Source organism: Rhinatrema bivittatum, chromosome 4, assembly GCF_901001135.1.
Source record: "Rhinatrema bivittatum chromosome 4, aRhiBiv1.1, whole genome shotgun sequence".
NCBI lineage: Eukaryota > Metazoa > Chordata > Amphibia > Gymnophiona > Rhinatrematidae > Rhinatrema > Rhinatrema bivittatum.
In genome coordinates, this window is record NC_042618.1 from 232,942,339 (window position 1) to 233,519,054 (window position 576,716).

General features: G+C 44.0%; 4 protein-coding genes across 16 annotated transcripts in view; 1 reads left to right on the forward strand and 3 right to left on the reverse strand.

The window, feature by feature from the left end:
• Positions 1-6,297: 6,297 nt before the first annotated feature.
• Positions 6,298-153,812, reverse strand: ADIPOR2 (adiponectin receptor 2). 3 transcript variants are annotated; one of them, XM_029599900.1, is made up of 9 exons: positions 153,467-153,799; positions 149,365-149,446; positions 108,502-108,740; positions 66,826-66,936; positions 52,624-52,795; positions 39,937-40,123; positions 37,152-37,339; positions 23,973-24,166; positions 6,298-6,627 (listed from the first exon to the last, which is right to left on the reverse strand). In XM_029599900.1, exons 3-9 carry the CDS (start codon positions 108,679-108,681, stop codon positions 6,499-6,501), a joined length of 1,161 nt encoding a protein of 386 aa, XP_029455760.1. In that variant the 5' UTR covers positions 108,682-108,740; positions 149,365-149,446; positions 153,467-153,799; the 3' UTR covers positions 6,298-6,498. The 3 variants fall into 3 exon arrangements, with proteins under 3 accessions (XP_029455760.1, XP_029455759.1, XP_029455761.1); XM_029599899.1 differs by lacking the exon at positions 149,365-149,446 and having other exon boundaries at positions 153,467-153,798; XM_029599901.1 differs by lacking the exons at positions 6,298-6,627; positions 23,973-24,166; positions 149,365-149,446 and adding an exon at positions 36,581-36,726 and having other exon boundaries at positions 153,467-153,812.
• Positions 153,813-205,016: 51,204 nt separating this feature from the next.
• WNT5B (Wnt family member 5B) lies at positions 205,017-483,894 on the reverse strand. Its single transcript, XM_029599903.1, has 5 exons — positions 483,622-483,894; positions 283,588-283,724; positions 282,449-282,696; positions 276,342-276,634; positions 205,017-206,423 (listed from the first exon to the last, which is right to left on the reverse strand). The coding sequence occupies exons 1-5, from the start codon at positions 483,625-483,627 to the stop codon at positions 205,965-205,967; spliced, it is 1,143 nt and encodes a 380-aa protein (XP_029455763.1). The 5' UTR covers positions 483,628-483,894; the 3' UTR covers positions 205,017-205,964.
• Positions 376,843-380,802, forward strand: FBXL14 (F-box and leucine rich repeat protein 14). The gene has a single exon (XM_029599902.1). The coding sequence runs from the start codon at positions 378,400-378,402 to the stop codon at positions 379,600-379,602; it is 1,203 nt and encodes a 400-aa protein (XP_029455762.1). The 5' UTR covers positions 376,843-378,399; the 3' UTR covers positions 379,603-380,802.
• A 61,054-nt stretch (positions 483,895-544,948) lies between the features above and the next one.
• ERC1 (ELKS/RAB6-interacting/CAST family member 1) overlaps positions 544,949-576,716 on the reverse strand; it is a 1,001,239-nt gene continuing 969,471 nt past the window's right edge. For all 11 annotated transcript variants that reach the window (XM_029599916.1, XM_029599915.1, XM_029599914.1 and 8 more), the window contains one exon: positions 544,949-545,222. In XM_029599916.1, coding sequence (XP_029455776.1) covers positions 545,085-545,222 — 138 coding nt within the window. In that variant the 3' untranslated portion in view covers positions 544,949-545,084. The remainder of the gene's footprint in view (positions 545,223-576,716) is intronic.

The following is a 576,716-nucleotide window of genomic DNA, read 5'->3' on the forward strand; positions in this document are numbered from 1 at the left end:
ACCTTTCAGTTTTTTTGCAACTATTTTCCTCATTTTATCAAAGTCTCTCATCTGAAAGTTTAGTGCTAGAGCTGTAGATTTACTTCAAGTCCCCCTTCCAGTCATTAGGTCAATTTGATGATATGATCGCTGTTGTTTTCAAGTGGCTCCACCACCATTACCTCTCACAACAGATCCTGCATTCCTCTACGAATTACATTGAAAATGGCTTCCCTTCTTGTCGGTTCCTGAACCAATTGCTCCATGAAGTAGTCATTTATTCCATCCAGGAACGTTACCTCCCTAGCATGTCCTGATGTTACATTTACTGAGCACATCCACCTCCCCTTGATAACATCAGCATTCATTAAAGTGTTTAAAGGCCCATTTTATGGAGTCTCATCAGGGTATAGTACCAGTGATGCATCTTGTATACATTTTCTTTAATTGTACAAATTGAATTATCACAACTTATTTTATATATTAATCCTTCCCACCATCTCTTTTCCAGTCCTTTTCACACTGAGTAGGTCCTCTATTTCCTCCATTAAAAGGTGACAAATCTTAGATATTAGGCCCTTATTCTGAAACATAGTTAGACTCCTTTCATACTTTACTTTATGGGGCATCCTGTTCAGGAAAACCTTCAACTGTAGATATTTGAAAATTGGATTATTATCCGTGCTATTTTTTTCAGGCCATTGCTGTAGGTTGAGAAACTTTTTTTCTTTAAACAAATGCCCATGCATTGTGCTTGTGCCACTGGAGAAAGCTTACTTGGGAAAATGCTTGGCAAGCTGAGGGCTATCCCAGAGGGGTAAATGGAGATGGGCAAGATGAGAGCTAGCCCCTAGCTAGGGGTGCCCCTCCCAAGTTTGGAGAATAGCCGGTATAAAAAGAAGGATTGCCTTTACACTTAGCAAATTCTTGCTAATCAAAGGGTGACCATGACTTTTTTGGCTATTTTTTTCCCCCCTTTTCCATGCAGATCCATGCAGAGTGAGCCTTATACCATACATATATATATTATTTTTTACAGGTATTGCATTATGGTACATTGTCAAGCATGGCAAGCCCAGACCTCCAGCCCCCTCCCCCTCTTTTAGACCTGGAATTAGGGTTGGAGAGAGTCTAGGTTTTTTGCCCCTCCAAACAAATTTGGAAACCTGACAGAGATCAGAGAAGAAAGATGTTGGCAGATCAGTAGGAAGTATTTAAAAGAAATGTTCATTCTTATTGTAGGTATTCTTCCCAGCGAAAACAGTTGTAAGGAGACCAACCTGGTTAGGTCATTTTCTCTTTTTCAGTTTTCTGGGGGATTAATAATTTATATAAAAGTTTATATGATTTGTGGCCATACTGTTAATATTTTTTAGACCCTTTTCATATTACATTTATTGGTTTTCTGTTGTCACCAGTTTCTCCCACTGTGGTTGGCTTTTTGTACCTCCTTCATGCGGAAGTGTCGATTTAAAGAAAGGCAAATAAATTCATAGCCATCTGACTTCTAAGACCTTCTGCTTGCTAAACTGACTTTGCTACTGCGAAATGTGTTACTGTACGTTTGCTTTGCTGCAAAACTATCCTCAAATACTTTAGTTTTACCTTTCAAATAATTCTGTCCAAAGATCACATTTTACTTGTACACTTTGCAGTTTAAAAATGTCTTTAATTCATATCGATCCCCGGCACTGTTGCCCTGGGAGAACCCAAACTTGACAGATCTCGGAAATTAGAGTCAGGCCTGGCTACTAGCTGGATAAGTGGTGTGGGACTGCAGAAAGCAAAAAGGTAAGAATGTCAGCGGTACTGTGGCAGGACAGTGATCGCATAAACCTGTAACAGACTTACCACCACCATTTGTATCAACCTATAATAAACTGCATCAAATATTAATAGAGGCCACTAGATGGTGTCCATACTACATAAGGCACAGACTGAAGCCACTGTAGCATGGAAAATGAAGAGACACGCAGTACCGTAAAAATATCTAGATGTGTTTAAAATCCTAACATTCCACAAATGTTAGACCTTTTCTGACTGATGACTTTCACTCGAGAAACCATGTTTAGCGTGGTTGCTGTATGGCACCAGTTGTCTTAGTTGCTAGGTGGCTAAAAATGAATTCTCCAACGATTTTCCCAAGTAATACTCATTGATCTCCCACCTCACCCCACTCCCTCCAAAAAAAACCCAACACCCTTCTTCAGGATGCAGGAAGCATGGTAGAATAGCCTTCCAGAGGAGGAGACGGCTGAGGGGGGATATGATAGAGGTGTTTAAAATCATAAGAGGTCTAGAACAGTTAAATGTGAATCAGTTACTCTTTCAGATAATATAAAGACTAGGGAGATCTCCATGAAGTTTGCATGTGGCACATGTAAAACTAATCTGAGAAAGTTTTTTCACTCAATGCACAATTAAACTCTGGAATTTGTTGCCAGAGGATGAGGTTAGTGCAGTTAGTATAGCTGTGTTTAAAAAAAGGATTGGATAAGTTCTTGGAGGAAAAGTCCATTACCCGCTATTAAGTTGACTTAGAAAATAGCCACTATTACTAGCAACAGTAAAAATGGGATAGACTTAGTGTTTGGGTACTTGCCAGATTCTTATGGCCTGGATTGGCCACTGTTGGAAACAGGATGCTGGGCTCGATGGACCCTTGGTCTGATCCAGTATGGCATGTTCTTAATAGTGGAAGCAAAATCAGTCAGTTCAAGAATGCACGTGATAGGCACAGTAGTAGCAAAAGTAAAGGGAAAAAAACCAGAGATCTACTACAGTCCATGGCACTGCAAAAGAAAACAAAGTGTGCCGATCAAAGATGTGCCTTATCTATCAGATTCTATGTTCCTTAAGTCTTATTATAACAGTGGTATCTGTGAGCATGTAGCAGAGAAAGAATGTCTATGCAAAGAGAGAAACAACTGAAAGCCACTCCAAAAATCAGAATAAATGTTTTGGTAGTCTTAAAACCTATTTGTTCTGATGCTATAACTTCCATGGCAGCATTTATGATTGAACCAGGCTGTGACGCTGCATTATTTTTGACACAAGGCAGGCACATGATAGGGGAGAGACTATTGGCTTCAGAATAGTTTAACAATGCGTCCAAACAAAAAAGATACACAGGGCCGCATTTCATTTGGTTCTTTTATTAGCAGATGTTAAGAATAATACAGCAAGTAAAGAGATCCCCCGTATGGAACCCTTCACCCCCAATCCCTTTCTACTCCATTCCTCACTGCTTACCCCACCCGTCCAAGATCCCCAAATGTGCTTTGCTGCTTCCAATGGTAAGCAATTAAAAATACTGAACAAGGCCACAATTTGCTGTGGAAGAAGCAATGGATTGTAACCTATTCTATGGCATTAGATGTACACAAAAGAGCAAGCAAGCAAGCCTCTGACTGCTGAGAGTAAGGCATTCAGGCAACCGCCTGGGAAGGGTTCTCAACAAAAGCTAGAGAGTAAAGTGCACAGCTAGGCTGCTTATTGTAATACTCACATACACACTCTAAATTAGATATAATCATTTTACAACAGGCTTTATAAATTCTCTGAGTACAATTTTTTTTTTGTTTGCTTATGAAACAGTTGTGTGCTGTAGTGGACCAGGGTATGACACTTTGCAAGAAGTGAGTGCATTATAATAATAGGAGACAATACACAGATCTCTCGATTCATGATATATTATCTTATGCTTCCAGATACTTTATCGCAAAAGTGCTTTTTACACAGGTGTAAGTCAGACGATGATATGTACCGGCACTTCCTCCAGCAACATTTGTTTCTACACTGTACAAAAAGGACACCTGCAAAGCTACCAAAACCCAATGCATTATTGTACCATAAAAATGTAATACTGATCTTTATTCGTTAGAACCTCTATTCTGCAAAATTCCTGAGTCACAAACATCTTATCACCTGGAGAGATTTGGCTCACATTTTTCTCACAGGCTGCAAAAAAAAAAGATATTTGAGCAGACTTGGGGATCTTCAGCTCCATGCCAAGAGGATTTACTCCTAGGCAGTGTTTTGCACACATGTGAACTGGGCAGAATAGATGCCCATGTACACTTTCCTAAGAGTTTTCATTCTCTTTTTGTAGGGGCGGGAAGGCATGTAATCATTATAGGGCTTACTGGAAATAAAAGCAAAATCAACCATACTCGTCAAAATCCCAATGCGAAAAGTAGTACAGCCCCTACCCTTTGAACATTTGCTTTTACAGTACTTTCTGCATCTGCAAAGAGATTTTAAAAAGTATGACCTCCTCTTCACAGCGAGAGGGATATAAAGATAATTTTGCATTCACAGCTCCGATGAAACTGAACAAAGTGAGCAAAATGTCTCCCAGTTCGTGCATATAACACCTATGTGATAACAAATATTCCTTAGATCCCAAGAAAGCTTACTAGAACGAGGGCACTAATACCATAATCTTGCCCTCTAAATCTGGAAGTTAAAATACTACCTGGAAATATTGATCCGATAATTTTAATTTTTCACCATTACCACCATATTTGCACAGAATCTAAATTTTCTATAGGTCATTTGTGCTGTTTCACAGAAGAGAAATAGCATATATTTGAATTCTACATAGCAATATTTGTGACAAATACCAAGAGGCCTAAAATCCTCATCTTCTATACAGTAGGCAAATATGAAGTTTCTTGTATTATATTTTCTGTGAACTCCACTTTTTTTGAGGTGTCAGTGGTGGCATTAACACGTAGGTATAAAGATCTGTAGTGCCATGGCATTCGCCAAACCCTGGGTAATAATAAGCAGCTTCAATGTGAAGATCCACCAGCCCATTAGACACAGTGAATTGGACTACAGCAGCATCTTGAAGAGACTCACCCTGCTTGGCTAGTTATTCACAATTTACAAATGCACCAGAGTGTGAATTGGATCAGATTTGAGGAGATTCTAACCTGTTTCATTTTTAATAGAAGGAAACTTGCTGAACAGCTTCTGCAGAGTAAAAACCAAGAGGAAAAGCTATTTAGACCATCCAATCAATTAAAAACAAAATGAAACAATGGATCCACAAAGCAAAACTAGGATGTCGTGACAGAGAATGCCACAAGCTTAGGCTCCATAGGAGACACTGAGAGCCATGGGCTCCATGAGCATTCATTTTCAGGGCTCGTGTAGAGTGGCATTAAATGTTTAGCAAACACTATTTCCTCACCTTTCCATGCAAACCTCAGTTTAAAAAAAAAAAAAATCAAGATCACAAAGAAGCTCAAAATGGAGAAACTAGATGGCTGGATTAAAAAATGGAGAAACAATGGAACACCAGTTAAATAAATCCAAAAGTTTGAAGCAAGGCTGCATATGCCGACTGATCTCACCAAGGATTATTTAATCCCGATGCTACCATAATACAATCTAGACTTGCTGATCTAGAGTACAGTCACTCCCACCTTCCCTCAGTCAGCAGCTTCCTCGGTTATTAACTCACTAACGGTACTACTGGCACCATCCTCTGATCTTGATTTGTTTCCTCCACACGCTCCTAGTCCCATGGCTAACTTTCTCTGCTATTTTACATAACCTAGCTCTGCACCTGCTGAGACCAGACAATGACCACTTACAAACTACCAAACCGGATAAAAGGAAGAGATAGCATTATATGTGCACAGACCCACACATGCATATTTGCTGTTACTCTAGGTCTGTGTGCAAACTAAGCATGTACCACAGTCCTCACTTGCAATCTGAAATCCTCGAGGGGCTCAGAGAATCTGCAGCTCAGTCTGGATTTTCTCTAGTTCCTGTGGGTTTTGTTTTTGCCCCTTACAAGAGCCACAACTTCCAATTTAACAGCCATTCCAGCTCCGACCAGGAGTAAAAACGACCCAGTGGCACACGAAAGAGAGGCAAGGTACATCTGTGTAATGCACATTTCACATCACTGGGATTTTCCCTAACCCTCCTGCAATCACATACTTTGTGCAAATTTGAAAGAACAGTGTGTGGTACTCAGATGGATACTTTCAGTATAAAATTTTCTCCCTATCACTTTTTTTTTTTTTTAACTTTTTTTTTTTTATATAACAGAAATGTAAAAATCTTATTTACATTAGCCTTTTTTCCTCCCCAAATCAACATCTTAATCGCACTCTTACAGGATATAAATCTAAACCTATTTAAGAAAATGAAAAATAGCCCAAGACATCTCTCTCCCCCCATCCCTTCCCTCTGCCCCCCCATCCCCCACCCCACAAAAAAAGTCTTTGATAAATAAATATGGCATTTAAAAGAAAATCCGTGTAAGGATCCTTTGCTCCTTTGCTTTCTTAGGAATAAATTAGATTTTACACTTTATTCAAGCATTTGAGGTAAGATTTTTGTTTCTCTTCTTTTGTGGAAGTCCTCTTGAAGGCTTTAGTTTCCAGTTAGACGTGGCGTGGGCTTCGCCCCACTGTCTCCTTTGCTAGCCGATACAATAGATCCAATCACCGTCTATTGGATTTTCATTTTGCTCTGAGCTACTTGAGCCGGGAGTTAGAGCACATCCTGAGGGCTGCACCCTCCGCCGACCGTGAAACGGAACTCCTGAAGGTTTGAGACACCATGAAAATGGACAAAGGCTCCAGCCACCACAAAAATGTGGAAAAGTTGATGGGAGTGGAACTGTGGAGGGAGGGAGGAAAAAAAGCATTAATAATCACTAAAGAGTCTTAGCCATACGTTCTCCAGAAGTGACAGTGCACACTTAAGCTGGGTTACAGTTTGTACTAGTTTTGGCAACAGCACAGATTTAAACATTGAGGATACAATTTTTGGTACTGTATTTTATTTTTATTAATATTTATATTCAAATTTCTTATGAATTTTATACTTATGCATTACAGGGGTTCTCAACCCAATCCTCCGGATACACCTAGCCAGACAGGATTTCTAGAGATCCACAATGAATATGCATGAGAGAGATGTGCATGCAAATTTAACTCATGCATATTCACTATGGATACCCTGAAAACCTGACTGGATAGGTATATCCCGAGCACTGGGTGAAGACCACTGAAGTACTGTATTTCTAATTTGTTGTAAGTCACTTTGGGGAACGCTCAAGGATTGAAAAGGCAGGGTAAAAATAGAAGTACGAATAGATTATATGTACTCTGGTTTCTGGAAAATTCCTGTACAAGTGAAATAATCCCCAGTAATGATAGGGACCTTTCTGTAACTACTATGGTGACAAAAAAAAAACAAAAAAAAAAAAAAAAAACTTGAAGGCAATTTTTTTTCTTTTTTAACAGAAGCTATTTTTGCTTTCTAGGGGTATACAAAAATTGCACTATACCCTACTGGGGCAGCATTTCCGTTTTATAGTTGGTTGCACTGACTGCTACTTTTCAATGTGTTCTCATGCAGTTTGGTTGAGAGGATCAAAAAGAAAGCTAAATTACCCCATTAGCCCAAAAGGAAAAATATAACCACCCTACTAGGAAATATTTTGCTCAGCACAAAAAAGTGTAGCATTGGGGTTGCTTTACATCTAAAACAAATACTTCCATCTACTATCTTTCATCCTTTTAGCACCCTTATGGCATTTATGGGCTTATGTGCTAGTTTATTGTAGAAAATAGAGTGGCTTGCAAAAGTATCTGACCCCCTAAAAAGTCAGATTGTTCCAGACACTATGTTGTTAAGTGCAAACTAGTATGCTCTTAAAAGTACATTTTCAAAGTCACAATTCATTATTTCTCTGCAATTTTTGTAAAATAAAATAAACTGAAAAATGCGGCTTGCCTATTTAATCCCTGAGCCGTGGAAGCTCCAAGTTTACACAGATGAAAGATATTGCCCTAACAACTGGCTTACAATTGGTCTGTACCTATGAATCATTCTGAATAAGATCCCCTAATTCCAGTACGACTGGTCAGGCTTTGACTCAAAGAAAGCTGTGAAAATGAAGACAAAAGAGCATTCCAAGGAAAGTTATTGTCTCTACAAGTTTTCTTTAAACATAAGAAATGCTGTATTGGGTCAGATCAAGGGTCCATCGAGCCCAGAGCCCTGCCTCTGATCAATCCGGATCTCTAGGAATTAATGGCAGATGCTAAAGAATACATCTTAAATTTTAGTTATTTAAAATATGTATTTCACGCCCATCTGCCATCCTGGGCAAGTTACAACAAAAACATTCATAAAATTTACATAATAAAAACAAAACCAAAAACCAGCAGCTGGTTAACAGCCAATCAACCTCAACTGCTGAAAGGCTCCAAACTGAAAAACAGTTACTCTCATACTGCATAGATAGAAACAAATTCAGTCTCTAAGAACCTAACCCATACTATCTTCCAATATTTCCCAAAACTTGATTTTAAACACAGCTCTGTCCTCAAATTTAAACGGAAGGGTGTTCCACAACGATGGACTCGCCACCATTAACCCTCTCTCTCTAGTTTCACAAAGAGGAAATATACGAAAGCGAGGGACTTCTAACGAGTTCTTCCCAGCTGATCTCAAAGCACGGGAGAGGGAACCAAAATCCAACAATTCCTGATTTCCCACTCCCAAGAGTAAGCGGTGGCTCTTCCCCAAGTCTGACAAATAATTGTTTATGGGCTTTTCTTCCAGGAACTCGTCCAAACTCTTTTTTTTTAAACTCAGTTATGCTAGATGCCTTGACCACATCCTCCGACAAGAAATTCCATAGCTTAATTGTGTGTTGAGTGAAAAAAAATACTCCCTCCAATTTTTTTTTTTAAACCTGCTACCTGTAAAGTTTCATAGAGAGTTCCCTAGCTATTGTACTAGCTGAAAGGATAAATAACGCAAGCTTATTTATCTGTTCCACCCCACTTATGATTTTATAAGCCTCTATCATATTTCTTCTGTCTCTGCTCCAAGTTGAACAGTCCTAATAACCTGGTTAGTCTATCATCACTGAGTTGCTGTTCTATCTCCTTTATCATTTTTGCCTGTCCCAATGGGTTTTTTTTCCCATCAGAATTCTGAGATGTCTATTATGTCAATATTCTTACCTGGTGCCATACACTAATTATCCCATCTTATTCTTTACAATTCTTTTAACGCAACTACAACACTGCTCTCCACTTCGCCAGCGGGAGGAAGGGAAAAAGGGGAATTTGATTCAGACAATAGCCAATGCTGGGCCCCAACTTTTACAGTCCAGGGAACTGATACACAGACATTAGGGAAAAAAAACCCCCACAGGACTGCTTCTACAGCCAAGTCCAAAAGCAAAGCATTGTCCGAATTATCAAGAAGGCGCTTACCCCATAAAAATGTTGGTAGCAGTTATTTTGTTATGGGTTTGACAACTGTTTGGTTTCGATTGTAAATATTACTGCTCTTAATAGAAGGCTTGGGGGTAACATGCCCAGAATGGCAGTTATTACCATAAACTTGCTGGGCAGGCTGGATGGACCATTTGATTTTTTTTTTTTTTTGCCTTCATTACTGTTATTTTAGACTTCTGGGATTTGACTTAAAACACCTAAATGTATTTTTTCATAACTTACTAGCAGTTGATTAAGGTAATTTGGAATCAACATCTACATTCTATCAGGACACACTGAATTCCCCTTTCTAATGGAATCCTTTGTGGATACCCTATTCTGAACCAAGTGTTTCTGAGCAGCTGTTGGCCTTCCCCAGGATCTAGTTTAAAAGCTGCTCTATCTCCTTTTTTAAAATTGTTTGTACCAGCGGCAGCCAGGTTCTTTTTTTTGGTTACGGTGGAGGCCACCCCACCAAAATAGGCTCCCCCCTCCCAAAACATTCCCCGTGCCTAATGAATCTGAAGTCTTTCTCCATGCACCACTGTCTTACCCATTCACTGAGACTCCCGAGGTCATTCAGCACCAACTCACCCCCCTTTTGCAAACCACCATAAGCAATAGCACCATACACTGAAAGGCAGAGCTCTCTGTTAACAAATACAGATATATAAAACTACTTTACATCTGAACAGTACCTCCATCTGGTACAAACAAGTCCACAAGTCCTGACACAGAGAAACTATTCCCTTCTAAAGCGATGCATAGTTTACAAAACAAGCAATAGTTAATGTAATGACAAGCTTCCTTTACCAGCATTATTTTCATATGGCATTACAACATCTACACTGCCATGTAATAAAAAAAACAAACAAACAAAAAACTAGACCCTTCGGAGAGGAACAGTGATCTACATGTGACCATATTAAAATTCTGTCAAGTCATCATTCCTCCTGCCTGGAAAGTTACTGAATTCATTAGCAGGCCATATCTGAAATTCCATAAGTGAAAAACTTGGGTAGTAGGCCCTCCACTCAAGCCCATGGACACAACTACAAATTTCTCCACATACTGCACAAGAACATATTACACCTACATTGTAAGAGAGAGACCACCACCTTCTATGTTTTACTATCACAGCCCCCAAAATGATCTACTAACCAATCTGTTTTTTGACCTACTAGAGCAACTGATAAGGGATAGCTGTTCCCTTGATTGTCTTTCACATTTTATTGATAAAATGGCATAAGCAAAAGACAAATATAAAAAAAAAATGCAAAATAAATAAATAGGCAAATATAAGCAATAAGAAACTTTGCAAAACACGGAGCAGCTCCATTGGTTTACGAGTGAAGACTTTGTGAATGTACCTTACACAAGCAAGTTTTGCAAAGCAGTTTTATGGTTAACTTCGGACTCATCATTCAACTTCTGCCAGAAATGGGGTAGCCCCCAAAGCTGCCACCTTATGAATTACAAAACCATTTCAGGCTTGCCAGATTTCTAATGCTGTTAAAAATGCATTTGTTGTGCTTGCTATTTAAACAGACTAATTCCTCATGTACTCGACACATGAATAAAGACAATATTTAAAATATTAAAATATTTTCTAGTGCCTATTAATGATTAACTTCGCAAAGCAGAGAGACTAGTGACTTATTCAAATGCTCAATGTTCTTTGTTCTAAGAATACAAGCCTGATTTACCGAGTTTCCTTCCATGTGGTGCCTACTGGTGAAACCTTTGATAAATCAGGCCCTATTGCTTCTGTCTATACTAATTTGCAATTCTGATCTACTATGACTGCAACACACATGTAGCTCTTAATTCACTTTTGTGTTTATGGGCATGCAAAGCCATTCATGAATTGTGCAGACAATGCAAAATAAAATATATTCAACTATGGGTAAGTTAACTGACCACTGGGAAAATTTTTTTAAAATATGGCTCTTAACTCCAAACTCCATACATCTTGGTGGATTCTTTGGACGGAACATAAGTCTCCTACAAAGCCAAAGATATTATATAATGCACTTCATCAATGAAGAATGAAGTAGAAAAATATTTTTTCCTTTCCAATAGTTTTAGGAGAAATTAAACTAAGAAATTTAATTGCATTTATACAGCATTCTTTGAGGCCAAGTACTCAAAGTAGTGTACAGCAAAGTAACAAAAATTCATTACTACGCTTAAGTGAAGCAGTCAAACAAGTTCTTAAGCAAAACAATGTACAAACAAACAATCCCATGCTCTGGAACTGAGCTTTGATGACACCCTGAAACAAGCTCAAGTGTTTATTTCCATAATAAATCAACTGAGGGTCAACTGATAGATCCCCATGCTAACCTTGGGGATCTATTTTACAAAATGAAAATTTCTAATTCTGTTAGCTAAAGTTCTTATATACTTCTTCCATTGGAGAAAACCAGCTAGTGATGTTCCATTCTTTAATCTGTATTTCCATTTTTATTATTTACTATGTATTACGTTTCTAATTTTGTTCACTATATTGTTCACTGATACCACTATATAGTGCCCTCCCCTCTTTATAAAATGAAGAAATTACTTACCTGATACTTTTGCTTTCCTTAGTGTAGACAGATGGACTCAGGACCAGTGGGTTTATGCTCCCCTGCCAGCAGATGGAGATGGAGCAAGCTGATGTCACCCGGATCTTTGTATAAATGTATTATAATCCCTGTATAAATTTATTATAAACCATGTTTTCATTGTTTTGATATAACAGTTTGATATATCAGTTGTATTATATTTTTTATACCGGTGCCTGTCAGCACTATAATTGTCCTCTCTTGTTCCTTATGTTCCTTGTTATTTTTAAAGCCTGGTCTCTGCACTGCGTTCACATGTTAACTGAAGAGAAATTCTCATGCATTTCACGTTCCTTGTTATATGTAAAGACTGTTTGCTGCATTTCGTTCTTATGTAAACCGATGAGATGTTCCCAACGATTTTCGGTATATAAAATTCTTAAATAAATAAATAAATAAATATATACTCCTGCAGTGACCCCAGCCTGCGAGTATTCTCTTCAAAAGCAACTGTGTCAGATAAGCAAAAAAACTTGATAAAAAACAAAACAAAACACCATTATTAAAGACAGGTAACCAGAACTGTACTCAACCAACTAAAAACACTGAACTCATGTAAGATTCTAGGTACCCCAAGCTAGGGACTGGATGAACACTTCCAGTAATCCCTTGGGACCCAGAGCCCAACAGGAAGGCTACTGACACACTCATGGGGCAGCTGAGGGCGGGAAGCTGAGTCCATCTGTCCACATTAAGGAAAATGAAATTATCAGGTAAGTAATTTCTCCATTTCCTAGCGTGTAGGCAGATGGACTCAGGACCAAGGCTACTCGCCCATCAGGGTGGGAGGTACCCACGGTCCAGTCAACTCCGCACATGCAAAGGCTGCATCCTCCTGGGCCTGCACATTCAGACAATAAAACCTGGAAAAGGTGTACAAGGAGGACCACATCGCAGCTCGGCAGATATCCACGGGAGACAACAGACTAACCTCCACCCATGATGCTGCCTGAACCCTAGTGGAATGGGCCCTCAACTGAGTAGGCAATGGCTTTCCAGCATCCACATATGCAGCCATGACTACCTCCTTAATCCAACGAGCTATGGTAGCCTGCGAAGCCAGAGTGCCTGACTTACTCCCACCATGGGAAACAGGCAATCTGTCTTTCAAAAAGACCTCAGAGACCTCCAGATACCGCACGACAAGACACAACATCCAAGGAGGGCAAAAGGCGAAACTCCTCCACATCCCTGATCTTATCCAGAGATGGTAAGGAGATGGACCGATTCAAATGAAAGTCCGCGACTCCCTTGGGCAAGAAGGATGGAACAGTACACAGCTGTAATGCCCCTGGAGTCACCTGAAGGAATGGCTCCGAGCAAGACAAGGCCTGCAGCTCAGAAATCTGACGCACAGAACATTTAGTCACCAGGAACACAGTCTTCAAGGTCAACAACTGTAAGGAAGGGCTAGCAGTGGTTGGAATGAAGGGCCCACCAAAAAGTCCAGCACCAAATTAAAACTCCACAATGGAACCAGTAACCTCAAGGGATGCCTAAGATGCTTTCAAAAAAATGGGCCACATCAGGATGAGATGACAAGGAAACACCATTCACCAAGCCTCTGAAACAGACAAAAGCCACAAAGAATTAAGGGCCAAGCCTTAATTCAATCCATCCTGCAAAAAATCCAGAATGAGAGGGATCTTAGCTGAACAAGGAAGAATACCCCACTCCTCACACAAGGCCTCAAAAACTCTCCAAACTTGCACTTAAGCCAAGGAAGTGGAGAACTTGTAAACGTGGCATAAAGTGGCAATCACCACACAGAAATAACCACAATTTAACAGGCGAGCTCTCTCAAGGACCAAACCATAAGACAGAACAGAGTTGGATCCTCGTGAAGAACTGGTCCCTGCTTTTGCAGATCCATGTGTGGCGGAAGACAAAGGGGGTCTCCATGAGTCATCGCAAATCCACATATCACGATTGCCTAGGCCAGTCTGGTGCCACCAGGAGAACTAGCCACCTTTGGCCTTCAATCTTGCGAATTATCCTGCCCAGCAAGATTCACAGAGGAAAGAAAAAGCAACCTGTTTTCCGGCCAGACCATAAGAACATGCCATACTGGATCAGACCAAGGGTCCATCAAGCCCATCATCCTGTCTCCAACAGTGGCCAATCCAGGCCATAAGAACCTGGCAAGTTCCCAAAAACATGACAGTCTATTCCCAAGGACCATGAAACTCTCCTGCGACTGTAGAATCGAGGAGCCTTCACATTTCGAGAAGTCTCCAGCAGGTCTAGGAAAGGAAGGCCCCAGCGATCCACAATCAGCTGAAAACCCCTCAGCTGACAACACCCACTTCTCCTGGGTCCAGACTCTCCCTGCTGAGAAAGTCCACTCTTACATTGTATTTTCCTGCAATGTGAGACGCCAAGATTATCTGTAGATGACCTTCCTTCCTTTCCATCAGCTGGTCTATTTCCTGCGACATTTATTGGCTCTTGGTTCCTCCTTGGCGAATGACATAGGCTACTGTTATCGCGTTGTCCGACATTACACGAACTGCTCGGTTCAGTAGCCTGTGGCTGAACTGCAAGCATGCCAGCTGTACCGATCGGGTCTCCAGGCGATTGATGTTCCAGTGGGACTCTTATTCCAATGCCCCTGGGTCGTTAACTCCAGACATTGAGCCCCCTAACCGTGGAGACTCGCATCTGTTGTGACTACCAACCATGCCCCAGAGGACAAGAGAACTCCCTTTCTCAGATGATCCTCCTGCAACCACCACTGGAGGTGGGAGCAGATTTCCATCGGCAAGTTGAGCCCAACCGTATAATCCTGAGCTGTGGGTTCCAATGAGATAAAGAGCACTGAAGAGGGTGTATATGCACCCTTGCCCACGGCACCACTTCCAGGGTAGCTGCCATCAAGCAGAGTACCTGTAGGTAGGATCACAGAGTCGGGTATATGGTGGTCATCAACTGATACACTTGAGACATCAATTTCTGGATCTAAACTTCCGGTAGGAAAACTATGTCCTGTCCCGTGACAAACCAGGCCCCCAGATACTCCAACTGGGATGGTTGAAGATTGTTTTTCGTCAGGTTCACCACCCAACAAAGCTCCTGCAATAAGGAGATCACCTTATGTGTCAGGAGGCATCTCTCTCCCTGAGACTTGGCTCGAATCAGCCAGTCATCCAAAATCAGGTGCACCAGGATTCCTTCTTTCCGCAAGGCCACTGCTACTACTACCATAATCTTGGAAAATATTCTGGGAACTGTGGCTAGACCAACACCACAAAGCACAGAAAGCATTGGTGTTCCAGTCGGATGGGTATATGAAGGTAAGCCTCTGACAGATCCAAAGAGGTCAGAAATTCCCCTTACTGCACCACCGTTATCACAGAGCACAAGGTTTCCATTCCAAAATGAGTCACCTTCAAGTGACGGTTGACCTTCTTGAGATCCAGGATGGGATGAAAGGAGCCCTCCTTCTTGGACACCACCAAATAAATGGATTAATGCCCCGTACTTTCTTGAGATGTGAGCACCAGAAACAGTCATTAGTCTGAAGAGCCTTTGAAGCGTGAACTCCAATGCCAGCTTCTTCTGCAGGGAGTGGCAAGAGGACACCATGAACACGTCTCGAGGAATACTGCAAAATTCCAGTGCATACCCTTTGTGTATCACCTCAAGGGCCCACTGGTCTGATGTGACCTTGATCTACCTCCAATAAAAGAGAGAGAGACGTCCCCCCTATTTCCTGTTCTGGAAGGTGGGTCAGCAAACCTTCATTGGGAAGCTTGGGAAGGTTCACCACTGGAGTCCACTCCTCTCTTGGGCTGTCAGGGACGAAAGGTCTGAGACCTACCAAAAGGCTGAGTCAGCTGAAATGTCATCCCCCTGTAGGGATGAAAATGCCTGGAACCCCAGAAACGACCCCTCATACCAAAGGGGCGCTGTAACTGTTTCTTATCCTCTGGCAACAGAGGCACCGGAGACTCGCCCCATTTATTGGCTAGTTTCTCCAACTCACTCCCAAACAAAAGTGAACCTTTAAAGGGCATCTTAGTAAGATTAGCTTTGTCAGCTGACCAATTTCGCTACCAGAGTTGACTCCTGGCCGCTGTCACCAAAGCCACTCCTTTGGCCGAGGTCTGGATCAAATCACAGCTTGCACCTGCTAAAAAGGCGGCAGCAGGCTTCATAACTGTTCTGGAATTCCCTCCACACTCAACCACCTCCTGAGAGAAGCAGACAAGATCTCGCTACTAGGGCGCAACAGGAGGCAATCTGTAAATTCATCACCACTGCCTCAAAGGCTTGCTTAAGAATAGCCTCAATCCTTCTATCATGTACATCCTTCAATGCCGCTCCTCCCTCTACTGGGATAGTCCGCTTAGAAACGGCACATACCAAAGCATCCACTTTGGGAAAACGCAAACTCTCTCACAGCTGGTTCCAGGGGGTACAGGCCTCCCAATGTCTGACCCCCTTTAAAAATTTGCTTCTGGAGCGCCCCATTCCAGATCAATCGATTCCTGAATAGCATCCATCACAGGGAAAAAAACCCAAGAGGCTTTACGTAAGGAAACCAAAATGGGATTCTTCCTCGGCTCAGACATAGCATCCAAACCAGGAACACCCAGCTGTTTCAAGATCTGGGAAATTAGGGTCTGCAGTTCATCTCGGTTCGATATGGTTCCAGCCCTGGAGAAATTTCCCTATCTTCCAGGGAATCAGGATCAACCTCATCAGTGCCATCCGGATTCCTGTCGGGAATATCTGCTGGCAGCAGAGGTGAACCCCGGCACTTAAGCATAGGACTGGAAGAGGGAGAAGCCACTGGCAGAGGGAAGTGGAGGACTGGGCCTGAAGAAAGGCTTAAGTCTTGGAAAAACTCCATCCAAGAACAGACCAAGTCCAGAAGGAACTGGAGATGGTCCCTCAGAACTTCCAACGCCAGCGGAAAAGGAAGTCGAGGGAGAACCAAGATCTGGCATCCCCAAAGTCAAGCCTGTGACCAACCCATTATCAGAACGGGAAGAGCCCGGCTTAGCAAAATCTAAGGAAGAAAACTCTCCCCGAGTGTGTGAGCAGCGCTGACACAGGTTAGAAGCCAGGTCAAGCTGAGAGACCCTAATATGACAGGCAACACAATTAGGAAGATGCTTAGTTTTCTTGCTTACCTGTGCTATCACTGCAGTAAATATGTGTTAGAACAGCTTGCGCTAAAAAATGAAATGTGCCCAAAAACAACAAGCACCTAGAAGAAAGCATAGCAAGGCACATGCACAACCTGTGCACCAAGTGTGTAAAAGAGTTTGTGCGAGTAAAAAGCGCGCCCGCAAAAATGAGCGTACAGCGTGTGCGCAGAGCCAACGGCCTATAGAGGACAGAACACGCACAAGAGCGCGCGAAAATTGCCACCGTGGCCTACCACGCGGCGACCAAGAAAAAAGTCTAAGAGCGGAGACCAGAGGAAATCCTGAAACTTGTGTCTGATTCAGGTAAAATTTTCTTTTTTTTTTTAAACCTTACCTGAGCTCAGCACTTACTGGCTGAGTATAGAGACACTCTTCCAGCTGCAGGGGGAAAGGGCATCGGCCATCACCGCCGTGCTCAGCCTCCTGCACCCGCTGCCTTTCAGCTGAGCTAGCAGCTAAGTCCACGCCAGGAAGCCCAGCTACTGGACCAAGAACATAAGAAATTGCCATACTGGGTCAGACCAAGGGTCCATCAAGCCCAGCATCCTGTTTCCTACAGAGGCCAAACCAGGCCATAAGAACTTGGCAAGTACCCATACACCAAGATGATCCCAAGACACATCTCCGAGGCACCAAAGAATTTACCTCAGGAATTCTCAACTGGGGGAGGGACCTTTAGGTATCACTGCAGGAGAGTGGGCTTTCTTTTCCTGAATTTATAATTTTAAATTTCTCCTTCCAAAAAGCTCGAAGCAATCCCCATAGGGAGATGCATGTCCACCATCTACTGGAGACAGAGGATACTGGCAGGCTGGGGTCACTGCAGGGCTATATACGGGGTGGCTCATGGAAAAGTAGTCCGCCTCCAATACCAGTTATTGGAGGCAGTCTACTTTTTCATGGGCCACCCTGTATATATAAACTGATGTCAGCTTGCTCCATCACCATCTGCTGGCAGGGGAGCATAAACCCACTGGTCCTGAGTCCATCTGTCTACATGCTAGGAAAGGAAAAATTTAAAGGTAATCCATGTGACACACATGTGCAAGATTCATGTTTCTCTTCCTGTCTAACAGGGTCAACCTTCTATGAGCTGCTTTATACAGGACTTTATACAACCATCAAAGCAGCGAAGCAGAACTATGCATGTTTTAATAGGAATCTTTTTAATTCATTTTCTCTCTTGCAAAAGTATAGTATCTTGAGGTTTCTTGGTAATACTATGAAAAATTTAGTGCCACAGAGCAAGTTAGAGAAAATGTATAATGTAATCATAAAGGGCCTTAAGAGTTTTACTGCATTTTTAGCTTGAGTAAAGTAGAGTTGCTAACCTGTTACAGTGTTCTCAGAGAACAGCAGGATGTCAGTCCTCACAAACGGGTTACATCACTGGATGGAGCCCAACACAGAAAACGTATGTCAAAGTTTACAGAACTTTGACTGAGCCTCAGTGAGCATGCTCATGCATGCAATATTCCATGCGGGATCTCCTCAGTTTTGTATCATAGAATTAAGAGAGCAAAATAAAAATGAGAAAACCCACATAGTGGAAACCCAGCTCCACAGGATAGCAGGTGGGTTTCATGAGGATTGACATGGTGCTGTCCTCAGAGAACACCTGTTATAGGTAATCAACTCTGCTTTCTCAAGGGACAAGCAGGATGGCAGTTCTCACACATGGGTGAATCCCTAGCTACTAGTTGCCCCCCTCCCCATCATAAAAGGGACCAAAAGAACACCGAAATAAGTGCCAACGCGTACAACAACCAGTTTTCTTGGTAAACGAGGGGACAGGGGGGCAGCCTGAAAAGAAAGAACAGGCCCTAGGCAGGAACAGAGTTGGGTTCTTCAACTAAACAAGTTCCGAAGGACAGACTGGCCAAACATCCCTATCCAGACTGTAATGTGATGTGAATGAGTGGATGGAACTCCATGCCGCAACCCTGCAGATCTCCATGGTGACTGCTCACAAGTGGGCCACAGATGCTGCCATGGCTCAAACAGAATGAGCCTTGACATGGCCCCCAAGATGCAGTCCTGCCTGGGCAAAACAGGAGATGCAGTCTGCAAGCCAATTTGAGAGCATCTGCTTGGCAACGGCGATCGCCAACTTGTTTGGAATAAAAGAGGTGAAGGCTCTTTTACAGTTCAAAATTTGCACAGCTTGTTCGCCTTCGTGCGAATGGGGCCTGGGAAAAAAAAGGCAGGACAGACTGGTTAAGATGGAAATCAGACACCACCTTAGGCAGGAACTTAGGGTGCATATGTAGGACCACACTGTTGTGAAAAAAAAAAAATTACTGTAAGGTAGATAAATCAACTAAGGCTTGGAGCTCACTGACCCTATGTGCTGAAGTGACCGCCCCCCAAAATATGACCTTCCAGGTCAGGTATTTCAGGTTACAGGAGCACAGTGCCTCAAAGGGAGATATCATCAGTAAGGCAACACCACATTGAGGTCCCAAGATACAGCGGAAGTTCTTAAAGGGAGGCTTCAACTGAAGCAGGCCCTCGCATGAAACGTACAACTATAGGCTGTAGAGAGATGAGCTTACCATCTACACCACAGTGATATGCGTCAATCACACTCAGATGAACCTTAACAGAGTTGATCTTCAAACCAGCTTCCAAAAGGCAAAGAAGGTAGTCAAGCAGTTTTTGTTAAGAGCAGGATCTAGGCTTTCTACTAACACCACATGGAAAGCCTTCTTTGCTTCAGTCCATAGGACTTTCTAGTGGAAGGCTTTCTGGAAGCCATCAGGATCAGAGATGCATCTTCCAAGAGATCAAATGGTTGCAATATCAGCTTCTCAACATCCTGGCTGTGAGCGACAGGGCCTGGAGGCTGGGATGGTGCAACATGCCTCATCCTAGATGATGATATTTGGGGAAGTCCCCAGCCTGCTTGGTTTCCGGATGGATATTTTCCAGAGAAGTGGAAACAAAACCAGGGCTAATGAGGATCATAGTCCATTTGTCCTCACAAAGCTTCAAGAGAGTCTTCACTACCAGTGGAGCTGGAGAATACGCATATAGAAGACCCTCGCCCCAATGATGGGTGAAGGCATTTGAGACTGGTTTGCCCTGTCCCCTGTACAGGGAGCTGAACTGAGGAACCTTCCTGTTCCAAGACGCTGAGAAGAAATACACATCCAAGCTTCCCCAGAGGTGTTCAGAGACCATTCGTGGGGTCTGAAGGCTTGACTCAGTCTGTCCTCTATCACATTCTCCATTCTGGCCAGATACATTACCCTGAGCACGATCCTGTGTGAGAGGGCCCATGACCAGATCTAGAAGTTTCCTGACACAGGAGGTATGATCCCGTACCTCCCTGCTTGTTGACATGCCATATGGCTAGTTGGTTGTCGGTCTGTATCAGTACAATTTTGTTGGACAGCCATCTCAAAGCCCACAGCGCGTACCTGATCGCCCACAGCTCCAGGAAATTGATTTGGCAGAGACGTTTCTGGGCGGAGCATAAACCCTGTGTACTGAGTCCCATCTACATGAGCTCCCAAGCCCAGGGTGGATGCAACCGTGGTAAGGACAATTTGGGTGGAAGGACACCCCTCTTTCCAGGTTTGAGATTTCCCCCAACCAGGACAGAGAGGCCCGAAGGGACGATGTGGCTCGGATGCAATCCTGAAGCTCCTGAGTGGCTTGTTACCACTGCGACTTTAAGGGCCATTGGGCCTTTCACATGTGCAAACATGCCAAGGGAGTGATGTGTTCTGTAGCGGCCATGTGGCCCAACAGCCTCAACATGTGCCAAACTGATGCCTGCTGGCTCTATTGAAGTCCCTCAATGACTCCTCGGTCCCTGCCCGAGAGGTGCTCTTGACCAGACAATCATCCAGATACGGAGAAATGTGAATTCCCAGTCTGTGAAGGTGCGCCGCCACCATGGCTAGGCATTTCGTGAAGACAAGTGGGGCTGACTCGATCCCAAACAGCAGAACTTGATACTGGAAATGCTGTTTTCCCACCACGAATCAGAGATACTTCAGATGACCTGGGAAGACCTTGATGTGAGTTTAGGCATCTTTTAAATTGAGGGAACAAAGCTAGTCCCCTTTTTGGCAAGATGGGGGATCAAGGTGACCAGGGAAACCATCTTGAAATTTTCTCTTTTGATGAACTCGTTCAAGGCCCTTAGGTCTAGGATGGGACAGAGTCCCACTGTTTTGTTTGGTATCAGGAAGTACCTGGAGTAAAATCCCCACTCTTGTTGCCTTAGTGGGACGGGTTTGATCACCCTAGTCCTTAAGAGGGAGGAGAGCTCCGCTACTGGTACCTCCTGATGTGCTACCGGGCCCCAAAATGGGCTGGCGGGGGTGCAAATTGGCAGGGTATCCAATAGGTTTAATTTGTACCCCTCACAAATGATGAAAAGGAGCCACTGGTCCAAGGTTATATTGGGCTACAGGTTCACAAAGAACCATAGCCTTCCCCCGACTGGCAGGTCCCATCGCTCCTGGTACGAGCAACCTGGATATGATCCTTGTGATCCAGTCAAAATCCTGGCCCCAGTTGACCAAGGTGTCTGCTGTTGCTTTGGAGCCCTCTATTGTCTGGTGTTGCTGAAGGGAACGAGGGGGCGGAAGATAGTACTTCTTGGGCCCAAATCTAGATGGCCTCCTGGCTAAGGAGGATGAGTCCTGAGTGCCAGTTGAGAGCTGTTTAGAGTGCTGCATGGTGATCCAGATCTGGGCCACTGCATCCTTCACCTTCGCTTTGAACAGATTCTCTCCTGTATATGGTACATAAGTGAATTGCTCCTGCACCTCCGGAGAGCCATGCAAGTCATCGAGCGCAGATGCCCATTACAGAGTCCCTCTATGCCATTTCTAAAACATTGAAGGTTGAACAGACCCAATGTTTTCCATATTCTAGACCCTCATGCACCAGCAACTGCAGGGTGTTTTGCTTGGCAACCTCCTGCTCCTGCTTCAGGATGTCACGCATGTACTGGTTCACGTAAAGCTGGTACCTTCCTCCCAAGAGCATCCATCACTCTCTGATCCTTCCCCAGGGCACCGAAGAATGGGTCAGAGAGCACTTGGCCTTCTTGAAAGTGGATTTGATGACCACTGTTGCTTGTTGAATCTGAGAGCCTTTTGGACGAGATAAATCATGTCTGCCTTCCTGTTAACAGGAGGTACTGTGAGGCGGTGCTCCCACATCCTCATCAGTAACTCCACAAAGATCTCATGCACTGGGACTGCCATGATCTCCTTGGGAGGCATCACATACTGGAGGATATCTAGCACTTTGTGCCTGATATCCTCTTCAGTCTGCAACTGAAATGGGATGGCCTCCGCCATCACCCAGATAAATTCTGCAGAAGTCCTCCAGCAGAGACTTCCTTTGATCATCTGAAGGAGATGGTTCTGAGGGGAGACCATCCAAAGTGTCAGAAAAATCGGAGGAATCACCCCCACAGGGATCATAGGAGGCCTCATCTCTGCTGATGGGGCCTTAGGGACTCTGCCACGGCCAGCAGTGTAGGTACTGATGCAACTGGCCATTTTAGCCCAGGCCCCAGTGACTTCCGGGTCACCGGTGGAGTTTCTTTCTCTAAAGAACCAGGGACCAGCACCGGATTGGAAGGCGGCAGCCAATCCGGTGCTGGTTTCAATGCCACCGTGGGAACAGATACCAGGGTTATGGTTGATAATACACCAACGAGCATGTTCAGGGATTCCAGCAGTGGCGGCTCAAGGAATGACAGTGCCGGTGTCGATGTTCCAACACCAATGCCACTGCTGCATGCACCTCTCTAGTTCCTCCTCGTAAATCACCAATGGAAGGACAGGCTGAGACCCAGGAGGCATAACCAGAATCTCTTCAAAAGGGAGAAAAGAATCAGTGGAGTGCATTGGGACTGGTGAAAACCATGGCATATCACTGGCATCGATGGAGGATTGGCTCTCCTTGCCACAGAGTTGCTTCAGCGGCATCATAGCAGAAGCTGGTGTATCCCAGGGGACAGATACCAATGCTTCTTTGGCTTCCCTTGATACTCAGATCGGTCCTTCCCCACTGCAGGTCAACGAACCTGACCACCTAGAACTGGAGGAGTCAGATGATGGCCTGTCTCCAGCATCCATGGCAGCCAAAGACCTCGACAGAATCAGCAGCCCCACCAATGTCAATAGCTCTGTTCCATCGGTGTGGCTCAGTGGTCCCTCGATGCTGATGGATCCGTCTTCTCCAGTCCAAAGAGGCACTCCATCTTGACTAGCCAGTGCTTATATCCTTTGGGGGTAATTTAGGCACATTTGCTGCAACCCCAAACGTCATGCAATGCTCCAAGGCAGAGGATGCATCTATCATGGAGGTCTATGATAGACATGGACCTCGCACAGCTGGGGCACTGTTTAAAACCCAAAGTGGACATACTGCCTTGAAACAAAAAGGATGCTAGATTGAAATCAATAGCAGTGGCCAAAGGCCAGTGGGCACAGAGCACACCATCGCCCTGGGAGATTGACAACAAAAATAAACGTATCCAGAAATGTTGAAAAACCTATCTAGGATGCTAATGGGAGAACTGGGGGGTGGGGGGGGGAACAGGGACCCCATGTCGACTGTGTGAGGAAACACGAAAAATTGCGATGAAAACACACTTCAAGGTGAAGAAAGTTAAGAAAAATTTGGGGCTCACCCGAGTGAGAGATGCAAGGCTCCACAGAAAAGAAGAGACTGAGGGAACCCACTGTGAATGCATGGTATATTGCATGCGTGACCATGCTCACTGAGGCTCAGTTAAAGTCTGGAAATTTTGATGTAAGTTTTCCGTGCCGGGCTACATCCAATGATGTCACCTATGTGAGGATTGCCATCCTGCTTATCCTCAGAAAAACAAAAAAATCTAATATTTTGAGAGATGCTTCTTTTAGGTAAGTAGTATTAAGTGGGCACTTTTATTTTTGCCTCCAAGTATTGTAGACACTTACCCAGATGTCGCACTTGCCAGGGAAGAATCTCTCAGGGATGCGAGCAGCATACAGGGCAGCACCTGTGATGTAGAGGGAGGCCATGAGTGCCAGCCAGCCAACTTGACCCATTGTAGCAGCCTTCAGGAATCCCTCAGCAATGACGAAGTGCAGAGTGGGGATGACTCCACTCAAGCCCAGGCCCAGAAAAACTCCTACAAAACAAAAGCACAAAGGAGACAATGCTCAACCAATAAAGAAAGTGAGACAAGTAACCAAAACAGTTATTAAAACCACAACTTACATTTACATTAATAAGCTGAAAAATCCCCCTCTACCCAAATAAACGCTGAAATGAAGAGTGTAAGACAAACAGTCTTGCCAGGATATCATAACAGGAGTTGTTTATTGTACACAGAAATTCATTGGTAGAGGACGAAACCCCTTATCCCCCCCTCCAGACTGATCAACCAAATCAGGTTTTCCCATATCCTTCCACTGAATAAAAAGATCTGATTGATATGGAGGAGATATCTCCAGTAGCAAAAGTGAAGGATGTTCGTTCCCTGGCCAAATTATATCCCTTGGGCCCTCAGGAAAGAGACAGGCTTAAGTTTACAAAAGGTAGACAAGCTGGTCTGGTTCAGTGACAAATGATCAACAGTGGAGATAATGCTGGATCTTCAGGGGCAGCTCCCACTCGAACCTCAATCTACAAGAGTGCAGGAAGCTGGATTAGAGTATTGTGAACAATTGTTGGCTGATTTTTTATGCAATGATAATTATGATATGGTTAGAGACCTTAGTTTTCAGTTTTTATTTTATTTTGCTTGTGAATTTCAATATTAGAACTAAAAAGAAGTTAGTGGAAAAATGACTTTTCCACTGATTTTTCTCCTGTGTGTTATATCAAAGTCATTTTTATACGGACATCTTTTGTTCTATCATTAAAATTCCCGGGCAAAATAAAATACAAGTGGAAAATGAAGGTTACCAAGATATGGTTCATTTTATATACATATGTTGGATTGTTTTATATTTTGTTTTAGCTTTTGTTGCTTGTATTTGTTGATTTTATGTTTTTATAATTAGAATGGTGAATAAGCAGACTAAGTTTATTAAATAAATAAATACATTAACCAAAACCATTCTGATCAAATTCTTTGATTGGCTGACTAAAGAGTTGGGGCAAGAGAAAGTTCCAGATGTACTGAACTTGGATTTTAGTAAGGCTTTTGACAAGGTGCTGCATAGGCAACTTATAAATAAATTGATCATCCCTAGAGTGGTTGACTGGGTTAGAAACTGATTGAGTGGGAGACGACAAAGGGTAATGGTAAATGGAGTTTACTCAGAGGAGGGGGGGTACTACTAGTGGTGTGCCTCAGGGCTAGTTCCTTGGATCAGATCTTTTTAACATTTTCATGAGTAAAAGTGGAAGGATTATTGGGAAAGGTTCGTGTTTTGGCATAGGATACCAAAATCTGCAATGTGCTAGACAACCTTGAAGATATGGAAAAAAATGAGGGGGGATCTAACAAAACTCGAGGAATGCTCTATGGTCTGGCAGCTAAGATTTAATGTTAAATGCAGAGTAATGCATCTAGACTGCAGGAAAAAACCCCCAAAACAATGGAAAGGTACAGTATTGGAGGTGAAATTTTTCTAAGCACAAAAGAAGAGCAGGATCTGGGGGTCATCTATTCTTATGACCTTAAGGCAGCAAAACAAGTGCATAAAAGTGATGGCAAAAGACAGAAAGATGTTTGGCTTGCATAGGGAGAGGACTGGTCAGCGGGAAAAAGTATAGGTTCCTAGTGAGACCTCATTTAGAATACCGTGTAAAATTCTGGAGACTGCACCTTCAAAAGTTTATAAATTGGTTGAAACTGGTCCAGAGGATGACTACTAAAATAGTCATTGGTCTTTATTCTAAAGCATATGGGGATAGACAAAGATCTAAACATGCACACCCTAGAGTAAAGTGAGATGGGGAGCTATGATAGTCATTTAATATCTCTAAGGTTTCCATGCACAGGAGGCGAGCCTATTTCAAAGGAAAGGCGGCTCTAGAATGAGGGGTGATGGGAAGAGGGTGAAAGTGGAAAGACTCAGGAGTAACCTTAGCAAATATTTATTTACAAAGTCTAGTGGATGCGTGGCATGGTCTCCCAGTGGAGGTGCTGGAGACAAAAATGGATTCTGAATTCAAGAAAGCATGGAATAGCTAAATTAGTTGGGCAGACCAGATAGGCTATACAGTCTTTTCACTATGCTTCTAAAAACTCCTGGAGTTTGTTTTTTTTTTAAGGAAAAAAGTAAAGGAAAAAGCATGGATTGTTTTACAATTGCTATATTGCTCTTTGATCAGGGATCTTCTATGTCCAACAAGATTATCTAGGTTCTATGATCCCATCCAAGTGATCACTCTAATTGGAAAGGTGCTCACTGCTTGGGGTAATCTTGTTCTTGCTCAACTATAATATATCCCCATAGAAAGGTACCATAGAATTCTTTGCTTATCACTAAAGTATGAGAACACTGGTCACAGGTGACTTCAGGTTTTCAAACCCTATCCACATTGAACATTACTGGATTTGCCTTGCAATATCTGGCACAAGGGGTAATGGGTACGTTATCTACACCATCTGATCCATCATAAAATTTAGAGTATAATGCCTGACTCCCTAAGTAAATGGGAAACCTTTTAACCATTCCTATTATATTAAGGAGTTCCTATATCACATTTCATTTGTTTCAGAAAATCCATATGAGCTGAAAGAAACAAATCATTTGATTGCCTGCTTACTCCCTAAAACCAATTGTAATATTTAAATGTTTATGCTAACATATACTGACAGTTGAAGCACAAGGCAATAAACATTATACAAGCTTGTGCCTACTGTGGACCCCACACAAAGAGCTATTCTCCCACTATGATATAGACTTCAAATCATTCTAAAAATTGTTTATGTTGCATCTACACATTTTATATTGATTCACAATACAGGAATTTATTTAAATGTTGTAGGAAGCTTATTGCAAGCAATGCAACATGAATTTTAAATAAGCTAAAACAAACATCTAGAGTGTTATATAACGTTTATAATAATGTTTTGCAGATGATAATTATTAATATTAAACAAAATGTTAACAGAATTTGTAACCATATGGACTGAAGTCAAGGATGTTTTTTGTTCAACCACTATACATGTATGTTTATGACTGTTGAGTATTCAGAACTTTAATTCTGAATATTCTTGGGACATAATGGACTTTTAGGGAATAAAAAGTTTGTCTTTTAAAACAAAAGATGTCTTGCTCCATTTACAAGGCTTATCTTCTTTCACTATAACTCCTACAATGGCATTCAGCATCTTTTCTTATGTTCCTTTCACACATCAGCTAAATCCACTACAGCTTGTCTGGCAATACAGCATTTTAGTTGCCACCACTATAAAACCACAATTTATCTAAGCCATCCTCCATTCCTTCTTAGCCGGGAGAGTCTGTATAATCAACCCCTGGCCTCTCATGTAGGGGGCTGCAATCTCAGCATGGGTCAAAACAGGTTGATCCAGTCCCTGGTTTTGCCCCATTACATGCATGGATTTGTAGCTCTGATTTTCTTAGGGAAATCAATGAGCCATCCAGAACCACAAATCACATGCATGCAATGGAATAAAACCAGAAAGGAATCAGACTGTTTGGTTGATCTGGGATGAAATGGTAACCTTACCCCCAACATGGCAGAGTACAGCACTAACCAAAGGGCTCCTAGGCTAGTTAATTGGAAACCGTGCTGCTTATGATAATCATTTGATTTCTGAGGGTCGCTACAGGTTGACAATGGCAAACTCTGGTTTCTTGCTCTAAAGGCTAATGAAGTTTAGGTGATGTTTTGGTGGGTTAAAAGGAAAGAAGCAATGAATACATACAATTTGTATGCCTCTTGCTGACCAACCAAGGAGCAGCTGCCTTGTTGAATTCTGCCCCACAGGCTTCCAAATTCATCCTCTAGGCTGAAAATTTAGAACCCCAGTGGCAAACAAGGTGTGAAAAGTAAAAACCAACAACAGACTATGAGTAAAGTGGAAGGTTCCCAAGGAATATGAAAAACCATTTTCTAAATAAAAGAAAAGGCTGCATTGGCTAAAAGTTTGGGAAGCCCTGACTTAAGCATTTCAGTTTGACAGTACAAAAGCAATACAAAGGATAGCAGGATGTTAGTTCTCGCACATGGGTGACATCGTCAGATGGAGCCCAATGCAGAAAACTTATGTCAAAGTTTCTAGAAACGTTGTCTAGGTACACTGAACATACTCAGCATGCCCTATACCACGCGATGTCCCTCTTCAGTCTTGTAACATAGAATTACGATGTAAAATAGAAATAGGAGAAAACAGAATCCGCTGGGTGGAGGGTAGCTTCCGTGAGGACTAACATCCTGCTGCCTTAAAAAACACGTGTTACAGGACAAGCAGGATAGTAGTCCTCACACATGGGTGAATCCCTAGCTAAAGGCTGCTCCCCAACACAAAAGGGGACCAGACAGCTAACCAGGTGCCAACAGGCACACCACTACCGGTGCTGTTGGTAACAAGAGGGGGAGACAGCCTGAATCGAAACAGGCCCTAAGTTGGGACAGTTGGGTTCTATACCTCGAACAGGTTCCTAGGAACAGACTGGCCGAACCTACTGTTGCATTGGGCATCCCTATCCAGACAGTAATGGGATGAGAATGTGTGGAGGGAACTCCACGTGGCAGCTTTGCAGATCTCCATAGGAACTGCTTGCAAGTGGGCCACTGACGCTTCCATGGCTCTGACCGAATGAGCCCTGACATGACCCCCAAGTTGCAGTCCCGCCTGGACATAACAAAAGAGATGCAATCTTCTAGCCAACTGGATAGTGTCTGTTTGGCAACGGCAACGTCCAACCTATTCTTATCAAAAGAAATACAAAGTAAGTAGCATGTAGGACCCTGGTGCAACTGAATAGTGATACTTATGAGGTGAGGTTGGGGGTTTGGGGCTTGGGTAAGATTTGAAGGGGGAACACTGATTTTGTGCTAATCTGGATTGGGAGGAGCGGTTATGGTACTGTGGTGGGGAAAAATGGAAAAAGTTCTAATACTTTGTTGACTGTTCAGTAAATGCTTGACATGCTTCAGAGTCATGTATGTCAGGCGTTTAACATTGTGTGTATTAACAGTTTTAAAACAAAATGTTGGTGGGCTGTCTACGGGCTTCTGCCCACTCCAGATATAAGGCTAAGGCTTGCTTGCAGTCCAAACTGTGCAGTGCTCATTCGCCTTGGAGCGAATCGGGCCTGGGGAAAACATAATAGCAGGACGATTGACTGGTTAAGATGGAAATCCTTCACAATCTTAGGCAGGAATTTAGGGAGTGTATGCAAGACCACCCTGTCATGACATGATTTAGTATAAGGTGGATAAGTCACTAAGGCCTGGAGCTCACTGGCCCTGCGTGCTAAAGTTACTGCCACCAAAAATATGACCTTCCAAGGTGAGGTACTTCAGGTCACAGGTGCACAGCGGCTCAAAAGGAGCTTTCACCAGCTGAGCTAAAACCATAGGGGCGGATTTTCAGAGCCCTGCTCGCGTAAATCCGCCCAAAACCGGGCGGATTTACGCGAGCAGGGCCCTGCGCGCCGGGAAGCCTATTTTACATAGGCCTCCCGGCGCGCGCAGAGCCCCGGGACTCGCGTAAGTCCCGGGGTTCTCCGAGGGGGGCGTGTCGGGGGGCGGGCCCGGTCGTCGCGGCGTTTTGGGGGCGGGTACGGGGGCGTGGCTACGGCCCGGGGCAGTCCGGGGGCGTGGCCGCGCCCTCCGTACCCGCCCCCAGGTCGCAGCCTGGCGCGCAGGAGGCCCGCTGGCGCGTGGGGATTTACGCCTCCCTCTGGGAGGCGTAAATCCCCCGACAAAGGTAAGGGGGGGATTTAGACAGGGCCGGGCGGGTGGGTTAGGTAGGGGAAGGGAGGGGAAGGTGAGGGGAGGGCAAAGGAAAGTTCCCTCCGAGGCCGCTCCGATTTCGGAGCGGCCTTGGAGGGAATGGGGGTAGGCTGCGCGGCTCGGCGCGCGCCGGCTATACAAAATCCATAGCCTTGCGCGCGCCGATCCAGGTTTTTAGCAGATACGTGCGGCTCCGCGCGTATCTACTAAAATCCAGCGTACTTTTGTTTGCGCCTGGAGCGCAAACAAAAGTAGGCTATTCGCGCGCCTTTTAAAATCCGCCCCATATTGAGGTTCCAAAACACAGCAGGAGGCCTTATTGGAGGCTTCAACTGAAGCAGACCCTGCATAAAACATATCACTATAGGCTGAACAGAGATGGGCAGTCTTTAAGCCAGCCTTTGATAGGTGTAGAAGGTAATCAAGCAGTTTTTGTGTGGGGCAGTAGAACTGATCTAGCGCCTTCTGCTCACACCACATAGAAAATCTCCTTGACTGGGTAAATGTATCATCGGTACATGGAAGAGGGCAGGTCTGGAGCTCTGGTGGAGAGTATCACGATGGTTCCAAAGTTGGGCCACACCCTATCTCCAAAGAGATTCTCTCCTGTTCATGACACATCAGCGAATTGTTCCTGTACCTCCGGTCAGAGATCCAAGGCCTGCAGCCATGCCATTCTGCGGGCACAGATTCCCACTGCAGAGGCTTTTGATGCAGTCTTGAAAACATCGTAGGCCGCATGGACTTCGTGTTTTCCACACTTCAAACCTTTGCGTACCAGTGACATAAGGGTGTCCTGCTGCTGTTGAGGCAGCTGCTCAGCCACCTCCTGCACCTGCTTCCAGATGTCCCATGAGTATTAGCTCATGTACAGCTGGTAGGCAGAGATACGGGAAATAAGCATGGCGCCTTGGAACACCTTCCTCCCAAGAGAGTCCATGGCTCTGTGGTCCCTTATCCAGGGGCGCTGAGGAATGGGTCCGAGAACGCTTGGCCCACTTGAGGTGGGGTAGCTGATGCTTATTGAATCCATCAGCCTTCTGGATGAGGTAAACCCCATCTGCCTTCTTACTGACAGGAGACTCTGTTAAATAATTTTTCAAAGGCCCATGCACACAAATACTAGGGTTTATGTATGTGGCTGGGCCTTGTGCGCGCTGTGCACATTTTATAATGGGCCCAACCACATGCGTAAACCCTGGTACGCACACAAGTGCAGGGCCTCTCCAAAGGGGTTAGCCGGGAGGCAGGCTGGGACAGCGCCATTCGACGCTGTCCCGGGGAAGCATGCGTTGGCAGCCCGATTGCATCACCATAAATAGTGAAAATTTGCTCTCCCCTGCTCGTGCAGGCATGTACGTTATAAAATCAGCATGTCCATGTGCGTGCGTTGCTTTAAAAATAAACCTCTGTGAGGGGATGTTTTCAAATCCTCAGCAGCAACTCCAAAATGATCTTGTGTACCGGGACCACCACAATCTCCTTAGGAGCCTCCACAAATTAAATGATCTCAAGTATCTTGTGCCTGGCATCCTCTTCCGTCAATAGCTGGAATGAGATGGCCTCTGCCATCAACCTCACAAAACCTGCAAAGGTTTAGTCTGCAGGCAGAGACTTCCTTTGCTCCTCTGGAGGAGAAGGGCATGACAGGAGACCATCCGAGTTCTCAGAGGAAGACTCCGTCTGATCATCCCCTCCAGGGGTCATAAGGACCCTCATCCTCACTATGTCACAGGGGATGGGGCTCTAGGTGCTCGGCCAATGCCCACAGGTGCAGGCACCGATAGAACTGGACAGGGGTGGGATTATAGGCCTTGGCGATACCGCCAGCCTCTGTGAGCTTCTTCCTTGGAGGAAATGGCGACGACCACCACATCGGTAGGAGGTGGCCCCAGTGCCATGTTGGGTACTGGTGCCAACCCGGAAACTGATGCCAGTTGGGTTGGTAAGGGACTGATGAGCACATTGAGCTTCTCCAGAAGTGGTATGAGAACAGATGGTACCGGCTCCATCAGTGCAGCGCCCGCTCCTCCACCAACTGGACTCAACATTCCAGCTCCTCCTCGAACGTTGCCAGGTTTATCATCTTCGACCTCAGCACTAGGGAAGCTTAATAAGCAATCCCGGGGGGATTGACGACTGGAACCAGGAACAGTGGACTGTTGTGGACCCCGGGCATCGATGGAGGATTGGTATTCCTTGCCACGGAGTTGCTTTGGCAGCATCTAAGCAAAGTCTGTGCATTCCCGAGCATCGATAGGGATTGGTGCTGATGATGCTTAGGCTTCCCTCGATGTTCAGCCCAATCTTTCCCCAGTGCTGAGGTCGAAGATGATAAACCTGGCATCGTCGAACCGGAGAAGATTGATAGTGGTCGGTCTCCGGCACCCCTATCCATTGGCAACCTCAACGGAACCGATGGTCCCACTGATGTCGTGGCCAGGTGTCCACTGGTGCGGCTACAAGGTCCTTAGATGCCGATGGGTTGGACTTCAACCCGAAGAGGTGCTCCATCTTGTCAAGTTGAAGCAGGGTCATCTGGTTACACAAGCGGCAACCCCAAACATTATGCGATGCCCCCAGCCAGAGGATGCAGACTGGTGATAGATATGATCCGCAGACACTGGGGGCATCGACGAAAACCAAAACGTGGCCATGAAAGAGCGAAACAAAAGGGCCAAAGGACAGAATGGCAGTGGTGGGTGTCAATGACTGGTGGGCAACCAAGGCACCACCACCATGGGGAATCAACCACGAAAATAAACTTACCCAAAGCAGTTGAAAACCCTGACTGGGGACACTACGGGAAAGCACAGAGAGGGACCCGGCATCAAAATAGAGAAAAAAAAATTGCGAAAACAAAAAAGGTTTTCCACTATGCCAAAAAGTCAAACATTTTTAAGAGTTCATTCAACTTTGAGGCTCACAGCTCTGCGGAAAAAAAGATTGAAGAGGGATCACATGTGGATGTGTGGTATAGGGCATGAGGAGTATACACCGTATGCCTAGTCAAAATTTATAGAAACGTTGACATTAAAGTTTTCCGCATCAAGCTCTGATGTCACCCATCCTGTTTGTCCTTGAAACTGATCCACAATAAAGTGGTATCTCGAGCCTCAAAACACTTGGGCTGCTAAAATAAGACAACAGCACAGAAAAAGACACACAAAGAAATGGAAACTTACAGCAAACTGTGACAACATATTCTGGATACAGCCAAGATAGTGGGTAAAAAAAGCAATGACTTACACCTAAAACTTAGGAGACACCAACAGATATTTCTTAAGATGTTATGACTCCATGGCCAGAGTCATAACAAATACCCGCAAAACTGAACATATCACCCCTATTTTAAAGGAACTGCACTGGCTACCTATCGCCTTCCGATCTCAATACAAAGCCTTGACCATCCTTCACTGCTCACTACACAAATTCAACCACACCTGGCTCGAAGAAATGCCTCGCTTCCGCACATCGAACCGCCCCATAAGAAGTGCCCATGCAGGCACCCTACACACCCCTTCCCTCAAGTTTGCGCATCTGTCCCTCACCAGAGAAAGGGACATCTCCATAGCTGGTACCTCCCTCTGGAACTCGCTCCCCGCCCCCCTCTGTATAGAGCAGTCTCTCACCAAATTCAAAAAAGGAATCAAAACTTGGCTCTTCAAGCAAGCCTACCCCAATACAAACATAATGTAGACCTTAGCCTAAACAGTTCTCGCTGTTGACCTTCCCTAGCCAGCCTCCCCCCCGCACCCTCCACCTCTAGCACCTCCCAACCTCTTCCTTTCCCCTGATTCTTTGGTACGCTACCTTCCCTGAATCTTGTTTGGAACTCCCCCGACCCATGAATCCTTAGCTAAGATAATTTTGTTTTGACTGTATAAAGTTCCCTTTTTTTCCTTTTCATCCCTACCCTTTTGCTCGAATATCTGTTTTATAATGCCTCCTTTATATTTATTTCACCTTTTGTTATACCTTTTCTTTGTTTTGCTATGACCATGATTCGGTTTTTGTTCTTTGTATTTACTTTTTCAGTTCAATGTAAGCCGGCATGATGTGCCTTATGAATGTCGGCATAGAAAAAGCCTTTAAATAAATAAAGATGTGGTGGTGAAGGGGTTAAACTTACAAATCATGGGGCAGAGAGTTCCAGGAGCTCATCCTGAATTTTAGGTACTCTCCCAACAAAAAATAAAAATGCTTGAAACCTTGATGAGCCTGGCCAATATTATGGAATATCAACTTGCAATCTTTTAGAACATTAACCACTCTGTGGCAAATGCTTTAGTGTAGCATGGTAGAAATCAAAGATGTACAACATACAAATTCAGTTATTGAATTTCTCATTTTTGGGGTCAGGAAGAAATTTGTTTGTCACTGTTGCAGAACTGGTTGCAGCAGCAGTGTTTATTTGCCTTAGCAGCTCTCTACATGGTATTCCAGGGATATCAGAATGCCTGGAATACCTGATTTGATGACCGCCTGGGCTTATTTCAACCTACTTACAGAATACAACAGAGTGCAACATTCAACAGCTCTGAAATTGCTGTGGTTTGGGTTTTTGTTTTTTTGCAGATTTTAAAGGAAAGGATCTGTCCACCTCCTAAGTTTAGTGTAGGGTTTTGCATCTGTGGCACATTATGTTGTATTTTACTTTAAATACAAAATATGTTTTTTTCCATTGTACACAGCAAGCTTTGCGCAACCGAAATAACTCAAGAACTGCAGAATTCCTGCAACTTCTCAAACACACCCGCATTTTCACAAATGCGCTCTTCTGAAGAAAATATGTACAGTCTTGCAGCATCTGTGCACACAAATTTCTGTACAGCCTATACAAATATGTAGAGAAATGTATGTTACAAGAAAAAAAACCAACAAGAACTGCGGTATTAAGTTCTGCCCTGTAAGAACATCACTGTACTGTTCAAGACGTGACATGTTATGATTAGACAAATCAAAAAGGTGGTAAGAGATGTCAGACTGAACATGGATGGAATGCAGACCTTACCAAGCATCATAAGGAATATGTTCCGAAATTTGAAACAAAACCCAACATTTTCTAATCATGCAGTTACCCAAAAAAGAATTGAAACACAATCTTCCTGCCTCCTCTACCAAACTGACCATCTCCTTTCCTTGAGAGAAGGGAGACCTTGACATACGATATAACTAGATTGCTTAATTCAAAGGTAGTCCTATTTGCACTCAGCAATAAGGCTCTTACTTGTAGCATTTATGGAGCCTTAACACTGCAGCCACAAAACAAGCAGCGCTGGAAGTCTTGTAGGACTGTGGCCAAGCACTGATTGTTCAGAGACTGAACCCACCTACACAATTCAAGATTTCAAAACTCAGACACGTTTTTAGAACTGAGATAAATTATTTTTTATCACAAGAATTAACCCTGAGGTGCTTCAATCTATTTTGAGATGCAATGGAATCAAGTCTGTCTATTCAGAGTAAACAGCAAATTGCTGGGTTAATCAATGTGACTCTGGCCCATTATACTGGTGTATTATATTTCTAGAAATTCCCATGTTAGAATCTTTCCCATTCTTTGCTTAAGGAGATTTTGTGAAGGGCACTGAAGAAAACAAAAAAAGTTCTCCAATCCCAAAACAAATGTATTAGATGTAACAAATGATAAAAAGACATAAACAGGTCTTGATATTGATATATGTTCATGCACCTGGTATGAAAATCTAATTAGTTTGCATAGTAGGGCAGTCCTGAAAACCACACCTGTTTGTGGCCCTCACAGGCTGGAACGGAGAACTCAGATATAAATTAAATGACATGGGATTTGAAATATTAACATTGAGAGCTACCCTCTGCTGTTCCCAGTTTATTGGATTTTGCATTTGTTTACTCCTTCCTTAAAAAAAACAAACCAAAAAATCCATTCAGCATTTCCCAACTTGCTATGTCCACAGCCCTATCAAGTCATTCTAAAACGTTTCCCGGGTCTCTCATTGCTCCTCCATTCCGCTCCAAGTCTTCCTCTCCTCCAGCTTGTGATGGCCTCCTATCCAGCACTGGCCATCACAAACCTCTCAATGATTACTTTTCTCCACGTTCTCAAAACCCACAGCTATCCAAGTCAATGGCCCCCTGCATCTACTCTCTAGAGCTTCCACTATAGCTCTCTTACTTTAAGACCCAGAACCTCTGATGATTTTCAACTTCTAACGTAAGACCCTGGATTCATGAACTTTTTGGGTCCTTCACTCCCTTTGCCATTTTTCCTTGATATGTGTCTAGCTTTTTCTTAGAATCAAATGATCCCTCCCCTGTGTAGACAACTCATTTTGTTCTGTTTGACTGATCACATTTTTCTATTGGAAACTGTATCAAAAAGGTATGCAACGCAAACATGCCTTTAGCATATATGGTATAATATTCAGCCTGCTGAGCATGACGACATTCTTGCTTGAATACGGCTATCCACATGTTAAAGCCAGCATTATATTTGATGTTTCAGGAGTTACTAATAAAACTGGCCAAGTTTCCTATTTCAGTATATGCAGGAACACCTTACACTTTGTGATGCTTTGTACACTCATATTTAATAAATATTTGAATATAAAACTGGCCAGGTACTTGAGAGAGGGGACACCTTTAAAACAGCATCAAAGTCATTTTTGCCTCATACAGAAGCAACTGAGTTTGAAAAAGAATTCCAATTACGTTGGCCGTGTCTTCATTGTAACAGCAGTCTCCCTCTCTCTCTCTCCCCTCCAGTGGGAATGGAGGATGACGTTGCTTGGGTAGTGCAGCTGGTTAACGCTTGTTTGCCTGTTTAGGTATTTCACACAAGGCACTAGTGAAAAATAAGCAGACTCAAACCATTTCTACGAGCAATTACTACAAAATACACATTTAATGCAGGTTTTGAAATGATCCATTTTTTTTTATAGTAAATAAGCATTACATGGATTGAAACCATAGTAGTGAAGGTGTGGAAGGGAGCAGACAGAAGAACAAGGCTCACAGTGGATGTCATTAATATGCTGCTGCACTGTGTACTGAGTTAGTACTCAAACAGGGCTATCGGACTGCAGGGTGGCATCTTAAACCTGAGTGTCAAACTACCACACCCTGCAGAGCAGTAACCTGCCTTGTGATCGATTTATAGGCTTTACTTGTTCATTCTAAAGTGCACATGAGAGACATAAAAGCTTTAGTGAGCAAGAAGAGAAAAACAGAAAATCTGGTCTTACCTGCTCTCACACCCCTGTACTGTGGAGTGGCAAACAGGTCCCACTGGGAGACTGTGATGGCTGCTATGCCCAGTACACAGACTACAATCAAGTAGATAAAGCAAGGTTGGGGATTGCAGTAAAAGGAGTAGTACAGCCAGGGGACAAAACTACCCATAGTCAGAAGTGCAATGCCAGAGTAATCCAACCTAAAAAAAAAAAAAGAAAAAACCTAAAGGTTAATAAAGCTCCAACACCCCCTTCCTTTCCTCTTTCACTTACGATCTCCTCCTCTACATTACACACAGAAGCATGTACAATGTGCAGGATCCTAAGTTACAGGTGGACAAACGTCTTATGGACTATTAGTTCATTAAAAGGACATTACTGTAGCTCATCTATCTAAGAGAAATACTAGAGAGAGTTTGTCAGCAGCCCATAAGCACAGCTGATCTAAAATGATTGCCCAGTTTTTAAAACAGTTTCTGAACTGTACAAATAAAGAGGTCGGGGGTTGCAGGCATGCTCAGTGGCTTCCAACTTATCTGTTCAGTTTTCTGATTAGAGCTGAATTTTCCAACCTTATCCATTACTAATCAACAAAACATAAGTTCAGCTCAAACTGTCTTCTCTTCTCATGACAAACAATGGATAAGTAATAAGTCGTTGTTGATGTCATGACGAACAGAGAAAACAAAACCCAGAGAGGCCAGTCCAAGGCAAAAACATTCAATCATCACACAGCAGTAATCGAGATAATTCTATACAGAAACCCCAACAAATCTAGCCTGAAAGTTATGGAGCAGGGACACAAACTGAACTGGAGCACTCCATTCCACAAAGTGACCTGCGCCAATGCATAAATGCTTTTAATTAGTAGGCACGGAGTGGGCACATAAACTGCAGTTTAACAGAACAGAAAGCACAGAGTATTTTAATGGCTTTCTTTTGTCCTCCTGCAAGCACTTTCCTCCTGTAAAAAGAGATTAGCTTTTATTCAAAATTGTAAATAAATATGGCACAGTAAACTAATTTTTTAAAAAGCTGCCGTATCAGCAGGGTGAAGCATTCGTGTTGTTCAAAACTACATTCAAACTGCATAGCAACTACCTAAACACAGAAGCACAGCATAACTACTCAAAAGTAAAATTATTTTTAAATGTAAAAAGCAAGGTTCATAACAATGAAAAGTGTTAAATATGATTTGATGTTAAGAAGTCCCAGCTTCACCTCAGCCCTGACCTTCAACAGCATGCATTTTACAAGATTAAAAAGGAGACTTGTCTTGGGATGCCTAACTTCAGCAATTTGTACAGGTGCAGTGGGAAGTTGTGTCCCCAAAAGTAACATTCACACACCAAGAAAAAATATTAATACTTTAGAAAAAGCTGGGAGGATAGCCTGGTGCCTCAATTGTGGAACACCCCCTAGTTCTATTTAAGTCGGATCTTCATTCCCCAGACAAGCTGGGGCTACTGCAGTGATATGTTGGGGGTCGCTACGCAGGAGTGATATGCAGTGGGAAGATTTAGGACCCATGACTGCAAGGTTCTGGAAAAAGACCTGGTGCATGGTGTGAGGCTCTTGGCCCAAGACCGTCACTGCAATGATCAGAGTAGGTACAATGGGAGGGGAGTGACTGCGAAGGAGGGTTCATGGCACCAGGATCCCAGCCCCGATCCCGACCGAGCTGAATACACAAGAGGATTAGAAAAAACTGCTAAGTCAAAAAATAAAAATAAACATTTTCAGGAAAGGCTGCTTGAAGATATAAATTAGAAAAAAAAAAAAAACCCACACACAGTAGCATGTATTCACATCAGTTGTGTGTGAAAGAAAAATGCCAGTCAAACACCGGAAAGAGAAGTGCATTTCTGCATTCAGCCTCCTAAATACAAGACCACCCACTTGCCAGGTATGCTGAAGACATGACTAGAAGCAACTTGTGGGACAGCACGACCGAGGAGAATCTTCCTCCAGCTAAATAATGTCTATGTCAAGAATGAAGTTGTGAGCGGCACACATGCAATGCAACTGAGATGTACACAGAGGAAGCTTTCATCATGTGCAGGAGCAGTGGGGTCTGCATTCACACATGCTGTTCAAATTATAAACCACAATATAGATTCAGCTACACGAAGGAACTCATTGAAAAGGAATATCTAGCAGCCGTCATAAATTGCCACAAAATGCGTTCTGGCTTGTAGAGTGAAGCCCGTATAGCACTGGGCTTGTCTAATCATAGGCTGCATAGATATTAGATATTCTCCTTCCGGGGCTATATCATAAAGGCAGGCACTGTATGGTATGAAAAAACTAATGCATGCACTTATCTCAGTCCACAAACAAAGAATGGCATGTACAATCCCGAAGTTCTTCCTCAGACATGGCAGTGTTTCGGAGTATATTACTCCATCATCAGGGAGCTCCAGGTGACGACATACTATAAATGCAATTTGAGTGGCTGAATTTGGTTAGTCAAAACAACGGGTAACAGCATATGCTTGAACGGTGCGCTGTCAGAGCGCAGCCTACCAGCGATCTGCTCTGTCAGTCGCGGAGCAGATCACTGGTAGGTTGCCTTCTGACAGCGCACCGTTCAAGCATACGTTTTACCCGTTGTTTGACTATACAAGCCAGAAAGCATTTTGTGGCAATTTATGACGGCTGCTAGATATTCCTTTTCAATGAGTTCCTTCATATAGCTGAATCTATATTGTTGTGGTTGATTCCTATTTTTCAAGCTATTCTTTGGGTCATTTAAAGTTCTGTGTTCAAAATTATAAAAGCATCTACCGGTACTTACTTGGAAAAGACGCGCGAGACCCCTTCAGAGTGGCAGTAGACAGTGTGGAACAGCCATGAGAATGAGAGGCATAGGATGGCTCCCAAGAAGAAGAGTCCAATAACCACTTTCTCTTGCACCGGTGCCACAAAAGAGATGTTTGGTCGAAACATGTAGAAAATCCCCAAGCACAAAAAGAATACACAGCCTGGATACAGAAGGGTAACAAGACAAAAAGGTGGTGAGCTAATATGAAAGCGGGATATCAGAGTTCATGCTGTATGTTTAAAAAAAAAAAAACGCATTTCAGTGTCCTGTGCATGTACAAACACTGGTGCAAGATGCAGATCCCTCATCTGCTCATTCTTACAGCACCACTTGTGAGTCTCAGCTGGATATCCCTATCCTGAGGAGTTCAGTTAAAATATCTGTTCACTTTTGTCTTAAAAGTTGGCCATTTTCACCAGATGTGGCATAGGCATTCTTTATATTTGTGCAATCTAAGCAATATTATCCCCAATAAGAAGAATAAGAAAATGCCATACTGGGTCAGACCAAGGGTCCATCAAGCCCAGCATCCTGTTTCCAACAGTGGCCAATCCAGGCCATAAGAACCTGGCAAGTACCCAAAAACTAAGTCTATTCCATGTAACCATTGCTAATGGCAGTGGCTATTCTCTAAGTGAACTTAATAGCAGGTAATGGACTTCTCCTCCAAGAACTTATCCAATCCTTTTTTAAACACAGCTATACTAACTGCACTAACCACATTCTCTGGCAACAAATTCCAGAGTTTAATTGTGCGTTGAGTAAAAAAGAACTTTCTCCGATTAGTTTTAAATGTGCCCCATGCTAACTTCATGGAGTGCCCCCTAGTCTTTCTACTATCCGAAAGAGTAAATAACCGATTCACATCTACCCGTTCTAGACCTTTCATGATTTTAAACACCTCTATCATATCCCCCCCTCAGTCGTCTCTTCTCCAAGCTGAAAAGTCCTAACCTCTTTAGTCTTTCCTCATAGGGGAGTTGTTCCATTCCCCTTATCATTTTGGTAGCCCTTCTCTGTACCTTCTCCATCGCAATTATATCTTTTTTGAGATGCGGCGACCAGAATTGTACACAGTATTCAAGGTGCGGTCTCACCATGGAGCGATACAGAGGCATTATGACATTTTCCGTTTTATTCATCATTCCTTTTCTAATAATTCCCAACATTCTGTTTGCTTTTTTGACTGCCGCAGCACACTGCACCGACGATTTCAATGTGTTATCCACTATGACACCTAGATCTCTTTCTTGGGTTGTAGCACCTAATATGGAACCCAACATTGTGTAATTATAGCATGGGTTATTTTTCCCTATATGCATCACCTTGCACGTATCCACATTAAATTTCATCTGCCATTTGGATGCCCAATTTTCCAGTCTCACAAGGTCTTCCTGCAATTTATCACAATCTGCTTGTGATTTAACTACTCTGAACAATTTTGTGTCATCTGCAAATTTGATTATCTCACTCGTCGTATTTCTTTCCAGATCATTTATAAATATATTGAACAGTAAGGGTCCCAATACAGATCCCTGAGGCACTCCACTGTCCACTCCCTTCCACTGAGAAAATTGCCCATTTAATCCTACTCTGTTTCCTGTCTTTTAGCCAGTTTGCAATCCACGAAAGGACATCGCCACCTATCCCATGACTTTTTACTTTTCCTAGAAGCCTCTCATGAGGAACTTTGTCAAACGCCTTCTCAGTACTGCTATTCCACCTTTCTGAAGGAAATAATTCAACACAGTTTCATTGTACCCAATTCCTTTAAATCTAATCTCCATCTCTGGCGTGCTCTTCTAGTGAGGAAGGCTTCCTCCACTATGTGAAATCTTCTCCCTACTTACCTAGTAACTCCATGGGCCAATAAGCAACAGGTTGATCATCGCTGGTTTTGCCCCTTTGCTGGCCTCAACATATTAGAGAATAAAAGGATGGAGATTATTTCTCCTTCCACACTGGGAATCCCGCATAATCCTCTCTACCAGCACTGAAAATGGTCTACAGACAGAACCGAGGAACTGAACAGCTAAAGTTCAAAAATCATGCTTTACACACAAATCCAAAAATAGCAAGCATTATTGGTTTGGCTTCTGATTGTAGGTTTCAAACACTCCTAATGAAAAAAATAAAATTGTTTATTAGATAAACAGTGGAAAGATACCACTTCCCCTAGTATACTCGCACCCCTCTATTGCCTACCCTGGATCCTCTTCTGTTTTGTTTATGTGTTTTTTCCATGCTGATTCCTCAGCTGCACAAATGTGTGCATTTTATCTAACTAGAAAAAGGTAGCAAACAGTAGTACCTATGCTGCAGAAAACACTAACACACGCCAAAGAACCCCTACTGTTTGACATGCCAACTCTGGAAAGGTACTGCATAAATGTAAATTGAGACTATCCCCAGAACAGTAAAAGCAGCAACAGGGAAGAGAGGAGGGAACGTACTGTCCCTATTTAGGAAAACAGCAATTAAACCAAGGACTTGACCATGATGGAACTCTTAAGTCTCATTTCTTGATTGCTTTTCCCAGATTTTACTTATTCAACGAGTGGCAGCATGGCCCAGAGCCCAAACTTGCCCATGCCAAAGAATACAGCTGTGAACTGTCAGCTAACAAAGACGGTAGCTGGGTACACATCCCAGAGTGCTGAAAAGAACCGAGAAATGAAATTGTGGACCTGCTATTGGAAATCTGTAAACTATCAGTAACATCATCTATGGTACCTGAAGGCTGGAGGATTGCCAATGTAACACCAATTTTTAAAAAGAGATCATGGGATGATCCAGGAATTTACAGACCTGCGAGTCTGACGTCTGTGCCATACCAAATGGTAGAAAGTATCATAAATAAAATTGCTGAACAAATAGATAAGCATAGGTAATTGGGACAAAGCCAACATGGATTTAGCCAAGGGAGGTCTTGCCTCGTAAATTTGCTACATTTTTTTTGAAGGCATAAATAAACCTATGGATAAAGGTGAGCCACTAATATAGGGGTAGATTTTCAAAGGGATATGCGCGTACCCCCCGAAAACCTACCCCAAACCCCCCCTGTGCGCGCCGAGCCTATTTTGCATAGGCTCGGCGGCGCGCGCAAGCCCCGGGACGCGCGTAAGTCCCGGGGCTTGCATGGAGGGGTGTGTCGGGAGCGGCGCTGCAGCCTCCGGACCAGCCCCCGGCCCGCACAAAGGTGGGGGTGGAATGAAAGTTCCCTCCGAGGCTCCTCCGATTTCGGAGCGGCCTTGGAGGGAACGGAGGCAGGCTGCGCGGCTCGGCACGCGCAGGCTGCCGCTTTTGGGCAGCCTTGCGCGCGCCGACCCCGGATTTTAATGGCTACGTGCGCATCTATTGAAATCCCGCGTACTCTTGTTTGCGCCTGGTGCGCGAACAAAAGTACGCGTGTGCGCAGATTTATAAAATCTGCCCCATAGTGTATCTGGGTTTCCAGAAAGCATTTCACAAAGTCCCTCATGAGAGACTTCTTAGGAAATTAGAAAGTCATGGGATAGGGGGCAGTGTCCTATTATGGATTACCAACTGATTAAAAGATGGAAAATAGAGAGTAGGCCTAAATGGTAAATAGTGGAGTGCCCCAGGGATCTGTTCTGGGACGGATGCTTTTTAAATGACTTGGAAATGGGAACAAGTGAAGTGATCAAATTTACCGATGACACAAAATTATTCAAAGTTGTCAAATCTTGGGATTAAATAAAGCCTGGAAATTTAAGCTATAGATGTTAATAGTTTAGGGAAAACATGTACCATGGACACTGGAGAGTGAGTAAATACGACTTAGTGATCTGCAAAAGTATAGAAGCAGGTTTGTATGAAAGTTTAATTGACACAAATAGGCAATTCCAGGAAAGAGAGAGAAGCATAAAATACTAATGTAGATCATTACATGATCTTGCCATTTTTTTTGCTCCTAATGCAATATTACAAACCCTTCCTATTTCCCCATCACTAAGGATCCCCTGTGTTTGTTCAATACTTTGTTTATTCAGATACTGTTTTCATCTCCATCACTTTCACCAAGTAGAAGACCTGGGAGAAGCCTGAATAAGATCTAAATTTAGGTTTAGCCAGCAAGGAGTTCATTGTAAAGTAAACCTCACACTGATGCAAAGCAGCGTCCTGAATCCACATCAAGAAATAATTCTTTTTGGCAGAATCGGTATAGTCAACCAACCTTTGACAACAGATAGGTCAGAAGCTGACTGATTTATGCCATTCAGTGCTTCGCAGATCACACTTCGATTCACTTAAAAGTAGGGAGTATACCAGGGAGCAAGGTTACTTTTCTAACTAATCACAGTCCTAAGTAAACATGGGCTTATTACATTAAACATCTGCAATATCCATCTATGGCTAGAGATTCTTGGAGTTGTGGCAACCAAATTTCACGCAACTGTTCAGTCTCAAGATGGGAACATCTCTGAAATGGCTGGGGAATTGAAGTTATACCACTAGGGCCCATGCGGATTCCAACCTGGAAGCTAATCAGAAAATGATCCAACCGGGGGAGGGGGGGCCATGAGAAAGGGGGCTGTGTGGAAGTTGGCCCGCTGTCTGTCGTCTTCTGTAGGCACAAATATCTCCTTATAAAAGGCCAGAAGCCTGTGGTCTATACCAAAGCTGTGCACCATAGGGGCATGCCTCTCCACACAGTTTTGGATTGATAATCTCTAGTAAGTCTCTTTTCTACAGATTTCTTTAGTGGGAAATGGGGAAGAAGAGAAAAGGTTATTAGACTTATTCCGTGTTTCCACTCCTTTATCTTCAACCACCCAACCCACTAGCCAAACTGTCTACTATGGTATCAGGTCACTCCAGCTAGGCATTACTAGTGCCACTCTATTAGGGCCATCCATCTCCTTCACCCCCGATTCTCGCCTTCCTCCTCAACTGGGAGTTCAGTCTGCTCCTCTGGTCTCTGGACCAGAATTTTGTGTCCTATGTGGCCTTCTCTTGTCTGGTAGATGGGAAGTCAGAAGGCCTAGTGGGGGCTTTTTGTGGTTTGGATGAATGTTTAGTGAGTGCTGCCCCTGGAGTCTCCACATCCACTAGTTACTCTCTCCCTGGGAAACCTTCTTTAATTATGCTGGACACTCTTATGGAAGGTCATTTCTGAAATGGGCAGATCATTATCAGGTAAAATTGATTTGACATTATCTGACTATGGGGATCTCAATAATCAACTAGCTAGTCATTAAATCATTAGAAATCACGAGGAGAAAATTAAAGAATTAGTTACAAAATCAGCATCTATTGAACTGTGATCAATCCTTGATTAAAGATAAAGATTGAAATCAGAATCAGATCGAGAACGTTGACAATCATGAGAAAATCCAATTAAAATTTTTGAATTTTACTAATGTGCATTTTTATTTTATATACCGCCATTCTATATAAAAAATACAATACAGCGGTTCACAAATCAAAAACATTCCTAAAAATTAAAATACATATACATAAACTTGAAAACAGATTCTGCTCCATATAATCATTTCTCTTTGATGTTATTTATATATCTCCCCTATATGCCTTGATTGTTATTTGTTTTGAAGGCAATTCTAAATAAGCCACGTTTTTAATTCTCTCAAAGACTTTAAGATCCTTTTGTAGCCTCAAATTTTCAGGTAGTGAATTCCATAATTTAGGGCCCACAATAAATAAAGCTCGTTCTCTCACTTCAGAGAAGTATTCACTTTGTATTGATGGAACAGTAAGTAAACCCTTATTTGCCGAGCTGAGATTTCTTTGGGGAGTGTGGAGGCACAATGCTGGATTTAATCATTCCAAGTTTGTTATATATTATCTTGCGAATTATAGTTAAAGCTTTACACTGAATTCTTTGCTTAATTGGCAACCAATGCAATGCCTTCAGAACTGGGGTAATGTGATCATATCTTTTACACCCGAATATTATTCATTCTGCAGTAACTGAATGGGTCTTAGTGTGGTACCCATCAGAAGGGCATTGCAATAATCAAGCCTGAAAACAGTATTGTTTGCAGGATAGTCCGAAAGTCATTTAAACTGAATAATGGTTTTAATCTTTTAAGTAAACTGAGTTTGTTATATCCAGCGTTGATGGTCCTGGTGATATATTTTTTCAAGGATAGATTCTTGTCTTATTACACCCAGGATCCTTAGCATACTCAGTGATTTCAAGTTTACTTGTTCTTATTGTGATCTGCAACAAGGGGGTTAATTGTTTTTTTGCCCAGCCAGATAATTTGGTTTTTTTTTGCATATTCACTACTAATTTAAGATGAAATAGTAATCTTTGAAAGATGGAAAAATAAATATTTAAGGTCTTGAGAGATAAATCAACCGATTTTTCCATTGGTACAATAAATTGTACATCATCCATATATATATATATATATATAAAATTTAAGACCCAAACTGGATATGCTAAACAGATTTTATGTAGAAGTCTTAAAAGGTGCCCTCAGTCCTTCTCGCTGATCTCTATCTTCCTGTGAGAGTTTCTGGGTCAGATTGACCGATCAATGTGGAGACAACTGGAGAGAACTTGGACTTAACTGGTTTTATGCAAGAATCCCAGGAGGAGATTTCCTCTTGGGCAACGTTTCTAATAAACTATGCCCTGGAAGCAGGTAAGGAATGGACCCTCAAACTGTTCTTTAAATTAAAAAGAATGTTTCTTCTTGGGTTCTAAAATAGCTAATCTGCCCAGATATGGCTAAGGCCACGCAGCAGATGAGACTATTTTTGGCTATGGGACAGAGGGTTACAGCCCTTGTTGCAAATTTGTCCCAAGATTTCCTTGTAAGTGAGAGAACAGATGACAATTGTTTCCTCTTTTTTTTTTTTTTTTTAAATGAACCGGATCAGTTGGGTTTTCTACGTAACAGAGTTGCCTAATATTTAGAGATCTTACCCTTTTCTAGAATGTGCCTTTGTTTATATTTGGCGAGCAAAATGTGAGAATATTTTTCTTGTTATATTTTCCTTGAATCCCCCTTTATTATTGCGGTCTGCATTTCTTATCATTTGTTTCTCTTTTGCCTTTATAACAAGGCTTCTCTTGTTAAATATTGAAAATTTAAATAAACATAAAATGTAAAAAAAATAACTGATCCAACCAAGGAACCTCTGTGCGCTGGTAGTGGAAGTAACCTTGAACTTGCCAGTTCTTGTGCAAAAATTACTAAGTCCAACACATTAACTTACTGATCTATAGGGGAGTCGATGACCTGAACCCACCTTTCTGTGTCTAAAATCTTCACAAGCAGAAGGAAGAGGATCTTCATCGATGTGTAAATCAAAATTGCCCAGAACAATATCATTCTTAATATCTGCTTTCAGAAAAAGGAAGGATTCCCTCAGCAGCAACTGATGGGTACTCTAGAAGCTGGGGAGGAGGGAACTATAGACTAAAATTCCCCACCCTACAAGGGAATGTAATATGAGAAATTCCAGGTGGGGAATGGCATTAAAAATGTGTTTATTTTATCCACATTAAAAAATGTATAGCCCACACATCTGGTAATGTTCACAGACACAAAAACAAAAATAAAAAAAGATACATTAGCAAAGAAACTTAACCTGCACAGAATAATCTCAATTAAAGGATGCCACGATGTAACTTGAGTGCCAATTACTGACAATAGATTTCATTCTCACTAAACCAGCTCAAACACCTGCTTGAGTTGAGTGATTTTTTTTTTTTACAGGAATTTGAAGTTATAAATTATATATGCTGGGCAGGGTATTCCAATTTAATAAGCCTGCCACAGAAAAGGCTCACACTCTAGTTTCATCGAGGTGGGCCAGTTGGGGAGGGAAGGATACTTCTAATAAGCCTTACTGAGCAGATCTCACAGAACGGTGTGGCTTGTAAATATGTGGGACTGAATTAATCCATGGAGCACGAACATATGAATAAGCATCACTAGTTCATTTTAATTCTCCAATGGATAAGAAGTCAATGGAGAGACACAAGCAACTGGTGCAATGTGATCTTGCATCCTAACCCGGGTTGGCATCCAAGCCAATGCATTCTGTACCATCTGGACAGCTCTCAATGAATTTGCTGGAAGACCGATGTGTAGTGCATTTCAATAATCAATGCCTGCGAGTACAAGGGTCTGAAGAACTGTGTGAAAATCCAATAAGAGTTTCAAGTCTTTGGAGCATAAGCAATTTTAAAAATTGCTACCTTAACCACAAATTTTATCAGAGTACGTATAGAACCCAAAATTCTATACCAGAGTCAGTATCTGTAATTCAAGGCCCTTAAACTTAGACAAACGTGGCATCATGCAGGGGGAACCTACTTAAAATTATCATTTTGGTCTTAATTACATTAAGTGCAAGTTTGTTGTGCAATAACCAACACTTAATAGCTTTCAAGCAGGTGGATACATATTCAAATGGTTTTGGACCATGTATTCCGCCGAATGGGTACAAAACACTGAATGACATCAGAATGGGGCGGATTTTAAGAGCCCTGCTCGCCTAAATCCGCCCAAATCCGGGCGGATTTAGGCGAGCAGGGCCCTGCGCGCCGGTGAGCCTATTTTACATAGGCCTACCGGCGCGCGCAGAGCCCCGGGACTCGCGTAAGTCCCGGGGTTTTCCGAGGGGGGCGTGTCGGGGGGGCGGGCCCGAACCGCGCGGCATTTTCGGGGCGTGTCGGGAGCGTTCCGGGGCGGGCCCGGGGGCGTGGCCGCGCCCTCCGGACCCGCCCCCAGGTCGCGTCCCGGTGCGCTAGCAGCCCGCTGGCGTGCGGGGATTTACGTCTCCCTCTGGGAGGCGTAAATCCCCCGACAAAGGTAAGGGGGGGTTTAGACAGGGCCGGGCGGGTTGGTTAGGTAGGGGAAGGCAAAAGAAAGTTCCCTCCAAGGCCGCTCCGATTTCGGAGCGGCCTCGGAGGGAACGGGGGTAGGCTGCGCGGCTTGGCGCGCGCCGGCTATACGGAATTGATAGCCTTGCGCGCGCCGATCCAGGATTTTAGCGGCTACGTGCGTATCTACTAAAATCCCGCGTACTTTTGCTTGCGCCTGATGCGCCAGCAAAAGTACGCCAAATCACGCAGTTTGAAAATCTACCCCTATATATTTTACAGTTTATGCTTAGACTGTCAAATATTTTACCGAATGGAAATAGGTAGATTAAAGGATGGCTGACAGGGTACACTTGAGACAGTGGCATGCCATAAAATGAATTGCTGTCAGCCTAAGATAGTCCTTTGGCAATAACTAGTAGCCACCCTATCTTGTCTGTATGGGCAGGATAGAGAGAAAACCTCAGTTTGAAATGTGAAGCTGACTCCAGAGAGCAGAGCCAGCAGAAGAAACCATATTTCAGTATCACTAAAACAAGTCTGGTCTAGTTTCAGTGAGGTAATCACGAGCACTGGTAAGTTCTTCCAGATGAATGGACATTTGCCAAGGAGAAAGAGCACTGAGACAACAGGAGCTTCTCCTCCTTTGCCTCTGGTAATCTGGAATCGAGGTTGATGGCGCTAATTTCTAATATTCAGTGATCGAGACAATTGATAGGCTGGCAAGGAGCCATATTGTCTGTGCACAACTATAATGGCTTCTCCCAAAGCCAGTAAACCTGGCCAAAAAAGGTCAAAGAGATGAATCGCGCTTGCAATGACTAAAGATGGTAACTAACAAGATCAGCAGCTGATGCATAAGTGCACAGCCACACATCAAGAAGTGCACAAAAAAGCAAGCTCCTTAGTGTGCAAAGCAGCCATGTGCACCCCTGGCATGTGGCAGCTCTGGTGTCTGCGTAGGAGGGTTTAAGCTCTCCAAGCCTCTGATGTCATTGAGGGGGCAGGCTAGGGGCAGAGCGACAGTGGGCAGGAAGCAGCAGGAGCCGTAGGGTCGAAAGGCACACCTGCTGAAACCACAACACAGCTTGAGGCAGACTGGCGTAAAAAAAAAAAAAAGGTCAACACAGAGGAAGAGCACAGGTGGTAGGCAGTGCTGTCTGGTATCTCAATCAAAAAATAACTGAGTTAAGCAACCCAGCATACAAAAATCAGATCAAATTCATTTAAAGAAAATTATCCAAAGATATTTTTATAGCAGACAAATTCTGCATTAAATAAGATCCACAACTTTAAAACAGGGCCAAATTATAAAGTGAAAGAAATGTTAATACATACAAAGGCATATCCATAAAGAGAATTACAGCCACAATTTCATACATATTTGGTTAAACCCAGGAAGATTCAGAAGACAAGAACCCATATTCTATGCTGGCTTATCCCTCAAATAATCTTACGCACGTATGTCACGGTGGTATGTACATTTAACTGAACTGCCAGGTACTTGTTGGAAACAGGATACTAGGTTTGATGGACCTTTGGTCTGACCCAGTATGGCATTCCTGGGGGCGGAGTTTGGATTTACAGGCACATTTTTATAAAATCCAACAGATTTCAAAGCTAGTCGTGGTACTGCATTTGAGCATGGATGCGGATATGTGGAGATTTATCCTGGTATTTTATAAACTGTACGGCAGGAGCCATGCAAGAAAATGCATGCTCTCTCTACCTTTATTAACATATGCGTGTATATTTTAGGCTTGAACAAAAAAAAATATATATATATAAAACATGTAATAACACCCTGATTTATATCTGCAGGCAGATATTTCATGAAGTATGTGTGTATTCTGTTTTGAAAATACTTACTTACTTGTGTACCTGAAATTATCAGTTCGCCAATACCGCCGTCGGTAAACCTAGACCCTCTAGCACTTCATCTGGAACTCCCACCACTTCACCCAGAGCTCCCACCCAAATATCAGACAAGTCCGATTTCATTTGCTCCAGTCAATTAGCAGGTGTAAAGGTGGAGGAATAAGTTTTGTAAGAGATGCACATATACGTTACCAAACAGCAACTACCATGTGTACTTCTGAGCCACACCCTGGACCATAATTAGTGCTACCCTGTTTTCCACCATGTACATACATGATGGAAAATACATGCGTACGCTTGACATTTATGAAATAGCACCGCTACGCATACATGTCACTTTCTTGAGTACATATTTTTATCTATGAAACCCCTCTGAAACTTTACTCCTATACGTGTATGCACCAAACAGCAGGTGTAACTCACGTGAGGAAGTTTTGGTGGGATAAAATTTCAAAGCGGACTTATGCACATTAAGTGCATTTTTGAAAATTTCTTTAACTTGGGTGCATTTTTGCCGACTTTCTTAGATGGCCTGTTTTGAAAAATACCCTCTGTTTGCGTCACTCATGAAACATCAGGGAATACCTGGAACAGGCACAGTCAAAAACAATTCATCCTTCAGGCAAAAATATATTTTCAGCACCCATTCTAACTGGCTCTACAATAAAAATTAAAAAATAGTGACTTGGCATCTAAAGCAGTTTGTTTCTTCTAATGCTCTAGAATAAATTTACGACATGTGATGAGGCCTGAGAAGCTCATTTCTCCTCAGCTCCTCCATTTCCTTATTTAACAGAAGTCAAATATATTTTTGATGCTGGGGGGTGGGGTCGGGGGAGGGAGCATCAGATTGAATCTTACAAACCTGCACAAGATACTTTTTTTTTTTTTTTAAAGATATCCCCAGTAAACACCAAAGAAATTTTTGAGAAAATAAAAAATTGCAAACTTCCCTGCAAGAATTTTTCCAAAGATTCTGATTTATTTGGGGGGGGGGCTTAATTGCATACAGAAAGAAATTTTACAGCTCCAAAAAGATGAACGATCTTTTACCTCCAAAGTATCTAAAATGGCTACTAAGAGCCCAATTTCAAAATGTGTTATTTAGGGAATTAATCCACAATTGAGGCAATCAGCTGTGAAACCTAGGAGGCTTCAAACTATGACCTTCCCTAGGTCTTCCAACTTAAGTCTGGAGAAAAATCGGGTGGTACTGGAGCTCTTGCCCATCTTTGGCATGCCCTCACTCTTTGATGGCTCTACTGTCATACCCCAGCTCCTGCAACCGCTGCTCCAATGCCCATAACAGTGCTCACTGAAGAGAGGCTACCTTCCCCCATCCATCAAGTGCCCTGTGAATCAGCAATGGCTTCAGTTCCCTTTCTATCGTTTTTTTTCCCTCCCCTACTTTGATCAGCATCTGATGCTTTTCAGCAGCGTCTGAAGAGCAAGTCCCTGGGTGATGTCATCAGCAGAAGCCTTGGAGGAGCTTAAGCAAGCCCCGGGACTCAGACGTTTTGGCAGGGGATAGGACCACCTGCACATTGCTCTGCTCATTCCTGAATGATGGCTCCACAGGGCTCTTTGGGGACAGCAAATGTATCAATTGGGCCAGATTCAGGAGTCCATGGAGTAAAAATGGATGCATCCATATAGTGTCCTCTTTCATTTCCTCATGGAACCAGAGGTAAAAGATTTTTTTTTTTATTTTTTTTTTTAACAGGAAGAGACACAGAGTGCCAGTCACAATCTTCTTCAGGGCTTCATCTTGGCCCTGAACACTTTATTTTTAAGTCTCTCAGTTCTGTTCATTATGTACAGGTTTTTGTTTTACAAAATACCATGGATCCACACTTGTGGAAAAAAATATCTCCCCCTTTACATTCCACACTATAATAAGATGAGAAAACCTTACATTTCTAATTTTACTGGATATAGCCATGAAATATTAGTACCTAAGAGGTGGGACCAGATGTTGCCAGTCTCCGTGTGTATCCTGAAGATGCTCTTGAAACATGCACGGAAAGAGGGCATCGGTGGCCTGTGGCCATGCACTAGATAGTCGTTATCCTTCAGCCAGTCAGGTAGCACATCATGAGGTATGACACGCCATCGACCCTCCCACACCTAGACAAACAGACAAAAATGCAAGTTAGCTTGAATCTCGGCAGGTTTCAGGCACAGACAACCAAATGGGGAGGCAGGGTGCAGCTACATCCTCCCCACCCCCAGCAAGGAGCATACCTTGGGAGCAGATTGCTGCTACGGCATAGGGAAAGGGGAGGTTGGATAGAGTTTAAGGATTTTTAAGGCTGCATTGTGAGGGAATGATGGCCTATCCCTTTACTGGAGGACATGAAAAAGGTGGAAAATGGTATATGCAGGTAATGGGGTAGGAATGTAAGAAAGAATTAGAACAATGCTAACAGTCCTAAAAGAAAAACAGCAAGAAATGCATGTTTGAGTTTATTAAAGTGGTTACAGTTCTCTATCAGGTACAGTTTGAGGGGAAAAAAAAAAGAGAATTTCAATTAGACTGCTTCTAATGTTTGGATGGGGGATACAGAGCTGGGGGTTTGTTATGTTGTACCAGAAAGGTATCACCCTGGGATTATCATTGGGAGCACCTAGTGCCAGGACAGAGGCACGAGGTATCAGCAGGGCTCAGCTGTTAAAGGACAGCAGCCGAGTGGTAGCAGGGAACAATCCATGATCAACTGTTCAGGGCAGCAGAATGGCCATAGGGCATTCTCCTAAGGGAAGTCGTTGCAGGAGGTCCATTGCATGGCAGAAAACAGTGGCCAAGCCAGTTGCTTGTAGCCTGGATTGGCCATTGTTGGAAACAGGATGCTGGCCTTGATGGACCCTTGGTCTGAACCAGCATGGCATGTTCTTATGACATTTTAAGTTGGTAGCAGGAAATAGTGGTGGTGGTGGTAAAGGGATAACCAGATGTTAATTGTGATTGTTGATCTATTTTTACTTGAAACGTTTTAAAAAAAAAAAAAAACAAACAAAAAAACATTAACAGAGCTACCATATTTTATCACAAAAGTGTGATTTGTATACGAGGCATGCAACTGACACTTGGATTATGTATAAAGGGTGTTTCTGTAGAAACTGTATTTTACTCCAGTGGAGCTTTATTGAAGCATCTCCTCACTATTTTAAAAAATTATTGCAGAGTGCAGGATGACACATGGATTATAGCAACTTGTGGTGTCAGCATTAGCAGCAGTGACCACCCTTGATAAAATTTAGCTAGTGCACACCAGTTTTTTTTTTTAAATGGATTTCATATTTTTGTTATTCAATTTTTAAAACAAAGAGAGCAAAGTCAGTAGCACAAAGGGTGCTGTGCTTAACTTTATCTTGGCAGGTCACATGATGTGGTGACCCCGAGAGGATTTGGAACTCAGGGCTCTGGGCATCACTCCCCGGTAATCCTGCTCAAACCAACGTTAAATTTATGAAGAACATTGCATCAAAAATATTTGTGAGTTGAGTGTTTGTCGATTAAATGATTCATGCACAAATCTCCTAGTAAAATGCCCAGTAGAACTGGCAAGAAGGAAAAAGTGTGAGTTGTAAAGGAGAAAATGGCTACCACTAAAAATGCTACACTGGGGCCTACCTTACATGATAGGTCAGTTGCAGAGTTAATACCGGCAGTAGTGGCGGCACTAAAATTTCAACTGGATTTAGTTTCAAGCCAAATAACGGATCTGAAAACCAAGTTGTCTGAATTTGCTCAGAGATTAGACCAGGTAGAAGAAAGGGCATCTATTATTGAAGACAACTCAATAGTGTTAACCGGTAAAGTTTAATCTGGAAAGCCAGTCGCACTGGTGTAACATATGCTTGGTCGGTCTCCCTGAGAGCCGTGAGGATCGGAATTTAGAATCCTTTTTGGAGGAATAGTTGCCAGAGGTTTGAAAATTATGGAGCTCCGGGGTAAACTGGTAATTGAAAGGGCACTTGGTCTGGGAATGAAGAAGACAGTGAAACCTGACTGCACATTGCTATCGCAAACATTTTCAACTTTGCCCCACAAGCAGTTGATTATATGGGCATACTGCAAAAACAGGGAGCTGTTCTACCAGGGAAACAAGATTCGACTTCCTCAAGATCGTTCGCAGAAAGCAACATAAAGGAAGGAATTTACTCCATGTTACGTTAAAAGCAAATACAATCTTCACTACAATTTCCTGCTCGCCTACACATCTGGCATGATGGCAAGGTGCAAAATTATGATAAAGTGGAAGAAGCAAAGGAATTTGTGGCCACCCTGTGACTTCAGTGGTGGTTTCGGCATGAATACAATCGCCTGTAAATAATTACCAGAAGAAATAACTATGAATGGTCATAGGTTGAGAAATACAATTTGGGTTAACTACTGCATTTAATGGCCGTATGGGAGACATTCTGTCTTATGCTGTATTAGCTGTATTAGCAGTGACATGCACCTGCTAGGTTCAAGCTGTTTGTGGTCTATCCGCGAGAGAAGGCATATCGATGTGTTCCTGCGCCTGAGAGAAGGAGACAGTTATATGTGTACAAGACATTTTGCGCTGACTCTGATCAGGCATATTTCCAGATTTAAACTGAAATTAATTCTCAACCTTACTGTGAAAGCCAGATGGCAGCAAACAAGTTTTTGTTCAAACTAAGTGGAATTGGTTGGAAAGTATTTTGCTCTTATCGTTCTAGGTGCAACTTCGGAGGATGGTGCCTTTACACAGGTATCTCAGGCTCTCTTTGGCGAGCGAGTTGATAATTGATTGCTGGGGGCAGAGTCCTTTCATTATGGTAATTACAGTAAAATGTATTTTGATGGTTAATACAAGCGAAGATGGTACATGACATAGAATCATGTAGAGGAAACAAGTAAGAGACAGCTCACTATTGGGCCAATACAGTAAAATCGCAGGAGAGCACCCGTTCTCCTGTGCGCGCGATTCAGTATTTTAATTTATTTAATTAGGGCCGGCAGTAAAAAGAGGCGCTAAGGACACTAGCGCGTCCCTAGCGCCTTTTTGACGGAAGCGGCGGCTGTCAGCGGGTTTGACAGCAGATGCTCAATTTTGCCAGCGTCTGTTCTCGAGCCCGCTAACAGCCACGGGTTCGGAAACCGGACGTCGGCAAAACTGAGCATCCGGTTTTCGACCTGCCAGCTGCGGGCCCATTTTAAATTTTTTACTTTTTTAAATTTTCAGGACCTCCGACTTAATATCGCCATGATATTAAGTCGGAGGGTGCACAGAAAAGCAGTTTTTACTGCTTTTCTGTGCACTTTCCAGGTGCTGGCAGAAACTAGCGCCTACCTTTGGGTAGGCGCTAATTTCTGAAAGCAAAATGTGCGGCTTGGCTGTACATTTTGCTTTCTGAATCGCGCGGGAATACCTAATAGGGCCATCAACATGCATTTGCATGCTGCGGGCGCTATTAGGTTCTGGGGGGTTGGACGCGCGTTTTAGATGCACTATTACCCCTTACTGAATAAGGGGTAAAGCTAGCGCGTCCAAAACGCGCGTCCAAATGCCGGCTAACAGTGCACTCCGTCGGAGCACACTGTTCTGTAGCGGCCCGTATGTAGGCTGAGGCATGGTGTGCGTACAATAGCAGTCATGCCTGCGACTACGATAATACAATTCAACATGCCTGATTATGAGTAATCAGTTGAAGTGTTTATCCTGGAATGTGACAGGCCTGGGTTCTCCTATTAAAAAAAGAAAAAGTACTAGCACACATCAATCGACTGAAAAACAATGTTGTGTTTCTATAAAGAGACCTATATAACAGACTGGGAACTCGAGACGTTAAAGAAACGCTGGTGTAATCAGATATGTTATGCCTCGGGAACATCAAAGCATTGCGATACTCTTACATAAAAATGTTTCCTTTAAAATGGAAAGGAAAAATCTTATACAGATACAGAAGGGCGTTTTGTGCTGGTAAAGGGTCAGCTTTATGGAAGACACGTTATTTTGGCATCAATTTATGCCCCTAAGCAATATGAACATGAATTCTTCATTAATTTGGTGACACGTCTCAAAATTGGGTTCTGCACTGGTTGTTACTTGGGGTGATTTTAACTGTGTAAAAGACCCTGCATTAGATAAATGTTTCAAATCTAAGCTCCATACGCTAAGGGCAAAGGGATACAATTTTTGTGACACAATTTATTTTTATTAGATATCTGGAGAGTCTTGCACCCAGAGGAACTGGACTACATATATTGTGAAAAAGAACATTTACATAAGTCCAGGGTAGATTATATGTTGATATCTGAAGAATTGTTTGGTCAAGCTAACAAGGCTAACATTGGTGTGTAGATTATTTCTGACCACTGCCCTATGTTATATACTACCTCAAAAGGGACCCATACCAGCAGTTTGTTGGTTACTGATTTGGCGAAATAATGATCCTGCATTTAAATATTTTTAATTGAAAATGGAAGCAATTTGAGAATGATAAATCTGCAACATAAAGCCAACAATACTATTTTGGGAAACTGCAAAAGTAGTACTTAGAGGTGAAATTATTATTAGCTTTGTAGCAGCCAAGATTCGGAAGCAAATTACGAATACTTTAGAATTAGAGAAGAGATTGTTGTACTATAAAAATCAAATGAATCACTTAGTCGGAAGAATGGAAGATCAGATTTCAATCTGCACAGAAGTTACTAAATTACTTCTTGCATCAGTAGGTGACAGGAACAATGCTTGCATTTAAACACAAACACATATTTCAATATGACAACAAATCAGGGCATGTGTTAGCAAATTTGGCTAAGGCCCAGATGTGGTCAAAATGTATTTGTGGCATAAAAGATGCAAAGAGATCAGTTTTAACATGCACAGCAGATAGAGGAGATAACTTAAAAAAAAATTTAGAAATTATATAGTAAAGAATTTGAGAATGAGGAACAGAAACATATGTTTTTGGCTGATATTCGGCTTCCTCAATTGACAGAAGCTGATTTGAAGAGATTGAATGAGCATATTTCAGAGCAGGAAGTACTTCAGGTGATTCAAGGTCTACAACTTTGCAAGTTGCTTGGGCCTGATGGATTCCCAGCAATTTTTTTAAAAATTGCTGCAAGAGTCAGTATCCAACCTACTAAAAGAGCTCTTTAGTGTAATGATTAGGGAGGAAAATATACCAGAGAATATGCAAACGGCAGCTATAATAGTTCTACCAAAACCAGGTAAAGATCCTATGGGACCAGGCTCATATAGTCCGAGCTCCTGTTAAACCAGGATGTCCAACTATATGCAAAAATAATTACCAATAGACTAAAGCTAATCCTGCCTAGCTTAATCTCAGTAGAACAATCAAGTTTTGTGTAAAGGAGGAAGTTACTGACAAATATTCAGAGGCTGTTATTGGCTTTAGAGGAGTGTAAACATGCTAAAACCAAAAGGACCCACTGGTGGATATCTTTGATGCTGAGAAATCCTGTGATAGGGAGTCATAGGATTTTCTGCACATAGGTTTGTAGAAATGTGTTTTTTCCACAGCCTACCCTAAAAGCAATTGCACTATTATATGGCAGCCCCAGGGAATTGATCTGCATTAATGGGTCAACTTGAGAGCCATTTCAATTAACTAGGGGCACCCAACAAAATAAGGGTGCCTGCTGTCTCAGCTATGTTTTAGTCTTACACTTGAGCCACTTATTCTAAAACTAAAGCAAGATCAGAGGATTCGAGAAATATCTCTAGGGCAACAGGAATTGACGGTGATGCTATCTGCAGATGACATATTAATGGTTTTTAACACATGCCCATTCTACTCTCCCATTGGTACTGGAAACAATTGGCAAATTTGGTAGTTTTTCAGGCTTGAAGCTAAATTTTAACAAATCTGAAGCATCAGATGCAACTGGTCAGCTAAGAGGAAATTGGACCACCTTTCCTTTACTCTGGGCTGATAGTACCATAAAATATCTGTGTATTCCAGTCTGTAGTGATCCCAGAGAATTGTTTGTAGAGCCTTTCAGTTTACAATATCTGTTACATGCTAAGGTTAATTCTCTTCCACCTTGTATCTCGCAATCTCTTGTAGTAAGTACAAAGAAGAAGAACTGGCAACATGTCATGAATTTACTAGGTCTCTCAGACGCAGTCATATTGTTTGCCTCTAGTTGGCAATCCGCAATTTATCCCAGGTAATGTATGAAAAATTGTAAAAACTTTGAAGCTACTGGGTGTTGCACACATACAATCATTTATTGATTTACAATTTGGAAACATGCATTCGTTTGATTATAGTTGTCATAGTTGTCATTATGGTTATCTTGTTTATTTACAACTATTCAGTTACATTTCTTCATTGACGAAGCAGGAATCTGGAAAATTTACAAATGGGTTATTGTGTGTCAAAACCCTGCAAGAGTAACTACATTATATAAAATTCTGCATAACACTGAATATACTCTATTACCAGTGTTAGCTTATATCTGGTCCCCTGATTTGCGATGTGACTTAATAATTAGATATATATATATATATATATATATATATATTCCTGTTATATTCTTTTAGAGAGCAGTAAATAGTGTTATAATCAGAGAAATTAATGGAGAGATCACCTGGTACAGTGAGAAGGAGGATGTTTTCTCCTTCTCGTGCCAACTAACCACCTATCCACCCCCATCGATTTACAAAAAAGCTGATATTTTTGCTCTGGGAAGTGGATTCCATTACTTCTGGACTTTGTGGTTTTTGCTGTCATGTCCACAAGAAAAGCCAAAAAAGATAGAAAAAGAAAATCTAAATCAGTGGATTTTAAGATGGCAGAGGAAAATCCAGGTTTGGAAAAGGATTTTCCACAGACCGCAGCGCTTGCGGACTTGAAAGTTACCGTAGCAGAAGCAGTGGAACCGGAATTTAAAAACAAAATATTTAATAAATTAGAGGAGATGTCTGCGACCTTAATTGGTTACGAGCAGCGATTTATGGGCATGGAGCAGAGAATATCAGATGACCACGACAGCCTGCTCTCACTTCAGACAGAGGTCTCTTCATTCAAGTTGATTATGAAAAAACATATAGAACAGCTTGAAGACCTGGAGAACAGGTCTCGCCAAAACAATCTAAGATTCATTGGCTTACCTGAATCGTTGGAAAATCTAGATCTGCCGCACCTTTTGGAGACCTGGTTTGTCCGAGGTGAATGGTAAACCGTGTATTTAGAGCACGCACAGATTGGGCCCTAGGAAGAAGGCTGACCGACCGCATGTTATTACGAAAGTTCTCAACTTCGCACATAAATCTGACACCTTGCAAGCTCTGCATTCGGGGAAACAGTTGTGTCATAATAGGAAGATATTAGTCTTCCAGGATTTCTCTGCAGAACTTTCGGCAGAGCGTACAGCCTTTGCGCCATATATGTAATAAACTGTATGAAATGGGCATACAGTCCGCTTTGATATATCCAGCGAAATTACTAGTTCCGTGTACTGAGGGGGTGAAATAGTTCACTAAACCCCTCTCCGGCCCGAGAATACATGGCAGAATTGGAAGCTAAACCAGTACCAAGAGCTAATTTGTTTTCTTTTTTCTGCAGAGGATTATTTTTACTTTGTGTGAGATAGTCGGGAACTTCATTGCTTGGGTGATGGAATATCTAAGGATTTGGACTTCCACTGGGAGACTATGCAGTTTCTTTTTTCATATTTTGGACTATCAGAATGGCAAAAGAGCTCAATTTTTCTAATTACTTATCCACTTCCTATTTTGACTTGGCAATCTTTTCTATTATACTTTTCATTTTTTGTCAAAGGAACAATGAGCTGGTCTTAGCTGCCATGAATTTAGTTTAACGTTAACTGACAAATAGTCTGCATAAGCAGATTGCACATCTTACTTTCTCATTTTTTTCTCTCACTTTAATGGCCAATTGCTTCAATAGTTATGCAGCTTGACTGTTTATCAGTTGTGAAAACTTTCCTTTTTGTGATAGTTTTACAGATTACTATGGGGATATAGGGGGTGGAGCGGGGAGGGAAGGTTTGCACACATTGGAAGTTATCTCCTTTATAGTTATATGGGGTTTGGTCAGAGGAGAGTGGGAGGATTCTGGCATTGAGGAGGGGATCTAAGATTTGGTTTAAACTTGATCTGACAAGTTCTTGGTGGGCTAAGCATGACATGCAAAATACATTTGTTCTGAGGCACAAGCATTATGGGAGGGGGCCTATGCTGGGAGAGTCCCTTCCTTTGGATAATGTATATCCTCAGCGAAGATGCTATTTGGGGTTGATGGTGGATAAATGACATCTAAAAGGGTGAAGTTGATTTCTTGGAATGTCTGTGGAATAAATTCCGTCATAAAAAGAACTAAAATTCACTACATTGAAAAGAAAAGCTGTGAATATTGCTTTTTTTTGCAGTGAACCCATTTAAGTTTCTTAGAGCACACAAGGCTGCAGAAATATTGGGGTGGTACAGTTAAATATGCTTCTGCATCAACGAGATCAGCAGGTGTTGCTATTTTAAATCATAAAAGTTTGCCATTGATTATCAAGAGGAAAATTAAAGATCCTAATGGTCGCTATTTAATTGTGATGGCTGAGAGAACATAAGCCATTCATACTTCGCAACATATATGCTCCAAATAATTCTGATGATGGTTTTTTTCGGGGCTTCCCTTTTTTGTATTTACTCCCTTTTATGAACGACAGATTAGTTCTAGGCAGAGATTTTAATGTAAACCAAGACCCTACCTTTGATAGATCACATTTGTCTAAAGGTGATACAAGCTCCCCTGGAAGAGAGGTTACAACTGGTTAATGTGTGGCAGGTGCTTCATCCTCTTGAGAGGGATTTCATGCATTTATCAAGAGCTCATTCTACTTTCTCTCGGCTGGATTATATTTTGGTTGGGAAGAATATTCTCTCAGATTATTAATAGGGGAGTTGATGACAGTTTGATCTCTGATCATGCTCTCGTATGGGTTCAATTTTCTTACAGGGAGCAGAGGAGTAGCCTAGTGGCTAGAGCAGTGGGCTACAAACCAGGAGGCCAGGGTTCAAGTCCTGCTGTCGCTCCTTGTGACCTTGGGCAAGTCACTTTACCCTCCCAGGTACAAACTTAGATTGTAAGCCCTCTGGGGATAGGGAAATACCTACAGTACCTGAATGTAAACCACTTTGAAGCACTGAAAAAAGTGCGAAAAGCGGAATACAAATCTAAATAAAATAGATAAAAATAAATAAATACAGGGTAGGAGATTAGCAAACTCGCAGTTGGCAATTCCCATACTATGTGGCTACAGATCCCCTCTTTCAGGATTATCTGAGAATGAAATGGAAAGATTACACTACTCACAACAGTATTCATATAGGAGATCCCATTTTATTCTGGTATACTGCCAAGGTTGTTTTGAGGGGTGACATTTCTTATGTGGTTAAGAGCAGAGACATTGATAAAAGTTTGCTGGAATTGGAATGATAGCTTAGTAGGACCAAACAAACAAAATCTCTGTTACATGATCAAGGCAAATGTCCATTCCAAACATATATTAGTGTTGCAAACCAATTCAGGCACTATCACCAACTCTAATCGAGAAATACTGGAAAGCTTTCAACGTTTCTATGCAAAACTTTATTCTTCTGGAGTTTGGGATCCTGGGAAATTAAGAGCTTTTGTGAAAAACTGTGGTTGCCAAAATGAAGTACAGAGCAGCTAGATTGGTTGAATAGACCGATTAGTAGAGAAGAGATTTCAGTGGGTATCCGTCAGGCAAAATCTCTTAAAGCACCAGGGCCTGACGGGGTATAGTGCAGAATTCAAGATTCTTTCGGATGTTTTGATAGACCCTGTACATCTGGTCTATCAAGCCCTGATTAATAAAGGTGAATATCCCTCGCACACTAATTTGGCACATATAACAGTTACACATAAAGCAGGGAAGGATCTGACTTCTCCTGCCTCCTATCGCCCAATTTCTTTGTTGAATTTTGATCAAAAGCTGTTTTCCAAGATACTGGCTGATCGTCTGGCAATACTACTTCCCAAATTTGTTAAGCCAGGACAAGTGGATTTTTGTCAGAAGGCACTATGCTTTGATCAATGTAAGATTACTCCTTGCTGCAATGGATTTCTGCAAGAGAAATGGGGAGCCTTTTCTGGTGGTCAGTTTTGATAGGGTGGAATGAGATTGTTTTATATGTTGGACCATATGGGTCTAGGTTTTTCCTCCAAGCAGTGAAATTATTATATAGTCATCCACTGGCGCTCAGTTTTTGGGTACTTGCCAGGTTCTTATGGCCTGGAATGGTCACTGTTGGAAACAGGATGCTGGGCTTGATGGACCCTTGGTCTGACAGAGTATGGCATGTTCTTATGTTCTTAAATGGTATGCATTATGATTCCTTCCATATAGGTTGTGGTACCAGACAGGAATGTCTACTCTCTCCACTCTTATTTTTATTCACTTTGGAACCATTGTTGGAATATATTCAGGTTTTGAAAACAGTTGGGTTCCATGATGTTTAAATATGTGGCCTTTGTAGATGATATCTTTGTTTTCTTAACAGATCTGGTTCTTTTCGAGTGACTTCCTGGACATTTTTGGTACATTTTGAACATTTTCTAGATTTAAATTAAATATTGAAAATCAGAGGCTTTGGCTTTTCCAGATTCCATTAAATTGGTTTGGAGAGACCGATTTCCTCTGAAATGGTACCATTAAATATCTAGGTTTACAAGTGTTCACTGACTTGTCTGCCCTATATGAGCTTAACATTTCTAAATTACTATCAATTACTAAAGAAAAAGTTTTAGCGTGGTAGGATCTACCACTTTCTTTGAGAGGGAGGATTAATATTTTCAAAATATTTCCCAAATGGCTCTACGTGTTTCAAAATCTCCCATTACAGCTTAAACAAAAGGACTGAATGAATCTGGATAAGCTGCTTCGTCATTTTATTTGGCAGGGGAAGACGTCTAGGATTTTACTTGCCTAGCTAAAGAGACTGGGCTCATGGTGGGATGGGAATGCCAGATTTAGTGGATTATAATCATGCCAGGGATTGGTTAAATGGTGATTCAGCTTATGTGTATATACATGGAGAAAAAGCACAGACGTCGTCGTCTGTTGATTTAAGATACGTTTTACATGCTCAACCCAAAATGCTCCCAAAGGAATGGTCTAATATTCTATTGATTGCCCCAATACATTGGATGTGGTCAAGATTGTCCAAGAAGCTGAGGACTTCTTTACATTATTCTCCTTTATTGCTCATTCAAGGCAATTTAGAGTTTTCTTCTGGTTCACATACAGTAGATTTTCAATTATGGATTTCTAACAGAACTACAGATAAGGCATGTTGTGGCTGAAGAGGGTCAGCTTATCTCTTTCCAGAAGTTAAAACAGCAGTATGAATTGAGTGATAGAAGCTATTTTTTCTATTTATAACTTAGACATTACATCTTGACATTACCCAGGGAGAATCTTCAGTCTTCGAAATGGGCATTTGAGAATTTTTTTCAATTTGAAGATTTCAAGAGATTGTCCATGTCTAAATTACATAAGGCATTAGTGAAACTGAACACAGAAGATACTTTGACAATTTCCATAGATACATGGAATCATGACAGGATTTTACAGTTCACCCACAGATGTTACAGTTTTGTTTTAAACATTTATCGGACTTATCCACTAACAAGTACATTAGGGAAATGCAATATAAATTCTTAAGCCGTGCGTATGTCACAGCATTTAGCTTTTAAAGCATGAATTACTACCACAGAGATTTGTGAAAAATGTAATTCGGTTGTCTGTAACCTCTCTCATGCTTTTTGGTCATGTCCTCCAATTAAGCCATTTTGGGGAAAAACTGGGGATTTTTTGGAGACTAAGGCCTAGATTCATCATTCTGCTATAAATATAGCAGAATGATGAGCCACGGCCAGAAAAGTGGCAGGAGGGGGGGGGGGGACGATAGTGTGCAGCCGGCCATATCACGGTGGTGCAGTTTCACGTGCCGCAAACTTCACGTGGTGCAGTTTCACGTGCCACCACGGAAAAAGGTGGCGTTATTTCCCACAGGGCTGCCGGCGATAATGTGTAAAAACATTATTGCCCGCAGTGCTACTGGGTCCTAACACCACCCAAGCCCCGCCCACACTCCTTCCTTCCCCTAATTAGCATTTTACCGCTGCAATGAGGCTAGTATTGCATGTGGTAGAGTGTTATTACACTCTAACACATGCATTAACGGCCCATCGCACAATAAAGAATGCCTGTTTGTTAGATGTTACTATTACCACAACTCCTGAACTTTTTCTTTTTGAAAGATTTCTGCCTTTATTTCTTACTAACACGGGTGAGCATTTATTAATCAAAAAAAATGCTTGTGTTTGGGAAAGAAGGTTATTCTGATGCATTGGAGGGGCAAGGATACTCTGTCGTATTGGTTTTGGAGATATTTGTTTCATAATGTGATGCAAATGGAAAACACGCTATCAAAGTCTTCCTTCAAGTGAAGAAGAATTTTTTTGGCAATTTGGGGAAATTATATTCAAACTGTCTCATCATGTGTGAAGTTTAATTCTTAATATCTGATGAGGTGATTCTTGAATTCTAAAGTGAACTTGTCATTATATTGGCTATATACTATTCAGTGGGAGGAAGGGAAGAATGTGGGTGTAAGTGATAGTTTATCATTTATGATATACATATATTGTATATTTTATTTTCTGGGGAATATGCAAAAGAAGAAAGAAAGATTGTGTATTGTTGCTCAGTGTGCATAAAAACAAAAAACATGCAGTGTTTTGGTCTTAAGTTCTTAATAAAAAAAAAAAAAAGTTTAGGCATAAGAGAAATTCATTTTAGAGTCCTTAAGAGGCCAATATTTTGGCCTAGCAAAGCATATAAAGCTAAGATTGCAACGTCTGATAACTTCCTAAAATGTTCTCAACCTAATGAAACATTTATACATTGTCTATGGGAATGCATTGTTCTCCAAACATTTTGGCAAAATTGATTACAATATTTCACAGCTCTGACTCTGGCTGCAGTTCCATTGTCAGCAGTCTTTTGCGTTTTGGGGCATATAGGAAGTACGCAGTCATGAAAAATACACGTAAACTGCTGCTTGTTAAAGGGTGTCTCATGGCTCTTAAACGTATTCTTATGAAAAGGTTGGACAAAGTGGGACCTGATGTCACAAGCTGGAGAGCATCTATGTTAGAGCTTTATCTTTTGGAACAGAAATCCATTGAGATGATGTCTGACAAGAAAAAAAGGCACGTCTTTCGTCAAACCTGGGGACTATTTTTGAACATCCTACCAGCAGAATTGAAAAACAAGCTGGTTCATTAACTGAAGGAATAATTCACCATGATAGTTTTAAAATGCTGGACAGTCTGTGCCACCTAAGAGGAGTGTACCATTATTGCCTTGTTTTCAACATCATTGGAGTTAGATTTTAAAAGGTGCGCATGGCTCCCGGCGCGCGCATAAGAACATGCGGATTTTATAACATGCCTGCGCCAGAAGCGCATTGGGAGGGAACTTCCCTACCCCCCTGTCTAACCTTCCTAATGAATCTGTATATGAGATTTGCATGTACTGTCCCGCATCTCATGCACATTCATTGTGAATATACTGAAAAGCAGATGGGCTAGGGGGTACTACAGGACTGGCTTGAGAAGCACTGGGTTAAGCCAATCTTCAGCTCCGTTGTCTCTTTTAACCTTATCCTGGATGAAGAAGAGACCCCTCTGGGACAGAGAGCATTTCGAGTCAAGATGAGCATAATGAAGTGTGTTAGCTCATTCATCAGCTATTAAACACAGGAAAGCTAGGAAAGGCAGTGGGGGCAAAGATTTAATCATTACAGTTAAAGTCGCAATGCTGTTGTAGTCAAAATGGAATCAGGTGACAAAGGTTGGGAAAACTGCTGAACTGTGGTTTATGCCCATTAAAGAGATATTTTGTTCTAGCTCATCTTTGCATAGACCTACCTCTGAATTATGCCCATTCATAAAAAGGGTAAAGCAACTCAAAAATGTTTTCATTGTCCGCCTGCACACAATAGTCACAAGTTGATCTGTCTACGTTCCCCCCCCGCCCCCTTCTCTCATTTTAAGAGGAGGGTGAAGAAAGCCCTGGGAAGCTTCAGAAGTCCCATTCTTACCTTATACACAAACTCTTCCACTCTCTCCATGGCATGGTGGGCCTGCAAGAGGCCCATAAACCCTTCATCTTCCCGAGCTGGTTCTTCAGTGCTCTCCCATTCTTTAGAACTCTGAAAGGAACAGAAGAAAAAGAAATGTTCTACATTATATTTTGTATTGTTCTTTGGCCATTCTAAAAATCAAATGCTAGAGGCAATCAGGAGTGTGATATATATATAAAAAGTCCTATATAGCATATTTTCACGGAAAGTAATATAGCCACTAATATATTTAAAGCCCGAATTTAAGAATCTATTCGACAGATCTGTAATTGGGAACATTTTCTTTCCATTAAGCACAGCAATAAAGTGTAGCACCAACATATAGACTCACTAACTGCGGTACAATGACATTTTTTTTTAAAAGAATGAAAAAAAAAATGCAAATCATGGCAGTCACTTAAACAGGCAACATACAATGCATACCAAAATGTAATATCAAACCATCAATGTACCCAATTTTTACCACGTCATCAGAACTTAGTGCAAATGTGTAATCCACTGTCTCTACAGTGGGAGCCAAGTATAACTTTGATGAAAAACATTTAATACTAATATTTGACAAAGAGAGATAATAAAGTGAATTAAAAAAATAGTTTTTTGGGTTTAAGGGAAATTGATTTATAAAAGGGTTAAATAAAATGTAGTGGGTAGTTGTTTAGAGACAACATCAAATGATTACAGTGAAGTGCCAGACAAACGGCTGATACTGTTTGTGGCCCTTTGCGTGGCTAGAGACAGTGGATTACACATTTGCACTAAGTTCTGATGACGTTGTTTCTCTTGGTAAAAATTGGGTACATTGATGGTTTGATAAGATATTTCCTCTCTATGATTGATTTTGATAATTTTGTGGGGATAGAGGCTTCTGTGTGGTGATTACAAAAATGTAAACCATTTTATAGGGGCATACACAGTGTGATGATGCAATTGGAGCACAGAGCTGTTCACATGGGAAGCTAGTTAAAATCTCCCCCCATCCTAATTACTGGTTGATCTTGAACATTTGCTGATGTTCCGTTTGCTCAGATAATCAATTCTCCTTGGAGGGGGGGGGGGCAGATTTTGTATGGCGTCATACAACTATTATAAAATATAGACATCAAAACCCTCTGACCAGTTAGACATTTACAGTGCAATCAGAAGGCATAGCCATTTACACTCCACAGTACTCCATAATCGCTTAATGCATTTTTTTCTGGTCTGTCACTGGCTCTCATCTATCCTCCACCATGCTATCAAACCACTCAGCAGGCACTGTTACCTGTATACAATGCACTACATACAGCCATTTTCACACCTGGCAAACTAACCCTGTGAATTTTTTTTTTTTTTTTTTAATTTAAAAGTGGTCCAGAATCTTAGGCTGTTAACAAGAGTTGCTACTTTGTGTGCTCTAAGAGCGAGTACATTGGTAGTGGTGATGATAGAGATGCTTATCTACTTAAGTATTTCAGGATGAACTCTCAAAGGAGAGGGATTAGATTTTCCTGACGTAGTCTCTCTGCAACTGAAGAGAGAGAAGCATACCATGACTGATAAATAAAGTGATGTTGCAATGAAGTCTGAACGCCTGCTATTTACTGAAATGTGCCAGTGGACTCAGTAGCTTCCTTTTGTTCCAACTCTACGGTTCAATATCTCCATAGGGATAATGTCAATTTCACATATACACACACACACAGCCTTGAAGCAGTTTCAAAAACAGCTGGGTCTCCCACTTTAATTAAGGACAGAGATTACAGAGCAGACCAGAAAAGGCAATTTATAGGGTCCACATGGAACTCTAGCACAAACAGCAAAATAATTTCAACTATCACACACCTTCATATCTGATTTTCAGAAAAATGTGGGCATGGCAAAATGTAGAATTTTATTCTCATTTCTATTGAATTTTGGAAGAGACATCCAGATGGATCATGCATACTGTTTTACAGCTACAGAGACAAAATTAGCAGCACCTCATCTAAGCACTGGATAAAGGAAGGAGAAAGGAGACGTTACTATTTAATCTGATAATTTTTTTTTTTTAGTGAAGACAGGTTAATCCAGGCAGGGCGTAGGCTCGCATGGCAGTGACCCCTGACCCTCTTAATGAAGGTGTGCCAGCCTACTGCAGGAACAGGAGAGGCTGGAAGGCCAGTGTATATTCGGATACAATAGAGGCAGAATGTACAAATCTTTTTCATGCATATTCATTATGGATATCCAGAAAATCTGACTGACTGGGTATGTCCCAACAGCTGGGTTGAGAACCACTGTACTAATCCCTGGGATTTCCTATGGATCAGTGGCCTTGCCTGCGTGAAAATCTGCTGTGGGTGCATATTAGCTCCAAACCAAAAACTTTTGCATGGATATACAAACAGAAATAGGACTGAAGAAAAAGAACCCATGGCCTATCTAATCTGCCCATCCACACCAACTGCTCAGCTCTACAATCCCTACCACTTCCCTCAGTGATTTACTGTGCTTGTCCCATGCTTTTTTGAATTCAGATACTGTCTTTGTCTCCCCTACTTCCACCAGGAGACTGCTCCATGCATCTACCATCCTTTCTGTCAAGAAATATTTCCTCAGATCACTCCTGTGTCTATCACCCCCTTTCACTCTTGCCACATCGTATCTTGTTTCAGATCCTCCTTTCCATCGAAGGACATCCACCTCCCATGCATGGACACCTTGGAAGTCTCTAGCATATCTCCCCCATCCCACCTTTCCTCTAGGGTATATATATGGTTAGATCTTTAAGTCTGCTTTAGAAAAAAAAAGCCATTAATCATAGAGTATAGGGGTGGGCAGTTCTGGTCCTCGAGGGCCACAAACCAGTCTGGTTTTCAGGATATCCCTAATGAATATGCATGAGAGAGATTTGCATGCACTCTGCCTCAGTTGTATGCAAATCTATGTCATGCATATTCATTAGGATATCCTAAAACCTCGACAGGTTTGTGGCCCTCGAAGACTGGAATTGCCCACCCCTGATCTAGTTACCCCTTTGGAGTAACTCCATTTGGTTTATTTCCTTTTGAAGATGCGGTCTTTAGACCTGTTCACAGTATTTCAAATCAGACTCACTAGGGACTTATACAGGAGCACCACCACCACCTCTTTTCTGCTGGACCATTCTTCGCCTTATGCACCCAAGCATCTTTCTGGCTTTGGCTGTTGCCTTATCCACCTGCTTGGCCACTTTAAGATCAGATACAATAGACCCCAAATCCTGCTTTTGTTTCATGTTCAGAAGAATTTCACCCTCTATACTATAATCGCTCCCTTGGGTTTTTGCAGCCTAAAATCTTAGCCTGCCAGTGGTTCCCCAAAAACTGTCCTGGAGGAAGGTCTCCCAAGCCAGTCGGGTTTTCAAGATACCACAATGAATATGCATAAAATAAGTTTGCATGCGCTGCCTCCATAGCAGGCAAATTTTATTTCATGCGTATTCATTGTGGATATCTTGAAAACCTCACTGTCTAGGAGTCCCCAAAGGACAGGTTTGGGAACCACTCTGCTCTAGACCATTCCTGAAGCTTCACTACATCTCTTGTTTTCTGCACCTTCAAGGGTGTCTGTTTTGCAAATTTTGTTATCTGCTAAAAGACAAACCTTTCCCGACAGTCCTTTTGCAATATTGCTTACAAAAATGTTGATAAGAACTTGAGCCCTGTGGCCCTGTGGCCCACCTCTAGTAACGTCTCCTCCCCACCCCCAGCGAATTAACTCCTTTACCTCTACAACTTAGTCACCTCCAATTCAACCAGCTTCTAACCCACAGGCCGATACAGTACAGTGCGCTCTGATGGAGCGCACTGTTAGCCGGCATTCGGACACGTGTTTTGGACACACTAGCTTTACCCCTTATTCAGTAAGGGGTAATAGCGCGTCCAAAACGGGCGTCCAACCCCCCCGAACCCAATAGTGCCCGCAACATGCAAGTGCATGTTGATGGCCCTATTAGGTATTCCCACGCGATGCAGAAAGCAAAATGTACAGCCAAGCCGCACATTTTGCTTTCAAAAATTAGCGCCTACCCAAAGGTAGGCGCTAATTTCTCCGGGCACCGGGAAAGTGCACAGAAAAACAGTAAAAAACTGCTTTTCTGTGCACCCTCCAACTTAATATCATAGCGATATTAAGTCTGAGGTCCCGAAAGTTTAAAAAAGTAAAAAAAAAAAAAAAAAAAAATTTAAAATGGGTCCGCGGCTGGCGGGTCAAAAACCGGACGCTCAATTTTGCCAGCGTCCAGTTTCCGAACCCGTGGCTGTCAGCGGGCTCGAGAACTGACGCAGGCAAAATTGAGCGTTGGCTGTCAAACCCACTGACAGCTGCTGCTTCCATCAAAAAAGAGGCGCTAGGGACGCTACCGCGTCCCTAGCGCCTCTTTTTACCGCCAGGCCTAATTTTAATAAATTAAAATACTGAATCGCACACACAGGATTGTGGCCTGTGCGCGCGCCTCCCGCGTTTTATTGTATCGGCCAGCCAGTCACTTACTTTAGGGCCCATACCAATTGGTGCTCAGTTTATAAACTGCCTAGGTGAAACCTTGGCAAAGGCCTTACTGAAATCCAAATTTAGCACTCTCTTCAATCTAACTATCTGGTCACCTAGCCAAAGAAATGAATCAAATTTATCTGATAAAACCTACCTCTAGTAAAACCATGCATTATGTGGACCCTGCAAAAAAAACAAACAAACAAAAAAAAAAACTACACTTCATCGAAATGCAGTTACAGATATGCTCACAAGTTTAAAAATCTTACAAATTCTGGCAGGGGTATCTAGCATTTTTAAGGAAACGTGAGTGATCAGACAAAACATGTCATTTTTAAAGTGTTTAGAATTAAACTATTACACATCACAGAATAGCACAATCATTAAACAAACCATAGCAAGAAAAGAAATATGATCCTGTTCAAAAGCTTGCATATCCTCAAATGTTTGGGCTGATAATATACATTCAAGCTGACGCACACAGGCTGAGATGGCAGTGAAAGGTAGGTAGTCATACCTGTGTCTTGTTTGATTGTAATTAGATTCTGTGTATAAATAGTCAATGAGTTCCTTAGCTCTTGAGAAACTCTTGTGAATTTCATTCAGGGCTGCGCTGACTTTGGTGGTTACTGAAGCATGGGGAAAAGCAAAAGAACTATCAAAGGATCTGAAAGCAAAAGTAGTTCAACTTTATAAATCAGGAAAAAGATTAAAAAAAAAAATATCCAAAGATTTGGAAATGCCAATCAGTATGGTTCAAACTGATCAAGAAGTGGAAAATTATGGGTTCTGTTAATACCAAGGTAGACCAAGAAAGATTTCAGACAACTGCCAAGAAAATTGGTCAGAATGCAATGACAAAGCCACAAGCAACTTCTAATGAAATACAGGCTTCCCTGAAACAATTGGTGTGGGTGTTTCAGCATGCACAATAAGGAGATACTTGAACAAAAATTGGCTGCATGGTAGAGTTGCCAGAAAAAAAGCCATTGATGCACCAACACCACACAACAGCCCGCTTACAGTATGCCAAACAGCACTTAGAGAAGCCTCAGAACTTGTGGAACAAAATAATCTGAAGTGATGAGACCAAAATTAAATGTTATGGTCCAACCATAAATGCTATGAAGAGAAGCACGGAGATGGATCTCTGCTGGGGTTTTTTTGTTTTGGGTTTTTTTTTGGGGGGGGGGGGGGGGGGGGCGGATGAGCTATACAGTGGCACAAGGAATTTAGTCAAAATTGATGGCTGGATGAATGCAGCATCTTATCAGAAAACACTGGAGGAGAATTTGCATTCATCAGCCAGGAAGCTACTCATGGGGTGCACTTGGACTTTCTAACATAAGTCCAAGTTGACCTTCACTGGCTGCAGCAGAAGAAAGTGAAGGTTCTGGAGTGGCCATGAGTCTCCTGACCTCAAAATCATTGAGCCACTTTGGGGAGAACTCAAACATGCAGTTCATGCGCTCCATGGTGAGACCGCATCTTGAATACTATGTACAATTCTGGTTGCCGCATCTCAAAAAAAGATATAGTTGCGATGGCAAAGGTGCAGAGAAGGGCTACTAAAATAAGGAATGGAACAGCTCCCCTATGAGGAAAGACTAAAGAGGTTAGGACTTTTCAGCCTGGAGAAGAGACGGCTGAGGGGGGATATGATAGAGGTGTTTAAAATCATGAGAGGTCTAGAACGGGTAGATATGAATCGGTTATTTACCCTTTCGGATAATAGAAAGACTAGGGGGCACTCCATGAAGTTAGCATGGGGCACATTTAAAACTAATCGGAGAAAGTTCTTTTTCACTCAACGCACAATTAACTCTGGAATTTGTTGCCACAGGATGTGGTTAGTGCAGTTAGCATGCTGTGTTTAAACAAGGATTGGATAAGTTCTTGGAGGAGAAGTCCATTACCTGCTATTAAGTTCACTTACGAGCAGATTTTAAAAGCCCTGCTCGTGTAAATCCGCCCGGATTTACGCGAGCAGGGCCTTGCGCGCCTATTTTCCATAGGCCGCCGGCGCGCGCAGAACCCCGGGACGTGCATAGGTCCCGGGGTTTTTGGAAGGGGGCGTGCCGGGGGCTGGGCCGAACGACGCAGCGTTTTGGGGGCGGGGTGCGGCGCCGGCCCGGGGGCGTGGTCCAGGCCTTCGGACCAGCCCCCGAGTCGGAACACGGCGCACCAGCAGTCTGCTGGGCGCGTAGATTTACGTCTGCTTCTCGCAGGCGTAAATCTACGGACAAAGGTAAGGGGGGGGTTTAGATAGGGGGGTGGGGTTAGGTAGAGGAAGGGAGGGGAAGGTGATGGGAGGGCGAAAGAGAGTTCCCTCCGAGGCCGCTCCGATTTCGGACCATTTTATTATTTCCCTTATTGGTTTGTTTAATAATTCCGCTATTCTGTGAGGCATAATAAGTTGAATTTGAAACATTAGACAATCACTCATGTTTTCTTTAAAATGTTACATATCTTACAAATTCTGCCAGGGGTATGTAAATTTATGAGCACAACTGTATTTTTGTGAAAACCAGTCCACAAACCCTTTTCCATGCAACAGGCTTTGTTAAACTCAAAGTTAATGAGCTGCATTGCATGACTTTGCATCACAGCAGCTCATTAACTTTGAATTTAAATAAAATTTCACATGTAGTGAATTATGCCTAAAATTTTATTTGTATGAACCCAGAAATCTGGGAGAAAAGGTACAGTCTTTGCATGCAAAAACAAATACTCCAAAATTTGAGGGTTTTCATGCATTTTTGCATGCAAAATCCAGTCCGCAAATTTTTCTTTTGCGGTTCAGTGCACCGACTTCTGCACAACTGTGTGATGTACACTGCCTGACCCAGATACAAATAGCACTTGCTTATGTTCAGACATATTTCACAAAGAAAAATTGCTTACCTGTAACAGGTCCCATCTGGAGACAGCGGTTTATCAGTCACATAAGCAGGTGTTGCGACCCTGCTCAGCGCAAAATAGACATGAATCTTCCAGTGCTTTCCAGAAAGGCAAAAGCCTATTGCAGCGTATGCATGGTAGTTTGTGTGCAGCAATGGCCCCCTGACACCACTCAGTTACATTTATTAACTTTGACTGGGGGAGGGGGAAACAGGAGGTAGGTGTATTTGTGAGACTGATGTATTGACATCTTCAAAGAAAGTGAAGCTGCTTATTTTTTTTTTTTTTTTTTTTTTTTTTTTTTTTTAAGACAAGCAATTTCTCTTAGTCCAAGTGATTCTTATTATTTGATGGCAACAGGAGATGGCCTGAAGAGAAGAAAAACTTGAATGGATGGCTTGCTGGCATGGCTGCACGAAAGGAAAAAAAAACCAAAACAGTGGCCAGCTCAGCAGAATCCACAGAAAACAGACTAAAACAAGTGTGAAAAAAAAGCTAACTAGGGCAATTCTAGAGAAAAGGCAAAATAAAAACACAAATGTTCTCTGTGGAGGCATAGAAAGAACATATCTGGTCTTGGCAGACAAAAATAAAAAGTGAAGTGACGGGAGATGCAAGGTCACCACAGCACAGGAACTACCATGCAAGTGCAGTGAATGGCTTTTAAGCCTTTCTAGAAAGCTCTGGAAGATTCATGTTCTTTTGATGCTGAGCAGAGTTGCACTCACCTGTTTGTGCCATTATGTGAACCTACTTGTCTGAAGAAATATATACTCAAAAATAAAACACAAACAAAAAACCCAACTTACTAACATAACAGATGTCAGCAGATAAGGGCTATTTGGTCCACGTAATTTGCCTGGTTGTCCCGACTTATAATACTCTGGCTAAGGCCAGTTTTCCCCTGCTGTCAGTCGTACAAGCTTGACCAGTTACCCTGTCCTATCTGTTGCCATCACTTTCTTGCCTTACTCCCAAATACTAAGTTAGGAATATCTTCAAGCAATCAGCTTTACAAAGTTTGACCATCTGCAGAATATTTCTGCTTTGCTTTTTCCAGTGAATGACACAGAGGAATTAAAAAGGTACTGTGCATATTTTTTTTTTTTGCTTTTCCTTTTGCCAAAATGAAATCCCTCGTAGTTCTGGGATGGTGGGATATATTTGGATTCTTTTTTTTTTTTTTCCCCTCTCAGCTCCAGGATGCATACCTGCTTGGACTACATCTGTGAGATGTATACCCTGATAAACTGTCACGACAATGGCTTTAATTCAAAAAGCCTGATATCTCAAACTGTTGGGTGTCACTCGTCTGACAGGATTTCAAATTTTGTTCTGGTCTGCAAAAAAGAAGCATTAAGAAAGCTGGAAGTCAGACTATTTATAGACTGTTTTTTTGATTTTGTGCATTAGGGCAGTTGTATTTTCCCAGGTTTTTGCTCTCACAGAGCTCTGTTACATTGATTCAGATTTGCGTGTGCCTGTGGTTTTGCTTGGAATGCAGCTGAAGGTCAGAAAGAAAAATGTCCTTGGTTAATCAAGTAACTTGACAGTACCGCCTTGTTGTTTTGTTTATAGTGCAGAACTTGCTGGCTCCTGCCCTCTCGGTAAAATGGTGACTAGGGCTCAGATTACAACGTGCATTGACTGGGTAAGGGCCCTGCCTGCAGGCATCACCCTCTCTTTTGTACTTTAAAAAAGAAAGACAAAAAGACAAGTGCAGGCTGTATAAAAAAAAAAAAAAAACCCACGGTGCTTACAGGACAAAAGAAAGAAACTGGATCCACACCACAGCCAACTGTCAGATGGGATGCACGTGTACACCTCTAATGGCAGGGAGGTTACCTAGATGCATTCTTGCATGTCCTGCTTGACGGCATGGAGGGGGGGTCAGTGACTCTGCTGCGGTGCACAATGTGCTTATAACCAGACAAAAAAAAATTGTTCCATTCCCCCCCCCCCCAGAGCGTGAAACTCAGTTTTCCACCCTATCCTCCCCCAACTACATGTTCACAAAATTTGAAATAAGGTCCTTTGGCAGAGACTTGGTGGGGCTAGAGATAAAAGTCTAGAATTCAACATACCCCAACAACAAAATAATGATTTTAAACTGCTCTGTCACTAATATATAGTCATGTACCTTTTTTTGTGTTTTTAAGGGGGGGGGGGGGGAAATAAGGATTTTTGTTCAGTTCTTTGTCACACACACACAAAAAAAAAAAAAGCCACCACATCTACATTCTTGTTTTCAAGAAAGCGGAACTGGAATGGAAGTTATCGTCTTTATTATTATTTATTTATTAGTCACCTGGTGACTAACTCTAGGCGACGTACCAAATTACATACATACATAACTGCCCTTGAAAGAGGGCTGATGCACAAAAGTGAGTCGTAATGGTGGAATGTAACAACCAAAAAAAAAACTGCCTGGCACGTATTGTGCTCCCCCTGTTCTCAGTTTAAATCTAATAGGAGTTGTGCACTTACATTATTTTTCATTTCCCTTTCCATTTATGATTTTATCTCAGACAAATTAAACCAAATGAAATAAACAAAACAGAAAATTTAAAAAAATTTAAAAAAAAAGACACAGGGGCTGGGTTCTCTCTCCTCCCCCATCAACAAAAAACAAACAACCCCCCCCCCCCAACCAGTGCTGCAGAAATGTAAAAATTAAAGGCTTTCCCCCTCTATACAAACAAAGTTATGCCGGCTTCAGGACAGCCAGCCAGCGCCATTTTAAAGAGGTGGGGGAGGGGGGCAGCAAATTTAGATGATTTCTACCCACGGACAGGGTAAGGTGGCTTGTAGCTTCTCGAAAACAAAGCAAAAACAGAAATTTACTGATTTTATTCATTTTTTGCATTTTAAAAAACGAACAGGAAATTCGTTCATTTTTCATTTCGTTTTAAAGGAAAGCACGTCACTAAACTAACTGTATCCAAGAACTGTTCTCCACTTGGGATACCGCAGTATTCAGGAACCAACTTGGCAAAGCAGGGAAGCCAGTAGACTGAGTGCGTAATGGCATGCTACCTTTTCGTTTTGCCTTTATCCCCTCTTCCTCATCCCAGGCAGGAACCTTCACCGGCCCTAAGAACAACTCCTCCAAAGTGATCCCTCAGCATGGCTAGGAAGGGCCACCACTGTAGCAGCAGTTGCCTTCCCTTCCTTGGGATCAAGCACACAGTCTCTGTGCAGCACACTACCCCAGCCACCGACAAGGGACTGCAGACTCATTCCCAAAGTGCTGGGGCCCCTGCCACAGAATGTTTTGTAAACCGTTGTGATCTTTTTTTGGAATGACGGTATATAAAATGTCTAAATAAAATATTTTTAATTTTACTTTTCCCCCAGCTTTTTTCTTACCCATGTCTTAAGTTTAGCATCACTGCATTTTTCTTCTGTTTAATTGCTTAGGTTTTTTTTTTTGGTTTTTTTTTTTTTAAGTTTTAAGCATACACAAAGGGGGCCGATGCAATACAGTGCGCTCAGCCTAGTGCACTGTTCAACCAGCAGTTGGACATGGGTTGTGTAGGCGCATCCATAGCCCCTTATGCTATAAGGGGATTAGACCCTCCACAACGCGCATCCAACACGCCGGGAAATTAATAGCACTCATCACATGTAAGTGTGTGCAAATGAGGTTATTAGCTGTTCACTCCAAATACAAAAAAAAAAAAAAAAAGTCCAATACGCATATCTTTGCGCTCAGAAATTAATGCCTGCCCAGATCGTGCGTTAATTTCTGAGCACCCCAAAACGTTGTACAGAAAAGCAGAAAATACTGTTTTTCTGTACATTCTCCGACTTAATAAAGTTGGAGGAACGAAAGAAAAAAAAAAATTTTTTTAATAAGTGCCAGCGGTCAGGTTCGGGAAACAGACGCTCAGTTAACCAGCGTCCACTTCCCGAATCCGTGGCTGTGCGCCAATTAGGAAAACGGATGCCGATAAATTCAACGTTCACTTTCTAAACCGGCGGACAGTGGCAGATAGCCAACTGCTCGCGGGCGCCAGTTGCAAGGAGGAGCTAGGGCATGCAATCAACCCAGCGCCTCCTTGACAGCACGACCCCTAATTAAAATATTATATGGTGCTCCCAGGAGAGGTGCCAGGGGGGCGTGTTAGGAAAGCAGGTGCTGAACACAGTGCATTTTTTTTTTTTTGCATCGGCCCCAAAGAGTGTAGTAGTAAGGCAGGTGGGAGAGCAGAAGAAATAGAAGGTGGGCCTAGATTTTCAACTAGTTCGAGAAATCTCTATGCTTAATGACATGGAACAGTAGAGAGCCAACAGAGGAGAAGACACAGCTGACTTACATAGTGATATGGCTGTATCAAGCTCCCAAAGAGGAAGCAAGATCAATCAGCATGAAATTGGCATTATTCCTAGATATGATGAGGGGGAGAAGGCAAGTTCCCTAGCTGATTTGATTACATTTCCCAACAAAAGACAAAAGGAGGCACGATTGTCTGGTGAACTATGTCTGCAGAGAAACAAGTATGTCATGAGACCGTGCCCGGCACCAGATGGATCTCTCTCTCCTTCAGAGCTTACTGGAAAAGAAAGAAGGCCTTCACTGCATATGAGCAGCAGGTCCTGTGCTGCTGGGGCCACCGTGTGTTCGCAATTCCTCGAGAGTGAAGCCAGAAAGCCCTCCCAGTTGAGGATCAGACTGCTCTTGCCGCTTCTGCTCCCAGCAAGAATAAAAAGCCCAACTCCCAATCCAGTTGCGTCTACAGACAACTCATTGTTCAGCCAATGGGACATCTGGCTGGATAACAGATTGGTCTGAAGTTTTAGTATTGAAATGCCATTTAAGACTGCTGCTACAGTCATAGCAAATGAAATATTAAAAACTAAATTACTAGGCTATAACAAAAATAGTCTCAGAACATTATGAGAAAACTCAAGCTCTCCTCTTTTTTGGCTGCGAAGAGTTTGAACACATGGATAGAGCTGGCAACATTAAGCTGAAATTCAATGCATTTTGTGAGGTGATGCCTAAAAGTGAAACAATACCGACCTAGAGATTTTCCAATTTTGATCAAAAACTAATTAGCAGTTACTGAAAATCGTGCTGCCAATTGTTCTAGTAATCAAGACAAATTAAGACTTGGAATCTTCCACACAATGAGAAGCAGAAACAATTCCCATGTTCCAATCAATCGTTTTTGATTTTTTTTTTTTTTTTTTTTTTTTTTTTTTAAATCAGACAGCATTTGTCACTACATTTCTTTCTACAAACTGATAAGCCAAACCCAGTGCTTCCATAGCCCCAATTTCCCAGCAAGACCTTGTCCATGTACCTGCTCTACCCAGGTCCCCAAAAATGCACAGATCAAGAGTACTGGAAATAGAGCTGCAGCTTCCAGACAGCCAGACGGGCCCCAATGCAAAACACCGTGTAACCAAACCATTGTGCTGCAGGAGAATTTCATGTGAAAGAAGCAGCTCAAGAAGATGGCTAGCCTGATATGCATCCAAAGCGTGCAGCGCTAGCGTGCAAAAGGGAAACGTTTTATTTAGTTGTCCGTTTCATGGTATTTTACCATGGTTTAAAAGGAATATATGTCAACAGGTTTACAGGATGTTTCTACTGGACAAAAGTAATTTGTGAAAAGCTGAGTTTTAAAATATTCAAAGTTTATGGTGGTGTACTCTAGTAACTGGTGAAGCAAGGGCTGTAGTTTTTGAGGGTAAGCACATCACATGCAGTGTCAAATATTTTCAGGCAGTGTGAAATCGTACAGGCACCAAATTAACAGCTTTGTGGTAATGCTGTCCTCTTACACATTCAGGCCAATGCAATATCAGCGTGCATTAAAACGGGCGCTCACAGTTAAGTGCCCGCTCTCTTAACACGTGCCAAGCCACCTCTCCTGGGCGCCTGATTTAATATTTAAATAGGCTGGCACAGTTAAAAAAAAAAAGTGGCGCTAGAGAAGATTATGCGTCCCTAGCGCCTCCTCGGCATCAGGCACCCAGGAGAGGAGGCTGTTAGTGGGTTAGGAAAACGGATGCTCAATTTTACCAGCATCCGTTTTCCTAACCTGACTGCTGGCAACTGGTTTTGTTTGGTTTTTTTTTTTGGGGGGGGGGGGGGGGGGGGACGGTTCACCTTTTTTCGATGCCTCCTACTTAATATTGCCACGATGTTAAGTCTGAGGAACTACAGAAAAGCAGCAGCATTTTCTGCTTTTCCATTTACTTTTGGGGCTCCTCAAGAATTATCACCTGCTCTGAGGCAGGCGTTAATTTTTGAGAGTAAAAATGTGCATGTCCTGTGATTTTTTTTTTTTTTTGCATCCGGGGGCCGAGGGGTTAATAGCTAATGGCCTCATCAACATGAATTTCCATGTGATGAGCGCTATTAGCTACGCACTGGTTTGGATACACTAATCCCCTTATTGCAGGAGGGGGTTTTTTTTTTTGGACGCGTGACCAAAGTACACATAAAGCCATGCGCTCGGCCGAGCGCACTACATTGCTTCAGCCTTCTACAATGTAAACAGTGTCAACAGGGCCGGGCATCATTTCAGAGCAGGCGAGAAGCAGCCACAGCTGTCGCTACTGAAGATACTAATCAGGACCAGGAAGCTCACACATTCTGCAGCACCGGGGTGGAAACACTTATACCCTTTGATCCTGTAAGACTGCACACCTGCTCAGGGCCACATTAACCACTTAAAAAGCCCTGGACACATTTTCATATTGACTGCCACACTCCCTCTCCTCCCTGACCCCAGCCAGCTCCCTCCTTCCCTCACCCCACCCCCCACCCCAACTGTGTTAATCTGATGCTGTCCTTCTGCTGAAGCTTTCCTCCTCTGTGCCAGCTGACGGAAAGGCAGCCACACACACACACTGCTGCTGCTTCCTTCCAGCCTGGGAGGGCTGTCACAAGCACGCCTCAGCCCTGTGCAGGCTGGCGACAGCAGTGTTAAGGGCCTTGTGCTATAGCCAGTGACAATACAAGGGTATTAGGTAGCCCAGGTGAACCATCAGCTTGAGTCTTCCTCCCTCCTCCAATTAAAATAAGATCCTTGCCCCCCCTCCCCCCCAAGATTTTAAATTATTATACTCAAATTATGACCTCACCACCACTCTTCCCAGGAGTAGCCTAGTGGTTAGAGCAACAGGCTATGAGCTAGGAAGCCATAGTTCAAGTCCTGCTGTTGCTCCTTGTGACCTTGGGCAAGCCAATTTACCCTCCAATGCCTCAGGTACAAAATTAGATTGTAAACCCTGTGTACCTGAATGTAATCTGCTTTGATATACACTGTGAAGTGCCGAAAAGCAGAATATAAATATATGGTATAACAATCCTGTAAAAACAAATACCAATGCACCTCTTATTAGCAAAACAGAACAGGCTGGACCTCTACAGATCCCTTTCACAGAAACTACAGACAAGGAGAATCTCACATTAGACAGACACAGACACACACACACACCAAAGACACTCAAACACAGAGTAAGTAACCACAAATTAGAAATAACTAAAACTGTATTCTTTGCTCTGCTACCCACTCCACTCCTCCTGTTCCTTGCAGGCAGGAGTGGAGACAGGAACAAAGAAAGGGGGTTAGCAAGCAGAGTAACTATTCTTTGCTCTGCAGGGTCACCTTCCAGGCTCACCTCCTCCCCTCTCCTGACAGGAGGGGAAGAGGCTGGATTAAAGAGCAGAGTGACTCTTCCTCGCTGTGCTCTGTCTGCCCCAGGCTTACCCTTCTCCCCTTCCTTGCATGCTGTCTGGAAGGGGAGGGCCTGGAGCAGATAACAGAGAGCCGTTATCCACTGCCTGGGACTGGAGCACTATCCTGTGCCCAATGGGCCCCTTGCTATGCAGGACCTGAGGAAGCAGCCTCTTTTATCCACAGGTAAATGTTACCCTGCACTTGATGACACAAGGTTATCAAGTTTATATAGAACCAAGACTGGATCGCTTAATTTCCATCTCACTGCATTCAGGAATTGGTGGTACGACTCATGAAAGAACTTGGAACAAGCTACAGAATGCATCAGGAGTTTCTTAAAACAGGTTTTAGTCTGCTCAGGAACCCTAATCTAGATAAAATAGGACTATAGCACTGCAGCAAGAAAAACAGTTCGCTGATAAATTCCTGCCACATTCTCTCTCAAGCATAGTGTTATAACTTTAGCATGGATCCAGGATGAGCTAGCAGACCTGGTTCAATGTCCATATCTTAGAAAGGCAATGGCGAAAGCACCCCACACCAGCCACTAAAGCATCCTACTACCTCTTGATGCACAACTACAGGAACACCATACAAAAAACAAAACGAGACTATTGTGCCCAGAAAATACACAACCTGCAATATAACGCCAAGGCATTATTCGCAATTGTCTCCAACTTCACCAAAACCCCCTCCACTCACACTCCATTCTCAGGATCCACAAATCAATGCAATGACCTAGCCCTATTATTCCAGAACAAAATCGCTGCCCTCACTGCCCACTTTCCCCATGACGCCAACATTAACTTTCATCTCTCAATACCGACATCACTCATTTCTCGAAGCTACCTCCTCCTTGGAAATTGAAAACATTCTAAAGAAGATGAAGCCCACCTCGCACCCATTAGAAACTATTCCACCCAAATGCCTCCTCTCCATCCCCAATATAATCGCCAAACCACTATCAGATATAATTAACTGCTCCCTAGAACAAGGCACCGTCCCAACCATTCTAAAACAGGCAATAGTCAAACCCATCCTCAAAGAAACCTAACCTAGACCCCTCAATCATATCCCAACTTCAGACCCATCTCAAACCTTCCGTTCCTCTCTAAAGTCCTAGAAAGAATAGTCAACACTTGAATAACTGAATACCTTGAACAGAAAATTCTCTCCCCCTCGCAATTTGGTTTCCGCAAAAACCTTAGCACGGAAACCCTCCTCTTAATCACTCACAGACAACCTGCTCAAAGGAATCGATAGTGGCAGCTCCTATCTTGTAGCCATGCTAGATATTCCAGTTGCTTTCGATACTGTCAACCATGACATCTTACTCAATCTCCTAAGAAACATCGGTATCACTGGAACTGCACTACTTTGGATACAATCCTATTTACAAAACAGACACTACACTGTCACCCTAGGTAATCACGAATCTGACCCCATCAGCCTCAACCGCGGTGTGCCCCAAGGATCCTCTTTATCCTCCACCCTGTGCAACATCTATATGCTCCCCCTAGCCAAACTCCTCACAAACCTTGGAATCACTCACTATATTTATGCAGATGATGTTCAAATTCTCATCCCCTTCACAGACTCCATACCGAAAGCTCTTCAATCTTGGGAGTCCTGTCTATCCTCCATTAATCTTCTCCTTACTACAATGAACCTCGCCCTCAACCCTCACAAAACAGAACTACTCATTTCAACAAACCCCATCCTCCTTGCTAACCCCCCATCATCCCACACCCCATTTTGCGCACATACCAGAAGCCTTGGAATCACCATAAATGACCGACTCTCTAAAACCATTCAAAGCTATTTTAAAAGAATGCTACTACAAACTCCACACGATTAAGAAACTAAGACCCTTACTACACTTCTCTGATTTTCGTACAGTGCTCCAATCCATTATTTTCTCCAAAATTGATTACTGCAATTCACTACTTCTCAGCCTCCCATCCACCACCGTCAAGCCCCTACAACTCCTACAAAACGCCACAGCCCGAGTATTAACCAATACTGTAAAAGAGATCACATTAAACCCATACTGAAAGACTTACCCTGGCTACCCATCAACTCAAGAATACAATACAAATCCCTATCCATCATACACAAATCCATTGTTAATGAAAATGCACACTGGCTTTCACACCTCTCCTAATCCATACCTACAACAGACCGGCACGCACCATCCACCAAGGTACCTTACACCTCCCCCCCCCACATAGACTCACCAAACTTGCATCCACAATGAAAAGGGCCTTTTCCCTGGCTGGTCCAACCTTATGGAACTCAATGCCCCATGACCTACGTACAGAAACTTTCACACCCAAATTTAAAAAAAAAACAAAAACTAAAAACTAAAAAACATGGTTGTTTCAACAGGCGTTTACCTAGACAATCCTCCCTATACAATCTACTATATTTCTTAGTTTGCCCACCCTGCCGCCCCACACCAAACCTCCCTTACACTCAGCTAAGCCCAGTAGTCTGCCCCCGTCTGTACAGAAGTTTTATCTCCCCACCCCTCCCTCCCATACCTTCTCTCTATATACCTTTCCTCGTCCCATCCTCAGGCCTATATGATTCTCATAGAATCCGACGCCCTTAATTGAAATCGTATCTCTTATTGTATAGTACCACTAGACCAAGTTAACCACAGCTTATTCCATTTTGCTTTGTTCTCTCGTTTTTTAAATTTCCTATGTACCTTTACATGCGTTCAAATGTTATTCTTATTCATTCTATGTACCTTTTTTAAATACGTTCAAATGTTACTTTTATGTGTTCTATGTAACAGTCGTGCCTTGTTCCTGGCCCTCCTACTGTTCCTTGTAAACCGGTACGATGTGCAAACGGCTATCGGTCTATAAAAATACTAAATAAATAAAAAATAAATATCTAGCGCTCAGTCACCTTGTGCATACAGCGTCCTCAAAGTCACCCTCCACAATATTTTTTTTTTAAGCCCACCAGTTTCCTCCAGATCTTTGGGCTTCCATCTGAAATCAGAACCTCCCTCTATTGGATTACAGTGGCATGAGCTTTCATATCTGAGGTTTTCTCTCCCCTCCACCCTCTCATTTGGCCTAGTCATTGCAATAGCAGCTCTCAACCACCAGCCTCAGACCATGGAATCCTCCAGAACCCAGTACCTGTAGTCTGGCCAAGTTCCTTCTTAAGGCAATTTATAAAAAAAAATAAAAATAAACAAAAAAAAGCAGTGGCACATTTCTCTATGCAAAGACTTCTTTGTACAAAGATTATAGTTGGCAGCCATGACAAATCTGACCTGAAGACTAGATAATATCAGTGTTATTGCAATTTGCCACCGCTGTGCAATGACCAAGACCCCCAGTTAATATTCCTCAATCTCTTTTCCAGGATAAATTAATCCTAATCTATTCTCAGATTACACTCACTAGGCCTCAAATCATGTGCCGAATAATCGCATATATCCGGGCTGTCATCCGGATAACTTTAAACCTGCTCAGAAGCAGGTCTAAAAGTTATCTGGCCTCGACTAGCCAGATAACTAGCTACTTACCCTCAGTAGCTTCAAAAGATATCTGGGTAAACAGCGCTTTTGCTCACAAAAAACGCAAGGATTAAAGGGGCCTATGAGCCAATGCTTTTTTCTCTCTCCCGTCTAATATAAAAGTTGCTCGATCGGGCTTTGTATCTCCTACCTCCACCTCTCGAAATCTCATGGAGCAGTTGCACACCCCTCCCCCGACAATCCCCTTCTTCATAGAGCAACCTGTCACCGAGGCCAGGTCCTTTCTTTCCTCCCCTTCCCCGGCAGCGGGTTAAGAGGGAAGAACCTGGCCTCGGTGACAGGTTGTTTTATGAAGAAGAGAGTTATTTGGTGATGGGGGGGGGGGGGGTGCACAACAGCTCCATGTGATTTAGAGATGCGAGATAAGGGATGCAAAGCCAGATAGTGCAACTTTTATATTAGGTGAGAGATATTTAAAAAAAATAAATAAAAAAATTTTTTGAACCATAGGCTCCTTTATTTCTTGGGGTTTTTATATGCAAAAGCACTTATTCGAATATTTATTTGAAGATATCTTATTTATTTATGAACTTTTAATATACCGACATCACGCCAGTTTACAAATAACTGAAGCAGGCAGAAATTACAATGAACACGGGAGGGGTGAGAGTGGAGAAGGCAAGAGCATCAGGAGGAAAGAGGGCAGCAAGAGTGAGAAGTGAAAGGAATAAACAATAATAAATGGTAAAAGAAAAATAAATAAAAAGCATATCTGCAGTAAAATTCTTAAATGACAAAATATTTACATTATTTCGTTAGGTCGGCTCTAAGACGGAATGAGTATAATAGAGAGGAGACTGAGAGGGTGGGAAGCGAGAAATGGAAAAGGGTGGGAAAATACCTCGAAAGGCCGACAGGATGTAATGAACAGATGAAAAGATAGAGAGGGGTGAGTTAGGTGCAGGAGAAAATGGAGGGCGGTGTGTGGGGAAGAGAGCTGTTTGATTAACATCTGGGTAGGCTTGCCTGAAGAGCCATGTCTTGATGCCTTTTTTTGAAGGTAAGGAGGGTTCAAGTCGTAAGTGAGGGGGGGGGGGGGAGTGAATTCCAAAGGGAAGGGCCGGCAATGGTGAACGCTCTTTCTCTGGTAATGGAGAGGTGTGCGGTTTTGAGGGGTGGGGGGTGTGCATGGTTGCTGCGAGGGCGGTTCTAGTGGGGCGATTGGAGGTACGGAGGCGTGCCATGTCCTTGAGCCATGCAGGATTGTTTTTATACAAAGCATTGTGCAATACGGTGAGGGTTTTGTATTGAATACGGAAGGCGATCGGAAGCCAGTGCAGGTCCTTTAGTATAGGGGTAATGTGTTCAGTCTTACGGGCATTGGTTGTAATTCTTGCCATAGCATTCTGTAGGATTTGTAGGGGCTTGATGGTGGAAAAAGGGAGGCCTAACAGAAGGGAGTTGCAATAATCCAGTTTGGAGAGGATGACCGTCTGCAGGACCAATCGGAAATCTTGGGCATGGAGGAGGGGGTTTCAGTTTAAGTATATGGAGTTTGTAGAAACCTCCTTTTAGTAGGGACTTAATGTGAGGTTTAAAGTTGAGGTGTTGGTCTAGTAAGACTCCTAGGTCTCTTACAGAGAGTAAGGGTGAGTGGGTTAAAGTGGGGACAGAAGCAGTAGGGAGATTTGAGTATTCAGGTTGATTGGAGATGACAAGGATTTCAGTTGTTGCTGCATTGAGTGCGAGGTGGAGGTTGGCCAGTAGGGAGTTAGTGGTGGAGAGGCAGGATTCCCAATACTGCAGGGAAGCCTTAAGCGTAGTTTGGATGGGGGATGAGGATTTGCACGTCGTCAGCATACAGGAAAAAATTCAGACCTAGATCAGAGAGAAGATGGCAGAGGGGGAGAAGATAGATATTGAAAAGCGTGGAGGATAGGGAAGAACCTTGGGGGACGCCTTGTGTCAGAGGGGTGTGTGGGGATTTACATTTGTCAATTTGTACACAGTATTCTCTGTGTGTGAGGTAAGAGGAAAACCAAGAAAGAGCAGTGTTAGAGATGCCTATCTCTGCCAGCCGGGAAAGAAGGATTTGGTGGTTGACAGTGTCAAAGGCTGCAGAGATATCAAGGATGGCAAGGAGGTATGATTTCCCTTGGTCCATGCCTATGAGGGTGGTGTCGGTGATAGCTAGAAGAAGATTTTCGGTATTACGACCTTTTCGGAAGCCAAGTTGCGAGAGGTGGAGGATATTGCGGTCCTCGAGGAAGTCAGTGAATTGAGTGTTGACTACCTTCTCAAGGATCTTGGAGATGGGCCTGTAGTTTGCTAGGTCAGTGGGGTCGAGGGTGGGTTTTTTTAAGGAGGGGTAAGTAGCAAGTTATCTGGCCACACAAGACCGGATAACAAAATCCTAAAACCAGCTATATTCAAACATAGCCGTTCATGTTTTTAAAGTTATCCGGCTACATGTAGCCGGATAACTTTAAGAATGTATATTCAGGCTAACCTTGGCTGGATAACTTATCCACTATTAGCCTACTGAATATTGGCCTCTAATACTAACCCACTTATACAAAAATTTCTCTCAACAGTCCAGAATATTTCATTATATATTTAGTTATCCAATTACATTACCTCAATAAGTAACATTTATTGCTTTTACAGCACTGTGCTGTCAAGTAAAGGATTTGAAAGCTACTGGACAAACAAATCACTCTTTCCACCCCAAAAAAGGGTAGTTAGGCAAGAAGCTCACGTCAGAAAATAGCCCACTCCCCCTCACTCCATTTGCGTACTTTGGCCTGGTGCACAGAAGGACAAACAGCCTACCCATGGCCGTGAACTGCAGCAGTGCAATTAAATTCTCTGGATGACAGTCACGCCCATGGCAGGACACCAAACATTTCTGTAACAGAAATTTGCTGGCACAGCAGGATGAAACGGATTTAGAAACCCCAGTCTCTCATGCACTTTTGTAAGTGAAAAAGTGTAGGCAGCTGCAATATGAGCTCTTCAAAACCTTCCTGCAGACAGAGAGAGAGAGACCTGGGACTACCCTTCCTAGGATAAGATGGGGTTTGCTTTACCTCTACATTAGCTCAGAGCAATGCTTTCCACATCAAAACAGGGTATTTATTTTTTTATTACATTTTTATACCACTTCTCCCTTGCGGTTTACAGTTGTCAAAATGCTATACTTCTCATGTTTTGTAACATTTAAGCAAGCTGTACTTGTTTCTGCTGGCCATTAGGCTGGGCTTTTTTTTTTTTTTTTTAGTCTTCACTGGCCCCCCCCCCCCCCCCCCAAAACAAAATAATAAATTGGACCCAATTTTAATTATCAAGAGAAGGAAAAGCAGCCAAATAGGAAACAAGAATAGTCACGGTAAACCTGCACTTCTCCTCCTCTACCTTATACCATGTTCAAAAATAAGCATTAAGCATTGTTTAAAATCTGGCAGCTGAGCATTTCATTTCTGCCCTTCTTAGCAGTGAATTGTGCCAGGTTTGGAAGGAGCCAGGCTAGATCCTGATTATAGTCTGCCAGAACAGGGGGATGTAAAAGTCATCTGTTTAATGAAGGAACAGAACCACAGGTCATTAGCCACTTCCAAACTCCCCAAGAGCTCTGTGAAAAGCTGCACCTGTCACCGGCACTTTGCCAACACCCTCCCCTCCCACCCCCCCTTCAACTCCTTTGTCCTTTCTCCTTGTCGGCGATACCACTGTGGCAGAGACGGAACGTGAACAGTCAAACTCCAAAAAATTCAATTTTCAAAAGTGAAAAAAACCCAAGCATGCCCAAAATTAAAATAGTTCTGTGACATCAGTGCCCTAAAAGTTTATTTAAAAATAAAAACTGGGGTCTCAACCCACGGCTTCAAGTGACATGGGTAGAAGAGGGCAAGGCAAGAGGGGACACTATTTGGATCGTCGTGTGCGCCACCGAAAGGAAAATTTATTTTCCAAATAAGGCAGACGACGTTTTAAATCAGGATCACGTGGCAGTAGCACGTGCTTCTCGGTGCAAGGACTTTGCTCTCCAAAGGTTACAGATTATAGTTGGCAAGCACCGACGAATCTAACCCATGACAGACTAATTTCATTTAAAAAAAAAAAAAAAAAAAAACCTATCACAAAGGGGCCTGAAATACTTGATACTCATTGCAAAAGCAACAGATAGATGACTCAATATGAATTTTCATCTTTATTAACTAAGTTACTTATTTGAAGTATTACCACAATTTTTTTATGTTTTTTTAAATTTTACATATTTTGGCAATGAAAGGAATGCATATTTCATGATGGCCCCCATACCCTAATAATAATAATAATAATAAAGATTTCAAGATCATCGTCAGTTGTTCATGCTATATTCCTGCTTTACAGCACAAAATAATCCCAGTTTACTTGTGTTCCTAATGGCGGCTAGGAGAGATTATACAGGGAGAGCTTATTTAAAAAAAAACAAAAAAAACAAAAAAAAAACTTTAAGTGAACATAACCTAAGGACTGTAATATAAATCAGAATTTTAAAAAAGGGATCCATTTGTTTTAACTTATAACTGAATTATCCAATAAACCCAGCCTAGTACTTTAATAGCAGTTTGACATAACTGAATTTTAATGACCAAGAATGGAAACATTTAAAAAAAAACTTTTGGCTGGTGCCTAAATTAAGAACCCAAGGAAAAATGTTTATATATACATACATATTTTTTTTTTGTTTGCTTCTTTGATTTGATATTTTTCCCTCCCTCTCCTTTTGTCCAACAGGTGCTCCTGGGCCAGGCTCTGATCCAGACTGCAGCTGCGCTTCTTGCTCAGACCTCAACAGCAACGGTTCCTCTTCTGCTAACCGGGCCCGGCTTCTCACCCCAGGCCAGACTCTGGACTTTCTGCTCGGCTCCAGAACTTACCTGTGGCTTGGTAGCAAGGGTCAGGTGAGGAGTTTGGCTCTCATCCACACCCATCCCACTCCATTTTCCTCTCTTCTAACCTCCTATTCCCTTTTGTCTCCTATCCTCTCCACATCATCCCTATAAACCTCATTTCCTACCCCACTCCCTGCATCCACCAACCTTCCATTTCTCACACCTTCCTTCCCATCTGCCCACTGCTTCTTCCCCACCATGCTCTCTGCTCTTTCCCCCCTGCCCCAGCGTCTTTCTTTTTGCCTTCTTCTAGAGCTAAATGCAGAGCTCCAAGATATTCCTGCCTTACAACACGTCAAAGACTATTTCTAAATGCAATGGATCACACTTCACCCACAGTAAAACCAAGACAAAACGCAAGCTCGATAGCATTAAAAAAAAAAAAAAAAAAAAGTCAAGTCTACAAGGAAAATAATAAACAATGCTTCAGATGTATTTTCTACAAACCATTTTACATTGTTACACATTTGCTAAGAAACAGATGTAGTAATAATTGAAGGAATAGGACTTCTTCAGCTTAAAAATATACCGCATAGAGTATGTTCTTCACACTACCAACTTTTTCTTAGAACTAAGACCAACCGATATCTTGATAGGCAGCAGTCACTAAATGAGATGGTTTCTTGACAATTTACAGGAAGTCACACCACTTGAGCAGATCATTTGATACCTTGTACTAGGGGAAGATGTGGTCGACTGATAAACAGAATCCAAATGAGACCACAGCAACATCACCATACCTCATTTTAACCAACCGTGATAGAGTTGCCTATTCTCTGCTTGTCCCGTCACATGCATTCATTACTCAGAGGGATTATGGAGAATCCTGACTAAGTATATTACACGACTGAAAGAAAAGTTAGATTCTTCATCACGTAGATGCACCATTGTCAAATTACCTCCAGTGAAGAAAATTACAGACTATTTGTGCGGAGAGTGTTTTTGCGAGTCCCAGCAATCATGCCAGAAGGATCTAGAAGTTGAGTTCGCCCTCCCTCGCCACCTACCCAACTCTACTGGGAACAAACCATACACAGTGTCCCTATCCTAGTGAGGACACAAAAGGAGAGTTATGCTAGTGCTGAGTTCTGCTAACTCATGCATCAGATTTCCTTTGATTTAGCCACCGCCATACCATACAATATGCTCACTGCTTAGTCTAGCCCTTCCTATAATTCAAGCTCTTGCTCTCTCTCTCTCTCTCTCTCCTGTCCTTCCTCATTTTCCACCTTTTGGTGTAAATATCTGGTAATAACTTACTAGCGACACCTACTGACAGTTTTACCTTATGTGCTCTGCAGCAGGACACACACCATAAAAATAATAAAGCAGTCAGCTCTAAATATGGGGATGGAGAATGTAGTCAGAACAGCCTTTTCAGATCAAGACCACTTGAGGAGGGAGAAGTGGAGGAGAGATGGGTATTACAGTTGATTAAAATGAGGCACCAATGTGTTGCTCCGACTCATGTAGATTTTATTACGTTTTTAACATTAGATCACATCCTCCTCCAGCACGCGGTTTCAAATGATCTAGTCAAGTGGTAGGGAAAGTGATGCAACTTCCTGTAAATTGTTTAGAAAGTCTCAGTGACTAAGCGGATGATCAAGATTTCTGCTGGTTTCAGAAAGTGAAAGAAAGCAGAGTCAGTTTTGTGAGCAATACATTCCATGCAGTAATAGAATGCCTTAGCAATTCCATAGCGAGGTGCGCGTGCGTTTGTGTCAGAAGCCATCCATTTTAGAGCAGGCAGTTCCCAAAGATCTTCTCCTGATCCTATTCAGGAAAAGAAATGATCCTGTTGCAAGCAGAACAGTCGCTGTGGACCCAACACAGGGGGGGTTTGCAGTGAGAAGGACAAGGAGTATGCCAGCTCATCCAGCTGTCAGCAGTGCTCCACCTGAAGGAGGAAGAGCAGCTGTGCCCAGGTTACTCAAGAGAGGAGTCCATTCCGTGGAGGTGCAGTATAACAGGATTTCCCGGTACATGGGCATCCTTCCAAGGATAGGAATTCCCTTAACACAGTCAGGACGAGATACTATAACCCTTCCAACATACCAGAGACTCTCTTTCTAAATGCAACGGATCACATTTCACGCATAGCAAAATGAAATAAACATAAGCTGGATACTAGCATTAAATAAGTCAGTCTACAAGGGACTGCATTATACATAACAGGGACACAACTGGGTCTTGGAATCACTCACAGGGGTTCTCCTATGCTGGATTCTAATGCTCTGTTAATTGAAAATTACAATTCGATCGTAAGCTGTTCTAATCCGCCTTCAGACCAACTTTGGGAAAACGTGGCGCGTCCAATGTTCATATATAAAATAACACCCTCACAAGATTTTCCGGCAAGCCATTTTACAAGTTGTTACGTATTTTGTAAAGAAATTATCTGGTCATTTTTAAAAGCCTTGCATGCACCAAAACCGTGAGATACGCGCGTGTATCGGACCCGTGCGCCGCACAGATTTTAAACGGCCCGCGGCCATGTTCATATCTCCCATTACGCGCTATTTTATAACATGTGCGCATATATAAGCGTATATTATAAAAGAGGCTGGCCGAGCACATGTGGGCAATTCCCACTTCTACCACGCAAGTGGAGGAATTTTAAAAGGCACGTGTGCAGATGCCATTGCCAGGTTTACCAGTTGAGAGGTCCTCCAAACCCCCCTAGTTTTGTTTTTTTTTTAAATATTTATTGGAATATTAAACAAAAATGAACATTCAGAGAGGGCATAAAAGATATAAACAAGCAATAGAGAAGGTAAAGTATCAACAGCACAGATACATAAAATGATAAAGTCCACATTATATTGGAGCCAAAAGGAAAAATCTCAAAGGAACTAAAAGAAAAATTACATTGAATTCCAACTTGCTAGACCAAAAGAAAAAATACGTTAATTGTCTATTATAGCCCTAACTCTGGGACTGCCTACATATTAGAGGACTTATCCAAGATAAATGTTTCCAGATGAACTGGATCAGTGGAAAATAAATGTATTCTCCTGGAGGTTAACTGAGCATTTACAGGGACATTTTAGAAAGAAAGCACCCCCCTCCCAGCCCCAAGGATATAACTCTAGATTTTAATAACATTTATTTATTTAAAATCTTTTATATACCGTTGTTAAGTTATTTACCATCACAACGGTTCACAAGAAAGGATCTCCTGCGCATCCATGTCTCTCTAGAGATGTCTAGAAAGATCTGTACCTTTTCCCCACAAAAAAAATATTGCTTTTATATTTAAAAATATTGTTGCGATACTAGCTCTTGATCTAGATAAGAAACAAATGTGATCACCAAAGTGACTGTTATAATCTCTCTAGATTCATGCTGGAACCATCAAATGAAGCTAACATATCCATATTTTCTTCTCCAAATTTCCCTTTTTTTCTCAGGTACATAAAAACATTACTCTTTCAATGGGTTTTTATCTAAAAAATAGAATTGTTTACAGAAACATGCAAAATCTACTATAACGCTGAAATTATTATTATTATTATTATCAACATTTTTATATACCGGCATTCGTAGGACACTTCATGTCGGTTCACAATTAACTGAGAAAGGAAATTACATTGAACAAGGGGGTTTAACTGGGAGAAATTGGATAATAATTGGATAATAAAGAACAAGGTAAATAGCGAAGTACAAGAGATAGAGTAAGCAAGCATGGATAACTTAATTGGAACGATATGGATTTAAAATTACATATGTAAACTTATTTACAAAGTTGGGGGAGGGGGGGAGGGGGAGGGGAGAGGGAACGGGGGGGGGGGAGAATAGATGAGAAAGAGGAGGTAAAGATAAGAGAGGGATTGATAAATTAGTCTCTACCACGGAAACTAAGGATAGAAACAGACATTAAAATATTTAAAAAGGGTATTAAAACATGGCTTTTCAAACAAGCCTTCCAAGAGATTTAACCTAAGGATTATATACCCCCTTTAATATAAATATTTAGTTAATTGTATTAACTCTGCTCTTACTGATCTGCCTCTGTTTAAATTTTATGATTTATTATTTTACTATTTTATTTGTTTTTATTAGTTTATTATGAAACTTTGTATTTACTTCTCTTCATTTATTTTGGAAATGCAAATATTTTTTAAATTAATTTGTTAACTAATGTAAACCGATGTGATATGTTCTCATGAAACTTTGGTATATAAAAAATTAATAAATAAAATAAAAATAAATAGTCTTATTTCAGGAAACTTTAATGAAGATTATTAGCTCAAATTATTTTCAGTCAATTCCAACTTTGACTGTATATGCATACAATCCCTCATATTAGGAACCACAGAAGATGGAATATGCTAATTGTGTTAGAAACACCACAGAATCGCTTTTGAAGATTGCTAACTCTTGTGCCTTCTCTATGGGGTAGTTTCTAAAATGTCTTGAGATGGGACAACGGTTTGACCTATTGTGGACTCTGTCCTAGTAATTACCTTCCAGATATCTTTCAGGGTGATCTTTTCTGGTTCCAATAGCTTTCTGACTGTAAGATGCTCTAGCATTAATGAATGCTCGAGTACCACAGGCATAGGAATTGACGCAACAGTCTCATTAACAACAGCGGCACCTGGTGTAAGATGAGTTGAGTCAATACCAGTTCCAGCAGCCGTGTTAAAGTTGAAAATTCCAGAAACAGGATAAGAAGTTGGAATACTTCTCAGTTACTACAAGGACTCTCACATAGCAGAAGTAAAAGTTACGCGGCAGGGGTTCTTGATGTGCACCGAATCACTCAAATTTCTAGTTCAAGTTCTGAAACGAACATGTGCTACCCTCGCCCCAGCCCTTTCTGAGCAGTTCAGAGACGTGCGCAAGTACCCAAGCGGCTTTTAAAAGTCACTTGGCATACGCAAGCCCAACATATTCACGCTCACGTCCCCTAATTAATGCACGCGTCAGGCTTTTAAATTTTGCCTTTATGAAAACAAGCCCACAGAAATCCAACTTCATGCCAGATTTAAGGGTCAGGCAAAACTCCCACAAAACAGGAAAAAAAAAAACCCTATAAAAACTACCCCATAGATGGAATTTTAAACATGTAGAAAAATACAAAAATCTCATATGAAAATAAAGCAGCACAGAACTTTTTACCTCCTCTCCCCGCTATACCACACTCCAAATGCAGAAATGCAGCACCACAAACATTGTGCAATTTTTTTTTTTTTAAAGCTTTAGTTTAGGGTCTTTGAAAAACTACATTTGCTGAGATTAAAAAAAAAAAAAGTTGTTTAAAAAAATAAAAGAATTTGAAAACTAAAGTGGTTCATTCCTGAAAGGACACTCATGGGTAAGTAAAGTTTCTCAGAGACGCTCCTACTACCATGAATCCAGGTAAAAGTGGGGATAGTGTCGTGCTGCATACCAGGAGCCTACAGATATATACAGTAAACCATGAACACAACACGAACAGATCAAGGAAGGCCAGGGTTTAAAACTGGAAGCTCTGCCACTATAAAAGTCTGACTTGTAATTCCCAAACTAAAAATTTAATTATAATATACAATAAAGAAAGAGTTGAGAAGTAAGCAAACATTTAAATATCTGACTTAAGACAGATTTTATTTTCCTGGTTCTTAACTTTTTTTTTTTTAGTAGTATCTACATTTTGAATTATTTCCCAACTCTGGATGTTTCTCAGTTTCGATACAATTCAGTAATTGTCTTGGGGTGGAAGGGAGGATGTTTTTTGAGCAGCTGTGTAAGCATTTTTATTTTTATACCTCTGAAGAAGACAGACATGCAAATGCTGTATCAATTTTACTGGAACATATCAAAAGCTACCATGGCTATATTATACTCCCAAACAAACAAATTTCCAATTACTGTTTTTTCACTCTTTTTGTTCTTGCCATTTGCTGGGCAATTTTGTTCTTTTTTTTTTTTTAGTTTTTCTTTTTTTTTCCTGAATTTTAGCTACCCAGGCAACCTGCCTACTTGGAAGAAGGCCCTGGAAAGCTCCCTCTCAAAAATCGACATATCAGATTCTTCTTACTATTAATAAGTATTAAAAAAAAAAAAAAAAATTTGTTGGGGGGGAAAGAGGGTGCAGAAGCAAAGCCCCCACCCCCATCAGGCAATATTTGATTTTGCAATGTTGACCTACGCTTACATTTTTCACAAGGAAAAAAATATTGCACCTTGTTAAAGGAGGAGGGTGGCAAATACTAGACAGACAGAATGCTATTACAAAGTTCATCCTAGCTGAAAAGCACAGTAGCTCAAGTCAACCCTTGCACAGTAAAACTGGTTAAAGGGCGGTAGATAAAAGATTGTCCATCCAGTCTGTCCAGTAGAGATTCCTGCAATTAAGGTAGATGAATCTATAAAATCCTTTAGGCAGCCCAACATCCACTCCCTCCCCAAAGCCTTACCTGTCCTCACAACTCTTCCCACCACTCTCCCAAAAAAATATAGGGGTACATTTTAAAAGACAGCGTGTGTGCGAACAAAAGTATGCTGGATTTTATAAGATACGCGCGTATCTTATAAAATCCAGGGTCGGTGGGCGCAAGGGGGTGCACATTTGTGCAACTTGCGGCGCTGAGCCCTGCGCGCTCCGCCCGTTCCCTCCGAGGCCGCTCCGAAATCGGAGCGGCCTCGGAGGGAAATTTCCTTCCACCCCCCCCCCCCCCCCGGCCCTATCTAACCCCCCCCCCCTCCCCACCTTTATCTGAAAAGTTACTACTGCCTCCGGGCAGTAGTATCTTACGTGCGGCAGGCCCCGACACAGGCCGCTGTGTCGGGGCATTCGGCCATGCCCCCAGACCGGCAACACGCCCCCCCCGATCGCCCCTTTTTGCAAGCCCCGGGACTTACGCGCGCCGCCGAGTCTATACAAAATAGGCTCGGCGCGCGCAGGGGGGGGGGGTTTTAAAAGGGTTACGCGCGTACCTTATGCGGAATCCCGGTATATAAAAATGTTAAATAAATAAATAAATACCCCTTTTAAAGTCCGGCCCATATAGTTTAAATAGCCTGCCTATTTTAGAACCTGCATCCTCTAGGCTACCTAGGCAGAGACCTTTCCCCATCTACTCAGAAGATGTTTTAGCCTTGACCCCAGTAGTGTTTCTCTGTGGTCTAGGCTCCCCACCCCCCAGGACACATTTAGTAAGCTGTGATTAGCTTTAGCAGCCATGACTGCAAGCTTTCAAAGGATAATTAGGAGGCAGGCTTGGGAATCTGCCTGCCGGGATTAACATGGTAGAGGCTCTGTCTTTATTCCCCACCCCCTTTGTGCGGGGGAGGAGGAGGGGAGTCCCTGTAAGGCATAGTTTAAATTAAGTTTTACCCGATAGATGTTCAGGGGAAGATGCAGGCTAGGAGCATTATATGGTCCTGGCCCCACCTGCCTTTTTGAATGTAGCTTGGAGCCTTCCTGTGCTCTCCCTGGACAACGAGGCACGGGCAGAATTTCCTCATGAAGATCTGAGTCTTATTTAAAATTGGGGATATCCAACCCATCTCCCTCATCTCCTTTTGTTCCTGGACTGGATGATAGCATTAGTGGACAGACTTTTAACCGTTTCCTTTTTTTCCCCCCCCCCGTTTATCGTTGCGTTGCATTGTCGCAGTTTGGCGGGCAACCAGAGCCCGGATTGATTCTTGTACGATGACGTGTTATTGTGATGGGATGAAGTTGGGGGGGTGGGTAAGAGTTGGGGGGTTTACACCCTGGATTTTTGACATGGAGGCTGGCTCGCCAGACATGGCTGTGACTTTCCCTGCTGGGTGATGGTGGGGAGGGACTGGGAAGGCCGGTGGGGAGAGTTTTGAAGGAGTGAGCGGCGTGGAAGCTGGATGGGCTGTTGGTAGTTCAGCTGGTAAGTGGCAGATCACTCCCAAGAGCGGCCTGGTAGGGGATATATAATATATTCCTGTGATATTTTTGCTTGGGCATACTGTTTAATTTCAATAAATCATCATATTTACTCCATTTATTGCCTGTGTGTCTTGTATACATTGTAATGGGCGAGAGGTGGGAAACACAGCCAGGAAATCCAGCTTACCCATGATATTCATACTCTAGCTCTCTCATCACCACTTCCCTCGCAACAAAGGGCCCTTGATTCCCCCCCCCCCCCCAAATGCAAATTTCAAACACATGCAATACTGTACAGCTTAAATGCAAACACTTATTCCCACAGGCCACATTACGAACAGCTATTTCCTAAGGGTTACACAAAAAAAGGACTGCTATGTGCACAAACGCACAAATAGGAAGGGTCTCAACAACCATCCTGTGAAACATGAAGGCAAGATTGCCAAGCTAAAAATAAATAAAGTGTGCCCTCCTGCTCCTTGAGTTCCCCCCTCCCCTGCAATCTGGAACCTTCCACAGACCTGCAACATGGCCATTCATGAAGTGGGGGGGAGGTGGGGGGGGGGGGGGGGAAGAGGAAGCTTCAGGCTTTCCTTTGTAGCTACCTTGGATCCCCCCTTAATGTTTTTCACTCCTCTTCTGTCTAGCCCAGTCATCATAGCAGAAGTCCTCTGGCTAAGGGAGGGGGCCCGCCCTCCCCAAAGACTGCAGCTCTCGCCAGAGCGCAACTGCACTTTCTGGGCTAAGCACTAGATGCTGCGCTTACAATGACTGCCAGGGCTCCCTCCCCCACAGCAGAGGCGGTGAAGGCTGCCCCTGCAGCGTCCCTAGATGGTCTGGAAGAGCAGCAGCTGGCTCCAGGACTCTGAGCCGGATCTCCAACACACCAGAGTGGGGAAGAAAGCCTTAATTATTGCAGCTTATCTTCCAACTGCAGAAAAGAGAGCTGCAGGACAGTAAGGACTGGCCCTGAAATAGAAAAAGGTTCCCTCTGCTCTCATGCTCATTAAGCCTAATGCCTCTAGGTAAGGCAGCGAGATCACCTCGCCCTCCGCCAATGGTCTGTGCTCCGCTGCAGGACTCTTGACATCAGGCAGACTACATGGACAAATTTTCACAAGGCAAGGGATTCATTCTAACCACGCTGTGTGCCGGGTGGGCAGGTTTCAGGAGGAGCAGCGATTTCAGGGTAACACAGACTACCTTGTTTTTCCACTCTCAAAATTCTGTACAGAGGTTTTGTTCAAGCACACGTGTTTTGTGGATCACACTGTTCCTCAGGAAAAGCTCATAAATAAACTGAGCAGACTAGGACTGGGTCCCAAAGCAGTTGACTGCATTGGAAAGCAGTTGAGCGATACACAGTGCACAATAAATGGATTTCATTCCAAGGAAAAGATGTGTGTTCAGTGGAGTACCTCAGGGATCGGTCCTGGGGCTTGTTCTGTTCAGTATTTTTGAGATACTGCAGAGAGGTTAGTAGGGGGGGGAAAAGGTGTCTTTTTGCCGACGACACCCAGGTCTCCAGAGCGTACATCCCAAGGGAATGGACACAATGGGGAAGGATCTGGTGCAGGGGTAGCCAACTCTGGTTCTCAAAAGCTGCAAACAGGTCTGGTTTTCAGGACATGAATTTACATGAGATAGATCTGCCCTCAATGGAGGCAGTGCATGTGAAGCTGTCATGCATTGCAAATATCCTGAAAACCAGATCTGTTTGTGGCTCATGAGGACTGTCTTTGGCTATCCCTAATATAGTGCTTAGCAGTTAAGTTTCAATGCAAAAATGTGCAGGATCAAGTATTTGGGATACAAATGTCCAAGAGAGCAGTACATGATAGCAAGAAATAGTGATGTGGGCCAAGCAGGAAAATAAATTATTGAGGTGATCACGGGGGTATCCTGCACAGAACGGAAGATGCTATCATAAGAAGTGTGCTGGGCACACTGGATGGTCCCATCTGGTCCTTTTCTGCCACCATTACTATGATGTCAAGATAGAAAAACAGTGGTCACAGCAAGAAAAATACCAGGCTGCATAGGGAGAGGAGTAACCAGTAAAAAAAAAAGAAAATAAAAATAAAAATAAAAAGTAATGTCTCTATATATTTTCTTAGAGAGTCATTTGGAGCAGGGGTGAGCAATGCTGCTCCGAGTGCCACAAGTCAGTTGACTTGTGGCACTCGGCCGGATTTATGCGCGCAGGGCCCTCGCGCACTGGCGCGCCTATTTTGCATAGGCCGCCGGCGCGCGCAAGTCCCGGGGCTTCGTAAAAGGGGAGGGGCATGTCCGGGGTTAGGGGGCGGTTTGGGGTGGGACCGGGGGCGCGGCGCCAGCCCGGGGCGTGGTCGAGGCCTCCGGACCAGCCCCCGGGTCGGGTGATGGCGCGCCAGCAGCCCGCAGGCGTAAATCTGCCAACAAAAGGTAGGGGGGGGGGTGGAAAGAAAGTTCCCTCCGAGGCCGCTCCGATTTTGGAGCAGCCTCGGTGGGAACAGGCAGCGCGCCGGGCTCGGCATGCGCACGTTGCACAAATGTGCACCCCCTTGCGCACGCCGACCCCGGATTTTTATAAGATACGCGCGTATCTTATAAAATCTAGCGTACTTTTGTTCGCGACTGTTGCGCAAACAAAAGTACGCGCTCGCGCAAATTTATAAAATCTGCCTCAATATGTATAAGATGCATTTGGACACACCATCTCCACTGCCTGCAAATGCTTCTCATACATATTAAATTATGGATATCCTGAAAACCCGATCAACTTGTGTTATTCAAGGATCCGAGTGAGTTGCTTTCCAATTCTACTTCTTAACTGGTTGCAGCCTGAGTTCTCCCACCCACCCTCCTGTAGAATAAGAGTGTAGGGAGGAAGGGTGAGCAGAGCAGAAAAGAGATGGAGTTTGCTCTCCTTCCACTTCCTGCTCCTGTCTGTGGCCAACTGGCTAAGTTCCCCCTCCTGCAGCTGACCTCGAAGGAAGGGGTGGCGATTCGATGTGGGGGAGGGGGCAGATATTATTTGTTGAATTTGACACAGTTAAGTAGCATAGTAAATTACAGCAGATGAAGACCCAAACGGCCCATCCAGGTGCTCTAGTTGTAACTGCCGCTCCATGCAGGTTACTCCCATGCTGCTAAGTTACCACAGGTTACCCCAAGAGCTTCATTTCCATCCTCTTGCCACTAGGGGTCTTCTGTGCTTATCCCATGCCCTTCTGAATTCCATCACCATTTTCTGTCTTCACTATCTGCCCCGAGGGCGCATTCCAGGCCTCCTCTACCATGACAACATTCCTCAGACTACACACCCGGAGATTTAAATCATAACCTAGTTCTACATTATCCTTTCCACTGGAAAAAAGGTTCATCTCTTAATAACTTTCAAGTATTTATTTGTCCATCATACATCCCCTGTGTCTGCTCTCGAGTATATATAATTTATGTCCTCAATATTTCAGACCCACGCCATTTTGGTTGCCTTTCGGTATTTGTTCTTTGTTTTGGAGCAGTCACATATGAAACATGGGCTGAGGCTTTTTACATACATATACAAATTTGTACAGATACACGACTCATATGGAATAAACACACGGTCTAAGAATAGTGTTTGCCACAGAATAATTTAGGCTGGTATTAATTAAAAAAAAACAAAAAAAACGGCTTACCTTAAAACACATGCAGTACTAAACAAACCTGGTATCAAAACAGTGTTATGCTTCTTGATTGTATTTAGCACCAGATAGCAATATTTTAACTTGGCAGAACACAGACGTTCGGCATGATGGAAACAGATTATTAGGAATAGCCTCCTACCCTTGAGAAGTTAGGAACGGTATTTGTCAGCTGCGGAGTTTATAAGATTCAGCGACCTGAAGACATGGCAGCTTAGCTGCAGCTAAGAGAATCGGATCCTGGAAAGAACCTGGCTGTCTCATGTGCCAGGAAGTGTTGCAGGGCACTGGAGAGGTAGCTTACCTGCAGGGACGGTGCTCATGGGTGTATGAATGCCAGGAGCCTCCTAATGAACAGAAACCTGCAGAGATTGGCCACAGAGGGTCACAGCCACCCAGGGGAAAGAAAAGCCAGTATCAACATTAGGTCAGCAGCTCTCTTCTAGAAGAATAGGCCACATATCCACATTTCCTTGGCAGGTATGAACATAAGCTGCATTTTTGCATTTGTTTTCTGGCTCAGTTTTTTAGCTTTATGTTGACAACTGAGACTGAAGCAGCTGCCCCAGAGGTGTTGCAAGGTATGTAAAGAACCAAGGGGCACAAGCCCCTGCCCCCCCACCGATATTTTGATAATTAACTCATCACAATCCCCCCCCCCTCCCGAAGACAATCCTGCAAACACACATAACTGGACATTACACTTTTAAATATTCCATTTTAAACTATCTCTATTTGGCGTTCCCATGCAGCTGTCATCAGGGAATTATCTTGTATGATCTGTGACAGGGAAACCACCCAGTTCGATCCCGGCCGGTATCCCATGGCTCTTTCCACACTCACTTCTTACTTCTGTCCATACGGAGACAGAACATCCCCTGCTCATAAAGCAGGAGGCACCGCTACAAACATTGCGCGTCATTGTCACACAGTCCTGGGCACGTACGTCGGTGGCAACTCTAGACAGAAGGACCTTCTATGCAAGAAAGAAACTGGCCAGTTTCAACCATCTAAGAAACTTTGATAAAATGAGAAAAATAGTTAGAAAAAAACTGAAAGGAGCAGCTACTAAGGTAAAAAGTGTGCAAGAGGCGTGGTCATTGTTAAAAAATACCATCCTCTAAGCACAGTCCAGATGTATTCCACATATTAAGAAAGGTGGAAGGAAGGCAAAACGATTACCAGCATGGTTAAAAGGGGAGGTGAAAGAAGCTATTTAATGCCAAAAGATCTTCATTCAAAAATTGGAAGAAGGATCCAACAGAAGAAGATAGGATAATGCATAAACGTTGGCAAGTTAAATGTAAAACATTGACAAGACAGGCTAAGAGAGAATTTGAAAAGAAGCTGGCCATTGAGGCAAAAAGTCACAGTAAAAACTTTTTAAATATATCAGAAGCAGAAAACCTGTGAGGGAATCAGTTGGACAGTTAGATGATAGAGGGGTTAAAGGGGCACTTAGAGAAGATAAGGCCATCACGGAAAGATTAAATGTCTTTGCTTCCGTGTTTACTGAAGAGGATGTTGGGGGTGATACCAGTATCAGAGAAGGTTTTCATGGGTAATGATTCAGATGGACTGAACCAAATCACGGTGAACCTAGAAGATGTGGTAGACCCGACTGACAAACTGAAGAGTGGTAAATCACCTGGACCGGATGGTATACACCCCAGGGTTCTGAAGGAACTAAAAAATGAAATTTCAGACCTATTAGTAAAAATTTGTAACCTATCATTAAAATCATCCATTGTACCTGAAGACTGGAGGGCTGCTAATGTAACCCCAATATTTAAAAAGGGCTCCAGGGGAGATCCGGGAAACTACAGACCAGTTAGCCTGACTTCAGTGCCAGGAAAAATAGTGGAAAGTGTTCTAAATATCAAAATCACAGAACATATAGAAAGACTTGCTTTAATGGAACAAAGTCAGCATGGCTTTACCCAAGGCAAGTCTTGCCTAACAAATCTGCTTCACTTTTTTTTTTAAGGAGTTAATAAACATGTAGATAAAGGTGAACCAGTAGATGTAGTGTATTTTGATTTTCAGAAGGGGTTTAACAAAGCTCCTCATGAGAGGCTTCTAGGAAAAGTAAAAAGTCATGGGATAGGTGGCGATGTCCTTTCGTGGATAACAAACTAGCTAAAAGACAGGAAACCAGAGTAGGATTAAATGGCAATTTTCTCAGTGGAAGGGAGTGGACAGTGGAGTGCCTCAGGGATCTGTATTGGGACCCTTACTTTTCAATATATTTATAAATGATCTGGAAAGAAATATGAGTGAGATAATCAAATTTGCAGATGATACAACATTGTTCAGAGTAGTTAAATAACAAGCAGATTGTGTTAAATTGCAGGAAGACCTTTTGAGACTGGAAAATTGGGCATCCAAATGGCAGATGAAATTTAATGTGGATAAGTGCAAGGTGATGCATATAGGGAAAAATAATCCATGCTATAGTTACACAATGTTAGGCTCCATATTAGGAGCTACCACAAAGAAAGATCTAGGCATCATAGTGGATAACACATTGAAATCATCGGTTCAGTGTACTGCGGCAGTCAAAAAAGCAAACAGAATGTTGGGAATTATTAGAAAGGGAATGGTGAATAAAACAGAAAATGTCATAACGCCTCTATAATCGCTCCATGGTGAGACCGCACCTTGAATACTGTGCACAATTCTGGTCGCCGCATCTCAAAAAAGATATAATTACGATGGAGAAGGTACAGAGAAGGGTGACCAAAATGATAAAGGGAATGGAACAGCTCCCCTATGAGGAAAGACTAAAGAGGTTAGGACTTTTCAGCTTGGAGAAGAGACAGCTGAGGGAGGATATGATAGAGGTGTTTAAAATCATGAGAGGTCTAGAACAGGTAAATGTGAATCGGTTATTTACTCTTTCGGATAATAGAAAGACTAGGGGGCACTCCATGAAGTTAGCATGTAGCACATTTAAAACTAATCGGAGAAAGTGCTTTTTCACTCAACGCACAATTAAACTCTGGAATTTGTTGGCAGAGGATGTGGTTAGTGCAGTTAGTGTAGCTGGGTTTAAAAAAGGATTGGATAAGTTCTTGGAGAAGTCCATTACCATCTATTAAGTTGACTTAGAAAATACTGTTGCTAGTAATAGAAGTGGCTAACATGGAAAAGACTTAGTTTTTGGGTAATTGCCAGGTTCTTATGACCTGGATTGGCCACTGTTGGAAACAGGATGCTGGGCTTGATGGACCCTTGGTCTGACCCAGTATGGCATGTTCTTATGTACCACCAAAATTATTCAAGAGAATCAAAGTACTTCTCTTGGGAATGAAGTCTGGAGTCTATACAAAATCCCAATATAAACCCTGCCCTCATAGAAACTCCCCCAAGAAAGGGTGCAGAGCAGAACCAGGGCACTTCCCCTTATCACTCACCATAGGAAAATAAATATTCAAATTCTGGTGTCACCTCACTGTAACAGCAACAATTAGCACACCTAGTACGTAATTCAATACCTTGCAAACAAATGTACCGAGAACCTATAACAAAATTGCCACACCACAACACTAATTGCCAGCCTCAAAACAGTAACAACCCTACCCTAAAACACCAATACATCTTCTATTAAGAAAAGGGAACAAGTCAGACTGTTGAACATCCCTACAGAAACAAGCTAGCAGAATACCACATCTCAGTCACACATGGACAGATACTCGTCAAATACAGAATAAAGACACCATAAAAAGACATGTAGAGACAAAAACGGTCTCTCTATGCAGTCCAACAATGGAAAAAATCATCACCATTAATCAAATACAATCAAGAAATATAAAACGTCAACTATACCAATGAAAAAATAAAATGTCAAATCAGCTGACCAGAATATCCAATAATAAAACATGCATATAAAAAAATATAAAAAAGTACCAATCACCAATAAAATTTCAAAACAGAGGTCACAAACATCACCCAATAATTAAAACTAATGAGGCTTAAAAAAAAATTCTCTCAACTCTCCATACCTGGGAACTTTAGATTTCCAGTCACCATGAGACTTATTACTGGAGGGGAGCACAATAACTTTACCCACTCTCTCTTATATACACACACACACCCACACACCCACACACACAGGCGCAGTCTCACACAGAGAGAGAGAGTGAGAGAGTGAGTGAGTGTGTCAGAGTGAGGGAGAGACTGCCTATCACACACACACACTCTGGAATTCTCCCTCTTCTTCGGCCGCTAGCTGCAAGGCGAAATGCCGGTGGCCCCACAGGGCCTCTTCAGCTCTACCCATGGCTGGAGACTCTGGCATGGGCCCCATGTGCCAAGAGCCAACGATGTTCCTGAGTCGCCTCCTAAACAGGAGGTACTAGTATTTTCTTTTTGGCCTATACTGCAGCCTTCCAATTCAAGTGTTTACAAGTGATTAACATAGAAAGGATTCTACACAGTTGTATGTTGTATTATCTCAATGTCCCCATTGCAAAACAGACTAAATCCTGCGTAAGACTCAGTTTCACTGAGTCTTACACAAACTGCCTTCATATGTCAGTGGAATTGGTATATAAAATACAGGAAAACAATACTATTATTTCTTCTAGTAATACAGAGATATCGCAGCTTACTGTGAAGAAAATGGTCATTTTTAGAAGCTGGGCTAGGAGAATCAGTCTTAAGTAGGTGATACAGGGCTACTACTAACAACAAAAAAGCAAAACAAATTGAACAAAACTATTCCCTATATAATTCAAACCTTTTCTGGCAAAGTATACTGGGAACCCTAAGGCTCTTCATCTCAGCCATAACTACCACTGGGATAGATGGTGTTGAGGGGGAGAAGGGAGGAAGAGATCCCAAGTAAAAAGTAGTATTCCACCTCAGCATCCAGCATCCTCTTTTACATACAACACAGAACTGAAAGGTGTTTTCAAGAGCACTCAAGTCACCACTGTCATCAATTCATTCATTGGCTTGCACCAGTACACTTAAAAACAGCTTGTTCTTTTGCACACTGTGGACCAGAACCTCTTCAAGGCTGGCTTTTAAAAAGATCCAATTTCTCTAAAGAAAGCAGGATTATACCCCCATGGGGCAAACCCAAGAACGGTTCAGACTATCCTAAGTGCCAGAGTTATCCAGTAATCTAAAATTAGTACAGCACTCTAAATTCACTTGCATCAGGACATTTTACGCTCATTGACATAGTGAGCATCCTGAACCAGATTTCAGAAAACCTTTGCTCCACTTAATATATTTTGACTTTTATGGTATATTATACTACACACACACACCCTCTCATCCCCATTTTCTTTCAGGCCCAACTAGTCTTCCATGACCCCACTAGTATCAGCAGACAGCAAAGTGCATTTCCTCCACCATCTTTATATCCCACCCCTCTAGAAAACTGGCCTGGGACATGTTACATAAGAATGTAAGAAGTGCCATCCTGGGTCGGACCTAAAAAGGTCCATCACATCCTGAACCCTGTCTCTGACGGTGGCCAATCTGGATCTTTAGGAAGCATCTGGCAGATCCTGAGGAGTAGATCCATTTCTTGGTGCTCACTTACCAGAAATAAATGGTAGCTTTCCCTAAGTCTACCTTGCTAATCATTGTTTATGGGCTTTTTTCCAGGAGCTTGACAAAAATCTTTAAAAAAAAAAAAAAAAAAAAAGACTTGGCTATGCTAATGCCTTCACCACATCTTCCAGAAACAAATTCCAAAGCTTAATTATGTGTTGAGTGAAAAAAATGTAAATAAATATTCCCTATTTACTCGTTCGTTCCTTGCGACTCATGATTTTATAAACCTCTATCATATCCCCTACTCAGTTGTCTCTTCTCCAAGACAAAGAAGCCTAACCTGTTTAACCTTTCATCACAAGGGAGCCATTCCACCCCCTTTATCACTATCATTTTCATGCCCTTCACTGTACCTTTTCTAGTTCTCTCTCTCTATATCTATCTAATAATGTTCCATCACCAATCTACAGATGGAGGTCTCCAAATTAAGCTCCTCAGCACTTCTCTTCTGCCAGGATGCCGCCACCCAAGAACTAAGGGCATCACCACCTAGATATGTCTAAACCCCAGACAGGACACTTGATCCTACATTCTGAGGGTCAAAGTGCACACTGCTATTGCTGCAGCAGGTGGAAACCTGAAAACTCAAAAAAAAACCCAAAACAAAACCAACCCAACAACCACCACCCAAACACAAGCTACAGCTCTTCCCTATACCCATAACAGTCAATTTGCAACATCAAAAAAAATGGATCAAGGTACAAGAACAATTTTATGTTGCACTAAAGACAGACTAATATGCAGTTCTGCCTGAAAATATGTTGTGTTTTCTGGTCCGCAGTCTTCTGAATGCACTGCCTGTTGTGTTCTTTTATCTAGCACCACAAAAACTGCAGCAAAAGGCAAACACCGAAGCACAAGATATTATCTGACTGACTTGTATAATAATGGGCATAAACAACAAATATCAACTACCATAGTCTCTAGAGAACCTAAGCAGTTGCATAAACCAATATTTGTCCATTTCCATAGAGCCCACAGGGGGGCGTTTCAGGAGACTACTTACATTTTCCTGGTCTGAGGATGGAACAGAGTCAGCTAAAAGGGGTCTCAGGTCACTGAATTGATCATTATTGGCTTTCTCCTGCCGTGACTTATCGGGCATGCGACCCTTACGAAGCCGCAAGTCCGACTCCAGATCACTGCTGTCCCCGGATGCCAGGTCTGCTGGTTGGCTCATGAGCATCAAGGATCTGCTCAGAACTCTTCTCTACCGCCTTAAGAAGATTCCGTTCAAGACTAGACCTAGGAAGGAAAGATGAAAACACAAAAAAAAAATAAAAATTAATAAAGCTTAGACTTATGCATCTGATGCTAGAAAAGTAACTTTTTTAAATATATTAATTGAGAGACATTTGCCGAGAATGATACAGAACATCACTTTGCAGTTTCTTGATGTAATCCCATTTACACACACACTGAACAGAAAATGCAACATTACCTACATTGCTCAGATGCCTGATCTAGGGAAAACTGGAAAAATTAAAACGAATAAATCCATCACAAGTTCAAAACAAAACCCAGTTTTATACTCAAGTCAGGCAAATATATACAATCTTAAGCAAGTACCTTTATCACCCATAATCAGATTTACCCTACAACAATTGGGCAATATTACTACCTCTTTTTTATAGTCAATTCTAAGTCAATTTGATTAATATTGTAGAACAGCAAAAAGGGATAATTTTTATACTTGCAGCAGAGAGAGAATAATGGTTATGAAGAAACAGAGATACAGAACTGTTATAAATCCCCAGTAATCCCTCTGAATCAAATTAGAGTAAACCAGCCTTCTCCTGGGGGATTCAGGAGAACACAGCCTTTCCACACCGACTTCCCAGTTACCTTTTAACTGCACCAAAAACACAAAAAAAAACCAAAAAGCAGCAAGAGGACTGGCTCTCCCTATGTTGTTACTTTCTACTAGAAAAGTACATGCCAACAGAAACGTCAAAAACTGACAAACCCAGCAAAAAGTGCTGCAAGGACTGAGCCCCTCGTGTGCTGTCATTACTACTTCCCAAACCCAGAGGATGAGTAGAGTAATGCAACTCTTCCCTCCCTCATACCACCACCACCTCCTAAGAAGCAAGGCATTATTATTCCCTCACAAATCTCAAGCAAAATCAACAAAATGGAGAGAAGGGGGTTTTTTTGTTTTCTTTTTTTTATTCAATACAAAGAGTGTGGAGAAAGTAAAGGCCCGAATTTAATTCAGGAAAAAAAATTGCTTCTTTATCTATCATGACAACTCCACTGTTCCAGAGTATTCAAAATAAAGTGCATAAAATGGTCCCCCAGACACGGGCTCTGTGTTTTGCCCAAAGGCGACGCCTGGGCAAAACATGGAGCCCCTTGTTGGGGGACCATTTTATTCTTATCACTGTACCCTTCCCCAACACACAAGGGATTTCTACCCATAAAGATTTGATTGTGCATTTATTTATTTATTTATTTAACAGTTTTTTATACCGACCTTCATAGTAAATAACCATATCGGATCGGTTTACATTTAACATAGGGTATAACTGAAGGAACAATTCAGGTAAACAATAAATAACCATAGACAGGAATAAGTCACAGTTACAATCAACGGGAGTCAAGAACTTGGAAGCTTAAAAACAAGCTGGAAGGAAGATAAAGGCAAGTATTAATTATGAAAGTATTAATTATGAAAATTTAGTCTCTTGCAGGATCTGTTGGACTCTATGCCATTCCGGACATAAAGTGCCACCCCGCCACCAAGATGCTCCTCTGTCACTGCAATATAATTTGTACCCCGGTATAGCACTGTCCCATTGGTTATCCTCCTTCCACCATGTCTCTGAGATGCCAATTAAGTCTATGTCATCATTCACTGCTATACATTCTAATTCTCCCATCTTACTTCTTAGACTTCTGGCATTAGCATACAAACTTTTCAAAGTGTGTGTTTTGTTGTATTAACATTCTGCTTTTCACTTGACAGGGATAAATTGGAATCTTTTAGCTCAGGTAAGTTTAATTATAGGCACTTGGACTACTTTTCTTATTATTGGAACCTCTCTGTTGGGATGCCCCAACTCTAATGCTTCGTTAGTATCCTTCGACGATACCTCCCTCCAAACTTCTGGGGGGGGGGGGGGGGGGGTCTGGTCGGTTGGAGCCAGAGGAAGCTGGGTGGGTGTGGAAGTTATGATGAGGATTCTTGGCAGGTAGCGGATGGAGAGAAAATGCTGGATGCCGCAAAAAAGAAGTCAAAGACATTGGGGAGATGTTGTCATGCTAAGCAGGGAGAAAAGGAGGAGGATGCTTTGCGGAAGTAGAAATGCTGGATTGGGGGGGGGGGAAGAGAGAAGGAATGCTGGGCACTGGACAAGGGGGCAAAGGAAAGGGGGGTGCAGGATTTGGCAGAAGGTAAGAGGGAGAGAGAGGTGGATGTTGAGTGGGGCGAAAGTGGAATGCTGTGCCGGAGCTGCCGCCGATAGATAGGTTTGTAAGGAGGAAGGCACAAGTTTGAAGATTCGCCTAGGGAGTCTACTACCTGTGTGCAGGAGGCAATCGTATTCTGGAAAGAAAGCTCTAGAATAAGAGATCATGTTCTACTCCTGGGGGAATTCTGCACCTAGTGTGGAGCACAGGATTTACACAGAATTTCCCTTCTGCGCAGAATTTTAGGGAAGGCCTGTGGGCCACGAGCGGAGCCTTTTCTGCTCACTGCAGAAGAACAGGGAGGCTTGTGATGCCCGTCCTGCTCATGGCAGAACAGGAAGGCCTGCGGGTTGTGAGCAGAACCCATTCCGCTCACGGCGAAAACAGGAGAAGCAAGAGCCTGAGAGAGAGGAGGGTGAATGTATGTGCCAGAAAGAGATTGTCTGAGGGACTGTGTATGTGAGTAAGAGATTAGGAGTCTTTATGTGTGAAAGAGGAATTAGATGTGTCTGAATGCATGTGTGAGAGACTGTGCATGTTTGTGTTAGAGGGGGAGCCTATGTGCAGCAGTGTGTATGTGTGAGAGGTAGCTTGTGTGTGGGTGTATACGAGGAAGGGAGGGTGTGTATGTGTGCAAGAGAGAGAGAGGGGGAGCGAGCCTGTGTGAGGGAGTGTATGTGTGCATGAGAAACAGAGTTAGGAGTATGTGTATATGCAAGAGAAGTAGCCTGAGAGACAAGATGTGTGTACAAGAAAGGGAGGGTGTGTGCACGCGCGAAAGACAGAAGCCTGTGTGAGGGCGGGGTCGAGGGCTGGGGAGTGGAGAGAGTGGAAGGGAATGGGAGAGAGAGTGGAGGAGTTGGATGCCTATGAGGGCAGAGTGAAAGGGAGGCTGGCCAAGGGAGTAAGGAGAGAGGCAGAAGGGACACTTAATGTATACTTTTAGGGGAATTCTGCTCAAAATATTTAAAAACTCCACATCTTTGAATAATAATACTTTTCTGCATTCCATTTTAAATTATTTATTCTGGCAATATAAAGTATCCACAATTTTAAATTTTTGTGCGCAGAAGCACCTGGGAGAAATGCTCTGAGGCTGAAAAAGAAATGTGATGGATAGATGGAATAAACTGCCACTGAAAAAAAGTGGTCGAGGCTAAAACATTAACTAGATTCTAGACACAGAGGTTATGTGGATCTAAAGGGAAAGCCTGACGCCAGGGAGGCTTTGGTGTTGCATCAGGAATGGAAAATTCAATATTTTTCTAGGTTTCTAAATGAAGAGTTGGCTAATAAGGGTGGATTTTTTTTTTTTTTTTTTTTAATCTTAGTTAATGACTAACCTGATATTGGATTACAAAATGTCTTGACTGGATAATGATTTGTCCCTATATTCTATTTTATGTAAGCATCTGATAATGCTGAATATTGTCTGGTTTAACATGCACTGTGAAAAATCTTAATATCTGAAGAGCCTTTTTTGTTTTAAAAGCAAAACATATGTGGGTAATTCACATTAGGGGTAAGCTACGGGACTGACAAGAACTTTAATGTTTAGGCAAACAAAATTATTTATTTTTCTATATAGAGGTTCAATTAGACATATCACACCGGTTTACAGAGTAACAGAGGATTCTATAATTGGGCTTCTTATTTTACATTGAAACTTCGTAACAAACGTAACAATATGACTTGTGGAGTAAAAGTAGGCAGCAATATAAATTATAATAATTGTTGGCCTTGCAGAACATATCTGTCTGCAGATATTAAAAGGCCAGTGAACTTTTCCTGCAGGCTCTCACTGGCACATGCTTTTGAAAGTAAAATGAAAGTTAATATTTGAAAGCTGTAAGGTTTTATCTAGAGCAGAGCTTTCCAAAGTGTGTGTCGGGACACATTAGTGTGTCGCCTGTAGTGTGGAGGTGTGTCGCCCGGTCCACAGGGCCGGTGGAAGCAGGGAACTATAGCAGGAAGATCGGCGGGCAGTGGTGGAGCTTACATCACCACGGCCCAAAGAAAAGGGTCACGTTCACTCCTCCTCCTTCCTGCCTGTGCAGCCCTGGAAGAAAAACGCTGCCGGAGCTGCGTGGGCAGGAAGGAGGAGGAGCATCTGCTGCGTACAGAAGAAGAGCAGCATTAATGGGCCATTGCGGATCCCACTTCGCGACGGCCCAAGAAGAGGAGGAAACACGATAGCAGGGCCGCTGCGGATCCCACGTCGCGGCAGCCCGAGAAGAGGAAGAAACCCGATAGCAGGGCCGCTGCAGATCCCATGTCACGGCCAGGGAAGATCAGGGCCTCTGAAGAGCCCATCCTTCGGCAACCCGTGCAGAGGGACAGCATGTGCCAGTGAGAGCCTGTGCTTGAGCAAGAGAGCATGTAGGAGTGAGAGAGCCTGTGTGTGTGAGAGTCAGACAGCATGTGCACGAGAGAGACAGTATGTATGTATGTATGTATGAGAGAGAGGCATGTGAGAGTGAGAGCTGTGGATGTGTGAGATTGCATGTGAGTGAGAGCCTGTGTGTGAGAATGTGTGAGATAGCGTGTGAGAATGAGAACCTGATTGTGTGTTTGAGGGAAGACAGATGGAGAGAAAAGAAATAGAAAAAAAGACCCTTAAAAGGAATTGGCAAAAAAACAAGAAAGGAAAGGTGGAAAAAAAAGCCTGTGACCAACCAATTAGAAAACTAAGATCAGACAGCAAAGGTAAAAACAAAAATTTACTTTTTAGTGATTGGCACATGTAATCTTTGGGAATGTGCAAGAGTAGCACTTTCTCTATGCCGATCTCACAATGTACGAGATCAGCATGGAGGAAGTGGAAGCCTGCAAATATTTATTATGAGATAGGTTGTGTTGTGAAACATTTTATTTATGTATATATTTAAGGAAACATACATAAATTGTTGAAATACATTTTGTTCGTTTAACCTTTAACTTCTGGTTTGCTGGTAGACTGAATTACTGTGTCACGAAATTATGTGTGTCACCAACATGAAAAGTTTGGAAAGCTCTGATCTAGAGTATCCTACTGTCCACCTGGCCAAGATGGTGAGACAGTGAAATGTTAAGAGAAATTAGGGAAGCTAACCAAATTGGTAGTGCGGTAATGATGGGAGATGTCAATTACCCCAATATTGACTGGGTAAGTGAAACATCAGGACGTGCTAGAGAGAAAGTTCCTGGATAGAATAAATGACAGTTTTATGGAGTAATTGGTTCAGGAACCAAATTTTATATCCAGTTCTCAGTGGAGCACAGGATTTGGTGAGAGAGGTTAACAGTGGTGGGGCCGCTTGGCAATAGTGATCATAACATGATCAATTTTGAATTAATGACTAGAAGGGGGACAGTATGTAAATCCATAGCTCTAGCACTAAACTTTCAAAAGGGAAACTTTGATAAAATGAGAAAAATAAACAAAAAAAAAGAAAGGTGCAGCTACATAGGATAATGCATAAGCATTGGCAAGTTAAATGTAAGACATTAATAAGACAGACTAAGAGAGAATTTGAAAAGAAGTTGGCTGTAGATGCAAAAACTAAAAACTTTTAAAAATATATCAGAAGCAGAAAGCCTGCAAGGGAATTGGTTGAACTGTTAGATGATTGAGGGCTTAAAGGGGCACTTAGGGAAGATAAGGCCATCGCGGAAAGATTAAACGATTGCTTTGGTGTTTCCTGAAGAGGATGTTGGGGAGATACCAGTTTCGGAGATGGTTTTCAAGGGTAATGTTTCAAATGAGCTGAACCAAATCACGGTGAATCTGGAAGATGTGGTAGGCCAGACTGAGAAATTGGAGAGTAGTAAATCACATGGACCAGATGGTATACACCCCAGAGTTCTGAAGGAACTAAAAGAAATTTCAAACCTATTTCAATTAACTTGCAATCTATCATTAAAATCATCCGTTGGACCTGAAGATTGGAAGATGGCCAATGTAACCCTGATATTTAAAAAGGGATCCAGGGGTGATCCAGGAAACCAGAGACTGGTGAACTTGACATCGGTGCCAGGAAAAATCGTGGAAACTGTTATAAAGAATAAAATCAAACATGTCGATAGACATGGTTTAAATGGGACACAGCCAGCATGGATTTATCCAAAGGAAGTCTTGCCTCACAAATCTCGTATATTTTTTTGAAGGGGTGAAAACATGTGGACAAAAGGTGAACTGGTAAATGTGGTATATTTGGATTTTCAGAAGGCATTCGAAAAAGTCCCACATGAGAGGCTTCTAAGAGAACTAAAAAGTCATGGGATAGGAGGCGATGTCCTTTTGCGGATTGCAAGCTGGTTAAGAGACAGGAAACAGTAGCATTAAATGGTCAGTTTTCACAGTGGAAAAAGGTAAACTGTGGAGTGCCTCAGGGATCTGTACTTGGACCTGTGCTTTTTAATATATTTATAAATGATCTGGAAAGAGGTACGATGAGTGAGGTTTTCAGATTTGCAGATGACACAAAATTATGCAGAATAGTTAAACTCAAGCGGATTATGATAAGTTGCAGGAGGACCTTGCGAGACTGGAAGACTGCTTCCATATGGCAAATGAAATTTAATGTGGACATGTGCAAAGTGATGCATATAGGGAAAAATAACTCTTGCTGGAGTTACACAATGTTAGGTTCTATCTTAGGAGTTACCACCCAGGAAAGAGATCTAGGAGTCATAGTGGACAATACATTGAAGTAGTCAGCTGTGTGCTGTGGCGATCAAAAAAACAAACAGAATGTTAGGAATAATTAGGAAGAGAATGGCAAATATTGGATGTCATAAGGCCTCTGTGTCGCTCCATGGTGAGACTGCATCTTGTATACTGTGTGCAATTCTGGTCACTGCATCTCAAAAAAGATCTAGTTGCACTGGAGAAAGTGCAGAGAAGGGCGACCAAAATAAGGGACATGGAATGGCTGCCCTATGAGGAAAGGCTAAGGATGTTGGGTTGTTCAGTTTGGCGAAGAGACCACAGAGGTAGAATATAGAGAAATATACAAAATTATGAAAGGACTTGAACAAGTTAATGTAAATCGGTTTTTTACTCTCAGATAATAGAAGGACTATGTGGTACTCCATTAAGTTAGCAAATAGCTCATTTAAACAAGTTGAAGAAAATTCTCTCACTCAGTCCATAGTTAAGCTCTGGAATTCATTGCCAGAGGATGTGGTTACAGCAGTTAGTATAAATGGCAATCCAGTGAAGGCGGCCTCCCTAGGAGCCAGGAGGTTCACTAGCCAGCCTAGGGCAGAAGGGAACTACACCCCTGGAGGGAAGACAGTCCCTAGGAAGAGGGAAGAAGAAACTCATTCAGGCTCCTGGACTCCAACACTTAGAAATTCGCTTTTTTTTTTTGTCCAAATAAAATGTTTAAGAGCAGGGACTAAGAAAGACCAAGTCTCAAGGAGACAGAGAAGAACAAGCGATAATTTTTATTCGGGGCCTGGGAACTTTCCCACAAGCACACCGGAAATGCAAGAGTAAGACAGGCCCTCCATGCATGGCTTAAAGTACAGACCTTCCTAATGCTAACATGGTACCCTTTGCTAATACGCCTTACTGAACGTGCAGCTCACTGGGTTCACACTGCCTGTGCACATATAAAACATAAGAGCTACTTTGCCCATGGTCACCTGCTCAGCCCCGAGGGCTTCTAATTGGCATATGAGTGACACCCCAAACTGGTGGCTGGTGCTGTTATTACGGACTACAGAGTTAGCAGAGCAGTCTGCTTCCCACGTGCAGGACAGACAATTGAAAAGTTCTGGTTCTCTCTGAATAGCCGCAGAGCCTGCCTAAAAAAATACACACTCCCATCAGGCTGCGAAGATACCCCCTTATGGGCTGGTTGTCTCCAAACATACCTCTGGCAGGGGAAAAAAAATCCAGAGGCATTCTATTTCATAAAGGCAAGCTGAGATCCCTGACCGTTGTGGGTCTCACCCCAAAAATGAATACTTGCCTGCTTGAAGGGTTCCAGAAAGAAGGCCTTTCCCTACTTGCTACTCTGTCTGTGGCAACTGCTGAAGGACAGTAGCTGGCTATACTATTTCTTCTTTACTGCTGCCGCCTAACCCCGTCAGTCCACCCATAAACCTCAGAAAGACCTCTCAAGCCTAACAAGCTCAGCTTAAGGCTGGGGAGCCACCTACAAGTCCAGAGTCACCTGCCAGGCACCAAAGGGAACCCAGAAGTCAAGTTCCAGACCTGCTCCACCAGGGGAACAAATCACAAAATTTGTTGCCCCAGGAGCCGAGATCCTGGACCACTAAGGAAATAGCACCCAAGCTGTTGCCTGGGAGCAAGCGCTACCAAGGACTGAGCCCAGAAATCCTACTGCAGTCTAGCAGATGTCCATCATTTGCTGGAGACAGAAATACTGGCTATTACTGGTGCGGCACCAAACCTATTTATCAAGTGATGTTGTCAATGAAAAAAAAAAAGAAGATGTGTCCTCTGTCGCCATCTGCTAGTAAATGGAGATAACCAAATAGTCTGGTCTGGTGTAGCAGGATTATAAGGAATAGGTAATTTTTAGGTATATGCGGGGTAAAAAAAGTGGTTTAGTTTTTCGGTTCAATTTCTGGAGTATTTCTCCCCACAAATTTTGATTTGTTTAAAATGTTTGATTAGTTTCTTTCATTTTAAAAAAAAAATAATAATAATAATAATAATACGAAAGAAACATTGAAAACAAACAAAAAAAAAAAAAAAAAAGGAAAAGGGGCCTCCCAACCCCACCATCACTCACATCTGGAAAAATTCTGGGGCCAGGATTCCCCACAGCTCCCCCCCCCAATTACCCGGACCATGGAATCCGCTGGAGAGGCCTAGGCTCGGGCCAAAGCTTCGGCCTTGCATATGCAGAGGCCACAGTAGGGCTCCATGAACTCAGCCTAGTTCTCTTATGCAAGGCCAAGGCTTGGAGGCCAGGCCCAGCAACTTGGCCTAGGCTGGAGGCTTTGGTCTGAGGCCGGGCCCAGACCCATGCCCGACACCGGGTCCCCAATGCCAGGGCCTCGGCCCGGAACCAGGCCAGACCCAGAAGCCAGATCCTGATGCTTGAGCCTTGGCCCACGCCCAGGACAGACGCTGCAGCCTGGATCCCAGGCTTCTGACCTCCTCTCGATGCGTTTTCTTTCTTCTGGAATTGGCACTGCTCAATGGGATTGTGCCGGAGTTAATTAACCTCGGCACATTCTCCCCAGCGGAGGGCACCATTTTGATGTACGGTAGCCTAACAGAACTGCGGTGTCGCACTCTGGCGTAGGCTATGATCCCTGCTTTGGGCCTCTGCTTAATCCCTAGGCAAGTCCCCAGCTTAGGCTTGATGCATTCTTTTTAAACAAATGCAATGAGTAGGATTTGTTTAATTCAGGAGGCCCACAATTCGTTTCGGGGCCCCCCCCCCCCAAAATGAAACAAATTGCCCTTATTCGTTGCATTTTTCAAATCCGTTTAAAACAAATGCACATCCCTAGTAATTCTGGGCATATTTGATGGGAATAAACCTCACTCAAAAGCCAGGGTATGTCAAGAAGCATTATCTCAAGTCGCTGAAATGTATTGCAAATTCCCTTAATACTTGCATTATGTCAAAGAAAGATTCATTCTGGAGCTCATATAGTGTCTAGATGTAAACAGAAGCTTTTTTTAATCTGGCAAGTAGAGCCCAAAACAATTGAGACAATTTCTGCATTCTGCCACACTTTCTTCTCCACTGAAACAAATTTGATACTCCTGAAGTGCAGGACTCTGACCTCCATGTGACCCCCTCAGTGCCTTTGTCATTTGTAGGGAACCTTCATTTGCAGTTTTAATTTTTTTTCTCCCAGGAATTTATTATAAGGAACAAACACAGAAGAACTTAAGTAGAGAAAAAAAAAATGAGTCATCTTCCCCCCCCCCCACTAATTTTTCTCCAGCTTTTGTTACAATAAATTGATAAATTCCAGAGGAAAATAAAAATATAAACTGAAAATGAAGGTCCCTTAGTCAATTGTCAGACAACAGCATTTTGTTATTTCAAGACTTGATAAATAAGAAGTCTCAAGCCCCCAGATGTGTGGGTATTCTCTAAAATACTTTAGGGCTAGGGTCTGGCACAGAACAGACTCAAACGATTTGTCAGGATGAAGCTGATTCTGGCCCACGGCTGGATTAATGTACTTTATCTGAGGTGTGATCATATAAAAATGTTAAACTGTACAGTTAGAGGATTTATTTCAAAAGCATGACAAAAAGCCAGCTTTACTAATTTAATTTCACCATTGCATTTGTTTTAAAGCCTATTTAGAAGCACCACTACAAATCCACCCCCCCCCCCCCCCCAAGTAGCTGTGTGTTAGTAAGTCACAAAATAGTTGCAACCCACCGGTTCATATTGGCTACTTATTACAGAAAGCACTAGCTCTGATCCTTGACCACACACAAATTTGGTTTTCAGGAATATCCTTATGGATATTCTTAAACTCTGGGCTGTTTGAAGCCACTTCTGAGCTACAAGGTCACAAAATGACACCGCGCACCTTGCCTGGGAAGCAGAACAGTGACATCATTCTGAAGAATTCTTTTTCCAGGGGTTCAGGGAACTCTTCGGCAACCTACACGGATTTTTAAAAAGCAATGGAGTAAGACTGTTCGCAATACATGCTTTTGATCTACAACGCAGCATATGGAAGGACATGGCTTTCTTTTAGTTACAATAAATAAAAAAGGTCACATTCTATTCATGGTTTTTATATATGTGGAAAATACCCTCATACCAGGGCTAGTGCACATTTCCGCCTACCGGCGTCTTTTACTTTCATGTACTACCGCCAATTTGGCTGCCCTATTAAGTTGCAATCATGGGGTAACCACTTTTTATTTAAACCATGGTATACTGCCGCTCCTTTTAGCAGTTTAATTCATTTCTTTTTAACTTCATTTCCCGATGGTATCTTTGCCCAAAAATTTTTTTTTTTTTTTTTTTTTTTTAAAAAAGGTTTTAAATATTTTTAAATGTTTTTTTTCTTTTTTTACATTTTCCTGAAGGTGATTTATTTGCTTCTTCAACCACACTTTAATTTAAGAAACCCTTATACTCTCTAATTTAAAGTTAGAAAGTGACAAGAAAAAATTTTTTTGTATATATGTTTCACACTTATCTTGTGCACTTTCGTGAGAGTCAGAGTTCCAGTATTCTGCCGTGTTCCGCCCGCTCAAAAGAGCCAAATTATAACGTACTCCACAGAAAGCCCGATACCATTGGTGTTTCAAATTTCCTTCTTCGTCAGGGGCTTAAGAATTAAGTGGACAGGCGTTTCCTGAATCAGATTCACGCGGCATGACCCTGCTGGACGCTAGTTAAAATCAAGTAGGTCACTTGATTTTGTCAACGGGGAAAGGGCTTTAAACACAGAAAAAGTGTAAAAAAAGTGGTAAATATTCCCCCTTTGACCCAGTGTTTGATTTGTCGACTTTTGTTTTGCAGATTTGTTTCTTCCGCGGCACATTCACGCCTCACTAAGCGGATGCCAGATCCTGCTGTGCTTTTCACTGCTCTCTGTCAGCTTGCCTGAAGACACCCCCCCCTTTTGTTTTCCCTCAACAGCTCAGAGATTGTTTCACATTTTTTCCCTTTTGCTACTCCTCTATTTTAAGCATTTTTTTTTTGTATTTAAGCTGTTCACTGGCTGGTGTCAAATTAATTCCTTCATTAAACAAATCAGTACGAACATTTGATATGCCGCCTTTTTCCAGGAATGATCAAAGCAGATTACCATCAGTTTTAGTGGACTGACAGGTACAATATCAGAAGAATAGTCATAGCATTGTGTGCCCTTAGACACAGCATAGCGACCAGGAGAAGAACGTGGCTCTCTCTCAGTGAACAGGGAAGGCCTGGTTTAACAGCTCCATGCCTTTGCTTTTTTCAGGAACATAAGAAAATGCCATACTGGGTCAGACCAAGGGTCCATCAAGCCCAGCATCCTGTTTCCAACAGTGGCCAATCCAGACCATAAGAACCTGGCAAGTACCCGAAAACTAAGTCTATTCCATGTTACCATTGCTAGTAATAGCAACGGTAGAGTTCCAGGCGAATGGGTAGTGGGAAGGAGAGAGGAAAAAAAGGGCCTTTGAGGATCAGCGTTCTCTAGAGGGGTTATAGGGAAGCAAGGAGATGGGAGAGAGTGTCTGTTTGTTCATGCACTTGAATTTTATTCAGGTTTCAACTGAGAGTCAGTGCAGTCTGTATAGGATGGGCCTTGTGTGGTCTGATGCTTTGGCCCTTACCATGATTCTGGCTGTATTTTGCATGAGTTGTAGCCATTTTAAGCTGCTCAGGAAGATACTGTTCAGTAGCAAGTTACAATAATCTAAATCGACTGGTGATTTGTGCATGAATAACAGAAACCAGGTTATACTGATCAAGGTAGGTGATCTGCTTTTCCTCGCGGTTTTTTGTTTTTTTTTTTTATTCTCAAGGGTAACAGCATAGCTTTCTGCATTGTACTCTCCCCAGCTTGCTCCAGGACAGCAAATTTGCCTCTCCCGGTTTATGCACGGCAAGATTCAGCTTTCCCTGAATCGGCCATTAAATCCTACCAAGAGCTGAGAAAATGCAAGGACAAATTTTCAAACTTGCCTACACTTGTATGGCACATAGAACCAACTTCAATATGCATACGACTGTATTTTCATGGGTGCATAGAACGCCACTAAAAAGTACGCCAGTGATAATAAAAAATAAATAAATTAAAAATTTTAAAAATAAATAAATATATAAACAAAAAACCACACTCCCTACTCTTTGAATATCAGAATAGAGCTCACATTTTCAAATGAATGAGATCTCAGGCTATCATTGTCTTGTAGATACACATTCTGAAATTCAATATTTAAATCTGTCCTTATCAGGAGAGCTAATGCTAGGAAAGAACACTTAACTATAACAGGAGAAGGTTAAGTTCTGCAAAGCTCAAACTCTCCTCTATCACTAACTCCATGTGACCCTGGGAAAGTCACATTACCTCTCTGTACTTCAGTTTACGTCAACCATTAAGCTGGATAAAAAGAACCATTTTTCACCCCTGAAAATCTTTGGAAAGCTTCATGCAGTCTGCACATCAGAACATACTTTGGTATTTCCCCTACAGAGGTGGCCGCATGTATGTTTTCAGACTGAATAGGACAGATTCTCTTTGGTTCTATTTATAGAGCACCCTTCAACCAGAGAGTTGCACCATGCCTTCCTTTTTGCTGTATGCCCTTTTACCCTATTGCTGGCAAGTTCTACATTTCTAAAATCAGTCAGAATTAAGAAGGGAGGAGGACTACATTTATTTCAAATGCAGCAGCACCAATAAAAATGTATTTTTAGATAATTCAGTTGTCAAAAGGCAAAAATTAAAAGCCTAATTTTTTGCTTGGATATTTAATTCCTGGAAGGGTAGAGATTAAAGTTTCCGAAGAACTCGCCCACTAAGCTGCTTCCATCATATATACCAGGGGGGTCAAAATTTATTTTTTATTTTAAAGAGGGACACTGGGGCCAGAGGTGAATCCTTGGAGTTCCTTGGGCAAGGGATAGGTGCTCCCTCCCCCCCACCGAGTTTCTGAAGCTTGGGAGTGGGCGAGAGGGTACAGTGACCAGAAAACCCCATGGCACGACAGGACCAAAAGCAGTAAAATAGATACATATACACCTTGGAGTCAGCAGAAAGTGATCAAGTCAGACAAGAGTCAGATGTGTTGAAACTGACTGCACTCATGCTGTGCCCAATGCAATGCAAAAAGCTGTCCCTGGGTTCTGATACCGGGGAAAGGATAGGGTGAACTTGCTTCCCCCCCCCCCCCCCCCCCCCCCCCTATGTTTCCCCATACAAAAAGGAGCAATTCGGCAAAGTAGTCCTGGATAGTGGCAGCACTGGAAACATCTTAAGATCACAATGCCATATTGCCTTGTACCTACTTGTCTATTTTAAAAAGGAAAAACAGAGCGAAATTTGTTTTTTTTAATAAGGAAAATGATACTTTTCAGGATCCCTGACCACACAAGTCCCCTCTCACAGGGTTGCCCTCGACTTGATCCTCGTGGCACAGTGGCTTCACTACCTGAGGCCCCTCGCTATTGCTGGCCACTGCCTGCCCACTCCACCCCCTGGCACTCCTGCAAGGAAGAGGACTGCAAACACCACCACTGCTGGCTGCCGATGCCGCCACGGGTGTCCATATCAACAAAAGGCCCACAAATGTGTATGATGTCTGGCATGGATGACACCATTTCAAGGCACCGGTGGGCCAGAGATAATGGAGCTTAAGGACTACATAAACGGGTCATAAAAACCATGCTAAATCGGACCAGGTTTAGCCCACAGGCCTTAGTTTCCAATATAAGCAAATCAACTGAGGTGCTGGGCTGGTGATCCTCATCAGAGCCCTAGAACATCTCCCAGTGTGATATCAAAACTCCAGGAATGGGCTTTTTAACAGGCACTTGTCTAGAATAAAATATGCACTTTTTATAATGTAAGAAGTGTTAAAAGAAAAATACACAAAAGAAGATGGGTCCTATGGCAGCTGATCCACTAAACATCAAAGGCAACTCTTGCAATTTCCACGTAAGTGTTTGCTTTCTTTTTCTTCTCTCCTCATGATGTGGTCATAATTTGATGATAGAAAATGAGATTTCGCAATCTATTAGGTTTTCCTAAAACAAGATATTCTTGTAATATAAAATTTTTGAAAATTAAAGAGAAAGAAACATACATTAGAGCAAAAAAAAAAAAGATGCCCTAGGAATAAGATTAAAAGAAAAAGTCAAAAACTGCACAAATTGATATTTTGAAGCTAGTACTTACTATTTTAAGAACAGATACATTTTTCCAAAGAAAAAAGGGGAGTTTACTTCAAAATCTTAATTGCAATTCATTTTCTCCATTCTAATCATTGTGCTATACACAAACTACTGCTGCCTCTTTATAGCCCAAAAGTTGCTATATTCTTAAGAACTGTGCTTGTAAAGTGTTAAGATCCTGCAAGCATAAAATAGATAAACCAGAGTTATGACACTCATATAAAGCGAACTAAAAATGGGTTTGTTAAAGGTTCAAAAGATAACACACATCACCTCACGCATACGTGGGCAACTCAAGTACATGATTAACCTGCTAAGAGTGCAATACATTATTAGTTTGGCAGGAATTAGAATTCCAGTTCTGTAACAGATTCTGCGTGACCTTTAGTACCTCCTAGTGACGTGGCTTACTACTGCAACTGGTTAACTTGTGTCCATCCCTCAAATTCATATTATCTCTTTCCCCTAACAAGCACATTTCGGCACTCGTGAGGTCAGCCTCAGCAATATCCTGCACCGTGCAGGGGTTGCCCTCACGCAATGGGCTGACCAAAAAAAGTGTTGCACGATATGCCTCTCATCAAGGTCAGGGGTCTCTGCTCTGGACGATCATCCTCACTTCACCATGACAGTTCTTGACCTGCAGGTGATTTAGGGCCTTCCAGGCTGTCCATTCCTCTTCTGCCACCACAACAAGCTTCTCTGTGGCTGATAGTCATGCTTTTTGCCAAGTAAATGGAGTATTAAAATAACAAAGCTACAAGGTGGTGACCTTCCAGGAAATGCTGTCAAATTAGAAAAAAATAAATGCACACATTGATAATACCCCAAGAGCACTGAACAGGGCCTTGATAACGACAATCTCATCTAGCAAAAAAAGTCCAGCAATAGAGCTTCATAACTAAATATTATTCAAATGAGACTGACAGACAATTTAGGAGATTAAGCAAATGGGACTGAAGTGTTAATAAGATTATATAGTGCAATTTGAAAACAAGTTCCAGTTTTCTGAAGGAGAGGAGTTACACAGGATTGTAATAACTAGAGAGGGAGAACACAGATGAGCCATATGATAAAGCCATGGGAGAGAATCATAAATATAGAGAGTATGGTAAAGATCAACAAAACAAAAGAAAGAATGTGTGGCACTAAAGCATAACTGTTCAATACATATATCTCCAGCTTTGTTTGTTATAGGCCAGCAGGAAAAATTTATTTTTTTTTTACAATATACAATTGTTAAGAGGAAAAACCCTGACACGGCCGTGTTTTGCACCGTGGCTGCGACAGGGGGACCAGCGGGTGTTCACATCAAGCTTTAGTGAAAAAAAAAAAGTATGCAAATCCTGGGCCACCATGGATGCTTAGTGCTGTGGGAGCTACATTCAAATTCTCAAAAGGAGAAACTATGTGGAGAAGAAAGCTTCCACAGGGAGAGACCCCAAAGGGTCGTAATTTAGTATTCTGCAACTGAACGAAACCATGAGTGCCTTGTCTCTTAACAATTGTATATTGTAAAAAAGTGTTTTTCCTGCTGGCCTAAAACAAATAAAGCTGGAGATATATGCATTAAGAAGTTATGCTTTAGTGCCACACATTCTCTTTTTTTTTTATGCTTGTCTGTATGCGTGTGCTGTTTACTCCACGTTTTCAGCATGCAAAGAACAAAAAATAAACCAGCCTGGGTTCTGTTAAGGAAGGCTGACCACAGATGCAATCTACACATTGAAGAGCTTGCTGAGGAGATATAGATGACAGAAGAATCTGCACACAGTATTTGTTGATCTGGAAAAGATAACAGAATACCCAGAGTACCGATTTCATGGAGCATGAGAAAGAGGAATACCTCCACATACAGTGGATGGAAGACATGTACAAGACTAGTAGGGTCTGGGTAGGGAACACTATGATTCTTCAGTCAAAAGGAGAAATATCTGACCAGCGATCAAGTTTATATGACTGGAAGTTAGGATATATATCCTTGGCAGTGTGGATTTTTACAACTGGACAGACTGGAAGGGCCAACTGCCCATCTTCATCTGCTATCATGAGGAAGCAAGGTAAAGATCAACCCAGAGGCCCTTCTTTTTCATAAACACAGTGGATACACTGATAAAGGATATCCAAAAGGAGACATCCATAATGCTGTTATTTGCCAACGATATCACACCAAGTGCAGCAAATAAGGTAGCAGAGAAGATCTTAAAAAAAAAAAAAGAAAAGAAAAGAAGAGCATACAATGCTTGGGAGGAGGACTGAAGATCAGTTGACTGATCACAGAATATATGGTGGCAAAGTTTAATGATGAAGATGAGGCTGAATGTGTGAGAACTAGAGAGAGTTGAGATGTTTAGGTAAACAGGAGTAAAGATACATGCAAGTGGATCCCTGGCAAGAGAGATCAGAAAAGGACTATTAAGTGGAGAAAAGCAAACGGCATTATCTGTGACAACAGAATCCCAGTCTGGTTAAAGAAAAAAAAAAAAAAAAAAAGGGAAGCTAATAAAATGGTAACAAGAAGAGTATTAGTGTGTGGAGCAGAACCCTGATGAATGCTAAAAGAGAAGCAATGCCAGATGAGATTGCTACACTGGATTCTTGGGAAGACAGAGTTATAACGTCAAAATGGAAAAGACTAAAGGAGGCAGAGAAGGTGAGGGAGATGACTGCTGTTTGGAATGAGACGAAAGTTACACAGACGGAAAGATACTGGAAATATAGGTGAAGGGTAAACATGCCCAGGGGTAGACCTAAGACAACATGGATCAATGTTGCTCATCAAGATATTTTAGATTTAGCTCACACCACTTCATTGGAAGCTCAAGCTGGGTTACGAATATTCAGGTACCGCAGGTATTTTCCCCAGTCTTCAGAGGGCTTATAATCTAAGGGCCCTATTTACCAAACATTATTCCCCCAAAAACCAAAATAGGAGAAAACATTTAGAAAACAGACCCCAAGTTTGTCCTTGAGGCAAAGGAGGGTGAAATGACATACCCAAGGTGATCAGGAGCGGCGGTGGGATTTGAACCCTACCTTCCCTGGTTCTAACCACTCTTTGAGGTCTGTTTCACAAGCAAGGGATCTGTGCTTGCTGGCTGGAAAGGCAAAGACACTGGCTACAACCCCAGACCCAAAGTGAGTGGGAAAGACAAAATCTAGAAGAGTAACATGAATATTGTGTGAAAGGCCAGAGCTGTAAAGAGACTTGGCTTCACAAAGTAAGGTTTCTGACACAATAGGGTAAGCTGCTTTCTGTGTGCAAGAAAGGCAGCGACTGAAATGAAAATTGGCAGCTCAGAGTCAAAGGACAGGACTACATCACTCTTACACAGTGGCAAGAAGTTGCAACGACCTGTTATACTGGAGGAAGGGGGGGGGGAATGTTTCCCCAATTCTTTGTTTTTTTTTCTTTGAAAAATTTCATGATTTTCCCAAAAATGTTAACAGCCTATGTAATTCTTGTTCATGCTCTTTCCTCCAGACCATCGGTTAATTTTACAGTTCACCCGCCAAAAACAATCCTAAGAAAAAAAAATCACACTGGTCTCCTTGTGTTATCAGACAGAGAACTGCTACAGCACCCTGCAGGGCTTCAGTCTTAATTTTCTAGCAGAGACCTCAAGATTTGAACCAGCATCCTTCTGACCCCACCACAGCTCCTTCTCTACATTACGTTTAGCCCATCCCCTCTGTGACCCACTCTGCATGCGTGTCTCTGATGGGGCCTGTACACCCCCCTTCCCCCCCCCCCAGGCGAATAACAGTGCGCTATCCAAATGCATAAAACAATGCGAGCAAGAAGCCGACATGTTCTTCATGAATTTAGAAAATCGGTGCGTTGCTGGGCAACTTTGCTTTGTCACATATCAAACAGTACGACAACAATTTATAACACTGGACTGTTGTGGCACCAACAGTTGCCAAGCAAGACAAGACATTAAGACAACAGCTAAGGTACCTGAACTACCTGTTCTAAGTTTCATGCTGTTATTATTATTAGGGCATGATATCAGAGCTTCCGGCTTGATGACCTAAGTTCCCAATTACCGGCAAGAGATATTTTCTCTCACAGTAAAATTCTCATACCTCAAGGGGTTCCAGTGCAAATATAAAAGGCGTTTTCATAGTCTATACAGAGATGCAGGTCTTGATCTTAAAGACCCTAAGAGCTCTGCTCTCCTTTATTGATCTGAAGTAGATAGCAGGAGTGAAAGCATTTAAAAATCCACACAAAAAACAGAGGAAGGCCCTACCTACATACAAAGATTTTTCCCCAAAAGACAAAATGGGAGAAAACCTCTGGACCAAAGGAGATCTTTATTTTTCTACAATCTAAAGCAGTATACCCCAAATCTGTGGCAGCTGCGAACATGATTTGTGGGAATGTGCCATACATTAGGGGGACCAACTGCTATTTCTCAGGATCAGACAGTTTCTTGAATTAGGTACATCCATGAATTGTGTTACCGCCAGTTTCTAAACTGTAGGTCAAGAGCTGCTCACAACGCAGACAGAAAGATCTATAGGAGGGTGTTGGCTGTTGCAGACATATATAAAGATAATTAGGAATAACACTGATTTCCTGTTTCTCTGTTCTGGGAACGCAACCAAGTAAACGTGTCACAATATTGTTTTATTAAACTATGGGATCAGTGTGTGGTCAATTTTTATTTTTTTTTTATTTATTTATTTTTATATTAGCAATCTTCAGCGTGACTGGTCTCTAAACTGGAAATGTGAACTTAAGATATATATATCCAGAAATTATGCCATCACAGCCATATAAAGCAAGACTGATGAATTAAAAGCATTGGCAAGTCTCTAATGCTCACCAAGTTTAGTAACACTTGAACATTTTATGCAAGTGCACCTTTGTCCTACATCTGATCAAATTCCTTGCCTTCTGCTCTGCAGTTTTTTCCTAGTCTCCTAGCCTTGATGCTGTCGCAAAATACAGTCATTTATCATTTCATTCTCAAGTAAAATTTCACAGAATTTCAAGTTAAAGAAAAGGTTGGAGAGAAATCAGCTGTTTACATAGTATCAACATGAGATCCAGGTTGAAAAGTTTTGGAAGGGTAACTTCAGGAATTACCCAGACAAAAAAGAAAGCATGCAAGTGAAAAATTTACCTGGTTAAAATGTAAATGGAAAATGGGCGACATTACTGGTAGTGAATGAAGTATTCTGGGGAAAGGGCATAACTTTTGCTGGATGGCACTGAATCAGTGCTATCTGAATAAAACTTAGGGTAAATCTGGTCAGGTGAGAGGGCCGTCCTAAACTTATCCATGCATATTACTGAATACCTGAGCAGTTATCTAGGCAACTTTACCATTGCCCTGCTTTGTCGCCGCAGGATAAAAGCTGGGTTTAAAATGACTTACAGTACCCTGAAGGTAATCCGCTTTGGAGTGCCTGAAAAATGGAACATAAATCAAATAAAAACAGGTTTGGACAAGTTCCTGGAAGAAATGTCCATAAACCATTATGGTGGACTTGGGGAAACCCACTGCTTATCCCTAGGCAAGGAGCATGGAATCTATCGATCTTTCAAGATCCTGCCAAGTACTTGTGTGACCTGGACTGGCCTCTATTGGCAACAGAACACTGGGCTTGGTGGACCTTTGGTCTGACCCAGTATGGCATGTTCCATGTAAATTACCACGCTATGTCTAAACAGCGTGATCAGTTGACCACTTCAGTTAGTCTCAGCACCGTCAGTACTTTCAGTGGTTTATGTTCCTGCATGAGGCAATTGAACTCACTCTGACACATGCCAACGGGACTGAAATAGTTTAAGCAGCCAACAAAGCAGTGGTTCTATACACCACAAAACTCAAACAGAAGGGACGTTGCAAAAGAGGTTTCTCTGGACAAAGAATGCAGAAGGGAGTATTTTAAAATAGGGATGTGCATCAGGCACAAACTACACTCAAGATCAAAGTAGAGGGGAGTAAATTGTGTGGGTTTGAAAGATAAAAATAAAAAATAGCTAGCTATTCAAAAAGAAACATTGAAACAGCACAGTAAGAGTACAAGTCATTATCACACTTTTGTTCCATTTCTTGACTGGTTTGTAGAACAAGTTAAAAAATATGCAACAAATCACCACAAAGATTTGCAAATAAATTCCGCAGTAATACATCATTACAACACATCCTACAATATGGACTGTCAAAACTTTTCATTGGTTTAACAGTTTAATTTTGTAAACACCTAGGATATCAACAGGGACACAAGTCTTCAGTTATTTTATTTTTTCCCTGGGAATTTATCAATGTTTAACAAAAAAAAAAAACCTAAGAAAAAAAATCAGTAGAAACAAAAAGCCATTTGTTCCCCACCGATCTTCTCTTGTGTTTTGCTAATTATAATAAAAAACACAAACTCCAGGAAAAATAAAATAAAAATCAGACAAAGGTTCCTAAATAATTATATTACTAAGACAAAATAAAATATTGTCAAAAGAACAGCTAGGTGGGGAGCAAGGGATCCAGAAACAGAGGTCCTTGGAGATATTCAGATTATTTCCATAGACTGATTACGTACACAAAGCTCAATGTGCATTACTTACCGAAACCACCTTTTTCAACTGGAGTCAAAACCAAACAAAAAAAAGATCAAGAAAGTCTTGGTACAAAATCTCTCTTTCTGCTAGATGTTCCAAAGTACAGGTCACACTGTCTCCACCCACTCAATATAGCAAGGTTTTCCTTCCAGATAAACTTATCTACCTCAGGCTTTATTTCTCTACTCCCAGGAAGCCATGTACCTTTGAACACATACAGTTTCAGAAGTTCCCATTAAAATGGGACACAATCAAGGCTAGTGAAATGGAAATCTGAAAATCTCTAAAAAAAATAAAACAGCAAAATTATGTGGCCTGAGGATTCTCCCCCCCCCCCCTCCCATGACACAAACAAAGAAAAAAAATGACAGAAGAAAAGACCATAAAGTCTGTCTGCCCATTTCTGATATAATAACCACAGAATTACTAGAGGCTTTTCTCTAGCTGTATTCAAACCCAGTCCCAAAAAAAAAAAAAAAAAGTTTGTTTTTTTTTTAAGGCTACTTTTAAATCCTAACCACATCTCTACAATAAATACACTTCCCACAGAGTCATTTGTAATGTACATTTTTCTTGACTAGACTGTTAGCTCCATGGAGCAGGGACCGTCTGTAATGCACATCTGCACAGTGGAACATCTGTCTTGTAGCGCTTTAGAAATGATAACAGAAGTAGTAGTCTGGTCTCATCAAGAATAGACTACTGGAATATTTTATATCAGGACTTGCCTTTTACTTCCCTTGAATGCCTTCAGCTACTGCAGAATACAGCTGCCAAACTGATTTATGGTTTTAAGAAAATCTGATCATGTTACACTAGTATTAGAAAAGCTTCACTGGCTTCCAGTTCTGGCAAGAATTAAGTTTACAAATTTTAAACATTTTTTGTTTTCAAAGCCCTTTACACTGATCAACCACATTTAGCCAAATCTGATTATTCCTTACGTGCTATCAAGAGCCCTTTGATTCTCTTAGCAAGGACCTTACAAGTTGCCAGCACCCTCTAAAATAAACTGGAAAATATCTGGAACTCATCCTCTTACCAAGTGCCTTTATTGTGGAATTCATTGCCAATGTATGTGTTTCTAACAGAATTATATTAATTTCAGGAGAAATATTAAATCCTGGTTGTTTAGACAGGCTTTTAATGTTGGTTTTTACTGTTTTGTTTCTTATCAGACTATGTAGCTTTCTAATTTATTTTATACTAGACTGCTGTTGATATTCTGTATTTTATACAAGTTTTTGTTATGCTATCATTGTTTTAATATTTTATTTGCTACTGCTTATATTTATTATTGTTGTACTTTTTTTTTTAAATTGTAAACTGCTTTGATTTACCTTTGAAAATTGGTATAACAAGATGAAACAAAACTAAACTAGTACATAAGAAGTTGCTTTACTGTGTCCTACTGAGGGTCCATCAAGTCTAGCATCCTGTTTAAACAGTGGCCAATCCAGGATATAATACCTGGCAAGGACCCAAATATTAAACAGATCCCATGCTACTGATGTCGGTAATAAGCAGTGGCTATTTCCTATCAACATGTTTAATAGCAGTTTATGGATTTCTCCCCCAGGAACTTATCCAAACCTTTAAACCCAGCAACACTGACTGCCTTAACCGCAGACTCTGGCAATGAATTCCAGAGCTTAACTGTGCACTGAGTGAAAAAGAATTTTCTCTGGAGTGCCCCCTAGTCCTTGTATTATCTGAAAGAGTAGATAACAGATTCACATTTACCCATTCAAGTTCTTACATGATTTTATAGACCTCTATCATATACCTCCTCAGTTGTCTCTTCTCCAAGCTGAACAGCCCTAACCTCTTTAGCCTTTCTTCATAGAGAAATCATCCCATGCCCCTTTATTTTGGTCACCCTTCTCTGTACCTTTTCTCCAGTGCAACTATATCTTTTTTGAGATGTGGTGACCAAAAGTGCACAACAGTATTCAAGGGGCTGTTTCAACATGGAGCAATACAGAGGCCTTATGATATAGCAGCAGTACCCACTCTCAAGCTTTACCATTATGTTCTCATGTCTAAAGGATCCTCTGTACTTATCCCCATGCTTTCTAGAATTCCATTACAGTACTCTTTTGACCTCTACTGAGGAGTTGTTCTACATATCTATTGCCCTTTCTGTGAAGGAATATTTCCTTGTTACTCCTGAGTCCTACCCACTTTGAGCCACACCTCATGACCCTTTATTCTAGAATTTCTCTTCCACTGAAAAATATTTGCAACTTGTGTAATAAATATTAATCAAGGTACTTCCTGTCTCTGTTGTAGAAATAAAGCCATTCACTCTAAAAGGAGGGTGCGACTAAACCTAACTTTGCAGGCCTGAGCCAAGATGGTATATGCATGCCTGTGAGAATTACACAAGAAGAAGCTGCTGCTATTCTTCATATCAAACAACCTGTCTTCACTTTATAATTTAGCTGGTACTGCCAGTCACAAACTTGCTGAGTTTGTGGTCTTGACAAACTTTGTACCCAATTATGAGGCTCAGTATCGATGTCTTTGGACTTAGGCCAGCTTCTTTGTGAAAATATGCATATACATACCATTTAGGATGACGCCTTATCAGAAGCCCAGTGGATTGTGATAACAACCAGTCAAATATTAATTATATGCATGTGATCCAAAAGTTATGCATGAAGTCCGGAGAAAAGAAGGAAAAAAAAAAAAAAAGACTTTGGACTTACAGATTCAGGACCACACTGCCACACCATGCCACCCTGCTTTCTGCCATTCACACAAACTCCACACCCATGACATGGCATCTAAAGACTTTTCACAAAATTTTAAGCTCTGAGACTCTGCTCCCTGCTCAGCCCAGCTCCACTAACTTTGGAGTGGCTGCCTAATTGTGCTTACCAATCTCACCCATGCACAAGCCCTTGCAGGCTTACCCAATTCTCTGCTAAACTTCGAGAAGCTTCTGCAAGTTCTGGGTCTGCCGCCCTGAGACTGTTGTGTTAAATTGTCCTTTGCCGACCAGAGGTCCTGTCGGCTACGCTCTGTGCTGAGACAAAACCCTGATTCTCCAGAAGGATGACCAGATTGCAGCAGAGACCACCCTGACATCTTCAAGCACTCCTTATCAGCTTAAGATTAACTGGTTAAAATTACTACTTTAAACTAGGTAATTTACTGGCAGTATGCCTGAAGTGTGCAAGTTAGCTGAGAGCTAAACATAAGGTCTAGTTTATAACCTTTGCAAAAATAGTGATTTACTTTCTTAAAACTAGAAACTTTAGCATCTACCATATATAAAGCCATTGTATATTTTATGCTGATACAATAAAAAAGTATCTAGCTGAAGAAGGACTTAAGCATTTTGCTCTCTTTACATAAACTTGGACCTTATTTTATCAGATATAAAAGTCAGATAAACTATGCAAGGCTAAAATCCCTTACACTATTACAAAACTTATCTTTTAAGGTATATGTATTCAAGTCCTTAAGTCTCATTATAGGATTTATGGGACAGACTGCATCATTTTGGTAGCCCTCTGATCTGCTTCTACTCAGTCCACATCCTTCTGGAAATACAGTGTCCAGAAACTGTACATAATATGCCTGATGAAGTTTCACCGATGACCTGTACAGAAGAATTATCACTTTTTTCCTACTGGTGTTATGGTTGTGGACCCTTGGGCAGGGATGAGTGACCACTCATCCCTCAGTGTGACCACTGAGGGATTGCCCCCATTAGCTCTAGTCTCCAGTAGGTGGAGCTGGCGAGGACAACCCATCAGGACCTTCACCTATACCAGCCCTCGCCTCGTTCCCCGCAGGTTGAGCCCTTGGGTGCCGGGGCCGGCAGGACTTAGGTGCGGGTGCCTCGATGAAGACAGAGCTGAAGATGAATACAGGGTCGGAGGTCCGGGTCAGGGCTGGCAGCGAAGGTGCGGAACGGAGTACTTTCCAAAGGTCCGGGGCAGGCAGCAGACAAGCAAGAGCAAAGTACCAGACCAAGGGTAGAGACAGACAGCAGACAAGCAAAGACGAGAGGACAAGCAGAGGTCAAACCAGGAGATCAAGCAGAGGACTGGGTTACAGGAACGAACTGAGGATCAAGGAGAAGGCAAGAATGTAGGCATGGTCAGGAAGGCAGGAACTGGAACGCAGGAACAAAACAAGGAACAGGATCAATGCAGGAGCAGGAATAAGAGACGTCTGGAATAGCAACTAGCACTCCGAGGAGACGACCTATTGCAAAGGCAAGGAGCTGGAGACTGCTGTAGGGTTTAAATACCCTGGTAGCGTGACGTCATCTCTCGGGGCCGGGCCGGTTTCCTGCCGCGGCCCCTTTAAAGGACGGAGCCGCACACGCGTGCCTAGGAGGAGCCCTGCTGGCCGGAGGAAGACTGCGTTGGTGGCCACGTGGCAGGTCACAGTCGGCCTGTTGCGGAGCAGAGCACGCCGCACAGCAAAAGAGAGGTAGGGGAACCGGCCAAGTACCCGCAACAGTACCTTCCCCCTTACCGCTCTTCACAGAAGGGCCAGGCTTGCCAGGGTGTGTTCGATGGACATGCTGAAGTAAGGATTTATCCACGATATTGGACGATGGCTCCCACGAGTTCTCTTCAGAACCAAAGCCTTCCCAGGAGATTAAATATTCCCAACGCCTGTGATTACGATGGACAGCCAGAATATCCTGGACCTGGTAGACAGGGTCATCTGCAGAAACCACCTCTGGAGGCTTGGGTGGAGCAGCGTGGTATGGAGAGAGTACCAAGGGCTTCAGTAGGGACACATGGAAGGAAGCCGTAACCGATAGGTCACCGGACCCAGACGTTCACCAACAGAGAATGGACCAATGTACCTAGGTGCCAGCCTCATAGATGGTACCCGAAGGCGGATGCGGTGAGTGCTGAGCCAAACCTGGTCCCCCCGAGTTAAAGAGTGAAGCAGAGCGATGACGCTTATCTGACATGCGCTTGGCTGAACTGGCAGCTTTCAACAGGTTAGTGTCGGTGGTCTTCCATAACTCGTGCATTTGTTCAGCCATGAGCTGGGCTGCCGGAGAGGGTACGGAGAGAGCTAAGGGCAACAGAGACCTAGGATGTTTACCATAGACAACTTAGAAGGGAGAAGTCCCGGTGGCAGAATGGACATGTGAATTGTGCGAAAACTCTGCCCATGGCAGTAGTGTGGCCCAGTCATCGTGGCAGCTCCCCACAAAAAAAAAAAAAAAAAAAAAAGAGTGGAGGAAGATCTTCAACCCCCGGTTGATCCGTTCAGCTTGTCCATTCCCTTGAGAGTGAAAAGCTGTACTGAAATCCAACTGTACCCCGAAAGGTTTGCACAAAGCACACCAGAACTTGGCTGTGAATTGGGGACCATGATCAGACGCGATGTGCCGAGGAAGACCGTGTAGACGGAAGATATGCAACGCAAACAGCTGTGCCAACTCAGGAGCTGATGGCAGCTTGGGTAGAGGAACAAAGTGTGCCACTTTGGAGAACCTGTTGATTACAACCCAAATCACTGTGTTGCCGGAGGAGGTGGGCAGGTCTACCATGAAGTCCGTGGAGATGTGGGTCCACGGTTCCTGAAGAACTGGAAGAGGCTGTAGAAGTCCCCACGGCCGACCGGGCAGAGGCTTTTGTTGTGTGCACGGACAGGAACTAACTTTGGCCCGAACGTCCTGGGCCATCCGGGGCCACCAATATCGGGACAGCAGTTCCAGGTTCGTCCTGGGTGTCCGGCAGTGAGGGAATCGTGAGCCCAAGTTAATACCTTAGGTTGAAGGCAGCATGGGACCACGGTCTTCCCTTAAGGTATGGTGTCAGTCACAGCCAGTAGAACCTTGGCAGGGTCCAAGATATAGTGAGGTAGATCCGGTGTGTCCTCTGCTTCGTGAAGTCTAGATAGAGCATGTTCCTGGACGATAGCGCAGTACAAAGTTGAACTGGCTGAAGAAAAGAGACCAGCGGGTCTGGCACGGGTTCAAACACTGTGCTTTGCTGAGGTACTCTACATTTTTATGGTCAGTGTAGACCATAATGGTGTGTTGTGCCCCCTCTAACCATTCTCTCCATTCTTCAAAGGCCATTTTAATGGCCAAGAGTTCCTTAACTCTGATTTCGTAGTTTTTCCTCTGTGGGGGAAAATTTGCGGGAGAAGAAGGAACAGGAGAGTAGAGCCCCTTGGCTGGAGTGTTGACTGTGGACTGTCCCCACTTCCACGATGAACGGGCAAGCAGGGTCAGGGTGGTGGAGACAAGGCTCTTGCAGGAATGACCTCTTTAATTCCTCAAAGGCTTGGACAGCTTCAGCTGTCATCACGACAGACAATTACCCCCTTATGGGGCACGTCCCAAAAGACTTCATTCATTAGGTTTTGAAAAACCGGACACGTTACACAATCGAAATGGCATTACGAGGTATTCGTAATGACCATTGCGCGTGTTAAAAGCGGTTTTCCACTCATCCCCAGGCTTTATTCGGACCAAATTGTAGGCCCTGAAGAGGTCCAGTTTTGTAAAAACTCTGGCTCCATGGAGGCAGTCCAAGAATTCTGGAATCAGTGGGAGTGGGTAGCGATCCCTGCGAGTAATAGCGTTAAGCCCACGGTACTCTATGCAGGGTCTTAATGAGCAGACCTTCTTGGCTACAAAAAAGAATCTAGCGCCCATTGGAGAAGAAGAGGGGCGAATGAAGCCCCTGTCAAGGTTTTCTTTAATGTATTTGGACATTGCTTGGGTCTCAGGCAGAGAGAGCGGATACACACGTCCACGGAGCGGAACTGTGTCGGGCAGGAGGTCGATGGCACAATCAAAAGGTGATGCTCTGGAAGGGTCTCCGCCTCCTCTTTGGAGAACACGTCAGAGTAGTCTGCATACTGAGGAGGTAAAGGAAGGGCAGTAATTGCGAGTACGAGTTGAGGTTGAGGTCTCTGTTGTAGGCAGGTAGTAAAGCAGTCTGACCCCCAGGCTGTGATTTGTAGACTCTTCCAGTCGATGGTAGGTGAGTGCTTTTGCAACCAAGGAAGACCTAGAACCACCGGGTGAATGGAGTTTTCCAGGATAAAGAAGGACATCTCTTCCTTGTGAAGAACCTCAGTATGGAGGGTCACTGGAGCGGTGCAGAGAGTGACTCGACCGGGAAGTGGATCACCCTGAATGGAAGAGACCATCAATGGTGGAGTATGATGCATCACTGGTAGTTGCAGTTGGTGTACCAATTTGGCAAGAATGAAGTTCCCTCCAGAAACAGTCAACTAAAGCAAGAGTTGAAAAAGAACCACCAGGAAACTGGAGTGTCACCGGGACCATACATTGAGGAGCAGGATTGATGCAGCCTAGGGTCAGCTCCCTGGTGACACCTAGGCCAGAGAGTTTCCCGGATGCTCAGAACATTGGGCCAATAGGTGCCCCTTGCCGCCGCAGTACAGACAAAGTCCAAGGGACCTGCGGCACTGCTTCTCCTCTACAGTTAAACTGCTTCGGCCCAGTTGCATGGGCTCCTCCACACGTTCTGGCGGAGTCTCAGGGGCTGCTGGTGAGACCAAGGGGCGAGAAAAGGTAGGAGCCAAGGGCACTGCTCGACAGACCGGTTTCAGTTCTTTCATGTGCTTCTGAAGTCGCCAGTCAATCCGAGCCTCCAGTTCTTCTGGGAGTTTGAGTGGCCAAATCATCCTTTATACAAGAGACAGATCTTCGAGAAAGATGCTGCGCAAGCTGTCCTCCCGCCAACCCAGTTCAGAAGCCAGGGTGCGAAACTCCACCACATACTCGGCCAGCATACAGGAACCTTGGCGGAGATGGAGCAGTTCAGAGGCAGTAGTGGATTGGCGACCTGGCTCATCAAACACCTGACGGAAGGTTTGAACAAACTGTGGCAGGTCTCCAAGAACAGAATCCCCATGTTCCCACAGCGGAGAAGCCCAAGCCAGGGCCTTGCCGTCCAGCAGGGTCAGGATGAATGTAGTCTTAACTTGATCAGTTGGGAACTGTGTGGCCTGGAGGGAAAACCTCAAAGCAGTGGTTCAAAAACCCTCGGCATTGCCTTGGATCCCCGGTGTACCGAGGTGGTGCAGGCAATGTAGCAAAGAAGACTGAAGTGGGAACCACTGGGTGAGGGGCAGTAGCCCCGGATCTGGAAGCAGGCTCCAGGCAATTGGCCAAGTGCTCCACTGCGGTAGACAAAACTTCAAGGCATTGCTGCTGCTGCAAATGTTGAGCCAAGCCTGGAATGGCCTGAAGACGAGACAAGTCCACCAGGTCCATAGCCTTTGCAAACTGTTATGGTTGTGAAGCCTTGGGCCAGGATGAGTGATGGTATGACCACTGAAGGATTGCCCCCAGTAGCTCTCATCGCCAGTAGGTGGAGCTGGCGAGGACAACCCAGCAGGACCTTCACCTATACCAGTCCTCGTTCCCCGCAGGATTTAGGTGCGGGTGCCTCAATGAAGACGATGGAGCTGAAGATGAATACAGGGTTGGAGGTCCGGGTCAGAGCTGGCAGCGAAGGTGCGGAACAGAGTCCTTTCCAAAGGTCAGAGGCAGGCAGCAGACAAGCAAGAGCAAAGTACCAGGCCAAGGGTCGAGACAGGCAGCAGACAAGCAAAGACAAGAGGACAAGCAGAGGTCAAACCAGGAGATCAAGCCGAGGACTGGGTCACAGGAACAAACTGAGGATCAAGGAGAAGGCAAAAACGAAGGCACGGTCAGGAAGGCAGGAACTGGAATGCAGGACTCGACACAGGAACAGAAGCAGGAACAAAACCAGGAACGGGATCAATGCAGGAGCAGGAAGAAGAGACGTCTGGAACAGCAACTAGCACTCCGAGGAGACGACCTGTTGCAAAGGCAAAGAGCTGGAGACTGCTGTAGGGTTTAAATGTCATCTCTGGTTGTGTGATGTCATCTCTTGGGGCAGGGCCAAGGTTTCCCGCCGCAGCCCCTTTAAAGGGCAGAGCCTCCCACGCGTGCCTAGGAGGAGCCCTGCTGGCCGAAGGAAGATGGCGTTGGCAGCTGCGTGGCAGGCCACAGTTGGCCTGTTGCGGAGCGGGGCGTGCCAGGCTGCGGCGATGACAGGCAGCGAAAGAGGTAGGTGGGACCAGCCGAGGCTTATCATGGCTGGGAGCCGCAACAACTGGTAATACTTCCTCTTCCTATATGCTCTAGCAATTGTACTTTGTTGCACTGTTTCCTACTCAGAGGTTATCAGAACCTTCCCTTTTGATGATCAGTAGTACTTAGCTCTGGGCCTCACATCGAGCACTGTCTCATCTCTGTGCTACAATTGCTCACTGTTACAATTTATGGGGCAGATGCAATAAAGTGCACCCAAACTAGCGCACAGGTTAAGGAGTGGTTGGAGGCACTAGACTAGCACCCGATGCAATAAGGGGATTAGCATGTCCAAAACACGAGCCCAAACAACTACATAGCCGATAGCTTCATCTATATGGAATTTACATGTGATGAGTGCTATTAGCTATTACCTCCCGATGCAGTAAATCACCGGGCACCCAACGTACACTTTTCAATGTAGCAAATTTAACTTCAGCCCCGGAGCTGGAATTAAGTCATTCCGCCAGTCAAGGGCTCCTGAGAAATGCAAAAATACTGTTCTGTGTGGTTCCTCCTAAGTATCATTGCGATACTTAGATCTACTGCTTGCGATGTTAAAAGATTAAAGGAATAATGTGATCCAAAAAAAATAATTTCTGGATGCATAATTTACATGTTCCAGCTGTGTATACTGTGCATGTATACTTGGCAAAAATCAACTGAGGCGGGATACAATGGATGCTCGTATTCAGCGCCCGTTGCAATTGTGGGTGCACAGTTACATCTCCTGGGCACCCAATGCATTTGAGCGCTAGGGACACACAGATCTTCCCTAGCATGTCTAACGCAGCAGCTCATTTAAACATTGCATTGAGCGCCCAAGAGACATGGCTGTGTTATTTATTATTATTAATCGAGTTTTATATACCGTCATTCGGTTTTGCCATCATAACGGTTTACAATTTTCGGTATTTGCATATTAGTAAATACAATATGTTCGGAGAAATTAAAAGATGAGGTTACAAGATAGAGTTACATAAATAAGTTGGTAATTACAAAATTATCAGGTTAAATTTACATTGATGATATGGTTAGATATACATTTTAGATTAGTTATATAACTTTCATATAGAATTGTGAAATAATAGATGTATTGTTGTTTAGGAGATGGTAAGGGTGGCATGTTTCTTTATGGTGAGCTGCATAAGTGTCCGGCTGTGTGGTTGTCAATGTATATTTAACTAGGCTTTGGTGAAAAGCTAGATTTTCAGTTCTTTCTTGAAGGTTTTTATGTTGGGTTGTGTTATTTCGATTGGCAGTGAGTTCCATAGTTTGGGGCTTCCGATGGATATGGCTCTTTCACGAGTTGTGGTGCGTTGTGTGGAATTTTCAAAAGTTCTTTGTTAATTGAGCGTAGGTCTCATTTTGGGGCATGGTATTCAATGGATTTACTTAGCCAGTTGGTTTGCTGTCCTATGATTAGTTTGTGAAGAATTGTTAGTATTTTGTAGTCATTAATAAATTGGCCACCCAGTTTGGAAGCACATTTTTACGAGCATCTTATTGCATCGGCCTGTCCTTTTGCATGAAATTTTAGTTGCCAAGCTCCTAACTTGAAGAATGGTCTTCTTAGATAACTTATTTTCTATACCATCTCGAGTGTCCACTTTGCTACCGATCTTTATGTCCTCTACAAAGAGCCAAATCTTTCCCACTAACCCATCTTTAATACCATTTAAACACACTGAACATAACTGTACAAAGGACTGTTGCCCAAAGTACTCCATGGATAATCCCCCCCTTTGCCTTGGAGTAAACTATGTTTACCATCACCCATTATTGCTTAATGGTCAAATGGTTTCTCACCCAGTTGAATACTTTAGGACCCACCTTCAGGCTGCTCACCTTATTTATAAGCTTCCAGTATTAACCAATATCAAATACCCTACTGAAATCCAACTATCACTTTTCCATGCTCATCCCCGATTAAATTATTTGGTCACTCAGGCAAATAACTCGATTGGATTTGCTGGACATGATCTTCCTCTTGTAAAACCCAGGCTGCCTTGGATCTTTTCACATTCAAGGTATTCCATTATTCTATCCTTTAGTAGAGACTCCCATTAGTTTACCCACCACAGACGTCAGACTAAGATGCCTGCAGTTACCAGCTTTCTCCCTATTACTTTTATAAAGAGGAATGGCGTTTGCCCACTTCCAGTCCTGTCTCCAAAGAACTTGTTAAGCAGTACTTTCAGTAGAGTAACCAGAACCTGTCTAATCTGCTTCAATATCCTAAAATATACCTGAATGTAAACCGGTGTGATATCTCAATTGAGATCGAATGTCGGTATATAAAAAAAATAATAAATAAATATCCCATCTGACCCCACTGTCTTGTCTACAATTTTCCTGGTTCTATGGAAACTCTTGTTTGTAAAGAAAGAGTGGAACCTACCCTTTTACCATATATGCCCCTGCCATCTGTGGGCACGGTCATCTCTTACTTCTGGAAATGAGCAACAGGGAATGGATTTCCTCATTAGGATCTGTTGGGTGCTTCCAAGTGATTTGGATTGGCCACAGTCAGACAGGATGATGCTTGATGCTGTGCTCAGTAGATAGATTACATAAAGAAAACTGGGACAATTCTTCCAAGAGCACTACTGGGCAATACCATATTTGATCCCAATTACCAAAGGACACCTTCAAAGCTTTTTTTTTTTCAAAATGCTATTCCAAAATGCTTTTCTGTTTTTAAACAAGTTTAAGAAGCTGCTTTCACCAATTCCTAATGCTTCTGGATGAGACAGTTTAGTTTCTGTGAAATTCCTATATTTTTCTTTTTTTATGGATCTCTCTCCTCTTCATTAGTGGACTAAATATCAGCCATGTATTTTATTTTTCCTGCATGTACCGATTTTTACATGTGCTTGATATCTGTTCCTTTGTCAAGTTCTCTTGAATGTTTAATTTTGAAAATTAATAGAGAAATCACAAAAAGCAATTGTCTAAATATTAGAATCTCATGATGTCCTTGTCAATATAATTCACGGTACCCGAGTACATCTGGCACTGGTCAACAGGAAGTTAGTCATGTGCCTAGAGGTCAGTACATGGAAAATTAAACAGCTCTGCAAACAGGCTCCTTTTTAAATTTTAAACAGAAAATAAAGAATAGAACAGAGCAAAAAACTTAACTTGCTGATGACAGACATACATACAGAGTTAACACTCTGATCAATGTATTGCCTGGAGTCTGAACGCCCACTAGTGTGGTAGTGATTCACCAAGCTAGTATCAAGCAATTATGGCATTATAACAACTGTTTAATGAACACAGCGACAGCACTACCCTGTACCAGGGTTGTAACTAATAAAGTAAGTTTATAGAGCTATTCAAAACACCTGCCAAATGGGTCAGAGCAAAGGTCCATTATCAAAGCATTCCTTGTCTGAGAGCAGATGTCAGAGAAAGCATATGAGAAACAGATCATGTATACAGTTGTCCCTCTAATGAAATGCCCTTCAGCCTCATGCGGTCAAGGGTTAAGGATGCACAAAGTAAGACCTCAATGTAAGAAGACATCACTGAAAAATGTGCATTAAGCTTCAATGCACAGTTTTCTTTACTCACTAACTTTAAAAAAAGATTAAAAAAAAAAAAAAAAAGTTACCTCCTGATGCAGTATGGCTATTGCATCAGGAATTAAAAAAAAAAAAAAAAAAGCACACTAACTTGAACGTGCGAACAAAGACCTGCTTAGCGTGCATAAACCACATTTTCTACACACGAGGCCGATACAGTACTTGTATGCAGAAAACAGGTGCTCAGTGTTGAGTGCCTGTTTTCCTAACACGTGCCCAATCAGCTCTCCTGGGCGGGCAATGCAATATGTAAATTAGGGGTGACACTAAAAAGGAGGCGCTAGGGAAAAATGGGCGTCCCCTAGCACCTCCTGGCATCAGGCGCACAGGAGGGGTGGCTGTCAGTGTGAGTTGGGAAAATGGACGCTCAAATCTATGAGCATCTGTTTTCTCCCGCTACTGGCATATACACACATAAGATATATGGCCTGGACCATGTATCTTGTGTGTATACTGGGTGCTGAGATTTTTTTTATTTTTTTTTTTTAAACCACCTAAATCTGCTTTCTTTGGTTCCTCCTACTTATATTACGACGATATTATTAGGAGGAATCACAGAAATCAGGATTTTATTTTTTTTCAATGTGCCGGGCCTGGCATACCTTTGTGCCAGGCCCGGGCTGGTGTAAAGCTTGCCACATTGCAATGAGCACATGCCCTCATCTACATGGCCTTTACATGTGATGAGCCCTCTTAGCTACGTGGTGATTTGGACGCGCATTTTGGATGCACTAAATTCCCATATTGCATTAAGGGTTATGGATGTGCATCCAAAGCACACGTCCGATTGTGTGTTAAACCGTGCACCGGCCACTGTTCAGGAGTTACATTTCCAGCAATGAGTTTAACCTACTCAACTCTCTATATTGGGGAGTAATAGTTAATGCCTTTATCAACAAGGGATTTGCATGGAAGAGTGCTAATTTGTGCATAGTTCTATTCACATCTGTGGGCTAAGTCTCCTTGTTAAAATCGGGAGTAAAAGTTGTACACACAAAAACGTCCGCACAGCTACGTGTTATGCACATACGGCCAAGTGCACCTTATTACATCAGGCCTCAGGCTGACAACCCTGATTTATATTACATAATAATCTGCCATAAATTTGCCCAAACCATTTTCAAACCTCGTTACTTACAGAATATATGCCTGCTCAACATCCTATGAATCAGTTAGATAAATTACCTATACATTAACTGAAATACTTCCTTTTATTGATTTTAACCATACAATCTGGTAGGGAGCATCCAATAAGTCTTTCTTGTATTATGAGACAGTGAACAGTTCTTTGTTCTGACTTTCATATTTTTATATACACCATTCTAACCTATCCCTTCAATCACCTCTTTTCCCAGCAGAAGAATCCTAGTTCTTTGAGTTTTCCATAACCCTTACAATTTTGCTGCTCTTCTTTACACCTTTTCTAGGTGTACTATGGCCATTTTGAGATGGGCTCAACATGAATTATTTTATCCTATGTTTATAACATTTCATAACAACTATTTTCTATCAGCCTTTCTGATCGCCACCACACATATCAGGCCAATGTTTAGAAAATTATTCACAATGAGACTAGAAGGGACTTTAGTCTTACATGGTTTATAAAACATTTACATCAGATAAATTAAGGTCTAAGTTCATGTAGAGAGCAGAATGCCTACACCTTTCTAGAGGTGGATAATTTTTATTGTAGTAGCATAAAATATACAATAAATATTGTTGGTTTAACAGAGTAAATCACTTGTCACAAAGGTTATGAAATAGACCTTCAGCCAGCCAACTTCTCAAATGCACTGCCATTAACTACCCAGCTTACCTTACACTTAAGGAGTACAGGAAGACATCTCAGTCTCTCTCCCCTCCTCTGCAGTCGAGTCATCCTTCTGAAGGATCAGGAGTTCTGTCTTATCATGGAGGGTAGCTAGCTACATTTCTGGTAGGCAAACACCAGTGTCTTGGGGGCAGCAGATCCAGAGCTTAAGGAAGCCACTGTAAGTTATGCAGGCAAGGACATGAATGCAGATTGGTTTGGCTTGCCAGGATTAACATAAGGATGAGATCAACAAGTACTCTGAAGAGGAGTAGTAGTAGCGGGCTTCCAATATGACTCTCTTAGCTGGTATGTATAAGCAAGTTTGCTTACCGTAAACTGTGTTTCCGTAGATAGCAGGATGAATTAGCCATGCTGTCTGGTAGCGCACTCACGACAGGGAGTAGGCGGAGTTTCTCTCAGGTAGTGACAGTTTTAACTCTGTGCAGCTGTGTGGTCGTCTTCCCGCACAATTCCGTTTTTTCTCCTCAGTCTCTTTGTAACCAAGCGAGGTGTATGGTAAAAGGCGTTGAGCAGCTATGGACTGTCTAGGGAGGTGGGAGGGATCGCATGGCTAATTCATCCTGCTATCTATGGAAACGCCGTTTACGGTAAGCAAACTTGCTTTTTCCCCCCGTCGATAGCAGGGCTGAATTACCCATGCTGTGTGGGAGTCCCAAGCTCCCGGGTTGTGTACATACAGTATGTATTTTAAGTTCATGACAGCAACCCTTCAGTAGAGTAGACAGTCTCAATGATGATTAAGGTTTGACAAGACTGCTGAACCTAGTGTTGCATCTGAAGATGCTTGTCAATGCAGTAGTGTGACATGAAGGTATGAAGAAAGTCCAAGTTGCTGCTTTGCAAATGTCTAGTAGTGGAACACTTCGTAAATGGGCAATAGATGTTGCTGTGGTGCATATTTGGGACGCTTTAGGTTTGTTGCTGAGTTTAATAGAGCGTTTGTTATAACCGAGTTCAATGCATTGGGATAAGCAGCCTGCTATGGTTCTTTTAGAAAAGGGTTGACCCGGGTTATTTGGGTTGAAAGAGGGGAATAGTTGAGATGTTCTGGATGGAGAACGTGTTCTCCATTTATAATACGCCAAAGTCCTTTTACAGTCTATTGAATGTAGGAGTTTGCCTCGGTCATTATGATGAGGTTTGGGTTTGAAGAGCTGTTGGTTCTGGCGGCATTTCAAACATTTTTAGAATACCAAGAACCTCTGATCTGGGATCCTTCCAGTCTCTTATCTGCAGTAGGGTTCCCATCTTTTCTATGAACTTTGCATAGGTCAGATCTTCTGGAAGACCTTCCAGAGGGTCCGAAGGCATGCCCATGGAAGAATTTGGTGAAGATGTTGTCCACTGAGAATCTGGGCTATCTGGACGTGTTGGAATTGGAGATGATGCTGGAGGATAAGTCGGTTGTGTAGGACTCTGTGATGCCAGCGGTGAAGGTTGAGGAGCCGCACTTGGAGGCTGGAGGTGCACAGACTGCAGATCTTGAAAAAATGTATTCAGCACTTGAGAAATTTGAAGCATGGCTTTAGATGCTAGATGTGGCTGTGATGGAAGTAGTGTTTGAGGAAATGCCGTGTTGATGACTTACGACCTCTGGGCCCCGGGGGGGGGGAAATGGGACATACGACCACAGTCTCTGCAGGAGGCTTGGTCGTGGTCCGGGCCCAGGCACATATAACAATAATTATATCCATCCGTTATGGACATAATCTTACTGCATTGGCAGTATTTAAATCCTGACGGCTTAGGAGCCATCACTGCCAAAAAATAGCATTAAACTTCTCAAAAATTGAGACGAGGAGAGTGAGAGAAAAGACATGCTATCGGCTCGCTGAAAAACAAAAAAAAAGACTGAGAAAAAACGGAATCGCGCGGGAAGACAACTGCGCAGTCGCACAGATTTAAAACTCTGTCACTACCTGAGAGAAACTCCGCCTACTCCGGGTCATGTGCACACTCCCAGACAGCATGGCTAATTCAGCCCTGCTATGGACGGGAAAACGTATATTCTCAAGAAAATGCTGGCATGAGTCATAAGACATTGTTGAACAATACAGAGTCTTGTAATGAGATACAAAGTTTGTGAAGGGCACAGACTCAGCCAGTTTGAGTCCAGCAAAACCAGGTAAAGCATAAGGTGGAGCAGATTGCTCAATATGAAGAACAGCAGCTTCTTTTCCTCACAGGCATTCACATTAAACTGCAGGAGCAATCACTTCTCTCGTGTTGCTTAGGCCTGCAAAATTTTGGTTCAGTTGCACACTACTTTTCAGGCTGACTGGCTTATCCCTACAACTCCCATGCTCTCATTACTTTGCACCCATTCTTAACCAAGACTGATCTTAAAAACTGTCATGCTTACCCTTGTAATGTCATCACGCGATTACTGTACATGCATTGCTTTATACATTGGGTATGCCTCAAACAACTTTACGTGTGCTCCAGCTTGCTCAAACCTGTGGGCCACAAATAGTTTCTGGGACTTCACTTCAAGAGCACATAAACACCCATACTGATGAAGCTTCACTGGTTACCAATAATATGGTGTAACTTAAAAAATTCTATTTCTGGGTTTTGTTAAGAGTATTAATGGATTGGTATCATCTATTTTCAATGCAGCCTTGAAAATGTGCCAGCATGCGAAGTCTGAGATCTGTGTCCCAGAGTTTGTTGGGCCTTCCATCTTTCAAGCAAATAAGACTGTCTTTTGTAATATGATTTTGTTTTTATTGATATTGTTCAATTGTGGCCGTTTCATTTGTATAACCACCTTAGTAATGTTGGCAGGAGGTTTAGAAATGTTTTAAATAAATACCATTTAAAAGGACTAACCAAAAAAAAATATAAAGATTGCAGTACATAAGCTTTGGAGCACAAAAGAAAAAAAAAAGTTACTGTACCTGAAAGTAAGTCATTTTGTGCTACCAATGAAAAGGCATGAGCTAAATACACAATAAATAATCCCTTTTTCAGATGCATCACATTTGTGGTCTCAAAAGCTCATGTACTACTTTTTTTTTTTTCCCAAAAACATTACCACAGCCTACACAGACTAGTTTCTCCCAAGATGACTACTAGAACTCTGCGCTTAGACAAACTTATCACTTTATTGCCCCTCTCAGTTTTGCAAGATCCTCTGGCAGCTCTTTATCAGCAGCTGTGGTTTAGGTTCTCCACACTTTCAGATTATCTTCCAACTCTGCTGCTTCACTATTTCATTAATGGTTATACATTTATTAAAGACTACTGATTTGCAGGGAACAAAGTTAGACTTATTGATCTGCATTTCCCTGGGTCACATCTTTTTACAAATTAGTTTCACATGGTTAACCCTCTAGTCCTCTGGCCCCAAGGTTGTTTTTAGCGATAGGTCGATGTTGCTATTCCATATTTAAAGTTCTTTAGAACTGCTAGGCGATGGACATCTCGCCCTGATGATTTTCTCCTGTTTCACATGCATTTGTCTGTTCCGAAACCTCTTCTGCTCTCACTTTAAAATTTGAGCCAGTTCTTTAAAATGTATCCCCCTCGAAGAGAATACGGTTTACGGCTTTCCTCCCCTGCCCCTCCCAACATCCTTTACAGTAAAGGCAGATACAAAGAATTCTCAGCTTCTCTAGTCCCTTATCGTCCCCTCAAGGCACCTTTTACACCCGGATTATCCAACAGACCAACTACTGACAGACTGTGGTTTTTTTTAATGTATAACAGAAAATTTAATTTCATGGTTTTTTTCTTCTTCTTAACAATTGCTCCTCAAATGCTTTTGGCATACCTTAGTATAGGTTTTATAGTAACTGTAAAGTTTGTAGACCTATTCACCTCGTCAGGGCAGGATTTCCACTTGTTGACTGATGTCTGTCTCTAACAGTCTCATATACTCTTGCTATTACACCAGAATAGCTCATTTTGGACTCCTTCATGTTAGATTGGTTATGTACATTTACTCTGGAGACACTGAGTTTTTGTTCTAGAGCTTCCTTGCCACTGAAGCAGTTAATTTATATTATTCAGAAATTTTAGCCTGCATTATGCCCTAAAAATATATTTACCTAGTCTACATAAAGACAACTGAAGTCATCTATCACTACCGTACTACCTGCTTTTTCAGCTTTTCTAATCTCCCTTAGCGTTTCTTCCTCAATCATCACTATCCTGATCAAGTGGTTGAAAATACAACTCCAATCTGTAGAAAAATAAGTGCGACCAAACCCACGTCTAGAAAATCTACTAAAAAGAAAAAAAAGGGAGTGGGAATCAACAAAATATATGACTAACTTACAAAATAGTTAAGTAAGTGTTTAGGCATTTTATATGAAACCTATTTAACTCTTTGTAAGTTAGTCATATTTTGTTGAGTCCCACTTTTATTTTGAATACAGCTTGAATAGCATGCTCTACTTAGCATAAAACTTTCTAACCATACATTTCTATGGGACTTGTTTCTCTTAGCATTTCTTTAAAAATTGTAAGCTGTTCCACACCTGTCAGAGTCCCTTAGTCTTTAATTTTAAAAACTCAGATACTGACTTTAAAATTTTGTCCCTTGTGGTTCGAATGAAGCCCATCCTTTCCATACAAGTTCCCTCTGTCTCAAAAGGCTCCCCACTTCCTAAGGAAAAAAAACAAACAAAAAACGTAAATCCCTTCTTCCTACACCATAATCTCATTCACATATTGTGACCTTTCAGCTCTGCTTGAGGAAGTATTGGCCTTGCCACTGAAAGTATTTTGGTAAATTCTACTGTGGAGATCCAGGGCTTTTAAGAATCTACACAACCATGTAAAATTTTGCCTTCGGGACCACTTCTAAACTTTTATACTAATGATATTTATATGAGCCACGACCATCTCTCATGAAGTCTGTTATCTTTCTAACAGGCATAATGTAAATTCAGCTAGCTATATTCCTATATGAATCTTTTGGCTCAAGAGAGTACCATGATATCACTTGGTAGGAAAGTCCCACCTGCACATTCAGGTACTTCATCCTCCGTCCTCCCATCTTGAGACACTAAGGGGCGGGTTTTAAAAGCCCTGCTCGCGTAAATCCGCCCGGATTTACGCGAGCAGGGCCTTGCGCGCCGGTGCGCCTATGTTCCATAGGCCTACCGGCGCGCGCAGAGCCCCGGGACTCGCGTAAGTCCCGGGGTTTTTCGAGGGGGGCGTGTTGGATCGGCGCGGCGTTTTGGGGGCGGGACGCTGCGTTTTGGGGGTGGGCCCGGGGCAGTCCGGGGGCGTAGCCGCACCCTCCGGAACCGCCCCCAGGTCGCGTCTCGGTGCGCTAGCGGCCCGCTGGCGCACAGGGATTTACTTCTCCCTCCGGGAGGCATAAATCCCCCAACAAAGGTAGGGGGGTGGGTTAGATAGAGGAAGGGAGGGGAAGGTGAGGGGAGGGCGAAAGCGAGTTCCCTCAGAGGCCGCTCTGATTTCGGAGCGGCCTACCTACAAACGGGAACGGCGGCAGGCTGCAAACGGGAACGGCGGCAGGCTGCAAACGGGAACGGCGGCAGGCTACAAACGGGAACGGCGGCAGGCTGCGCGGCTCGGCGCGCGCCGGCTACACGACATTGGCAGCCTTGCGCGCGCCGATCCTGGATTTTAGCTGCTACATGCGTATCTACTAAAATCAAGCGTACTTTTGTTTGCGCCTGGTGCGCTAACAAAAGTACGCGAAGGCGCACTTTCTTAAAATCTACCCCTAACAGTCCTTTCCAGACTGATCAAATATCAATGTGCCAGAATTTTGGACTCCATTGCTTTCCATTCTGGTCATCTTCCTAGATCATTTTGATCTTAATATTTGTCATAAAGGGTTTTCACTTTCTGAAAAACTGGGGGGGGGGGGGGGGGGGGGGGGGGGGGATGAGCCAAAAAAAAAAAAGACTGATTATAAATCAGCAACTGCAAGTTTCATCCATAATCCTTGCATTTGCTCCCAGAGAGTTTTTTGGTTTGTTTTTTTTTTTATAGTGATCACTGCATACAATAATAAGAACTCTTATGAACAAAGTCCTCAACTGCATCGAGGATATGGCCATGGCCCACCAATTCCAAAAGCAAATGAAGACCTTGCTTTCAAGGAATTCTTACATCACCCTCCATAAAAATAAACGACTTAGATCTTCAAAGCCACATATATACTTTGCCTATTCTTACTCAATGAAAAGGGACACTCAAAAATTAAACCTTATATTACTGAAGGCTCAAAATTATAAACATAGATCCCAAGAGTCAGTTGTGTGCTTTTTTTTTTTAATATATTTTCCTTATGCAAACAAAATATACTTACTTAAGTGTTAACTTTAATGCTTATTTTTGTTTATTCTGGACTTTTACTCCTTTATTGCTACCTAATTTACCAAATGTAACCCCCTTAATATATCTTAAGCATTATTTACATCCAAGATACCAATTTACAATCCACCTCATATTTGAGTGTTTATATGCATTATCTAAGTGCTCCATACTCTTTATTAATGCAATCTGTCTTTGTGCCTAACTTAGAAAAAAGGCGGCATATCAAATGTTCATAAATTAGATATGATTTGGCCTCTCTTTCGCTCACAAGTTTCTTTCTTTACTGTCAGTCTTCCTGCTTAGCAAAAGGTCAGGCTGTGCAGGAGAGCTAGGAGGCAGAATGTTTGGGCAACAGTCACCATAGTATTTCTAGCTATTTAGATAAGGCTGGTATGATAGAATTAAACTAGTAGTTGGGTCTGTCTGGCAGACTGCAAGCACAGCAACAACTAGAAGTACTAGTAGAGGCACAAGGTACTCGGGGGGGGGGGGGGGGGGGGGGGGACCAAGGTGTGTCTGATAAGCTACACAGGGGAGCTCAGAAGCAACGTTTGGTCAGCAGTTATTCAGATCGTTACAAAGCTTTGTGCTTAGATAGGGGAAGGGGGTGGTAAGTGTTAACTAGCTAGTGGAGTGCTAAGACAGACAACAAAAGCAGTCATGGACAAGGAAAAGATCTTACAACCATCTTACACACACTATGGCTGGCAGCTGGGATATTATAATAATTTGGATTTTTAGCCTACCTTTACCAATAATGCTCAAGACAACTTACATCATCATCACTAATTCAAGTACAATGAGTACCCTGTCTCAAAGAGCTTAGAATCTCCCTTTGAATAACTAGGCAGACTGGACAGGATTGGGTGGGGGAGGGGGGGATTCTTCTGCTATTACCTGTGTTACTATAAACAGGTTTATATGCACTAAAGACAAAGTGGTGGTGAAAGACAAGCAAAATGGTGTAAATACAAATAAACATTATAAATTTGATTGACAAGTGCAAAATACTAACTTCTATATTTGTAACACCTCTGAGCACAGTTTCTATGGAAGGGCATAGATAAAATGCAGATTTAATAATTAGCTCCAATACCATCAGAAAAAGGACTCCGAATTTGAGACCCAACAGCCCCTCAAAGCTCATCTTATATTTCTTGGACTATATTTTGAATTCATCAGCAAAGGTCAGAATACAACTTTACAGTTCCCAGATTTTAAAACACATTAAACAAGTTTCACAGGAAAAACAGTCACCAATGCTTCATATTTATTGCCTGATACAATACTTACTAGAAGGCCAAATTATTTTAGTCTCTATGACAGTTCAGACAGGCATGAAACGGTTGTTTTAAAAATCATTAATGATCATTATCTGAGACTCTGTGATGTTTAGTCTCATTAAAGCAGCAAGTGAGAATGGCACATGAAAACAACAATCTGATACCTCAAGAGAATAAAGTTTTAAGACAAGAAAGATCAACAATTAATCCATGGAATTTAAGATAAAAGGGCACCCATTACAAGTACATCTGGCTGTTAAAGGGCATTCTGACAGATCTTCAGGAACACCATCCAAAATAAATGTGGTGTATAGTATGCTGTACTTTAAACAGAATTTGAACCAAGTCATGCTTAGTTATTAACATGTTAACCTCCTCCGGTTTCCCTGGATGCAATCACATCCCTTAGGACACTTTAAGAGTTCTTAGAATTTAAGCTCCAGCATTCCAAGAGAATGTTTCTACTCTGAAGTCTCCATGCACAAGGAATGTTATACTTGCAATTAGCAAAGTAGATGGTATGGCACAGTGCTGTGACAGGTGCATGTGACATACCTTTTTGACTTTCCTCATAATTAAAAAAAAAAAAAAAAGTTCTGTGTAACTGACTTCCCCTGCAACATTGGTTTGTTCATTCTCTGATGAGCCCAAGACTCCGTCCCACCTTCAGCTGGCCAGGTGCTGTGCAATCACCCAAAGGCATTCTGTGCTATGCTGGAGTCTCCCGGAACTTTGTAGCAGGTCTTATCTTTGCTGGAGACCCAAAATACACTTATTATTGAAGCCAAAGGCTGATTATGGTGGAGACACAGACATTTCATTATTATTACACACGCGGCAGGGATCGATTATGCTAGAAACTGAGAGATCAGCAAAGCCTGCTTAGGCTGAAGGCTCTCGGCGAGGTACAGGGCGCCCCAGCTGTCAAGAGCCCCCCTTGTCCGAAACGGGCACCATGTGGACAAGAACGCCCGGCCCAGCTCCGCCGCCCTTTCTTCGGGACTGCAGGGGCACAGTTTGGCTCCTCGTGGCTAGGGTGGGAGCCTTACCTGCTGCAGCACTGCCTCTGGTTTCCTCGCCCGGCGGACTCTCTTACAACCTTTGCACCTCCCTCTTTTCTTCCCGCACCCGCGGTTTCCTCTGCCGCCGATAGCGGGGTCCGCGCCCGCGCGTTCACCCCGTCGCGCTCCGGGGGCTCACACCAGCCACTGTGAGGTGCCGTGATGTCACCAAACTCTTATGCGCCAGGCATGCCCCGCCGTCCTCATTTATCCCTCCTCCCGGCACCGCCACTACTCCCTCTCTTTCATTGCGCCTTGTCACCACCCCACCGGGGGCAGCATCACAGTGACGCCCATCGCAAGAGGCTGTCTCAGCCAATGGAATCATGCGCAGAGGGAAAAAAAAAGGAAGCAGGTTACGAGGCGTAGAGCGGACGGTTGAAGCCGGGAATCCTGGGAGTTGTAGGGTTTACGTGTTCAGACGCTGGGGTCACGTTAACAAACCTGCCCGTTTTGTCCCCTCGTACCCTCTCGCTTTTGCACTTCATCCTCTTTTTTTATTTTATTTTATTTTTTTTTAAACTGAACGATATTGAATAAATCAATATTCCTATTTTAAAACAATCATTTGTAACAGATATTGAAGAGCAAGTCTCTCGTCAAATCCTAAATCCACCTGCCGTCTCTCCCTTCTCCCGACTAGAAGTTTCCCTCGGGAGGGGGAGTGGACGTCTCACCGCCGGTCGCGCTCGCACAGCTTTGCAACGGCGGAATATTCACTGCCACTTCTGTAAATTTAGAAAACATAAAAGTGATAAATCTGTCTATTGGGGTGGCTTCTCCTAGCAGGGCTGCCTTTAACTGGCCTCTTATAAATTAATTCCATCAGTTTCAAACCTATTTTGGGCAGAAGCCATCAAAGACATTTTGCCCCTCGGTGTATAGCATCTGAAGGACAGCCCCTCGTTTTTGTTTAAAAAAAAACGAATCAATGTGCAGCAAAAGACTACAGACATAGGAGCCAACTTTTCATGACGGTTGGAGATGCTAAAATCAATACAAATTACCTCTCAGAGCACAGTGAGTTTGCAATATTGGTGGTGCTTAAGCACCCACTTCCAAGAGAATTCTGTGAAAAAAAAAAAACATAAAAAATCTGCATAAATTATTTGTCAAAATAATTCAGTATGATCACTTTGAAGAATAATTTATTTAAAATGCAATACCGAAGACAATATTGAAAGATGGAGAATTAAATTTTTTTTATGCAGAATTTAGATTTAGATTTTTTTTTATACTCCACTTTTCGGCACTTCGAAGTGTACATCAAAGCAGATTACTTTCAGGTACTATAGGTATTTCCTTATCCCCACAGGATTTACAATCTAATTTTGTATTTCCCCATGAGTACTGTAAAAGTACATTATGGGGCCCTCTCTATAGGCTTCAAGCCCCCCACCTCCTACACCTCTCCCCCCACTTAATTTTCCAGCTCTTTCTCAGGACTGGAGGCGAAGGGGAGGGGCGGGCCTGCGAAAGCCTGCAGCCTTCGCACCATGGCAGTGCACCGGCTGCCGGCTTTCGCACCAAATAGCGCCACCGTGAAAGGTGGTGCTATTCGGCGCGCTACTGCCGACAATAATGTTAGTAACATCGCTGGCAGAGAAGACACTGCTGACTCCGCCCCCTCCCTGCCCTGACTCCTCCCCTCCCCCTAATTTGCATGCGATAAGCCTTTGATAAATGACCCCCCAAGACTGAACCTAAATGTCCGGTTTTGCAGGTGGATCCTCCTTTTTCCCACAGTCTTACAGGAAGAGAAAGGCAGATTGGAGCCTATCGGAGGAGAGCTATGCTGTATCCCTGCCTTCTTTCCCATGCTGTGATTAGACTTCATAGGGAGAGGAGGTGGTGCGCACACACAGCACAGCCCTCAGGTTCCAGTGCTTCTGCAGATACATAGATACACTGTTTAGGCAGTTCACTGGCAGGATTTAAAATCTATGCAAATGAGGGGTACATTTCTCCACTCTCTCTTCTCCCACTCTTTCCCCACCAATACTCTTCTCAGGCCTCTTTTACCCAAACCTCTAAGTCAGGTATTCCCAATCTTTCAGGGAACAAAAAGTTTCAAGAACCCCCATGCACCTCTCTTTCATTTTTCATGCCAAAACAAAAGAAATAATGATATGCACTCCAGAATCAGTCATAATGTATAAAACTTTGATCTGAAATGAATACGTAGAGAAGGCAATTTCCAAAGCTATTTAAAATTGCCCTCATAATTGAAGTTAGAGGCCATCTCGCCTTCCACTTCAGCTGGAATGGGGAAAAGGAGGCAAGTTCAAAAGAGTTCCAGGATGGCAACTTGATATGGCCTGGCAGAAAATCAGTTCTAGCACCCGCTGATCTGCAATCTAATTTTCAAAGGGAAACTGCCTGTAGAGTTTCCTTTTGAAAACTCAGGTCGGTGGGGAAAAGCCATTACTTTTGTTCCTGTGTACTTTTCATCTGCTTTGACGCAAATGCAAAATGCATGCAAGTATGCACAAGGATTTCAGAATTAAATCTCTGCATGTACTTTTCCTCCAACCTAGCCCTGATCCTTATTTTCCCCATAGGTAAAATTCTGCATGCTATTCACAGCACAAGTAACAATGGCAGGGAATAGCAATTTACAAAGGGTAAGAACATAAGAACATGCCATACTGGGTCAGACCAAGGGTCCATCAAGCCCAGCATCCTGTTTCCAACAGTGGCTGATCCAGGCCATAAGAACCTGGCAAGTACCCAAAAACTAAGTCTATTTCATGTTACCGTTGCTAGTAATAGCAGTGGCTATTTTCTAAGTCAACTTAATTAATAGCAGGTAATGGACTTCTCCTCCAAGAACTTATCCAATCCTTTTTTAAACACAGCTGTACTAACTGCACTAACCACATCCTCTGGCAACAAATTCCAGTGTTTAATTGTGCGTTGAGTAAAGAAGAACTTTCTCCGATTAGTTTTAAATGTGCCACATGCTAACTTCATGGAGTGCCCCCTAGTCTTTCCATTATCTGAAAGACTAAATGTTAAAGACCTGTTCCCCAGAGGGGAGGAGTTAACAATCTGTTATAGATCTGCTCCCCCAGAGGGGAGGAGTTAGTAATCTGTTATGAATCTGGCTGCTGGATATTCCCGTTGAAGGAGGAGTTAATCTGTTAGTGATCACCCCGCCAGGGGGCGGAGTTAGCACTCTGTTACGGATCTTGCTAAGGAGTAGCAATCTGTTAGTGCTCTGCTCTTCTAGAGCAGTGATCCCCAATCTTTTTTGCACCAGGGACCAGCTTCAAGCAAGACCATTTTTCCATGGCCCAGCAGGACGGGGTGGGGTGAGGCAGGGGTGGGGCTTTGGTCATATGGGGCGGGGTTATGGAGGGGTTGGATTTTAGAGCATACTTATCATTTAATTATGACATTTATAATGTGAATGTGACTCAACTCACCATAGGTTCAGAATGAGTGGGAGCACTGGGCCCCTATACCTATCCCGGGATCCTCAAAGGGCGATGGGGACTCTAATCCTGCTTCGGCACCGATCCCATCAAGACCTAAACCAACCTCCTCTCGGAGCCTTCTCCACCAGAAGAGTGGAGACGATCCCTCCAAATGACATCCCTTTCAACCTGGTCACTAAAGAGGACCAGAAGTTTTCGGGAGGGTCTAGGTCGTAAAATTTTCCGGGGATCCATGTTGGTGTCACATATTGCTGTTTACCAGCTATGTTTGACACAACACCAAGGGAACCTCACTGCCATCAACATGAAGTTCGAACAACTTGTGATTGCTTCGAAATGTCCTCCCATTGCCAGCAACAGGACTCAGTTCTAGATGGTGAACCTGGCTTACAGCCCCTGATTTACAGCGAGAAGTCCAAGATAAACTAGCTGATCTGCCATGCACCTTCGTGCTCAAGGTCCAGCAGACAGTGGCTCAATTGCAAGACCACCGCGAGACTCTGCGATAGTTCTCTACGTTTCTTGCAAATCCTCCCTCCTCAGCTAGAAAACCAGCGAAGAGGGATGTTAGAAGGACCTTTAACTGCTCACACCAATATTATCCAGCTCCCACGTGAGACCAACCTGTCCACTTCAAAAAGCACATACAAGTCAACAACTGATATCCAGATCAAACCAGCTCCACCAGTCAGGCAGGCTTCTGGATTTTGAAACCTTGCCAGAGAACAGAACAGTCCATCCTACTGAGGACCAAGGCTCGGGAAACTATTCCCCGGACACAGAAAGGCAGAGGATTTTAATCCCACTATTTCCTACTTCCAAGGAAAACAGGCGACCTCCGCCTATCCTGGACCTCAGAAATCTCAACAAATTTCTTCAGAAAGAAAAGTTCAAAATGGTGTCTCTCGGCACCATGCTTCCCTTACTACAAAAAGGAGGTTAACTCTATTCTCATGACCTTCAATACGCTTCATAGTTAGTCAACAGCATTTTCAATACCAAGTTCTGCCATTCAAACTAGCTTCGACACCTCGTGTATTACACCAAATGCCTAGCAGTGATTGCCGCTTATCTACGAAAAAACAGCATTCACGTGTTTCCTTACCTGGACGACTGCCTAATAAGGAGGCAATCCAAACAAGGAGCTCTAAATTCTCTAAGACTCACTATAAATTACTAAATTTGCTGAGATTTCTGATCAACCACCATAAATCCCATATGGATCCGTCTCACCTCCTTGCCTCCATCGAAGCAGATCTGGGCACTACAGTCCAAAAGGCCTTTCTGCCCAACAACCGCGCAGACATCCTATCAAACTGTCCACATCTCTGCGCGCATGCAACATAGCCTCAACCCATGAATTCTTCCCATTGCTGGGCGACATGGCTTCCACGGTCCACGTCACTTCTATGGCCAGACTAGCCATGGGAAAAACTCAGTGCACTTTAAAATTCAGTGGCTCTAAACCATTTAACCACTTTTGTCCCTGATCCATATCACCGATCCAGTAACCAATTCCTCAGGTGACCTTGGCCACAGTCACATCCAACTTGGGTTGGGGAGCTCGTATTAACAACCTCCAAACCCAAGATGTGTAGACTCTGCTCGATGAAGAGTCTCACATCAACTTCCTAGAGCCCTTGCACACTCCATGCATCTCAGGGCTCTTATCTAACAGGCATACCGAACATACTAGCAGACCATCTCAATCGATGTCTCCATCCCCTCGAGTGGTCTCTGAATCCATGTGTAGTGAGCAAAATCTTCTAGCTCTGAGGTCAACCAACCATTGACCTCTTTGCGTCCGAATTGAACCACAAAATGGACAGATTCTGCTGCCTACATGGGCAACGAAATTCGTTAGCCATGTATGCCTTTGCTCGCCCTTGGAACAAAGGCCTCCTATATATGTCTTCTCCAATACCGCTCATAGCCAAAAAACTCTTGTGAAGCTACAGCAGGACAGGGGTTTAATGATTCTCATACCCCCGTACTGACCTCGATAAGTATGCTTCCCCATACTTCTCGACCTATCAATCCAGGAACCAATTCGCCTGTCCACAGCTCAATCTCATAATAAACAATCATGGCAATTTATACCATCCGAACCTTCAAATCTTTTCCCTAATGTCTTTCAGGTACTTGTAGCTTCACGAAAACCTTCCACACATAAATCTTACCATTCGAAATGGACAGGATTTACCAAATGGTGTACACAAAAAGGTATTGGCCCCTTTTTCTGCCCCACTCCATCTCTATTAGGCTATATAGGGTACCTTTCGGATTCTGGACTCCAGACATCCTCTGCACAGGTACACCTCAGTGCCATTTCACCGTACCACCAGGGAGTAGGGGATGCCCTGATAATGGCTCAACCCCTTACGAGTCGGCTTATGATGGGCTTTCTACAACTTAAGCCTCCTCTACGATCACCGGTTATGGAATGGGACCTAAATGTAGTGTTCACAAGGCTCATGCGTTCCCCGTTTGAGCTTTTGCATTCCTATGACATTAAAAATTCTAACATGGAAAATTATTTTCCTCGTAGCCGTTACATCTGCTCAAAGGGTCAGTGACTTACAAGCCCTTGTTGCATACTCGCCCTTCACTAGGTTCCTCCGTGACCGAGTGGTCTTCCGTACTCACCCTAAATTTCTTCCTAAGGTGGACACAGTCTCTCCCCTTACTCAGTCTGTAGTCTGCCCACTATTTTCCCAAGGCCTCACACTCACCAGGGTGAGAGTTTTTTGCACACCTTAGACTGTACGCGTGCACTTGCATTCTATCTAGACCGCATTGCAGTCCATAGGAAATCCACCCAGCTCTTTGTTTCTTTTGACAAAAACAAGCTGGGAGTTGCAGTGGGCAAACAAACTCTCTCCAACTGGCTAGCAGAACTGTATCGAATTCTGCTATGAAAAAGTAGGCCTTCCTCTCCAGGGGTGAGTGAAGGCACATTTTGTAATGGCCATGGCAATATTGGTAGCACACTAACATTCAGTACCAATTGCCGACATCTGCTAGGCTGCGACATGGAGCACTCTTCACACATTCACAGCCCACTACTTCTTAGATAAGGATGGCCTTCAAAACTCTGCCTTTGAACAATCTGTCTTGAAAATCTTTTTTCCAGTATAATGCCCAACTACTTCCACAACCACCTGCTGTGATTTCAGGCTGCCTCATCATTGCCAATAGCACCCCAATTATTGTGCCTGTTGTACAAGTTGTCTGCTATTGGCCTGTTGTAATATGAGTCAGCCTGTAGCTTGCTAATCACCCATATGTGAGGACTACCATCCTGCTTGTCCTGGGAGAAAGCAGAGTTGCTTACCTGTAACAGGTGTTCTCCCAGGACAGCAGGATGTAGTCCTCACGAAAACCCACCCGCCACCCTGCGGAGTTGGGTCCGCTTACGTTTTGTTATTTTATTTTTCGCTCGCACTTTTTTGCTACAAATGAGACTGAAGGGAGACCCCTGTGGACACAGGGATCATGGCATGCTGGGCATGCTCAGTGTGCCAGTCAAAGTTTCTAGAAACTTTGACAAAAGTGTTCCGTAATAGGGCTCCGCCTAATGACGTCACCCATATGTGAGGACTGCATCCTGCTGGACTGGGAGAACACCTGTTACAGGTAAGCAACTCTGCTTTATTGCGGGCGTCAGGGCCCTAATGCCCATGATAAGGCCCTATGTGATCTGATGAATGAACCTGTCTGTTCATTAGAAGGGAAGGAAGGCTGATAAGGACTTTTCCAAAGATAAGGAAAGTATTTCCCTACAAGACTGAAAGAAAAACACCTCGCACACTTTCTCAAAATGCATGTCTAGCAGCTTCCAAACTCATTTGTTTTTAAAATCCTATTTTAATGTTAAAAATAATAAAACTGCTCTAACCAACACCTGTTCCCTAAAGCAAACTAATTCCTATAGTAATAGCATTATTAATGCAGAAAAAGAGAATGTCATCAGCCATGCAAGTTATCTCTGTTTTAATAGCACTCCAATTAATCTTAATACAGCAGTTGATATATTGATGCATTCTGATAGTTTTATTTTTTTTATTACACGCTTCTAATTCAAGAAAACCTTCTAAAGATATGCAGCTCCTCTTGAAGAAAGCTGTTCAGAATATGGTTAGTACATTGTGTTCTCTGACTGCAGTCCCACAGAGGCCATCATAAGTTCCAAGTTTCAATGAAAATGTTAGCATCCCAAGAGCCACTAGAAAGCTGCTAATTTAAAACATCATATACAATGGTTTAACAAAATCAAGTACTGTGTAACTGCATGAAAATTCTTTTTTGATTCATTCTGGATTGTATTCTTGCAATATCCTTTATTGGACCAACATAAGCATTATCCAAAGATGTCATTAGAACATAAGAACATAAGAAATGCTATACTGGGTCAGACCAAGGGTCCATCAAGCCCAGGATTCTGTTTCCAGCAGTGGCCAATCCAAGTCACAAGTACCTGGCAAGTACCCAAACATTAGATAGATCACAAGTCACTATTGCTTTTTAATTACCGTAATAGCAGTTTATGGATTTAACCTCTAGGAACTTATCCAAACCTTTTTTAAACCCAGTAACACTAACTGCTGAAGCCGCATCACCTGGCAATGAATTCCAGAGTTTAACTATGCGCTGAGTGAAAAAGAATTTTCTTCGAATTGTTTTAAATGAGCTACTTGCTAACTTCAAGGTCCTATTATCTGAGAGTAAATATGCGATTTACATTAACTTGTTCAAGTCCTTTCATGATTTTGTAGACTTCTATCATATCCCCCCCTCAGCCATCTCTTCTCCAGACTGAACAGCCCTAACTTCTTTAGCCTTTCCTCATAGGGCAGCCGTTCCATGCACCATATCATTTGGTCTTCCTTCTCTGCACTTTCTCCAGTGTAGTTATTACGGATGTGAATCGGGCTTCGGACGATTGAAAATATCGTACGATATTTTCAAAATCGTCAAAAATCAGGGGCTCCCCCAAAATGATAGGAAAACCCCACGATATTGTTCGTGGGGGTTCTCTTATCGTTTTGGGGGAGGGCAGGAAAAACGGCACACAAAAATAACCCCTAAACCCACCCCGACCCTTTAAAACTAATCCCTTAGCTTCCCCCACCCGACCCCCCCCAAAAACGTTTTACAGGTACCTGGTGGTCCAGAGGGGGGTCCCGGGAGCAATCTCCCGCTCCCGGGCCGTCGGCTGCCACTAATCAAAATGGCGCCGATGGCCCTTTGCCCTTACCATGTGACAGGGTATCCATGCCATTGGCCGGCCCCTGTCACATGGTAGGAGCACTGGATGGCCCGCGCCATTTTTAAAGATGGCGCCGGCCATCCAGTGCTCCCTCCATGTGACAGGGGCCAGCAATGGTTTTAAAGGGTCGAGGTGGGTTTTTTGTTTATCGGCTCGGGCACAGCCGATAAACAAAACCACGATCGGGCCGATTCACATCTCTAGTAGCTATATCCTTTTTGAGATGCTGTGACCAGAATTACACACAGTATTCAAGGTGCGGTCTCACCATGGAGCGATACAGAGGCATTATGACATCCTCCCTTTTATTTTCATTCCCTTCCTAATAATTCCTAACATTCTGTTTGTTTTTTGTGATCGCCACAGCACACTGGGCTGACGATTTCAGTGTATTATCCACTATGATGCCTAGATCTCTTTCCTGGGTGGTAACTCCTAAGATAGAACCTAACATTTTGTAACTACAGCGATGTTATAGACCTGCTCCCCAGAGGGGAGGAGTTAGCAATCTGTTATAGATCTGCTCCCCCAGAGGGGAGGAGTTAACAATCTGTTAGCGATCACCCCGCTAGGGGGCGAAGTTAGCACTCTGTTACGGATCTTGCTAAGAAGTAGCAATCTGTTAGTGCTCTGCTCTTCCAGAGGGAAGGAGTAGCAACTGTTATGCTTTGTTCCTGTAGAAAGATGAACCAGCAACCTGTATGATCCCCACAGGTAGATAGCTATCTGATATGGATCAGCTTCCGCAGAGAGAGGAGTAATGGTCTGATGTGGGTTGGCTCCCACAGAGTGGCAGATGATAATACCGCTCTTATTAGTGTAGGAATAACACTTAGTAGAAATAGTGAATCCCTGGGCTGATAGCAGATGACAGCACCCTCAAGTGGAGATCTTGAGAGGGACCACCGGCTAGGCTGGAGTATTGAGACAAACACAGATAGCTCTTTATTAGATTGGAAGTAGAACCACCAGAGGTGGCAGTAGTGAGTTGATATGCCCAGCAGGGCTGAAGTCCCTCTGATACTGGAACTATGATCTCTGAGTTGCTGAGCTGTAAGGAGAGACTATAGGTAGTGAGTAGACAGGGTATGCTGGGCATAACCAGTGGTAGATGATACACTCACAATTGTAGATCTCTGTAGTGTCTTTATGCAACAGAGAGTCTTCAGTATTCAGGAACAGGAGTCGCAGGCGAGTACTGGTTTCTATAGGCAGTCTGAAACAGAACTCACAATAACTGTGTATGGGATGGCTTCTGGAATAGAAGAGAGGCTAGAAGAGATTTAGGAATGAAGGCCCTCGTGGAGTGAGTACCGGTTCCTATCTGTTAATCTGTAATAGTAATCCATAAGATATAGGTATGTGATATCTTCTGAGGAAGAAGAGAGTATGAGAAAGGAATTAGGATCATAGGCTTTCGTGGAGCGAGTACGGATTCCTATCTGCAATCTGCAATGGTAACTCATGATCTCCGTACCTGCGATAATGTCTTAGACTGAAGGGAGCCTTAGCAATTAGGAACAATGGCCCTCGTGGAGCGAGTACCGGTTCTTGTCTGTAATAGAACTCACTGTGTTCACGTCTGCGATCGCCTCCAGGCAATAGGAGTCTTCTGAGTCTTCGGGAATGTAGGCCCTCGAGGAGCGGGTACAGGATCCCGTCCAACAATCTGAAATCAAGAATAGAGAGAGCAGAGCCCCCGAGGAATGGGTACTCCTAGTAAGTTTGAAAAGGCCGAGCAGTGGAGAAGAATTCCCCTACTGACTCGGAACGTAGTTGCAAGTAGCGTGGACTGCCGAAGCAAGTCCCGTTGGAGTTCCTTGCTAACTCACTTGTAGTTAGCAAACAAAGACCTTTTAAATTGAAAATGGATGACGTCATTACGGGGGGACGCCCCCGAGGTTCATGCCCTTGCTGGTACAAAGTCTGGAGCTCGCGTCAGCCCTTACATCATCAGGAACATGGCGGATCCGTAGCGTCAAGCCAGCCTGGGGATACCGGGACCAAGAGGCGGGGCGAAGCTGCGGTTGCATCTGTCCGTCTGAGAAGAAGGGAGTCGCCACAAAGGTAGAGAGGGTGGAGCGAGGGCGAGAATAGGCACGAACGTAACAAGCGAGGGTTGTTTTTCCCCTTATGTATCACTTTGCGCTTGTTCATGTTAAACTTCATCAGCCATCTGGAAGCCCAATCTTCCAGTCTCACAAGGTCCTCCTGCAATTCCTCACAATCTGCTTGAGATTTAAGTACTCTGCATAATTTTGTTTCATCCACAAATTTGATCACTTCACTCATCATACTCCTTTCCAGATCATTTATAAATACATTAAAAAGCACCGGTCCAAGTACAGATCCCTGAGGCACTCTACTGTTTACCTTTTTCCACTGTGAGAACTGATCATTTAATCCTACTCTCTGTTTCCTGTCTTTTAACAACATGCAATCCACAAAAGGACATCGCCTCCTATCCCATGACTTTTCAGTTTTCTTAGAAGCCTCTCATGCGGGACTTTGTCGAATGCCTTCTGAAAATCCAAATATACCACACCTACCAGTTCACCTTTGTCCACATGTTTTTTTACCCCTTCAAAAAAATGTAGATTTGTGAGGCAAGACTTCCCTTGGGTAAATCCTTGTTGGCTGTGTCCCATCAAATCATGTCTATCTAAATGTTTTGTGATTTTATTCTTTATAACAGTTTCCACGATTTTTCCCGGCACTGAAGTCAGGCTCACCCGTCTATAGTTTCCCAGATCACCCCAGGATCCCTTTTTAAATATAGGGGTTACATTGGCCATCTTCCAATCTTCAGGTACAATGGATGATTTTAATGATAGGTTACAAATTTTTACTAATAGTTCTGAAATTTAATTTTTTAGTTCTTTCAGAACCCTGGAGTGTATACCATCTGGTCCAGGTGATGTACTACTCTTCAGTTTGTCAATCAGGCCTACCACATCTTCCAGGTTCAACGTGATTTGATTCAGTTGTTCAAAATCATCACCCATGAAAACCTTCTCCGGAACAGTAAACACTAGTGATGTGCATCGTTTTTTTGTTGGATGAAAATATCGTACAATATTTTCTAATCCGTCACGTATTGGGGGTCCCTGAAAACCATAACAAAACCCCACAAAATTTTCGTGAGGTTATCTTAGCATTTTTGGGGGGGGGGGAGAAAGGGCACACAGAAAAAAAAAACCCCAACCCCACCCCAACCCTTTAGATCAAACTATTTACAATCTCCCACCCTCCCGACTCCCCCAAAACTTTCCTAAAGTACCTGGTGGTCCAGCAGGGGTCCCAGGAGCGATCTCCCGCTCTCGGGCCGTCGGCTACCAGTAAACAAAATGGCACAGGTGGCCCTTTCCCTTACCATGTGACAGGGGCTATCAGTGCCATTGGCCGGCCCCTGTCACATGGTACGAGCAATGGATGGCCCACACCATTTTTTAAGATGGTGCCGGCCGTCCATTGCTCCTGAAAGATGGAAGGAGTAGCGATATGACATGACCTGCTCCTTCAGAGGGGAGGAGTTAGCTATCTGTAATTCTGTTAGTGAACTGCTGTAGATACTCCTGTAAGGAAAGGAAGTAGCAAGCTGTATCAATTTGCTAAGGAGTAGCAATCTGTTATGGATCAACTCTCCAAGTAAGAGGAGTTGGCAATAGGTATATAGTACTTCGCTATTGAGATAGCAATTTATCATGCCCCCTGCTTTGGAGTAGCAATCTGTATATTAGAGATGTGAATCGGAACCAGAATCGGTTCGGATTTCAGTTCCGATTCACATCTAGCTGCTGGCAAGTCTCAGAGAAAGAGGAGTAGCTGTCTATATAATACTTCCGTGAGCGGAGTCAGTGGTCTGTAATGGTTGGCTCCCACAAGGTGACAGTAGTGAAAGGAATGACCACTTAGAGGAAATAGTGAATCCCTGGGCCGATGGCAGATGACAGTGCCCCCAGGAGGAGATCCTGAGAGGAACCACCGGCTAGGCTAGAATATGAGATAAACACAATAGTTCTTTATTAGACTGGAAACTGGACCACCAGAGGTGGCAGTAGTGAGTCGCTGTATCCGGCAAGGCTGAAGTCCTTCTGATACTGGAATATAATCTCTGGGTCGTTGAGCTATAGAGAGAGACTAGAAGTAGTGAGTAGACAGAGTATACTGGATACAAGATGATACACTCACAATAGTAGATGTCTGCAATGGTCTCTATGCCACAGAGAGTCTTCAGAACTTTCAGGAACAGGAGCCATAGGCGAGCATTGGTTCCCACAAACAGTCTGTAATAAGAACTCACAATTGGTGTATATGAAATGGCTTCTAAAGTAGAAGAGAGTCTGTAAAGATTCTAGGAACGTGGGCCCTCGTGGAGCGAGTACTGGTTCCTATCTGTAATCTTGCCAATGTAACTCTTGATCTCTGTACCTGCGATAACGTCTTGGACGGAAGGGAGTCTTCAGAGCAATAGGAACGTAGGCCCTCGTAGAGCAAGTACCGATTCCTATGTAATAGAACTCACTGTGTTCACGTCCGCGATCGCTTCCAGGAATGAGGAGTCTTCCGAGTGTTCTGGCAATCTGAAATCAAGAAGAGAGAGCCGAGCCCCCGTGGAGCGGGTATTCCTGGTAAGTTTTAAAATGCCGAGCAGTGGGGACGGGTTCCCCGAGTGACTCGGATCGTTGTTGCAAGTATCGTGGACTGCCAAAGCAAGTCCCGTTGGAGTTCCTTGCTAACTCGTTAGAGGTTAGCAAACAAAGACCTTTTAAAGTGCAAATGGATGACGTCACTACGGGGGGATGCCCCGAGGTTCGCGCCCTTGCTGGTACAAAGTCTGGAGCGCGCGCGCACCCTTACGTCATCAGGAACATGGCGGATCCGTAGCGTCAGGCCAGCCCGGGAGAATCGGGACCAAGAGGCGGAGAGAAACCGCAGCTGCACTGTCCGTCAGAGCCGAAGGGATTCACATCCCAGGTAAAGAGGGTGGAGCGAGGGGCGAGAAGAGGCACAAACACAACAGTACCCCCCTTCAAAGGGTGATCTCTTCGGGTACCAGTCTATGTACCAGAGATGCGCGAGGTGGAACTGATGAGCATCTCTTATCCAATAGGTCTAAGGATCCCAATGATGGTTCTTGGGGTCGAAGCCTTTCAGGCCAACAAATTCAGTCTCTGTTCAAACATCCAGGGTCTCAAAATCTTGAGTTCAAGTTCTTATGACATGGATAGATGTAGTTTTGAAGAATCTAGTAGAATGTATAATGACGTCAGCAGCAATGGATGCTGGAAGAGAGATGTTGATAATACCAGCAAGATGAACAGGCTGATGGATGGATAATCTTCATCCTCGGAATCAAACAGTGCTGAACCCGAGCACGACTTCCGAATGATCCAACTAAGTTGATGAGTAGAAACCTATTCTTCTTTCCTCGGAATCAACCAGTGCCATAAGTTATGGGCATGACTTCCGAGTGGTCCTTAAGTAAAGTTGATGAATAGAGATATCTTCTTTTTCTTCTTCGGAATCAAACAGTGCTGTTTCCCAGCACGACTTCTGAATAGGCCAATCGAAATACTGGTAGCTAGGGATGTCTTCTTATGTCAGAATCAACAGTGCTGTAAACCTCCAGCACGACCTCCGAGTGGATCATCACAAAATTGAGAGGTAGAGATGATTTCTACTTCAGAATCAACAATGCTTTTGTTCTTCAGCACAACTTCCAAGTAGGTAGAATGTAGTAGTATTCTCAATTTGTAATCCAAGAAGACATTGTAGATGAAGAGCACCACCTAGCTTATGGCGTGCATAGTAACCGCTATGACTACCAGCAAGAACTTGAAAAACTGCTGGTGATATTGATAAGATCCTCAAAAGAAGTGGTGGTGAAAAGAATCGTCCAAGGCCCACTTCATAGTGTGATACAATATTGGATCTTGTGATTTACCACACGGACTCCTCAGATTTTCCACAAAACATCTGAGATGATAGTCATCTCTTGCCCTTGAGTCCTTCAGGGCAGAGGTTCGAACCGTCACTGGTTCAGGGTTCATCGAGACTGGATGAGAGAGTGGAGGAAATATTGCTGTATAGCCCAAGAACATTCCTCCCGTGGGACTCAGGCTTGTCCATTTTCCAGACGACTAGGGCAAACAGAAACATCATGGCCTGGCTGACCACAGTACATGCACAGGCCGTTCTTCCTTCTATATCTTCTCTCTTTAGACGTTAAGTGACCACGGCCAGATTCCTTCAGTTCTTTCTTCTCCACAGCAGGAGGTGCTGTTCCCCTTGTTAGTGCAGGAGCACTGGTTGGTTTTAACCCAGGTAACACATTAGGCCGAAGTTCCTTCACCTTGTCTCGAAGCCGCCAGTCAATTCGAGTGGCTAAGGATATCAATTCTAGGGATGTGAATCGTTTTTTGACGATTTAAAATATCGTCCGATATATTTTAAATCGCCAAAAATCGTTAGAGCCGCGATACAATAACAATTCCCCCGATTTATCGTCAAAAAATCGTAAATTGGGGGAAGGGGGAGGGCGGGAAAACCGGCACACTAAAACAACCCTAAAACCCACCCCGACCCTTTAAAATAAATCCCCCACCCTCCCGAACCCCCCCAAAATGCCTTAAATTACCTGGGGTCCAGAGGAAGGGTCCCGGTGTGATCTTTTACTCTCGGACCTCTGTGCATTGTAGAAATGGCGCCGGCGCTACCTTTGACCTGTCATATGACAGGTCAAAGGTAGCGCCGGCGCCATTTTGTTTTTTTGTCCCCCGACGTCAGGAGCGTAGGAGATCGCTCCCGGACCCCCGCTGGAACCCCAGGGACTTTTGGCCAGCTTGGGGGGGGCCTCCTGACCCCCACAGGACTTGACAAAAGTCCAGCGGGGGTCCAGAACGACCTCCTGCAGTCGAATCGTGTTGCCGTACGGCCGGCGCCATTTTGCGCAAAATGGCGCCGGCCGTACGGCAACACGATTCGACTACAGGAGGTCGTTCCGGACCCCCGCTGGACTTTTGTCAAGTCCTGTGGGGGTCAGGAGGCCCCCCCCAAGCTGGCCAAAAGTCCCTGGGGGTCCAGCGGGGGTCCGGGAGCGATCTCCTACGCTCCTGCCGTCGGGGGACAAAAAAACAAAATGGCGCCGGCGCTACCTTTGCCCTGTCATATGACAGGTCAAAGGTAGCGCCGGTGCCATTTCTACAACGCACGGAGGTCCGAGAGTAAAAGATCACACCGGGACCCTTCCTCTGGACCCCAGGTAATTTAAGGCATTTTGGGGGGGTTCGGGAGGGTGGGGGATTTATTTTAAAGGGTCGGGTGGGTTTTAGGGTTGTTTTAGTGTGCCGGTTTTCCCGCCCTCCCCCTTCCCCTCCCCTCCCACTGGACCCCAGATAATTTAAGGCATTTTGGGGGGGTTCGGGAGGGTGGGGGATTTATTTTAAAGGGTCGGGGTGGGTTTTAGGGATGTTTTAGTGTGCCGGTTTTCAATTTACACGATTTACACGATATTTAAAAAACCCAAACTGCGACGATCCGATTCCCTCCCCCTCCCAGCCAAAATCGATCGTTAAGACGATCGATCACACGATTCACATCTCTAATCAATTCTTCCAGCGAGTCAGGTGTCTGATAAGCAGTCAGCTCATCTTTTAGGTGAGTGTCCAGGCCTCTGCAAAAGAGTGTCTTCAGACATCTGGGGTCCCAGGACAACTCTGCTGCTAGAGTTTTAAATTCAATGGCAAATTCCGCCAGGGATCTGTTGCCTTGCTTTAAGTCCACCAAAGCAAATCCAGCAACAGACATACGAGCAGGGTCATCAAAAACGGATTTAAACAAGTCCATAAATCCTTCTTTGTCCTGCAGGATAGGGTCCTTATGTTCCCACAAGGTAAAAGCCCACGACAAGGCTCTCCCATCCAAATAAGACAGAATGTAGCTGGTCTTGGAGAGACTTGTGGGAAACATTGAAGGTTGTAGAGTGAAGTGTAAGCTGCACTGGTTCAGGAAGCCTCGAGTCTTCTGGAGTTCTCCGGAGAATCGAACAGGCGCCGCCAGTGGAACAGCTGATTTTAAAGTTATCTCTGGTAACTGGTTTTCTTGTATAGAAGCTGTGCTTTGTGCCTTTTGTGTATGAAGCTGGTGAAAGGCTGCAGTAAGTTTCTCCACGGTTTCTTGCTGTTCTAAAAGGCGTTGAGCCAGGCCCGGTATAGCCTGCAAGGCAGAAAGGTGAGCTGGTTCCATGGGCTTCAAACATCCAATACCTTGAGCTGAATCCCCAGGAGTACTGCTTCTCCAGTTCTTTTCTTGAAGGCAGAATTCACTGGAGCTAAAGGAAACAAACTAAAGCCGGATTCACTGGAGTTAAATGTGTTCCAATATTTTCAGTCGGATTCACTGGAGTTAGCAATCTGTTACGCTCTCCTTCTCCAAAGGGGAGGAGCTAGCAATCTGTTACGCTCACCTCCTCCAGAGGTCACTCACTTCTCCAGGAAGGAGGAGTTGGCAAGCTGTTCTGCTGTGCTCCTGAAAGGGGGAAGGAGTAGCGATATGACATGAACTGCTCCTCCAGAGGGGAGGAGTTAGCTATCTGTAATTCAAGCTGTATCAATCTGCTAAGGAGTAGCAATCTGTTATGGATCAACTCTCCAAGGAAGAGGAGTTGGCAATAGGTATATAGTACTTCGCTATTGAGATAGTAATATATCATGCCCCCCGCTATGAAGTAGCAATCTGTATCTACCTTATAAATGGGCCATGACCGACGGCCCACAAATGCGCAGTAGAGCACAGCTCTACTGCGCATGTGGGGGCAAGGACGTCGGTCTTAGCCAGCGTAAAAAAAAAACAAAACATGGTGGTGTTGGGTGGCAGCGGCAGCGGCGATGGCGGCGTCGGGTGGCAGCGGCAGCGGCGATGGTGGTGTTGGGTGGCAGCGGCAGTGGCGATGGCGGCGTCGGGTGGCAGCGGCGATGGCGGCGTCGGGTGGCAGCGGCGATGGCGGCGGCGTCGGGTGGCAGCGGCGATGGCGGCGGCGGGTGGCGGCGGCGGCGGCAGCGACGGCAGCGAACAACGACGAGGAGCAGCGGCGGCCAGTAGCGAGGGAGGGAGGAGAGAGAGAGAGAGAGAGGGAGGGAGGGAGGTACTGAGTGGGAGGGAGGGAGGGATTGAGTGAGGGGGAGGGACTGAGTGGGAGGGAGGGACTGAGGGAGGGGGAGGGACTGAGTGAGAGGGAGGGAGAGGGACTGAGTGGGAGGGAGGGACTGAGTGGGAGGGAGGGAGGGATTGAGTGAGGGGGAGGGACTGAGTGGGAGGGAGGGACTGAGGGAGGGGGAGGGACTGAGTGAGAGGGAGGGAGAGGGACTGAGTGGGAGGGAGGGACTGAGTGAGGGGGAGGGAGGGATTGAGTGAGGGGGAGGGACTGAGTGGGAGGGAGGGACTGAGTGAGAGGGAGGGACTGAGTGGGAGGGAGGGAGGGACTGAGTGAGGGGGAGGGAGGGATTGAGTGAGGGGGAGGGACTGAGTGGGAGGGAGGGACTGAGGGAGGGGGAGGGACTGGGAGGGAGGGGGTGGGGAAGAGTGAGGGGAGAGGGAGGATGAGGGAGAGGTGAGAGACAGGGATGTGAGTAAGTGGAAGGGTAAGAAGTTGTGGAGCAGAGAAAAAGGGAGTGGAGGAGGGCTGAGGGAGAGGGGATGGGATTGAGACAGGGTGGGGAGTGACTGAGGGAAGGGGAGGGAGGTGAGAGTGAGGGGAAGGAGCCAGTGGGAGACAGAGAGTGAGTAAGACTGAGGGGTGGGAAGGGGGTGAGTGACTGAGGGGAAGGGGGAATGAGGGAGAAAAAGTGTAGGAGGGTGCTGTTTTCGAAAATGGACCGAAAACAAAAATGTAATGTAGCCCGTTGTGACGGGCTTAACGGCTTGTATATATATAAGCTGTTGGCAAGTCTCAGAGAAAGAGAAGTAGCTGTCTATATAATACTTCCGTGAGCGGAGTCAGTGGCCTGTAATGGTTGGCTCCCACAAGGTGACAGTAGTGAAAGGAATGACCACTTAGAGGAAATGGTGAATCCCTGGGCCGATGGCAGATGACAGCGCCCCCAGGAGGAGATCCTGAAAGGAACCACCGGCTAGGCTAGAATATGAGAGAAACACAATAATTCTTTATTAGACTGGAAACTGGACCACCAGAGGTATCAGTAGTGAGTCGCTGTGTCCAGCAAGGCTGAAGTCCTTCTGATACTGAAATATAATCTCTGGGTCGCTGAGCTATAGAGAGAGACTAGAAGTAGTGAGTAGACAGGGTATACTGGATACAAGATGGTACACTCACAATAGTAGATGTCTGCAGTGGTCTCTATGCCACAGAGAGTCTTCAGTACTTTCAGGAACAGGAGCCATAGGCGAGCACTGGTTCCCACAAACAGTCTGTAATAAGAACTCACAATTGCTGTATATGAAATGGCTTCTAAAGTAGAAGAGAGTCTGTAATAGTTTCTAGGAACCGGTACTCGCCCTCGTGGGGCGAGTACCGGTTCCTATCTGTAATCTTGCCAAAGTAACTCTTGATCTCTGTACCTGCGATAACATCTTGGACGGAAGGGAGTCTTCAGAGCAATAGGAATGTAGGACCTCGTGGAGCGAGTACTGATTCATATGTACAATAGAACTCACTGTGTTCACGTCCGCGATCGCCTCCAGGCAACGAGGAGTCTTCCGAGTGTTCTGGCAATCTGAAATCAAGAAGAGAGAGTGGAGCCTCCATGGAGCGGGTACTCCTGGTAAGTTTGAAAAGGCCGAGCAGTGGGGATGGGTTCCCCGGCTGACTCGGATCGTTGTTGCAAGTATCGTGGACTGCCGAAGCAAGTCCCATTGGAGTTCCTTGCTAACTCGTTAGAGGTTAGCAAACAAAGATCTTTTAAAGTGCAAATGGATGACTCACTACGGGGGGACACCGCAAAGGTTTGCGCCCTTGCTGGTACAAAGTCTGGAGCGCGCACGCCCTTACATCATTGGAAACATTGCGGATCCGTAGCGTCAGGCAAGCCCGGGGGAACCGGGACCAAGAGGCGGAGAGAAGCTGCGGCTGCACTGTCCGTCAGAGCCGAAGGGAGTCGCATCTCAGGTAAAGAGGGTGAAGCGAGGGGCGAGAAGAGGCACAAATGCAACAGTGCCCCTTAAACCCCTTGATCATCCAACGGTCCAACTGACTCCCTTGCAGGCTTTCTACTTCAGATATATTTTTTAAAGTTTTTATTGTGAGCTTTTGTCTCAATGGCCAACTTCTTTTCAAATTTTCTCTTAGCCTGTCTTATCAATGTCTTACATTTAACTTGCCAATGCTTATGCTTTATCCTATTTTCTTCAGGACCTAAACGGGGTTCTGGAGCAACTAATGCTACCGCCCTTCGAGCCTCTGGACAGTTGTCACCCAAGGTTCCTCTCCTAGAAGGTACTATTTCTAGTCGCTCTCACCTCAGCGCAGTGCATCAGTGAATTACAAGCGCTCATGCACTATGCGCCTTACCTTGAATTCTACCATGATAAGGTGACGCTATTTCTGCATCCAGCGTTCCTTCCCAAAGTGGTCTTGGCCTTCCACCTCAACCAGACCATAGCTCTACTGACCTTTTATCCAAAGCCGCACAGGAATGACGGTGAACGGGGGCTTCACACATTGGATTGCAAGCGTGCCCTCGCTTATTATAAGTGTCTGACTCACTCTGCACATAGAGCCTCCCAGCTTTTTGCATTATTCAACCCGAATGCCCCAGGACTTTCAATTTCCAAGAGAACCCTTTTGCCCTGGGTCTCCAACTGTATACAATTCTGCTATCACAAGCATTCGGAGATCTTAGCTACTTCCCCTAAGGCTCACCAGGTCTGCGCCATGGCAGCTTCCATTGCCCACCTTCATGAGGTACCCATTCTGGACATTTGCAGAGCTGCCACCTGGTCATCGCTGCATACATTCACATCCCACTACTGCCTGGATAAGCAAACTGCAGCTGTTGCGGACATGGGTAGAACAATTCTCAAATCGGGCACTTAAAAAAAATAAAAAATAACTGTCCGCCTCACACACTACTGTCTTGAGCGCTCTATCTGATCTCGCCGTTAGGACATACACAGAGACTTCCGCGCTCAACACATAAGCTGGGGACTCCCAGACAGCATGCTAATTCATGCTGCTTATCTACGGGAAAAGAGAAAGTTTGCTTACTGTAAATGGTGTTTTCCGTAGATAGCAGGATGAATTAGCCATGCTGACCCTCCTGCCTCCCTGGATAGTTGTTTTCTTCTGCTTCCATCTTGCTTTGGAATGGACTGAGGAGGACTGGGGCTGTGCAGCAACATGAACACAGGTGCACTAACCAAAACTCTATCATCTAAAGAGAGCTCCACCACCTGGCCGCCCAGAGGGATGTCCCCCAGACAGCATGGCTAATTCATCCTGCTATCTATGGAAAACACTGTTTACGGTAAGCAAACTTGCTCTTCTTTCCAGCCAGCAGCAAGGTAATCCTCTCCTCTCAGTGCTCCAACTGGATTGCGATTATATGTAAGCTTTTGAAACCACATAGATCCTTTCTTCAGATGGTCTGTGTGATCCTGAAAGTTTGTGTCTAAATGACAATTTCAGGGCATCTGGAAATCAAAAGTTCCAAGGTATGGATAACATAATTTTTTTTTTTCTTTAATCCTTATTTTAATTGTTGGGTGTTATTTGAAATATTTTTTTTTAAATATTTTATTGTTTGAAAGATTTTTATATGAGTTTTTAATTATTGAATGTTATTCTATTCATTAATTGTTTTGAATTATTCTTTTTATTGGTATAGTTTTATTAATTGTGTTTTATTTATTTATTTATTTATTTAAACATTTTTATATACCGCGGAATGTTGAGAACATCACCTCGGTTTACATGAAACATAAGGCAGCATCGGAACTTTACAATGAAACAAGGAGAAAAAAAGCTATCGATCAGATATTACAAAAGGAACTGAGAGCATAAAAACAAACTGATTAACCATGAAAAGGGGAATAAGCTACAAGCACAGAGAAAGAAAAAAAAAAGCTATCAAACAGGCTTTACAACTGTAACTGAGCACATAACAGCAAACTAATTAATCATGAAGAGGGGAAAGTGCTACAGTCAGGGGAGGACTAGGAAATAAATGAATGTACAGGATGAGAGGGATAAGGGAGGTAAGGGAATCTTTGTCCAGGAGGTGTTAATATGCAAGATTATTAAGAGTATTATGAGGGAGGAGAGGATTAAAAGGATAGGGGAATGCAGAGGGGGTTACAGTAAGTGCTTTCAGGCGAGGGTAATACCAGAGTATCTAGAAAGAATATAAACTGAGAATAGATAAGGAGGGGAGAGAGAATGGGGGGGGGGGGGGTGTTTCGGGAGAGGATAGTTCAAGTGTATGCCTGTTTAAATAGCCAGGCCTTGAGGTTCTGTTTGAATTTCTTAGGGCACAATTCCTGGCGTAGACTGGGGGGCATCTTGTTCCAAAGAGCAGGCCCTGCGATGGAGAGCGAGCGTTCTCTGGTGGACACAAGTTTAGTGAGTTTATGCGAGGGTGTATGTAGCATTTTCTGATGTTGTGTTCTGGTGGGTCTGTCAGGTGTGCGAAATAGGAAGTGCTCTTTGAACCAATGCATGTTTTGGTTGTGTAGGGATTTATGGATGATGGTGAGTGACTTATATATTATCCGGGAAGTTATTGGCAGCCAGTGTAGGTGTTAGAGGACAGGAGTGATATGATCATGACGGTGGGCATTTGTGAGGATACGGGCAGCAGCATTTTGGAGCATTTGCAAGGGTTGGGTTGCATTTTTTTGGAAGGCCTAGGAGGATGGCATTGCAGTAGTCAACTTTTGCTAGGTTAGTGGCTTGGAGAATAGTGCGAAAGTCATAGAGATGTAGAAGCGGTTTTAGTTTTTTTAAAGTATGAAGCTTGAAAAAGCCATCTTTAAGGGTGGCGGCGATGAACTTTTTTAGGTTGAAGTGGTTGTCCAGGGTGATGCCGAGGCTGCGCACATGTTGAGAAAAGGTGGTGGAGAGAGGTTGGGGAGGGGTTTTATGAGGAATGATAATGTTTCTGTTTTTTACATTGTTGCAGTGCATACAGAATTTGGCTTGTTGCAGTTTCCAGTTCAATTTTTGTCTGTACATTTATTTTTATACTGTATGGTCTCTTTATTCTGTATTTGAGGATCTATCTGTGTTTTGCATGTATGACTGAAGTGAGTTATTCCATTAGGGGCAGATTTTCAAAGGGTTACGCAAGTAACATACGCACGTAACCCCCGAAAAGCTGCCCCTGCCTGCCCCTGCGCACGCTGAGCCTATCTTGCATAGGCTCGGCGGCGCGCACAAGTCCCAGGACGCACGTATGTCCCGGGGCTTTCAAAAATGGGTGGTCCGGGGATGGGGTGGGGGCGTGGCAGCAGTACAGGGGCGGGGCCGAATCCTCCGGCACAGCGGCCTCTGCTGGGGGATGGCGAGCTGGCGTGGGCAGGCGTAACCTTTTCAACAAAAGTAGGGGGGGATTTAGTTAGGGCTGGGGGGTGGGGCCGGAGAAAAAGTTTCCTACAAGGCCGCTCCGATTTTGGAGCGGCCTTGGAGGGAACGGGAAAAGCCATCGGGGCTCCCCTCGGGCTCGGCACTCGCAAGGTGCACATGTGTGCATCCCCTTGCGCGCGCCGACTCTGGATTTTATAACATGCGTGCGGCAGTGCGCGCATGTTATAAAATCGGGCGTAGATTTGTTTGCGCTGGGTTGCGCGAACAAATCTACGCCCGCGCTTAAGTTTAAAAATCTGGCCCACAGTGTGTAGTTTCTGTGCAAGGATCTGTAGCAGCTTGGCTTGTTCTGTTTTCCTAATAGGGGGTACATTACTATTTTAGGCCTGGTGTAATATTTGTAGTATTAACTTTCATAGGTAAAGTTGTTGCTGTTTGATTGCTGACAGTTAGTGCTATTTTTTTTAAATGCATTTTAAACATATACATCAAGAATACCATCTTGAACTAAGAATTACAGAGATTTTTCAAAATCACCAATACAAGGAAATCTCCAATATAAGAATTAAATAATTAAAGTATCTGTATGTAAAGTCCCCAATATGGGGGGGGGGGGGGGGTGGCAGGTTATACACAACTCTAAGAAAACATAAGAATAAATCTTAATCTATTCCAAATAGCTCTAGGAGATCCAAGATCATATTTACTATGGGGGACTTACAGTTTCAATATTAGAGACAGCTGATATTGGTACAGTTTTCCCTACTAAGAACTGGGTTAATTGGGGTGAGTCGAAGAAAATATATGTATTGTTACTGTATTTTATAACACACAGGGAAATTTTAAGTAACACCCCCCCCCCCCCCCCCCCCCCATATGCAAAACTTGAGGTCTTAATAGCAGGAAGGCTTTTCTTCTTTTTTGTATTTCTCGCGAAACATCTGGGTAAACTCTTATCTTACAACCCAAAAACATATCATCCCTATGACGTAGGCTTAAACGTAATAGCCACTCTTTGTCATATTCCAGAGCTGATGACACTATTAGTGTCACTGGTGTTGCCAAATCTGTGTCTGAGGTCTCCAACAAATTTGAAATATTCAAAGGTTGGGTCTGATCAGGTTCATTTGGGAGTCTGCCTTCCGTTCGTTCCTCTGATCTTCTTGGACTCGGTAGGTAGAACATTTTCATGATTGGAGGCATGGCAGACTCCTCTATCTGCAATATATCCAAAAGATATTGCTTAAATAAGTCTCTAGGAGCTCTTAAAGGAATCTTTGGGAAATTTATATATCTTAAATTTCTGGTTTTACTTAGGTTCTCTAAGTTTTCCAATTTTCTTGCTGTGTTATTTTTCTCTTTGATCATTGCAACCTGAGTTGTTTTTATTTCACTTATCTATTGCCTATTCGACATAACTTGGCTTTCCAGATCCACCGTAGCTTGAGTTAGCACAGTCATTTTTTCTTCAAATTGTTTAACTTTATCAATCATGGGAGTCATTTGTTGCAAGATAGAAGCTCTCATTTCGATAATGGTTTCCCAAATCATTTCTAAAGTAAAAGAAGAAGGTCTTACCACTTCAAGCAAAATTGTTGTAGAGATTTCTGTTGCAACTCGTGCTTGCTCCAATAGAGAAATCCCTGTTCCAACACCGGGTTGCACTCCAATAGTTCCTGGGCTTCCTGATGAGGTTACAAACCCTCCGATCCCTGCCGGGTCACGCCCCTCGGCACTTCGGTAAAGGGGCAGCTCTTTCCTCAGCTGGATTCCCCGGCGGTGTCCCTTCTGCGGGGCTAAATGGTGACATTGAGCCAGGGAGGGAGGGGAGCTCTTCTTCCCCTCCCCGTCTCTCCAGCGGCTGCAGGCTTCCTGCACTTTGATCCCGTCACACGATGTGTGCATCCATGGGACTTGGATCGGCGTCGACGTAGAGGGGGCCGCAGGGAAAGGTTCCCCTCTCAATTTCTGCTTTCTTCCCATAAGGTAAATGCAGCAAGAAATAGGATAATTACCAACTCAGGAGCTTACAAATGCACAGCACTCCTAGGCGGCAGCCATCTTGGAACCGCCCCCCTCTCTCTAGTGCTATTTTTATATAGAAATTCTTTTTTTCTCATGGCTCTTTGAGGGTCATGCCCATGCCCATGCCCAAGACACATTACAGTAGGCCTAATACCATATAGATTCCAAGCATCTCTTGCTTTTTTGCAGGGTTTTTTGTTTGACACCTCAGCAGTGCATGTAAATATAATATACATATTGTGATATTTTTACCTCAGAAAACTGCGTTTTGAAAGTTCTTTTTCATGTAAAATCGATATTATAAATGCATAATTTTTAATTGTGTGTGAGGAGGGTGTGATGGGGTGGGGGGGGTGCAAGATTATAAAGTTTTCCTAGGGCCTCTAATACCCTTGCACTGACCATGGGCATTGCTGTACAAACATTTAACAGAATCTCCCAACTCGTGGTTTCATGTCTTGTGTAAAGGGGGAGGGTGTAGATTTTCACCTGGCCATAGGCGCCAAATTGCCTGGCTACAGCTCTGGCTGAAGAAATGAAAGAGAAGTCCAAGTGTCACCGCTGGAACCTGGGAGAGTGACAGCTGAGAGGAAAAAAGAGTCTGCTAGCCGCCGCCGGACCCAAGCCAGTGGCAGTCAAAGAAAAGGTAAAGGAGGCCATGGGCTGCTGCCAGAGCCCAGGTTGATGGCGGTGGAAGAATGGGAAAAGACACAATTTGTGTGTGTGTGTTGAGTGTGTTATAGGTGAGGCAGCCTGCTTGTGTGTGTGTGTGTATGTGTGTGTGTGTATGAGAGGGTTGTGGGGTGTCCAAAAAAAAGGGGGAGGTATGTGATGGTAATTATAGACCTCGGGAGAGGTTGAGGCAGGAAACCTGGGTAGAATCCTCAGAACTCTTCACTATTTCAGAACTCAGCCATTGCTCGAGCAGATGCTTTTAATCCTGTAGAGAACTCAACAACCGGAAGTAAATACCTTGCTTCCCCGCCATCTGTCCGTCCCTGACAGTCCCTTCTGAAATTAGGCCTGGCCTTCTCTATACCAGCCAAGCTGTAGTTCATAAAGCAAGCTGCCAAGTGATCAGTCCATGCTTCTGACTCCAGGTTTAAACCTTGCTTTTCTAGGCACAGTTTATGACTCCTGCCTCTGGTTTAAACCTTGCTTTGCTAGGCACAGTTCAAGGCTCTTGCCACTGGTTTAAACCCTGCTTTTCTATGCCCTCTTCCTGGCTCCTGCTACTGCTGAAGCACCAAATCAAGTGCCTCTGGGCTTGGTTTGAGGGAAACCAAGTCCTTACTGCCAACACCCACCGTAGCTTGTAGAGGGACACTTAGATACTGTGTCTTGCCCAACTATAGCTACATCCACCCACCAGTAGTTTCCTCTTATCAGATTCTAACCTGTTTGGTAATCCAAGTCTCCTTGAGGGGTTCTCCACCAGCCCTCTCCCACCTCCATCGGTATTGACCTCAGTTGTGGACTTTCTGCTATGTCCACCTCCATCTCCTCCATGTCTCCCTCTGCCTTTAGTAGTCTTTCTTCCTGTTCCTGTCCAGTCCCCTCACCAGGCCACCTCCCAGCTCCTCCTCGTCCTCCTGGGTGTCTCCGCACTCTTGCTCAGGTGAAGGCTGTGCAATCCCTCCCTCTCTGTTCATCAATCCTCCCCATCCCCTAGTGCCGTTCAGAGAAAGATCTCTTCCCTTAACCTGGGGTTTCTTGGATTTTGAGGATTCTACCCAGGTTTCCTGTCTCAACCTCTCCTGGGGACTATAATAACCATCACAGTAATCCAAGTCACTTAGAAATACATGGCTGGTGCCAAAGAGTAGATCCATTTTTTGTTGCCCACTCTCAGGGATAAACAGTGGCTTTCCTCAGGTCTACCTGGCTAATAACTGTTCCAGGAATTTGTCCAAACCCTGTTTTTTGACAAGTTTTTTAAAGTCAGGCATAGATTAGGTATGGATTATAGGATTATAGGAAAATATTGACCCTTGGGGAGGCTCCTCTCAAGGATGTACTGTATCCTCAATGCTAGAAGCATCTTGACTCCTGGCTGTCTGGAAGCCCCTGAGCCATTAAGGTGGTCCAGCCAACCAGGAGATGACCAAATGCCCAATAACTCAATCTGCCCTGGTGTAGATGATGTGGTGCATCATCATCCACACTTAAACAAGAACTTTCATCCAAGCCTACTTTTTGGGATATGCACGCACATATGCATAAATGGGGAAAAAAAAATAGAAAAACCACCCCGTCAGAATCCTCATGTCCACCCCTGACATCCTGGAAACCTGATATGGATAGGACCCAAAACAAGAAAAGATATGAGGTAAAACGTACATACATAGCATTCCCATGTGTCTTCTTTTCCTTTACGATAAAGGCAAACTCATTATTTGCATTAGTGTTTAATATTATGCAAATCACATTAGATTCATGCTAGAAATGGTTAAGGAGGACATTTCAGGGCAATTTGGGGATAATTTTGAGAAGTACCTGCATAGATACAAAGTTTGGGGGTGCTTTTACCAGGGGCTTTGCACCAGTTCTCAGATAGAAAGTACTAGGAACATACTTTCCCTTTGAAAAATGTTCTGGAGAAGAGGATCTACAGAAATCTGCCCCTGCTTTTTCCACTGACAACAATGCGTGTGGATTGGAATATCAAAATATGCGCACATGGTCTCCCTTCCCTTCCCTAACCATGCCCCTGAGCCCGCTTGCATTTTGCCCAGGTGAAAATAACATGTGTTATCGATCCCTGTGTATCTACCCAGGTAATGAGGGGGGGGGGGGGGAAGAGAAATTTTCCAACAGCCAAATTAACCAGGATAAGATGGCTGTTGAAAATTGTCCTCTAAACACTTAGGGGCAGATTTTGTTCGCACAACCGGCACAAACAAAAGTACGCCGGATTTTAAAAGATACACGCGTAGCCGCGCGTATCTTTTAAAATCCGGGGTTGGTGCGCAAAAGACTGCGCAAAATCGGCAGCCTGCACGCGCCAAGCCGTGCAACCTGCCTCCGTTCCCTCTGAGGCCGCTCCGAAATCGGAGCGGCCTCGGAGGGAGCTTTCTTTCTGGCGCCCCCCACCTTCCCTTTCCTTCCCCTAACTAACCCGCCCCCTGGCCCTAACTAATTCCCCCCCCACCACCACCACCACCTTTATTTCAAAAGCTACGCCTGCCCAAGGCAGGTGTAACTTGCGCGCACCTGCGCGCCATGTTCCAGTCCGGGGGCTGGTCCGGAGGCCGCGTCCATGCCCCCGGAATGCCCCTGGGCTGGAACCACACCCGCGGCCCCGCACCCGAAACGTCCCCTGTTGATGTGCTGGCCACAACACCCCCCCCCCCCCCCCCAGGAAAGCCCCGGGACTTACGCGTGTCCCGTGGCTTGTGTGCGCCACTGAGCCTATGCAACATAGGCTCGGCGTGCGCAGGGGGTGGAAGGGGCAGCTTTTCAGGGGTTGAAAATCTGCCCCATAGCTGTTATTGGAAATTCGTTACAAATCAGCACCAGCTTAGTGCAGAGAACCTGGGTTTGATTCCTGTGTCAGGTTCTGCAGTCCCCAGGTGGGTTGGAACTCGGAATGCCATTCACAGCCCTTGGGGTGAAGGGAGTCCCAGCCATTTCACAGAAGAAGCCCTGGAGCATGGCCTCCAGTCAAAGATTGTTGCTGCAATGACTGTGCTAGGTGGATTGGGAGGGGATATAAAATAAGAAAAGATAACTCCAGGTAGTTGCAAATGAAAGCTCATGGTGCCAGATCCTAGCTGGAAGCACAATGGAACAGGAGACCTGCTGGGCCCAAAATTAACAAAAAAAAGATGTTAATTAAATTAGACTGTTTTGGTTTGAACTGTCAACTGAATTATTTTTTGTTTTGTTTGTTTGCTAATACTACTATTGTAACTAGTATTCATTGCCCATGTTTAACTTACAGGTTCATTTGTTAGAAGAGCACTATGTGTTAAATACTTTGTTATCAGGGGATGACCAGCTGATGGGTGAGCAAATGAAGAAATGCTGGGAAGAACAAAAGGCATCTCAGTTTGCAGAGTTACCAGCTAACTTCTCTCCACCCAATCACAATCTATGCCAGCTCTCCTTATTGCTAGGGTCATGGGGAAAAGAGGACTAAGGCATGGTAGATCATAATTTATGCCCCACATTTTAGAGCTCCACCCCTCACCATCCACTATATTCAAGCATCATAGCAGCAGCCTGCAGCCAAGGGATAAAGACTCAGCCAGCAAGATCAAGTAACACTTGAATCTGCCCGCCAGCCAATTTTAGGGAGCAGGAACCAGATTCAAATATAGCAGCAGTCTGCCATTGGGCTGGATCCTTCCCTTCTTTTTCTAGGCTTTGGGCCATGACTGCTGTCTCCATTTATGAGCTCCTGATTTCATGGTTGGAGCATGCAGTTCAGCGTTGCTCTGGTTAACAAATGCAAGATTCCCTATCAACAAACCCATGGTTTGTCCTTGAAGGAGACACACCCAGTAAAAATGACAAGTTGTAGCTGGCTGTTTGAATTAGAGGCTCTTCCTTTTATGGATCAAAGCACTTGGAGGAACTCTGATTTTTATGTCTCTTTTATATGTTTTTTACATTTCTGTGTGGTAATTACAGCTTCTCAGAGAGAATGTCAGCTGTACAATTGTGGTCACTCAAAATAAATGCCACTTGCTTTCCTTAGCTACGTGCCTTTGGTTCAGTTTATTCCAGGCATACGTTTTTTTTATTAGGTATGCGGTGATTTCTTTGTAAAGTATATGGGGAGAAACTTAAAAGATCTAAACCCTAGAGGAAAGGCGGGATAGCAGAGATGTGGGTTACAACATTTTTTAAATGAATACATGTTCCAAAGTTCACTGTGGGGAACAAGATAAAACATACAAACAATATAGTGACAATAAGTGCCTTGACTATCAATATACACATGGATGAGTTAAAGGCAAGTTGGAGCAGGAAGGTTTTTTAGTGCCTTCTTAAATGCTTGCATATCTGATATGGACTGTATTTATTCTGGCAAGGTGTTCCAAAAAAGGGGATAAGCAATGGAAAAAGCCTGTTCTCATGTGTAAGTTAAGTGGGCAGAGCCTCCAGTAGGCCCCAATGGGCTGACTTTAGAGTGTGTATGTTAGCGCCGGGGTTGTGGACCCTTGGGCCAGCCAGGCGGAGGATGAGATGAAGAGTTGAGAGTCTCTGCCGAGAAGAATGGCCGGGAGGCGGCACGAAGTCAGAGGACTGGACTGGCGCTTCACCCTCGGAAACCCGCGGTCCCCCCGAGAGGAGCTCGTGAGGGCCCAGGCCGTTGGGACTTAGGAGCAGAGACAACTGGAAGGACGGTCTGAGGTCAAGGCTGGCAGCAGATAAGGATATAGGCGACGTACAAGGTCAGATACCAGGAGGACCAGCCGAGGATCCGGAGAGGCAAGACCCTGGTGCCCAGGAGAAGAACCAGGAACACGGAGACTGGGGCAGGCACTCAGCAGCGGAACCAGGAGCACAGAAGCAGGATCAGGAACATGGAAGCAGGATCAGGAACACGGAGGCAGGATCAGGAACACGGAAGCAACTAGCAACTCCGAGGAGTGAACCCTGTTGCAAGGCAAAGTCTTCAGTCAAGCTCCGGGTTTAAATCCTTGCCGGCGTCTGACGTCATCTCTGGGGGCCAGCCGTGGTTTCGCGCCAAAGTCCCTTTAAATAGCCCCCCTCGTGCGCGCGTGTGCCTATAGGGGGCAGAACCAGGAATCGGAGCTCGGCGGCGTCTCCCTCGTGGGGACGCTGCCGCGGAGAGGCCTGAGCAGGCCCAACGAAAGCCGGAGCCCGTCACCAGCTCCCCGGGGAAAGAGGAGGTAAGGACGCGACCGGGACTGTAACAGTACCCCCCTCTTTCGCCCCCTCCTCAAAGGGCCAGGTTTACCAGGATGCTCCAAATGGAACTGGCACAGGAGCAATTTGTCCAAGATGTTACGGGCGGGCTCCCAGGTGTTCTCCTCAGGACCGCATCCCTCCCAGGCAAGCAAGTACTCCCATCGACGATGTTGAAAACGTACGTCTAGGATCTCCCGAACCTGTTACGTCATCTCATTATTGGCAGGAGTCTCTGTAGGATCCGGCGGTCTATGATGAAATCTGGAAAGAATTACTGGTTTAAGTAGGGAGACATGAAACACATTGTGAATTCGCAGGGTAGTGGGGAGGTGTAGGCGGTACGAAACCAACCCTACTCTCTCAGCGATTCTGAAAGGACCACAGTACTTAGGAGCTAATTTCTGAGACGGTACTCGAAGATGTATATTCTTGGTGCTTAACCAGACTTTGTCGCCCGGTAGGAACACTAGCGCGGGTCGACGATGCCGATCAACTTACTTCTTTGTGGCTCTTGCCGATCTGGAGAGTTTGTCTTGAATGGAGCTCCAGAGATTCTGTAACTGTTGAGCGGATAGTTGAGCCGCTGGCGAAGGAACAGCGATAGGCAAGGGTAACGGTGTTTTGAGTTGTCTACCGTACACTACCTGAAAGGGCGACTTCCCAGTGACTGAATGAGTATGATTATTATATGAGAATTCGGCCCACGGTAATAACGTTACCCAGTTATTTTGTCTTTCAGTAGCAAAGATGCGAAGGAACGTCTTCAATGAGCGATTCATGCGCTAGGTTTGTCCATTACTCTGAGGATGGAAGGCTGTGGACAGGTTTAGCTGAACTCCAAATTTCTTACATAATGCCCTACAGTATCAGGCCGTAAACTGTGGTCCCCGGTCTGAGACAATGTTCTGTGGTAGACCATGAACCCGGAAGATGTGCTGTGTGAAGAGTTGAGCTAGCTCCGGTGCAGATGATAACTTGGGAAGTGGAACGAAATGGGCCATCTTGGAGAAACAATCCACTGTGACCCAAATGACCGTCTTCCCTTCAGAAGAGGGTAAATCAACCACAGAGTCCGTGGCTATGTGAGTCCAGGGTTCTATGGGTATGGGTAAGGGTTGCAGAAGGCCCTACGGTTGACCTAACTGGGGCTTTTGTTTAGCACAGGTAGGATAGGAACTGACATACGTGCGGACATCTTGCCTGATGTATGGCCACCAATAATAGTGATTCAGGAGCTCCAGCTGCTTTCTCAACCTGCATGGCCGCCAGTGAGGGAGTCGTGGGCCCATACCAAAACTTTCTTCCGGAGCCACTGTGGGACTACTGTCCTTCCCAGAGGGCTTAAGACAATGCTAGCTAAGTTGATCCTTGCTGGATCCAAGATGTACTGGGGAAGCTCCCCCTCTCCCTCCAGCTCAGTGGTTCGGAACAGAGCATCTGCCCGGATGTTCTTAGATGCTGGTCGATAGCTTAGTGTGAAGTCAAAGTGATTGAAGAAAAGGGACCAACGGGCCTGTCTGGGGTTTAGACGCTGGCCTGACACAAAAACTCCAGATTTTTATGATCTGTGTAAACTGTGATGGTATGGACTGCCCCCTCCAGCCATTGTCTCCACTCTTCAAATGCCAACTTAATTGCCAAGAGTTCCTTGTCTCCTATACTGTAATTACACTTGGCTGCAGAGAATTTCTTGGAGAAGAATGAGCATGGAAGCAGTTTTCCTTTACTGGAGTTTTGACTGAGTAATGCCTCGACCGCTACATTGGAGGCGTCCACTTCAAATATAAAGTAGAGATGTGAATCGTGTGATCGATCGTCTTAACGATCGATTTCGGCTGGGGGGGGGGGGAGGGAATCGGATCGTTGCGGTTTTGTTTTTTAAAATATCGTGTAAATCGTAAATCGGGGGAGGGCGGGAAAACCGGCACACTAAAACATCCCTAAAACCCACCCCGACCCTTTAAAATAAATCCCCCACCCTCCCGAACCCCCCCAAAATGCCTTAAATTACCTGGGGTCCAGAGGGGGGGTCCCGGTGTGATCTTTTACTCTCGGGCCTCCGGTGCATTGTAGAAATGGCGCCGGTGCTACCTTTGCCCTGTCATATGACAGGGCAAAGGTAGCGCCAGCGCCATTTTGTTTTTTGTCCCTCGACGTCTGGAGCGTAGGAGATCGCTCCCGGACCTCCGCTGGACCCCCAGGGGCTTTTGGCCAGCTTGGGGGGGCCTCTTGACCCCCACAAGACTTGCCAAAAGTCCAGCGGGGGTCCGGGAGCGACCTCTGCACTCGAATCGTTTTGCCGTACAAAATGGCGCCGGCCATATGTGGCCGGCGCCATTTTGTACGGCAAAACGATGTCAGGAGCGTAGGAGATCGCTCCCGGACCCCCGCTGGACCCCCAGGGACGTTTGGCCAGCTTGGGGGGCCTCCTGACCCCCCCAAGCTGGCCAAAAGTCCCTGGGGGTCCAGCGGGGGTCCGGGAGCGATCTCCTACGCTCCTGACGTCGGGGGACAAAAAACAAAATGGCGCCGGCACTACCTTTGCCCTGTCATATGATAGGGCAAAGGTAGCCCCGGCGCCATTTCTACAACGCACCGGAGGCCCAAGAGTAAAAGATCACACCGGGACCCTCCCACTGGACCCCAGGTAATTTAAGGCATTTTGGGGGGGGGGTTCGGGAGGGTGGGGGATTTATTTTAAAGGGTCGGGGTGGGTTATAGGGTTGTTTTAGTGTGCCGGTTTTCCCGCCCTCCCCCTTCCCCTCCCCCTTCCCCCGATTTACGATTTTTGACAATAAATCGGGGGAATTCCTATTAAATATCGCCTCTAACGATTTTTGATGATTTAAAATATATCGGACGATATTTTAAATCGTCAAAAAACGATTCACATCCCTACTATAAAGGGGCGTTGCGGATCTGGGTGGTGTAGGCAAGTGCCCAGTAAGAAAGCCTCCTTTAGGTCCTCAAAAGCCTGACAGGCTGCCTTTGGCCACACCTTAGCATCCGCTCCCTTCCTAGTAAGGACAGTAAGTGGTGCCACTTTAAGGGAATAATGAGGAATGAATTGTCTATAGAAATTTGCGAATCCGAGGAAACGATGTAATGCTTTCACTCCTATCGGACGAGGCCACTCTTTAATGGCAGAAACCTTTTCTGGATCATTATGAAATCCTGTAGACGAGAGAATGTATCCCAAGAAAGGAAGAGATTCTCATTCAAACATGCATTTCTCTAGATCTGCGTATAGGTGGTTGTCCTTTAGAACTTGTAGTACCTGTCTTACGTGTTGCCAATGAGACTCCAAATCCCGGGAATAAATCAGGACATCGTCCAAGTACACTATGACTGAGGAATGCAGCATCTCGGGAAGCACTTCATTAATGAGGTTTTGGAAGACTGCCGGTGCATTACATAGTCCAAACGGCATTACTAGATGCTCGTAATGCCCGTCCCTAGTCTTCCATTCATCTCCGGGGTGGATCCAAACCAGACTGTAAGCACCCCGAAGGTCAAGTTTGGTAAAGATCTTGGCTCCCTGTAATCTGTCCAGGAGTTCAGGGATTAATGGAAGAGGGTAACGATCCCGCTTGGTAATGGCGTTTAGGCCTCTGTAATCAATGCATGGCATTAAAGTGCCATCCTTTTTCCCTATGAAGAAAAATCCCGCACCAGCGGACGATCTGGAAGGTCTGATGAATCCTTTGGCTAGGTTTTCGGAAATATACTCAGACATCGCTCGAGTCTCTGTAAGGGTTAGGGGATACACCCTCCCTCGGGGCGGCGTGGTTCCGGGTAGTAACTCAATTGCACAGTCAAAGGAGTGATGCTGTGGCAAGATCTCTGCTTTCTTCTTGGAAAATACATCTGCAAATTCTGCGTAAGGTGTTGGAGGCATGACGGAAGTATTCAGCAAAGGCACGCCAGGTGAGCACGGAACTTTGAGACAGTTAGAGAAGCAAAAGGAACTCCATCTAGCTATTTGTAGACTGTCCCAATGGATAACCGGAGAGTGTTGCTGTAACCATGGTAATCCCAGTACCACCGGATGTACTGCTCTCTCCAGGACCAAGAAGGATATCTCTTCAGAATGAAGTACTCCAGTTCGGAGAGTGAGAGGAGCCGTGGAGGTCGAGATACTCCCATGAAAAACTGTGCCCCGGATAGAGGTAATCCGTAATGGAGGAATACGGGGAAGAGTGGGTAACTGGAGTTGTTGCACCAAGTCGGACAAGATAAAGTTCCCATCTGCCCCAGAGTCAATAAAGGCAAGGGTATTAAAAGACCCTCCAGGATATTCAAGGGTCACAGGTACCATACACTGAGGAGCAGAATTAACACAGCCTGGGAATAGTTCCCCGGTATTGCCTAGGCTTTGGTGTTTTCCGGGCGCTCCTTACATTGGGCTAAAAAGTGACCCTTGCTGCCAGAGAACAAGCGTAGGCCCAATGCCCAGCATCGTCGCCTCTCTTCTGCAGTCAAAGGCATTCGTCCTAACTGCATGGGGTTCCTCTGTCGACAACTCTGGGTGCGCTGCTGCCTTGCCTGATGATGACGTCATAGGTCTGGAGAAAACAGGAGCCAAAGGTATTGGCCGGCGTGGCAGGCGTCCCTCCTTCGCCCTTTGTTGAAGGCGACGATCAATTTGCTCAGCCAAGTCTATAACCCTGTTGAGGTCATCAGGAATGTTTCTGGCTGCCAACTCGTCCTTGATACAGGCAGATAGGCCCTCCAGAAAGACTTCCCGCAGACTGTCATCTCGACACCCTTCTTCCTGAGCGAGGGTGCGGAACTCGATTGCATAGTCAACCAAGGACCGGGATCCCTGTCGTAGCTGCAGAAGCTCTGACGTTGCTGTAGACAAGCGTGCGGGTTCATCAAATGCTTGCTTGAAGTTAATTACGAATTGCTGTAAATTAGTTAGTAGCGGATCATTGCGCTCCCACATGGGCGAGGCCCAGCTCAGCACCTTCCCATCCAATAAAAACATAATATAGGCTACCTTTACGGAGTCAGAAGGAAACTGGCTAGGTAGGAGTGAGAATCTTATGTAGCATTGGTTCAAAAAACCTTGGCAGCCCTTGGCATCACCCGAGTAGCGAGAAGGAGCGGGCAGCTGAGTAGGTGCAGTCACGCTCATAACAGGAATGGAGGGTTGCAGAGGGCGGCTCCGGAGGCGTGGAGTCCAAACGATTAGCCAACTGTTCGACATTGGCAGCTAGGACATCGAGGCAGTGCTGCTGCTGCTGCTGCTGCAACCGTTGAGCCATTCCAGGAATGGCTTGAAATCCTGAGATATCCGCCGGGTCCATGGCCTTGCAAACTGTTAGCGCCGGGGTTGTAGACCCTTGGGCCAGGCAGGCGGAGGATGAGATGAAGAGTTGAGAGCCTCTGCCGAGAAGAATGGCCAGGAGGCGGAACGAAGTCAGAGGACCGAACTGGCGCTTCACCCTCGGAAGCCCGCGGTCCCCCCGAGAGGAGCTCGTGAGGACCCAGGCTGCTGGGACTTAGGAGCAGAGACAACTGGAAGGACGGTCCGAGGTCGAGGCTGGCAGCAGATAAGGATATAGGCAACATACCAGGTCAGATACCAGGAGGACCAGCTGAGGATCCGGAGAGGCAAGACCCTGGTGCCCAGGAGAATAACCAGGAACACGGAGACTGGGGCAGGCACTCGGTAGCGGAACCAGGAGCACAGAAGCAGGATCAGGAACACGGAGGCAGGATCAGGAACACAAAGGCAGGATCAGGAACACGGAAGCAACTAGCAACTCCGAGGAGTGAACCCTGTTGCAAGGCAAAGTCTTCAGTCAAGCGCCAGGTTTAAATCCTTGCCGGCATCTGAAGTCATCTCTGGGGGCCGGCCGTGGTTTCGCGCCAAAGTCCCTTTAAATGGCCCCCCCTTGCACGCGCATGTGCCTATGGGGGGCGGAGCCAGGAATTGGAGCTCGGCGGTGTCTCCCTCGTGGGGACGCCGCCATGGAGAGGCCTGAGCAGGACCGACGAACGCCGGAGCCCGTCGCCAGCTCCCCGGGGAAAGAGGAGGTAAGGACCCGGTCGCGAACCCAGCGACCAGGACCTCAACAGTGTGTGTGGGATGGCAAAAATGTAGAACTGATGTAATCCACAGTGATGGAGCATTAGTTAATAATTTATAAACCAGCATGGCAAGCTTGAATTTAACTCGTCATCGTATGGGGAGCCAGTAAAGGAAATAGAAAATGGGAGTAATATGGTCCTTCATGTTTGAGTTAGTTAATACACATGCAGCAGCATTTTGGACAATTTAGAGAGCTCTGATGGTATTTACAGGGAGACATCCATGGTTTTGATGCACAGGAGATGTCAATGGAAAGGAGGCTCTAGAACAAGGGGTCATGGGATGAGTGTGAAAGAGGATTAGACTCACGAGTAATCTATGGTTCTCAACCCAGTCTTAGGGACACATCCAGCTAGTCAGGTCTTCAGGATATCCACAATGAATATGCATGAGATAGATTTGCATATAATAGAGACAGCGAATGCAAATCTACCTTATGCATATTCATTGTGGATATCCTGAAAACAAGACTGGATGGGTGAGTCCCAAAGACTGGGTGGAGTACCCCTAATTTAAGGAAATATTTCTTTACAGAGAGGGTGAAAAATGTATGGACAGCTTCCTGGTGAAGATGGTGGATCAAGGACAGTATCTTAATTCAAGAAAGCATGGGACAAGCATAGGGAATCTCTGAGGGAGTGGCAAAGGATTATAGAGCTGAGCAATTGCTGAGAATGGGCAGACTAGATAGGCCATATGGTCTTTTTTTGCTGTCATGTATCTATGTTTCTATTTGTATTGATATTCATGTCCCTGTTCACTCACAGTATCAGGGGTGTTGTTAGCACTGGGCATTTGGGGCCTGTGCCCCGAGTCTCCAGCTGAGAGCAAAGCAGAAGAAATCCTGCATGGCCACAGCTTTCTGTTCAGCAGGCGGCCAAAGAAGAGATTCTGCGGGGCCGCCTGCAGTCCCTGCAGCTGATGGCTGAGGAAGAGGCCCTCTCGGCCACAGGCATTTCCATCCAGCCAGTAACCAAGGAAGAGGCCCCTTGAGCGACCAGTGATTTCTCTGCAGCCAATGGCCGAAGAAGAGGAAAAGGTTCAGAGTATGCCCATGTGGGTGTATGTATGTGTTTGTGATAGATAACTGCCTGTATGAGTATGAGAGACTGCCTGTGAATGTATGAATGAGCTGTTAGAGAGACTGTGTGTGAGACTACCTATAAGTGTGTGTGAGAGACTGCCTGTGTGTATGTATGAGGGACTGTATGTGTGTATGTGAGAGAGAGAAAGAGCAAAGACTGCCTGCATGTATGAGAGAGTAAGGACTGCCTGTTTGTGAGAGAGAGTGAGTAAGACATGTATGTGTATGTGAGACCGCCTGTGTATGACAGAGAGCGAGACACTGTGTGAGAATAAGAGAGACTGTGCGTGACGAGAGTGAAACTGCCTGTGGGTGTAAGAGACAGAGGGTAAAATTTGTGTGCTCCTCTCGAATCTATGACAGGCTCAGATGACTGGAGATCTGAAGTTCCCAGTGTTATGACCACCGTCCGTGGCCATCTGTGGCAGGCTCAACTCACGTCATGTCATGCCTGGCTCTCATCCTCCAGTGCTGTCGTGGCGGTGGCCAGTCACTACCACCGTGTTCCTCCTGACTCTGCACTCCACGTGGCAGCCAGGATGCCAACTAGCTCCCTGATCCTGGGCCTCTCTAGGTGCGCACGCACACTATCGGCCCTTCCTTTAAAGGGCCTTTGGCGGGAACTCCGGGTTCGTCCCCGACTGATGACATCATTGACCCGGGATATTTAAGCTTCACCTCTAGCCACCACTAACTGACTTGGCAACGAGTTCCATGGTTCCTATTGGTGCCATATTCTTTCCACGGACTGGTTGTTCCTGTCATCAGACCTCTACGCTGTTCCTTCTGGGTTCCTCTCTCAGCGCCTCCTGCTCTGTGGGTTCTGGCTCAGTGCAACCTAACTGGACTCTCTCTCAGCACTTCCCGCTGCTCGGGGCCAGGCTCAGCGCAACCTTACCCGGACTCTCTCTCAGCACCTCCTGCACCGTGGGCCCTGGCTCAGCGCAACCTAACCTTGACTCTCTCTCAGTGCTTCCCGCTCTTCGGGAACAGGCTCAGCACTATTCTACTTGTGAGCTCCAACCGCAGTGCCCGCTGCTCCTGGGAATCTCCGTGGTACTTCTCCTTGAGGACTTTTGCTACAGTGCCTTCTCTCTTCTGGTGTTGGCTCAGCGCAGTACTTCTCCAGACTGGGACTCTGTGCCCCACTCATCGGGGCATCCTTCTGCACTGCCACTACAGAGTGTTGTGCCCATCGGTCGCAGACGGCTGCACCTCTATTGCTCAACTTTTTCCTGCCTGACTCAATTCCTTTTGGGAAGATGGCTGCCTCCGCTTCTCCACGCTGACCCCCTCAGTGTCCCCGGTCCAGCATGGGCGATTGCATTCGCCATGTTTCTCTTGGAGTCACCTAGGCCACGCTCGCGCGCAGCCCCGTTCTTTACATGCGTCATGGCGGGAACCCCGGGTGCGTCTCCACCGCATGACGTCACAAGCTCTAGTATTTAAACTCCATTCATGATTCCTAATACGAGTTATCAAGGAATCCTCCATGCTGATCTCTCTACGTTACCAGATGCTTCCGCTCTGTGTACTCTTGTTCCAGGACGACTTAGGTACCCACTCCTCGGGGGCCTTGCCTCGCTCCTCTACACCCTCCAGGGTTATCTGCTACCAACAAGGACGCCTAAGGTACCCGCTCCTCGGGAGCCTTGCCTCGCTCCTGTCTACCCTCTGGGTTTGCCTACCACCATCAAGGACGCCTAAGGTCCCCACTCCTCGGGGGCCTTATTTCGTCCCGGACCTTTGCTCCTCGGGGGATCTCTCCTGCTACAACTGCCAGTATCAGAGTGAGTACTACTGCTCCAGTTCTGTCTCTGCATTGTCTCATTTCTCTCTTCATAGATCCTCGGCCTACCCCGCTTCGCAGACCACTACCGGACCCATCTCCCTCTCGGGACCTGGTGAGACTGTGGGACTGCCTTTTCCACTCTGCAGCCTTCAGATGGAACATTGCCATCAGACATCTCCTCTTCTGGCTGGGATCATTACCTGTTCCTCGGGTTACCATCTACATTGCAGTATAATTGCATAATGTAAATACTGCTCATTGTAAATATTTTACTTCTGTATAATTTCTTTAATTATTGTCTCCTTGCTCCACCAGTTCTAGCAACCCTGTTATATTGTAACTTTATTGTTTCTTATGCACTTGTTATATGTACGAAGTTGCAGCACCCCTTGTTATCTGTAAACCGGCATGATATGATTGTATCATGAATGCCGGTATAAAAAAAAAAAAAAAGCTCTAAATAAATAAATAAATAAAATATAATAAAAACTAACTTCTCTGTGTCCATCTCTGCTCGGAGCTAGCCTATTGCTGCAAGTCCCTGTGGGGCTCCGCCCTGTGGGAGGTGCCATCTCTTGCAGCAACCCAGGGCCCATGCCTCAATGTCCAAAGTACAACACAGAGGGCCCCTGTCATTGTCTTGCCGTGAACCGTGCGGTACCCCTGCACTGCCACCCTCCAGGCCCCTGCTTCAGCAGGTTCCCCGCTCTAGCCTTTATCCAGCGGACTACAGTTCGTGTCTCTCTTCATCTGCATCTCCTCATCTCCACATGGTTCTGCTCTACTCCCTCCAGAGCTGCTGTGGACTTGCACTCCCTGAGACTCTTTCTCCTTCCGCCCCCTAGAGTGCTCCTGTCTCGAAATGTGCCTAATCTCTCTGACTCTCTCTGCACGTACTCGCCTGCCCGCTCTGGTGCCAGCCACACAGGGGTGCTCCTAAGTCCTGCCAGCCCCGGCACCCAAGGGTTCAAACTGCGGGGAACGAGGGTCAGTAAAGGTGAAGTTCCAGCTTGCCTTTGTTCCCGGCCAGCCTCGCCTCCCGACGGTGGGGACCTGGGGGGCCCAACTCCTCAGGTAACAACAACCCCACCTCAGGCCAAGAGTCCACAATTCCTAACACCAAGGTATAGAGAGTGAGGTATTTTTCTTTACCTTTACCTATGTGTCTGCTCTTTTGAAATATTTGATTGGTGTTTGGTAAACTTTAAAAAATTTTTGTACGAATTTTAATTTATTGGATATCTGTTCACCGGCTGATTTGACGTATTTGTTCTTTTTCTTAGTAAGGTTAATGTTTTATATTTCTTAATTATATTTGATGTTTAACAGTAACAGTGATGTTTTCCCCATTGTTGCACTGCAAACAGAGTTAGTTTTTGTCTGCATATTTCTTTTATGGTCTCTTATTCTGTATTTGGCGAGGGTCTGTCTATGTACTGCATGTGTGACCAAGGTGAGGTATTCTGCTAGCATGTAGTTTCTGGGTGGGGATGCATAGCAACCTGACTTGTTCTGTTTTCTTAATAGATGCATTGGTGTTTTAGGGCCTGCTGTAATGTTTGCAGTGTCACCTTTTCAAGGATAGGGTTGTTACTGTTTGTGTCCGGCAGTTGGTGTGTACAGGTATGGCAGGTTTATTATAGGTTCTGAGTACAATTTTTACAGGGTTTTGAATTTCTATACAATGTTCCTGATAGTGGAGGGAGTTCGTGTTGCTGTTACTGAGATGAAACCAGAATTTGAATATTATTTTCCTATGGTGAGTAATAAGAGGAAGTGCCCTAGTTCTGCTCTATGAATGCAGAATATTGTAGAACTTGAGGTGCAGGGTTTATATTGAGATTTTGTATAGACTCCAGACTTCACTCCCAAGAGTCTCAATGCATGGATGAGATGATGGTGCAAAGAAGAGGGATTCAGTTTTGTTAGGAACTGGGGAACCTTTTGGGGAAGGGGGAGTCTCTTCCGAAGGGATGGGCTCCACCTTAACCAGGGTGGAACCAGACTGCTGGCACTAACTTTTAAAAAGGAGATAGAGCAGCTTTTAAACTAGAACAAAGGGGAAAGTCGACAGTTGCTCAGCAGCGCATGCTTCGGAGAGAGGTATCTTCAAAGGATACTAATGATGCATTAGAATTAGGGCATCCCGACAGTGATATTCCAATAATAAGAAAAGTAATCCAAGTGCCTGTAACTAAAAACTCACCTGAGCTAAAAAAAGTCTAACTTATCCCTATCAATTAAAAAGCAGAATGAAAATACAAACAAAAAACAAACTTTGAAATGTTTGTATGCTAATGCCAGAAGTCTAAGAAGTAAGATGGGAGAATTAGAGTGTATAGCAGTGAATGATGACAGACTTAATTGGCATCTCAGAGACATGGTGGAAGGAGGACAACCAATGGGACAGTGCTATACCGGGATACAAACTATATCGCAATGACAGAGAGGAGCACTCGGGAAGCGGTATGGCGCTTTATGTCCGGGATGGCAGAGTCCAACAGGATAAACATCCTGCATGAGACTAAATGCACAATTGAATCTTTATGGGTAAGAACATAAGAACATAAGAACATGCCATACTGGGTCAGACCAAGGGTGCATCAAGCCCAGCATCCTGTTTCCAACAGTGGCCAATCCAGGCCATAAGAACCTGTCAAGTACCCAAAAACTAAGTCTATTCCATGTTACTGTTGCTAGTAATAGCAGTGCTTATTATCTAAGTTAACTTAATTAATAGCAGGAAATGGACTTCTGCAAGAACTTATCCAATCCTTTTTTAAACACAGCTATACTAACTGTACTAACCATATCTTCTGGCAACAAATTCCAGAGTTTAATTGTGCGTTGAGTGAAAAAGAACTTTCTCCTATTAGTTTTAAATGTGCCACATGCTAACTTCATGGAGTGCCCCCTAGTCTTTCTATTATCCGAAAGAGTAAAAAACAGATTCACATCTACCAGTTCTATATTGATGCTTAGAACACTTTCCACTATTTTTCCTGGCATTGAAGTCAGGCTAACCGGTCTGTAGTTTCACAGATCGCCCCTGGAGCCCTTTTTAAATAATGGGGTTACATTAGCTATCCTCCAGTCTTCAGGTACAATGGATGATTTTAATGATAGGTTACAAATTTTTACTAATAGGTCTGAAATTTCATTTTTGAGTTCCTTCAGAACCCTGGGGTGTATACCATCTGGTCCAGGTGATTTACTACTTTTCAGTTTATCAATCAGGCCTACCACATCTTCTAGGTTCACTGTGACTGGATCTCACAGGGCCTTCTCGCACTGAACGCACAGGGCGTTGGCCTCTTCATTTTGTGCGGCTCTGATGTGGCATGCTGGGCAGAGGCATTGAGCCTTGATCTCCATTTCCGGTGGTGCCATGGATATAGGCTCGTAAATCCTTATGCGCTCTGGTGCGTCTAAGATGTGCGTGCGGGTTGTGTGCGCGCAGGTGTGCGCTCAAGTCGCAAGTATGCGCCCAGCCCAGTAAGCGCACGATGCACGTATATCTTATGTGCACGGCACTTATGCGTGCAACTTTATGCGCACATGTATTTTGTGTGCCTAGCTAGCCTTGTGCGCCCGGATCGAGACTGCGGACTGAGTGGCGGATAGGGCCAAAATGGCGACGGTGACCACGTGGGCAATATGGCGACCACCTCGGAGGGTCTCCACTTGGGAGGACCCTTGGATCTAACCGGGGCCTGGCCCTGCTAGGGCGGATCAACCCGGCGGCACTGGTCCCGGCTGGCGACCTGTGCAATTCCTCGAACCTCAGAGACCGGAGTCTATGAAGAAGATTTCTACCTTACCTTGTCTTTGGCGCTTCCCGGTTTCGTTCCGGGCGGTCTCCGGCTGTGGGGGGAGAGGGCAAATACCTTCACTGCCGCGCTCGAGGATGCACCCACTGCCTCTCAGCCGCGCCCGAGATCGGGGGCTAGGTCCCCGCCGAGGATCGGCCGCCGGATCGAGGCTTACCTCCGAGGAACCACGGAAATCACCTCGGGAATTCTCAACTGGGGGAGAGACCCGAGGGTATCACCGCAGGAGAGCAGGGCTCATCTGTAGAGGTAAGTTTTCTTCTGAATTTGGGTTTTCTCTGTTGAATTTGTTGTAATGCTGTGAGAGCGTGCAGGTAGTCCCTAACTGCTATGGAGACGGAAAATACTGAAGAGCTGCACTTCCTGCAGGAGTATATGTACTAGGGCTGACGTCAGATTGAAATCTGATCCGTCTCCAACTGCTATCAGGAGTACACTATACATGACCACCCGACTGACTCTCGCCCTATCTATTTACTCTCCCTACCCTCCACCCTCAGTGGGTATACTCCCCTCTTCCCCTTCCCTTTATTACTTTCCCCTGCTAATTATTCTAATTGCTTTGATGAACCCACTTGCTAAAACTAACATGTACATATGTATATAATTCTCGTATGTTCTACTCCTACCCTTGTTGACCCTCTCCCTGTTAAAAAATTGTTATTATTGTAAAGCTTGTTGCTAAGTTATGTTACATTGTGAACCGAGGTGATGTTTTGCAAATGTGCCTCGGTATATTAAAAACCCTTATATAAATAAATAAATAAATAAATTAATTAATTAATTAAAAAAATACCCACTGGTCCTGAGTCCATCTGCTACACACTAGGAAATTATGTATTTTTACAGGATTGTTTTGGGGAGGGGGGATCGTGATGAGTTAATTATTAAAATCTCAAGGGACGGGAGGAGAGGTCTGTGCCCCTGATCTTTAATACCTAGAAATGTCTGTGCCCATCATCTGCCCTTAAAAGAGGTTCTGATTTGTCTCCTGGATTTTTGGACAGAGTCAGCTGATGCTTTTTCAAAGCCATTTATCCATGCAAGTGGCTATTCCAAAATTGACCCAGACTCAACGCATGTAAAAGTATGAGCATAACCTGGTTTTGTGGGCACTTTTATATGTATTGAGGAGAAGCATTCTGGGGGAGGGAGGCAGAGTTGGGTGGTGTCATGCATACTTTTTTAAGTTAAAAAAAGTGTGCATATAAGCGTACATGTGGAAGTTGTGCCCTCCAAAAGAGAGGTAGATCTTTACGTGAGTGAATGCATGCATGTACTTGGCCAATTACCCGGGTATTCTCAAAGTTTATTTTCAAAATACTCAGTAAATTCTGTGTGTACAATGTACACCTGTATTTTACCTTTCTATAGGCTTTGTGACAATTGCCCTCTCAAAGTCACTAGTTTTCAGAACTTGAAATGAATGTATTCTGTCCCACTCCACACACCAGTTTTCAGAGCTGAGTGCCAAATACTGTTTCAGGATGTAAAATAAACCAAAGCTGATCAACACTTTCAAACATGAAGCAGTAGGAATAAAGGTCAACAAACAAGGTATAGGCGATACCTGTTATTTATTTATTTTTTGCTGGACCGGATAATCTGTGACTAGCTTTCAGGACCTGTGCTTCCTTCATCAGATCAGTGCAGAATGAGCTACAGACGATGTTACCCAACTATAAAGTTTGAAAACAAACACCACCACGCCAGTATTGTAATGGAACTTGTAATTTATTTGTATAGTTGGGCAACACCATCTGCAACTCAGTCTGATGAAGGGACCATAGCTCCTGAAAGCTAATCACAAGTGTATTAAGAATGAATACAAATGAAATTGAAACTTTAATTCCATTTGTATTTATTTGCACAAATGGAAAACTGTAGTACGAGCTGGTATCAGCTTATTTTTTGGGGGGGCTCTGTTACTTCCTCTTTTGGTCTTATTCCTAGATTTATTTTTTTTTTGAATCCTGGCAAAGCTTGACACTTGTGTGCTCAAATGTTATACACTTTTATTATGGTCACATCCTCTTAAAAACCTAATTTGCTAATACCAGGACTGGGAGGGAAAGCAGCTACCATGCTGGCTAGATTGATTCCTGTCACTCTCAAACAATCTTTCCGCTCTCCCAAAACAGACACATCTTCCTACCCAAGATATTCTAATCTGTTCCAATCTAGCAAGCATAAGAATTAGGGATGTGCATTCGTTTGCAACGAAAGAGGAAATAAGGATGATATTTCCTATTTCATTGCATTTCGGGGGGCTGACGAAACAAAATGAAACCCCATGAAATTTTGTGTGGTTTTCTTATTGTTTTTTGTGGTGGGGGGGGGGGGGGGGGGGGGGAAGGGCACATTAAAAAAAAAACCAAACCCTCCCCGACCCTTAAAATTTAATTAATTGCAAACCCCCACCGTCTCGACTCCCCAAGACTTGCTGAAAGTCTCTGGTGGTCCAGTGGGGTCCCGAGAGCAATCTCCCCCTCTCGGGCCTTCGGCTGCCAATAATCAAAATGGCACCGGTGGCTCTTTGCCCTTACCATGTGACAGGGGCTATCAGTGCCATTGGTCGGCTCTTGTCACATGGTAGGAGCAATGGATGGCCCAAACCATTTTTTAAGATGGCGCCGGCCATCCATTGCTCCTACCATGTGACAGAGGCTGGCCAATGGCACCAATAGCCCCTGTCACATGGTAAGGGCAAAGGGCCACCGGTGCCATTTTGATTACTGGCAGCCGACGGCCTGAGAGTGGGAGATCGCTCCTGGGACCCTCACTGGACCACCAGGGACTTTCGGCAAGTTTTAGGGGGGTCAGGAGGGTGGGGGGTTGTAGTTAATTGAATTTGAAGGGTTGGGGGGTTTTTTTTTCGGGCAGCCAAAAAAAGATCGGCCTGAACTGCGGGAAAACGAAATTTCCTGCGGCGGGCCAATAATGAAGGCCAAACCAAAAGGTTTGACCGAATCACATCTCTAATAAGAATAATGACAAATCCCTCCTAGAGTGCAGATAAACAATGAAGCTTAAATCCAGAGTGAGCTTGTCTTTCCACACAGACCAGAAGGGTTCCAGTATTCCACCACAGAAATGAAAGCCATGGCCTTTCTTTCCCATGCTACCTCAGCCTGAGATCTTTCATCAGCAACATGCTTCTCTTTGTAATCTGCACTTTCCTGTGCACTGTAGCCTGAATTGACAAGACAATTGATACCTAGGAGGTAATTTTCAAAAGGTTTTACATGTATAAATGGGATTTTGAAAATTGCTATTTTTACACACATAGCTCCTTCGAAAATTCACCCCATAGAGTATTAGGACAATTCCAGCTGATCTAATGGAGACGACAGACCAGATCTGAAAAAAACAAAATCATCCCAGAAAAACCTCTCTCTTCCCTGCTTTCTCAGCTTTTCAAAATTTGTTGCTAGTTTTTCTGACTGTGATATTGTGCAAGGAAATATACTGAAGAGGGCATATGCCAGCTGGCTGATGAACTATTGTGTCACATTACCTGTGATGATGGCAAGATATAATGTATACACAAGATCATTATCATTAGCATGCAGAGAAAGATTCCATAGGCATTAGCCATGCATTTCATTGGACAGGAAAGGGGGTATTTTTGCCCTGTTTGCAAATTGAGATAAATAGGCTTTTTCTGTCTCACATGTGTACAGTCATTTGCCTGTAGACTGGTTACAATGTTATACATAAATAACCATCACTTCACTACAGAACTATGAAGGCGAGGAGTTGCAATACATTTTTGGAGGAATATGATGACTCTGGATGCACAGATTTCATAAGCATTTGGATAACAGATGATCCAGGGAGTCTTCTTAAAAAGCACATTTCTGGACTTTGGAGAAATCTTGTACCTGTGGATGTAGATTAAAAGGTTTTTGTTGTTCTCTCTGAATACATGCATGTAACCCCTGCTGGATCCATTAGAAACAAATAGAACTTGATGGATGTCATCTATTTCCATTTTTTTAAATATACTGTATGTACCTACATGAAGGAATTGAGCACTTTTGTGCTTGTATTCTGTCTATGCTTGATTACCTATTTCTATAATCTGGATAAGAAAATGGGGATGATAGTGCTGTAATAAAATTACATGAATTACTGTGGAGAAAAATGTTTTTTTTGAGTAGCCATTTTGCATTTGACTTTTGTAAATGTTTGTCCTTAATTTTTCAAAATATGTGTATTAGAATGTGAGGTTTAAAATGTATACTCACGTAACAGGACCAGTTACACACCTAATACATTTTTAAAGATGAATGATCGGTGTTTGGGCAGAATTGCACGATTAAATTTAGACAGCCAATAAAAGCACCCAGCTTGGAAGTGTGGCATTACCTGTGTGTACCCACTGTCTGAAAAAAGCCTTCTATCGATCTGGCAAAAGTACATGGTGGGTCCTGGACTGGGGGAGACATTCCCCCAGTGGGCTCTGAAAATAACATCTGTGGACTGAAGTTTCAAATTGAGGGATACCTTATTTTCCAGAAAAGCCTTGCCTGCTCTAAAAGGAGGAGCAAAGTACCTGCAGAAATTTTCAAAGAGAAAGTATGTGTGCTTCCCTTCAAAATTCAGTGCAATTAATGGGTAAAATGTACGTACAGGCTTTGCACCAAGATAGTGTCCTAACACCCTGCAAGAACGTTTGCCTGCACAGTTTTGAAATAGTGCATTTTTTACCCAAAGATTTCATTTGTTCAATTTTTGAAAGTGAAAATAGTTTGCAAGTAAAGGTTTCTGCCAAAGGTGCCATGGAATTCTTTAAAGACAAGCAGTTCACGAAGTCACACACACACACATGGTTTATGTGACCATGTTCTGCGCTGAATGGACTGACTATCCTAGAGCTTGACCATATGCTATGCTGAATGAAATTATTCTTTCAGGGCATTCTGGAAGAGACAAAAGCCTTTCATTGTCCATGTATGATAGTTCCCCACTGCTGCAACCCTGCAGTTTCCCTCAGTTTCATATGAATGCTAGTCTGCCTTCTGATCGCTTCCTGGAGCAGAAGACTAGGACATGTCGCAAACACTTCCAGCTCAGGTGTGCACCACTTGAGGAAGTTCCTGTTTGCTACATCCCGTTTCAGGGACAACTTGTGGGGTTCCAGATATTGATTAAATCTGTCTGCCAAGATGTTGCCTCTTCCTACCAGATACATGGCTCTTGGGGTCAAATCATGCCAGCTGGCCCAGTTCCGCACCTTGACAGTTTCCAACTACAATTTTTATACTGCTTTTCCCAAAGGCTGAAGCCTTCCTTCTTGGGGAGGTAGAATATGATCACTTGATTGCCTTTTTGAACTAGGACAATTTTCTTGGCCACCTGGTTCTTGAAAATCTAAGAGACTTAGAGTTCAGAAATCCATTCTGCTTTCTGTGTGCCCCACTTTATGGGTCTAACATCTCATTTAAATGCACGAGTGCTTAATTTTAGGAATTTACTGCTTTGTTTCCATAAAAAAAATGTATTTTGACTATTCATTTTCTATTACTGTAGAATGGTGACATTTTATGAAGTAAATTTTCAAAACATTTTACATGGTTGAAAACATTTAACTGCATAAAAAGTCCCATTTGAAAACTGCCTTCCTCCCACTATGGGTAAAAGTACAAACACTGTGCTTTTGCCCACATGGAAAAAGGGCAGGGCTAGGTCAGGGAAGAGATATATTTTGAAATCCACAGTGTGCACGCTGGCTCAGATTTTCCCTTTGAAAATGAGCTTTTGGAAAAATTGGCCTCTGAACTTTCAGTCATTTTTGCATACAAAGCCAGGTTTTAGGCATTTAAGGGGGTCATTTTCAAAAGCGATCGCACGCGAATAGTCCCTTTTCGCATGCGATCACTAAATGGGGGCGGAGTCGGCCCTGGAAGAGGAGGAATCGGGGCGGCACTGGGGCTGACTCTGCAGTGACATCGCTGGCAGCGAAAGGTAAGGACCCTTATTGCTGCCAGTTTCGCGCCGAATGACTACACCTTTTATGGTGTAGTTATTCGGTGCGAAAGCCGGCAGCAAGCGCACCGCAGTGGTGCGACCTTAGAAAATTCAGGCCTAAATGGCTTGGTTTGCATAAAAGTACATCCCTAACCTGGTGATGCTCATACTTTTACACAAACTGGGGCGACGCATTCTGAAGGGAGTAGGAACTTATGTGCATGCATTATTTTACAAATTGTCCGTGTAAATGGATCCGCACCAGTTATGTCCCCTGAGGAGATGTAACTTTGTGTGGGTGAATCTGTGCATATACCAGGCGCATAAGTTTACTTTGACAATCTGGGGTAAAGTCTGTACATAAAGGTATGCACAGGCTTTACCCCTTTGTGCACAATTAGAAAATTACTTTTCCTTAGTCTAGGTTTTCTAGGGTTCCTTCCTTATATTTTTGTTACTTATGTGCTATATTGAAAGCATATGAGCTTGCAAGTGGTAAAGAGGGGGGGGGGGGGGGAAGAGGAAAGAGACTGTGACCTCCACACTACACCTCTAACCACAAAGTATTAATAAAATACAAAAATATTCACCCAAAATTCAATGGTTACCTGATAATTCTTGTTGAGCACAACACTGTTGAAAGTAAATGAGTGGGGAGGGGAGAGGTGGTTTGTTTTAATGCTCCAAATCAGCCAGCTTGGGTTCAGCTCTGACGGTTCCTGGGAGCTGCAGCCGCTTTCTCCTCAGAGCCCTCCGCCAGCGCTCTCCTGTCACACAGGCAAACGCCAGAAGCTGGATCCTGGTAGCATGCTTCATGGAACAGGACGCAATTATTCCAAACATTGTTTTTCAACTCTCCCCACCATTCCATGCCAAAAGTTTCCAGCAGCGGCAATGGAAAAACAAACAGAACGATGATAAGGGAAACATCTGCTTTCCTTTTTTTCAACTTTCATATTATTATTAAAAATAAAAAAGGACAGAAAACAAATTATTGCTGTGTGTCTACAAATCCAATTATAAAGCTCAGATGAAACACTATCTGCTCTTATTACTGGAGCAGCTTGTATCAGTTCTCTGTGGTATGTAATGAAACTTTGAACATTGTATTTACCTGACAGATTCCATTACAAATTAAGAATACAAGATATATTTACAGACTCACTCAGACAATCTTTGTCATGATTTCCCCACTTATGTCTCTGGTACATTTTTTTATAGGGGGTTGGGGGGGGGGGATGCAGTGAATGGTAGATGAATGGATTTCACATCACTTCACGTGCTTTGCGAGTGTGGGATCTTGCACAAAATAAATAGCAATCAGAAATAAAAGAAGAGGCATCTTAGTCAAGATTTAACACTAGAAAATAAAAACACACCTGTACATCCATGAAAGAGAAAACAAAAATGAGCAGCACAGCTGTTGGAAGTGGTTAAGGATGTCCTTGCTACTTCTCAGAGAAAGGGTATCAGTTTTACTGACTGGTGTTTCATTTAATCTTTCCACCTTCATCCAGAGACCACAAGTACACGGGATACGTGACTGGCCCATCAGCCTCCCTATCTTCACTTTCCGAGTCTCCTTTGGATTGGAAAGACATTGATTTAGCACTCTGGGGGCCTGTACACTTAACTGAGATCTTTTTTTTTTTTTTCGCTCAGAGGTGTGGTGTTCTGCCATTTCCACTGGTGCGGGAGCAAGAAATGCAGAAACCCAAGGTGCTGTGCTTTTTTTTTTTTGCATTAAAAAAGGAGCAGGCAGCAAATGTGCGCAGGGATGGGCCCCACGCCTCTGCCGTACCCTTCACTTGAGAACATCTGCCAAAAGATGCTGAACACTTTTAGGTGCAGGGTTCCACCCTTTTCCGCCTCTGCCTAATCTGTCCCGTCCAGCCGGTTTTAGAATTTATCCTCTTGGTCTATTGACTCTCAGTTCCAGAATACAGAAGGAGCAATCAGGGTGGATCCCTTTTCTTCAAAGGAATACTAGTCATTGTGTTCTTTGTAGTATATTCCCAGGCACTTCTGCTGTTAGTTCCAGAAACCTTGCCATGTTGTCCCAAGACACGGTACACCCCAGTGTCACATGCACCTGTAAGTGTAAGTTTTCTTAGTTAATGCTGGCAGAAATCTTCAGGAGGGATCGTTCCTGGGAGGGTGAATAGCTGCGAGTGGCTCAAAGTTTATACCCCTTTCTTTAATCTTTCATTGTAGAAGACAATATTATGTTCACTTTTCCTCTCTCTCACTTTTCATTAATAACCCCCCCCCCCCCCCCCAATCCCACCCCGGGTTCCTAAGTGGATTTAATTTTGTTCCCAGTGCTTTCCGGTCCATTGACCCATCTGTTTCACAATATCCCAACATTAACATTCGCAGACATCAAACTTGCCACCCATCCCTGGGCAGCTCAGTCAAGTTGAGTTTGTTCATAAAACAGGTTTCTTAAATAAGCTTTTAATCATCTATCTATTTATTTGTACACATATAAAATATATATTTATATATTTATATAATATATATTTTTGGACTTTTTTTCTTTCTGCCTCTTTTATTTACAGACATACTGATCCACAATCTCTGTGCATTTTTTACACTTGACAAAGCAGCACCAGTGGAATTTGCAGTGGCATCGCTCTACTTGGACAGTCTTGAACTGGTCGTAGCCCCTCCCACAGCACATGAGCTCACAGCCATCCATGCCCTCCGAGGTCTTGTTACAGAGTCTGCCAGTGGTGCCCAGGGAGCCAGTGGTCTCATTGCGCAGGCAGTAGTCAGGACTCTGATCGATGTAGACCAGGTCCTCCTCGGTGGGAGTGTTGAAACGACTGTTGACCAGCTCCAGCTTGTTCTTGCGGTTGAGCTTCATCGCAGCGGCGCTGTCATACTTCTCCTTCAGGTGCTCCCCGACCTTGCGAAAGTCAGCCAGTTGCAGCCAGCAGGTTTTCAAGCTACAGGATCCCGAGACTCCGTGACACTTGCAAGCCACGTCTGCTAGTTTGTACACCGCCTAGGTGAAATGACAGAAATGGATATTATTTTTTTTCAGAGAAGATCTTTAGTGAAAGGTTTATCTAGGCACAATGAGTGTCTCATCCAAAGCAACCGCAATGAAATCGACATACACCTCAAACATTTTCTATTGGACCTGTTGTTATTACCAGTAAATTAGCACTTCTAATTACCCAGCCCATGGAGATTATGAATGCTGGTAGCAAGAGGAAAATATATTTCCTCATTCCCCATTCCCATGCACTAAACCAGAGATTCTTGTTCTTTTCACATAGAGGTCTTATATGTAAAGGATACTCTATTGCATTTTAAAATAACACTTGCCACCCTGCATACATATATTGCCAATTCATATAACTAGGACAGAGTTCAGCAATTCTCGTGTTTGAATGCCACAAGTCTCATGCATATTCACTGAGAATATCCTGAGAAACATAAGAAGTTGCCATTCTGAATCAGACTGAGGGTCCATCAAGCTCAGCATCCTGTTTCCAACAGTGACCAATCCAGGTTACAAGTACCTGGCAAGTATCTAAACATTAAATAGATACCATGCTACTATTGCCAGTAATAGCAGTGACTATACCCTAAGTCAATTTGATTAATAGCAGTTAATGGACTTCTCCTCCAGGAACTTATCCAATTCTTTTTTAAACCCAGCTACACAAACTGCCTTATCCACATCCTCTGGCAACAAATTCCAGAGCTTAATTGTGCATTGAGTGAAAAATAATTTTCTCTGATTTATTTTAAATGTGCTACCTGCTAACTTCATGGCGTGCCCCCTAGTCCTTCTATTATCTGAAAGAGTAAATAACCGATCACATTTGCCCATTCTAGACCTCTCATGATTTTAAAGACCTCTATCACATCTCCCCTCAGCCATCTCTTCTCCAAGCTGAACAGCCCTAACCTCTTTAGCCTTTCCTCATAGAGGAGCTATTCCATCCCCTTTATCATTTTGATAGCCCTTCCCTGTACCTTCTCCAGTGCAACTATATCTTTTTTGAGATGTGGCAACTAGAATTATACACAGTACTCAAGGTGAGGTCTCTCCATGGAGCGATACAGACAGATTATGACATTTTCCATATTATTCAACATTCCCTTCCTAATAATTCCTTACATGCTGTTTGCATTTTTTGGCTGCTGCAGCACACTGAGCCTACAATTTCAATGTATTATTCACTATGACACCTAGATCGGTTTCCTGGGTGGTAGTTCCTAATACGGAAACTAACATCGTGTAACTACAGCATGGTTTATTTTTCCCTATATGTATCACCTTGCACTTGTCCACATTAAATTCATCTGCCATTTGGATGCCCAATCTTTCAGTCTTGCAAAGGCCTCCTGCAATTTATCACAAGGTGCATGTGATTTAACTACTCTGAATAATTTTGTATCATCTGTAAATTTCATTACCTCACTAGTCGTATCCCTTTCCAGATAATTTATAAATATATTGAAAAGCACCGCTCCAAGTACAGATCCCTGAGGCACTCCAATGTTTACCCTTTTCCACTGAGAAAATTGACCATTTAATCCTACTCTCTGTTTCCTGCCTTTTAACAAGTTTGTAATCCCCAAAAGGACACCACCTCCTTTCCCATGACTTTTTAATTTTCCTAGAAACCTCTCATGAAGGACTTTGTCAAAAGCCTTCTGAAAATCCAAATACACTACATCTCCGGTTCACCTTTATCCACATATTTATTAACCCCTTCAAAAAAAATGAAGCATGTTTGTGAGACAAGACTTCTCCTGGGTAAATCCATACTGGCTGTGTTCCATTAAACCATGTCTTTCTATATGCTCTGTGATTTTGAACTTTAGAAAATTTTCCACTATTGTTCCTGGCACTGAAGTCAGGCTAACTGGTCTGTAGTTTCCTGGATCACCCCTGGAGCCCTTTTTAAATGCTGGAGTTACATTGGCTATCCTCCAGTCTTCAGGTACAATGGATGATTTTAATGATAGGTTACAAATTTTAACTAATAGATCTGAAATTTCATTTTTTAGTTCTTTCAGAACCCTTGGGTGCATAACATCCGGTCCAGGTGATTTGCTACTCTTTAGTTTGTCAATCTGGCCTACTATATCTTCCAGGTTCACAGTGATTTGGTTCAGTTCATCAGACTCATCACCCTTGAAAACTATCTCCAGAACCAATATCTCCTCAACATCCTCATTAGTAAATACAGAAGCAAAGAGTTCATTTAGTCTTTCTGCAATAGCCTTACCTTTTCTAACAGTCCCTTTAACCCCTCGGTCATCTATCGATCCAACCAACTCCCTCCCAGGTTTCCTGCTTCTGATATATTTTTAAAAGTTTTTATTATGAGTTTTTGCTTCTACAGCCAACTTTCATTTCAAATTCTTTCTTAGCCTGTCTTATCATTGTTTTACACTTAGCTTGACAATGCATATGCTTGTTCCTATTTTCTTCAGATGGATCCTTCTTCCAATTTTTGAAGGATGTTTTTATGGCTAAAACAGCTTCTTTCACCCCACCTTTTAACATGACCTGCTGCAGCCAAGGCCTGGAGCTGCTGACCCCTGGACTAGGAAGTGGTGAAAGCAAAATCAGCGATATTAAGTCGGAGGTCCCGAAGAGTAAAAAAAGTTTAAAAAAAAAAATTTGAATTCGGCCTGCGGCTGTCGGGCCGAAAACCGGACGCTCAATTTTGCCGGCATCCGGTTTCCGAGCCCGTGGCTGTCAGCAGGCTCGAGAACCGACGCCGGCAAAATTAAGTGTTGGCTGTCAAACCCGCTGACAGCCGCCGCTCCTGTCAAAAAGGAGGCGCTAGGAACGCGCTACTGTCCCTAGCGCCTCCTTTTGCCCGGATCTACCGCCGGACCTAATTTAAATACTGCATTGTGCGCACCAGAGAGTGGCCGGTGCGCACGCCGGGAGAGTGGGCGTTCGCTCGCTCTCTCGCAGACTTTACTGTATCGGCCAATTTGTTTGTAAAGGGGTATACCGAAAAGGCTCCATGTTTCCATAATCTATATAGGTTTTAATTATATCCTGGGTTAATCAAGTCAGAATATCAGTGATATTGAAATACTGGCTACAGCAGACTTGGATCATGTGCACAAAACAACAAATGTGTCAGTAGTCCCCCAAAAAACTGAAGACTGGATTTTAGAATCCACAAACTGATCAGAATGGGGAACTATCAATTAAAAAATAAATGTAAAGGGCATATGCAGCTTTAGCCAGTTTAAGAGGCCCTATTTTGTGATTCAGGTGTGAAAAATATGTAAACTGAAATTTCAATAAAAATTTACAAAGTTTTGGAAAGGAAGGACTAAAACAGAGACTGGAAGGGAAAGTTTAGTTTATTATTTGATTGACCACTTTTCCATAATAAAATGAAGGAGGTTTATAATAATAAAAAAAAGGTACATAATACTCAGTATACTGTAGAGACTTAACAAAATAAAAAATAAAACAATTCAATAACAAAAAGCATAAAAGAAAAAAAGCAAAACAAAATAATGCAAAAAAAAAAAAAAATTAATCAGGCAACAGTATAGGAAAAACACCGGGAGGGAACAAACAGTGAAGCATTTAAGGTTTTGGCGCCCCAAAACCTGTTGGTGCTGTCACCCCCCTCCACCCCCCCCCCTACCTCGAGGCTGAACAATAAGGAGCAAAAGGTCTAAGGCACGGTCCCCTGGTTAACTGTGACAGCTGAAGGTAGATCCTGTGGTATAAATTAAACAGTTCTAAAGCAAATTGGCAAACATTTCCATCTTTTATATTACATTATAAAAATAAAGTAGTTTTACACTATAACTATTAGTATATTTTATTTTTATTGGGTGAAGAAACATGATCTCAAGTTTCAATGCAGGGTGGAGACCTCAGGGATGGGGAGAGGAAGGGAAGATATTCAGGAATGGGTTAAGGAGAAAGGGGGAGGAATGTGAAAAGGAATGAGAACTAAGGGATGGGAGGATGGGGAAGTTTAGGAATCTTGCCCCTAGATTCATTATTCTGCTATATTTATATTTATAGCAGAATGATGAATAGCATTTATAGCAGAATGATGAAGCACGAAAAAAGAAAGGGGTGGGGGAGTGATAGTGGGTAGCTGACCACCGCACACTATAGCCTCCATAGCACCACGGGAAAAGGTGTCGTTATTTCCCACGGTGCTACCGGCGATAATGTGAAAAACATTATTTCCCGTAGCGTTGCCGGGAGATAACTCCACCCAAACCCCACTCACACTCTTCCTCTTCCCCTAATTAGAATAACACTGCCACGATGAGGCCAGAATCGCGTGGAGTAGGACCTTATCGCGTGTGATAAGGCGGTACCACGCGCAATACCGGCACATCACAGAATAAGGAATGACCCTGTTAGATAGGGTCAAGGCGAAGAGAGAGGGAGGTTCTTGAATTGAGGAAGGGGAAGAGGGAATAGGCAGAGTTGGGAAGTGGGTTCTAGGATCTGGAGAGAAGGGAGGTTCTAGGATCTGGGAGAGAGAATCCAAGATGAAGGGAGGGAGGATTTTAATTGCAGTGGTTGGAGAGAGGAGGAGGGAGGTGTCCCTACCACGATCTGGTCCTGCTCCTCCTTGCATCCCCTCTCTCACATCCAACCAATATCACATAAACATTTACACACACATACTTGGCACCAATCCCTTCTATCTCACACACACACAGACACTGTCCCCTACACTTGTAGTCCTATCTCTCACATACAGACATACACCCCCCAGCCAATCCCCTTCTCATCTCCCAGCCTCTCTCCCAGCCTCCAATGATCTCTACTCAGCCTCTCCTAATCTCCCCAAAATGATCCCTTTTTGCTTTCAGTTGCAGGCTCTCCTGTTCCCTGAATGCTGCCTGGATGGGAGGTACTGGATCAGGAAACAGAGGGCTGGTTCTCTGCTGAGTGAGATTCAGCACAGCTGAAATACAAGAAGTCTTCAGCCAGCCTTCTGCCCCCAGATTTCTGCTACCCTAGGCACAAGCCTAGTGTTCCTATTGACAAATCCAGGCCTGGGAACAGAGCCCACAAAATGTAGGCTTCCTGCCTTCTCTCTGGGCCCTTCCTAGCCTTCTGGGCCTGGCCTTCTTATCCAATGCAGCAGGGATCCTCCCTGGCCCCACTTGCTGAGTTGGCTTTTAAGGAGAACCGGGCCAGATACCTGTGGCTGGTCCTTTAAAGTGCTCTGAGGGAGTTTCTTATACACTCCCTCACAAACCTGTCAGGTCGAGCGAATAGTCATGCCCAGGTTAATCCTTGGCTCTTCCTCTGTGACCCGAGTATCTGAATCTGTGAACAAGCTTACATCAAAGATGTCCTGCCTCTGGGTGGACTGCCCCTGCTACCCATGAGCTGCCCCACAGGGTTTTAAACTGGGGACAGTTGTGTCCAAGAACAACCAGGTATACGAGCTCGGGAAGGACTCCAGCTTTCATAATGGTGTGTCCTGCCGAGATTGTCAACAGGAACTGACTAGCAGGATGCTTCTATTTGTCTCCATGTATACAAGCAAGTGTCTCTTTCCTCTTATGGTTGATATGTTCTCTTTGGAGCAGGTCCTCATGAACGAGAGTCTTGCCAGACTCTGAATCCACTAAATTGGGTAGGAACTTCATCCAATTCCACCTGAGTCGCAAGCTCCTTAAGTCCTGGATAAGGAATATCCACAAAGTTGCAACTTTGGAGCTTTGAAAAAGTACACATCCATTCAGCTTCCCACTTTTAATTATCCTTCTGGGGCTCTGTCTCTGCCCCCTGCCTCTTTGTTGTTACACCAGCTTGTGTTCCTACTTCACGTCTTCAAGCCATGGCCACTCTTCATTTGTCTTACAAAAAGAGCATGCCCTCGGGGTGGGTTCCCCTTTGGCTTTAGCTGCTCCTTACAAGGTTCTTTGTTTTCTGCTTTTCCATACGGGCAGTGACCTTCCTCGTGTCTATTCCCCACACAAAGGGCACAGAAGGATAAAGTGTCCATTGCCTAGTTACTGGGTTGTGCCAGTTTCTCTGAGGTTCCCTTTTGCCTTTGATTTGAGAATCATCCCTGCTTTGGAGATTTGCCTTTATCCAAGTGTACTTTAACTTCTAGTACTGGCTGCATCACTAAGCTGACATCCATAATGACAGTCCCTTGCCAAATGACTTCTCCTTCCACAGTTGAAGCAGGCAGGAGAGGCTGTGCTGGTGGTCTGGTTACAGAAGATAGGAAGTCTGCCTCAGAGGATCATTGCTGGGATCCTCCAGTCTCATTATTTTGTTACGGTGGCTGTGTGTGGGCTGTCTTTCTAGCCTCTGAAACATGTTGGGTATTAATTGTGCCTGGTGAAAGGCGTCTATCACTTCTATTGCTTTTTCCCAACATGAGCCCTGGGTGGCGGCAAACCCAATTCCAATGAGCTGGTCAAGTCTATCTAGAAACTGTTCTAGAAGCATCTATTTGGCTACCTTGAGACAGGCCTTTGCCTCTAGCTGCAGCCATTCTAGCTGGCATCTTTCAGACGATGGTTTTGGGGGCTTTCCTCGAGCTGTAGGATGCCCTGCCGGAACTGCTGCCATTATGTTTCTGAGTTATACCTAACTCTTTCTAAGATGGCAGTCTTCACTTCTGCATAGATGGTCCTTCCATCTGGATTGGACATTTGAAAGGTTGCTTGGCTTTTGCCCATGAGCAAATTTTCCAGGTATGTGTTCCAGTTGGCTTCTGGCCAACACCATAAGCAGGTGGTCCTTTCGAAGTTTTTCAGGAAGATCTCCAGGTGCTCCCCTACTTTCATCTTAAATAGACTTTGAGGTTATGGATTCACCTGAGTTGTGGCAGCTTGCATGGCTTGGACAATCTGTGCCAGCATTTCCTATTGTTGGGTGAACTGTTCATATAAATTTTGCATGAATTTCTGTAGCTGCTCCTGCCCTGCAGCGAGAAGCTGTATCACCTACTTCATCTTCTCTGCTTCTCCAACTGTGCAATCAGTGAAGCTTGGAGACTCTCTGGGATAGGAGAAAAAAAAAGAAAACAAAAAAAACCTTTTTTGTCTTTCCAGGCCTTACTAACTGGATATTCCCTAGCTCCTTCAGGCAGGACTAGTCCCCTGGGTCTGTTATAACCAATTCCCAGGCTGTCTGTAGCCAGGTCCCAGAAAAAAAATTGCTTCAGTCTCTGTGGGCTCCTGTCTGTGCTTCCCGCTTAGAACAGGGATCCCACTCTCACACCATCTGTAGTTGCTTGAAGCAGCCATGAGTTGGGAAATAGCCAGGAGTACAAAAAGGAGGCCAAACTCCAGCTTATTCTACACAAACAAATTCTTTATTTACAAGGAAAAAACAGAAGTACATCACAGATACCACTTACCTCAGCAGTCTCACAACAATCTAATAGAGGCAGTTCTTAGGCTGGCTTCCTACCTTCTCTGTAGGGTCTCCCCAACTTCTGGGCAGTGCATTCTTATCCAAGGCTTTAGGAATTCTAGCCCAGAATCCCTTACTGGGTTGGCTCTTAAGGAGGACCACCCAGACAGCTGTGGCTGGTCCTTTAAGACAGCGTTTTTCAACCAGTGTGCTGCAGCAAACTACTGTGCTGCGGCTGAAGTGCAAGTGTGCCGCAGCTGCAGTCTTTATTTTTCCTTTCACTCTGGGCCTGCAGGATGTCCTGCCACCAGCAGGGGGCATCAGAGAGCAGCACTGATCGGCAGCTGCTCATGCCTCCCCATCTGCTGGCTCTCTGCAATGGAAACTGCACAGGCTCTTTAGGCTTGTGAGACCTGCTGGTAGTGTTTCCAACCTCGCTTATTTCCCTCGAGTTTGGGCTTTTTCTAGCGATTCACCTTTTTTAATTCACGGGTGGCTTATTATTGGGTGTTTTTTTCTGTCAATCGCACTTTTTTGGGCTTGGTGGGTGGGACTTGTGCCCAGCTGTCCCTGTGACTGTCTGCTGCTACCGATGAGGCCTGTCCACCGTCAGAGGAGCACGTGGGCAGACAGGCAGGGCAAGCAACAGCGTCTGGTGACCAAGGAAGATTTTATGCAGCACAGCAGGCTTACACGCTGAAGGGAGTGAAGCACTCAACTGGCAGCAATCAAAAAGAAAACCTGGAGGGGGAGGAATGAGTGTGCTGGGAGGGAGAATGAGTTTGAGGGAGCCAGAGGTGTGCTGGGGGGGGGGGAGGGGGAATGAGTGTGAGGGGACCAGACATGTGCTTGAAGGGGGTGGGGAGAGGGAATGAGTGTGAGGGGGCCAGTCATGTGCTTGAAGGGGGGGGGGAGAGGGAATGAGTGTGAGGGGGCCAGTTCAGTGTGCTTGAAGGGAGTGGGGAGAGGGAATGAGTGTGAGGGGGCCAGTCATGTGCTTGAAGGGGGTGGGGAGAGGGAATGAGTGTGAAGGGGCCAGTCATGTGCTTGAAGGGGGTGGGGAGAGGGAATGAGTGTGAGGGGGCCAGTCATGTGCTTGAAGGGGGTGAGGAGAGGGAATGAGTGTGAGGGGGCCAGTCATGTGCTTGAAGGGGGTGGGGAGAGGGAATGAGTGTGAAGGGGCCAGTCATGTGCTTGAAGGGGGTGGGGAGAGGGAATGAGTGTGAGGGAGCCAGTCATGTGCTTGAAGGGGGTGGGGAGAGGGAATGAGTGTGAGGGGGCCAGTCATGTGCTTGAAGGGGGTGAGGAGAGGGAATGAGTGTGAGGGGGCCAGTCATGTGCTTGAAGGGGGGTGGGGAGAGGGAATGAGTGTGAGGGGGCCAGTCATGTGCTTGAAGGGGGTGGGGAGAGGGAATGAGTGTGAGGGGGCCAGTCATGTGCTTGAGGGGGGGTGGGGAGAGGGAATGAGTGTGAGGGGGCCAGTCATGTGCTTGAAGAGGGGAATGAGTGTGAGGTGGCCAGTCATGTGCTTGAAGGGGGTGAGGAGAGGGAATGAGTGTGAGGGGGCCAGTCATGTGCTTGAAGGGGGTGGGGAGAGGGAATGAGTGTGAGGGGGCCAGGCATGTGCTTGAAGAGGGGAATGAGTGTGAGGGGGCCAGGCATGTGCTTGGAGGGGGGAATGAGTGTGTGGGAGCCAGTCATATGCTTGGAAGGGGAATGAGTGTGAGAGGCCATTGTTTTTTTTATTTTTCACTTTGAAGAGGCTACAGAGTTCAGTGGCTGAGACTGGAGTGGTAATGCACCAGTCAACCATACAACTGGGCTGCATGGAAGGGTGGCGAGAAAGAAGCCATTACTGAATAATGAATTGTGAGTTTGAAAATTTACTTTTAGTGCATACTGTCTGGAACAATTTGTGAAATGTCATGTAATCCACAAAAATCTGAAGGACATTTTAGGGGGTTAAATACTATTACAAGCCACTGTATTTCATCCATTACTCTCATAAAAAGTATTTTTTCAATGTTTTCTGTGTATAAATACCTTCTAATAAAAGTAGTTTTAATCTCATGTGTTTTGGGCTTGTTTTTCCATCAAATAGTGCTTGTTCTTTCATGATTACCTGGCAACCCTGCTTGCTGGCTCCGTGCAGTTCAGGGTGCAGAGGGAGGCTGGCAAAGGACGAAGAAGCAGCACTGGATAAGCCTGCTCCCAGATTTCTGCTGTTCAAGGTTTGGGGTGGGGATGTGGAAAGAGACAGCTGAATGTGCCACCAGGTGTGGGGGAGAGATCGAGGGGAAGGTGATGATGCCAGGGAGTGAGGTTGAGGGAAGATGATGCCAGAGGGTGGAAGGAAAGAGAAGAGAAGGTGATGACAGGGTGGGAGAGATGGAACATGATGATGATGATGGTGGTGAGGGAGAGGAGTGAAGAGAGAGGGAAGATGATGATGATGCCAGAAAGTAAGGGAGAGGGCAGGTGATTCCAGGAGGTTGAGGGAAAGGGAAGAGAAGATGATTGGCATGGGGCTGGGTAGAGAGAGAGGGAAGTTAATGATGTCAGAGATGAGTGACAGGGTTGGAGGGAAGTTGATGATGATGCCAGGGGGTGAGGGAGAGAAGAGGAGGCAGAGGGAAAGAGATGCCAGGTGGAAGGAGTTGGAAGGCGAGGATGATGGGGGGATGGGGGAAGAGATAAGGAAGGTTGTGATGATGCAAGTGAGTGGGGAGAACGGGTGGTGGAAGGTGATTGTGATTTCTGGGGGTGGGGGAGAGGGAAAGTGATGATGCCAGGGAGTGGAAGAGAGGGGGATAGAGGTAGAAGGAGATGGAAGGTGGCGATGATTCCAGGAGTGAGGAGGTGGAGAAAGAAGGTGATAATGCTAGGAGGTGAAGGAGAGGGGTGGAGGGGGAAGGTGATGATGATGCAAGGATTGGGAGGAAGAGGTGGTGGGAGAGGGAAGGTGATGATGATGATGCCCGGGGGTGGGGTAGAGGGAAGAAAAGGGAAGGTGATGGCAGGGAGTGGGGGAGGTTGTAGAGGGTAGAGCATGATGATGATGATAGCGGGGAGGTACAGAAGATAGGGAGGGAGAGAGAAGGTGATGACTTCAGGGAGTGAGAGGAGGGGTAGAAGGAAAGGGAAGGTGGTAATGAGGAACCCAGGGGCAAGGAGAAGATATGGAAGGAGAGAGGGAATGTAATGATGATAGCAAGGAGTGGGGAGAAAGGTAGAAGGAAAGGGAAGATGGTGATAGTGATGATGATGATGGTGGGGAAGTAGAAGAAGAGGGATGGTGATGATACCGTGTTTCCCCGAAAATAAGACTGGGTCTTATATTAATTTTTGCTCCAAAAGACGCATTAGGGCTTATTTTCAGGGGATGTCTTATTTTTTTCATGTACAACAATCTACATTTACGGTATTCATTTATTCATGTACAAAAATCTACACTTCTTCATGTACAAAAATCTACATTTATTCAAATACAGACATCTTCTTCTGGAACATCATCATAAATCTCCAAACCCAGAATTCCGGCCTGAATTTCTTGCAACTCTATTTCTTGTAGAACCATTGGCCCCAATCTCTCATATCCAGCAATAGAGCTCTCCTTAAATGAGCACTTCTTGTCCATGTAGCCTGCTTTTAGTGCATTGGCAACACAGCCGTCAGTGATTTTATCCCATGAATTCTTCACCCAAGTCACAACCTCTTGCAGGCTAGGCTTCACAAAGTTTCCACGCTGATTTCTCTCCATTCTATTTTCAATGTAGTCATTGATTTCCATGCACAAATGGTCCTTGACTGGCTTGTTTATTGCAATATCAAGAGTCTGGAGATAGGCAGTATTTCACGCGGGAATCATTATTTGATCTATTCTTTTCTCTGCAAGAAAGTTCTTCATGTCTTTAGCGCAGTGAGTGCTGGCTGAATCCCAGACCTCTTTGGCCACCTCGCAAAACAAGTGGCAGCATTAAATCCTAAATCGACCCACTTCCTTATAACTGCTTGTGTGCACCAAGCGTTTTCAGTTTCAAGAACATAAATGCCTGAAACACATTCAATGTTATCTTTCTTGCCCATAGTGATGGTTAGAGGTGGGACTCTCTTTCCATCCAGACGAATTGCCAAAATACAGGTAACACGTGCACTTTCTTAACCAGTGGAGGGAATGTAGATTGACAGGGCACCCCTCAATTGTCGTTTGAGATCCTTGGCCTACAAACACTGCAGTTTCATCCATAGCAATCATGTTGAAGAGTTGGTATTTAGAAAAGTCGATGCCATCAACAAAGGACTTGAATGCAAGTGCACGATTAATAACTTCACTATCTTTCAGCTTGAACAGTGTTGTCGATCTTCTTAGAGACAGTTCATATCTCTGAAGGAAGCCATCTAGCCAGTGTTGTGATGCTTTGAATTCTTCTGGGGATATTTTTAACTGTGGTGCCATTGCAAGGGCAAATGCTTGAATATCAGCCCTGCGCACAACCAAAGCCTTTGCTCTCCTGTCAGCAATCCATTCACAGATGATGTCTTCCAGCTCAGGAAATAATGGTTGCTGACCTGATCCATACTTGTGCTTCTTAGCATTTCCCTCGTCCACCTGTTGACTGAGGTTATCGTACTCTACTTGCCATTTTCGGACTATTCGGAAATCCAACTTCCTTTCTTTGCAGAAAGCCGTAAGATTCTTGCCTCAGGAATCCTCCAGATTCTTTCCTTGTACTCAATGGAATAGCTCTTTCTTTTTGCACTCATCTTGTCTGGGTGTCATTAAGTGCATTAAGAATGTCCGTTACAACACACGACGTATTGAATTATGAAGATTCATAGTAGACACAGCCACATCCGTTCATTATTAAGTGCGCACGTTATTCATGCGTTGTGTCTGTACTCCAATTGGTCATTCGGCAAAAAGTCTCGAGTTCATCTGTTTACATAGGCAAGGGGAAGGAAAGAGATGGTGGGAGAGGGAAGGTGATGATGATTATACCAAGGGGTAGGGGGAGGAAGAGAAGAAGATGATGATGCCAGGGGAGAGGAGTGATTATGATGGTGGGGAAAGAGGGAAGGAGAAGGTAGTGGTGCCAAGGGATGGGGGGAAGGAGAAGGTGATGATGATGATGATGCCACTGGATAGGGGGTGAGGGAAGTGAGGAGGAAGTGGTTGGTGTGGAATAATAAAGTGAACCCTGTGCTAGGTGTGCCGCAAAACAAAAAGGTTGAGAAGCACTGCTTTAAGGTGTTCTGAGGGAGTTTCTTGTACACTCCCTCACACAGTCATACTAATTATCAAAGGCTGGGTAAAAGGTCAAATCTTCACACTAGTTCTAAATCTCAGATAGTTATACTCCTGTTTAAGCTCTAAAGCAGGAGTGGCTAACCCCGGTCCTCAAGAGCAACAAAAAGGCCAGGTTTTCATGATATCCACAATGAATATGCATGCGATAGATTTGCACGTACTGCCTCCATTGTATGCATATCTATCTCATGCATTTTCATTGTGGATATCCTGAAAACTTGGCCTGTTTCTGGCTCTCAAGGTCCAGAGGTGGCCACCCCTGCTCTAAAGAAATGGCATTCCAAAGGAAAGGAACCTGGTAACTAAAGGCAGTACAAGGAGTAGTCTCTAATCCAGTGGTTCTTAACCCAATCCTTGGGACACAACTAGCCAGTCAGATATTCAGGATATCCACAATGAATAGGCATGAGTTAAATTTGCATGTGCTGCTTCCATTTTATGCAAATCTATCTCATGCTTATTCATTGTAAATATTTTGAAAACCTTACCGGCTAGGTGTGTCCTATGGATTGGGTTGAGAACCCTTGCTTTAATCTAATAGTGAAAGGAGAAGGAACAGTTAGTCCTTGGGGAATTCTGTGCTACTGCGGAGCACAGAATTTGCGCAGAATTTCCAAATTCTGCACAGAAAATGGCAGAGGAGACCCCGGCATGCCGCGAACGGAGCACACCATTGCAGCAAAGATGAAGGCCCCCAATGCACCAGTCGCGATGAAGATGAAGGCCCCTGGCATGCCGTAAACAGAACGTGTGCTCCAATCGCAGCGAACATGAAGGTCTCCGCTTGCCTCGGGACGCACTCCACTCACAGCAAAGATGAAGGCCCCGGTGAGCATGAATATATGTAGAGAGGTGTGTGTGTGTGTGTGTGTGTGTGTGAGGAGGGGGAGGAGGAGGGAGTGTGAGAAAGGGGAGGGGAAGGAACTAGAGAGGAGGGGAGGGTGAGAGAGGAAGGGGGAGGGGAGGATGAGAGATGAGGAGGGAGGGTGTGAGAGAGAATGCAGGGGAGAGAGGGTAAGAGACAGAGAGCAGGGGGGTGAGCAGGAGAGTGTGAGAGAGACCAGGGGGTGTGAGAGAATGCAGGGGGTGTTTGAGTGTGGGTGCCAGAGAGAGGGAGCCTATATGAGGAGATTGTGAAGGAATGGGTATGTGTGTGAGAGATTGGGAGCTCATGTGTATGAAAAGGGGATCCTGTGTATGTGAGGGTGCTGGCCTGTGTGAAGGGATTGTGTAAGTGTGAGAGACAGTCTGTGTGAAGGAGTGCGTGACAGAGAGACATAGGTAGCCTGTGGGAGGATGTATGCATGAGAGAGAAAGGGAGCTTGTGAGAATGTGCATGCAAGAGAGAGGGACCCTGTATGAGGGGATGTGTGTATGCGAGAGAATGAGGGAGCCTGTATGAAGGTGTGTGTATGTGCACTAGAGAAAGGGAGCATGTGTGAGAGAGGGAGGAACAGAGGGAGCCTATGTGAGGGGCAGTACTGAGAATGTGGTCAAACTCTGGGAGTGGGGATAGAGTGCAGGGGTTGAGCTTAGAAGTGGAGGGGAGAGATACTGGCAGGTGGAGGAGTTGGGGTCTGAGAGGGTAAAGTGGCCAGGGGATTAGGGAGAGAGAGTGTAAGGGACACTCTTACAGTGAATTTCTAGGGAAATTCTGCTCAAAATTCTGAATCTTTAAGTAATAACTTTTTTCTGAATTAATTTAAAATATAATTACTTAAGGACCGTCATGTGTTATTTTGACCAATATAAAGTTTTGAATTTTAAGCTTTTGTGCACAAAATTAATATTTTTTATGTGCAGAATTTTAAATTTTTTTGCACAGAATTCACCCAGGAGTAAACAGTGAGTAGATTCAACTGAGAAGACCTCAAAAAACTTGTAAGGACTTGTATTCAAGCTGGAGGACTCTCCCTCTCCCAGGAAGCATGGGACAAGCACAGTGAATACTTAGAGGTTTTAAGAAGCCAAGAAGTATGCACGTCAAGAATAAGGAGTCAGAAAAAAAGCATAACCCCGAATATTATAAAGACTGATGAGAGAGAGAGCACCTCTGTTAGAGAAACAATATGAATCTCTATCTCCCACTGTAAGAGGGGCATTTAACTCAGGGTGGTGTGTTGTTGGGTTTTTTTTGGGGGGGGAGGAAGGGGGGGCAGTGTTACATTGGTCTGAGTTGAAAGTGCCCCTCTTACAGTGGGAGATAGATAGAGTTTCATATTATCTCTCTCTCATGGTCACTTGTGTGAGCAAGTTATTAAAATATGTGTATAAAGGCTGCACACATATGCGTGGCAGGGATATTTTAAATGATATGCATGTACTTGCATGCACCATATAAAATTAAGCGTATTTTTGCATGCATTTTATGGGTGCACGATCCTTTCAAAATTTACCTGTTAGTGTTGGGAAAGCAAGGGGAAAGTCTGAGATCAAGTAAGATTTGTGGTACTGCAGTGAGGTTTGCCAGCAGGGAAAACTGACAAGATTAGATAGGCCTTGCAATTATTTCCTGCCTACATATGCTCTGATTCTGTTTCTTTTTGGTCCTGTTGCTGGTTTATGGTGTTTGTGTCTGGTTTATTGGCTTATATTTTATTATTATTTTTTTTTTATTCATAGGTTGTTGAGAACAAACTGTCTCCAGGTAATATTATTACAACAAAGCAAGCTGGGAGTTAGTGTTTTATTACCAGCTAGTAGTTCACTTTACAAGGGGTCATTGAACCATTAAGATGAATAGAAAGGAAACTGACACCTCTTACTGGTGCTACCATTCAGTCTGTCTGGCTCCAGACTAGAAAGGCCAGCAGTGCACTGTGCTATGCAAAGAAGGCGAGATACTCAATATTGACCATTTGCTGGATTTATGTTTCTGGCACTTTGTTTTTGCTATAACGAAAAGGCATCTAAATACCACACGTATAAATATCAAGAGTACCACAAGCAGTATCGAAGAGAGATAAATACTTAGTTTATTTTTATTTACTTATTACTTGGATCTATTATCAGCCTTTTTGAATATAAAATTCACTCAAATAGATAAGTGAGAAAAAGAACCAAACGGCTATTAAGAGATTCTCATAACACAGCGTACATGCTCTTATATGTCTTTAAACTCATTAGTATAGCATTTTATGAATGTCCAGTAATACATATGTGCAATAAAACTTGTGCAAAAACAAAAAATCATCGGTGCAAATCTACCAGCCTGCATTTATAGTTCTAAACAGGGCAGGATTTAAGATGATGGCTTTCATAGGCAGAGGGGTTTCACCACAGGAAGTCAGAACGCAGCAGGGGGAGTCTTAGTGCTTGGGCGTCTTCAGAATATGATGCTGTAAACACTTGCCTATGTCACCTCTGGCTAAATCCAGCCCTGATTATAAACGGAGATGTTCCCAAACATGAAACTGAGACTCTGCCGTCAGATGTTTATCAGTCTAACAGAAACATCTCCACAAAATGAGAGAAGACTGTTAGATAGTCAGTGGGTGGGTCTGACGCAGTCTGCATTTTAAAGAAATGTCTGCTGCGCTGCAGGGACCTTCTTTCATTCTCACTCTCCTAATTTGTTTATTTTTTTTGCCTCTGGTCAAACAGAGTGAAAAAGAAGGCCTCTGCAGCCGGCATTTGAAACACAGATTGCATCAGACCAATGAATATCCGACGACAGAGTTTATATTTCATTTTGGGGAGATATTAGACTGATGAATATCTGGCAACAGAGTCTGAGCCTCACATTTGAGAACTACTCCACCTATAACTATATATATATATATACAGGTTGGTAGATTTGCACCTATGAATTTTTGCACAAGTTCTATTGCATTTATCTATTAATGGACATTCACAAAATGCTGAGATTGATCATTATATTAAGGAGTTTAAAAATATGTATATGAGAGTGCACTATGTGTTACAAGAATCTCTTTTTAATAGCTTTTTATGTTTAGTTGTTTTTCTCACTTGCCTAAAATTTTTATTTAACTTTATTTGATACCAATTTTTTTTTTTTTTGCATACATTTGTAACCCCACCCTGGTGTGCCTCTCCTACAGGGGCGGGTACATAAACTTATTTGTTACTCTTTGGGGCTAGAAACTCTTCCTGGTTAGCTGTTCTGTCTCCCTCACTTCCCCAGGTGTGGATTTGTTGGACTGGGGGAAGAAAGGAGTCCTTTCACGTCCTGATGTGACAGGGGTGGTTTCTTTACACATTTACTTTTGTTTGCAGTTATTCCCCTGGGGAGGATGTAAATCCTTTATGTGGGTGCAGTGAGTGCAAAACAAATATTCTGGAGTCACTTGGTAGGGTCCATTAATAAGTCTTTACTGTAAATACTGAAGATGAATGGCACACAACTCAAACTGCAACATGACAGAATTATCTCAATTTCTTTTCAGTCTTTTTCCTTTATCTTTTCCAGAACCAAGGAAAACTCTCACTCTCTTGGATTAATTAAGTGGAGCTCCCAGATGGGCAGGGTCTTTTAAGCTGGGCAAAACCTCTTCCAAAACCAATAACTTGCAAAAACAGTCTACGGCACAGAGAGTTAAATCCTCTCTCTCTCCAGGGTGGTAAACATCCGATGGGTGTCTCTAGATGGTGAAATGTTCCTGTTCTTTTACTTACATTAGGAGAATTTCTGGATCTTCTTGAATTCTACACAGTCTCTTTAGCACTCTCTCACAGGATCCTTGATGGTAAAAAAAAACAAAACAAAAAAAACCCTTGGAAACAAGATATTCTCTTCCTTCAAACAGGAAGGAAGAGGCAGCCAAACTTACTCCTGGATCTTCTAACAAAAAGTGTGCTTTTCCCCCAAAAAGGAACAGCATCTAAATAGCGGCATCCCCTCCTCACAGAAGGTCATCACCACCACTTCAGGGGAACCCTTTATGTGGGTCGCCCTATCCTTGGGCAGCCCACACATAGGGTTCCCCTATCCCTGAGGCCGATGCAATATCAGCGCGTGAAAAACAGGCGCTCATGATTGAGCGCCCGCTTTCCTAACACACGCCCATCCACCTGTCCCGGGCGCGCGATGCAGTAAGGTAAATGAGCTGCCATGTAAAAACGGAGTCGCTAGGGGAAATTGTGCGTCCTTAATGCCTCCTCAGCATCGAGCGCCAGGAGACATGGTTATCAGTGGGGATTAGGAAAATGGACGCTCCATACAAGCGTCCGTTTTCTCCAGCTGCCGGCACAATAAACATGCACAATAGACATGGCCGGGACCATATATAAGAACATAAGAACATAAGAAATTGCCATACTGGGTCAGACCAAGGGTCCATCAAGCCCAGCATCCTGCTTCCAACAGTAGCCAATCTAGGCCATAAGAACCTGGCAAGTACCCAAAAACTAAGTCTATCCCATGTTACCGGACAGGTTGTCTACTGGAAGGAGAAAACCCTCCCGACCCTGATCAGAACCCACAGGCTGGGCTAGTCTGTTTTTACTGACTGGGCCTGGAAAAACAACCAAAAAACTTCTCTACACCTCTGCACTCTCTGAAAACCTAAAAGGACTGTCTCCCAAGCTCAGTTTGGAGAGCTCCTAAATAGAGGAACGGCCACTCTAGGCTCCACAAGAGGAGGACAGCTGCACCCGAATGGTACCTCTCACTATGCTAACCCTTTCTCTATAGCTTAATTTTAGGGTTCACCTAGGTCTTATTAGTGGCGGGACTGTGGTCCCTGTCACATATCAACCTAATAAACGAAGGTTGACCGACATGCCGCAAATGCGCAGTAGAGAGCAGCTCTACCGCGCATGCGAGCACGTCGGTCACAGTGTGCCTCTTAAAAATAAAAATGGTGCTGTAGGAGCGGCGGCAGCGGCGGCCCGAAGACCCGGAGCGGCAGGAGCGGTGGCCCGAAGACACGGAGCGGCGGCGGCGGCCCGAAGATCCGGAGCGGCGGGAGCGGCGGCGGCACCGGCCCGAAGACCCGGAGCGGCAGGAGCGGCGGCGGCCCGAAGAGCCGGAGCGGCGGGAGCGGCGGCGGCCCGAAGAGCGGCGGCACCGGCCCGAAGCGGCAGGAGCTGCGGCCCGAAGACCCAGAGCGGCGGCCCGAAGACCCGGAGCGGCAGGAGCGGCGGCCCGAAGACCCGGAGCGGTGGGAGCGGCAGCGGCAGCCCGAGGAGCGGCGGGCGGCACCGGCCCGAAGACCTGGGCAGGAGCGGCGGCGGCGGCCCGAAGACCCGAGCGGCGGCGGCATGCGCGCGAGGGAGGGACAGACGGATGGAAGGAAGGAAGTCTGTCCCTCCCTCGCGCGCATGCCGCCGCCGCTCCGGGTCTTCGGGCTGCCGCTCCGGGTCTTCGGGCCGCTCCGGGTCTTCAGGCCGGTGCCGCTCCCGCCGCTCCGGGTCTTCGGGCCGCCGCTCCTGCCGCTCCGGGTCTTCGGGCCGCCGCTCTGGGTCTTCGGCGGAGATCGACTGAGGGGAGGAAGGAGGGAGGGAGAGGGGAGGAGTGACTGAGGGGAGGAGGGAGGGGGGAGAGAGGAGTGACTCAGGGGAGGGGGGGGAGAGAGGAGTGACTCAGGGGAGGAGTGACTCAGGGGAGGGGGGAGGGAGGAGTGACTCAGGGGAGGAGGGAGGGAGGGGGGAGAGAGGAGTGACTGACTGAGGGGGGGGAGAGAGGAGTGACAGGGGAGGGGGGAGTGACTGAGGGGAGGAGGGAGGGGGGGAGAGAGAGGAGTGACTGAGGGGAGAGGGGAGAGAGTGGGGGAGGTGGGAGGGAGAATGAGGGGGAAGGAAATGATCCAGAAAAAATGTTAATGTAGCCCGTTTTAACGGGCTTAACGGCTTGTTAATTTATATTGTAAGATGAGATGAAAATCAAGATTCTCCCTGCTATTCTCTTCTCTAGGTATCATGTACTGCATGGTCCAAACAAAGTGGATCTTCAAAATCAAAATTAATTAACAGAAAGTTAATTGATCTACATTGCCATGTTTAGGAAACAACTGTGACCACCTGGAATGCAAATACTCTGAAATAATCAGCAAAAAACAATCAATAAAAATATGTGCCAAGCTGTAGTTCTTCATATTCCACTAACAAAAATGACCAACCGGTCAGAGCAAAGGGCTTTCGTTTAACATCTATTTGCTTAGAATAAGGCCTGTGAAAGAAGTAAAAGATTATAGAAAGGTATCATGTTTTTAAATTAATATAGAGAAAACTGAATCTTTAAGTATTGGTATGCTAAATTCAGTACCAGTGGTTTTAAACAGAATTTTCTATTTGTATGAGATAAGGAGTATAAACAGTACTTAGGTGTCAAAATATTAGCAGTGAGGATGAAGCTCTTCCAATTCAGTTACCCTCTTTTAATAATTGTTAAACATCTTGATAAGTGTGTGGGCTATGATATTTTCTGGCTAGGTAGAATAATTAGTATTACTATGTATATATTATCTTGGATTCAATATTTGTTCTAGGTATTACCTATTGATATTCCAAATAAAAACAATTATTTTGAAAGGGAAATTTTCCACTTTATTTGGAAGAGAAGACCACTAAAAGTGGCTAAATCAGTCGTATATGGAGTTAAAGGTCAAGGAGGTGGGGAGTGGCAGTTTCCATCTTTAAATCATACTTCAAACAGCACAACTACCAAGGCAACGTTGGAACGGCATGCTGAGCACGGAGACCGGAGGAAGTCCTATACAATCCTTCTACTCTGTCTCTGACTTTTTTTTTTTTTAAACTTACCTAAGCTCAGCCCTTCCCAGCTGAGTACAGAGATTGTCTCCAGTTTTGGGGGGAAAGGACATCTGTCATCACTGCAGCGCTCTGCTTCCTGCACCTACTTGCCTTTAAGCTGTACAATCAGCTAAGTCCACACTGGCTGAAAAACCAGCTACTGGACCAAGGCATGCATCTGAGGGGCCACGGAAATCACCTCAGGAATTCTCAACTGGAGGAGGGACCATTTGGTATCACTGCAGGAGAGCGGGGCTTTTACTTTTCTTTACAAAATTCTCCTTCTAAAATCAGAAGCAATCCCCAGTAGGGAGATGCACATCCACCATCTGCTGGAGACGGAGAATACTGGCAGGCTGATGTCACTGCAGGACTATATATACTGTGACATTGCTTGCTCCATCTCCATCTGCTGGCAGAGGTGCATGACCCACTGGTCCTGAGTCCATCTGTCTACATTCTAGGAAACTTTCCCCACAGGTTTCCAGGGAATTGAATTTAAGAGGTAGAAGGAGAAGGGCTTGGATAGATTTAACCAACTTGTTAAGGATCACCAAATCTGAGGTGGATCAGGAAACTTTTCAATGGCCTTTGCCACCCTAATATAGCAATAGGTAGGATTGGCATGTTTGTTAAATAAGGGAAGCTGAAAGTGTTATTAGGGAAAAACAAGGGGTTCATTCCAAAGTTATATCGTATTCTTAGACAGAAGCCTAAGCACATCCTGCTCTGGTAATGTGATCTCCAAATTTTAGTAACAGAAGGCCAACGGGATGGTATTAGGGAAAGAATCTGTAGAACATTTATTTTTGCATTACTCATGAAGAATAGCTGTATAAACTATACTACAGATGTTACTTGATGCCTCATAAATAAATAAAATATTTCCAGGGATGAAAAGCAATTGTTGGAGAGGCTGTGGGAACCGAGGCACAACGATCCACATTTGGAAGGATTGTCCTAAGGTAAATGTTTTCTGGGTAGAGGTTTTAAAATATTATCCTCCAAATAATGAATATAAAATTGCCTTGAGACCCAATGATCTTTTTATTGGAACCACCAATAAGGGGGTCTTTATAAGGGAAAGGATTTTCTGATTACTCAATGTTTGGTGGGCATCTAGGTATAAAATAGCCAAAGCCTGGGGGAAAAAAAAAGGCTTCACCCCAGGAAATTTGCACTGGGATATAGAATGTTAATATGATGGAAAAAAAAATCACCATTATTCATCAGGAAAAGATACTCCCACAATTCAACTTGATATAGGAACTGGAAAGAATATGGATTATTCCAAATCTGGCCAGTAACAAAGTTCTATACAGTACTAACAGCTAAAGATTTGAATCGCCTGCCTCATTCCATGGAATCCTGTTTGATTAAGAGTGCATGGGAAAAACAGGGGAGAGCTGGGGGTGGGAGAGAAGGGGGAAAAATAAGCATAGAAGGGCAATGTTCATACTACCCACATAGCCGCAAAGTCTGCTGGTCCTTTTTACCCCCAGGCTTTGCACCAGATTTCAAGGTAAATACATGCTGGTATTTATACTTTGAGAACCGACCAAGACAAAAATTCCCCACAGAGATTTCCATGTGCTTTTTTTTTTTCATGTGGGTACTTTTTCCTAGCCAAAACTATGCACGCAGTTTTCTCCCCCATCCTAACCCCTCTGCAATGTGGATAGAAGTACATGGATTGTGGAATTACATACATACTTCTGCTTGTGTATAATCTAAACAGAAACCTCCTGCTGTGTGGTTGAGGCCGATGGGGTGTTAAAAGTTGCTGTGTTGCAAGGCCTCTAGATGGAACCTTACAAGCAGGTCGATACAGTAACGTTGAGTTAAAGATTCCCGGTCTGTAACGTGCTGGGAGCGCACAATACAGACGAGTAAGGCCATCCAGCGATACAGTCTCCAGTTTCACGCGTCCTTAGCGCTTCCTAAACCCTTTCCTAAACCCTTTCCGCACCCAGCATGTAAATGAACGAAAAAGCTGTATAATGAAGGAATTAGCTATTCCCCTGCGATACTGTAACGGGCGCTGATATTATCTCCTCCGTAACCCGCTGTTCTGCTGCGGCCTTAACCTGCTAGTTTACCGCCTCCCCCTAGTAGGAGTTAGTGTAGTGTAGTGTAGTGTAAAAACATTGCTTACCCGCCCTGGTCCCGTCCGGTCTCCTGCAGCCCCGTCCGGTCCCCTCCTCCCGAAGCAAAAAAAAACAAAATGAAAAAGTAGCAAGGCTCGGGCCTGCTATGGTAAGTGTAAAAAGTGTAAAAAGTGTTAAAAACAAAAAACCTGTGTGTTATATAAAAAAATAAAACAATTTTAAATACCTGTCGGAGGGCCGTGGGTCCAGGCGGCCGGTGGGCGGCGGGCAGCCATCAGCGGCATCCGGTAGTCCCTTCTCCCTTCCTCCCTCCCTCCCCTGCCTGGATGAGCGCCAAAATCGCACGGGCAGGTCGGCAGCGGGGGGGGGGGGCGGCAGCAGGATCCGGGAGCGGCGGGTAGGCAGCAGCGGGGTCCGGGGTGGCAGCGGCAGCGGGGTCCGGGGGGGCAGCGAGATCCGGGGAGCGAGTAGCGGCAGCGTGTTCGATCGGGCAGGCAGGTAGGTGGCAAAATAAAGATGGCCGTCTGCACGGGAAAATCGTGCAATTGGCCGCTGAAGACGTGACGTCACGACGTTTGGCGTCACGGGGTGTGACGTCACGTCTTCAGCGGCCAATTGCACGATTTTCCCGTGCAGGCGGCCATCTTTATTTTGCCACCTACCTGCCTGCCCGATCGAACATGCTGCTGCTACTCGCTCCCCGGATCTCGCTGCCACCCATGGATCCTGCTGCCGCTGCCCCCCCCGGACCCCGCTGCTGCCTACCCGCCGCTCCCGGATCCTGCTGCCGCCCCCCCGCTGCCGACCCGCCCGTGCGATTTTGGCGCTCATCCAGGCAGGGGAGGGAGGGAGGAAGGGAGAAGGGACTACCGGATGCCGCTGATGGCTGCCCGCCGCCCACCGGCCGCCTGGACCCACGGCCCTCCGACAGGTATTTAAAATTGTTTTATTTTTTTATATAACACACAGGTTTTTTGTTTTTTACACTTTTTTACACTTCCTGGTGCCTGTCATTTCAAATGTCATTTGAAATGACAGGTACCAGCGCACCCAGGTTACTGTATAGGCGCTGTTACAGCGCCTATACAGTAAAATGGGTTGCGCGGGCATAACCCTTCCCTAACGCTTCACAGCCGCGGCATGCATTTGCATGCGATTAGAGGAGAGTATCGGGGAGTTAGTGAAGACAACTGTGCGTGTGGGGAGGAAGGGTGCGCCTGACACTGCCGCACTGTTTTTACCGCGGCCTTACAGGATCGAGCCGAAGGTTGGCTGTTTGATGCCTTCTTCCCTACTGGGTCTCCCTGCACAAGAATTGGGTCCATAACTCACCCAGCAAAGTCTCCCAAGGGCAGGGAGGGAAAGCAGGAGGACATTTAGGATAGTCGCCTTGAGGGAGGAGGTTACCTTGGAAACGAACAATTACTGATAAACAAGTTTGACAAGTTTATTTTTACCAAAAAGAAAATCTTGTAGTAAACAAGACAAGTATTCAAGTTCTGAAGCATGCATCTTTGGAATAATACTTCCAAAAAGCTTTTGTTAATCATAGTCAAGTAAATAACAATTAGAAATTGTAAATACTTTCCAAATTTTTCTTTTCTGGTAGTAGTGCAAAAGTAATATGAACAATTCTATTCTCTTGCCTTCTGATGGATTCAACTCCGAGTCAGATAAGTATTATTTTTATTCTTTGCGTGTTCGTCTTCACTTTACTTTGTTTAACCTTCAGATCTGTATCATAAGAAATGAAGGCTCTGAGGGTACTTTTTCTCTTTCTCCAGGTTCTTCTAAAAACAGAGTCCCTCTTATAGTAAGCATCTTTTTTTCCCTTTTGTGTTTTGTTTTTACTGCCTACTTTCTGTGTTATCTGACCCTTTGTGTTACTTTCCTATTGAGCTCAATTAGATTCTGCTAGCTTGCTAGTCTGGCCAGACCTAAGGTGTGATTTCCTTTTGTAGGTGTATGCACACATTTATCTGGGATCCAAGCTCACTCCATTGTGATGCAATCTGTGATGCGCTGGTCTCTGGCACAGTATCTGTCTCCTCCAGCCAATGGGTCCTGAGGTTGCTGGCGTCCAGTCCTCCATCAGTGTACTTACTACTTAACTATACCAAATCAAAAAAAGACTACCTCCCTGGGACCAAGTTATCTTCCGCAAGCTAAAAGTCTTTCTGCTGCGGGTGTCCGACGGCTTGGTGAAACTGTTTTATCTTACTCAGGGTTGTCCAACTCCAGTCCTCGAGAGCCACAAACTAGTCTGGTTTTTAGGATATCTCTAATGAACATACATGAGACAGATCTGCATACAGTTGAGGCAGTGCATGCAAATTTATCTCATGCATATTCATTAGAGTTACTTTGAAAATCAGATCGGTTTGCGGCCCTCAAGGACTGGAGTTAGACACCTATGATCTAACTAAAAAAAAAAAATGATAATCAGGAAGTCCCTGTCTTTAATTTCAGGGAACAGCAGTTACTGTACACACAAAACAAAATCCCACTCCCCTCTAATTAGAACAGGCAAAACCAATTACTGCATTCCTGTTCAATTGCTTCTACTATTAACTACTCTGTCCCTTCTTTTTACCTTCAGGGCACAGGAATCTCTGTGATCTGGAACCAAATTTTATTTTTCCTTTCTTTCTCTCTTTCTTTCAAATCTCCCAGGTACACAGGAGCTCAGTAACAGCAGGGTTACTGGTTTCTGGCTGTTCCCCTTACAGTGCAGGCTAGCTTTGCTGCAAATACATTTTGGGCTTGGCAGAGCTGACCACCAGCAGTCCTGTCCTCTGCTAAAACCTTCTGCCCTCTACTAATTCCTTATGTGGAAAATCTCTTTCGTTCAGAGCAAATCCTTGCTCCACTGATGTCACTATAAAGTAGTGCCACTTATAAAAATCTTTACTTTCCTTGGAACTGCCACTCTCAGCCTTCCTGGTGACAGGGCAGAGGTGTCAGCCACTTCTATCTAATTTTCCTTACATTTTAAAAATAGCTGCATTGTCTCAAATCAAGTTCTAGGGGCTAGTCACCTTACTTTTTAGTGCTCCTTCGCTAGGCAAATGATTCAAACGCTCAAGCAAGTTACAGGTTGGATTACAATACAGGTGCTCCTTTTCAAAACTGTAAAGAGTTGTAAAGTAAAAGGACAATGATAAGGTGATGGTGGTGATATGTTTGGAGAGAGCTGAAAAAGTAGAGGGAGACAAACAGCACAATATGCAGCTACAGAAAATCTGTCTGGTAATAGGTGAGGAAACCGCTAACAAGTCTCTTTAGGGTTCTATGTACTCAAGAGTTGTCACAAGGCAGAAGAGTGACTGCCCTGAGCGCCATGCATGCAAATAAACAAAACCTAAAATAAAATGCAAATGGCTTCTTTAATGCTTGATGTACTATCCACTATTAATACCTACCAGGCTTAATGCAGTCCACCTAACTTTTGCAGTCTTAGTATGTTGTATTAACTTGGGCCTTCCAGACTCAAACTCCCCCACCATTTCCCTGAAAATGACTCACCATCCACCCCTTCCTCCACCCCCAAAAGTGATTAGGCCTTTGGGCCCACCATCCACCACTCAAAATCAACTCACCCCCAAAACCAGATTCTTAATCCTTCACTGGCAGAAATGGCTGTAGTGCCAAAATCAAAATAGCACCTCAAACATCAATGCCAAAGTTCATGCTTTAATGTTCAGGTTGGTATCCTAGGGATGGTATTTTGACCTTGGCATTGCTGATGAAGGGAAGTAAATTAGCTTTGGTATTTGGGTCAGTATGTTAGAGGTACCACTTAATTTTGGTGCTACTGTTGGCTAGAGGGAACCTGGCTCCTTCTTACTTATGAAGATGAAGAATCCGTTTTCAGTGGTGAGTTGGGGGAAAGAGAGGGTGGTTGTGGGTGTGGTGACTCGTCACTTTTGGTTAGGGGCAATGGAAGGCCCAGAGACTAAGTAACCAATCCACTTTTGGAAGGGCAGAGAGCTGGGTCCAGAATCCTGGTCATTTGGTAGGAGATAGGGGTAGGACTTGAACGTATTCAGGGCAGTTTTAACATGGCTTAGTAAGTAGACCCATTTGTATGTGTTTAAAAGCAATTGATTATTTTGATTTCATATGTTTCTAGGTAGTTCCCTTTTAGTATTTTGATTCAAGGCTGAATTTAGGCATAAGCAACATAGGCACATGCCTAAGGCACCAGATTCTGAAGTTACCTAAAAATTGGGACTCTCTCTGTGAATTCAGGGGGTGAAACTCTCTTAGCCCTGGTCCTCTGCCTATGGACTCCATAATCTTAAATTCGACCCTTTCCTGATTGTAAGGTCATTGATGTTAAGGTCTGATCAGGAAAAGAGTTCTCCCACAGAACTGTCACCTTGCTCTACTCCAGGGATGGCGAACTCCAGTCCTCGAGGGCCGCAAACAGGCCAGGTTTTCAGGATATCCACAATGACTATGCATGAGAAAGATCTGCATGCACTGCCTCCACTAGATGCAAATCTTATCTACAATGAGCATGCATGAGAAAGATTTGCATCCAGTGGAGGCAGTGCATGCAGATCTTTCTCATGCATAGTCATTGTGGATATCCTGAAAACCTGGCCTGTTTGCGGCCCTCGAGGACTAGAGTTCGCCATCCCTGGAGTAGAGCAAGGTGACAGTTCTGTGGGAGAACTCTTTTCCTGATCAGACCTTAACATCAATGACCTTACAATCAGGAAAGGGTCGGATTTTGTTTGCGGCCCTCGAGGATTGGAGTTCGCCATCCCTGCTCTACTCTGTGACATGATTTCTTTTGCCCATGAAGGGTTTATTCTTGTCTTTAACTTCTGACTCATTAAAGGAAAGGACACCAGCAGAACAATCTGTTTTGAAAGTAATCCCACAGTGGAGAAAACTGTTGCGACCGTCGCTGCCTGACGTCTCCACTCCGCCCTCCTTACCTCTTTGGCGACTCCCTCCTGGGTTGATGGAAGTTTGACTGCCGCGGCATCATCTTGCTGACCTCCTCCGGCGTTCCCGGACCGGCTAGACGCTGCCTTCCACCATGTTCTCCTGAGGCCTAAGGGCACACGTGCCAGCAGTGGCGCAAACCTCAGGGGCGTCCCCCCTGAGATGACATCATCATCTTCGGATATTTAAAGGTCTTTCATTTCACTAACTAATCGAGTTAGCAAAGGGATTCATACCTAGCTGCCTCCAGGTATTGCTGCGGATGGGATTCGCTCTCCGCATACCTTGCTACTCTGCCTCCTCGGACTTTACCAGGGGTACCCGCTCCTCGGTGGCCTTGCTCTCTCTTTCACTTTTCAGGTCGCAGTCTGGAACCGGTATTCGCTCCTCAAGGGCCCATGTTCCCGGACCTGCTACTGAATACAACTTCTGCCAGGAAGTCTCCGCTGCCTACAACACCAGTGAGTTACCATCTCTCTCTCAGAGCTTTCCCTGGAACCAGGTACTCGCTCCTCAAGGGCCTACTTCATTCCAGCTCCTGGGCTATTCTAAGAGACTACAGTGTGAGTGTCAACATCAAGGTTCTGTTCCTGAACTCTGCATACTCTGCCTACTCACTATCTCAGTTTCTCTACAGCTCAGCCTTTCTGGGATCACTGGTCCAGTGCCTGAGGGACTACAGCCCAGCCGGGCTCTTCCAGCTCACTACTGTCACCTCTGGTGGTTCTCAAGAACTGTTTAATAAAAGAACTTGTGTCTGTGTCTCCCAATTCTGAGCCTGACCCCCCTCGGGATCTTTCCCCGTGGGCGTGGCCATCTGCCACCGGCCCAAGGATCCACCCACAACCATCACGAATAATAACAAAAACTAGTTTTATCTGGGGCAAAACAACTATCCAGTCAGGCTGTATTCATGTGCATCAAGAAAAGCAACAGAAGTTTATTAATGATGCAATCAAATTAAAACTATGTTCCATTTTCCAGATTTTATATATCTTAATTTACAATCCATCTGATACTGAGCTATTTTGTTCAGTGATTACGGATGTCATATGTTTGAAACAAATGGATAAAACGTGACAAATGAGACCATTTTCATCTCAAGTTATTGCATCCGAAATAAATGGATGGTGCCTCTGAAAATTTTGGATAAGTTCTTGGAGGAGAAGTCCATTAACGGCTATTAACCAAGTTTACTTAGGGAATAGCCACTGCTATTAATTGCATCAGTAGCATGGGATCTTCTTAGTGTTTGGATAATTGCCAGGTTCTTGTGGTCTGGTTTGGCCTCTGTTGGAAACAGGATGCTGGGCTTGATGGACCCTTGGTCTGACCCAGCATGGCAATTTCTTATGTTCTTATCATTTCATTCATTTTCAAATACATTAAAGTCTATGGGGCAAGCAAAAATGCATGTTGTTTTCTCTTCAAGCCAGATAGAATGGAACCAGAATGGGAAAGGACAAGGAAAGAGTAGGAACAAAGTGGAGCACTTTTTCATCCAGACTACCCCAGTATGACATCCTCATTTTTTTTAACCTGAAACGTAAAGAAAAACTTAACTTTGAGCAGTCACCATTTTGTTCAGAGACCTTTCTCTGTTGGATTTCAGAAGAGAGGAGAGAGGTTCTGAAGCTCTTTGTCAGAGTGAAAGCAAAAGTTTATAAAAAGATCTATATATGAGAAAGCAAGGTGGGTTGTTTCCTGCTGTTACTGTGTTACACATAGAAGACAGTGTAATCTCTCCATTGACTGTTATAGGGTTAGGAGTGCTTCAGATAGAGTATCTGCAGCACATAGTAGAGAGAGTTCTGTGTGTCTCTGACAAGCAGAGCTGAAATAGCCATGACACGTGGGTGATGTCATCCGACGGCACCAAACACATTCTTCTCTCTTAGCTCATAGAGCTTTTGCTCTACTGAGCATGAGCAGGCGTTCTTGTACAGGTGTTGCCTCATGAGCCCCTCAATCTTTTTTTGTCTGAGCATCAACACAGATGTGTAACCTACTCCCCTAACTTTCTAATAGTCTTTCAGTGATATCGCTTGGTATCTTCAGTTTTCTAACTTTTTTTATATTACTATGTTGCTTTGCTGCCTTGGCAGCCCTCCAAACAGCATTATTCATTGCTATTAAAAAAAAAAAAATCTTCACAGAAAATGTCCAGCACTAGGAAGCCCACCATCAGTGGCTTCAAGGATTGTGTGTGTGATAGGCTTCGAGAGTTGTGTGTGGTAAGATTATGTCCATCAGTCTATTATTGACAGCCATGTCATTTGTTATCAGGGCATAGGACCTGACTAAGACCAATCTAACAGTTATCACTGCAGTTGGATGTCTCCATTCTCTCAGGAGCTCAGAGCTTGGAAGATGGAGGAACTGTATAATTCTCTCAGAAGAGCCGCAGCTGTTCATCCTCCCAGAGTGGAGCTTAGCCACCTGGGCACTGAGGAGCTCCTTGAACAGATTCTCCCCACCCCCTCATTGGAGCAGGCCTGAGGTCTGCTACTGAATATAACTTCTGCCAGGAATTCACTGCTGCCTACAACACCAGTGAGTTACCATCTCTCTCTCAGAGCTTTCCCTGGAACCAGGTACTCGCTCCTCGAGGGCCTACTTCATTCCAGCTCCTGGGCTGTTCCAAGAGACTATTGTGTGAGTGTTACCATCAAGGTTTATTTAATTAATTTATTTATTTTAGAGTTTTTTTTATACCGAGGTATAGCTAGCTGCCTTCACTCCGGTTTACATATATAACAACCTATTACATTTAACAGTAACTGAACCAGAAAAACTACTTATTACAATCGACATCAACATTTATAACAGGGTATATCTGTGATCAAACCATGTAAATGAGGTTCTGTTCCTGAACTCTGCATACTCTGCCTACTCACTATCTCAGTTTCTCTACAGCTCAGCCATCCTGGGATCGTTGTTCCAGTGCCTGAGGTACTACAGCCCAGCCGGGCTCTTCCAGCTCACTACTGCCACCTCTGGTGGTTCTCTAAAACAGTTTAATAAAAGAACTTGTGTGTGTCTGTCTCCCAACTCTGAGCCTGACCAGTGGTCCCTCTCGAGATCTTCCCCCGTGGGCGTGGTCATCTGCCACCGGCCCAAGGATCCACCCACAATTATCACAAATAATAACACTAAGATTGTTTTGATATAATTGGAGCATGGTATGCTGAAGCTGGAAGTGTCAGGTCCCAGGGGTTGTAGTTTGAACAAACAGACTTATGCAGGATTTATAAAACCTGAGTGGAATTGGTGGAGCCTGGGGTGCTGCAGCTGGATGAGTCAGGCCACAGTGCTCATGGTTGGGGCAAGATAGGTTTATGCAGGATACGTTAAGCTTGAGTGGATATGGTGGACCAATGCAGGGGCAGCTCAAAGGTTTAGGCCCTCGAGGAGCGAGTTCCTGGTTCCAGGGAAATTATGGGAAATATTCACAAGACAAAATCATCCCAGCCTAAAAAGAGGTTTCCTCTCAGCTTTCGTTAGGAAAGCTGCAAAGAGCAAGTTTGTGCCCTAAGGATGGTGCAATAATAGAGCTAAGCAGTTGTATGGATGGGCTGTAATTTTTTTTTTCTTCCTTCATGTTTCTAATAATAATTAAAAAAATAAAAAGAACCCACCAAGTTTCCTCTAAGTCTTTCGGTGCCGGGATAGGGGAGGGGACAGATACCGCCTCAGCAAGCAGCTTTCCCCTGTCCTCAACCCATGTGGTATGCACCCTCCACCCCCACCCCCTTTTAGCCCATTTTCTAGCACGGGTGGTGCAAGGGCTGCTCGGCATTGCCCTCATTAAAGCTGCCGCTCACTCACCCCTTTCTGTTCACGCGGGAGGGTAATGGCCGGGCGGTTGCTAAGGATGTCTTGCAACCAGGGCATGCTAGCATGCCCCAGACCCGCCCGCCTTGATTTTGTGGGTATTGAGCAGCATCCCCCGTCTCTCGCGATGGCGTGGGATGGGCTGCAAAAGCTGCCACTCTCTGTAGAATCGTTGCCAGACACCGGGCATCAAGCTGGCTAGTGGAGGAAGAAGCTTTCCGACCACATGTGGGAAAATGCATACTCTCACTCAGGGGAAGATTGCAGGAAAAGATCAGCCTGGGAGATTTTTTTTAAAACTGGTCCACAGGATATCTTGCTGATTCTCTTGTGCGTTTTCCTTGCAACATGTGTTTCAAAGTTCCCAAAAGTGACCCTTCATAGGAACATCATGTGACTGGAGCCTGGCAGAATTGAGTCAAAAAATCTCCAACATTAATTTCACATTTTCCTAAATAGTTAAGTAGTAGAGCACACCCTAGACCAGGGGTGAGCAAACAGAGCTGTGTGCCCTCTTCCATCCATGTAATTGGCTGCCATCTGCCCCAAGTCTAGTTATAACTCTCATAATTATATCTTGGATTCCTGGTTTGGTATTAAAGTCTCTTGTCAACCAATCAGCTCTTGAAGCAGTTCTCAAGTAATGTGACTACCACACTGCCAGCCAGTGTCAGACACACACAAAGTCTCTCAGACACAAACACCCACACCTTCTTTCAGATACCCACTTTGTGTCCAAGAGAGGTTGTGTGTGGATGTCTCTCTCTCTCTCTGACACAAAGACAGTCACACACACACTCTCACTCTATGTATGGGTATGTCATAGAGAATGTGTGTATGGGTGTCTTTCTGTGTCACAGAGAATGAGACATGCACTCTCTCTCTCTGACACACACACATTCCATCATTGTGCTGCTGCTCATATGCTCACACAATTAGTGTCCCCACTCCAGTACTAGTACTGCCCCAGCCTGCAGCAGTCCTCTCCATTTCCCATTCCTGCCCCTTTTTGGCACCCCCCACTTCAGGAGACCCACAGTTAGCTAACCCTTTCAGGAGGAACATCCAGATTACAGAAGCTTCTCCATCACTACACAGGCACTTCTTGGCTCACCCCATCCCTTTTTTCTGACTGTAGCTTGTCTCCACTTCTCCACAAACCTCCTCCCCCCTCATACACACACACATTCCAGTGTATTCCCATTGGCTGAGTGCTCCAGAGTCTGCTGCTCTTATGGTTCCCCAGGCTTTGCACTGCCTACTTCTCTAAAGGAGGGGTGAGGAGGGGAGACCAGACTAATCTATAGTTCCTCTAGGGTTTAAAAAGAAAAATGAAGCCCTGGCCGAGACTGGAGAGACCCAAAGTAGCACAGCTCCAATACCCTACTTTCCCATGTGGGTTCAGTGCAGCCAGAACTGGTGCAAGGGTATTAGGCGTCTTAAGTAAAGCTTACAGCCTTGTATCCCCCCCCCCCCCCCAACCCCTCCCCCTCCTCACACACAATTAAAAATTATTCATTATAATAGTTTTTACATTAGAAAGTACAGTCTTATCAGGTAAAAGTATCACTAACAGCTTGTACATTATAGTTACATGCAGTGCTGTGATGCCAACCAGAAAACCCTGCAAAATAAATAAAGAGACATACGGATCCCATATTGTATTAAGTCTATTGTAATATATGGTGGATATGGGTTCAGCTCCAGAAAGCCTTGGGTAAACTTAATTACAATCAAAATGTAGTAAAACTCCAATACCAAAACAGTAATAACAGCCAGCAGTCGAACAGTGACAACTCTACCTATGAAAAGGCAATGCTACAAATATTAGACCAGGCCCTAAAACACCAGAACAAGCTAAGCTGCTATAGATCCCTGCACAGAAACTACACGCTAGCAGAATACCTCACCTTTGTCACACATACAGAACACAGATCAACCCTCACCAAATACAGAATAAAGGGACCATAAAGTATAAATAGCAATGTGCAGATAAAAACCGAATTGGAAACCGCAACAAGCTAGATCCCGTATGCAGTGCAACAATGGAAAAAGAGAAACATTATCAATCCTCATAAAATATGAAGAAATATAAATCAGCAATAGTAAAGCCATACCAGTAAAAAGGATAAATATTACAAAACAGCTGATCATCTAATAATTAAACTCATATAAAACTTTTTAAAATTTCCCCAAAAACCAATAAAATATTTTAAAACAGCAGACACATCAGATTAATAAAAATTAAACAATTCCCCCTTTCTATACTTTCCAGTCACCTTGAGATTGTTCTAGATTAGTGGGGGTGAGGGAGTACACTGTATTAGAGCATTCTACCATTCTTTGCTTTTTGTGTGTGTGTGTGTGCGCACTCACCATGCATTGCACTAGTCAGCAAAGCAAAATACTTAAACAGAACTATAGTGCATTCTTTCTCTATGTTGTTCGTTACAAACATTTTTGTCCATCATTTCAATCCCAGTAAGCAGGCACTGCAGCTGATAAAATTCCATCATGTCAGGAAAACGTACTAGAGGCCATGGCGAGCCTGCAGTTGTTGGTAGGGGATTTGTTTGCAAGACAGTATTGATTCCCCCAACCAAAATAGAGGGATTTTTTTCAAATCCAAAATGTCAGCAGGAGAGGCAGGCATGTCAAACTGCAAGAAATTAAAATTTGGGAAGGATATACCAGCATCAACTGTGTCTCTACTAGGCCCTGTTGTGTCAGAGGAGAGGGAAAGGGCAGGCACTAGCAACTGCAGGGTACCAGTGCCTTTGGAAGCAGAAGTAGAAGTGCTAAAATTTAAAGCAGCGCAATCTATTAGTGCAGCAGGGGCCGTAAAAGCAGTTTTGTCATCCTTTCTCTGAATCAGGGTGTGAAGAATCTCCTTTTAAAGGATTTCCTGAGGTAGAGATGGGAGAGGCGTTAGCTGAAGACTGTATTAGGAGGATTAGTCAGTACGGTGTTAGCCTCCACTTCACTGATAGAGGAGAGAGGCAGGAGCTGATGTTGGTGAGGGAGAGCAGGCCACACTAATGGTGCAGGAACAGAGGATGAGTGAATCCTCTGCCTCAGCTTCTCAGGCTCCATCTGTCTCCACCGCCACTTCAGTGCCAGCATCATCCACCCCCAAGCATGCAGACAGAGTCAAGGGATCAAGAAAGAAATATGTGATCTGGAGCCATTTTCAAATGAGGGAGGACCCACGTTTTGCGCATTGCAACTATTGCGCAAAGGACATCAGCCATGGGAGGGAACAGGCCCATTTAAATAATTCTGGGATGGAGCATCACCTGAAGAAGCAGCATCCCCTTCAAGATGCACCTGGGGATGGTAGTAACAGTAGGCAGGGGGCCCCTTCTGCAAGCCAAAAGCAAAGGAGATGGCAGCTCAAATCTCAGTGCCATGCTATCCCGCAGCGACCATCAAGGCAGATGTGCTGGCATATTGGTCCCATATGTACAGCATTTGGCCAGATCTAGCAAGAGTGGCTCAGCGCTATCTCTGTTGCCCACCAACGAATGTCCTCAACAAAAGAATGTTTTTGATGTCATCATCGCTCCAGCCTATCACCACACTTGATGGAGAAGCTAGCGTACCTGAAAATGAATCTGACTTTGCTTGGATTTCCAGATTTGCCATGCGAGTGGCAAGACGAATGAAAGGAATTTGAAGGCCCTGTAGCTACTCTGTCTGCCTGCTGTGCCTCAAATACCAGCAATGAGGCCTACATCCAGCATCTAGCAATATCCAGTGACTGACTGACTGCATCTGCCTACTGCATCCTCAACACTGCGAGTTGGGCCACACTACAACAACCACACTGCTGCTGCCTCCCAGGCCTGAGAAGCCATTCTGAGGGCCATAACAAAGCAATGATGAGTCCTGCTGTGTCCCCAACATCGCCACTTGGGCCACACATTAGCAACAACACTAAGCCCAAGAAGCCATTCCGAGGACCCCAAGACACCAGTGCTGAGTCCTGCCATGTCCCCAACACTGCCACTTTTCAACAAACACATTGCTGCTGCCTCCCAGGCCTGAGAAGCCATTCCGAGAGCCATAACATACCAATGCTGAGTCCTGTTGTGTCCCCAACACTGATAGTTGGGCCACACATATTCTGCTTCTTCCTGCCATGTCTCCAAAAACACCACTGGGGCCAATATGCACTGATCCCTTCTGCCTGCCATGCCCTGTTTACCATCACTGGGACCAATATGCACTGACATTTTCTGCCTGCCTTTCACTGTTTACCATCACTGGGGTCTGACTAATCCTGCTGCCTCTTGTCACATCCCCATAAACAACACTGAGGCCTGTCAGACCCTGCTATCTCCTGACTTGCCCCCATCAACAATACTGGGGCCGGGCACATCCTGCTGCCTCCTGACTTGCCCCCATCAACAGTACTGGGGCCTGTCACAACTGGCTGTCTACTGACTTGTTCCCATCAGCCAAACTGGGGTCTTATTCAGCTTACTTCCTCGTGACATGTCCCCTTCAACAAAACCGGGGCCTGAAAAATCCTGCTGCCTCCTGACTTGTCCCCATCAAATACACTGGGGTCTGACTCTGCTTACAACCTCCTGACATGTCGCCATCAAGAAAATTGGGGCCTGTCACACCCTGCTGCCTTCTGACTTCATGACTCCACTGAGATTCGCTGCCTCTTTTGCTCTAAATACCACCACTGAAGCCTAAGTATCCTGCATAAGCCTGTCTTGCAACAACCATGACCTACTGTGGCCTGACATTTCCAGCTGCAGCATCCCATGCTCCACCATATCCACTCAGGCCTAATGTATTCTGCATAAGCCTGTCGTGTTCCAACACTGAGCACTGTGGCGTGACACTTCCAGCTGCAGCATCCCATGGTCCAGGGGCGGTTCTATAATGAGGCAGGGTAAGGCGGCCACTTCAGACGGCAAAATTTGGAAGCGGCAAAAACTGCCCCCCCCCCAACTCCTCTAGCGGCCGCCTCATCCTGCCCACCGCACCAGTTGCGAGGAAAAAAAAAAGCGGAAGGGGCCGAGGGCGGAGAATAAAAGCGATCAAGGTGGATTGGCCTATCGGGGCTTCGGGCATGCCCCAGTGGGCCGGTCAGGGCAGTCACGTGACATTGGGGTTGATCACAGTGGCCCCATGCCCGCGGAGCCACTGTGATTAACACCCGGCCCACAGCAGTTGTTCTAGTAGAGCAGGAGCCTCCAGCGAGGCTCTCCGCTCATTTCTGAGGGTTTTTGTTTTGTTTTCTTTGCTTTTCCCAGAGACCTATGCTTCTTTTACATTATTTTTCACGGCTCTATGGGCCCGCATTTTTTTTTTTTAATTCTTGCCCCTGCAGTGTCGCTGATCGCTCTGGGACTGCTCCCCCCTCCTCTTGACTACCGCGACAGTGGAAACGCTCCCGCAGTCTTCCCTAACCCGACCTCATCTCTTTGCCAAGGGAGGCAGCCAGCAGACATCCTGCTGCTGCTTCACCATGGCTGAACACTTCTCACCGATTTCTGCCAATGGCCCCCTTATATTGAGGCTGTGGCAAAAATAACCCCACCCCCTGCATCGGGCATGCCTATCTCTTCCCACACCAGGGCCATCAGCTTATAACCCTGCCTGCATCCTGCCTGACCATCAATGCAAGTATAATTTTTTTTTACATATTCAGAGGCAGCAGGGGAGAAGAGAGAGAGAGAGAGTGGGTGTGTGCAAGAGAGCCGGCGAGTGTGCATAAGTGTTAGCTGGTGAAAGGGAGCGCATGTGTGTGTGTGTGTGTGTGTGTGTTGCAGCAGATGTAAGGGAGCATGTGTGTGTATGTATGTGACAGTGGATGTAAGGGAGCATGTGTGTGTAGGTGTCAGTGGGTGCAAGGCAGTGTGTGTGTAGGTGTCAGTAGGAGCAAGGCAGTTTGTGAAGGTGTCAATGGGTGTGAGGGAGCATGTGTGTGTAGGTGTCGTGTGCGAGGAAGTGTGTAGGGGTCAGTGGCAGCGAGAAAGCATGTATGCAGGTGTTGGGTGCAAGGGATCATGTGTGTAGGTATCAGTGAGCGTGAGGTTGTGTGTGTGTATGAGTAACTGTCAGTGGGCATGAGGGAGCGTGTGCTTGTAGGTGTCAGTGGGTGTGAGGGTGCGGATGTGTGTAGGTGTCAGTGGGTGCGAGACAGCATGTGTGTGTGTGTGTGTGTGTGTGTGTATTGGTGTCAGTGGGTGCAAGGGAGTGTGTGTACATGTAGTGTCAGTGGGTGTGAGGGAGCACATCTATCTGTGGGTGTGTGTGTAGGTGTCAGTGGATGCGAGGAAGCTATATGTGTAGGTATCACTGGGTGTGAGGGAGCGTGTGCATGTGTGTGTGTGTGTGTGTGTGTGTGTGAATGAGTCAGCATGTACAAGGGAGTGTGTGTTTGTGAATGTGTCAGCACCATCTTGTGCTCCTACCATGTGACAGGGGCCGACCGATGGCCCCTGTGACATAGTAAGGGCAAAGGCTATCGGCGCCATTTTGAATACCAGCAGCCGACGGCCCGAGTGCAGGAGAATGCTCCAGGACCCCCGCTGGACCACCAGGGACATTTGGAAAGTCTTGGGGGGGGGGGGTCAGGAGGGTGGGGGGTTGTAGTTAATTAAATTTAAAGGGTTGGGATGTTTTTGTTTTTTTTTTACTTTAATGGGAAACGAATACCATACGTAACTAATGGACGAATCGGGGTCCCCCGAAAACGGATGTAACAGATTTGGGTCCCGACGAATACGAATACAGAATTGAACGTATCCATCCCTGCTGCACCTCCCTAATTCATAGCATTGTGAATCATACAAAGAATTTTAAAATTAATACATTGTTCTACTGGAAGCCAATGTAAACCACACAGTATTGGACTAATATGGTTGAATCCAGCAGTTCCAAACAAAATCCTAGCAGCTGAATTTTGGATTATTTGTATAGTGTGGGAGGACCAAATAACTGAATTACAATAATCAATACCAGGTATTATAAAATTATATGAAATTATATGAAACTCTGAATTGTCAAGATATGGTTAGTTACCAATTGCATGAAGAAGGCAACCCTGTAGCTTTACTTTTAGGAAACAATTTAAGGCTCATCCATTTAGGCAGGCATGTTACCATGTACTAGAGCAGTGATATTCTTGATAAGTAGATGAATTGATTATAAATGCCTGAACAATGAAAGGTTATCGCAGGTTGGTATTAAGTGAATAAATCAGTTGACTTTATCTGTTATGTGAATTATTTTTGTCTTGCTTTGTTAATTAATTTTTGTCTTGCATTTTATGATTGTTTTACTTTGTAAGCTGCTTAGAACCAGGGATACATAGACCTATCCATTTTTAAAAATTAAAAAAATAAAATAAGTGATAGTAAATTTAGACAAGCGGTTTTATGTAGCCTGGTCACCCAGTAGTCCACTCTCCATGGTGGGGTCCAGATTGCTTTTTCAGCAAATGCTCCGCAGCAACCCTCAGTCTGGGTGTCCGCATGTGTCATGGCTAATTCAGCCCTGCTTGTTGACTGTGAAAGCAAGTTTGCTTACTTTAAATGGTATTCTCTTTAGACAGCAGGATGAATTAGCCATGCTAAATACCCACCCTCCTCCCTGGAGAGTTCACTACTTAGCTATACTTCGACTGAGGGGTTCATGAGGCAACGCACTTGCGGGAACTCCCGCACATGTTCAGTACAGAAAAAGCTCTAAGATCTAATAGAGAAGGGTCTGTTTGGCAGCATCAAATGACCTCACCCACATGTTTGTGTCTTTATTAATTTATTTATACAAAATTTATTATCCACCTATAACAAAATGTCATAAGAAATTGCCATGCTGGGTCAGACCAAGGGTCCATCAAGCCCAGCATCCTGTTTCTAACAGAGGCCAAACCAGGGCACAAGAACCTGGCAATTACCCAAACACCATGAAGATCCCATGCTACTGATGCAATTAATAGCAGTGGCTATTCCCTAACTAAACTTTATTAATAGCAGGTAATGGACTTCTCCTCCAAGAACTTATCCAAACCTTTTTTGAACCCAGCTACACTAACTGCACTAACCACATCCTCTGGCAACAAATTCCAGAGCTTTGTCATGACTTATTCATCCTGTTGTCTATAGGGAATCTCGTTTTTGGTAAGCAAACTTGCTTTCACTGTGCGGTGACTGACAGGCAAGCACAGTAGCCTTTGGTCTTAGTCTCTCTATGTATTAAGGAGTCAGTGTATTGTATATATGACTCTTCAATAGTGTCACTTGGTTGGTGTAAGTCTACATATCTACATATAGCCAACAAGCAGACAGCAGTGTGTGCTTTGTTTCTAACAAAAATGATTGTATCTGCTTTGGTATCTATGTGAGTCTACACTAACACTGGGTAAACACTGTAACACTAAAGACTTCTAGCTACTACTGATCTGTCTGAAATTCCATCATGACACTGGCATCAAAGGACAGACACGATAAGAGGACAGGAAAAGGAAAGGGTGTTCCTTCAGAGAAATCTAGAGCCAGCACAAGCAGCACTACTGACAGGCATAGGTCTAGGAGTCCACCAACAAAAAAAAAAAAGGAGAGATTTTTTTTTAAGATGAGAAAACCAAAAGAGACTGGACTGAGTGAGAAATTAGAAGAGCAGCTGCTCACTCTCATCTCCACTGTTGCTATGGTGCAGGGCTGGGAGAAGGCAAAGCCAGTACAGGGTAGCAGCAGCAGAGGCACAAGGTCATCAGCAGAGTAGGCGCCAAAGTTAGTATAGTGCCTCATGTTTGGTTGTGAGCAGTGTCTGAAAAGATCTTTGAAGATACTGATTCAGATGAAGAATTGTATCAGAGACCTGAAAAATTAGAGGAGGGGATTAGTGAATACCTAGTAGCTGAGGAGGGTTTGACCCAGCATGGCAATTTCTTATGTTCTAACTACTAGCATGACATCTAGTTACAGGCAGCAGAAGACAGCAAGTGATACTGCCAGGGCTAAAAGCACCCCTAGGAAGAGCAGGTAAAGAGTATGAGAGAAGCCCTTGGCCTTTTCCCGCCCAGTCACAGCAACATTTAAACATCCGAAAGGAAGAGAGGATTTCACAAAAAATCCGAGGTGTGGAGGCACTTTACAGTTTTGGAAGACCAGTGTTTTCCGGAATGCATTCACTGTCGGAAGCCATCAGGAGAGGAAAGGTACTGGGCCCTTTCTTCAAACAATGGCATTCAACGTCATTTGCAAAAATATCACCCTTTTGCATTGATTTCAGGAGAGGCTGTAAGTACTAATCTGGTGACCCTGTCTTCCACTCAAAGCAAGAGGAAGGGAACTCTGTTTCCCATGTAGACCCCTGGCCCCTTCCCCAGTGATATGGAAAACCAATAGATTCTACCCCCATTTCAATGGCAAGCCACCATAGAGCATATGTTGTAGGGGTGTGCATTTGTTTCCTACGTATTGGTAATCCGCAACGTATAGGGCCATATTTGTTGTATTCGTGGGGAAGCAAAACGTATCGCGATTCCCCATGAATACAATGAATCTTTGCCGAATTATTCGGCCGACTAAAGGAGCAAATTTAAACAAAACCCCCACCCTCCTGACCCCCCCAAGACTTACCAAAACTCCCTGGTGGTCCAACGGGGGGTCCGGGAGCCATCTCCTGCACTCATGCCCTTGGCTGCCGGTATTCAAAATGGTGCCGATAGCCTATGACCTTACTATGTCACAGGGGCTACCGGTGCCATTGGTCAGCTCCTGTCACATGGTAGGAGCAATGGATGGCTGTTAATTAAATTTAAAGGGTTGGGATGGGGCTTTTTTTTAACTTTAATGGGAAACGAATACCATACGTAACTAATGGACGAATCGGGGTCCCTCGAAAACGGATATAACGGATTTGGGTCCCAACGAATACGAATACCGAATCAAACGTATCCGTCCCTGCTGCACATCCCTAGTGGATACATGAAATGGGTCAGACATTCAAAACAAGAATAAACCTACACAGGCACAAGATAAGATATCACCAAAGAAAACAAGCTGACACATTGGTAGGGGAACTGCATCAATGAACTTATGATCAGGATACTACAAATGAACTATTCAAAAGTTTAAGACATTCAAAATTAAAATTTTCAGACACTTCAAAGCAAACCAAAAAAAAGGGCTTACTAGGAACATGAATTTATTCATCTATCACCAGACATAATCCAGCTCGGGATGTGTGCAGATATTTTTTCATTTCATTGATGGATGGGGTTTTCCTTTAAATTTTTTTTTCCATTTTGTTTTGATTTTAGTTTGTTCTGCTTTACAATAGCACACACTAACACATTGTATCACATGCTATTGTAAAATAGCACACGGTAAAAATCAAAACTTGGTCACCCAGGCTCCCTCACCCAGGACTTCTCCTGTCCCTTAGTGGACCCCCGCAGACTCCCTTTTAAGATATCTGCGATGCCAGGGTCCTGTCCTCTACCAGGGGCAGGAACAATCTCCAGTTTCTCCAGCTCCACTGGTGCTGTTTCAAAATGGCACCAGCCGACTGGAGGCTGGCAGGGTTTTTAAGTGCAGACCTGCGATAGCATGGCATGTGACCTTGGGTTTCAGTGGCCAGGAAGGGCCAGAAGGCAGGAAAAAGCCTGGACTCTGGCTTCTAGCAAAAAAACCTTTTATTATTTACAGAACAAAACTACATGGAGTCAGTAAACCTCAGCTGCTTAAACAACAGTGCAGGGTGTTAATGTATTCCCTGGAGCTTCCTCCTCCCAGTCTGAGCTCAATGCTCTTCCCGAGCCTGAGTTTTATTTCCCTCCCCAGGGAACTGCCCTCTGACCTGGTTTCTCATCTTGGGTTCCTCTTTAGACCAAGCTATTTAGCTGGACCTGGTACTTTAAAGGTGTTTTGGTGATATGGGCTACACACTCCTTCACAAGACCATACATCAAAATGGCACTAGCCTCAGGTCAGTTGTGCCATTTTGAAATGTATCACCAGTGGGGCAGAAGCAACCGGGGATCATTCCTGTTTCCACCGGGATCCCGGCATCACAGGTAAGTTAAGGGGGGTCTAGGAGGGTCCACCGAAGTGTGTAAGAAACCCTGGGAGGTAGCTATTTTTCAAAATGGAAACCAAGTTTTTAAAAAATGGCAGTACAAAACAGTACAAAAAATGAACAGCATTTTGTTTCAATTTATTTATTTTGTTTCAAATCGAAGGCATGTCCCTGATTGTCTCGGAAGTATAGTATATAAATATATGTAAATAAATTAAATACATAAATCCTACACTTCCTGTTAGTCTTTGCACTATCCTGCTAAGACATTATTCTTGCTTCCAACCCTCTTCTCCTACGACACTAGGCCAATCCTTGTTGAATGTAACTTTACCTTATTCACCTCTATTGTTTAATCTACTTTAGTTACGCTTCAGTTATTCCCCTGTTAAATGTAAACCGATCCGATATGGTTATTACTATGAAGGTCGGTATAAAAAAGTGTTAAATAAATAAATAAATAAATAAATAAATAAATCTTTTGACTTTCCATCACCCTGTAATGCAAACTGTGATTTTCTTGTATGTTTGGGTAACATCATCCCTCGTCACCCGCACTTTGACAGCCGGTGAGGGGAAGGGGGGTGGAAGAGGAATTGGATTCAGACAACAATCAACACGGGCCCTGACGTTTATGGTCTGGGGACCTGATATTAGTTTAGTTTCTTGAGTTTTATATACTGTCATATCGGGTATTCCATCATAACGGTTTACAATGTAAAAAAATAAAATACAATTACAGGTATAGCATCAATAAAACAGAATTAAAACAAATATATAACTGCCATAGTAACAAGTAAAGAAAGATTAATACAATATTTAAACAGTAAGAATAATAGAAAGATAAAAATAAAAGGTAAGTTAAAAGAAAAAAGAGAAAAATAACAAACTGCTCTCAAAAGGTAAAAGGGTTATTAAGAAGGCCGTTCTCAGTTGGGTTCTGCATAAGCACAGCTGAATAACCTTGTTTTGAACTCTGTCTTACATTTTTTTGGTATCTGATATGCAGACATAAGGGAAAAAGCACAGGACTGCTTCTACGGCCAAGCCCATAAGCAAATCACGTCAAGCAGCACTGTCTGAATTTTCAAGAAGGCTCATCACCCAGTAAGGGAGAAACATGGGGGTATCCTGCACGGCGTGACAGATACTACCATAAGGGGCTTGCTGGGCAGACTGGATGGACCATTTGGTCCTTTCCTGCCGTCATTACTATGTTACTATTTAACTTGCTCCTTTTCTTTTGACCTGATGAAAAAAGCTAATCAGAAATGCATTGTTAGCCCAATTAAAAGGCAACACCTACAACTTTATTTTAACCTTTATTTCCATGAAGGCATTATGCACGTTTCTTTGGTTTTACACGGAAAAATATATGCGCATATGATGGGACACATGATAACAGACGCATACTTCTGCTGCATTAGCACACGTTTGAAACGACTGCTACTTGTTCACGAGTTTCAAACTCATCTTCCTGCAACCCTTCTTTGTGTTTGTCATTAGAAATGTAAGCACCGCTCTGGAGTTGAACTATTCTGATGTAGCAGATTATTTTGAACAGTCAGATGGAATTCTTTTCCCCAAACCAGCTGCTTTTATATTGGTCAATGATATCACAGTTGTGGTCAAACCAAAACAACTCTTCCAACAGCCACTCTCTAAGTAAAAAAGTCTTCAACAGCCACAGGCGTCAGGGAAGCACTGCTGAGTCAGTATTAAAGTGCTTCTTCCGAGCAATAGTGCCTCCTGCTCTGCAAAACGTAATCTTACAGTAAGTAGTGGACTGAGGAGGGCAGTGATGATAACACAAATTTCCCCTACTCATTTAAATAAAAAAAAAAAAATGGACCAGTTTACAGCCTCTAATTTGGAACTCGTGATGATCACACAGATGATCACGAGGGTAAGCCAACGACTGACTGCTACCTCAACCTACCAAATACATTCCTCTCTTTCACCCATTATCAGAGCTATTTCCTGACCCAGTTCATGGAGGGAGGCTTTCTATCAGCACTGGCTCTTTGGCTCCCCATCTGCTACCAGAAGCAACTAACATATTTATTGCTTTCTTCCGGATTTGTTCAATTGGGAGAATCAAGAGACTGGTCTTTATTATAGAAAAATAATTAAAATGCGTTACATTTAATGAAAGTGAACTGCTTGAGGTGACAATTTTGAAAGGGATTTCTTTTTCTTTCTACCTGAGAAGAATGGGAAAAAACAAGCAGAACAGCAAGATCAACAACAAGGACCATTAAATGTTACAGAACTGTTAGAATTGTCAAATGAAGAAATAGTTCATAAGAGAGGAACAGTATTTGTTAGATTTATTTTTTCATCAGATAGGGATATGGTACTTAAATTATTTCTGAGAAATAGATCTGTAAAAGATTATAATCAACAAGTTTGGATCTTTCCAGATGTAACTAAAACAACACAAAGTAGAAGAAAGGAATTTTTGGCTTTAAAACAGCTAGCAGACAAAGTGGGTGCCCAGATGATAATCCGTTACCCTAGTAAATGTATAGTAAAATTAAACAATGTAAATTATATTTATTACGAACCCTCAGATCTAAAAAATGTTCCTGGAGGATAAGAATCTGTTGGGGGAAATGGTCTCTGAATAATGGTATTCGCAAAGTAGTAGAGAAAAGGGGTTATCAGTTCCAGTTTATATATATAATTTAATTATGCTTGGATGTATGCTCTAATAAGATGTTGATTTCCCCTATTTCATAGTACCTTGGGTGTCTAAGGAAATGTATAACGTTTTGAGGTCTTACAAGGGACTTATTTATGAATTGTTATATTTACTTCAATAATTTTTGTTTGAAGAGTGTATAAAGGTAGATTCCCGTAATGTGTAAATGACAATATTATGTCATGAATTGAAAAATTAATAAAGATTAAATGGAAAGGGATTTCTTCAGGTAAACGGGTATTTACCCATCAAAATGTGCCCTCTGAAAACTGCCCTCCCTCAGAGGGGAAAAGGAACAGTGCTGGAGGCAGCAGGGCTGGGACGGGCCAGTTGAACCATGCAGTAGGGTCAGCGGTGGGGGGATTTCCTCTCTCCTTCCCTCCCTCAGCAGCATTCAGCACCCGTCAAGGCAAATCTGCCCCTCTCACAGCAAGAACGAGCCCCAACCCCATCCCCATCCCTCTACCACACTGTGACGATAACAAACCCCCATCCCCCAATACACACACTTCCTGTTCAGTAGCATAGGACATCTCCTCCCTGCAAAGTCAGCTCTCACTGTGTCAAAAGTCTGATTCTCCTCCCAACCCAAGTCAAAGGTTCCCCTCCCACCAAAGCAATCCTGAACTCCCCCCAGCTCTCTTTAATCCCTCATAAGCTCCTCTGCACTCCTCTGGAAGGTGTAGCTCCTCCCTGCAGCAATAGCTTTGCTAAGGGCATTTCACCAAAGTGGAGAACAGTGGACAGGACAGGTTGTTGCCTTCCCTTCTGCTGGTGAGGACCTGGGACCCTCTGGAAGGGTGAGTTCACCTTCCAGAGGAATGTGCAGAGGGGTCAGGGGGACTTTCATTTATTTGTTTACAGCATCAATCAGTTGCTCATCCACTTTACAGGTTCACAGCAGATTACATGAGTAAAACATAAAATTATACTGTAACAAAAAACAAATAACTAAAAACAACTTTAGCATAATAATGATCAATATAATAAACAATTTAACATATAAAATACATTTAGATTGGGGGGATGATGCCTCAAGGGAGGGGGAGCTTTGGGAGACAGGTGGGATGTTCTTTATCATGGGGGGGAGAGGGGGGGTTGTGATCACCATGGGGTTCAGAGGGATGGGGATTGCCCTGCATGGGGCTTGGCTTGTTCTTGCTGTGGACAGGAGGGAGGAAGGGAAAGGGATGCCACAGAGGGAGGAAGGGAATGGCCACTGCTAACAGTCCCATTCACTTTGGGGCGGATTTTAAAAGCCCTGCTCGCGTAAATCCGCCCGGATTTACACGAGCAGGGCCTTGCGCGCCGGTGCGCCTATGTTCCATAGGCCTGCCGGCGCGCAGAGCCCCGGGACTCGCGTAAGTCCCGGGGTTTTTCGAGGGGGGCGTGTCGGGGGTGGGGCCGATCAGCGTGGCGTTTTGGGGGCGGGATGCGGCGTTTCGGGGGGCGGGCCCGGGGCATGGTTTCAGCCCGGGGCGGTCTGGGGGCATGGCCGCGCCCTCTTGAACCGCCCCCAGGTCGCGTCTTGGCGCGCTAGCGGCCCGCTGGCGCGCGGGGATTTACTTCTCCCTCCGGGAGGCGTAAATCCCCGGACAAAGGTAAGGGGGGGGGTTTAGATAGGGCCGGGGGGGTGGGTTAGATAGAGGAAGGGAGGGGAAGGTGAGGGGAGGGCGAAAGCGAGTTCCCTCCAAGGCCGCTCCGATTTCGAAGTGGCCTTGGAGGGAACGGCGGCAGGCTGCACGGCTCGGCGCGCGCCGGCTACACGAAATCGGCAGCCTTGCGCGCACCGATCCAGGATTTTAGCAGATACGCGGGGCTACGCGCGTATCTACTAAAATCCAGCGTACTTTTGTTTGCGCCTGGTGCGCCAACAAAAGTACACGAAGGTGCGCTTTTTTAAAATCTACCCCTTTGTGCTAATTCTCCATGGAAATTTCAAATGGTAGTAGCAGGCACGGCAGCTTTTTTTGAGTTTCCAGCCATGCTAGTGTAGCCAAAATTTACCATGCTGACATGAGAACTCTTTGAATAGCATGTTAAGTAGAGTTTTTGTGTGTGTGTGTGGTAAATTTGTTTGTAAGCTCATGCTATAAAAAGATCAAATAAAATGCTACTATTTCAAATAATGAGTTTATTTGTCAGTTATTCTTCCTTTGTCTATACAGAAACACCTTTGCTAAATTATCACTGATGATATCACAAGTGAATAAAATGGCTGTCACCGGGCATCTGGACAGGACCGTTGGAAAGGCTGGGTGAGATGGGATCCCATTTAGGGCACCAAGCTGGAGAGGAGGAGGGGGAAGAGGTGCCAGCGTGCCACGTCTGTCATTACAGTGGTGGCTGCTCTTGTGTCGCTGTGTCGTTGGAGGGTGGCCATTCTCAGCTGGCAGCATCACTGAAGGGATTTCCCCCTTGACCTGACGGGCGACTTCCCCCTCCTTCACTGCCTGGGGCAAATGGCGATGAGCCTGCATCAGGACTGTATGCCAGCATATGTTTAGTCTAACTGAATAAATCACAAGGACAATTTTTAAATGGTTCTAGCTTGCTAACTAAGGAGTTTCACCTCATGGCTGTATTCAGGTGATCCAAATAATGGGTGTTTCACTAGGTGGACTTGGGTCATAAAGTAAACCATGCAAGCATATTGACGTTTCATATATACGAACAGAAATTCTCCTACCTTACCCCACTCTCGGATAAAGCAGGGACAAACTGCACAGGTACATTTGTACCTGCACGTTCGCAAATTTTCAAAGGCAAAATAGCTGGGTTGTTTTCCTTTTAAAATTCACTACAAGTTACCCAGGTTCAAAAAGTACCTACGGTACATATCTTGCCAGTAGCCAGCTTAATGAAAATGTTCCCCTATATGACTGCAGTCTAAACTGGTAGCAATTCTCCTATAACAATTCTTGCAATTCGTTTACCGACTGCTCAAAAATGTTGTTATATAAGTGTCATGGAGCCCACATTCGGGCCGACACAATAAGAATCGCAGGAGAGCGGGTGCTCCGTGTTGAGCGCCCGTTCTCCCGACGTGCGCCCAGTCACCTCTCCTGGGTGCGCAATTCTTTATTTAAATGAGGGGTCGCGCTAATAAGGAGGCGCTAGGGGCAATAACGAAGAGGTGGCTGTCAGCGGGTCCCGACAACCGACACTCTGTTTTACCGGTGTCGATTTCTGAACCAGTTGACAGCCACGGGTTAGGAAAACGGACGCCAGTAAAATTGAGTGTCCATTTTTCTAACTCGCTGACTGGTGGGCAGATATATATATATATATATATATATTTTTTTTTTTTTTTTTGGTTCCTCCGACTTAATATCACTAGGATATTAAGTCAGAGGGTGTACAGAAAAGCAGTTTTTTCTGCTTTTCTGTACACTTTTCCGGGTTGCTCAGAATTTAATGCCTGTCGAAAACACATGGCCAATCTGATGCTGAACGGTGCGCTCGGCCAAGCTCACCATACTGTATCGGCCTGATTAAGTGGTAAAAACATAAGCATGTATTATGACATGATTTGTATATGACAAAGTGTGTAATGGATGCTATTTACTGCCATTTCCTACTTTAGGCATGCACACATGCTCTCTGTTTACACACACACACACTCACGCACACTCACTCTTTTTCTCTCCACACATTCACACACATGCTGTCTCTCCACACATACACACACACACACACACACACACATGCACATGCTGTCTCACCACACACATACTCTCTTCTCTCTCTCTCCACACACACACATGCATAATCTCTCTCTCTACACACACACACACGCGCGCGTGCACACGCTCTCTCTTCATATATGCATTCTCTCTTTATAGAGCTTAATTTGTAGACAAAAAGGAAGTGGAACTGTGGAGGGCAGTGAGATGGGCAGGGACAGGATCAGGTGTGAACACTCTCACACATACCCCCCCCCCCCAATCAAAGCCATGTGGCTGTCCTTATCTCAGTGCAAGCAGTTCCGTTCTGCTTTTCTTCCTCCAAGAATCGGGGGCCCATAAATTGTCCATGTAACTACTGGTTTTGTTCTATTTCCTCAGGAGAGCCAGAATTGATATACACTGCTGGTCCTGTCTGTTTTCTTGGATCCCAGAAAAAAGGTGGCAGAACACTGTTCTGGGTTGTTCTATCAGAAATTAAGCCTTTAGTAATGGACACAAAAAGTGGTTGAATTAACACAAGGTTGAAAGCAGTAGTGCTGTGGTTCCCAACCTGTGGTCCTCAGACCCCTAGGGACCACCATCACCGGCAGTGAGTTCCTGCACTGCTGCTGCTACTGCTGTAAAGAGGAGTGAGGAGTCAGCACGGGACAGTATCACCCATGCAATCCTGGAGAGGGGAGGGGGAACAAGAGGGGAGGGGCTGGATTAGGAAGCAGAGTGGCTGTTCCCTTTTCCCCCCATGCACTCCAGGCTCCCTGCCTCCTCTTCTCCTCCTTGCAGGCTGCCTGGAGGGGAAGGGGATGGAGAAGAACGCCCCTGCTACTCTGCCTTTTAAGCCTGAAAAGAAGTGGCGGAACCGGACTGCGTTCCAGGCTGCTCCTCCACAAATTAAGCCCTGCTTTACACACACACACACACACACGGTCTCTCTCTCTCTAAGCACACACATGCTTTCTCTTTCTCCATACAAACATACATACATACACTTTCTCCTTTCTGCTGGAGCTCTTACAACAGACTTTGTCTGACTAGAGCTCACTATAAACAGAGAGCCTTGTGCACCACCCTGTGGCCAGCCTGCACGTTCTAAAATAAAAAAGGGGCCTGGAGCAGGAACAAAAAAAAGTGACAATATTGGCATGTTAACAACTTCTTTTGAGGAGAAAACTGTGAAATACAAAAAAAAAAAATGTCTAAAAGAGAAATACAAAACAAGAAACATTTCCTCTAAAGAAAAAAAATAAATAATCCCCTTTCAGTGCACTCCTGAGCTCTCTCACTGCCATTTCTCTTATAGATAACAGAAGGGGATACATTTCATTTAGCAACTGCAAACCAAATTCAGTCTGGCAAAGCCTAGTCAGACGTGATCATTTGCAATGTCTGTCCATAGTGCCCTAGTGTGGCAACTCAAAACACTTAACCTCTGTACCCAGCACTCTCTGCCAAGCATCCTCAATCTTAACCTGTTGTTGTGCCACTGCTACCCCATACACTGGCTCACTTGTGCCTGAATTGTAGTTTTGTAATTTGGACCAATATCCCCTAGACCAGTGATTCTTAACATCAGTCATAGAGCCCCAGACAGGTCTAGTGTTTAGGTTCACAACCAGGTGCAAATTAATCTAGTTCTTAGAACAAATCTATGTAAATATTTCTTAAGATATATTCATTGCGGATATCCTGAGGACCAGGCCTGACTGGAACCACAAGGACTGGAGGTGACAAGTACTGCCTTGACGTCCAGGCTGAGCTCACTCACGGCAGTCGTGATGTATTTGAGGAGCCTGTTTTATGTAAACCAGAACAGTATGTCATTAACTGAAACAGGGCTGGCAAAATCCCCTTGATAAATTACTGTCAGCACATGACCAACGTCATTTCATGTAAGACTTAACTTGGGAATAGAACTGAGATCCACAGACCTGGAAAGTTAAGTGTACCAAGCCACTGGACTAACTATCTCCCACTGTACATCTTCACATTTTATTATCCACCAATCGTTTTGATCTGAGCTCTGCAGTGAAGTACTGGATTTGCAGCTGGGTATTTGAGAGGGTTGCATTGCACGCCACCGTATCCCCCTGTTATCCCCTGCTGTACTACTTTTAAAACTTGTACACAACCTAGCGTGCAGCACTACCATTGGAAACCAGGCCTGCTTCAAAATCTGGAGTCAAAACTAAAGTCTGCTGGTAGCTTTAAGAGAAGCTGTTGGCCAGCAGAGGGTTATTTCAATCATTGGTAACACTGAATGCAAGCCAAATTCATCTTCATTAATAGAATGATTTCCCTATTCCATTCTCCAGTCGAATCCTGCCATTGACAGCTGATCCAGCTGTTTGCTTCTTTCTTGATCCTGGGAAAAAAAAAAGTGGATTCTAACACATACTGACTCGCAGGGAAATTATTAAGGACTAGAAGTCAGAAAGGAGCTCTGCTCAGACAAATGGTGACGGAACCCATGAGGGGAAGAGCTGGACCTGCTATGGACAAATGGAGACAGTATCTCTAATATCCAGAGAGGTCCCCACCTGGGCACCAGTGATCATCCGATGGCATGGTTTGATATAACAGCCAAGAGGAAGAAAAAGTCACATGAAAATCAAAGTCCTGCATTTCAAAAAATAGAGATTTTGGTGAAATGGCAATGCACCTTGAGGAGGAGCTGCAAGGCTGGGAGTTGATGGGTGAAGTGGAACAACAATGGGCCAAATCAAAAGGATCTGTAACAAAGGCAGCAAACCTTAATGTAAAAAAGTAAGTTAAGGTAAGAGAAAAAGAAAGAAGGAGGTGGCTAAGAATATAAAGGCAAAGAGGCCAATATTCAAACTGCACTTAGCCAGATAAGTCAGACTGGGGTGGCACTACTTAGCCTAATAAGTTGTCTAGTTTAGACGGATAAGACTTATCTGGCTAAGTAGTGCCAAATACAGGGATATTCGGCTGCATGGCTGTGCAGCCGAATAAGCTGTCTTAAGTTAGCCAAATACATTTTTTCTGGCTAATTTAGATAACCAGCTATGGTTTTAATATCTACCCCAAAAAGATCAGCATTCAAAAAATATAAAGAAACTCAAAAACAGGAACAGAGGGAAGAGTACCTGGTGAAGCTGAAGGAAATGAGGATAGCAAAAGCTTGAGTTGGAAGAGATAGAATGCTAGAATTGTTAGGAAAAGAATGTAGAATAAAACAGAGAATATCATAATGCCTCTATATCGTTCCAAGGTTCAATTGCAGCTTAAGTATTGTGTACAATTCTGGTCACTGCATCTCAAAAAACATACAGCGGAATTAGAAAAGGTACAGAGAAGAGCGACCAAAATGATAAAGAGGATGGAACGATTCCCCTGTGAGGAAAGGCTAAAGAGATTAGGGCTCTTCAGCTTGGAGAAAAGACAATTGAGGGGAGATATGATAGAGGTCTATAAAACAATGAGTGGATTGGAATGGGTAAACACGAATTGGTTGTTTACACTTTCAAAAAATACAAAGACTAGGGGATATGCAATGAAGTTACTAGGTGATACATTTAAGACAAATAAGATGAAAATACCTTTTCATGTAATGAATAATTAAACTCTGGAATTCGATTCCAGAGGATGTGGTAAAAGCTGTTAGTGTAGCTGGGTTTAAAAAAGATTTGGATAAGTTACTGGAAGAAAAGTCTATAAACCATTATTAAGGTGGACTTGGGAAAATCCATTGCACGTCCCTGGGATAAGGAGCATAGAATCTATTGAATTTAGGAATCCTGCCAGGATCTTGTGACCTGAATTGGCTACTGTTGGAAACAGGTTGTTGGGTGGGCTTGATGGACCTTTGGTCTGACCCAGCATGGCAAAACTTATATTCTAAAAATGTCAATAGACAGGGGCAGGCACAGAGACAATGCTGTACACTGCCGTACAGAAGACCCGGGTTCAGTACCCAGGTCGGATCCTCTGCTCACTGGGCCACCCAGGGCTGGGGATGCTGTGTTCAGCTCCCAGGCATCATACAACAGTGACACCTAGTGGCCAGATTTAGGATCCATGATTGCAGGGTTCCAGACAAAGTCCTGGTGCATGGCCCCCAAGCTGAGGACTGCTGCTGGGCTAGTTGAATTAGGAGGGGGGATATAAAAGAGGGGGATATGATAGAGGTGTTTAAAATCATGAGAGGTCTAGAATGGGTAGATGTGAATCGGTTATTTAGTCTTTCAGATAATAGAAAGACTAGGGGGCACTCTATGAAGTTAGCATGGGGCACATTTAAAACTAATCGGAGAAAGTTCTTCTTCATTCAAAGCACAATTAAACTCTGGAATTTGTTGCCAGAGGATGTGGTTAATGCAGTTAGTATAGCTGTGTTTAAAAAAGGATTGGATAAGTTCTTGGAGGAAAAGTCCATTACCTGCTATTAATTAAGTTGACTTAGAGAATAGCCACTGCTATTACTAGCAACGGTAACATGGAATAGACTTAGTTTTTGGGTACTTGCCAGGTTCTTATGGCCTGGATTGGTCACTGTTGGAAACAGGATGCTGGGCTTGATGGAGTCTTGGTCTGACCCAGTTTGGCATGTTCTTATGTTCTTGTGTAATCTCCAGGAAGTGAATGAAGGCTCATGGCACTGGATACCAGCCCCAATTCCAACGGAGATGGAAGGCCAAAGGAGCAGGAGGAAAACAAATTGATGGGAATCCCGGAGTACAATGAGTAAGTAACAGATATTCCACAGATAAAAGGGATGAGATGGAATTCCTTACCCTACAAACCTTACCATCTATGCAGTGCTGAAATTGTTATTCCATCTATCACCAAGGTATTCAAATGAAAACCAACAAATTGCTTGGAAAGACATATACTTTTATAAAGCTAATGAATCTTTGCAGCTGCAATCTTGCATTTTAAAGCATTGGCTAGTCTAAAAAGGGATCTTTTCTTTTAACTTTTAATTTTGGCGGGTTAATATGATGCTCATTTTCTACTTTCCACACAGAACCTGGGAGTGCAAACACCAGAATGGCCCGCGGTGCACAAATGGACCCATTCTCCCTGGGCACAGAAGCAGGGCTTGCCGTTATTGCAAAACTTGTGGCTTACAGCAATTTTGTACTGTCCCGCATGATACCCTGGCAAAAAGCGATAACGAGTTACACCAATTTTCAAAGAGAACTTAAGCCATAAGTCTGCTTTGATAAATTAAGGCAGCAAATTTATTTATTTATTATTATTTATAGTCTGCTTTTTGGCACTTCAAAGCGTATTATATTCAGGTACTGTAAGTATTTCCCTATCCCCAGAGGGTTTACAATCTATCCCGCACAAAACTGCACCTATTTGAGGCACAAATTTTTTGGCACATAAATACCTTTGAATTTTCTAAACTCCAAACACTTCCCCAGCTCTGTCCTCAAGGACTCCTCCACTTGGTCCGGGTAAACTTATGAATGTACAAGTCACACGGGAGTTAAGTTTACCTAAAAACTAGGCAGGCGATTTTGTAAATGGGCCATTCCTGAGAGTAAAACGTGTTTTATCTCTGGAAAAGCCTTTGAAAATTGCCCCCATAATGCAAAAATGATAATGAAGCAATACTTCCATATTAGCTATTCAAAAACTGACCTTGCAAACTGGCTGCCCAAGAGAGGCGAGGGTAAAAACATAGTGCTGTAATCTTCTAAAGAGGAAACAACTTAAAAATGTTAAACTGTTTTTCTGTAATAGGTGACTGCCTTACTTTCCTAGCACTGCTCTGTTGGATAGTTCAGAGTCCTGGGATCAGAGCTGTGGTGGACCCAGTGAGAAAGAGACCAGGTGGTCAATACAGGCCAATGCAATATCTGTGCGGGAAAAATGGGCACTCATGATTGAGCGCCTGCTTTCCTAATGCGCGCACCATCCACCTCTCCCGGGCACGCAATGCAGTAGGCTAATCAGCTGCTGCGTTAAAAAGGAGGCGCTAGGGGAAATTGTCCATCCCTAGCGCCTCCTCAGCACTGGGCGCCCGGAAGAAGTGACCGTGCATGGGTTAGGAAAACAGACGCTCAATTTTACGAGTGTCCATTTTCCTAACCCATGCACAGTCATAGGTTAGGAAAATCAAAAACCAGTACAGTGAGCATCCATTTTCCTAACGTGACTGGCGTCAAGACATTTATTTAAAAAAAAAAAAAAAAAAAGTTCATGTTGTTGCTTTCTGTGGTTCCTCCAACGTAATATCGCCATGATATTAAGTCAGAGGAACCAAAGAAAAGCCAGTATTTTCGGCTTTTCTGTTAAACTTTTGAGGCTCCTCAAGACTTAATGCCAGCTCCGGGGCTGGCGTTAAATTTTGAGGATTAGAATTTGTGCGTCGGGCCCGTGGTTATTTTTTTACATAAAGGGTACTAGCTAATAGCCTCATTAACATGGCATTTACATGTGGTGAGCGCTATTAGCTACGAGCTGGCTTGGACACACGTTTTGGACACGCTGATCCCCTTATTGCTTCAGGAATTATGGACGCGCATCCAACTACAGGTTCTCCTAGGCGCTAGCCTGAGCGCACAGTATTGCATCAGCCTACATGTCTCAAACCAACCTCAAACCCTCTCTCACTAATTCCTGCTGAATATTTATCATACTATTACCATTCACAACTGTCATATTTATTCATTTGATTACCTATGTACCGTTTCATTTTTCACTTGCTATTCTAATGTATCAATAGGCTGAAATGTAAATATTGTGCTGTTCAATTTCTCCCCTTCCATCCCAAGTTTATTTTCCTTGTTTTATTGTAACTTTCCCTCTCCCTTTTTCTGATTCACTGTATTTAAAGTTCAAGGTTCTTATTGAAAATATTGTTTTTTACGTTACGTTATGCTTTACACTCCTTGTTATTTGTAAACCGGGTTGATGTGATGCCTATCATGAAACTCGGTATAACAAAAACAATAAATAAAATAAAATAAATAAATAAAGTAAGGCCAGAAACATGAGTTGTGGGAGAACGGGCGGGAAAGTAGCAGAGGATATGGAATATTATTAAAAACAGTAACTCGGCAATTACATGGACATGAATCACTAATCAAAACGCTTACAAATAGTTACTAATGTAGAGATGATCTGAATACATTTGCAACCCCCTTCCCTAGCACCCAGAAGAACAGGAGGGAGTTCCCAGCGCCTACAGCAGCAGTGTGGGTAGGAAGAACTGAAAAACGAATGGGTCAGGGGGGGAGTCATGGCTGCAAGAGCAGTGACTAACTCGGATGTAATGGAAGGGGGACGAGAGGGGCCAGAGAGCAGCAGCTGGAAGGGAGGAGAGGCCAAAATGTTAGATCAGTCTTGTACAATTGCTAAACAATTAAAAAGCCAGTACAAGGTTGCTGGTTGCATTAAGAAGCTTTAACATTTAGTACCACCCCAGCTTTTGGCCAATGCCCTCAATGCTGTTGATCCCTCTTGCCTCTTTCCCATGTCTCCCACCAGGCTTCCACCTCTGCTAAAGCAGCAGCTCAGGTCCTCAAACCAACACTAGGCAGTTCCCCAGGCTCCTGAATGCAGGAACTTTCAGGCCGATGCAATATCTGCGCGTGAAAAAAAACCGGTGACCATTTTCCTAATCTGACCGCCGTCAAGACATTAAAAAAAAAAAAAAAAATGTTCACGTTGCTGCTTTCTGTGGTTCCTCTAACTTAATATCACCACGATATTCAGACGGAGGAACCAGAGAAAGGCAGTATTTTCTAGAGATGTGAATCGGAACTGAAATCGGATCCGATTCTGGTTCCGATTCACATCTATAGTATTTTCTGCTTTTCTGTTAAACTTTAGGGGCTCCTCAAGACTTAATGCCAGCTCCAGGACTGGTGGTAAGTTTTGAGGGTTTAAATGTACACATTGGGTGCACAGTTATTTTTTTACCTAAGGGGGTAATAGATATAATAGCCTCATCCACATGGCATTTACATGTGATGCGCGCTATCAGCTACGCGCTGATCCCCTTATTGTATCTGGGGTCATGGACATGTGTCATCCTGTGCACTAGCCTGAGCGCACGGTGCCTGAAAGCTGGCTCCTGAATTAAGAAGCAAACAGCTTGCACTTTATAGAACAGAGGTGGCCAACCTGTGGCTCGGGAGCCACATGCGGCTCTTTCATGTGCAAAATGGTGGCAACTGAGCACCACTGCAGGTGCTGGAACAGGAAGCACAGACAGCAAAACACAGCAGAGAAGAGCCTCTCAAGGTCCCTGTGCCAGCCCCTTCCCCTCCTGTCTTCCCGGTACTGGTGACTTCAGTGGAAATGGGAGGGAGCTGCTGCGGCAAGAAGCAGAAGCTTTTCTATGCTCGTCCTGCTCTGCCCCTCCTGTCTGCAACCAGCAGCACTGGATGACAGGAGAGAAAGGGGGCAAAGCCAGAGCTGACAGGACAGCCAAAGAAAAAGCCAGTCAGCTCCCTGCTCCAGCCCTCCTCATCCTGTTTACCCCCCCACCCCCATCCCCACCTGCTACCTAAAGGCTGTTCTGCTGTCTGGAGGGGGAGAGGCTAGAGCTAAAACTGCCCCAAGCTCAGCAGATCCCTGTGTTATCAGGATTTGGGATTCAGCTAACAGCAGGGAGGAGGAGAAAGCCACCCAGCACCACAATCAGGCCAAAATGATTTGTGGTGGGGGGGAGGGGAATATGGGAACTTGGGAGGTGAGGACTGTGAGTGACTGGGGGAAGAATGGTGCAAGAAGGGGTGAATGCCTCTAGGGGAAGTGACATGAAAAAGGGTGAATGTTAGGAGAGCTGAATGCTGGCAAGAGGTAAGGAGAGGATTGATTGCTCGGGGGAAAGCACAGGGAAGTACTGAAAGCTATGGGGGAGATGAGGAAGGGGTGAATGTCATTTCCCTCCCTGTCTCTCTGATGTCAGGACTGTCTGGAACCTTACTGCTCCCCAGAGTCCACGCCACCATATGTTCTGCAGCATGGGGTGCAGGGAATAGAGGGAAGGACAGAGGGCCAGGATAGGAAGTTGCCAGGGCTTAATTTCTAGACAAAAAGGAAGTGGAACTGTGGAGGACGGTAAGATTAGTGGGGCCAGGGACGGGTGTAGCTCTTTCTCACACACACACAAACCCGAACACATTCTTCACGCTCTTAACATCATCGATGAGCGCTGTGGCTGGGGGTTGGGGATGCAGGATCACTAAAGGTTAAGGAGGAGAAAGCAGAGAGAATGGGGATCTCTCTAACCCAACTCCTCCACCTACTACTATCTCTCCTCTCCCCCTCTAGGATCATTCTCTTCCACTCTATCTCCACTCCCAGAGTTTGAGCCCTCTCTCAGTACTGCCCCTCACACTGGCTCTCTCTGTCCCTCTCTCTCTCAAACACACACACAGGCTCCCTCTCTCTAGTGCACATACACACCCCCTCATAAAGGCTCCTTCTCTCTCTCTCTCTCTCGCGCACACACACACCCTTATTCAGGCTCCCTCTCTCTCTTGCACACAAATCCACACATGCTCCCTTTCTCGCTCATGCATACACCCTCACACAGGCTACCTATGTCTCTCTTTCACACATGCCTGTACACTGGCTCCCTCTCTTTCTTACCCCCCCTACACATAGGCTCCCTCTCTCTCTCTCTCTCTCTCTCACACACACACACATCCCTTCATACAGGCTCCCTCTCTCACAAACAAACAAGCACTCTCACACAGGCTCCCTCTCTCACAAACAAGCACCCTCACATACACACAATCCCTTTTTCACACACACCAGCTCCCAATCTCTCACACATATACACACTCCTTCACAATCTCCGCACAGAAAGGATATACAGTGCCTTCCTTTATTCTGGGTGGGCGGTGGGTAAAGATATTACAAGTCAAATACATTTTCAGGCTCCCAAGTTACATCAATTTTCAAGACACACGTGTAAATCTGCGTTGAAACTTATGTCGGCAAAACTATGCATACACAAATACACTTGCTCTTGGTGCATGTAGTTTTCTGAAAAAATTAATGCTCATGCTTTATAAAATCAAAATGTGTGCACACAAGCCCCAACTCCTCCCCCTGGAATTCCTCTCCCCTATTTGCATAAAAGTACATGCATGTAAATTTAACCACATTTCAGTCACACAGTTTTCTAAAGGGCTATTCCTGCAGCTAAAGCACTACTTTATCCACATAAGTCTCTTTGAAAATGACCCTTCCTGAGTCTAAAAATTGATCAGGGTTAGAACTATCTGGGCTCTGTTAAGTTCAGACTTATCTGGCTAAATGGCAGCGCCTGAATATCCGGCCATGTTTAACGGTCACCAATTAGCCAGCTAACTATTTATCCAGCTGAGTAATTATCTGGCTAACTGGTGGGAAGGATGGGACGCCAATGGCAGAGCTACTTATCTGGCCAACTTAGCTGGATAAGTGGCAATATTCAGACAGCCAGATAAGTTAGATCTGCTATTGAGCAGATCTATAGTTAGCTGGATAAACTTCATTCAGCAAACTGAAATTTCTCCAGGTATATTCAGCAGTATGGCTGCGCCACTGAATATGCTGGCTATCCAGCTAACTTTCTGACTATCTCAGTATGTCCAGCTCTTCTTGCTTATCCAAGCAGGAGGTGAGCAAATGAAACATTTACTTTTGATAGGATGTTTTTGTACATTAAGGTTATCGAGTTAGCAATGCTTATGAGAGATGTGACACTGAATAAGTAGCCAGGGTTGAAGTCTTCACAATTGGCACTACTGCTCACAAGTTTCAAACCTGTGCAAATTCAGGCTACTGTTACCTCTGATCCCGGTTCCGGTGACATCAGAAACCAGGAGACCAAAGCTAAAATGCTTTTACAGCATGTTTCAGCAGAACTCAAATACAGAAATGGTTGCTGGACTGATCAATCAGTATTTATATCATGTCATACTTTAAATAAATAATGACTTTGTTTCCTGATTTTTTATGCACAATTTTGCATGCTTTTTTATGTCACAGGTCATTGATAGTTCGGGATTAGGGGTTTCTTATTGCCCAATGGGGTTGTTTGTGATTTCTGATAGTTATTTTTGCTTCAGGCCTATCTTCATTATGAATGTTTTGTCTGTTTAGCAGAAATTATGGATCAAAGGCATATTCAGAATGCTTGACACAGAGCCAGCAAGTTGCAGTCTAAACTGGAACATCAGTGCAACAAGAAGTGAAAATTCAAGTTTTGGGTGTTTACTACAAATTTCTCAACCAGATGTAGGGAATATGTAGGGCCTGTCCATCAGGTAAGAGTTTCAGCCTCACTTATCATGAGATGAGTGAGGAGAGGGGTTTCCGTATAAATCTATGAAGAGGGTTTCAATACTTTTATACATATTAACACCATATAAAAGTTTTACTTGACTAGATATTAAATACATTTCCAGGAAATATATAAACTTCCAGAAATGTTTATAGAGAGAGAGAGAATACTTATTGGTTGTATATTAGATGAGGGTGAAAGGGGGTAGACTCAGGAGTATTCTAAGGAAATATTTCTTTCCAGAGAGGGTGGTGGATGCATGGAACAGCCTCCCTGCAGAGGTGGTCAGGGGTGGATTGGCCTATCGGGGGACTGGGCATCTCCCGGTGGGCCAGTCTAGCTGGTCACGTGGTCTCCCCAGCTCCTGCTTGCTGCATGGCTGTGTCCCTGCAGTTCCTGTAGAGGTGAGCAGCCGCGAGTAAAAAAAGCTGGGAAGATGGTGGGCTGGTCCTGCAAAGAGCCACCACACTGCGGGCTCTGTCTCCAGCTTTCCAATGTCGCCGCGCTCTTGCTCGCTAGAGGGAAAGGCCACCACAGGGGTGTCTGCAGGCTGCGGGAGCCGGGCCACTTTCTGCCGGTGTTAATTTAAGATTTTGCACCATGCCTAATTGTGGAACCGCTGGACTCAGACAGGTCTACAGTTAGGCAGGGGCCGGACAGCGCTGGCAGAAAGTGTCCCCCAGCTCCCGCAGCCCAGAAAACAAGCAATAGAAGACGAAGCCCAGGCCCTGCAAGGCCATCGGCACCAACCCTCCCACCCACGACCCAAAAAAAGGTCCAGTGGGGCCAGTTGATACTTCCCCTCCTGCCCGCTGCTGAATCAAAAACGCAATCTTCCTACCTCTGGCAGAAGAAAGGAACCAGCGGGGGTGAATAGGAGGCTTAGAGAGACGGGACCGGCACACCCCTCTCACAGGATGCTAAATGCAAGGGACCTGTGGGACCGCCGGCACTGTCGCTCCCACTGCAAAGAAGAGGCCTCCCGGAGCCGGCACACCCCACCCAGCAGTTGTTAACTACAAAAGCCCCAGCAGAAGAGGAGGCCTGGTTTGTGAGAGAGCCAGTGAATGAATGTGTGTATGAGGGGGAGAGAGCCTGTATGTGTGTGTTTGAGAGAATGAACTTGTGAGTGTGTGTGAGAGAAGAGAGTTTGTTCGCTCTCCTCCTCCCCCTACTAATCCACAACAATTTCAGGGTGACTGGAAATCAAAACGTTCCCAGGTATGGCAGAGGATTTTTTTCATCCCTATTAGTTTTAATTATTGGATAGTATTTGATGTCTGCAGTTTTGAAATATTTTGTTATGTTTGATAAATTTTAAAACATTTTAATGAGCTTTTAAAATTATTGGATGTTCTAATTGTCAGCTATTTTGAAATATGTATATATTTTTTATTAATATGGATGGTTTGGTTTTTTTAACATTAATTTTATTGTTTGATTGCTTATGAGAAATGGTAGTGTTTCTGTTTTTCTGTTGTTGGACTGCATACAGAGTCTGGCAGTTTCTAATTCAGTTTTTGTTTGCACATTTCTATTTATAGTTTATGGTCTCTTTATGTTGCATTTGACGGTCTATTTATATTCTGCATGTGTGACCAAGGTGAGGTATTCTGCTAACATGTAGTTTCTGTGTATGGATCTTTAGCAGTCTGGTTTATTCTGTTTTCCTCATAGGAGGTGTATTGGTGTTTTAGGGTCTGATGTTACATGTCCAGTTTTGCCTTTTTGAATCTGGCAGTTAGTATGTTATTGTATGGCAGAAGTACTTTTTTTGCTGGAATTTGGATTATACAACATTCCTGGCAGTGGAGGGAATTGCTATTGCTGTTACTGAGGTGACACCAGCATTCAAATATTTTTATTTTTCTATAGAGAGTGGTAAGGGGAAATGTCCTAGTTCAGCAGCTTGTTTGGCTCTGGGATTAAGCCCATCAATTTAAGCTGCCGGTGACTGTGGAATACTGCATTGTTATACTGCCACCTTCCCCTGAAAATAGAAAATGTATTCAAACTAGTAGGTTTATTGTTAATTGAAAGTGCTTACTGAAATATTTTACAAATGATATATTAAGTATTTAAAATTTGCACTAAACAAATAAGCATGGGTGTAGCGTGCTTATTGCGGCGGTTACTACCCCTAACTAATTAAGCTAGATATTTCACTTAGATGCAGTTCCAACACTGCTCTCTACATTAATGGCGGGGGTGGAAGGGAAATAGAATAAAAAAAGGTTACTAAGAGCCAAGAGTAACAGATAAGTATGAGAAAAAAAAAAAAGTACGAAAGCTTGCTGGGCAGACTGGATGGGCTGTTTGGTCTTCTTCTGCCGTCAATTCTATTTTTCTATGTTCTATATTTTTGTCTTTTGTTCAATAATTTTGTTATGCTTAAGTGGTCAAGAAATTTGTGTGTGTGTGTGTGTGTGTGTGTGTATAATGCGTACAGTATATATATATATATACACACACACACACAAATTTCTTGACCACTTAAGCAAATATGTATAAATGTATATATGTATATATATAATTTGTGTGTGTGCATGTAATTGTATACCCATGGGCCAGTATGGATAAAAATTCCCCGGGCTGGTATTTCCCGCAGTCCACCCCTGGAGGTGGTAGAGATAAGGAGAAAATCTGAATTCAGGAAAGCCTGGGATAAACACAGAGGATCTCTGAGGGAATAGTGGGGATTGTGGCGCTGAGCAGTTGGTGTGGATGGGCAGACCAGCTAGGCCATACGGTCTAAATGTGCGGTCACATTTCTCTGTTTTCTTTTCTCCCCCTCAACATGAGTGAGACCTGCTGTTTCTTCAGTCCTCCAGGATCAACGCCACGGGGCCAGCTCAATGGTTCAGCAGGCACTGAGGTGCACTGCCCATGTGGGAGTTCTGGATTCACTTCCAGAGCTTAAGCCTTCGTTCCTCAAGTCACTCATGCCCGGGGCACCCTGGGGAGGAAGACCCAGTCATGACATAGCGGTGCCCCAAGGGCTTTTTTTTTTACAAGGGACCTTTTCCCAGTCCTGGACCTTTCGAAAAAAATCTTGGGTGACGAAGGCCCTGGTGGCCACACACAGGTTGCACGTGCGCTGGGTTTCAGAGGGAGCTTTGATCTGTGATCTTTGGTGAAGGACTTTTGTGACAACGGCTGGGACAGAAGGGAGGCAAGAGGAGGCAACATGGGGTGGCTGCGAAGGAAGGCTGATGGCGCCTTTGCCCCAGCAGAGAGGCCGAATCTGATCGAGCTGGTAGCTGAAAACCGGAGGAGGAAACTGCTGGGCAGAAAAAAAAAGGGGCAAAAGCTAGCAGCTGGGGAAATTTTTTCTCGTTATATAGCATTGAAAGCTAAACCAATGAGCCGCCATCGTGTATTCTGCTCTAAAACATTTAACTAACTCTTAACATGGCTATTTCAGACCGCAGTGGCTTTGAGTGCAACTGCCTTGTTGACGACATCTGGCAGGACTGCCTTTTACAGCAGCAGTCATGACCGATTAGTCAAAGACGGATCTGCATCCCTGCATTCCAAAGCTAAGACGGGGATTAAAGTCCTAACCCCTAAAAAAGGCATGCATGAAAGCTGGCTAGAAATCCCAGATTTGGTTCTTTTTAGGCGATGGTTATGGACTCCATATGCATGCTTTAAAATCAGTCTTTAAGCAACTGCACACAAGTGGGAGAGGGTAGGAATGGCATGTCATCATCAAGTTGTGAAGCATTAAAAAAAAAAAAAAAAACGTAGCTTGTCACGAGGCATGACTTTTTCCAGCCAACCCCCCCATAATTATAATTTCGCCAAAGAGGGCAGAAGTAAATGTGCTGCAGTGATGAGCATGGCTCCTTAGTGATATCACTCCCCCCCCCAGGTGGAATAAACATTCTCAAATCGCAGCTCACTTCCACGGCCCATCCTGCTACCTCTCTACAAGGCATCATTTTTGTCAGTCGTGCTGGCAGGTAACGATCACACAGCTCAGCAAGATCACACACCTGCGCAAATGTGCAATAGATATTGGGGCTGTCCTTTTCAGTTTTCATTTTATTGTGCCTGGGAATTTCAATGTTAGAACAAAAATGAAATCCGTAGAAGAGTGACTTTTCCGCTGATTTTTCTCCTGTGCTTTATACTAAAGTTATTTTGGAACTGACTTTTTTGGTTACAACATTGAAATTCCTAGACAAGATAAAATCAAAACTGAAAACGAAGCCCCCTAAACATATTCAGGCTAATTTTAAAATGAGCACACACAAATCTGCGCGCAAGCGAAAATACGCTGCCATTTTAAATCGTGTGCATGCTTATATTTTAAAATACACCTCTCGAATATAAGTATGCGCCTAATCTTTGGAGTTTGCTCGAGAAAATGTACTTCATGTATCTTTCCTAGGACTTTACCAATTTTAAACAGTAGGCGGATTTTAAAACATGCTGGTGCGAGGGCCAATCCACTTTTTCTAATTAGTCCACCAGTTTGCCCAGTTAATAGTAAGGACTTCAAGACACCTCTGGTTATTCATTCAGCACACTTTCCAATTGACCAATACCCCTGACCCTGTCCTGTAAGCACTAAAACTCGAGATCTACCGGCTTGCTCCTCATCTGGAGCAGCAAGTAAAGTTAAGCGGATAACAAGCCAACAAACGCCGCAGTCTCTGGTTTTAAAATACGCATAACGGTTGGCCCCGCCCCAGAATGCCCATGCCCCGCCCCTTTTATTCCCTCTTATTTTTGACACTCGCACAGGTATATAGGCACATACTTTGCGGCTCTTTCAAATCCGCGTTGCTCGCGCCCAGCACACATACATGCGCATGTGGGCATTTTTTGGGGCAAACAGCGCTTTTAAAATCGACCTCATTCAATATAGCCAAGCACATGATATAAAGAGAAACATGCAACACAATCACAAACAAAACATGGCTACATACAACAGAATACAACACATGTAACTGCAACTCAGAGGCTCGCACAAGCATATATAACCTAACAGCAAACGCAAACAAAGACATAACCATAGTCCACAAACGTTTTGTCATTTTACCACTTAATGCACTGCTAAATAAATACACATAATGATGGGTAGGGGGATACATGGAGTTTAACTTTACTGCCGGGAGAGGGGCAGGTTTTGCTTTGCCTCTCGGGAGTTATGGAGTTCCTGACTTGTGAACAGTAGGTGAATATTTATAGGCAAATACCAACAATTATGTGTATTCTCCATATATGTTATGAAGGTAATTTTCCAAGGAACCTCTTCTGCAGATAAAGCAGTGCTTTACCGGCAGAAAAGGCCTCTTAGAAAATCATGGGACTAATACATGTGTAAAATTATGCACTGGGTGGGGATGGGACTTGCGTGCATACTTTTTTTGGTTTTAAAAAGCATGCACTGCGAAGTCTCTCAGCAAATCTAAGTGCACCAAATAGCAGGCATAATTATAGACGCATAGTTTTGCAGGGATCATTTTCAAAATGGACTATGCACAAATGCGCATATTTGCCAGCTAACTAATGTGAGATGTTACAAAATGACTTACTATGCTCATCTTTACCTCCCACACTCTCTCTCTCTCTCTACATAGATACATGTCATATATATATATATATATATATATATAATTTTTTATTATGCATGCAGCATTTAATGGCGCTTTCTTCTGAATGCAATTAGCCAGCCCTCCAGCCCAGGCCTTGCCAGGCAGTGATTGATCATCGGGGCCTGCTGTAGGCAGGCTGGATAAACAATGCAGATGGGCAGGATTACCAAGCAAGATGGACAGGGTGGGAGATAAGAGATGAAATAAGGGCTGGGGGGGGGGGGGGGAGGGAGAGGAGAACAAAAAACGAGGGGACTAGTTGGAAAAGCAGCTGGGATGGAAAGGAAGTGTGGAAACCAGGGCTGAACACAAACAAATAAATAAGGGCAATAAATGCTTTGCTCTGGGGAGAAGCAGGAGGGGTTAGAGCAGGGCTGTTTATTTTTAAAAAGAAATAAACATTTCCCCCTCCCCCTCCCCCCCCTCCAGACATAGTGTCCCTGGGAACCCAGTAGTTGTGTTGTTCCACTGAGGTAGGTGTGATAAAGATTGGCTTTTATTGCCTGTTTTATTGTAGCAGGGGGAGGGAGCTGCTCTATAGCCACACAGGCCCCAGGTAATGGCACCATTCTCTAGCTCTTCAATTGCCTGGTATGTTTCTTGTTTTATTGACCTGTAAATGGGCGATGGAGGTACACCCTACTGGAGTCTGAGTGCGGGGATATATTCAGGTGCACCCAGAACAAGCTGGACCACTACAGATCCCTACAAAGAAAATACGTGCTAGCAAAATACCTTACCTCGTTCACAAGTGCAAAAAAAAAACCAAAACAAATCAGAACTTTACCAAATACAGGATAAGTGACCATAGATTAGAAACAGAAAGATGCAGACAAAGTCTAAACTGGATATCCCAAGAGGCCAGACTCTGTATGCAAGGCAACACTTCAGAAACAGCAACAGAAATGCATTTGCTCCTGTGCTCTGCAAAATACAAAGAGACCAGAGATGCACATTTCCCAAAGCTGATGGAGAAAATCCAAGCCTTCCCACAAAAGAATGAGCAGGAAAAATTCTTTGTAATCCTGGGGAAAAAAGGAGAAACAGCGGCTACAGCAGCATAATGTGGCATCCTGCCTCCAGGCCAGAAATTAAATCTGTCCAGGGACAATATGGATCAGCACCCAAATCTGAGACATGTCCTTCATACTGTACTTTCTGTAACCTGTAACTTTACTTATTTTATAATTTGTTTCTTTTCTTACCCTTTTATTTTAATCATTATATATATATGTATATATATATATATATAAATGTAGCAATACATGTACAATTTGGCAATACATGTACAATTGTTATGCCAATAATGTTATCCGAATCTGAATGTACATTCACGCACAGGGAGGAATTGAGGGAAGGGCCAAGGAGGTAGTTACGGCAAATGAGGAGCATCCTTTTTTTCAAGGGTAAGGAGGTGGGAGCCAGAGGTTGGCTGGTATACTCTGATAACCTACTCTAACCTTTCACCCCCAGGAGAGCTGGATTTCAAGCTTGGATTAAACCCCACTGAAATAATGTTTGGTGAGCTCCCTAGATATGACAGGCAAGATCTCGCTCAGACCAGCCATCAATTCAAAGATACCAACCTGGAAAAAAAAAAACAAAAGCAGAAACCCTTTTGGACCCTGGACCTTACAGTTTCAAAGCCCCCAAAAGACACAAATCCCAGTCCACAGGTGACATGCAAGGGGGTTACGTGATTTGCAGAGACTGCTAATTATATCTTCTGGTTCCTCAAATACCAAACAAGTCAAAAGCTTTATTAGCAGCACAAATATGTCTGTTACTAACGATGAGTCTAAAAAGTGCCTTAACCAGAATATTTTAGAAGAAAGCAAAGGGTGATGATGTGAAAAGAACAATAATCAAAAAGAGATGGGGAAAGAGACATGAAAAAGAGAGAGAGAAAAGGATATGGGAGGGAAAAAACGGACAGTGAGAAAGAAGCCATAAAGAAAATATAGAGAAAAAATAGACCATGAACAAGGAGGAGCACGGCAAAAGGAAGCTGAGCTGATAGGAAACATTCCAAGCAAATAAAAAGAGATGAGAAGGAACATTACAGCGTCTGGACGATTTTGGTTTTAATTTGTATGAGGAGAGAGAGAGAAGTGATTTGAGCAATGACAGTGACAGAAGGAGGCCTTGCTCTTACATTCCAGGACTTATCAAAACTCACACTTTCTTGTTTTGATCCCTAAATGCTTGTCTGCCAGATATTCATATAAGAGCCCCTTTTTTTTTTTTTTTTTTTTTTTAAATTGGGTTTTACACATGTAAATGCACTTTACCCGTGTAAGTGGGCTTTTGAAAATTGCTTCAATATATGCCATTGGATTGTTCATAGGATTTACTCGCTTAAGTGCACTTTATGCACGGAAATGTTTGGTTTTTTTTTTTAAATGGCCATGACAGTATGTTACATGTACACATGTAACTCCTTTTAAAGTGACCTCCTTAATATAAAGCTTAAACCCAGGTGCTGCCAAAAGAATATCTAGGCGAGTCTTGAGAATGTTAATAAACCTTTGGCCTGCCAGGAGGCCTCCATGAGGGCAATCATGAAGCGTACAGGGGAACCTGTACACCTGATAACAGGGAGCTAAGTCATGTGCTTTAAGCCTAAGAGGGCTAAACAGGAAGTTCCTGATTCTTCCAACGTCCATTAACCAATGATTCACAAAAGGAGTGACCTGGTAAGAAAAGGATGAGGCCTCTCCGCCAATGACTCTGTCTAACCCCAGGCAAGTCGCACTACTCAGCCAGCACTTCAATTAACAAACTGAAATCAATGAAGCACGTTGGTTCCCATGCTAGTTCACTTATGCAATCCTCATTTCTAAATCGCATTAGGGCCTGGATGTAATGCCATCCATACATTTTGTAATGAATTCATTTATGACCTCTATTCCTAGCTGGAATTAATAATGGACGTACTGACTTTTGTATAATACCCTGCATCTTCCAGCCTTCGTATAATCCAGCAGGGATGTCACAATCTCATGTGAGACGTTGCTGGTGAGCACCAGGCTGATACTTCTAGTACCAGCAATGCGAATCCCGTTTCGACGCCCCCCCCTTCCCCATCTCATGTTCTGCGCTGCCTGCTCCTCAAGGTCTGTGATGCCATGGATGAACAATATCAGTGGCTACTTGACTTTTTCCCCCTCTGTCAGATGGTTTTCAAACATGAATACGTTTAAGGAAATTTGAAAAAAAGGAATGCATTTTCTGCTTTGGCCTGTTATGTATTTTTCCCTGGAGTCAGATGTACGGAGCGTTTTCCAAAAGCCTGCTTAAAGAGACTCTGATGGGAGGCAGTTTGTTTTGTCTTTTCTTTTTTTCAGTAGTACAGAACACAAGCTCTGTGCAGGAATCCGTAAAAGGCAATGCACTGTCAGGTGATATTCTACCCAAAGTGAAACAGTAAGCAGTTTTTTTTTTCTGCTGAAGCTGCAAGCAGTCTTAGTGGGCTGCAATACTGTTCGCTGGCGTACAGGAACTTTTGGGACCACACAGGTCCCTTTTCGGGAGCCTGTGTGGCCTCAAAAGCTCTTGCAGTAGGCCATCTGTTCATACTGGTGGTCCAGGAAAAGCTATCAAAAAGTTCCTAACCCTTCTCTAGAACCACTATGTCTACTAGAAGTGGGCACCAGCCAAATTTCAGGAAAACCAGGTTGATCTGAAATCTGATTGTGCTGATATAAAAATCTGACCTCTCTCCGCCTGGAACCTCTCCAGCATGTTCCTATAGTGCTAAGACCGTAAAGCACCCTCGTGTGATCTGGAAACTATTATAAAAAGAAGAGGGTGATGTTCGCAACCATTACAGATTCTCGGTTTGTGGGGAAAATGACCACAAACTGTAAAAAAAAAGTTCCTGGCTTCTTATTTCTGTAGTAAGCTGCTTTCTGACTTCATCTGATAATGATATTTAACGCTGCTTTCAGAACTCTCGACCCCACAGCCCGTCGAGTTTTTGGGAAGTCCGTGATGACTATGCATGAGATGAATTTGCCTATGCTGGTCTCCAAGATATGCAAATATATCTCACCCATATGCACAGCTTTGGGCTAGGGCTGGGAACCCGGAAGACTGCGGTTCGAGTCCTGCTCCTGCCGCTGAGCCCAGCAGAGTCCGTGGGCAAGAGCTTATGTCAAGAATACCTTTCGCTAATGAGCGCCTAGGAGGGGTGGAGCTTCATTCTCCCTGCACGCAATTTCTTGCGCAGCAGTCTCGGTTAGGTTAGGAGACTGTATAAAACTGCTAGAATAAAACGGTTTCAGGTTAGTGCGGGCAGGCGGCATAACCCCGTGTCGCAAGCCTCCTTACCCGGCGGCCTGCCTCGTTGTTCTGCAGATTCATCAGCGTCCGCGCCTGCTCGTCCGAACCCCTGGGGTAGTTCTTCTCCCGCTCCCGGGCATCCACAAACTCTTTCGCAAAGCGATACCCGTAGTCCACGTTGTCCCCGCAGCCCCCCCAGAGCCAATCGCGGGGCAGGTCCTTGGGGCGAGGCGTCCGGCTGCAGCCACAGATGGAGAGCTCCCCCTCACGGCAGGCCCGGCTGATGGCATTCACCACTCCGGCAGCGCTCACGGCGTACGTGAACGCCGTCTCTCTGCTGCCTGCAAAGGAAGGAGGAAAGGGGAAATTAGGAACGGATTCTCGAGAGTCAGCAGGAACTTCACAAAGCCGGGAATTTTTTTTTTTTTTCTTTTTTAATGGAGGAGTCTGGCAGCTCCAGTTCTGGTCATACAGGACACAACCTTCAACTGGTTATATACTACGGTATGCAGAGAATGCAAGAGGATGATAATCTTGGATTACTTTGTCCCAAGCTCTTTTCACAAGGGAAGCAATAGGACCAGCCTCAGCATCACTAAATAAATAATATGAATAATATTTAATATCCGACTGCATACAAAATACTGTGCAGAAAGATACTCAATTTCTATCCATATAAGCATCCAATCTAAAAAATTATTCTTCTTCTGCAGTTACATTTGTTTTAAATGAGGCACAGGATGGTTAAGGGACTTTTCCCCACTATCAAAGAAAATCAGTGGCCTGTAAATCCAGGACCTCGTCCTATTGCTGGACGCCTGACAGTCTTTTTTCTTGCACTTTTCAACATGGGATGCAAAGGCATCGTAGCAGTAAATCAATCTATTTGTCTGACCGCAACAGCTTGTGGTGTTTGTCTCAAATGGGGATGGAGGGAACGTCCATTAGGGTCCTGCAAATTGCATGATTCAGGTAATTTTCAATATGGTAATATTGAAAAGCGCTTGAAAACCCAAGCTTATGTATTGGTTTCCCTTCCTCCCTTGCTTTCATAGTACCATGACAATTAAAGCACCCTGCTAGAAGACTCCCCAGTTACCAGAGGGATTCAGGAAGCCTGGAACACACTTCTAAATCCCTTCAGTTGCAAACTGATATAACTCAGTTTAAAACAAATGTTAAAAAACATACATTTCGTGTGGCTTTTGGAGGGAATTCAAATAGTTGTATTTGCCTCTTGTTTTCATGGCTTGTAGCTTTCTGGGATATGCAGAGACTATTATATGAGATTATAATAGTTGGAATTCCTCTTTTTCTGCCAGGTAATGTTTTCCATGTCATCTGTCATGTTGCAGAGGTCATATTATATTCTGTATTTTGCTTTATGAATTTTATATTTTTATTTATGTTAATCTATTTATTTATATTTGTAACCAAGATAGCTTTGGTTTATTATTTTATGCTCTATTTTGTTTGTATGACTTGGTTTTTTTTTATGAATGTTTTAACTGTAAACCTACCTTGATCACAATTTGTAGAGGCAAGCAAGAATTCAATAAATCAAATCAAAATCAGCCATGCAACAAGCAAAAGAAATTTCATGAACTTATTGTGGAAGAATGTTTCCCTATGTGAAAGACAAATGCACTGAAAAAGGCGATTTTGTGGACTGGGTCTGAGGCCTTAAAAAGAGGTCCATGAATAATGGATGGCTGTATTAAGGAAGGCTTTCTCTCCAGCTGTTACTCACACCTCTGGTGGGAAGCAATCATTGAGGGTTCATCCCCAGTTTGCTCCTTGAATGACTCACACAAATTCACTGCTGAGACAATGATCGGAGGGGAATTTTATCACTTTTTAAATACTTTCTCTGGTTAGTAAGAATGGTCTCCCATTGTGTATGGTGAAACCGGGCTGAATAAGGGCCAGAGCTAAGAAAAGTGCCTCCCATTTGTATGCATGCTTCTTAAATGTGTGCAAGCCTGTGCATTACCTTTGTATATTGTTTGCCCAGACATGTTACATATATAGTCAGAGACTACATCCGCCTGTGTTTGTGTATTACACTACAATCTGATATCCATGAGTACAACTGGTATTTGTGTAGTGCATAGTTTATGTGTGGAGCTTCTGTACTGTATAATTGTGTTATGTACAGTTGTGTTACATACTCTGTGCTTTTTTTCATTTGATACTCTGCCTTTCATATACCTTAAGGCAGCTTATATAACTAATAAACTCAAACCCATACCCACCTCCCCAAATACAAAATCTGAACCCCCATCAACCCCTCCTCCATCTCACCCTATACACAAAAATCTCAATTGCATCAACCTCTCCCCCTATTCCAACCTACTCCTTTGAAAAGTACAACCTAAGAAGATACAATACCTACTGATAAAATCTGATCAGCCCAAGCACACTATACCCAGGAATTAATAGAGAATGTATACTGTCTAGTTGTGTTATGTGCATGCTGTATATTTCTTAGAAACAGAGAAACATGACAGCAGAAAGAGACCATATGGTCTATCTAGCTTTGCAATCCCCTCCGCTCCCTCAGAAATCTCCTGTTCTTGTCCTATGCTTTCTTGGATTTAGATACTATCTCTGACTCTGACTACACCACCTCCATTGGGAGGCTGCTCCATGCATCAACCACCCTGTCTGTAAACAAATGCTTCCTCAGATTGCTCCTCAGTCTATCTACCCTTTCACCTTCATCTCATAACCCCTTGTTCCAGATTCTTCTTTCCATTTCAAGAGAGCCACAGTCTTGTGCAATGATATGTTTAATGTCTCTATCATATCTTCCCTTTCCTTTTACATGCTCATATCTTTATTCGGGATGCACTGGGGTGCAGTGCATCATTTCTTACAAATAATTTAATGTGACATGTGGAAGATCATACACTCTGTATATGTCAACAGTTCCCAAACCTGTCCCGATAACCCCACAGCCTGCTGAGTTTTCACGATTTCCATAATAACTGTGGCATGAGCTGAATTCACTTATACTGGTCTCCAATATATGCAAATATATCTCATCCATATTCACTGTGAATATTCAATTGGCTGAGGGGGTCACTAGGGCAGGTATGGGAACCATTGGTATATGTTTTACCTGTAGCACTAATGGATTGAAAGACTGTTTAAATGGACAACACATATACTGTAAATAGTAGGAAGGGTGGGGGAGGGTGATCAGCTGGCTCCAGATCCACTTCTGGCTATTCTCCACTGCATCATTGAACTTTTAGTTCCAATTCCTCTCATAGAAGTTGGACTAAAAAGTCCATGATGCAATGGGGTAAAACCAGGATCAGATCAAGATGTCCGGACCGGCTGGTCACCCTGAAAGAGGGCCAAAGCTTAACCCACTGAACGTTTAATTAAGTTGTAATTAAGGTACTATAGCTACCCATTTACACAACTGAAATTAGATGACAGCAATTGAAAAAAACTGCTCCCTCGCCCACTTTCATTGCAAAGGCTTTCACAGTTCAAGGCTGGAAATTAATCTTTAGACCATTCACCCCTAACAGTGTCTGCAATATTAAATATAGAACATGCCGGGATCTCCTTTTGATAAAATTATTATGGATGTGTATATGCAGTGTGAAGGTTAGAATAAGCAGAAGCCCAGTCTGAAACACCAGCATATGTGTGAGTATTCATTTACTGATATTTCTCCCTCACTCTTGATCTTTGCTGCCCTCCAGTGGCGACTCCCTGCTAAGGATCAGAAACTAACACAACTCTTCTTCACCCATTATTGGAAAAGTGTGCAGAAAATGCCTCTGACTAAATAGTTTTAATGCATCCCAATGGATAACACACTGATGCACTTTAAATCATCTAATCTAACTGAGCATGAAGTAACATGCAAACAAATTCAGTTCCTTTGGCTCACAAGGCTGAACTCCGGAAAACCTCATCTGTGTCGAAACAAGTCTGATCGAGAAGTAGGTGTCTGCATAACATAGAAGATGACGGCAGAAAAAGACCACCCACTCAATTCATTCTGTCCGGTTATTCCGGTCTGCACCACTATAGACAGATCCCAGACAAGCCTGACTCCTTGTAGGATATTACTCCTTATCCATTAGGTTTTGTCATCTTTCTCTCTATATATATACTTTCTCTCTATATATATATACTTAGATTATTATATATATATATATATAATCTAAGTATGCCCACCAACAACAGCCTCACTAGTTTTAATAGCTGTTTAGATTATTACAAATCTTGGTGGTAAAACAGGGAGAGAAGGGTGTCTGATTGAAAGATTAAGTAGGAAAATGTATATGCTCACCAAACCAGGATGGTAGTGAATCAAGGGAAGGCAATAAAACCTGCACATAAAAATAGATAGCTAGAAGGAGATGTAAATTTGTATGCATGTATCATTTTCCCCACTGCTCTCAGAGTCAGTTCCCCCTGTGTCTAGGAACTGGCTAACCTAGTCATCCTGTCTGACAATATAACAGGGCCCATGGCTAGTCACTACTATATGGGAGATTAAGCAGCATCCAGTAGGAGTCATAGTGATAAGGAGCTCCTGGGAGCCCCTATTAATGGTATTTATGAAAATAAATGCTATTTCACCAGAGTGCAGCCCAGCCAACTAGTGAGAGAGTCCCTTGAAATTAAATTGGTAACCTGTCACAGGAGGAAAGAGCATCACCAAAGATTTCCCCATTTGGTAAATCTCTCTCTCCAAGCCGGAACCCAAACTCGGAAAGGGAAAGTTGTATTTGTCAAACTCCTGCCCTGGGGGAGGGGAGGCCTTCCTTTTGTTTTTCAGGGCCCCGGCTATAGCAGCCTCTTCTCCAGCGATCTGGGATGGGACACAGGGAACCCGAGCCCGGATTTCTCAAGTTCCTTGCCATTCTCGGACTGCTCGGCTCACACCTCCAGTGCAAACCCAACAAGGACCTGCCAATGAGCTTCCCACCGCCAGTGGGTGCCGGGGGGGGGGGGGGGGGGGACGACTCACGAGCTGCAGCAGCTGTAACACACCCTTTCCGGACGAAACGGATTTCACCTCGGATCGGCAAGAAAATGTCATTCGATATTCTGCGACTCGTGGGGGGGGGGGGGGGGGGAGCGCAGATCTCCTGTGACGAATGAAAATCTAAACTCGTGGCGGGGGATCCATTGCAAGAAAGGACCAGCCCAAGCAGAACTCGCAGCATTCCCCGTAAAGGAGAACAACCACCCCCACAGACCCGACAGAAAAGGCAATACAGATCACGTCCTGGGGCATAAAATCCCACCTTCTTAGGCTGCGGAAGGGGCAGGGGGACGGGATGCAGCCCACCGAATTGCAAAAGCTGGCAGGCAGTAGTAATTCATGGGGAATCCCAAGGGCATCTTAACAGAAACATCTGTTGTTTTATGACCATCATTTTCTCGTTTCGCTGTTTTAGAAAACCGTGCCAGTTGTTTGAAGAAGCAGGGTTAACCGAGCCAGGAAGCAAAGATGGTCTCTGAGCCGAGGGAGGGAGCCCATTTGACCCACCAGAGAGACTTTCCAGTCGAAAAATAAACTCTGACCAAATCTGCTCTTAGGCTTACCAGCAGGAGGACTGTAAAATTTTAAAGTGCAGAAGAAAAACAACATCCACCCCTGATTCTACCTGCTCGGGCCTTTCACCCTGATTGCGCTGGATGCTCTAATTTAATTTAAAAAAAAAAAAAGTATAGACTGCTGTTCTTGGTTACAAAAGGAAAAGAGTGCCGTGTATCACTGAATAAAAAACTATATTTATTTATAAATATTTGATATCCCCTATTTTCCTAAATTAGTTTTAAAGCGGATGGCAATCAAAATTAACAATCCAAATTGCAATCAGTCATATCAAAGGCACTAAACATGGTGGTTAGTGCATGTATTCAAATATAGCTGGGCTGAAATGTCTCTTTGATACCTTTTGGATGTCAGGCTGGATGCTTCATTAACAGTTGTAGTCAATAAAAAAAAAAAGTGCAAAGACATGTTAAGGCAATGGGGAAGGCCTTGTCTAGAGGTGACAGCAGTTGAATAAAATAAGGCTCACGAAGGACTTAGTACCTAACCCAATTTTAGGATAAAAATCACGGGCATGGCTAATCATGGCCTGCTCTCAATCCGACCTGCCCTTCCTTACCTATCTGCATGACCCTGCCAAAGACGGAGGTGTTGTCCACGGTGCTGCAGTTCCACCGCCTCTGCTTGAACTGGTACTGGCACTCCTTGATGCCAGTCTTGGCTCCTTCTCCAATGTACACCATGTGGTCCTGGTACAGCTGGCACAGCTTCCTTTGGCCGGGGGAGAGTCCGGCCAGCTGGCTGCAGAGGGGCTGCGCTCCTATGATGTACATCTCGGGCCTCTGAACCGGGTTCAGCGCCAAAGACCTGGAATGCAGAAAGAAATAAAGAGTCAGTCATGTCCGCAGCACCCCTTTCCAAAGCACCGGCTGCCAGGAACACTGGGGGGTGTTCGCCCCAACGTCTTCTGAGGTGCCACCGGGCAGGATCAGCTTTCCAAAGCTGTATTTACCAACAGCAGAGGCCCCCCCCCCCCCCCCAAGCAGGCTTATGGTATCAATTGAAACCTAAAGCATTCTGATGGGAAACTGTAATATTTTATTTTCCACTGCATGCATCACATTATTTAACATTTTTATTTTTTTTTCTTCTAAAATCAGCAAGCCCTTTCAGTCTGAAAAGCCAGGGCCAGACTAGAATGAGAGCAACTTTATTATTATTATTATTATTATTATTATTATTTAGCCAAAGATGTTTGGAAATTAATTGAAAGCAGTATTAAATCTTGTCTTCAGGAAAGTCTCCTTAAAAAAAAATTAAAAAAAATGATCTGAGGCTCTCAACAAAGATCAATTATAGCAGAAGCCAGATCTTCCTTTCAGCGGAGAAAGCCCGAAGCTTTGGGCAAAGCGTCCTCCTTCAGAAGAGGGGCTGAACGGTGGTGCGGACAGGTTGCAGGAATCATTCACTCCTCACGTTTTCTTTCACAACTTTTCTTTCACACAGAATTCCAGTTCATAACAGATCCAGGTTTAAACCCTCCATCAGCAAAATAAAAAGGCTTCAACATTGTTTTCTTTTTTTCTCAGTGAAAGAAAAATAAAACATGGCTAGATCTGCACCTTGGGCAATAAACATTATGTCCCCTCTGCAAAATGCAAGCTGATTAAAAAAAAAACCAAAAAACATTCCAGATGTACAAAAAACAGGAATTGTAAGTAACTTCTTTCTTCCCTGCCCCCTTCCCATCACACTTACCACCAGGAATTAGCTTCTGCCAGGAGCTGGGTGCAGCTGGACAGGACAGCGGCTGTGAGCAGCAGCGCTATCCCGCTCATAGTGCGCCTCTCCCGGCTCCGTCGCCCCGCAACCGACGATCGCCCAGGCAGGGCTCTCTGCAAAAGAAGCAACGAGAGGGTCGGCTTTCACGCCAGCGTTTCAGGGTAGCGAGGAGCTTAGGAAAGACGAGGGGCCCATACTGTAAAGCAGAGCCGGGGGGGGGGGGAGGGGAGGCGACCCTGGGGTGGCCCGCAGCGAGTCCGCAGCTCCCCGGCTCCCCCTGCTGGACAGACAGGAGAGCAGGCGGCGGCGGCGGCAAGCAGACTCTCGCGCCCCTCGCCTCCCTGCGAGTGACGGGGCTTCGCGCCGCCGCCTCGCTTTATGAGGGTCCCATCTTCTGGCTTTGATTGGTCCAGACGCCAGAGCCCGTGTGAGCGGAGAGGAGTTTATAGCGTTGGGGGGGGGAGAAGTAACACATTGGAGAGAAGAGCGCCGAATAGGTTTAATTTTGTTTAAAAAAAAAAAAAAAAAAGGAGCGGGAAGGTTTAATAAAAAAAGAAAAAAAAGGAGCAGAGTTGCAGACGCTCTTGCTATCCTCAGTCTGGCCACTTCTTTTTTTCTTCACCCTGGCAGCAGCCTATACCCCCATGGCCCCCCCCCCTCCCCCTCCCCACCTAGACTTGGGAAAAGACAACACACACACGCACGGAGGGGAGCACCGCACTGCTGAAAGCCTCTGCTGCCAAATGGAAAGAGAGAGATAGAGACCCCCAAGTGGTCCCAGCATTTCAGGGATATACTGCGCTGCTTTGGGAAAACAAAATTCCCCAGCTAGCTGACAGATCAGCTCTTTCTCCACCCGTACGACCCTCCCCGCCCTATCCCAATTGCTATACACACACACATTATTCTCACGCCGGTTTAGTATTATACTGTGGTCTCATTTAGGAATAGGGGAGCAGCTAATCGCAAAAGTCTCTTTCCTCCTGTGCTACTCGATTTAAGGTGGGGGCTGCAGAGCAGGAGTAAAGGGAAGAGGTGTAGCGGGGGGGGGGGGTGGACAAACCTCCTTCCCCTGCCCCAGTCCCTATACCGAGCCTGGTACCAGCCTTCTGCCTCTCTCGCCACCCCCATGTTGCTCCTTTACATAATTTCCCCGGGTTTTGGATCCCTCATGCGCTGGGTGTCGCTAGTCACTTATGACAGGGTTTCCAGTCCCCCCACGTTAATGGATCCGCTTTATCTGCCACTCACTAACGGAGAGAGCGGCTGTAGCTTAGCGCACCAGCCCTCGGCTGGAGTTTGCCGCTTTTTTTTCGGGTCCCCTTAATCCTCCCGGGCACAGAAACTGGGGGGCCTTCGGTTGGCAGAATTGGCTCTAGAAGAGCCGGGTCCGCGGCCTGCAGCCCCGGATCTGCTTCCCTGCCACCCCCCCCCCCCCCCGACGAATCCTTTCATGGGCAACTGCAGCCTTTCCAGATTAAAAAAAAAAATACAGCTCTATGCCCCAGCCAAGCCTTGCTCTTCGTCCATCAGTCCCTTCCCTCCTCTCCCGGTTCTTTTTCTCTGCTCCCGGGTAGACAGACAGAGCCCTGTCCTGCGGGCCGGGGCAGGTGGACAGGTGCAATGATTTGTTGAGGTGTGTATGTGTGCAAACCGAAGGGGGGGCAGATCAAAGGGGCACGAACTACAACCCTTTCCTTTTATTATGCAGAGTCCTTTCGGAAATGAGCCGGCGTCCACGACCAGCTAAGCTCCCACTGCCCCCCCCCCTCCCCTTCCGAAAACTTCCTTTCCCCTTCAAAAGAAACTCTCCTCCTTCCTGCAGCTCCGCTCCCCCCCCCCCCCCCCCCTGGCCCCCGGGCAGCAGGTCTGTGAATACTGAGACCTGAACGGCTAGAGATGAAGGGCAGATAGGGCTGGCACCAGAGGCTAATGGCTTTATGGAGGGGGGTGAACGACTGGAGCAGGGCATAAGAACAAGATGTTCAAAGGCTTCTGGTCTAAACATTCTTCACAACTTTGTGTTCAACCAAACTGGCACGTTAGAGCGAAGGGATAGCCACACTCTGCAACCAGGTACTGTACAACATTCCTCACCTCCAATATAGGCCCCTAACTTTTACTCACTTCCTTAGAAGGAGCTGCAATGACCCTCATCTGTGTAGACAAACGTTTTATTGGCCCAATAAAAGATTTCACAGTCTTCAAAGTATCCCCATGGCCACAATACCAACCGCCCCCACCCAAAAATACAATCTAATAACCTTCAGTAAACATCCTTGATTCCCATATCTCTTAATGCACTTATTACTGCTCATATCTTCAACAACCCTCCCTTTAAAATCCTCATTCTTTGTTTCTATTATAATCTATCTATCTATAGATATATATAGCTAAACATAATTTGTATTAGCAGCAGGTTTAATTTTTCTGCTTTGGCAATTATTACATCATCATATCCTCAGTGGGACCACTTGGTAGGGCATTAACCCCATATTTGATAGGATTTAAATCTCTGTCAAAAGGCCGTCCTCAGCCATAGCTCAAGCCTTGTGCTTGACTACTGGGTGATCTTAGCCATATTACAACTACTAACTATGCTAATTAGCATATATATACAGATTTTAATTCAAACAGGAACACAGCATGCTTCATAAAAGATGAGCACTTCAGAAGTAAATATTCAGTCACAGTTGTGATGGGAGAGCCATACAGAATGCATTTCTCCTAATAGGATGCAAGGACAGCTTCCAAATCAGAGAGAAGAGATATACTGCAATTATTATACTACTATGGAGTAAAATAAGGCATAAGGTGATACAGTTGCATAGATTCAGTGACAACAATTTGAATTCATATCTCAGTAGTTACACGATCAGACTTCCTACCTAATGAATGCAGTAAACAAAAATCAGAATTTTGTCACCTGAGGTACTGTAGCATGCACTCAGGGGTTGCCTAAACCAGTCTCCATAGGGAAAAATTGGGGCTGAAACTCTCTTTTAAATTAAGAGGTCAGGATCCAAAGGCTTTGTCTGGCTAACTTTTGGAGTTAGCCAAATAAAACTCGAGATTTAAATATGTCCCTCTGCTGATCAGCCAAATTTAGTCCGGGTAGCTCATTACCAACACATAATTTAGCTGGATAAAGAAACAAGGTAATGGAGGCATGACAAAGACCTGGTTACATTTTAGCAGGTAAGCACTGATACTCAGCAGTAGCTGAATAAAATTAGCCAGGTAAGTCTAGCTGGGAAAAATGCCTATCCTAAAGTTATCCTGATAAGTTTATCTGGATATACTGTATTTATTTTATTTATTTATGTACAATGGCTTTTAAACCAATAAATCAAGTGCCAGACCTGCTCAAAGTGGTGTACATCAGTAAAACATGATAAAAACAATAAAACAGTAAAATACAATAAAATTAAACAAAATCCCAACAGCAATCAACATATATCTTCAATGGAACACTTATCTGGGTAAATGTCACTGAATATTAGGGATGTGAATCATTTTTCTAACGAATTGAAATATCATACGATATTTCTAAATTCATTAATATATCGGGTAAAAAAAGAAACGATCACTTTTCCCCCAGAATTTTCGTAAAAATCTTTTTTCGGGTTAGTGCGTGCTAACTCATGTAAGTGCGCGCTAACAAAAAAACATTTATTTTTGTTATTTTTTGTTACTTTTTGCTATTTTTGTTAGCACGTACTAACCCGAAAAACGATTTTTCACTAAAAAAAAAGGGGATCCGCGGGAAAATGAGATTTTCCCACGGCCAGACGATCCCGAAAGCGGGAACGATCGGGCACCAATTCACATCCCTACTGAATATCCAGTTAAAGTCATCCCTGGATTAATTTCCTGCTCACCAGCTTAATGTCTATTAACTTCATAAGTTTTCAAAGGTGTGCCAGAATACTTGTGCTTTCTGAAACCATTTATGGCAGAAATACACACACCCTGAAAAACTATTAAAACTAGGCCAGAAAAGGAGAATCCTAAACTAAATTCACCTCTTTTGCAAAACTAGGTATAAAGGATTTCTTTGAGCTTTAAAACTTGCAAAGTAATAGGTCTGTTCAGTGATTTTACTTTCTAACCATGATGATGATACTGGATGTGTGAATATGACATTGCACTAGATGGTCAGACCCCTACCCCCCACCAAATGAAAAAGGGGCAAAAAAAAACCCAAAACATGGTGAGGTATTGCTCTGATTCTTCTTTTCTGTATCCACAGTAAAGCAAGTTTATTTACTGTAAACAAGATTCTCCATCAAGAGCAGGATGAATTAGCCATAACATGTGGGTGACATCATCCAATGGTGCTGATTGGATCCTTCTCTCCTAACTCATAGAAATTTTGCTCTACTGAGCATGTATAGGAGTTCCTGTACTGGTGTTGCCTCGTGACACTCTCAGTTAATTGTAGAATTGAACTTTAGCTTGACAGCCAACTATCCATGGATTTGGGTGGGTATTTAGCATGGCTAATTCATCTTGCTATCTACTGAGAACCATGTTTACGGTAAGCAAACTTACTTTTTCTGTCGACAAATAGGGATAAATTGGCCATGACATGGGTGGAGACCCAAGTTGAGAGTTGCAGCGGAGTGAATACTAAAACAGCAACCCAGACCCCATCATGGAGAGTGGATTTCTGGGTGAACAGGCTGCGCAAAACTGCTTGTCCAAATTTACTGTCACTTCTTGATAGATTGTCCAGTCATGGAAATGTAGGTGTGAACTGATGACTGAGATTTAGCTTTGCAGATTTCTTTGATTAGGCAGAGCTCACAGATGAGCCACTGAGGTAGCCATGGCTCTTACCTGATGAGCCTTGACAGAGCCTATGATCTGAAGGCCAGCCAGAGTGTAGCAATTTGTGATACAGTCAGCTAACCAGTTGGACAAAGTGTGCTTGGCAACTGCTATGCCCAGTCTGTTAGGTCCATAACAGACAAAAAGTTACAAGGCCTGATGATGTGATTGAGTTCTCTTCCAATCTAATGAATGAAGGCCTTCTCACCTTTATGTGCATGTGACCTCAGAAAGAACATGGGCAACACTATGGCTTGATTGATATGAAAAGCCAGAACCACTTTTGGAAGAAACTTGGGGTGAGTGCAGAGCACAACTCTATTGTGGAAAAACTACATGTACAGTGATTAATGCACTAATGCTTGAAGCTCACTGACTCTTCTAGCTGATATAATAGCAACTATAAATATTACTTTCCATGTGATGAACATCAAGGAAGCTGACTCCAATAATTTGTAAGGAGACTTCATAAGCTGCAACATTACCACATTGAGATGCCATGGCACTAGTAACTTGGCAGCCTTTCATGAACTTCTATACTAAAGGATGAATGAATATTGGTTTTCCATCCACTTGAACATGGTAAGTTGCAATGGCATTAGATAGATTTTGACTGATGAAGTAATACTGAGGCCCAAGGAGGAAAGGAAGAACAATTTTGAAGCACTCTTGTGGTTCACAAGCGAATGGGTCCAATGGACTCTCTTGACACTAGGATGAAAAGCATTTCCACTTAAAGTTGTAAGTTCTTCTGGTTGAAGGCTTCCTCATGAAGACGAAAATATCCTCATCGTTCTTGGGCAGTGATAGGGAAGCAATTAGCAAGCACTCAACATCCAAGCTGTCAAGTTTAGGGAGGGAAAGTTCAGATGATACCGACAACCTTCTTCTTGAGTGAATATCAGATCAGATCCCAAAGGGATCAGGGCTTTGGTGAACAACTAGTCAAGTAACATGAAACACAGTTGTTTGGGCCATGCTGGAGCAATGAGTATCAAGTGAGCCTGATCTTTGAGCATTTTCTGCACTGCTCTAGCTATCAGTGGAATTGGCAGAAAAGTGAACAGTAGATTTGCATCCCATTCGAGCTGAAAAGTGTCCAGAGTGGATCTGCACTTACTTCAAAGAATGGAACTGAATTTTTCCACTTGTCTCTGTCATGAATAATTCAATCAATGGATGCCCTCAAAGATCGAGTAACTTGTCTGCCTTTGTTTGATGCAGAGCCCATTTGTGAGGACAAAACACCTTGCTGAGGTGATCTGCCAATATGTTGGAGATCCCGGGAAGGTAGATCACCTGAAGGAAGGCCTCGTGGGTGCAAGCTCACTCCCATAGTCTTAGGGATTCTTGACAGAGGGTCCATGATCCCGTACCTCTTTGCTTGTTGACATAGAACATGGCTACTTGATTGTAGGTCTGGATGAGAATTCTCTTTTCCTGAAGGAGATAAGAAAAAGCTCTTAAGGCATATCTGATGGCTTGAAGCCCCAGCAGATTGATTTGATACAGTTGTTCTGTTGATCAGGTTTCTTGGGTTGAGACAGGACCCATGTGTGCACCCCATCCCCTAGTGGATGCAACCGTTGTCAATTTCACTTAATGGGGTAGCAGTTGATGGGGCGCTCCCATCTCTAGGATGTTACGGTCTAGCTACCAGTGATGTGACGTCTTCATTTCTACTGACACCTCCACCAGGAATGATAATTGTTGTTAGCAATTGGTCCCACTGAGTATGGAGACCCCATTGAAGAATTAGCTTGTGGAGGCAGGTTAAGGGGACTATATGAACCGCTGCCAGCATGTAACCAAGATAACCAACACCTCCCTGGCTGGGATTTGATCCTTTTTTATCATTGTAGGAATAGGGATTGGAGGCAGCACGCTTGCTCTGCCAGAAGAAACATACTCTCCGCCAGAGAGTTTATCCATTCCCCTATGAACTTAATTCTTTGGGATGAGACAAGGTTTAATTTCTTGAAGTATACAATGAATCCCAGTGAATGAGGAAGCTGGATCGTCCTTTGCAGAGAGAGCAACATCACTAGCCAATTGTCCAGGTAAGGGAAAACACAGATGCCCTGACAACGGTGTGCTGCTACTGCCACCAGACATTTGAAAATCCTGGGTGCCACTGAGAGCTCAAAACAGAGCACTCTGTACTGGTAATGAGAGGAATCTATCAGAAAATGAAGCTAGTGTCAATTAGAGGGATGGATGGGTATTTGAGTATATGCATCTTTCAGATCCAAAGCACATATCCAATCTCCCCCTTGAATGAAGGGCAGGATTGTATGCAGGGAGTTCAATTTGTTCTTCTCCCACAACAGGCTCTTGTTTAGACTTCATAAATTCAGGATAGGCCTCAATCCCCCTAGATTTCTTGGGGATAAGGAAATAGCGGGAGTAGAATCCTAGAAGGGACAGGTTCTATCTCCCACTGGGTGAGAAGTGACCCCACCTCAAGATGAAGCTGAGTCAAATGAGACAGAACCAGACTGAAGACTGAACAATGGGATATCTCTGGAAGGCGGGAGAAGCACAACTGGTAACCAATCTGTGTATGTTGTGTAGCGCTATAGAAATTTAAGTAGTAATAGTAGGACTCAAACTCAAACCTTCACCTCGTCAGTAAGGGGTAGAATCCGCAAGAGGTCGAGGTTTGAAAGTCAAAGTTGATCAAAAACTAGTCCCGGTTTGTTCTGGATTTGTTGCAGCATCTTCGGCTGACATCTCCCATGCTAAGTTTTGTGAGCTGGGAGTTGTTGCTGCAGAAGCACAGGTGGGGCATGATACCACTGGAATTGGTGGAAAGGACATCTCTGGAAATAGGACTGCTTAAAAGCGAAGGAAGTAAATAATCCTCAATGAAGATTGCTGCTCAGAGCCCACAGAGCAAGACTGGACCTCCACATGTTGTTTCTTGATTTGAGCAGATGTTTCCCCGAGCCTGTCTCAAAGAAGTGTTCCCCAGAGCAAGGCACATCTGCCAACTTATTGTGTATGTTTTCATGAAGACAACTGTCCCTTAACCAAGCCAATCATCATGCTCCAATGGCTGCTACTGCTGATCTGGCTGCACTGTCAAACAATTTGTATACTGAATGAAGGAAATTACATTCACTCTCTTTAGTGTCCTGAAGAGCCTGTGGATACCCCGACTGGCCTCCTTCCCCAAGTTTAGCAGCAGCTTCAGCTTCTCAATGCAGTAATGTAAATTCTGCACTATATAGAACTGGTGGACTGTGATGCGGGCATTAAATACTGAGCTCTGGAAAACCTTTTTCCCAAAAGTGTCCAGCAGCCTAGGATCTTTGTCTGGAGAAGATCATTGTCTTCTTTGCCTTTTCAGCGCTGATTCCACTACGACCGATTGGTGCAGTAGCTGCATTACCCGAAATCTGGGATTTGCTGAAGGTCCAGCTTCCTGGCCACCGGAGGGGGTAACAGGATGTCATATTTTCCCCACATTCTTGTTTGTAAATCTTGAAGAAGTGAGTGCATTAGGACTGCTGTCCTTGCAAACGCTGACTTCAAAGGGCCTTTCACAACTTATCAAAAAACTTGGACTAGGAGAGGTATTTTAGTGGTAAAGAGTGTTCAGGAGGATCAGGTAGGGTTTCATAAGGCATACCCATCAATCCTTCCTCTGATTCAAGGGGTGAGATCACACTAACCCGGGACTTCAATGATGAAACAGGCATCTGGGGCAGGGTCCTCAGTCATCTCAGAGAGGAATATTCTGTTGCGATTGCTTGTGGGACAGACCCGTGAGTGGCTCCACTCACAGGCCCAACGCCTCGCTGCTGAGACCTGACACAACCAGTGAAGCAATGACCTGAGTGCCGCTGACTCCTGCTGCCCTGCGACGAGGAGCCACCACCTTTCTGTCTCGGTGCAGCGTAGAGGCAGCCCTGGCACTGCTGTGCCACTGCTCCAATGCAGCACTGCTGCTGCTGCCATCTCCAGCTCTGCGGCCCGGGTGCTGCCGATGCCTCTAGCCATTTTCACAGCCGGGAGCCACCGCCGCTTCTCATCTTCTCAGCAGGAGTGCCACTGATGCCTCCAGCTCTTCGCAACTGGATGCCGGAGATGCCTCCAGCCATCTTCGTGGCTGGGAGCCACCACCGACACTGTTTCTCTTCATAGCTGTGGCTGCCGACGCTGCTTCTTTGCAGCTGGAATTCCGCTGACTTTCTCCTGCACGCGACATTGTCCTAGGTGCACATGTCTCTTCTTTCAGTTTAAAGGGCCTGCAGCAAGAAAAGCCCTGCGGCTCTTTCTGATGACGTCCTGCCTCATCATGTCTTCAGCCCTATAAAAGGGCTCTCTGCCAGTTCCTCGGGCCTTTGCAATGGATCCTGAGGTTATCTCCCTGTCTTGATGATCTTCATGTTCTTCGTTGGATGTTCCTGGTCTTCTTGTACCTGTTCCATTTTCCTGGTCACCTTGTTCTTCGTGGGAGCTCCTCCTTGTTCTACATTCCATGTTCCTGTTTTCTCATCAGTTGCTTGTCCAAGTCTTCTGAGTTCTTTCTTTGTCCAAGTCTTCTGAATCTTCTATCAAGTTCCTGATGTTCCTGTCTTCATTCTAAGGTCAACCTTCTAGATCTCCTTCTCCAGGTGTGCCAGTGACATGTTCCGTGACCAGCTCATGCGGGGCTTTGTAGGGTGCTTCCTGGCACAAGGCCTGTTTCCAAGTCTGTCTTCACTGGATCAAGTCCTTGGAGTCCATCCTTGTTTTTAGAATTCCAAGTTCCAAGTCAAGTTCCTAGTCAAGTTTAAAGTTCCTAATCATGTTCCTAGTTCCAGGGCTCATAAAGCTTTTCCAGCCTTCAGATCTCCATGTCCCTCGTTCCACGCCATGTTCCTTCCTCCCAGCAAGGTCCGCAACCAACCTGTGGTAGGTAATGTAGGGTGCTCAGTGGGACAGTGTGGTCTGTGACCAGCCCACAGCAGGCTGTGTACGGCATGCTGAGGTGCAGTGCCCTTGGAAGCTGAACTCTAACCTGAACCTGAGCCTTCGTCCAAGTTCCTCATCTCCAGAGCCTTCTTCCATGTTCCTCGTTGTCAGAGCCTTCATCCAAGTACCAAGCCTTCAATGTCTTCCTCCATGTTCCTCATCATGCTATGTCCTGTCCTCAGCCTTAGTCTGTCCTGACACACTTGCCATCCAAGCGGCAGGTCTGAAAGGGCTATCGAATGGCCGGAGGGCTACCCTAGAGACCAGCATTGCATTGTTAGGTCTCACTCCATGCGTGCAGGTTCAGTGGAGGCCTGACTGCTATGACCCAAGTTGAAGCTATGATTCAAGTCCAGCCCGTGCCTGGATACGCTCACCTCTCACAGTGTGTACCTTGGAGCTCCGCCCTGAGGTCGTTCCGTGATCCAAGGACTTCGAGCAAGCGACCACACCCTGTGCTCACAACAAATTCCTGAGGGATGCCCTCCAACTGCCTGCTGTTCAGATGACAAATACTGTTGTGAACCTGCCTGCGAGGAGCACGGGCAGGTCCCCTACCTTGCCGTGGCCAGTCGGGCCGCTGGCGCTGCCTCCTTCGCGGCGGGTGTGCCACCGTCGTCAGGCTCCCCCCGGCTGCCTCCGCTCCTGTGCGGCAGAGTCGGGCTGATGAGGGCTCTCCCTCGTGGCCAGGATCACCGCTGCTGCTCCTGCTTTCCCTGACGCGCTGCACCGTTCCCGGGGTCCTTGGATGGCAGGGAGCCGTTCTCTCCGATGCCGGGGTCTTCGGCCGGCAGGGAGGCCGTTCCTGCCGGTGCCTGCTACAGTCCGGGTCCTTGCCCGGCAGGGAAGCCATCCCTGCCGGTACCTGTAGCCATCCTTCTCTTCCTGCTTCAGTCTTCACGGCATGGAGCCGCTCCAGCAGCCTGCCTTTCATCCAGCTTCTGGGCAGGGCTGCTCCCGCTGCCTGCCTGCTTCTCCTTGGGCCTTCCACGTGGCTGGGGATGCCACCAGCCTGTCCTCTCTTCTTCCAGCTCTCCTTAGGCACGGGCATGCGCCTCTCTCCTGCTCTTCAAGGGCCAGCCAGGTGTGGCCCCCTGCTGACCCCTCCCTGGGTGTTGTCCTCTTCAGCCCTACAAAAGGGCTCAGCGTCCATTCCAGCTTTGCCTTCGCAAGGAGTTAGACACTCCTGGGATCCTGCTGTCCTTCGCTCCAGGAGTCATCCTTGTTCCAGCACTTCTTCAAGGTCCTGTGTTTCCTGTTCTTCGTTGGAGCTCCTCGTCTTGTCCTGATGTCCATGTTCCAGTCCAGATGTCCGCCTGCTGTTCCTGATGTCCGTGATCCCGCCCTGAGGTCTGTCTCCTGACCCTGTAATCTATGTTCCAGTCAGATGTTTGTTCTCCTGTTCCTGATGTCCGTGTTCCTGTCCAGTTATCCTGAACCCCTGGTTCCTCGTTGCCACCCTTCCTGGCATACCATGTCGTAGTCCGCGACCAGCCCCATTGGCGGGCTGTGTAGGGCACTTCATGGTGCAATGCCTTCCTCACTTCTGCAGCACTAGCCTCCGGGAGACTTCCACTTCTGTCCTTATCCCTGGTCTACGGAGTCCCTTGTGCTTGCTCCGTCCGTGCCAAAGACTCTGCCAGAATCTGTACAGTCAGCGTGGTCCGCATCCAGCCACTGGCAGCTGAGTAGGGTGCGCCTCGGTGCAGGCCTCTACAGCTTCTGAGACATGTTCCTTTTCATTGCTCCACATCTTGTCTAGAGGCTCTTCGAGTCCAGCGTTGTCCGTGACCAGTCCCGTGGGTGGACTGTGTAGGGCGCGCTGCGTCGCAGTCTCAACCCAGTACTTGCTTGAGTCTTTTGAATGCCTTGTACCTCTCCTGAGTCTTCTGAATGCCTTCTACCTCGTTCCTGAGTCTCATCTGTGCATCCAAGTACCTCGTTCCTGAGTCTTCGTCTGAATCTCCATGTTCCGGTCTTCGCTGCTCTGGCCTCCATCCGGCCTGCCGCTTCTTGCCGTACCTTGCGGCAGGTCCAAAAGGGCTTGGAACAGTCGGAGAACTATTCATAAGACCACCATTGCGTAGCTGGTCTTCCAAAACTTGCAGGTCCGGAGGAGGGTCAGTATCTCCAGTCATCTGTCTTCAGTCCAGCCTCGCTCCTGTCCAGCCCATGCTCGGGCATGCCTCACCTGCCGCGGCACCTCTTCGGAGTTTCTCTGGGGTCGAGCCATGGTCCAAGAACACACATCCCCTGGTATGCGGAACCGCTCTCCTAGCGCTTCACAACAAATACCATATCAGCAGTATCTTCCCTTCATTTTAAGTGGTTCTGGTTTTGCTTCAGTATGTCTCCTCCACATCTTCAAAATACCTCTTCTTATGCATTACTTCAACACATAATCTATGCTGCATGTTCCACCAACACTTTCCTCTTTCCAAATTCAGTCAATATATCCACAAACATGATTATTATGTTTCAGGCATCAAGTCCAATACTCACCCTCACCCCCAGAGAGACTCCACAACGGTTGTGGCCTTAAATTCACCTAATTATCTAAAGCTGTACTAAATTCCAAACCAAACTTCTCTAGTAATGGGAATACCAAATGGTGTTCCTCCAAAGCTGAATAGTTAATAAAGTAATAAATACCAGACACACAGATGCTAAAATGGACTTTTGTTTCAGCAATTTGTCAGACAGCATACCAAAAATAGTTAAGGAGAAGCAAGATACAGCCTGAAAGATACTGCTACTACTACTTAATATTTGTATAGTGCCTCAACATTTCTATAGTGCTACACTACGATCGCAGCACTGTACAAACTCACAAAAAAAGACAGTCCCTGAGCAATGAGCTTACAATCTAATAGGACAAACATACAGGACAAGAGACTTGGGGCATTTCATAAAGCAAGCAATGGTTTAAAAGAAATGAAAGTTAGTTAAGATTAAAAGCAGACAATCGGGCATAAGATTTAAAAGCAGTTTCAAAAAGGTGGGTCTTTAGATGACAATTAAAGCTGCCTGCATCAGTTAAATAAAATTACCAGGCTACAGATCTTAAGGAACAGAGAGGCTGAGGCATGTAACTGATTAAATTCTCATTATTTTCTCTTCTTTATGATTTGCTTTATTTTGGGCCCAACAGGATCCCTCTGCTTCTAGCTCAGTAAGAATCGGTCTCTATTGGGCTACAGTGCCATGAGCTTTAATTTGCAACAATCCCCTGTTTTTATAACCCCCCCCCCCACCACCACCACCACCACCTCAAGCCTAGCTCACTCATTGACAGTCCTTGGAGAGGGGGACAGAGATCATGGCTTTCTCTGGAATCTGATATATGTGCACCCTCAGTCCGACCAGTAGGTGTCACTGTTTGAGCTCAGGGCAGCTCTGGGGAGCAGAAGCCAGACCTGAGAAATGTATCTGGGTCTTCTGCACAATAGTACACAGTGCTGTCATTGAACCACTAAGTCAGCCCAAGTTATTACATTCTTACGGTACTTACCAACCCTGAATTAGCAATAATCCTCCTTCTTTAGCTTCTCTTTCCTCCACCTAGTCTGCAGTTGTATCCTATTTCAATTGAAATACTAGTCAAAATATATCTTTCCTATGTAGAAAAGGAATTAAACGTACTTCCTTTAAAGTCTACTTATTAAGAGTCTGTAGCATAGAAGAGACTACAGGTGTAAGGCAGGGGTGGCCAACTCCAATCTTCGTGAGCCATAAACAGGCTTGGCTTTCATAACATCCACAATGAATATGGATGAGATAGATTTGCATACATTCTACAACCCTTCTGATGCCCTCACTCTCTCTCTCCACTCCCTAATATCACCTTATTGGTAGCCCACCACCACCCTCAACCTAATTCTTTTACTCACACCCCACAGCACATCTAAGCCCCTCACTCACTCTTTTGTCACTCATCCCCTCACCTTCCCTCTCCCCTGAACCCTTTCTGATCCCTTCATTCAGGTCCTCTCCCCATCCTCTCAATCACTCTGCCTCCACCCGCATCCTCCTAATCCCCTCATTTACTTTCTTCCCCCATCCCCTCAATCGCTCTCCCTCTCTCCCCACATCCCCTCTGATCCTTGCATTCACAGTCTTGCTCCCATCCATCCCCTTACATTTGTCCCCATATCCCCTCCTTCACTCTCTAGCCCGCCCCCACCCCCGCATGCTTTTCCCCCCACCCTCATCCCTTCACTTACCCTCACAATCTGGCTTTAGTCTAGGAAGAGGATAAGTGGCAGTGCGATGCCTCAAGCCGCATCCTTCCCTTCTGCTGCTGCCACGCTTGGGACTTCTGTAGTGTTCAAAGTGCAAAAACCTAGGTCGAGCAGCAGAGATATGCAGCACGGGGCTTGAGTCACCGCAGCGCCAATGTCTTCCAGATAAGTCAGGATCACGCTGGGCGTAGGGTGGGGGAGGGGGAGAGAGAGGAAGAGGGGGTGGGAGAGAGACATGAGGGCCACTGCCGCTGCAGTCTCCTACAGCAATTCTGTGGAAGCGTGGAAGTTTCCTGGAAGGGCTGGATTTTGTGGCGCTTCCCATGTCCACAGAATCATGGGAAGCCAGGGGCCTTGACCATAATCTGCTCTTCTTCCGCTTCATTAGGGCCCTGATTCATTAAGACCTTTCCCTGCCTAACCATTTTGTTTCTGTTGGAGAAAAAACTTAATACGTCAGGTGCCTAATACCATTTTTAAGGTTGGATACCGCTGTTTGCATTGTGAACTTTTGAAATTCTGTATAATAGAAGATACTTTGATTTGTTTTACACATATTTGAATCAATGTTGGAAGAGAGATATTGGACATGAGTACTCAACCTCTCATCACGACACTGTTGAGTGGTTGGAGGAGTGTGAATGCAAGAAAGCTTTAATCCTATTTTTCTTAAGGAAATCTAAACTATATTTACATGCATCCAACAGAATGGTAATAAAACTGGATCAACCTTTCTGAAAAAAAAATGGAGCCAACTGGTTACCCTACTGCCCCTACAACCTATCAGTATGGAACCCACCACATAAATCATCCAGTAAAAGTGAACCAACAACCTAGCGATGTGATCATTGTATTAGTCTAACTGTAACAGACCCTCTTGTGGCTCCCTATTTTTGAACTTTTCGCTTTTACTTGTTGGGGCACCTGGTTTCCGCCTGAGCTCTGTAGTCTTGGGGAAGTATTGCTCCAGCTGGGGCTGGGCCTCTCCAGGACTTTTCCAGTCCCTCCAATCCTACTGGTCTGAAGGTCCGGTCCCAAACTTCTTCTCTGCCCTTCCTGGGCCTACCAGCTCCAGAAATCCCACTCTTCATTTGGCCTGTCTTGCCACCGGCTCTTGGGCAAGGTTTCTCCAGGATCTCTTGACCCCCGTTTACTCCTTGCTGGGACTCGTCACTCATTTTTCTACTGCTACTTTGGAGTCTCTTCCTTTGTAGACCCCAATTGGGGGTGGTTGGCTTGGGTAGAACTTGGTCTCTTCTTCTTCCCAAGCTCCTTCCCACAGATATCCTTTATATTTCCTGCTGCTTTTTATTTTCTTTGTACAGCCTTATTTGTACAAGGCATGAGGCCTTGTTTTATGTTTTACTTTCCCTGGTTTGTAGCCATTTCAGTCTATGTGCGCTCTGTCACACTATGAAATATTTTAAGATGCAAGCTTTCAAGACTGCTAAGGCACTTTCCTTAGGTATCTCCAGTCAACCGGTTGGTTGACTTCTTTTTAACAAGATTTTATTTTTAGTGAGACAATATGATATGTCCCTTTCACGTACTATGCCAGTACATATTTTTTATGTAAGTACAAATAAGCCTGGCCACGTTGTCAGCTAGAAAGATGTTTCACTGTTAAAACTGCTTAAAAGATCACCACAACTGCCTTGTGGCACTGCTTTGTCTTCCAGCTGTGTAGGGGTCTGGAGCAGTGCTTGTGGGCTAATATGAAGGATGACAGAGGTAGTGGATCATTCCTTTCTCAGAACAAACAGATGTGTAATGAAAGGCTGAAGGCTGGAGCTTGGTTGGATATAGAACTTCACATTGGCCCAGACACAGTTTTCTCCCTGGGCTTTAATCAAAAAGAACTTTTTCCCCATTCTATGTCTTTAGAAAAAAAAAAGTTTCTTGAATAAAAGCCAGTGTTGCATAATTGTTAACCTCAAGTCTGTTTCATCTGAATTATTTTGTCTACAGCAAAATAAACAGTGTTATGAGTTCATAACAGCTGCAAGACGCCTGCTGGCGTAGGCTGTGATCTGAACAACACTCAGGAGAAGAGAGAGCCGACATCATCATCTTGGAACAATTTTTACACTTCCTGCCTGATCAAATGCAAGATTGGGTACATGGCCATGACATCACTGCACTAGCCATGGCCAGGCAAGACCACAACCCACTGGAGTAACCAAGAGTAGGATCCATCTACACAGAAAGATACATTTCAATCTTTTACCCACATGCTCTCAACCATCCTTCCAGAGCTGGTTCAATGGCTGACCCTTTGGGAGTGGTGCAGGGCTCAGTGTGAATTTGCTGGAGCAGGCCACTCCAACCCTGGATACTGAACAGCAAGCAGGGTCCCATATTTATAAGAGCAGTGTCTATCTATTTACAATGGTTTACAACAAGTCAGAAAAATGCAATTTAATGCATAATTACAATATAAGCATATAAAATACAATTACAACATAAACATATAATACAGTTGCAATAAAAATCAGATAATAAATCATAAAATTCAAATGACATAATTACCACACAGAGTGCTCAGATGTTGGAGGCAGTGCTACTGAAGCTGCACAGGGCCTTCCAAAGCACAGGGTCTGGGGTACATTCCCTGATTCACACCTCTTCTCCCCAAGGAAGGCCCTGCCAGTACACTTGGGTCTTAGGAATATAAGAATTCTCATACTGGGTCAAATAAAGGGACAATCAAGCTCAGCACCCTGTTTTCCACAGTGGCCAATCCAGGTCACAAGTACCTGGCAGGATCCCAAATGGTAGATAGTTCCCATGTTGCTAACATAACATAAGTAAAGGCTTTCCCCAACTCTGCTTGGTTAATAATGATTTAAAGACTTTTCCTTCAAGAACGTGTTCAAACCTTTTTTAAATCCATCTATGCTAACTGCCTTTACCACATCCTCCGGCAATGAGTTCTAGAGATTAACTGTGTATTGAATGAAAAAATATTTTTTTCAGTGTGTTTTAACATTTTCTGTTTACTAGCTTCATGGAGTATCTGCGAAGTATCCAAAGGAGTATCCAAAGACTAGGCAACTGATTCACATTTACCCTTTCTACTACACTCATGATTTTATAGTCCTTTATCTTTATACTTCAGCCATCTCTTCTCCAAGCTAAACAACCCTAACCTCTTTAGCCTTTCCTCACAAGGGAGATGTTCCATCCCCTTTATCCTTTTGGTCACCCTTCTCTGTACCTTTTCCAATTCAACTATATCTTTTCTGAGATATAGTGAACATAATTGCACACAGTACTCCAGGAGTGATAGCGATCACCCTGCCAGGAGGGTGGAGTTAGCAATCTGTTATCGATCACCCCGCTAGGAGGGCGGAGCTAGCAATCTGCTATGCTTCACTCCTTGAGAAGGGAGGAGTTAGCAGTCTGTTGTGGCTTACCACGCCAGGAGGTGGAGTTAGTGATCTATTGTAATTCTGACTCCTGTAGAAGAGAGGAATTAGCAATCTGTGAGCGATCACTCTGCTAGGAGGGCGAAGTAGCAATCTGTTGTCAATCACCCATCAGGAGGCAGAATTATCAATCTGTTGGAGTGTCTGCTAGGAGTTAACAATCTGTTATAGGTTAGTACTGCTGCATAGCAATCTGTAATAGAAGCTGCTCTGGAGTTGCTCCCCAGAGAGGAGAGGTCTGCAACTATCTAAGATCTGTTCTTCCAGAGAGGAGGAAGCTGTTAGCAACAGTTGAGGGTAGACTGCAAGGTAGCAGTTTGTTGTACTCAGCTCTTGGAGAGTGAGAGATGAGCACTCTGATGTAGAATGGTGAATCCTTGGGTCGATGGCAGATGATAGTGCCCTCAAGAGGATATCAAGAGAGGGACCACCGACTAGGCTGGAGTATGGAGACAGACACAGATAGTTCTTTATTAGACAGGTAGTAGAACCAGCAGAAGTGGCAGTAGTGAGCTGATGTGCCCGGCAGGGCTGAAGTCCCTCAGATCCTGGAACTGCAATCTCCGGGTTAGCTGAGCTGTAGAGAGAGAGACTCATAGATAGTGAGTAGACAGGTACGCTGGATACATAACCAGAAGTAGATGATACACTCACATAGATTATAATAAGGCTCAGTAGCTGGAGAGAGTTAGGCTCTCGAGGGGCGAGTACCTGGTTCCAGGAACAGCTCTGATGGTAACTCACAGCTCTGATGGTAACTCACAGCTCTGATGGTAACTCACAGTTAATTATCTCTGTAATGGATTCTAGGCAAACTGTAATAAGAACTCACAATATCTGTATATGAAATAACTTCTGAAATAGAAGGGAGTCTTTGTAAGGTTTTAGGAACATAGGCCCTCGAGGAGCGAGTACCAGTTCCTATCTGCAATCTGTAATAACTCATGATCTCCGTACCTGCGATAGCATCTTACACAGAAGAGAGTCTTCAGAGTTCTAGGATCATGGGCCCTCGAGGAGCGAGTACCAGTTCCTATCTGCAATCTGTAATAACTCATGATCTCCGTACCTGCGATAGCATCTTACACAGAAGAGAGTCTTCAGAGTTCTAGGATCATGGGCCCTCGAGGAGCGAGTACCAGTTCCTATATGCAACTAGAAAGGAAACTCACGATGTTCACGTCTGCGATCGCTTCCAGGCAGTAGGGAGTCTTCTGAGAGTTCAGGGACGTAGGACCTCGAGGAGCGAGTACCGGATCCCTTCTTAGCAATGTGAAACAAGAGGAGAGAGCGGGGCCCCTGAGGAGCGGGTACTAGAGATGTGAATCGTGTCCTCGATCGTCTTAACAATCGATTTCGGCTGGGAGGGGGAGGGAATCGTATTGTTGCCGTTTGGGTGTGTAAACTATCGTGAAAATCGTTAAAATCGTGAGCCGGCACACTAAAACCCCCTAAAACCCACCCCCGACCCTTTAAATTAAATCCCCCACCCTCCCGAACCCCCCCCCAAATGCTTTAAATTACCTGGGGATCCAGCGGTGGTCCAGAATGGCGGCGGTCCGGAACGGCCCCCTCAATTGAATCCTGTTGTCTTCAGCCGGCGCCATTTTCCAAAATGGCCGCCGCAAAATGGCGGCGGCCATAGACGAAAACAATTCGATGCAGGAGGTCGTTCCGGACCCCCGCTGGACTTTTGGCAAGTCTTGTGGGGGTCAGGAGGCCCCCCCAAGCTGGCCAAAAGTTCCTGGGAGTCCAGCGGGGTTCCGGGAGCGATTTCTTGCCGCGAATCGTTTTCCGTACGGAAAATGGCGCCGGCAGGAGATCGACTGCAGGAGGTCGTTCAGCGGGGGTTCCGGACCGCCACTGAACGAACTCCTGCAGTCGATCTCCTGCCGGCGCCATTTTCCGTACGGAAAACGATTTGCAGCAAGAAATCGCTCCCGGAACCCCGCTGGACTCCCAGGAACTTTTGGCCAGCTTGGGGGGGCCTCCTGACCCCCACAAGACTTGCCAAAAGTCCAGCGGGGGTCCGGAACGACCTCCTGCGTTGAATCGTTTTCGTTTATGGCCGCCGCCATTTTGCGGCGGCCATTTTGGAAAATGGCACCGGCTGAAGACAACAGGATTCAATTGAGGGGGCCGTTCCGGACTGCCGCCATTCTGGACCACCGCTGGATCCCCAGGTAATTTAAAGCATTGGGGGGGGTTCGGGAGGGTGGGGGATTTAATTTAAAGGGTTGGGGGTGGGTTTTAGGGGGTTTTAGTGTGCCGGTTTTCCTGCCCTCCCCCTTCCCCCGATTTACGATTTTTTAACGATAAATCGGGGGAATTGGTATTGTATCGTGGCCCTAACGATTTTTGACGATTTAAAATATATCGGACGATATTTTAAATCGTCAAAAAACGATTCACATCCCTAGCGGGTACCCCTGGTAAGTTCGAAGAGGCAGAGCAGCAGAGAATGAAGCGGGGTGGAATGATCCCCACAAGCAATCCCTTGCTAACGCAGTTCGTAAGCAAAGACCTTTTATGTTGGAAGTGGATGACGTCACTACGGGAGGACACCCCCGAGGTTCGTGGTCTTGCTGGTACAAACGTCTGAGCGCGCAAGCGCGCGCCCCCTTATGTCATCAGGAACATGGCGGATCCGCAGCGTCAGGCCAGCCCGGGGACTCCGGGAAGAAATGGCGAGGAGAAGCCGCGGCAGCATCTGTCCATCAGACCCGAAGGGAGGGTGGAGCGAGGGCAAGAACAGGCACGAATGCAACAAGGAGCAGTCTCAACATGGAGTGATTGAAAGATATTGTGACATTCTCCATTCCTTTCATAATAATTCCTAGCAACCTGTTTGCTTATTTGACTGCCGCCACACACCGAGCCAAGGATTTCAAAGCATTGTCTATGAAGACACCTAGATCTTTTTTTTGGGGTGGAAGCTCCTGATACCTAACCTAACATTGTATAACTACAGTTTGGATTACTTCTCCCTATGGACATCTATGGGAATGAGTGGTGATTCCCACAGGCCTGGAGACAAAACTAGCATTACTCCAGCCTTTCTTAAAATATAATCTTTATTCACAGCTTCAATCATATATATAACAGTAGACTGCCTTTACCTTCAATCTGTTTACTCTCTCTATTCACAGTTTCTATTGCTTTGACTCAGCTCAGAGTTTGGACAGTGTTACTCAACAGGAGCTGCTTTCCTCCTGGAGACCCGGGCCGGGTCTGGTTATCCGCACCTGGATCCCAGCTCTTATTCCCCAGCTTCTGGTTATGCCCTCTGAGCTCCACCTGCCCCGCATGTTCCTGCTCATAGAGCAACTCTCCTTAGTGGATTTAAGGTGGACCAGACGTCTAGCCTGGTCCTGCACAGGTAAATAAGGGAACACTAGGGGTACTGCCTCACATACTCCTTCCCTCAGCTTGGACCCATTGGGCTAAGAGTCCCTAATCCCTCCTGGATACCATCCAGGAGAATCCAAGACATCCCATTCCCCTTCCTCTGGCTTCCCACCAACTATGCTTGGGAACTGGGACCTAGTGACATGCTCATCCCCATCTTTTAGGGTTATCTTTGACAACGTCATGAACACTACCCAGTGTGCCATTCTTGCAGTGCACATCCCCAGTCCTTTAAGTCCTTTTCTGTCTCCAGGTTCAAATTTGACCCCGGTGGTGCTTTATGGATTGACTGGGGAACCACAAATGCTGGTTCCTCTAAAACCAGCTGAACCTGCTTCTTGGCATCTAGTATTTCTGATACTTGGCTCCTCTGTATCCTCAGTTGCTGGAGTCTCCACAGCACCTCCCCCTGGGCTCTCCACAGTTTCCTCCTCTGTATACTCTGGCCACTTGTCCATGCCGGTTGCTGGCTCCTCCGCAGCCTCACTCGCTGGGGTCTCCGCAGCACACCCCTCCCCCCGGGCTCTCCATTGCATCTCTCGCCTTTCCATGCCCTGTCTCTCTGGGCTTCTTACAGGAGTTGTCTCTGGACTCCCAGTAGTGTTTGGACACTCTTAGGACCTCCTGCAGTGTTGCCTCCTACCTTCTCAATACTGCCTCTGCCTCCTCCTGGGCAGTCTGTGTTGCCCTCTTCATGCTCTTTGACTGATCTCTCAGTGTTCTTCACTGCCTCCTTCTCGGAGCTTCTCAAGGAAGCAGTCTCTGGACTCCCAGAAGTGTTTAGTCACCCTACAAGGTCTTCCTTAGGACCATCTGTAGTGCCCCCACTTTTTGACAAGGCCATAAGGCTCTACTTCAAATAGAAGTTCTGGTTTCATTTTTGCTCAGTCCAGGCCTCCTGACTGCTTGCAAAGCTTTCTTGTAACCTTCTATCTCCCTCCTGGAGATTCTGAGTCAGTGCTTGCCAGCTTCCTTCAGTCATGGTCTCAGACTGCTGCATTCTGGTGCTGCAGTAGCCTGGTTTCTCCACTCCAGGTTTTCTCGTGGCTGTACACCTTCCTTGCAGAGTGGCTGGCTTGCTGGAAGAGGGCCCACCCAGTTTCCATTCACTGTACTCATAGCCCACTCTGGCAGCTTTTCCAGGGCCAGCACAGCCCTGCTACACCAGTGTTCCTTCCTCTTTTCTTTTTCAAGGCAAAGAAAAAGTAAAAAATAAAGCCTGCATAACCAGCATTGACTAAATCACTTTTAATCTCTATCTACCTCCAGCCAGGCATCTCCTGTTAGTTGGTACAAACCTACCACTTCATGGCTGTCCCTGCAACCTGGCCTACTGACAGTTTCCTCTTTACTTGAAACTTGAAACTTTGTTTTTTTTTCTTCGGTGCAGCTTCTGATCCTTACCCTTTCACACAAGCTACCATGTTCTGTGAACCCCTTCACTCTATACTTTGTTTTAGAGCCATAGACCCTGTTTCTGTATTGTTTAGAACCACATGTCCTCTTCACAACTCTTTCTTTACTCTAGACACTTTCTTGGAGGCTGGGGGTTTTTTGTGCAAAGCTTTAGAAAAACCCCATGCATGACCATATGTGGGAACAGGTGGTGAGTCCTACAGACCTGGAGACAAAAAAAGCCTGACTCCAGCCTTTATTAAAACAAAATCTTTATTCACAGCAACAATCATATACACTACAGTAGACTTCCTTTACCTTCAGACTGTATACTCTCTCTACTCACAGTTTGTATTGCTTCGTCTCAGCAAAGTGTTTGGACAGTGATACTCAATAGGAGCTGTCTTCCTCCTGGAGATCTGGGCCTGGTCTGGCTATCCCCCATCTGGATCCCAGCTCTTATTTCCCAGTATCTGATTATGTCCTCTGAGCTCCATCTGCCCTGCAGAATCCTGCCTATAGAGAATACTCTCCTTAGTGGATTTAAGGTGGACCAGGCATCTAGCCTGGTCCTGTACAGGTAAATAGGGGAACACTAGGGGCACTGCCTTACAAAATCACTTTGCACTTGTTCACATTAAATTTCATCTACCATTTGGATGCCCAGTCTCTCAGTCTCAACATATCCTCCTGAAATTTCTCACAATCTGCTTGTGATTTAACAACTCTGTATAATTTTGTGTTGTTTGCAAATTTGATCACCTCACTTGTTGTTCCCTCTTCCAGATCATTTATAAATATATTTTAAAAAAACACCAATCCTGGTACAGATTCCTGGGGCACTCCAGTGTTTACCTTTCTCCATTGAGAAAAATGAACAGTTAGTCCTATTCTCTGTTTCCTATCTTTTAACCAGTTTGCAATCCACAATAGGGCATTACCTCCTTTTTAATTTTCTCAGGAGTTTGTCAAATGCCTTCTGAAAATTCAAATATACTACATCCACTGGCTTACCATTATCCACATGTTTATTAACCTCTTTAAAAATGTAGTAGGTTGGTAAGGCAAGATTTCCCTTGGATAAATTCATATTGGCTGTGTCCCATTAAACCATGTCTTTCTATATGTTCTCTGAGTTTGTTCTTTAGAGTACTTTCTATGATTTTTCCTGGCACTGAAGTCAGGCTACTGGTCTATGGTTTTCTGGATCACTACTGGAGTCCTTTTTAAAAGCTGGCATTACATTGGCTACCCTCCAATCTTTAGATACAATAATAATAGATCTGCAATTTCATTTTTTAGTTCTTTTAGAACTCTAGAGTATATACCATCTGATCCAGATGATTTGTTACTCTTTAGTTTGTCAGTTCACTCTATTACATCTTTCAGATTCACAGTGATTTGCTTCAGTTCTTCTGAATCACTACCATTAAATACCATTTCCAGCACCGGTATCGCCCCAACATCCTTCTCAAACACCAAAACTAAATTCATTTAGTTTTCTACTATGTCTTGTCTTCCCTATATGCCCCTTTTACCCTTTGAACATCTAAAGGCCCAACCAATTCCATCAAAGACTTCCTGCTTTGGATGTATTTGAAAATAATTTTTATTTTCAGTTTTTGCCTCTATGGCCAACTTTTTTTTCAAATTCTCTTTTTGCCCGCCTTATAAATGTTTTATATCTAACTTGCCAGTGCTTATGCTTTTCCCTGTTTTCTTCAGTTGGATCCTCTTTCCATTTTTTGAAATAAGTTCTTTTGGCTAAGATAGCCTTTTCCACCTCACATTTAACCTATACTGGCAGTCATTTGGCATTCCTGCTGTCTTTTTAAATGATTGGAATACATCTGTTCTGTGCTTCCAAGATGCTATTTTTAAACAGTGCCTATGCCTGATGGAAATTCTTAATCTTTCCACCTGCAACTTTTAGTTTTATTCTATTATCCTCATTTTATCAGTCTCCCTTTTTAAAGTTAAAAGCTAATGCAGTAGTTTTTCTTAATGTCCTCCCTCGAGTTATTAAGTCAAATTTGATCACAGTTATGATCACGGTTGCCAAGCAGCCCCACTACCATTTCCTCTTGCACCAAATCCTGCGATTCAATAAGAATTAGGTATCATCAGTTCCTGGACCAGTTCCAAGAATCAGTCGTTTATTTCATTTAGAAACTTCACCTCCCTAGCACGTCCTGATATGATATTTACCCAGTCAATAATGGGGTAATTGAAATCTCCCATTATTACTGTGCTGCCAAATTAACTTCATAATTTCTGTTAGCATTTCATCATCTGTCTGTTCATTCTGGCCAGGCATTTGTTAATATACCCCCACTGCTATACTCTTCCACCATCATACATGGAATTTCTATCCATAAAGATTCCACAGTGCATTTATTCTCCTGCAGGATCTTTATCCTGTTTGATTCTATGCTATCCATAACATATAGAGCCATCCCCAACAAGCTGATTCAATCTATCATTGCAATAAAATGTGTACCCTAGTATAGCACTGTCCCATGGATTATCCTTCTTCCACCATGTCTCTGAGATATACATTCTAACTCATCCATCTTACTTATGGCATTTGCATACAGACATTTCAAAGCGTGTTTTTTTTATTTATGTAACACTTGATTCTTCTGAAGTCACCTTTCCAACTTTGGGAAGCACTAGGGTGGCTCTCCAAGGTGAGGGACAGAGTCTTTCAGGCCATGAGCTGGAGCAGGATAACTTGCAGGGCCAAAACTGGACCAAGGACACATCCATGAAATAACTGGCTGTCCACACCAAAGTTTGCTCTAAAACAAAGATAGTTTTTCTGAGATTTGGTCAAAACAAAACACTAGGAAAAATAGCAGAAAACCCCCCAGGAATAATCACAGCAGTTCACTCAACTCCAATAGCTTCAGTATTTTTCTTCCACAAAAAACAAAACAAAACAACATTTCTCCTAGCATAGTCTGTTCCAGTACTCACAATGTCCAGAACAGCTCCAGGGAAGATCACTTCAGCTGCAGGATGAAACCTCCTGAGCCCTACACTGAGTCCTAAGCAGGCACAGTTTTCTTCCTGGTCCTGTCAGACCCCAGCTGCAGTAATATTTCCCCACTTCTTTTACTCACGTATACCCAGCACAGCTCTAGGAAGATTCACTCTGTTTCTCTTCAGCAATGAAGGCCTCCGAGCCCTGTGATAAGTTCCAGCCAGGCACAGTTTATCTCCTGGTCCTTGCCAGTACCCGTCACAGTTAAAGATTCTTATCCAACTGCTTTACACTTCAAGTTACTACTTTAGCACCTCACTTTCAGATCTTCTGAGATACTTGGGGAGAATCCCACCTGATCTCCTGGCTTCCCTAGCTGTATTCCCCTGGAAGGGGCTACATCTTTCTGTTACTTGGTCACTCTGGAGAAGCCCCAGACCCACATGTAAACAGGGCTTTTATATCCTACGCTAAGCCATGCCCAAAGGGACTGAACCAGTCACAGAGTAGCCTGTCACACCTTCTGTCCTCAGATCAACCTCTTTCCTAGAACTGTCTCACATCTATATCAACACAACCTTTACTGAAAGGATTTGCTTTGGGAGGAAGCATCAACCCTTGTTGGTTAAACCCGCAAACACCTCTTGTGGCACACACATCTGTAAATACAACTTTCTTAGCAGTTGACAGGGAATCTTTTAACTCAATCTGTTCTTTACTTAAAAGGCACCTGGGTTACTTTTGCCTTTATTGGAACCTCTCTATTGGGATGCTCTAACTCCCCTGTTTTGTTAGTATCCTTTGAAGATAACTCCCTCTGAACCATGCGCTGCTGAGACACTATTGGCTTTCCCCCATGCTCTAGTTTAAAAGCTGCTCTATACCTGTTATATACCTTACGGGCCGATACAGTAAGGACGAGTAAGAAACAGTGCGGCAGTGCTGGGCGCCCGCTAGTTTGCCGCGCCTATATTTTGGTTCACATACCGCTCGATTCAGGATTAACTTACACACTTAGTTTATTATTTTAAATTGTTACCGTACTATGATGGCACATGATTAATTTGTAATCTATACCACCCATATTTCTCTTTATCGTGCCCTTCTGTAAACCGTTGTGATGGTTATTTAACTTAACGACGGTATAGAAAAGTTTTTAAATAAATAAATAAATAAATGACGCGGTAGACGCTCGCAATCCATTTTACTGTATAGAGCGGTATGCAGCGCCTATACAGTATCCAGGGTGCGCTGGTACCTGTCCTTTGAAATGTCATTTGAAATGTCATTCCACCAGGTAAGTGGATGGTTCTTTTCTACAGACCCCGCTGCCTTGAGCGCCCAGCCGGACGTCCAAGCCGTGACCTTGGACGTCCAGCCGGGCGCTCAAGGCAGCGGTGCCTTTGATCATGGACACCCGGATTCAGGCGGGAAGGTCCATGAATGGACGCCATGACCTCAGGCCTAGAGTCGGGCACTCATTGATTGAATAAACATTTTTTTGAGGACTTTTGGCTATTCCTTGTTTTATTCCTTCCCGCCTGTAGGCACCGCTGCCTTGAGCGCCCGGCCGGACATCCAAGCCGTGACCTTGTCCAAGTTCACGGCTTGGACGTCCGGCCGGGCGCATAAGGAGGCAGACGTCCAAGCCGCTGTAGGCAGCTGTAGGCACTGCTGCCTTGAGCGCCCGGCCTCGGACGTCCAAGCCGAGGGCTGGCGAGCGAATCCGCTAGTCTCTCTATATTATAAAAGTATTAGGGATGCTGGGCGATCACGTCAGCGTGCTCACGCACCACTACACACACAGGCGGGCCTCGTATTTTGAGCATTTCTCAACTGCTGTCCGGTACGAAGCTGACTGAACACCACACTAATGCCAGGGACAGGGTAGGCGGTAAAAATTCAGGTTAAAGACGCAGTAAATGAGCTGGTTAACAGGGCGATAATTTGGGCGCACGTTACTGTATCAGAGGGAATAGCTAATCCGATCATTAACATGTCATATACATGTGGCGGGCGGAAAGGGATACGCATCCTTTTCGGCAAGCGGTAAGGACGCGTAAAAGCCGATACTGAATCGCGGGTACGCCTTACGCCTCCAAAACGTGCGTCCAAAGTGAGTTAAAAACCGGGTAACCACGGCCGCGCTTTACTGTATCGGCTCGTTAGTGCTTCATCTCAGCCTATGTCTTAATAAAGATGTTCTCACACTTGCGATTGCCCCAGGTTATACTGACTAACCAGAGAACAAATGTCACATCACAGTTGTTCAGGGAACTATGCCAATTGCTGGGGATATCCATCCAAACTTCCAACTTTCATCCTCAGACAGACAGACTAGCGAAGTGGTTTATTTCTCTATGCATGGAAGACCCAGTTGTCTTAATCTGATTTTCCCATGAAGAAGCTAAACTATTATATATGGAACTGACAATAACACACTATTTCCTACAAGTCTTTTTTTAATGGTAGATTAAATGCATATGGTTGCATGTAACATATTTTGGTCTAATGAAATCTATACCACCCATATTTCTCTTTATCGTGCCCTTCTGTAAACCGTTGTGATGGTTATTTAACCATCACAGTTTTACTTGCCTACCAGGAAAGTTTGTTTGTTTTTTTTTATCCTGTTCCTCTAAACTTTCACGGTAGTGCGAATGCGTTTGTTTGACCAGACTTACTTCCTCTAGTGCCCAACTGCTTTCTTTACCTGTGTCTGGGACATCATCTCACCTGGCAGACAGATGTGGGAATGGCAGTGACAGAATTAGCATCGATTCAGACACCACCTGTGACCCAGAACCCCAAACGGGGGCACATCAGGTTCCCCTGACAAAGCAAGATCCCACCATCCCCAGATTGCATACTTTGCGTGTGTCTGTTGAGAGGATGGTCCAGGAAGAAGTATTTTCCTTTGTGTTTTTGCAGGTGATGGATGGGATGTTAAGGAATGGAAACTTGCTCTCTTTGCCAGGCTGGGAAGGAAGTAAGTTCCACGTGGATGGATTTTGCCATGATGGATGCTCAGCTAACATACCACTGATGTGATGGTGTTAGCACAGGCCTTCTGGATCGGCTCAGCTGCTATCTCATCTGCACTGGGTTTATGGGGTAAGGCAGACCAGCTTTCTGTTGTGCTTTTATTGATTTAACCACAATCAACATCTCATGCCTCTACATCAAGTGCTGCTGTCTATTTGATGTCCTGCAGTAGCCTTTACTGGGAAGTGATGGAGCTACGAGTCTCCAGAAGGTGGGAGTTTCTCCATCACTTTTTCTCTTGCATTATTCCATATTAGTAGGTGAAATGGGTAGATCGGTGATTTATCTACACTCACTTTTCCTATACTATTTGCTATGGTGAAGCTTCATTTTCACACATTAGCTTTCCTAAGGAAATAATGTTACACTAGTAGGTCAAACCTACGGGACTCAAAGCTCAAAAACTAAAGGCCACGGGAAAAAGTATGATTCAATTATGGCTACTGTTTGAGTTGTATGTTTGGAATGATTAAGCATTATAAATATCTGATAGAAGACTAATGTTCTTAGCCCTGTCACTATATCCTCCCAAAATTCGTCTCTTCCCTGTTTTATTATAGCATGACTATTTTGTAATTGCTATGCTGTCAATTGAGGATTTCTGTCAAAAGTACTAACTATTTCTGGGGCTGAAATAAAAACAAAAGTGCTCAATACAAATTGTCAAGTGATTGGCCAAATTATTTGTTCATAACTTCAATAAGCCTACCATTTTATTTGCATTTGTATTTATTAAAATTTGTTACTCGCTTTTGCCTAGGCCTTAAGTGATTGACATACAAAACATGCACAATGGCTGCAAAATTCAAACTACAGCAAAATAATACAACTAAGACAATTTATGTAATGGAGTAAGATCAGCCATTGCCAGAATCATCATAATATGCTACAATCACAATAAAGTTCCAGGCGTGTCATATTAGTCAAAAGCTAGTCTTATCAGAAAAGATTTTAGGAGTGTTTTAAACGTTTTAGTACATTCCAGGTTTTGTGTTCCAAATAGCAGGCGCAGCCATAGAAAAAATGCAGTCTCTTGTCACTGACAGACAAGCTGCCTTTAGTGATGGCACCTCAAGAATTCCTCTGTCTTAAGATCTAAGGTTTTTTATTGGTTGATATATGCGTAATAGAAAATTTGTCCAAGATAATTAATTAGTACTGAGGAGTTTATGGGTTATGAGTAACACTTTAAACTGAACTCGAAAACAGGTGTGCATACGCTAATAAAATGAGTCACTTATCCACAATAACCCCATTCTTCTCTGTACAATTCTCGGAGAGCGCGGAATACCAATTTTTAAAAAATACATTTAAAAAATTTTTTTAAACAAATAAATATGAGTACAAATGGCAGTGATTGGCGCATAATTTGGAAAATTGCTTCAACATATTGTTTGCTCCCTTTTGAAAACTGAGTTCACTCACTGTTAGTCATAGACTCCAAACATAGCCAGATAAATGGCGCCAAATATCAACCTCTATAAATATGGTATCATATTATAAAAAAATAATCCCTATGCTAATCCCCATAATCCCCCCCCCAACACACACACACAGAAGGACACACACATACAGCTCCACCTCAAAACAGGCAGAGAACAGACAGCAGCAGTGCAAGTTCACTCTACCTAATCACAGAACAGGTACAGCACAGGAAGTGGCAGTGCAAGCTTTTCTCACACACACACAAACACACACTCGCACTACCCCATTACAGAACAGATCCAGCACAGACAGCAGCAGTGAAGCTTCCCTCCCACCTGCAAACACTCTACCACATCACAGAACAGGTACAGTACTGGCAGCTACAGTGCAAGCTTCTCTCTCTCACATACACACATATTATCCCATCACAGAACAGGTAAGCATGGGCTGCATCAGTGCAAATTTCCTTCACACTCTCTACCCCACTACAGAACAGGTACATCACAGGCAGCAGCATTGTTAATTTCCCTCACACACACTCTAACTCATCACAGAACAGCTACAGCATAGGCTGCGGAAGTGCAAACTTTCCTCACACACACGGAGGCACTTTACCCCATCACAGAATAGATGTAGCACAGGCAGTGGCAATACATGCTTTTCTCACACACACACATACACAAAGATTCACACAGAGACACTCTACCCCATCACAGAATAGATAACAGGTGGTGGCAGTGCAAACTTTCCTCATATACACACAGATGCATACATAGAGACACTCTACCCCATCACAGAACAGCTACAGTACAAGCAGTGGCACTGGCAGTGCAGCTTTCCTCACACACACACACACAGACACACACACACAGATTCACACAGACACTCTACTCCATCACAGAACAGCTACAGCACAAGCAGTGGCAGTGCAAGCTTTCCTCAAACATACACAGAGGCACTCTACCCCCATCACAGAATAGATGTAGCTCAGGCAGTGGCAGTGCATGCTTTCCTCACCACACACACACACATAGACACACACAGAGACACTCTACTCCATCACAGAACAAATAGAGCACAGGTAGTGGCAAGCTTTCCTCACACATACACAGAAACACACTAGCCCATCACAGAATAGATACAGCTCAGGTAGTGGCAGTACAAGCTTTCCTCACACACATTCACTCTACCCCATCACAGAACAGGTGCTGCTCAGGCAGCGGCAATTTAACGCACCTGGGAGCTCTTCGGATTTGGTCCAAAGACTCTGGAATTCAAAAGGAATTGCTGGGTCTCCAGGCCAACATCAGAATACTCCAGGTGTGGCAGAGAAATACCTGCCTGGGCCTGTCCAGGCAGAAAGGAGGAAGAGCACTGGCGGGCAGGTGGGACTAAGGAAGAAGAATCCTGTCAGCCCACACAGCTAGAAGAAGATGAAGAGGCACATCAGTTTGCACGGCTGAAGAAGGAGGAGCAATCGTATCTGCTATGTGGGCCTAAAGGAGGAAGTTGCTGCAGCTGGTGGGCTCAGGGCAGGAGAGAATGAGTGAGAGTGTTTGTGTGTGTGTGAGAGAGAGTGAATGTGAGTGGGCATGTGTGTGAGGAATGTGAGAGAAGTGAATGTGTAAGTGAGCATTTGTGTGAGGAAGAATGAGTATGCGTGTGTGTAAGAGTTTGATAGTGAACATGTGTGTTAGTGTGTGTGTGTGTGTGTGAGAGAGAGAGAGAGTGAATGTGAGTGGGCATGTGTGTGAGGAATGTGAGAGAAGTGAATGTGTAAGTGAGCATTTGTGTGAGGAAGAATGAGTATGCGTGTGTGTGAGAGTTTGATAGTGAACATGTGTGTTAGTTAGTGTGAGTGTGTGTGTGTGTGTGTGTGTGTGTGTGTGTGTGATGAGAGAGGAGAAAATTTGTATACATGCCACCCACCAGCTTCCCTCTCCATCCTCACTAATCTACAAAAACCTCAGGGTGACTCAACACCAAAAGCTACCAAGTATGCAATTTAAGCTTCACATACACACGCTACCCCATAACAGAAGAAGAACAGCACATCCAGCAGCAATGCAAGCTTCCTTCACACCTACACCCTTTCTAACACAAACAGCACAGGCAGTTGCAGTACAAGCTTCCATCACACACATTGTCCCACTACAGAACAAGTACAACCAGGGCTGGAAAAATTCCCTAAACCTTTGGCATCTGATGCTTAAAATTAAGAAAAAAATGTATAAAAAGCTAAGCTAAAAACAAGCAAAATAAGAAAAATGCCAAAAATAAAATAAGCAAAAGAGCAACACAAAAAAGTGTGGAAAATTTTTTTCCCTGGCTCTTAAATATTTTTGACTGGTGACTTAAGTGTTCTAAATTTGTTCCCAGCCCCCACCGCAGAACAGTTACAGCACAGGCATCCATAATGTAAGCTTCTTATGCTGGTTCATCTATCTATTGCAATCTTGCTGTAGAGGAAGATCACTTTCCAAGCTATGACCTTCTCGAGTAAATTGCAACTGCAGTCTAACCGGTGTAGAAAGATAAAACCAATACTTGACTTCACACAAGCCCCAATGAATGACCGTCAGTTAGTAAATGGCTTTTGGCTATTGCAGGTCAGAGCCAGACAAGTGTGAAACACTGCAGCAACCCAGCGAGAAATCTGGTCCCTTTAGCATGGGCTGCCGTCACCTGTCCTTTTATATTACTCTTCAGGCATGTGTCATAATTCTTATTCAGCTCTGCTCCTCTGTATAAGGGACACATGTCTGAAGAAAACCACTGACTTCTACTTCCCTGCCTCAACGATTCAGAAACCTCGGATGGCCTTAAAGAAGACCCTGGTGTGGGGATGCCAGCAGAAGAGTCCTTCTTTAAGGCTGTCTTGTTGGTTTTATTTCTCACAACACCCTGTCCCCTTTCCTTGTCTCCTTTCCACCATCTGTTGGTTTTATTCATAGCTCTCCTTGCCTTGATTTATCTAAAGATGCATTATTCATTTATCAGGGGCAGGATTCCAGCGTGATATCTGACTGCAGCGTAGAGTTACACATCAGAGAAGATGTATTAGCTTATCTGATCGATGGATACTGGTTGTTCAGGTCCCCAAAACCCTTGCAGCCAAACGGGAGGACCGAATTGGGTTCAGTATTGTTACTTTTTGGGAATAAAATGAAAACAAAAAAACCCCCCCAAAAAAAGTTTTATGCAACAATGATAAGAATTTGCATTTATGTAACACTTTTCATCTGACCAGGATCCCCCTTGCACTATACCATCATATGTCACCGCCACTCACTCCTGAGCCTAACATTTCCAGCAGCAGCATGTGTAGCAAGTCCCTGTAACGCATGAAAGGTAACTGAGGCACAAGCTCGTTGTAGAAGGTTTAAATTAGATTTCCGCAGTGATAACAGATTCATTCGCTCAGCCCTGCAGATCTCCCTGCAAATTCATTGTGTTTATGGGATTAAACAGAATGTTAACAGCAGGCTGAATCTTCTTTGAATAGCTGCTATTTTGTTAGGCCTCTTTCATTAATAAAAGCCTCAGAGATGCCCACAGCTTCAATTCTAGCTTATATACATCCAGGCCTCGGGTGCCTCTTTGTGAGTATCAAAAAAAAGACATGCCTAACTGAGCAAACCTCAGGTTAATAGAAGGACACAATGAAACATAACAGCGCCAGCGTTTAAGCTCTCACCAAGGTAATCCTCCTCAAATTCCAGTTCATATCCAGATGTTGAATTTGCCGCTAATCCCTGTTGCCAACAGCTCAGAAGATCTAATTCCTACCTAAAAAGCCTATTATGTTTATAACTTGGAAAATATTCTAATAAACGAGTACTCAAATTCGAAATCCGAAACCTGGAAGTTTAGGCTCCACCAAAAAGATGGACAGAGCTTGAGGCTCAGACATTGCTACGAGGTGGCAAAAAAACAAACAAACCCAGAACAAACAAAAAACAGCTTCCCAACCCTTTGCCACCCCAGTTTCAGACATTCGATCGTGCAGGGATAACCCAAACGCCTTCCCAATCCAATGTGTGTTGTGTGTCTCCCCCCCAACAAGCTGGGGCAGCAGGAGCAGCATTAGAGGAAACATCAACTCTAACACTGCTCTTGCAGCCGCAATAAGAGCTGTGAGATCGCACTGCGCCTACTGAGAAACGGACCCGTGGCAGTCGGAAATGAGGTGGCCTTAAATGCCGCCAGGGCAACTGTGCTCCTGGCCCCAGCCAGAGAAGCAGCAGGAGCTTGCGCGTCTGTCCCCGCTCCTTCTCTCAGTCTGTGCCAGCAGGGCCCAGCATCTTCAAACGTCGCTGGCGGGCATGTCCAGTAGGCTGATCTCACAATCAGGCCGATGCAATATCGGGCGCTCATGACCGACCTCTCCGGGGCGCCCGATTTAATATTTAAATCAGCTGCCGCGGTAAAAAGGAGGCGCCAGGGGAAATTGTGCACCCCTAACGCCTCCTTGGCAGCGGGTGCCCAGGAGCAGTGGCTGTCAGCGGGTTAGGAAAAGGGAGGCTCAATTTTACAAGCATCCTTTTTCGGAAAATGGGCGCTCATTAATTGAGCATCCCTTTTCCTAACCTGACCGCCGGCACACTTTAAAAAATACATTTTTTTTTAATCGTTCTCCTCCTTTTTGTTCCACCAACTTGAATAGCCAATAGCCTCATCAACATAAATTTACATGTAATGAGCGCTATTAGCTTTGCGGGGGGTTGGACGCGCGTTTTGGACATGCTAATCCCCTTATAGCATAAGGGATTGTGGACACGCGTCCAAAACGCATGTCCAACCAGTGTGCTCGGCAGAGCATACTGTATTGCATCGGCCTGAATGGATGAGATCAGCCTACAGGATGTGCTGACTGGCCAGCATGAGTCAGGCCCCACCAGAATCAGGAACAGATTGACTACATTGTAAGCTCCATGGAGCAGGGACAGCTTCTATTTTATATGTCTGTACAGCTTTGCATGCACCTAGTAATGCTCTAGAAATGTTAAGTGGTAGAAGTAGCAGTAGTAGTAGCCCTAGGCCCTGCCAGTATCAAAATACAGAGTTCCAAACCCCATAACAACGAGGAAGAGGTAAGCCCTATTACAGACTGAAACAGGTCAGTTATCCGGAGTAGCCAGCAAGACAGATCAGCTGTGTGAGTGTCTTTGTTTCCAGTAGGCCTTCTGGTATTACAATACTTGCAGCCTGACAGACAAATCTGGCTGAATGGTTGCCTGTACTTCCACTGTTTCATATTACCCACTTTATCATTCATTCCAGTAGCTCCAACACTTGTGGTTGAATTGTTCAAATGGGTATTTTAACAATTAAACACATGCCACTAAGTCATGCATCTGCTTTTTCATCACTTTTTTGCAGCCAAGGGTTCTCTGTGCTTATCCCATGCCTTCTTCAAGTCTTTGCAGTTTTAGCCTCCACCACCTTCTGACGGGGTGTTCATCCTTTCAGTGAAAAATGAGTTCCTGATGTTACTTCTGAGTTTACTCCCTCAATGATTATCTTTCATGAATGTAGTACAGAGTTCAAGCAGCCATAGCTCCCTGGAGAAAGCTTGAATCTTTATAGTTTATGACACTTCATGCCAGTCTTGTGTGAACCATGGACTGCCAGGTGGTCAATACAACATCAGGAGGAGAAGCGCCAGCCACTTATGCAGGAAGAGGAGCTTAAGAACATAAGAATTGCAATACTGGGTTAGGCCAAAGGTCCATCAAGCCCGGTATCCTATTTCCAACAGTGGTCAATCTAGGTCATAAGCACCTGGCAGGATCCCAAATATTAGATAGTTCCCATGCTGCTAATGCTCAGGGGTAAGTAGTGGCTTTCCCCAAGTATATCACATTAAGGTTTATGGACCTTTCCTTCAAGAACTTGTCCAAATCTTTTTTTAAAGCCAGCTAGGCTAATTGTCTTCACCACATTCTCCCACAATGAGTTTCAGCGCTTAATTGTACATTGAGTTAAAACATATTTCTACAATTTGTTTTAAATGTGCTACTTGCTAACTTTATAGAGTGTCCCCATGTTATTATATTTTTTGAAAGCGTAAACAACCAAGTTAGGTGGTCCTGGGAAAGCTGAAGCCAACTAGGTGCTCTTTGGCTTGGATCATCATCTTTAGAGATGTGCCAATGACAAGTCAAGTCAATACTACACTGCCAGTGTTCAGCAACTCAGCCACATGATGACCTGCACGATATACTCTAAAAACTTAGACCCTGAAGAGGTAGCACAGGGGCAAAGCACCAATTCAGCATCTCTCCACGGAAAACTCTCCCCTCCCTAGCATCTGGTGGCCCCAGGGCAAGGAATAGCAGCTGCCAGCAGGGCCCAGGTGCACTGACTTTGTTTAAACAGAGGGCATGGAAACACAATGGAGCTGCAAAGTCACAGCTGATGGCTCAGAAACGCATGAGTAAACAGGCAGCAGGCAGCTGCAACAGAGGCCTGGACGTGCTAGAATAAGTATTGTCACCGAGGGGCTCAATACAGTCTGATCGGCCTCTTCCCGCAGTCTACAGGAAAGACAGTTGTCCTCAACTTTGCTTGTAATATGTTTGTCTTTCAGTTTCCATTTTTGCCCCTTTTTTAGCCTTGGTTCAATATAACAGAGGCTATCAGACGGTATAATGTCTGTGTGGTTTTGGTTTGTGCTTTTAAATCTGTGTTTCCACCCCCCCTTATAATTTTGGAATGACCGGCTCTAGCTTCAGCAGACTGTGTGATGGTAAATCTTTGTGTGTGTGGTGGTGGTGGTGGTGGGGGGGGGGGTGACGTTTGACTTTTCTACTTTTCAAAGTTGGTGAGTGATTTGGGTGGGGAGGAGGTAAAGGGGGTACAGGAGCTGGCAAAGTTGGCACTTTTCCAAAAGAAATGCATAGGGGGGAGGGGGGATTTGAACCGAGGCTATACAGAATGTCACAGTTGTAATCCTCCTCAAATAAAACAAGTCTCTCTGATGCTGGTGCAGTGGGCCTGACCCAGAGGCAAGAGCTGTAAAAATCTCTTGCTGGACAGGGAAATCAGCACCAAAGAGTCCTTTTTCTCTCTGTGACTTATCTGACTGCACCCCAATAGCCACTATGTCCTTCACTCCCTTCAACTAACAGACTCACACTTATGAACCCACGCTCTGGGATTACATAAGCAGGCTCGCTCAAAAGGGAATCTTCAGCACACCAGGAACTTTGATTTCCCTTTCTGGGATTTTCAGCAGTCAACAGAAAAAAGAAACAGTAAAACAGCCACAACAGTGGATGAATTCACAGGATTTTCATAGCAGAGATAAGCAGCACAGCAAAACCAAAATACACGTAACAGTTTCTCTTCCTCTATTGGTACTCCAGGAAGTTAAACTGCCTGGTATACATTTTAGAAGCTTAGGGGACTGATATTCAAAACAGTTGAGTGCCTAAATTTAGGTGCCTAAATTAGGTGCCTATTTTCAGTCAAACTTAGGGCCTAAATTTTTGGATGAAAATTTCCCTAAATTTAGGGTCCTAAAACTAAGGTTTGCTATTCATTTGCCTAGATTTAAGCTCCTAATAGGAAGATGCAATGAGCCATGGTAGTGCGCTAACGTGCATTATATTGCATATATCACATGACATCGCCATGACAGAGCACTATCGCTGTGTTATCACGCGATATACACAATATTTTGCATCTCCCCGTCCAAGTTCCCTCTCCATTTACAACAGTGCAAATGTTTGCAAAGAAAGTCATGCATAGGTAATCCCATGCAAATATTTTATCACAGCTGACTGAGAAGGTGGTCAGCTGAGATAAAATTATTCTTGGAAACGCGGCAAATATGAGGCAGGAGGCCCAGGATCATAATGTGCGTTCCGAGGCTCCTGCCTCACATTTAAAGCAGTGGCAAACAAAAAATAAAGACAGGAGGTTGAGCAGGGGGCCACTTGAGGCAGCCCCAACACGTCCAAAAAAACAAAAACATGTAGTCGCATATCGATGGCTCCCCCAGCCCTTCCCCAAAGACCATCAATAAAGTATATAGTCCTGGTCCCCTCTTGCCCCCTCACCCCGAAAGACCATCACTAAAGTTTATTGGCCTGATCCCCTGGTCCCTCAAACGCCATCCCCAAAGACCATCAATAAAATCAGGGCCCTGGTCCCCCGAGAACTTAAAATAAAATTAGGGTCCCAAGCCCTGTGCCCCTCTTCCCATAACCACCCACCTCCTGCATGCCCCCCTCCCCAAACCTTAAAAAGGATCCTGCATCGGGAACGGGTGCATTCTCGCACCCAGCCCGGTCAGCACCATTTTCCAAAATGGCGCCGACCTGACCTTGCCCCAGCCACTGATAATCAGGGCTAAAGCTCCTAACTTTGTTTCCTTACCTAACTCCACCCCTGTAGCCAGCCATTTTTTAAGCTCACAAATTTAGGAATCTAGTGAAACTGGGAACCTAAACATAGGCACTCAGCTCTAGTACATTTTCAAAAGGTCCAATTTAGGTCTCTAACTCCAAAGGTTAGGAGCACAAACCCTTTGAAAACTGGTCCCTTAGTGTCTTCCTCAAAAAATGATGATATTCAGTACTTGCATCCCCATACAGAATTCATCTCAGTAAGTGCTCTGGACCAAGTATCAGGGTGGTTCAAGATGCACTTGGTCTTCATAGTTCTCCCTCGGTGGTCAGGTGGCACTGCCCAGGAGTGTAACGGGGGCCAACTGGAGGCAGTGCCATGCTAATCAACCTCTAAAATGGACTGTAGAGGACTGTGTTCTGGCTCTATTCCCGCCAGAACACAGAATAACAACCAGCAGCGACAGTTTATATTGCACCAAAGAACACTCCCCCTAGAGGCCGTTTCCCAAACAATTCCTTAAAAAGACAGGTGAATCTCCATCATAAACCTCTGAAATGGTCCACATCACCAATAATCCAAAAGCAGAGGTTAAGGGAGGAAATGCAAAGCAATGTATAGAACACATTTTAGTGGCAGGGTCCTGATTTAAGGTCAGGGTCACATAATAAATAAAAGGCTACCAAGCTTCATATTATTCAAGATACTAACTGTTCTTCTAGGTCTATCTTTCAAGCTTACTTATGGAGTTTTCAATTGCATCTTTTCACCAAGTATCCAGCCCTCTGGGTCTTTGAAGTTAAAGCAGCACTTCCGCATCACAAATTTAGAAGCCTGCAGATATTCTTCTCAGGGGTGCATGGTAATAAAATATGGTATTCAAGTAACTCAAAGTAAAAGCTGGATTGGAACCTATGCAATGTGAATCTTAAAATATTCTCTGCTATAAGAAATATTTTCGTAAACTAGTTCTGGCCTTTGTTACATCACGAGTCCAGTTGGGGAGGTGAAAACTAATATCCAGATATTTTCTACTTTTTCTATTATCTGTCCTATACAGATTTTGCATTTTAAACCCATTACTTCCTCTGTTTATACAAACTTTGGTGCAGGGATCTTTTAGCCACAGTGAGAGAAGACGTTCCCAGGCCTTGTGTAGGGAAAGTAGACTTTATCCTAAATTTTCAAAGTGGACTTCTTTATCCTAAATTTTCAAAGTGGACTGCTTTGAAAATTAACAGGTGTACATGGAACCCTGTCAGCACATTAGCAGAGGTAAATGTGTACATGTAGATTTGTGCACATACTTTCAAAAATCATTAAGCACGAGCATAGATGGCTTCCTTGCCCCAACTCCACCCCTAGAACGCCTCTTTCTAGTGCATGAAAAAATATTATTTATGCACATCTTTACACACACACACACATATACACACACCCCAGGGGGCAATTTCCAAAAGCCCATTCACACGCATAAAACCAGATTTATTTTTAGTTATTTATTTATTTAAAAATTTTGTCTACCGTCATTCGCAAGAAACATCACAACGGTTCACATCATAGAATCATAAAATCATAAAAGCAACAATAAATTCTGGTAGTTAAAATACAATAAGATATTTAAACAAAATAAAATTATTAATAAAAGGACGGGTAAAAAAAAATTTTATGCATGTAAATCCTTTTGAAAATTCAGCCCGTAGATGGCATTTTCAAATATACACACATAGAACTCTACCCGAACAAAAAGCAGGTTAAAGATGCAGCATGCACTTTGTACCCATGGGAATTTTCACAGTTAATGCAGGTAAAAAGTACGTGTGGTCTTTGTCCTAATCCAGAAAGTTTGAAATCTTGCCCACTAGACAGCAATACCCCTAATTCCACCATAGGGGACTTGCTGCCTCATGCCTCCCTGCCATAATCCAAAAGAGCTGTATATGATGAGGCGTGAAAGACTGATGTGCACGGACCAAGAGAGGGATCTTGAGGTGATAGTGTCTGGCAAGATGATGACGGCGAAGCAATGTACCAAGGCACAGCTACAGCCAGAATAATGCTGGACTGCATAGAGAGAGAGGTAAAAACCAGTAAGAAAAAAGAGGTTGTGATGCCACTGTTCAGGTCCTTGGTGAGGCTTCACCTGGAGTACTGCATTCAGTTTCAGAGACTGTATGTCAAAAAGGATAGAGACTGGATGGAGGCGGTCCAGAGAAGGGTGATCAAAATGATATGGGGTCAGTATATATACCCTGGATAAGAGGAGGTGCCATAGAGATATGATACAGACCTTCAGATACCCGAAAGGTTTTAATGATGCAAGAACTTTGAAAGTTTTCCATTGGAAAGAAATCAGTAGAACTAGGGGTCATGAAATGAATCTCCAGGGGGGGATGACTCAGAACCAACATCAGGAAATATTTCTTCACACAGAGAGGCTGATGGATGACTGGAATGACCTTCCAGATGAGGTAGTGAAGACAAAAATAGTCAAAGAATTCAAAGGGGCATGGGATATACACTGAGGATCCCTAAATGCTAGAGGATGGAAATGAAGAAAAGAGTGCATGAGGTTAACTTGCTACTGCGGCAGCAGTTGCTACCCTTAATAGAAGGTATGAGGATTATTACCCTTAACCAATAAGCCTTGATGCAACTGCAACATTGCTCTCTTGTTACGACTGTTGCTGCCCGATGTCTCCACTCCGGCCTCCTTACCTCTCTGGCGACTCCTCCTGCGGTTGACGGACGTTTGTCTGCCATGGCGTCTGCCTGCTGTCCTCTCTGGCGTCCCCGGACCGTCTTGGGCGCTGCCTCTCTCCATGCTGTTCAGCTGCCTTAGGGCGCGCGCGCCGCACGGCCCTGCTTCAAGTACCTTCAGTGGCGCGAACCTCAGGGGCGTCCCCCTGTGATGATGTCATGCATCCAGGATACAAAAGGCCTACGTGATTGCTAGCTAATCGAGTTAGCAAAGGTTTCCGAACAGATGGGATTCGCTCTCCGTACCTTGCTACTCTGCCTCCTTTGGACCTACTCTATTTGGGGTACCCGCTCCTCGGGGGCCTCTCTCTCTTTCTTATCTTTCAGGTCGCTGTCTGGAACCGGTACTCGCTCTTCGAGGGCCCATGTTCCTGGACTCGCTACCTGGACTTCACTTCTGCTTGGAAGACACCGCTGCCTATAACATCTGTGAGTTACCATCTCTATCTCTCAGAGCTATTCCCTGGAACCAGGTACTCGCTCCTCGAGGGCCAGCCTTTATTCCAGCTCCTGTGCTCCACACTGAGAGACCGCTGTGTGAGTACATTACCAACGAGGCTCTATTCCTGAACTCTGCATATACTGCTACTACTCACAATATTAGTTCTCTCCATTACAGCACAGCCATTGTGGGATCACTGTTCCAGAGCCTGAGGGACTACAAGCCCAACTGGGCTACTTTCCAGCTTACTACTGCCACCTCTGGTGGTTCACTAATCCTGTATAATAAAAGAACTAAGTGTGTGTGTGTCCTACGCTGAGCCTGACCTGTGGCCCCTCACGGGACTTCCCCCCGTGGGTGTGGTCATCTGCCACAGGTCCAGGGATCCACCCAAAACCCTTCAAATAATAACATCTCTATTTCAATGGCAAGTGGGAAAAGGGAACTGGATTCAGACAACAATCAATGAGGGCCCTAAATTTTATGGTCTGGGGACCTGATAGCATAGGGATAACCTGCATAGAGTGGTAGTTACTACCCTTAACATAAGGCATGGGATTACTACCCTTAACCAATAAGTCTTGATTCCCTTGATGCAACTGCAACATCATACTCCATTTTGATGGCGAGGGTGGGGAGGGTGGGTAGAAAGAGGTATTAGATTCAGATGACAACCAACACAGGCCCTAACTTTACAGTCTGGGGTAATGATACACAAACATAAGGGAAAAAGCACAGGACTGCTTCTATGGCCAAGTCCATAAGCAAAACATGTCTAGCAGCACTGCCTAAATTTTCAAGAAGGCTCATTACCCAGTAAAAGAGAAACATGGGGGTAACCTGCACAGCATGGCAGATACTACCATAAGAAGCTTGCTGGGCAGACTGGATGGACCATTTCTGCCATCATTACTATGTTACTATGCTCCTGTTGCGTCCGTTGGTTGCAGACGGCTGCGACCGCTCTGCCTCACCTCTCTTCTACCCTTTTCCTCCTCCCTGGGAAGGATGGCTGCCTCCGGTGCTGATTGCCGAAACCCTTGGCGTCTCCAACACAGTATGGGCGTCCCCGTCCGTCATGCTTCTTCCTGAGGCCTCCTAGGTACGCGCGCGCATGCCACCTACGCTTTTGAATACATCATGGCGGGAATACATCGGGGGCGTCCCCACCGCATGACGTCAGTACTTCCAGGTATTTAAACCTCCGCTCCGCTATAGCCCAACGAGTTAGCTTCTAAGCTGCTCGCTTGGATTCCTCTCTACCCTCTGGGGTAACTCGCTCTTACGGAAGCTCTGGGTATCTGCTCCTCGGGGGCCTCTCGCTTCTATCTGCCCTTTGGGGTTCATCTACCTAACCTAGGACACCCGCTCCTCGGGGGTCCTATTTACTTTCTTCCAGGATCCTTCGGCGCTCCTAGGTACTCGCTCCTTGAGAGCCTATCCTGCTCAGAGTATCCTGCACCTCGGACCTCGGGTTCCTCTCTTCATTCTTCTACCAAGGAAGTTACCAGCACTGCCACTCTGTGAGTATCGCTACGCTCCAGCTCTCCTTATTCCACCCTTCAGGTTCGACTTATCCCACGCTGCAGAACACTACCCAACCTTGCTACATCTGGGTGAGACCATCATCTATAGAGACTGTCTGAGCTTACTGTGATATCGCTGGCCTACAGTACTATCCCTTCCTTGAAGCAAGATTCAACTTACATCAGCAGTACAATAAAGCTTTCTTCCCTCAGTGTCTGCTTACTAGAGCCTAGCCTATCGCTGTGGTTCCCCATGAGGCCCCTCCCCATGGGAGGAGTCATCGCCACTTCGACCAAGAGTCCACAATATGCCACAAACCCAACAGCCCCTTATTCCACCATAGGGACTTTCTGTCTCATGGCTTCCTGCCATGCCCCTAATTCCACCATTGGGGACTTCCTGGCACATGTCTACCTGATGATATTCAGTTTTTTTTATCCCACTCAATTATCTGAAAATCTTTTTGGGAGCAATCAATAAATGGATGCACCACAATTGCTTATCACTGAATATCCCTAAAACAGAGATTATCATATTATCCCAAACCAAAAACTCCCCAAAGAATATTAGGTTTGAATTTGGTGAACATTCCATATCCATTCCTGCAATTGTTCGTGATTTGAGGGTAATTCTTGACCCCATTCTCTCTGTGAGAGATCACATTAAGAACTCGATCCAGTTGGGATTCACAAAACTACGTTTGTTAAAACACCTATGTTAACTACAGAGGATTTCAGAACTATGTTGCAATTGCTGATCTTTGCAGGCACATTTTACTGTTGGGGAACCTGTATCAACCAAACGATCCCTTCAGCTCTTACAAAATTTTGCAGCTCGATTTCTATCTGGTCAAAAAAAACATGAACATATCACTCCAGTTTTTGCTACTTTACACTGGCTTCCAATTTGGGCAAGAATTCAGTATAAAGTTTTAAAGCTGATCCATAAATTCATCAATTCCATAAATGTACCATGGTTCAGTGTATTCTTGCATATCTATACACCATCTAGAACCTTACGATCACAAAATAAGGGTCTCTTGGAGGGCCCTGCTGGCCCAGCACTGTGGCATACCCTGCTGGAATAACTGAGAATGCTAGTAGACACAAAGGCATTTAAGAAGGCCTAAAAAATCTGACTATATAAACAGGAATTTGCAATCGATATTGCAGCTATTTATAGTATTCTGGCACAGATTGAATTTCAGCAGCCTAGTATTGCTCCTTTTCTTATGTTCTGTATATAGTTTTAATTGATTTTTGTAAATACATTATTTTATTATATACTAGCCGTTAAGCCCGTAACAACGGGCTACATTAAAAAAATTTTTTTGGTCCATTTCCCTCCCCCTCATTCTCCCTCCCCCTCCCTCTCCCTTCTACCTCCCCCTCATTCTCCCTTCCACCTCCCTCTCCCTCCCCCTCATTCTCCCTTCCACCTCCCCCTCCCTCCCCCTCGTTCTCCCTTCCACCTCCCCCTCATTCTCCATTCCACCTCCCCCTCATTCTCCATTCCACCTCCCCCTCCCTCATTCTCCCTTCCACCTCCTCCTCCCTCATTCTCCCTCCCACCCCTATTCCCATCCCACTCCCTCTCACCTCACTCCCTCTCACCTCACTCTCTCCTCTCTCCCCCCTCCCCTCCCCTCAGTCACTCGCCCTCGCTCAATCCCCTCCCCTCCCAGCTCATTCACAACCCCTTCGGATGGTGCAGACGGAAGATCTCCGGGGGGGAGGTCCCTCCCTCACGCGCTGCCGCCACTGCTACTGGTCCTTGCTGCCGCCGCCGCCGCTACTGCTCCTCCCAGCACCATTTTTGTTAACAGGCAAGCTCTGACCGACGTGCTCGCCCGCACATGCGCGATAGAGCTGCTCTCTACTGCGCATTTGCGGCACGTCGGTCAGGGCTCCTTTATCTAGTAGATATTTGTAAACTGCTATAACTTTTGGAGTAGTGATTTAGAAACTTTTTAAATAAATAAATAAAATAGCTGTCATCCTCAGAAAATCAAGAAAACCAGAAAATCAAGAAATGGAATATCCTGAATTCAGCTACAGAAAATGGGAAAAGCCCATAAAAACCCTTAGACAGAAAGAAGAAATGCAGGCACAAGAGAAAAGATGCTGAAGAGAAACAATTTTGATGATCAGAAAGTGGCAAAAGTTTCAGTAGTGAGACAGAATTCATGCAAAACCAGAAAATCAAGAAATAAAATAGCCTGAGTTTGGCTACAGAATATAGGGAAAGTTTTCTTAATAAAGCAAACATCGCTGATTAGAAACCATTTACAAGTTCTGAATGTAATATAATTTTCATTCATAAAGCTCATTTCACAAGAAACCAATAATTCCATCCAGCAACAGATCAAGTTGAAACTTTTACCACATTCAGAAGATATAAATCAATTATTTTAGAAATCATTATATGTTCTGAATGTGATACATTTCATTCGAAAAACCCATTTCACAAGAAACCCATAACTCTACCCAGCAGCTAAAACAAGTTCAAGTAGGGAACTTATGTCATAAAAATGATATTTCTCACAGTTTATTCTCTTGTACTAAATCTGACAATTGGCAAGTGCTTCAACAGAATGACTGACATCTCCCTTGTGACTATGCCTTATTGATATACCTCTTATGTTACACCTTAGGGGTCTTTGTGGCACTCAGTCTTGATGCCATACCCCAGACCTTACACCTTGAGATGTTTCTGACACTCTGGAGGCTGCTTTACATCTCTCATGTTGCTTTGATGTCTCTTTGTGCTGCTTTGCACCTTTGTTGGTACTTTGGGGTATTTTCTGTTACCTTTTCTGCTTTGTTTCCCCTTCATGGTGCCTTAGAGTACTAATGCACACTCTTGGTTCCTTTGAGAGTTCATGCTACTTTGTTAGGTGTCCTCTTTTGAAGCCTTAGGGTGGTCTTCTCACTCTTGTTTCTTCTTTGCTCCTCTCACACTGCCTTGGAGAACTCCTGCTAATACTAATACCCATTTTCCTTTCACAGAGCTTTAGGCAGCCATACAATCTTTGGTGCCACTTTGCCACAGTTTAGGTACTTTGGAGTTCTTTCCCCTTCTGAAGATTTTTTTTTATATTCCACTTTTCACAGCACTACAAAGTGAATTATGTTCAGGTACTGTAGGTATTTCCCTATCTCCAGAGGGCTTATAATCTAAGGCATGTTTTATGGTAATGGGCCGTTTAACACTGGGGGGACCATGTTTACTATCAGGGCCACTGAGGGGGGGGGGGAGAGAGAGAGAGAGAGAGAGCTCTAGGGGAGGCCCACCTAGTAACTCGAGGTGAGGTTTAGATATTAGTGTAGGGGTTAGGGACAAGTTTGACATTCAAAGTGAGACATACGAACAGAACAGTGCTCTCTTGTGAAGATTTGATGACCTTCGGAGTGAGGAAACTCACCCAATGATGAGATTTGTGCAATGTTCTCTCAACTTTGCTTGATGTTACCCAGGTAGAGAGTTGCCCTTAACAAATCCCACTTGATGAGATGAAATAACAATATGAAGGATGAGACTCACCCTATCAGCAAGAATTTTTGCAAAAATCTTTAAATCGCAATTAAGTAAGGAGATCGGCTTGTATGAAGCTGGTAAAGTGGGATCCTTGCCCTGTTTGGGTAATACTGTAATGTGCGCTGTGTTAAAGCTGTTACCGTTTCCCGGGCCGGCAGGGCTGTCCTCCGGGGTCGGCGGGGTTCTACCTCCGTTCCCGCTGTTCCCGTGGCGCCGGCGGCGCGTCTTCCCTCTGCACGGGTCCGACGTGTTCCGGGAACGTCCGTGGTCAGGGCCGATGCCGCGGGCAAATCTCGCGCTACTACGCGCCATGGACACGCCCCCTGACGTCAGACGCCGGCCAGTCGCGGTTTGCGCGGGAAAAGATTGCGATATAACAGAGCTCCCTGCTGAGCCCTTCGCTTCGGCCACAGTGCGCTTTGGTGAGTTTTTTGTCTCTGCCCTGCCTGTCGCTACAGCTCTTGACCCGGACTGCTTCGTGGATTCTTCTGCCTGCTGCCTGCCCTGACCTAGGTCTGCCTTTTTGGATTCCTGGCTGCTCCCTGTTTCCTGGATCTGGTTTGCTCTGGTACTCCTGTTTGCTGCCTGCCTTGACCCGGACTGAGCCTTGGATTATTCTGTTTGCTGCCTGCCTTGACCCGGACTGAGCATTGGATTATTCTGTTTGCTGCCTGCCTTGACCCGGACTGAGCCTTGGATTATTCTGTTTGCTGCCTGCCTTGACCCGGACTGAGCATTGGATTATTCTGTTTGCTGCCTGCCTTGACCCGGACTGAGCCTTGGATTATTCTGTTTGCTGCCTGCCTTGACCCGGACTGAGCCTTGGATTATTCTGTTTGCTGCCTGCCTTGACCCGGACTGAGCCTTGGGTTATTCTGTTTGCTGCCTGCCTTGACCCGGACTGAGCCTTGGATTATTCTGTTTGCTGCCTGCCTTGACCCGGACTGAGCCTTGGATTATTCTGTTTGCTGCCTGTCTTGATCCTAACTGCCGCCTTGGATTCTTCTGCGTGCCACCGTCTCCGACCTGGACTGTAGGATCTTCTGTTCCTGTGCCTCCCAGACTCAAGGTAAGCGGGGTCGACCCAGGTTCCACTTAACCCTCGTAACAAAAGCCTTTCAGGAATTGCTCACGCTGTAAGGCATCATGGAAAAAAGCCTGCAACGGGACGGCAATATAATCTTTCAGGATTTTATAGTAATCATTAGGGATGTGAATCGTTTTTGAACGATTAAAATTATCGTCAGATAATTTTAAAATCGTCCTAAATCGTTAGAGTGCACGATACAATACAAATGCCCCTGATTTATCGTCAGGAGCATTTGTATTGTATCGTTAAATAGGGCACGGGAATTATTTGGGGGAGGGCGGGAAAACCGGCACACCAAAACAACCCCTAAACCCACCCCGACCCTTTAAAACCAATTCCTTACCCTCCCCCACCCTCCTGAACCCCCCCCCCCAAAATGTTAAATTACCTGGTGGTCCAGTGGGGGGGGGGGGGGTCCCGGCGCGATCTTCCGCTCTCGGGCCATCGGCGCCATTTTGGCTGCCACTAATTAAAATGGCGCCGATGGCCCGATAAAAAAAAAAAACCCACCCGACCCTTTTTTTTTAGGGAGGCCCACGCCGCTAAAAAAAAAAACCCACCCGACCCTTTAAATCAACCCCACTCTCCCGACCCCCCCCCAAAACCTTTTTAAATTACCTGGTGGTCCAGGGGGGCCTCGGGGGGCCTCGGGGAGAGATCCAGGGGGGCTTCGGGGAGAAGAGAGATCAAGGGGGGCCTCGGGGAGAGGAGAGATCCAGGGGGGCCTCGGGGAGAGATTTCCCGTTCCCAGGCATCAGCTGTTCTAAAAAAAAATGGCGCCGATGCCCCTTTGCCCTTACCATGTGACAGGGTATCCATGCCATTGGCCGGCCCCTGTCACATGGTAGGAGCACTGGATGGCCGGCGCTGATGCCGGCCAATTTTAAAAGGTTTGGGGGGGGGTCGGGAGGGTGGGGTCGATTTAAAGGGTCGGGTGGGTTGTTTTTTTTTAGCGGCGCGGGCCTCCCTAAAAAAAAAATTAGCGATGTGAATTGGAATCGGAAACGATTCCAATTCACATATCTTAACGATCAGATTCCCCCCCCCCCCCAGCCAAATCTGATCATTAAGACGATCTGGCACACGATTCCCATCTCTAGTAATCATATGAAAACCCGTCTGGGCCTGATGCTTTGCAAGTTTTACTAGCTGAAATAACATTGAGAATTTCAAACGTCTGTAACGATTTATTGAGAAATTATAATTGACGCTCTGAGATAGTAGGCAGTTGAAGGTTCTGAAAAAATGATCCCTCTTCTTTAGAGCCCCCTACTCTTTCTTCAGCATAAAGATGTTCATAAAACCCACGGAGAATGTCACAGATATCCGAACGCCTAGTAGCCCAAGCAACTTGGGGAGTCCTGAGCTTCTCTATGTATGTCCTACCTTTCCACACTCAAACTACATTTGCCAGGAGCTTACCCACTTTGTTTCCAAAGCGGAAGTAACAATGTTCTGAAAACTGTAACATTCTTTGTACCCGTTGATGGAGGCAAATGTTCAAGCTCTCCAGGATAGAAAAATACTCAGATTTAGTGAACCTGGACAAGTTCTGTGTCATTCTATCCTTGACTAACTTCAGTTGTGCCTCTAAATTCAAAATCATTTTATTTAATTTAGCATTCCTTCCTTTTAAGAAAGCAATGATCTCACCCCAGACAACTGCTTTACAGGTCTTTAAAAAATGCCCAGGAGAAGCAAAATCTTCCCATTTTATTTGAAGAAATTTTCAAAATTCCTTATTGTCGCAAAGGAATGAGGGGAATTTCCAAAAAGCGGCACCCCTTCAGTAACTGCAATATGAAACTCTATCCAGATGGGACAAGGTCTGAAGTACCTTTGTTTCCTATCATTGCCTGGTAGACATGAGGGAAAAATTCCTGAGATGCTAAAATATAATCAATCTTGGATAAAGATGTATGTGCCCTGGAGACATGGGTAAAATCCTTGAGTGTGGGATTGAGAACTCTCCAGTAATCTAGTACATGTAAACGGTCACATAAATATGCGATACCTTTGTGCTGCAAAGAATCTCTCTTAGCCTTGTGAGGTGGAAGTCTATCCAAAAGGGGATCATGCACGCAGTTAAAATCCCCTGCCAGAAAAAGCCAACTTTTCTTATTTAAGAGCAGTAGTTGGGCCATATCCTCGAAAAAACTGTGATCATACTCATTAGGACCATAAACATTGCAGATAGTTACATCCCTACCTTTGAGTGTCCCTATTAGAATAAAAAACCGACCTCCTGAGTCTTTAATTTCCTGATGAACTTGAAAAGATGTGTTTTTGTGTAAAAGAATGGCCACCCCAGCTTTCTTACCCAAAGCCCTTGAATAAAAGCAGGAACCCACGCAATGCCACTTTAATTTTTTGCTTTCGATATCTTACAGATGTGTCTCCTGGATACAAGCAATATCCGCCTTGTGTTTTTTTAATTCTTGTAATATCTTATCTCATTTAATAGGTGATCCTATCCTATTTACATTTAATGACACCAATTGAACCTGGCCACCCATGCTCCCAGAGAAGCTCGGTAGACAGGAAGGTGCTAATCTGTCTCTGAGAACCATGGTCCCCCCCCCCAGCCTAGATCCACAGCCATGCAAAAGACACCCCTAGGTTTGCCATAAGCCTTTAAAGACCCAGTCCCAAACAGAACATACCTCCTGAATTCCCCAGTGAGAAAATGCTTATGCCTGGTTCTAACTGCATCTCTGAAGCCCTAAATACCCCCTTCCTCCCTTCCCATTCCCCCACCCCTAAACCTATCCATCACTCGCTGACAAAATCTCTTGGTGATCCAAGATACACTTAAGATATGGATGGACCCCCCCCCCCAAAAGATAACAAGGAAACCCCAATGTAGTGAAGAAAAGGTCATGGAAAATATAAAGGTTTCTACCCTGATGCTAGAGAAACTCAATATACAAGAAAGGTTAATAACATGTACTAGGTATCGTAGGAGTGTTAAACCACCCCCACAGATGAGAGCCAGCCAAGAGAAAGTCCCTTCTGGAGCAGAGTTGCTCATCAAGCTCTAGGAGTCGCCTCTGTTGTGGCTCTTCTCAACAGCGAAGGCCAAGCTGAAAAAGTACTTCAGAAAGATCGGAGGCCCAGGTGCTCCTCAGATGGTAACGAGTCCTCACTTTTTTTCCCCCCCAAGCAAGTAGGAGCTGTCTCCGGCACGACTCCCCATCATGACATAGCAAGGGGGGCAAAAGGTATTTCTAGAACACATCCGGGGAAACACCTATCCAGCACCACTTTACGAGAAAAGTTCCTGAGAGTCCCACACAGTGAATTTCAATGGCAGTCCCAGAAGGAATCCTCAAGCTCACAAAAGCCTCTGAGCTACGCCATCTGCAGGGCACAGATGCTACAACGCCGAATCCATTCGCTCCCAATGATCGCTGAGTTCTGGCACACCAGAGCGTCTGTACTGTGTCTTCTGCAGTGTGCTTATGCTGTGTCACAGATTCTTTTTGCTCCCAGAGCTCACGAGATTTTGGCACAAGGGCAGCAGCCATTCCAAAACAACAAAGCTTTATTTGCAGTTCAACAAATAACAAAACAACAATTTTCAAAACTGTGAAAAAGCAAAAAACCAGAGCAAATTAGCCCAAAGGTAAGTCACAATGGCATGTATTAGATCTGCACCTGCTAAGGCAAACCTTCCAGGAAGACTTTGGCCTGTTGGATATCATCAAATACATGCATAGTACCATACTCGCAATTTTGCAGGGAATTGAAGAGTAAATTTCATCTCTGTAGTCACTAAGGCTGCACCAATGGGGGTGAATGCCTTGCACCACTGAGAAACTTGCATCGAGTAATCTTGGAAAAGGCGAACTTGCACTCCTTTGTACTCGATGTTACAATGTGTTCGGTAGGACTGCATTATTACTTCTTTATGGGACCAGTTAGTGCATATCCTTGCAATAACAATCCTGGGTCTCGAATCTCCTTTCTTGCTTCCCACTCTATGAGCCCTCTTGATTTTAAGGTTAGCCGATAGGGCAGGGAGCTCCAGAACATCCAGAAGCCAATTTTCCAAGATGCCTGCCAGATTCCCATCGAAAATAGATTCTGGAAGCCCCAGAACTCGAATGTTGTTCCTGCAAGACCTATTCTCTAGGTCTTCCAGCTTTTCTACTTGTATTCCCAGTTTTTTTTGCTTAGAGATTTGTACCTCACTGGTGGTAGTATCATCTTCTAAGCTGGCTATCCTTCCTTCCGCCATGTCTAACCGCAGTTCAATCTCAGCCAGGGAACTCTTAAGGTCCGTGATATGGGCTGAAATGCTTTTTAGTTTAACGTCTAAAGCAGCAACCATTGCATTAGTTACCTTCTCTGTGATCATTTCGAGAGAAGCCAAAGGGAATTAGGGGTCCGGTGAATCTCCTCCCTCCGCACCATTTTCTCTAGTATGGTCTTTGCTTTCTCTATTTTTTCTTACCCCCCCCCTTCAAGGTCATCATCCCCGGCGATTTGTGCATATATTTATCTATTGACATATGCTCTTTGTATTCTGCAAGAACATATGAAGTTTGGGGTTCAGATGCTTCAGATTCATCCCAATGAAGGGGGATGGTGCCCAGAGACCAGGAAATCACATCTTCCTTGGCTCGCCACATCACGTGACCCCCCCCCCCCCTCCTTTTTTTTTTATTGCAGACAGCTGAAAACAAATTGGACATGCCTTTAACTCCAGATAGTGTGCCTTAGGACGAAAGAATCACAGTTGTTACACTGAATAAAAGACATTATGTTAATATAATATTATGACTAATCTACAAATAGTTGAATTAATTTTTAAATTAAATGAACCAATATTTGACCTAGAAACACTCTAGGCTGGGTAGAGGGAAACAAAAACAGCCTAGCTTCAAGCACCTTTAAAATCCCTTAAAAACCTATAATTAAGCCAAGGTGAAATGTAGGCTCTAGCAAAAGATTTTGAACAGGTATTTGAAATAAAGTAAAATAATTAAACACAAGCCAGGAAGATTAACAGGCAGAATCTGACAGCAAAAATTCACAAGCAATATGACAGTTAAGTTTCCATAGTTATAATTTTATCAGAGTTACAAGGTACTACTGTGTAACTGGAGATGATGTAATTAAAGATAATTAGTCAGAAGTCCAGGGAAGACTTTATAAGAAAAGTATCCTTTAGAGGTGGGTGGGGTAGACGCCGTAGGCAGGGAAATAAAACAATTGATATTAGTAGCAGAAAAACGTAAGGGCAAGAAGTAATTGCAGGATGCCCCTCCCTAAGAGACAAAGGCCAAGAAAGTTACTTTTAGGAGCCAAAAAAAAAAAGATAATTTCTACCAAAAGCTCTTTTACCTCATTTTTCTCTGTTAATTTTTTTAAACCAACTCCCACAAAAACACATAGGTATAAATATACATACTGCCCCCCCCCCCCCACCCCGAAATCAAGAAAAAAACCCCACAATTATGCACTGGTCAATCAATCAGTAAGAGCACACTTATTCTCAGAGGTCTGAAAACAAACAAGTAAATAGAGAATGATCATTTACCCTTTCAAATTGTAGCTGGAGTAGTGGATGCTCCATGAAAGCAACTGGTAGCAGATTCAAAAAAAAATCCAGAGTAGCTTTTTCAGTCAATGCACAATTAAGTTGTGGAATTTGCTGCCAGAGGATGTGGTCAAAGTTAATAGCATAGCTGGATTTATAAAAAGATGTGGTCAGGCTTCTGGAGAACAGGTCCATTAATACATATTAACTACCAGGTATGGGAAACCGCCAGGTCAGTGCTAACAGCAGACAGGTTTATTATCGATATTGCTTGAAAGCTCTTCTAATGTTTGATATAGCAAGACCTGCAGAATGAATAAGTTGTTGTGTTGTATGCTTTCAGATGGTTTATTGTTATATTTATGTGCTTTTATGATTGTTTTATTTGTACATCACTTAAGGCCTGATTTCTAAACCCCTGCGCGCGGGGAAAACAGAGGTTATGCCCGTGGCTGGGCCTTGTGTATGCTGCGTGCATTTTAGAAGAGGCCCAGCCGCGCGCGTAACCCCTGTTACGTGCACAAGAGCCAGGCCTCCTCCAATGAGCGGTCCCGGGGGGCGGGGAGGGGCGGTCCGGGGGCAGGGTGGAGCTGGAGGCCGCCGTACAGTGGCCATTTGCCTCTGTGCCAGGGGACCACACGCTGGCAGCTCAAGGGCTGGCGTAAGTTAGAGAACAAGAAAAAACCAAAAAGGTATGGCCTTCAAAGGTGTCGGGGAAGAGAGAGGGAGGGAACTGGGGGAGGCCCGATCTCACTGCCGCACATAAACTGGACAAATCTACCCCCCCCGTGCGTGCTGGCCTGGATTTTATAACGTCCATGTGCGCGTGTATTTTTTTTTTTTTTTTTAAATCTACCCGTTAGTGCTCAGGTTTAAGCATTCTGTTTTGTTTTGTTTTTAACACAAAATTCTTATTGTTTTCCCCAATAATCATCACACTATAGAAACTGTCAGTCTCATGCTCTGTCCCAGGCCACGTTTTGCTGTCGCAAAAAAATCCCTGCTCCCCTGGCAATCCAAACTGTCAGAATTGACACTCTCTCGCAAACCTATTTTACCCCATTCACAGGTCCAAAATTTCTAAAGAATGCAGGAATGATCACCAGCTGCTCCTGCCCCACCTACCAGTACATGAAATTAGTACCGATTGGACCCTGTAGCTGGCACTAGTTTGTTGTACATAAAAAAATGCAATGCTGTGATGCCATCCAGCAAACCCTGCAAAAAAAGACACTTGGAACCCATATGGTATTAGGCCTATTGTAACACGTATTACATGTGTGTTTGGCCCTTGGATAGCCTTGATTAAACTGAATAACAGCAATATAGTAAAATTCCCATACCAAAACAGTAATAACTGCAAGCACTCAAACAGAAACAACCCTATCTATGACAATTTTATGATTTTATATGGAATAGGCCCGCCTCATATGTTTTCTCGACTTTGCTGGAAATCATCAACCAGGGCTTCATGTTCACAGCATAGTCATCAGCTTCAGTTCCATCGCCAAAAATTTTTCAGCACGTGAAAATACAAAAAAAGAACTTTTTTTTATGTCTATGCCCATGCTGTGGACTCAATTCCCAGTGTATTTGAGGGAGGAAAGCAATTGCTGTAATCTGAAAACCTGGTTGATGATCTCAGATTTATGAATGAATTTATCTTGAATGGCAACAAAGTGGCTCACAACTGTTTAGTTTGTGTTTTATTATTATTATTTTATTGTAAGTATTAACTTGTACATCGCTAAGAAAGATCTTAAGGTAAGATCTATATAGTGATTCATACATTTTATACATAAAAAAATAAAATAAAAAATGCAAATATTACATCAGGCCCTAAAATACCTCCTATTAGGAAAGCAGAACAAACCAATCTACTCTAAATTCCTACATAGAAACTACATACTAGCAGAATACCTCACCTTGCTTTGACATGAAGAACACAGACAGACCCTTACGAAATACAGAATAAAGAGACCCTAAAGTATAAAGAGAAATTTTATGTAGAAACTGAAATGGAAACTGCAACAAGCCAGACTATGTATGCAATGAAGTAATGCAAAAACAGAAACATCACTAATCCTCATAAATCAAACAATAAAATCAGGAAATATAAATCAATCATAATAAACCGAACAAATAAAAAGAATATTGACAAACAGATGACAAACAGAATAACAGCCAATAATTAAGAACACATATAAAAAGTTTTAAAATTTTCCAAAAAGCAATAAAATATATCAGAATAGCAGACATTTCAAACACCGAATAATTAAACAAGAAGGGAAAAATCCCCCACTTCTCATACCTGAAAACTTTTGATTTCCGGTTACCCTGAGCTTGTCGTGGACTGGTGGAGCTAGCATAAACTTTTTTCACCCCCCAAGGCAGGCTCCTATTCACATCCATCCCCCCAGGCAGGTTCCCATTGGTGCACATACACATACCCATCCCCAGCAGGCAGGCTCCTATTCTCACACATGCACACACACACACAAACACACACACACAACCCTCCCCAAACAGGCTTCCATTCGCACACACATACTATTTATTCATACTATTACACTTCCTGTATGCTCATCTCGCAACACGAGATGAGCATACAGGAAGTGCTAGTACCGCTAGTGTTTACCATGGGATTGGCAGGCACACGAGAAGGAACCACAAAATGAGCCCCCTCTTCTTCAGCCGGAGTGTGGGCTTCTCTCTTCTTCCACTACTGGTGGGATGAGGAACACTGATGGCTGCATGGGCTCTTGCTGCTCCCTTTGGTGGGCCCCGTCTGCTGCCCTCCTGGGTGTGCCGCCCCATGCAATTGTACAGTTTGCACACCCATTTGGGCCAAGCCTGGGAACCCCCACATGCCACATCTGGGAAGAAGCAACACAGAGGTGAACTTCCAAGTGACCTGGATTTTCTATTGTTGGGGACAAGATGTTGGACTCAATGGACAATTGATCTGGCCCAGTATTGTGTTTCTTATGCTCTTATGTTCACTCTGACAGGTGTTAAAGCAATGGCTAAGAACATAAGAAATTGCCATGCTGGGTCAGACCAAAGGTCCATCAAGCCCAGCATCCTGTTTCAAACAGAGGCCAAAGCAGGCCACAAGAACCTGGCAATTACCCAAACACCAAGAAGATCCCATGCTACTGATGTAATTAATAGCAGTGGCTATTCCCTACGTAAACTTGATTAATAGCAGTTAATGGACTTCTCCTCCAAGAACTTATCCAAACCATTTTTGAACCCAGCTATACTAACTGCACTAACCACATCCTCTGGCAACAAATTCCAGAGCTTAATTGTGTGTTGAGTGAAGAAGAATTTTCTCCGATTAGTCTTAAATGTGCTACTTGCTAACTTCATGGAATGCCCCCTAGTCCTTCTATTATCCAAAAGTGTAAATAACTGATTCACATCTACTCGATCAAGACCTCTCATGATCTTAAAGACCTCTATCATATCCCCCCTCAGCCATCTCTTCTCCAAGCTGAACAGCCCTAACTTCTTCAGCCTTTCCTCATAGGGGAGCTGTTCCATCCCCTTTATCATTTTGGTTGCCCCTTTAATCCCTACTGCTACTAACCACCTCAGATTTCCTACAGAAAACCACACCCACTTGAAAATCAACCAATGAAATTGTGTTACCTATCACAGAAACTCCTGTCACGTTAACCTATAGCAGAAGCATTTAAACCAGTGGTTCTCAACCCTGTCCTGGGGACCCCCCCAGCCAGTCGGGTTTTCAAGATATCCACAATGAATATGCACTGCCTCCATAACATGCACATTTTCTCTCATGCATATTCATTGTGGATATCCTGAAAACCCGACTGGCTGGGGGGGTCCCCAGGACAGGGTTGAGAACCACTGATTTAAACAAACCGATCTTATTCTGGCATATACACACAAAGCAACACATCAAGGATAACAGCATAGGTACACCACAATTGCTCCAGAAAACAAAGACATTATAAACAAGTGTCTTTTAAGAACTTGCATTTCCCTGCTCAGTCATTTGTATGATTTTCATTGTGGTAAGAAAATACATTAATAAATATGCAGAACAAATGAGCTTCATCAATAATGCAGGATAAAGAATGCCTGTGAAAGACCATCAATCTTCCCTCATGAGAAAAAGTATGATAATTCCAGTCAGTCTTCTTTCTCAGGGAGATAAATGCCAGAGGCATAGGGTCTTATTCAATAAAGATTTTTTTCCCATTGATATGGAAAAAGTCCTTTTTTGAATAAGTGCTACAAACTATTATAAATTTTCTATGCATATGTACAATACAGTATGCCTGCATGGGTATCTTATGTAAATGTAACTATATGATGAGTATCCCAAAGCCTCCACTGTTTTTATTTCCATTACAAGATCTCAGTTTAGCAGCAGCTCGAAACATTATTGAAACAGTTCAGTAAATTGGCTTCTAATTACTCACTTGTTCCATAACATTTACGAAGGCAAAAACTCTGAATGCCAGGGCATGAGAAAAAGAAGTTACTGGGAGAACTGATAATAAGATCATGCCCTTTCACAATAGACTAGTCCAATGGTTAAAGCAAGGGGCTGAGATCCAGGGAAGTCACGGTTCAAATCACATTCCACCCACTGACACTCCTTGTGACCTTGGGCAAATCACTTCACCTTCTATTGCCTCAGGGGTGAATGTTAAAAGCGTTGCTCGCATTAAAAATCCCAAACGCACGAGTATATGGTCCGTGCATGAGCAACACACATTTTAAAAGCCGAAAATTACGCACGTGCATGTGCATGTAAAAGAAAAAGGGGTGGAGTTGGGGGCATGTCACGGGCATTCCCGGGTGGGGCCAAAATGTATGTGCATAAATCCGTATTTTAAATCCTGTGGCCGCGCACATTCACTTCTGCTCTTGATGAGATGTAAGCCTACATAAATCTCTGTTTAGCCCTAACACAACAGTGAGAGGGTCGGGTCAACTGGGGGGAATGCAGTCTGAAGAACCAGAGAGGCCTGGATGACCTCGAGATGGACTGGGCAAACTGGTGGACTAATTGGTAAAACAGGGAATGTCCTTCACCCGAGCATGTTTTAAAATCCACTTTTCTGCGTTATAAAGCCAACAAAGTCCTAAGGAAGGTATGCGAGATATGTTTGCTTGCATAACCGCTTAAAATTAGGAGCACACAAAGCCAGTAGTCATATTTTAAATCATACATGTGTAACTACATGAAAAATTTAAAATTCCAGCATATGGATGTCCATGCGTTTGTTTAAAGTTACGTTCTAAGTGGGTCACTTACTAAGCTGCATTAGGGATTTACTGTGTGGTAAATGCCTTAATGCAGAGATAATGCACAGTATTTCAAATACCACATATTATCTTCTCCCTCCCCCCACCAAAACAAAATACAGCTCAATACTGGTATTAAAATGAGTTGATTTGCATGCAAACACATGCAAATCAGCTCCTACATAGGGAAATGTAATGCAAATCAAATAACGCAGTTTGCTCAAAATTTGCAAGCTGCGCTATTTGATTGAAAGTTAGCTACACCTCAAGAGGTATAGTTAACTTTCTCCGGGGGCATCGGGACACTGACATACATTCTGATGCTTCTGGGTTATATCTTTAAAGGGTTCGAGTAGTCTGTGTATGCTCTCCCATCTTAGAGTAAAAATCCTAGGGATCCCATCATGTGATAGGGACAAAAATGAATATGCAGCCAACCAGTGCCATTTTTAAAATGCCAACACTGGGCCTAGAGCCTTAGGGGACTTGTTGTAAATACTGAGAGGGTTCGGGTGGACCAGGGTGGTGAGGGTGTGACTATTTTTACCCAAAGGGGATGGATTTGACAATGGAGGCTGGGCCAAGGACGTTGGATTGTTTTCTAATTACTTTTCCAACTTTGGCCACTGCAGGGGATGGTGGGGGTGGGACAGGGGGTTTCAATAGACTTCCAGGGATTTTTATTCAACCAGGAGGGGAGGCAGTATGCGGTATGCTTGGGCCTTTAAAAGATGGCGTTGGGTCACCTAAGCTGCGGTACATTTCCCCCTTTTACCACTAGAGAAAATGCTGCAGGATTCACAAACCTGTGGTACTCAGTACCCCCTCTGGGGAAAATACTACAGCTTATTAAAAAGACCCCTGAGATATATAATTGAAGAGCACTGGGAAATGTTTCCTTTAAAATGATACTTTTGAATATGACTATTAATTAGGGTTTGTTCTACTGTAGAGTTTCATTATATTTTAGCTGGAATCATGCATTTATGAAAACAGTATTCTATGTTTTATTGTAAACTGCTTTGATTTTTACTTGAAAGAAGGTCTAACAAGTAAACAAATTAAACTAAACTTAATTGTAAGCTCTCTTGGGCAGGGAACTATCTACTGTATCTGAAATGTAACTTGCTTTGAGCTCGAGTTTGGGAAAGAAATGAAATCTAAACTTAAAGGTCCTGAAAAAGAAGACTGAAATATTAACATAGTTCCTATTAGAATAGTATTCAATATAAACTGAACTCTGAATAGCCAGCCTTTGGTGACTTGGTCCTTCCTACATGCTGCTAACTTTCCAGCTCTGGCTGACTTCTGCTCAGATGTGATGATTAAAACTAAGCAGAGATATTTTCAACAAATATGCAGCAAACAGCTCAACACCAGCTGAGGCAGTAAGCACCTTGTCTGCTTTTCAAGGACTTCGGTAACCACAATCCACCACGTGATCATGCCATTCTTGGCAGGATACTACAGCGGTCTGCCGTTGCCTTCCACAGCCCACAGTATCTCATCTTCCCTGGTGTGCTCCCATGCAGGTACTAACCAGTCCCTACTCTGCTTAGCTTCCAAGATTATTACCCAAGGTGGTGTTGCTAAGGTCAACGCCTGTATTCTCTAGATAAAGTGAGATCATTGAACACCTTGGACTTGATATCTGGCTAAGTTACATTCCCGGATAAATTGAATATTAGGCCCCTCATGTTTAATGTATACTGCATGCATAGAGAAGCCTACTGAAGGAAGAAAAGATGGTTAAATTCCTGTACATCACAGTTATTTTTTTATTGTTCCAATACCCCATGTTGATAGTCAATGTTTCAAAAGAAACTATTTTTGTTTTCGTTTGCAAATGGCTTAAGCTGATTGTTGTCTACCATCTCCCCATTTTCTATTGTTTGATTCCCATTGTGCTCTGACACAAAGACACACAAAATGCCAGAGGGGAGCTGGGGTGATGTGTGAAAGATTGTGAATGACGCCTGAATGTATTTAGATGCATGCATGTTGGCAAGAGGTGTGCACAAGTATTTACATACTTCACTGGAGGGATGTGCATGAATAAATAGTGTGAAACGCACAGATACCCAACTCATGACTCTTCAGAGCCTGGGAAGTGGCTGCCTCACATTAAAGGCATTTTAAAACAGCACCAAATATAACGGAGTGAATACTTACAATTTTAGATGATAAAGAAGAGACTGTTGATTTCCCTGAGTAACAAAAGACTGTAAAAATCAATGAACATGCATGGAAGCTTGGGCATTACATCCTCAGTCTGAGAGGAGATTCAAGCATGGATAAGTAGAATGCACAAGCATGTGATTCTGTGTAGGTATATTACAAGATGTGTAAGCGACCTCGTGCCCATGTGCAAGCCTTGCATGGGATAACTGAGTACAGGACATGGGCACTTTGTCCATGTTTCAGAATGTGGGCTATTTAACCTCATTTGCTGACGCTGCAGTGCACAATAGCAGACAGAAGGTTTGTGTGGGGATAAACAAAGCCCCCCCCCCCCCCCCCCCCCCCGTGAGCCTTTGTAAATAAGACAAGGCATGGCTGCCAGCTGAGGCTCCCAATAATATGCATGCTATTCAGAGCCCTAGAGACGGAGCCCAGACTATCCCTCTGTGCTCTGCAGGCACACCACATTCTCCGTCGCTGCTGCCTCTTTGGTGGGTGCTCTCTGGTACTGCAGTCTTTCAGGCAGACCTGGATTCCCTGCTTCTCCAAGATAAGAAGAGGGCCTCTTTCAGATTTATAGCCTTCACCACTTCCAAGAAGAACATGAAAGAATGCAAACTTGGAATTTTGCTAGCAGACCTTACAAGAAACTCACCTGGTTTAATGAGTGAAACACTGAAAACAGCTTGTAAAAGAGAAATGAATTTAGTCCTCTGCTAGCAAAAACATCCAGTGTCTCAGTAATGTTTGTAAACCTGACACACACACATACATGCATGCCTACCCATCCCCACCTCCCTTCTCCCCCAACACACGCAAAAATAAAACTAGGTCAAAATATATCTAAATGAACTAGCAGGGTGTGTGTATAATACATGGATCCTAGCTGCTGCCAGAAAGCCCGGAGTGTGTTTTGGATAAAAACAGATGGGCGGCATGGGCCGGGCCTTACTCCCTGTAGTCACCAGCTAACAGGGAAAACAGAAAGAAGGATTTGCCCACTCTTTTCTCTCTTTTTTCAATTTGCAAAAAACAAATGAAAGAATCTCACACTATTTCGAGTCTTGCTCTGAAATGCAGCCATTCATTCATTTTGTTTCCTGCCAATAAAAAAAGAGAAGCAAGCAAATAACAGGAAACACAACAGGTATCAACTTATCAGTTCACTGATAAAGAGAACGGGTGAAACCGTTTCTATCACATTCAAATAAGCAGGTATATATTATATATTTAAACCCTTGCGCACATTATCACATGCCATGGATATACAGCTTCTGCTAACTAATCAGTGTCACAATGGAACTTTTATTACTACGGGGTAGATATTATTCAGTTAAGTGAGTTAGTCGGAAAAGACTTATCTGGCTAACTCAACAGGATATTCAGCGGCATGGCTATACTGCTGAATATGCCCAAATAAGTCACTAGTCTTATCAGGCTAACTTTAAAACTGCTACTGAGCAGGCCTAGCTTAGCCGGTTAACTTAATTGGATACGTTCGAATATTTCTACTTATCTAGCTAAGGCCTAGATTCATCAAATTGCTATAAATATAGCAGAAATAGTGCCCGCAATAAAAAAAAAAAACCGGGTGTGGTTAGGTTAATTTCCTGTGTCCCGCATCACGTAGGCATTTTGCGTGAAGCACGTTGCATTATCTCATCACACGTTGTGTCAACACGTCATTTTACGAGGCACACATTGACTTATGCATAGCGCGTCATTTTTCTGGTTTATACATACCGGCTTCCTCCAGCTGCCTCTTTGAGGGTGTGTCAGGCATTTGGAGAGAGGAGAGGAGAGTAGGTGAGTTGGTGGTAGTTGGTAGTTGCTTGGAAGTCTTTAGCGAGTTATTAGTGCGGTGTCCTGTGGCTTGTTTCTAATCTGCTTCCCTTTTCCTTTGTCTATTGTCTAGATCTGTGTGTGTGAAAATTTGTGTTAGTTTGTCCTGTTTGTCTGTCTTTGTGTTTGGGTGAGGCATGGTGGTGAGGTGGAGGAGGAGTGGTGAGGCGTGGTGGTGAGTCAGAGGAGGAATGGTGGAGGAGCATAAGAGGTGTGGGGAGGAGTGGAGAGGACAGGCATCAGGTGAGGAGGGGGAAGAGGGAGGAGAGGGGGAGGGGATGGAGGATGAGGGCAGAAGTGCTAGGTGGAGTAGGAGTAGGGACAGAGACAGTAGAGATATGCAGGAGAGAAGGGATAGGAGGAGGCAGGAGGGGGAAGGGGATAGGCAAGCGAGTGTGGAGCGAGGAGGATGGCAGGCTAAGAATAGACAGAGAGGGCACAAGGGAAGAGAGTTTGTAGGCCAAGGGCAAGAGGGGGAGGGAGAGAGGAGTTGGAGCGAGAATGAGGAAAGGGAGGACACCTCTCCAGAAGAGGAAGTGGCACCCTGTTCTGGCAGCCATGCAGCAGGGCATGCTTGTCTGAGGGCTTTGAAGTTCAGTGTGGAGGACAATGAAATGATTATTGCAGGAGTCCTTGAACATTACACCATGCTCTTCGGGAACCAGGTGGCTAGGACCTTGAGGGCATCCAAGGGCCAGATCTGGTGTACCATTTCCCAGGCTATCTCCAGGCACACTGGCATGAAGCAGAGTAGGAAGCAGGTGGTCCACAGATACCGTGACATATAGGCCTGATTGAAAAGCAAGGTATCCAACAGGAACAAGTATATGTGGCAGCCGGGAGGAGGAACCCCTTATCCGCAGGGCCAGTGTATCCAATTAGGCAAACTAGGCAGCCGCCTAGGATGCCAACCATTAGGCAGTCTTGTAGGGCTAAGAGCGGAGCCTATCCCGCTCGCAGCTGAGAAGAGTAGAGACTCAGTGGGCTGCGAGCAGTGCCCATCATGTTTGTGGCCCAGAATTGGCTGGCTGTGAGCAGCACCCATCCTGCTCATGGCTGAGAAAAGCAGACACTTGGCAGGCCATGAGTGACATCTCAGTGAATGAGGTCGGGGCCGAGACTGGAGGGGAGGAAGGATGGGGTGGGTGCAAGTCAGATTGTTCACCTAAGGCACCTAATACCCTTGCATTGGCCCTGCTTATCCAATACTGCTGACACCAATGGAAGAGTGCCTCATCCAATGACTGGGACCAGATGTGTTTGAGGGAATGGCTGAGCAGCTGGAAACCATGTGACACCTATAAATTGCAAGGCTGCTACAGTTGTCCGCATCATTTGCAAAAGATGCTCACATTTATTTATTTATTTATTTAAGACTTTTTTTATACCGAAGATCATGTACAAGTACATATCGCTTCGGTTTACAGCGAACTAACAGTTGGAAATTACAGCGAACAATATGAACATAATTTAACACAAATTGAACTAGGATAGAATTAGAATAGAACATTTATAACGAGGAGATTATGGTGAATAGCGATTAGGAAAACTTGAGAATCGAAACAAGGAATAAATGAGATGCAAAATGCGCATCTCATGCCAAATGGTACATGTGTACTTCTTGGCTTTGTTGGTCCCAGCCCTCAAGCCCCAGGGACCAACAGCGCATCAACACTTTTCCATGTCCCCTTGCTGATGGAAGCACAGATACAAGTCAGCGAGGAGGAGAAGGAGCTGCAGCAGCAGCACCAGCCTCCTAAGCACAGCCAGATGTAGGAACCCCTCAGCTCAGCAAGCCCATTCAATGTGAGCTTAAATATATCAGCCTTCATTGAGGAACCCAGCCTGCAGTGGGAGCCAGGTGAGCCACCGCAACCTCTGTCGAGCACACCATGTCATCAGCACAAGGCAGCAGGCACTCAGCAGAAGCAGCTCACCAGCCCTCTCATGCCACTTTTGGAGGCCCAAATATCAGCTCATGCCACAACAGCACAGTACCACCACCACCAGCAGCACCATCACCGGCACCTGCACTGCCACAGACAGCAGCACCAACAACCATTTTAATGCATGAGCAGGTGGACCAGCTGGAAAGGAGGCATGGGTTCTCCTTCAGCACATATAGGCATAGCTAGTGCACCTGAGGAGGGTTGTCAACAATCAAATCCAGGCCCTGCATGATTAGATGGCAGCACACACACAAGCTCTGACAATGGTGGCAACATCATTTAACAACATGACCAGCGTATTGACTTAGATATTATAACATATGCCCAAACCTCCACCTGTGCCTTCCCCAGCATCCCAGGACTCCACATCCTGCAGCAGTCCCCATTCCAGGGGTAGGCCCCCCAAAGACATGGCACCCCAAAGTGGCAAGACATGGCATGGTAAAGGGCCAATAAGGAGCATACCTGCTGAAACTGATTGCCAACTAACAAGAGTTGTCCAAAGAAGCCTGGCCAGGCCTCTGTACAGAGTTTCTGTGCTGGCTTTTAAGGAAGAATAATTCTGGGCCCATCCTCAGTATAGAGTTCAAGTGCCAGCTAAATGGAAGAAGATTGCCGGGTGCATCCTCACTACAGCATTCTTGTGCCAGCTAGTTGGAAGAAGATTGCTGCCATCTTCACTACAGTGTTCCTGTGCCAACTAGATGGAAGAAGACTGTTGAGCCCATCCTCACTACAGAGTTCCTGTCCTGGCTTCATGGAAGAAAACTAATGGGCATCTCCTCACTACAGAGTTCCTGTGCCGGCTTGCTGAAGAGGATGGTCTACTGTCTGCCACTGTTGTCCTGCTGTCTAGTTCTAAAGCCCTCCTCGATACTCTGCCTGTACTCCAGCCTCCTTGATGAGGTCTCCAGTCACGGTCCAGCTGCTGGCTCTTCTAATCATCTCTCATCTCCTGCTCCTGATGCTGGTGTCTGTCTCATCTCAGCTCATCCTACTGCTCCCTCCATGATGGTGTCCCATTTCATCTCATCTGTTGCTGCCTCTATGCTGTGTCTCAGCTCATCTCAGCTCATCCTGCTGCTGCCTCTATACTATCTCATCTCATCTAAGCTCATCCTGCTGCTGCCTCCATGCTGCAGTGTCTCCTCCTGGCCTTGGCCTCCATGCTGCGCTCTTTGGCCTTGGTCCTGCTGCTTTCTTGTTGAACTCTGCTGCCTTGGCCCTTAGACTGTCCCCTTGACTGCACTCTTTCAACATGGACTGTCTGGGGCCTTCTTGGTTAACATTATATAGTTGTGCTGCTATAAGCTCTAACATTAGAGTTCTACTGTAGTTACTGGGGCGTCACTTCTTTCTATGTTCTTTGCTGTAATCATGATTGTGCAAAAGGATAAGATGCTAATACTGTATATGTAATGTTGCTATTTGGAACAATGTATGTACAGGTCTACATTTAATGTGCTGTTCATTTCAGTTGCAGTATCATATACAATTAAATATCTTGTCCTTGCAGAATGTGATTAGCAAAGATTTGACTTGCTTTCAATCTGTTGACATTTGTTGTGTAATAAAGTAGTCACAGGTTTGAAAGAACACTTTCTGCTTGTCAGTTTTCATTGTGTGCTTTTTCTCTTAAGGGTTCACTAGGTCCAAGGTTTGGGATCCACATTACCTTGCAAGCTAGAGTGACATTGGCCATTCCAAATAAGCACTTTTCTGGCAACCATATGGCCTATGGCATACAACCAAAAAATTCATTGTATGCTCCCAAGGAATACAGTAAGAGCTAAATAGGAAGCTCCTTACTGTGGAGCTTCACTATTGGCTCCAGTTGCTTTCTCCAGAGAGCATACTCTTAGCTAACTCTTGGGTACATGGGCATATATGTGAGATGGCACTAGCTAGCTAGTGCTCAGCTCCAAATACAGTCCAGTAGAATAGGTATAGAAATGCTTAGCTAGAGATGCAATAGCTATGCTTTCACTCTGTTGGAGACCAATAGGTTGTCTAGCCTTGCGAAGATCATAGTGCACCTATTACAAACCATTGGCCTCTTCCATTGTGAAGATATCTCACTCCTGACCAAAAAATGGGCCTTCCCTCTGGCTGTGGCACCAAATGCTATCATGTCATAAGTCTTTAGTCAGAGGGCTACTTGAAAAGTACATTACACCCTAGGTATAGTTTATCTCTAGGGAACATAAATGTATAGCTGCAGGTTCCCAGTCCAGAGAGTACACAGTGTACATGTAAATCTTGTGTGGTGTTAGGGGTAAGTTACACTAATTACCCCACAAGACTTAACATTGGGCCCCTTACTTGGGTCCTCACTCCATTTAATAGGCAATCTGGACAAAACCCTTTTTAGGTTTCACAGTAAACAAAATGACTTCTACTTGCAGGCTGCTCTAACACCGTGTCAGCAGCTGTGCGACAACTGAGGAGTAAAGGAGTTGTATAGGTTAGAGAATTCCCACAGCCCAAGAGCAGATAGCTAGGGGGCCTGCTCTTGCTTGGGACCAGGCAGACCTCCATAGACTGCTTGCTCCCCCTGTACTGGCCTGGTATGTGAATCTGTATAATACCTATTTGCTAAGGATGATAGTTAGCGAACAGGTATAATATAGATCCACATGCCAGACCAGTATGGGGGGGGGGGGGGGGGCAGGCAGCCAGTCTGTGGAGGATAGAATTTAAAATTATTTTGAAGGTGTTTAAAATATTATATGATTTAGCACCTTCCTGTCTATCCTTTTGATTGTGTAGACATGAACTTGTGTGTGTGCTTCGCTTTTCTCTGTGCATGTTGTCAATCCAGGGAGGCTTAAACTATCTGAGACTAAGAAGAAATCACTTTCTTGTATATGCTCTCTTTGCTGGAACTGTCTCTCTTTAGAGTTAAAAATGATGTAAGGCCTGGTTACTAGTGGAAGTTTTGAATTAGGGGTAGTTGGAGGAGTTGTTAATTAAGGTTAGGTCCTTTTTTGTTGATTAGATGTGACCAGTATTATTTTGATACTATTTTTATGATGACTTAGTGATTTCATGTTTTGTTGATTTTATATTTTTGTCTTCTAACGTCAAATTTTTGTACATCACTATTTAGCCAATGGAGAGGGTGGCATATAAAAGTGATAGTTAGTAATATGAAGGTAAGAACATAAGAAGTACCATGCTGGGTAAGAACAAGTTCCATCGTGCCCAGGATCCTGCCTCCAACACTGTCCAGTCTGGGTTGCAAATACACAGCAGATCCCCAATAGTTGATCTATTTCTTGTATTTCACACGCAATGATAAGCGTGGGCTTTCCCAAGTCTACCTGGCTAATAACTGTTTATGGATTTTTACTTCAGGAATTTGTCCAATCCACTTTTGAACCCCGCTATGTTAGTTGCCTTGACCACATCCTTTGGCAACAGATTCCAAAGCTTAGCTATGTGCCAAATTAAAAAATAATTCCAATGATTTGTTTTAAATCTGCTGGTTGCAAGTTTCATGGAATATCCCCTAGTCCAATTGTTATTTGAAAGGGTGATTAACCGTTCCCTATTTACCTGTTCTACCCCACTCATGATTTTATAAATCTCAATCATATCCCTTCTCAGTCATCTCTTTTTCAAACTAAAGAGTCCTAATCTGTTTAGCCTTTCTCCATAAGGAGCTATTCCATACCATATATCATTGTTTTTTTCCCATCTCTGTACCTTTTCTATGTCTGCTATGTCTTTTTTGAGATGGGGAGATCAAAAATGCACACAATTCTCAAGATGCAATCACACCTGTTATGCTCAGGCTAGTGAGCCCTTGGGTCGACAGGAGGATGGTATTCCTTGGCGGAAGATCCGTATGCTCTCCCTTCGGGAGGTGAGGAGGAAACAGAAGATGTGACCAGCTGACCCTCGGCACTGTAGGCAGGAGTGACTGAAGGTGGAGCAAGAGTCGTGACATCGAGGAATGGAGGTGTGTCTTCACCGCTGGAAGTCTGCGGTCACCCCAGGAGGAGCCCGTAGGGACCCGGACCGCTGGGACTTAGGCGGACTTTTGAGAGGTCGAGGAACAGACGACGGTGCAAGGGCTGACTGGAGCTTCCTCCCTGGAAGCCCGCGGTCCCCCCAGGAGGAGCCCGTAGGGACCCGGGCCGCTGGAACTTAGGTGGGCCCTTGGAGATGAGGGTCAGAAGAAGTCCGAGGTCAAGTGCCAGAGGGTCGTCGCTTACCAGTCCGAGGTCACACACCAAGGGATCACCACTTGCCAGTCCGAAGTCACATACCAGAGAATCACCGCTTGCCAAGCCGAAGTCAATACCAGGAATCACGCTAGCCAAGCTGAAGTCAGGAACCAGGAATATCAAGACGGAACTGGAACAAGGAGTCAAGACGCTGGAACTCACCGAAGCAAGCAGACTCAAACAACACTCACAGGAGACGTTGCCGAGTCAAGGAATGGTCAGAGGAAGTCTCCTTTTATACTTCCTATGGCCCTGAGGACAGGAATCAGCTGAGGACAATTAAAGGAACGAGGTCCCTTTAATTCTGGTGAAGGGGCCAGCCTCGTGCCTAAGATGGCGGTGGCCATCTTGGATCTGGGCCATGGAGGAGAGCAGCAGGCGACCGCAAGGGAGGAGCAGGATGGCTTTGGAGCCGGCAGCTCGCCCGGAGGCCCGCACCGACGTGCCGGGCTCAGACGCAGGGCCATCAGACCCGATGCTGCTGCTGGCCCGGTCAGGACACAAGGTAGGGGGCTACGCTTGCGGACGGCCGTGGGCGCGGAACACAACAACACCATAGATCTATACAAAGGCATTATGATATTCTCAGTTTTGTTCTCTGTTCCTTTCTGAATAATTCCAAATATTCTATTTGCCTTTTTAATTGCTTCTGCATGATGAATCACAGATTTCAAGGTATTGTTCACAAGGACTCCAAGGTCCTTTTCCTGGTTAGCTACTCCTAACACAGAACTCAGCATCATGTATCTGTAGTTGGGATTATTGTTGCCTATGTGCATTACTTTGCACTTATCCATATTAAAAGGCATCTACCATTTAGATGCCCAGTCTCCTAGCCTTGCAAGGTCCTTCTGCAGTTCCACACAATCTGCTGTGGTTTTAAAAACCCAAAACAATGTTGTGTCGTTGTTCCTTTCATCAGATCCTTTATGAATATGCTAAATAACACAGGTCCCAGTACAGATTGTTGCATTTGAGATATTGAGTTGTGGACCCCTGGTCACTGCAAGAGATGACTCCTCCCACAGGGCATAGCCCTGTGGGGACTTGTATTGATAGGCTGGTTCTTAGCAGTAATACACACAGTGGAACGATAGGCTTTATATTACAGCAATGTAGTTGGTGGCCCGGGGAACGAGCTGTGAACCCAGCCAAAGGAGAAGAGTCTCTGATGGTGTAGTCCAGTCTGTACTCTGCAGCGCAGATAAAGAGTCTCACCAGGACTTGAGAGGATGACAGGTTCGGTAGTGGTCCGCGGAGTGGGGTAGGCCGAGAACCCGGGTAAAGGTGATATGCCAGAGAAGGTAGAACTGGTAGTGGTCCGCAAAGCGGGGTAGGCCGAGAATCTACAATTGCAGAGGTGAGACAAGGCAGCGATAGACCAAGAGCAAAGGTACTCACTCTGAGGCTGGAAGCTGCTGTAGAGAGGAACCCCCCGAGGGCGGAGGTCCAGGATGGAGCAAGATCCCCGAGGAGCAGGTACCATAAGCGTCCTACAGAAGTTGGTAACCCTGGAGGGTAGAAAGGAGCGAGGCAAGGCCCTCGAGGAGCGGGTACCTTGAAAGTCCTTGGTGATAGCTGGTATCCCTGAAGGGAAAGTAGGAGCGGGGCAAGGCCCCCGAGGAGTGGGTACCCAAGTCGTTCCGGAGCGAGATTACCCAGAGCGAGAGCCGACTGGTAACAGGCAAAGATCAGCAGGGAGATTCCTTGCTAACTCGTAGCTGGAATGGAGAGCGGAGGTTAAATACCCAGAGGTAGTGATGTCATGTGTTGGGGACGCCCCCGAGGTTCCCGCCATGACGTACTCAAAAGGAGGGCCCACGCGCGTGCCCTAGGTGACCTCAGAGGAAAAATGGTGAACGCAATCGCCCATGCCGGAGCAGGGACGCCGGAGAGGTCAGCAAGGAGAGGCGGAGGCAGCCATCTTGCCCAATGAAGCAGAAAAAGAGAAAAGAGAGGTGAGGCAGAGAGGGCGCAGTCGTCTGTCACCGATGGACGCAACACAGATCTCTGGAGCACTCCACCAATGATCTTTCTCCATTTGGAAAACTGACCATTTAGTCCTATGCTATGTTTTCTGTCTTTTATTCAGTTACCAATCCACAGTAGGACACTATCTCTAATCCCATGACCTTAAAATTTTCTAAGGAATCTCTTATGAAAGACTTTGTCAAAGGCCTTCTGAAAATTCAAATGCACCATATCAACTGGCTCACTTTTATTGGCATGTATATTTGCACCTTCAAAAAAATCTAGTAAAACTGGTAAGGCAATACTTCCCTTTGCAAAAGCCATGTTGACTTTCCCTCATTTTGAAGAATTTATATTTATTTCAAACCATGCTTTATGTAGTCAGTAATTTTGTCTAATTTGTCCAATTTGCCCAGCACTGACTTCAGGCTTACTAGTGTATAGTTTCTCGCATCACTGTTGGAGCCCTTTTTAAAAAATGGTGTCACATTGGCCACCCTCTAGTCTTCTGCTATCATGGCTGTTTAAATGATAGGTTGCAAATCACAAAAAAAGGTATACAATTTAATATTTCAGTTCCTTCAGAACTCTTGGGTGAATACCATCCAATCCCGGTGATTTGTTATTCTTTAGTCTGAAAATCTGATTTATTACATCCTCTAGTTTCACAGTAAGTTTGTTTAGTCGCTAGAGTTATCACTATCAAAAAATGTTTCTGGTATGGGTATGATCCCAACATCCTCCTCAGTAAAGACAGAGGCAAAGAATTTATTTAGTTTTTCTGTTATTTCCTTGTTGTCCCTGAGTACTTCTTTTACTCCTCTGTCATCTATTGGGCAAACTGATTCCTTCACAGACTTTTAGCTTCAAACGTACTTGGAAAAGGTTTTATTACTTGTTTTTATCTCTATCACAAGCTTCTTTTCAAATTCTCTCTTAGCCTCCTTAATTACTTTTACCATCTAACTTGCCAGTGCTTATGCTCTTCTCTATTTTCCTCATCTGAGTCTGCTTGCCATTCTTTGAATGATGTCCTTTTGGCTTTAATTGCCTCTTTCTCCTCACTATTAAACCATGCTTTCAGTTGTTTGGCTTTCTTTCAACCTATTTTAATGCACGGAATACATTTTGTTTTGGCTTCAAGGATGGCACAACAACAATAACCAAGATTTGAATATTTGCCCTCACTGAGCAGATACATTTTAAACAATATCAAGTTATGGAGGCAGTGCATGCACATTTTCTCTCATGCATATTCATTGTGGATATCTTGAAAACCCGACTGGCTGGTGGGCCCCCAGGACAGGGTTGGGGACCACTGCTCTACAGAACTAGATCTATTATAATTTCCCTTCTCCTTGGATCCATGATAAACCCCTGCATGAAGCTATCAGTGATGGCATCTAGGAACTTTATCTCCTTTGTATGTTCTGATGTGACATTTACCCAATCAATACTTGGATAACTGAAGTCTCCCATTATTTTATTTTTATTTTTTTGCTCATTTTACTAGCCAGTCTGTTTCCTTATTCTGGCCATGCTGTCCATAATATAGCCCCACCACTAAACTTTTCCTTTTTAACCTTGGAATTTCTATCCAAAAGAATTCTGGAGTGCAATTTGTTTCCTGCAAAACCTTTATCCTTTTTGACTCTATGCCATCCTTAAGAGAGAGGTTGATTTTAATGGCGTTGCTCGAGCAAAAATGCCCATATCCACAAGTATGTGGGCCAGGCATGAGCAACCTGGATTTTAAAAGCTGTGATCTATTTGCACATATGTGGGTGCGTGAGCAAAAAATATGAGGGTGGAAAAGGAGTGGGGCATGAGCGGAGCATGGTTATTCCAGGCGGGGCCAATTTTTACATGCATAACTCTATATTTTAAAACCGGAGACTTCAGTGCATAGCGGCTTGATAGCTGCATGACTTTACTGCTGCTCCTGATGAGAAGCAAGTCTGCAGATCTCGCATTTTATGGCTTACACGACAGGGTGAGGGGTCCGGGTCAACTGAGGGGCATGCAGGATGAAGAACCAGAGGGGTCTGAATGACCTCAAGATTGACTGGGCAAACTGGTGAACTAAATGGAAAAAATGGGAATGTCCCTCACGTGAGCATGTTTTAAAATCCACTTACATACACGCGTTAAAGCCGGCAAAGTCCTATGGAAGATACGCAAACTAGGTTTGCTTGGGTCACCTCTTAAAATTAGCAGCATACATGCAGTAGGCATATATTAAATCATACACATGCAAGTGTGCGCATGATTTAAAATTCCAGTGTATCTCCACTCACGCACCAAAACGCGCTTGTATGGGTACACGTGTGCTTGTTTTAAAATTAGCCTGATATAGTGCCACCCTTCCACCAATTTTAGCTGAACTCTCATGTTGATATAATTTGTACCCTGTCACAGTGTCCCATTGTTTATCCTCCTTCCACCAGGTCTCTGAGATGCCTATTATTTCTATATCTTTCTCTAGCACCATACATTCTATCTCTCCAGTCTTGTTTTTCAGATTGCTGGCATTTGCATACAGACATTTTAAAGAAGGTTTATTTCTATTATTTATTTTTATATGTACCTACAACAGCTTATTATCAGATGACGCAGGCAGTTTGAAATCATTTTTAAGTGCATGCTCTCCATTTAAATACATCTGGGCTTTTCCAGCTTTTTAACCACCTCTCTATTGGGATATTCTAACTTATTTGATTTGCCAGTATCCTTTAAAGATAGCCCCTTTAGAACTATCAGCTGCTGAGTGACTGTCAGTTTCTCCCATGTTCTGGTTTAAAATGTGCTCTGATTCCTTTTTAAAAGTTAGCGCCAGCAGCCTTTTTCACTCTGGTTAAGTTGGAGCCCATCCCATCAGAATCTAAATCTAAAACCTTTTCCCCTCCGCCATCGTCTCATCCACACACTGAGACTCTGGACCTTAAGAATGCTTAAATTTAGCCTCCAGAACCTCCCTTCTGTGGCTTCCTATGTCAATGGTAACATGTATGATAACAGCCAGCTCTTCCCAAACACTTTCAAAAAAGTCTTATCTAGGTGAAGCGTGAGGTCTACTACCTTCCCACTGGGCAGGCAAGTTACCAAGCACAATCCTCACACCCACCTGTCACCCAGCTATCTACTTTTCTAATGATCGAATCACTCACTACAATGGCTGTCCTAACCCTTCCCAACCTGGGCACGGACCCCAGAGACACATCTTCAGTATGAAAGGATAAAGCATCACCTGAAGGGCAGGTCCTAGCTACAGGATCACTTCCTGCCACAGCAAGATGATTATCTTCTGCCAGAAGACCTTGTTCCTCCAAAGCAACACAAGGGCTGCTAGACTGCAGTTGGGTCTGCTCCACTATGACCCTGAAGGTCTCTATATGCCTTTCTGTCTGCTTCAGTACCTCCAGGTCTGCCACTCTGACCTCCAGAGATCTGACTCATTCTCTCAGAGCCAAGAGCTCTTTGCACTGGGTGCACACTTGCAATCTCTCACCCAGGGCATAGGGTGATTGCTGAACTTGCTGGTGCTCCAGAAACTTTGCTGCTGTCATGTGCCCAGAATGCAGTCCACCCTACTACATTACCCTGTGGGCTCTACTTTTTTTTGATGCAAAAAGCCCATCTATATGTATGCAAGTGAAATTAATAAAGAGCAAACTTCTGCTTAAAATAGAAATGAGGAAGAGATAACCATAACGCTGTAAAAGCCAGTGATAAGAACCATCATTTTCACAGCAAGAAGTAAAGTTACACAAGAACTGGACCTTTAAAATACAGACAGACCCTCACCAAAAACAGACTAGAAATATGCCAACTAAAACTGAACTGGAAACCACAAGCCCAACTATGTTATGCAGTGCAACAATGGAAAAACTGAAACATCATCATTCCTCTCAAAACATCAAGCAATAAAAATTGGAGTTATAAAACATTCATATTAAAACCATGCTAATAACAAGATTAAATGTCAAAACAGCTAACAAACATCCAATTTAAAAAACTTGCATAAATTTGTTCTAATATTTCCCAAACACCAATAAAATACTTCAAAACTTCTGATGAATAAAACATCCAATAATTAAATTAAATAATATATATATTAAAACAATAGAACCATAAAATTACACCCAATAATTAAAACTAATAAGGATTTAACAATCTCCTGTTATCCATACATGGGATCTTTTGATTTGTGCATTAGGGGAGGTAGGACTGCAGAAACTATCTTCTCTCTTTCTCTCACACACATACTAATACATTCATTCTTTCAGACACTCCCACTCTCACATACATGCCAATACTTTCACACACACTCCCTCTCTCTCTTTCTCACACACACATTATGTGTGTGTGTGTTTGTGCACGTGCCTCCGAAAGCCTGTGTATGACACATAAGCTCTCACATGCATGCGTTCACACACACACACACACATGCACACAGGCTCTCACAGACACACAATAAACACACTCACAGTCTATAAACACAGACATAGACACATAGCCTCTCTCACACAGACACATGTACACAGGCTCTCACACATACAGGCTCTCTTACAGACATATGCATATACCCACAGGATCTCACACATGCACACAAATTCTCACACAGACATACACACACACACACACACAGAGCCTCCTCTTCACTTTGGACCATGGTGGAATGGACTCCACTATGGCCCTTGCCAGCCTCCCCTTCACTTTGGGCCGTGGTGGGATGGGTTCCACCATGGTGCAGTCACAGGCTTCCTGAAATGAGCAGGTATGGGGAGGGGGGGGGAGTTGTGCATGGCCACGGGAAATGTTCTGCACTCACACACACATTCAGCTCTAAGCTGCACATATGTACTTGTTTCCCGTGCACACGTGCAGTTTTTAGGGAACAACAGTGGTGGGCAGCAGAACTTATTGTTCTGGGGGGAGAGCCAGAGATGACACGATAGCTTCCCAAGTTGGTGGTGCATGGCGTACACCGTTTTAAAGTTGGTGGTGCACAATGAATGCTATGCCCATGCTCTCACCAATAGGTAGATAACATGTGGCACTCAGTGCAAAAGACTGGGTAGCCCCCATTTCTCTGCTGGGATTCAGTCTGCATGTTAATTTTTAAGCTACTAAACTCTTAAAAGTTGATTAAGGTATGTCCCACTTTAAGGGTTGTTAAATTTGACTAGGGTTTTTTAATTTCTTTATTAAGTGTCTTTAAAATCTGAGAAGGTCCATATACAGTAGACCAGTTAGTGGACAAGTTATCCGGCTAAGTCAGAATCAGGACTGTGGTTGGCGTACAATTCCGGCCCCTTTCTAAGCTGTTAAAAGGTTTGGGGGAGGGGTTGAAAAGCACTATTACGCTTTGGGGTGGGGAGGAATGGAGATTTCCTCATGGATACCCTCTCTTCTTAGGTGAGGATGGCAAGGGGTGAAAAACCTGATGTGCACAGGCCAAGAAAGGGATCTTGGGGTGATAGTGTCTGTCGATCTGAAGATGGCAAAGCAATGTGGCAAGGCGAGAGCTAAAGCCAGAAGAATGCTGGGCTGCATAGAGAGAGGAATAATGAGTAACAAAAAGGAAGTGATGATGCCCTTCTACAGGTCCTTGGTGAAGCCTCACCTGGAGTACTGCATTCAGTTCTGGAGACCATATCTTAAAAAGGATAGAGATGGGATGGAGTTGGTCCAGAGAATGATGTGGGGGTCAGTATTGGAAGACTTATGAGAGGCTGAAGGATCTGAATATGTGTACCCTGGAAGAGAGGAGATGCAGGGGGAGATATGATACAGACCTTAAGATACCTGAAATGTTTCAATGATGCACCAACTTCTAACCTTTTCTGTTGAAAAGGAAACAGTAGAACTAGAGGTCACTAAATGAAACTCCAGCGGGTACGACTCAGAACCAATATGCTGCCACCATCACAATCTGACCTCTGACTGGCCCCTCCTGTGACAAGAAAAGGTCTGTCTAGGAGGGAATTATGGGGAAGATTGGGGGGGTGTTGCTGGCAGGCGGCTGGATTTTTTTTTTCAAAGTTCACTGGTTTCCCTGTTTTTAAAAGTTGGCAAACCCAGTCACTGCCCAACTGTGCAACACAGCCAACCAAGAATTTGACTTTGTGAAACTGCTCAGCTACAGAGGACAAACATAATGTAGAAAAAAAAGCCATTGCTTCTGTAATTATTTTTTTCACTCTTCAAAGATTCTATGGCTCCTTGATACCACTCTTCTCCACATCCTCTTCTCACCCCAGGGGAACTGTCACTAAACACAAGTTCTCTGCTAACACCCAGCTGGAAATGCAAAACCGTAGAATTATAATATATTTTAGAAGACATCATTTTTTAAAAAATGATTACATCCAAAGCATGCACAGTGTTATAAGCCCATGACTGAGCAATTTTGTTTAACTGAAAATTTGGGAGCTGTATAGAACTGCTGCTTTAAACAGCATATATTAATGCCAAACTGACTTTTTTTTTTTTTTAACCTAGATTATTTGCTGCCTGACAGACAGCAGTAATGTGTGAGGCTCCATGCTGAACTCCAAAAGGGCACTGTAAATGATTCAGGGTTTGGTTTTTTTTGTATGGGTAAGCAGCATAAAAGTTCACATATTGCTACTCATTACAGCGTGAAAGCAGAGTCCAGACAAGTGGTGAATTCTAGAACCACAGGCTGATCAACACACTCTTGAATCTCCCAATGTATTAAAATGCATAGAGGTCAATATTCAGATGGTTTGTCTAGCTGTTTGGGACTTAGCCAGACAAATCGCAGGTTTTAAATTGTCCATGCTCTGAATACCTTAGATTTATCCGGCTGTTTCGTCAGATGAAAGTTGGATAAATTGGAGGCATTCCGGGGGTGTTCTGGGACAGAGTGAAGATTGGCAGATAATTTATCTGGCTGATCTAGTCATGCCGGAGCTATAATAAGTTTATCTGGCTAAATAGGATTTTATCTGGCTATAGTCAGCAGAGTGCCTAATTGGCATTCCTCTGCTACATATCCAGCTAACTGACCAGATAAATTATCTGCTTGCTGCAATGCTGAATAATTGACCTCATAACTGGTGATCTGTAAGTCCCCCTAGCCCCTTGGGAAGATATGCAATTCTAGTGCTGTTTTTTCTTAAGAACATATGACTTGCCATGCTGGGTCAGACTAATGGTCCATCAAGCTCAGCATCCTGACAGTTTCCAATCCAGGACACCTGAGAGTATCTGGTCGATCTGAGTAGGAAGGTACATTCCAGCTGCTATCTCCCAAATTCTACTATGTTGAAGAGGGTTCTCTCTTCCTGCTGGCAGCATCTATTTTGAACTAGCAACAGCAAAGCAATGGTATAAAAAATATTTGCTCACAAAAGAAATCCCAAAGTTCCAAGAGTCCAAATTCATAACTGGATGCCATTGTGGAAGAATGTCTCTGCTGGGACTAGAACCAGCATCTTTTTGGTCTAGAGGCGGCAGCAGCAGCAGCTCTTTCACACAACCAATTGCTTGTTGCGGTGGTTACTATCCCGAACCAATTAAGTCTATTACTTCACTTGGAAAGCATATCCAGCGCAGCTCACTGCTTCAACGGCAGGGGGAATTAAGAAAAGTGGATTTATATTCAGGCAACAACCAACAAGGACTAAATTGCACAGGCAGGGTAAACAAATAAGCCTGGGAGTGGCTTGTTTATTGCGGCGGTTACTACCCCTAACAAATTAAGCCTGATACTTCACGTTAATGCATATCCAGCACAGCTCACTGTTCAATGGCAGGGGCGAATGAAGAAATAGGATTTACATCCAAACAACATCTAACAAGGCATTGATCTGAGCAGTATGAGTATACAAACATCGGGGTAACTTGCTCGATACGACGGTTTCTATCCTCAAACATTAAGCCTTATACTTCAATTTGATGCAGCTCCAACACTGCTCTCTGCATCAATGACGGGAGTGGAAGGAAATTAGAATAAAAAAAGTTAGCAATAAGGGCCCTGAACTCAGCAGTTGGAGTAACAGATAAGTATGAGAAAATAAGTGTAAAAGCTTGCTGGGCAGACTGGATGGGCCTATTGGTCTTCTTCTGCCATCATTTCTATGTTTCTATTATGAGCTTTTCACATTGTAGAAAGTAGGGGGCTTTCTGCTATCACTAACTGAACTGCAGAAATTTGTGCAAAAAAGATGCTCCTGATGCCAGTAAAAGCTTTCTTCAAGGTAAATGAGCTCGCAATACACTCAAGGCTAAAATGTATTAGGGATGTGAATTGTTTTTGAACGATTAAAATTATCATCAGATAATTTTAGAATTGTTCTAAATCGTTAGAGTGCTCGATACAATACAAATGCCCCCGATTTATCGTCAGGGGCATTTGTATTGTATCGTTAAATAGGGCCTGGGAATTATTTGGGGGAGGGCGGGAAAACCGGCACACCAAAACAACCCCTAAACCCACCCTGACCCTTTAAAACCAATTCCTTACCCTCCCCCACCCTCCTGAACCCCCCAAAATGTTAAGTTACCTGGTGGTCCAGTGGGGGGGAGGTCCCGGCGCGATCTCCCGCTCTCGGGCCATCGGCGCCATTTTGGCTACCACTGATAAAAATGACGCCGATGGCCCGATAAAAAAAACCCCACCCCGACCCTTTACAAATTACCCCTTTGCTTCTCCCACCCTCCCAACCCCCCAAAAAACCTTTTACATGTACCTGGTGGTCTAGCGGGGGATCCGGGAGCCATCCCTTCAATCATACCCTCGGTGCCGGTGCCGGAGCTTTCAAAATGGCGCCGATCACCTTTGCCCTCACTATGTCACAGGGAGCGATGGTCGCTCCCTATGACAAAGTGAGGGCAAAGGCGATCGGCGCTTCGATCGCCTTTGCCCTCACTATGTCACTATGTCACACACGATTCACATCTCTAAAATGTATCATTCAGCTGGATGGATACCTTAACCTCACTGGATAAAAAGCCCTACTGAATTTTGAAAAAGGTATTCTCTGTCTCCATCTCTATATTAGTGGCTTCACCAATGCTGAAGATGATTTTGGAGTGAATTCACTTTTGCAGAGAAGTGATTAATTACATTTTACTTAAAGAAACAATCTTTCAACAGGCAGAAGGCCTTAGCAAAAGAAAGAGAGCCAGTACAGCTACCATGTTTAAGTGTGATCTGAGCCAAAAGGTCAAAAAACAATTACCATGCTTAAACGTACACAACTCTCTACTAGGCTTTGGTGCCAAAGCCACTGAAGACTTCAGACTGATTGCTTCTACTTCCTTCAACAAGTATCTGCATCCTGTGAGCCATATAATACTGTTATTGCCCTGCAGGGTGCAGGTGACTTTCCTTTACACCCTCATCATGACCTCACTTGACTTTTTCTCATGACATTTGGCATAAGGAGCAGTGTAAATAACTCACGGCAGGATTGCAGGGTGACTCTGTTTTGCCATTTGCTAGGGGTTCCTTTTAATATATTTGTGTAGCTGAACATTTTTCTTGCTGATTACTAATGAACTGAAAAAGGACCTCCGAGAGTGATATAAAAAAAACAACCCCCTAAGTAGGTAATCAGTGATATTTTAGGAATGGGGATTTACATAATATGTTTGGCACCAAACATCATTCAGTCTTTCTGCATAAGTAACAGAGTTGTGGTGTAGAGTACAATGTTGCTCATTTTCCCAGGGAAAGCTCTCTGAACAGAAGGACAGAACATTTTTCTTAAAGCATGAACGCTTCAACAGAACTGTAGTTAGGTGCTTTAGCACCCACAATTGCATTTTAATTATTTTCCATCTTCAAGGGGTTTTGCACCCCAGACAGCTGCCCCTCTCACAACACCCCTAGTTGTGGTCCTGCTTTCACCAAGAATCATTCTATAGCTCAGTTACTTTGAATCTTTGGCAAAAGCCAATAAGCACTTCCTGCCACAGCTCCATGCCAGCTTCAGACCTAGGGAGTGGTTCTCCCTCCTCAGTTCTACTCATGTGCTCTTAGCTGATGCTGGTTTGGTGTTATGCGTACCAGCTGGAGTGGGTAGATGTGCACAGCAGAGGGGGAGCAATGTCAACATTTCCAGTGGCGTTCCCAGATGAAAAAAAAAATTGTATTTGGCAAGTTTAGGGAAGACTTCCTTCAAATAACCCTGCAGCTTGAAACTTCAAGGGTGGCCACTAGCAATGGCAGCATTGTGCAGCTTTTGATGGAGGAGTATAGAGCTGAACCTGGTTGCAGTGAACCAGGGGTCAGCTTGATGAAGAAGCTGTGGAGATTCACTCATTTGGACTTCTCTATTGACTGAAGAGCCAGTGTGCTCTTCAGGGAATGCAACAGCTCCCCTATGAGGAAAGGCTGAAGAGGTTAGAGCTGTTCAGCTTGGAGAAGAGACGGCTGAGGGAGGATATGATAGAGGTCTTTAAGATCATGAGAGGTCTAGAATGAGTAGATGTGAATCAGTTAATTACACTTTCAGATAATAGAAGGAACAGGGGGCATTCCATGAAGTTAGCAAGTAGCACATTTAAGACTAATCAGAGAAAATTCTTCTTCACTCAAGGCACAATTAAGCTCTGGAATTTGTTGCCAGAGGATGTGGTTAGTGCAGTTAGTGTAGCTGTGTTCAAAAAAGGTTTGGATAAGTTCTTGGAGGAGAAGTCCATTAACTGCTATTAATCAAGTTTATTTAGGTAATAGCCACTGGTATTAATTGCATCAGTAGCATGGGATCTTCTTGGTGTTTGGGTAATTGCCAGGTTCTCATGGCCTGGATTGGCCTCTGTTGGTAACAGGATACTGGGCTTGATGGACCCTTGGTCTGACCCTGCATGGCAACTACTTATGTTCTTATGTGCTCTGGTTTGGAGATGGCCCTGGTAAAAGCTAATGGCATGACTCTAGAACAGGGGTGGCCAACACTGGTCCTCAAGAGCCACAAACAGGCCTGATTTTCAAGATATTCATAATGAACATGTATGAGATATATTTGTATACAATGAGGTAGTGCAGGCAAATCTGTCCCATGCATATTCATTGCAGCTATCCTGAAAACCAGACCTGTTTGTGGCTCTTTGGAATCAGAGTTGGACACGCCTGATTCTAGAAATGTTGTCGGTTGCTATGATGTCCATTGAATGTTTTACTACAAAGGGAAGTGAATTAGCTACAGTCATGGTAATGGTATTAAGGTAATTCAAAATATAATGAGATGGAGTGAAGGACTCACACACTCAATAAGCAATGGAGAAGGCAAAAACGTGTGGGTAAAGAGAGAGCCAGTGGAACATCTCCCGCACAGCTGCTGCCCAAATATACAGAGACACTGTAAAGGATGTTTTCCTTGTGATGTCCCTCCTGATGCAGCCCTCTGGCGAAATATAGACCATTTTGGGGGACCTAATTCCTATAAAGGTGAATTTTAAAAGCTCAGAGCACACTAACTAGGGGATACATGAATAATTTGGGCTCACGCGTACCGAGCAGATTTTAAAAGCTGGCCCAGATATGTGCATATCTCCCACAGCGGGCATAGCTCTAAAGTTTTCAAAAAGGGGCAGGGGCATGGGCAGGGGCATGGGTGTTTCGGGGCATGAACCTGAGATGTGTACGTAAATACTTACGCGACCCAGCACATGCCGAAGTCCCCTGCGCGTAACTTTATTTCTTCTATGGATGACGTGTAAAGTTAAAAAAAATAAAACTAGACAGATCTGCATTGTTTTAAGGGTTGGGGCTAAATGGGTGGAATGAAGACTATCAAGCCAGGAGGGGTTGGAGGACCTGCCTCTTAAATGGGAGAACTGAGGACAAACTGGTAAAACTGGGAGTAGTGTCAGCGCACGCCCCTTTCAAAATCCCCCAACTTACATGGTAGAAGCGAGATTAGTGTGCCTACTCAAAATCTGGGACACACGTGCGTGGTCAGGTTATTTTATAATGTGTGCATATATATGCACGCAAATTATAAAATAGCCGCATCCCTGGGCTGGGGCCGACACATGTGCGCTGATTTAAAAGTTACTGTCATAATGTGTAATTACAAATGCAGCTTTCGATAAACAGCACTGAAGAACTTTGACTATGTTGCTTTGAAATGTAGGGCAGTTCATAAAATATTTTACCCACATGTTTTGGCTTTCTCCAATGGTATTAAGCTTACATATCTTGGAGAAGCAAGATTTTGATCTCCCGGAAGTGAAGCCTTCAATGATTCAAAGGTCCTCAGGAATAAAAAACAATAATCTGCAGAACTATGCTAAATGTTTAATTTTAAGGCTTCTGAATTTTCCTTAGTCGCTACTTATACAGCCTACTGAAATGTTTAAAAAATCTTTTAGAAGTACTATAGGTGCCAGTTCAGACATAACGACAGACTTCCAAGGTTTACTCTTTACCTCAAGCCAAATGGAAGCACAGGATCAGTCAGGGCCTTTTAGAAGGTTTGGTGTCTTTTGAAAGTTTGGATTTGTCACAAGTTTTAGCCTCAATTGAAGTGAAGGTTTAATTTGTGATTCTGCTGCTGGTGGCTTTCTTGTTGAGTCTAGATTGTGAATGGACATGTGAAATGTTCTTTCACCATAGACAGGAGTTATTTATGGGACAGAAGATATATACTTTTCCAGATGTTTCAAAGCTAAGCACACACTTTATCTTCAGCATCAATCAAGGGTTTTGGCTCTTGGAGCTCAATTTTATCTTACATTTCCCTGTAAATGCCTTTTGAAACTGCAAGAGGCGAGATACACCTTCTTAGACCCCAGTTAACTTGATTTATTCTTGAAAAGTACAGCGATGGTAAAACCAAGTTCTGGGACTCCAAATCAGTAAAAGTGGGGCCGTGAGTGGGGGAGGAGATAAACTGCATTGTTGAAGTAATTTGTCTGTTTTCTTTCTTTCTTTAATCCAATTCTCGATTTTTCTGTTTCTTTGAGCTCCTAATTGAAGACTTATAGGTGCTAGGAGTAAAATGATTCTTGCTTATAATTTTCTGTAGCAATTTGTAAGGTACTTCGATCAATGTATTTCTTCATACAGTGTATTCTCTTGTATGTAAATTTTCTCTTTTTATTTTGAAAGATTTAAAAAAAAAAAAAAGAGAAAAATCCGGGACTTCCGGTGAAGATGGCTGCCTGAGAAGTCACAAGATGCTGCTGCTCCCAGGGTCACTCTATCTACTTTAATAATTTCATTATCTCTCTCTGAGCTTCCTGTAGGTGTTATGTAATGCATGGCAATGTATTATGTGTTTCGGTTGAAAATGATGTGAGTCATAGAACTGACTGATGACTATTGCTCTGGTAATTATATTGACTTTTATATCATCCTATATGTCTCACATTATCTAAATAAAGTATTAAAAAAAAAAAGAGAAAGATCCTAAGGAATGCAAGTCTTACCACCATATATCATTGCTTAATTTTACAAATTCTTGCTAAAGCACTGGTATTGGCTTCCAGTCCTCAAGTGCCACAAATGGGTCAGGTTTTCAGGATACTCCTAGTGAATATGCATGAGATCAATTTCTATACAATTGAAGCAGTGTGTAGGCAAATCTATCTCATGCATATTCATTAGGGAAATCCTGAAAACCTGATCCATTGTGGCCCTTGAGGACTGGAAATGAATACCACAATGTTAATGTATTAGCAAGATGTCTGGAGCGTCTCCTTCCAGAGACGAAACTGGTTGTGTTAAAGAATGTCAAGGGGCAAATAACATCAGAAGAACATCTAGTTATGAATATGCATGAGACACATTTGCATGCTCACTGCATCAACAGAATGAAAATCTCTCTCACGTATATTCATTAGGGCTAATCTGAAAACCAGACCACTTTGTGGCCATTGAGGACTGGAATTGGACACCTCTGTGTTATAGCATTAGAATCTCTTATTCAGATTATTGAAGAATTTTTAAAGGCAATTTAGACAAAACTGAGATGTTACACTAAAATTTGAAAGCCCAGACCACTCTTTCACTTGGTGCTTGAATTCTTTAAATTTATGAAGATGTTTTCTCATGTTTTTAATTCTGCACGTATGCGGAGATTCAAGTCTTTAATGAATGGGGCAATTGATAAATGGAAGAAATAAAAATAATTATCTGGGGATACTTTTTCTGACAATTTGAGTAAATTAAATATGTTAAATTTTTCACTATTGAGGGAAATGATTAAGGAGGATCTCGGACTTTGGTTGACCTATCATATATCTTGGTTTGGTAGAGTAGCAGAGATTTAAATGAATATTCTTTCACAAGTTAATTTTCTTTTTAAATTATCAGTTCATATTCCTTCCAGCTTCTTTAAAACCTTAAGAAAAACTCTTGCCTGATTTATTTAGATGGGGAAAAAACTGAGGGTCTCTAGGAATTTGAGAAAAAGTAAAGGACAGGGGGCCTGGCCTTACTGGATTTTAAGATATATCAGAATACTATACATATACAACTATTATTAATTAGTGTAAAAGCAAGCCAGGAAAACAATGGATTGAATTAGAAGTTTAATTACCCTATAAAGATTTTTCAGGAATTCTTTACATTTCTAATAAATCATGGAAGAATCTCAGAATAAATCAGCTGTTGATTTTACCTGCTGTGTAGGGATCACCAAGTGGTCAAGGTGCACCTATAAAGTATACATGGAGGATCACTGTATTTTGTTGAATGGCTAAATTTTTCCTTTCTAATTGAAGCGTAAAGTCTGAATCCAGTCAACTGCTCATGAATGTGCCAGGCACAAATATCAAAGCAGGCCATCACAAAGAGACATGAGTCACCAACACAAAGAGCAAGATTTATACCAGACAGTTATTAACCCAGAACTCAGCACATCACAGGAAGATGTCTTGGCAACTCTCCACAGATCTAAGGAAAGTACTGATGACCTCTTCTAAACAGATCATAATGATGTCCAAATAAGGTTTGAAGTGAACTCTAGCCAAATAAAGCTTGACAATAAATTCAGTTGTATTTACAGGTAAAATCTGTCCAATCCAGGTATGACACCAACACAGTCATATCCAATCAGGTGTCTATGAACTTGCTAAGCACAGCACCAGCTACTCATAAGCTAGACACCAGGCATGATGGTGAGTTAAGCAGTGCCCATGATGCCACATACAAAATTGAGAGCAGGAGCTCCAGCAGGAAGACCACAACAGGCAACAAGAAATGCTGACAGCAGATGTCACAGAGAGCTTTGGCAGTAACAAGATATGTCCTGCTAAAGAACTCAATTGGCCATGACTTCAAAATTAGTTTGACTTTGGGTGATTGTGAGGTAGTGTCCCTAGTGTTCCCCTATTTATCTGTATAAGACCAGGCTAGACCCCAGTTCACCTTAAATGCCTTAAGAAGAGTATGCTCTATGGGCAGGATCCTGCAGGGCAGGTGGGGCTCAGAGGGTGTAACCAGAGACTGAGGAATAAGAGCTGGGATCCAGATGGGATAACCAGACCAGGCCCATGTCTCCAGGAGGAAGGCAGTTCCTGTAACGTAAACCTGTCCAAACAATGAGCTGAGACAAAACAGTACAAACTGTGACTATAGAAAGTACTCTGTCTGAAGGTAAGGTGATCTATTGTTGTGCAAATAAATGAATGAAACTGTGAATAAAGGCTTGACTTTGGCTAGTTCATGTCTCCAGGCCTGTGGGACTCACCGCTCGTTCCCACATATGGTGTAATGCATGGAATTTTTTCTAAAGCTTTGCACAGAAAAACCTCAGGTTCCATGAAAATGTAGGCTTGGAGTACAGAAAGAGTTGTAAAGAGGACATGTGGCTCTAAATGTAGTACAGAACACAGGGGACCTGTGGCTCTAAGACAAATTACAGAGCGCAGGGGTACACAGAGCACAGTAGCTTATATGAAAGGGTGTGGTTGAGAAGCTGCACTGAAGGAAAAAAACCCAAGTTTAAAAGTTTCAAGTAGAGAGGAAGCTGTGAGTGGGTCTGTTGCAGGGACAGCCAGGAAGTGAAGGTTTGTACCAGCTAACAGGAGAAGCCTGGCTGGAGGTAGATGAGGATTAAGAGTGATTTAGTATTGCTGGTTATGCAGACTTTTTTTTTTTTTTTACATTTTTTGCCTTGAAAATAAGAAAAGATGAACACTGGTACAGGAGGGCTGTGCTGAACAGGGTGTGGCCCTGAAAAAGCTTCCAGACGGGCCGATTAGGTAAAGTCCACAGGAAAGCGGACGATAGCCCACCCTCCCAGCGCGCATAGAGGCCACTCGCCTGTGCGCGCGATTCTGTATTTAAATGAGGTGGTGCGGTAGAAACGGGCAAAAGGAGGCACTAGGGACACTAGCGCGTCCCTAGCGCCTCCTTTTGAACCGGAGCGGCAGCTGTCAGCGGGTTTGACAGCCGACGCTTAATTTTGCCGGCGTCGGTTCTCGAGCCCGCTGACAGCCACGGGCTCGGAAACCAGACGCCGGCAAAATTGAGCGTCCGGTTTTCAGCCCAACAATCGCCAGCCCATTTAAAAAAAATTTTTTTCTTTTTTTTTTTACTCTTCAGGACCTCCGACTTAATATCACCATGTTAATAAGTCAGAGGGTGCACAGAAAGCAGTTTTTACTGCTTTTCTGTGCACTTTTCCGGTGCCGGCAGAAACTAGTGTCTACCCAAAGGTTGGCGCTAATTTCTGAAAGTAAAATTTGCGGCTTGGCTGCACATTTTACTTTCTGTATCGCGCGGGCATACCTAATAGGGCCAACTCGCGTGTCCAACCCACGGCACCTAATAAACTGCCAGACTCAGGCAGAGTTTCGTCCATAAACAGGGGCTGCAGGTTTCCAATTGAACCCGTATGGCGGCTGGTGTACTGCTGCTGGAATCTTTATTACCCCAATAGAGAAGAGTTGGAGTTGTGCACAACTCTTCTGACAAAGAAATATTGGCTACACTATTTCACAGGCAAACTCTGAACAATATAGCCTCTGAAGCAGCCCCTGTTTATGGGCAAAACTCAGCCCGAGTCGGGCAGTTTATTATATGATCAATATAATTCACTTCTTTTGACATCAATCCACCTCTGGGTTTCTGCTTTCAGCTGGAAAGGCCAGCTAGGATAATCAAGTGAGGGAACCCACTCCCAAGAGTCCAGGCCAGGCAAGAGAGTGAATGCCTAGACTGGCTAGACACTGAGTACTAGAGATGTGCATCATTTAAGGTTTACGGGTTGGGCTGCGGTTCGGGCGCCTCGTGGAAAATGTCGTTTTCCTGCGGCTTTTTTTTTCCAGTGATTTTCGATGAAAAAACCCCTCATCCTAACCCTTCAAATTTACTTAATTACAACCCCCCCCCCCCCCACCATCACAATCAACCCCCCCCCAGACTTACTAAAAGCCCTGGTGGTCCAGAGGGGTCCCAGAAGCGATCTCTCCCTCTCGGGCCGTCGGCTGCCACTAATCAAAATGGTGCCAGTGGCCCTTTGCCCTTACCATGTGACAGGGGCTACCGGTGCCATTGGTCGGCCCCTGTCACATCTCTACTGAGTACCAACAGCTCATGGAGGAACTGGATAAGTGGCCAACAGAGGTATATGTGAAGTGACTGGGTTGTGGCCATAGATTGGCGCTACAGATGGTCCTGAGGAAGACGCTATAGGGTGCCCAAATACTACCGGGAGTCCAGAGACTGCTCCCATGAGAAGTCCAGAGAAGGGAGCGATGAAGAACCCTGAGAAAGGGGTCACAGAGAGCCCTGGAGAGGGCAACACAGACTGCCCAGGAGGAGGCAGTAGCGAGAAGGTGGAAGTTGGTGCTGCAGGAGGTCCCAAGAAAGAACCTGTATGGTGCCCAACACTACCGGGAGTCCATAGACAACTCCTGTGAGAAGCCCAGAGAGAGAGGGCACAGAAAGATAAACAAGAGATACTATAGTGAGCCCAGAGGGTAGAGCTATGGAGACCCGAGAGAGTGAGGCTGCGGAGAAACCAGTGAACGGTGTAGGTGTGTGGCCAGTTGAAAACTGCAGAGATCCCAGAGGGAGGCACTGCAGAGTTTACAGACAAGGAAACTGCAGAGAGCCCGGGGGAAGTGCTATAGAATGTACAGAGGCAACCATGGAGAGCCCAGAGGAAGGTGCAGTGGAGAACTTGGAGAAAGAGTCCACTTAAAGCCCAGAGGATGGTGCTGTGGAGACTCTGGCAACTGAGGATTTAGAGGAGCCAAGGAGAGGCTTTATATTACAGCTACCAGATGCCAGGAAGCGGTTGCAGCTGGTTATAGAGGAACCAGCACTGGCAGTTCTACAGTCAGTCCATAAAGCTCCATCGGGGTGGAATTTGAACCTGGAGCCAGCAAAGGACTTAAAGACTGGGGATGAGCACTGCGTGAAAGGCACACTGGGTCGTTATGCTTTCAATGGTAACCCTAAGAGATGGGAGTGAGCATGTCACTGGGTCCCTGTTCCCAAGCATAGCTGGTAAGAAGCCAGAGGAAGGGGAATGGGAAGTCTTGGACTCTACTGGATGGGATCCGGGAGGGAGTATGGATGCTTGGCCCAGTGGGTCCAAGCTGAGGGGAGAGATATGTGAGGCAGTGCCCCTGGAGCTCCCCTATTTACCTGTGCAGGACCAGGCTAGATGCCTGGTCCATCTTAAATGCTTCAAGGAGAGTATGCTCTATGGGTGGGACCCTGCGAGTCAGGTGGGGCTTGGAGGGCATAACCAGACACTGGAGAATAAAAGCTGGGATCCGGGTGGGGATAACCAGGCCCAGGTCTCCAGGAGGAAGGCAGCTCCCTTCCTCCTGGAGACCTGTCCAAACACCCTGAGCTGAGACAAAGCAGTACAAATTGTGAGTACACTGCTGAAGGTAAAGGTAGTCTACTGTTGTGTATATGGGTGAATCTGTGAATACAGATTATGTTTTAAGAAAGGCTGGAGTCTGACTAGTTCATGTCTCCAGGCCTGTGGAAATTACCATTCATAGATTCATAGGGTAGCAATGAAGGTGGTGCGCTTCGGGGGTCATTTTCAAAGGAGTTACGCATGTAAATGTGACATACTATCGTAGCAATTTTCAAAAGCTATTTACTCGAGTAAAGTGCACTTACTTGAGTAAATCCTATGGACAATTCAATGGCATATATTGTAGCAATTTTGAAAAGCCCACTTACTTGAGTAAAGTGTATTTACTCGAGCAAAAACCAGTTTTGCTTGAGTAAATGCTTTTTAAAATCTACCCCTTCATTAATAAATTTTAAGTAAATTCCTATCTTATCTCCTAGTCAGTTTGTACTTAGGAAGAAGGCTGGGAATGGAAATTGTATTCCAAAATGTTTTCCTTACAGCAGGAGTTTATGAGACGAATTGGGCTCCTATCTCAATTAAGCCATCTCTAGGGTAATCCTGATTTTCTAGATTTTTACTAAGGAAATTTGATGTGTGTTGTGTGTCGGGGATTTCTGGAGTTGGTTACTTGTTTTATAACAGCCAATTTTGCTCTATTTATAAGGTGGTAGATTTTAAAACATGCGCTAACCCAAGTGCAAGCCTCATCACATGCATGTTATAAAATACGATACCCGCGCGCATGTGCGCCAAATTTTAATATTGACGACACATGTGCGGGTCATGACTCGCATGCGCGGGGGGGGGGGGGGGGGAGAATTTTTATAGTACACGCAGTGACGCAATTGGACATTTGCTCGGTTATCTCAACCTAGCTTGATGTTACCCAGGTAGAGTCCATTAAACCAAGTTGAGAGAACATTGTATAAATCTCATCTTTATGTGATTTTCTTCTCTCCAAAGGACATCAAATCTTCACAAGAGTGTACTGTTCTGTTCATACGTCTTACTCTGCATGTCAAAGTGGCCCCTAACCTCTACACTATTACCTAAACCTCACCTCGAGTTACTAGGTTGGCCTCCTATAGAGATATATATAGCTAACGGTTCAGTTTGGAGAATAAATGACAGGGGAAATGATAGCAGTCTACAAAAACATGAAAGGACTTGAACAAGTTAATGTAAATCCGTTATTTACTCTCTCAGATAATAGAAGGACCAGGAGGCACTCCATGAAATCAGCAAGTGGCTCATTTAAAACAAACCAAAGAAAATTATTTTTCACTCAGCACATAGTTAAGCTCTGGAATTCATTGCCAGAGGATGTGGTTACAGCAGTTAGTGTAACTGGATTTAAAAAAAGGTTTGGATAAGTTCCCAGAGGAAAAATGTATTAATTATTACAGTAATTAATAAGCAAAGTAGCTTGTGATTTATCTAATGTTTGGGTCCTTGCCAAGTACTTGTGACTTGGATTGGCCACTGTTGGAAACAGGATTCTGGGCTTTGTCTGACCCAGTATGGCACATCTTATGTTCTGTTTAGTGCTGTTTTTGATTTAAAAAAAAAAAAAAAAAGCAAAAATATCAGGATAAAAAGCCATTCAATTTGAATATTCTTCAACTAACAAAAACTCAATAATAATTTTTTAAAAGGCACACAAAACCATAAACCTACAAAACTTTAATAAGTAAAAAAAATAATTTTATAATTTAAATTCATTGGAGTAATCATAATAATTTGACTTCTGCGGGCTCCCAAGGTGTAGATGGAAAAAATGGAAGAGCTAGTGCACGCCAGGTGAAGAGTTCAAAGGAGAGTAGAGAGTTTGCTTTTATTTGAATACTTAATATTCAACAAAATCAAAAAATGTGATGAATGCAGGTTACAGTAATACAATCATAATCATGAAATGGCAAATACAAACATCAATACAACATTGTAGGAGAGCAGAAAACTGACAGGACTGTATATTTACAATCATCTGTCTTAGGTGTCACTAAAGATCTTCAGAGCAGTGTGAAAGGACATGGCTGGGGACAAAAGGAAATACAAAGGGGAGATCCAGGGAGGAATTCGGCTACCATGACTTAAAAGAGCATCACAATGTGATAATCCCTCTTCTACTACAACCCTGCAGTACTGGCACTGTAATGGCTGTACCACACAATCAGCTACTGCCTCAAAGCTCACAGAAATAAGCTCTACACTCAAACTAAAACAATTAGTCAACTGAAAAAAAGCTTTAGAGGTTCAGCCTGCTCTTCAGCCTCAAACCTCTCAACACTTATCTGTGGCCATAGTGATGTCTACAATAGCAAAACCTTTGTCCTCTTGCAACCTACTCCTTGGAAATACATTTGCCTTGTGTAAAGACGGTCAGACTTATCTTTGAAGTTCTCAAGTGTGTTTCCTTTCTCACCTTCTCTTCTTCTCCTCCATGTGTCCCATCTTGCTGGTACCCTATGAAAACTTTCTTTTCAAATTGAAAAGGGGGGGGTGAAGAAAGGACTGGGGGGGGGGGGGGCGGCACTGTTTAGTCACATGCCCATGGGAGGAGTTCCTCTGAATAGGAGGCTCCTGCTGTAGAGACTAGCCAGGGAGCAGAACTGGGCCCTCCACAAACACTGCTGTTCAAAATAAAGTTTACGAACATCTGCCGTGCTCAATGGCTAACTACAGCATGGATAGCATAGCACGGATAGCAATGATCCTGAGAATGATGCTCGTATCTTATAGCCTGTTTCCACACCAATATGAAACCTCCATGCCTTGTATATTGTCAAGTGTTGAGCAATAATTGAATAGTCTCTGTACTGTTTCACAGTTTTGTGAAAGAAGACATATTTATGGTATATATATCTATCACAATCCCCTCAAAAAGTGTGTGTTAGCTGTGGGTTATTTTGGGCAAAGAAAATTATGGTCAAATGTACTCAATGCCAAGGGCCTCTGGATAAATTGTACAGTCACTTTCTGTTCAGATCCTAGTACGTATTAAATAGCATCCGGTTAGCGACCATTCACTAAATAGCATCAAGGATGAGCAAATCATGATATTCAGTGTGAACTCAGTAACCCCTCATTTACATACGGCATTCTTTCATTTGTATGCATGTTCACATTAATGTATTTTCGGATCCTTTTAATGTACACTATTTTTAGTGTGCACAGGAGGGTCTTAGCATGCATACTATTGCATAGGCATTGGGATAAAATTATTTTTTTTAATTAACATTTTTTAAATTAACATTTTAATTAATTAATTAACATTTTTTTAATTAATTGCCTGGTAGACTGACAAGAAGTTCTAATATTTTACTACTGAATGCAAGACACTGACATTACAGGATCATACAAATAAGCACATTACACTCAAACACTGTAAAAATATAAACATAACTACACTTCTGATTCAATCTTAAGACCTCAGATCTTGAGTGGAATGTTTGATTTATGTAAACTTTTCCCAATAAACAAATAATATTATTTAGTATGCCTAGAAGTGTGCATTACTGTCCCTCTACATATTGCTAAATGCACCTGGCAGAATATTGTGATCTGTAAACATTTTCAGATGATTCTAGAGTTTTATCATTTGCTTTTTTTCGTTTCAAAGTAAAAAAGAAAGAAATATATAAATGTCATCAAATACAATGTGCACTGATAAAGGAACAGCAAAAAAAAAAAAAAAAAAGATAACTGCGGGGTGATAATGGTTATTCCTACCTGGAAAGATAAATTTGGTTTCATTATAAAACAAACATTTAGTTTTGTGTCACTAACTTGAGCTAATTCAATCCCTTTTGGAGTCTCTGACAGGTTTGTCAGTGAGAACACGGGGTCTATTGGCTAAAGTATTTCTCCCATTTTGTATCTAAGGGAAACATGCTTAGTAAATAGGGCCCTTATTAGATTAGCAGGCCGCAGCGAGGCTTCCTGGGGCGGTGACGAGGTTAATAACGACAATGGGACCCGGCTCGGCTTTCCCAGGACACGGAGCAGCTTCGGCACAGGCCACGAGTCTCCACATAAATACGCAAAGCGCGAACGCAGAAGAGATTTCTGGCTCTTCCCCCGCCAGGAGAAGCCTCGGACGGGGCCGCCCTCCAGAAGACCTTCCTATGCTACTTTGCATCATCTCCGAATTAATAAAAGTAACTAAGAGAGCGTGGCAATACGGAGCCCCCCCCTATCCCCCCCCGTGCTGAAGGTCCTCGGAGTTCTCGCTCTGTCCCAGGAGGAGGAGGAAGAAGAGGGTGAAGCTTTGCTCCTCCCCCCCCCCCGGTCAACCGCTTGTTCTGCTGCCGGTTCCCCCCTCACGCCTGACTCCGGAGTCGCGGGTGTCGCAGTCGCCGGCCGAAGTGAGCGGGAGGCCGCCCAGAAAGAGTTAACGGAGTGGGCGGCAGGGAAGGGGGAAAGAATACAGTTGCCATAGTAACCGCTCGACTGTTCCGGCAGCCCCGGCCCATACCATCAGACGGGCGGAGGCGGGGGGCGGGCTGCAGGCAGCGGAAGACCCGAGCGCAGACCTTACCAAACGCGGCCTCCCCCCGGCCGGCCAGAGCGGAGCGCAGCCGTGACGGAGCTAAGCGAGCTTTGGGGAAACGGCAAGTAAAACCTCGGTAGGGGGGGAGAAAGGCGCTGAGCTCTTCTCTCTCTCCCCGCCCGCCCAGTCTTCCATCTTGGAGGTGGTGGGGTACTGGAGAGAGCTGGCGCGAGGCTGCCTGCAGACCCGGCCTTTCCTCCTCCCTCCTCCCTCCTCCTCCCCTTTTAGGCAGGCGGAATGCGGGCGGCCCTCGGCTGGTCGATTTGAAAAGCCCTTAGAAGACAAAGGCAGCACGAAGCCGCCGTCGGCTCCGCCAACTCCCAGGCCAAAGGGAGCGAGAGAGAGAGAGAGAGAGGAAGTCCAACCGCTCGAAACCGCCTCGCGCAAGCACGGAGGCGGCAACGCGGCCCCGCCGCTTCCGTAACGGACTCAACCCCGGCGGCGGCGGCCGCAGCCAGCACCGGAAACGGGGGAAGGGCCTCGGCACCCAGCCACCCCCTCCTCCCCCCCCACTAATTCCCCCTCCGCCCGTGCCGGCCGGGGCCTGCCCGACACTAGCTGCTGCTGCTGCAACAACGCAGGACTCGAGGTCAGGGCCCACGAATCCCCCCCTCTCCCGCTGCGGGCCGCGAGGAAGAGAATGCCCGAGGCCTGGGAGCAGCAGCAAGAAGACAGCGCGAGGGGGACGAGGTGAGGGGCGGTGAAGCGGCTGGAAAAGGAAAAAGCGTTGGAAGGCAGACCCCGATCCCCGCAGTCCGCGCTGCGCCACGTTCCCGGGGATGTGAAGCCGCTGGGCCCCGGAGTGCTCTTTGCTCGGCGGCCTGAGAGCAAAGCCGCACCCAGGAGAAAGGCGGAAGCGGGGAGAGGCGGCGGTGCTGAGTGACTGCAGCCGTCCCGCTACCCCGGCCGGGCGAGACGGGAAGAACGAGGGGGCCGGCCCCCCCGCCTGGGGGAGGAAAAGGCGGCGGCGGCGGCTGGTGGAAGATGGAGACGCACATCTCGTGTCTGTTCCCGGAGCTACTCGCCATGATCTTCAGTTATCTGGACGTGCGGGACAAAGGGCGAGCGGCGCAGGTATGCACGGCCTGGCGGGACGCTGCCTACCACAAGTCGGTGTGGCGGGGGGTGGAGGCCAAACTACATCTGCGCAGGGCCAACCCGTCCCTGTTCCCCAGCCTGCAGGCCCGGGGCATTCGGCGGGTGCAGATCCTGAGCCTGCGCCGCAGCCTCAGCTACGTGATCCAAGGTATGCCGAACATAGAGAGCCTCAACCTGAGCGGCTGCTACAATCTGACCGACAACGGCCTGGGGCACGCCTTCGTGCAGGAGATCGGCTCGCTGCGGGCCCTCAACCTGAGCCTGTGCAAGCAGATCACGGACAGCAGCCTGGGCCGTATCGCCCAGTACCTCAAGGGACTGGAGGTGCTGGAACTGGGGGGCTGCAGCAACATCACCAATACCGGCTTGCTGCTGATCGCCTGGGGGCTGCACGGACTCAAAAGCCTCAACCTGCGCAGCTGCCGCCACGTGTCGGACGTGGGGATCGGGCATCTGTCGGGCATGACTCGCAGCGCGGCCGAGGGCTGCTTGAGCCTGGAGCAGCTCACGCTGCAGGACTGCCAGAAACTCACCGACCTGGCCCTCAAGCACATATCAAGGGGCCTGGCCGGCCTGCGTGTGCTGAACCTTAGCTTCTGCGGGGGGATTTCGGACGCCGGCCTGCTGCATTTGTCGCACATGGGCAGCCTCCGGAGCTTGAACCTCCGCTCCTGCGACAACATCAGCGACACGGGCATTATGCACCTGGCCATGGGCTCGCTGCGTCTCTCCGGCCTGGACGTGTCCTTTTGCGACAAGGTGGGCGATCAGAGCCTGGCTTACATCGCCCAGGGACTGGACGGCTTGAAGTCGCTGTCCCTCTGCTCTTGCCACATCAGCGACGACGGCATTAACCGTATGGTGCGCCAGATGCACGGGCTGCGAACCCTCAACATCGGCCAATGCGTCCGCATCACGGACAAGGGGCTGGAGCTGATAGCCGAACACCTGAGCCAGCTCACCGGCATCGACCTGTATGGCTGCACCCGCATAACCAAGAGAGGACTGGAGCGGATCACACAGTTGCCCTGCCTCAAGGTGCTCAATTTGGGACTTTGGCAGATGACCGAGAATGAGAAGGTCAGGTGAGAGTGCTGGACACACTGCTCTGGGAAGGGAGGCTTTACAAAACAAAACAGAAACTTTTTAGAAAACATCTAATGCAACAGACCCAAGGAACATCTCCCCCCAGATGAACAGGGAGAACAGTTTATTTCTGCTCAGTGGACTTAAAGAACCTGCAGCTTCATTTCTGTTTTTATTTTAAATAGTGTAACATCTAAATGTATGGCACGCACTCACTAGAAAACAAGCTTTCTCTTTGCCATCCTGTAACTTACTAAGGACTTGATTTACTAAGCGGTTTTCCCATAGACATAGCATAGGGGAAAAGCCTTATTAAATAAAGTCCTAAAGTAGTGTGCTTTTGGTTCCTTATGTTACCGGACTTTGTTTTGTTTTGAAAAGAATTGAAGTCAGTGTTTCCGTGGGAATTTTAAGTACCATTTCTGCTGAATATATCCTGTCTACATGTCTGGCTACCTCGTTTTAATTTGTTACCCTGGAATTATCACAAGAAAGATTTCTCAAGAAACATTTTTGTGCCTAGACTGGAAAGATAACACATGGGTTTGTAAAATAATTATATATATATATATATATATATTTTATTTTTTAGTTTTTCTTAATGTGCTTAAGCTCTGCATTTAGCCTGTTTGTCTCAGTGTGACTTGCGGGTTCAACAATTTCTGATTCTTCCTTTCTTAATTTATAGCACAAACCTGAAAACTATACAGAGAGGACTGAGCTATTTTTAACAAACTAGTGTGGGTTACCAGTATTTTACAAGATTATATATGCAAGTACCACAACCCCTAGTTCACTGAAGAAAAATGACAGAATTAGGCTTCCTGTTGGAAGGAGAGAGAGAACAGGCCCGAGGCTCTAATGTGAAGGGGGATGGGAATTTCTCTCTCTCATCTTTGTTCTGTGGATAAAATACAGCTTATTTAGGGATTTTGTTAAAAGAAAAATTGCTTCAAGGAGCCTAAAAACAACTTGGCCTTTTTTTATTCATGTTTCTTGATTAGTTTCATTATTGATGATTCTTTTTGAGCATCGCCAGAGTAACAGGCCAGACCATGGAGTTAAACCCAGAGCCCTACCCATTTAATTGTATTGTTTGTGAATTTGTATAAAAATAACAGATCCTCTTAAAACATTTTATATTCTTACAGTAAAAGGTTAAAAACTGATATTTATATAATAAAAGAGGAAATATGAAGTATGTTTTTGAGAAACAGCTGTATTTTGAGTTATTTTCTTAAGCTTTGAAAGCATTACAAGATTAAGAACAGCATGTTTTTCAGAGAGGGTGAGCAGCATCAGTCATTTTTGGTCTCCAACTGGACTCAGTTTTGGAAGTGCAAAGATATGGAAATCTCTTTTCTGTTAGAGCTGTTGCTAACTTCATAAATCTTGCTGTTTTATGAACTACAGCTTTTAAAATACTGAAGGAAAGCTTTTTTTCCTTTACAGTATTGCTATAATATATTTTCTCTCAAAATGGATCTGCCACATCAAAAAAGTAGGGCAATCATTTTTATGGGGCCAAGCTCTTATGTCAAAGATCCTTTTTCCCTTATTTGAAGGGAAGGGGGGGGGAGGGGGAAGGAAGGAAGATAGGGTTAGCAAGGAGACTGTGAAACATTGGAAGGAGCAGAAACCATTGTTCAGGAAAGTTGAAAGCATCAGAACTGGCCTTGCTTGCTCAGTCATGCATAGTGAATCCTTGCTGTGTGAGGGATCCCTGTGGAGAGGAGGAGGGTGGGGTCCTCCCTTCCTTCTTTTTAACATTCCTCTCCAGGCCTGACCATATTTAAGCTGCTTTTTTTCCCATGCAGTTCTTGGAGGCAGAGGGGTGGCCTAAAGTTCTTCTATATTTGCATTTTAAGTATTGCTAATTCAGAAACAGGGCATTCTGCTGCAGAAAAGAAGACTGCTTAAGGGAGCCACAGAGGAGGGCTTTAAAAAACACATTGTCAAAATATTTATAGATTGAGAATTGAGTACACACGTATTTTGCACTGAGGGAGAAGTTCTTGATCATAGATGACTGTGGTTTATAACACATGATGGGAACTTATGGAATAATGTAGCTCCAACTTTGAGGAGTTAAATGGTATGTGAGCTTTATACACTTGCAGAGATTTTTAGATTGAAAGAAAGCTTTGCAGCTATTGAGTTCAGCTGAATCTAAACAGATAAGTTTGCCTCCCTCAGCTCAGAAGAGTTCATGGGATTGTATTTAGGGTCTGGCACAGATTTCTTATAGAGGCTAGTGCTGGTTCTGTGTAGATCAAAGAATTGGGTTTGCCTATCATGGTAGGAAGCTGCCACACTAATTTGTTTAAGGTATAAAACAAACAATTGAATAGGGAAAGATCAATTGTTAGGCCCACAAAAGCAACCTTCTCTACTAGACTATTTTGTTGGTTTTCTTTGGGGAAAAAAAAATTTGGGATGTGAAATAAAGGTGCCCTTTGCTGTAGGGAGACTTAAGTTCCTGTCCACTGACCAGTTGAGTTACTAGGAGTATAGACTGTTAGAAAGTATAATTCAGTTTACCCCGAGTCAGCCATTGCATTCCAGGGCAGGGAAGATGATTTTGTTTTAGTTTGAGAGTACTGTACTATAGAACTATGTGCAGTGGTAGAGGATTTTGTTCTGTTGCCTTGCCAAGCTCGTCCATGAAATCAGTATTGTTTTCTAGGCACATTCTTTGGTTTCAACAGATTAGATATTCAGTGCCAGCTCTCCTCGAGGCAACTAAGCATGTGTCGTCCCCGGTCCCCCCCCCCCCCCCCCAGCTTAAATATGGTCAGGCCTGGAGAGGACTGTTTAAAAAGAAACTGGCCATATTTTTAGGAATGATAGACTTATGCAATAAGGGAACACTTGGTTTAAAAAAAAAAAAAAAAGCAACTCCAGGCCAGGAATTACACTAGTTTACACTAGAATTACAAGGAACTTTGCAGTATGAGAGAAGCAGAAGTTAGAAAGATGCCTGCAACACTGACCACACAGCTGCTACTTAAGAGAAAAATCTACCTTCATCTTTTTTCCTTTTTGGGTTAAACGTTGGTACAAATCCCAACTGTTCCCATAGCTCCACAGTGGTATTTAATGCTTGCACACTCCTTGTAGAGGTTTGGGGTGCTTGGGGTCTTTATCTGGCTGTGAGGGACAATAGGGTTGGTGCTTGCTTTTAAAAGATGAAGTCTAGCAAGAAGTTTTTATAGTGAACCTGGATGAGTACTCTTAATTTTCTAGATAGCACCATCAGACTTTTATTTTGTTGTTGTACTTAACAGTCCCCAGTTATTCAGCTGCAGATAATACAATGTCTTTGTAGAGATATTCCTTTGAAGTTGCAGGGTGAGTTGGTTGAAGATAGGACAACTTGTAAACTGCTTACCCATATTCCCTTTCCTTGCTGCTTAAATTTCATGTTTTGAGCTAGCCCCATGATGGGGGGAGCATATCAGACTCAAAGTGGCATCTGCTATCTGTTAGGGTCAGGTGCTCCACGGAGGCAACCTGCTTCAACCAAGGAGCAAGGGAAGACAGCTAGTGATGCTATGGTAGCCCCTGCTCACCATGCAGAGTGGCATTAAGGGATCGTCTCAAAGGAGACTCTCTCCATTTACTGGAGGGCAATGAGAGAGTCTGGAGCTGTAGGAGATGGGGGTTTATAAAGGAGAAAAAAAAGTCATGTATTAAGTAAGAAAGAGTACCATGGACTGCAGCGAGAGAAAAGTAGCACTTGGGTTTGAAAGTTAAAATGTCACTTGGAAAATGCAGTGGGAGGAGTTAATTGCAAGAGACAGTCTAGCAGCCCTCTTAATAAAATGCTAAACACCTAGAGTAACAGTTATGGCATAGAACTCAGGATGTTCAAAGGGCTGTGTAATTTGACAGCATGATTTTTGGAAGCAAAGCTAAAGCCAATGCCTTACTTCCTAAGCCACAAAAGTTTCTACAGTTGAAGGAAAGTGACTTTTCTCCAGGTGTGGTGCTGTGTAGCTATATCAGTGCTCTTATTGTGGAGCACAGAAAACACTTTAATTGCTTACATTGCCCCTCATAAAATGAACGGGTAGGTTGTGATCCTGCCGTAAGGTCACAGAAGACTATTTGCACTCTAAGCCTAGCCTGCTCTAGGGACTCTTGAGTACAGACTATTTAGCTAGCCAGATTGTGTGATGGGGATAAGTGTTTAAAAGCAAGGAAGACTCTCCGATTGGGATCTAAAGTGAGATAACAGCTCTTCAGAAGTGCCCTGTCATCCTGTCCTGAAAATGTAACCCAGAGCCGCCTTCTTTCTAGACACTTTGGCTTTGTCCACAGTTTGTTTTTTTACGAGTCCATCTGTGCCCTGGATCACTGGTTAGGACCTACTTAAGAAATCTGCCCTCACCACAGAATAAAGTCAGTACTAGTTTCAATTTTAACAGTATTTTTCTAATGTTCTCCTGCAAACACTTAAACTCCTTTATAATTTCAGATATCACAACCAGTGTGAGAAATATAAGCAAATGGTAGGTGGGCGGTCCTGATTTTCTTCATGGGCTTTACTTTGCCCTAAACATTACTGAAAGAAAAGTGAATGCAGAGAGGGCTGTGATGAGTATAAAAGCATCCTTGCCTTACTGCTCTTGTTAGCATCAAAGGCCAACCGTAGTGTGACGCTACACTATTTTCTCTATCACAACTGCAGACTGAAAACAGAACAACTACAAATTGAAGCTTAACATGAAAAGATGAGAACAGAATATTAGGGATATGTTGACACTGCAGGAAAATGAGGGATTAAACCCCTTTTTCCCCTCGTGCTCCACACTTTCCAAGCAAGTTGCTGATAGAATAGCAGAAGCAGGCTTGGCAGTGAGGCAGCTATACCGAATGCAGATCTAACTACATCAAACACTCTCCTTGCCTGACAGCTTGTAGTCTAACTTTCAAAATCCCTTTCAGCTTTGGTTAGTTTGTATGAATTCTTGAGTTGATTCTAAGGTGTTAAAACAATGTCAGCAGAACAGAAGTCTGAGGCCTTCACTTTATAAAAAGCTGCTAACACGTGCTGCTTTTCAAAGAGGCCCAGCATTGCATGCACAGGTCCCCAGTGGCCTGAGTAAGTCCCTGAGTCGAGCTCTCTTCATCCATATTAATGGTATTGCTTGAATGTGACTCTAATACAGATACACTTTCTTACCCACAATCCCCTCTCTTACTATAGCGTTGGCAACAAAATACAGGCTGAACATTTCTTTTTGGATTTCCCACCGTGGCTAACTAGTCTCATCTTGGATCCTTATGGAGCAGTTGCTTGCTAAGGTGTATGTCATTACAGTAACCTTTCTGAATTTTGAGGGACCTGCCCACCTGAATAAAATTTAAAGCATAAGCTAATGGTATAAAAATACAAAGCACTAGCAGGTAGTAATTCACACACCCATCTTCCCCCAACAGTTGCTTTCTTAGAAGGAAAGGGTAACTCTAACTCTGCAAAGGAACTTGATGCAGAGAAACCAAAAGGGAACAGAAAGGGTCACTCTGAAAAGCCATTGCTGGAGCACTTGGGAGGATGCTGGCTAGCCGGAAACCTTGCCTCTCTACAGACCCCGCCTAATAACAGAGGAAGAAAGCCAAATCTTTATCCACAGCTATCCTTGCAAGCACAAGCCTAGCAAGGAATTCCTAAATTAATATGACCCTTCCGTCACCCCTTCTTGTCTCCTTTGCAGCAGATTTCTGCTTGACTGGCAAAGCCAGCAAATTCCCTTCCTTTGAAATAATCCTACTTAATCTGGTCTGCAATTTAAACAGAGGCATGTCACATTTTTCCCATTCAACTTCTGTTGCCCTCAGACACTCCCCTCGGGTAGCAAGTGGCTTGGTGCAATCGGTTATGTACATACATAAAATTAAAAGATGTTCACCACATTAGTGGCTGGAGCAACAATGTGACTTTATGCTACAGCAAAATGAATTTCAAATTTTAGAATGAAAAGGATTACATTTCAGTCTTTATATGTACTGCAGTTGTGTCTATGAATTAGTGCATTAATAATGTACAGGCTGATGAAATTAGCCTCTTATTTGCAAATGCTTGTTTCATTATTATTATTATTTGCTACTAACCCCTACTCCTCACTCCCAGATGGCATGCCTGGGCAGGAGCCCTCACTGGTCCCAAGAACTAGAGGGATGCCTCTTATAAGGCAGTCCCTCAGTGCCACCACTGTAGCAGGAAAGCCTTCCCTCTCTCAGGCTCGAGAGTATCACTTCCATTTTGTGCCCAGAGCCAGACTGCACTGAAGATTATAACACAAGCCCTTCTGTGCTGTAGGCCCAATCTGCAAATGTTTTTATATGTAAATTTTACTAGTGTTCTGTTAGGGGCTTCATAGGTCATCCCTTTTGTAATAGAGGCTTGTCAGCTATGGTGATAAGCATAGAGGTGGGGATATAGTGCTATACACTTTTTCAAAAGTTATTTTCCCTATCATTTTTCTGTTTATGAGCCCTCTATTCTGGGATTTAATGGGAACCTAGATTTTATTTGATAGGCTCATAGAGGGAATGAGATCCTCCTAAGGCACAGGCCTGAAAATGATGGAGCAGATTCTTTTAACAAAAAAAAAAAAACCACCCCTTTCTGTAAAAAGCAAATAACGTAGCATGCTGTACAGTGGAAGCAGTCAACCCTTTGCTCAGAAATGCTGTGCTAAAATGCTTTAAAATACAGCTGAAGACCCAAAAGCAAATGCACAGCCCTTCTCCCCTGTATATTTAACATTGGAAACCCCTTCCTCCAAAACATTGAAAGCCTCCAAATACAATTGACCGTTAATAATGTTAGGCTGTTGCGTGGCAATACAGGAACAGGCCTGTTTCTTTGCCTTCAGCAAAAAAAAAAAAAGGGAAGTTACTTAGAAGAATCATGAGTCTGTCGTAGTCTGAGTAATTTAAAAAATGTGCCTAGAAGGTGGTTAACAACACTTGTCTCATACCTGAGCTTGGGGATGTCATGGACACTACTGCAAGTTTCTGCAAAGCACCATTCACAAAAAAGGCTTCAGGCCTATAGAAGGTTTGTCTGCGTTCGCTTTCTCTACTGTTATGGGGTAGGATTCCCCCGCCACACACACACACTTATTCTAAAAGCAACCACAGGATTTTCCCCCTCGTAAGAGAAGCTGGAGACAGAGGAGGGCTGCAACAGTGTCTAGGCTTTGGCACCAACAGAAGAAATCTGGTGTATAAGAGTTGAACGATATTTGAGATCTAAATAGACAACATATCCTCCGTCAGGGTTGATGTTCCCATTAGACAAACTAGCGCCATACGTGGGGGGAGGGTTAGGCAGGAAAAGTGCAGCGAAGGCTCAGGGCTGCCGAAAGAGCCCACCCCGCTGGCAGCTGAATAGCGTCAGAGCTGCTTACCAGTAGGTGAGTCTTGGTGGGGAGGTGGGAACAGGAAGATGGAAGGTCACTTTCTGCTCCTGCACTGGCCCTGTCCACTCTGCACAGGAAGTTGGCTGGGGTCTGATAGGGGCTGCTCAGCTTTGCCACTGTTCTCCCACCTGGCACCAGCATCCAGGTGCTTCGCAGCAGGGAAGAGCGGAAACATTTCTCGCCACCACAGACATGCAGATCTCCCTTCCTCTTAAAGGAACCCATGTTACTGTTGCGACTAATAAAAACAAACACAGCTGCAAAATTTTTAGAATATCTGAAAATTTCAGACCTCATGAAAAATGAGCCTGTGACTGTAGGCTTACAAGCTCAAGGGATTTTTGTTTGTTTATTTGTAATAATGTGTCCTTGCAGTGCCTCTCACTGGGTCTTGCAGCAGAAGTCTGGTTTACAACCCTGCGATATGTTTCTTTCTGGGAAAGGCATTTGCTTTCATTCCCCATGAACAATGTAGCCTGGGAACTCGTGTGGCTTGCACTGGCTTTCTCCTCCACAGCCTCCTTTACTGTACATGAGCCCAATTTGTGCATTGACCTGCACAGCCGAATTGCAGGATACCACATCTTCAAAGTTCTCATGCTTTGATAAAACCAATAGTTATCACTTCCTGTAGGGAATCACATCACCAGCACACTCGCTCTGACTATTCCCAGAAAGTGGAGTTTATTCTGCCAGACAATACACAGGGCCAAGCACTATTGGGTCCACGCAGATTAATTTAGGGTGATCAGCTTGCTGCAGTTTTTGCAGGCCAACTTAATCCATATTTAGTTGTATTCCACTGGAGCCCTGCTTCTTAGGAGGGAAACCAGAACATCCAAATCCATTGATATAGGAGGGTAAAGTCGGTCTCCTCTGGACAAGGCAGGAAGCTGGTAACTCTTCCTCACTTTCAACCTAGAACAACAATTGTAATCCCAGTTCAGCGCCACTATGGAGAAACCTATTTTTGGAAGTGAAATCAGTGGATTAACTAAGGAGAGAGGCTGGAATTTCACCCAGACACAAACCTGAAGGTCCCATTAGTTATTCAGCTTGGAGAAGCAGCAGAATAAAACACCATGTCCCCGCATTGAAAAAGGGGCCTAGAGGCCTGGCCTCGGCGTGGCGGGTTGTGTGCATGCTAGTTGTGGAATATGCACAGTTGTCAATTAGGAGCCCACGTCAATTTCACCTTTAAGTGCTAGGCAGTATAAATTTACTATAAAAGCAACAACCAAAATTGAGTTATGAAAAACCTTTGCTAAAGCACATGCATCAGTGATTAAAGTAATTTTTGTTCCCTAATCCATTAATTTTACTGTAAATGTATTTAAAATATGTATTTTTAAGGATGATCGGTACAAATGGCAGATTAATTCTACCAATGCCTATGGACTACTTCAACCCTATGGTGGCACTTGCTTGCCCACAGTCAATGTGGCAGGTCAAGAAAAGGTTGCTTTGGCTTGATCCAGCCTTCCATTCTGCATAATTAGACCAGATGCCACAAGAGAAAAAGCAGGTCTTTTTTTAAAAATCATAGCTTGAAAAAGTTTACTGCAGAAGAGACGCTCATGGAAATGACAGGGCCTGCTGAAAACTCAAATCCATTTTGACTGTTGAAGGGAACAGGACATGTGAGTGACTTATCCTGATGCAAGGATCCCAAAATCTGGTCCTGGACTGCAACCCTGTCTGGTTTTCAGGATTTCTACAACATGCATAAGATCTATTTTCCTGCACTGTATCCACTTTATATATCTATATCTTCTATATCGTGAAAACCAGACTGGCTTGTGGCCCTTGTGGATCATATGTGGGGAGACCTCTTCCATGATATATACTAAGTAATCTGTCAGAGGGTGTCTAACTAATGGAAATCCAACCAAGTGGGAAAGAGCTTTTTTTTTTTTTTGGGGGGGGGGGGGGGGGTTGGATGCAGTGTCTTGCACATTTTTGTCATAAATAAATAAATTGTTCCAGTTTTCTAACTTGACCCTCATAATCCATTTTCAATACCAAAATCCAAGTGGATTTGGAAAAGAAAAAAAAATCCATTTTCTTGAATGCCTCAGTTGCTTCTTCAGTTCAGTTTAGGGAACATTTGTAGTGCAAAAGTAATAATTATTCAGGCAGATCTGTTAAACAGTGAATGCAATGCTCTATTATACGCCACAATTATTATTCATATTAAGTGTCTTGGCTGTGACCTGGTTTTGTGAAGGAAATAGCTGCTCTGCTGTTTCTGGCCCACTCTGGCTTAGTCCCAGGTGAGAGAACAGCCTGCAAGGCGACTTTTTACCAGGCAGTGGCAGCATTTACTGTGGATTTAAGGGCTCGCTTTTCACCACTTCCAGATCACTTGCTTGCCTTTCACAGCAACAGCTGGGCTTGCCGCAAACAGCCATCACGGCTGGCATGCAAAATGTGCCTCACGATGCAAGGGAACAAAGATGAAAAGGCAAGCTATGAGATTTAGGCATATGTTTGATTTGAAAAGCAACATCAAATCACTCAATTGCAAATGCATTACATAAGAGTAAGATGCGCAGCTTGGTGCCTTTGAGGGCTACAGGCCTCTCACCTGAAAACTCTTCCTAAAGAGCAGATGCACCTGTAGCAGGACCCTGCTTGAGGACTCAGATCAAAGGCATCATTTTTTTTTTTTATCACTTATTAAATACCTGAATTTCTCAGACACCTGCCAAAAGTGCTGGCTGGAAGGAGTCAGATGCTCCCAGTCTTTGGGAGGGAGGGGAGACGAATCATAGTTATCATGGCGGCAGTCCTTGCCAGTCATAGAGTAGCTCGTTCTCAAGGCCCAATGAGGATTCTTGATGCCACCAAGGTTATGCCATCTGATTTGAGGGCGGGGTTGGGGGTTGCATGTGCAAGTGAGGGGGAGAATGGAAACCCTAAAATACAGAAATGGCAATATAACTAACCCACCTCCAACTTCAAAAGAAAAAGTGCAAAAATTGATATTAGAATGACCTCATACTGGGCGTCATGGTAAATGCCAATCGCATATATAAACTCTGTCATTCTTTATAACCATAGGTCACACAAAATTGGATTTTCAATTTTCAATTATGCTTTTCATAGTGTTAAACTGTGCAAGTGTCTTGAAACTTCTTCATTGTGCAAGGGAATTTCTCATTTTTCATGTTACTCATATTCACATATAAATATTTCAGCAGAATTCTTCAATGGTATTATTAGAAAAATTAAATAGCCACTTAGCTTCTATGGAGGAAACACATCAAAGCCCAGCGTTACAGAGGCTAGATAAGGAAATGCCCGACACAGTCTGTGTTTCGGATGTGTACCTTCTTCATAGGTACCGGTTTGATGACGAATAGACTCTGAACAGAAAGACACATATAATTGGTCCATGACTAAAATAGGGATACCAGTGTAGAGTGTGTTGCAGTAGTCTAGTTTAGAGATTACAAAGACTCGGATAGCAGTTATGAAGGCACAGTCATCTAGGAGGGGGCAAGGGTGGAAGGCAGCTGTTTTGGTCACTGCTTGGATCTTAGGTTTGACAGTTATTTGGGAATCCAAGACTCCAGGCTTGATTGCTGAGGGTCAGTGTTATTCCATCCAGGATGATGTTTGAGAGAGGCTGGGTAGGTTCATGCTCCCCTATCCACAACATTTCAGTCTAATTGGGATTCACACTTAGTTGTTTTGTCATAGCCAGCAAGCCTTTTGTCCAAACAGTTGTTTTGGTTGGTGGTGTCTTTGGTTCACGTCAAGTGGAAACAGTAATGATTGATGGTGTGATTTGGTAGCCTCTGATAAGTTTTCCTAAGGGGGCATATAGATATTAAAGAGGGTGGGTGACAAGATGTGGGGCCTTCACAAGAGAGTGGCTGAGGATCAGAGAAAGCTGTTCCAATCAATATGGCTTGGGTGTGGTCTTGGAGGAAGGAGGCAAACCGTGCAAGGACAGGGCCTGATATACTTAGGTCTTTTAAGCATACGATGAGGAGTTTGTGGTAAACTGTGCTGAAGAACATAAGAACTTGCCATGCTGGGTCAGACCAAGGGTCCATCAAGCCCAGCATCCTGTTTCCAGCAGAGACCAAACCAGGCCACAAGAACCTGGCAATTACCCAACCACTAAGAAGATCCCATGCTACTGATGCAATTAATAGCAGTGGCTATTCCCTAACTAAACTTGATTAATAGCCGTTAAAGGACTTTTCCTCCAAGAACTTATCCAAATCTTTTTTGAACCCAGCCACACTAACTGCACTAACCACATCCTCTGGCAACAAATTCCAGAGCTTTATTGTGCGTTGAGTGAAAAAGAATTTTCTCCAATTAGTCTTAAATGTGCTACTTGCTAACTTCATGGAATGTCCCCTAATAGGTCTAGAAGACTGACTGCCCTCAGTTTAAGCAGTGTTGGAGGTCATCCACCAGGCTTATTAATGCTCTGGGGTGATGTAGCCAGAAGCCAGATTGGTGGGAGTCTAAGGCAGCTGTGATGGTCAGGTGTTCAAGAGAGCTGCATTAGCACTGCCTTTTCAGTGATCTTGTTCTAGAAAGGAAGGTTTGAGACTGGGTGGTAGTTGTTAAGATCACTTGGGTCCAGATTGGGTTTTTTCAATGTAGGTCGTACTATTGCTCTCTTCAGGCAGTCTGGGAGGTGAGCTTTTGCAAGTGAAGTGTTGGTGATAGTTTGAATACAGCTGTCCAAATTGAGTCCATTGTTATTACAGCAGGTTTCACCAAAGAGGAAAGACTCAAAGGAGTAGATGTTATAGTTTCATCACCAGTCATAGGGCTCCCAACAGGGGAGAGAGAAGGAACTAGTCCAGTCCCATGATCTTCAACTCAGCAACCAACTGGTTCGAGCTCGCCATCTGTGGTAGAATCAGATCTCGGGGCTAAGTGAGGCAGATGCCTCTTGTTGAACGGATGAAGCTTCTAATTCAGAAGTACTCAAAGTTTGGCTGAAACAATTTAGAGACTTAAGAGTTGGTTGAGAAACATGAGGAGTAAAGTGAAGTATAATTGAGCATACTTTCAAATTAGCCTCTCTCTTGTTTCCCATACTCACTCAAGAGACGCAAATTCCTAACTGACATAAGGGGTGCACCAATAGTGGCATGCCAGATGGTTTAATGCTCCCCTGAGTCCCCAAGCTGACTTTGGAGAAGGAGTCTATTTCAGTGTCAGATGACAATGGCAAGGCAGTAGGAAACTGTCTGTCATGCTCTCTCAACAATGTGCTGCTGCCAGACACAAGTTTAAAGCTTCCTTGAGGCCCCAAGCTGACATCATAGGATTCAGTTTATAGGAGCCTGGATAGACTCACTTCAAGAGAAGGTGTTTCTTCCTATTAAAAGAATTGGAGTGTTGATAGGCTTGGTGAGGTCATCCTGGTTCTTCTCAGTCACATGGCCATAGTGGTGCATGTAGCTCCTCTGACTCATCTACACATTCAGGGTCTTCAGTGAGATAAGCTTTATCAGCCATTATTCCACCAAATCTCTGTAATTCCCAAGATGCGAATATAGTATAGATGCGGACATAGTATAGATGCGAACATAGTATAGATGCGGATCTATACTATGCATCCCAGGATGCATAGTATAGATCCCCCTAGAACCCAGAGGTTCTAGGGGGATCTATACTATGCATCCTGGTCTATCCAATGACCCTTTTTACCAACACTTCCACCAGGGAGATGGTCAGATGTTCAGAGTTGCATTAGCATTGCAAGAGGTAGGGAGTGCACACCAGTGCTGCATGAGCCCAAGGTATGTGATCCCTAGCAGAGAGTCACCTGAAAATCAACTTTCTGGAGATACAAGCCAACTGTATATACTCTTAAGGGCTTTCTCTCACCTATTCTCAGGAAAGAGAATCTTGATCCAGATGGACAACAAGGTAACTATGGACTATGCAAACAAGCAAGACAACAAGGACTAGTACATCCTCTTCAAGGAGGCCTTCTGAATCTGGTCATGGGCTGGTCATCAAACACCCATCTCCAGGCACCCTACCTACCAGGAATCCAGAATACATTTGTAGAGTGCTGCAACCACGAGGAGTCCTTGGATTGAGCATTTGTGGATGACTTAGTGACTCACTGAGGAAACCAGTGATCGATCTGTTTGCCTCAGACGACAACAGGAAGGTTGAGAAGTTCTGCTGCATGCATCCGAACTTCATATCAGCTTCTGATACTTTTGTGCTACACTGGGGTGTTGATCTATGCATACTAGCCAATTCCTCTGTCCAGAAAGTCCCTTAGGATGGGGTGAGGGTAATTTTCATAGCACCGATCTTGCCATGGTGAGGTATGTGGTATCTATACTTCATCTGTTTGTTAGTTCAGTCTCTGATTCCATTGGGCTTTTGTATGACCCTTCTCAAACAGGAGGACAGCAGGCTCTGCCATCTGAACCTACAATTGCTGAACCTCACTTGATGGATGTTGAACATGCAGTAATCTTCTCCTTACTCCATCCTAAAGAGGCGGAGAACATGCTGACTTCAGTTAGAAAGCCTTTAACCAGAAGGTCCTAAAGTTTCAAGTGGAAGAGGTTCTCAATTTGTTGTAGCTCCAGCCAGCTGGATCTCTTCTCCTGAGGCCCAAGGGGTTTGCTTCAGTATCTGTTCTTCTTGTCCTCAGGCTTCAGCACCATGGCAGAATATCACCAGCAGGTAGAAGGGTGTCCAATATCTCTCTACCCTTTAGTATCAAAATTCATGAAAAGTCTGTAACATTCCAAATCTCTGGTTAGCAAACCTCCAGTGCTTTGGGATCTCAACATAATCTTAGCTCAGCTCATGAAACCTCCCTTCGAGTCAGTGGTCGTGAAGTTTCTCACTTGGAAAGAGTTGTTTCTTGTTTCTGTCATTCAGTGTCACTTCAGTTTCGTATTCATCATACCTTCAGTTTTTTCATGACAGAGTGGTTCTGCATGCTCATCCAAAATTCCTCCCAAAAGTGGTGTTAGCTTTCCACATTAACCAAGCTATTGTGCTGTTGACTTTCTTTCCAAGATTGTATGTGCACAAAATAGAATGGGCTCTCTACTCCTTGGACTGTAAAAGATCCTTAGGGGTAGATTTTCAAATAGCGCGAATTGGCCTACTTTTGCTGGCGCATCGGGCGCAAGCAAAAGTACGCTGGATTTTAGTAGATACTCGCGGAGCCGCGCGTATCTGCTAAAAACCTGGATCGGCGCGCGCAAGGCTATTGATTTTGTATAGCCGGCGCGCGCCGAGCCGCGCAGCCTACCCCCGTTCCCTCCGAGGCCGCTCCGAAATCGGAGCGGCCTCGGAGGGAACTTCCTTTTGCCCTCCCCTCACCTTTCCCTCCCTTCCCCTACCTAACCCACCCACCCGGCCCTGTCTAAGCCCCCCCCTTACCTTTGTCGGAGGATTTACGCCTCCCAGAGGGAGGCGTAAATCCCCGCGCGCCAGCGGGCCTCTTGCGCGCCGGGACGCGACCTGGGGGCGGGTACAGAGGGCACGGCCACGCCCCCGGACTGCCCCGGGCCGTAGCCACGCCCCCGTACCCGCCCCCAAAACGCTGCCGACACGCCCCAAAAACGCCGCTGCGCTCGGTCCCGCCCCCGACATGCCCCCGACACGCCCCCTCCGAAAACCCCGGGACTTACGCGAGTCCCGGGGCTCTGCGCGCGCCGGTAGGCCTATGTAAAATAGGCTCACCGGCGAGCAGGGCTCTGAAAATCCGCCCCTTAGTGTATCACCTAAAGAGGACTGAACCTCACCATCGAGCTGTTCAACTGTTCATATCCTTTGATGCCAATAGATTAGGAAGGGCAGTTGTTAAACAAACTCTGTCTAATTGGCTAATGGCCTGTATAGCACGCTGATATGCTGGCTGGATTACAGATTACGGATGCTGTCAAGGCTCACTGTGAGAGGCATATTGACTTCAGTGGTTCACCTTAGGCTACTTCCACTGAAGCCATCTCCAAAGTTGCTACTTGGTTGTCTGTTCACACATTCACTTTCCACTGGTGTCTTGGCAACATGTTCTGAAGAGATAGCAATTTTGGGCAAGCAGTTCTATTCAGCCTGTTCACCCAGTCGCCCACTCTCCACCCGGTAGGACCAGGTTGTCTTTTAAGCATTTGCTCTGCAATTTAAACCTCAGCTTGGGACTCCCCACATGTTATGGTTGATTTGTGCCTGCTTGCTGATGGAGAAAAAGTCTGCATACCTGTAAACAGAGTTCTCCGTAAACAGCAGGATGAATCAGCCATACTTAACCACTCACCCGCCTCCATGGAGATTCAACTACTTCACTAAAGTGTAAGCTGTGGAAGAGAGTAAGGAGCTCAGGAGAATGCATACACATACAAGAACTCCCACGCATGCTCAGTCAGACCTTTACTGAACTCCAGGTCTGTGTCGGCACCATCGGGATACATCACTCATGTGTTATGGCTGATTAATCCTGAGGTCACTTTAGAGAGTAGTCTCAGCCTACTGGTGTTAAAGCCCTTCCACCTTGAGGATTTTCTTTTTGAAGGATGTCCCTAAGGGTGCGGTAACATCAGCTTGCTTGTATATGCTGTTTAAACGCATAACGTAAGTGCTTGAATGTTCTTGTATATTGAATTGTGATTTTGTATATCATCTTATTAGAATTAAAGACATTCCATTAAACTCTAAATTATAGCCCTAGTAACACCTATCCTATTGGGCTTTTTCCACTGATGAACCCTGAGAGTTTCTCCTTGTATTATAACAACTTTTTTCAAAACAGTAGATGGGAGCAGACAGCTTTAAAAGGTTATGTGGAATGACAAGACAATTAAAACATTACCATTTTCCCCACTTTTTCTGCTGTAAAACTACTGATCCTTGCCCCGAGGGTTTGACTTCTTCTCCTGTCCCAGGGCAGGATCTGTGGTTACGATGGGCACGGTATAAGGCTATCAGCCTGCAGGTCACATCACAAAATCATTCACTTACAGCTCTGCAGTTAAGCAAGGATTTGCATGTATCTCAGTGCAGAAACATCAGCAACACCCAGGCAAGGCATGGGAGTATTGTTTTATGGAGGAACAAGTTCAGCATTTATGGTAGTAACATTTTCTTAAAATTCATGAGTTGGTTGTGACAAGAAATGTTGCCAAACTATGAGGTATGGATAAACAAAAGAAAAAAAGTTTGAACATAAGAAATTGCCATACTGGGTCAGACCAAGGGACTATCAGGCCCAGTATCCTGTTTCCAACAGTGGCCAATCCAGGCTACAAGTACCTGGCAAGTACTCAAACACTAAGTAGATCCCATACTGATGCCAGTAATAGCAGTGGTTGTTCTCTAAGTCAACTTGATTAACAGCAGTTAATGGACTTCTCCAAGAACTTCTCCAAACCTTTTTTAAACCCAACTACATTAACTGCACTAACCACATCCTCTGGCAACAAATTCCAGAGCTTAATTGTGCATTGAGTGAAAAAGAATTTTCTCTGATTAGTTTTAAATGTGCTACTTGCTAACTTCATGGAGTGCCCCCTAGTCCTTCTATTATCCGAAAAAGTAACTAACTGATTCACATATACATGTTCTAGACCTTTTATGATTTTAAAGACCTCTATTATATCCCCCCTCAGCCGTCTCTTCTCCAATCTGAATAACCCTAACCTCTTTAGCTTTTCCATCCCCTTTATCATTTTTGTCGCCCCTCTCCGTACCTTTTCCAGTGCAACTATATCTTTTTTAAGATGCAGTGACCAGAATTGTACACAGTACTCAAGGTGCGGTATCACCATGGAGCGATACAGAGGCATTATGACATTTTCCATTTTATTCATCATTCCCTTCCTAATAATGCCTAACAGTGTTGCTTTTTTGACTGCTGCAGCACACTGAACCGATGATTTCAATGAATTATCCGCTTTGATGCCTAGCTCTTTTTTCCTGGGTGTAGCTCCTACAATGGAACCTACCAATGTGTAACTACAGCATGGATTATTTTTCCCTATATGCAACACCTTGCTCTTGTCCACATTAAATTTCATCTGCCATTTGAATGCCCAATCTTCTAGCCTTGCAAGGTCCTCCTGCAATTTATCACAATCCGCTTTTAACTACTCTGAATAATTTTGTATCATCTGCAAATTTGATAACCTCACTCGTCGTATTCCTTTCCAGATCATTTATAAATATATTGAAAAGCACTAATCCAAGTACAAATCCCTGAGGCACTCCACTGTTTACCCTTTTCCACTGAGAAAATTGACCATTTAATCCTATTCTGTTTCCTGTCTTTTAACTCATTTGTAATCTATGAAAGGACACCGCCTTCTATCCCATGACTTTTTAGTTTCTTAGAAGCCTCTCATGAGGGATTTTGTCAAACGCCTTCTGAAAATCCAAATGCACTACATCTACTGGTTCATCTTTATCCACATGTTTATTAACCCCTTCAAAAAAATGAAGCAGATTTGTGGGGCAAGACTTGTCTTGGGTAAATCCATGCTGACTGTGTTCCATTAAACCATGTCTTTCTATATGTTCTGTGATTTAATTTAATTTGATTTATATTCCGCTTTTCACACTTTTTTTCAGCACTTCAAAGTGGATTACATTCAGGTACTGTAGATATTTCTCTATCCCCGGAAGGCTTACAATCTAAGTTTGTACCTGAGACAATGGAGGATAAAGTGACTTGCTCAAGGTCACAAGGAGCAACAGCGGGACTCAAACCCTGGTCTCCTGATTTGTAGCCCACTGCTCTAACCATTAGGCTACTCCTCCACTCCATGCCACTGATTTAGATCTTTAGAATAGTTTCCACTATCTTTCCCGGCACTGAAGTCAAGCTCACTGGTCTATAGTTTCCCAGATCGCATCTGGAGCCCTTTTTAAATATTGGGGTTACATTGGCCATCCTCAGTCTTCAGGTATAATGGATGATTTTAATAATAGGTTACACATTTTAACTAATAGATCAGAAATGTCATTTTTTAGTTCCTTCAGAACCCTGGGATGCATACCATCCAGTCCAGGTGATTTGCTACTCTTTAGTTTTTCAATCTGGCCTACTACATCTTCCAGTTGAAAAGATTAGACCTTCAATTCAATGCATTATCAAGATATTTTACCTCTTGAAAAGTATATTAATCCAAACACAATATCCAGTTCTGTACTTTTATCAGGACATGGCATACAAAATTCATCTTTCATGCATTTACATCTAGAGGTAGTTCGGAGCACTTTACACTAACTATGAATGATAATTACTAACCCAAAACAAAGGATATTTTTTTAATTTGCATAAGAATGTTTGTCAAATGCATATATGCAATATATAATGTTTATTTCATCCAGTCTGGCATGTTTAATCATTAATGGTTAAGAGCCTTGACTACGGAGTGAGAGAGGACGCTTTGAGCTTTGCGGTCCTGTGCAAGCCGCATGCCAGGAGAGAGCGGCGATATCCAACATCAGCCTATCATCCTTTCCTGGTTTTCATTATGCCGGCTGATTTCAAATCCAGGGGTTCCCCCCATAAAAAAATCTTGTGCTGAGCCGCACCTCTAGGTGCCAGAATGCTGATTGTCCTATTTCCTACAGTCTACTCATCAATATGGATAAGAAATGAAAAGGATCTGTACGAGCTTTCCCATCTGGGCCTGCTCCTCCTTCCTCACTCACTCAATTGACTTTTGGCTTGTTTACTGAGCAGAGTTCAGTGCCTGGGGTTTTGGAGCATGGAGGCACTGCTGCTCCCTTGGAGTCATTGGACTCCTTTAGCTCGGGTGGTCTCACTCCAGCTCAGGTTTCTCATTCCCCTTTGTCTGGTTTAGGAGGAGAATTTGGAATAGATACTTCTACTCCATTATCTCCCCATGATGGGCTAATTCCAGCAACTGAAGCGTCAGAGAATGTAGCTCCATCACAGAGTGAATATATTTGTTCCATCAAACCTGAAGTATTCACTCTTGAAGTTCTTTGGAATGCCATCTCCAAAATGGAACAGTCCCTTACAGTCAAAATGGACTCTGTGCTAGCAAATTTGGGATCTACATCCCACCTGGTTGATGATCATTCTCAAGTTATTAGGGGTATGAATGATAAGATTAATTCTACTGAGGGGAAAATGTTCAGTATTACAACATTGTAATGCATCTTTGGTTAAAGACAATTTAATGTTTCATTTTAGAGCGGAACATTTGGCAAACTTACCTCCTAGGTTAAATCTTTGATTTTTTAAAAAGATTATGCTGGAAAGATTTTACTTGGATTTCGTAATGTTATCTCAAGAATCTTTACCTAAATTTGCCTTAGTTTACGATATACCAGATTGGGGGCAGAGGGCTGCCACGGAGGGCATGTCAACCAACTTCCCCAATGCAGTGTAGCACTGAAATGTTGGAATCGGCCACTTCTATTGTCACATTCTTTCAAGAATCTGACAAGCAATTAACCATGAGGTTTTTTTTTTTCTAAAAGACAAGCTTTGTTCATGGGGAAGAAAATTGCTGTTTTCCCTGATGTGGTCAGGGAAACACAATTTAAAAGAATAAAGTTTCTTGCTTTAAAGCTCAGTTCTTTCTTAAATACCTATGCATATTCCATATTACATTCAGGGTAATATGCAAGGTGTATTTTCTTTGATCCCTTGTAGCTTGAGACCTTTCTACAAAACAGGGAGGTTTCTGTTGAATTACTTCTGGATGAGACAATATATAAAAATGCTTTGCTTAAATTTGGTTTCTTTTTGTACTCTCATCTCCCCCTCTATATGGACTAACTTCATATCAATCATGTATTTGTTTGTTTCTTATAGTTATTGTTCTTTGTGTTCTTTCAAACTGATATGACCGATATGTGTTTCTTATTCAAGATCTCTTGAATATATTATTTGAAATAAAATAAAAAGATAAAATTTAAAAAAGAGCCTTGGCTGCACATTACGATATTTTGAAAATCTGGAGAAGTATTTTATTGATTCTTCTGCATATCTGACTACATTTAAACCTTTTTGACATTCTTCTTCAATACCATAGAAAGTTTTAAAAAAGTTTTGGTACAAATGCACTTGGAAATAGCACTGAATGATAACATAGAAGCACATTCTACGCCATGGGGCTGCATTTGCAAATTTTGCCAATGTTCTGTCTTACTCAGTAAGCCAAGCATAAGCATACAGAGTAAGATGCTCATTTTGTAATAGGATATTGGTACATCCATCTTCTCAGATGCCAGGGTAGAGGATCGCTTTACACGATTACTGGTTTCTCACCTGTTCATCCATCTTCACCAGAACAAGGGCTGTGTAATTCATTATGGAGATACCAAGTCGGGGTGTGAAATACCCGATCACCCGTAGCAACCAAGAATTGACAGTCGAGTTATGCTTCTTTGCAAAAAAAAAAAAAAAAAGCAGGTTTCGCTGGATTTTGTTTTCAGCTCTTCCGAAAATATGAAGACAGCCACATGGGATCCGAGAGAAATCAGACAGATTTCTTGAGTGGGAGAAATCTGAAATATCCATCAAACTCGAACCAGGCTAACACCGTCCGGCTCAAGTTTGACTTCTTTGCACATCTCTAGAAAAGAGCATTGTCTAGTGCAGTCACCTGTAACTAGAAGGAAAGAGTGGCAGTTGTGCAGGGTCTGGGGAAAACCAACTCTGCTCTGTCCAGACAGGAGGAGAGAGTGCGGCAGCATCAGAGGGAAAGGGGAAAACCATTGCTCCCTGCTAAAATCTGAAGCTGCCACAGCACAATTGCTCCTACCTTCACCACTGAGTAGAAAAAGAACTTGAGAGAAAGTGGCTGTGGAATGAAAGTAGGGAGTTAGTGAAGAGAGAGTAATGGGGGGGGGGGGGGGGGTGGAATCTTTACTAGTTTCTCTACCCTTAATAGCAGACGCACCAGTTCTCTACCTGCCTCCTTGCTTCTGAGTGCAATTTATTTTAGGCTAGTTCAATTGGACCTGATATTTCACACCCTGCAGTACCATCCTTCATCTTCTGTATATGTCCTTATTACAGAAGCCCTGGTTCTCTTATCTCACTGGAGCAAGATCCACGTAGGTATTTTTACAGATGCACCAGCCCATTCAATTGCATTACAGGAAGATTAGTGAGTATAGAGGTTAGCACTGGAGAAAAATCTAGAGCAGGACTTCCCAAAGCTTTAGCCAATGTGACCCCATTTTAGCATTTGAAAATTCACATGACCCCAAAAGACAACCAAAACATATCATCAGGAGGTGTGGTTTCCCCTTTCAGCAATTACTCCACTCTGACCCTCACAGTATTCCAGCTCAGGGGCGGATTGGCCTATCGGGGGATCGGGCATCCCCCGGTGGGCCGGTCACGTGGTCTGTCGAGCGTGGCCGCGACAGAGCCGCGCTCAGCAGACCATGGGGTATCTCCTGGGCCGGCTTGGACGGAAAATCCTCGGGGTGATCTTTACCTGGAATCCGCCCCTGCTCCAGCTGATGCTCTGTTTTTACCTCCTCCCCTCCAGCGGATCCACTCTTACATCTCCTAGCTTCTTACCTCCCCAGTTCACCCCTTCAGCCCTTTTTTTTACCCCACCAGCCAATCTTCTTATCCCCAAGCCCTTCTTATAATCCCCAAAGATCCTGTCATCCATTTCCTCCTCACTCGCATCCCTTGTCCCCGCTCTATCATCTCCCAGCCTCACCACCTCCTCCCCAGCTCCTCTCCTATATCCTCGAGTCAATCTTCTTTCATTCCTCTTCTTATCCTTCATAACCAGTCACTCTTACAGCTGATCCAACTCTCAAAACCATCCTGCATCTGATCTTCCCCCTTCAAGCTCCCCCTTCTCTAAAACATCACCCTGGGTCAGGGCCAGCAGCAACGTTTTCCTTTAAGCCCCGGGCCAAAGCTGGATGACAAGGGTGAGATGAGAGGGCAGGCTGGTAACAGAGGCAATGTTTTTCTCCTGGGTAGCGTTCAGTGATGGGAGAGGAGTCATGGCAATCCTCACCACCAGCCCATGCATTTTCAGTCCTCCTCTCCCCTCGTTAAAGGTTCCAAGCCCGACAGTGATGTGTAAGTTTCAACCGGATTAATAATGAAAGTCAGCATGGGGGCCTGTGAGCCAGTGCAAGTTCACAGGCATTGCAGCATCCCTAGTCCCACCTTACAGAGGACTTCTGTTACCAGAGAAACTCATGAGAGGATGGAGCCACTGCAGGGCCTGTGCTAGCTCACTGGCCCCTGCTGCGGCGTCTGGTGCCTGTAGAGGATTGCCATTGGAAACCCCTTGGGACCCCCAACTGAAGGTTCTGTGACCACATTTGGGGTCCCGACCCACAGTTTGGAAAGTCCTGGTCTAAAGGCCAGGCTAAACGACTAAGCAAAATTATCTCAAAGTAATTTTGTGGATTTGAAGTTGGTGTTTTGTTTTGTTTTTGGAGGGGAGGGGCTAGAATTTTAAGTGAACAATTTATTTTAGTACAAATGATATTTAAAGGTTAAATTCTGTACAAAAATGAGCCAAAAATCCACAGTAAGGAAATGGAAAGTTCTAATCTATGTTACTATTTTATATATGTAGCTAGAGGTAAAAACAGCACAAAAATGATTGCATTGACCAATTTAATCAGCCAGGGGTAAATTCTGCAGAAATTCTGTGACAAATTTCATAAATTTGCCTACAAGTATATGCAGATCATACCCACTCATTTTTTTTTTTTAATTGTAACTCATTTTAGAAATGATTCTTTAAAAGTGGTTCTCAACCCAGTCCTCAGGACACACCTAGCCAGTCAGGTGTTAAGGAGATCCACAATGAATATGCAGATCTCCCTCATGCATATTCATTGTGGATCTCCTGAAAACCTGACTGGATAGGTGTGCCATGGGTTTGGACCTGCTTTAAAATACATTTCTTTTATCTAGTGTGTCTGAATCTCTTTTTCTTTTTCGAGTTTCTCTCACTTGTCAAGATTTTTTTTTTTTTTTTAATTTTCATTCCTTTTTGTCTCACTACCTGTTTTCTCTCTTCCCTCTCATTTTACCCTGCCCTCTTACTACAGCTTATTTCTCCCTCCTCTAAAGTCACTCTCTTTCTTTTGGCTGCCTCTGCTCTCCCAGACTCTTCTTTTCATCCTCCTCTCCTGTTCTTCACCCTAATCAGCTATCCACTCACTTCCCTCCTACCCATTTCACTGGGCCTAGTTTTCATCCTTCTCTCCTGTTCTTCACCCTAATCAGCTATCCACTCACTCATCCCATTCCCTCGTACCCATTCACTGGGCCTCGTTTTCATCCTTCTCTTCCCCCACTGCATCCGTTTGCCACTCTGACTCTAGTATCACATTGTCCAGCTGTTGAGGGGCCCTGAGGTGCTGACAGGACCTCTGGGATGCAGGTGAGGAGAGACTTCAATGGCTTGGGTGGCATCAGCGTGAGGGAGGAAGAGTGAGGTAGTCTTGCAGGTCCCTTGGAGGAGGAAGAATGTGACGGCAGGGATATTGGCGGTAGCAGCCCGGCTGAAGACTCCTTGGTGGTTATTAGCAGCAGGACCCCTGGCTTCCAAACAAGAGATAACGTTCTGCGGCAGCAGACGACGGAAGCTGTCAGGGCCATGCAATGGCAGAAAACAAGAGACCCTGTTTACAAGGCTTCTAGGTACAGCTCAGATTGTCTGCCTGTAAAATATGATTAACAACCCAGGCTGTTAAACCTTTTTTTTTTTTAACCCCCCCCCCCCCCCCCGTACGAGTAACACACAGGACTAAGACCTTAAGAGGGAGAAATCTTTTAGGGTGGGTATAATCAGTATCTACAGCGCCAAAACCAAACCTGTTAATGCTAATCTACTCCTACTCTCTCCTCTGTCTCATAAGCTCCTTGTAATGGTTTTACTAAAATCCCCTTTTCATGGAACGGATCCCAGCTGGACGTTTTGGGCCTTGGCGGCTGGAGCACACAATGCGTTGCCCTGCAGGTCTCTTTAAAGAGCCCAACAAAGCTCTCTAGTCGAGTGGAAAATGTGCTGCAGGCCCAGAGGGTTTAGCTCTGCAGTCATTTTCCAGGGATTACTGGGATACACTGGAAACCTGGCCATGGTCCTTCCCCACCCACCGTCCTCTTCTCTCTCCCCACCGCCTTACCCATCCGTCTTGTGTTAGGAAGGGTGCACCTCCGATCACCTACTATTGCCACCACAAAATAAAAAAAAAAACAAACCCCTGTTACAGTCAGCCAATTATCATCCGGCCTCTTTCACAGCACCTCGATAGGACAGAGTCTTACTGAAGTTACTAGGGTACTTCCCCCGTCCCCACTATCACTTCTGTAGCGAGGCTGGAGTAATGCAGATTACGTTGTACTGGATCATGACAAGACGTCCTTATAGCCAAAACTTTTGTCTGTGCTCAGTCTTATTTACCTGAGTAATATTTGGAGCCTGGGACCGTGCTCCCGGCACAGCAGCAGCTTCTGTTATGAACAATGCTATTTACCCTGCCCGCCAACAATTCTCGGGCAGGATGCTAACCCGGGCCCATGAGAAACACTATACAGCAGGAGGAGACGGGTTTGCACTAGAGGCGAGGCCGGGGCCATGCTAGGAAATTAGATTCCAACCACACATGAAAGAACCTCCTGCATGTTTGTGCTTTCCAGAGACCTTAGGAAAAGTAAAGACACAACAAATTGGCGAGGAGGCTGACTGGGAAAAGAGAGGGGAAAAAAAAAAAAAAAAAAGAGGATCCTGCTGTGCTGATTGATAGAGTGGAAATCCTTGGGAGCCTCCAAGGCGTGCGAGGAAAGCTGGTGGCTCCTGCAAGTGCTGCTAGTGGAGCTCAGAGAAATCAACAAAGCGAGCAGAAGAAGAGGGCGAGCTGCTTGCAGGCGGCGCTAGGACTGCAGATCAGGATCTGGAAACGGACAAACCTGCAGCAAAATGGAAGCATTTCACATGGGGGAGAGAAGCGAGCAAGAAAGGCTTGACCTTTATTTTGAGGAACTGGTAATAATAAAAAAAAAAAAAAGAGCTATTTTTATTCACTGCACATGGTGGAAAAACCATACAGCTTGATGATTAAGACCTTTGCCTCTCCAAATGGTCCAATGCCGAAAACGTGTGTTGAAACTCGCGCGCCGGTTGCAGAGCATCCAACTCCCCTACACACTGCACAAATTGCTGAAAGGTTCAGATTTCATCCGAGAAAACAAAAAGGGGGGGGTGAACTGGTTAAAGAATTTGGCAGAGCACAGAAAGCTGGCAGAGCCTTGCCAGTTTGAACAGTTTTGGAGGAATCTGTGCATGTTAGATCCGTGGGTGGGCTGACGGATAATGGGGTACGAAACATTGTTTGTAGATGTAGCTTTGACTCTAGAAACAGGCTGTTGGAAAAGCAATCAGCCATGAATCTGCAAAGGAAGAGAGACATGATCAAGAGAACTGCAGTACTGGAAGGAAACCTGCTCAGCTGATGAATGCCCCTCCAACTCCAACCCTCTTCCCCGTGTCACCCCACCCTCCATCCAAAAAAAAAATAAAAAATCAAATGCCACCGAGAACTTTGACACATTAGCTAGATATAAAAAAAAGAAGACAACTGTTCTTGGACCCTTAGGCAAAGTAGTAGTGCTGTTGCTGTGTTATTCCACTTTGAAATATAGAAATAAAATGTTCAAACAAGCTGTAAATGGCAGCTTAAGTTAACCTAAAAGGTAATACCTGCAACTTATCTGTTGACTTTTATTCAGTCCTGGATTTGCCAATAGGCCCACTAGGTCTGTGCTTAAGCTGCCAAAACCCTGGAAGCAGCAGGCCCGCTCAAAATTTACTGCCTTCCAACTGCTCTGAATTTCATTCAGCAGAAAACAGCCCTCTGCATCCTCTTGCAAGCCCTACCCTCTGCTTCCAGGCATCATGAGAGGAACAGGAGGGGAGGGGATGAGGCTAGAGCACAGAGCAAAGAAGAGCTGCTCTGCTCCCTAATCCAGTCCCTCCCATCCTGTGTGTGTGTGTGTTTGGGGGGGGGGGGGGGAGGGGGCAGTAGCAGCACCAACAATGTGGCAAAAAACCTAAACACATAATTAAGTTATTTCTACATAGGAAAGAGAAACAAAATAATAATATAGGAAACAAAGTAAAGTAAGACATATGAATTCACATTGCGCAAAATACAGAAGCCACTTAAAATGGTTAAGGGGGCAATTTTCATACTACCCACATAGCTGCAAAGTCCATGGCTACTTTTTCCCCCCCATAGTCTTTGCACCAAATTTCAGAGTAAAAAAAATAAATGCTTTTTTTTTTCCCACTTTGAAAATTCCCAAGAAAAAAAAAAGTAACCGGCAGAGATTTGCAGCTGCTTTTTCCGTGGATACTTTTCTGACCCATAGTTTTAAAAATCCAAATGCGCATCATTTTCTACCCTCCACCTAACCCCCATCCTGGGAATGCCGCCACTAAAAATGTGGGTCTAGGTCCAGACGTTGTGGAAGAACTCACGCTCGTTTACTCAGATACAAGGATGGGGAATTTCCGACGAAGCAGACTCAAGACATTTTCATTCTGTCCTACAGAGATATTTTCCCCCCTACATAATTTTTTGCACTCCCCTGAACGTAGGCCAACTTGAGGCCATAAAAGACAGCAAGCAGAATTCTGCTTAAGGCAGAGATTCAAAACATTCCTGTAAATAGTCTATTTTTGCTTATGCAGACTGTCGAATCCAACAAGCCCTGACAAAAACTATAACTGAAGCACAGAGTGAAAAGCAACCAGCGGTAAAGGGAAGAGATATGGGGTGAATCAATAAACTTGCTAACCGAGAAAGCGTACAGGGAAAAGTTTAACATGCCTGGATGTCCCAGGCTATGCAATGCTTGTAACTGGAAAAGTGAAAGCATCAACAATTTATGAAAATCAAAGGGCAAGGACACTCTCATATGTGGTTTAGGGGATGGAGCCTGCCGGGTAGAAATTGGCTCACTTTTCTTTGCTTAAACTGGCATTAGATTAAATCTGTATGACAGTGATAAATTGCTCTCAAAATACAGAGTGTTTGACAATCAGCTGGATACCATAGCCATGAAAGTAAAGGAAGCTTGCATGTAAAGGAAAATTATGTGCCTACACTTTTTCAAGTTCTGCCTTCTGCACACGCATCCTAAAAAAATGAACAAGAGGGCAAAGCATGCAGAGACACTGCTTTGGAAATGCTTTCCAACACAGATTTGTAGCAGGAGTGGGTGTGGGTGGGTGGATTTGTAATGGTATTCCTGGGGAGGTGGAGGGTATAGGAAGAGTATATATGTGTGAGATGGGGATGTGTCTGTGTGTGTGCGCGTAGAGGGGGCTCTTTAGGGGTATGAAAAGTGTGTTTATATGTGAGAGGGTAAGGGGCTGTATGGAGATGTGTACGGGGAGCTATGAGGTGCGTATATTTTGGGAGGTATGGCTATGTGTGTGTAGTTATGGGGTGTGATTGTGAATCTGTGTTTGTGGAGGGGTGTGTGGATGGGTGGGGGATTGTATGGGTGTGTCTGGGGAGTTGTGCGCATGAGGGATATGGAGGAGGAGGTGTATGTATATGTGGGCAATGTGGGTGGGCGTGTGTGCAGGTATTTGAGAGGGATACATGTGTGTGTTTGGGTGGAGGTTCTGGGAAGGGAGGTTGTGGAATGTGTGTTTTTTCTGGGGATATGTTTGTGTGTAGGTAGTGGTTGTGGCTGCAGCAGGTATGGATGTGTGGGGATAGATGTCTTGGAAGGTGCCTTTTGAGACCATCTGTCACCAGCTGCATCAGTGATATTCCATATCTCTCGAGATGTGTATGAGTAGGTGTACTGGGGACAGGTATGTACAATGTAAATATGTGAAGGGTGCAGGTGGGTGTGGGGGTATAGTAATGTGAGAGTGTGAAGGGCTATACAAAAGAGAACCCCAGAATACCTTAAGGGACTGGATCCAGATATCTGGCCCAGTCAACCTTAAGTCTGAGACAGCAGGGAATTCTGTTCTGAGAGGAGGACCCTGGGAAGGTATATATAAAAAAAAAATCCAAAAAAGCCCAATCTGAGGTAACTATATGAAAGCCAAGCCAAAAAATCACACCACAATGTTCCTCAGTATAATATTTTTTATACTGAATTAGCTATTTGTGTAGGACCTTCATGGGAACAACTTTGAGCATACAGACAAGATGTGTGTCCTTCTGGTCCACTTTTCTTTAATTTATTCAACTCATTTCTATGTATTCATTTCTTTATCTTTTTTGCTTTTTCTTAAAACACAGTCCCAACCCGTGAAGAGCTTAATTGTGCACTGAGTGAAAAAGAAATTTCTCCAATTTGTTTTAATTGTGCTACTTGCTAACTTCATGGAGTGCTCCCTAGTCCTTGTATTATCTGAAAGAGCAAATAACTGATTTGCATTTAGCCATTGAAGTCCTTTCATGATCTTATAGACTTTTATCACATCTCCCTGCAGCCATATCTTCTCCAAGATGAACAGCCCTAAACTCTTTAGCCTTTCCTCATTATCATTTTTTTCCATTTACATTTTTATTGTGTCTAATACTCAAAGGATCTATTCATCAACAGTAATAAGCAAATTGAATATAACCGGAACAATTTTACAATCTTCTATGCATTTATCCCTCCTCCAATACCCCCCCCCCCATTCATATATGTAACATTACAAAAGCATATAGAGCATATAGAAAGACATCGTTTAATGGAAAACAGTCAACATGGATTTACCCAAGGGAAGTCTTGCCTAACAAATCTGCTTCATTTTTTTGAAGGGGTTAATAAACATGTGGATAAAGGTGAACCGGTAGATGTAGTGTATTTGGATTTTCAGAAGGCAATTGACAAAGTCCCTCATGAGAGGCTTCTAAGAAAACTAAAAAGTCATGGGATAGGAGACTATGTCCTTTCGTGGATAACAAACTGGTTAAAAGACAGGAAACAGAGAGTAGGATTAAATGGTCAATTTTCTCAGTGGAAAAGGGTAAACAGTGGAGTGCCTCAGGGATCTGTACTTGGACCAGTGCTTTTCAATATATATATATATATATATAAATGATCTGGAAAGGAATACAACGAGTAAGGTTATCAAATTTGCGGATGATACAAAATTATTCAGAATAGTTAAATCACAAGCAGACTGTGATACATTACAGGAGGATCTTGCAAGACTGGAAGATTGGGCATCCAAATGGCAGATGAAATTTAATGTGGACAAGTGCAAGGAGTTGCATATAGGGAAAAATAACCCTTGCTGTAGTTACACGATGTTAAGTTCCATATTAGGAACTAGCACCCAGGAAAAAGATCTAGGCATCATAGTGGATAATACTTTAAAAGTGTCAGCTCAGTGTGCTGCAGCAGTCAAAAAAGCAAATAGAATGTTAGGAATTATTAGGAAGGGAATGGTTAATAAAACGGAAAATGTCATAATGCCTCTATATCGCTCCATGGTGAGACTGCACCTTGAATACTGTGTACAATTCTGGTTGCCGCATCTCAAAAAAGATATAGGGGGAGAAGGTGCAAAGAAGGGCAACCAAAATGATAAAGGGGATGGAACAGCTCCCCTATGAGGAAAGGCTGAAGAGGTTAGAGCTGTTCAGCTTGGAGAAGAGATGGCTGAGAGGGGATATGATAGAGATCTTTAAGATCATGAGAGGTCTTGAACGAGTAGATGTGAATCCGTTATTTACACTTTTGAATAATAGAAGGACTAGGGGGCATTCCATGAAGTTAGCAAGTAGCACATTTAAGACTAATCGGAGAAAATTCTTTTTCACTCAATGCGCAATAAAGCTCTGGAATTTGTTGCCAGAGGATGTTGTTAATGCAGTTAGTGTAGCTGGGTTCAAAAAAGGTTTGGATAAGTTCTTGGAGGAGAAGTCCATTAACGGCTATTAATCAAGTTTACTTAGGAAATAGCCACTGCTATTAATTGCATCAGTAGCATGGGATCTTCTTAGCATTTGGGTAATTGCCAGGTTCTTGTGGCCTGGTTTGGCCTCTGTTGGAAACAGGATTCTGGGCTTGATGAACCCTTGGTCTGACCCAGCATGGCAATTTCTTATGTTCTTAAAAGGAAATCAGCATATATGTACAATAATTATTAGTACATGAAAAAGTGAATAAAGTTATGGAGAAGAAATTGGAATAAAGATCCAATAATTACAACAGGAAACAGTGAATGTCCTCAGGAATTTAGTCAATACCTTAAACAAAAAACATTAAATATATCAGATCCCTAAAAAATCTCTGATATATAAGCTACATTGGAAAAAGGATGATTTCTCATTGGAATACATCATGACTATGGTCTTCACTGAACTTTCTTCCATATTATGTAAGGGAACCATATCTGGTCAAACTTATGAAGAGAATGATTCTTAACAGCTGTAAATTTGTTCAACTTGTACACACATTCTAATCTTTTGAGAACCTCTGATAAAGAGGGCACATCTTTCTTCTTCCAGTGGGATGCTACTTCACATTTAGATGCTATAAATGCTTGTTGTGTTAATAACCATTTATCTACTGAGATACTCAATACAGCACTCTTAGGAGTCTTTTCTCTCACAAGACCTGTGATGTCCTTTACCAAAGAAAAAAATCTGTCCCAAATAAACTAAAAATGGGGCATTCCCAAATATGAAAAAATGAGCCCTATGTATCCATAGACTCTCCAACATTTGTCAAAGCTATTGAGATATGCTTTATGCAATCTCTCTAGAGTTAGATACCAGTAGAGAAGAAACTTGTATTCATTCTCCAGAATAGATGTATAGACAGAACTCTTCTTCACATGTAAAATTAAGTCCCATTCGTCTTCAGAAAGAGATGCTCCCAGGACTTTATCTCATGCCATTATATCTGATGGCGAAGACTGTGGGTCTTTATTAAGTATGGCATATATTTTTGAAATGGAACCTTTCAGTTTATCTGCATTATCACAAAAATATTCAAAATATGTTTTACCCAAAACCAAATTTTCCTTAATCATTGGGGATCTCAAGACGTGGCTTATTTGTATGTATAGTTAATGATCTATTACCGACATGAAATTTCTCATTTAGCATTTAAAGCTAAAAATGTTCCCACTACCCCATAGTTTTTCCATAGTGGTTATTCCTTGTTCCCTCCAAGAATGAAAATATTTCAAGATCATATACCAGGTTGAAAATTTGCATTGTGATATAAGGATGAACTATAATAATATGTTCTTTGCCCCACTATTTTAGATTACCATTGAGACCATATGTTTACTGTATTAGACTTAGTAGGAGCAATAGACTCAGTTGATCTCCACATATGCTTTATTGCTATGTCATAGCCCATAATGGCATAACTCCTATTAGAACCTTTTCCAGTATCATCCATTGCTTTTCCTCCAATTATTTGTTCCAATCAACAATAGCTCGCATTTGATCTGTAGCATAAAACCATAAGAGGTTCAGAGCTCCCAGGCTCCCTCTTATTTTAGGAATGAATAGCTACCCTAAGAGGCCATATTCTTCAAATGAAACTGAAAATCCTCTTTTGCCATAATTTTAATATCTGATTGGAAACATAAATTGGTAATGTCTGAAACATATAACATAGTCGAGGTAAAATATTAATTTTTCCGATGCTATTCGTCCCATCTAAGAAAAATTGAGTCCCTCCTATTTCTCTCTTTGAATATTTTTTGTATTAGAGGAGTATAGTTATTTCATGATGCTCTACTATATTGTTGCTCAATTGTGTCCTTAAATATTTAATTTGTTTGCTTGCCCATTTGAAATGAAAATACTGTTTTAACTTGGGTAATTGCTCTTCTGGGACAGAAACATTCAGAATTTCCAACTTTTTCAGGTTCATCTTGAACCCCAAGCTTATACTACATTGATCCATCTCTACCACTGCCCCAACTAAGGATTGATTTGGGCCATATAGAGTAAACAATATGTCATCAGCAAAGAGGGACAGTCTGTAAGCTGTTTTGCCAATAGAAACACCCTTTATGGTTTCTTTTGCATGTATCCGTATCACTAATGGCTCTAGGAATATGGCAACAAGAAGTGGAGAAAAAGGACATCCTTGATGAGTACCACTATGTACTATGAAAGAATCCCCCACTAACTTTCACACAGGCTTGAGGATGGTCATATGGCTTCTGAATCAATTGAATAAAGTGCTTTTCAAAATTCATTTGTCCAAGAGTTTTAAAGAGAAATGCCCAGTGAACCATGTCAAACGCTTTTATCTGCGTCTACAGAAAGCAGCACTATTGGGATGCATTCTCCCTTGACCCACCATACAATATCTATTATTTTACGAACATTATCTGCTGTCATTCAGCCAGGAATAAATCCTGCCTGGTATAAGTGAATCAGAGGAGAAATCACCTTATTCAATTGATCCACCATAACCTTTAACTAGGATTTTAAGGTCAACAACTGAGAAGCGGTATAGGCTTTGCTATAACTGTTATTCCTGCTAAGTTAGCACCTGCTAACACTGCTAAGTTAGCACTGCTAAGTTAGCACCTGTCTCCAAGTGTGTATCATTTAAGCACCTGCTAACTTACCCCCATTGAGGACGAAGTTAAAACATTTTCATCATAACAGATAGTAAACAATGGGCAAACCACTTATAAAACTTATCAGTAAAGCTATCCAGCCCCAGAGACTTTCCAACTTTAAGATTTTTTATTACCTGCATGACTTCCATCGTTGTTATTTCCTGGTCTAAGAATCTTTTACTCTCATCTGGTAAATGAGGCAATTTTGTATTCAGTAAGTAGGATTCAGTGTCAGAGACATTAATGGTATCATCCTTACTGTATAATTCACCATTAAATTGTGTAAATCAATCTCTAATGCTCATAGTGGATAATAATATATTCTCTTCTCTACTTTTGAAGTTGACTATCTGATTTGGGATACTACAGTTTTCAGTCTTCATGCTAGCATCTTGCCAGCTTTATTTCCCCATTCAAAATTAATTTGGTTAGTTATTTCCAGAAGGTGGGCTAAACTATCTAGAACTAGTAATATAAGATCATCTCTAGCTTTAGATAATTGCTTATAAATTGCTTGTGATAGATACATTTATGCAATCTCTCCAGGGAGGTAATCCTGGCCAACAATGCTTATATAACATTTTCTCTCTCTCTTTTTTCATAGGACGTCCTTGAAATTAATTTTTCCGAACCACCGCCTTTAAACAATCCCAAAGCATCGTTGGGGATATATCATCTCGATCACTGAACCTAATATATTCTATTTCCTCTGATAATTGTGTGTAGTATGAATCATCATCAAAGTGTCATTAAGTTTCCAAAATTGTCTCCCTTTGTTACATTTAGAGAAATCAGGCAGTCCAGATAGGGGCAGGGACTGACCATGTGATCAATCCAATTTCTGCATCCACCACTTGATTGATCAAAATTTTGTCCACCAAAATGAAGTCAATTTGGGAAGAAGAGTTATGTGATTTGGGGAAAAAGGTATAATTCCTAGTAGATGGATGGCACTGTCTCCAAGTGTGTATCATTTTCTTCCACCCAACGTCCTATTTCAATTACTTCTTCATGAAATTCAGCCATCATGTTCATAATCTTGTTTGTTAGCCCACAATTATTTCCTCAATTTACAGAGCCACTCTCTAAATTCTGAGCAGGCTGGAACATCTTCCCCCCCCCCCCCCAACCCCCTGAGTTTGACTCCATACCAACATGCTCACAGTTTATTTCTGGTAGGTGTAGGCCTACGGCCTTCTTTTTTACTGCCACCCGCATTAGCTTTAGAGCTTAATTTAGTTTAGGAGAATTGTTTAAAGTCCATTGATTTCTTATTAGCCATCTCTAGCGCTTACTCTATAATGGGCTGTGCCACAAAATAATATTAGCTGCAGATGCCAATTACAATCAGTAGATTATGCTCGGGGGGAGTGAGCTCAAATTCAGACCTCCATCCAGGCTGATGATGTCACTTCCTTGCCCCCCTTTAACATTTTGGTCGTCTTTCTCTGTATTTTCTGCAGTGCAACTATATCTTTTTCGAGATGAGGTGACCAGAATTGCACACAGTACTCAAGGTGTGGTCTCACTATGGAGTGATACAGAGGAATTATGACATTTTCTGTTTTATTCACCATTCCCTTCATAATGATTCCTAACATTCTGTTTGCTTTTTTGACTGCTGTGGCACACTGAGCCAACAATTTCAATGTATTATCCACTATTGCCGTCTAGATCTTTTCCCTGGGTGGTAACTCCTAATATGGAACCTAACATTGTGTAATTACAGCAAGGGTTATTTTTCCCTATATGCATCACCTTGCACTTGTCCACATTAAATTTCATTTGCCATTTGGATGCCCAGTCTTCCAGTCTCGCAAAGTCTTTCTACAATTTATCACAATCCGCTTGTGATTTAACTCTGAATAATTTTGTGTGGTCTGTAAATTTGATCACCTCACTCGTCATACCCCTTTCCAGATCATTTATAGATATATTAAAAAGCACTGTTCCAAATGGAGATCCCTGAACACTCCACTATTTAATTATTTCCACTGAAAAAACTAATCATATGCTCTGTTCTGGACAGAAACTGACCAATGATCCTGAGGCAGCCTGGGGAACTTAGATTCTCCCAAGACTTAACTGTTTTCTTGAGTGCAAGGTGAGTGCAAGGTGATGCATATAGGGAAAAATAACCCATGCTATAGTTACACAATGTTAGGTTCCATATTAGGTGCTACTACCCAAGAAAGAGATCTAGGCGTCATAGTGGATATCACATTGAAATCTTCGGTTCAGTGTGCTGCGGCAGTCAAAAAAGCAAACAGAATGTTGGGAATTATTAGAAAGGGAATGGTGAATAAAACGGAAAATGTCATAATGCCTCTGTATCGCTCCATGGTGAGATCGTACCTTGAATACTGTGTACAATTCTGGTCGCTGCATCTCAAAAAAGATATAATTGCGATGGAGAAGGTACAGAGAAGGGCGACCAAAATGATAAAGGGAATGGAACAGCTCCCCTATGAGGAAAGACTAAAGAGGTTAGGACTTTTCAGCTTGGAGAAGAGACGGCTGAGGGGGGATATGATAGAGGTGTTTAAAATCATGAGAGGTCTAGAACGGGTAGATGTGAATCGGTTTTTTACTCTTTCGGATAATAGAAAGAATAGGGGGCACTCCATGAAGTTAGCATGTGACACATTTAAAACTAATCGGAGAAAGTTCTTTTTTACTCAACGCACAATTAAACTCTGGAATTTGTTGCCAGAAGATGTGGTTAGTGCAGTTAGTATAGCTGTGTTTAAAAAAGGATTGGATAAGTTCTTGGAGGAGAAGCCCATTACCTGCTATTAATTAAGTTGACTTAGATAATAACCACTGCTATTACTAGCAACGGTAACATGGAATAGACAGTTTTTGGGTACTTGCCAGGTTCTTATGGCCTGGATTGGCCACAGTTGGAAACAGGATGCTGGGCTTGATGGACCCTTGGTCTGACCCAGTTTGCAATCCATGAAAAGACATCGCCTCCTATCACATGACTTTTAGTTTTCTTAGAAGCTTCTCATGTGGGACTTTGTCAAATACCTTCTGAAAATCCAAGTACACTATATCTACTGGTTCACCTTTATCCATATGTTTATTCAACCCTCCAAAAAGTGTAGCAGATTTGTGAGGCAAGACTTCCTTTGGGTAAATCCATGCTGGCTGTGTCCCAATAAACCATGTCTATCTATATGTCTAAGACTTTATTCTTTAGAATAGTTTTTACAATATTTCCTGGCACTGTAGTCAAGCTCACCAGTTTATACTTTCCCAGCACACCCCTAGAGCCCTTTTTAAATATCAGAGTTACATTAGCCTCCCTCCAGTCTTCATGTACATGGATGATTTTAATGATAGGTTACAAATTACTAGTAATAAGTCTGAAATTTCATTTTTTAGTTCCTCAAGAACCCTGGAGTGTATACCATCCGGTCCAGGTGATTTGCTACTCTTCAGTTTGTCAATCTGGCCTACTACATCTTCCAGGTTCACCGTGATTTGGTTCAATTCATCCAAAACCTTCCCTTTCCTCAGATCGGTCAAGGTCCTCATTGATCTGGGATTTGCTGGAGTACAAATTTTAAAGGTGGACATGTTCTGGTGAAAATGTACCCTCTACATTCCCATGAAAGGGAAAAGTTAAGGTTCCCTAAGGTAGATGTGATGGTGTGTGCTGTCAACAAGAGGATAGGAAGATGGAATCAGTACTTAAGCAAACCTTGAGGCCTCAAATATGGCTCTGCAGGTGGCAGTGTTTAGTGGTATTGTGGCATTTTATGTTTGTCACAGCAAATAGCAAATGTTGCTTACCTGATGTAACAGGTGTTCTCACAGGACAGCAGGATGTTAGTCCTCACAAATGGGTGACATCGAGGATGGAGCCCACCACGGAAAACTTCTGTCAAAGTTTAAACAGAACTTTGACTGGCCCCTACTGGGCATGCCCAGCAAGGCACTGACCCTGCAGCCAGCAGGGGTCTCCCTTCAGTCTGATTTTCAAAGCTACAGGCAGTGCCTAAAAAGTAAAAACTAAAACGAACCCAACACCGCGGGGTGGCGGGCGGGTTTCGTGAGGACTAACATCCTGCTGTCCTGTGAGAACACCTGTTACATCAGGTAAGCAACATTTGCTTTCTCACAGGACAAGCAGGATGGTTGTCCTCACAAATGGGTGAGTACCGAGCTGAGGATGTCCTGACTTGCACCAAATGCACCCAATGACGTGCAACAGGCACTACAACTGGGGTGGAATTTGGTAAAGGGCATCCGCACCCTACCGGGAAGGTGGAAGGGTGTTGGTACATCACGTTGGAAAAAGGTTACGCAAGACAGATTGGCCGAAGATGGAGTCCTGTCTTCCAGCTTTGTCCAAACAATAGTGGGCTGCAAAGGTATGGAGAGAACTCCAGGTTGCAGCCCTACAGATGTCAGGAAACGGCACCGATCGAAGGTGTGCCACTGACGTCGCCATGGCCCTCACAGAGTGAGCTTTCACACGGTCTTGAAAGGGAATGCCAGCTTGTTGATAGCAAAAAGAAATGCAGTCCGCCAACCAGGAGGAAAGAGCCTGCTTACCCACAGGTTGTCCTAACTTGTTAGGATGGAAGGAGACAAACAATTGAGTGCTCTTCCTGTGAGCAACTGTACGGTCTAGATAAAATGCTAGAGCTCGTTTGCAGTCTAGGGTATGCAGAGTCTGTTCCCCGGAGTTGGAGTGGGGCCTGGGAAAAAAGATAGGTAGTATGATGGATTGATTAATATGAAACTCCGAAACTACCTTAGGTAAAAATTTAGGGTGAGTGCGGAGCACCGCCCGGTCCTGCAGGAGCTTAGTGTAAGGTGGATAGGTAACTAGGGCCTGCAATTCACTAACCCTGCGAGCTGAAGTGATAGCCAAAAGGAATAACACTTTCCATGTGAGATACTTTAACTCACAGGAGTGCAGAGGTTCGAAAGGAGGTTTCATTAGACGACCAAGAACCAGGTTAAGGTCCCAAGATGGGGCCGGAGGACGTAAGGGTGGCTTCAGATGGAGCAAGCCTTTAAGAAAACGTGTTACTAGGGGTTGTACTGAAATAGGGACACCCTGTACACCTTTATGGAAGGCGGCTACCGCACTGACATGCATTCTGATAGAAGAGGTTTTAAGACCTGATTCAGAGAGGTGCCATAAATAGTCCAAGAATTTGGAGATTGGACAGGAAAGGGGATCAAGGGACTGAGAAGTGCACCATGATGTGTACCTTTTCCATTTGTATGAGTAAGACTTTCTTGTGGAAGGCTTTCGTGAAGCTATCAGGACGCGAGAAACGGAATCTGAAAGGTTAAAAGGCTGAAGGACTAACCTTTCAACATCCATGCCGTCAGGGACAAGGCTTGGAGGTTGGGATGGAGGAGGCATCCGTCGTTTTGAGTGAGCAGATGCGGGTCCTTTCCCAGAGGAATGTGCCTGCGGATGGAGAGATCCTGGAGTATTGGAAACCATACTTGGCGTGGCCAGTAAGGTGCTATCAGGATCATGGTTCCCCCGTCCTGGCGTAGCTTCACGAGAGTCTTTGACACAAGAGGAAGTGGAGGGAATGCATAGAGCAGACCGGTTGTCCACTTGAGGGAGAATGCATCCCTCGGCCGAGAGTGCTGGCTCCGAATGAGAGAGCAGTAATCGTCCACTTTGTGGTTCTGAGGGGACGCAAAGAGGTCTATGCGGGGAGAACCCCACTTGTGAAACAGAGAGGTCGCTACCAGAGGATCGAGTGACCACTCGTGCGGTTGGAAGACACGGCTCAGCTGGTCTGCCAATACATTGTCTACTCCCGGCAGGTAAGTGGCCCTGAGGTACATGGAGTAGGAGAGGGCTTCCGCCCAGATCTGCGCAGCTTCCTGACACAGAAGGAAGGAGCCGGTGCCTCCCTGCTTGTTTATGTACCACATGGCCACTTGGTTGTCCGTCTGGATTAAGATTATCTGATGAAAGAGATGATCTTTGAAAGTGTGGAGCGCATAGCGGATTGCTCGAAGTTCCAGGAAATTGATCTGGTGTTCGGCTTCCTCTTTGGACCATAACCCTTGGGTTTGAAAGTCGTCCACATGGGCTCCCCAACCGATGTGAGAAGCGTCGGTGGTTAGGATTACTTGCGGATCCGGTGGAAGAAAGGGTAAGCCCTGAAGGAGGTTGACCTGAGTCGTCCACCAGGTTAAGGATAGGCGCAGCGCTTGTGTGACTGTGACTATGGAGGACAGAGGCTGAAAAGCTTGAATCCATTGGTGTCGTAGAGTCCATTGTGTTACTCTCATGGCTAGTCGGGTCATGGGAGTGACTTGAACCGAGGATGCCATGTGCCCTAGGAGAATGAGGAACTGGCGAGCCGTGGCAGTGTTCTGAGACTGGAGCTGGCGAGCCAGGGACATTAGGGTGTGGACCCTCTGAAGAGGAAGGTAAGCCTTTGCCTGTAAGGTGTCCAAGTCTGCCCCAATGAAGGATAAGGTTTGAGAGGGGACTAAGCAAGATTTCTCGTAATTGACGAGAAACCCTAAGGAAAGGAGTGTTTGAATTGTCAATTTTAGGGAGGATTGAGCTATCTGTTGGGTGGAGGCCCTGATTAGCCAATCGTCCAGGTATGGGTAGACGTGGACACCTTCCTTCCTGAGGAATGCTGCTACCACTACGAGACATTTGGTAAAGACTCGTGGGGCAGAAGCTAGACCGAAAGGGAGGACACGGTATTGATAATGGTCGTGGCCAACTAGAAACCGCAGATATTTGCGATGGGATTGTGTGATCGCAATGTGGGTATAAGCGTCCTTGAGGTCGAGAGAGCACAGCCAATCCCCTCTTTGTAGCAGAGGGAGCAGCGCACCTAGGGTTACCATTTTGAACTTCTCTTTTTGAAGGTATTTGTTGAGGGCTCGAAGGTCCAAAATGGGACGTAGTCCCCCCGATTTCTTTGGTATTAGGAAGTATCTGGAATAGAATCCCTTGCCTCGTTGAGAGGGAGGAACAGGTTCTATAGCATTTGATTGCAGAAGAAGGGATACTTCCTGTTGTAATTGAGCCAAATGGGTGGATAGACTCCACGCTTGAAGAGGCGGGAGGTCTGCCGGAAGAGTTATGAAGTTGAGGTGGTAACCCTGTGCGATAATTGTTAGCACCCACTGATCTGAGGTGATCTGCAACCAAGGTTGTAGAAAATGGTACAGTCGACCTCCTACAGGGATGTCCGGAAGAGGGGTTTGGCATGTGTTCCCTACAGGGGAGTCAAAGGCCAGCCGCAGGCCCAGGAGGAGGGGCTACAGTAGGCCTTTGTTTCCTAGGCTGACGCGGCTGAGGCCTAGTAGAGGATCGAGCTGGACGAGGCCTGGCCGATGGAGGGTAATAACGGCGTGGTCGAAAGAATGACTTCTTAGAGTCTTTCTTTTGCGGTTGCTTGGAGGTCAGCTCAGGTGGGACAGATGAGAGTTGTTTCAACGTCTCATGGTGGTCTTTCAACTCCGCCACAATCTGCTGAATTTGCTCTCCAAACAAATTATCGCCTAAGCAGGGTAAATCAGCAAGACGATCCTGAACCTCTGGGCGAAGGTTGGATGATTTTAACCAAGCCCAACGTCTGGCTGAGATGGCTGTGGCTGAAACTTTTGTGGAAGCATCGAATATGTCGTAGGCAGTCCTAATCTCGTGCTTCCCTGCCTCAAATCCCTTGTGAAGAAGGGCTTGAAGCTGCGGTTGGTATTGGTCTGGTAACGTGTCAGCATAGTCTTGCATCTGCTTAAGGATGGCTCTGTTGTACTGAGTCATATAAAGTTGATATGAAGCTATGCGTGAAATCAACATAGCTCCATGATAGACTTTCCGTCCAACACTATCTAGGAACTTGTTGTCCCTGGTAGGTGGGGTAGAAGAGTGTGGCTTAAGACGCTTGGCCTTCTTCTGCGCGGACTCAACCACAACAGAGCGATGATCCAGTTGAGGTTTTTGGAAACCTGGTGCTGACTGGACAAGGTAGGTGGAGTCAGCTTTTTTGTTAACTGGGGACACTGATGAAGGAGATTCCCAGTTTTTCTTGAGCAGATCCAAAAACACCTGGTGTATAGGGATGGAAGTGATGATTTTTGGAGCATCCAGAAATTGAAGGAGTTCCATCATCTGGTGTCTGTCATCAGCTTCAGATTGTAGTTGAAAAGGTACAACTTCTGACATCTCTTTCACGAAATTAATGAAAGATAGATCCTCAGGAGGAGATCTTTTTCTACTCTCTGTAGGAGATGGGGGCGAAGGCAAATCCGTGTCAGAAGATGTATCATCATCATCACCCCAGGTATCGTAGGGATCAAGTGGGGTTTGTAACCCTGATGGACCTGGCTGAGGCTCTAAAGGCATCGATGGAAACAGAGGTGGAATCGGTGCCGTAGGTGGAACCAGAAATGGCATCGATGGCTTCGGTGCTGTCGATGGAATCGGTGCCTGGCGTGGAATGGATGGAACCGAAGGATATATCGGTGGAGATATACCAGAAGGCACCGATGGAACCACCCCGGAAGGGGGAATCCGGAACGGTGTTTCTCCTGCAGATGAAAATCCAGTCGGAGACGGTGGTGTTGTCGATGGCACTGGAATCACCGATGGAAGGGCCGTCATTAGCGCCTCCATGCGGCTTAGTAGCGGTGCTAGCACTTGTATCAACGGCTCGGTGGTCGGTTCCCTCCTCGGTGGCGAAGCCAGTGCCGGTGTCGGTGCCGGGGGCGGCACTGGAATCTGTGCCGGAGACGGTGCCGATGGAGGTTGCAATTTCTTCATCGCTTTCTCGATGGCCTCCTGGACCAGCCGGTCCAGTTCTGCCCGGAGACCAGGGGTAACCACACCCGGCTCGACGGGAGAGGGAGGCTGAGGCAGGGCCGGAGGGACCACCGTAACCGGTGGGATCACGGCCCCCGCACCCCGGGAGGGTGAGGGTTTCCTCGATGCCTGCGAACGAGACGTGGAGGGTGTCCGGTCTGTTCGCGGCTTCTTTGTCGGTGGCTCGGCTTGAGCAGAGGTCGATGGCTGTGGATCCTCGACAGGCCGAGACTTATGCCGTCGATGGCGGTGCTTTTCCTTCCGATCCCCTCGCCCATCCGGGGAAGGGACGGGAGTCGACGGCCGAGAAGCGATCGATGGCGGACGGTCACCGGAGGGTTGACGATGATGGTACAACTTCGACGGTGCCGGTTCCGATGAGGTCGATGCTATCGATGGCATTGGGGTGGGTGCATGGAAGAGGAGCCCCATCTTCTCCATCCTGGCCTTGCGACCCTTGGGTGTCATTAAGGCACATTTGGTGCAAGTCAGGACATCATGCTCACTACCCAAACACATCACACAAACCCTGTGGGGGTCTGTGATGGACATAGTCCGGGTACAATCCGGACAACGGCGGAACCCCGTTGCCATGGCCTGAAGCCAAAATTTAGGCTGGGGATCGGTAAGTGCCAACAGGCCTCAAGGGCCAAATTCGACGGTAGTCGATGGAAAAAGGCAAAAAACTTACCGGGTTCCGTAAGATGACTAAAAATTTGTCGAAGGGAGACCCCTGAGGGGCAAATTTTCTTAGGAAATTAATTTCCAAATTCCTGTCAGGAACGTGGTTAGAGAGCTCCTTTCACCGCGTGGCAACTGCTGCGCGGAAAAAAGAAGACTGAAGGGAGACCCCTGCTGGCTGCAGGGTCAGTGCCTTGCTGGGCATGCCCAGTAGGGGCCAGTCAAAGTTCTGTTTAAACTTTGACAGAAGTTTTCCGTGGTGGGCTCCATCCTCGATGTCACCCATTTGTGAGGACAACCATCCTGCTTGTCCTGTGAGAATAAGGCGAGTTCTTTGGAGGGCACTAGGTCAATCCTTGAAAAGGCAACTCAACTGAAACCGGGTGCTTCCTTTGATTTGATATACAGCTCAATGAGGACTATGGCCATGATTATAGCAGCAACGCATTTATTATTTTGGCTTTGTAATTGGTCTACAGATTTGATTTCTAACAGTAATCTAACCAAGCTTCCCTTCAAAGGGAAGCTACTGTTTGGCAAGGATCTCAAGAAAATAGCTAAGTCTTAGGAAGAATTTAAGAAAAAGAACAGAGGAATGGTTCAGGGGCAAGGGTTGCTCAAGGTAATCTGCTGCCAGGCTCAGTGAGGTGGTGATGGAAGTAGGGAGAGACCCATGTTGCTGCTGGTGGATCAGGTCCACCGGCAGCAGAAAAAGCAGGAAGTAGTTTTGTACCGTGGTGGGGGCGGGGATGTGGTGCAGCTCATCCCACCATGTCCCGAAGAAAAATTAATGTCCAGGTGTCCTTTTCTCCATCCTGCCCATGCAACCCTGGAAGAAAACGTTGCTGGAGCCGCATGGGTAGGAAGGAGGAGGAGGAGCATCAGCCGGGTGCAGAGGAGTAGTAGAAATTGTAGCAACTCGTGGCGGCCTGAGAAGAGAAGGCCTAGTAGGAGGGCATTGTGGATCCCACCTCGCAGGGGCCTGAGAAGATCAGGGCCGCCATGAAGCCCATCCTGCGGCAACTTGCAAAGAGGACGCCAAGAAATTAGGTTTTGTTGAGTATGTGTGTATATGAATGTGAGTTGAGAGATTGTGTGTGAGAGAGAGTGAATTGAGAGACTGTGTGTAGGAGTGAGAGCCTGTATGATTGGAGAGACAGATTTGAGAGCCTCTCTGTGTGTGCGTGAGACAGCATGTGAAGAGTGAGAGCTTGTACCTGTATGTGTATGAGATTGAGACAGCATATGAGAATGAGAGCCTGAGTGTGTGTGTGAGAGACAGCATGTGAGAATGAGAGCCTGAGTGTGTGTGTGAGAGAGACAGCATGTGAGAATGAGAGCTTGAGTGTGTGTTTGAGGGAAGAAAAGAAGAAGACAGGTGGCTAGAGAAGAAACAGGAAAAAAAAAGTAACCCTGTGAAAGGAATTGGCAAAAGACCAAGAAAGGGAAGGTGGGGGAAAAAAGCCTGTGACAAACCAATTAGAAAACTAAGATCAGATAGCAAAGGTAAAAAAAAAATAATTTTTAGTGATTGGCATCTGTTATCTTTGGGAATGTGCAAAAGTAGAACTTTCTTTTTGCCAATCTGGCAATGTTCGAGATCAACAGGAAGGAACTGGAAGCCCTGCAAATTTTTAATACCAAGGGGCTTGCACAGAGGAGGCAGCAGAACAGGCTTCAGGGCCAGTGGCAGCAAACAGCACCTCTCTAATAGCCACGAGGCAGGAGGGATAGCGGCAGCAGAGGAATGAGAGAGGCTCCGAGGTTGCTGGCAAAATAAAGAGAGGGGGGGCCTGCCTTCAGTGTGGGTATGTGTATGAATGGGACGCCTGTGGGTTTGTCTGAGAGAGAGTGTATATGTGTATGTGCTTGAATGTGTGTGTGCGTGTATATAAGAAAGAGAGGAGAAAGTTTGTGCATCCCTCTTCCACTAATCCATGACAATCTCAGGATGACTGGAAATCAAAGTTCCCAGGTATGGAGAGCGTGAATTTTTAAAATCTTTTTTAGTTTTATTTTTCAGGTATTATTTGCTGTGGCACTGTTTTGAAATATTTTATTGGTGTTTAGGACATTTAAAAAACTTGTTTATGAATTTTTAATTATTTGATCTTTTGTTCATCAGCTTTTTTTGAAATATTATTAGTATGTTTTTAGTATTAGGATTATGTATTTATTTTTTCTCTTGATTTTATTGTTTGATGTTTGAGGAATGGTGGTGGTTCTATTTTTTCATTGTTGCACCGCATAGAGGGGCGGATTTTAAGAGCCCTGCTCGCCTAAATCCGCCTAAATCCGGGCGGATTTAGGCGAGCAGGGCCCTGCGCGCCAGTGCGCCTATTTTACATAGGCCTACCGGCGCGCGCAGAGCCCCGGGACTCGCGTAAGTCCCGGGGTTTTCAGAGGGGGGCGTGTCGGGGGCGGGCCCGATCCGCGTGGTGTTTTCGGGGCATGTCGGGAGCGTTTCGGGGGCGGGCCCGGGGGCATGGCCGCGCCCTCCGGACCCGCCCCCAGGTCGCGTCCCGGCGCACTAGCGGCCGGCTGGCGCGCGGGGATTTACGTCTCCCTCCGGGAGGCGTAAATCCCCCGACAAAGGTAAGGGGGGGGTTTAGACAGGGCCGGGTGGGTGGGTTAGGTAGAGGAAGGGAGGGGAAGGTGAGGGGAGGGCAAAAGAAAGTTCCCTCCGAGGCCGCTCCGAAATCGGAGGGAACGGAGGTAGGCTGCGCGGCTCGGCGCGCGCCGGCTATACGGAATAGATAGCCTTGCGCGCGCCGATCCCGGATTTTAGCGGCTACGCACGTATCTACTAAAATCCAGCGTACTTTTGTTGGCGCCTGATGCGCCAACAAAAGTACGCCAAATCGCGCTATTTGAAAATCTACCCCAGAGTGTCTGGCTTCTTGCAGTTTCCAGTTCAGATTTTGTCTGCACGTTTGTATTTCTACTTTATGGTTGCTCTTTTCTGTATTTGGTAAGGGTCTGATTATGTTCTGCATGTGTGACTGAGGTGAGGCATTCTCCTAATAGGAAGTGTATTAGGACCTAATAGGAAGTGTATTAGGACCGATTAGATCTGCCTACAAAGGCACTCTCTATGCCCCCCCAGTAAAGTCAGCCTTAATGAAACGTGCCTTATCCACCGCTGGGCCCGCACAATGGAATGCTCTTCCCCCAGATCTCCGGCAAGAACCATGCCCACTTACTTAAAAAAAAAAACACCTCAAAACCTGGCTATTCAAACAAGCTTATCCATAACCAGACGAATCCTCCTCCAACGCAGGAAATTCTACCTCGGCTCTCCATACGATTCTGTTTACACACTCGGCAGATCACACGTTCTCCTATCCTGCCCCGGACCTCTTTCAGTTTTGACCTGGACTGGACTTTCTATCTTACCATCTTACACAGACTTATTATTGTACATATATATATTTATTTTAAATTGCTTTTGTGTTGGTTTCCGGTCTTTTTCTGATTAATCAACATCCTGTTCTCCAAGTATCTCTCACTTTAACAGCCGCTTATACTTCACCTAGTTTTATCACCTGTTTTCCCAGTTCTGTGTAACCCCTGTTGCAATATTCTGTTCCACTGTAAACCGATATGATAGGTAACTTTCTACATGAATGTCGGTATAGAAAAGTTCAAAATGAATACATAAATAAATAAATATAATGTAAGTGATATTTTTACCTCAGAATACTGTACTTTGATATTTTTCATGTAAAATATAAATGCATAACTCTTAACTGTGTGTGTGGAATGAGGCAGGGGGCGTTGTGCAAAGCCTAGGACACCTAGTGGCCTTGGAGGGAACGGGGAAAGCCATCGGGGCTCGGCGCATGCAAGGTGCACAAGTGTGCACCCCCTTGCGTAGGCCGACCCTGGATTTTATAACATGCACGCACAAATGTACCCCGAGTGTGTAGGATTAAAAATCTGCCCCAATAGGAGATTTTCTAACCCGCAACACCTTGGATTCCAGGGAATGGGCTCAGTGCAAAGGGTATTTTCTCAGATAGTAGCCCATTGGAGGGAGACAGTGATGGACATGATAACATCCAGCAAAATATGTAAAGGTGGAAAAGGTTTTCAGTAGCAGAAAAGAAAGGGGTTAATCAGGATTGGATGCACTGGTACAGACCTAGCCACCAGACTAAGTGTTTTCTCCATTTCCTCTGGAGAGCATTCAGAAGATCTCCAAACATCGGGGTCTGGTGATCCTGGTGGCTCACAACTGGCCATGTCATCCTTGGTATGCTGACTTAGTCAGGTTATTAGATGGGAATCTGTTGCTGCTGCCTCATGGCAGCAGCTTGCTGTTCCAGGGTCCAGTGGAACATGAAATCTGGCTCAATTTTGTCTTATAGTTTGGCCCTTAAGAGGTCTTGTTTGATTAAGAAGGGCTATTTTCAAGAAGTGGTACAAACTCTCTTGCATTCTAAGAAGAGCTCTACTTCTTTGGCATACAAGAGAGTTTGACACATCTTTGAAGTTTGGTGCATTGACAAGCAAATTTCGGCAGGAAAAGCTTCAATGCCATGTTTAGATAAAGGTTTGGCTCTGAATTCTTTGAAGGTACAGGTAGTGGCAGTTGCATGTTTTAGGGGGCGTGTCTGATTTCACCCTGTCTTCCTATCTGGATGTCTTATTTCCTTAAAGGAGTAAGACCACCTGAAAGGGATTCATTTCTATCTTGGAATTTAAACCTGGTGTTGACCTACCTGATGAAGCTGCCTTTTGAGCCTTTGAAGGCGATTTCAATTAAACTTCTCTTACTCAATACCAATTTCTTGGTAGCTATTTGCTCAGTAGATGGATTTCTGAATTGGAGATGCTATCATGCAAGGAGCACTTTTTGGTGTTTTCAGATCAAATGGTAAAGATTTGCACAGTTCCTCTCTTTCTTCCAAAAGTGGTACAACCATTCATCTTAGCCAGATGATGTATCTTCCTTTCTTCTATAGGGAGTCATGTGGAGAAGAGTACTCTCTACATCATCGTTTGTATGTGAGAGAAATTCTCCTATAATATTTGGAAGAGATGAATAATTTCATTTATTTATTTAAAAGATTTCTTACCCATCCTTTCACAATTTAGGGTGGTGTACAAAAAAATATACAAAATGTTAAAATAAAGTGCAGTACATCTGTAGACAGATACAAATCATGGAGGCCATAGAGAATATCTTGGCGAGGTTGTAGATCTTCTGAAACAAGTGAATCTTAAGGGCTTTCCAGAAAAATTCTGCATCTGAAATCATCTGCATATCTGTTGGGAGTGAATTCCAGAGCAAAGGACCAGCCGTTGAGAAGACACACTCTTGGGTTTCTTCTAAGTGGGCCAACTTTGAGGAAGGAAAGTCTGATTATCTTTTTGTTCTATTTGGAGGACCTAGGAGGGGCAAGGTGGCTTCTAAGGCCATGTTGGTATGATGGATACAAAAAGAGTGACGGGAGTGGTCTACATAGAAAAGGGGCTCCCATTGCCTAAGAATTTGAGGGAGACTTCACTAGAGCGCAAGCAGTTTTGTGGGTGGAACTCTGATTGGTTTCGCCAGTGGAAATTTGTAAAGCAGCGAACTGGTTATCCTTACATTCCTTTACAAAACATTACTGGCTGGATGTTCAGGCCAAAGAAGAGGCTTCTTTAGGCTTAGAGGTTATGAGAGCAGGGTTTGGCAGTATCCCATGCATGGGAGAAGTAGATTTAGTGCATTCCATTCATCTGGACTTTTCTGGCTGAATGAAAAGGAAGGAGAAATTGGTTCATACCTGATAATTTCCTTTACTTAAGACCAGCTAGACAAGTCCATGACCCTTCCTGGTTCTGCCACATGTGATTATCTACTGTTACATATTTCAAGAAGAAGTAATTCATAGCATTCTCTTTACCCAGTGGCAAGTTCAAATTTCAATTTATTGGTAGAATTTGGGATTTTTTTCTATGGTTATTGTTATTTATTTAAAATATTTATAGTCTACCTATAATAATAAATTCATGCTAAGCAGATTATATGATAAACATAAAACAATATTAAAACACAAAACAAATAACAACAACAACACCAATTATACATTTGTCAAATTTCTATTAAAATATAAATTCCTGTATCTTCATCATGCTACCAAAACACTATGCTTTGAAAAAGCTGCTCTAAAAAGGCATGCCTTAAGTAATTCCTTAAACATTTTTTAGGTCCATATTAAAAAGCCATTTAGACAGATAACGTAATAGTTATCTATCTACATAGATTACCTAGCCATATTCAGCCTTAATCTGGTTAAAATTCTCGCTGGCTAATAAGTTAGGCAGCTGGAATTTATCTACAAGGCCCTTGTAGTAGTTAGCTATTTATATCTCTATAGGAGGCCCACCTAGTAATTCGAGGTGAGGTTTATGTAGTAGTGTAAGGGTTAGGGGCCACTTTTACATGCAGAGTGAGACGTACGAACAGAACAGTACACACGTGAAGATTTGATGTCATTCAGAGTGAGAAAACTCACAAAAGATGAGATTTGTACAATGTCATCTCACCTAGTTTGATGGACTCTCTACTTGGGTAACATCAATGACCCTATAAGATAGCCAGCTATATTCAGTAGTGTGACTGAACTGTTGAATATGCCTCCAAAAGTTAGCCGGATAAGTTTATCCAGCTAATTCTGCTATCCGGACTGTGTCTGAATATAGATTTCTTTATATCTTGGATCAATCTCAGCTCCTCGGGTAAATCACTTCATAACTTCACTCCTATTATAGACAAAACCTGATTTCTTGTTTCCTGCAATTGAGCTTCCCTAATAGACAGTACCTCTATTCTGTATATATTCTCCTGGAAGCCACCTGTTTGGAGGAAGGGGAGGAAGAGCTTGAATTGTTTCTTAGCTTGTTACAGGATATAATGGCAGGCTGAAATCAGCATGGAAGTCTATAAGGAGTGACATCATTTAATCTCTGTCTCCATCTGCTGGTTGGTGGGCATAACCCATGCATGTCTGGACTGGTCTGGCTAGACTCAAGGAAAGGAAATTATCATCAGGTAAGAACAAATGTATCCAATCTGTCTGCTTCCTCAAGGGTTTCCAACTCTGTTGCATATCTGCATGTCAGTTGCAAAAAGACATAAAACATCCTTTTCCTACTAATCCCTCTGTAATAACTTTCAAGAAAATATTGAACAGGCTATCTCCAGAATTGATCCCTAAGGCATTCCATTGATCATCCTTCTGTCCACAGAATGCATTCCATTTACCACCATCCCCTATTGTCTATCAGTTTATGTATGATCCTTCTATAAAATTCTTTAAAACTGATTCTCTCTAAAACCAGTAGCTGATTGATATTACATGAAAAATCTCATCTCAGTTTATATTGCTACAAGTCATTACCTGTATCGAGCATTTTAAGTACTCACAGTCTTTCACTCATCCTTGGAGAAGACTCTGCAACTTTAACAGTCGGATGTTTTATAGATGCTTAATACTTACTGGACAAAATAAGATTACAAAATTTGTATTCAGGTTTTGAAAGATCACATGACTATGCCCTAAAGTTTAAAAAAAAATCCAAACTCTCTCTTTGAAAACCCTATATTTACTGAAAGTTTTGAATACACAGAAATAAAGAAATGCATACTCCAACAATATTAACAGTAGACATTCTATTGTTAAATTTCTCAAATAAGAGAATTAAGTGACACAACCCTTGACAATCTGAGATGAGCACCAATATTTAAGATATTTTTCAACTGAGAAAAAAAGACAAATTAATGGTTTCCAAACATTCATGAATATTTTGGTGGTGTTATTTACAAGAGCTGTAACTCTCTCCAGTTCAACTTCATCCCAATAAATCCTGAACCAGGAATATTTGGGTTTCACTGTAAATAGAAAAGAAGTTCACATAATCTCTCCAGGATGTGGTCATCACACATCCTATTACAATTAGGGAGTCTTCATACTTGAAAATTATTAGCAGAAAGTCACTTAGTATTTCTGCAATGGTAAAACCACTGAGCAAGCTCTTGTCAGCTAGAATTATTTGAAACTGATGTCAAAGAGTTTCTGAGGAGAAGGAAGCAATATTTAGAACTATAAAATGTGCAGGCATGATACAAACTATTAACTCCTGGGAGCGTGGGAGACGTGATTCCCCACATTACACACAGTTTTAAAGAAGAGTCAAATTCCTTATTACAAGCCAAGTATACAGTAAGTGTAAGTGTGAGCAGTCTGAATGAGCAACAGTCAATATTTTCAGCAGGTAGAAATTCCATGAGTACCTGTATAGTCAAAAATGTACACTCTTCACACATATGTCAAGCCTTGTCTTAACTTTAACATCAAAAATAGAAGGTGCCAGACATATTAGCCCTTTCAGATGGGATAATCTGGAGGGGCTATCATCATTATTTTTTTTTTTATTGATGTATCAATATATTTCTTCCACAAAACACACACTACTGCAGATGGACTTTCTCAGTTACTGCTAACTCACTACATAATACCAACAAAGAGGATTTGAGAAGCAACCAGCTTAAATATATTTAAATACATTAGTTAAACAAATTAGCACATCTGCAATAAAAGACAACCTTCTATCCAAAAATACTACATTTACATGAAACAAATGGCCAAATAATTATGAAATTATCCCATGGATGAGACCACATTTTTTTTTATAACTCTTTATTTTAGCATTCAAAGTATAAAATACAACAATTAGTATTCTAAATATACAATAACAAAACATAACAATCCCCCCCCCCCCCCATCCCTAGGAAGAGAGCACAATACAATAGTAAAGAAAGCCTAAGCAGAAAAACAGAAGAAAGGGTAAACAATGATGAACAAGGAAATCAGTAAGAAAATCACAAGCCCACCCGTTAAGACAGTTCAGAGGACTTCAAGAAGAATGAGCTTTATGATAATTCCAGTAAGGGGACCAGATTGTGTCATACAATGATAATTTGCATTTCAGCATATAGGTAAGCTTCTCTACTTGAGCTATTTTTCATGGACCTAACTCTTTCAACGCCCGAGAATAGGAGCCGACTTCCACATAAGAGAAATAGTGAAATGCCCTGCGTGTAATAAATGATCAGCAAGGTGTCTTTGTGCACTGGTAGAGTATGAATCCTCCATAATCCCAATAAACAAAGCTCTGGTTTCAGCGCAAGCTCTTTACCCAGAATTAAGCAGCAAGAAGCTAGAACAGAGCACCAGGAGGCCATAACTGATGGAATCTGTGGGAGGGAGCACTAGAGAGCGCTCCTGATTCCGAAGGGATGTGTGCCAATGGACTACGACGTGACTGCAGAGAGGAGCTCCGTGGAAGCAGCGCGGCAGACAAGACGTGTCCCAGCATGGGAGGAGCAGGCTGACCACCGCCCTAACCTTTGCCGAATCTGCATGCACCAGTAGAGACCCAGTAATGTAATGCTGGTCTCTGGGGTAGCATTCCGGCCACTTGATAGCCCTTTCGGACCTGCCACAGGGTAGTGGCAGATGTGGCAGGATGGACAGAGGTCGAGGACAGTCGATGGTACTGGAGCTTGGAACAAGACGAGACCTCGGCCTTAGACTAGGCTGATGGCTTCAAGAAGGCGAGGAAGCTCAAAGGCTCAGATGAAATGAAGACAAGTGGAGCTTGGGACTCAGACGAGGATCCTTGAAGACTCAGACGTGACAAGAACATGAGGTGGCTTGAAACTCAGACGCAAGATGCTCAGACATAGGAGGAGATCAGAAGTGGATTCAGAGAGTCAGGTGAGGATTCTAGATACTCCGATGAGGATTTGGAACTGAGGAAGACTCAGACGAGGATAAGGACTCAGGATACTCAGATGAAGACAGAGGCTAGGAACTAGGAGGAATCCGGGCAGTGCTCGACGACAGATCCTGCCGGAAGAGGGCTCCAGCACCGAACTCAGACACCGGATAGAAACGGATTTACTCCCAGGAAGGTCAGCTGAAGATGAGGTCTGGGGCGAGCAACTGAATCCATAACTTAAAGACTGATGGTACTTCAGGATTGGAACCTGACAAAGGACATCAGGAGGAAGACTTGGAACATCAGGTTTGGAACATAGGACATCGGATATGAATGGACACCAGTACCTCGGGACATCAGGACATCTATGGCATCTGGACATCAGGGGACTTCTAGAGAGGAGGACCCCAGGGACAACTGGAACATGACAGATGAAGACATCAGGAGACTGGGACGTCTGGACATCTGAAGACAAGGGGACGTCAGGACATCCAGAGATAGGGAGACATCAGGACACCTGAAGACGAGAAGACATCTGGAGACACAGTGACATCAGAAGACACGGAGACATCGGGACATCTGAAGACAAGAGGACGGGATCTGACGAGAGATCAGAACATGGAATGAAGACGATGACAGTGGTTCAAGAACTATGGACAAAGACAAGGAGAACCAATGAGGAACAGAGTGCCTTGAAGAAGTGAAGAAGGATCACGGAGGACTCCTGGAGTGAAGAGCTGGAACAGAAGATCAGGAGAGATCTGACTCCATGACCAACTCCTTGCGAAGGCGAAGACTGAGCCCTTTTCTAGGGCTGAAGAGGAAACGCCTCGATGACATCACAAGGAGGAGCCAGAAGGACTGGCCCTTTAAATGATGAGAGGAGGTGCAACCATGCACCTAAGGAAGAGGCAGGATCTTGGAGAGCCTGCCACACAGGAAAAAGCAGGCCCTGACGTGAGCAGCTCCCTGCCGTGAAGCAATGAAGATTGTTAGCTTAAAGCATTCTCTCCATCTCTCGCTACACCTCTCTGTTTATTTCTCTCACTTATATGGTTTGATATGTTATTAGTCTCTCACACTTACTCAGGTTCCCTTTGAAGAGACCCTCAGTCACTTTTTTGACTTTTCCTTTATTTTATTATTATTTATTTATTTATATTTTTATCTTTATTTTATTTCATTTTTATTTTTATTTTATTTTATTTCTTTCCTATTTATTGGTTCTTCCGATATCCTCCACTCCTATTTCTACTTATCTTCTTTCCTTCTCCCTAACTAAGCTTAGTAAAAGGACAACAAATTGTTGGTTTATTCATTTGTTAGACTTTATTACTTATGACCTTCATTAATATGTTACCCAATTCTTATTTACCGTGATTACTATATAATTCAAATTGTATACCTGGTTTTTCTTCTCTTTGATTATGTTACTTAAAGTTGCATAAATGTTCATTGTTTCATGTAATGCCATCTGGCAAGTTTCTTTTTGTTCTATGTAAACCGGTTTGATTTGCATCTAATGTAGGAAGATCGGTATATAAAAACAATAAATAAATAAATAAATAAATAAGATTGATAATGGCTCCCTGCGTCATGAAGGGGAGCTCTAGACGGTCTCCAGGCCACAGAAGAAGACCCAGATGATGGCGGCCTCCCAGCCGTGGAAGAGGAGCTTCAGGGTGGCCTCCGACCCACAGAAGAGGAAGGCTTCGGCGGCGACCTCCAGGTCGCAGGAGGAAGAAGCTTCGATTGCGGCCTAGCCGCACAGAAGAACATAGGAGCGGCCCCAGGCCGTGAAGAGGGAAGCAGCGGCGCTCAACGGCGGCCTCCGGGCCACGGAGATGGCATTGGCTCCCAGGCCGCAGGAAACTGTGTCGGATGGCTCGTGTTGGCAGCGGCTGGTCCATCGCATGGAAGGAGATAGTCGGCAGACTTCCGGCCACGTGAAAGGAGGGACGGTCAGCAGCGTTCATAGCAGCAACGGCAGCAGTGGCCTCTGGGCCGTGCTGCAAAGGTGAGAGACTGCTTGTGAGATTAGCTCACAAGCAGAATCGTAACAACAAAACTGCAGGTCCACCAAACATGAATGTTGGAGCCAGGATGACCACAGCCTTGCTAACATAGCCCTGAAGTGGTGGGAGAGAATTTGATATAGAACAAGGGGCATCGGTAAGTCTGGTGAAGAAGCTTAACCTTCACTTCAACCCAGTGAATACATAGAGAAATCTTGTGTGCTTTATCCCAAAGCCCTTCCATTGATGGGTCGTTAAGATCGCTGGAAGTCGATGTTCCACTGTGAATTAGTTAAGAACATAAGAACATAAGAAAATGCCATACTGGGTCAGACCAAGGGTCCATCAAGCCCAGCATCCTGTCTCCAACAGTGGCCAATCCAGACCATAAGAACCTGGCAAGTACCCAAAAACTAAGTCTATTCCATGTTACCATTGCTAATGGCAGTGGCTATTCTCTAAGTGAACTTAATAGCAGGTAATGGACTTCTCCTCCAAGAACTTATCCAATTCTTTTTTAAACACAGCTATACTAACTGCACTAACCACATCCTTTGGCAACAAATTCCAGAGTTTAATTGTGCGTTGAGTAAAAAAGAACTTTCTCCGATTAGTTTTAAATGTGCCCCATGCTAACTTCATGGAGTGCCCCCTAGTCTTTCTACTATGGAGGATCGTGTACAATTTGAATTTGTAGCAAAATTTTATAAAAAAGGGAAATACCCCGGCGAGGCATATCTTCCTGAATAAGAATGCACGTGACTGGATCTGGAACAATGGTTTGCCACCCTTTAGCTTGAAGACGGGACAGTTCAGCAAGTAATTGGGCATGAAAGGTGGCTGAGTCGTCCCCAACCCCATACTCATCCTAGAGATCCTGAAAAGATTGGGGTTGGATGCTGTCATCTTCCCAGAGTTGACCCAGGAACCATAAACCAAGCTTCCACTATCGAGCAACGTCTCTGTGTAGCATGGTGGTACGCAACTTAGAGTTGCCATGCAAGGGAGAAAGTGCAGACAAACCTAAATTTGACCAATTCAGCTTGACACTCAAAGGTCTCCAAATCTTGAGGGTGTAAGCAACATGAGGACCAACCCTGGTCAGCACCAGAGCACCCTTATATAAATCCAGTTGCAGCAAGAGCATAGGAAGATCTGTTGCCGAGACCACATTTTTATAGAATGCAAGAAATCACAGTATAGGAAGGATGCTTCCTCTAGAGATGTGAATCGTGTGATCGATCGTCTTAACAATCGATTTCGGCTGGGGGGGGGAGGGAATCGGATCGTCGCGGTTTTGTTTTTTTTAAATATTGTGTAAATCGGGGGAGGGCGGGAAAACTGGCACACTAAAACATCCCTAAAACCCACCCTGACCCTTTAAAATAAATCCCCCACCCTCCCGAACCCCCCAAAATGCCTTAAATTACCTGGGGTCCAGAGGGGGGGTCCCAGTGTGATCTTTTACTCTCGGGCCTCCGTGCATTGTAGAAATGGCGCCGGCGCTACCTTTGCCCTGTCATATGACATTTTGCTTCCTGTCCCCCGACGTCACGAGCGTAGGAGATCGCTCCCGGACCCCCAGGGACTTTTGGCCAGCTTGGGGGGGCCTCCTGACCCCCACAAGACTTGCCAAAAGTCCAGCGGGGATTTTTTTTTGCAAAATGGCGCCGGCCGTACGGCAACACGATTCGAGTGCAGGAGGTCGTTCCCGGACCCCCGCTGGACTTTTGGCAAGTCTTGTGGGGGTCAGGAGGCCCCCCCAAGCTGGCCAAAAGTCCCTGGGGGTCCAGCGGGGGTCCGGGAGCGATCTCCTACGCTCGTGACGTCGGGGGACAGGAAGCAAAATGGCGCCGGCGCTACCTTTGCCCTGTCATACGACAGGGCAAAGGTAGTGCCGGCGCCATTTCTATCAACGCACCCGTGGCCCGAGAGTAGAAGATCACAACGGGACCCCCCCACTGGACCCCAGGTAATTTAAGACATTTTGGGGGGGTTCGGGAGGGTGGGGGATTTATTTTAAAGGGTCGGGGTGGGTTTTAGGGATGTTTTAGTGTGCCGGTTTTCCCGCCCTCCCCCGATTTACGATTTACACGATATTTTAAAAAACAAAACCGTGACGATCCGATTTCCTCCCCACCCCCCCAAGCCGAAATCGATTGTTAAGACGATCGATCACACGATACACATCTCTACTATTTAGCATATTCATAAATGTTCTGGGGAAAAGAATGATGAGTGATGGAACCAATTCTGTAGATGACACAAAATTGTTTTGAGTCATTAAAACAGGCATGGATTGTGAAGAACTGCAAAAGGACCTTGTGAGGCTAGGATACTGGGCTTCTAAATAGCAGAAGCAAATTTAATGTGGACAAGTGCAAAGAAATGCATAACAGGTACATGATGCTGGTTCTATGCTAGAAGTCACCACCCAGGAAAAGGACCTAGGAAGTCATTGTGGACAATACCTTGAAATCTTTGGCCACTTTACTCATCAGCCCCTATTATAATAGGGGCTGATGAGTAAAGTGGCCGGCGCCATCTTTAAAGATGGCGCCAGCCATCCAGTGCTCCTACCATGTGACAGGGGCCGGCCAATGGCACGGATACCCTGTCACATGGTAAGGGCAAAGGGGCATCGGCGCCATTTTTTTTTTTAGAACAGCTGATGCCGCGAAATCTCTCCCCGAGGCCCCCCTGGATCTCTCCTCTCCCCGAGGCCCCCCTGGACCACCAGGTAATCTTAAAAGGTTTTGGGGGGGTCGGGAGGGGGGGGGGTCGATTTAAAGGGTCGGGTGGTTTTTTGTTTTTTTTTAGCGGCGCGGGCCTCCCTAGTGATGTGAATTGGATCGGGAGGGTCGATTTAAAGGGTCGGGCCTCCCTAGCGATGTGAATTGGATCGGGAGGGTCGCGAGTCGATTTAAAGGGTCGGGCCTCCCTAGCGATGTGGATCTCTCCTCTCCCCGAGGCCCCCCCTGGATCTCTCCCCGAGGACCCCCTGGACCACCAGGTAATCTTAAAAGGTTTTGGGGGGGTCGGGAGGGGGGGTCGATTTAAAGGGTCGGGTGGTTTGTTTTTTTTTTTAGGGGCGCGGGCCTCCCTAGCGATATGAATTGGAATCGGAAACGATTCCAATTCACATATCTTAACGATCAGATTCCCCCCCTCCCCCAGCCGAATCTGATCATTAAGACGATCTGGCATACGATTCACATCTCTAATGGAGAGGGTTGTGAGTCCTAGTAGCTGTGTCGGCGGGAGATAAGGTTAGGGAGGAGGGATTTGCGCTGTGCTGGAGGGTTGGTAAAAGGGGGGAGGGAGAGTCTGTGGGAAGGGTAGTGAATGCAAAGGATGGGGTAAGTTGACATGTTAGGGCCAGGGAGGGGTGACATTGTTAACAGCAGAGAGCAGAAATTGACAGCAAGGGGAAGGGACTAGAGGAGGGGTACAGTATGTTAGAAAATGTCATATCGATAGAAATAGAGTTTGCAGTTGTTAGCTAAATTACCATAAGAAAGGCGAAACAGTAGTACGATGAATAGTAATATGATAGTGGTGCTATGCTCCAATGACCAATACTTAGAGGTGGTTATCGTCAATAGTGCAGGCACCTGTATCAGCACGCTCTGTGAGACAGTTAGAGGGCGAGCTGTATTTAGTGTCAGTATTTAGCCAGTGCGGATGTACGAGTCAGGATTCCAGGGGATTGGTGATGGGCAAACTTAAAGCTAACAAGGGTTGGGGGATAGATAGGCTGGGAATGTGCACAGAGGGAGCACAAGGGGCGCATGAAGGGGCCAGAGAGGGGCAGGCCCCTTTGTTGCGCTCCTTCGGCGTGTGACGCCAGGCACGGGGCGCCTCCGACCGACCTTTTTAATGGGTCCAGTCACCTCAGGGGTGGGAGGTCTCAACGCTGAACGGTGTCACGTCACCGGCGTGATGTCAGCTGTGGGTGGTCCTCTCGTCGGGAGAGGGGCGGCCTCGTGCGCTGTTGCTCCTGGGACGATTGCGTGAAATCCTTTAACCTCCTTTAACTCTTGTTACTACAGTTCCAGTTATTTGTAACTATTTCTTCCGGTTAACCTTGTTACTTGTAAACCGGCATGATGTACCTACGAAGGTCGGTAGATAAAAAACCTTAAATAAATAAATAAATAAATAAATAAATAAAATCATTTTGGCCAGGGGGAAGATAGTATACCCAACACACATGGAATTTCTACCCATATAGATTCTTCTGAGCATTTAGTCTCTTGTATGATCTTTATCTTGTTGGACTCCATACCCTTCCGGAAATAAAGTGCTACACCCCCATTAAGTTGATCCTCCCTATCATTGCAGTATAATTTGTACCCTGATATAGCACTGTCCCATTGGTTATCCTCCTTCCACCATACACTCTAATTCTCCCATTTTACTTCTTAGATTTCTGGCATTGGCATACAGACATTTCAAAGTGTGTTTTTTGTTTATATTAACAACCTTCTTTTCAGTTGATATGGATAATTTGGAATTCTTTAGATTAGGTGATTCTTAACTTATAGGCACCTGGGCTACCTTTGCAGTTATTGGAGCCTCTCTGTTGGGATGCACTAACTCTCCTGTTTCATTAGTATCCTTCAAGGATACATTCCTCCGAACCATGCACTGCTGAGTGATTGTCAGCTTTATCCCTTGTTCTAATTTAAAAGCTGATCTATCTCCTTTTTGAAAGTAGTGCCAGCAGCCTGGTTCCATTTTGGTTAAGGTGAAACCCATCTTTTCGGAAAAGTCTCCCCCTTCCCCAAAACGTTGTCCATTTCCTTACAAAATTGAATCCCTCTTCCCTCACCATCATCTCATCCATGCATTGAGACTCCGGAGCTCTGCCTGCCTCTGGGGACCTGCACTTGGAACAGGGAGCATATCAGAGAATGCCACCCTGGAGGTCCTGGATTTCAGCTTTCTACTCAAAATCCTTAATCTGGCTTCTAGAACTTTCCTCCCACATTTTCCTGTCATTGGTGCCCACATGTACCATGACAGCCGGCTCCGCCTCAGCACTGTCTATAATCCTATCTAGGTGATGCATGAAGTCCGCCACCTTTGCAGGCAGTCAAGTTACCAGGCGGTCCTCATGTCCACCAACCACCCAGTTATCTACATTTCTAATCACCTGGGGGATGCTGGGAACAGTAAGAACATAAGAACATGCCATACTGGGTCAGACCAAGGGTCCATCAAGCCCAGCATCCTGTTTCCAACAGTGGCCAAACCAGGCCATAAGAATCTGGCAAGTACCCAAAAACTAAGTCTATTTCATGTTACCATTGCTAGTAATAGCAGTGGTTATTAGCTAAGTCAACTTAATTAATAGCAGGTAATGGACTTCTCCTCCAGGAACTTATCCAATCCTTTTTTAAACACAGCTATACTAACTGCACTAACCACATCTTCTGGCAACAAATTCCAGAGTTTAATTGTGCGTTGAGTGAAAAAGAACTTTCTCTGATTAGTTTTAAATGTGCCACATGCTAACTTCATGGAGTGCCTCCTAGTCTTTCTATTATCCGAAAGAGTAAAAAACCAATTCACATCTACCCATTCTAGACCTCTCATGATTTTAAAACACCTCTATCATATCCCCCCTCAGCCGTCTCTTCTCCAAGCTGAAAAGTCCTAACCTCTTTAGTCTTTCCTCATAGGGGAGCTGTTTCATTCCCTTTATCATTTTGGTCGCCCTTCTCTGTACCTTCTCCATTGCAATTATATCTTTTTTGAGATGTGGCGACCAGAATTGTACACAGTATTCAAGGTGCGATCTCACCATGGAGCAATACAGAGGCATTATGACATTTTCCATTTTATTCACCATTCCCTTTCTAATAATTTCCATCATTCTGTTTGCTTTTTTGACTGCCGCAGCACACTGAACCGACGATTTCAATGTGGTATCCACTATGACGCCTAGATCTCTTTCTTGGGTTGTAGCACTTAATATGGATCCTAACATTGTGAAACTATAGCATGGGTTACTTTTCCTTATATGCATCACCTTGCACTTATCCACATTAAATTTCATCTGCCATTTTGATGCCCAATTTTCCAGCCTCACAAGGTCTTCCTGCAATTTTTCACAATCTGCTTGTGATTTAACTACTCTGAACAATTTTGTATCATCTGCAAATTTTATTACCTCACTTGTCGTATTTCTTTCCAGATCATTTATAAATATATTGAAAAGTAAGGGTCCCAATACAGATCCCTGAGGCACTCCACTGGCCACTCTCTTCCACTGAGAAAATTGTCCATTTAATCCTACTCTCTGTTTCCTTTCTTTTAGCCAGTTTGTAATCCACAAAAGGACATCGCCACCTATCCCATGACTTTTTATTTTTCCTAGAAGCCTCTCATGAGGGACGTTGTCAAATGCCTTCTAAAAATCCAAGTACACTACATCTACAGGTTCACCTTTATCCACATGTTTATTATCTCCTTCAAAAAGGTGAGGCAGATTTGTGAGGCAAGACTTGCCTTGGGTAAAGCCATGCTGACTTTGTTCCATTAAACCATGTCTTTCTATATGCTCTGTGATTTTGATATTTAGAATACTTTCCACTATTTTTCCTAGCACTGAAGTCAGGCTAACTGGTCTGTAGTTTCCCGGATCGCCCCTGGAGCCCTTTGTAAATATGGGGGTTCATTAGCTATCCTCCAGTCTTCAGGTACAATGGATGATTTTAATGACAGGTTACAAATTTTTACTAATAGGTCTGAAATTTCATTTTTTAGTTCCTTCAGAACTCTGGGGTGTATACCATCCGGTCCAGGTGATTTACTACTCTTAAGTTTTTCAATCAGGTCTACCACATCTTCTAGGTTCACCGTAATTTGGTTCAGTCCATCTGAATCATTACCCATGAAAACCTTCTCCTGTATGGTACCTCCCCAACATCCTCTTCAGTAAACACAGAAGAAAAGAAATCATTTAATCTTTCCGCGATGGCCTTATCTTCTCTAAGTGCCCCTTTAACTCCTCGATCATCTAACGGTCCAACTGATTCCCTCACAGGCTTTCTGCTTCGGATATATTTAAAACAGTTTTTACTGTGAGTTTTTGCTTCTACGGCCAACTTCTCAAATTCTCTCTTAGCCTGTCTTAACAATGTCTTATATTTAACTTGCCAAAGTTTATGCATTATCCTATTTTCTTCTGTTGGATCCTTCTTCCAATTTTTGAATGAAGATCTTTTGGCTAAAATAGCTTCTTTCACCTCCCCTTTTAACCATGCTGGTAATCGTTTTGCCTTCTTTCCACCTTTCTTAATGTGTGGAATACATTTGGATTATGCTTCTAGGATGGTATTTTTTAACAATGACCATGCCTCTTGCACACTTTTTACTTTTGTAGCTGCTCCTTTCAGTTTTTTTCTAACTATGCAGATGAGCCTTCAGGAGATCCTGAATTCTCAGTAAGAACTGTCCTGTCAATTGGTAATGGAACCCACATGGGGGGGGGGGGGGGGCAATACTGGACCTGGTGCTTACCAATGGGGACAGTATTTCTGATGTTTTAGTGGATGATCATCTGGGAACCAGTGACCACTGCAGGGCCGGTGCTAGCTTTTTTGTTGCCCTGTGCGAACAATTACTGTGCTCCCCCCCCCCCCCCCCCCATTCATTCAGTCTCTGTCCTGGACCTGTCATATAAAGCCCAGCTCTCTCCTGCAATATATATTTTGAAAATCTTACATGCCCCCCTCCCTCATAATTCATGGATAGGGAAGGGTATTAGGTACCCTAGGCAAACCTTACAACCTTGCACATACATCACCTACTCCACCCCCGACATCCTTTACAGTCTCACACAAATTGTACATTTAGAATACATTTTATATGATAAAGAACATTCAAAAGTACAGTCTTCTGAGGAGTATAAATATCACTTACAGCATGCATGTTACATTTACATTCACTGCTGTGGTGCCAACCAGAAAACTCTGCAAAAAGACACTTGGAACTCCTATGGAATTAGACATTTTGTAATGTGTGTTGGATGAGGGCTTGGCCCTCAGAAAGCCATGAATAAACAGAATTACCATTACAATATAGTAAACCTCCTATACCAAAACAACCCTAACAACCTTATCTATGAAAAGGCAATTCTGCACATATTACACCAAGCCCTAGAATACCAATAAAATTCTTATTAGGCTGCTATAGATCCCTACCCAGAAATTACATGCCAGCAAAATACATCACTTCAGGCACATATGCAGAACACAGACAGACTCTCACCAAATACAGAATAAAAAGAGATCAGAAAGTATAAACAAAAATGTGCTGAGAAGAACTAAATTGGGAAATCATTTAGGCAGCAGAAAAGGACAGGAAGGCTCATCTACATATCCTACCCAGCAGCACCCCTGGGAGAGGACTCCAGAGGTCACAGCGAACAATCCAGGCTTCTAAATCCAAAACTTCAGCTTCCAGAGGCCCTGTACCCCTTGCAGCAGGAGAGAATCACAAGGCTTATCTGTATATCCTACCCAGCAGCCCCCAGGAGAGGATTCCAAAAGTCACAGCGAGCGATCCAGATTTTGAAATCCACAGCCCCAGATTCCAGAGGCCCCATACCCTTGCAGCAGAAGAGGATGGGAAGCGGGCACTGTTAGGCCTGCAAAACTAAAACCTCTAATCCAGTGGGAGCATTGAGAAATCATCTTGCTGGTGACTGAAGAGGATCGGTAAGTATTGCTTTGTGAAATCTCAGGACTTAAAATGTTTGGAGAAAGTGAATTAGTGGATTATATTCTTTAGAGTTTGTGTATGTCTGAGATAATAAGCAAGCCAGAGGGAGTTAATTCTAGTGTCTGTCTTCCCCCACCCACCCACTTCTAGGTCATCCTTTCATTTATAGGCAAGAGACACCTTCTCATTAAAAATCAATCAGGGTCTTATCTAAATCTTACTATTGTGCCAGCCCTTATTTAATCAACCTCTTGTAAGTCATTAATAGATTAATATAAATTACATAAATAAATTAAAAGGACTCTAATTGTACATATTCCTACTCTCATAGCAACCTAACCTTAACTAGGAACTCAACAAAATTAAGATGAAGGCAGCAGTCCAGCAGCAGCAAGAGGGGGAGGCCTGTATGATTTTTTTTATCTGCTGGAGAAAGGTTGTATGTGTGCACCTGGTGCAAAGAGCTCCTGGCTCTCAGAGAACAAGTCTGATCTCTAAAGGCTAGAATGGAAGACCTTGAGAAGCTGAGGCAAACAGAGATGTATATAGTAGCCAAAGTCCCAAATCCAGTTTGACAGCCCTAGTGCTGCCTTGGATCAGGAAGGTCTCTTGGTCAGAGAGCATTACCTTGGTGTAGCAGGAAGCAATCCTGTAGCAAGGACCTGCTCTCCAGATAATGCATTGTCCTCTCATACTGAGGACAAGTCTCCAAGGGCTACTGCCCAGGAGAGAAGGGTTAGGTCGGCCTCATAGTTGGTGATTTGAATATTAGAAATGTAGATAGCTGTGTGGCTGTTGGATGTGAGGACTGCCTGGTAACATGCCTGCCTGGTGCAAAGGTGGTGGACCTCACGTATCACCTAAATAGGACTTTAGATAGTGCTGCAGAGGAGCCAGTTGTCGTGGTACATGTGGGCACCACCAAATAGGAAGATGTGTGAAAGAGGTTCTGGATGCCAAATTGAGGTTTTTAAGTAGAAAGCTGAAATCCAGAACCTCCAGGGTAGCATTTTCTGAAATGCTCCTTGTTCCATGTGCAGGTCCCCAGAGGCAGGCAGAGCCCCGTAGACTCAAGGCATGGATGAGATGATGGTGTAGGGAAGAGGGATTCAGTTTTATAAGGAACTGGGCAACCTTTTCGGGAAGGGGGAGTCTTTTCCGAAAGGACAAGCTCCACCTTAACCAGAGTGGAATAAGGCTGCTGGCGCTAACTTTTAAAGAGGAGATAGAGTAGCTTTTAAAGTAGAACAAGGGGGAAAGCTGCCAATTGCTCAGTAGTGCATAGTTTGGAGCAAGATATCTTTGAAGAATACTAATGAAACAGGAGAATTAGGGCAACCCCATAGAGAGGTTCACATAATAGCAAAACTGGTCCATGTGCTTATAAGTAAAGAATCACTGGAGCTATATCCTTGTCAACTGAAAAGTAAGCTATTAATGAAAACAAAAAGCACACTTTGAAATTTTTGTATGCCATGTGGTGAGCAAACTAATGGAATAGCTGCTAAAACAGAGGAAAGTGCAATTTTTGGAATCCAATGGATTGCAAGATCCAAGGCAACATGGTTTTACCAGAGTAAATCGAGTCAGACGAATCTGATCAATTTCTTTGATTGGGTGACCAGAGAGATGGATCAAGGGAGAACGCTAGACATAGTGTACTTATATTTCAGCAAGGCCTTTGATACGGATCCATACAGAAAATGCATAAATAAATTAAGCGCCCTTCGTATAGATCCTAGAGTGACTGGGTTAGAAGCTGGTTGAGTGGGAAGTGACAAAGGGTAGTGGTAAATGGAGTTTTCTCTGAGGAGGGGGTTGTTACTAGTGGTGTGCCTCAGGGATTGGTCCTTTTCAACATTTTTGTGAGCAACATAATGGAAGGGTTGTTGGGAATGATTTGGGTTTTAGCCAATGGTACCAAAGTCTGTAACAGGGTGGGACAGCCAGGAAAGAGTGGAAAATATGAGGAGGGATCTAGTGAAGCTCGAGGAAAGGTCTACGGTCTGGCAGCTAAGATTTAATGCTAAAAAAAAAATGCATAGTAATGCATTTAGGATGTGAAAACCCAAAGGAAAGTTACAGTATTGGAGGTGAAATTCTTCTAAGCACAAAAGAAGAGCAGATCTGGGGGTAATTGTATCTGATGGCCAAACAGGTGGATAAAGCAATGGTAAAAGCCAGAAAGATGCTTGGCTACATAAGGAGAGGAATGGTCAGCAGGAAAAGGGAAATTATATTGCCCCTGTATAGGTCTCTAGTGAGACCTCACTTAGAATACTGTGTACAATTCTGGAGACTGTGCTGTCAAAAGGATATAAAAAGGATGGAGTCAGTCCAGAGGATGGTTACTAAAATGATCAGTGGTCTTCATTCTCAAGTACATGGGGATAAGACTTAAAGATCTAAACATGTAAACCCTAGAGGAAAGGCAACATAGAAGTGGTATGACAGAGACATTCAAATATCTCAAAGGTTTCTATGCACAGGAGCGAGCCTTTTTCAATTGAAAGGAGGCTTTAGAATGAGGGGTCATGAGATGAGGGTGAAAAGGGGTGGATTCAGGAGTAATCCTGGGAAATATTTTTTTAAAGAGAGGGTGGTGGTTGCATGAATAGCCTCCCAGTGGAGGTGATGGAGACAAAAACAGGATCTGAATTCAAGAAAGAATGGGATAAACACAGGGGATCTCTAAGGAAGTGATGAGAATTATAATGCTAAATTAATTGGATGGTTGGCCAGACTGGATGGGCCTTACGATCTTTTTTGCTGTCATGTTTCTCTGTTTCTATGTGTACCTTCATCTCTGGAAGAAATATAGAAGATACCAAAGATACAGTCTCTTGGAATACAGCAGTTGATTCTAATGTGATGTTATTGTATATGTTAACTTTGGAAATGAAGAAAAGTGGGTAATCTGCATGGAATGGCAGTTACTACCCCTTAATAGAAAGCATGGGGATTTACTATCCTTAACCAATTAGCCTTGATGCTTGTGACGCAACTGCAACATTGCTCTCTGCTTCGAAGGCAGAGTTAAAAAAGGGAACTGGATTCAGAAGACAGCCAACGCTGGGCCCCGAATTTTACGGTCTGGGGTATTGATACACAGACATTAGGGATAAAGACAAGACTGTTTCTATGGCCAAGTCCAAAAGCAAAGCACATTCAAACAGCATTGTCTGAATTATCGGGAAGGCTGCTCACCCTGTAAAAATGTTGCTAGCAGTAATTTTGTTATGGGTTTGACAGTTGCTTGTTTTTGATTGCAAATATCGCTGCCCTTAACGTAAGGCTTGGGGCTTAACCGGCACGGAGTTGCAGTTGCTTTCCTTAACAGAAACATGGGTGTATCCTGTACAGAGCGGCAGTTACTATCATAAGAAACTTGCTGGGCAGACTGAATGGACATTCGGTCTTTTTCTGCAGTCTATGTTACTTTGTATGATTGTGGGATGAATGGGTGTGTCTATGCAAACCACTGCAGGAATCAGAATATGCAATTGGTGGAGGTGCCTACTGGGGGGGGGGGGGGGCTATTTTGCTATTCAGAGACACATCCCTAACTGTGTTGGGGAGATGTCTACCTAGGTTGGGGGGCGCTTTTTCATATTTCAAGTTGGATGCCTTGCCCACAGTAAAGTGATTATTCTGCTACGATTCATCCCACGGATTATTCTAATAGTTGAAGTTAAGATAAGTTCTTTGAATGTTGATGCTGTTCATTCTCCTTTGAAAAGGTAAATCATTTTTCAAACATTTAAGTATGAACAATCTCTTTTTTTTTTTTTGCAAGAAGCTCATCTCTCAGTGACCGAACATTAAAAAATGTAAGCAAGAATGGGTGAGTCAATGTGTTTTTTCATTTTATTCTGTAAGACAAAGGAGAGCATTATACCAATTCATAAAACTCTTCCCTTTCTGATGGATAAAATGATCACAGATTCAGAAGGTAGATATATATTTCTAGCTGGGGTTCTTTATAATAAATATTTATTAGGTAATATATATTCTCCCAATGTTTATTCTCATCATTTTTTTTTCAGTTGATCAGTATTGTCAGTAAATTTCTGGAACACAATCAGGCCGATACAGAACGGTGCGCTCAGGCTGAGCGCACCGTTAGCCCCCATTTGGACACGTGTTTTTTGACGCGCTATTATTACCCCTTATACAGTAAGGGGTAATAACGTGTGGAAAACACGTGGCCACCCCCTCCCCCCCCGAAACTAATAGCACGCATCACATGCAAATGCATGTTGATGAGCCTATTAGTTAGTCACGCTCGATGCAGAAAGTAAAATGTGCAGCCAAGCCGCACATTTTACTCTCAGAAATTAACTCCTGCCAAAGGCCAAAGGCAGGAGTTAATTTCGGCCGGCACTGGGCAAGTGTACAGAAAAGCAGAAAAAAAAATGTTTTTCTGTACACCCTCCGACCTAATATCATAGGGATATTAACTCGGAGGCCCCAAAAATAAAAAAAAAATAAAAAGCCTCCAAAAAAAATAAAATCTGCCCGAGGGTTGGAAACCGGACGCTCAATTTTGCCGGCGTCCGTGTTCCGAACCTGTGGCTGTCAGCGGGTTCGACAACCGACGCCAGTAAAATTAAGAGTCGGCTGTCAAACCTGCTGACAGCCGCCGCTTCCGCCAATAAGGAGACGCTAGGGACGCGCTAGTGTCCCTAGCGCCTCCTTTTACCGCGGGCCCTAATTTAAATATAGAATCGAGTGCCCAGGAGCGGGGCCTAGGCGCTTGCCTTGGAGCGCCAGCTCTCCCGCACACTTAACTGAATTGGCCTGAATGTGATCTTGGGGTGGGGATTTCAGTTTGGTATATGATCCTGATCTGGATGCAAAACCCCCCAGAAAACTGAGAGGTCACAAAGCAGGTATGGGTTTACCAATTTTATTGAAAGAATTACAGTTGCTTGATATCTGGAAAGTGCTTCATCCAGGTGAGGTGGATTTTTCATTTTATTCTTCACCTCATGATGCTTATTCCCACTTAATTATGTTTTCCTTTCGTCTTCTTTGTAGCATTGCTTTGGGGCATCAAATTTCACAAGCCTTTAAGTGGCACTTTCCTTTTTTTTTTTTTTTTAATTCAAAGATGAAAAATTTAAACATTTTTTGCTTAGATAAATGGCAGTTATATTTAGAGATAAATTCTACTTCTGAAGTTGCTCCAGATGTGTTATGGTTGGCAGGGAAGGCAGTGACGAGAGGTGAAATTATTTCCTATGTGGCCCATAAGTCTAAAATAAGAGATGCTGAAATTCTGAAGCTTTCCAGATTGCTAAAGGCTGCCAAACATATTCGAACTGAAGCACCTAGCCATAAAGAGGAATTGGTTTCTCTAAAGAATCGTTTGTTGCATCAGCGAGCTACTCTCTCTCTCTTTAGGGTTTTAGAGCTAAAATGTTTGGATATACAAATAAATCTAATCCATGCTAGCACAATTAGTCAAAAGCTCCCAGCCTTGACATTATATCACTAATATGAAAAACACAAAGGGTGAAGTGCTTACTAATATTGATGATAGAATGACCATTTTTATGATTAGAAAAATTATATTCTACTAGACTCTTCTGAGGACTCCGTGGATGAGTTTTTGTCAGGTGTACCACTCATTTAGCTTTCAGTGCAACATAGAGGCTCCTATCAATATTTTGGATATTGATTGGGTCATTGGGAAACTGAAGCAAAAGGAAGGCACTTGGCTTGAGCTCAGAGTTCTATAAAATTTTTGTCTAGCTTATTTCTATTACTTAAACAAGTATTTGATTTGTCCTTAGACCAAGGGTATTTTAGATCTGAATGTAATCAGGTGCTAATTACCATATTTCTAAAAAATGATAAAGACTTATCCTTGCAAGAGAGTTATAGAACCATTTCCCTCATTATCTTAGATATCAAGATATTAGCCACTATTCTGGTGTTCCAACTTAAAGGTGAATTTTAAAAGCCCAACATGTGCAAAAATTAGGGGATGCACAAAGAAGTCGGGCTTATGCGCGTTGACCATATTTTAAAAAGCGACCATATATACATGTACATGCCGCGGCATCCACATCTCAAAAGTTTCCAAAAGGGGATGGGGTGTGGGTGTGGTTTGAGTAGAGCGTGGGCATTTTGGGGCCTGCCCAAGAGATCTGCGCCTAAATACTTACGCGTCTCAGTGCATGCAGAGGTCTCCTGCCACGTAACTTTTCTTCTGCTATGGATGACGTGTAAGTTAAAAAATAAAAAGATTGAGCCATTTCTGAGGCGTTTAAAGTGTATGGGGTAGCTGCAGGGAGTGAAGGCTATCAAATTGCGGGGGGGGGGGGGGGGGGGGGGGGGGGAGGATCTAGCTGTTAACTGAGTGAATTGGTGGATGAACAGGTAAACTAGGAATGGCGTGGGCATGTGCCCCTTTTAAAATTCCATGACTTACACAGTGGAAGCGGGACTGACGTGCCCATGCATGGGCCCACTTAAAATTTGGCACACATATGCACATGGCCAGGCTATTTTATAACATGTGCGTATATACGAGTGCAAGTTATAAAATATCCAGATTCCCTGGCGTGGGCCAGCACACACATGCAAATGTGCACCAGTTTGAAAATGACCGCCCTGTGTAGTTGCTGAACTTAGTATCTTCGGATGAAGTGGGGGTTTTAAAGGGCAGACACAGAGTGAGCAATGTTCATAAATTAACCCTTGCTCTTTGGGATAAGAGGCATTTAAATAGGAATGGCATAATAAATAGTCTAGCTGCAGAAAAGCTTTTGATAAAGTACATGATTTTATTATTTTGGAAAAATATGGCATTCCACCTAGTTTTCTACAGTGGTTTAACCTGCTCTATCATGAACCATAAGCAAGCATTATCATTAACAAACAAATGTCCTCTACATTTAAATTAGCAGGGGGTACATGACAGGACTGTCCTTTTTTCCCCACTACATTAAGATAGCATCCAGGTATAAACAAGATTACATTTGGGTGACCTGGAACAAAAATGTGCTTATTTGCTGACAATATTTTGCTGCTGGCAGTTAATCCCACTACATTGGTAGAGATCATTATATGGCTTTTTGAACAGTTTGGGGCTTTTAGGGGATTGACTTAATTACACAAAATTTAAGACACTTCCCATAAATGCTGTTACAGGAATGGCAGGGGAAATTCCCCTTTAGATGGACACCATCTAATCATAAATATTTGGGATTACTATTTTCCTCTCAAATAAAGGAGTTATATGATTTGGATATTATTCCTTTGTTAGAGTCATTTCAAAGGCAACTCCAAGCTTTATTCAAAATGTGCATTATTCAAAATGATATTACTTCCAAAACTTATGTTAGCTTTTACGCACAGATGTTATTCAATTGAAATCATTATTATCTGCCTTTCTATGGAGAAATACATCTAGATGCATAAGTTATTTGTCTTTGATGGGAGATGTTTTTACGGGCGGCATTGCTTTACCTGGTAACTCAAGCGGCAGCAGCTTGAGAATAGCCAGCGGAAAACAGGTGGCAGACCCTGGGTGTTCCTTAAGTGCAGTTTATTTACAGTAAAAGCAAAGGAAAGTGCAGCGCACAGCCAAACAAAATAACTTAAGCAGCTCACCTTGGCTTCAGGTACCTCATCTATATAAATAAAAATGTTAAATAGTTTGGACAAAATCGCTAATCTCAGAAACCACTGAACCGATTGCTTTCAAATTTGGACACAACCTTCATTTCGCATACAGGAAGGTTCTTCTGTACTTATATTACAGATATGTCACACCTGTGACAGGTAAAAATAGGTTTAAAATTTTTTCCCAGAAATCAGCGACATCTGCTGGACGTAAGCGCCATCTGTTACACCTTACACTAACACACGCTACACTAATCATTTCGCCAGTCCAGGTCCACGTTTCACTTCCATTTTAACACATTCACACACTTTTTTTGCTGGAAGAAAACTATTTCCTTTACAGATAAAATACACCCACCACCCTCCTCACACCCGCCACACACATGCCAAATTGATTTACTTCCCACAGCCTTCCAACACACACAAAACCACCCTCCTCACACACCCCACACACATGCTAAATTTATTTACTTCCCAGGCCCTCACAACACACACAAAACCTGACAGAAGTCTGGGAGGCTCCAGCGGGGGGCCAGGACCAGTCCAGGACACATCTCCTGCACTACGGCCATCGGCTGCCAGCAATCAACATGGCGCCGACGGCCCTTTCCCTTACTAGGCCACTCGGGGACACCAATGGCGGCAGTAGCCCATGTGACATAGTAAGGGCGAGGGCACCTCAGCGCCATTTTCAGGACTGGCAGCCGGCGGACCTTTGCCCTTACTATGTCAGAGGACCTACCGCTGCCATTGCTCCACCCCACTGACATAGTAAGGGCAAAGGGCTTGCAGCCGACGGACCAACGCCAATACATTGCTCCTGGACCGCTCCTGAACGCCCGCTCCACCGACTGACATTTTTATCAGGTCTCGGGGGGTCTGGAGGGTGGGGGGTGGTAATGAATTTATTGCAAACATCTTGGGGAGGGGTCACGAGGGGGGGCAGGAGAGTGTGGGGTGGTTAGAGAACTTTTCTCATAGGGTTGTTTTTTGGGGGAAGGGGGAGGTTCACACACAAATACATACACTAAACTTGCATGATCTCGGGAACACACCAAAATAGCCCTCCCCAGACCACAAAACAAATTTGGAAGTGCAAATTTGGTTAGGTACTCCCCTATTTGGCTACATAACGCGCACAGACGCCCAGGAACAGACCACATGTAGCACCAACAATTTTAATTTCCCAGGTCTTGGGAGGGGGCAGGAGGGTGGGGGGTTATTTGATTTAAAGGTTTGGGATTGGGGGTTTTTTTGGGGGTGGGGGGTTCCCACAGAAATAGAAAGACAAAGGTTTTCTGATCTGAAGGGTAGGCAGTAGGCGGGGGGAGGTGACAGTGAGGGGAGGGAGAATGAGGGGGGAGGTGAGTGTGAGGGGAGAGAGTTGGAGTGGGGACAGGGGAGGGAAGGGGGGTGAGTGACCAAGGGGGAGGAGGATGAGTGACTGAGGTAAATGAGCAAGGGGAAGGGGGAGCAAGGGTAAAGAACCTGACTCTGCCACTGCAACACGTGGCCGGGCACCGCTAGTATTTAATAAAAGGATAGTGCAAAGCAAAACAATTGCTGGTAGACAGCGTTGAGTGAAAAAGAATTTTCTCCGATTAGTCTTAAATGTGTTACTTGCTAACTTCATGGAATGCCCCCTAGTCCTTCTATTATTCGAAAGTGTAAATAACCGTATTACCCATGTTAACGTGTAAATAATCATGTTACCCATGTTCTTTCAAAAGCCACATGCATATAGAAGTGAAAAAGCCCTTCATTCCTAAGACTATAAAAATGTCTTTGCTTACTACAGGAAGAGAATATATCTTTGCAACTCTTCATCTTGTATGATCCTAACCAACTGGGCTTAGCAGTAGCCAAACGTACCTTGTCCAATTGGCTATCGGACTGCATCACACATTATTATGCGCTAGCAGGCCTTCAGATTACAGACTTTGTCAAGGCTCATCAAGTGAGAGCCATGGCTCTGTCAGTAGCTCATCTGTGAGCTGGGCATGTTGAAGACATTTTCAAAATTGTAACTTGGTCATCAGAGCACTTTTATGTCTCATTACTGTCTGGACAATCTATTAAGAAGCGACAGCAAATTTGGACAAGTACTTTTGCATAGCCTGTTTATCCAGTAATCTACTGTTTTCAGTGGGGTCCAGGTTACTTATTCAGAAAATGCTCTGCTGAATTCCTCAGCTTGAGACTACCCTCGTATGATGGCTAATTCAGCCCTGCTTGTCAACAGAGAAAGCAAGTTTGCTTACTGTAAAACAGCATTCTCTGTAGACAGATGAATTAGCCATACTAAATTCCCACCTGCCTCCCTAGAGAGTTGATTACCTAGCTAGATTTAGCTTTAAAATTGAGTGAGGGGCTCATGAGGCAACACCCATAAATGAATTACCACACATGCTCAGAAGAGCAAAAACTCTATAACCTAAGAAAGAAGGATCCATTGGGCACCATCAGATGACATCACCCACCTGTCATGGCTAATTCCATCCTGCTGTCTATGGCAATCACTGTTTAAGGTAAGTAAATTTGCTTTACCCGCTAAGAGTGGAAACATTCCTGAGGGTAGGGTTTGGAAGAGGTTTTTCATTTATATAAATAAAAATTCAAAATAATTTATTTTAAATTTGTTAATCATCTAATAAAAAGCTCAAGGCAATGTACCTAGGTACATATTGCAACACCACAATTACAAAATAAAATATAGTAGGAGATCACAATGCAATAACATAGCAAAATAAGCATCAGAATCCACCAAAAATGACAATATAAATACAAATGAAATAATACACAAATAGATATTCACATGCTACTTAGCTGAATAAATCAGACTTATCTGGCTAAATAGTTAGCCGTATAGTCAATGAGAGGGCAATGGGTGCAACTGGTTGGCATTACCTAACCAGCTAAGGGGGTCATTTATCAAAATGAGTTAGGGCCCTAATGCCCACAATAATGCTGTAACCATGCGATAAACACTGCATCACAAAATCCGTATGCAAATTTTATTCAAGTGGGAGGAGTTTGGGCAGAATAAATGGAAATGAGGGCTGATTAACGTTGCATGTGATAACAGGATTTAACGCTGGAAATAACTACACCTTTTTTCTTGGCGTTATGCCTGCAATAGCTGTGCATTATCACAAATCCCATTTCAGGAGAGGGGAGGAAAGGGGAGGAGGGAAGGAGAGAGAGAGCGCCACTGTGGAGGCCCACTGTTTTTTTTAAACTTTTTATACCACTGTAAGAGGGGGCACAAGTAACTCAGGGTGAGGTTTGTGGGGTAGGGTCGGTTCTGAGGGGCAATTTTTCATGCACAGTCATAGATATGAACAGCACAGTTACCGTCAGTGAAGATTTAATGTGATTTGGAGTAATGAAAGATGAAAGAAGAGTAGATTTGTACCATGTTCTCTCTACCTAGCTTGATTGCAGCTAGTGCAGAACCCAGAACCCACCCCACAAACCTCACCCCGAGTTACTAGTGCCCCCTCTTACAATGGAATAAATATTTACATTTTTTTGTGAGCCTCTTCAGAGGCTCTCTCTCTCCTTCCAATATCTATAGCAGTTTGACAAATCTAGGCCTTAGCTGGATAAGTGGCAATTATTGAGCCTTATCCTGTTAAGTTAACCAGATAAGTTAAATGTGGCCAATAGCAGGTCTAAAGTTAGCCTTATAAGCTTATCCGGATAACTTTAATACTTACTTAGGTATATTGAGTGGTATTGGCATGCCGCTGTATATTCCATGAAATTTAGCCATACAAGTCTTACTCAACTAACTTACATAACTGGATATATTTTAATATTGGCCCCAAATACATTTTCAAAAGCATGTGCATAACGTTTCCTGAAAATGGTGTAATTGTGTATAGGTAGTTTTTCTGGAATAATTTTCAAAGGAAATACATGATTTCTTTCTCTTTGAAAATCAGAATAAAGTTTATAAGTAAAAAGTACCTGCAGACTTTACACCAGTATGGACAGTTTTAGACTTATCCCTAGAGTATCTCCTGCAAGTTTATGCTTTCCATGGAAAAGGACAAACACAACAGCTTCTAAGCAGACAGATTCCAATTCACAGTTCCTTTTTAAACAGAGTGTCTTGTTACTCTGCTACCAAATGACCCAGTTTCTGGAGGGAGGTTGAGCCCTCCTATGTCTAAATGCCTTTCACTATTTGCAGTGTTCATGCACCAATTTTCTTTAATTGGGCCTTCAATTGAACATTAATAGTATAAGGATATAATAGTTTAATAGAACATGGTCATCAAACACCTGGTCCGCTGGCTCCGTTTACTACCCGAGTCCATTATAGATTAGATTCATGTTTCCAACCACAGTGGCGATGTCCTATATTCATCGCTTTGAGTATTATCTTTAATGCCTTGTTATAAGACTCAGGGAAACCCTAGCATAGCAACTAGCCTTTCTGTGACTAAACCACACACTGGAAGGTGCTATAACACTTTATTAAAATGTTGTTGTACGTGGTGGTGCTCTGTTTGAAGTATGGGTTTTCAAGGTAGCAGCATTGGCCCCCTTGCCTACAGCAAAAATTCAGATCTGCTGTAACAAAGCAAGAGCTTAGCCACTCTATAGCAAGAGAGCAGAAATGCTGGGGCAATCTTTCTACAAAATTCCATTATAAAAAAAAAAAAAATCAGTGTGTGGTGCCAGCCTAATAAACTGGGCACTGAGAAAATGGCTAGCAGGTCTTCCATCTCCCTCTTCTGATTCTTGTTATGCCTGTTGGGTGCCACGTCGAAGAGTATCCCATTAGTGGTCAGGAACCGGACAAAGTAGGGGAAAGCAGAGGGAGACAGAGACAAAGGCCTGCCAATCATTTTTCAGGTTCCCAGTTAATTTGGCTGAAACTACTTTTTCTAAAATGGGATAGATTTAAGCAAATAAATAAAAGTTATCCTTGCCGTTTAGCTCCCTTAGTAACTGTATAGATTCTCCTGCTACTCAACGTAAGTGAATTCTCCCGACAGGAGAGAATTTACTTACCTTGAGTAGCACTCAAGTTGAGTAGCTACTCAAGTTGAGTAGCCCACAGTTGAGGCCATTGACGCATCATTGTTGCGTCAATGGCCTCAACTGTGGGCAGTGAAAGAAAGAGTCAGTGGAGACTGGGCCTTGAACATTTTGTTGCCTTGTGTAAAATATTTTTTTCATCCCTCCCAAATAAATCCCATATAAAATATACCATGCATCCTCAAAACCCTCTCATAAGAAAGTCAAATAGTTTAACATCTGAATAATATTTGGGAACACACACGCATTCCAGAATCCCTTATTAAAAAATGAATAAACCCTTCCCTTCTACTTTTTTTTTTTTTTTTTTGCCATTAAGGAGGAGAAAATCTGAAGTATCTCTTGATAGTCTTCCGACTGATTTCTTGCTCAGTTAAAATCATGGAGAGCCCACTTGCTTGTCCCTTCAACAATAACACACACAGGTATGAGCTGATGAATTAAGCTTTGAAAAGCTTCACTTCCCTGATCCTTCAGAGAGACTTGTAAAGTATGAAGACTGGAGAGGGCAACAGATGGAAAAGGAAATAACATATCTCAAGTCACTGTCTCTAAAGTAGTGAAGCACTTCCATGGGAGATTGCAGGGTTCTTAAAGTATTACGTTTATCTATTACTAAGAAGCTCTAGATATACCATCCTCCCAAGGCAGTCCTGAAGGGCAACTTTCAAGTTGGTGTCATAGGAGGGCCCAACCTTGCCTAAGCCACCAAATTGTTTCCCTATCAGACCCTTGCCCTAGTTTAGGGCAAAGAAAAGTTTTTCCAAAGAACACAGTAAGTGATAATCAGAACATATACAAGCAGAACTTAACCTGTAATGCAAAATGCGGAAAATGGCATCTAAGTCACTGATGGACTTTTGAAACTCTTTCACCTACCTTGGGGGCCGATGCAATACAGTGAGCTCAGCCGAGTGCACTGTATAACCTGCACTCGGACACGGGTTAAACAGGTGCTAATCTACCCCCTAATGCAATAGGGGATTAGCGACTATTTAACCCATGTCCGACACAGCGTGAATGCGATAGCGCTCATCACATGCAAATGCATGGGAACGAGGCTATTACTCATTCACTCCGCATTAAAAAAAAAAAGTGTGCGACTCAGACGCACATTTAGCTCTCAGATATTAATGCCTGTCTGGAGCAAGTATTAATAGCTGAGCGCATGTAAAAGAAGTACAGCAAAGCAGGAAAAAAAACTGCTTTTCTGTACTTTTTTTTTTTTTTTACTTAAGAAAAAAAACCAAAACCTCGGCAGACCACCGAATTATGAAGACCGACGCCGGTAAACTCGGCATAGGCTTTCATAACCGTCCGTCTGCCAGTAATGAAAACGGACGCCGATGCCGACTTTACCGGCGTCGGTTTTCATAACCGGCAGCCGCGGCAGGTTCGTGTTAGCAAGGAAGCGCTAAGGTCACGCAAGCGACCCTAGCGCGACCCCCTAATTTGTTTATAGCATGGTGCCGCCCCCCCCCCCCCTCTTGCGGGCACCATGCACGCATTAAGAAAGCGGGCGCTAAAAAGTCATCGCCCCCCCTTGGTGCTAAGGTGTGAGGGAGCCAAAGGGCCGAGGAGCTCAAGAAACATAGCTGAGGGTGTAAGGAAGGAAGGCAAGCAGCATTTATTGGAAGAAAAAGTCAAGGAAATTCAGAGCCACTGGGCCTTGAAAGAAAAATGTGCTTTCTGGTTCTTAGCTAGGGTCTTACCCACTGTTATCCAGAATCAGCATTTAACCCCGGTGGAAGCACTCAGCTCTAAAACACAGGGAGAGCACTTGGCTTTAAATGTAGGGAAGGCACCAAGGAAAGGTATTTCTTAAACTAGGGGAAAACTCCCTCCTTTCCCAGGCCTGGGATTTGCCAATAGGCACACTAGGCCTGTGCTGAGGACGGCAAAAATCTGGGGGCAGCAGGCCCGCTCAAGATTTGCTGCCTCCCTGTTGTGCTGAATCTCACTTAGCAGAGAACAGCCTTCTGCTTCCTGTTTCAGTCCCTCTCCCTCCCCAGCGCAGACAACTGGAGGAGAGGACTAAAGACAGAAGTGACACAGCAAAGAAAAACTGCTTCATACCCTATTACAATTTTAACTTATTTGCATACATTTATTTTATTTCATTTTAAGTTTTGTTTTATTGTTTTTATTTTTTATGTTTATGTATACTGTATTGTTTCTCACTCTGATGGATTTTCTGATATGGTGAGAAATCAAAGATAGTTAAATAAAAATAAATACATGAGGGGGGGATGAGCTGAGCCTAGAGTAGATAGAGGACAGCAAAGAAGGTTGTGACTTAGACCTTCTGCTCTATTGTCCCTTGACTAGAGGAGGGGGATGACAGCACTAACAGTGCCTTGGAGTGCTAAAACCCTAAATCCGTCACTGTCCTTTCCTGTGAGGTAATATTTGCCGTACCTGGATCTGGGAGGTGTGGCAGCAGCTGTGCAGGAGGCTTTCCCTGCTCTGGCGCGCTCTCTCTCCTTTCTTTGAGTAAGGTGGAGTCTGGGATAGGGTAGCAAGATGTGGCTGCATGACTCAGCACCCTTCCCCTGCACCTTTCTTCCTTGCCTTCTTGCTAACTGAAGCTTGATTTTGTAATTCAGGAGAATCAGTCTCCTGTCGGACGCTGGAGAGGGAATGCTTGCTCTGTCGCAGAAGGTGAATCCAGAAGCGCAGATCACCACTGACCATGGGGGTGGGAAGGGGGGGGTGTCCTGCTGGAATAGTCTCAGGGGCAACAGTTAACCACTGATCATGATAGCAGCTCGCCTCTTCTACTCCTCACTTATTTAGCCAAAGAGTTACACCTTACCTAGGTCCAAGTCAAAGAAAGTGAGGCAGTAAAGGGGATAAAAGCCCTCATCTATAATTTTTTTTTTTTTAGTGACAAGAACATATGTGAATGTTTCATGAATCACAATTTCTTTGTTTGACCACGGGCATTAACCAAATGGTGGTAAAAGAGAAAATGACGAAAACCTCATTACTAATAGAAGTGTCAGTACTAAGCGTCTATTCTGTGCTGTGCATGGAGAGAGAGAAAACCATCAAACACCAAGAGTTGTCATCAGAGACCAAGCAAATGTGGCCTAAAGACACATAATCAGCTCTAATTGTTTGGGCACCACTTGCCTGACTGAAAACCTGCAAGCTCACCTTGATAAGTTGACTGTATTTATTACACCGTACAAGCTTCAGGAAGAAGTCATTTGGCATTAACAGTACATTTGAGAGACAGATCATACCCAACATACCCTGGCTTAAGAGTGAGGTTCATTCTGTCACTGTATGTAGAAGACAAGTCCAATATCAATCCTGCACCCCCAGTTCTGTAAATACAGGTTCTGTATCCACAGGACTCTCTACCAAGTCAGCCTCCAGCTTCAGGGACCCCCCCACCTCCAGCTTCAGAGACCTCTCTCTCCTCCCCCCCCTCCCCCACCCCAGCAAGTCAGCCTCCAGCTTCAGGGATCCCCCCCCCCCACCCCCACCTCCAGATTCAGAGACCATAAAATCTATCTGTGCGGGTTTCATCACTGACCAAACCCGCTGTGTAACTGGGAGCCAGCAGATAGCTTTAGGGGGTGCCACTTCAAGAACGAGGGGAGGGGGAGGGGCGCGGAGATTTTAAAATATATACATATCATTTTAAACAAATTGGATTTAAGTTTAACATTAGAAGTTGTTTTCAATCATGCGCACGGTTTCCTTTGAACAAAAAATTAACACAATCGATGACATCGTAACCTGAATCTTAGCCTGTCGCATTTTACTGATGGTTTAAGTACATTGGTGACCAAGCCTCAGTCCTCACATTGACAAACGCAGCCCCTCAAGCTCAGCCGAGCAAGCCAGAGGAGCTGGGATAGCTGAGACAGCGTTCTTAGCTCCCTGCCCCCCCCCCTAAGGTGTCTGCCTCACAGTGAGCAGTGGTTCTCAAATGGTTTTCAACGGATGTCTGAGCGCACTGCTAAAATGCTCTATGCTAATGTCTTGGTGATGTAATAGGACTAAAGCAAAACTCCTGAAGCTAAGCTGAAACATCTGTAACACCAGAACCAAGACTAAAAAAATCAAACTCTAAAAAGAAAACGGCCATAAAATCAAGCTGCAATCAATCACGGGAGCCGAGCAAGGGAGAACATGGCCTAGCGGTTAGAATAATGGGCTGGAAACCGGGAAACCCGAGAACCCAGCGCTGCTTCTACCAGGGGCACTGGCTGTGACCTTAGGCAAGTCATTTTCTCGCTCTGTGTCTCAGGAGCCCCTTTCATTTGTGAGCTCCTTCAGGGGTGGTGGGGGACTGGCCTTCATTACCATTACTGCTGACAAGGAAGAAAGTTTTAGGCCAGTCCTGCATTTCTGACAGCTCCATCCTAGTACCTTATGGTAGCTGCAGTGCTGATTTCAGCTGGTAGAAGCAGGGACTGCAAATACCACAATGCACTGGGATGCAAGTCAAAATCCAAGACTAGCCAAAAGTCCCCTTCTTTGAACTGGGTCACTGTGCAGCTCTGTCACACCCTGTATGGAATTCATTGCAGGGCGCCCTATGAAGGCTACAATAAAATAAATAGCATGCTGGTGAAAGTATACAACAGGCCTTGCTGTAGACCAGAGGTAGTGAACTCCAGTCCTCAAGAGCCACAAACAGGCCTGGTTTTTCAGGATATCTACAGTGAATATGCATGAGATAGATTTCCATGCCCTGCCCCATCATATGCAACACTATTTTATGCATATTCATTATGGATATCCTGAAACCCAGGCCGATCTTTGGCTCTTCAGGACCGGAGTTGGCCACCCCTGCTTTAGCCAATCAGAAAGTGGTCCACTACAAGAAGAAAGTTGAAAAGAATTCACAGACAGAGGTTTCTGTAGCTGAAAAGGCAACAACACTTATGGGTCTCACGAGTTAGACTTTCAAAGAGGCCTAACATAAAATGCTGTTTATAACACAAACTGCACATCATAGATTTGAGTGTCTGACATAAAATCAATGTAACTCTATCACCAATTTCTCTATGTTCTCAAAAGAATAGCTATTTTCCTATATACCTCTGTGTATTATAAAGGTCATGTTCTGCATGGGATGCCATGTTTCTTTTAGCAGTACTTGGTCTATATATAATGGAAGGAAGGTTGCAAAGAAGCAACAAAAAATATATCCCACCATAAACCAAGTAAGATGCACCAGTATATGAGAGGCACTCTCTCAGTCACTCTTCCTCATTCGCCACTATACCCACCCTGGCACTAAGCAAACCCCAGATCCAACATCAAAAAGAAAGCGTAGGAGAAGACATAGGGCACTAACCGTGCAGCAGTGCCAGGATGTGAAGCAGAAGGAAGAATACAGAAGGCTTTTACTCAAGAAGAAAAGAAAGAGAGTCTGGCAGGTAGCAAAAGGAATTCAAAACAACAAAAAATAATCAACAACAACATATCAATTCAGTCGAAATGTGGTCTAGGGCTCTAGCAACCCCTTCCCATAATGTGACAACAGTAGATCTTCTTCAGAAAGGACGACATCACAGCTACTGTAAGTTCAGAAAGACACTCCCCCCTCCCTCCCTCCTTCATGGCTCCTTGTAATTGTGCATTTTTTTTCCTTTCATTATCTCACCGATCTGAGCATTGCTGTGTGTGGAAGATCAGGTCACTCCCTTGCCTCGCAGCTCCATGCAGACGTGTTTTAATTGATTCCACAAGTGGATGCTGGCCTAAAGTCAGCACCTCTGACGGCTGAATTCCTCTTAATAAGGCAGACTGAGCTCTGGCATGATGTAACCTTCGCTGCCGCTGCTCAGCTTATGGTTGGCAGCTTACAAGTCACAGTTGTAGGACCTCCGGTGCCGAGGGCACGAGACCTCCCCTTCTTGTAGGATTTCATGGGGCTGAGTTGCGAACGAAAGTGTTGGGAAGAGGTATGAAGTGAAAACGTTAACTGGAGGATCTTCCAAAACTGAGCTACTGCTCCCTGGTGCTCTTTCGGTGCCAGTACCCCACCATGGCAATTTTCCACACACACAGCAGGGATTTGGGAAAGCCATAATCTAGTGGTAAGGTCTTTTGTCACAACAGTAGCCCTGACTACACCACTGGTGACTCCAGTAGGACAAGACTCTTCTCAGTAACATCCTATTAGTGCCATCCCATTTATGTTTGTTTAGCTACTATGCAAAGCTGTGCAATATATTCCAAACATACAGCAGCGTATACTATAATGTGGTTGTCATACACAGTTCCCAGGAATTTGCAGTAATCTAGGGATCTTACCTGTCCACGATTTTAGAAAACCTTTAGATGTTACAGAATGGGCCCTTGATTCATGTCCAGGAGCAGGAAGGATTACAAGAAAATATGCTTTAGATTAATTGTGCAAGCATTTTAAAATCTGTGCTTTCTAAAGTTAGTCTTTTCCTTGCCCCTAAGACCACTGTCCTGGTAAAAGTAAATGGGAGGTGGAGTATAAATAAAGGAACTGGAATGGAAACAAGAGAGCCTTGTGTGCAGAGTTCTAGTCACCACAGCAGTCCCGGAGATTATTTGTAGGTTGCGATTTGACCAACATATGAATTATGAAAAAAAGAAATGTTTTCTGTACGCTTTTGAGATCACATGGGACCCCTTTTTAACATGAGCACCTGAGGAAAGAGGACCTACATGCAGGTGATTAGGAAAATAGGGGCACTTTGTAAGAGCTAAAACTTCAACCTTCCCTACTCCTCCCCAGCACGATCATCTCTTTCCCCTACCCATTCCCCCAACCTGCTCCCCTCCCACTGTCAGGCGAAGAGCAGCACATCTTACCTACAGCTGCTTTCTCCTCCGCTGGCTTCTCTATGAAGTTCAAATTACATAGGGGACTGGCACAGGACTTCAAAGTGAAGTTTGCAGGGAAGACAGTCGCAGGCAGGAAGTGCTAGCGTCCTCCTGCCAGCGAGAAGGGATCGTGCTGGGCAGGGGTGGGTGATGTGGAAGAGAGGGGAGATGAAAGATGCTATCAGCAGGGCCAGAGCTACCTGTTTTGCTGGCCTGTGCAAACGATTACTGATGAGTCCTCCACTCCCCTAGTCACCACCAAACCCCCATGGATTCTAATTGACTCCTCTTTTTCCCTAATAATAACTTTGTGCCTGAACAATGTTTACAGGTGCGGTGAGATTAGAGTAAAATGACCAGATTTCAGATGGGCAAATTTGGGACACTTCTTCCCTGTAGTGCCAATAGTAGGCAATTAGCTCGTTTGCAGGGAGGACTGGTTATCTGGTGGACTGCCTCCTTGAAAAATGGTAGTAATCTACTCTCAAAATATATTTAAAAAACAAAATCATGGAATTTTGAAACCAATAAATATTTCAACCTTAGTATAGTTGTAACACCCCCTTGATTGCTTTCCTCGCAGGGCTTTCCTGGGTTCAGGACCAACCTGGCGGGAGTCCCCCTAGGGCAAATTTTTCTCCCTTCACCCCAGGAAAACAAATGGGACTGAGAAAAAATCTGACATGTACAAAATTATACAGGTTTATTAGACTATATAGGTATATACATTTCTGCATGACTATGTACATTGCTAATAGGATGTCAAACAGCACACTTACATACTTGTGAGTAGTAGTCTCAGGCCACGCAAATATATACATTTCTACAAGGTAGCAAGAACATATAATATTTGGCACTTTGGGGGTTGTTGGCACCTACAGTATACCACCATATAGAATAGAAGGGACCTTTTGTGTTCCTGCAAAATTAAGTATTATTATTATTATCCTCCCCCCTTTTTACCCCAAGTCTCACCCATGTTAAAATATGCAACTGGGCTGATGGGCGGAGTTGGACTGGAGGGTCCATTGTATCTAAACCATCGTCCTCACCTTGGTGCCACTTCCGCTCCGCTAAAAGATCCATGCCAATGATAGGGTCCATGCCCTCCTAGGGACCTGACTCCATCTCCCAGTCTGTCACTGGGGTCCATGTCCTCCTGGGGGACCACTCGAACTGCCACTGGGGTCCATGCCATCTTGGGGGACCGTGCGATCTGCCGCTAGTGTCCACACCTTCTTGGGGGAATGCTTGATCTGCCACTGGGGTCTATGCCCTCCTGTGGGACCAATCAATCTGCTGCTGGGGTCCACACCCTCCCGCGGGAACACTTGATCTGCCACTGGGGTCCACACCTTTTTGAGGGACTGCTCGATCTGCTACTGGGGTCCATGCCCTCTCCTGGGGACAACTCAGTCTGGTGCTGGGGTCCCCTTCCTCCTGGGTGACGGATCCACCTTCGGATCTGCCACTGTCCTTTGGTTCCTTTCCCTTGGTAGGAGGGCTTTCCTGGCTTGTGTTTACAGCTCCACTAGGCACATGGCTTGCTTAGTGTTCAGCAATTCAGGCCCTCCACAATCTCAGCTTTTAGTGATTTTAGCTCTGCTAAGCTCATGATCAGTGATTCCCTGTTACCCAGCCTAGATAGGTCACCTTTTCAGCCAAAATGGCAAGAACCAGACAGGACCAAGGAAAGAGAATGTGTGCACAACCTTCCACCCTGCCTGGCTTTTTTTCCCCTGTTATCTAAGAACTAGATACCCAAGGGTCTGACTCCCCTTGTTAGTCAGGGAGAGAATCTGTTTGCTTCCTAGGACTGTTTTTTCAATACATTTCTCTCATAAGTCCCTTTCTCATTCAGAATTCTCCAATGTAGGACATTTCCAGTAATAGTTCTGTATGATTTAAAGTGATATTTCACTGCAAGTTACCATCAGTAGTCCAGGGGGCTGCGACATGCAACTTCCCTACCTGAGTATCTGACTCTTCTATTCAATGGTCATTTAAGCACCTTCATAGTAAGGGTTCTGGCAACCTTTTCAGTCTCATTCTGGGTTTCCTGGGCTGGTGGCTCATGTTACATAGCTGCATTGTCCTCTTTTTTTCTCTGCTGCAGTTCACTTAAATGGTAGCATGCTCTTTAACCTCCCTCCCTCCCTTGGAAGGGGAGGGTTTCACTATATATCAGGGCTGACGGATATGTCCTATACAAGGGAATTAATTATTCACCAGAAAAATTCAAAACAGCCAACAAAATACAGCTGTTTTTGTCAGGGTTCATGTAACTTCTAAAAGAAATCAATAATGAATAAGTGACAAAAAAAATATATAAATTCTATGTGGAAGACTTTGAACTAGGTCCCAAGATACTTTACATCAGGACCAGTGCAAGGGTATTAGGTGCCCTAGGTGAAACTTATAGCCTTATGCCTCTGCTGTCCTTCACAATGGAAGTCTACACACACAATTAAAATGTATGCATTTGTAATAACACATTTTACTTGAAAAAGGACATTCAAAATACAGACTTAGGAGGTAAAAATATCAAAACAGCATGTATATTATGTTTACATTCACAGCTTTGATGCTAACCAGAAAACCTTGTAAGAAAGCAAAGACGACTTGGAACTCATATGGTATTTTGATTTATTGTAATACATGTTGGGTGTGGACTTAGCCCTCAGAAAGCCATCAGTAAAGTGAATTACAATATAGCAAACCTCCCACACCAAATGTTCACTAATTGCCAGCACTCAAACAGTAATAACCCTATCTATGAAAAGGCAGCACTGCAAATATTACACCAGGCCCTAAAACACCAATACACCTCCTATTAGGAAAACAGAATAAGCCAGACTTCTGTAGATCCCTACTCAGAAACTATACACTAGCAGAATACCTCAGCTTGATCACATATGCAGAATACTCAACAAATATAGAATAAAGAGACCTAGAGTATAAACAGAAACATGCAGACAAAAACTAAACTGGAAACTACAACAAGCCAGACTCCATATGCACCGCAACAATAGAAAACAGAAACATTACCATTCTTCATAAAGTACCAAATAAAATCAAGACCCTACTTAGATTTGCCTGCTTTTAAAATCTGTGGTGTATGCATTGGTATTTTCACATATCAACTATTGCCATGAGTTGTTTTTAAGACTTTCATCAAAATTAATGCGGAAGATGCAGGCAATTCAAAAAGTATGACAGCAAAGTTAGTGGCTGGAAGCTCCAGGAGAATGTCTGCAAGTCAGCAACTTTTAGGACTTAATTGGCTCCAAGTTAGGTTTTTTAATTTATATCTCGCACTAACACTGGCATTTAAAGTCATGCAAGGGGTTGGTTCAAGACAACTGAAAATTCATTTGCAGTAGTTTGAAACCAGGATAAATTTATGGTCAGCCAATAAAGAATTTTTGCAAATTCCAGCAGTTAAGACCTTTCACCATGCATGTTTAAGGAGTAGATCTTTCTTTTTCACCATTCCAAAGTTATAGAATGACCTTTCATTAGCCTTAAGGGAAGATAAAGATCTTTTCAGAGTTCGGAAATTGCTTAAAACCTGGTTCATGAGCAATGTTTCTGATGGCTGAATTATTTATCTCAAGCTACTGTTTTCTGTGCAAGTTTCCTGTGGATGAATTCTTTTGTTGGGAGAATAGTTATGTAATTAAATAAGATTTGTGCTGATTTTGCTTTGCTGTATGTTGTACATCACTTAGAAAGATTTTTATCAGTTAGGAGATTAATAAATGGTTTTTAAATAAATAAATAAGAAATACAAAAGTAATAGTAAAGCCATACTAATAAAAATAATATTTCAAAACAGCCCAATATTCAAAATTAAATGTTTTTTTAAACTAACCGGATAACACATACAGTTAATTTAATTGGGATATTCAACAGCACCGCTATGCTGCTGAATATCTGTGTAGAAGTCTCTACTTAGCCAGATACATTATAAACAGCTAAGTTAAACCTGCTGTATGGCAGGTCTAACTTAGTAACTGATTCACTAAGGGTTTTTCACAAAATGAGAGAAAAGCTGTAATGAATCTGGCCCTTAGCCGGTTAACTTTTGCAGCTAAGACTGAATATCACTAGTTAGCCACAAAATTATACAGCTAAGTAACTCCACCCTGAACCACCCACTACATGCCCACAACTTATGTGGCTAAAAAGCACTAAATATACTTTTAATATTGACCTCCTAATGCATAGAACATTCAATAATTAAGATATATCTTAATACTGTTATTTTATAAGATAACAATGTTACTGTTTTGATGTGAAGCTTGTAAACTGTTGTGAAGGCCTGTCTAAATGACGGTATTAAAAAAACCAATAAATAAATAAATAATTTATTTTTTAATTTCCCAAACAATAAAACATTTGAAAACATCAGACATATCGAATAATAAACATATCAAATTAATTATAAAAAACAAACTCAGCAAATCATCCATTAGATGTAATTCCTATAAAAACATTAAAGATGATCACAAATACGATTTCTCCATGTATCACAAGAATAGTGAACTTATCACTAATAGAAGGTGAAATACCTCTGCCATTAAAATGTGCATCAATAAGACTGATCTTAAAAGCAAAAAACACTGATACCAATGTTTAAATAATTTTAAACCAATCTCAACTTTGCCTCTGATAGCAAAAATAATCAAGAAAGAAGTAAAAACACAACTGGTTGAACATTATGAATCAAATAACATACTATTTCCAACCCAATTCAGCTTCAGAAAGAATTTTAGTATGGAATATTTATTATTAGCATTGACAGATTCTGTCTTAAGAGGATTTGATGCTGGTCAATCATATTTACTTATTTTACTCGACCTGTCTGCTGCATTTGATACTGTGGAACATACTATTATGATCCATACGCTGAGTGAAATTGGACAGTGAAAAAAAAACTTACAACGATTTACATCTTATTTAAAAATTTGTACCTTTCAGGTAAGAATTGGTAATTTTTCCTCAAATAAAATTAACATGGATTCAGGGGTACTGCAAGGGTCATCTCTATCTGCAACCCTTGTTAATATCCATATGCTACCGTTATGTAAGCTGTTATCGGGATTAGGCATTAGTTATTTCATTTACACAGATAATGTGCAATTCCTAGTTCCCACTGGAAAATCCATAGAACATTCATTGAAGCTGTTAGGGGTATATATATCAGCAATACAGCAATTATTAATACATATGAAACTGGTGCTAAGTAATAAGAAAACAAATTATATAGTTAAATAGGAATCCCCTATGAAAAACGCCTAACTACTTGAAGACCGAGTCTTTGCACATAGAACTGACTAACCATGCACATGATCTGGGTATAATAATTAATGGTGTTCTCAATATGAAGAAGTATATTAATAACAAAATAGAGATGGCTATAACAAATTACATATCCTAAAGTATCTGAAACCTTTACTTAATCATGAAGAGTTCCGTACAGTACTCATTACGTTGATTTTTTCCAATCTAGATTACTGTAATACTCTCTTATTTGGTTTGCCTGCAAACACAATAAGACCATTTTAGTTATTGCAAAATGCCACAGCAAGGGACTTGACAGGCAATAAAAATGATGATGATATTACTCCAATAGTCATAGCTGTTCATTGGTTATCAATAAAATTCAAAATACAATATAAAGTACTATGATTATTATATAAAGTGGTAAATAATGAAAATTCAGAGTGGTTAAATGCATAGAGAGAGAGAGAGAGACAGACACTAGCTATAAGGCCCTTCTAGTAGTTAGCTATTTATATCTCTATAGGAGGCCCACCTAGTAACTCGAGGTGAGGTTTCGGTAGTAGTGTAGGGGGTTAGGGGCCACTTTGACATGCAGAGTGAGATGTACGAACAGAGCAGTACACTCTTGTGAAGATTTGATTCCTTCGGAGTGAGGAAACTCACACAAAGATGAGATTTGTCAATGTTCTCTCAACCTAGCTTGGAAAATAACCCTAAGGGGGTCATTTTGTAAGTGTATCGCACGCAAAAAGTCCCTTTTCACGAGCGACAGCTAAATAGGGGCGGAGTCGGGGCGGCGTCAGCACCGAAAGAGGAGTCGTCGGGGCGGTGTCGGGGTGGACCACTGTGGAAACTTCGCTGGCGGCGATAAGGTAAGCCACATTATTGCTGCCGGTGATGCTACTGGGTGCGAAAGCCGGAAGTGATAACATCGCGGTGGTGCGATTGCTGCTGGCTTTTGCAGGCCCAGCCCCCCTCCCCCCCCCCCCCGCTTAACTCCCCTGCCCCCCCCCCCATTACCGTGAAATTCAGAGAGCTCTGCATCGTTGAAAAATCCAGCCCTTAGTGAGGTAAGAGAAGGAGCAATATTAATTGCAGGACCTAAATTATGGAACTCCTTACCTTGTGAGTTAAGAATGCAAAGAGATTTCATGGGATTCAAGAAAAACCTCAAAAAATGGCTGTTCAAACAGGCCTACGAGAATAATAATGGAAACTGAAAGAACTATCAGAAATATGGCAAAGTACGGAGGGAAAACTAATTGAAAAAGGCTATTTCGTATTTATTAGCTTTAAACAAAGAAATGCCAAAAAGTTAGAAATTTTGTTTTAGACTGTTATATTACCAAAAATTTGAAATGTAAACTGTTATGATCGTTCACAAACTGATTTTACTGTTTTGACATGTTTTTAAGTTTTTGCTGTAAACCGCTGTGATTGATTACAGAACGATGGTATACAAATATAACAAATAAATAAATAGCCAACAATTAAAACTAAGGTGTACAAAATTCAGCACTCTCCATACCTGGGAACTTTTGTGTTCCAGTCACCCCAAGATTGTTGTGAATGAATAGGGGTGGGATTGGGGAGGCCGTAAAAACTCTCTCTTCTCTCTCATACACACACACACACACACACACACACACATACACACACATACACACACACACACACACACACACACACACTCACTCATACACACACACACACACATACACATGCTCATACGTCCCTCTGTTTCACCTGGGCCTCGCTCCTTCTTTTTCCTGGAGTCTGCAGAAGGAGTGGGGGGTCCCATGGCCACTTTCTCACTCAGGCTGCTGACAAGATGGGATGCACCGCCAGCCCCCCTGGCCTCCTTTGGTCTTTGACCACCAGTGCCCCTGCAGCTTCCTTTGGTCATTGGCGGGTTAGGGTCTGCTGGTGGCCCCCACACCACTGCCTCTCTGAGCTGCCACCCTGTGCAAGTGCACAATTTGCACAGTGTGTTGCACCAGCCCTGCCAGACCCACAGCACCACAAGGAAAGGCATCCCATACCATTATAAACAGGATACACCTCAAAGTTGATGTATAGCATATGTCCGGATAATTCTTAAGTTGGTCCATTGATAATTATCACAATCTCAAATGAATGAAGGGATCTTTCTAAAATTTTCATGGAGTCTTTTAAACCATACACAACAGGTTGAAAAAACAGCAACTCTGTCCAGCCTGCCTCACCCAAGACATTCCTCTTGAGAATCATCATCTAAAAAAGGCTGGCAAGCAAACAGGAATAAATATGGCAGAGGAAAACCATAAATATGGCAATTAAGCACTTAATTGAATGAATTAGGTAGGCACATTGAAATGAAGACCTGAGAATAAGAACCAATGTCAGCCTCATCTTTTCACATCTAGAGTTGTGTAAACTTTGTTCTCTTTCCAAGGATATTGAGGTTTTCAGTCCTGGAAACTCCCCAGAATAGATGACCATTTCCAGCGCAGTAAAAGTGGTCCTGCTGTTGTATGGGAATTCTGCCTAGACACATCACGCAGAATTTGCTCAGTTTGCAGCTCTTCAGCAGACACCATCCATCACAGTCAGCATACAGAGCAAGTTGTATTTGCACACTTGGGAGCTGTTCAGTTTTGGGAATAATGCTTTATTTTACTGTATTTTATCGGTTGCTTTTTTTTGTTTGCTGAACACCATTTCGAGCTAGATTTACTTGGAAAAATGGTATATACATTTCTAAATTAAATTAAACTGTACAAAGCTATGCATTCCAGAAGGTCTTCCTGTTTACAAGTGTGTTGGGCAGAATGGCAAAGATCCCACTGGTTCAATCATTCAAAGTCATGCGAGGATAAAATACGCATGCAAAAAAGCACAGCAAACTCCACAAAGCGCACAAAATGCAGCACAAAAATGTTCTTTTTCCTTCCCTACTTATATAAATATCCACAAAGAGAGATAGATATAGAAGATATATATTCATAAAAATAAGGAATTCTCCATAAAGGGATATTTCACACCTATGCGTCCCTTCTGATGCATATTGTGGTTTGATAAACTTTTAGGGAGCTATTATTAGGGATGTGCATTGTGGCCATTCATTCATTTGTTTTGCCATTTCGCACATACCTTGAATTATGCATGTACGTGAGTTACACACATAACCATGTACGAGCGTACTTTGAGGTACGCGAGTAACGGTAAAATGAACGAATGGCCACTGAATGCATATCTCTAGCTATTATTAGGTAGTTAAGTGACGCCCAAAAATAACTTATAAATTAACTAGCAATGCTTTTTTAAGAAAACTAGCAAGTAGTAGTTAGATTATTGCAATTCACCATACCTTGGACTTGCCACTTGCAAGTTATTCAAAATACTGCAGTGAGAATTTTGACCGGGATGCAGCTCAGGGATCATATTACGGTACACCCGTTTTGTCCTCCCTTCACTGGCTTCCAGTTTCACACCAGATACAAGGTTTTAACTCTTATCCATAACTTACTATACAAGGTCTCCTTACTATGGTTGAGTGCAAAATTTCAGTTCTAAGAACCTGCCAGGCAGGTTCTATCCACAAAGAACCTTCTCTAGGTCCCAGCACCAAACTTGACTATCCTGGACATTACACGAAAGACGGCCTTTTCAGTTGCTGGCCCGCATTTGTGGAACTCTATCCCAAATCACCTGCACGATGTTCCCTGCTCCAAAACATTTAAAAAGGCACTTAAGACTTTTCTGTTCTCCAGGGTTTTTAAATTTGCCTGACCCATATGCAAAGCATTGAAATATGTTTTTATTTTGTGTGATTATATCTGTATGGTGTGTTTTTATTATGGATGTTTATAAAATGCAAGCTGCCTTGGGCTAAAATTGTAGAGTGCGGATTAAAAATGTTACTAAATAAGGGAGAAGGTGAGCTGTCAAGAGCAATGGCTTCCAGCCTTGCGCATCAGTTTCCCCTTTATCTCCAGCACGGTCCTATCAATGCCAGAGAGAGACAAAGCAAATGTGTGACACTGAAACCTGGGTCCAGCCATGGCTTTGATTGAAAGTTGATTGTGCCTGGGGAGCGTTTAGCTATCGCATGTTCTTTTTTGCAGAAATCCAAATCATACATTAGTTTTCACCAGGGAGCACCCAACTGGATTATTTAAAGGTGATGGGGGCCCCAGTAGTCTCCTCATGGGCCCAGTCATGTATCTTTCACGTTGCAAAAAGCTATTAGTGAGTGGAGGGAATTAAAAATAAACTTCATCTACTAACTATTCATACTACCTCACAAATTTCAAGATAACTTCCAAATGCAGAGAGAAGAGCAAACAATAACCTTTGTATTTTACCCAACAGCAGCTGATTAGTACTGAAGAACTGGAAGACATATTGACTTTGCCAGTGTCAAAAGAGGGAGCCAGAGACAGATCAAGGATCAGAACCTAGAAGTCCTGACTCAAAGTTTGTACTGTAGAGAAGCTAGGTTCCTATTTCCTAACACTATCAGCTTAGCTGTGGTTAGGTTCTGTTGCTTTCTCTCTGAATCTTACTGCTATGAAGCCTCACATTTTTTGCCTTCAATATTTCTTTTTTTTTTTTTTTTTTGACCCAGCAGTTTCCTTCTGCTCCTTAGCTAAATGATTCATCATAAAAGGAAAAATTATTGCTAACAGTATTTTAAACCTTAATGTGGGGGGAAAAGGAGAACTGGATTCAGACAACGCTGGGCCCAGACTTTTATGGTCTAGGGTACTGATACACAGACATTAGGGGAAAAAAAGCACCGGAATGCTTCTACAACCATGTCCTAAAGCAAAGCATTATCTGAATTATCAAGAAGGCTGCTTACTCCGTAATTTTGCCATGCATTGGATAGTGGCTTGGTGTGATTGTAAATATTACCACCCTTAACGTAAGGCTTGGGGGTAACCTGCATGGAGCGGCCGTTTCTACCCTTAACAGAAACATGGGGTAAGCTGCACGAAGTGGCAGTTACTACCATAAGAAAATTTCTGGGCAGACTGGATGGGCCATTGCCATCATTACTATGTTACTATGTATTGAATAGCTCTGGGGACATATGAACCGCATCACTGGTGAAGCAGTATGCAAAAGCCGCCACAATCCAGAAATGTATTATAACCACGTCGTGTATTTTTCTCGACACATGATGTTAGGGCTGGGAATCTATCAATGTGGGTCAATCTTTTCGGGTAAGATCATGGATGGAGAACATGTAAAATATGGAGGAGATCATGTCCTGGCACCTGAACCCTATTGGGAACATGATTACATTATGACCCTAGCCAAAGCAGTGGGATAAAACCTCCTGTTTAAAAAGCATTTGTATATGGTTTATCTGATTTAGAATAATTGGTGAGTTGACAGATTATAGAGACCAACCATTTAAATTAAAAAATAATCATAAAAAGTTAGAGCACCAGATGTAACACTTGTCGGAGGAGTGGGCCCTTAGTGCTATGGTGTAGTTAGTGCTACCTAATGAGAAAGCCCACGAGGCCCACACCACAGCTGGCAGAAATGCCCAGTGGTGGGACCGGCTGGAGCTTCATCCATACCTGCCGCCTCCCCCGCAAGTTGAGCCCTTGGGTTTTGGTGGCCGGCATGTCTTAGGTGAGTCCCTAGGACAGTCCAAAAGGTGAGAATCCAAGGGTGAGCATAGGTCAGGATAGGCGGCATATGGCAGAGATGGGCAACAGGCCAGGGGTCGAGGTAAGCAGCAGACAGCGGAGGTAGAGATCAGACCGGATGTCAGGTCAGGTCATGTCCAAAGCAAGAAGTTAGATCCAGGCCAGGGTCAGAATCCAGGAAGTCAAGCCGAGGGGAACAGAGAACAGACCAGCAAGGCAAGGAAAATGGACAAGGGACGGACAGACAAGAAGGGAACAGGCAAGGCAGGAGTGGAAAAGAAAGGCAAACATGAATTAGCAACATGCACTGGAATGAGAACACATCGGGGACCTGTTGCTGAGGCAAGGGGAGCAGTCTGAAGAGGCCTTAAATAGACCTAGGGCCGGTGATGTCATCAGCAGGCACTGTGACCTTTTCCTGCCACGAGCCCTTTAAGACTGCTGTAGTTGGGTGCGCATGCACCTAGGGAGACCAAGCCGGAAGCAGTTGTGATCATGGTGTGCAGCTGCCGGGCTTGTCGTCTTGCCACCTTCGGGAGGACATTGGTCTGGCAGCGTTGGGGATGCATGCAGCAGCTTGCAAGAGTGTCCCGTGAGCTGCCAAACGTGACACCAGATACACATAAGAACATAAGAAATTGCCATGCTGGGTCAGACCAAGGGTCCATCAAGCCCAGCATCCTGTTTCCAACAGAGGCCAAACCAGGCCACAAGAACCTGGCAATTACCCAAACACCAAGAAGATCCCATGCTACTGATGCAATTAAAAGCAGTGGCTATTCCCTAAGGGGCGGATTTTAAGAGCCCTGCTCGCGTAAATCCGCCCGGATTTACGCGAGCAGGGCCCTGCGCGCCGGTAAGCCTATTTTACATAGGCCTACCGGCGCGCGCAGACCCCGGGACTCGCGTACGTCCCGGGGTTTTCGGAGGGGGGCGTGTCGGGGGCGTGTCGGGGGGCGGGCCCGGTCGTCGCGGCGTTTCGGGGGCGTGTCGGGAGCGTTTTGGGGGCGGGTACGGGGGCGTGGCTACGGCCCGGGGCGGTTCGGGGGCGTGGCCGCGCCCTCCGTACCCGCCCCCAGGTCGCGGTCCGGCGCGCAGGAGGCCCGCTGGCGCGCGGGGATTTACGTCTCCCTCCGGGAGGCGTAAATCCCCCGACAAAGGTAAGGGGGGGGTTTAGACAGGGCCGGGCGGGTGGGTTAGGTAGGGGAAGGGAGGGGAAGGTGAGGGGAGGGCAAAGGAAAGTTCCCTCCGAGGCCGCTCCGATTTCGGAGCGGCCTTGGAGGGAACGGGTTAGGCAGCGCGGCTCGGCGCGCGCCGGCTATACAAAATCAATAGCCTTGCGCGCGCCGATCCAGGGATTTTAGTGGATACGCGCGGCTCCGCGCGTATCTACTAAAATCCAGCGTACTTTTGCTTGAGTCTGATGCGCAAGCAAAAGTAGGCTGATCGCGCTTCTTTTAAAATCTACCCCTAAGTAAACTTGATTAATAGCAGTTAATGGACTTCTCTTCCAAGAACTTATCCAAACCTTTTTTGAACCCAGCTACACTAACTGCACTAACCACATCCTCTAGCAACAAATTCCAGAGCTTTATTGTGCGTTGAGTGAAAAAGAATTTTCTCCAATTAGTCTTAAATGTGCTACTTGCTAACTTCATGGAATGCCCCCTAGTCCTTCTATTATTCGAAAGTGTAAATAACCGAGTCACACCTACTCGTTCAAGACCTCTCATGATCTTAAAGACCTCTTTTATATCCCCCCTCAGCCGTCTCTTCTCCAAGCTGAAAAGCCCTAACCACTTCAGCCTTTCCTCATAGGGGAGCTGTTCCATCCCCTTTATTATTTTGGTTGCTCTTCTCTGTACCTTCTCCATTGCAACTATATCTTTTTTGAGATAGGGCGACCAGAATTGTACACAGTATTCAAGGTGTGGTCTCACCATGGAGCGATATACAGGCATTATGACATTTTCCGTTTTATTAACCATTCCCTTCCTAATAATTCCTAACATTCTATTTGCTTTTTTGACTGCTGCAGCACACTGAGCCAATGATTTCAATGTATTATCTACTATGACGCCTAGATCTCTTTCTTGGGTGGTAGATCCTAATATGGAACCTAACATTGTGTAACTACAGCAAGGGTTATTTTTCTCTATATGCAACACCTTGCACTTGTCCACATTAAATTTCATCTGCCATTTGGATGCCCAATCTTCCAGTCTTGCAAGGTCCTCCTGTAATGTATCACAGTCTGCTTGTGATTTAACTACTCTGAATAATTTTGTATCATCCACAAATTTGATAACGTCACTCGTTGTATTCCTTTCCAGATCATTTATATATATATTGAAAAGCACTGGTCCAAGTACAGATCCCTGAGGCACTCCACTGTTTACCCTTTTCCACTGAGAAAATTGACCATTTAGTCCTACTCTCTGTTTCCTGTCTTTTAACCAGTTTGTAATCCACGAAAGGACATTGCCTCCTATCCCATGACTTTTTAGTTTTCATAGAAGCCTCTCATGAGGGACTTTGTCAAACACCTTCTGAAAATCCAAATACACTACATCTACCGGTTCACCTTTATCCACATGTTTATTAACCCCTTCAAAAAAATGAAGGTTTGTTAGGCAAGTCTTCCCTTGGGTAAATCCGTGTTGACTGTGTTCCATTAAATCATGTCTTTCTATATGCTCTACAATTTTGATCTTGAGGATAGTTTCCACTATTTTTCCCCGCACTGAAGTTAGGCTCACTGGTCTATAGTTACCCGGATCGCCCCTGGAGCCTTTTTTAAATATTGGGGTTACATTGGCCACCCTCTAGTCTTCAGGTACAATGGATGATTTTAATGATAGGTTACAAATTTTAACTAATAGGTCAGAAATTTCATTTTTGAGTTCCTTTAGTACACTAGGATGCATACCATCCGGTCCAGGTGACTTGCTACTCTTTAGTTTGTCAATCTGGCCTACTACATCTTCCAGGTTGACAGTGATTTCGTTCAGTTCATCTGACTCATCACCCCTGAAAACCATCTCTGGAACTGGTATCTCCCCAACATCCTCATTAGTAAACACGGAAGCAAAGAATTCATTTAGTCTTTCTGCAATGGCTGTATCTTCCCTAAGAGCCCCTTTAACCCCTCGGTCATCTAATGGTCCAACCGACTCCCTCACAGGTTTCTTGCTTTGGATATATTTTTAAAAGTTTTTATTATGAATTTTTGCCTCTATGGCCAACTTCATTTCAAATTCTCTCTTCGCCTGTTTTATCAATGTTTTACACTTAACTTGACAATGCTTAAGTTTTATCCTATTTTCTTCAGATGGATCCTTCTTCCAATTTTTGAAGGATGATTTTTTGGCTAAAATAGCCTCTTTCACCTCATGTTTTAACCATGACGGTAATCGTTTTGCCTTCCTTCCACCTTTCTTAATGCGTGGAATACATATGGACTGTGGCTCTAGGATTGTATTTTTAAACAATGTCCAAGCCTGTTGAACACTTTTAACCTTTGCAGCTGCACCTTTCAGTTTTTTTCTGACTATTTTCCTCATTTTATCAAAGTTTCCCTTTTGAAAGTTTAGTGTTAGAGCTGCAGATTTACTTATTGTCCCCCTTCCAGTTATTAGTTTAAATTTGATCATGTTATGATCACTGTTGCCAAGTGGCCCCACCACCGTTACCTCTCTCACCAAATTCTGTGTTCCACTAAGAATTAAATCTAAAATAGCTCCCTCTTGTTGGTTCCTGAACCAATTGCTCCATGAAACAATCATTTATTACATCCAGGAACTTTATATCTCTAGCAAGTACTGATGTTACATTTACCCAGTCAATATTGGGGTAATTGAAATCTCCCATTATTATTGCACTGCCAAATTGGTTTGCTTCCCTGATTTCTCTTAGCATTTCATCATCTGTCTGACCATTTTGTCCAGGTGGATGGTAGTATACTCCTATCACTATACTCTTACCCAACACATATGGGATTTCTACCCATATAGATTCTACTGAGCATTTAGTCTCTTGTATGATCTTTAGCCTGTTGGACTCTTTACCCTCCCGGACATAAAGTGCCACACCCCTGCCAAGTTGATCCTCCCTATAGTTGCATTTAAAAAAGGTTTGAACAAGTTCTTGGAGGAAAAGTCCATTAACAATTACTAAGGGAGAGTTGCAGAAATCTACTGCTTATTCTTGGGATAAGTAGCTTGGAATCTATCTACTTCTTGGGATCCTGCCAGGTTCATATGGCCTGGCTTGGCCACTGTTGGAAACAGGATACTGGGCTTGATGGACCCTTGGTCTGACCCAGTATGGCAAGCCTTATGTTCTTATAAATAGTTGTGTATGCCTTTATTTCTTTTAAAGGAAAATAATAAAAAAAAATTATATAACTGATAAATGTCATGGACTTCATGAGCAAATATCTCCCTCAACCCAAATGAGAGAAGGAACTGTGAACTTCATCTTTTTTTTCCCAACAACCAACAAGGACTGAACTTCATAATCTGGGTAAACAAATAAGCATGGGGGTAGCTTGCTTATTATGGCAGTTACTACCCTAAACCAATTAAGCCTGATACATCACTTTGAAAGCATATACAGCGTTGATCTCTGCTTCAATGGTAGAGGGATGGGAGGAAAACAGGATTTACATTCAGACAACATCCAACAAGGCATTGATCTGTGCAGTCTGGTTAAACAAGCATCGGGGTAACTTGCTTGATGCGGCAGTTACTACCCTCAACCATTAAGCCTTATGCTCACCTTTGATACAACTCCAACATTACTCTCTGCATCAGTGACAGGGGGTGGCAGGAAATTTGAATCAAACAGTTACCAACAAGAGCCCTGAAGTTGGTGGTTAGTGAAACAGATAAGTACGGGAAAATAAGAGTGGGAGCTTGCTGGGCAGACTGGATGGGCCGATTGGCCTTTTTCTGCCATCATTTCTATGTTTCTATATATTTTCATCTGCAGCTTGCCTGTGAAATTCTCTTACTAATTTTCTGCGCAAAATGTTAACATCACGATATCTTATGGAGTAAACTGTTTCTATATGTGGCTTCCTCCCAGCTCCAAAAGTATTTACAATGCTTCTGTGCCCCCCCCCCCCCCCCCCCAATATCTTTGGTTCACTCTCAGAAATGCTCCACCCTTCCGCATATTGGAATTAAATAACCACACAAAAACTGAACACTTATACACTCCTTAACTAGCTGGTTAAAAATGGCAGTATCTGTGTGTGGGGTGGGGGGAGGGGAGAGGAGGGATTAAAATACATTTCTTCCCTGCTTTCAACTCCCACCCAAAAAAAGCACAAGCTACAGGGCTAAACATCTTGTTTGATTTAAAAAATAAAAAACTCTTCGAAACCCAAGAACCCACAAAGCTCAGCAGGGAAATAACTTAATATCGCTCCTACTGTTTTCTATCAAATGTCTCAAGCTTGGCCACTCAAGTACGAAGTAAACTTTACATTCATCAGAGTGAAGCAAGAGCTTGGGAAAGACACAATAACTAGAGCCGTGGGCAAGGCATCCCGGATCCCTGGTAAAAGCCAGAAAAAGCTGCTGCACCTGTAGGGATCATCCTACATCAGGGATTCCCAGCACCAGTTTCCCCCAGACATCCCCTCCAGCATCTCCTCCCCACACTGGTTATTCAAGACATCCTCAGGGAATGTGCATTACAGATTTGGACAGGTGTCTGCCAGCTACAGGTTAACTTGCATATTTGATTACCCTGAAAACCAGACTTGATGAAGGTTGTTGAGGATCACTGCACCTTGGGGTCATCATGCATGAAGAGCTCGCCCCTCCCCCCTTCACCCAAGCCTGGGCTGAGCCCAGAACACGATAGGAAGTGCACTGGGGGGCCATCACTGTCAACAAGGAGAGAGAGGTTTCAAACTCCTGAATTTCTCATCAAGACATTTGGTTTAGACAAAGAGTAGACAGAGAGAACTTTCTAGGTCTGATCTGTGGAACCCTGGGGAATTCTGTAGCAGGAGAGAGAGAGAGAGGGAGGGAGATGCAGCAAAACACCCCAGAACATTTTATGGGAAGAGTAACTGTAAGAAAGGAAAAAAAAAGATCTCAGAACACTGGATACTATTTTCAGTTTCAAGGACTGGCGTGAGGACAGAGGGGAAGCACTACGGAAATGCAGGTAACACGTTTTACGCATGGAAAAGACCGAACCTGTTAATGCCACACAGACTGACTAAACAATTCCACAGCGGCTAGATGAGATGGAATGTGCATAGAACAGGTATAAAATTGCTAGCTGGGCCAGGAAAGATGGCTTCGTTATGCCCCTGTGAGCGATGATCTTCTAAAAACTATACTTGTAACTGGAGAACTGAGGCACTCGTGAAAGCGTCCAGAGGTTTCATATCAGCAGTGAGGCCACAGAGCAGGCCTAAGAACCAGGGGTGCCTGGGTTTCGACAGAACGGACAAACACTGAGCAGATAAGCAGGTATCCGGGAAGAGAGAAGTACTAACTGCCATGCAGCTTGTGTGCATCATCTGCCTGTACAGATCTTCAAACTTTGACTGACAGAGCCAAACTCCTCAGAAGAGAGGAAATGCACTTGCACACCAATCACGCTGCAGTCAGTCTATGCAAGCAAGACATCCGAGGGTGACGTACTGACACAGGTATAGCGCAGATTAGGTCAATTTATTTATTAAAATATGATTAAGCTACTTTTCCCTTACCGCATCAGAGCAGTGTACAATAAAAAGGCTCCCTCTTCATCACACATATAAAACACAATTTGATTTCATCTCCCACCTCATACCATAAAATCCACCTCCCTAGTTCTACAGATCAGACCTTGAAAGGTCCTTCCCCACAAAATTATACCCTCAGATTTGTACAGCAGAATCTGGAGCAAACAAAATTAAAAAAAAAATCTAGTTTCCTAAGGTACCACCAGCTCTACATAACATCTAGAAAAAAAGGTGGCGAGCCCCCTAATGATGAAGAAAACACTATAATATTTGAACTCCCTGCCAGTGGCAGGACCTGGCCAAACACGGAGGTCTGGCTTTTGCCTTTACATTCCTAAGAACTAAGTATGTTTTACACTCCATGAAGCTTCTCCAGAGAAAGTCCAACTAATTTTCTCTGATTTCAACCAATCCCAAAAAGTAAGGAAAGGCAGAGTGCTCTGGGAATAAAACATATGCACTAGATCCCCCAGATGATTGCCAGTATCACCATGCCTGTCAATGAGCTACTTTTCACACGGTCACATTCGTTTTGGTGGGCCACGAAATAGCTGCGCTAGAGAACATAGGAGCCTAAGAAAATCCCACCGAGCTTATTATTCAAACAGTTTTAATCCCCTGCCTTAAAAGTGAAATTCCACCCCTGCCTTCAGACTGAGGCAGATGGGAGGTGCACATTGTGCACCTTTACATGCATTTGGGACAGTTTAATAAACCCTGGCTATAAAACTGTGCCATGCTGCTTTTTTTTATTTACCTACAGGAAATGGGGGGAGACATCCCAGAGTGTGTCAAGGGGGGACACATCAACTCATTTCCCATCACAGACTACCACTTCTGGGAAAGAGGGGTGCCTGAGCGATTAGAAGAGGGGAAAACTATTCACAGCCGCTCTTAGACTAAACACTATTAATTCAGCCAGAGAGAGGAATGAAGGGGTTCATTCCAGATGGAGCCTTAACCCATCTGTGCAAACACAAAAGTAAGAACAAGAACAAACCAAAGTGGAGGCAGAAGTTCAATGCCTTCTCCAACAGAGGGCCAGGGTCAAACTTTGTAGCCAGCCACCGTGTGGCCACATACCAGGGCTTTATTCATGGAGAAAGCCTGAGTGGAACAATTAGAGTGGAAAGGTCTCAGCTAGTTAGGGAATAAAGTCCCAATACCCAGCCATGGGAAAGGTTTACACGAGGCTTAAAATGAAAGGGATGCAATGCTGTACATCCTGATCTGAACTGACAAGCCAGAGACTGGTACAGATCACACACTCGCCCTCAATTACACCACAGCTAAATAAATATTGTCTGTTGATGTTCTGTTGGAAGGTGGCAATCCGTACTGCTCTGGCTCTCATCTCAAACAACCTCCAGCATTTTCCTCCTTTCAGACATATCTTACCCAGGGTTCCCTCTAAATTTCTGTGGGCTGGATGTGCAGCAAGGTTCTCACATGCAACGTTTTAGAAGCAGTGGACAAATCTGAGCACCGTTCTGATATTCTTCTCTTGTGTTTTTCTTTTGTGTGTGCGCGCACACAGCTCACAGGGAACATTGATCTTACCCTATTATTATTACTTAAATTTATGATTTGCATGCTGACCAAAGCCCTTCTAAGTGAAGTACAATCAAATCAAAATGCTGAGGAGGAAGAGAGGTCTTGTGGTTAGAGAACTAGACTATGATTCAGTACAAGTCATGAGACATGAATTCAAGACTTCCTTCTGCCACAGGCTCTCTGTCCAGATTTTGGCAAATCATATTTCCCCCTGCTTCCAGCACCCAGCTGAAAACCAGGTGTCTGTGTTCATGTGGCTTTTTCAGCCAACAAATAAAAAATAATAATAATAATAATTTTGACTTAATAATGGAATAAGCTACTGTGGCAAAGAAAGCAAGATGCAGCTCACTCTGAACTAATTCTAGAGCTCCATTTTATCAGCCACTAAATGATACTCTAAAATCAGTGCATGCCTTAATATCCGGTCTCCTCAGAGGTGTAAAAATTAGCAGAGCTACTTATTAAAAAAAATAGCTAGTCACAGTTAATACTCAAAGAGCATAATAACCATCTAAAATTACTTTTGGTTTCTTGAAAAAGTGGAATTATTTTCTTGTAAAGGTAATTCTCTAAGAGTTCCATGAAGTCACGTGACCCCTTTGGACACCTCCAATTGAGTCTGCTTGTCACAAAAGATTGTAATCACCTCACCAAGGTTTTAAATTATTACATATTGAAACAAATACATTCAGGCATTCTACATAAACGGAATAGCCAGAAGTATGAAAGATGTTGATTAAATGGCATTTTCACTTGTCGTAAGACCAGCCTTCTGAAAAGTTAAAATATCATATTTCCACAAAAAAAAACAAACCCCACATCCATGTGTTACCGTGTTTTGAAAAAGCAGCTCATGGGGAAAATTGTTTGTCCTTGCACAAAATGTAACATCTTATGAGGAAACAATAGTTACACATTTGGTTTTCTATGACAAGAAAAAAGGACTACTATCAGTTACATAACTTAGTAACTCAAAAAAGTTACTTTGAAGCATTGTGGCAGCTAACACCAGAAGCAACTAATCCCCAGACATCCAAAAGGAGCAAAGCCAGAGCTGGGAATCGAAGCGCAGTGCAGAGTGCAGACCTCTAAGGACATCGGGTTGGCCTCGCCATACCAGAAGCAGAACCTCCTCCCACCCAGTCAGATGTAAGGGGGTGGGGGGGGGGGGGTGGGGAGGGTTAGGCACACATAAGAGGCAGAACAGTTAGTGAACACTACTGCCATCAACCAGTTCCAAAACTAAATCCGAGATTCAGGTCTGCATAGCATGAAGTGACAAAGATCCGGAGACAGTGCCTAGCCCCCCCCCAGGATGGGGGCATCCCCAGCTGCCTGCCAGACACAGTCTGTGCCACTCAGGGCCGGGTTCCCGGACAGACAGCGGCCAGGGCATTGCTCAACATGGGCAATTTCAGCTTTTCAGTCTCCCAACTTGCCGTGTAGCCCAAAGCAGAGCCTCCAGCACTGGGAAACCCTATCCCGCTACCTGCCTGCCCGCAAGAGTGCTTTCCGTTCCTGGGATTAGAGCAAATGTAAATAAAGGCTGAGCCAGTAAAAAAAAAAAAAAAAAGGTCCATTTCCAAAAAACCCCGGGCATTTCTCAAAGGGGGGTGAGGGGGAAGAAACCATCCATCAGGATGTCAATACTTTTGACAATAAGTCTGTTTATGAGATGTATCTAATCATAACACCACAATTACAGCTCCCACATGTATCTCAGGTCACCGAGGATCTCCTAGTCTTTATTCTCTGTAACTAGAATTTGATGCTCTTTTTCTGTTTCCTGTAATTTTTTTAGCAAGAAAAGTAAAGAGAAAACTCAAACCGATATTCATTACCCCAGACAGAAAGAAGTGGATGTTAGTCAATGGGGTAAAAGCCTAACTTCTCAGTATAATCGGTCAGCACAACACAGCAAGGAAAGCAATTTTCCAGGACTTGGAGCAAGGGGGTGGGGAAGCTGTAAGACCAAAGGAACAAAGCAGAAATAAGAAGAAGAAAAAAAAGTTTAAACAGCAGCAGAGAAAAAAAAAAGTGTTAAAGAGCTGAGGGGTTGTTTAACACCACATTATACTTAGGGGCCGGGGAGATAGTTCACTCGTAAAGAAAACGAAACGGAAAAGAATCAAACTTTATCTCAGAAGCAGTGGGGGGGTACATGCATGACATTTGCACAAAAGAATAAAAAAACAAAAAACAAAAAAACGTCCCAAGAGCTGTAAGGCTGGGCAAAATCCTCCTACCTGCATCTCCTGGATTCTGGTGAGGTCGGCTCCGTGCTCTGAATCCTCCCCGGGATTTACAGGGACTGAAGCAAGAGAACTATTTAAAGAGAGAGAGAAAAAAGCAGCAGCAAAAAAAAAAACCTGGAATTTCTCTTCTCCCTTTGTAGGCAAGAAGGTGGGCTGGGGGGGGGGAGGGGGCCAGGGGTGAACTTTCGAGGCATCCAGCCGCTGAATGGCGGGCAATAACTGGAGGGTAGACAGGGCACGGGGCACACGCGCACACACCTGCCCTACGGAGCCCACGACTCCGTAAGGGAGTAGGGCACAATGGGGCGGGGAAGGCAAGGTGGGCGGGCTTAGGGGAGGGGGCGGGGCGATGCCTGGTAGAAGAGGGGAAGCCAGCGCGCGGATGGGCTTCCCCTTTTCGCCCGGGCATCGCCGGCGCGTGGCTTCGTCTTTTTCCATCAAAGGGCCAGCGGGCCCCGTGCTTAATGAATGTTCGGCAGGAATTGGCTCCTGCCTTTTGGCTGTTTACATCGCGGAGGGGGGGCTCGGCAGCAGGAGAGAAAGCGTTCAAGCTTCGCGGCAGTCCGCTGTTTTAATTTTTCCCTGGCTGGCACCGCAGGAGCAGCATTTTTGAGACTTTGTAGCTGTTTTGCGGTTCACCTGTCGGAGTTAAGTTTGAGACTCCAGATGGGAAAGGAGGGGAGCTTGGCAGAAGAAGCATTTTAAAAAAACATTCAGGAGCTCGGGGCAGCATCTCAGCATTGCAACGGTTAACTTTTCTTTGGCAGGCACAGCAGGTCTCGGCGGCAGGAGCGGCTCCTGAAAGCAGTCCCGCTTGGCTTTTCAGGGGTTCATGTTTCACGGAGCAAGTAAGACGCAGCACGTGGGGAGGGGGATCCATGCACTGCAGTAGTAGGGACCGTGTTGTTTGTGTCCTTTCCGTTTAAAATTCTTCCCTCCCCTCTTACCTCTGGCCCGGTGGTGCAGGGAGAGCTGCCTGGCCAGGTGCATAGCGTTTAAGGGGCAGCTGCCATGCTTCGGGGATGGAACAGGCCGTAGATGTACTTATTTATGTTATATTTAATTTATTGACTCAAAGGACCGGGCGAAAGACTCGGGACGGGTCAGTTACATTTCTGCAGCCTTTGGTTCCTTAAAAGGGCAGCGGTCCCGGTGTGCAAGTGCACATTTATCTGTACTGCTTATATATTTCAATGTAAAAGACCAGCGGCCGTCCATGCTTGCTTTTCTCATTTGAAAATGGCCTTTCCTTAATGTTTTATGCTTTCAATATCGCAACCTAAAAGGGGCAAGTGGCCTTTAGTGTTCTCCACCTAGGGCCAGCGGCCTTGAATGCTTAAGAGCTCAGTTTCAAAGGGTCAGCGGCCCTGCATGTCATCATGTGGGTTTTAAGGGCCAGCGGCCTTTAATGTTTAATACCTCCAGTGGCCTTTAATGTGTTATGCCTAATATCTCAATTTTAAGGGGCCAGAGACCATTTAATGTTTATACCGAGGGCCAGCGGCCTTGAATTCTTAATTTATCAATTTTAAAGGGTCATTTCATCATGTGTGTTAAGGGACAACGGCCTTTTAATGTTTAATATCTCAATTTCTCAATTTAAAGGGCCAGCGGCCCATCCTGTTCGGTGTTTTGTCATGTGTGACCAAGGGCCAGTGGCATGCCGAGGTGGCAGTGCAATTATGATGCAGCCAGCCGGCCAGGTGGTTGGGAGGGTTGAGTGGCAGCATGTGTGGGCGGCCATGACGGTGACAGCACATCTTGGCAGCAATTGGGGGGGGGGGGGGGGGCAGCGCAGGGCGTCGGCAATGTTGACTTGTCCTTGTGGCACAGATAACAACCGGGTCATCATTATATTAAAAAAAAAATAAATTTCTGATTAACCCATTTCGGCGAGGAACGTCAACAGCGCACATATCAGCCTTCGGCTTCAGAGGGGAAAAAAAAGGTGCGCGGTTGTTCCAAGCCAGGATTCCGCTGGACCTCGCTACGCCAAGATGTCGGCAGCATCGCCAACATCAGCACATAGGGAAGCTTCCACGGCACCGGGTGCGTCAGCTGCAGTCACCCAACCTTCGGCCCACCAGGGTATCAAAAGGAGGTTTTATGCGGGGTCACATCTCTGTCTCATAGCGTTCCACCGCAATTAAGGAGAAGATTTGGAAGCGTGAATTTTGATATTTCTTTGCTGCTTCCGGACGTGGAAGCCAAACCAGAAAGAGGGAACGGACGAAGTAAAAGATAGATGGGCCAAAGATGCCAGGCACATTCACAACTTGGTTAAGGCATTCCACATTTTCAGGAGTGGAATTGTGGAGCGTGAGCCTGAGCAGTCCCCTTTCCTGATCAAGTACCTTGACACCATTATGACAGCCCAGAGACGGGGGAGATGGGCCTGGCTGGACCATGATGTTCGCTTTCGAAAAACCTTGTCCCATAAACCTTCCATCTCTTGGAAACATAGATTAATAGACCTATGGTTAGACGAGATGGCGATCCAGAAGCCCTCCTGGGTGGATAGATCGGTCTCATTCTCCGGGCATACCAGAGGCAGGAGTACCTTTCAAAGCTCAGGGAGGCGTGTGACACGTGCAGGCTTTTCAACACTGGCCTCTGCACGTGGGCTAATGGCTAGTTAAACACACTTGCTCTTCCTGCGGCTTTGGTTCCCACTCAGCCACACAATGCCACGGTGCCAGAGATCGCAGGCAGCTGCAGCAGCCGCTGGGGTGACACCAGGCTGACTTCTCGAGCTCCAACGTCGAAGCGATGCACCCCTGGCTTATCTGATACCCTTTCCGGAAAGGGCTAGGCAGATTAGTAATTGTTTCACTTACGGTTTTAAGATCCCGAGTCGAATCATTGCCCCTCTACCCCCCTCAACCGATGGGTTGCTCCATATCCTGTGCTTTGTTCGAATTGTTCAGTTCATTCGGTGGCCAGACAATGGGGCGTCCCATTAGCGGGAAAAATCGGAAGGTCCGGCGAGGCAAATTACATTCCTGGGGATTGAGCTAGATGCAGCTGCGCAGTTGTCCAGACTACCTAATGACATAGGGTGCAAGCTGCGCGAGTCCATTTCGGAAATGCGCAGCGTTAGGAAGACCACCTTGAGATAGTTTCAATCCATGATTGGGTTGCTAACCTTGCTTCCAGAGTAATTCCTATGGGCCGGGCGTTCCTGCGCCGCCTTTCATTAGCCGCAGCAGGGGTTCGCAAGAAGCATCACCAAATCAGGATTACCAATGCAATAAAACAGGATTTATTGGTGTGGAAAACTTTCCTGAGGGATTTCAATGGTGTTTTGTTTTGGCAGGATCCACCCAGGCAGAATAGCGAGCTAGAGTTATTCACGGATGCTTCGGAATTTATTTTCAAGGGGCCTGGTACGCTGAGAGTTGGCTGCCTCTTTGGTGACAGCACAAGGTCATCAAGGACTTAACCTCCCTTGAGTTATTCCCTATTGTGGTTGCCCTGCATATTTGGGGAAGGTCGCTTGGCAGGTCCCACATTGTGTTTAGGTCTGACATCATAGCTGCTGTTCTAGTTATTAATGCGCTGTCCGCATGCACGTTTGAGTCGAATGCTCTCATCAGGCATTTAGTATTCATTTGCTTGCGCTTTAATATTGTGTGCCGCGCAGCCCATATTCCAGGTATGCAGAATAACATCACTGACTCTCTCTTAGAAACTTAGCAATGATGGCAGAAGAAGACCAAACGGCCCATCCAGTCTGCCCAGCAAGTTTTGCACTTTTTTTTTTCTCATACTTATGTTACTCTTGGCTCTTAGTAACCTTTTGGTTCTATTTCCCTTCCACCCCCACCATTAATGTAGAGAGCAGTGTTGGAGCTGCATCTAAGTAAAATATCTAGCTTAATTAGTTAGGGGTAGTAACCGCTGCAATAAGCAAGCTACACCCATGCTTATTTGTTTACCCAGACTATGTAATTCAGTCCTTGTTGGTTGTCTGTATATAGATCCCCTTTTCTTCATTCCCCCTGCCATTGAAGCAGAGAGTTATGCTGGATATGCGTGAAGTATCAGACTTTCTCCCCTGCTGTTGAAGCAGACAGCTATGCTGGATATGGAGAAGGATCAGTCTTTCTCTCCTGCCGTTGAAGCAGGGAGCTATGCTGGATATGCATTGAAAGTGAAGTATCAGGCTTATTTGGTTTGGGGTAGTAACTGCTGTAAAAAGCAAGCTACTCCCTGCTTTTTTGTGAATGCAAATCTTTTTTTCCACATTCATTCACGTCCTCTAGACTTTATGGATCCACATGTTTATCCCACGCCCCTTTTGAAGTCTTTCACACTTCTGGTCTTCACCACTTCCTCCGGAAGGGCATTCCAGGCATCCACCACCCTCTCTGTGAAGAAATACTTCCTGACATTGGTTCTGAGCCTTCCTCCCTGGAGCTTCAAATCGTGACCCCTGGTTCTGCTGATTTTTTTCCCGACGGAAAAGGTTTGTCGTTGTCTTTGGATCCCATTCACAGTTTACAGCCTTCCAAAGCCTCGCCCCGATGGCAGACTGTTTAACGACCCCCAATCCCAGTTTGGTATGGCAACTTGGCCCCCGAAGTTTGGGACCTGATTTTGAGATCTTTGTCGGGAAGCACGTTGTGGAACTGCAGCCACGCATTGCCGGAATTCCAGAGCTTTTTAGGGAAGGAAGATCTTAGGGGCGCCGATTGGCCAATCCTAACTTCAACGTTGTTGGAATACATTCTACACTACAAGAGCCAAGGAAAATCTAGAGCGGCGGTGGCGAATCGCCTAGCGGCAATTTCCTTCTTTTCTAGGTTGCAGGGGTACCCCCGCTGTTCAGCGCTGTTCCCGATAAAGAGGGCTATGTCGGGATGGGTTAGGGAAAGCACCAAGATGAAAGATGCAAGAAATCCCATTACTATAGATATCCTCAGAAGCATTTTTGGTTGCCTGGGGGCCCCTTTGTTTTGATCACTCCAAATCAGCTCTATTTAAATGCGCATTCTCCTTGAGCGAGCTGACGGCCCATTCTAAGAATGGGCCTTCAGATGCATGCTTGCAATGGGCGGATGTGAAGTTAGAGGTTGGGAAACTCACCCTGCGCATTCGCAAGTCTAAAACCGACCAACTGGGTGTAGGAACAACTGTCATTCTTTGCGAATGGGCAGGGGAGGCCACCTGCCCTGTGTGCTGCACGGGAGCATTTTTACAGCTGCGTCCCACTGTAGGTGGTGGACCGTTGTTGGTACACTCGAGCGAGGTCCTGTTAACAAGATGCCGTGTCTTGCAGAAAGCTTTGCAAACTCTTGGTGTGGGTATTTCTGGCTATTCATCGCATTCCTTCCGTATAGGGGCAGTGACAACGGCAGCAAGCTTAGGTCTACAGGATAGTGAGGTTAGGGCGATAGGCAGATGGCGTTCGGGAAGGTTCAGGTGGTACATAAGGCCGCCAGAATATTTTGCCAGTGGTTTGTAGCCACCTTCTGCCTTTGGCAGTTCTAGAATGTTTCATGTTTGTCATCTTTACACACAGATCAGGGGCTGAGGATGTCCTTCGCATGGATCATTGGGCTCTCTTATGTATGTTGGATGCAAAAGAGGGCCAGTCAGCGGCCTTCAGGGGAGCACCTAGGTATGGCTGCGCAGCGAGTGATCTTGATTTGGAAAGGGATTCCAGGGATGATGTGGGACCAGTTACTACCCACTGCTTTGGAACTAAGCAAACTGAACCCCACCATCCCCTTGGCCCTCATCATCCATTTGGGGGGTAACGACATGCCCCTTACCAAGAGCGTGGCTCTCACGCAAAAAATCCAGAAAGATTTATTGGCTTTACACGATATGTTCCCGCAGTCCGTGATAGTCTGGTCTTGCATCACCCCTCACAGGATATGGAGAGGTGAGCGATCTCATACAGTGATGGAGAGGGTAAGAAAGAAAATTAATAGATGGATGGGAAAATTCATGCGCTCTATCAATGGATTATGTATTGCACATGAATTTATAGATGAGAGCCCCGGTCTATTCCGACCAGATGGGGTGCATCTATCCGACATTGGCTGGGACATCTTTAACTCCGATCTGCAGGATGGCATTCAGGCAGCATTACTCCAAAAGGTGATACCTAATGGCCGCAGCCAGCATGAGAGTTGGGGGGGGGGGGGGTCCCCGGTAAGCGGATTCGCTACTGGGGGCCTGTGGCGTGGTGACTGGTGGAAGCGACCACCCCCCCCCCCCAACCCCACATTTAGGAGGATCGACCAGGAGGGATCGGGCTAGGCAAGCGGCCTAACAGATCCTGCACAAATCCCTCGATGCTTCAACGGCCAAGAGGGAGGAAGAGGAGAAGGCTGAGGCGCTTAGGCCAAACGACCCGACTTCCACGGTAGGGTCACCAGCAACGATGCTATGGCTTTAACGGCCAGGTGTCAGTGACAGCTCCCCAGCTTCTACGGCCGGGGGGTGTGCGGGCGCCTCAGTGGATTTTCATGCTTGGCACATAGAAGCGGGGGGTGTTCGCTGGTCACGTTAAAGTAGTTATTAACTGTTATGCTGTTTTAATAGTTATGCTAATGTTATTGCTATTGTTATTTATTGATGGTTATTTATACTGTTGGGCTGCGGCCATTATTATCCACCATTAAACTATTATTGAAAAAGAGTTGTGTGAGTATGCAATTAATAGGTAAGGGTGTGGCGGGGGGGAGCGCAGCTTTTCCACTGCCACATTGAGCCTCTCAGCTTGAAAAGCCGCTTAGGGTACAAGTCTCAGACTTCCTTGGTTTAGCTCTTAAAAGTTTATATTTATTTCACTTCGGTGAATCAAATCCTCTCCTTTTCTTAAATTCCTCTTAAGTGCCTGTAACCAAAAACTGAATATTCCCCCAATTATCCTTGGGGCTGGCTCCTGCGGTCACCTGCTGACCCGGAGTCACTTTGGGGGGAAGCTCCGGCAGTGGGGGTTCAGTACTGCCAGGCCCGGGACCTCCGCACCCTCCCTGCTTCACGCCACTTCTGACGTCCTCAGCTCCGGGTGCAAATCTAGTCATTCAATGAAACTTTTAAACTAAAAGTCCTCTTCTTCCAGCATCCCCTGGACATCCAGTATCCTTTCCGCACTCTTCAGTTCCTAAGAACCCCAACTTTTCACTTGCTTAAAAAAAAACAAACAAAAAAAAAAAAATATATATATATGTCTTTTGGGGGGGATTCACTTCCCTCCGGGCAGTGCGATCCTTCCCGGGTTCTGCCCGTGCCGTGGCAACTGAGCCGCTCCCGGTACTCGGGATCCACCATCCGCAGGAGGAAGGGAGGAGCGCCTTCTTCTCTCGGGGTCCTGGGGGCTAGGGAAATGCGGGGGGGGGGGGAGGGCGCTCTTTTCCGGGCTCTTCACAGCTTGTGGGGCTCCGCTGGGACCAGCAGGCAAAGTTAGAGCCGGAGGTAGCGGCTCTGGGAGTGAAGGGGGGGGCGGAGCTGAGCCGGCCTGCTGGGGAGAGAGGGGCGGAGCTCGGCCCGCCCCCTGCCTGGGCCGCAGAGGAAGAGGAGGGCACTGGGAGGGCCCCCCCCCCCCTCAGCGATGCGGGGCCCAAGCTCCGGGAGAGCGGCGGAGGTGGCTGGGGAACGGAGAGGGCTGGAGGAGACACTGGCACGACTTCACACGAGTCTGAAACTGAATAGGGGAAGGAGCGCCGCTGCTCAACCCTGGCTACGCTCCACATCCCTGTCTTTCTTATACATTCATTCTTAAGAAAAGAAAAAAGCTAAATTAAAGAGCATAGCGTGCAGTCACTTTTTCTGTAAAATTAAAGCAAAAAAAAAAAAAAGTAATATTTTGGAGAAACTTTCCGGAGACTTGGGGTCAGGGGTCCCCAGCCCCACCACCAAAATCCCTTCAGAGCGAAATAGCCCTCTCTGGGGACACAGATAACAGCTTCAACAGCGCTGCAGCTCTTACTTATGAAACTTGATTTACATATGCTAGAAACGCGATTAATCAAGGCGATGTATGGTAAATGAAACTATAGATAAGAACTAAAATGCAAATTTAGTAGTGTAAATAAAAGCATGCAATAAAATAATAAAACGCAAAAGATTTCTGAGATTCAAACAGCAACAAAACGGCAAAAGCATTGTGCTTAAACCATAAAAAAGCTAGCGCAACTGCATAACGAACAATGAATAAGTGTAAATAAGAGTATTATAACATGATAATACACATACTCTTAAAGTAAGAAAACACCCTGCATGGAAAAACCAACACGAAATAATAGAAAGTGTAGTGCTCCAAATTCTGAAGAGCCTGCTTCAGTTACCGACATCTGAAAGCTGTTACTGGGAGGTTTCAGAACAAACGCACTCCCACATTTGAAGGTATATAATGAGGGAATAGTCTTACTCTGAAATTAGAATGCCTTATAATCTAAGCAACAGAGCAGAATAATTGCAATTCTTATATCCAAATAACTGACCAGAAAGGATTTTCTCCCTTTAAAAGAAAAGAAAAAAAAAGAGAGAATTTGGCAGCTTTGACTTCCTAGTATATAAGATAGCAGGAAGACATCAAAGGAGAATGTCTCCATCGAACTACCACGAAGATCCAGGCTCCCCAGTCTCTAGGTGCAGAAGTTTTCATGTAGTTCAGCTCTACAGGATTCAGTACCTGGCTAGAGGATCCACTCACCAGTAATTTGATGAGGGGATGCAAAACTCTCGTGACTAGGGGAATCCATAAACTAATATACCAGTGTCAGGATTAAGAATGGGCAAGCTGGTTGGGCTAATATTGGAAGTGTCTGCAAATCACAGGGTGGAGATGGGGACTATCAGGTTTAACTGAGATTTCATGTATCTAGAGGCTGCCAGATCTGAACGAATGTGGTTCAGCTTAAATCAGAACCTGCACCGCTTGTCTTTTTTCAAAGGCCAAGCCAAGGCACAACTGATCCAGCTTTCCTATTTTTGATTCCATGCAAAGAACTTGCAGAATGGTAACTGAGCTGAATGCACATGTAACCTCTAAGGAGTGAATTTTCAAGGCAGTTGCATGTGTAAAATTAGCATATACATACGTAGTGTGTACTCATGCACATGTTATTTTATGAACATCAAAAGCGCGCATGTATTTTCTGTTTCATGTGCACATTTACCTGTGCAAAAAAAAAAAAGAAGCGGTCTAGGGGCATTCCTGGGCGGGGCCACAAGGTTCACACGAATATATTAGGCAACTCAATTTTACCCTTGCTAATTATCTAGCGCAACTGATATCAGACTCGTCCTCTGTCAGATCTCCCACCCAACTAAGAGCAAACTAAACTAGAGGGAGTTCAGGGTGAAGTACTAGGAGGATCTCAATGAACTGGTGGAGATATTGGCAAACTGATGATTTCAATTACATGCGCATATTTTAAAATATACCTACTTGTGCCTATTAATCAGGGGTTTTTTTATGTAAAATATATGCTTGTATGTTTATAAATTAGGTAAAGAACATTCTTTCAATGCACTGAGGGCATTCACGCATAACTACACATATGTGATTAGGGACAGGAACTTTAAAACAAGCGTGTGGGCAGCCACACACAGGCGCATGAGCAGACATACGCTGGAATTTTAAATCAATGCTGCAATTGCACGCGTATGATTTAAATTATGCCTGCCGCGCGGAAGTGGCCCCTCATATTAAGCTGTTACTTTAGCAAACATACTTCCTATATCTTCCTTAGGAATTTGTCGGCTTTAACACGCACAGATAAGCAGATTTTACAACACGCTCACGCAAAGGACATTCCCAGTTTTACCAAGTAGTCCACCAGTTCGCACAGGCTACCTTGAGTTCATCCAAACCCCTCTTGTTCTTCAGCTTGCCCCCGCCCCTAAGTTGACCCGGATCCCTCATCCTGTCGTGTTAGGCCTAAAACACGATTTCTGCTGACGAACACCTCCTCAGCGGCAGCAGTAAATTTACGTGGCTAGCAAGGCTGCTGCTCGCTGTGGCTTCCAGTTTTAAAATATGGATTTATGCACATAACTGTTGGACTCACCCTGCAACACCAATTCCCCACCCCTTTTCCATTCTCTTTTTTTCTAGCTTGCGCACACGCATACATGCATGTAATTAGCGGCTTTTAAAATCCGCATCGCTCACGTGCGGTCCACATACTCGCACATATGGGCCTTTTGGCACGAGCAACACTTCTAAAATCCGGCCCATATTGGGGGTAGACATATGCGTATTTTATAATCTGCATGCACAGGTTAGAAAATAATGTATAAGTTCTCCATGCGGCCATATACACGTGTATATGGGGCTGCACACAGTTGTTTGCAACTTAGACTCCAACCATTCTGAGATTTGTTGTCATAAGTCATAGTTTAGGTGGGAGAGCTGTTCAGAAAACAAGAATTCTTCCTCCCCTCTCAGTCTTGGCAAGCCAAGCAACTATAAGTCATTCTACACTGAAATCCAGATTTGTTAGCTTAAAATACGTGAACCGAACTGACAGAAGTCTGTGCCAACTGCAAAAGCTCAAATATCCATCCAAACCAGGTTAACGGCCCATCAAAAATCTAGGCAGAATATACATGGGGACGAGCCCATTTGAACGAGACCACAATCTGTTCTCTCATTCCTAGTCAGGATCCATGCTTCAGTGCCCTATGATCAGGAATCAATCCTAAACTGACGCACGCCATTCGCATGACTAGATTTCCATTGTAGGTCAGTGACAATCACTATAAATGGATACAACTGGCCAACTGCATTGTTCAATTCTGCAGTGTCTGGTGAGTATCACGAAAATCCACAGCCACAAGCCGCGGGAACCAGGCCCTGGCCCTCGGGTGCAGTACAATCCACATCCTATCATGCCAGGGTATAAACCAATAGCACTGTAATACAATGTTCCCTCAATTACATTAGTACCAGAATTCACAATTCCAATCTCTGATGCCTAGCGACAGAACATGAATTAACAGCCTTTGACACACACTTTTGAGTTAAAATCTTCAGGAAGAATAAAAAAAAAAATTTGGTGCAAAATTTTTAATGGCTGTATACCAAGAACACTTGATATTAATAAATAAATCACATACAATGCAATTTTCAAAAGTTATTTATTTGCATAAATGGCTGTTTACTCAGGTAAAAGGGTGGTCTGAAAGTGCTCACCTTTATGCAGTTAAAATAATACAACAGCGATAAACAATGCATGTGCTTTTACTGGTGGGAAAAGTGGGTTGGATCAGAGGTGGGGCTAAGTTGAGGGAAACCACGAGACAGGCTGTTTTGGGTTTTCAGAACTGTGTGCGTTGCATTTCAGGGAACAAATAGCTGCAGAAAAAAACAGTCGTAAATCTCTGCAAGCACTTTTTTCCTGGGACAATTTTCAAAAGGGAAAATATGCTGTACTCTCTCAAAACTGGTGCAAAGTCCGTGTTAAAAAGTTTCTACAGACTTTTTAACAGTCTGCATGATTTTGAAAATTTGCCCCTCAAATATTACAGAATAAAAACCTGTGTATATGTTTCAACTTCCTAATAACCCCTTTAAAAAGGGGGAACCAAAGATTGGAAAACTGGAGCAGATATCTACAAAGGAAATGTATTTACAGCATAACCAAAAAAAAGAGAGATAAGAGACTTTGCAAGAAGTGTAAAATCGTCCACCTATTCAAGATCATTCTAATTAAGCAGGAACTCTTCTCTCATTCCCGATAACCAAATAGGTATTTTAAGAAAGACCATTAAAACTCTTCTCCCATCCAGGGGGTTTTAAAGAAGATAGGAAAATCCATAACAGGGCTCAAAGACTATGTATCTATTATCCTTAAACATTCTTAAAAAATTGCATGAAAATTTTAACAGAAAATAACTCTCAGCACATAAGCAAAAATGTTTCTTCTCTCTTTCAGGCCGATTCAGTAAACTGCGTGGGAGAACCGGCGCTCCGAGGCGAGCGCCCGCTCTCCCAACACGCTCGATTCAGTATTCAAATGAGGGCCCGCGCTAATAAGGAGGCGATGGCTGTCAGCGGGTTTGACAGCCGACGCTTAATTTTACCGGCGTCGGTTGTTGAACCCGATGACAGCCACGGATTTAGAATATGGACGCTGGCAAAATTGAGCTTCCGTTTTCCAACCCGCAGGCAGATTTTTAAATTTTTTTTTATTTTTGGGGCCTCTGACTTAATATCTCTATGATATTAAGTCGGAAGGTGTACAGAAAAGCAGTTTTTTCTGCTTTTCTGTACACTTGCCTGGTCCTGGCAGGAGTTCATGTCTGAGAGTAAAATTTGCGGCTTGGCCGCACATTTGCGGCTTGGCCGCACATTTTCTTTCTGTATTGAGCATGACTAATAGGCTCATCAACATGCATTTGCATGTGATGCGCGCTATTAGTTTTTTTTTGGGGGGGGGGGGGGGGTTGGCCGCGCGTTTTCCACGCACTATTACCCCTTACTGTATAAGGGGTAACAATATCGCGTCAAAAATGCGCGTCCAAACAGGGGCTAACTGTGCGCACCATACTGAATTGGCCTATATGGGACATCTAGATAAAAAAAATATCCACATTCTATGAAAAAACAAGTGCAAAATGCCATTAGGATCCTGAAGAAATGTAACCAATACAACTGTCCTACTATTCAGACTGAGAGATGAATTTTCAAGAACTCCAGTGAGATCTCTGAAGTGGTCGTCTCTCAACTCCACTTTCCGAGGAAAAGATCAAATCCCTTAGTGACAGGCAGAAGACTTCAGCTAAGATGTTGTGAAGCTCCTGTAAATATTTTTTAAAGTGGCTTGAATCTGTGTGGAAATGGGGGGATTATTAGGAAATGGACCCATTGACTTTAGCTCAGACTAGTATGCATAAGTGCACTTTGAACATTTGCAGCTTGTCCTGTATACATATGGACATATATGCACAAAGGGACACCTGATCCCGAGCTGCTGGCACTTTGCGCATGTAGATTTATGAGCATGCTTTCAAAAATTGAAAGTACGTGTGTAAATGCTTTCCCCACCTAAACCATAAACCTTTAAGAGGGTAGAATTTATCTATTTATAAGTTGCTTATGCATAAACCCTAAGGGCCGGATTTATGCGCGCAGGGCACTCGCGCGCCGGTGCGCCTATTTTGCATAGGCCGCTAGCGTGCGCATAGCCCCGGGACGCGTGTAAGTCCCGGGGCTTCGTAAAAGGGGCGGGAGGGGCATGTCTGGGGGGTATGTCCGGGGTCAGGGGGCTGTTCAGGGCGGGTCTGGGGGCGTGGCGCCGGCCCGGGGGCGTGGTCGAGGCCTCCGGACCAGCCCCCGGGTCGGGTGATGGCGCGCGCAGATTTACACCTGCTTTAGGCAGGCGTAAATCTGCCAACCAAGGTGGGGGGGGGGGTTAGGTAAGGGAAGGGAGGGGAAGGCGGAGGGAACAGGCAGCGCGAGCAGGTTGCACAAATGTGCACCCCCTTGCGTGCGCCGACCCCGGATTTTATAAGATACGCGCGTATCTTATAAAATCCAGCGCACTTTTGTTTGCGCCTGGTGGATGAACAAAAGTGCGCGCGCGCGTAAATTTGTAAAATCTACCCCTAAGAGCCTGATTTTAAAAAGCATTTACTCAAGTAAAACTGGGTTTTACTCAAGTACATGCACTTTACTCCAGTAAGTGGGCTTTTGAAAATTGCTATAATATATACCATTGAATTGTCCTTAGGATTTACTTGCATAAGTGCACTACTCAAGAAAATGGCTTTTGAAAATTGCTACAATAGCAATAAAATTTATGTGCGTAACTCCTTTTGAAAATTTCATTTCCCGCGGTTTGGGCAGATTTTTTTTTTCGGCTGCCCTGAACCGAAACCCCACCCCCCACCCGTCAGATTTAATTAATTACAACCCCCCTCCCGACCCCCCCCAAAATGTACCGAAAGTCCCTGGTAGTCTTAAAAAATGGCGCAGGTCTTCCATTGCTCCTACCATGTGACAGGGGCCAACCAATGGCACCAATAGCCCCTGTCATATGGTAAGGGCAAAAGGCCATCGGCACCATTTTGATTAGTGGCAGCCGACGGCCCGAGAGCGGGATATCACTCCCGGGACCCTGCTGGATCACCAGGGACTTTCGGTAAGTCTTGTGTGTGTGTGTGTGGGGGGGGGGGGGGTTTGTTGGAATTAATTACATTTGAAGGGTTGGGGTGGGTTTGGGGGTTTTTTTTTTGTTTTTTTTTTAATATGCCCTTTCTCTCCCCCCCCCCCCCAAAAAAAAGCTAAGAAAACCACACAAAATTTTGTGGGTTTTCCTATCATTTCGTCAGCTCCCCGATCCATGATAAAATAGGAAATATCATCTATATTTCCTATTTCGTCTCAAACGAATGCACATCCCTAATACATAATAGGATCAATAGCCAACCCCATGAGTGTGGGTTAAAGTCCATGTAAAATCATGTTTCACAGATATTTTTATATGCACAATCCCCCAGCTGATTTTCACAGCATCACTTATGCAAATAAAACAGGGTTTTAAGTGTATAAGTCAGGGCTTCCCAAACTGTGGGTCAGGACCTCAAATAGGTCACACATCCTTTAGATGGGGGGTCACAAGTGACTTCTTACTAATGCTGCTGCTGCTTGCAGATCACCATCAGGCTTGGGACCATCCATGGAAGGAGGGAAGGGCTGAGTGTGCATGGGGCAGTGATGATTGTCCTAGCTTCTCTCTCCTCATTCTCCACTGAACCTGCCCAGGAGAAAAATGTTGTCCCCTTTATCAGCCTGCCCTCACTTCTCACCAGTTGTCATCCTCTTCAACCCAGGGCCCAAAGGAAAATGTTGCCGCTGGCCCTTGGCCTGGGCAATGTTTAGAGAACGGGCTGTTTGAGATGCAGATGCAGGAGGGGTATCAGGTTTGGATCAGCTGGAAAGGGATTGCCTGGGGAGAGTGAGAAAGTGGTAATGACAAAAGTTCAAATGCATGATATAAGAAAGGAGCCAGGGTGTAAGAGAGAATTAGCAGGGGGGGGGGGGGGGTTGTGAGAGAAGGATGTGAAGCTTTGAGGTGATAGGGGATGGGGAATGGGAGTGAGGAGGAGAGATTGACAGAGGATCACTTGGGGTTAGAAGAAAGGCTTGGGGGTGAGAGAAGATCAGCTGGGGGGATACAAAAAGGGTTGAAGGGGTGAGAGAGAAGGGCTGAGCTGGGGAAGTGTGAGGAGCTGAAGGATGTAAGGAGATCTGCTGGATTGTTGGAGGTTAAGAGAGAAGAGCCTTTGGAAGGGGTGGATGTTGAATTTGCCTGGAGCTAAAGAAGGTGGAAGCAACCCTATGGGTGAAGGAGATGAGATTGAACAGGTATGCCCGTCGATTAAAACCAATTTTTGAGAAACCTAAAATGATAACTTTGGATTCTGTTTGGACTGCTTTAGTTTCTTTGGAGAAAGCTATTACCTCTTTAACAGTTATATCAGTGGACACAAATCGGTGTATTCTGGTTACAGAAGGCCAAGTTGATTTATTCACTGCTAAAATTGGTGATCTGGATACAAGAATTTCAACTGTGGAAACAGTGCAATATAAATTAATTCAATCTGACATAGTTTATTAAAAAAATTGGTAAATATGGAAACACTTAAGAATATTGAATTTGAGAGTATTGAATTTTCCTTATATAAAATTGCTGCCTCCTAAAGATATATTTAAGAATTATTGTTGTGTCCGGTCGTAGACGGCTGTGACCGCTCTGCCTTACCTCTTCTCCCCTTTCTCTATCTCTGGGCAAGATGGCTGCCTCGGCGTTTCCAAACCAGCATGGGCGTCCCCATCCACCATGCTCACTCCCGTGGTCTCCTAGGGAGTGAGCGCGCACATCTCCTACGCTCAAATACACGTCATGGCAGGAAACTCAGGGGTGGCCCCACCGCATGACATCAGTACCTCCGGGTATATCTAGCCTCCGCCTCTGCTACCACCTTGAGTTAGCAAAGACTTTGCTACTCTGACTGCTCTAAGCTGCTCGCTTAGACACCGCTTTCACTCTAAGGACCTCGCTCCAGTAAGAAGCTCTAGACACTCGCTCCTCCGGGGTCTCTTGCTTCCAACTTCCCTTCGGGGTTCCTCACTAAGACAACCGCTCCTCGGGGGTCTCTCTCTCTCTCTATTCTACTTTTCAGGATATTGGACCATTGGGTACTCGCTCCTCGAGGGCCTATCTACTTCATATCCTGCACCACGGGCCTTCGGTCCCACCATTCTACCACCAGGAAGACGTCTTCATTCTGTGAGTACCTCTACGATCCGGCGCTCTCCACCCACCAGGCGCGGCGTTACCCACACTGCGCCCCCGCCTATCGTGACCATCTGGGTGAGACTATACTTCTGAGCCTGTTGAACGGACTGGCACTTCGTGGATCAGTGCCTTACCTTCCTGCTTTCACCGTCTATCTACAGCAGTACAATAAAGACTCTATCCATACTGTGTCTACTATCTGTGTCAGCCTATCACAGTGGTTCCCCACGGGGCTCCTCCCCATGGGCGGAGTCATCTCCATTACGACCAAGGGTCCACAATGCCACAAACACAACAATTATTTGGTGCAAATTCTTAAATTTCCTCCAGAAGCCATTCCTGTAATAACAAAGGTTTATTATCTGCCTAAATCTGATGAAGATATGCCCAAGGACTCTGAACCAATCTTGGCTTCCAATTTGTTGGATATACTAGAACTGTCCCAAGAGATGTCTACACAGAAGAGGACTACTTTGTTAATCACTTTTGCCTGTTTATCTGAGAGAAATTCAGTTTTGAAATTTTTTCTTTGGAACCATCATCAGTTATTTCATGGTCAAAAAATCTGGATTTTTCCTGATATTACTGGGATTACCCAAGAACACAGGAGGAAATTTCTCTCTATGAAACCGGAAGTGTTAAGCCGAGGAGCAAAATTTGACGAGATTTCCATGTAAATGTTTGTTAAGATAACAGAGTTCAAATTATCTTTTTTTTTTTTTTTAACCTTTCCAGTTGCTGGTATACTTGGACACCCATTCCTAATGTTCCCTACAGGTTGTTCGGCTAGAATTGAGTTTTGGGGGTGTAAGCTCAGGATTTGTAATCTGTAATTTCGTTTCCTGATATAATCACTTCTTATATTGTCCTCTACCATTTCCTAAATTTTATGAGAGACATTTTTATTGGGGAGTTAATTTTTTCTTTTTGCATTGTTACCATGTTATGTATGTATAACTACAAAATTTATCTCAAATTCTGGTAGAAGTATACTTTATTTATTTATTTATTTAATTTTTTATTTTATTTTTTTTGTGTTATTGTGTTAAAATTCAAAAATGGTGCCTGCCTAGGTTTGGCCAGCACCACTTTTTTTTTTTTTTTTTAAAGAGCAGCAGCAGCAGGCAATGTTCACTCTATATTTTTTTAGGGACATCTATGCGTGGGCACGACTACTGGGCCCATAATTGTTGCAGGAAGCTGCTGCAGGGGAGGGGATACCATCCCCATCTCCCTCTCCCATGAGCTGTTTCTACTGTAGTGCCACCCCACACCAGGGATCCAAACCGAACCATTCCGAATTAGGTAATTTCATTGACATTGCCTAATTCGGGAAAAACTATTGCACATCCCTTAACTCACTTCCTCTTCTTCGTTCCCTTCTCAGCTTCCATCTCCTCTCTCTTCATTATCATCTCTTCTCATATCTTTCATCTCTCACCCACCCGATCCCTGCACTCCATTTTCCATTCTTTTGTCTCTCATCTCTTCCACCTCCTTTCCCCTTTTCCTCCATCTCCACATCATCCCATTCCTACTCTTCCCCACCGCATTTCCTGTGATTTTCTCTTTCTGGTTCTCCCACCTCCAGCCCGTTCCTTTTGGGCTTAATCCCCCTGCAATCTTGCTGCTTCCAGAGCCCTTCTTACATGGGATCGGTAAGTAAAAGTGGAAAAGTCATCAGAACAGCATAAGGAGAGGAGGGAGGTCCTGGTAAAAATAACCATGGCTTTTCTACTTTCACTGGCAACGCTTGCTCACTTTTCCAGGGCGACACAAGATGATTTACAAAGGCATTAAAAACTTATCTAGCTGTACAGGTCTGCGGTGAATTTACTCCTAATTAATTGATATAGTAATTACTAACTATGCAGGCTTTGTTTTGTAAATCGCTTATGATAGTTATTTGACTTGTTTAAAACTGTCCAGATTTCTTTGTCTTTGTGTATTTAAATTATGTATATTACGATTTTCTCAGCCACCTTGAACGACCCCATAGGTGTGCGGGTTCAACATTTTTCAAACAAATACATAAATAATAAACTCAGCTTATAAAAGTTGCACAACAGTGCATCTTTCTGCACGTAGCCTGTCAAAACTTAGAAGGAACATTGATAACCACCACTTGATTTGTAACAATAATAAGTTCTTCCTTTTCTCTGTGCTAAAAGGATATTCTTTGCAAAACTGGGGTTTAAACATCGAAATGTTTACAGCCAAGCAGCTAAGGTTCAAATCTTAACCTTGCCACTCACAAGTCATTCAAACTCACAGCCCTCAAATTGGAGCAATATTTTATAATCTTGTAATTGAATCTTATATAGACAAATGTCATTGTAAAAGGCATATAGGTCTATAGAGTAGTACTGTGTACTTTTGGAGTGAAAGTTTTTGAAACAAGCTAACATTCACCCAAAACAAATGTCTACATACTGGTGGTTTGCAAGGAACTGGATGGCTCAGTGGCACAAACATATAGAGGTCTACTTTCAGCCACTGTGTGACTCAGTTAGATTAAGGTAGCTGGATAAGTTTAAGTTAGCTTTGGGACAGGTCTATGAGCTGAACAGAGTTAGCCTGATATTGGAGATAGTTGGATAACTTATCCGGCTAATTGAACTCCTCCCACCACTTAGCCGGATAAGTATTTATTTCATTAAGTGGCAGCCACTGACCATGGCCAAATATTTAAAATGCACCACTTAACCGAGTAAGTCAGAATTTATCCGGCTAAGTGGCACTGAATACTGGCCTCAGAGTCTTTTGGTTCACACTGTTTCAAATTCATCCCGGTGACCATGAATCATTACCACATGAAAAGTCATTTGGAAGTCTATGTGGTACAAGCTGAAGGTCTCAATCCAGTTCCCATCGCAGTGGAGAGGCATCTGCATGAGTAAAACCAACACCACAGTCAAAAGTGGCACTTGTTGATACTGTTGTTTCAGTTCTCAGTATTAAGGACAATTATTGATTTGTAGAGCTATATGGAGAAATTTGTACTTCCACTCCCAGTGCTTCAGCTGTTCTGCGGATAAATAGTTGATGGTTTCTAGTGTTCTTCATCTAGCAGCATTCATGACTGTCATGTTCAATGAAGACAATTTTCAAAAGCAATTGACCTTGCTAAGTATGAATTTACCTGGGTAATAGGTGTCTGAATATTGTCCACCCTTCACCCAGCCTAGGAGCAGTTCTGGGGTTTCACAGCACACATACTTTTAGCTGAATTAAGTGGAGGCAGTGCTAGTTTTGCATGGGTGCACATACACTGCATTTTCAAATGTATGCATGCCATTTCACAGATAAATTTAGCCTACTCAGAAAGCAAGTACAAATGGGCAATTTTCCAAGGGAATATATGCACATATATTCCTTTTGATAATTTGTACAAAGTTCATGGGTCCATATCATAGTACCCTGGAATTCACCCTGGGTGGGCTGTTTTGAAAATTGCCTCTTATATGTTTATATATAAAACCAATGGGCCAGATTTTCAAAAATGTACGCGCGTAACCGGATTTACGCGCACTGGGCCTATTTTAAAAAGGCCCGGCAATGAGCGTAAAGCCCCAGGATGCGGGTAAGTCCCGGGGCTTGCAAAAAGGGGCGGTCCAGGGGCGTGGGTGGGGTGGAGTGGTCTGGGGGCGAGGCCAGAGGCCTCCGACACAGCGGCCATTGCCGCTGAGACGAAGGATCGCATGCTGGCAGGCTACTGGCGCGCAAAAGGTATGATAAAACTTTTGGAGGGGGGTTAGAGTAGAGCTAGGGGAGAAAGGTTAGGGGAAGGGGTGGGAAGGTCAGGCTAGGGGAAAGGGAACGGGGGAAGGCAGCGCGGCTCGGCGTGCACCCCCTTGCGCGCACCGACCCCTGATTTTATAACTCACACGCGCAAGTTATAAAACCATAAATGTGCGCGCATCGGGTAGCGCGTGCACATGTACGCCGCGCGCGCTCCTTTTAAAATCTACCCCAATATATATATATTTTTTTTAATTTATTTCTTTACTCCTAGCAGAGAACCCTCAGCTCTGTCCCTGTTTGCATGTAAATGCACAAAAAGTTTAAATCAGAATGCAAGTTTGCAAAAGCCCAGACTTGCAAATAGAGTTGGGGAGGGACATCAGTAATATTTTCTTATGTTATATCCATGGCAACGAAGTTTAACAGGCATTTTTTGTTTCTGATAATATTAAGCCTGTGACTTAATTAAGTCAATTAAAGTGAAGCTAGGTGTAAGGGTAGGGGATAGAGGTAGGAGAGGGCCATGGAATTCAAAAAGTAACTATGCTGTTATTGCAGGATACCGAGAAAGATTGCCCTAAAGCCTCTCCTAGCAGGAATCAGAATTGATGTTCTACCAAATGTCAATTAATTATAGCAACACATTTCCTTGGAATCTGGTGAGGCTGAACAGTGGATGCCAGTTTTCTTCACCTCGAGGTACACATGTTTTATGAGCTGCACGTTATTCTCTTTGCAGCCAGCCAAAAGTGTAAGTGCTGAGCACAGCGAGAGGAAAATGAACACTTCCCCACTTTGAATACTTTGCTGTCAAGGCTGGTCTGCCTGAAATGGAGGCGGGGCTCTTCTGATTTGTAAGGAATTGCATTACTTCACATGGGGTTTTTTTTTCTATAGCGGCTAACTGCACAAGTGTTTATATCGTTTAAATTCCTCTTAATGGTATTTGCCTGTCTTGCCTTTTTTCCTCCACATAATTTGTACTGAGATTTTTTTTCCTGCCTAGCTTTTTTGAATTATATATTTTTTTCTCTTTTTGTACAGTTTAATCTGTTGTATCTTGATAGAATCTGACTTTGGAAACTCAGTCTTAGGAAAAACCTCTCTTCACCTTGATTGGGGTCTGTAACATCCTCTTGGTCGGGGCAGGAAGGTACACAGCCCCTCCTTGCCACCCTGAGCAGGGAATTCAGCCTGCCATGAATGGTACCGGTCAAAACTGTAAAAATCAGAAAAAAAACTGCAAAAATCCATCTCTCTCGCTCCTTTCTGGCCAATTCTCTAAAGCATTTGACCAGGCAGTGTCTCTTTCTTTCCTGATCTAGGCTGGGGGCACTGTTCCCTCTAAGCTGCGCACAACTTCTCCTGCAGCTGCACACAGCTTTTACCCCCCCCATATGCAGGAAGACTGGCGAGGCCCTGGAGCTCATCCCACCATGACAGGAAGAAAAGCAGAGGCCCAAAGCTCCGGGTGCCCCTCCTTCTTCCTGCCCATGTGGCCAGAAGAAAAACGTTGCCGGGCAGGAAGGAGGAGGAGCATTGGCCCATGCACAGAAAAGGAATAGTGTCTGTTGCACAGCCACCACATATCCCATCTCTCGCAGCTCAAGAAGAGGAGGCCCAGAGGGGAGAGGGAGGATGGGGCCCTGTAGAGAGAGAGAGTTGAGAGACTATGTGTGTATGAGAGACAGCATGTGATAGTGAGATCTTGTGTGTGTTTATGTGAGAATGAGACAGCATGTGAAAGAGATCCGGAGTGTATGTATGAGAGAGAGACAGCATCTGAAAGTGAGAACTGTGTGTGTATGTGAGAGAGAGAAAAAGAGAGAGAGAGAGACAGCCTGTGTGTTTGTGTGAGAGAGCATGGCAGAGTGAGATCGTGTATGTGTGTGTGAGAGAGAGTGTGTGTGAGAATGAGATCAAACACACACTCAGGATCTCATTCTTACACACACACACACTCTCTCTCACACACACGATCTCACTCTGCCATGCTCTCTCACACAAACACACAGGCTGTCTCTCTCTCTCTCACACACACACACACACACAATTCCTTGGAGAGAAAAGGAACTGGTAAGAGACTGAGAAAGGAAACATAAAAAAAAAAAGCCTGGGACCAACCAATTAGAAAAATAAGATCAGACAACAAAGGTAAAAAAATATATATTTATTTTGAATTTTTAGTGACTGGCATATTTTATCTTTGGGAATGTGCATTACAAATTTGTATTTTGTTCTTTCTTCAGTATTCCACTGTTTAGAATCTGGTTTCTTGGGTTCCATTTTTTTTTTGTCTAAATGTTTCTGTTTCTAATTTGTAGTTCCTTATTCTGTATTAGGTAAGGGTCTATCTGGGTTTTGCATGTGTAACTGAGGTGCAGTATTTCTGCTGGCATGTAGTTTTTCTGTAGGAATTTGTAGCAGTACAGCTTGTTCTGTTAACCCCAGTAGGTGATGTATTATTTTTCTAAGGCATGGTATAATATTTGTATTGCTGACTTATCATAGATAAGGCTGCTGCTGTTTGAGTCCTGAGATAGTGCTGGTATGGTATGGCAAGGTTCTAGGTGCTGTTTTGTTTTTTTTTGTTTTTGCAGGGGTTTGCGTTTCTTCTCAAAGTGTTTGGTAGTGAAAGGTTTGAGGAGGAGAACTGCGTGAGTGTCCATGTATGTGAGAGTCTGGGGAATGAATGAAAGGAATGAGCGTGAGTATATGTCTGTGTGTTTGTGAGAATGAGCATGTATATGTAAGAGTATGAGAGTGAATATGCAAGTGTGTTAGTGTGTGTGTGTGTTTGTGAGAAAGTTTGTGTTCATGCTGCTACCAATGTTCCCTCTACGGATGGGGTTGCTGTGAGCATTAAAATTGATAGGCTTTTTGCATCAAAGAATATACTGCTCACAGGGTAATCTGACCAAACATGTTTGCACACAGCAACCCAAACCTTAAAGGGAACATTGGCCGGGGCTTAAACTAGGAGAGCCCACTGAAATAGCTCCTTCCTCCTTCCAAAACCAAACCTACTTTGCCACACTTTAACCTAAGCTAGCCCCCCTCCCCCCCCCCTTTGTGCTTCAGAGGTTCTCCATTCCAGTCATTCTCTGGAGGAGGTGCTGTACAGAATGGTATATGCCCCTTTACAGCTATCTACCAAAGGGCTAGGAACTAGGGCCATCTGGTGGAAATCCCATGAGGTCTCTACACTCTCCGCCCCCCCCCCCCCCCCCCCCCCCCCCAAAAAAGAAAAATATGGGATGGGAGATATCCACAGATTTTTCAGAGACATACAATAAACATACAACAATGATAAGTGATGTTACTATGATTGGTCTAGCCACACAGGACAGCTTTAACCCAAGTGGATCCTGTGACTGACTCAGTTTTACACCTGACAATCCCAACACTAAACAACATTTTATAATACAAATGCCACAACTCCTACTAGTTCTCCTGGAGGAAGAGCCATAAACTTTTCATGATGGCGAGGACCATCCCACATATCAGAATACCAGAGATTGGCAAGTAGGGACCATCAAAATATGTTGAATAATACTTTTAGAGCAATTATGTCAAACTAAGTCTCCGGGAGGAAGACTTCACAACACAGGCACCCCTTGGCCTCTTCCACCCAAAGGAGTGGGGAACAGGGGCTCACTAGCCCCTTCCACTGACCTGACACAGGGAGCACTAAGGATTAAGGAGGGCTCATTCCCATCCAAGGCCACCACCCCACACCATCCAGCAGGATATAACAAAAGAAAAATCTCAAAGTCTACGACAACTACCAATACACTCTTCAGATCAGTCAACACCTCAATATATCAGAATACACTCTTGAGATTTCTGGACTAAAGATCTCTCCTCATCTCTTCACACTCCTGCTTCATACTCCTCTCACAAGGCCTGCAAATGGAAACGTTACTTTATATGATATGATAGAGGTCTACAAAATCATGAAAGGACTTGAATGGGTAAATGTGAATCGGTTATTTACTCTTTCAGATAATACAAGGACTAGGGGGCACTCCATGAAGTTAGCAAGTATCTAATTTAAAACAAATTGGAGAAAATTCTTTTTCACTCAACACATAATTAAGCTCTGGAATTCATTGCCAGAGGTTGCTGGGTCAGGTTTCCTAGCCCTTTGGGTCAGGTTTCTTTGCAATCTTGTTTTTTCTGGCCTCCATTCTTGTGCGGGTATATGACCACATGCTTGTAGACATTTCTTTCTGACTTCACGTCTGGATCCAGATGTAATGATTGTGAGCTCTTGTGCTGTGGCAAGGTTGATGTAGCCTAGTAGGCGTACCTACTAGGCCCCTACCGACAGCAGGCAAACATGCCCTGGTCTGGGACAAGCTGGAGCTTTTCCTAACCTGCCCCATTCCCCTGCAGGTTGAGCCCTTGGGTTTCAGGGGCTGGCAGGACTTAGGTGGGTCCCGAGGGTGAATCAAGAGAGTCCATGGATGGGCCAAGAGTCAGGGCAGGCAGTAGGCAGGGCGTAAGCAGGATATGAGGCAAGGTCAGGTCCAGGTGGCAAGCAAGGGAGTAGTCAAAGTCTGAAGCAGAGGTCAGAACTGGAGAATCAGGCCAAGTCAGGGCAAGATGGACAAGGCAAGACTCCGAGGACAAGGCAGGCAGACAGGGAGAGATAACAGAGACAGGGCAAGTACAGGAACAGGGCAAGGCAAGGCTGGATGAGGCAAGGCTTGGACAAGGCAAGACTTAGATGAGGCAAGGCTGAATGAGGTGAAGCTTCGGCGAGGCTGGATGAGGCAAGGCTGGTAGACTAGACAAGGCAAGGCTGGACAGGCTGTACGAGGCAGGGCTGGAAGACTGAACAAGGCAAGGCATGACAGGCTGGATGAGGCAAAGCTTGGGCGAAACAGGCTGGGCAAGACAAGGCTGGAACAGGAATGCTGGAGCAACATACGCTACACTAGGCAGGAGACCCATTGCTGAGGTGCTGGATGGAAGTGCAGCTGGGGTATAAATCCCCAGCTGATGCTGACGTCATCTCTCAGTGCCTTTCCTCCTTTCCCGCCGCAGGTTCTTTTTCTGTGCGCGCGCGCGCGCCTAAGGGAATGCCAATGGAGGAGCAATGGTGGCCTGTCGGAGGCGTTGGAGCTGCTTCAGGAACTGGGGCCAGCTGATGAGTGCGGCCGGTCATGGGCCTATCCCATAACCAGCCAGACATAATACCAGTTAGCATCTCTATCCCCATAGCTCTGTGTTTTATCTATCATAAAACACTTCCAGCCTAACTTTAGTTGCAAATTTAGATTCTTGCACCTCAGGCCAGTTTCAGAAAACACTGCTGCAAATGTAATGTTCACATCCCCTTGAAAGGAGTGCTAGATGATGATCCCACTGGTTGATTGAAATATGTCCCCATGGACTCCAATCCACTCAGATTTTCAGGATATTTCTAACAAATATGAGAGAGATTTGCATGCATACTGCTTCAATTGTATGCAAATTTCATGCATATTCATTAGGGATATCCTGAAAACCAAAGTGGAATGGTGTCCATGAGGACTGTAGGTTGCCTACTCCTTTGAGGGGTGAATGCTGGTGGTGTGATAGGGAGTGAATGTTAGGAGAGGCGAGGATGGGTGATTGCTTGGGGGTGGGCAGTACGAAACGGGGCCTAATGAAGGGAAAGGAGGGGCAACTGTTGGGGAGTTAGAGCATTGCCTGCAGAGGGACTTGGAGGAGCATGAGAAGGGTTAAATCCTGGGGGGGGGGGGGGGGGGAGCATTAAAAGGTGTGAATGCTGAGGGAAGTACAAGAAGAGGGTTGAATACCCTCTCTGCCTCCAGCAGAGATGGCACTCAGGTAAGCAGTGCAGGGACAAAAAGGAGCATACCACTTATTCACACAATTATTCATGCACTAGTGATTACACTGCTTAATATTTGCAATTCATTATATTTGGGCTTGCCGCAATCCACTCTACGGGCACTCCAATTAGTACAGAATGCTGCTGTGCTTCTTGTTTCCAGTACTAATGTTCATGTACATATTATTCCAGTTTTGGCAGGAATTTTGTCTCCCAGTTGCTTGGAGGGTGAAGTTTAAAATTTTAATGATGGTTTTTAAAGCTATAAATGGTCTAGCACCTAAGTGCTTTAATTCAGTTTTTAAAATATATCATCCTTGTGAACACTAAGGTCTTCTTTTCGCAGTCTACTTGACATGCCTTCTCACAAAACTCATTGGATTAGCTGAACCTCGGGAACACATTTTTGGTGTGTTAGGTCCTCTCTTATGGAATTCTTTGCCAGAAGAGCTTAAGGCTGAAACATTGATGACATGTTTCCGAAACTGCTGAAGGCACATCGATTCTCTGCTTTTCCCAAATAATTGAGATGAGACTTGTAGCTGCAGGTATTAGACTGAGAAATTTAGGAAGCTCTTGGAAAGTTCTAGCAGCATGGATATTTGCTATAATATTTGGGAAGAAACAGTGATTTTGGTTCTAGTTCTAGGTAAGATTCAGGTAGGACATGCGCTGTATCCACTGACTATAAGGACTGGTTGCAGTGTTACTATTGTTTTTTTATCTTGTTTGTTTTATGTCATCTTATTTTATGGTATATATAATTATTTTGAATTTTTTTTTTTTTGGAAACTATGTTTGTTCAATGAAACAGATGACATCAACAACAAGAATGACATATGTATGTAGTTTTGTTTATGAAGAACCTAAATCCCTCCCTCCCTCCCTCCCCCCCCCCCCCTTGTGTCGGTTGCCTGTGCATAAAGTCCTTGGGTAGTAGTGGGTATGTCTTTGGAAAAATCACAATCAAATCTCCAGTGTGGTCTTGGGCAGCCATCGGTAGAGGGTCATGGTTCGCCGATATCATCATCCTTTGGTGGGCCCCACGGATCTCTTGTAAGTCCGACCCTTGGAGTAAGGTAAGCAATAAAACCCACCCAGATTAGGGGAGTCTCTATAATTCTCTTTGGCGTTGCTTTTGTAGTAAGGACATGCTCCATGGAGCAAAGACGCAGCATTTTGTTAAACCAATGCTCATAGCTGGGGCCTTGGGGCTGCAACCAGTGAGTCAGTATGATCTGATTTCCCACCAACCCTGCTTTTTTCATAAATAATTCTTCGTGTCGGGTTAAAAAGTAGAGGAGTGGATCCGCTATACCAAACAGCCAAAGGTTAGGGTTAAGCGGTAAAACCTTATGTAAAGAGATGGCACAAGCGGAACTGACTCGTTTCCAAAAGTGAGAAATTACTGCACAGTCCCGAAAACAATGAAAATAATGGCTAGCTGCGGTCGCACATTTGAGGCAGTGGTCGGACTGCGCAATGCGCATTTGTTTCGCCCTTATGGGTGTGATATAGCTTTGCCAAAGAAACTTGTATTGAATTTCCCTCAATATAACATTCTCAGATATTCCAGGTAATTCTTGAAAACATTTCATAAATTCAGTCAATGACAGTGAAAAAAGGCCCCAAGATAACCATTTAGCATATGCCAATTCCATAGGTTTTGAATCCTCGAGATTCTTCACTTCTTTACAGCAGTAAGAGATGGTAGGTTTTTTAGTCTTCCCCACTTGTATAATGTCCCGTATATTTCGAACCTCTGGGGTCTCCCTCAGTTGTGGTTGTGTGGTCTGTATGAAATGCATAACCTGTAAATAGGAAAATTGGTCCGTGTCAGGGATCGCAAACCGTTGTTGCAGTGTGTGAAATGGAAATAATTCCCCCGTTACTTTATCATATAAATCGGAAATAAGGGTAAGGCCTTTTTGGTGCCAACGGTAAAAAAAACCGCCTTTCCCTCTTCCTGGAGGAAAGAGGTCATGAGTGGTAATCATAAGCAAGGGAATGAGACTGTGTGTCACCCGTCCTTTCCTGCAAAACATGAGCCAGGCTTTTCTACACGTACGCAGCAGATCCTGAGTCTTAATGTAATTAGGGAGCTTCTGAGTACCGAGTTGCAGTAATGGATTGAGCGACTTTACCCCATACCGTTCCAATAAGTAATTATAGGGGGTAAATGTGGAGGTAGAAAAAATCCAATCTTTGATATGTCGGAGAGAGCAGGCTAAATTGTACACTGCCAGATCAGGGCACCGTAACCCCCCTCTCTCTACCGATCTTGTCAACACCTCTAAAGGTAAACGAGCATGTTTCCCACTCCACAAGAAGGAGCGAAGAGCTTGACGCAGGGTGTTATGGTCTTTTTTTGTGATCCAGAGAGGAGCCATCTGTAGGGTGTAAAGCCAATTATTTTGAATTTTTTGTTGTTTTTGGTTATTTTTATGTTGTATTTAACTGAATTTTATGTACATATTATTGTTCCAAATTAAAAATGTAAATATGTAAGTAGCCTCTGTGCCCAACCCTTATAAAATTCCCCCAACATACATGCATATGTTCACGTATGTTATAAAATTGCTGCATCCATGTGCGTGAGCTGGCATGTGTGTGCACATGCCCATGCACGGTCTTAAAATTCACCTCTAAGTGAACATAGCCTAAAACTCCACAAAACAATACAATAAAAAAAATCAAATACCTGCTCTGATCTCTAATTTAATAAAGCATGTCATAAAGCCAAATTTTTTTTTAGTTTTCTCGTAACAATTTTGTGTTCACTCCCTACTCTCAAATACTCTGGCATCAAACTCTCCAATTAATTTATAAAGCCATTTCATGGGATCATGTTTTTAGTTCTCTCTTAAAATTTTTAAATTCAGTACATACTCTCAAATATTGCGGCATCGTATTCCATGGCGTAGGGCCTGCTATGGAAATGGCTATCTCCCGGACTTCGGTTAAATGGGTGCTGTGAATTGAAGGAACCTCTACAAGGCTTTTATTTGAAGATATTAAGGCTTTTTGTGGCCTATAAAAATTAGGGTTGCTCCTATCCAGACAGTATCCGTATTAGAAAGAATCTTAGGAATTAATGTCAGGACTTTGTATTGAGTGCGATAATAAATTGATAACTAGTGTAATGAACTTAAATGGATGTAATATGATCATATTTTCTCATACCAGATAGAAGATGGGCTGCTGTATTCTGTAATAATTGTAAGGATCTTATAGTACATGCTGGAAGGCTGAGAAATAAGGACTTGCAGTAATCAGTATTTGCACAAATAAGTGCCTGTAACACGGTCTGGAAATCGTCATGCTCAAGCAGAGGTTTGAATCAAGCAGAGGTTTTAATCCTTGTTTAATGATGTAACATAGATGATTACTCATGGAGAGTTTATTACTTTACAAATATTCTTGACTATTTGCCCAAAAAGTTGTAAGACAATTATACTGCTCCAAACATGGAGGCCTCCTGTACATTCAAAATATTATGCTCACAGGTGAATAGCTTTTCCCTGTGTGTTAAAATTTTGAATTATGTTTCCAAAAAACAAAACTCAACCAAGTCTTCCAATCCCAAATGCTCTTTCCCCAGCAATGAACAAACTCTGAGAAACCAATGAAACCTCACATTTACACACCCTTGGAGTTCCTCTCTACCCTAGAGGCCTCGAAACTGAAAAAACACCTCACAGCTCTACTTGGGAGGACTACACATGCAAAGATCTCCCCCACCCCAAACCAAAAGCCAACTAGTTCCAAGCAATAGCTGACTTCCAGTTCAAAACACATGCATATGAACTTAAAAAGAAAGGAAAAGAAAACCCATAGCACCACATTAGTCCCGGTGTTCAGTATCAAAGTCATGTTGTCATTCCAGTGTGTTGCGATCGTTGCTGCCTGATGTCTCCACCCCGCCCTCCTTACCTCTGTGGCGACTCCCTCTTTGCTTGTCTGATGTTTGGCTGTCGCTGCGTCATCTTGCCGCCCTCCTCCGGCATCCCCGGACCAGCAAGACGCTGCACTCTGCCATGTTTCCCAGAAGCCTAAGGGCGCACGCGCACGCGTCCTCGACTCAAGTACCAGCAGTGGCGCGAACCTCAGGGGCGTCCCCCTGAGATGATGTCATCCGCACCGGATATTTAAGGTCTCTGAATATCGCTAACTAATCGAGTTAGCAAGGAAAGGTTTTCTTACTCTCCTAGCTACTCTGCCTCCTCGGACTTACCAGGGGTACCCGCTCCTCGGGGGCCTCATTTCTCTTTTGCCTTTCGGTTGCAGTCTGGAACCGGTACTCGCTCCTCGAGGGCCCACGTTCTCGGACCTGCTTCTGAATATAACTTCTGCCAGGAAGTCACCGCTGCCTACAACACCAGTGAGTTACCATCTCTCTCTCAGAGCTTTCCCTGGAACCAGGTGCTCGCTCCTCGAGGGCCTAATCCATTCCTGCTCCTGGGCTGCTTCAAGAGACTATTGTGTGAGTGTTACCATCAAGGCTCTGTTCCTGAACTCTGCATACCCTGCCTACTCACTATATTCAGTTTCTCTACAGCTCTACCATCCTGGGATCACTGTTCCAGTACCTGAGGGACTACAGCCCAGCCGGGCGCTTCTAGCTCACTACTGCCACCTCTGGTGGTTCCTTATATGGTTTAATAAAAGAACTAGTGTGTGTCTGTCTCCAAAGTCTGAGCCTGACCAGTGGTCCCTCTCAGGATCTTCCCCCAGGGGCGTGGTCATCTGCCACCGGCCCAAGGATCCACCCACAAGTATCCCAACCAAAAACACAGTGCACAGCTGAATTTTCCTTCCAAGTCAAAAAATCCAAGGGCCTTCCGACGCAGCAGTAAATGTGAATCGGACCCAGCACTTGCTTTTCACAATCAACTGAATAAATTACAGAGCTATAGCCATACCAAAAAGTCGAGCACTGTGTACTCAGACCACTAATTAGAAGAGTTTTATAGTGCACAGTGTCCAAGATATTGAATAGGCAACCACTGAGATCAACATGACGATGGGTAAAAAAATAAAAAATGAATAAGAAAGAGAATTCAACCAAAGTAAAAAAGAATGAGAGGGCCCCTTTGCTTCTACTAAACCAGAGCCCCAGCAATCTCATAAACTGATTAATAAGAAACGTATCAGGATTCACATGAGGATCATAACCTAATGGCTAGGAAGAAGTTACAAAATTTTAGGGAGCTATTACCTGGTTTTCCAGGTACCTTCTGACTTCCTCTGGTGAATAAAAAATCACAGGCTTCCCTTCAATAAGTAGTTTTTGCCTTGCAGGGTGGAGCATTAAGTTATCCCTTTGACCTTCAGCAAACACTTAGCCTCTGCAGAGCTCTGACATTGATTACAGCTTGTAATAAATCCTGAAAAATAAAGATTTTGGACAGTTCATAAATCACTGCTCCTTTTTCCTGGTCACTTGCATAACTTGTCATTTATCTCCAAAACTGTGCAACTGGACTATGAGTGCCCAGAACTGGTGGCAAAGTATTCTTCACTTCCATTTCCAACAATGTAGGCAGCCATCTTGAAACGAATTCCGCTTCACTGGGGCCTTCCACCTTTTCAGGGAGGCCTACAATCTGGAGATTATTTTGCCTACTGAGTTTCTCCAGATCTTCCTCATAGTCATTGAGATTTTTAAATTTCCATTTCAAAATACCAGTCTTGCAGCCTAGTTTTCCAAGTCACTGATCAGTTTTTCAACAAAATCAAGCTGCTTTTCTTGTTCCCACATTGAAGAAATAAGCTGTGCTTAGGCCCGGCGCCACCAACTGTGCAAACCGTGCAATTGCACAGGGTGGCACCCCGGTGGGTGGTGTCGGGAGCAGGGAGAGACCCATGCTGCTGCCTGTGGACCCAATCCACCAGCGGCAGAAGCAGGATACCACAGCAAAGGAAATCTGTCTGCCAGCGCCTCCTCTGGTGCTGGCCCTGCGGTATTCAACACTTGCGGTGCTAAAACGTTCTCTATTCTCGTGAGATGAGAATACAGGAAGTGCTAGCACCACAAGTGTTGCATTACCTCAGGGCCAGCACATGAAGAGGAGATGCAGAACAGCTTTTCTCCACAAAAGAACAGGCTGGCAGCAGTGGAGGAGGAATGACCCATGGACCCTGTTTGCCTGATCTGCATGTGTGTGTGAGTGAATGGGAAACTGCCAGGAATGAGTGGGGGATGTAAATGGGAGACTGCCTGTGATGGGTATGTCTGTGTGAATGGGAGGCTGCGTGGGATGTGTGGGGGTGTGTATACATGCATGCATGCATGGGAGCCTGATATGAACAGGGTGTGAGTGTGTGAGAATGAGAGCCTGCCTGGGATGTGTGGGTGTAAATGAGAGCTTGTCTGGGGTGTGTGTGTGAGGATGAGAATAAATAAATAAAAAAGCTAAACCAGCATGGAGCGGCAGTTACTACCCTTAAGAGAAACATGGGGGTAACCTGCACGGAGTGGCAGTTACTACCCTTAAGAGAAACATGGGGGTAACCTGCATGGAGCGGCGGTTACTACCTGGCGAAGCTTTCTGGGCAGACTGGATGGACCTTTTTGGTCTTTCTCTGCCGTCATTACTATGTTACTATGAGAGAGAGACACATACAAAGAAAGAGAAAATGGGAGCTGCCTGGGGTGTGTGTGCATGTGAGAGAGAGAGAGAGAAAATGGGGGTTGCAGATGAATTCTAACCTGCCAGAAGCTAAAATGGTCTGGGGCTGCTGGTAGATCTCAACCACAGAAGAGTTAGATGCCTGTGGGTTTGTCTGAGAGGATGCACATATGTGTTATTTGTGCATGCGTGTGTGTAAGAAAGAGAGGAGAAAGTTTGTGAATCCCACTCCCACTACTCCATGACAATCCCAGATTGACTGGAAATCAAAAGTTCCCAGGTTTGGCAAGCGTGAATTTTTAAAATCCTTTTTAGTTTTATTTTTCAGGTGTTATTTGCTGTCTTGAAATATTTTATTGGGACATTTAAAGAAACGTATATGAGTTTTTGATTATTTGATCTTTTATTCATTAGCTTTTTAAAAAATATTATTAGTATGTTTTTAGTATTATGATTATGTATTTATTTTATTTCTTGATTTTATTGTATGATGTTTGAGGAATGGTGGTGGTTCTGTTTTTTCATTGTTGCACTGCATAGAGAGTCTGGCTTCTTGCGGTTTCCAAGTTCAGGTTTTGCCTGTGCATTTGTATTTCTACTTTATGGTTGCTCTATTCTGTATTTGGTAAGGGTCTGTATATGTTCTGCATGTGTGACTGAGGTGAGGCATTCTCCTAACAGGAAGGGTATTAGTGTTTTAGGGCTTTCAGAGGGTCAAACCCACACACAACACACATCACATTTGGCCTAATACCATATGGGTTCCAAGTGTCTTTTTTGCAGGGATTTCTGGTTGGCATCACAGCAGTGCATTTAATATAATGCAAGTGATATTTTTACCTCAGAATACTGTACTTTGACATTTTTCATGTAAAATATAAATGCATAACTCATAACTGTCTGTGTGGAATAAGGCAGTGGGGGAGTGTGTTGTGCAAAGCTGTAAGGTTCGCCTAGGGCACTTAACACCCTTGTATCAGCCATTGTTTCGGGGAGGGGGGGGGATGGTGTCAGATTTTAAAATTTGTATCACTGAAGGGAGCTGGGTGTTTTTTTTGTGGGCCCGGGACAGAGAAGGAATGAATGAGGGTGGCAGGGACAGCACAGTAATTGTTCGCACAGGGCAGCAAAAAAGCTAGCACCGGCCCTGGCTGTGCTACTTTATCCACAACAATTTTCTGGATGGTGAGTCAGAAAATGTACCAAATAAAGGCTGCAGATGGCAAGTCAGACGTTGCCCAGTCCTCCCCTCCAGAGGAGGATTCATCTGCTGGGCCCAGGTCAAGTTTGTCTTGAGGAGGATGTTGTTCGGTTTTACTATTTTTTGCTACTTTGTCCACCAACATTTTGGAAAAAATGTTAAGTGAAAGGCTGGTGAGAGCTCTTTCAGAGTGCTGTTGCCAGATCTAGTGCATCACGTGACTCTCCCCACAAACCAGCAGTATTATTTAACATTTATATTGCCCTGATCAGTTTTGTTTTCACTGAACTCGATGTACAATATAGAATATTTGCCGATGATATTCAATTCTTTATCCCTATTAAAGGGTCAGCACAAGATACCCTGTGGAAGGTTGCCTCTTGCCTCAAACGGCTTTGTCAATGGTTAAATAATAACCATTTAGTTTTACATTTATCAGAAACAGAAATCCTTTATTTAGCTAGATGCCCTCTGAATGTTGTACCAAAGGCCCTGGATGTGGAAGGAATATCCATTAATATCTCAGAGGACATGAGAAACTTAACAATAATCATGGAAACAAGATTAACTCTTCATTCAAAAATTTGAAAAGTAGTCCAAAATTCTTATTTTAAGCTACAAATGCTAAGAAGAATATGACCCTATCTTAATAAATCAGACTTAAAAACAGTCATCCACTCCCCTTGTAATGTCAGCAGTAGATTACTGCAATTCACTTTACCTAAGCTTACCGCAAAATACTATCAGGCTGATACAGTAAAGTTCACGGGAGAGCGGGCGAGCGCCTGCTCTCCTGTACATGCGATTCAGAAAAAAAATTATTCAAATTAGGGCCTGCGGTAAAAAGAGGCGCTAGGGACACTAGCGTGTCCCTAGCGCCTCTTTTTGGACAGGAGCAGCGGTTGTCAGTGGGTTTGACAGCCGACGCTCAATTTTGCCGGCATCGGTTCTCAAACCCACTGACAGCCACGGGTTCGGAAACCGGACGCCGGCAAAATTGAGCGTCCGGTTTTCAACCCGCGAGCTGTGGGCCGATTTTACATTTTTTTTTTAAATTTTTGATTATTTTTAACTTTTGGGACCTCTGACTTAATATCACCATGATATTAAGTTGGAGGGTGTACAGAAAAGCAGTACACTTTCCCAGTGCCGAGAGAAATTAATGCCTACCTTTGGGTAGGCGCTAATTTCTAAAAGTGAAATGTGCGGCTTGGTTGCACATTTTACTTTCTGTATCGCGCGGGAATAACTAATAGAGCCATCAACATGCATTTGCATGTTGCGGGCGCTATTACTTTCGGGGGTGTTGGATGCGCATTTTCGACACGCTATTACCCCTTACTGAATAAGGGGTAAAGCTAGTGCGTCGAAAACGCGCGTCCAAACACAGGTCAACAGTGCGCTCTGCTGAAGTGCACTGTACTGTATCGGAAAGCTTTGCAATACATCCAGAACTCGGCAATGAGAATAATTGAGCAAATTCCAAACATCTACCAAATTATACCTTACTTGGCTAAACATCACTGGCTACTTATTTCCTCAAGAGTAAAATTCAAAATACTGACACTAGTATTTAAAGGAATCAAAGGCTTGGCCCCTCGTAATGTAAATGTGGTTTTGAAACTATATTGTCCAGTGCGATCCCTGCACTCAGCCTCTCAAATGATACTAGACATTCCTTCATTCAAAAAAATTTGAATGGATGAGTCAAGAGAAAGTTTATTCTACATATAGGGACCAACCCTCTGGAACATTCTTCCATTACAAGTAAAGAGAAATGTAACAATAACAAACGGTAGGAAAATGTTGAAGGCATTCCTATTCAAGCAGGGTTTTAGTTCATATATTTAGCTGCGAACTCTCTCAGCAGGTTATGTTTTTGCTAAGCATTAACAGAGCTAACTAAACTGCCCTATTATGTTTTATTATGTTATTTTTATTATGTTAATTTTTATCATGTTTTATTATGTATATTATGTTTTAATTGTATTTTATGTTCTAGGGTTAGGTTTTATTATGTTTAAGTTTTTATGTTCGATTTGTTTGAGTTGATTTATTATGTTTGTTTTTACCAGTTTATGAATGTATTTTGTAAATTGCTTAGAAATGTTGATATGCGCTATATAAATTTCTAAATAAATAAATATAGTTAGTTACATTCAGGTACGTTGGGTATTTCGTTGTCTCTAGAGTGCTTACAATCAGGGAGGTTAACTTTCAAACAACTGGGCATGGTGGCATATACACACGTATATGGCTGCATGCAGATTTACAATAGTATTTCAAAACCTGCACATACTATAAAATATACATATCTTTATTCTGCAACATATATGCGTATGTATGCTTACGTGTGAATACATTCAATGCGTAGAACATGCGTACATTTCCTACCTATTTTTAAAATATACACGCATATATTTTATGCATAAAAATAAAGTAGGATTTACGTGATAAGTCGGTCTATTTTAGAACAGGTTCATGAAATTGAAATTAACCAGTTTTACCAATTACTCTACCAGTTCGCCCAGTCCTTCTCCAGATCATCGAGATCCCCACTGGTTCTTCAGCCTGAATCCCCCCAATTCACCCAGACCTCCAACCCAGCCAATACTTATGCAATAAACATGTTTATCATTTACAGAATGCAAGAGAATTAGCAGGTGTAAGTGTATGCAGTTTCCAAATTTACACAAATAAGTCTTTTAATAGCAACCAACATGAGAAACTGTTGTTCCCACCCCTGAATGCCCCAGGGCCACCCCTTTTCTGCACTCAAAACATAATATATGTATGTACTTTCCATATTTATAAAATACAGATTATATGAACTGTCCATATGCAAATTTTTACACACAAAAAGTATTTAAAAATTAAATTTGTAGCTGAGGCAAAGGAGGGAGTCGTGACTTGCTCAAGGTCTCAAGGAGTAGTAGCAGCAGGATTTGATCCCTGAATGCCCTGGCTCTCTGCCTACTGCTCTAATCACTAGGATAATTAGGCTATCCACAAGGATTCAGCAGGAAATAACTTTGCATACATTAAAGACTCAGTATATATTCAAATTGAACTCATGTAGATTCATTGTGGATAGCCTAAAAACCTGATTGGCTGTGAGGTCACTTGGACAAATGTGGGAAGACCTATTGTAAGTGATAAATTAGTCCAATGAAAAAGTAACACTTTGAAGTGCTGAAAAAAGTGGAATATACATTTAAATAAAATAATAAAACAACAACATATTTGTAACTAGCTTTCACAAAATATACTCCCATCATCAGTTCAGTGCAGAATGAGCTGGGAATTATGTTGTCCAAATATTCAAATTAGTCCAATAATAAGGTATCATCTACAACTTTTTTTGCTGATCTTTCTTTCAACGAAATTCATTGGCACATTTGTATACAGTTAATTTAACATGCACAAGGTCAAACGTTTATTGGAATTTTTCAATTATTTTCATTATAAAATAATTAAATGCACACCACAATGAAAATATTTTATTTTCTGTTATTTGTATTTACTTTGCTTTTTCCATTTCAGTCTCTCTTCTTCCTTTTAAAATTTTCATTCTATTTTCAATTCCTTTTTTTCTCTCATGCAAGCTGCTACATTTACCTTCCTTCCTATTCTCTTTTCTTTCCTTGCCCTTCCTATGCAGTTACTTCTCTCCTTCCGCCATCTCTCACACTCTCCGCTTCCATCCTCCATCTCACCTTCTCTTCCTCCATCTACTTTGTTTTATTCAGCACCACGTAGCTCTTCTATGGATGCAAAAGTGGGGCCAGCAAAGACCTTTTGTCTGCGGCAGACCTGCGGCATGGCCCCCTCTCCTTTCTACCGTGACTCCAGCCTCCGGTTCCTCCTCGCTGGCGGCGGTGGGCCGTCAGCTCCCTCCTCGGGCCTCCCCCGGTGCCTCCGGCTCTGCCACAGTCCCCAGCATTCCCAGTCCTGCTTCCACTTCTCGTTGGGCCTCTCCATGTGACCCGTGGAGAGACGCTGCTACTCGCGCCGTGTCCCTCCCTAGGCGCGCATGCACCATTGATCATCAAGTAGGGACCACGGCGGGAACCTAGCCGCGGCCCCAAATGATGTCGTCAACCTAACTACAGTATTTAAGCTCAGGCTCCGCTCCCTAGCGTTGCCTTTGCAACAGGTCTCTTCACTGGTCGAGTACTCGTTGCGGATTTACACTGGCTCCCAATAGAACAGAGAGTACAATTCAAAACACTTTGCACAATTCATAAATTAATTAATGACGAAAACGCCGACTGGCTAAACACTGCTTTACGATTACATGTCCCACAAAGAAATCTCAGGTCGGCCAATAAAGCACTGCTAACCATACCCTCAGTCAGAACAGCAAAGTTGACCCAAGTGAGAGAGAGAGCTCTATCTTTGGCAGGACCATTATTGTGGAACACATTACCACTTGAACTGAAATTAATGAAAGAATTAAAACTTTTCAAAAAAGGCCTAAAAACTTGGCTTTTCAAAAAAGCATTTCACAATGAGAGCGATGACTAACAATACTATACAGCTGAAAGTCACCAACAAACAGAAAATTGACAATTTTATTGTTACCCATTATTAAACATTAAATTGAAACAGTATACACATATATGATTATCCCAAAATCATATAAATAGTAACCGCTGCCCATCTCTCATTTAGAGTATATTACTGAACTATGTAACCGTAAAATATTGGCACACCATGGATAACTTAGAAACCTAACCAACCTATTTCGTGCCGAAATGTAAACCGTTGTGATGGTATATTACTAAATGATGGTATAGAAAAATTTTCAAATAAATAAAATGTTCAAATAAATAAATAAATAAATAAATAAATAGAGATTCGTCTCAATCCAGCGTTCCTGTTCCTCGTTGTTCCTGGTTCCTATCTCTTCGTTCCTACCCTGCTTCATGCTTCGGATTGACTACACGGACCTTTTTGCTTTGCCTGACTTTGCCATTAATTCTCTCTAAGCCCAGACCTCTGCTTCGCCTGACTACACTACTGCCTATCTCCAGACCTCTGCTTCGCCTGACTACGCTACTGCCTATCTCCAGACCCAGACCTCTGCTTCGCCTGGCTACGCTACTGCCTCTCTCCAGACCCAGACCTCTGCTTCGTCTGACTATGCATTGCCTATCTCCAGACCCAGACCTCTGCTTCATCCGACTACGCATTGCCTATCTCCAGACCCAGAACTCTGCTTTGCCTGACTACGCTTTTGACCATCTCTCCGTGATCAGACCTCTGCCTTGCTTGACTACGCTCTTGATTATCTCCGTGATCATACCTCAGCCTTGCTTGCCACTGCCTTCGGATTTCCGCCAGCCCTGACTCAAGCCTACCATTGGACAGCTTACTCCCTGGATGTGGTTTCTTCAGGCTTCGGCCTGCTTTTGCTCGAGCGCCCCCTTTCTGCCTTCGTTCCATTGGCGCTCGAGTTTCCAGGACATTACCCAGTCCAGAGTAAGACTGTACCATCTCTCACCTGCTGTCTCTGGGCTGAACCAACTCCTACTGCAACAACATAAAGAGGCCTAAGTCCTGCCGGCCCCGGCACCCAAAGGCTCAACTCGCGGAGAACAAGGGCTGGTATAGATGAAGCTCCAGTGGCCTCTATCAGCTCACTCCGCCTGCCGACGGTGGGAACCCGTAGGTCCTTAACTACGGGTTGCGTCACCACCACCTCGGCCCAAGGGTCCACCTCCGACGCAACACTTTTGCAGAGGTGTCAGTGTGTGATATAGAAGGAGGAAGAGGATGAAGGGGGAGGGGGCAGCCGAGGCACATATAACCAGAGGACCTGGCAAGATCAGCAGAAAAGGCCCAGCATGTTTGGAGGAGCTGGTAGAAGAGAACCTACATGGTCAGAGTTGCTGATGAGAAAGGCCCTATATTGATGTATAGGTAGAGGTTGAAAGACCTATGTCCCATGATTCTAAGATGTTATATCCATTAACATCAATATTACCAATTCCTAAGAAGAAGAACCATGATCCCTCTTATATAACTAATTATCGACCAATTGCCTCTTTACCATCCATTGCGAAAATAATAAAATCAGTCGTATTACACCAAGTTTCTGAATATATTGATAACAACATTTTGCATAATAACCAGCATGGTTTTAGAAAGGGTCATAGTACAGAATCCCTACTTATTTCATCATTCGATTCAACCATCAGGAGTTTCAACTAACACTAACTACTTACTGGTATTGCTTGATATCTCCGCAGCATTTGATACAATAAATCATGATATATTACTTTCCAATTTATCTCAAATCGGTATTAATAGCATAGCCTTAAAATGGTTATCATCATTTATATCAAACCGACAACAAAGAATTTCAATTGGCAACTTTCATTCAAACTGGTACTCGACCAAGACAGGCGTACCTCAGGTTTCTGCCCTCTCTGCTCTTCTTTTCAATCTATATTTATTACCACTATGCCGACTACTAGCTGGGCTAGACTTAAATTTCAAAATATATGCAGACGATATTCAGTTTACTGTTCCTTTTACAGACTCTTGGCCCAAAACATTCTCATTATTACATTTATATCTGTCCACAATAAAACTATTGTTATCACACAATAGATTAAAATTAAACACAAGTAAAACAGAATTAATTTATCTCTCAACTGTGCCTGACTCTATATCCCAACCACCAGCAACTTTTGCATTTGAAAACCAACTCATCACAATAAAATTTCATGCAAAAAATCTAGGAGTAATCATTGATTCTAGATTAGCAATGACTAACAATATATCCGAAATCATCAAAAAATCATTTTTCAAAATCCACGTTAAAAAAATTGAAACCATTACTACTTCCTAATGATTTTCGATCAGTCACGCAAGCTTTAATTTTATCAACCCTGGATTATTGTAATTCGTTATATCTTAGCTTACCGCAATCAACAATTCATCCCCTTCAACTTGTCCAAAATGCTACTGCTCGTTTGTTATGTAATGTTTCACGTAGAGAACATATCACACCGATACTACAGTACCTTCATTGGTTGCCAATATCATTTCGTATAACATATAAAATTCTATTCATAATACATAACTTACTCTATAATGTTAATTCAGTCTGGTTATGTTCACTACTAAGAATTTACAGACCATCTAGACAACTCCGCTCTCTCGACAAATGCATTTTGGAAATTCCTTCCATAAGATCTGTCAGTTTATCTTTAACAAGAAAACGTGCTTTTTCAGTAGCTGGTCAGACATTATGGAACTCTCTTCCAGACAATATTCGATTGACTGCAAACCGTAGAGAATTAAAAAAGCTATTAAAGTCTCACCTTTTTACCTGTGCTTACATTAATAACTCTGAAAGTTAACCCATAATTCCTCAAGCACAAATTAAGAAATTTGTAATGTTTTAACTATTGTATATTTATGTCTAACTGAATTATGTATGTTCTATTTGTAAACCGCCTAGACGGATAGTCTTCTACCCCTTTGTGCAGTATATAAAACCTTTTAAATAAATAAATAAAATAAATAATGTGGCCACAGATTTATGGGAAATTGTGGGCTCTAATGGAAGAAACTCCGATTTTGTGTTTAAAGATTGGCTTGGCTGTTGTTTTGATAGGGGACTTGACAATAAAATCACTAGCAGTAGGGGATTCATGTTTCCATTGGCGAAAGCTTCTATAAACTACATATATACAAGGCTTGTGTTGTGTCAGTCAGTCACACTGTCATGTCTATGGTTAGCCACTAGGTGGTACACGGAACAGTGGAAGGTTATGGTGCAAAGAATTTACTCTGTTTACAAACCCCTGTTGCACACACGCACACACACACAGAGGTATAGGCACTCCTTCCTTCACATACACGCAGACTCCCCCAAAAAACACATACACAGGCAGAGGCACCCACACAGGCCCCTATCCCTATAGGCATAAACATACAGGCAAACACATAGGGGCAGATTTTAAAAGGTGCGCGCAACCTGGCGCGCACAAATGTACGCCCAATTTTATAACAAGTGTGCGCAGCCGCACGAATGTTATAAAATCAGGGGTCGGGTCGAGCAAGGGGATGCACACTAGTGCACCTTGCGCACGCCGAGCCCTCGGGGAGACCAGCTGGCTTGCCCCATTCTCTCCAAGGCCGCTCCATACCTTTATCTCCCCCCCCCCCGTACCTTTATCTCACTAATTATGCCTGCCAGCGCGCGATCCCCCGGCCCAGCGGCCTTGCGGGGACCTCTGGCCATGCCCCCGCCCCACCACACCCCTGCCCCTGTACCGCCCATTTTTTCAAGCCCCGGGACTTACACACGTCCCGGGGCTTTATGCACACCGCCGGGCCTTTTGAAAACCCTTTGAAAATCTGCCCCATAGGCTTTTATAGACCAGACAACCCGAGCAAAACCAGGTGTGATGTGCTAATATACTTTGTCTGCAAAACCCTGTCTCTCCCAGGACAGGCAGGCATATGCACACACAGACACATACACAGGCTTCTCCCAAGCACTTACACACGCACACAGGCAGAGGTACCCACACCCACAGGAGTGTTCACACACACTTACAAGGCTGTTGTAGATCAGACTTCCCTGACCAATTCTGGGCACTTTTTGCTAGTCAGAAATAAGGTTAATAACCCAGGCTCTGAATGGACATAGCGCAGGGATGGCCAACTGTGGTCTTCAAGAGCCACAAACAAGCCAGGTTTTCAGCATATCCACAATAAATATGTATAAGATAGATGTGCATGCACTGCCTCCATTGTATGCAAATCTATCTCATGTATATTCATTGTGGATTATCCTGAAACCAGGCCTGCTTGTGACTCAAGGACTGGATTTGGCCACCTCTGCCATTGAGTCTCTAGTTTTCAGAACAGCACTTATTCACTCATTTCCCTCAATTGTGATTATTAACCCAAACAAAAAAAAATCATCATCAACTTGGCATTAGAGATTTTGTAATAGAAAATGTAGCTCACTGAGGCAATTGCAAATTCTCATAGCCAAATTAAGCCATTAATTTATAATCAGCTACAAAGATTATCAGAGAAAAATTACTTCCTCTTAATAAGGCATATTTTGATCTTCTTTCGTAATTCATGCATTTGGAAGGAGGGCTGGGCTGAAAGATAGAGGAGAAAAACAAGTGACCTATTGTGTATGTATATCTACAAGGAAGTACTATATCTATTATGCAGGAAAAATGTGAAGAATTTCCCTGGAAGAATTTGCATATAATAGTCATTGGACTGGGATACTGCAGTGAAGCATCAAAGTTATCATTTAACCACTGTTCAAGGGCAGGGAAGTCATTTACAAGATTAATATTTCAATTTTTAAGGCCATTACAAATAATTAGGAGCAATCAAAGTTTAAAGTGACCCTTACTTCAGGAAAAAAAAAAAAAAAAGCAAACAAAAACATGCTTCCAGTGGGTTATGAACTAACCTAGCCCTTGGAAAGAGCTCCACTGCCAGAGGGGAAGCACAGATAGCTTGCAAACAAGGTTACACATGAGCAACCCCTGTGATCTACCCATGGTATACATACAGGACAGGGTGACAGACCTTTGAGGCAGTCAGCCGGCACACTTGACAAACAGTACCAAACAATGCTCATGAAAGGCAAGGTAACATGGCTGAAAGCTTCACTGGGTCAAAAATGCACCGCACATCCACGAGGCAGAAATTCCACAATAGCTCTTTATGTGTGTGAAGCTTTTTTTTTTTTTTTTTCAAATTTTAACTCTAAAGATTTTCTAGAAATTTAACGTAGTGTTTGAAGAAGTAGCACTCTGGTTAAAGGGTTTTATGCAACATAAAGTGCTATCCCATATCAGAATGAGCAGGAGAAATCCTGGGAAAACCAGCAACTATGGCAGCAAAATTGCGTTGCCTTCAGCCACCAGGCCAGAAATGAAATCTGAGCAGGGACAATGGGGTTCGGCACCAAACTCCGGGAAGCACTCTTATTATTGTCCTTTCTGTACCCTGTCATTTTATCTTAGTTATTGTTTTGTACATTTATTCATTCCCCTTTTTATTTTAAATCACTATTTTATAAAGGGGAACACAGGTACAGATTGTCATGCCAAGAATCAATGAAGATTGCTTTTATAGCCAGAGAAATAGAAAAAAAAAAGTCCTTTTTGAATAAGGTCCATGCTTTCACAGTCTTTAACGCACAATTATCAAAATATAACACATCACAGTAGCAGCTGCAACTCTTGGAGGCTTGCAGCTGTTATAATAATAATATTGGTTGCTGGGCTGGTCAATACTTTGGTGGGAGACCTGCAAAGAACAGCAAGAGCTCCAGAAACTGGTGGTGGTAGACGTGATATCGGCAAGCTTTGTTGTGAATAATCATTAAACCAATCACAGAGTATAATATTGTAATGCGCCACTAAACTGCTGAATGGGAACATTTTTTGTAAGGGGAAAGTCATCCAAGGTCCTGTCTGTTCTATGAGCAGTAAAGATCACATGGCATTCTTCACAAAAAATAAGAACGACAATCCTGTTGTCACTGCTACACTACAAGACTGGCTACACTATGTGGTCTACCAAACACGGCCAGCGGAAGCGCTAGGCAGAGCAGGTGGCAACCCAGTAAGGTGCTGTTTTGGGGGCGGTTTCAGCAGTGTAGGGACCACAATAATTCTTTCTCCTTGTTCTTCCTACGGGTTGGCAGGAAGATGTGCAATCATCACAGGCCAGAAGGAGCAGGCAGGACTCAGAAGGCAGAGTAGCATTGGCCCACGTTGCCAGAAGAGAGAGGAGCAAGAAATGGTGCAGCATTGGGTGCTTGAAAGAAAAAAGGAGGAGAAAGAGCAGCATCAGGCCCCAAAGCCACAAAAAAAAAAAAAAAAAAAGAAAGGATAGAGTAGTGTGGGGTTTCACAGCTCCAAGAAAGAAGAGCAGGAGGTAATGTAGCCTGTGCCTGTCTGGCCTGAAGAAAAAGGAGCTGTCCCATCGGCAAGAGGCTGCTGCTGCAGCTTGTGACTTCTGAAGGGGGAGAAACGTATATGTGTGTGTGTGTGTGTATAAGAGTGAGAAAGCATGTGTGTGTGTGTGTGAGAGGAGAAAGTCTGTTTGTGCACCTCCTTCACACCAAACTCCCCTCTCAACACACACTAATCCACGACAATCTCAGAGTGACTGGAAATCAAAGGTTTCCAGGTATGGAGAGCGGGGGCTTTTTTAAAATCCTTATTAGTTGTAATTATTAGGTTTTATTTGATGTGTCTGAAATTATTGAAGTGTTTTATTGGTGTTTCTGACATTTTTAAACATTTCCCAATGTGTTTTTAATTATTGGATGTTAAAAACATTAAGAAGGGCTATTGCTGAGTCAGACCAAAGATCCATCGAGCCCAGCATCTTCTCTCCGACATTGGCCAACCCCTAAAAGTAGATTGAATTTCTTGTTGCTCGCGCCCTATGACAAGTGGTGGTAGGGATGTGCAGAAGGACGCCATACGTTGCATTCGTGATTCGGATTCGTCGGGGAGCAGATACGTTGCATTCGGCCGTATGGCGCCCCGGCTAAAATTAACTACAACCCCCCCACGACTTACCAAAACTCCCTGGTGGTCCAGCGGGGGGTCCGGGACCCATCCCCTGCACTCTCACACCCTCGGTGCCGGTTTCATCATGGCACCGATAGCCTTTGTCACAGGGGCTACCGGTGCCATTGGTCAGCCCCTGTCACATGGTCATCGGCGCCATCTTGTGCTCCTACCATGTGACAGGGGCTGACCAATGGTACCGACGGTCGGCCCCTGTGACATAGTGAGGGCAAAGGCGATCTGCTGCCAGTATTCAAAATGGCGCCGAGGGTGTGAGTGTAGGGGATGGTTCCCAGACCCCACCCCCCCCGCTGGACCACCAGGGAGATTTGGTAAGTCTTGGGGGGGTTCAGGAGGGTGGGGGGTTTGTTTAAATTTTTATTTAGGTGGCCGTATAATTCGGCGAATATTCGTGTATTCGTGGGGAATCGCGATACGTTTTGCTTCCCCACGAATACTACGAATAGTGCAGTATACGTTGCGGATCGCCAATACGGCGAAAACGAATGCACACCCCTAAGTGGTGGGTCTCCCTGAGTCATCTGGTTAATGGCTATTCATGGACTCCTCTTCCATGAACTTGTCCAAACACTTTTTTAAGCCCCCACCTATGCTACTTGCCTTAATTGCATCCACAGGCAATGAATTCCACAGCTTCATTGTGCACAGAGTGAAACACACATATTTTCTCCAATTTGTTTTAAATCTGATACCTATTAGCTTAGGAGAAGATTTTCATGGTCGCACGCATGTTATAAAATCGTTGGGCCACACCCAAATGGGGGTGGGGGTAAAGTTCTGCAAATTCATGCGGCAATGCATCGCGGCCTTCCCCGGTTCCCTGCCCCCTACCCTACCCTAACCTCCCTCCCCACCCCCTAAACCCTTTCTCCTACCTTTTTAAAATTTTATTTTGTTGCTTACTGCTCCATTGGAGCAGTAACAACTTGTATGCGCCTTCCGTTCCTTCCCCGGTACGGCGGCAAATGGCCGCTGTACCGGCCGCTTCCAGCCCTGCCCCCAGATCTCCCCTTTTCTTCAGCCCAGTACTTCTGCGCGTAGCCAGGCCCCTTAGAAGAGGTGTGTGGTGTGCGCAAGGCCCGGCCATGCGCGTAACCCCCGTTTTTTACATGCACGGGGGATTTAACATTTGGCCTTTAGTGTCTTCTAGTTCTCGTGTTATTTGAATGGGTAAATAGCTGTTCTACTCCATTCATGATTTTTTATCTCAATCACATCCCCCCCCCCCCCCCAAGCTGAAGAGCCCTAACCTGTTTAGCCTTTCTTCGTAAGGGAGCTGTTCCAATCCCTTAACCACTTTTGTTGCCCTTTTCTGCATCTTTACTAACTCTGCTATACCCTTTTTGAGATGGGATGACTAGAATTGCATCCAGTATTGAAGGTATGGCTGCACTATTGATCATTATGAGGCATTACAAGGTTCTCTGTTTTATTCTCTGTTCCTGGCCAAATGATTCCTAATATTTTGTTTGCTTTTTCGGCCGCTACCACACACTGAGCTGAGGATTTCAATGTATTGTTGACAATGACTCCACGATTCTTTTCCTGGGTGGTTACTCCTAATGCTGAACCCATCATTGTGCATCTGAAATTAGGTTTATTTTTCCCTATGTGCATCGCTTTGCACTTGTCCACATTAAATTTAGTCTTGCCATTTAGATTCCCAGTTCACCAGTCTGGCATGGTCCTTCTGTAGTTCCTCACAATCTGCCTGTCTTTTAACTACCCTGAATATGTTTGTGTCATCTGTAAATTTGATCACTTCACTTATCACTCCCCTTTCTAAATCATTAGGGATAGAGTTTCAAAGGGTTACATGCGTAACCCCCAAAAACCAGCTCCTGCCTGCGCCGAGCCTATCTTGCATAGGCTCGGCGGCGCACGCAAGCCCCAGGACGCGCGTATGTCCCGGGGCTTTGAAAAAGGGGCGTTCCGGGGGCAGGGTGCTGGTTCGGGGGCATTCTGGGGGCGGGGCTGAGGCCTCCTCTGTTGCAGCCCTGCCGAGGGATGGCGCGCTGGCAGCCAGCCGCCACGTGCAAGTTACGCCTGCCCAGAGGAAGGCGTAACTTCGACGATAAAGGTCGGGGGGGGGGGCTTTTTTAGATAGGGCTGGGGGGCGGGTTAGGTGAGGGGAAGGTGGGGGGAGGCAGAGGGAACAGAGGAAGGCTACGCAGCTCGGTGTGCGCAAGTTGCACAATTATGCACCCCCTTGCGCACGCAGACTCTGGATTTTATAACATGCATGCGGCTGCGTGCGCATGTTATATCTTCTTTCATTTTAGTACTGTCTTTCTTCCGACTTGCAGCAAATGTTGATGCAGGGTCACCTGGGACTGTAATGGCAAATTCCATGACCAAAGGCACCTGCTTGGGTAAGGATTGATATAAAAGAGGGGAACAGAGATCCCTGTAGGAGTTTTGTGGGAGTCTAGTCTGGGAGAAGGATGGGAGTAGAATTTCCCTTATTCAGGAGAGTTTCTTTTCACAGAGAAATGTAAGAGGAGGAAAACCCCTTTGTGTAGAGGCGTCTCCAACAAGACTCCAGTGATGTTCTGGAAGAGCAAATACAGCAGTTTGCTGTAAATCCAGGGAATACTTACAGTACATGAATGCAATCGGCTGTGAAAGTGCCTGAAAAGCAAAATATAAATCAAATAAGTAAATAAATTACCTATCCACAACAACTGAGAAGTAAAATAATATTCCATGTAATGAGAAGTATTCAGAGCAAGGATCTCCGGGTATCGGGGTCGTGATAGAGGAATCTGTCAGGAGACTTATCAGTGAGGGGGAAACAACTGTTTGGGGATAGTAGGAGTTATACATTCCCAGATCTTGGAGTCATATGTTTCTGCACAGAGATGGCCCCCAGGGTTGCATATATTGCAGGATTATTCTTTGCAGAAGATAAGGTGATTCTATGCACTCAGGTGTTTGGATGCCACTTGAGTGAAAACATACTCTCAGAGAATTGCAATTGAAGAAGCAGATTTTGGGTAAAGACGTTTCCTTGGACCATTTTTTTCAGGGGATGATCCTTTTTTCACTTTTATTCCCATAGTTCTATGCAGAATTTAAATCCATAGTCCAGGTTCTCTCTCTGCACTCATAAAGATGGCTAGAGATCTGCTCCACTAGTTAAAAGTTACTATGTTAATGCTTATTGTGGACATATTTTCAGTTAGGTGGTCGACCTGTAGTAAATCTAATCCCTGAACAAGAACCATGTATTTCAAAGAGTCATATGGAGGAGTAATGTGCCATACAATATCCCTGGAGAATCGATGATCTCTGACCTTTGCCCTGCAGTTCAAGTTACGTAATTTTCATGGTAATTTTATATTTTTTCTTATATTTTCTCTCACGAACCAGTAAAAGAGCTGGCTGTACAGCGACAACAGACAATACCCTGCTCATGCAAAGCCATGTTTCCTGCAGAACCGGTCTACAAGGGCTAGCATTTTGTTTTTCATATTTTCCAAATTGTAAGGTTATTTGAAAGCTAATTATTCCACAGCTATTCTAATGATTACACAATGATGCAAGGAATAAATTACAATTGGGGATGTCTTGATAGCTCAGCAGTAAATCAAATTTACATTTGATTCCAGTGCTTGCTTTCTATTTTTCAGACTGGCTGGGGATACTGCATATGCAACATTTACAACCCTTGGGAGGCAGGGAATCATAGGCGTCACTGGGGGAGAGGGGGACAAAGGGTGGCAAGTGCCACTCCCAAAAAATAGCTTGCCATCCCAATTTTATACATTGGATCGGGCAGGAATAAAACAAACCCCTGCCTGATCCGATCAGTAAGGAAACACCTCCCTAACCCCTCCCTCCCCAGCCAGCAGCAGGAATCGCATTTAACGAAATGTCATCTTTTGGTGCCATGAGGCCGGTCATGCAGCTCTTACTGCAAGCCTGGCCATGCAGTATCAGGAGATAATGCTCAGGTAAAAGTCACTCCTGCCCAGGCCACGACCTGGCAGATCGCCGTGGAACCTATCCCGTGGAGGCTGAAGAGAGATGGAGGACCCAGCAGCCGCCAGTGGACCCCCATCCCACTAGTGGTTGTAGAAGGAAGAGAGAACCTAGCATTTGCTAGCAGACCCCATCCCCTCTGGTGGCTGAAGATCAAGAGAGGCCCGACAGGCTGCCATGGAGCCCATCTTGTGGCAGCTGAAGAGAGAGAGAGGGAGGACCCGGCAGCTCCCAGTGGACCCCATCCTGCTGGCAGCCGAAAAAGAAGCCCATGCCCTGACAGTGTGTGAGAGCCTGTGCACATGTGAAAGAAAGCTTGTGTGTGTATGCACGTGAAAGCCTATGTATGTATGCATGTGCATTGAGAGAGCCTGTGTGCGCACATGCACACATCTGTGAGAGTCTGTGTTTGTGTGTATGTGTTAGAGAACCTGTATGTGTAAGAGAAAAAGAGGTGTATAGAAGAGAGAGAGGTGGTAGGTATGTGCGTTTATTTCCCTCCAAACCATTTCATGACAATATCAAGGCATCTGGATATCAAAAATTTCCAGGTATGGAGAGTTTTTTAAGTCCGTAATTGTTTTAATTATTGCCGGGTGTTTGTTTTGAAATGTTTTATTGGTGTTTGGGAAATGTTGAATATTCTATTTGTCAGTTGTTTTGAAATACTTATTTTTTTTTTATTAACATGGTTTTACTATTATGATTGTTTTATATTTCTTAATTTTGTTTGATGTTTTATGAGGAATGATATTTCCATTTTTCCATTGTTGCACCGCATGCAGAGTCTGACTTCTTGCAGTTTCCAGTTCAATTTGCACATTTCTGTTTATACTTTATGGTCACTTTATTCTGTATTTGGTGAGGGTCTCTATGTGTTTTGCATTTGCGACAGAGGTGAGATATTCTGTTACTATGGTATATAGCTTCTGTAAGGATCTGTTTCAGAACAGCTTGTTGTGCTTTCACCATGGGAGAATCATGAAAGGACCTGAACAAGTTAATGTATTTTTTATTTATTATTTAGCATTTTTATATACCGACTTTCCAATAACAGAATTACTGATCAATTCGGTTTACATTTTAACAGAACAATAACATTGACAAGTAAATGTCTTACAAAGAACAGGTCGATATAACTTGGATAAGTAAATATGGGGTTAACCAGTAAAGATACATTGCCTAATATAGGTATAAGTAAAAGATACAGTGCCTAATGTAGGTTAAATAAACAGTTGCTAATTATAAGGGGAGGCCTAAGTTAAATAAACAGTTGCTAATTATAAGACTAGGTTATGTCTTCGACTGCCATAGATTAAGTGAGTAATTTATGTAATTATGTAATGTAATTATGTAATTATGTAATGTAAATTGGTTATTTACTCTCTCAGATAATAGAAGGACCAGGCGGGCACTCCATGAATTTAGCAAGAAGCTCATTTAAAATAAATTGAAGAACGTTCCTTTTCACTCAGCGCATAGTTAAGTTCTGGAATTCATTACCAAGGGATGTGGTTACAGCAGTTAGTGTGAATGGGTTTAAAAAAGGTTTGGATAAGTTCCTAGAGGGAAAATCTATAAACTACTATGGTAATTACTAAGCAATAGTAGTTTGTGATTTATCTAACGTTTGGGTACTTGCCAGGTACTTGTGACTTGGATTGGCCACTCTTGGAAACAGGATGCTGGGCTTGATGGACCCTTGGTCTGACCCAGTATGGCAATTTCTTATGTTCTTATTGTTATTCCAGACTTGGTGTAACATTGCAGTGCAGTCTTTTTCCTAATTAGGGTTGTTGCTGTTTTAATTCTGGAAGTTAGTGCTGTTATAGTTTGGCAGGATTGCTACACAGGTTCTGCATGTTGTATCTTGCAGTGGAAGGCATTTGTGTTGCTATTACTGAGGCGACACTACAATTTGAAAATTTTATTGTGTATGGTGAATTGATATCACATTTTCAACAATATAATCATGGGTTATTGGATATTAAGTAGGGTATTATAGATCAAGTACAAGCCAAGTAGTGGGAGACTGATGTTCCAAAAGGATTAAATATGGAAACTGAGTAGGTCTGAGTAGGTAGTTTCTTTGAAGACACTAATCAATTTTTTTCTATGTCCTTTGTGACATCATGTGGTCCCGAGGGGTATGAAAGCTTATGTATAATGTATGCATCTAAGATGGCTGCTTCCATTTAACGATGCCTCTGCTTGTTGCGAGAGCGGCTAAAGAAGAGTGGGAAAGTTTGTTTTCTGAAGTTTGTCTTAAATCATTGTGTTTTTCTTTATAGAAAATGTTCTAAATTTGGTAAGGCAAAAGTATGTTCTATTGAAGGCCCTGATTCAGTGTCATAAGACCACGAAACATATCATGTCTGGCAGAGAAGACGATGAAGTTCTGAAATGAACTGTTCCACAGATCCTGATAAGAATGTGCTTTGTAAGAAATTTTTTTTAATTATTAAGAGTCTTAATTTTTTTTTTAATGCATTTTAAAAATTGATATGGGAGAAATGTGTCGCCATTTATGTGAACTTTGTTGAGACCAAGACATATAAGGTCTTAAATTGGACAAATGCACAGTTCTCGCTCAGCAGCCGATCATTTTGTGCCATATTTTCAGGTGAATTTTAAAAGCCCTGGGTGCGCCAAAACCGGGAGATACTTGGGTATATTGGCCCAGTGCACACTGTGCGAATTTTAAGAACTGCCTGGGTACACGTGTATCTCCAGGTACGCAAGTAAAATTTTTTCATAAAAAGGGCAGGACATAGGCATTCCAGGAAATATGAATGAAACCTGTGTGTAAGTATTTACACACACCAGTGCATCATGCTCCCTATCCGCATAACTTTACTTATGCTATGGATGATCTGTAAGTCATGAAACAAAAAAACTCTAGGCTAATCAGCGGAGTTTTAAGGGTCAGTGCTAATAGGGTAAAAGGGGTGCAAGTTAGCTAAGGGGTTAGGAAGTCCTCTCCTTTATTGGGGTGAACTGGGAACAAACTGGGGAAACAGGTAATTGTGTTGGCGCGCATATCTACTAAAATCCCCCTCACTATGTAATCGAGGAGGCATTTGCATGCAGATGTGCACATCAATGTAAAATTATGTGCACGTGTAACGCATATAGCCAATTTTTTGCCATGTGCGCGTTATAAAATTGCTGCATTCATGTGCACAAGCTGACAAACATGCGCACATGTGCTCCCCACGCAGGTCTTAAAATTCACCTTTTTTTGAATAGTAAAGGATGTGTATTTGAAAATATAATTGTTTAAAAAGTTGATTTGGATGCCTTTATTGATAACAGGTATCCTTTGGTATTTTCATCTAATCACTGAGATCAGTTTATTTTGTCATTGTTGAGGTGTAAGGGGAAACATCCAAAGTCTGTTGTAGGGAAAATTTCTATGGATGCAAAGTGTTACAGAACTGGAGGTGCAAGGTTTGTATTGAAATTCTGTCACTTCATCTATAGACTCCACTCTTATATCCATATTGATGAACTGGGTGAATGACTGTATCAAATAATTGTAGTTCTATTAGGAAGATGAAACTTGCCGTTTTTAAAAGAATTGCATAGAAGGTTTTTGGGGACCATGCTGGGAGGATGGACGTGATGTGCGGAAGATGTTGCTTTGGTTTGTCCCCTCTATTATCTCCCCTTCTCCAAATAATTCTGTCTAGTGAGGCCACTGCAGGAATTCGTTATTGGACAACAGTGATACCTGCTGGCTATCGTGAATACATTTGTGTTAGGTTCTTGGAGAAGCTATACTCCATGCCTTTCAGCTGGAGAATTATTGCTGGGATGACAGAGCTAGATAGGAGGAGGGCATGAATATGGGGAAAGCCACTGGACACATGTGGATGAAGGCTCATGGTGCCTTATCACAGATAGGAAAAGCTCCAATTGAGCTGAAAGCCCAAATGAGTAAAAAATAACTAATCCAAAATGATGCCAATTACAAAAGGGGTGAAGAAAGATAGCAATGGCCTTTTGGTTTTGCAATGTAAATGAATGTCTATAAAATAAATACAGAACTCCTGGGTCAAGTATTCATATGCAGGTGAAGGGCTTTCCATCACCAGATTCAGTAGGGATAATCAGTCTTTGAATTAAAAAAAAAGAAGAGAGAAAACACATACTGAATGGAATATATTCTTACCTCATTTTCCTGCCCTTCACTTTCTTCCTTACCTATACAAAATTGTTTATGGGAAAGTTTCACATCAGGATGCATTTCAGTTCCAGTAAGAAATAAAACAAGAACAAAAGAGACCCACAGTCGTCAGAGTTTTTAAATAACTTTATAATCTCTTAATGAATTTAATTTGTGAATAAAAAAATGAACAAAATTTTGCTATTATCAAGGCAAAGTTGAATATAACACAATTTCTTTGCAGTTTCATTGTCTTCCCAGTAACACAATTGGAGCAGTAAAATATAGACGAGTGAAGGCAGCATATTAACTGTGAATGCAGACTACAACTCCTGCTCTTGGGGTTTCCTGAAACTCAAACTATATGCCTGGCTGCAACTGAAGACAACTTCCTCCTCTACTAAAGTGCAATGCATCTCTTCCGAAGTAAGTGAGAGATCCCAGTCTGGACCCTACAGGAGAGTGGAGAACGGGATACAGTCCCGCAACATTAGGCAGTTCTCATTAGGACAAAACTATAATAATGAACCTTTCAAGCTCTGGTGCCAAAAAGCAGCAAACATATAGACTCAGCAGCTTGCTGTGTGCCATTGGCACTTCACTGTGTTTTATTTGGAGGTTTTGCCTCACAAATTCGCTTGGCCTGGAGTACCACTTTTCTCATAGATCTGCCACCAGCTGGCTATCAGACAGAGCATTTTACTTGTCCAGAATGAGTTGTGGGTTGCCTATAATTTTAATAAACTTAAGGGGTGAAAAGGCAATACCATTTGTCTTGTAGCCCAAAATTATCAAAGACTTTGGCATAAACAGCTTGCCTGAACAGATTAGCAACTTAATTGGTTCACCTCCTAGATGAAAACATGATTGAGATTTGTTAGGTTTTATTTCTAAACAGATTTTCCCAGTCAAAGCCTAAAAAAAACCCAAAACCCTTTTCAGACTAGGATTCTTTATATACATTACAAATGTGGAAGGGAAGAAACAGTAAACTTTAATGAAGAGGTGGCAGCAAACAGCTACTGAAAAAGAAAATGTACTAGAGATGGACCAAAAGGCTATCACTGCAAACCCCATTATTCAGGTGTTCATCTGTGGGATAATTAGAACCCAAGTTTCGAGGGAATAAACATCCCAATAAAGTGTGCCTGTGAGCTAACATCTGAAGTGCAATAGTAGACAGTGAATTTTTGGCCCATCACCAAAAACACATTTGCATCAGTCCATTCAGTTGAAAGGTGACTGCTAAACCAGAGCTGTTTCCAGGAATAATCCTTTCAGCTACCACTAGATGGTCTGGATTCACTTACCAAGTCTTTTCAGAGGGTGGAACGAGTAGCAGACCGGTCCTTTTACAACTGGCCTGGGGGGGGGGGGGGTGCAGAAGGATTGTGGTCACGTGCAAAGGAGCCTAACACACACACTGTTCGTTGCCTAAGATAAAAGTGAGAGATGCCTCCAAAAGTCTTGGCAACAGTCTCGAAGCCTAAGATACTTTATCTTAAGGGAAAGGCATAGTATAGCTTGTGGCTTATCCTGATCCCGGGGCACTAAACATGAAGAGAGTCTACTCAGGTAAAACAGGGGCGAAGGCCAATATTAGGCACTGGTCACATCTAGCACAAATAATTTCCATTTGACTTTGGGCTGCCAGCTTGGGAATCCTAAATTGTCTACAATAAACCTTAGTCTCTAATATACGGTATATTCTCTATATATCACTTATACATTTTGAAGGGTTATATGTCATGAAAGCCAGTAAGGTTTTTTTTTTTTTTTTTGGTACCCTCTGTTTTCCAGTATAAAAAATGTTAACATGAGCCCTAAATCACTTCCCAGCTAATGCTCTTATTCATCAAAGAATTTTGTCAAATGTCTAGAACTGGAAAAAGTCCTTTGTGAATAGGGTTTGCCTTGGAATGGGGGGGACTAGGAGGAGGAACTTTAATGCTTCATAGATTTAATTCCTTTTTCTTGTTTAACATATTTTTCTCAATTCTACTGCTTCAGTTTTTATATGTAACAACAGACACATATACATAATCCTTGGTAACTGCCCCACTCTTAGGATCACATAGACAATATCAACAGGCGTAGAAAACAAACAGAAAAAAAACCCAGTAAAAAGAAAAGACCCTGAGAAGTCAGGGAAAATACAGACAGGTTTACAGTACTTGGCAGACACACCAGAAAAGTCAGTATTCAATTTTTGACACTAAAAAGTTTCTTGTAAGTTTCTTTTTAAAAATGGACAATGACAGCCATTTTGCTCAGAAAGAATCCTCTGTAGTGTTTTTTCCGTACATTTCTCAACCATGAAGTTGTTTTTTTTTTAATTAACAAAACATTTCAATGCACACTGTATGAATCAGCTAACAAAATGGAAACGGATGAAGTTTTTCTTTTTTTTTTTTTTTTAAACAGTTCATGCCGACCTGCTGCACTCCGGCAGCTTGACCCCCCCATAAGCCGCCAGGATCATATTATGTCCTCTCTCTCCGGCTTCTTCTGGGGTAATCAAGAAACATTGTCCATTAGAGATTCTTCCACGTTCCCATGTTAACACACTAAGGTTTTCTCACTTTTTTTTTTTTTTTTTACGAAAAAGACTCCCAACTTTGGGGATGACTTTTTTTTTTTTTTACCCATACAAAAGCATTTTCTGTAAATAAAATGAACACAGAATTTTTTGACCTGTACGTGGGGCTCAGTCATTCCCGTACTCATGACATCGGTCACCTCCACAGCAGCACAGTGGATGTGAAATCCCGGGATTGGGAGTTGGAGGATGGAGACCAAAATGGTTGAGCTGAAAATGTGTTACTGAACAACCACATTCAAGAAATAGTGAGAAAGACAAGCAAATAGTTAACACCCCTGCCAAGTGCTAGGAGCAGGTTGAAATTGCACACAATCTATCTGCAAAGACAAACAATCTCGGACATGGTGGTGAAGGTTCATATGCTTATGTAACTTTTTGCAGGTTTGGGGACCCCCTTTTTTTGGACATCCAAACTGGCAAGGAATGGGTATGAACCCCAATAACTTTATTATAAAACTAAATCATTTTTTCTCATGTTTCATAATATTTCATCCTATTTATGAGTTGTTCTCGTTATTAGAACAAGGACTGGGTCTTCCTATCTTAGACAGACTGCGGGGATTTAATTGGGTAGTCTGACAGAATAGATCAGGGAAAGAAGATGGAGTTCTTGTGGCATTTTAGGAATCTTGTTAATGCTTTCATTATTTTTCAAACTCCAAGTCCAATGATGATTTTGTTCAGGAATGGGTCAAATAACTGAAATCAACCAAGGTATGCTTACCTGAGCCACTAACACTGAATTGTTATTTAAAATCTCTATTACATCAATGTAACCAAGTGAAATGTTAGCATAGCACACGGCAAAATCTGGGCAGAGTTGTACCCCTTGGATTTGGTGTCTCCTTAAAATTCAGGGCAAGTTCTTCCTAGAAACAACAAATGTCTATAAGCAGAATCCCATCAGTTAGGGGTAGATTTTAATAAAGTACGCCCAGGCGCGAACAAGAGTACGCCGGATTTTAATAGATATGCGCGCAGCCGCGCGTATCCTTTAAAATCCAGGGTCGGCGCGCGCAAGGCTGTGCAAAATCGGCAGCTTGCGTGAGCCGAGCCGCGCAGCCTGCCTCCATTCCCTCTACCCCCCCCGCACCTTCCCCTCCCTTCCCCTACCTAACCCACCCCCCCAGCCCTATCTAAACCCCCTACCTTTGTTGGCTGGCCGCTGGCACGCAATTCCCCGGCCCGGGAGCAGTTTCGGAAGCCTCGGCCACGTCCCCGAAACGCCCCAGGCCAGAACCACGCCCCCGCCCCGGATGACGCGCCACGCCCCCAACACGTGCCCAGGAAAGCCCCGGGACTTGTGTGCGCCGCCGAGCCTATTCAACATTGGCTGGCACGCGCAGGGGGAGCTTGGGGCAGATTTTTGGGGGGTACGCGTGTATCTTACCTGCAGCATAGTGAACAGCAACAAATAGCAAATGCTCTTTTTTCTTTACTTTTTGAAATTTCATAAACAAAATGCCTTGGGTTTTATGAATAAACCCTTAATTCTTTATTCTAGGGCATGATCTGAATAGGAGATATCTGAAATTGGCAAGCATTATTACTCAATGTTATGGAAGATATTTTTACATTTGACACAAATTCCCATGCATGTGAAAATCACAAAACTGAACAGTTTTGTCAGTCAAAGTACACAAAACGAGATCTCACTTAATATAAAGGGCTTAGAACAACTACTATCAAATGAAGGCGTGGCCTAATGATCACAGCAATGGGTGGAGAACCAGGGAAACCAGGATTCAAATCCTACCTCTCCTCCACTGATACTCCTTGTGACCCTGGGCAAATCATTTATTCTACTAGTGCCTCAGGTACCCACTTAAATTGTAAGCTCTTGGAGTAGGGATATATTTTATCTGAATTGCTAATAATGCTGTAAACCACCATACATGTTACTTGGAAAGGTGGGTTATTGATATGGGGGTAAAGGAGGATATTTTTAGTGTGTCAAATAATATCCAGTTCCCCCTAATATTTCATATGAGGACTCTTAGAGAAATAAAGGCATTAGAAGTAGTGTAATTAATGTTTCTGATTTGATATCCTCACCATGATTAATACCACCCACAAGAGTACTTTACAGAAGAAAACGTGCACATAATAATCATTTTCAAAGTACAAAAAATTATATGGTAAGAGCATTGGTTGCTTACCAACAGTCTCATGGTCAGAAAAGCCTTATTAGCAGCGTAAGGGTGTTGGGCAATGGTGAGAGCAGCGAGCTGATGGAAATGGATAAGTAAGCAAAACGTAGTAATTTTCATGTTGTTCTCCACCTTCTTCTAAAACACTGCACCTCTGCCTAAGAAGTTTATAAGCACTAGTCATCATTGGTTCCATAGACAAGGATAATATAACAAATTCAAAAAGAGCGTTCTATAGCAGAGGGCCCGAATACGTTAACAGAACAGTAGGAAAATGGAAGAGAAAAAAGGATGAGTCTATGAGATTTCAGTTTCCAAAAAGCATGAAATTTGAGGGGTGAAAAACTGTGAATCCATGAAAAGTTCCTCCCTCGTCGTTATTTTATCTCGTATCCCGCCTTTCCAATTTTTCCCATCACAGGCCAAATGTACTAAATTGTTTTCCCTGCTTTGTGTCCCTGGCAACAAGGCTTGAAACATCTGGCACACAGCGCGCTGGCTAAACACAGTGGGCAGGTCAAATGACTTCCTTTGCCTGTAAAGCAATGGGTCAAAAAACTGAACTCGCTGGGCTTTCCTGGAAAGGCTACTAAAATGAAGCATTAGTCAAATCTCTGCTTCTCCCCAGTTTAGTCTGAAAGGAGTCCGGAGATGCTATCTGAAATCCATTTGTGGAACCTCTATTTGCAAAACGCATATGGCCTGTGACAGGACACCAGTTTATTGAAAGCAAATCTGAAAAATGCTGAAAAAAATCTAGAGGATATAGTCTACATTCAAACACCAAAGGAGAACATGTTTTCTGCCTAAAAAAAACATTGGATAAAGTACCGTAATTCCCTTTCAACTAGTGTCATATTATTTATAGATATCCCACTTTAAAATGTTTAGGTTAGATTTTCCCATTCTAGATGACACTAAGTTATTCATACAGTTCCCTCCAAGACGAAGAACATTACTGTCTGAGCTGACAAGAATACTGAAAACTTTCTAGCAGACTTGACATGGCCAACAATGTTTAGCACAGGCAATAAATGATCTGATCATTTAATCCTGTGTAGATCATGGATAGTAATAATAAAAGGTACAATCAGTTTTAATGTACCTCATTTTGTGCTTAGTGTCGGCATACGGTTCCCTCTAACCTGCTTTTCAGTGGGGTTTGTCTGGGGAGGGATATGGGAATACCGATCCACTCAGTATTCAACCAGTAAAAACAAATCACCTGAAAAAAATGTCATATCTATTCTGCTGTTAGTGCTGGACTCTTGATACGACTAAGCTATGGATCCATGTTTAACACGCAGGCATACTCTATTTGGCAGATGCTGTTCTGAAAAATTCTTGCATTGTTTCCCAAGTTTCTTAAAAAATGGTAATGATCGGATTGGTACTAAAATCTAAACGATATTGAGATGACAAAGTAGATAAAGTGCAGGAAATGAAATTCAGGAGATGTTATCCTTTGTGCAATGATTTAGTCTCAAACAGATGTCTCTGATAAAGGGGAGAGGACCACACGATAAACCATGACGTGGCTAATATTAAACATAGAGAATGAATGGGTGCTATTCTTCGCCATCTGAATGGGTGATACTGCAAAGTATAACCATATAGATTAGTGACAATCTCATAATTCTGAGTCTCCAAGGCTTTCAAAATCTGAATAATGAGAAAAGGACTTGATCTATGACACAATGCCAAATCTATCATTGATTTCAAGGCTATTAATCTGGCATGCTGGGAGGAGTGTGAACGAGGAAAGAGAAATCTTTCTTGCTTATATTTTAAATCTGTTACTATTTAGTTGTTACCAGAGGAGCAACAATTACAATCCTGGGAACTAGGCACTATGCATTCTCTATTATAGTTGGACGCTCTTTCTCTGCGCCCGATTTTCAAAGCAGCTTACCCTGTTTTATGCATGTGAATGGAACTTCAAAAAGCAACCAGGGGCCAGCACATGTGTACTTTTTACATAAACTTAGAATCTATGTTCTGGAGTTTTGCATGTAACTTGTGGACTTTATACTACATACATAACACAGCATGCATGTACTTTTAATAATTCAAGATATGCACATACTATCCGCAGGTACTATAAGGTCCGCGACTTATGGGCGTAACTCCGAAACTAATGAAATGAATGCACATCCCTAGGCGGAGTTCGATCGGGAATATGACTTGCGTGCATATTTTTGTATTTAGAAAAGTTTGCATGCAAGCTGCCATGTACATGTTTATGCCCTGCTTGGAGCAAGTTTAACTCTGCATGAATAAATCCACGCACACCCGGAAAATTAAAGAAAGATTTTCAAAATTAATTTATGCGCTTGTTGGCTTTTGAGGATCCTCTAAAATCTACAATGTATAATGTACACATAGACTTTACTGCTATGCGGGCAGATATAAAATTACTCTATCTAAATCCATTTCCTTGCCTAAGGCCATGTATAAAGCATCAGAAATAACTAAGAGGCCAGGATGTCCAATAAAAGAAGAAGTCATCCCCGACTCCTTGAGCACATTAAGAAGTTCAAACCATGCTTACTGGCTAGTGGGAGGGTGAGGCCATGTGGATGAAGCTACCAATCAGAAAATATACGAATGCTGACTTTCCTCATGAAGCATTCATTTACTCACATACAGAAGATTATATTTTGTATGTGGGTGGCAATTTTTAATGAAGATGACTATAGATTTTCCCTCACACACATCACTGAGATAACAAGTGAGACTTAAGAAAAATCTTCTCCACATTTTTCACATGGGGCTATTGCAGCCAGGGCAAAATTTAGATGACGGAACCCATAGGCAGAGGACTTAAGGCAAGGTGATCTCTCCTTCCCATCCCCCTGGAAAGTAAAGAGCAGCAGGGGACGTCCAGGTTTTTGGGCACCTTCAGAATTTGGTGTGCAAGGCACATGCCTGTGCTGCCTCTGTCTAGATGTGGCCTTCAGTGAGATCCATCATCTCTCTTTTTCCTCTCCTTTGCTTGCTGTACTGTAAATTTCTAGCAGGCTGGAAATCAAGCCTGAAGACTACCTATGACATACTCAAAAAATGTAACACTAGACAGGGTGAATGTGTACATGCACAATCACTGAGAAACTCTGAGAAACAATTGGAGATTTGAGTTTGTTTCACAAAATGTGCGCCAAAGCTTTTTTTTTTTTTATCATTGCTTCTCGTTATTGTTGTGACTCCATGAACTGTCCGAAAGACATGCTGCTCCCTCTCACATGAAGATCGGGTCATGAGGACTCCTCCAGGGCATTGACAACTTGCTCCAGGATATCAGGGCAGTGATCTGCTATTTGCTGTAGGATGGTGTTGGCAAACTCTTGCAGGTCTGAGCTTTCCCGCTCACACTTCTCTAACTCATCATTGAGCTGTAACACAAACAGATAAAAATGCTTTAGCATACCCTGAAAACGTAGGAGTGGGAGAAAAAAATGTGATAAAAGGTAGAGGAAAGAAAGAATGGGCTCAGAAGGGAGGGAGAAAAAGTGAAGAAAGAGAGCGAGCTACTGGAAGGAAGAAACACAGACTGCAGGGAGATAGTCCTTGAGATATCATACCAAGAGAGTTTGGGATTAGAGCAACCAGCCAATATCTTAAGAAACCAACATACTCAGTGTTATCTTCTTAGCAGCTGCTCCAAGTCTCATTATATCCTCAAGACTGTAATAGGAGTTTCACAGCTGCTCAAGCCAAAAATCACAAATGCAATAGTAACATGATCCTAGATCTTTGTGCTATAAGCCTTGGGGAAAGAAGAATGGTCACAGTCTGAAGCTGTACCCCAGAAAGGGGAGGGAAGAGACTGAGAACAAAATCAACAATATATAACCAGGGTATGTATGTATGAGAGTGCGTATATATATATATATATATATCAGTACATATTTTTTAGGTAAATGAAGCAGTACCCAAACAAGAGGATGATTATGTAAGAAAGAGACTGAAAGAGAGAGATTTTCAATGTAGCCCTAACGACAAAGGAGTATGATTGCTGTGTTAGCTTGCTTGGATGCATGGAGGTCAACAACAAAAAAAAAAAAAAGGTGATGCCCTTTTTAATTATTTTTATTTATACAGTTGTCAAAAACTTGCAAGAAGATTCTTGAAAGAAAGTGTGATGTACAATGAGAAGCAATCATAAAAGTACAAAAGCAAAGCAAAATGAACTGTCATTCACAGCCACCGGTTTCCTGTGGCAGATCTTTCAAGATTCTTTGGCATGAGTTAGCAAATTCTGTGGAAGATTTGTCAAGTTCTGCAGCAATTATGTGACAAATTTGCCTAATTCTGCATAATGTTTCACATCTCTCACTATGCAAAAAAGTACATTTTTTTAATTGGAAACATTTCATATATTTTAAGCATTTAAACTATATATAAATACAAACTTTACATGTACAAAACAATTATTTATCAAGTAAATATTTAGAAATTTTAAACTGTGAAATGACTTATTTTGGATTGAAAAGCCGAGTTGCTTACCTGTAACAGGTGTTCTCCCAGGACAAGCAGGATGTAGTCCTCACATGTGGGTGACGTCACTGGACGGAGCCCTATAACGGAAAACTTTTCTGTCAAAGTTTCTAGAACTTTTGACTGGCACACTGAGCATGCCCAGCATGCCATAATCCCTGTAGCCACAGGGTTCTCCCTTCAGTCTCATTTGTAGCAAAAGGTGCGAGCGAAAAAATAAAATAATAAAACATTTCGGATCCAACTCCGCGGGGCGGCGGGTGGGTTTCATGAGGACTACATCCTGCTATCCTGGGAGAACACCTGTTACAGGTAAGCAACTATGCTTTCTCCCAGGACAAGCAGGATGGTAGTCCTCACATGTGGGTGGTTAACAAGCTACAGGCTGGCTCATATTTAATTTGGACCAACAGCGTACAACTTGTGCAACAGGAACAACAACTGGTGTACTGTTGGGAAAAATGAGGCAGCCTGAAAATCACAGCAGATGGATGTGGAAAGAGTTGGGATTATACTGGAAATAAATTCTTCAAGAAGGATTGGCCAAAGGCAGAGTCTTGACGCCCTTCCTTGTCCAGGCAGTAATGTGCTGCAAATGTGTGAAGAGAGCTCCATGTCGCAGCTTTACAGATCTCAGCAATCGGTACTCAACGATAGTGTGCTACTGAGGTTGCCATGGCTCTTACTGAGTGCGCCTTCACTCGTCCCTGAAGGTGAAGGCCTGCTTTGTTATCGCAGAATTAGATTCAGTCTGCTAGCTAATTGGAGAGAGTTGTTTGCCCACTGCAACTCCCGGGTTGTTTTTATCGAAAGAAACAAAGAGTTCGGTGGATTTCCTATGGACTTCAGTGTGGTCTAGGTAAAATGCAGGTGCACGTTTACAGTCCAAGGTGTGTAAAACCCTCTCACCCTGGTGAGAGTGAGGCCTTGGGAAAAATGTGGGCAAGACTATAGACTGGTTTAAATGAAAGTCGGTTACCACCTTGGGAAGGAATTTAGGATGAGTACGGAGGACCACTCGGTCATGTAGGAACCTTGTATAGGCTGAGTATGTGACAAGTGCTTATAATTCACTAACCCTTCGAGCAGATGTAATGGCTACTAGGAAGAGAACTTTCCATGTAAGAAACTTAACATTGCAGGAGTGCAGAGGCTCAAATGGGGAGCGCATGAGTCTTGTAAGTAATATATTTTGGTCCCATTTAGTGACTGGTGGCCTTAGAGGGGGCTTAAGGTGTAGTAAGCCCCTCATAAACTGACTCACGAGGGGTTGCGCTGTAACCGGGGCATCCCCTACTCTCTTTTGGTACACTGAGAGTCTACCTCTGGCACCTTTCAGAGTCTGAAAGGTGCCAGAGGTAGTCTAATAGAGATGGAGTGGGGCAGGAAAAAGGGTCTATACCTTTTTGTGTGCACCATATGGTAAATCTATTCCACTTACAATGATAGGATTTTAGTGTGGAAGGCTTTAGTGAAGCTACAAGCACTTGAGACACATCATTTGAAAGTCTGGATGTTGAAAGCTTGATCCTGCAACCGCTCAGGTCGCAGGATCAAGCTTTCAACATCCAGGCTGTGAGGGATAGAGTCTGAAGGTTTGGGTGGCGTAACATGCCTTGGTTCTGAGTTATGAGAGTGGGTGCTGTGCTCAGGCAAATGGGTTCTCTGATCGAGAGGTCGAGAAGCATGGGAAAACATATTTGTCAAGGCCAATACGGGGCTATGAGTATCATTGATCCTTTGTCCTGTTGTAGTTTTATGAGAGTTTTGTCTATCAGCGGTATCGGGGGATACGTGTATAGGAGGCCTGTGTTCCAGGAGCGAGCGAAGGTGTCCATGGCTAACGTGTGTTGTTGCCTGTGCAGGGAGCAGAATTTGTCCACTTTGTGATTCAGTTCCGATGCAAAGAGGTAGATTGTTGGTTGACCCCAACGCTGGAAGATTTTCTTCGTTACCACAGGATCCAGAGACCACTCGTGATGATGGAATTGTCAACTGAGGCGATCTGCTACTTTGTTCTGTATGCCTGCCAGATAAGTGGCCCGTAGATGCCTAGAGTGTGCAAGGGCCTAGGCCCAGATCTGCGCAGCTTCTTGGCAGAGTAGATAAGAGCCTGTGCCTCCCTTCTTGTTCAAGTACCACACTGCAACTGTGTTGTCTGTTTGTATGAGAACAGTCTTGAGTGAAAGGCAGTCCTTGAATGCATACAGAGCATAACATATAGCGTGAAGCTCTAGGAAGTTGATCTGAAACGTTGCTTTGAGCTGTGTCCAAGTACCTTGAGTTTGAAGATTGTTCACATGAGCTCCCCAACTCAAGTTGGATGCGTCTGTAGTTAAAGTCACTTGTGGAATTGGTTGCTGGAAGGGTAGACCTGGCAGTAAGTTGGCTTTGTTTGTCCACCAGAGAAGCGATAGACGTAGTTGGTGGGTTACATCAATCTGGGATGAAAGCGGTTGAGTGGCTTGGAGCCATTGAGATTTCAAAGTCCATTGAGTTATTCTCATGGCCAGTCTGGCCATAGGAGTGAATTGGATCGTGGAAGCCATGTGGCCCAGCAACATTAAGAATTGATGGGCTGAGGCTGTTTCTTTTGTGCACAGAGACAAAGCTAGCTTGGAGAGTGTGTGTGCGTGGTCATTGGCCAGGAAGGCCTTTGCAACTGTGGTGTCCAAATCTGCTCCAATGAAAGTAAGGAGGTGAGATGCAGTCAGGTGGGATTTTTGGTAGTTGATGAGAAATCCCACTGAGTGTAGTAGATCGACAGTGATCTTGAGAGCGTTGAGAGCTCCTTGCCTGGATTGGCTCTTGATAAGCCAGTCATCCAGGTAAGGAAACACGTGTATACCGCTCGTGTAGATGGGCCACAGCCACTGCTAGGCACTTTGTAAATACACAGGGTGCCGAGGCAAGTCCGAAAGGCAGAACCCGGTACTGAAAATGTTGATGTCCCACTATAAAGTGCAGGTACTTGTGGTGCTGTGGGGATATTGGAATGTGAGCATACGCATCTTGAAGATCCAGAGAACAGAGCCAATCTTCCTTTTGCAGAAGGGGGTGCATGGTGCCCAGGGACAAAATTCTGAATTTTTCTTTCTGCAGAAATTTCTTGAGATTGCAGAGGTCTAGGATGGGGCTGAGGCCGCCTGATTTCTTTGGAATGAGTGTTATGGTTATTGATGTTTGGGTGGATCCTTGGACACTGTGGCAGCTGATCACGCCCACGGGGGACAGTCCCGTGAGGAACCACGGTGTCAGGCTAGACTCTGGACACACAAACACGGATTGAATCTTTATTTAAACAGTTTTGAAAACCACCAAATGTGGCAGTATTGAGTAGTAGATGTTGAGCCCGGCTAGGCTAGTATCCCAGAGGATGCTGGAACAGCGAATCCTCTGCTTGGCTGTGCTGTAGTGGAAAGAGACTGAGAGTTATGAATACACAGTGAGAAACATACAGAGTCTCAAGTAGAATAGGATAAGCTCCAAGACAGGTAGAGCAGGCCCTCAAGGAGCGAGTACCTGATCCCTTAGAGCAGAGAGACTCAGTGGTATTGTACTCTCACAGTGATTCCACTAGACGAGAGGTCTGGCACTGGAACAGAGGGGAATCGCTGTGAGAGTGCCAGTCTAGTGCCTCGTCTAGTGGAATCGCTGTGAGAGTTCCAGTGCCAGTTGTACTCACAGATGGAAACTGTTAGTGAAGTCTTCCAAGTAGAAAGGGTGGTAGATGCAGGCAGCGACTCAGGGAACATGGGCCCTCGAGGAGCGAGTACCGGTTTCCTGATAGCACCTGAAAGAAGCAGAAGAGGCCCCCGAGGAGAGGGTACCCCGTTAGCGATAAGAGTTCCAGATAAATGCTGGAGTGGCAAAGTAGCTTCGGTATGGAGAGCGAATCCCATCCGTAATAATCCGAGAGGGTTGCTAACTCGATTAGCTAGCAAAAGAGGTAGGCAGCGTGACGTCATCTCAGGGGGACGCCCCTAAGGTTCGTGCCAACGAGGAAATAAAGATGAGGGCGGGGTGCACGCGCGCCCTATTGTACCTTGGAGGAGTATGGCGGGAAGCAGCACCAAAGCCGGTCCGGGGACGCCGGAGAGGTCGGCAGACAGATAATGCGGCAGCCAGTAGTCTGAGGTGAGTGGGAGGAGCCGCACGAAGAGTAAGGAAGGCGAGGCAAAGCCGTCGCAGACCGACGGTCGCAACAATGAGAAAATAACGGGAGTAGAACCCTCTGCCCTGCTGTGCCCGGGGAACGGCTTCCACAGCCCTGGCACTCAGAAGGGTGGACAGAGCCCTGGCACTCAGAAGGGTGGACAGTTCTGACTCTAGAAGGGTTGTGTGATCTTTTTGTATCCACAGTGGACTGGGTGGTGAATCCGGGGGTACCATGAGGAAGTTTAGATGGTATCCCTGGGTTATGATGGATATAACCCATTGGTCTGTGGTAATGCTGAGCCAGTTGGTTATGAAGTGGTGAATCAGACTTCCTACTGGCAAGTCTGGTTTTGGATTTGTGGAGTGGCTGCTGTTCTCTGGATAGATTTCAAAATCCAGAGGCTTGGTCGGTTTGCGGGGGTGGCTGAGGTCTGGATGGCTTGGGCTGTCGTGGATGTCCTCTCTGAGGTGGTTTGGTTTGTCTCACGCGAGATGTAGGTGGGTAGTACCTGCATGAGCAATAAAAGTGTCCTTTGGGGTCCCTTCTCGTGGTCTTTCTTGCAGAGGGTGCCTCCGTAGTAACCATGGACAGTTGACGCAGGGTCTCGTGATGGTCTTTCAGTTGAGCCACTGCATCCTGTATCTTGTCGCTGAATAGATTTTCTCCGGTACATGGCAGATCAGCGAGCTTGTCTTGGACTTCATTTCGCAAGTCCGATGCCTTAAGCCAGGCCCACCTTCTGGCTCTGATTCCTGTTGCTGATAAGCGAAAAGCAGTCTCGAAGGAATCGTAAGTGGCCTGTACTTCATGCTTTCCAGCCTCAAGGCCTTTGTGTAGTATGGTGTTGAGGTTATCTTCTTGTTGCTCGGGAAGAGAGTCAGCTATTCCCTGAACTTGTTTCCAGAGATTTCTCTGATATTGTGTCATGTAAAGCTGATATGCAGCAATCCGTGACACTAGCATAGAACCCTGAAAGATTTTTCGACCCAAAATATCCAGGAATTTTTGGTCTTTTCCAGGGGGAGATGAAAAGTGAGGTCGCAGTCTCCTGGATTTTTTCTGTGCGGATTCAACTACCACTGATTGGTGAGGCAGTTGTGGCTTTTGGAATCCTGGAGTATGCTGGACCAGATACGTTGCATGTGTCTTCCTATTTACTGGTGAGACAGTGCAAGGGTTCTCCCATAGGCGATGCTGGAGGTCCAGGAGTACTTCGTGGACGGGAATAGCCATAATTTCTTTGGGGGCATCCACAAATTGGAGGACTTCCAATGTTTTATGACGTGTGACTTCTTCGGTGACCATGTCAAAGGGAATTGTCTTTGACATTTCCTTTATAAAATTAGCAAAGGAGAGGTCCTCTGGGGGAGATTGTCTCCTTTCTTCCAGAGGAGATGGTTCTGAAAGAATGTCCTCCGTAGAAGTGTCGGTGTCCACATCCTCCCACAGGTCATACAGGCCTCTGGCTGAGATCCCGAGGGAGGAAAAAGACCTGGTACTCCTGGACGTGTTGGCATCGATGGATCCCTCGATGGAGGATGCGGAGGCACTGATAAAGATTTAGGTGGCATCGATGTCATCGTGGGGGTCTTGATCCCGAGAGCCCCGACGGACCAGGAACTGGTTCCAGCATCGGCGGAAGCAGCACTGGAAGAGGAATGGAGTCCGTGCGTTCATCTTCCAATGACCCCGGAATGGGTATCGGGGGTTTCGGAGATGCAGTAGGTCAGCTTGGTACTGGGTACTGGCTGGGTCGGAAGGGCACCGATGAGTATGTCCAGGCAGTCGAGTAGCAGTGTGAAGATTGATGGCTCCGGTGTCGGTGCTGGTATGGGGGCTGGCATCGATAGAGGATGAATGCTCAGGAGGGCATTGAGGACCGACTATTGGACAAGCTTGTCCAGCTCCTCCCTGGAAGCTCGCATATGTAACACAGCTACACAGGGGGAGGCAGGCTAGGTGCTACTGGCACCTCCACAGGAGTCTGTGGGGGCTCAGTACCCGGCACCAATATCTGTGGGGATCGCCTCGGTATCTCGGGTGGAGAGGAGGTTGGAGGCTCCTCTACCTGTGTCCTCTTCGGCATCGGCTCGATAGCCATCGAAGCCGATACGGTGTCGCTGCTGGCACTGGGAGTAGACTCGCGCCGTGCTGGTTTCCCTCGGTGCTCGGCCCGGTCTTTCTCCAGCACCAAGGAAGATGATGCCGATGCCCTAGATGTCATCTGTGACGGACGGTCACCGCTGCCTTGCTGCTCCCGGAGAGGTTTGTCGATGGACTTTGTCAATGCTCCTGCCGGTGATGACTGGGTGGATGTCGATGGAGTTAACTTTATTTTGAAAAGGGACTCCATCTTGTCCAGTCGGGCACGCCTGCCCTTCGGGGTAATTTGAGCACAGCTTGGGCATCGACGAACTTCGTGTGTTGAACCAAGGAACAACACATAGACATCATGTGGGTCCTGTAATTGACATTGTATGCGGACACTCTGGGCATTTCCTGAAGCCCATAGCCATTTTGGAAAAAGGGCCGCGAAAACAGTCGGTGGCCTGCAGGAACCGAGGGTAAGGTAGTTGGAACCGACCGAAAAACAGTGGAAATTACTCACCGAGCGTCGAGGAAAGTGATGTTGCGATGGAAGACCCCTATGAGGATACTTTTTGTGAAGAAAACTTCAAGTTTTTCCGTGAGGAAAAGTAGCGAGAAATTTCTCACAGATCTCCTAACCACGAGGCAAACTGCAGCACGGAAAAAAAGAGACTGAAGGGAGACCCCTGTGGCTACAGGGATTATGGCATGCTGGGCATGCTCAGTGTGCCAGTCAAAAGTTCTAGAAACTTTGACAGAAAGGTTTTCCGTGATAGGGCTCCATCCAGTGACGTCACCCACATGTGAGGACTACCATCCTGCTTGTCCTGGGAGAATAGTCCTCGTTATCTTTCTGAGAATATGAGTTTATGTATGCTGAAGCTGCACTCAAGCATCAGAGTTTGTCATGCTGCTAATTGAAATTAATGCCATCTCTACTAGTTGAGGGAATTTTGCAGCTACAGACATCCAAAATATATTTATCAGTGGTGCAGGTGTGAGAACCTTTATATAAAGGTGAAATTATTCTAAGGGACATCTCTCTCCATTCAGAAATTATATCAAAACTGTCTGACAAACAAAAAAAATAAAAAAGATCACTGAGAGATCAATCAGTTTGCTTGCTCTGTTCACTCCAACCCTTTCCCCTCCCCTCCTGTTTTCTTCAGGGCACAGGAAGGGAGGGAGGAACAACAAGAGGGGAAAGATGCAGAGTGACTTGCCTCTTGTCTGCACCACCTTCAGGCTTCCTCTCCTATTCCTTGCAAGCTGCCTGGGAGGGAAGGGGCTGGAGTATGAAATAGAGAGATTAGTTGCAGGGGGTGGAGACAAAAGGCTACTGAATAAGCTGTGTAGGTACTGTAGCTTTCTTCAGATGACTGAATTAACATGGGGGAACTTCAGGTTTGTTGCTTGTGCGGAAGTTTGCAAATTAATCAGCAACAGGTTAATCATATGATTTCTCCTGCAGCCGCAGGATTACAGGAGCCTTATGCCACTGCTCACATTACCTCCTTAATAACACAGAAATGGGGGGACTCCAAAGAATTAACAGAAGTTTGTTATTATACTTAAAAGAGAAAACATCAAAATAAGAAAAAAGCTGCCAGACCTGAATATATGAAATGAGTGTGATTACTTCTCCTAAATAGAATAATTACATATACAAAGCACCCTAGCTAGGTGAAAATTACAGAGGTCAACCTCTACCTAAACTACCTTGGAGAACCTTCTATTCTCAAACTCTCTTAACTACTTTGGGTCACAAAACAAATCTACTACTGTAATACCTAAGCAAATATTTATGAGGATGTTTAAGAGAAAAATCAATGATGATAAGAGAGTGCCTCCTGTTGCATAGAAAGAAAACTTCCCTCAAGCTTATTTTAATTTTGAAATGTCTCGGGAAAATCCAAATTTTGTATCCCAAAATCATCTCATCTCTACCACAAAAAATGTCTTGAAGTCCACTTCTTATTATCTGACAAAACAATAGTCTTATGCATTGCAGTGGCGTAGCCACGGGTGGGCAGCTGCCCACCCAATTTGGACCCAGTCCCATCCAACTGGAACCGGAAGTGGAGCACCGGACCTGCAAGGCCGTCGCGGGATCCTATCTCCGCGCGGCGAAGAGGAGGATCCAGGGCCGGCTTGCCATTCTGTGCATTTGCACGGCACACATGAGGAAGCGATCCTGCAGCCATATGGCCCACCGATCTTCCTATTTTTTTGGGGGGGGGGGGGGGGGGAAGGGAGCAGAAGCGCCGCACATAGCTTCTGCTTCCTCCCCCTCCCCCCTAGCAGGAAGATCAGTGGGCCGTACGGCCCAAAGATAGCAGGAGGCTGGTAGCAGCAGGACAGGCCAACTGATCTTCCTGCTTGGGAGGGTGAGGAAGCGGAAGCTGTGCGCGGGCTTGAATGTGTATGTGTGGGTGAGAATGGGAGCCTGGGTGTGTGTCTGTGTGTGAGAATGGGAGCTTGAGTGTATGTATGTGTGGGTGAGAATAGAAGCCTGGGTTTGTGTATGGGTGAGAATGGAAGCTTGAATATGTGGGTAAGAATGGGTGCTTGAATGTGTGTATGTGTGGGTGAGAATGGGAGTCTGGGTTTTTGTGTGTGGGTGAGAATGTGTGCTTGAATGTGTGTATGTGTGGGTGTGAATGGGAACTTGAATAGATGTATGTGTGGGTGAGAATAGGAGCATTGGTTTGTGGGTGAGAATGGGAGCCTGGGTTTGAGTGTGTGGGTGAGAATGGGTGCCTGGATGTGCGTCTGTGTGTGCATAAGAATGTATGCCTGGGGAGGGGTGAGAAAGTGAGAGCTTGTATGTGTGTCTGCAGAGAATGTGAGCTTGTGTGTGTGTGTGTGTGGGAGAGCATATGAGAGTGAGAGCTTGATTATGTGAGGGAGTCTGTGAGAGAAAGCATGTATGTGTGTGTGTGTGGAAGGGAAGAAGACAGTAGTAGAAGAAAGACACTGAAAAGGAATTAGAAAATGAGCGACAAGGGAAAAAATAGGAAAAAGAGACCAGGACCAACTGATTAGAAAAATACAAAGATCAGACAACAAAGGTAAAAAAAAAAAAATTATTTTGAGATGTTAGATATGTCCTCTTTGGGAATGTGCATTTCTTATATTTTTGTATTTTGCTCTTTCTTCAGTATTCCACTGTTCAGAGACTTTAGTTTCTCAGGCTTTCTATTTTGGTTTTATCTGCATGTTTCTGTTTCTAATTTGTGGTCTCTTATTTCTATATTAGGTAAAGATCGGTTTCTGTTTTGCCTTGGGTGTGTGACTGAAATGCAGTATTTCTGCCAGCATGTAGTTTCTCTGTAGTAGTAGTCCAGCTTGTTCTGTTATTCCTGTAGGTGATGTATTAATGTTCTAGGGCCTGGTGTAGTATTTGCATTGCTGCTTTTTCATAAGGTTGCTGTTATTTGAATCCTGAGAGTCAGTGCTGTGACTGTATGGCAAGGTTTTAGATGCCTCTTTCTTTGTAAGAGTTTGTGTTACTTCATAAAATAGCAGTGGAGGGTTATTTTTTGCTGAGGTGACACCAGAATTTGACATTTTTTTTCCATGTTAGTTGTAATATGAATTGCCCTAGCTCTGCGCTGCATCTGTTCTGATGATTAATTATATTTTATTGTATTTATGAAGATTTCTGGTTTTCTGCAAAGATGGTTCACGAAGAATACATTAATTTTTGTTTTATTACATGATTGGATCTGATTGTTTTCTATACTTGTGCATTTATAAACTGCAATAAATATAAAATAAATTCAGATTAATAAGGAATTTTTAATACTGGTAAGTGCTTGAAATAATTGAGGTAAAATGTTTTAAAGTTTCACGCATGATGCATAATGGCTGTTGCAAATTACTTAGAAAGCCATTCTAGGGTGCAGTATACGCCATTATTTATCAATAAGAAAAGAACTAGTAGGTCTCAGACCTGCATGCCTACAGCCCACCCATGTTAACCTCGTGCCCACCCAAAAAATCAATTCTGGCTATGCCACTGGTGCGTTGGAATATAGAAATGGATGGAGGGCGAGATACTAATGTGCACTAATCAGGGTGATCGATCTGTTGATCTCGTAGTAGCAAAAGAATGAGACAAGGCAGTAGTCAGAGCAAGAGGAATGCTGGCAATATACTGAGAGAACCCCCCCCCCCCCTCCCAAAAAAAACCAAACAACAAATAAGAGAGAGGTGATAATGCTTATGTACAGATCAGTGATGAGTCTTCATATGGAGTATTGTGTCCAACTGTGGAGGCTGTACCTCCAAAAGGGATATAGACAGAGTAGAGGTGATCCAGAGAAGGGCTACCAAAATGGTGTACCAAAAGCCCCATGAAATGAGATGTAAGGACCCAAATATGTATACTCTGGAGGAGAAGGGTGGGGTTCATATGACTGAGACATTCAAACACGTCAAGAGTACAAATAACACTCAAGAAGCGCGCATTTTTCAGTGGTAAAGCAGTTACACAGGAAGAGGAAAGCTCAGGGGTAACATAAGGAAGTATTTCTTCACAGAAAGGATGCTGATGCATAGAACAGCCCCCCCCTGGGGAAGTGGTGGGGCAAAAAGAGTATCTGAATTCAAGGCGGCACAGGAGAAATACAAAGAATTCTTAAGAGATGGAAAAGGGAAGAGAACGTCAAAGATGAAGAGGAAGATGTGATGGTAAAGTACGTGGAGAAAACGGGCACAGAATAAGAGCCTGGCTGTCTTCAACTGCCATTTATTTCTCTGTGTCAGTCTGAATAAAGTAGTATGGTTGCTGCATGAGTGCTCTGAGGAAACAGAGAACAAAACACAAATTGTAGGCAATACCTTTTCTGACTAACTTAACGCATTTATGACTCCATTCAACCTGATGAAGGAAGTATAGCTCACAGAGGCTAATCACAAATGTATTTAGTACAATAAAAAGGTGTCACATATAACTTACTTGTTGACTTACTTCAACCCTGATTATTCTTATTTTTTCTAAATCATTTGACAAAAATTCCTCTACAGCCACAGCAACCTGGTTAGTATGGAATCCCTGCAATGCTTTTTCATGAACTACGATTTTAAAGAGATCAGATACAAGAATGGTAGGCAAATTTTTACTTTTTTCTTTGTTGGCAATAATCTCTCATTTTTTTCGCCCCCAAGCTAAGATCCAGATCCTAATGAGAATTCCATAGTTGCTGCAGAGAGGCAGTCGAGGAATGGAAAAGACAGGAATAGAAGGCGCACATGGTGATGACAATTGCTAATTCATGCCATGGGAAGAGAAGGGAAGGAATAAAAGGAGTAGCTCAGCAGGACAGCTCTCACTGATTTATACTATGCTAGATGGGAAATAAATGGAGGAGGAAGGAGCAGGTGGTGAAAGGTAGGGGTTTGTAAATGACATGCTTATAGGGACTGCAACATAGCAGCTCAAGTTCTTTACAAAGTATACAATTTTCGCCATCAATTATTCCTCAATTCAAATTTAAGCAAATTTTGGCTCGGCAGTCTCCTCCTGTTCCTTGGGGCTTCCACTCCAACTTGGAACCAGCTTCTGTTTGGCTACAGCGCTATACAAAAAAAAAAAATAAATAAAAGAGCTCACTTGCCAAGTGCACAGTGTTACAAAAGAAAAGAGTTCACCTGACGAATCAGGTTCCCATCACCAGAGCCTTTGTCAACACTTCCCAAACCACTTCACATGGATCAGCTGGCATGCCACCCAATTGCTTGGTTAGGCTTGCAGAAATTTAAAATGTCAAACAAAAAAAAATAGAAATCTGATGTGTAGGCTCTTCATATCAAAATGAGGCTTTGCTGTAATTTTGCAAAAGCAGCAAGAAAAAAAAAAATCAGATCTCCAGGACAACTGCTGGAAAATAAAGCCCTTCCACAACACCCCGCTTGACTTTCGGCATGCTATGGAGCTTGCTGGAATGCAGGAGGAAATTACCTTCTCTTCATATCTTGTTCAACTTGATCTCTGTGAAACCACAGGAGAAAAAGTGCAGCCCGTCACCTGTTTTGTGTGGGCAAACCTGCTTCACACCACAAACACACCCAAGAAGGTTCCACTTTCCCCAGGACTCAATTTTTCTGTTCCTGGTACACTCTGGGTCCAAAGTAACTGCTGTAATTTGGCTGAACATGTTTAATTGCCCTCATCCTTAGAACAAAGTAGATTTCCTTCAAAATTAGGAAAATGCTAAAATCTACTGTGTCATTTTACAAGTGACATTCAGAATAGTGCTGTGCAAAGCGGGCAGCACTTAGAACAAAACCAAAAAATAACTTGATATCCAACCACGCAGGTGGTTTGTCCTCCAGGTTCAGAGGTGGCATTGTTTATAGAAATTTGGTTTTCCTCATTTGATGCACATTCAGGCTGATGCTACATCGTGCGCTGAGCTTAGAGCACAGGCTAATGAGCTCTTGGACGCGCTCGGCTAACACCTGATGCAATAAGGGGATTAGCGTGTCCAAAACAGGCATCCACACCAGCGCGTAGCTAATAGCGCTCATCACATGTAAATGCATGTAGATGAGGCTATTAGCTATTACACCCGCTGGTGTAAAACATCACCATATGCACAATGTGCATGTTTTAATACCCCAGGACTGGCGTTGAGTATTTAGGCACTCTGTGCCATCTGAACCCCCCAACAAAGCCACAAAAAAGTCCCAAATACTGCTTTTCTGTGGTTCCTCCTACTTAGTATTGTCCCAGTACTAAGCAGGAGGAACCACAGGAAGTAGCATGAAAAAAAAAATTCTTGCCAGCAGTCAGGATAGGAGAACGGATGCCCATTAACCGAGTGTCCATTTGCCTAACTGGTGCTCAGCCACTTCCTACTGAGCGCCTGATGCCATGGACCCGCTACGGACCCACAATTTATCCCTAGCACATCCTTTTTAGCGCGACCCCTCATTTAAATAATTCATCACTCGCCCAGGAGAGGTGGCTGGGCACGTATTAGGAGAATTGGCACTCAATCATAAGCACCCATTTTACGCGAGCCGATATTGCATCGGCTTGATTTTTTGGCTCTCGCTTTAGGGCCCTAATACAGAATCTTCAAACCTGAAAGCAGGGTGCAGTGTAACCAACGCAATATTATGTTCCAGACTGCATATCCATATCCAGCATAAGCTCTCTGCTTCAATGGCAGGGGGGAAAGAGGAAAAGAGGATTTATATTCAGGCAACAACCAAGGACTGAATTACATAGTCTGGGTAAACAATTATGGGTGTAGCTTGCTTGTTACGGCAGTTACTACCCCGAATCAATTAAGCCAGATACTTCACTTGGAATACATATCCAGCGCAACTCACTGCTTCAACGGCAGGGGGGAATAAAGAAAAGAGGAATTATATTCAGACAACAACCAACAAGGACTGAATGGCACAGGCTGGGTAAAAAGATTTGCGTGGGAGTAGCTTGCTTATTGCAGCAGTTACTACCCCTAACCAATTAAGCTAGATACTTCACTTAGATGCAGCTCCAGCACTGCTCTCTACATCAATGGCGGGGGTGGAAGGTAACTAGAACCAAAAAGTTACTAATAAGGGCCAAGAGTAACAGATAAGTATGAGAAAAAAAAAAGTGTGAAAGCTTGCTAGGCAGACTGGATGGGCCATTTGGTCTTCTTCTGCTGTCATTTCTATGTTTCTATAACCCACAAACAAGAGGATAGCAACATTCAAAGCCATTGATATGCAGGAAAAGCAAATCCACATAAATGGCCCCTTTAAGAATTTCCCTCCTGGTACGTACATAAAGTTATGTGCATACATGGATTATGCCTGTAAACTTATGGCCACACAGAGAAAGTCAAGCTAGGACTGAGAGGGATTCATGCACATGCTTTCTAATTTTAAAAAATATCAGGTGCGAGTCTGTGTGAGTACTTTTTCTGACTCAGGTTTTTACAGGGAACTTTTCCCCTTTGAAAACTGATGTAAAGTCTCCAGGTAAAAAGTATCCACAGACCGTACCCTTTCCACAAAGTTTTAAAACTGCCCCCTAAATATGTAAAGAACTTTCTTGTAGAATTTCTTTCCTGTTTTTTTGTTATTTGGCTTCAATTTTTGATTCTTGAGTAGGACTTGTTCACACTTAAAACGGGTGCTAGACCACACAACAAAGATGCCGTATGACGCGTAAGGAGCTAGCCGTGTTACAAAGAGCCTTTCATTAACTGGGGAAAAAAACAAACCCCAAAACCTGTCCCCAGCATTCCTGGGAAATGGCATCTTCCCTATTAATTTTTTTTTTTGTTTTTGCTTGGTGCACACTTTACCTTTTCCCTGTTTTTCCCTTTCCTTTGCCCTCCCTCCAAAAGATTCTCCACCAACTAAGTGCTAGAATGGATGGCAGCTTTTTTCGAGGCGGATCCCTTTGGTGTTCAAGTAATGATTGCCTCTGCGTCTCCCTCCCCTGGTACCGAGTAATTCACTTGAGCGACCCACCAGAACCTTGCTAGCCCACACAGACAGGGCTATTTGAACCCCAGGGCTCCAGCCATGACAACTGGCGATTGTAACTCTTTTATATAAGCCAACATCTGTGGTCCTCTTTTATGACATTAGCTCGGCGTTTCAGTGCCCTCTGCACAGGAATAACTAATTGTGAATAAAATAACGATATTTCACTGAAAATCCTGTTCTCTAACATGCAGAAGTTATCATAAAAATAAATAAAGTTGCATTAAAATATGCTACATGGGTGAAAAGGAAAAGTAAACAAGAGCAAATCCAGCACCATTAAAAAAAACAACAAAACCTTTTTTAAAAGACAAATGCATTTCACTTTATAGGAATATTTTGTTAAAGATTTTATGGATCTGATTTATAAAGGAATGTTCCTATACAGACAAAAATTGTAGAAATCCTTTAATAGAGCAGGTCATAGGACTTTAGTAAGAACACAATTTTTCTATAAAGCAGAATTTTCTGAGCATATTTGTTTATCCTTTGTGACATCCATGCAAAAAGATTTTATTAAGATGAAGGAAGGAAAGTATTGTGTCCCATACCGCTTCTGCTTATTCTAAACAGTGGATCAGCCTGTTGATCTACTCAGACTGTACCAGACTTATTTTAGAAGAAACAATACGGAATAGTATTTAGCAAATCCGACTGATGAAGAGCACGGCTATTTGCAATTTGCCTGAATGTTACTGGGTTACAGTTCACAATACCCTCTCCCCTAATAACATTAATGTTATTGAAGATGTAAAATGATTAATTTTTTCCCACTGGAATTGGGAAGACTTTGTCTTCTGGAGATAACTTAGAAAGTGAGCCAGAATTGAATGCACTTTACAAAACTCATTAAAATTCCAAGAGGGTGAATTATTGCTCCCTTAGGGGCTTGGCGGAAACTGAAGAACTACCCCCCGCCCCTGTCTCCTGAGACTATCTGACATTCAGCAAGGAACAAAGCAATCAAACAGATTAAAGCATTGCAATATCAATAAATTAAGTGCTTCTTAATGGGAAAAATATTCTGCACTTGCATTTTGACCCCCAAAACCTAAGATCAACCCTAAAGGAGGAAAAGTTTGCAAGAGGCATTCATATTTTCCTGTGATCCGATATCAGAGTTTTGACATCCACTCCATGTGGGATCTGTAGTGATAGAATAACGGGATGTTTCACATGAAACGTAACCTTGCATCCTGTGGGACCACAGGGGCCATTTCTTCACCTTAATGATCAGAGTTTGGGAACACAAACTGAAACATACTATTCTATGTAGCTTAGACGGGTGGGAAGCAAGCTACTTTCTCCTTAGAGGTCATCTTTTCAATCTACATAAGAAATGACTCCCTCCTGCCTCAAATATCAGAACAGAAAGGGGCCCTTGATGTGCTAGAAGTTCTATTTAAGGATGAGGATGGTTTCCTGGGTTGACTCGGGTCCTAGGAAAGCATGGGGTTGCTTTGTGTATTGTTGTAAAAGGATAAAGGGCAGATTGTGTGTATATGTTTTATATCCCACTTAGTGAAGATAACATGAAGGGCTTTTTTCATGGGTTATAAGTCACTTTTAGGAATATGGGATACCTGAAAGTTGGTTGTTGCACTTTCCCCCCTCCCCAGAGTAGAACAAGTCTGTGTGCATCTATAGTTTCTGGTTGTGATCACCATAAAAGAAGAATGATTTATTTTTCCCTCTATATATATATATATATATATATATATATATATATATATATATATATATATATATTCAGGATCTGAAAGATGACTTTAAAGAGAGGTCAAATAAGTTCATTCTAACGATTAATGAAAATTCTGTTTACCATACAGTATCTTAAAAGTTCGTATGGTGAACCGCTTGCTATTTTGTAAATTCTTTCTGCACTTCCCCTACAAGCATGCATGTTTGGGAACGGTAAAACAAATCACATCTCACACACTGCAATCAGATTGATTCTTATTGTGCATATATCATTTACCAAGGTGAATACTACTATTTGCCATGCAAATAGTAGTCAGTCAGGTTAAATAACTATTCACATTTAGACTGTGAGGCTTTGTCTTTACTTAAGAGATCTGGTATAGTATTTCTTTAGTCTCTGCCTTTGAATATTTGTCCATGACTAATTTGAAGCCTGCTGTCATCCCACCATAACTACTACTCGTTTCTGTCTCCACCATCGTTCTAGTCTCCAAATACCATCCAACTGTTTAATTTTGGTTTTTTTTTGGGCCTGGCAGTTTCCTCCTGCTCATTTGGGCTTATAGCTCAGTTGGAATCGGGGCTGGCATCTGGATCCATAAGCCTTAATTCACAATTAACTGGGAATTTCTTTTCCCTACTCTACATTCTCTTGCAACTCACCTAGCCCAGTCATACCAACACGAGTCCTTGGACTGGGGGCCATGCATCAGGGCTCCTTGTGGAACCCAGCAATCATAGTCCTGTAGCCATTCATGAGGTGTCACCGTGGCATGACTGCGACTCCCTCCCCTCCCGGGGGTTGAAGCTGCTGCCTCTGGAGCATCCCTAGCTGGCATATGGAGTGGAACTCAGATTCTTTGAATGGAAGTGCAGTGTGAGCCACCCGGATGGCCCTCTAATTAGGAGAGTTATCTAGTTTTTAGAAAAGTATTGAAAACCTGCCTTTTTAAACAGTATACATAGATAGGCAATCCTACTGCTGTTATTATTGGTTATAATATTTTGAAAATATTGGTACAGTTTTTAATATTGAATTTTTACTGAAATCCTACACTGCAGTTTTGAGAGGTAGGGTCATATTTGCTGGGTTTTCTTTTTATTTTTTGTGCTGTTTTGTGAGTTTTTACTGGAGTTTATTTTATTTTTAATATTGATGTTAATGACTTGTGTGACATATTTGCTATTATTTCTATGTACTCTATGTAATTATTTTTTGATATACAGTATTTATATGTAATTTTGATGTTTTTTATGCTGATTTTTTAAATTAATATTTTGATGTGTATTACTAGGATGTTTATTGGCTGTTGCACATTTCCTTGGGCAGGGTGACTGGAAAGGCGATTCAAGCATTTTTTAAATTAAATTAGTTTGGGGATGCCTATACTGCTCTGGCATTCTTTTTTTGTTTTAATTTTTTATTTTCAAAACTTTTACATTTCTCACAAGAAGAACTTGTTTAAATAATGTCGGTACATAGTTATGGTAATAGCATGCACTGAAATTGCAAAATAACATTGCAAATTAAACAGAATAATACCCATGTGCATCGATATAAGAAAATATAGGAGAGGGCTGAAGAAACAAGTGAAAAATAGTAGCAAAAAATACATACAAGATTTACTAATGACACCAAGAGGGTATGTGGCTATTTCACTATGTCGAACCAGTAGCAGGTATCACTCGGGGATGACCATCCAAAAATGCTCTGAGTTGACTAGTTTCGAAAAATACATAATTTATATTCTGGTATTTAACACAACACTTACATGGGTAGCGTAAATCAAATTTAGCTCCCAGTTGTAGTGTCTCAGCTCTCATAGATAAGAAGTTTTTCCTCCTAATCTGTGTAGATTTTATCAAGTCTGGATATATTCAGAGCTTCTGTCCAAAGAAAAATGACTGCCTGTTACAGAAAAACAATTTCAAGATGTTGTTACGATCCATCAGGAAGGCGAATGAGACTAATAAAGAACTCCTTTGTGCAATCTCAACTTCCTGGGATTGTTCCAATATTCCTGATATCCAATGATGTAGATGGTGTATTAAGCCTTCTTGATCTGCCTGTATAGACTGTGGGAGGCAATATATTTTTGTAACAGGCATTGCAGATTCAGGAATTTTCAATACTTGTTAGATATACATCTTGACAAGTTCCAATGGAGAGATAATATTAACCACTGCAAAATTTAAGATTCTTAAATAATGTGCTCTCAGGGCATTTTCCACATTTTCCAATCTTTTATTGTAAATTGACTCTGTCTTAACCAAATTCTGTTGAACTTTCTCCAAAGCAGAAATTCGTTGATCTATATCTTCTAGAAGTTATCAAATTAGTGTTAACCAATAATTGATTCTTTGTTTCTATTGCCGCTTGAGACAATGAAGATAGAGATATTTCTATAGATTTTAATACAGTCCACAGGCCTTCCATAGTCATTGTTTCTGGGCAGCTTCGACTTAATTCAATTCTCAGAGCATTAGGTTGAGCAGTTCCCATACCCACGCTACTGCCTGCTCCCGGCCTCATACCTTGGTCTGTTGTTAGTAGTTCTCAATACTTCGAGTGGGGTTAGATCATTTTCCTCCCTCTTTCCTTAAGGAGCTCATCCTGTCCAAGATTCGGGACCCCCTGTCCTCTCCTGAGGGTCCCCATCCATTGCAATTGCTTGGAGACTCCCCGCCCGATCTCGGGGGGAGTCTCTTATCGCCGGGTTCTCGATTTTCTCGTAGCCAGGAGGAGCAGGCCTGTTTGGCACACCGGGACTAAGCGTGGTGTCCAGGGTCAAGGGGGAAGGTGTTCGCTCTTCCACCCTCTCTCCAGTAACCGCGTCTCTTGGCGTCAGAGCCACATTATTTGTGAAGAATCCCTCGAAACGAGTCTGAGAGGGATCCGAAGAGGGTGAACTAGAAGTAACCTTCTAAGTTTTGCCTTCCTTTTCATGTGAGGCATTTTAGAAAAGGAAAGAAAGGAAAAAAGCGGCTCAAAAGGTAAGATGCAACGAAGAGACTCTCACAACAACCTTACTCAGCAGCCATCTTGGTACAGCCCCCCTCCTGCTCGGGCATTCTGAACATCAGATGCAACTAAAGCTCTTGGAAATTTAATTTTATAGGGGGCTATACAACAGAGCTATACAACAGAGCTAAAGCAGTGTTCAGAGTAATCAAGATCATACAGTTTAATCCAGCCATTGTGAAAAAGAAGAGTAGGAATTGTTAAGCAGCAGATTTTACAAAGCAGGAACAATAAACAAATCCAGGCAGTTCATTAAAAAGATCATGTCAGATGCCAGAATACCACAGAAGAAAGAAAACAGAAGGCCTTTCACAAGCAGATTTTATTTGTAATTGCCTTTAGACAGGACCGGATTTCCCACCAGGTGAAGCAGACAGCTTCCTAGGGATACCTCTCTCTCTAACCCAGAAGCACTTTCTGTTAAGCACCACTCAGCCTAAGCAGCAGGGCCCCGTCAGAACCACCCCCCCTCCCCCTTTAAAAGTGCAAGGGGCTCACAGGCTGACAGCATTCAGAGCACTGTAAACTAAGGTCATTAACTGTCCTTGCCTCTGCGCCTTTAAGCGGGTGGGTTTGATGGGCACCTTTGCTCAGGTTGAGCAGTGCTTGATGAGAGATTATTGCTGGGACAGAGGAGGTGGGGCTCCTTTCCGAACAAACTGCACATGTTCACAGGATGATCCTCTCTCTCCACCTGGGCTTCCATTCCTGCATCCTGTCTCTTGGTCTTTAGAGGGCTATTATCTTGATCAGTTGGAGCTTTATCTTGCAGAGAACTAACATGAAGCTGCTGGTTTATAACTGATGGAAGGGAAAGTTTTAGGTTGCTATTATGAGTATTTAAAAGGAAAAATGTAACAAATGCAATGTATTTGCCAAATCCCTTGTGTGCAATATTTTGTTAATGGAGAGTGCTGAAATTCACTTAAGATGAAAGGTACTCTAAATGACAAAAAATGATCAGCTACACGTCATCATACTTACAGGAAGGATAGCTTTTAAACAATTGCATGGGGCGGTATATATGAGTGCATGTGGCCATGTGTAGTTTTATCACGGCATTTTATAACATTCGCATATTGTAAAATACATATATTTTTGCCCCACAACATAGGCACATATGTAGGCCAAATACATGCTTTTAAAAAATATACGCACATATATTTATTCAAAAATATACGCGTGAAAATAAAGGACTCATGTAAGGCAGGATTTCCACATGTAAATCTGTACATTTTAAAAGATACGCACGTGAGTGCAATTACCAGTTTAACCAATTACTCCACCAGTCTGTCCAGTCCTTCTCCAGGTTACTGAGACCAGCCTGAATTCCTCCCAGTTCACCCAGTCCTCCAACCCAGTCAGTACTACACAATAAGCACATTTAAATATCGCTTACACCAGATAACAAGCAAGTGTAAAAATATCCAATTACGTTGGAAAATGTACGTGCGTGCCTTTTAGAATAGCAATGCATGTGCATAACTGTTGGCCTCACTCAGGAACGTCCCTAGACTGCTCCATTTTTAAGTTTGTATATATGCACACAAAAGTGAAAAGACAAGTGTATTTTGGACTTTTATAAAACATGGAATATGGGAGTAGAGGCTACTTACGTGCATATATGCTATTTTTTTATGCTCACATCATTTTGAAAATTCACCTCAATATGTGTGGGTCCAGAAATAAACACATAAGGACTTATTTTTGAGTAATTATTAAAATAATACGTTGGTGAGCACATGGCATGCATTTATTTTTACATTTTAAGTATAGTGGTACAACTGGACTGCAGCAATGGAACAGATCACCTCTGGTCAATCAGGAGTGACTCATTAAGTCACCTACTTCCATGCCAGCAGTTAATATTGCAAAGCCTTTCTGGCAACTACAGCCACACTGAAACAGCTTTTAGTAGCACATTTTGAGTTAAGATATTTTAAAACAATGTGATTCATTATGAACAAAATTATGACAACTTTTTTTTTCTTAGACATGGAGAGGATGATATTCAGCACCACTTAGCTGGATAAGTTTGGACTTACCCAGCTAAGTGGAATCTACCTTATAAATGGGCTCTGACCGACGGCCCGCAAATGCGCAGTAGAGAGCAACTCTACCGCGCATGCGCAGGCGAGAGAGCACGTCGATCAGAGCAGAGCGGCGCCGGGAGGAAATGAAGCCATGTGAGGGCTGCGGCGAGGCACACGCGCACGAGAGAGAGAGAGAGAGACACCTGCGGCTCTGACGGACGGAGAGAGAGCACGTCGATCAGAGCAGAGCGGTGCCGGGAGGAAATGGAGCCGTGTGAGGGCTGCGGCGAGGCACACGCGCACGAGAGAGAGAGAGACACCCGCGGCTCTGACGGACGGAGAGAGAGCACGTCGGTCAGAGCGGAGCGGCGCCGGGAGGAAATGGAGCCATGTGAGGGCTGCGGCGAGGCACGGGCGCGCACGAGAGACCACGCGGCTCTGACAGACGTGCATGCAAGATGAGTGCAAAGGGACAGAGGGTGGAGGGGGGAAGAGGATAGTAAAAGAAAGGGGAGGGCCAGGAGAGGAGAAGTGGGAGAATAAGGAAGAGAAGGGTGCTGAGTAAGTGAGGGAAAGGGGAGTGTAATGAAGAATGAGGAGAGAGGGGGGCTGCAGGGGCAGACCAGCGGGGAATAGAATGGGAAGGGGCTACAGGGGAGGTCCTGTGGAAGAAAGGAGGAACATTGGGAGGATGAGAGATGAGGAGGAGCAGTGGGAAGGTGGGAGGGGGTTGGGGAGATGGGGTAGCAGGACAGTAAGAGGGGAGGGGAGCTGGAGGAGGGAGCATTGAGTGCAAGGGGGGTGCAAAGGGAGAGAGGGTGGAGGGGGAAGAGGATAGTAAGAGGAAAGGGGAGGGCCAGAGGAGGAGAATAAGGAAGAGTGAGGAGCAGTGAGGGAAAAGGGAGTGTAATGGAAGAATGAGGGGAGAGGGGGGCTGCAGGGGAGGACCTGTGGAAGAAAGGAGGAACATTGGGAGGATGAGAGATGAGGAGGAGCAGTGGGAAAGTGAGAGGGGGTTGGGGTTGGGAAGATGGGACAGCAGAAGAGGATAGGGGAGCTGGAGGAGGGAGCATTGAGTGCAAGGGGAGGGCAAAGGGAGAAAGAGTACTCATCCGGACACCTCTACACACAACACTTAGCTGGCATTTGGAACAAACATCTCGCCCGTTTAACGGGCTTAACAGCTTGTTTCAATATTTGTCCATGTTCAGCAGCTGCACCTATCCAGATACATTTTTATCTGGCTAAAAAGTTATCCAGATAAATGAGGGGTGGGTGGGGTGCCTGGGATGAAGCTACCTAGGTGGCTAACAAACAGGCCGATCCAGTACAGTGCGCTCCGGTAGAGCGCACTGTTAACCCGCGTTTGGACGCGTGTTTTTGACGCGCTAGCTTTACCCCTTATTCAGTAAGGGGTAATAGCGCGTCGAAAAAGCGCGTCCAACCCCCCCCAAAACTAATAGCGCCCGCAACATAAAAATGCATGTTGATGGCCCTATTAGTTATTCCCGCGCGATTCAGTAAGTAAAATGTGCAGCCAAGCCGCACATTCAGAAATTAGCGCGTTAATTTCTGCCGGCACCGGGAAAGTGTACAGAAAAGCAGTAAAAACTGCTTTTCTATACGCCTCCGACTTAATATCATGGTGATATTAAGTCGGAGGTCCTAAAGTAAAAAAAAATTAAAAATAAAAAAAAATAAAAATTTAAAATCAGCCTGCGGCTCGCGGGTTGAAAACCGGACGCTCAATTTTGCCGGCGTCCGCTTTCTGAACCCGTGGCTGTCAGCAGGCTCGAGAACCGACGCCAGCAAAATTGAGTGTTGGCTGTCAAACCCACTGACAGCTGCCGCTCCTGTCAAAAAGGAGGCACTAGTGTCCCTAGTGCCTTTTACCGCGGGCCCTAATTAGCATATTTTTATTTACTGGATCGCGCGCCCAGGACACTGGCCTGTGCGATCCAGTAAATAAAAATATGCTAATATATAATAGGCCGATACAGTACAGTGTGCTCCGGTGGAGCGCACTGTAAACCCGCGTTTGGATGCACGTTTTCGATGTGCTAGCTTTACCCCTTATTCAGATAGTAAATCGCGTGCACAGGAGAGCGGGCACTTACCCGCTTGCCCGTGACTTTTACTGTATCGGCCCGTTAGGGGGTTATTTTCTAAACCCTTATCGCGTGTGTTAGGGCCCTAATGCACGCGATAAGGCCATATCGCATGTGAAAAGGGCCTTTTCGCATGCGATATGATGCAAATTAGGGGGAGGGGAGGAGTTGGGGCGGAGTCGGCGGTGTTTTCACTGCAGACGATAATGTTACTAACATTATCGTCGGCAGTAGCACGCCGAATAACTACACCTTTTATGGTGTTGCTATTTGGTGCGAAAACCGGCAGCCGGCGCACCGCAGTAGTGCAAAGGCTGCGGGCTTTTGCAGGCCCGCCCCCCTTCACCCCCCACTTTTGCAGGATTCGCCATTCTGCGAAAGAATGGTGAAGCCAGGCCTTAGCCAGCTAAGTTAAACTTGATATTCATCTGCCCAGTTAGCAGGAAAAGATTATTCGGCTAACTTGCTCAGCTGGATAGCGATTGAATATGGACCCCAGAATTTATTTTCCTCATTAACCTGTAAAGGGAGAGATTCCTGTTGCCATTTTTGGGTTGCCAGCTCAACTGGAACCTGCAAACCCTGGGCTTAAAGCATCATTTATTTATTTAAACATTTTTTTTTATACCGCCTATACAAATAGTGCGCCTTCGATAACAACTACCTGGGGTTTTATACATTTTTGTTCCTTCTCATCTAGCCCAGTCATTGTAGTGCAGTTAGGGCCGTGGCTCTCTCCAGGATCTGGTTCAAGTGTGCACTTTAAGCCAGACAGTACTCATCACTGTTGTGAGCTGATGGACACTATTGCCCTCCCGGTGGGAGGTGGAGAGGGGCTGTGAAAGTTGCCTTTGCAGCATTCCCAGCCCTTGTCATCCTGCTGGAGCAGGAGCTGGGCTCCGGAACAGAATCTGGGTGTCCTGCACAGCAGCAAGGATTGGTCCCGCTGGAGACAATTTTCAGCCTGTCCACTTTGGGGGCAAAGTTCACAGGCACTTTCTACCCACAGACTTTGCACCACAATTCAAAAAGATAAAGCGCACGCATGCTTTCCCTTTTGAAACCTGCCATGGGTACAAAGTACCCGGGGACTTTTAGACTTGCTTTTTTTGCATGTGTAGATTTTGTAAGGAAAATAACATTTGTAGGTATGAAAACATAATCCACGTGCATTATTTCCCGAATCTGTCCAAAGCGCACCCAGGGAATACCTCCCCTAGAAGCAGATAAAAGTATGCATATTGTGAAACACAATGTGTACTTTCAGCCATGCCTAAGGGTGGCACTTTCCAGACAGGCAATTTAGATGGGTAAATTGCTACTTACTCGTGGAAATGGCTTTAAAAATGTTCCTCTAGTTCATTCTATTCTGAAGTTAGGAATTTTCTGTGTGTTCACTATGGTGGCTGCTCTCCATTCCATCCCGCAAGGTTTTCAGTGCTGGGGTGGGAAATGCTACTATATCCAAACAAACTGCTATGGCAGCAGATTTGTTTTTGTTTCAGCAAATATGACTAGAATCGTAGACACTTGTACAGAGGATGTAAACAAAGGTGAGTGGCGTGCAGGCATGTTTTCCATGTAGCTGTATCATCATGCACGCTTGCTACAAGAATGTTTGGCCGAAGTGTCGGAGTACATTTTCTCTCCCGGCTATATGCTTAATATACTCCAGCTGTTCGAGAAAAGCAGAACTTGAGAGTTTTGGATAAAGAAAGCTTTGTGAAAGGGCCAGGAGACACAGGCTTCATTTCACCCGCGAAACCCCTGATTCTTTATGTGCATTAATCCTTTCTGCATGAAGAAAACTGAAATACCAACTTAATATTTTTGATGGAGAAATGATCTTGAAGGATATGTTTATGAGGGATCAAAAACGTTCTTCTGCTGTGTTGAATTACTCTGTATGCCGTGTATAAAAGCCCTTCTGTTTCCAGGCAGTTTGCAGGGAACAGGAGGGGAGGTTTGATGAGGCTGAATCTGGAAACAGACAAGAGCCAAGTCACTCTACTTCCTAATGCAGTCCCTTTTCTCTTCTTGTTCCCTCCTCCCCTTCTGTGTCCTCAAGAAAACAAGAGGGGAAGGGGGTGAAGCTGGAGTGAAGCTGGAGTGAACAGAGCAAGCAGTGTTTCATCCCTTACAGATCTCATTTTTAACTCTAGACCAAGAGAACTTTGATATAGTTCCTGGATAGCGTGATATCCCTTTAGAAAATGTCATTTTTTAGGTAAAAGATGCATACAACCATACATCAGGTGACAAAGACCTGGATTTAGTTTGGAAGTCTAAGGCTGCTTGTGTCCCACAGGTAGCAGAGGTGGCAATTTCAATTAATAGCATGAAAAGCTTAGCTGAGGCTGAGCACAGCCTCAGCATACAGAAGCTCAAATACTCAGAAAGCTGACGAAATATAAACAGGATGGTTGCACCGTATTGCAAATCCAAAACAAAAGAGGCATTTCACAGTTGAAACTTTGTAATGTATGTGTCTCTACTTCATAAATAGATTTTTGTAAGTGGTAAATTTTGTATTTATATTTAGTGTGAGGGGGTAATTTTCAGAGACGAATACAGTGGGTCTTGAATGTAAAATCGGCATGTGTACGCATGAGTAGCCTCTACATGGCAGTAAGCACATTTCAGAAGAGCTGGATGACTGTTGCTGCTATGTGGAAACGTTTATGCATGCAAAGAACATTTTTCAAGGGTGTTCTGGGGCATGGTTTGGAAATACAGGCACATTAATATAATTCATAAAAACACAGTGGGCCCTGATTTTAAAAAGCTTTTACTTGAGTAAATGCACTTTACTCAAATAAGTGGGCTTTTGAAAATTGCTGCAATATATACCATTGAATTGGCCACAGGATTTACTTGCACAAGGGCACTTTACTCAAGTAAATAGCTTTAGAAAATTGCTATGATAGTATGTCACATTTTACACGTATAACTCCTTGGAAAATTGCTTCTAATATGCACATGCATCATCAAATACGCATGCATGCTTTTACACCTGCTAATCAAGTCCCGGATATTAAATTTGACTTTTTTTTTTCTTTGCAGTTTTTGGGCGAAGGCTATCGGTCAATTAGTGGAAGTCTCGGCAAACAGGTGCTTGGACATGAACAAGTATTTTCATTAGCGAGATATGTCAGCCAACTTTATTAATAGCTGCTTCTGCACATATACTGAGGGTTATTACATACATGTTACAATTATTTAATACTTAAAATACATGTACATACTTTTATAAAATAGGTGTATGCACTATGCAGATCCCTCATTAAAATAATGTGAGTGTACTGAAACATGTGTACATGCTTGTGGGTTGGTGATACACGGTATTTTATATACTATGCTGCTCACATTGCACAATTTATAAAATACAGGTATAACTTTAGGCACACCTAAGAACATAAGAAATTGCCATACTAGGTCAGACCAAGGGTCCATCAAGCACAGCATCCTATTTCGAACAGTGGCCAATCCAGGCTACAAGTACCTGGCAAGTACCCAAAAACTAATTATACCCCATGCTACTGATGCTAGTAATAGCAGTGGCTATTTTCTAAGTCAACTTGATTAATAGTAGGTAATGGACTTCTCCTCCAAGAACTTATCCAAACCTTTTTAAAACCCAGCTACACAAACTGGCAACAAATTCCAGAGCTTAATTGTGCATTGAGTGAAAAAGTTTTCTATGATTAGTTTTAAAAGTGCTACATGCTAACTTCATGGACTGCCCCCTAGTCCTTCTATTATCTGAAAGAGTAAATAACATTTCTAGACCTCTCATGATTTTAAAGACCTTTAAATACCTGCTTCTGCATATATACTGAGGGTTATTACATACATGTTACAATTATATGTGGATGTTCTGAGTTATGTACACTATTGACCACCATATTATTTAAAAACAATGTGAAAGGTTTTCAATAAAATATTGATTTTTTTGCATAATGAGAGATGTGAAACTTTATGCTAATCTGCCACAGAATTTTTATCATGGACTAATGTAATGCCCTGTATAGTGGGATGCCTTCTAAACAAATTTACAGGCTACAATTAGTTCAGAATCTGGCTGGCGGGATCATCCTTGGCAAATCATATAGAGTAAGAGCATCTCCTTTGTTGACAACACTGTATTGGCTGCCAGTGGACGGAAGGATAAGATTCAAGATCTTGGTTGTTGAACGGGCATAGCCCAAGATATTTCCAGCAGGCCTTGAGTTGGTACTACTTTAAACTTGATCTCCTGTTCTTGCAGGGCTGTCTGTTGAAAGTTTCAACAATGAAAGTAATCCAACGTGCTGTGAATAGGATTAAGGCCTTTTCAGTAGCAGCTCCAATTATTATAGAACAATCTGACCAAAGAAATTAGAGGTGAACTAAACTTCCTAAGGTTTAGGAAGGAAATAAAAAGGGTTTTGTTTCCACTAGGTGGATGCTGATTGAAAAGCTGCATAAGGGTTAGGCCAGGTACTTTACGAAGCAGTCAGATTGAGAATAAGGTGGTTAATGACATTAGGGAATAGCAACCAGGATGTCTGGGGATTGGGGACAGGGGAGGGATTGGCACAAGTAGGTAGATGATGGGTAGATATTTTTAGGTTGGTCTGGTTGGAGCTATTTGGGTGGGGTTGTTATTGTATAGGGCCAGGTGGCAGGACAGTTGAGGTACACGTCGATTCTATATATTGATGTGTTGTCTCATTGGTGTTTTTATTATTATGCTTCCTATGGATTTTGTAATTTACAAAAGCAGTTTATAAATAAATGAGAAATTTGCCACCGAATCTGTTAATTCTTGCTGCAGAATCTTGAAAAATCTGCCACAGGAAACCAAGGGCTGTGATTACACTCTATGGTAGTAATTTTCAGAGAGTTAGGTTGGGTTGTGGGCATAAAATTAGCATGTATATGTATATATCCAATTTTATAAACCTCAAGAATGCTCACATACTTGCAGTGTTGTGCGTAAACGGGCAGTTCAGGGGTATGGATGTATGTGTACAAGTTGCTATTTTGTAAACGGTATATAAGCATATATTACCCAACTTGCCTGTACATTTTTACACCTGCTGACTCATGCAAGTCTTGTGTCTATAGTTTTTGGATTGGAGGTGAGCTGGTAGGGAGTTCAGGGTGATGTGCTGGAGGGTCTAGGTGAATTGGTGAAGGTTAGGGCAAACTAGTGATTCCAAGTATGTACGCAATTAAATATTTGCAGAAGCAAAGTAGGTGCATAGGTTATAAAACACTTGCCTCCACGTTTAATTCTGGGTTATTGCACACAAATTGTTACAATTATTATGTGCATATTTTATAATAAGGATAGAATATGCGTGTTCTTGCATTACAAATATACGCACATACTGAAACATACAATTGTGTGCTAAGATTTAGGCACCCCTGGTCAAACTGTATGTTTCAATGAATCTGTAAGTGAAGAGGAGATAATACAATGTTAAATATAATATCTTTCTGCAATTTTGAATATAAGCTTACTATGTATCTGCACATTTTAATAGATTACAAATAATAATTCAGTGAACTCTAGCCAAGTAAGTGTCTTTCTATTCTTGCTTTTGGAATTTTTTTCCCACCCTTCCTTGTAGAACTCTTCTAGCTCGGAAATATTCTTAGGTCTCCTTGCATGCGCTGCAAGTCTGAAATCTCCCCATGGATTTTCAATAATATTCAAGATTGGGGACTGTGAAGGCCTTTCCAAACCAGTCATCTATCTTCTTGAAGTACTTCATGGTTGATTATGTATTTAGCAGTATTTATGGATCACTTTACAGATTAAAAAATCATCCAAAGTAATGAACAAATAAAAACCAAAATGGTACAAAAAAATATACAATCACAACCTTAATCCAATAACATAAGATCAAACAAATTATGAGGTTTGTTTTGGATTGTCTTATTGAAATTTCCAACTTTTAAGCTTACATTTCTTCACTGACTGTGGGACATTAGCTTCTATATGTTGATATTTAGCTGAATCCATTCTTCCTTCCACCTGCACAATATTTCCTTTGCCATTGGCTGCTACACAGCCCCAAAGTATAACAGATCCTTCCTATGATTAACAGTTAGAAAGGTATTATTTTCTTCAAATGCTTCACCCTTTTTTCTCCAAATATATCGTGTGGTGTGAGGGAGTCTACAAGAAATTCCCTTAGACCACCTTAAGGGACTGGGCACAGCTGTCTTCCCTGGTCCTCCTTAAGAGCCAGACCCACAGGGAATTCTGGGTAAAGTGAGGAGCCCTTCACCAGAGCATAAGAACTCAGGGCCTAGAAGGGTTATAAGGAGGCCCTGGGAAGCAAGGAGGAGGTCAGAGTATGCCAGGACAACATTTGATTGGGTTTGTTACCAGCATTGCGAGGTGAAAAGTTTCTTTTTTCTGTTTTGCTTTATCTCTGTAAATAAATTGTATATAAGTAAACAGCCAGTGTCTGCCTCCTTTATATGTTTCCCCAGCCACAGCCGGCCCAAGTTACCACATATGGTAGCAGCCGTGGGATACTTTTGCCAAAGCGGGAAGCATAGGCAGAAGCCCACAGCTGCAGCACAAGAAAAAAAACCTGCAGTGGTTTTTTTTCTGGGGCCTCCCATTTCTACTCACTCAGCCTTCGCACAACAGGCCAAGGGGGCTAGCCCCGCCAGCACAGTCAGGGGTCAAGCAGTGAGTAAGGGATAAACAGGCCAGCAGATTTTTTTTTGTTTTTTTTCCGCCTCTCTTTACCCGGAGAGATATGTAGTTTGGAGGCAGC

What these genes read in the sequence shown, in the direction of transcription:
- FBXL14 (XM_029599902.1), top strand. Translation starts at nt 378,400, where the DNA reads ATGGAGACGCACATCTCGTGTCTGTTCCCGGAGCTACTCGCCATGATC.
- WNT5B (XM_029599903.1), bottom strand. An exon ending in GCAGAAGCTAATTCCTGGTG is followed by an intron (nt 282,697 to 283,587) that starts GTAAGTGTGATG and finishes TCTGCATTCCAG; the next exon opens with GTCTTTGGCGCTGAACCCGG. An exon ending in ACAACGAGGCAGGCCGCCGG is followed by an intron (nt 206,424 to 276,341) that starts GTAAGGAGGCTT and finishes CATTTCACCTAG; the next exon opens with GCGGTGTACAAACTAGCAGA.
- ADIPOR2 (XM_029599900.1), bottom strand. Translation starts at nt 108,681, where the DNA reads ATGCTCATGAGCCAACCAGCAGACCTGGCATCCGGGGACAGCAGTGAT. An exon ending in CATCTGGTCCCACCTCTTAG is followed by an intron (nt 40,124 to 52,623) that starts GTACTAATATTT and finishes TTCTGTATCCAG; the next exon opens with GCTGTGTATTCTTTTTGTGC. An exon ending in CTGGCAAGTGCGACATCTGG is followed by an intron (nt 6,628 to 23,972) that starts GTAAGTGTCTAC and finishes CTCCCTCCACAG; the next exon opens with TTCCACTCCCATCAACTTTT.